We start from the raw sequence: 487587 nt of genomic DNA, 5'->3' as shown, positions 1-487587 counted from the left end.
AAATGCCAAATTTTGCTGCATTTCTGAATATTTTCCTTCTTTTCCAATTTTTGTTTTGTTAAAATGTACCAATTGACGACGAATAAATTTCATGTCAAATTATTTTAAGTAAATACACACTTCGTTTCCACAGCAATGTTTAAGATACTTTATTATATACTTTATTTACACGTGATATCATGTGATTATCATCAATCCAAAATATTACTGTTTCATGTGGTAGACCCATTTCAATGGATTGTAGACTTATATCTTGAAAAAATGAGTCACATTTATATATAAAACACGTCAAGCGATCATGAAGATCAAATGGCTAAATTATGTGTGGTTCATGACGTCTAAATATATCAGAAAGTAAACAAACCAATTCTTTTCGCCCGCAGAGTTAATAATTTATGAGTCGTCGAGACCTGTTTGCCCCTTGTTAAGTCGGCTTCGTTAAGTAGGTCACATAGCGTGGTGTAAAAATGATGGAACTATCAGATATGGGGGAAAGGGTATTTGCTGCAGAATACATCGTCAAACGACGAATTCGTAAGGTAAGCGTTGGCGTCTCTCACACGTACTCAGCTTTTCAGATTCACGACAGCAGAGAGCACTCTAACCACTCTAAAATTTCTCTCATTTTTGCAGGGCAAGGTGGAATATCTCGTCAAATGGAAAGGCTGGAGTCTGAAGTAAGTAGTCCCTGTATTTTACCGGTTACAGTCTTGCTTGTTCATCGTTGTGGGTGCAGGCTTCAAAGAGAGTCACCTCTTCATCCTGTTTTTCAGGCACTGCACTTGGGAGCCAGCGGGAAACATCCTTGATCGCAGACTGATCGAAAATTTTCAACGAAGGTGAGTGAAAGGGCTTGTCAAAACCTCGGCCTTTGTGTATCACTACGACGCATTAACACACACACACTTAGAATGGAAAGAAATTCCCCAACAATATATCGTGGTTGTGATCAAAATAATTGTTCCATGTAAGTTATGGTTTTGAGATTTAGCCAACGCATTTTGCATTAGATGCTAATTACTTGGCCTTTATTATTTACTTGCAAGCTCTAAAATCCAATAGAAACGTCCGATGGTGTATCTCTGACCTTCCTAGCCAGCCGGCCTGGCTTACAATGCAGATGTTGTTGACGTAGAAAGACAGCTTTTCTGTTTGGATGCCGGTCCTTTGTGTGGCCCTCTGCCTCCTGTTTTTCCCTAGAGCCTTACATAAGCGGTGATGCAAGCGACGTTATCTCCTGTTTGTTAACCGTGGCACGTCATATATTACATGAAAGCAATTCTTATGGTAATTGGGCAGACACTCAGTGTGCCGTAATGATATTATTCGAGATCTCCAGCGGATTCAGATTTGAAGATAAAAAAACTTAAGTAGAGCCTGTATCTGCAATATAAAATTTTAGAAAATTGATTGACATAATATAAGAATGCGGGGCCTATATCTTCCATATGAAATTGAAAAAGAAATGAGACCGGTTAAAAAAGCTGTCAGTTTGTGGGAATTTTATTTTTTTATCATAAAGTTGAACATCTACTAGTTTTAATGGCATTCATTAAACAACTAATTTTATTTAAAAATATTGGTATTGTGGGCTTCAAACTGTCTTTTCCACCAATTTGACAAGGGACGTGTGCATGTGGCCTATATATGTTGTAGCTACTGCCACAATGATAATTTATCCCCACCTTTGCCTTTTTATGAATGGCGTTTGAAACAGATTATTTATTTTCTTTGTTTGGCTAGCTGATTTTGAATTTGAATGTCAAAATAGTGGAAAAACGTAAAACTGTATATATCCTCATGTGTCAACCTGCAAACAGTGTAAACGTGACAAGTGCCAAACACGAAGGATTAGCCCAATATTTATATAGAGTTAAACAGAGTTTTGAGTTATTCCTAAATGAATTTGAAAAATATGGCCTACACAAGCATGCAATCGATTTTTTTTTAGAATAATGATAATTAAGAAAATGATAATTAGTAATTACTAACTAATGAATGCGTCCAGTTTACCGATGATTTGCGTTTTCTGTATGGTTATTGGATTCAAAGTCAATTTGCTCTATAAGTTAATTTGAATGCATATACAGTTTTTAAAACAATTTTCTTATTAAATTAATAAAGATTTGTTGAATTGTATTAGAAGGTAACCATAACAATTTTACACTATTTATGTCTACGGCAAAGTCGACGTTACTTGTAGCAGTTTTATTTTTTCAATCAGACGTGAAATAAGTGTGGATAATTAAAAGCAAAACGTGTTGTCTTTCTAAATTGATTATGGATTTTAAACCAAGCGGTTAAAAAAATTAATCGGCTGAACTTTTCTCGGTGTAACGTTGGCGTCTGTAGGGGATTCAGAAACGTTACGATTGAACTATTTTAAAACGCACAAAGTCGCTTATGAATTGAATGTCGGTCACAAAAGAATTTGAAAAACTGAGGGGTAATGAAAACTGTCAATTCTAGTTAAATCTGCGGGGTTTAAAATTACTTTGTTAGTATAAATAATTTTGCGGTATTAAAATTGATTTTACACACATGCAAGTATATTAAAAGTCGCGTACATTGGTTGCGTATCTTTTGCGCGAAATTAGAACAATCTCCCAGTGACCAGACGGGTTTCTGTAACAGTGTTTATAACTAGTGCAGAGGTTCACTTTAAACCTACATTAAGATAGTTAAGGAACTTAATACGTCAAGTGGAACAGAAAGCTGAATTTTTAATGTCAAAATCTTGTTTTTTAAAATTTAAAGAAATTAACAGCAATCACATAGTAATTGAAGGAGATCTTAAATGAAACTTTGTGTATAAATCAATTTAATTCTAGGTTTGAAGCAATAAAAGTGCCTATATTTTTAGAAGCTGAAAAATGAAAACGGTTGTATGTAAAAGTCAGCTTGATAATCTTCGCTATTTTTAATAATCCAAGACAAGCATCTCTCTTCCTAGCGAAAATTGATATTATCTTAAATGTCATTTACAATGCTTATAGCGATTTCAAATTTTAAGTTCCGAATAAAATGAAGCATTGGCCTTTCAAAAAGACATGTCAGGCTAGGATGTACTTTACAATGATATCAGTTAATCGACGGAAAGATCGGTAAACCGGCAAACTTAGAAAAGGGACCTGATTTCATTTCATTAGACTTTAACACCTACTGGGAAGCACATGGTAGAACTCATATGAAAGTAAATAATATAACTAAAAGGGGAAAGGATGAGAAAAAGGTGTCTCAATCGATAAAAAAAGATTTTCATACAAGTTTATAATATGTTTCAATATGTCTTCACACAGTACATGTACGATGTATATTGGGCAAGCTGCCTTTCGTGATAATTGCCGCTCTGCTGATAAATTGACAGCAATATCACATACTCATGATAATCTCCTATTTTGCAAATGTTTTCAATTCAATGGTAACAAATGATATATATATAATTTTTTTTTGAAAATGTTATAACAGGACTAATTTTTTAATGTGTTTTGTATGTTGTTATAAGAAAATCGATTTGTGATATGTTTTGGAAACTGATAAATATTGTTTCTGAGATATTTTAACATACTTAATAAATCTATATATAAGGAAAGAGAAGTGAAAGCTCAAACCAAAAAGAGAAACTATATAACTTATCCATGTAGGAACCTTAGTTTTATTTCCGTACGCTGCTCACTTCATATAGGCCTTGTGTTGACAGTGAAGTTAGGTAAAAAGGGAAAAGTTCAATTTTGCCCTATACACGTGTTTTGTATATAAATTCTGGACTATTTGCCAGAATGGGGAAATTCCCGACAGTGAAATACCTAATTCCGCTTTTTAATTTGGGTTGTCGTGTACTCGAAAATAATATCTGTAGAAGGCTTTCCAATGTAAGGACTTTGAATATCTGTATAATTGCGCAATGCCCTTGGAGTTTTCTATTTATACACCGTCAAGTCTGTCTTGGTTATATACAACGTGACCTCTGCCTACTGCAAAGGAGAGAAAATTTGGACAAATTCCAATATTCGTGAATTGACTTTAGTTTTGTGAGTGCGAGGGATTTGATTATGCCAGCGTATCATTAGGTCATCCTTTGGAGGGTGGTGTGGGGTGGGGGTGGTGTGTGTGTGGGTGGGGGGGGAGATACACGTGTCCATGTGTGCCATTTCATGCTTATCTACCCATGGTGTCTCACTTGCTAGCTTCTGTTGTGTATCATAGGGAAAGAAAAAATGGAGACCGGTATTTTTCTTATTGCCAGAAATCGAGGCAACTGCTCCATGACGAGATAATTTTCTCCCGGTACCTCCCTTTCTCCCCCATCTTTCTCATTCTAAAGAAAGGTACATATACATTTTGTGTATATTTAAGGGAAATTTTTGAAAACGACAATACAGCTAAATTGAAAAATTAATATCGCAAAAACCTGTGAAAATTTTAACTGAAGAAAAATATAATAATAATAATATCGATGCAAGTAGAGTGTATGGCTGAACAAAAAATGTCAATGAATGAGATTACTGACAATGACCATTATACTAGAATCAGTCTGATAATAATAAGACCATGCTGTGTACAAAATAACCATTTAAATTTTTTTAAAGATATGGGCCGCATACCGTGCGGTTGGCAGCGGTGTCGAAACTAAATATATTGTAGAGGACCGACTTCATCTCATAAGACCCATTGTAGGATATAAACGAGCTCTCTCCCCAATGCTTGAAATTAACCTCCCCCCGTAACAGACTAAGAAGTTGGCAAAGGTACATTCATTTTTGCGTTGAAAGTGCAGATTTTTTCACAATGGATTGAACATTCCTTACCAAATCAAAACAAATTTTACTGTAACAGTGTATTTTAAAAGCCGCGAAGACCAGAAATATGACTGTTAATTCATATTATAATGTAAGGTTACTTTGCCATTGCCCTTTCCTTTCAGTGGTGAAAATGTAACGTAATGTTGTATTTTAATTCACAAAGAAATCAAAAACTGCATTTTGTTAAACTTTATTTATTGCTCGACTGGAGAATTCTTGATAGCCAAGTGCCACAGACTATTGGCCATCGTCATAGACTGATATTCAAAAGTAAATAGTGTTTTACATGTAGAATGTACCCATTTAGAACTGAGACGACACCAAGGCCATGGCTTTGTTGGATAATTTCACAGCAGCTTATTTATTTGTGAGGGGGGGGGGGGGGGGGCGAGACCCTCATAAACTGCCTACAGGTTAATTAAATGAAGATGCCTACGCCTAGCTCAATATGAAGGCTTGTTTTTATTCTCTTTCAGTCAAAACACGCGAGAATATACAGGAAAGAAACGGGGGCGTAAACCGAAGCACAGACCAGAGGTAAGGAACAACGTTTTTGTTACTAGACATGGCTGAAATGATTATATCAAGATAACAACATCACACATGCACACGTCGATTAGAAAAATGAGTATGCCATTCAGTGATATTGCATGTGAGCTTTTTGGATTTTATATGGCAGTTAAATTGATCTCTTACAATTTCACTTTTGAACTGCCTTAGCTTTTGTTAAGATGGGTTTAAGAAATGTTTTAAATGTGTCTGATATATCACTGACTGGAGATTATAAAGTCATCCCAGAAAGCGCGGCTCTATGCAATTAAATTGGCATACAATTCTCTGTTGTTTTCTAAAACAATCAGGAAGATGGCAACTCCGGTGAGGACAGCAGCAGTGACGTCAGTGATGACGACAGCACCAGTAAAACCACCAGTGACAGCGGACAGAGGGACGAAGGGGGTGACATAAGCAGACACGGCCAAGTCACCGAGGATAAAACTAATAATACCGGTGAGCCAAGTAATGAGCGAACCAGCGTTCCTACGTCCGCGGATTCTGCCGTTGTCTGCAGCGGAGGGAACCGAGTTTTCGCCAGTAAAGTCTCAGCGGCCAGTATTATGAAGAGATTCAGCGGCGCTAGTTCTGACGCTGGCACTATGGAACCGCCACCTATGCTTATAGTCAAACGCAAACCAGGTCGGCCCCCTAAAATACCTCGACCGGAGGATATACTTGCCAGGCAAATGGCACAGCAAAAGAAACGACAAGCGAAAAATGCAGGAAAGCTCAAAATTAAGTTTAAAATGCTCAACAAAAGAAAAGCAGACGTGCAGCGAGCACCGAAGACGGTCGCCAAGCCAACCAAACCACCAATGCCAGGAGAGCCGCCGGTTAAGCGAAAAAGAGGACGCCCACCCAAAAATCGCGACCAACAACCAGTTTCACAGCCTACGACGCCAGTAGTGAAAAGGGGCCCGGGTCGGCCTCGGACAAAGTCACTTGACCCAGCAGCTTTAAGAAAAAAGACTTTGGCGACAATCAGAAAGGAGAAACCTGCCAAATCCTCTAGTTTGCCAAATCCGATTAAATCGCCCACTTCAACAGTGACCAACAGTGTAACTTCTCTCGTACACAAACCGAACACAAGTTTTAAACAAGACACCAGCCCTGTAAGAACAAAATCAGAGACCATATTACATTCTCCGTCAGTGCTCGAAGAAGGCGCCCCTCAACACAACAGAAACAACGAATCGAACTGCCTGTCAAGTCCAACTGCTACTTTCCCGGTCGATGAGGTGTTTGTCTCTGTAGAAAATACAGCTAATAACGACATCCCCAGCGACACACAGCTCGTGCAGGGCTACGCGGTCAGACGAGGTCGCATCGACTCCGCGCCGCCGTACATCCCCGAAGAGCGGAACTACTGGCGTCCGCCGCCCGAGATGAAGAAAATCCTGGACGACATGCTTATAACTGACGTCACGACGAATACTGTGACAGTCACAATACGAGAGTGCACGTCGGATAGTGGCTTCTTTAAACCGAGAGCAGAGAACGCGCCCGGCACCCTTAATGGTCCAGCACAGTGATGGCCTATCCCACCGTTGATATGCCTGTGGCTGTGGAACAAAAATGTTGTGTCTCACAGGGAGAGGGCGCTGCGCTCAATAAAATAAAGGGACGGTCACGCGCGTTCATGCCACAAGTACATGTAGCACTACAACGGAATCGTAAAGAGAAAATATTACTTAAACTTCTTTTCGAAATATTTTTTTTCGTCAGCATTAATAAACTGCTACAGTAACTTAATAATTCAATATGCCTCCAATTGCTCTCTTAATCTTATAATTTCATTTACTATATGGTGACTATGAAAGAAAAGAAAACTCAACTTTAAACTAGTATTACTTACTTGTCAACCCGGCAGTCTTTATTTGTAATGTGCAAATCTTATTCCTGCGAGGAAAATCTATTCCTCCCAAACTGTCACATTTCACTATTAGAGACGCACAAAAATATTGTGTTCAACACCCGTGCAAATAGTTGTATATAGTTGTAGTTCACAATGCATTTATTGTTGGTACCGACATCAGTGTTAAATGTTAAATGCGCGCGCGCATGTGTTTTGATAAAACTAAGTTCTTAGCGTAGCCACAATACATAAGTTTGCTAGAAAATCAATACTCATTTAAATCATGAAGTGCACGAATTTATAAAAATGTAGATGGTGTACATACAGTGTAAGCACGAACAAAGAATGATTACAAAGACTTCATGTCATGATGACTCGTGCATAACAGTGGAATTCAGTGTGTTATAATTTGCCTTAAATGTAAAAGTGTAACTCACTGGAAATACAAAACAAAGTACTTCGGATAGGGCAATGTGCGTATTTGTTTCTGTGAGAAGAGAGTACAAATTTATGACGTCTTGGGAAACTTTTGATACTCGAATAGAAAATGTTACTGGTGCGACCGAAAACTTATAGTATGTAACAGTGGATCATAACATTAAGAGGCATATTATGGTCTAGGTAAGTGTATTAATCATAACGTCTTCAGTATGATGAAGTTCAACTTCACATTTTATGAAATGAGCTGACTTGATGTAAATATGCGTGGGTGGTTTACTTAGAGACACTTTTAAAATTTCATACGTTGCATTTTTAGAAAACCAAAAGCTGTTAATGACAAATATTATATTTGTCTTTTGGGGCGATCTGCAGTGTATTGGAGGCCATGTTACTTGCCATAATGTTTTTTCTAGACATAATTTTATTTTATTATTTTTATTTTTTGATACTGGAGCTCCTGAGCCCTTGTGAATGGCGATTTATAAAATTCCGAAGGCCTTTGCACTACGAAAAAAGAAGCAAAAAGTAATTAGAATTTTTGTTAAATTTTGTTGCCCAACTCCCCCACCCTAAACCTCATAGAATCAATTTTTTTTCATTTTGCCAATGTGATGCAATGGTCCAATACGCCAACTTACCAATATCCCTTTAAATGAAACTGGATATTTCACATCAAATTAGTTCCATTTACAGCGAAGGGTCGACAGGGGCTATAGGGCGAATTGGGCTGAAAAGCCACCATTTCCCGCCTTGTTCTAGTCCAATCTATAACCTCATATGCCACGCATGCTTCATACGGATATTTTTGTACCACCAGCGTAGGCGCTGGCGGTACCCATGGTTTTAGTCCCGACCCGTATGTTCCGCCGGCTCCTGCGGCTCCGCCGGCTCCTGCGGCTCCGCCGGCTCCTGCAGCTCCGCCGGCTCCTGCGGCTCCGCCGCCAAGTCACCGTTACCGCTTCTCCTCCTAGACGGTAAGGGCCCCTGTACCCATCTCTTGGATTTAGGTCACCTATAATCTCAACTCATTCCACGTAAAATTTGGGCTTTGTCGGTATTGGGGTCTAGGTGTGGCACTCATTGCAATGCACCCTTGTCTAAAAATGGCAAAATTAAATGCTAATTATCTACCCTAAGGAAGGAGTTATGGGAAAAATTTCTACAGACAGCTTTCCAAAAGTCATATGTGTAGATTTCAAATATGCCCTTGGATTTGACCTTTGACCTTTATTTCAAGGTCAAACGGGCCAAAATTTTCAAAAAAATGAAATTTTTTAGGAAAAATTTTTTTTTTGCCCTGTTATTCAGACACCACGCAGACTTAACCAATAATATTATTGGAAAGTGTTACCCTTCGGGTCATCTTTCATCTCCGTGAATTTGGGGTCAATCGGTGCATTTTCACGGGAGTAGTGGCCATAAAGTACCGAAACTGAAAACTGTCTCTAATTCGGGAACCGTTAATGCTAGAGACCCATTCTTTTTTGCATTTTGTAGAGCATGTAAAGCCCAACACTGGAGGTGGTCTCCGTTTTTTTGTATTCCATACTGTTTTCAAGTTACGCTGTATCAAAAAGTACATATTGGTGGTGAAAGCAAAATGTGCAGTACGGTAATGGATAATAAATTTTGAACTCTGGAAAAATAATACATAAGGCTTGGCAAAGCAGACAACTTGTGGTCAAAAATGACATTATTTCATCAAATTTGAACTTCTGGAACTTCAGATCACCTCCTATTTTAAGAATTTTGACCAAAATGATGTTTTCTTTATTTTAATTAATCTTTTCTGTAGGAAATTTATGGCACATTATGGTAACTCCAAAATTATAACATTTAGTCCCTTATATCTCCAAAACTGGCAGAGATAGGTCCATAGTTACTATTGAACTTGAATAGGAAGTCATATAGTGGCAATCTTACTGTGACCTTGAAATTGACGTTTGACCTACTTTTCACCATGAACTGAACTTTGCAAATTTTGCTTCCCTTTTATCTCCAAAACTGGCAGAGATAGGTCCATAGTTTCTATTGAACTTGAATAGGAAGTCATATACTGGCAATCTAAATGTGACCTTAAAATTGACCTTTGACCTACTTTTCACCACGAACTGAACTTTGCAAATTTTGCTTCCCTTATATCTCCAAAACTGGCAGAGATAGGTCCATAGTTACTATTGAAGTTGAATGGGAAGTCATATACTGGCAATCTAAATGTGACCGTAAAATTGACCTTTGACCTACTTTTCACCATGAACTGAACTTTGCAAATTTTGCTTCCCTTTTATCTCCAAAACTGGCAAAGATAGGTCCATAGTTACTATTGAACTTGAAAAGGAAGTCATATACTGGCAATCTAAATGTGACCTTTAAATTGACCTTTGACCTACTTTTCACCATGAACTGAACTTTGCAAATTTTGCTTCCCTTTTATCTCCAAAACTGGCAGAGATAGGTCCATAGTTACTATTGAACTTGATTAGGAAGTCATATACTGGCAATCTAAATGTGACCTTAAAATTGACCTTTGACCTACTTTTCACTATGAACTGAACTTTGCAAATTTTGCTTCCCTTTTAACTCTAAAGTTACGCTGTATCAAAAAATACATATTTGTGGTGAAAGCAAAATGTGCAGTACGGTAATGGATAATAAATTTTGAACTCTGGAAAAATAATACATAAGGCTTGGCAAAGCAGACAACTTGTGGTCAAAAATGACATTATTTCATGAAATTTGAACACCTGGAACTTCAGAGCACCTCCCATTCCAAAAATTTTGACCAAAATGACCTTTTCTTTATTTTAATTAATTTTTTTCTGTAGGAAATTTATGGCACATTATGGTAACTCCAAAATTATAACATTTAGTGACTTTTATCTGCAAAACTGGCAGAGATAGGTCCATAGATACTATTGAACTTGAATAGGAAGTCATATACTGGCAATTTACTGTGACCTTGAAAATGACCTTTCACCTACCTTACGATGAACTTAAATTTGATTGTACCATTTTTAGTTTCATATATTTTTTGCATATATTGAAAATTCTTGTTGATTGCATGTTTACATCTTGTCAAGCACAAGACTGGTGGCTGTGTCCCTTATTTTGTGTATGTGGGGTTCTATACGAATGCGCTTGCTCCAGCTGGTGGTACAATATTCGGAGGCGGTATCGCCTCTCTGATCCTCTAGTTTATAAATGAGCTTCATACCTTATGTCACTGTGGAGCAGATGTTAAATAAAATAGTACTTTCAGTTTGTTGTTGCGCTTGTCATTGTGATTTTAACAGTTAAAGTGTTGGCATCATGATTTATAAAGGTGAATGTTTATTTTGTCTGATTTGCTTGTCAAAAGTAAATATGGTGCTCTTCTGGCGGAGTTCGTTGACCCCGAGGACGTTTGCACTTGGGTGGGTCGTTGCAGATGTACAAATTGTCGTTTTTAGTACTTATGTAGATTTTTTTTTACTTTCTATATATATATATATATATATATATATATATATATATATATATATATATATATATATATATATATATATATTTTTTTTTTTTTTTTGGGGGGGGTTCCCATTCATGGGTCTTTGACCCTTTAGGCAAACCCTTTTGGGTACAATTTTACTTATACATTATTTTAAAGTGATGTCGTACTGTTATATGTCAGTTGTTTTAATTATGCTCTTTAAAGTTCTTGTATATAATTTTGTACTCAATAAAGTCATTCAAATCGAAATCGAAAAAAAAAAAAAACAAGTGGGTCATTCTGTTCTTCAAATTTGAATATTATACCCCGCTGAATTTCAGGACCATATTTTTGAGTGGTAAATACATGTTGAATTCTCTCTCAGTAAAATCCATAATTGCATTTGTGCTATGAAAGAGGAGAGCAAGGAAAAATATTTCAAATTATTTAAAAGAATGCGGGCAGAGGCAAAATCGAGTGAAAAATACGGGCCGTATAAAATGTGTACATATTTGCGTCCAGTTTTATAAACGGCATTCATTGAACATTGAACAACAACGAAGAGTGATGAACGATTTGGCAGATTTAGCGGTGTTTAATCTGCCAGTATAGGAATTTACAAAATAACTTACAGTTGGATGTCACAAACTATTATCCCGGTTGTATTCTAGGCAACGTCTACTCTAGGAGATAAATTATGGTTTACGTCGTTGGAGTATAGGTGGCACTAAGTTATGGCGGATTTTTGTGAAGTGTCGGTGCTTTGAAAATGAGACTAGCACATTTAGTCCAACCTGGCTGCTGATGTGGGTGTAGTAATATAACAGAGCTACAACTTCGTATATCTTCTAAATTAAAAAAAAAAAGAATTCGTAACGCTGAGACCAAGGGAAAAGAGGTTTCATATCTCGCAAACGCGAGAGACAAAGAGAGACGACGACAACGTTGCCCTTCATTTAAAGAATGCCGACGTTTAGCAGCAGTAGGCCGGGTTACGAGTACGTGAGACCGTTGCTGTCTTATGTATTTCGTCGGCGTATGCTCGCGTTGATCCTTGCTGTGCTGTTTCTTCACGTAATTTACAGATTACTAGGTAAGGCTCTATATTATATATTTTTAAGTCAGATTGTTTGGTATGCGATTTCTTTTTCAATTATTAAAGGTGAATGACTCGAAATAAAAGTGTTTATCCACGGTATTAAATCACACATTGTAATTAAGATATTCAAATCATAGAATAATTTCAAGGATAGATCTATTATGGATTTTTGTTTTGGATGATGTAAGTTATAGAAGACATCCCAAAACCTGAAGCGCTTTCAGGATGCGGCTACATGAACGTTATTTAGATACAGAATTACTGCAGTACATAAGGTCATTATTGTAGGGATATGAAAGATCCGAGAGTATAACTTTTCAAGACGACAACGTTGCCACTACAGGATATTTATCTATATTATACTGCTTACTATTACGAAGCTAGTTCAACGGCAAACTGTGTAAAAAATTGATGAGAAATACCTCGTGAATTATTAATATCTGTATTGCATTTAGAGTTCTTCTGCCACGCTTTGATGGATTACTGTGAAAACTTTATATTCAGTGATGTGAAATAATACTGACTTGTTAGTAGAAGCTAGTCGTTTCAAATTCCGTAAATTATTCTCGATAAAAGGGGGAAAATCATTTTACTTTCGATCGATGATTTGGCGTATTTCTTTGTTTGAAAACAAGCGCGCTGGTGAAACAAACTGGTTATGACAATGACGGTAGGTATATCATATTTGGCCTAATCTCACTTCACTATGCGGGTCAGGCGACATTTCTAATGATCTACACTCATTTGCAGCGAAATTAACCGATTATACTCACTTTCAGATATTGACTTTGAAGCTTTAAATCCACGGTCCATACGCTACCTTGCAGTTCAGGTAATAACAGCGGCTGATTTCACCACTGTAATGTTGTGAACATAATTGCCGTATTAATTGCAGGCATAATGCATGATACATTAGATTTTTTTAGATAAAACGATTTTATTCTTGAGATGTATTCTTGAAAAATACTTATTATAACTCGCTGCCATAAACATGTACAGGTTTTGTCCCATTTCCGAAGAATCAGCGTTTTGACGGTGATTGCAATACTGTGGATATGTTGTTGGAAAAACGAAGGGTTCATTTAGCATATTTTAAAAGACTATGGGTGTATCTATAAAATGCTCAATCCGATATTGCTTTGCGGGTTACGGTTTAAAACAAAGAAAAAATCACGTGCTAGAGAAAATGCTAGTAGTATGCAGAGAAACAAATTTTCTTTTAATTTGAATTACAAACAAAAGCACATTAACACACAAGCGCACACACACACACACACACACACACGTAAACATTTAAGTGCAGAGTGAAGTGGATATTAATTTGTATCTGCCTTTTTGATGCTATGTAAAAGGCAAAATTGTGCTTGTCTAAAATTAGGAAACTTTTGTCAAGCACGAAGGTGGAAGGAACTAAACACAGCTTATGTAAATTTAAAATATTTCTGAAGAAAGTATTTAGATCGTACTGAAAAGGTTCGCCAAGATGGTTATATGTATTTTACAATAAGAAATTATCCAAACACAAACAGTAGAAATCTCAGCATCGACATTAGAAAGGATAACGATCAACGTGGCCACAAACTAGCGTGATATTTCCGCAATTTGTTATAAAGAACTTTTCAATATTGCATATAGGAGTATTTAGAATTACATGTATTGCTACTTATAATACATTTACGTCTGTATTTCTCATAACCATTGCAACTATTATTTTCTCCCAGGAGGAACGAAGTCACGAAGCGTGGCTCCAAGAAATTCAGCGTCGGAAAGACCTTATTAAAAGCGTGTGCCTCAAGTACAACATGTACACAAGGAAACTGGGATTAGACGACTACAAACATTTGTTCGCAGAGGACAATCACCAGGTCCTATTTTGCCGGGTACCGACAATCTGTAATACGAACTGGAAGCGAGTGCTGCTGATAATGTCCGGGAAACTGAACGAAAGTTTCGTGTGGTCCCAACCGGATAACCAAATCCACTACGTTCTATGGGCGAAATACGTGACACAGTTAAACACATTACCGGAAGCCGAAATCGAAAAACTTCTGAAATCGTATCTCAAGTTCTTTTTTCTCAGGAACCCCTTTGAAAGACTGCTTTCATCATATCGGACAAAAGTGGAAAATTTCGATCCAGAACACCCTGTGATAGCTGCAGAAGTCGGGAACTACGTTTTGGTAAACTACCGAAAGATGGCGCCAATATTTCCTGAGAGAAAACAAATTAAACTTGTGGACGGGGTTTACCACATAGAACCCAGCGCCGTGATGGCATTTCAGAAATCAAATATAACCTTCGAGGAGTTCCTCAGGTATGTCGCAGACCACAAAGATAATCCGGATCGCCATTGGGATCTTCCTCACAGTCTGTGCCACCCTTGTGGAATAGAGTATGACGTAGTAGGGTATTACGACACGATCGAGGAAGATGCCAGAAATATTCTTAAAATGGCCAAAGCAGATCCGGGTCTTGTGTACCCGCCGCGGACTAAACTTGAAATGCCAACTTCGGAACTGATGCCAGAATACTACGGGAAGGTCAGTGAGGACACACTGTCCAGAATACGGACTATGTACGAAGTCGACGCTGATATGGCGAATGCGAAAATCTAGAAATTTTAGACATTTTGAAATTAAAATCTTCATTTGGTACAGAAGCACGCCGTTATTTTGTATTCACTCACAAACCTTTTACTTTTTTTCAAAGCGAACTGTGAAAGACCCTGAACCGTTAAGTTTTTATTTAAGCATTTTTATTCATTCATTTTTGAGGTATGTTTTTAATGTGGTGTGGCGGCCGATGTGGTCACATTTGTGGGCGCTTAATTCGCTTGTTTGACAAACATATCTGTATGTGTCAAGGCAATTAAAAAGGAATACATATTAAACATTTACTTTTATTTCAGTTGATAATAATTCAGGCCCGTAGCCGGGGGGGGGGGGGGGGGTTCGAAAGAACCGCCCTTTTTGTCAGGAAAAGGTCTAATCTGGGTAAATGTGCACTAAAGATTTATTGTAAAAGGTCCACTTTTTCGGAAAAAGAACCCCCCCTTTTGAAATTGTTGGCTACGGGCCTGATAATGGTGTGGATTCGAGAACCTTCTGTATTGAAATAATTACGCTGATGACTCAATGTTACTCGGTAAAGTCACATGCGACAATAAAAGTTTCAACCGGAAAAAGTTTTTAAGTAATATTATATGGCTTCATCCCATCCTAATAAGTCATATTTAAACTTGCTCTCTAAAAATTTTTGTAACAAATTTCCTCTAAAGTCATTAAGCAGCTTCGAAATCCACGGTCAAATCGCTTCCTCTCATCTGTTCCTCGTAAAGTGCATCAAAGCGTTCGCTTTGAGCCACGGTGAAATGGTTCTTCCAGTCACCAACTTTTCCTAGAAAATAACATAACAAAATCGACTACTATTGCAAACAAGGTAAATGTCACTTGCGCCTTCATATTTGTTATATGTGATTTTGCGGTAAATTGAAAACTACCAGGAGTTGCAAAAGAAAATGTAGAGCCAATAGAGCTGCTACTACTGAAGGAATGAGACATACTCTCAAATCACCTATTCATAATGGGGCATTTTATGCAGTAAAAGGAATAGGAGAACTGTCAGTTTTTTTTTTTTTTTTTTTTTTTTGGGGGGGGGGGGGGGGGGGGGAGTTGCAAATTCTGTGACAAAGATGACTTTCCTACAAAACACTATCTTACCTTTTCTATACATGCCATGAGCCTTGTCGCGCCAATGTTTTTCATCCGGTTTGGCGTGTTTTTCACCTTCAGGTCCAGCCATCCCTTTTGTTTGTTTGGCCTTTTTCATGTGATCAAAACTGCATTTTTCTGCGATTGCTTCACAGAGTTTCTGGTCAATGGGTTTGCCGAGGAATTCTGCAACTTTACGCACGTGACTAACTGGATCCTGCAATGAAAAAAAAAAAACACTATTTTCTCAACATTAATTACAACCTTATACAGCTTTTTAATTTTATCTGTAGAAAGAAACAAGGGAATCAGCTTTTCAATATAGATTACAGCAATTCAGGGTTATTTTATAGATGATATTTTGTATTTTTGGGTTTTGATTTTTAAACTTGCCGGTGCAGTATGCATGTATATGTATTACGGAAACGGGTCTTTACTGCAACTTATCTAGGCGGCTTGTCTTGGTTATCTTGTGAAGTGTTCCTGTTTTCAAGATGGATTTTATTTTTCTCATGTGAACACTGTGAGGTTTTTGTGACTTAAAAAATATAACTCTAAACAAGAGGTTAACTTCACCTTCAGCATCTCCTCATATTTTAAAGCAAGAACTGTATCCGTGTGCTCTTTGGCATATTCCCAAAATCTTTTATGGTAGAACATCCAATTACCATAGCTCTCTGAGAAAAAATAAATAATTAATAACACGATTATGAATGCAGTATTATCTAGATTTACACAGATTCAACACGTGCACAAAGTCTAACAGAACACAGTACGTTCAACAGTTGTCCCTTACTCAACTATAGGTATGTGTAATATTACTGTATTCTTTTGCACTTTCATCACCTTTTCAACATCTTTACACATCTGTGGATCTCAATACTGATATTCCGAGAAGCTCATCACAATATTAATGTTTTAAGAAACAAGTAAAAAAAATAAAATGTGCCGAGCTCAATAATTCACACCTCCTACATGTAACTTTAGAAACAGATTTACCGTAACTCAATACTTGTATAATCGCGATATCCCGTTCTTTAATATGAGTAACTGGGCATTTGATTGTTTGTTGAACACACCTGTGATGATACTAATAGAAAAATCCGAAGACACACGGTAAATATACTCACTTTCGTACTTAATTGATTGTGGTATAAGTTCGAAATATCCGTTCCACGTTCCATTGTAGTTCTTCTGCTTCATCCCCGTCATATGGTAGTACATAGACACATAGGCATCCTTAGGATTCCGAATGAGGAGGATGATTTTGTTCTTCTTAGTAAACACGTCTTTGGGGATCCAGTCAAGCGGTAGATGGGTGTTTAGAACTCGTGGGGAAGGTTTAGAGTCCAATGAAGACAGGTCTGTGCATTCTATGAAATAATCTTCTTTTGGCACCGGAATTGTTTCCGCCTTACCGTTGATGACCATTGAAGCGATCTCCCATATCCAGTGGGTGCCTGAAAACAGGATCCAAACAAATGGAATACTTAAAGGGATAATAACTCTTCGTATGAAATCTTTATTTCACAATAAAAACATTGTGAACAACTCATAGAAATACAATATATTCTGTTTTACCACAAAAACGGCAGTTATAGCTATTATTCTGATATCTGAGCTTGTCTTCAGATCACGTGACCTCCATTGATGGCTGTACTCGGTTATAATCTCTTAAGAGATTTTAACAAAAAACCAAACTTTTAAGAAAAAAACCAGGGACTAACTTTGAATGTAAAAATGGATTAATTGACCATTGGTAAGTATGGAAAAATTGTTGTTTACTCCAGGAAAATTCATTTTTTGTCCAAAACGAAGAGTTATTATCCCTTTAAAATATCAATTGCCACGCCGTTTACCCTTTGTGGAAAGATCCAGCAAAACGTGCTGAAGGGGCAGTGGGCGGGTAAACAACGAAAAGGACAGGCAGTGGTCAGACAGAAAGCCAGCGGGCAGTAAGACGTACAGCGGGCAGGCAGATAGGAAGGCGGACAGACAGATGGACAGGCAGACAGGCAGACAGACAGACGGGCGGTCAGTCTGCGGGTAAAGACAGACGCCTGTGATCGAGCCACTATGAGAGGGCAATAAATAGGTCGCAGATAGACAATCACAAGGTGCATGACAAGGCATAAAAATGCAGGCCTAAACGGAAAGTACTCATTTTATTTTCTCAACAGGTTTCTTTGGAGATATATTTTGAAAGGAAACGAAATGGCGATAATCTTTATTTCACTATACAACATTGGTCAAAAAGGTTGTCCCACCCCCATTTCCATGTACTTTTATTTACAAATGATCAGCTCACAGGTGTAAATTGTTATTACTAGTGCTTTTTATTCCAGATACCATGTCTAACATGATTAATGGTTCAAAAAAATACAAAATAGTGGTGAAAATATACACATTCTATACCATTTAGTCAGACAAAAAGCCAGGAGATAATTACAGTACGCGGTAGACGCACACGCTATTAGGCACGTGACCTTTAACGAGCACATCCTAATGCTAATTATGTGTAAATTTGGTGACATTTGATGGCGTCTTTTCAATTTAATAGACACTTCATAACATCTGTGGAAATCACAGTGAAACATTGGAATTGAGGGGGTACCTGTTATAAATTTGACTAAATGGTATAAAATGTGCATATTCACACCACTATTTTGTATTTTTGAACCTTTAATCCTGTTAGACATAGTATCTAGAATAAAAAGCATCGTTTATAACAATATACACCTGTAAGGTGATCATTTGTAAATAAAAGTACATGGAAATGGGGGTGGGACAACCTTTTTGACCAATGTTATATATTAAAAGCTCAACCATCCAACCAAACTGATCAACCAAATTCATGTAGTTAATGATTTAATTACCACATTTTGGGTAGGTGCAAATCCAAGTGTCCTCCTCACGGGCAACAAACTTTGGAAGAAGTTTCAATCGTTCGACAATATTGGGCATTGCGGGGAGACCCACTAATCCCTGGTACTGTTTCCATTCAAATGGAAGGCCATCTCCGTCGGTCAGTACGAATTTCGTGTCCTCTGGGTCTTTTTCTGGGTTGTTGAAATTAAACCCGGGGGTGGTAGATCCGTCGGCCATGCCTGTATGCTAGAAATGACAGAAATGTAATCAGTAGTGTAATGCTTATCCCGTGATTTTTAACTGCACTGCATTTTAACCTTACCAGTCAATGTGCTATATATATAGCTGACTGACCCAATTAAACATGTAATCTACACAATCCTTACAATGTCCCTAGAGTACACTGGGTTTAAAGACATCAAGCAGCAGTGATCATCTAATTTGACTGCTCGATTCCTCGATTCAACCGAAAAAAAAAATTAACTAAAAAAAAAATCGCATTCAATATTGATTTGAATAAAAGATTGGGTTTACATCCATGAATAGGATGTGACCCCAAAGTCTCAAGAAACAAATTAACCATAAAACAGATCAAAATAAGTCCTCGATTTTCTTATTGTTTAATCTTCACAGAGAAAACCTGAAGTTGGTATATAAAGAGATGCGTAATAATATCTTAACAGAGAACTTATAAAGCATAAGCAGACATCATCATAAAAGCCTGCCACTTTGTGTTTTACGACATTCTTTAGATTTTAGAACGCCGCTGAAAAGAAGTGTTGGCCTTTGGTCATTGGGCCACAAGATACAAACCAACGTAAGGGAATAAACAGGGTTTAAATTAACATTTCAGGTGCTTTAATTTTTATTTTTATTTATTTATTTATTTATCATTTTTTTGTCGTGCAGTTTTGTTGGGAATTTTCATATGAAACGACCAGAAAATAAAAACAATAATGTTCAAATCCAAGTGGACATAACATATAGCATTCCCCTCTCGATTTCTTATTACACTCCTTTTGCAGAACGTCCTCGCTATTTTGCCACGATTATATCGACCGATAGAGGGAGACACATGCATTTCTTTCCTTTAAAAACTGCAGTACACTTATCTACACAGTGTTATCAGTCCAGTTATTGATTACTGCTAATGCAAAAAGTAAGATAAACTAACGCGTCGCATTCTCTTTTGAACATTTCGACTTTCATAACATAACAGTGAAAACGCCAGGGACCCAGAATTACCCAGAGCTTCAGTGCAAACTGCGCACGTAAATCTGCATTTTAAGGTCAAGACCGACACAATATTGACCGTTTCAAAAGAGACGTTTGATTAATGTCGTTACATGTATGAATATTTCAACCGGGTTCTCTAAGCCCCACGTAATACAAAGGAAATCAAGTTTCAGGGCGGACGTATATCGGCTGAAGATTTCTTTATTAAATCCACACAACTTCTAGTGGATAGATAAATATTCATTGCAGAACATTGGGGTGGGTTTCCCTCTACAAGGGCCACAGATTGATTTTTCATTAGATATTCACAGATATGTCATGGTACATTTCTCCATTGTTGGGGAAAAGTGCACATAATTAATCTGCTGCCCTGGTATAGGGTAGGGGTGGGCGGATAGGGATGCATTACAAGGTATATGATAAGCACTGGTAACATTTTGCCGATAGCTGTTTGCCAAAGGATATTGTATCATTACGCGTTTGCGTGTTAAGCGTAATTAGGCTTTGTGTTATAATCCCGAAGGACTATAGTAGAGGCCGGTGGCGCTGCTTCTATATATTTTATTGTACTGGTGGCTAGTTATTAAGATGAGTTGTAACAATGAAATGGGCTGTTGTTTCGTAATTCGTTCACTTTTTGGTGATTGCATAGCCATTGAAGTGGAGCTAACGCGTTCCAGTGTTGTGCTGTGGGAAATAAACTTCATCGTTTGTTATCATATGCAATGCAAGATATAAGTAAGGTACAAATGATAAATCATATAGCTTCATACTGCAGTCATGTCTTGAGATATGTTTTTAAAAATGGATATTTGACAAGTCACAAATGTGTTCAGATGCCGTGTTTTTAACAGCCACGCTCACCCACGCTCACCCTAATGGGGGAAAATACAGATGTAACCAACAAAATAATTGTTAATAGGAGTAAAAAAACATAAAGAATGATAAACTGGATAACATGAAAGAAATTAAATGAAAAGAAATAAAATGAAATTATATAACAGAAAAGTGAATGAAACTGAAGTAAATGAAATCAAATTAAAAAGAGCTTATTTTTTCACGTGAAACCTTTAGAATTAAAATTTACCCCGAGCCTTGACATTTTCAGGTTGAGCCATCAGCTGTATTAATCAAAACAGGTGTCCTTGCAATCGATTAAAAGCAACAAGTATCAACACATCACTATTTCTATCACGCTACCTCTGGTGATGCAAACATATCGATCAAAAAGGTACAGCCTCGTTCCCGGTCCAACATAAGTATGTATCAGACCCACGGAAAGGAGGTTTTTGAGCAGAGGGATATATCGATTCATCTTCCCCCTTTTTGCACTATATGTAGCTAGCCTACAGCAAGATCTTCATTTCAATTATTTCCTTTTTCATCCCTTGTTAAATGACAACCATAATCTGAAAACAAACACTGGCATTTTGCAACCTTTTCTAATTCCCTTCTGCTGACCTAGGCTAACGAATTCTTTAACATCGGGCGATTCTGAAGCCTGTACCGCGTTCTTCTGGGCTTTTAACATCGATTGAATACGAATGAGGTGACGTTGATCAAACTCGGCGGCCACGTCAAGTATAACCCGTGTCTACATACTGGATGTTGCGCTACGCGTTTAAGGTTTCAGGAATATATTTTCCCAGGGATTTTCTGGGGGAATTATTGCGTTATTGATGGGTTGCGCGGTCTTGTTAATTCGTCTCTTGGCCAGGAGCTCATTGATCAGTCTGCCAATGAACGACTACAGCTAGTGGATCAGCGGTGGAGAAGGCTTATGGTTCGGATGCTTGTTGGGTCCCTGAACTGCAAAGAAAAAAAAACTGATACAGAGAGAGAGTGTTCCACAGTGAAGATGGGCTAGCTGGATTAGCTCAGGAGAGAACTAATGGACTTCGCATCAGGCTGGCTAAATTCACATATGTTTTCTCACAGACAATTGGTGGATGTAATAGGCTGAACTACATCTGACTGCTCCTGACAAGGTTGATTGTAACGCTTTCTTTTATTTCTGAGCCAACATCAATTTAAACATTTGGCATCCCGTTTCGACATTTCAATCTGTTTTCGTGCATCCCAATAAAGAACACTAAGGCGGACAGGCACGTCTACTTGGCTGCCTACGACGTCAGTCTTCGGAGATCAGTTTGATAGAACGGGGTTTGAGTCGACTGTACTTCTATGCTCCTCTTGTGACAGGGGTTTGAGAAGATTCGACAGAAAAGCGCGGAAGAGGGTCTACGCATCGTTCCAGAATCGTTCTTGATTAATGAGCGACCACTATATAAAGATGGTGCAAGGGGGAGGCGGTATGATCGTAAACGGGATATCGCATAAGGAAGGAATGATGGAGGAAGAGGAAGAGAAAGAATTTGATCAGCAAATGATACATAAGGTACAGTGAAAACGTCCAAATTGTTTTGTATTATATCGTATTTTGTTGTACTGTCGTATGGCATTAACACTGCACTGCCTTACAACAGTGTAACAGTGTAATGAACTTTTGTATGCATAAAATTTTGACAAATATTGCAGGTCTTTCTGCATGTTGTCTTGCCTTACTGTTATGCTTTGCAAATTGTTCTTTTCGTGAATACATCGAGGACAGCGTTCGTTTCGATGCACTGACATCCTCCATACATATGTATCAATAGTAACAAACTGCAAACTAGTGGGATTGCATGATTTATTTATGAAGACTATATATTGTAGAGAAGGGGCGGGGCAAATTTGGCCTACGTTATTCTAATGGTTATTAGGCCTCAGGTATTTTCAATTTTTTGTTCTCTATATAGTATTTATTTATCAACGAAACATGTAAATATACAAGTATATAAATCACCTGGCCCCATGGGTCTACAAGTCACCGAACTTTGTACATCCAAAAGCATAAGGTTAAGGTTATAAGCAATAACAATAAAGAACAAACACGATCAGATAAGTGATAATACAGTTTAGCTACAGTAATTTATGGTACCTTGCGTAGGCCTATCTTTATTTGTCTTGGAATATGCTTGTATAACTGAACATATATCCTTTATAGCGTCATCTACCAAATTTCTTACTTGCAGGGAGAAGTTTCGTGAGAGTTAACCATAATATTATCGGTTGATTGAAAAGTTTTCCATGTTATGCTTACTAATATCATCTTTTTCAATGTTCACACTATGGTCATTTTAAAATTCCAATCCCAATCCGTACAATTCCAATCCCAATCCTGAGGATTTCTGTTAAATTGGTTACTCAAAATCGCGTCTGTCTGCCTGGATTTCTGAGAGCAAGTCGAAAAATCTCTGTTCAAGAACTGATTGCGGAGAAGAACGCGTTTGGAATTAAGGCAACGTCAGACTTCTAGAAACTTTAAAATGTTGCTCTGTGGTTTTTAAGCCTGTCGTATACCTTTTTGCGTTTTGATTTAATTACACTTAATGTTTGTATTTTAAGCTTTCTTTTAAATGCCGCTTCTTGGTGGGTTTATTTGGTCTGTTGAACCTAAACTTTTCATCCACCACAGACACTACTTAGAATGTAAGTCATGTACGTCATACACTGTATATAACGTCGATCTCTTATCTAACCGAACAGTAATTCCCTTTATTATTTCATAGCGTCCTGTAAAAAACGGGACCAAAACCCAGAAGCATAAGCAGTACTTCTTCATTTTTCCTTCTTCTCCCTATGGTCGTTATCTTTATTCATTTTAGCCTTTAATCTAAATCTCAGTAGTACCATCTGAAACACTCAGAAATGTGAAGTATTGCCTCACATGGTAATTGTTATCTTGCGTATTTGAAGCGCATCACTATTAGCAGTGATGATAAATTGCTTGCGTTTATTAATCTAAAAACACTCGACAGTCGAACCGTATATTTATGTTCGATGACGTTTCATTGAAAGAGAAAATGTAGAGGGCTAATTTAACCGACCAGAAAAGCAAATTAAGCATGTTCAGAATAATTTGCGTCACAAATCATCCTCTCCTTACAAGAAGACGTCCACAGAAACCGAAAATAAAAAAGATTTACGGAGAAATTCCTAACAACTGCCATATACACAAAAATGTCATTTTCTTGACTTCCGACATAGTCACTTAAGACTTCTGCCGTTTATTCAGTTAGGACCAATTAATTTCAAGCGCCTGGCTTAGATTCGGTCGCGAAATCGATTGGTAGACCACCAGTATACAAATAAGCATTGTCTCTTTGATGGGACCGAGTGATACTGGCTGAGAAATATTTCTGTATCTCCGGACGTTTGTTATTCATGATCACTCCATGAATTGACTTCCCAAAGTGACAGAATACGAGAAAATTACTCTTCTTGTTCCATCAATATCCAATTTAAGTTGCAGTATACCGCAGTATCTAGGAAAGAAATCAATCAGAGACGCGATAGAATACCCCCAGTGTTAGGGAAGATGTCCAGGGTTGAGCGGTGGCACTGATTACTCGGAATGAGGTTTATAATTGAAAGTGATAGCCCGGTGACGAGAAATGCTGTCGCTGTTGGGGGCAGTAAGCATACAATGAAAGTGTCGTAATACTGATTAATGATGGATAGATGAATATACATAAAATATCTGCCACTTGGCGTTGCCACGAGTGGTACTGTAACGGTTGCTGTCGTTGTTTTGTTGTAATTGAGAGTGTTGCTTTTTTGTTTCTTCGTGTTGTGTTTGCTTTTCGGCCTTCTGGCTAAGATCAAAGTAATTTTGATGTATAAAAGAATATTTCTTTGCTTTTTTGCACTCAGATATAGGTACTGTCTATCTGTCTGTCTGTGTGTCTGTCAGTCTGTCTGTATGTTGTACGTCATTTCAAACTCTGGTGTTGCAGAAATAAATCACATATTTTTGTTATTGGATTATTCTCCGACCTAGCTGTCTACCTCAGAAATTATAAGACTGAAAAATATCGATTTATATAGAACAATGTTAATCTGTGTTTTTGCACAATAAAGCAATCACTTTTATGTTGAAGGTGCAAACTTAATATCTGAAAAGCAGTTACTTCTTGTCTTTATTGCAACTCAACTTTTGCAAGGTTCCAGTTTTTAGTACATATAGATATTGTATGAAAACGACATTATTTCTAAACTCATGTTAGTTGTCACAGGCCTTTTCAAAATTTAGCAATATATACGACCTTTTCGTGTCTTATATACGCCACAATTCTAATAATCCAACGGTCAGAATCTTACTCAAGTCTGTTTTCACTATGGGCGAATATTTTATTGCAATTAAATGTATGGCGTAATTTTATCGGTACATGATGCAGGCGCTTTATAACCAAACGCTCAATAAACGAACAAGCTACAGATTAGCGGATTGAAATCATATATCTCTATTGATTGGAGAAGTTCATATCATAAATATGCAATGTGAATCGTGAATGCTTCACATCCAATTTTACAATATGATATACTGGACGATTTAGTTGTTGAAATGTTACTATGGAAATAACATTAATGTACACCGACGTCACGAAGCAAAAGAGTTAATGGATTGTGTTTATCTTTCCAAATTGCTATCCTAGTCTAACTCCGGCCTCCATTTTGATTTCACTTAAGCTTTTTTCTTCTTCCGTTTTTTTTTTTTAATTAAAGCAATTTCTTTTTAATAAACACCATAGCGTCTTCCTCGCATGAAAGAAGCACCGAACGTCCTTGTACCCCTGCCGGGTCCCGCAGCTCAGTGCCTACGGTCTTCATGTTAATGCATTTCATTTGATTTCTCTGGGGAGTCAATAAAATAGACGTATATAGCTAGGTTAATTCCTCGTGCAATGGTTTGTTTTATTGGCTTTTTCATCAAAGAGTGTCTACAACAAGATCTATTCGGGAGAGCACGACTGATCTCTGGTTTTATGCGGTCATTAGGGTTTGTCGGGCGTTGATCTGCACAAATCGGTCGTCCTCAAGTATGACAGAGCGACAGTTAACCAAACCTATTGTAAACATCCATATTATACAGTAATGATCTCGTCAACGTAGCAGGTAATTTATAGATCCTGTATATTCTGTGAAACCAAATAAACCATTCAAACCACAACGGTCCGTAAATATAGACTACGTATGTCGGCCTATCACCTATGAAAATGAATTATTTCGTGCATGACAATTATTCCGGGATATCTGCCAAACCATCTTGAAAAAAGATCGTGATAGGAACAGTATTTAGTCATATATTAACACACCCCAGTTCTACAGAAAGGCCAACAATATATTGTAAATTTATTGTGTGCGTTAATTATATCAAAATTGGAACCAAAGGCTGATAATATGTTGAGTTTTGCCATATATAACTACATTGATATTAATAAAATAATGCCCACGTTCCAATGGATATCACACGAATTAATATTGCGTCGCAAAAATTCAATACAAAACAGTTAAAAGGGAAGTTTGCCATTTGTATTATCCGAAAACAATGCTCATTACCCGATGATATATAATAATATAGCTTCATAACCACTCCTCTCTTTAGATCGAACGCATGCACACGCATGCCGACACAGGGCTATGAGGTTTACCCATCCCATAACTGTACAGAAACATGGATATGAAATGATAAACAGACAGATAAATCGGAATTTACCTGTAGATGCATAAAAGAATGAACGTCATATATATTAGCACTAATTTACCTCCTAAACAACAAAAGGTCTGTTTTTCATGCAAGATCAATTAATCAAAGCGCCAGCACTAAATTAAAGCCACTACACGCTGAATTTTATTTGCGCATTCAATTGAATTTATTTACATCGCAGCTTGCTCTCTCTGGTCGGTAATTCGAGCCATACTGAAGTGTAATTCTTGCCTTAAAACATCTGAAAAATCGGAAGCTTTCCCCTTGCACAAACGTATCGATCGAGTTCTGTTAATCAAGTGGTTCTTTTAGTGCATCCGCGCAAGGACTATTCAAGTTGTACTTGCAGTCGTTGGGGGCTTCTGGCGTAAGATACGGTTGAAGAGGACGGGAGATATCCCGAGTTGCGTGACTTTCATACAACTGACAAACAGCGAAACATTTTATTGACTAGGCCGACCGATTATATCTTTTTAGTTAATAGATAAATTAATAAATACTATATAAAGAATGATTAATTAGATAAAAAAACAATGAATTAATAGATAGATAGATAGATAGATAGATATGAAAGGAATAGATAAATGAATAAATAAATGAATAATTTCTGTTGTACAACCAGCTTCTTGTCCCTAAAATTATCGACACCCAGCCGTTACCATATAACATAGCGGAACAGAGACCGTAAGCTGCTTTAAGGAGGAAAATACCCTTACTCGAATGATTGATCATAATGAACAGACCATAATACATGTTTGATTGGCAATCACGAACCTATCAATCTACATTAACTTGAAGCCACTTATCATTGTGGTAGTTGAGAATGAACTTTGCGTCACGCAATCCAAAATCGCAAGGGATCTGCCAATTACCAAACATCTCTGTTCGGCATGGTGCATGCAAATCGTAACCATTAGAGCCGTAGATTAAGCCTGCATGTACATATGTCATTTTTCTTAGGAAAGGGATCTGATCGTCAGCTCTCGGGTGTGTATTGCGAGAAAGGGATCTGAATAATTTGTATGGCTTAAATATTCACTCAGAGCTGTGTTTATAAGGTCTACTGCATATCTGAAACAGTGGGAGGTCCTCCGTTAATTCCGAGGAATTTAGTTTCCAAGAGTGCATTGGTCGTGGCTGTCAGTGAAGATTATGGATGTTGATGCATGCGATTCAGGCTCGAAAGAGAGTGTAGGTATTGTTGTTTGTGTGATCTTTTAACTCACTTATTTAAAAAGCTTGTTTGCCATCGTTCAATTCACTTTGTTGAGGCTTTGTGAACTACATGGTTAAGCGCTACTAAAGCTGGTTTATTGTGCTTTGCAAGTAGAATTTGAATTAGTTTCAATCTAATCCGATCCCAAAGAGGAAATTTCGCTTGACTTGAACTTGACCTTGGATTGAACGGGATTACAAGCATACCGTTGCTACATCAGAAACCGTTATTGTCACACATGAAAATTGCATTAATGGGTATTCTTTCCGCGTTTGAAAATGTTCCACAATCATTTCCTTCGTGTACATATCCTGCAGAGTTATATGGTACTTACTTAGACCGTAGCATAAAATGATAAAACCCCTTAAATAAACGTACCCGATGTCTATATTTTTTACTGAAATTTCCAGGAAGATATGACTCTCCAAATGCCTGGTCAGTTATTGAGAACCAAATTAATTTATTAAAACTGGTATAAAACATCGAATCCAAGTGCAGGGACGGCTCGATCGAACAAAATGCGATCTAGGAAGAAAATCCCGGGTAGGATACAATTAAGGGAAGGAATAACCTTTTTATGAATGATTTTCGAAAAATATATACCACGATATCCGTCTTTGCTTGTAATTTTGCCTTTTTTTCGTTCCAGACGATTCTTGTCGGCGACTCCGGTGTGGGCAAGACGTCACTGCTTGTCCAGTTTGACCAACACAAGTTCCAGCCGGGGTCATTTTCGGCCACAGTGGGCATTGGGTTTACGGTAAGACAAACAAAATGATTGTCAAAAATACTTATGTCCACGTCACATGATAGAACTCACCGGCTTTACAAGTGCTGTGGAGTCAGTGTTATTTGTAAGATGAATAATTAAAGGGATAATAACTGTTCGTTTTGGCCAAAAAATGAATTTTCCCGGAGTAAACAACAATTTTCCCATACTTATCAGTGGTTAACGTATCATTTCTACATTCAAAGTTAGTTCCTGTTTTTTTTTTCTAAAAAGTTTGGTTTTATGTTTTAATCTCTTAAGAGATTATTATGAAGGTCACGTGGTCTTATGACAAGCTGTGATATCAGAATAATGGCTATAACTGCCGTTTTTGTGGAAAACAGAATGTATTATATTTTTTGAGTTGTATACAATGTTTCTTATTGTGAAATATAGATCTCATACGAAGAGTTATTATCCCTTTAATATATCCGTTACAGCACATGCAATGTCAGACTTCACGCAAGGCGGCATGTTGCGAAAAAGCAAACGTTAGGGCACGTAAGTTACACACACGAATGCGTTCTATCAAGTGATACTTTTTTTATCTTTTCTTGAAATTTACCTGTGTTTATTTCCATTACGAGAGTAACTCAAAAACTAAAAATGAAAAACGGGTTTATTGGCCATAATTTTGTGAATGGATTAGGATACGGTACTGACAGTAGGCCCTATCCCTGGGAGATAAAGGGAAAAGCACTACATTCGTTGATCATTATGTGTCGCAGTTAAAAAGATATCTTTTTCAGTCGTATGCTTTGGCTCGTTCTCAGTTAAATGAACAGGTATGAACAAAACTTTGAATAAAATATAATTCTGTCTATAACATGTGAAGAGTTTGTAATTAAAAATTTTACGCCAAATATGATGGATATGATTTCATCTGTTTAACAATCTACATGTATGTTTCATTGGTGGTTAATAATACATTTCGTTACAGCGAGGCGCTGAAATGATGGTCGGAAACCAGATGTTCACTGAACACTTTATAATCGTTAATGCCCTTTTTTAAATCTCCGGTGCATTGCCTACCCAATGCATAAAATTTTCAGATAGTGTTAGTATCAATGATGATTCATACAGGGATATTTCGTTGATGATAAGCCACAGAATAAGAGGGTATACTGTACATATGGAATATAACTATTGTGGAGTTTTGTCGTATTAATCTCTCTCACCCTTCTTTTCTGTTGTCTTTCATTATTCATACCGGCAGGATCACTTCGCTTTATATTCAACAAAGGTGATTTAGGGTGCATTCCCATAAACACCATGGGTCTACGTGGATCGACCCACTTTTGCGGGAATTCTCACTGAATGCAGTCAGCTTAACAGATAAACACGCCTCCTCTAGGTGCAAAGTAGAATGCAGAAAAGCTGGTGATAATACGAGTACGTTGTTTTTTCTTCTCCCACAGGAGGCTTGTCATTCAATCAAGCTGATTGCACTTATCGAGAGTTCTGACAGAATTGGGTCGATCCACGTAGACCGATGCACTGGCGGGTTTAGAGGGGGATCAGGGGTCAGGAGGGACCTGACTCCCCCTTCGGTTTCTGTATTCCCCTCTTGAAATTAGAATTTTGAGAAGATAAATCATAGTTCTAAACCGTACCAAAGGGCACTGTTTGCTCTCCAAAACACCAATTTTTTTTTCTGGGCCGTTGAGCAGGTCCCGAACCCACATCAAGGAGGCGATGGTCGGCTTCGCATCCGAGGCCTGACGTTCCGGACCCCCCCCCCCCCCCCGCCCCACCCTTCAAATTGACGTGGATCCGCCCATGCGATGGTATCCAAATGGGAATGGGGTCTTACTTTTTGTTGGCCACTGCAAAGCCACTTGAATCCTTTTAATCACAGAATTCAGCACGCAGAATAAGACCCCCACCCCCGGAAAAAAAAAAAAAAAAAAAAAAAAACTCCACACTGGATTCCCTTCCAACTGGAAACGCTTTCATCAACAGGCATCCTTTCGTCTAAATATTTTTGCATCCACTGATGCCCCTCCCATCCTGTCACAACATCCTTCAAAACTGAAATAAATGCATGTGATCACTATTTCAGAAAAAAATCCAATATGTTGCCACGTAAGTGCTATGTAAATAGCTAGCGGCCAATAACCAGTGCTAATTGAATTCTGTTAGCATGTTTAACACTCCTCCGCATATGTTCAGACAGGAAAATCAACGTACACGTATGTGGAAACCGTAAGATATTGGAAAAATCGTATAATATTGCTGGTACTTGGTTAGCATGAGTCAGCTAGTTAACTAAAAACACATATTATTCGTTTTTTATGCTACCACTAACTTTATCGATGATAGGAGAAATATGTCTACTGAGAATATGTGAATATACAACAGTGAATATACTGGAGAATCAGAAGACATTCGGAAAAAAAAAACGAAAACTGAGAACAATGCTGATCAATAATTTCCTTCGCTTTGCCTTTTTGAGAAACATGACTACACCACAAACAAAATATAAAAACAGACTATTGAACTCGTTTGCCTTTCAAGCGTAGTGTGAAATTCTACACTAATGCAAATTTTATGAATGTGGAAATAGACTCTACTTGGAGTGCTAATTTTGAAATAAAAAAGATATACATGTACTATTGCTCATCATTTTATAGGAAATATTAAACGTTTTGGCCAAACATAACCGGTTTAATTTCCCTCTGAAGGAAACGCGTTACTTGCAGTAGTTTACACTCTGTTGTATGAATAGTCCTCGGAGACTGCTATATCCATAGTGTTTTTGTTGGTTGAAGGGAGGGGTGCCACGGGATAATTTTTTATTTGCATTGCTTTGCCCGATATGTGTTCGTATGTGAGAATGGAGGTGGAAGTACCTCCCCCGGGACTCGTTGCTGCCAGGCCTATATTTTTCTTTAATTTTAAATCATTTCACGGTGCAAGACAGGAATTTTCTGCTGCAAGACAAAGAATATTGATTTTCAGGGATTACTATGTTACATAATGGTGAATATACAACGGCATATCCCTAGATAATTTAGGGTGAAATGAGATGGTCTTCTTTCGCTACCTCTTCCTGCTGCAGACTGCCTTTCAATAATGCAATTTAATAGCAACAGTTCATTAAATGTGTGTTTGTTTGTGTGTAATCCTACCTCCTAATGGGCATGTGGGTATGTGCGCTCGCACGCCCGTTTTTGAAATGTGGCAAAAACGACATACAATTCAAATCAAATATAGGCATATATATATATATATATATATATATATATATATATATATATATATATGGATGTCTAATTTTTTTTGTCTGAAAAGGAGTCTGAGACCGTGTTCTTTTTTCACCACAATAAGATCTCACTGTGCAAAATGATACCAAGTGACTGATGGATGCTGTTATTATCCGTTGCTATCAGTCTTGATAATCTTCCGGAAACAGAACATTAGCTCTCTCAGAGACTCGGGAGTTGTGTGTATATCATAAAGATAGGAAACGTTAAATCTGAACTTTAAAGTACCAGTAGTTCGGGACCTCTTTTAGTTGATCCGTTAATTACTGAGTTAATTAATTTGACGTAATTAAGGGTTAATTCTTATGTTAATTCTCCAGTACATGTAGCAAGGACTTAGTTTAAAAGGAAAGCGAGATAGGAAAAAAAATGAAGCTAAAAACATACAAAACCATTCGTGCACAAGGTGGAACAACACTAATAATTTAATGTCAACATCCCAAGGCGGCTTAGAATCGGTGACCTCTGTGGGTGTGTGACCTCTGCTTGACCCATTTACCGTCGCACGCGAGTCGCCATATTGCAAACAACAGGCAACAGGTGTTATTCCAATGGTAGCAGTCCTCGCAAGACATGTTGTTTTCCACCTAGCGATCGGAAACGATTCAGACTCATAATGGTGACACTGAAGAGATAAGCGTACAGGAGTGGAGAGAGAAACATGTCCTCCAGGAACGGGATCGTTCGCCAAAACACGACGAAAAGCGAGTTTTTCGACGTGTGTTGCAAGGTAAGGCTAAGTTTAGACTAGCCGTTGGCGATGTGGTGACAATCGGCATCCTGCGTCGTGACTAGGTGGTTAGTTAACCGAGTAAAGAGGCGCATCTTAGGTCCTTCCACAAAGACAGATTGTCTGTTTAGTTGGGTTTTTATTATGATAATCTGACTGCCCTTTTCTTTAGCCTAGACCCATTATTTGCAGGCGCAACTGTGAAATTAGTGTCCGAAAGATGTTTTATTTTGCAAATAGAAAATTGTCTCTGTTACAAGTAGATGAAGATGATTTTGATAATTGTACCAGGATCGCATTACTTCTGTTATTGTCGCGTTTTTCTTGTGTCTCTATTACATACATGTACATGTAAGTTATTATTATTATTATTATTTTTTGGTAGAACATGTAGAGCTTCCATAGTATATAATAACACCATAAACCATTTTCTGAAATTTGTAAATAGAGAGGGGGAATTAAGTGCAATATTAATTTGGAAACGACCAATATGTAATTCATGTAACAAACGTGTAACATATATGCTAGCTAGAGCAATATAATCTTGGCAGTAAATGTTACAGTCAGTGTACAGTGTAAATACTGGGGGGCACTGATAAGACGCAGTCGGTTGTTGTGAACATTAGAGATAGGTGTGTGCAAACTTGGCTACATTGGATCAGGGCAAACACGGTTTATACTTGGTTCTTGCCTGGTTTAAGCAAAATTTATACCTGATTTATACCTGGTTCATACCTGGTTATGTCTATTGTAACCTGGCATTTACCTGGTTTATATCTGGTATTCACTGGGACATGTGGTTTACACCTGGTACATAACTTCTTTATACCTGTCATACCTAATAAGAACGTGTCAAATGTACATGTGGTTTACACCTTGACCGCACAGTGAAAACATATTTCCATTGAGTTTTAAGCAAAATTAAAGCATTATTTTCATGCCTACCAGTATCCCTATTATTTCTTTTATGTTATTTCATTTGATTTTAAGGTTATGTTGATCGGAGATTCTGGAGTGGGCAAGACGTGTTTACTTGTCCGTTTCAAAGACAATACCTTCTTGTCAGGCAGCTTTATTTCCACTGTGGGTATAGATTTTAGGGTGAGTTTCTTATGTTTTTTTTTGTTTATTTTTATGTAGATGTATTTATTTATTATATTTTTTTCTGTGGTCTTTAATATAATCTTCAACTTTTAAAATAGTTTACTCTGTTGGCGGTATACATTATATATTTTTGTTTGATGTTATTTAGAGAAATTTAAAGAAATTGAGGAAATATAGAACATGGAAAAAAAAGAAAAAATAATTAACAGTAATTATTTCAGTTGTTTAGTTATGGTCATAAAATAATTTTCTAGGGATAGAACTCTTTATTTGTTCACCAAAAGAGTAAGATATTGATATGATTTGTTTTTTCTCAGCAAGATTTATTTTTCCCATAAATCAATAATTCCATTAATTAATAAATTTGTTTTGTGAAATCCTTCATTTCTGTTATTATTACAACTAGTATGCTGACTGTCCATCACCTTGATCATCTTTCAAAGGAACTCTCCAACAATTTAAACTGAAATGCACATCTTCCCACTTCCAATATTATATATAGATTCTTTGCTTGATATTTGTTTGTCTTCATCGCCTTTGATGAGTAAACTTGTGAACTACTTTGAAGAAGCCAAAGTCATTGTTGAGGCTGATGTCACAGTGTGGGCGTTGAGATGCATTTCACCATCATGAATGACAGTAATTATCTACTGGTAAATACAGAACACCATATGAGCCTGTTATTGAATATTTTTTTCATTTTTGTTTGTCATTTAAGGTCTGACTTGTAGGTGTGCTGTGAAATTGATTTGTGGGGGAAATTGAGGTTAAGATGTGATCAGAGATTTTTAATTTATCGCAGTGTAAATTATATCTTAATCTGACTTTTCCTTGAACACACTCACACATAAACATGTATACGCGCACGCACACACACACACACACACACACACACTTCTGCTTGCCAAATATATATGTTGTGCTATTACAACATATTATGACATTTTTTCTATGGAATTGAATTGATTGTAATAATTTTTAATTTCTTGTTTTAAAATCAAGAATTATATACTTCTTATGGTTATTTATTTAGCTATGCACTTCAACCTTTCTTGCAAGCCTCAACTACAGACAAGTACATATAGATGATGGTTGAAAGAGCAAATTTTTCATTATTTCTGAGACAAAAATCTTGTCCACATTAATGAAGTTTATAAGACCTTCTCAGAATGGTGATTTAATGCAATGTGAAAATGAGAGGATGACGTGGTACCTTAGTTGTTTCCAAAAGAAAAGATATGGTCCCAAAGATCTGTAACATATTACATATAGCCTGGTATTTTGTCAATTGAAAATTTGCAGTTGAGTGGGAGTTAGCGAGTACTGGTGAACCAGGATGAATTCTGTTAACATGTGAAACAACTTGACCTTTTTTAAGTTAACACATGATCAGTCAGGAAAATTAAGGGTTGTGTGGAAAAAAAGATGGATATTGTAAATTTGATGCCAGAGCTGATGCTTGGGTTACATGACACCAAGAAAACATTGTGAATAGTATTATGTCATAATTATTACTCTCGTCATTGTTTGCCTAAGCTTCGAAGGGTAAATGAGAAAGAAAAGCCCTGTTACAGCAAAGAAAATGTTGAAGGGAAAACTTTCAATGCTGGAATCCTTGCAGTGATTTTTTTTCTTATTGCTGAATTGCCAAAAAAAATGCTCAAACATGTTGGGCATATATAGTGATGATGTAGAGATTGCAAATTTAATCAGGCTTTATGCAGTGACAACATTCTTCAACTGCACCACCCAGATGCTTGTGCTCATAATAACTCGTTAATTATAACATGTAACCTACAGAGAAATGAGTTATAAGCAATATTTTATGATATACTAGTATTTAATTCCTGAAATGATATGTCTTCATGTGACATTTAAAATACAATGGAAAATCGGTCACTGCCTGTTATTGTGATGCATAAATAAACAACAAAATTATTTGACAAATGCAACTTACAGATTTTACCGCAGCAGTCTTTAGGCACCTTTTTCCTTTTTATGATAATTTAATGGGGAAAAATCATGAATTACACCCATGCTTAATGGAAAGATTGATTATGCTTCAATAGCTATTTGTTATGATTTTCCTGTCTGCAAATGATCTGCTAATGGGGGATATTTGCATTCTTATTTATCCATTAATGGATTCATCAATAAACATTCAGATTGTGAACACATTCACAGTTTATATCAGTGCTGATTTTTAGGAAAACCCTTAGAGCAAATACTAATTATGCTTGTAGTACTTCTTAATAAAGGATGCATATGAAGTCAATTTTTTTGCCACAAAATCCAACCAAATGCTAGCACATACTTTCAAATAACTAGTATAGATAAGAGAATTACCAAAAGGCATTGCTTTTACATTGCATTGTAATTAAAATATTACCCGGAAATGATATTTGAACTGATTTTTCTGCTAGCTTCCTATGCTGTATATACATGGGGCAGAAAAGTAGGTCACATAAGTAGGTTAAATTTCTGAGCAAAAATTTAAAGAAAGGGGCAGTCTAAGACCGCATTCACAACGAGTTGAGCCATGGCTCTACAAATCCACGAACTAAATATGGCGGACCTACATGAAAGAAAAACAGCCTAATTTTTTACACGCCTCCCCATGTATCGTCCCAATGGAGCCGATATTCTATGACAGTACCTCCGCAGGGACGATGCGTGGGGAGGCGTGTGAGAGGCAGAGAAACTTAAAAGATTAGGCGGTTTTTCTTTCATGTATGTCCGCCATATTTAGTTCGTGGATTTGTAGAGCCATGGCTCAACTCGTTGTGAATGCGATCTAAAGCTCTTTTACAGCTGATCCAATGATTTGTTCAGTTTATCCCTTGGCATGTTGACTTTATTTGAGTTGTATAAGAAACGACTTTATTTGAGTTGTATAAGAAACTAGTAGAAGTGGTTTATAATATGTGTTACTGGAAATCCACGCTCTGCTGTTGCTCGGTTCATATGTACCTTTGAAGGGATAACAACTGTTCATATGATATCCATATTTCACAATAAATGCATTATAAACAACTTATCAAAATATTTATTTCATAAATTCTATTTTACCTCTAAAACGGCAATTAACACAGTAATTTTGGAATTTGTGCTTGCCATCACATCATGTGACCTCCATAGATAGCTGTACTCTGTAATAATCTCTTAAGAGAATCTTACAAAAAACCAAACTTTTTAGAAAAAAAAAGAACAGGGACAAACCTTGAATGTCAGAATAGATTAATTAACCATTAGTAAGTATGGAAAAGTTGTTGTTTACCTCATGAAAATTCTTTTTTGGCCAAAGTTGTTTTGAACAGTTGTTATCCCTTTAACTAATTTAAATATTTTATTTTTTTCATTGCTAACAATAATGATAATTATAATATGTTTTGTATGATGGATTAAATAACCCTGGACAACTGTGTTTTTATTATATTCTATTAGATTTCACAATGTTAGCAGGTTTTTAAGAGTAATCTTAACAGCAAGTTTTAATATAATTATGAGCATACATTGACGTGCAATCATACACACAAATACATGCTTGAAAACAAGGGCACAAGTCATATTTGATTTTAGATATGGTTTAAGGTTAACTAAAGTGGACCACTGTTCTGCTTAGACATATATATAGGCATGGACATAAATAATGGGTCGTTACAAGTTAAGATTTCCTCTTTTTCCTCGCAGGAGGGTTTTATCTTATTTTCTGGAAAATCAATAAATAAGATTGATTGATGTCAGGGTGTCTAAATATCAGTTGCTTTATTGATATCAGTTTGAAACTAAATATTTCACAGAGTTCTGTGTAAAAAAAATTAAAGGCGAGAAACAGGTAAAAGCAATGAATAGATGAATTAATGGAGGGATGGAAGGATGAAAGAAAGAATTAAAGAATGAAAAGTTAATAGAATAAAAAAAATGGCTAAAGAGAGAAAGAAAAATAAAAAGAACAACAACAGCAACAAAAAAAGAAGTTCAGTAGTGGTTAAAGAATGTCTTAATTTTTTTCGTCACATTTTTGTTCAACTTTTTTTGTCTTACACAGTTTCAGTTTTGGACCCCCCACAGTTTTTGAAGGACCTAACCTTTTGCATACTCCAGTAACCAAAGCTGTTGCTCTCCTCATGCATATTTCAAAATCTGTGTTGAGTGTGCATGCCTTTCTATTGAGCTGATATATAAAATCCAGACGTATCACCATAATATTAATATACAGGACGTATTTGTAATTTCAATCCAGGCAAACAAAATCTAGGACAGGCAAACGTTTTTAGGTAAATGTCTGTCACTGTAGAACTGAAAATAAGAACATGCACAGTGGAGATGAATAAGTGCCAGTCTGAACACCTCAACTCAGAGTTACTTGCCACAAACCTTGAATTCTGTCAACAGGATGTCCTTGATCCTGATTACTGCTATTCACCTCCCCCCCCCCCCCCCACTCCCCCCTTTTCAGAGGCTAATGGAGGCATCAGAGACAAACTGATAACCTGGTTGTAAATTTTGAAACTCAGGGTGTGGGTGTCATTCACATTACCAGTAGAAAACACGTTGCCATGTAGATTTATCGACTTGTGACATAATGTGAGGTCACTGGAAGTGAATCGGTCAGAGCCCACATATCTGTGTTACTGGGCAGACCTAATAACCAGATACACTCAGAATAGTATATTGACAAGCATTCAAACAGAAATATAATACAGATCTATGTAAAGATGTCTGTGTAGCAAATGATGATTATTTGGAAAAGACTATGAAAGTTGAAGAAGAAGCTTGAGATTTATAGGGTTATCAATAAATAGCAGATACTAAATGGATCTATAAGAGTTGACCAGTACGTAATTCATAGCCCTTTGGTGCAAAAAAGTTAAGGAAAAGAGCAGACATAAAAACAATTTTTTTAAAACCAAAAGGTACAGTAGTTCTTATATAGTGCATTTGCAGTGTTATTGTGGTTTTGCCACTTATATCTTTAAAAATGCAGATCCAGTTAATTCTTTTCACATTCCTGCCATTATTTGTGAATGTAGGACATCAGATCTTGTCTTGTCCACTTTCAAGAGATTTCTGTTTTTATCTTCACGTAGGCGTGATCATCTGTTGCTTATTTGACAGAAAAATCAATCATTTCACGTATGAAAGACAAAACCCCTTTCTTTTCAGATCTTTTATCACTGTCTTAAGTGTTCTACAAAACCAAAATTGATTATAAGTTCAAGTGAACCCATGAATATTTTTCCAAACTCGAATATGGCACGCCTCAATAACCAGTTTCTTGTGTTTCAAGGGCACTTGTATGATAGAGCAATATATATTCATGACAGAAGGGAGTTATTTATGATGGTGACTTACACTTCACATACACAGCAAAGCATTGGGTTCGTGGTTAACCTTTTTTGTTTAGCAAATATGCAAATCCAAAAGTATGTGAAAACAATGATAAAAATTGCAGCCAGTGATGGCAAAGATTGTTGCTTTTTTAAAATATTCTTGGACAAATGTTGTGCATTGACTTTGGATGTAAGTATCAAAATGGAATTTTGGGGATCCTGATCCATTGCGACATTGATCCTAGAATAGAACAGGCATAGTGCGTGTACTTTTCAAGTCATCTTTATTACTGGGTAAGATCTGGGAGCCTCCAGCAGCTTGACCAGCTACCTGGGATGGCTATGTCCAGTCTTGCTTCTCTCAGAAAATACATACATGTTATAAAGCCTATTCGAACAGTGGACTATTGCTAGAGATAAATGGTCTTAATAACAGATAAGAAGATGACTTAAGTTGATAAAAATATAATGAAAGAGTGTGGTCAGAGACGTCTGGCTATACTAGCAGACAAACCGCTGTCAGTGTCCATTTCCTGTCCAGATGAATAGTGTACCCTACCCATTAATTTTCATAGCAATTACAGTTATGATATAAATTCTATGTCTTGTTCTCCATTTTCATGTTCAGTGTATCTGTGCATCTAGATCTGTGATCTGTGCTTTCACCGTGCACTTTCCACTGTTAACACAATAATTTTTCAGGATAGGTCACAAATGGGCCATGTAAGAACTAATTTGATTTTGGTGATTATTAATTGATGAATAATGTAAATTTTCAGGATAGGTCAAAGGAGAATTGATTAGATTTTGGCAATTATTAATAAATTAATGGTTAATTATTAGTTAATTATTTGTCTTGGAGGAGGTCGCTCTTTGAGTGCTTTTTTAGTTTTTCTTAAAGCTATTTAGATTTTTTTGTGAAATGTTCACTTTACACATATTGGCATTTCAGTGTTTGACTTTGAACGTCAATGGGCCTGAAGCTACATGCTAGTCATGTATTATGTTTCCGTGTGTGTGTGTGTCTGTGTGAGTGTGTGTGGGAGGGGGGGGGGGGCAGGAAATTGTCCTGATACTATGTTTTCCTAATATCCATGATACCAGTGGTGTATAAATAAAATTGTGTTGTGTTGCTCTTAAGCAGTATGCTATATTGCATCAAAATTGACAAAAATATCCCATTTCACACATCATTATTTTCTGCTTTTTTTGTACATAAGACAGATTTGCTGCCTTGTTTTCACTATTGAATTTAAAAGTTTTTCCACATTTTAAATTAAAAAAACTTGTTACAGCAATTGCAACAAGCAAAACATGTTGCAAGAACCAAAAGACTAACATAAAATATTTTTTCTTTAGGAGTGTCGGGGACATTGAAAAATTCATATCGGTTACTTCACGTAATGTCGGTTACTTCATGTAATGTCTTTGTTTGCAGTCCGTAATATCTTATAACACTGAGTAAAGTCTAAAGAGCCAAAGTAGGCTTGTTAATTAATCTGATTAAGAAGTTAAGTTGAAAAAGCCTTGGTCATGGTTTGATATTTTGATATTAATTAAATTTAATTAATTTTAAAAAGAGTGGGACTCCTCACAAACGGGCAGAATGTACCTGAACAAGCAACGAGTGAACATTAAATGATTGAAACTGGTTGTTGTTGTCGTGATTGGATTTCCTCATAGCGATTTACACGTATATATTTTGACCACGAATCTGGAAAGTATTATTAACATGTTATGCAACCTAAAAGTATACAACAGTAAATTTGCATGGTTCGGACAGGAGGAAAGTTCATAAACTTATATGAACACCACAAAGATGACCATCAATTGAATTGTGTTGGTTCCTCTTGAAAGCTGTCAAAGGAAGTAAGTAATGATTCTGCATTAGCTGTCAATGATTTACTTTCTTATTATTTCAGAATAAAGTGGTAGATGTAGATGGAACTAAAGTTAAATTACAGGTGAGTTGGTATTATTGTTTTGCTAACTGTCAGATCTTAGAAGTATATGATTATAACAAAATCTAAGTAAATCCTTTATTATGTTATTATTACATGTAAGGTGAATCAAAAGTCAACAACGAGTGCAGTGCCCACAAAGAAGCAGAGTTGGATGTATACATTGATCAACAGAATGTTCATTTGAAATACGGCTGTCAAGAAGTAGGTCCACTGTCCATTGCCATTTCCATATTCATGTCTGGCTACCACACTTGTGTGCAATTTGCAAGTCTGAAATTGTCTGTGGGCGTTTGCAAGCATGGGAGGCAGAGATGTTATTGATATTGATTTTTGCAAATTGAATATCAGATGACAGGCCTTTTCATTAATTAAAACATTTCCTGCTCCATCAAGTATGTATTATCCAACTTTGCTTGTTCTAGATTGTTGATTTTGATTGAAAAAAAGAATTCACTTTTTGTTAAATAACAATGTAATGGTGGTCACTTAATACCTACCTGTTACTTGCAGAAATTTCATCAATGTCATTCTGATATATGTATATTTTGTTATTGAATTGGTGTCATTTAAGGCGTGAATGTGTGTTTGTTTAGATTTTTTGTGATTGATGATAATGATGCTTTAGTTACAAAGTTACGTAGCATTTGTAGCTATACATTGGTTTGCAAAATCAGTTTGCTTGGATTCAGCTAAAACTTGTAATGGCTTGCAACAATGTCTACCACAACTTCACATCAAAAGACTGGATGTTGACAAGGTACAAGATGTTTCGTACATTGTCATGGGTAGATAGTATGCTGTACATGTATGATGAAATGACTTTGCAAATTTGAGAGAATTGTCGAGTTAAATTTTGAGAAAAATTGCAACAACTTATTGTTTCTTGACATTTTCTCAAAAGACAATACATCCAGTTGAAAAATTTTGATGAAAAAGGAAAGAGTAATTGAGCAATAAGCGGTTTTTAAGTTTTATCTGACTCCAAGCATAAGCTTTATTAACTAACACTGGAAACAATTTATCTAGAATTCTTTTGATACTAATAAACCATTGTGACTTATAAAGTTAATATGCCAGTCCACATTTCACAATTATAGATCTCGTTTAGAATGCATGCATCAGTCCTTGACTTCTTCTTTCCATTTCTGTTGTAAACATTTACAGAGATTAAATGTTTCTGCTCACTAAATCATGTAAACTGCATGCAATGTCCAACCAACCAACTGAAACCTTGTCAGAAAGTAGCTGTTTATTATCTATTAAAGTCATTGATTTGAAGATTTAAAATTATAACTTAAACATCACAGCTTTTTTAAATCAGTATTTTCATTTTCTTAAAAGAGGGCCACCAGTAGCACTAGTTATTAAGTAGTTTTACCATGTTGTACAAAATTGTTTATATATGTAGTTTTTTTTTTCACAGACATACCTTTTATTACCTGCTTTTAACTACAACCATACACTTCTGAAGCATGCGTGTTTTGTGTTTTTGTATTTCTGCCAGATTTGGGACACCGCTGGTCAAGAGCGGTTCCGCAGTATAACGCGTGCCTATTACCGCGACGCACAGGGTATGTGACCTATAACCTTGACCTTTGACCTTTAATTGTGGGGAGTTGCTTGGCCAAAGGTAGCTTGCTTGCATAGAATTGTCACTCCTGAAAGTGACTTTGAGGGATTGGCACCTCATTAGCCTGGCATCATCTTATGAGATTAAGATTAAGTAATTTTGGTCACAGCATATGCTTTATTTGGTGCTTGTATTATCAGATTCAGAGGAGCAACTTTGCCATTATTTATCTCATCCTTTCAAGAAATTTCTTCTTATCCATGAGTTTTGTGAAAAAAAAACTTGAGTGCAAGCCAGCATTTTGGCAGAATCCATCCTTGTGTGTAGCATGTGTTTGGTGTTCTTTTAATTTTCTTTATGCAATTTCCATCCCTTATGGCTTTCCTAAGTAAATTTAATGTAGAAGCTGAGTTGGGTATGCATATGTTGTTTAACACAATTTATATCATGTAGAAAATCTAGGGCATAATGAAATGAATCTGGAATAATCTGTTCAATTTCCAATAAGTCATAAAAACAAAACCATCCCACACTGTTGGGATAACAAAAAGGAACCCCCTGAATTAAAGATGGACAACCCATGATCCAGGTTGGGAGTACTGAGGAAGAAAAGCCATGTACATTCATTTTGGTACTGAATTATTTCTTCTGCTGTTGTCATCTCTTGGGAGACGTCTTCATTATTCTGACACTTGCATGGCTTGCCTTGAATCCCTTGATCAAAGAAGTGCTAATTTACAATGGCACAAGAGTTAAAGTACATCAATGGAACTGCATTGATGCATTGGGGAAACAGATCATAGACATAGCCACCTTAGTCAGTGGTTACTGCAAACGGAAAGCCATCAATTTTCTTGTGAAAGTCTAACCCAAAGCTAACTTCACATTTGATTGAGAATATCAAGTCATTTAGTCGTTTGTAGCGTCTGTGTTGTATTACAAAATTGCAGATATTTTCCTGCTGGTTCAGAAAAAAAAAGTCGGTCACCGGTGACATTGCTATGTACCAAAGAAAACAAATTAATATTTTTTTACTTTGGGAAAATAATCATAGGAAAATTTTGGATTTTCACATCATATTCAGCTTTCATTTCATTTATGCCTCATCTTTAGTTTTAACTTAATGTTGGCTTTTGTAGCGTCGGTGTTGTATTTATGTGGTGAGTGATATTACAGTGGTGGTGGTGTGTGTATTTTTCATAAGCAAGACTTAGAAACTTTAATGGTTATAGTTAGGAGACACCAGCAGTGCAGGTAAGGCAGATACATATAAACCTAATATGATGTGCATGCATGTGTATATGAACAATTTGGTTCTTGTGGTATATGCTGGTATGATGTGCAGATGTGATATATGTAGTACTATGACATCACAATTGTGATATGACATCACACTTGTGTTATGTAGTGTTATGACATCACTGGTGTGTTATATATAGTGGTATGACATCACAGCTCTCTGTTGTCGTATTACAGATATGGGACACAGCGGGGCAGGAGAGGTTCAGGAGCATTACACATGCATATTACCGAGATGCACATGGTACAAATGCAGCTAATGATTTATGAATATATAGTTATAATGTATGTTATAATGGCAGATGATGAAAGACTATGTCACATTGTACTACTTGAATGGTCTGGTCCATCACAGCTTGCTTTGGCTGGCATCTTGTTATAATGCTGCTCAGGTTTCACATTTGTTACTTCCCTAGCCAGTGTTTGCTTAGTTGTGATGAAAACTATGGAAAAAGATATAAACATGGAGGCAGTTTACAATATTTATAATGAAATATTGAAATGCTACATAAGATGTTTAACGTACTATTATGTGTGCTCAGTTAAGCATGGTTTATGCTTATACATAGAGATAGTAAAATTGCAAGTAAAAGAAAATGCCAATATAAATAAATAAATGAATAGATAAATATATAAATAACCTAAGTACAAGTCAAATCATAGGGCTGTAGGGATAAAGAATAAGATAATGCACATATATACAAATACATGTTGGGCCATGTAGGAAAATTCTGTCAAATTACATACATTTGTTGAGAATAATCATCTGAAGAAAGTACAGGCTGGTGTCAAATGTGATTTTAAAGTTCAGATTATGTTTAAAACTGTTTTCTCTGGTAACTGTCAACCATTGCTTAAAGTTCAGCTTCTACAGGCAGGAAGTGCTATAATCATGCAATCCTTATTTCAGTGGAATTTTTATGCTATTTGTTTAAAATATTTTGCTTAATATTAAACTTGTCAAAATCATAGGACATTTTATTTTTATGTGTAATAAAAAGAATGTTTAGTTTTTCTGCAGTAGAAAAGTAAATCACATGCATATACACACATTTGCATACACAATTTGAAGTTGCTACTAGTTAGGGGGAGGGGGTGCATGTTGTATTTGCTTTTTTTTATATTTCTACATTGTGTACTGCGTCAAATTGTGGCATGGTATGTGTATTTGTTTGCCACACAGTTGAAAGTGTCTTCATGCAATATCACTGCAAACTATAAATTTGATGACAAACTATAGATACTTTGTTTTACAAATTCAAATCTTTAAAAAATGTATTTGTCTTTGTTGATATTTGCTTTGAATACCAGGATGTAGAATTTTTGTTAGTTGTCCATTTCTTAAATTTTAATTTAAAGTTTGCTATTATACACATGGGATTTATGAGAAATCCCCCCTCCCCCTGTACCCTTACCCCCCCTCCCTTAATATATCAGAAACTGCTATTGGTCAGTGTTCTAGCTTACTCTAATGAGTATTTAAATTAGCGGTCTGTTTCGCAAAATACCAAAGTTGAAATCCGGTCTTAACAAAGTCTGCTACGTATAATAGTCAATTGGATTCTACAAAGAATCTGAAAGGCAGTTCATATCATTTTAAATTATGATTAAGTACCAAAAGCAAATTGTGATTTTCTTGTCTATAATTTTTACCCTTGGTAGTGACAGTAGCTATGGAAGGTATATTGGCTACATCTATAGTGAAAACCATCTTTTGTAAAACTCTGTTAGATCAATAGCCTGATTTTAACTGTTAAAGCCAAAACTAAGCACCAAAATGAAAGACTGAGAAAAAGTTCCAAGCAGGATGAAGTATTCTAATAAAGGAATATTAGTACCTGATGTAGTGGTATATGTGTGGTGCATGTGGAATATGTGTATAGAACAGAGCGCATATGAATTTTTGCAAACATAGTATTCTTAAAATTTCTCTTTCCATGCAGTTTTACATATGTTGATTTAGAACGAAAACAGAATGTGAATGCAAATAATAGAAGTGATGTTTCATTAAGGGAAGCTTGAAGCTTAAAGATTTCAAGGCAATTTCATTAAAATGTACAAGGGGTGTTATGAAAATTTGACTGTAATAATGAAGGTTATAGAATTGTAACAGTGATAGATAGATTAATATTTAATTTTACTGATGGAATTTTATGATTGATAGAATAATTAATTTTAAGATATTATTATATCTGTTTGATTTGCATTGTGCATGATTATGGTTGATAATGTAATTGTTTCACAATTGTAGCATTGCTTTTGCTGTATGACATTACAAGCAAATCAAGCTTTGACAACATCAGAGTAAGTAAAACAAGCTATTATATTGCCTATACTGATGTAGTGTCAACTTAATAAAATCAAATAACAAGAATTATATTAAGAAATTTTACATCATATTAATTGAATTAGAAAAAAAATTAAATCCCAGTTGTTTCTTATATTAAAATAAAAAGAGATGAACTGTAAAAATTATTATCACCCTAGTAATGATTATTGGTTTTACTTCTGTGTGTATGTTATATTATGTTACTTTATAGGCCTGGTTATCAGAAATTAGGGAATATGCACAAGATGACGTTGTGATAATGTTGCTAGGCAACAAAGCTGATTCGACCCAAGAGAGGCGGGTCAGAAGGGAAGATGGAGAAAAGTTGGCAAAGGTAACTGTGGTGAAAATATAACATTTGTAAAAAAATATGTTAATGTTGGCGCAAGCCAGTTTCTTCCAAAGCTGTAATTAATTCTTAGCGCTGCCAGTAATTATGCCGTGGGGTATTCAGGGCACAGACCGTGATCACAAGATTTTTAGATTTTTAGAAAATAGATTTTTCATGTGAACGGAGCCTTAGTATAGTAAACATTTACACAGAATATACTACAGATCACATACCAGGGGTGATAACAGTGCATTCTATGCTAAATTGGGGATTTGGGAAAGGAAACGTATGATTTCCCATTGTATGTTTGACAAATAATGCACTGCTGCCCCCTACCCCAATATACATGATAGCATACCTTGCTTTTGCTCAGCATGGTATCGTGTAGATTGGGCTCGTGGGCATTATTTAATACATACAGTAAGAGGGCATTGTTTTTATCATCATTTCCACGAGTCCGGGGGGGGGGGGGGGGGGGGGGGGGAGGTTTTAACCATGCCATTAACTGTCTTTGTATACTTTTGAAAAATAATAAAAATGATGATCCAAATTGTTGTCAAAAGTCATCACTTTTAGCCTTTCACTTGCTTCTCTCTGGAGGGGCTGGAAAAAGTCTTTTTTTTGTAAACTTGAGAAAATGATGATAAAAATTGATGACCCCAAACTGTGTTTCACATTATCACTTTCTTGAATTAAGTTGAGCAATAGTTTCTCATTTACAGTCATTTTCTGTGCATTTTGATCACTTCAGGTGCTAAGAAGTGGGGGGGGGGGTACCATCAGAGTATTGAATGATATCACTGGTGCTAGTGTACATCTCTGCCCATTCATATTACAGCAGAGAAGACACCACTGTTGAATAACATGCTCTGCTGTGGGGAGAGATCTATATATTACATTTGCTTAGTTTTCACTCAGTATTTAGAGATGTGTTGAATGCACTTTCCAGGACCATGGTGTGGCCTTCATGGAGACGAGTGCAAAAACGGGAATGAATGTGGAGTTGGCATTTATGGCTATTGCGAGGTAGGCAGTATAATGGATTAAAACCTGGGGTGGGTTTCCCTAAAGAACTTGAAACCCAAAGTTGGTCTTAATTCTAATATAAAGATTTTTCAGTCTACTTTGACCCAAGTTAGACCACTTAGTAACCCACTATAATAGTGTATTTTGTTTGTTTTGCTAAAGGAAAAAATGTGGCCAGTGTTCAAGACCCACAGTCACCTAATGTTTAATGGAAGACCATGTACAAAATTAATCTCAATTGACACAAAGCAAAATTCAGTTTGAAAGTGAGGTGCAACCTTGCATAATTTTTTGAGTTCTTTTGTGGAACCAGGGCCAGGCCTTGAACACCCATATTTTCAGAGATAAGAAGGAAACTGACCTCTACCAAGTTTGAACTAAAAGCCTGGACCTGTCTTAGATCTCAGGCCCTTTTCACATCAAGTGGAACCTTAAACTGGGCTGGTTTACTTTGAAAGATTGACTACTATAGACCTTGCTAAACAGTAGGAACTTGTGACATGGAATGAAGCCTCCTGGCTCCCTGTAGAGTTATTCAGTGGTGTGACCTGTCAAAGTGGACCGGTCCAGTTAAATGTATCACTCAGAATGTGAAAAAGGGGTTTAGGTTCTTTTGTGAAACTAGCCCCAGACCATTGAACAAGATTATTGTGTTAGGTGAGCAGTGCTTCTTGCAATCAGATGTTTTAAAGGGAAAGTTAAGAAAGGGTCTGGACAGACTGAAATACATGTATTTTTCTAGTCACTAGGGCAACTTAAAAATTTTTTTTTGGTAAAGAAGCAGATGTGATATTTTATTTTTCCTCGCCAATTTCTATTGGCCTGATGTTCATGTTCGTTCTAAATCAACATTCCAGAGACTTGAAAAACAAGCAGACAAGAAACCCAAATGATCCCAAGTTTTGTCTGGAAGAATATGTTGATCAAGAAAAACAGAAGTCTGGATGCTGCGGGTGATGATCTTGAGAGTTGTGAAACAGGGAGACAATCAAGGCAACTGACAATGTATAATATATTTATACACAGAATGATATATATTTATGTATATATAACAGCTATACAACAGAGAGTTTCTCCCTGACTTATTAAGATATGGCCACAAGTAGAACTGTAACAGAGAACGACTTAGTTAAAAATTGGCATTTAGGAAGAAAATATGTTGAACGCAGAAAAATTATTTCATCCAACTCTGGGTGAAAGCAGAAAATGTGCGTTAGAGGTATCAGTTAAGCATTTTAAGGCAGTTAATTGAAATCTTCCATTCTCTCTCCAGGTTGTATGGGGATAACATACCTGTTGAGCAAATAGCTTATATAACTTTTTTATTGCTACCAATATTTAATTGTTGTTAATATTTGTCATTAGAATGATAAAAGAAATGGATATAAAAACTGAAGGTGCTGGGAGCCACAAAGCTTCATTATTTGAATCAGAGACATTTATGAAAAATTTCATTTTAGGGACACCAAAGACTTTTGAAAGGGGATTTCTTTTGTCTGGTTTGATCATTATAAAACTTAAACTCAATAAATCTAGAACCCAAAACAGGCTAAAAATATTCTTTTTCAAAAGATGGAAGGCAGCCTTGTTGAGGCTAACAAATCTTGGTACAGGTCACTCTAATTTTATTTAAATCAGGAGAAATTTAAATCTATATTTTCCGTTTTGAACTGCATCACTCAATAAATAAAGGTAAGATCTAAAGTTTTAAATGAAGCTCGTGTTTGCCCCCCTCCCCCTTTCAGAAGTCTTATACATGCCTTCATTAACATTATTTCTGAAAAATGATTTAAAAAGTAGCAAAACTTTTGATGGGAATTTGTTATTGAAAATGTGTTGAGAGAATAACATTTAATTTGATATATAATGTTCTTGTATAATGCATTGCACTATTATCCAGTCATTATCATGTATACCGAAGTTTAATATTTAAGTTGAACTATGTCCAAAACCATGCCATTCCTTCTTGAGCTTATATCTCAGCCAGATTAATTAATAGGTAGAAAGTATGTAATGGCAAGCTCTCTAAGGTATCAGAACGGTTCCCAAACACTTCAATTACAAAAAATAGTGTTTTCTTGACAAAGGTATGGGATAAGAAATGTGTTATCAGCAAATTGCCTTTATAGTCCAGTTAAGTTTTTGGCGTGCCCCAAGTTTCACAGATAACTGGAAACTTACATCCACTGGTCCACCAGCTGAGGCATGCTTATAGTGGTCATTGATTTTTAGTAATTTCTGAACTTCTGGGTGTATAAACTGGCTGGCAGCTAGAAATTTCTCCAAGTGGCAAGGGTTACCCCCCCCCCTTGTTGGTTGTGAAGACTAAAGATCTGAGCTTTGAGACCAAAGGTGCATTTATTAGTATCCATTTTTTTGTGACAGTAACATGGTTAGGGTTGTTAGGGGGTTATTGTGTAGATAGAATACCAGTCAGTGATCTGTGTGTGTGTGTGCGTGCGCATGTGTGTGTGTGTGTGAAATGCATGTCAGGGAGTGTGAAGCATGAGTGGATATGATGAAAAACTTACTGACAAAACAGTTTACTACAAAGCATTCATGCATGGAACGTGTATGCATAAAATACACCACATCTGAAACCTAAGTTCTCAACATCTTTCGTAATATGAATGTCTTTTTTTTTACCAGTGTGTGACAGTTATTGCGCAGGTTATGTGTATGAATCGACCCAATGTCTCACATTATATAGGTGCATGTTGTATCCATGTATATTTCATAATGCATTTAATAAGTGCTCACTTGTTTCCAGTTTTAGCAAATAAGTTTCAAAACTTTTTAATTGAATATATATATATAATTACTATTGTTATGTTATTTATTGATTTATAAGAAATCAGAAATATAGATGAATTTTGTGTAGGTATAATTATATGTTCTTGGGGTTAATATGATATATTGTCAGTTCAAAGATTAGTACGTGAGCATTTAGAAGGTTTCCAAGAAAGAAATGTTTCAGTTTTAACTTCATAAAGTGCAGGCTTGATTGCAATCTCCACAATGAAATCCTTATTTTATTCTTATTAAGATAAGCAGTAGGTGGGACTATAGATGGATAGCAATAGAACATTTACTTCCTGAAATTAGGAAAACAGTTCCTCTTACAAGTAGTTTGGGTTCCAATCATACTAAGTGTGGCTCCAGCAAACATAGTGAAAACACACCTTAGGTTGAGTACATATTGTTAGGATTTTTATATCATAAAGCAATGATTTGGTGCTATGTGACTTGTTGTGTGAATCTATGAGGTGTTATCCATGATGAAATGTATAGCTGCTTTGAGTATTATCCCTTCCAAAATTTTGAGTTTATAGGTGATCACAACATTATGTAATGAAACTTGCCAAAATTAGACAGTATCATAATAATGTGAGATACAAAAGGTGGTACAGGTTTTAGCCACTAACTCCTGAGAACTTTTGACATGGTGTGCTTGAGCATACAATGGGTGTTAGACCTTTATAAAGCAAATATTAATTTTCCTGGAAATTTTAACACTTTTTCTAATCATTGAGGTGTACTACATCCAAAATCATCCCTAGAACCACGATCCTTAACCTGTGCTTGAGTCTGACTTTCATGGAGGAAGAGACTGGTGAATATAAATGATAATGGGAAATATTAAGAACGGAAAAACAGATTTATGGATTGTTGATTTGGAGAGCATGACAAAGGGAAAATTTCTGAATTTTTCAGAAAAATTAATTTTCCATTTAAGCATACCCTTGAATTTACTTTGGTTCTTGGAAAATGATAGAAAGCTTTGAATAAATTTGATTGTTTAAAAGGTCATTTTAAGTTTGACATTCACTTTTTCGTTTACAAATCCTCCTTCAACTTGACAACAATTCTGTTGTAAAACACAATTTAAAAAGAGCTTTTTAGTGTTGCATCAGCAAAAATTTTATGTTAAATTTGGGATAACATTTTTTTAATAGAAATGCAGCAAAAATTGCATTGAACATTAATTTAGTATAATTATTTGTTAGCAGGGGATATGAAATTCATATGATATCTGTCATTAGTTTATTTTCAAACACAGCATTTTGAATTAATTCCATAAGGTGTAATGGATCATCTAAATTGTTCATATGGTACTTTGCAGTATAGGATATCTGTTATAAACTCTTGCAATATATGGGCTGCTTGCATTCCATTCATTTATTAAAACAATTGTACAATTTATTTTTAATACACTTATTATTTTTCACCTGGTTCCATTCACATGACTGTTATAAAAGCTGTGTTCAGCAGGATTCCATTCAGAAATATTCTGAAATAAGTGTTAATTTGAAATAAAACGGTCATATTCGCTGAGTTAGGATTTTATTTATTTTTTTGTTTATTTTACATTTAATTGAAATAAAGAAAAATATATTTTGGCAAGATCGTACTCTAAGGGCCAGTGAAACATACCATCAAAACTGCTAGCCTATTAGCGTAAGTAACGTGATAGAATCCATTAGATGATTTTGCAAGACACTTTTCCTAGAATCCTTTTAAGCATGTAACCTTGCAAATCGATCGAAATCAATTATCCAAAACTTCTGTATCATTTTAAATGTCACACTTAAATGTAGTACCCACGACATTATCCAAGTACACAAGGCGAGACTCCCCGTGAGGCAAATCCTGCAACTTGATTTGTTAGCCATTTACATTACTGCTAACTGATAGAAGAAAGGATATTGTTGCTTATCTCAAGCCAAACATACCCTTTTTATAGGTAGACTTTATTGTCAAGAGCTCTTGACTAATAGATTAAAATTATTCGAGTAGGCACAGACAGAAGATAATGGATTCAACAGCATCAAGTATTACTTACTTATCTTTTTGCTTCAGCAGGAAGATCTGTATAAGTAATACCTAGCAGCAATTAAGTGTGTTGTGGAATTCTATGTTGCAAGGAAATCAGCAAGAAATGAACTGAACTGAAGTGTACCATGCTGCAACTGTGCGAAAAATGGACTGATAGCATTGATAATAGTAGCAGTCGGCAGTCCCAGGCATCCGTTTGCTTCAGTTGGAAAAACATCCCAGAAAAATGTAAAGCAACTGAATGGTTGTGGTGCATGCTGCATCAGAGAATGTAAAATTTATCACTAGCATTAGCAAAACCAGGCTGTAACTGTCATTCATTCGGTTATTTCGGTTATTACATTCAATAGCTCAATTTAATCACAATAAGTACAAATACTATTCCCTCATGATCTCAATGAAGACGAAACCCACCGCTAATGGTGTAAGTTGCGTCAGTCCTTACTAAAAACGCAAATTTGCCTGTAAAGACTTTGATTGTATTAGTTGCGCTAGTAAGTGTCACAACCCAAAACACAATCTGTACAATTCATATTATCATTGTGTAAGGTGCGCCAAAAAAAGCCACACAAAATGCAATTCTGCCTGCAGACAAATGTGATTTTTGTTAATTGCCTCTTTTCGTTAAGGGTCGACGTAAGTCCCAAGAAGCCGATGATAGTTCCAAGACTTAGGTCTAAGGAGGTCAAAGGTTCATTGCGTGTGATATCATTTTACGTCGTTAGTCAGAAAGCACAATCGTGTCAATAGGGACCAATTATTAACAGGGGCCCGTCTAACATGGGCCTATTGATGACTTGCATAGTTTACATAAACCCATACTGCAATGCGATTTATTGGTGTAATTGGTATGGTTTTGACAATTTAATGTGTCATCATGTTCTGAGATATTCCAAGAAAAGATTCTTAATTGTATTTCCATGCTTGATGTAGTATTGTAGGCCTACTTCTGATTGTGTTCATCCGGCGGATTTAACAAAAGTACCAGCATAAAAACTGTCAGTTTGCGACCAAGGGCAGATTAGAGAGACGGTTTAATACGAAACAAAGCCGAGTGATTTTAATGTCCCTGTATCCCTTTGAATACATATTAAAGACCACTGCATGGTATTATTAATTTCAATGCGCCCCCTACACACACACACGCACAAACACGCACACGCCGGAAACTTTGTAAATGCAAAAGTCATGTCACGCAGAACTAAATTTAAGACAAGTGAATTTTCTTTATTGGTTTCTTTTTCTTTTCAAATGATAATAACATGCCAGTTTTACAATATTTGTTGTTACTATTGTTTTGATACTGAATATTTTTGAATGAATTTCTATTGTGAAGCCAGAAAATGTTAAATTAGGATTTCTTTTGCGTCATCATGGAGCCTGACATACTATGAACATGAACGTTTGTGCAATTCCATAACATAAATGTCATTGTATATTTGAAAATATGTACATATCCCAAAAGACCCTGTCTATGACCATAAATTATCATGTATCAATGCTGGGTTTGAAAAAAACATCTCATGCTTAATAAATAAATAAATAAATAACAGCAGTCTTAGAACAGCTCTGGATGTTCTAGAATATATTTTAACACAATCCAAGCGGCACGGCCGATTTTATAAAATGTGTTCTTCCAGCACTTTGACTCGCACACACGAACCCGAGCGGCCGGGCCCTCCCAGGAACGAATTTGCTCTATTGCATCTGCGATGATTAACTTTCTCCGAGCTTCATCCACGTCTTCATCTGGGGTGCTGCGTGTCAGGAGATCTTTTGTCTCCTGAAAGAAATATTAATTAAAATAAAAAAGTGATTTTTTTTTGGAAATGCCAATATTTTAAGTTTTTAATGTAAACGAAGAAGGACTGATGATAAAGATGGTTATTGGAGGGACAGAAAAGGCGGAGGTTAAAGCTAAATAGAAATCTAGAACATATTGCTGTTGTAGACAACAAAAGCAAACACTTCTTTATTCGAAAGACTATAGTACACTTTTCCTAAACTCCCATAAAAAGGTGAAAAACAAACAAGCAGAAACTTACCTCTGGTTCTGTAACAAGATGATGTCTTTCTTTGTCGTCCTTGTTGTTTTTGTCCATCCCAGGCGTGCGACTACACTCCTGGGTAACCGCAGAAGATCCTGCGTTAGGCAAGTCTTCCTTGCCTCCTTGTGCAACCTCTAAATAGTCCTCTAGGTTCGGCTCATCCTCTGGTTCAGGCAAGTTTTCTCCTTGTTCAGGTGAGCCTTCGCGTTGCTCCTCTTTGGTTTCTTCGGCTACTTCACTCTGCTGTTCCTCTTTCTTAGTTCTGTCATCTGCTTTGGGTGCGTTTTGGCACTGATCTTCTTTAACAACAGTGAAGACTGAAGCAGACGTGATCTCCCAACCCAGCAGATCTGTGGCCTTATTTTTCTGGGTGACAGCTTCAACAGTTGGAAGATCATAATCTCTCTTCTCTCCCTCGTCTACTTCCTCAGTCTGTCTCCCTGTGTATTCTCCGTCTGGTTTGCCACTCTGGTCCTCTTTCTGTACAGCAGCCTCCAGTTCAGGCTCTTGAGCAACTACATCGACGGCGGAAAAAAGAGACAGTCCTCCCCTGTCATCTTTCACTTCTTCATTTCCGCCACTATGTTGTGTCGCAGTAGTCTCCGTCTCGAGCATGACCTGGTCTTCCCTGCCTTTTTCTGAAGAGGGCAGAGTTGGCTGTTCAGCTGCCGGGGCAGCAGGTGCAACATCTTTTGTGTCTTCAAAAGAACTGTCGGCACATATTCCAGAATCGTTGATCAAATCATCTGTTGTTTCGGCACTGTCGGTGTCGGAAACAACCGCAACATCGTCGAAGATATCTTTACAGTCTTCAAAGACTTCATCGTCTTCATCTTCGTGCGACTGGTCTTTTATTTTCCTTAGAATTCTCTCATAGTAATCCTCTTGTGGCAATTGCCGGGAGAAATGCATGCGCATAGCACGCGCCCTTCGCACGTTGTTGTCTACAAAATTAGGAGGAAAAGTTTTTCATTAATAGTATAAAATAATATTTGAATTAACGATATCATGTAAACTTATTCCATTTAACGATTGTAATATACCGGTAGGGCGAAACGAATCAGATGAAAAAAAAATAGCAAATGTTTTAACAAATTACATGGTTTAAACAACAAATGAAAGCGCATTCCAGAACAAAACTGAACAATTTTAGAGTAGATAGATACATGTACTAGGCATATCTAACTTAATTTAACAGACAACCTTGGTGGCAAAAATGCAGGTCACGCAGTGTAATGTCACAACAATCAAAACAACAATATCGAGGTTTTTCTTAGTACACTCTAGATAAAAATAAACAAAAAATACTGCACTTTTCTAACATTTATCCATGGTTTACTTATTTTTACCCTGTTATTTACATGACCAGATTAGCTTCACTAAAGTCAGTACAATGAAATAAAGCAGCGAACGCAATCAATACCTTCATACCAGATCCTAAGAACTTACCATAAGCTATTTTCCTCTTGGCGCAATACACAACCAACCCCTGGGCCAAGAAGCAGAATCCCCAGGCTAAAACCACCAGACCGTCATGTATTGGGTCACCATTGAAGCGGGGGAGGCGCACGTAGATGTCAGTCACTTTTTCTCCTGTCTTCTTCAACACATAATAGACAAGTGCTGGAAAAAAGGAAAATACGTTCTTCCTGTATGGCAAGACGACAACTGTAAAATAGCATGTAAGACTCACCAGACATTGAAAAGATATATTTAAGGTACTATTTTTTATGTACATTGTCAAAATTTTTTCGATTTAATTGCTTTTAAAACAGTTTTAACTAGCATTATATATAGGGTATTTTATTATATACCTACCGTTCGCCGCTTTGATGTTCAAGTTTTGATACAGGTATGTTGTAAGCCTATTTCCAAGGTGCATCCCATCGTGATAAGCCGTTGAAAGTGTATCTGCAACTTTCCAAACGTAGTCGACAGAACCTTGCAAAAAGTCCAGTGTTGGTTGCAGAAAGCATTTGCTGAATGTCTCTTGGATATTTTCTAGAATCTCATTGGCCACTGCCGCCACATCAAACCCTGTCTCGCACATTCTCCTTAAGGCAGGTATCTTGGCGTAACCTTTGCACACTTTATCTCTATACGTTTCTCGCGTGAAGAGGCGTGCGGCGGCTTCAGCAAACCTGTCATAACCCTCAGCCAGGGTGGAGACGATGTGTGACGGATATGCCGACGCCTCGAAAAGCAGCGTGCATGCACTTTTGGCATACCAATTGGAATGGCCTCTACACTTTCGTTCTGCGGGAGACTCGGGGACGAAGTAGCGTCGCACGCGAGTGATCCCATTCTCGATCTGTTCAAGAAAACTTTTCCTGAATAAGCCCAAGGCATTTTCCAGCGAGGTTTTTCCAATTTCAACAAATTCCGCAGTATTTTTGACTAGAAATAAAAATGAAAGTAACATCAATTTTCAGTTTTTTTTTTTTTTTTTGAAATTCATAGCGACATGGAGATGTTTCGCCAATTTTAAAGCTACCTGAACAATTTTGCAAGTGATTTTGTCTCTTTCTTAATCCATACTAGGCTAAAAGATGAAACACATAACCGGTCAAAACACTTTCTATAAGATTCATCATACCTATCGCCGCTGAGAAAACATGAACTTTGAAGAAACCATTATTGATGACATTCTCAATCTGTTCTTGAAAACCTTTCCTGAATAAGCCGAGGGCATTTTCCAGCGAGGCTTTTCCGATTTCAGCAAATTTCGCAGTATTTTTAACTAGAAAGAAAATGATATTAACATTAGTTTTCAATTACTTTAAAATTCATAGCGACACAAATTAGTATAGTCAATTTTAAAGGTATCTGAAAAATTTGAAAGTAATTTTGTCTCTTTCTTAATCTATACTAGGCTAAAAAATGAAACGCATAATCAGTCAAAACACTTTCTATGAGACTAATCTTACCTATCGATGTTGAGAATACATGAACGTTGTTGAAACCGTTACTGATGGCAGTCTCAAAACTTTGTGTGAAAATCCAATAACGACTTTGACTCATGTTTCTAATATCGTTGATGGTTTCGATCACGTGTTGATGAAACATATAGGCTACAGACTTCAAGTAAGTTGCATTCCACCGATGGTGGGGACCGCCTGAAATTATTTCACAGGCATCAAATAAAAAGGCTTACAATGGCATTCTTTTGTTATTTAACATTTTAGCCCTTATTTGCTGTTTTGCCTACCGTCTTTGATGAAAATATCACAGTAAATAAATTTTGTATGTTATTAAGTTTGAATTTCTAAAATTAAAAAGCGCTCACCGTCGCCAGATATCTTTGATCTATCAAATGTGTCTTTGGAAAGGCTCAAAGAAGGTGACGTTTCATTATTTCCTTGTTTCACCACATCTTTTGGAGGCAGTGACAGATTGCAGTTTTCGCTAATTTCTCTCATAGATATCTTTTGCTTTAAGACATCTGTCGGACTGCCGAGTCCAGTGGCACTCAGGGAAACATTGATATGTATGAACACGTTAGTTTGGTCACCGGTGGTTCTGTAACAGAGTGTAAACATTCATGAAGGAACGCACAGACCAACGTGCAAAAACGCAAATATTTGCAAAGAAGTGTTTGCCACCTATTTCTCTGTAAATTTTCTACTAAGAGAATACTGATATTCTGTAAGGCATAAGTAACACATAAGTTATGAATAAGCACTTCTTTTTTTACATTTGCTTATTTGAAAGAAAACAATGCACAAAGGTTGTCTACTTACCTGTCCTTATTTAGATGAAAATGTAATATGAATAAACTAAGCAAACTCAGTACAATACAAAAAAATAATCGTAAGATCGACATCATGTAAATTTATGTCTTCGCATATCCATTTTGACTTTGTAACTACGGAAATACTGTGACGTCACATGAATTATGACGACACAATCCTATCCTTTTCCAAGACGTTACGTTTCTGCGAAGTGACGTTGTATAATTTCAGTCCAAAGGACGCATCATGATATCTTTGGTCTTATTTATATATGATCTAAAAGTATACTTTCTTTTGAAGACCAGTGAACGCTGCGGTTTGGACGTGGCACTCATGTGTAATCAATTCATATGCTTTTAATAGTGGAAAACATTGAACAAGGCTGTAGAACAAAGACCTATTGGTGCTTTATTATGCATGTTCATTTCGTCAAAATTTACAGATATCGAAACCATTCATTATCACAGGAAGAGTAGTAGGCCTATAAGAATAGTATACAAAAAGTACATATAACTATAAATCAGTCAAATTTTTTTTTTACAAAATCCAGTTTGTAAAATCTGCATAACATGATAATTACTATACAATAAAAAATCCATATAAAGATAGACCAATATTAAAACATTCTCAATTTCGGCATCGGTAGGCTAGTAGGCTAGTTCCTTTCTATCTTTCAAAAGTTGTGTTGTTATTATTATTATTATTATTATTATTATTATTATTATTATTATTACTCAAAAAACAGCAAAAATATTCCAATATAATAAAAGGATAGTAGGATAGATTATTAATAACAAGCCATGTGACATTCAAATAAATGATAAAAAAAATACAACGACTAAATCAATTTTGGTCAAAGTAGGCCAAAGTTCTCTTTAATATGAAACAGGGCCCAGCCCAAAAAGCTTATTGGCCATGGCCTGTAGGTGGCGCACTTTGCGTAGATGTGGTCTGAGGCCCAGTCTGCGAATAACCAGGTGTAGTAGTGGACATGCCATTGTAAAGATCACTTGAGCGTCCATCTGCATCTCTTGTCTCTTCACCGTTGTTCTGTCTGTCTATATCGTCTTGTTCTTGCACGGCTTCATAACTTGGAGGCGCCTCGGCGCCGTACAGGAGTTGGTCGCTTGGAACAGCTGCAAGAATGAAGGCGAGAGTTGCATGAGTGACAGTTCTTTTTCCTTTGGTGCATCAAATGTTTAATCAATATTTATGACATTGGAAATATTAGATTGAAATTGTGCAACTTGCTTCGACTTCACCCTTCATCCGCGGGTTTGGGAATAAACATCTTACCTCCCAAAAATATAAAGACTGACGAAATACAAAGATAAATAAATAAATAAACGTACTGAAGAATAAGATAAATAGAAAGACAAATGAATAAATAAAAAATGAAATTTGACCAATATAACTTGAACACCATATATAGGACATATTAACGAAGCAGCAGTAGGCTACTGCTGTATGCGTTCCCTCGCCTAGAACCCACCCAAATCTCCGTGCCAAATCCTGACGCCCCCTGCTAACAGAACGAAAAAATAAAGACCTACTCTGATTGTACGGTGGAAGATCGTACTGCGCGCCTCCTGCTGTCTGAGAAACTGCAGCAACAGGAAGGTGCTCTGGCTTCAGGGTTGCAGGGTAGGTGCCGGGATAGGTCTGGCCTTGGTATCCACCAGGTGCGATTGGCATCTGTTGAGCTGTATTTACGCCAGCAGGACCGGGATAAGGGCCCAAAGATGCTGAAAATAGATTAATAGATCGATCATGAATTTTAGACATATTGATTTAAAAGAAATAAAGTTTAAGGGGGGACTGCAACAGGAATAAAAAAACTAAGACCTTTAATTTAAGATAAAATCTCCAACCTGCAGCCCTCCCTTAAAATAATTATTTGAATAGTTAAAGTAAAGAAATGCAAATAATTTCAATATCTTTTTTCAGCAAAAAACGTTTTTTACGCAATATATTTACAACTCTCCAACAAAATCCATCTTGAATAAATGACAAAACGTCTGTATTCAACATAAATCTTAATAACAAACAGAGGTATTGCTTCGGAATTTCTACACAAATTTTCAAATAATACTATAAAGCTAAATAAACAAAAGAATGATTACAAAAGACATTTAAACGGATATCGGATTCACGTCTGCTGCTTGTATAAAACCAATACTCACCTTTCCCAAGGTAGCGCATTCTCACTAGTCCCATGGGGTGGTTCACACTGACCATAGGGTAGAGAGTGTGTCCCGTCTTTTGATAGGTGAAAGCCAGGCCCCAGTACACGCCGCCATCAGTACCAAAGGCAACGGTGCACGTGTCCGTATTCACGTACATCAGCACCTTGTCTGGGATGGCCGTGTTCAGGGCGGCGGAGGGGTAAGTAGACTGTACCTTCCCCTCGCGGATGGTCCGTCTTCTGACCATGTCCCAACCCCAGGACAGATCAGTGTGACCAACCAAGCTGACCAGTCCTTGGGTGTCCAAGGGCGCATCTTTGGTCGCAACACCTATTATTAAATAAATGGTATGGGTTGCAATGCCTGAATACAGATATAATACCATGTTTGAATTAGGCCCGAAATATTCTACTAGTATAACGGTTTTTGCGCCTGTTTTAATAAGCCTGCACGCCATTTTGGCGTGACAGAGACAGAGACATGATTTTACAGAAAATTTACCTTAGCTGATTCTTCGTAAACATAAACCTTTAAAAAAGTGAATAAAGAAAGACTACATGATTAATTAGGCGTTCTGCTTCTTTTTTACTTCTTTTTTTTTTTTTTTTTTTTTTTTGAAAAAACTTAATGAGAAAAGAGCACATGTTTACCCAAACAGGCATTATAGCCTCGTTGATTGGTCGGCCAAATAAATTCGAAGACGTGTTTGCCCTCGGTCAGAGGTTTCCCTACCAAGACGCCGTGTGTACGCTTGATGGGCTGGTTGTATGTTCTTACAATGGAAGTCCCGTCTGGTTGGATGGTAATGCCGTCCGAACACAGGGAGTAGTCGAATCCAACAGCAGGTCCCATAGAGTCAGGTTGAACCGTGTATGTCCAATGGGGAGCCTGCTCTTTGGATGCTAGAAATAAGGGATGTGTTTTCAATGCCTGTTTTGTACAAAAAAAAAAATTAATAAGTCTAGGCTGTTAAACCTGGATAGCCCATAAAGTTTAGTCGATATCGGTCAACGAACGATTGGCTCACAATGACTGTACATGTACTTGGTGTTCCTAAGTAGGCTGTTGTCACGACTGAAAATGATAACCATCGCCAAGAGAGTCACAATTTGGTTTCAAGGAAATAACTTTTAAAAACTAAAGGCAATCATTTTTTGTGTGTTAAACGCAATGTACCTCTACGTAAGTAGTCGGCTACTAATCTTAACAGTCTTTGTGAAGACCAATTTTCGATTTATGGTGTTCGTTGAGGTCTCTTATTGCTTTGTTTTCATCGGAGAGATAAATGCTAAGGCACCTTTCAACAGACAATTTTGTTGGCGTTAAGTGTGGTTAAGCCACTATTACAGAAATTAAGTAAGAAATTAAGTTTTGCCTACCTATCACCCCTTCAAAGTTGATACATCAGTCTAAACTAACTTTAAATTTTACAGCCTTCTCATTTCTTACGTATTTATATTTTTATTCATTTTTATTTATTTTGAGTGCTACTTCTTCATCATATATGTATCTAAAAACAAAAACTCGTCACAAGCAAAATGGACAATAGAACATTTTGAAGTGAACAAGGTTTTAACACAATCGTGCAGATCTACGTTTTACTTACCCACTTTTCTCTTCCCTCTGTTCTTGCAGACACAATAGGCGATGATAGTAGTGATCACGCCAACAACTACAAGTACTGAACAATAGATGACCCACGAACAACAGTTGAGGAATCTACAGAACACAAATCCTTAATTACTTTTTCTATACCAGTACAGCTAGCGGTAATAATGAAGTCATAAGATAAGAGCTAGTTATCAATCTTTGCACTTTATCGGTAATAACTGTATTATTTTCTCTTTGATACCAAATCATTTGGAAATGTTTACATCAATAAAACAAATATATTAAAAGACGCAATTCATATTATTCATTTTATCTATAATTTATTTAAAGAGCATTAAGAAATGAATATGTTGGTTCGATAACTTACATGTGAGCATAAATCCACTCATTTTGTGCATTCACCACTGAAAAATAAACATATTTTATAACTGGCAAAGAAGTTCGAGTCACAATCAGATGACGGGCGTTTTCTATAGTGATGCTTGCTGCACGACCTCCTTGCTTACTACGCTGTGCAAATATTGCGCAAGCAATGGCTTATATGAGAAGTCGATATTGTAGGTTCTTCTCCTGCATCATGTTCTGGTTAGATAAGTAATTGGTGTACTTTCTACTTTGTCTCATATTTATTATTATCAATTCTAAAGAAATTCTGTTTACTAGAATTACCTGTCATTGTCATGAGTTAAAAAAATCAGTTACCTCGAAATTATCAGTTCTTAAACTGTTTTCACAAGAATCGGTTATATGATACAAGAAAAGTGCAGAATGTTGGAAGTAAAGAATTATACATAAAACTAGCTCCCATCCCCAAGCTAATGATATTTAGTAAAAAAAAATACATAATACTAAAATGTAGCAGAGAGCCTGTGGCGTGAGGATTGCTTCAACAAATCATGTTATGAAGATATGCCCAGAGCACGTACTACTTGAAAAACGAGCTTACCTGATAAAGTGGCAATGAAAACTCCAACTGACAAGAGACACATTTTATTATCTGAACGAAAATATCCGTTGAAATCAGTCAGACAGAGCGCCACCCTCTAGTCAGCCATGTTGTTGATGAAGCGATCCGAACGCAGCTAATGGCTCATATTCGTGTTGAAGTTCAATGAAGCGTATTGACAAATTTACTTAAATTAAGTACAAATCCACACAGTGACCAGGCGACCGTATAAATATTGGAACTGTATGGCATCTTGTGTATATTGTAGCACTGATGTTTAGTGAACGCTAATTATTATGATTATTATTATTATTATTATTATTATGCTGATGTCTCATTTAAGCAAGTCATGGTCTTCTCCTATAACACCTCTCTTCTTACAGTCATAGCGGTAGAACCCTAAGAAACAGTGATGTCATTTGATGGACAGACACACCACATGTATTTCTTCCCGATTTATAATTCTTTCCTACTTCTTGTCCAATCAAGACTGTCATGAAACATTCATATTTTTATTTTTACGGAATATTAATATCTATTAACTTTAATATTTTTAACTTGCTTTCAAATCAATACATCCCATATTTAATTCTAAAAAAGGAAAAAAAGGATATCAATTCTATACATGTGCCTGCATGAAGGCTGGTATCGTTTCATTGCATGAAAAAATCATCGGACTACACACTTTTCACCGTCCAAGAAGATAAACAGTACTTGTTTTATTATATGAAGTTATGTAAAAATTAAAGTCAGTTGCTCCAGGAGTTCTAAACATGTGCCAAAGGTAAATATAAAAATCAATAATCAGAAATAGTATTTGAATTATATTCCTATAATCTTTCGTTTTTTTTTTTTTTGACCAGTTTCGGATTTCACGTATCCCGAAATGTAAATGTGCAGTAAATAATGTTTGACAATTTGTCATTGTTTATGCAAAACCAGCTTTTAATTAAATTAACATTCAAAACACAAAAATTTATTTATTAATAGGGACAATAATAAAGTATATATATATATTTATACCCTTTTGTATTTTAATTAATTTATTTTAGTAGTATTATTTGTTGAAGAGCAAAAGAATATATATTTTTATGGGAAGTGAGATTTTTTGACACAGTAACTTGCTTTGAAGTAGAAACCCAGCAAGCTGAAGGATTTTTCTCAATTTTAGGACTAAACATACAATAAAAGACATAAAAACCTTGCTGAGTGTGAGCTGTAATTACACATAATTTGCTGTTACCTAATCAACACGTCAGTGGTGCATTCGATTACAAAAAATAATCGTTCATCTTTTATTAAATTACTGCAATTCAAAAGATTCCGGAAAATACAGAACCTATTAATTTGACATTAAATCCTATCACATTCAGTCAAGACATATTTGCTATGCGCGATCACTTTAATATTTTGAAAATAATTTTATTGAGCATCATGCAACTACAAAATGAACCGTACATATATTACATTTATACCAAGGAGTTCAACCTTCTTGATTATACACACAACCCTGAGCCTATGTGAAGGCCCACCAACGGATTTATTGAGCAGTCGTGACCAGTTTCAGTAATAACCTCTCACTTAAAATGAGCCCTACCTGATGTAATTTGCATAAGAATAGGTTACTTGTCGCAGTGTGAGCTGTCTTCCCGAATGCTTACTTGGCAGTTGGACACAGTCGGGTGTAGACCTAACAGCGCAGCTTGTGTGATGCAGTCACAAGGCCGAGCTTTCATAAGGCGTAGAAGCAAATTCATATGTTGGTGAGTATCACTATTTCTTCAATAACCACCGTCATTTAATGCTAAAGGCGCAGACGAGTGACAGAATATTTCCGACAAATATTTATAACATGAATCTTTGTACTACTATTTCCATTGTTACTTGTAGGCCCATGTCACTCAGAATGGTAGAATTTATTTGTTACAATGCATTGAGACTCCAAATGTAAGGAATGAAAGGCGCACTCAACTGAGTTTTTGATAACCTAAGTTTGCTTGAATTTTTTCCCTGCGCTTTAAAGTTTTGGTTTAACATTATGACAATGCTGATTTCGAATATTTTTGATCTAATTAAAAATTTTGTTTCAAATAAGACTTGGGTATTCTGTTGTTGCTTTTTAAAAAAATGACAGGTGCTCGAAGACATTTGTATAATTTGACTGACACGCGCACATGTGCATTTCGAGTCGTCTCCACTGTGCCGTATGTTGTCCATCCATTACACGGTTCACTGTGTGAAAGCTTAATTGTACAACCAAATTATGTGCAATATATTTGTCATATTATTCCAAAAAGGAAAAATGGAAAAGAGATCTTTGTGCTCTTCTGAAATGTGTCAACATGTACTACAAGAAGTGTTATAACTCTTTATTTCAAGATAAATATATAAAAGGTCGGAGTAATACCACCCTTCATCCGCAAATGAAATGAGTTGTGTTATCAATGTTTCTTTTTTGCAAGAAAAATAGTTATATCATTAACTAATTCCAGTTCATGACTTTGGCGTAAGGCAACCTTAGTTTTTTTCGGCGCTAGCTGAGCCAGAACATCATACAAGTCAATAAACACGCACTCCATTTCAATTATAACCTCTGTGATATTACATGCATTATTCGTATGCCTGTCCGTTTAGTCTGGTCATTTTCTATTTTCAGAAGCTCTACGAGATTCTGCAGAGCATGCGCCTACAAGCAACCTATGATGCCTAGCCTCTGTGTCACACCCAGGAACCCTACGCTCTTTCCTGCTTCTATAATGTGAAAACTGAATAAATATTTATGTAAAACGGCGTTTTTTGATGAAATTATCATGATGGTAGTAATGACATGGTGAAATGAGTTGTTTTATTTCGTGTTTGAGGATTTTCAAATTCAATCTGGCCTGTACATAATGTCTGAATGTTTATGTTATTGACGTTTTCTGTGATACGTAAAAATATCTAAAATTGAAACAGTTGTAAATGATATAACAAAGACACCGGGTAATTTGTAAATAATAAAAATTGCGCATTCCTGCGGTTTTAACACACTAAAAGAAAATTACTAAAACAGTTTTTTTAACAACCTACATTAATAATTTAAAAATGTATAAATTTACAATCGCGCTTCTGAAAAATTCACTTTGAATTTTTAAATAGCATAAGGGAAGTTGACATGCTGGATTCAATTTTCCTATATTTTTAAATATAAGACTGGTCCATTTTCCACCCATTTCGGTTCCATAAATCGATTTATATTTGGTGACCTATTCTTCATATGAATATTTCATTTTGAAATTTAAACAGAAAAATGAAAAAGTGGAAAGATTCTAATGCAACCTAAAACACTTTTTTAATGGCAACAGTTGAAAATTGCCTCTTCTAAATATTTTCAGGGTAGAACGTAGAACCCATTTTTTTCGGTTCTTTAGTATAGTACTTGAATAATATTTCTAAATTCCTTCATATTTTTGTGGCCAGTTTCAGATTTCACATATCCTCAAATGTACGGTAAATAATTTTCATTAATAACAAATTGACGAGAAGCTTCAAATAGAATTTACTTGCCAACATTACACGCCCAATAGAATGGACTTGCCCCACCTGACACCCCCAGATGAAATGGACTCGCCCCACCTGACACCCCTCCAATGAAATGGACTCGCCCCACCTGACACCCCCTCCAATGGAATGGACTCGCCCCACCTGGCACCCCTCCAATGGAATGGACCCGCCCAATCTGACACCCCCCAGATGAAATGGACTTGCCTCACCTGACACCCCTCCAATGGAATGGACTCGCCACACCTGACACCCCTCCAATGAAATGGACCCGCCCCACCTGACACCCCTCCAATGGAATGGACCCGCCCCACCTGACACCCCCCAATGAAATGGACTTGCCCCACCTGACACCCCTCCAATGAAATGGACTCGCCCCACCTGACACCCCCCAGATGAAATGGACTTGCCCCACCTGACACCCCCAGATGAAATGGACTCGCCCCACCTGACATCCCTCCAATGGAATGGACCCGCCCCACCTGACACCCCTTCAATGAAATGGACTCGCCCCACCTGCCACCCCTCCAGTGGAATGGACTCGCCCCACCTGCCACCCCCCCTCTGATGTAATGGACCCGCCCCACCTGACACCCCTCCAATTGAATGGACCCGCCCCACCTGAAACCCCCAAATAAAATGGACTCACCCCACCTGACAAACTATTAAGATTTCCATCACATGCCGGCCTCCATGCTACATATATACATGTAGTTTATAAAACAACACAGCAGAGCGATTCATTTTGATATTTAGACAAAATATGATTGCATTTATAATATACTGTTGCTCATCATCTGTGGTTAATCTTTTACTGTGAAACCATTTAATATTAACCAGGATGCAACGCTGCTTTGGTGTGTCTTGGCGATTACCCCGTAGTGACATCTGCAGGGAAATTGGATAAGCATGGCGCTGCCGGTGCGGAAGCAGATAAGCGAAGAAGATACTGAGAAAGAGAGAGAGCACTTCAGAAGAATTATATGTGCATTTAGACACTATAAGTAAGTACTCCCCTAGAAAAGCTACATAGGTGTGCAGTGCAAATACGCATTTCTTCTACATAGAGACAATGCGTGGCATGAGCTCTAATGAGATAATGAAAGTTCCATGTTGATTCTAATTGCATGTTATAAATATCGGGTGTCCCCATGATTTGTCTGGTTATTGAATCTAAAAATCTCTGAAAACGACTTAGAAATACCATTCTAATCTACCATTACTCAAAACAACAACAATAATCGAACTCGGTAAAGTGTCTTAAGATAATTTAATAAAATTGCTATATGTGTACTCCCCGTATGATATATATGTACCGTAAAACAAAGACCATAACATAAAGTACAATTATACTATTTAAAGACGTGGTTCAAACTATGTACATGACAAAATGTACATGACAAAATGAATAAATTGGCATATATGATTATGCTTTTCAGGGACCATTCTTTACAGAGAGTATTTACAGAACAAATTGCCTACCAGAAGATTCCTGACCACCATAAAGCCCTGATTCCAGACTTCCCCAAACACATGGATGAAGTGAGGCACTGTATTGCCCAGAACTATGAATTGATAAAAAATATCATCAAGAACACAAACCACATGTTTGAAAATGAAGAATTTCCTGCTGAGGTATGGGTGAGATTAGTTAGTTTAGTTTAGTTTAATCAGGCCTTTAGCCAACAACTAAAAAAGGACTGGGTAGGGGCCAGTCTTTTTCTGAAAATGGGGTATATATATATATACTCCTTAACTCCCTTATAGTTGACCCCGCTGGAGACTCAGTGTGGAAATTTTTCAATCGAAAGGGCAATCCATTTTAGTAAGATCACGTAAAGGGATAATAACTCTTCGTATGAGATCTATATTTCACAATAAAAACATTGTGAACAACTCATAGAAATATAATATATTCTGTGTTATAACAAAAACGGCAGTTATAGCTATTATTCTGATATCTGAGCTTGTCTTCAGACCATGTGACCTCCATTGATGGCTAAACTCTGTTACAATCTCTTAAGAGATTTTAACAAAAAACCAAACTTTTTAGAAAAAAACAGGGACTAACTTTGAATGTAAAAATGGATTCATTAACTATTGGTAAGTATGGGAAAATTGTTGTTTACTCCAGGAAAATTCATTTTTTGGCCAAAACGAAGAGTTATTATCCCTTTAACCCCCTTTCACTACAATTATAATAACAGGATTGTGAATAATATCTAAACAGCATTCCATTTCAGAGTGACATACTGCAGAATACTCAGAGTAATGGAGAGGAGACGCCTACAAAAAGGGCCCCCAGCCTTCCAATTCCTGCAACTTTTGATATGGACAAAGTTAAAACCACTTTGAAACAGTTTGTCAGAGACTGGAGCACAGATGGGAAGGCTGAGAGAGACGCCTGCTATAAACCAGTACTGGAAGAGATACAGCGGAGGTTTCCACGAAATAAATGGTGAGGTACTGATGCACAGAGGGCGCCTCAGGTTGTATCTGGTTACATTTGCTGATAGAATGTTTTTTTATGACTTTTATAGACATGTTATGTGCAGTCAGAGACATAAATAATACACCTCTTGCAAATGATCATGTATAAATTACAATTGTTAAAGGGACAAAAAATAGGATTAAAAACGCCTTTTTAGTGCATGGATTGCTTCTTTTTTAACTTATCTGAGAACAATTGCTATGGGTAAAGCATAAAATGGCAGGTAAATGGCCTTAATCAATATCGAAAAAAAGAATCATATTCACCGTCCACTTTCGAACCCCGGGCGTCAGCCATCTTGACACAGTTTGAAATAACGCGGCTTCTCGACTCGGATACGAGATGTAAACAATGCAGACAGCATGTCGTTTCGAAGGTGAGCGTGGACGTGAAGGAGAAGAGGAATTGCTCACCGAATCTTTGCAGGTAAGCGAGTTATATTTACCAAAAGTACTTTAAAATGGGAAGATGGCAGTGGAAATCAAAATGTCTGGCAGAGGAAGTTAAAAAGCGTAGATAACTGCTAATAATTAACGTTTCCTCGGGTAACGCACTCGCAGCCAAATCACTCGCACTGGGTACGTACTACTAGTTATATGAAGCGAGATAGTGCACTTTACCCCTGAGGTGTATAGTTCTGTAAAGAAGGAGGAATACCCTTTTCTGCTCAATGTGGTCATCTACCAGTACTTACAGACTAACCTCACACCATATTCTCGCAGGGGAATCCCATGAGATATACAATGTAACTCGAGTACTAGTGGGGTTAGAGGGTGTTCTTTGTACGGCACGTAACTACGTTAGCTTATTTGTAAATTTAATAATATTGTCAATGAATATGATTATAAGGAATGATTTTTTAGCCTTTCAGAGGAGGAATTGGGTGATACACCCCTTCAAGCATGAGTGAAGAGATCAGGTATGTTAATAATTTTAGCAGTATAACATGGGCGGATCCAGGATTATTTGAAAGGGGGGGGGGGGGTCCGCGGCCTGCTTAAAACTTTGGTATTTTAGAGGGTGAACAGTGCCATTTGGTACGGTTTAGCACTTTACTGTAGTAAATTAGCTAGTCAAAATTCTAATTCCAAGTGGGGAATATTAGTGTGATTTTTTTACATCAGTTCTTTGAAACCATGTGTGATTATGTTATTTCTTCTTGTGGCCTTTATGATTTAATGCAGCTGCAGATATTTAAATTTAATTATTTTTTTTTTGCCATAATCAGACTTGCTTCTTTATAATAAGCTGGTTATCATGTAGTGATCATGCCCTCTTAATTTGTTGATTTTTGTTAAAGAATAGTGCTGTTATGATAATATCAATACATTTTTTTCTTTATAACCATTTTATGTAATTTTACTATTACAGTGCCTCAAGTTATGTCTGGAAAACTCATACCAGGAAGCACTCCAATCTTACAATACTGCATCACTTCAATGTCGGTGTGACAAGTTGTGTAAAAGACTGCTACAAAAAATTTGCAGCGATGACCACATGATCCACCACCTTTTACCAAAACCGAGTGAACAGTTTTATATTATAATGCCCATGTACATGTATTTAAAGTGACAAGACTGAGATCAGCGAGAGCCTCAAGGCCTTTATTTTCTGTGCATTGTCAACTCTTCAATAATTATATAATTTTGTCAAATACATCCAAAGATTCAATTCTAATGCAATACTTGAAAACTTTTTTAGAATATATTTTAATGTCGAACATGTTTTTCTAAGAACTAGCCCTTTAGTAAATTAACATGTACTATCCAACTGTTATTATTAATTAACATATTGTTATGTACAAAGCATAAGCTGCAGTATCAATGAAGCATTAACTGGGTAGAGATTATGAATGAAATAAAAGTTTAAATATTGAAACATCTTTTATTTATATTTGGCAAAAATACAAGAATAAACAAAGTTTGCTACATAAGTTTGGAATTTGGCCAAATCATCTTTATTATTACCTGTCACATGTAATGAATAAGACATACACAGATTCTGTAAGCTAGAATGCATAATTATTTTCATACTCATTAATGCCATCTTCATAAATAAGCCTTCTATTCAAGCATTCACAAACTTTCACATTGTGCAGTACACATTATAGTATGATAACATTTTTGAGAGAGACTTATTAATAGCCAGGCTATCATGTTAAGAGTCTGATGTACATGCAGACCCATGAGGATTGCAGATCAACAAATTATCCCCCTCTCTGTCCGTGTATTGACTCATGTGAGCTGTCTCCATGCAAAGGGATGTGTCATAAGAAAGGACCAACCCAACTTACACAAACATAAATTGTTTCATCAGTAAGATATTCACACATACTTTTCCAAGATGTGCAGGGAATAAATAGAAAGGTATAAATATTTCTTTAAAAATTACAGGCATAGCTTCCCTGCATGAATTCTAAATAATGGCTGAGTGGAGAATTGAATACAGGCACAAGTGTTCACTCAAACCATTTTTGTAGGTCTTAAAAGAAATGACATGCAGTCATTTGCCAAATACAGAATTTTATGCTGTAACAAAGTCACAAAACTGCAACTGGTGATCTTACAAAATCTAACAACACACTGGTTTAAAATCAAGTTGAAATCACAATATGCCACCAGTACCATATTCCATAATACATTTGATGTCATTTAGATTTAAGAAGTAAATGCTGGACCAAAATGGTTTATTCTCAATATCAGGCATATGACTTAGGTTTGGGAGGAAAGACCACCTTGATTTCCAATCTGTCTGCATTATAGCATACATGTAAGTGCTAGATGGTTTGAAGTCAGCAGATTATGCTTTGTCACATTGGCAAGATGAGTTCACTGAATATATCCTGTAAGCAGCACTCGAAAGTCAGGAAAAGTCTCTCACTATCCAACTCGTCCCCGCTTTGGACCCTCAAGAAAAGTTAATCTTTTTTTGGTGGAGAGCCATGGAGTTCCTCTTCCATGTAAAAAACTCTTCTTCAGGACATCATACTGGCAGTTGCTCATAACCTTTAGGTCTAAAAAAGCAAATCAAAATAATAATAATAATAATTTATTAAGATTGCAACCCAGTGGGTTGAAGTTGTACATAGTGTTAAGAAAATTATAATGAAAATAAAGTGAATATTTGCTTGAATTAAACTGAGTTAAAAGACTGCTAATTGAACTTTAAAATTATTGTACTTAGGATAAAAGACAACATAATACTATTGGAAATTTAAAAGTGCATACCGAATAAAAGAGCATCAGAATCTGTCGGTCTTAAATTGTGGCACTTTGTTACTATTGTTTGATCTTAAAAGACGATTGGATTGATCAATAAAGATGTGATTCAGTTTGTCAGAGGATTCAGTTATTTTGTAAAAGAAAGTTTTGCACAATCTCTTCGTTTATCTAAAGTACACATATGCCAGGTTCAGGGTTTCATCATAGTATAGGTCAGGGAAAATAATCTTCAAAGCACAAGTTTGGTCAGTCTCTTAGAGTTTGCATTGCTCTATAGTTAGTCCTGGATGCCACACAGGGCAGGCATATTCTAGAATTGAGTGCACAATACTTTGGTAAAGCTTAGCTCGTTTCAGTTGACAGAGGAAATAGAGTCTTGCATTATGTTTACATTATGTGTCGCCAATTTGGAAAAAAAATTGATAAAAGAGAAATCATGCACCTATATGCCTAATATATGAGGAGTGAATATCAGCTTATTAAAATTCTGCTTACTCTAAAGACATGTTTTAGTCCCATGTTGGATCATCAGGATCCTTTAATTCCCTCTTCTTCAGCATCTTCCTCCTCTTCCATCTGCACTTCTTCCAGTTCAGGCATACCATAGGAAAAAGTTACCTTGATACTGCAACCAAAAAAAAAAGCAACAGTACATAAAATAAGATAATCGAGTTTGAGAAAAATTATGTAAAAACATAACTGAAATAAGTATAAAACTCAACTGAAATAAGTATAAATGCCATTTTTCTCAATATGATCACCTTAAATTATCTAGACTGTCATCTTCAACTGCACTAGTATTAACTACAACTTAATTTTGAAGTTTCTTGATCACTTCATATTGGTTTAATCTGGTTGGAAGTTAAAATTGTATGATCTAAATTATTACTCTGGACTATTTAATACATTAGAGAGATGTACCAAACATAAACATGCAATATCCCCTTTCTGATTTATTTATTTTTAATGTAAAAAGGAGACAAATTGTCTTTAAAATATAAAATCAAAATACTACTATTTATTTTCACTTATAGTTGACATGCCATTTAACATTGGGTTAAACTTAGATACAATAACAGCTTCTGCACATTCATTTTGGGATTTAGATGCCTAAAGAAATAGCATCTTTGTCATATGTCTTAATTACTGTGGTATGCCTAGATGTTAGAGGCACAAGAAATGTGCCCTCGGTAAGTCAAAAATTCGCCCTGGCCATTGTAATGTATATGTAATGAGACTAGTATCTCCCACCATGTCCGTTTTTATTTAAACTTTCTTTGCTCTATAAACTAACCCAAACCCTGTCAGAGTCGACATATGAGCAACACTTTCTGTCATCGATACCACTCATATTAGTTACAATTTCATGGCATATTTTGACAGACGAGCCTGACAATCGTTAAGATATACAACGAACACACGTAAATAAACATAAATCTCTGTGCTTAATAAATATTTTCACTGGTGTCTTATCTCAAAGATTATTGTAAATGGTACTCACAAATCCAGTAAATACTTCGCGGCCAGGCCATTCTTCGTATCCATGGCCACCCAAGCAGGTTTTCATCTGCCTTCTTCCTCGCCGGTGTTTATTGTTTGCCTGTCGTACATTTCCTGATACACTGTTTTACGCATGTTTTTTGTAAAGGCTGTTTCTTTTTTCTTTTTGTTATCTGTCTTCGCTTCTTCGAAGGACTCCCAGCATAACTGAGCCTCCTGTTTCACGTTGTCCTTTCCCGGCAGCTTGAACTGGTTTTAACTAGGTCGCAATACGAGAATCTCGCGAGATCCGGAAGTCTAGAGAGCTCAATTATGAAAATGGAGGTGGTTGTTGGTAAACCTCCGCTTAAGCGGAGGTTTTCTTTTTATGTACAGACACAGATGTGTCTGTACATATTGCCATCACCTGCGTCTGTCGTCGCCGTTCATGTCGCCGTCGATGTCGCCGTCGCCGTCGCCGTCGCCGTGCACCTTCAGCGTTAACACCATAAGTGGAAGACAGTTTTACTTTTTGGCTTTATATTTACAGAGCTGATGAATATTCATAAAACGCAGGTCAAGTTCGAAAATCAGCATGATCGGGCCATTATTGTAGAATTTATGCTGTTTTTTCACTTTTCAGCATATATGCAACACTGTTAACACATTTCAAAGAAAACCGATAGGCCTGTTGTCATGAAACTCACAGGAGTAATCAATCTTACTAAAACGCAGGTCAAGTTCGAAAATCGGCATGATCGGGCCACCATTTTAGAAGTTATGCTGTTTTTTCACTTTTCAGCATATATGCAACACTGTTAACACATTTCAAAGAAAACTGATAGGCCTGTTGTCATGAAACTCACAGGAGTAATCAATCTTACTAAAACGCAGGTCAAGTTCGAAAATCGGCATGATCGGGCCACCATTTTAGCAGTTATGCTGTTTTTTCACTTTTCAGCATATATGCAACACTGTTAACACATTTCAAAGAAAACTGATAGGCCTGTTGTCATGAAACTCACAGGAGTAATCAATCTTACTAAAACGCAGGTCAAGTTCGAAAATCAGCATAATCGGGCCATTATTTTATAAGTTATGCTGTTTTTTCACATTTCTTCAGATTCAATTCTTAGGCATGTTAACAGTCTCATTATTTAATTAATAAGATACGTAAAAGTGTTTGTTTGACATTTCCTGCATCTTTACAACATTGTTAGTTGATTATGTAAAAATGATGGTAAACTTGTTATCGTGTATTGTGTAATAAAGTGTCAAAAATGGAAATAAACTCATATTATTGCAGTTTGTAAGATTCAATCATTCATTATGTTCGCGAAACTCAGAATGGAGGAAATTGGACATTTGACACTGTTCTATTGATATTTTTCACATCTCATCAACTTTCTTAGTTGATCATATAAAAATGGCAGTAAACTGTTAATTTTGTTTTATGTTAAAAAAGTGTTAAAAATGGAAATAAGCGCATTTCATAACAGTACTGTCTTGTTTCACATTTCCTCAGATTCAATTCTTAGGCATGTTAACAGTCTCATTATTTAACTAATAAGATACGTAAAAGTCTTTGTTTAACATTTCCTGCATCTTTACAACATTGTTAGTTGATTATGTAAAAATATTGGTAAGCTTGTTATCATGTATTGTATAATAGAGTTTCAAAAATGGAAATAAACTCTTATCATTGCAGTTTGTCAGATTCATTCATTCATTCACAATGTTCAGAAACTCAGAATAGAGGAAATTGTACATTAAACACTGTTCTATTGATATTTTTCCCATCTCATCAATTTTCTTAGTTGATCATATAAAAATGGCAGTAAAGTGTTAATTTTGTTATATGTTAAAAAATTGTTAAAAATGGAAAAAAATGCATTTCAGGACAGTACTGTCTTGTCTAAATTTTGGCATTTTCAAGTTGTGACTTTGAAGTTCCATGGGCCTGAAGACCTTTGCTAGTCACATTTTCTGAATATCCATGATACTAATATTTTATTATTAAAACTTGATGGTTATTATCCTGTTAAACATTATGTAATATTGCATCAAAATTTGAAGAAACCCCTATTTTGGACACTGCTCCCTTGATGACCATTTAAGGAAAACTATGTCACTTACTGTTCTCAAACTTACAGGAAAGAAACATGGGACTAAAATACAGTTTCATTAGGCAGTGCAGTCTATTTGGTAAATTTTTCTGGTAGTTAATCAGTTTTTTGTGAAAATTTAATTTTTCACATATTGGCATTTTCAAGGTGTGACTTAGAACCACCTTGGGCTTGAAGACCCATGCTAGTCACATTTTCTGAAAATCCACGATACGTATATTTTATTATTAAAAACTGATGGTCTTTATGCTGTTAAGCATTATGAAATATTGCATCAAAATAGAAGAAAACACAATTTTGGGTATTGCTGCCATGATGACCATCATGGGAAAACCATATTACTTATGATTGTCAAACTTTTAAAAAAGAAACACAGGACTAAAATGCAGCTCGAGTTGGAAAAGCAGTCTAATTGACTTCTTTTTCTGGAAGTTTTACATTTTCAAAGTGTGAACTTGAACTCCCATGGGCCTGAAGCCTTATGCTTGTTACACATTTTACTTACATTGGTATTACCTGTTGAGCATAATTAAAATTTGATGTTGAATTTGCAGTTTAACATAATGTACTTTAACATCAGAATTGACAGTAGCCTATTTTGTTATTTCCTGCTTTTTGTCTGTACATTTGACAGCTTTGCTGCCTTGTTATTGTATTTTCCAAAAATGTTACAGAGCGATGGCGTGTGCCGGGAATGATAGATTAAAGGTTGGTAAATCGCGGAAAAGTAGTGTTAACCTCGGGATAAATCAGGATAAATCAATTTTGGCGCGAAAATCCTCTTTTGTGTCCTTTTAATCCTGAAACCAAAATTACAAGCCTGTTTCTCCATATATAGATATCTTCAAAAATGTGTTACCATTCTTGATATCTTGACATTTTGGTTCTGCAGTGGTTATCAGCAAAATTATTCCAGTAAAAATGTGCACATTTTATGAAAAGAGAAGCAGTATAGTTCCATGTGCAGACATCATTTTTCAAGCTACTTTTGAATTGATATATACTAGTAGGTATATAATACCTTGGTAAAACTGTTTTTATTGCAGTAATCCCTCCTCAGTATATGTGCTGGTCCCAGGGGCAGGTTTGGGAAGATTGGCCCATGACATAGCAAGACTAGGCTACAACTGCCAGGGCAATGAATGGAGTCTTTTTATGCTTTTTGCTTCACATTTTGTCCTGAACAGGTAAAGGAAACTCCCTAAGATGGATTGACAGATGCATGTCAAGTTTTACATATTGGAAGGCCACCCTTGCTCAGTATTACATTTTTGCTCAGTAAACATTGCTGTTAATTATGATTCACATAATGTGAAGTTTAAAGTTAAATTATGAAATTATTTTTATGATATTTTTTACATGAAAAACACTTGCTCAGGAAGTTTAAAAAAAAGTAATGTCAGTCAGTGGTATTCACATGAAAACCAAATAAGTGAATGATTGATATTTGCTGTAGATTGAGGAGATGAATTCTGAAGATAAAAAAAAAGAGAGAAAGGCTGTTCATATTGGTCTCAATCACATTTATATTTTTTACTCTCATTATCTTCATAACAGTTTATTTTTTTGGCATAATTTTGCACACAATTCAACTGTCACATTTCAAATCAATGCATGCTACAGACATCATATGATAACACTTTTTCTCACGTAATTGTTTAGATGCCACAGTATTGAGATCTACACTATCCATCCCTGGGTTCATCAGTGGTGTAACAACATGTCAAATGCGGATCAACTGAAAGCTGTGAAATTTCCAGACATCAACCCGTCAGAGATGCCGTCAAAGTCCGAGTTCTCCATGGCCGCTGGAGATTTCCTAGAAGTTTATACAGAAGCAGGTAAAATTTTTATTTATTTTTATAAGAAGTGGGTAAAAGTTCAGCTTTTCTATCAAAATAAAAGAATTCGGCACATTTTACCTTTAATAGAAAATGATTTCATCAGCTGTGTTTATCACTTAACTTTAATGATATTTTCTGTAATCAGCATCTGTGGCCTCATTCCACGCTCGGCTGTCACCTTGATTGGATAGTAAATGATTGTCGTAAAATCGCTATATGACTTTAAACTGAGTTGCCTAAAATAAAAACCACCTAGAACAACCTTAGACTGCCACATTAATCTAATACAATGCAAAAAAGCCCTATCAAACCGAATGTCGTAAAGTTCCCATGTGCCCCCATAGAAACAATAAAATAGAGTAAGCTTGTGAAACAAGATTCCAGAAATTTTAAGATAGTAATCAAAATAAAATACTGCCAGGCATCCAAGCGGCCTAAAACTTGTCACACTTACCACAAATACTGCAGGCTACATCATCCCATCGCTCGTTTGTAAATCCTGTGCATGGCATACACACAATCAAACCGTAAACCAAAATTCCCACCTTGACGTTTAAGTCGGTCCTCTCTACCTTCCAATTCAGGAAGTGACGTAACCGCAGAGGTCGCATTACAAATACCTGTCCAATGGCATGGCTTCTTCTTCGTAAGCCCCATGTAAAATCATATAGCGATTTTACAACAATCGTTTAGTATCCAATCAAGGTGACATCCAAGCGTGCCTCATTCCTTAAAGAAGCTGCTGCAAGAGACATAAAATTATTGAGGAACAAAAGCTCCAATTATGTCCGTTGATTAAAGAAACTGTCATAGTTTTGAGTGTTTTCTTTTGGTGTAAATGTATGTAAGTAGAGGTAAAAGTTAAAGAGGCACGTAGTTGCGTATAGAGGAGCAGATTCACTTTACCCAAAATCTTGCCATCTAGGAACAAATATAAGACTGAATGTGTATGTTCTCTACTGCAGAAGACAGCAACTGTGGTTACATGACAGTGTCTTTTTTTTTTTTTTTCAGATACGTGGGACTGTATAGCAACAGTGTTTTTTATAGACACAGCTCACAATGTGATTGCCTATCTGGAGACAATATGGAAAATACTGAAACCAGGGGGTTACTGGATAAATATGGGTTAGTAACACACTATGGTCCATTTGACAAAAAACAACTAAAGACTAAAACCAGTCTTAGCAAAAACTGCTTAGAATTTTAGCCTATTAAGGTGCATTTTAATAAAGATTTATATGCTTGGTAACCTCTTCTTTTTATTTCTCTTTAAACCAAACCCTTAGAGCAAATTGTGATTAACTTGTAAATGATTGTCATAGGTGATAATAGCACCTTTAAGTATGTCAGGTACATTTATTGTGTACTATCATGAAACACTGTTTATGGTTTATTTTTGAAAGCTAGTTACCTTTGAAGACATATTCAAGAAAATTCCCAAGTTTGAGTTGACATGGTTTTGCACAAAGCATAGGGACCATTCTCAGACACTATATTACTAACTGTTGTAAATTGCTATCAACTTCAGCGGATTGAATGTCTGTCAGGCCTACTGAAGCCGCTAGCGGGTAATTAACGATCGTTTAGCAGCTTCAGTAGGCGTACAAGACACCCAAGTCTAAGTTATAAATAACTGACCAAAAAAATTAATTATATACTCTTTTTAACAGTTTTTAAGGTTTTAATTCTTTAAATCAAGCAGAGATTTTTTCATCTATTTATAGGTCCTTTGCTGTATCACTTTGCCGACATGCCAAATGAACTGTCAATAGAGCTCAGCTATGAAGATGTCAAAAAGGTTATACTGCAGTTGGGCTTCCTTATCCTGGTAAGATTGAATATTATACACTATAAGGTTTTAAGGACACAGAAACATGGAAAGGTAACAGTTATATCTGTTAAAAAGAACATACCAAGAAATTCTTTTTATTTTTTATTATCCAACTTTCATACAAGGTGAAACTTGTCTTCTGTGATAAACACTACCCTAAGTGCTTGTTCAGTGCTGCCACTGCCAGGACATTTGTGTCAGTAAAATATAATACAACAGCGCCCATGTAATTAGAACACCTTGAGAGTCAGAACCTTAATTTTTCTTTGTTTCAGGAGGAGAAGACGAATATCAAGTCTGGGTATACAGAGAACCCCAAGTCTATGTTAAAGTATGTCTACGACTGTGTGTATTTTGTGGCACAGAAACCATTAACTGGTAGCTGACAAAACTGAGTTATAGAATATCTTACAGTTCTCTGACAATTCCTCGTAGACTACCCAGAAGACAACTTTGATCAGTAACCCTGCTGAAAGGTCCTTTTGACTTCTTAGCATTTTTGTGACAGTGGATGTCTTTTTTAATCTTTGGTGTAATATGTCAGCTGAAGAACTTGCATTTTATAAAAAGCCAATAAAAGATATCTAACAAGAAGTGATTTATTCCTTTGCCTTATTGTTCAAAATAATGTTCACATTTTTTTGAGTATAATAAACACTAACAACATTTTAACTTTTTACAACACCACCAGTTAAGCAAGTTCAGTTGTCATACATGTTTTTAAAAATCATGAGACTATTTAAAATACAAGATAAGATCATATCTGAGATGATAAAAATCCATACTAGCCATAAAACACTTCCATATTTTAACATATATATTGATAGAATGAACTTACATCCAATGAGGTTAAAAATGTTATTCCTAAAATATCACCATTTCATTCCAATTATGAAATACATTAATTTGTGAAATAAAATCAACATTTCAAAAGAGCACCAATCACTCCACCACTTTGACTGTGTGTACATTGGGAGACCCTAAGTGTACTGGGCCTGTCTGTCCAGCTATCTTCCTCTGAACTATCCTGGGCTGTGTGGGACCAGGTCTCTGTAATGGCTGACCTGATCTTGGGTACTGCATGGCGGTGGCATGGCCAATTGTTTGCTGCAATTGGAAATAATTATATCAATGGTCTAATAAATAAATAAGCATTAAGCCGTGCATTTACTCATATCTTGAGTACTGCAAGGCAGTAGCATGTCCAAGTCTTGGCTGGAATGGAAATAGGTAAATCATACAAATCATATAAATTTCTAAAAGTATGTTGTTGAAAACCACTTTCCTGGTGAAAATAAAAGAACATATCTATTATTGAAGATTGTAAATAAATTATGTTAAAAATAAATTTGCTTACTGTGTAATAGATGTTATGCACCCAGACGTTGCAATTTTTTTTGCAGAAAAAGAAGGTCATTAAAACCCCAAAACTATTAAAATTCACTTACTTTCACTACAGGTTGATGTCTTTCTACTAAAACTGAACTCATAGGTGGCGCTAACCCCATAGTGGGTATTTCACCACCTATGCGGTCACCTCTCCTTAACACGTCCGGCCTTGCTGAGACTGTTGCAGTCACTGTTTTACCCTTTAGACTGGACGTAGGTCTGACCTGCTTGGACATCTGAAAGTACAAGACAGATATGGTTCCATTAGTGGACTAATATCTTCAAATATAACTGAGGTACTAATGCCTATCATTAGGCAGTATCAAGTGTGCATATAAAGTAAGGGGTTGCAAAAATAAACACTTGCAGAACTTCAATCTTTCATTTCTCAAAATTGATGCTATTATTCTACACAGTATCATTTGATAAATATTATAAGGTAGACGAGAAAGGTTTTAGTTCACTAGCTTTCTTGATAACCTTTGTTAGAAAAATAGAATGAGTACTCAATATTTACTAAAATGTTTTTTTGACACAAAAGCAGCAATACCTGTGGTCTTGCTGTCTGCGCAACATAAGAGTGTGAGATTGCAGCCTGACTTGTGACCACTCTAGGCTGGGCTGGTGCTGACGTAGATGTGAGATGGGAGGGCAACCTCTGCTGGCTCTCAGTGCTGTATACAGGTTCCTGGGGTATGACCAAACCACCACCACCACTGCCCCCATCCCCTGGGGATCCACCATCACTCTGACCATCACCTGAATATATGTGATAGAAGCATCCAGTGTAGAATTTTATCGGCCAAGTTAAAGCCTCATTAACTTTAATAGCTGTTCAATTACCATTTTGAGCTATTTATGTGTATTGAAAACACTAATTTAAGCTGATTGAGGAAACTACAACAATAACTAGATATATCCATTGATTGTTACAGTAAATGAAATTACTTGTGTCGAGACTAAGGACATTTACTGGAGTTGTAAGAAAACTGTAACTGATTCTCTTAGATAACCTAAAGCTTTGACCCATAAAAGAAGAATAATTTTATTGACTGGTTACTACTTCACCTTGGCAATATCAGTATTTCACCAGTCCAAGAACCAACCCCCTACCCCAAAGCTTTTATGCAGACTATACATGAAATGATTGGAATTCCAATAAGATGACAAATCTTAATCCATTTCAATTACCCTGGCCATTTCCATCTTCTCCTTCATGGAACATTGACATGGCTTCCAAATTCAAGGCGCACACTCCCCTCATGAAGGCCTTCTTCATTGTCTCCTCGTACTTTTCCCTCTCAGCATGCAGCTGGCCGACTTCTGTTCTGGCTGCATCCAGTGCTTCATTCAGCTATGGTATACAAACACAATGACATAATCTCCAGGATGTTTAGTTGATGCTTATTTATTGTTATAACATTCTAATTGCTTGGAACCTATATATCTACTGACCATAAACTGACAAAAATCACACAAAAAAACAAACAAACAAATGGATGAATTTCCTACAAAACCTGAAACAAGGCCTCAAAGTTAATGACCTTGTACCAGACAGTCCTAAAATGCACTTCACTTGTTTGGCACTTTGGTTTAACTAACAAATTCTCTGACTTAAAGAGCAATCTCGGGAAAGAGCACTTTAGATAATTTATCAGGAACTTAGATGCTGTACTGCAAAGAAAGTATAAGCTTGAATTACTCAGTAAAAGGTGCTTCAATACACAAAAAAAAAAAAAAAAAAAAAAAAAATGTTAATAAAGATAACTAATTACCCTGATCACAGACTACTATCCTCTAGAACCTAGATAAACTAACAAATATTCCCTTAGGATAACCAAGTCATTTAAAAGATCTAAAATCACGACCAAATGTTCAATGGGAGATTTATTAAGTGCATTATTCAAGCTTCAATGTTGACCAGCAAGCTTTTAAAACTAGTTATCATTTTTTTAATTAATACAATGGAATTTTATTTTGGTTTTATGCATCCACCAATATCCTCATTTTTATCATTTAGTAATTTTACTTGATAGTGCCATTGTATTTATCCAACTATTAACAGGTTGCCAAACTATTTAATAAACTATAAGGAGACAAGCTGTAACTTCAGCACAACTCACCGAGGCTAACTTTGTCTCGTAGTCATTGGTTAGAGCTATACAGACTTCCTGTGCTTTAGCCTGACAGGCTTTCTCTACTCTTTGTCTCCACTTGGCTTCTATGATGGCGTGCCAGGAAGCCCACACTTTCTGTGACAGGGTCCTGTGGTAGTGCTTCCTGGCCAGGTTGGTAGCAAATTTCTACAGGAGATATATCAAACAAGTTGCTGTTGTTATCACAGTGTTACAACAATAATGCAAACATTCTAACATGCATTTTTTTTTCAAAATAATTGCTGTTCTGAATATTCTACATTTCAAAAATTCTTTGACCTAAAAAGGGCTTCTGTGATACTTTGAGGTACCAATGGGTATGTGATGCAATCTTGTCATTTAGAATACAAGTATCCCCTAAAGGGATGTTAATTCAGACTGAACACTTTTCAATTACTTTTATGATATATACACACATCTTTTATATTAGGAATTTAGATTTACCCTTCGAAGTGCTCTTAAAATAACCACTCACATTAACAAGTTTGATTTTAAGGTGGTATTTTAAATTAAAATATAATAAATTATTTACAGCAAAAAAAAAAAAAAAAAAAAAAAAGGTTTCAACATTGTTACCTCTCTCATCTGCTCACTATGCCGGATTTTCCAGTCACAAAATGTCTTTAGCATTTCAAACTTTTCCTTCTGTTTCTGAAGCCCTCTGGTGAGGTTTGAGATCACTTCATCCTTCCTCTGTATCGACTGTTCATATGTATTAAGAAGTTCTTTCAGTCCCTCCATTTCATTCTGGAGCTGGTTCACCTCCAATGCATGCCTAAAATTAGTTTTATTAAGATATATATACTGTCTAGATTTATTGGTCCAAATTATCATATCACCATAACTGAGTACTCATTAACCCTTGTAAAAATTGTTTATTGGACACAGTGTTATTAGTCTACATACAGATGCAGAGTGTGGATAATGTCTGGTTCTACCCTAAAACAGAAACAGTCTTTTAGATCTGACTATTAAATCAACAGGTATTAGAAATTAACACACAAAAATGCCAACAAATTCAAAATAGATTTTTCATTACTGAAATTTGAAATGAAAACAATGTTCTCTACTTGTTCTCATATCTTAAAAGGAATATCGAGACATGAATTATACTTTTCTTTTTCTCTCTGCAGTTGCTGGCGTCCATGTTCAATGGTTTTGATCTTCATTCTACTTAGTTCATTCTGAAATGAGCAAAAATATACATTTAGACAACAAACTGCATCTACTAAGGTGTCATTTTTCAAAAAAAAAAAAAAAAAAAAAAAATTAATGCTCAATTATATAATCTTTTCTTAAGACAGAGAAAGAAACAATAAAACCACTGTATTTTTCACATTATTATTATGCCTGCACTCAAATTGACTCATTATCCACAGGTTTACTCAAGCTTTTGGACATGGTCTAGTTCTTGGCTACCAATGACAACTTAATTATCTTATTCATTTGTTCATGTTACTGCATTCATATGAATTTTCCAACTCATTTCTCTCTTTTACTTATACATTAATTGTTTGTTTGTTGTTTTTTTTTGCTTTAAATAATAATTACTACTAAGCACCAAGTAACAGTAAAAAGCCAAGTGCTTTTATGCCATTTACTCAATTTTTATTAATTTATATTTTTCTAGTTTGGTCAACTCATATGGATATATTTCCTGGCACATGGCACTCACCAAGACATTTCTTTTCAAGTCCCCACACCACACATCAAGGTACTGCTCCATCCTGCCAACATCTGGGTCCACAGTGGGGGAGTAAGCAGGCTGACTTTCAGGTGAACTCTCCCCTGGACTGGCACTCAGGGTGGAAGACTCACTCTCTGGGGTCAGCGGGGCCTGTCCACCGAGTCCAGCCATTTTACTGGGGGTTTGCAGCTGTGCTGTAAGGATATAATTATTCACACTTATCTTCAAAGCTCTAGCAACCTTATTTTTTGACCACAAAATGCTTAAAAAGTTGTGGCATTCTGAAATCCATGCTTTTTTTTCCTATAAATACAAGACCTGTACAAGTACGTGCTAATGTCCACCTGAAGCTTGCATCACAAAAAAAAAAAAAAAAAAAAAAAAAAAAAAAAAAAAAAAAAAAAAAAACATTTTTCAAGGGGTTCATTTTCAACAGCTAAAATCCAAGACTTTGTAATATCTGCCCCTGACTGTGTAGTGCTGAATGATCCACAATAATTACAGCTAAAATGTACAACTTGCGTAGCTGGATTCTTTACAACCTTATACAAGTGAATCTGAATTTTCATAATCTTGTGATACAGGCCCAAGTGAAGAAACCTGTACCTGACACATGTGACCTAGATGGTGCCCTTTGACCTTGCTGACTGGGGTCAACATATGGCTGCTGCACTCTGCCTGTTGGAGAGGAGCTATTCCTATCCTCGATTCTCTCTTCCTCTTCAACTGATTCACCTGGTGAACTCTCCTCTTTAAATAAACAAATAATAAAATATAAATATTACACAATAATAATAATAATAATTTCAACAAAAAAAATGTCAAAGTATCTGTTATTATAAAATGCATTTATCCACATTAGTCACTGACTTAGAGACTAAATGAAAACATTATTCACTCTCAAAGTAAAAGTTGGCATATATGAAAATAAAGAAGCTGACCAACACCACCTCTGAAAATCAAGTAAGATTGTACTTGTAGCTTTCCAAAATCCCATCAGTCTGAAACTAAGTCAATTACAAAATTGTCTTGTATGCATAACTGATACCTAAGACTTTGAAAGATTACATAGCAAAAAGATGATTTTCAGTCAACAGGAAACAAACCTGCAGAAATAGTAACATGTCTTTCTGGGATAGTAGGCATTTCCCTTCTCTGGGGAAATGATTCTCTGATGTCTGCAAGTGTTTGTGGAAGAGTGCTGGGGTCAAATTTGGGAACCACTACAGCATATTTTAAAAGTTCATCATATTCATCCTGAATATAAAAAAAAAATATTTCAAAACAACTGAAAATCATAAACTAAATTTATGAACTTCATTTATAAACATTGTAATACTATTACACACTTAACACCCATATACAACCCAACTACACATATATCTTTCATATTCTAGCACTAGAAAGGACATGTTTACAAATAAAAGTGCCACTACCAGCAGAGAATGACTTTTACTAACCTGTAGCCTGCTAGAGATAGAACTTCCTGGAGAATCTTCAGGCAGCATTGGGGTTGAACTATCATCTGATGTAGAAGACATCTAATAAAATACAAATGGGTTCAGTGCAATGTTTCTAAGCATTTAAGGGCATACTGATTGATCAGGGCACAATAATATTTTGAAAATATACTTGATGAGTGTTTGCAAAAAAAAAAAAAAAAAAAAAAAAAAAAAAAAAAAAAAAAAAAATCCCATTCTTAATACTTCTTGAAATCTTTAGCATGGTGCATGAGGCTCGTACGAGCCGTAGTGATGGCAATAACACCATTCACTTAAACTTGCATTTATTTTAACATGACACTTTTTAATGCACATGATGATGAAGGAACGTCAAATGTCTGAGGTTTAACTTCAGTATTTTAACAGCTGCATAAAAGTTTTGCACCTGTCTAAATGGAGAGGTATGGACAGTATTTCATTCTCTTAATTCTAACAGATTTATCTAAATAGATTTCTCACCTTATCAGATATCCCTTTTCGAAGGAATCCGAGCTTTTTCAATGCTTATTTGTAGATACTGTGGACTATCACGGCTTGTGTTTTGGCCTCGTTTAAAATGGTCGCTTCTAATTCAAAACATGGACTTGATTCGTCAGTGGAATTCGAAACGCAACAAATGATTGGTCACTTTATTTAGGTCAATTTAAATAGGTCATAGGCAATTAAAGTGGCAACAAGTAGGCCATAAGGTTTTTAAATATGGAGGTGTGGGCATGTAGCCCCCTTTTGCACCCTTTCATTACCAGGATGTATTAATATTAAGCCATCCAGCGATCGTAACTTGTTGATTATTTTATTCGGCTCCAGAAACACCTTCGTAGCGCGCAAGGTAAGATATGTTGGTGAAAGTGAAGGAACTATAAAAAGTTTGTGTTGACTTAATTGGAGCGTATCTGTGAGTGATTCACTGCCACTGGTTTCGTGCGCACACATTTTGTTGACAGAAACGTACTTATCTATACCTTATAAACCCTAAATTAATTTTTTTTTAAATGTAAAAGAAAGTAGATTTTCCCTACTAGAACTGATTAACATACAGTAAGTACAAGGGGCAGTTTTAACTTGTACTGAAATGACCCTTCCTGGAAATTGATGACTGCCAATAAGGTGTAACTCTGTTGAATTCTGATAAAGTAACAAATAAGGCATACAACAATCATTCACGATTTTATGAAAAGTTAACCTTGAAATGATATGAGTGAATTCATATACAAGGCAATACTTTTAAGAATTTTTGTGTTTGGTGATTGTAAATTGGATAATTTTGAAAAACAAATTTAAGTTGGAGCTTTTTATTATTACTATCAGGATTTCCTTTTTCCTGTGAGATGAAGAGCTACATCAGTGTATTCCTTGTTATATTTCTTATGGACATGGTGCATCACAATAAAGCTGTACCTAAGCAATGTACACAAACAGTAAGGTAGGTTCAACAGAAATCTGTTCTCTGTTCACTACTGAGTACGTATAGGTCATTTCTTAATTTTTTAATTGAAAACATATGTGACAAAAATAATGTGTGACAGTGTGACGGTCATGACCAATGGACACTTTGAACAACATTATACATATGGATATAAACAATATTGATGATAATAATAAAAGCAAAATTTCAAGTGATATATCAAGATGAGGATAAACTGTGAAAAATAAACACCAGGCATTATAGTCCATTTGTGACTCTTTAATTCTTTGTGTATGCCTCTTTTTATTTAATGTTGCTGTTGTATGAGATGAAATGGTATATCTCTGTAAACCACATGGTCAAAACATGGACATTTGACATTATTTTATAGTGTAATGGAAAGCAAGTTGTTGACAAAAATGACTGCAAAAGTGATCAACTACAAGCCCTCTTGCTCTGGTTGGACAAGGTTATGGTTTCCTAGCAGGTGTAGCACAAAATACAGGTGAGGCCTCATGAGTATACTGATATCACATCATGTTTTGCTTTCTAGAGATCAGCATATAGTATCCTCTCTAACTACTAATTACTGACCCCCGCATTTATTTACATCTTTATACCCTGGTATATCTTCACACATATAATTACATAGTATTGGCTTCCTAGTCAGTTTGGTTACCAGAGTGGTCACTTAAATTCAATTATACTTTAAGTCTTATAAAAGAGAAGACTTCCATGCAGAGCACTAAATGGCTTCTAGACACCGATTGAAAACTTGAACTGATTGAAGAAGGTGAATGATATGGTTTAAGGGGGCTACATGCATTCGAGACGGATGTACTTCTCAGTCAAAGATATGGCTTCTTGTGTAACCCCGTGTGACTGTACAAAATTGACATCCTTAACTTGACCTCTAAACTGATCATATATAAGTACACATCCTGGACACATTTGACCAATGCAGCTATAATAAATTACATTCAAGACACATAAGAGAACATAAATCAGAATTGATCAGTTTTGAAGTTGTCATTCCAACAAAAGTAAAGGAAAATTGAAAATTCATTTAAGTTTTAAATTACAAGTATGAGAGTACCACAGGGACAGTTTCTCAAAATAACTTAAGGAACTTAAGTGCATAACAAGTATGAGATTCATATTTCACAATAAATACATTGTTAACAACTAACAGAAATATAATAAATTATATTTAACCAATTTTTTGGCCAAAATGAGCACCTGTTATCTCCTTAAGAAAGTTAGTTTTAACTAATATATAGACTCTACATTTTTTTTACCCTAGGTCAGCCAGTTCATGAATGAAATTTTGTGCCTGTTTTATGAAAAGAAAGAAATGACTTTTTTTAGCCCTGTATTTACTTTATTTTAAAGATTTATCCTGAACTAGACCACAATTTAAGTCATTAATTAATTAATTAATTACTAATTCTGGATTTATGCTCCTTTGTGAAACTGGCCCAATATTTTATAAATTAAAGTAACTGGTATAAACTTCTTTGTAAACAATTAATATCTAAATTTATGTATAATAAATATATATTTAATACAAAATCATTTGAGAATAAATGTATGAAGGTAATACAAATATCTTTTTTTCTCTTTTAGAATTGAATATAGCACTGAAACTTATACTACATATCAAACTGCTTACCAAACTAAGATGATATGTTGTCCAGGGACTAAGGAAAAGAATGGTGAATGTCAAGGTCAGTGATTATTTATTTAAAAGTATTATTTTTAAATAAATTTATTCCAGTATAATTAGAAACATATAAGTCACTAGAGGTAGAGGTGCCAGAAAATTAGCCTCAGTTGTAGTTCTCCCAAGTTGATGTATTCCATGTATTTACATTTCAGCACTGTACCATTCTTGGTTTGTTGATATATATATATATATATATATATATATATATATATATATATATATATATTTTTTTTTTTTTTTTTTTTTTTTTTACACAGGCTGCCCTGAAGGAAGATATGGTGATGGATGTATGGGTAAATGTAAGTGCCATGCCAACCAGTTGTGTAACCAAACTGAGGGAGACTGCACCTGTAAACCTGGATGGATAGGAAGGAACTGTACACAGAGTGAGCACACATTGATCATTTTGATGAAATAACTGTAGTATATGTATCTTTTGTTGCCAGTGAATTGACCTTAATGACAGCTTTTATATAATTTGAAAAAATTGTATATAATTTTTTTATTATTTCTTGGTTGTTATGTATAGTATAGTCTGTAAATGTATTTAAAAAATGCCTAGAATGCTAAATACTATTAATCATACCTATATTTATGAATGTTTGGAATGATCTTTTATTTCTTTACAAATTTCCTTTACATCGTTAAGTTAATTGGGTATCGTTTTGTTTCTTAAGGGCTTGATATTTTTGCACTAAAAAAACCTTGTTGAAATGTGACCCTGTATCATGTTGTTTTTAAGTTATTTATCCACTTGCTTACTTTGCGTGGATATAAACTAGAAGAATGTTAAGGAACATGTGATCTTAGAGTGCCTCTATCATTTCAGCATGCCCTGATGGTTTCTATGGTGAGCATTGTAAAGAGAGTTGCTTGTGTCAGAACAATGCCACGTGTGATCCAGCAGACGGCAGCTGCAAGTGTCAGCCTGGCTGGATAGGAACTGTGTGCGATAAAGGTGCAGTTCTTAGTAACATTTTATTTAAACTGTTTTATTTTTGACCTTATTAACTAGTTAATAATTTATGTATTTTTTTCTTTCTTTTTTTTGTGAAAAAAAAACAGTCAGTGACAATGCACATATGAGATTTAAGAAAGTTATCTTTGTTTTACTTTAGATTACATTAGCATGTGGAAGACTGTATTGATACTACATTCAAGGGAGACAAGTTCAAGAGTAAAGAAAGATATTTTAGTTAGAGGAGAGTTGTCACATACTTTGACATACTTTAAAACTGTGGGTGCATATCAGTAACCTTGATAATATGTCTGTGATTTCTTTTTAAAGTGCAAAGCTTTGTAGCATGAGGGGCATGTTAGTGAGCATGTCATCTGATGTAGGGAACATAGATTTACTTGCTTTGTTGCATCCTCTGTCCTGCTAATGAAAGACCCTTGCCCTCCTTTGTTTTAGTATGTGACTCTGGTATGTTTGGCACAAATTGTAGCCAGACTTGTCGTTGTGGTGGCAGGGAATGTGATCATGTGACTGGTGCATGTTTTTGTGACCCTGGAAAACGTGGACACATGTGTGCCTCAGGTAGGTGTAGACTTCACAACACAGACTTAATTAGAGTGCTACAAATGTAAAGAACTTATCGCATAACACCCAAAAGTTGACCAAAATATTTTACCAGATAAATCAGCATTAGTTCCCTGAAGTGTGTGTGTGTATATATATATATATAGTGTGTACTTTATAAAAAAGGAAGAAAAAGCTTATGTTTAAGGATTGAGGTAAACCAATATTTGTGGTCTTTAAGTTAACACAAACTTGTGGTTTTGTGATTTGCCATGAAACTGGCCATGGCAACAGTGTGGTTATACATCTTAGGTATAGATAACAAAGGGCCCCTTGAGTATGTGCTACCCTGTAATCCCCCACCCCCCCACCCCCCACCTACACACACACACACACACATACACACACACACACACACACACCACAGTGCACCTAAACACACCTTCAGAAAAAAATTGTATTGCATGGAGACAAATTGATAGATTGCACCCTATCTTGTGAAATCCTCTGAATCCTCTGAAGAACAGCTCATTTAATTTGTATTAAGGCTAGCATGCATTGCCTAGTCTCCTGTTATAGTTAACAAGGCAAAAATATATCCATTTCCTCTGTACCACGCATTTCAAAGTCTGACATATGTTTTCCATGTTATTTCTCAGTTTTGTTTTAGTTAATTTGCCCAGCATGGCTCAGTTGAACTCTGAGATGAACTCTCAGTGACAAGGCAAAGAGCGCATTCAGAAAAGATGATCCATGGACTTACTGATCCGCAGACTAAATATGGCCCACCCGACATAAAAGCAGAGTCAACTGGTGGACTCCCCGCCTCTGCACGCACCATTTAATGGATTAAAGCATGGCTCCGAGGTTTAATTGCTAGACTCCTACAGGGACTGTGCATGTAGAAGCGGGTAGACTATCAGTGGATTAGTTGACTCTGCTTTAATGTTGGTCGGCCATATTTGATCCGCTGATCTGTTAGGTTCTATTCCCATAGGTTTTAGATCGATCTATCCCCACGGGGAGTCTAACTAGATTACTTTCAGATAATCCGACTTGAATGTCCGACCCGCCAACTACAAAGTGTATGGAGGTAATTAACTTTCATGTCCGCCCGGCTGACAGCTATTTAGCGTGAACCCCCAGGGAGTTAGGTCGATCTAAAGTAGGTCGATCTAATCTATGGAAACGGGGTGTAAGTCTGCAGATCAACTTGCTCTGAATGTCCTCAAAGTTCTCTTGAGGATCATGCAACATCATCTTCTGTTGACAGACATAATAAATGCAGATAGAGATTTTGAAAAACTTATGTATATCATAGCTAGATGTATAGTAATTTTCATAAACTTATCATTTGTGCACTGTTGATTTATTCATTTTTCCAGACTGCCCTGCAGGCACCTATGGTCAGAATTGTGCCAGCAAATGTCAGTGCACGACATCTACAACACAGAAGTGTGATGTGGTCAATGGCACCTGTCTGTGCAAAGATGGCTGGGGCGGACCTTTCTGTGCTCAAGGTATGGGAACTGCACATGGTGTGTGTGTGTGTGTGTGTGTGTGTGTGTGTGTATACGCACGTGTGTGCACACATGTGTGTGTGCATGTGCACATGTGTGTGTGTGTCACAGTTGAGCTGCAATTCCAGGAATTTAGTCAGTTTGTCCATGTGAAATAGCAATATATTGAAATATGCAAAAAGCTTCACTGCTAATCTCTGACTTAAAGATTTTTTTCCAAACAGTCTTTCGATCATCCTTTTTAGATTGAGAAGCATATGACTACAATGCTTCAATGCATATTACATTTTGTCAAACCTAGTTTATTATGGATTATTATTATGATATGATATTAAATGGAAAACATATTCATGCTTCTGAAGTTTGTGGCATAGTGGCAGTAGTTGTCTTGGGGAACATTTTAGAATATGTGTTTATTTTTCCTTGAAGAATCTGCATTAACTATAGGTGGATGAAAGGTATTTTTGGAAGAAAAATAAATAAATATCATTAAAGTAAAATTGCTGTCTGGTGTGTCTTGGTGAATATTTTATATTGTATATCTTGATATTTTTTTTCAGAATCAGCTTCCTCAGCCATGGAAGAAGTGCAGGAAGCTGTGACAGAGAGCACTTTGATAGGAGTAATAGTGGGTGTGGTTTTCTTGGTAATTCTGATTCTTGTTGTCATTTTTGTGGTGTGCTTTATTCAAAAGAGGAAAAGAAAGAAAAAGTCACCTCATGATACAAGGTAACTTGGTTGTGATGTTTTGTGTTGTGATATTGTACATAGATTTTAAAAAAATGTTATACTTATTCTTGCAGACACATTGTTATTTGAATTAAAAAAATTATAAAAGGATAGTTTCATATATTTATGCAGACAGTCACATTTTAATCAAAAATGAAAGGAATGTTTGCATTATTTATGCATACAGTCGCATTTTATTTGAATTCAACAAATATTTTACATATTTATGTAGATAGTTGAATGTAGAAGCCATTCTGATCTTGAAAAGCTGTATAGGCCTTAATTGCTGATGAATTTGTATTTGTAGTTAACTAAGTGTCTAACATGTTGACTGTGCACACTTTGATTGTGACTGTGGTACATTTTGGTCCTTGACATGTTGTAAAATTTCTGTATATAACGCAGGTCAGCAGACAGTGGCCACGAGCTGACACCGTTTCCAGGACAAGTTCAAGAACCTGAAGGTTTGTATGTCCTGAAGTGGATGGCTAGTTTATTTCTCTAAGAAAAAAGTAAAAGAAAATCGATCAAAATATATTATCTCCGAGATGATTATGGTGTTATAACAGAAAGATTCTTCTTGTATGTAAAATAATGTAAAAAAAAATGTAAATATAATTACCAAGTGTTATAAAACTGGAATGGCATTTTATAACTCCAGACAAAGAAATTTTTCAAGAAGTAGAAATACTGATTTTTTGTATTCATGATTAAACATTCAACCTATTTCGTTCTTCAGATGAACAAAGATATGCAGAACCAGATGTAATAACAGATGCCAGGCCTAGAAAGGCAGTAGGAAATGCAGAGTATGAATATGTTAGCAATGTTAATCCAAAACTTACAAGCAGTCCCAGTTCCCAGGAATCTCCCAATATTAGAGCCAGGAGACGACCACCCTGTGCTGCCCCTGTGAGTCTGAAATCCCCACCTAAATTTAGAGTTGTAACTACAGAACCTTGTCTTCAGGGAAAAGAAACTGAGCAAAGTGAGGAGAAAATTTTTCCAAATATGTCATATTTTATGGCTCCTGAATCTGTGATATCAGGCATTCGTAATACTGAAAAAGAAGACAGTGGGCATATGCCAGATAGTCCAACACAAGCAGGTCCCCATGAATATTCTGAAATTATGGGTGAGGAAATGAAGGGTAAAAAAGATAACACTTTGCCACCTGCAGTTACAGCCTGTGATAGCCATGAGGAATATGATGTGATAAGACTTTCTGCAATAAACCCTACAGCAAAAGACAAGATGCAGCCGACAGTTGCATTAAATGCATATGGTGGTAAGGACGATCTTGAGAAGTCCACAGTCCCTGATGTGGATGTTGGAAGTGAATACAGTAAGCTGGACCACACAGGTCTTTCCTTTAAGAGACAGATGTCAGGGAATTTGTATGGACATCTGTCGGCAAATGACGGTGGAGGTGCATATTCCAGTGTAGAATCGGTTGAAGACAAGTATGACACTCTGGATCACGTGGGGAACAGACACAAGAAGAAAGTTTTGTCAGGCTCGGAATATGATGCTCTGGAACCTCTCAAAAATTCAGAAATGCAAATTTAAGAAAAAGTGGTAATGGTGGGATGTGTAGTGCTGAGATGGGTTGGGAGGGGATTTTAGATCTGCCAGTATTCACAGAAAGCCTTTTACATCAGCTGCTAAAATTTTAATATGCCATAGTTAGATATATTTAACGCAATGGGTATTTGGGATAGATAGTTATACTAACTGTTGAATTGATAAATCATAACGGGGGGGGGGGGGGGGGGGGGGGGTATCTGACTTCTAAAAAAGTTTTTGTGGGGACTGTCTTCACCAGGGACATGTTCTGCCAAACCAGTAAAGGGAAGAATCAGTATAAGCAATAATTGCCAAGAATTTTTGCTGACAAACTTGCCTCTAACAGCGAATCTAAAAGGCCACTTTTAGGGCCCTGGAGTAAATTGTGTCATGAAAATGAAATTTGTGTTATTTATAACACATTATATATGTGTTATTTTGTGTAATTTTGATATATTTTTACACCAATATCTTAAGGAGATGTAGAATCATTATGAATGTCTTTTCTAAGGTCAAGGGGTTTATAGGAAAAGTTAATAAGTCACTCTGTTTTAATTGTGCATTTGTAATATTTAAGTGGAAAGCAATTGCTCTACAATTTAATCTTTTGCCTGTTTTTTTCCTTCTTTTGGTTTGGTGTTATTTATTTTAGATATGAAGTGTACAAAAAAAAGGGGGTATAAATATGGCGCAAGATCATATATGGGATCAGACACAGGAAGAAAGTTTAGACTTGCTTCATTTATTAAGTGCTGGCTTGTAATGTTTTAATTAGACAGTGAAACATGCTCAACTTTTTAACTTTCGCCTAATGGTGTTGGGGCTTGGTGCTAATTTTAATTAAAAAAAAAAAATACAGTTTCTACACTGTTTTATGTGCAGCTACCTCTCTGTAGGTAGGTTAATATGAAATGGTAGTTCATTTCCAGTTATGTTGTACAGGTGATTTTTGTCCATTATACTAACACTGACATTTCCAGCTAACCTTAACTTGTACTAATCCGAAGGGGCCCTGGACTTCAATTGCTGGGGCTACCATTCCAAGCCATCTTTAACCATTATAAATAACAATTATATTCCAACTTCAGATTTTGCTATGGCGCTGAGCTTAAAAGATACAAATTTTTGATAATGGGTGAGGTTGGATTGAAAAATATGTAATGTTAGTGGTAATAAAGTGAATATATTTTATGCATTAAGTATACTAAGTGGGTAGAAAATGTTTTATGCTGCTAATTTTATACATAATGCTTGCGGTAATAACAGAAGTGAAATCCTGGCAGAATGATAAGTACCTCTTTTTATCTATTATTGCTTTGATACAATATTTTTGGACTTTTTATATAACTGTTTACTTAATTTTCATTGTGAGTGTTAAATTATGGCTTCCAATATTACTTGTAAAGGGCTTTTTATGTTTAAGCAAATATAGAGAAATGTGTATGATTGTCCTACATGGTACATTTGTGGTGGTGACTTTGTGATATTGAAGTCTTAGTATTTCTTGTAACAGGCCTTCCCAACTACCAGACTCGGCACCTACGGGTCCAGTATAAACCGGTTTATCAGACCACACTACCCGTTTTCAAGGTGTGTGTCAGATCGCATTACAGAATATCAGCCACCACACCGATTTTGCCTGGTGCGCGATGTGATAGCAATGATCCTAAGCGGGGTTGGAAAGTAGTGCATCTCATCTAGATTCATGCGCTGCTGCAATTTTCTCTGTTTATGCTAAAATCTGACAGTACCGCAATTTTTAACATAAAATTTAGGTTCGGACATAGCCAATGATGTTTGTAAATAAGAACTTGCAAACTTATATATTAATTTAGAAAAGTAGACCTAATTTTGATAGCGGAAGCATATTCTGTCGGGGGCTAAATATTTTCATGACAACCGGGATGGACGATATTGAGGGCAGGGGTAATCCTAGAGAGGGGTGAGAAACGTCCATTGTTCTCGTCAGCGAGGCTGTCCTTTTTCAGAGTTTGTACGCACGGACAGAAAACTCAAGTATTGTGGGAACGTTACTAATGAAGCCACTGGTAGTAGGCCTACTAGTAGATATCAGACTGTAGTCTTGAACAAGCGCCTCGATGACGAGTGAACAGCTGTCAAAAACAAAAGACCCAGGTGTGGTAGTTCAACTACTGTTCATGCGTGCCACAACGACCAAACCTAATTGCTCCTCAAGGTCACAAAACAATAACCGGTACTGACGACTAGGCTCGTCTTAATCATATAAGTAGCGCGTTTCCACCCCCTGATTGAGGGAGTCGTCTGTTGTATTTATACGACTCCTACTTGACGAAAACGAGGCGCGATACCCGAATGACAGGTAGACTTACAGAATTTGTGATAGGGTATGATACTCTTTTATGCGATCTGACACACACCTTGAAAACGGGTAGTGTGGTCAGATATACCGGTTTATTCTGGACCCGTAGGTGCCGAGTCTGGTAGTTGGGAAGGCCTGTTGTAATCTCAATGTGTTCTTAAGAGTCAAATTTGAATATGAAATGCAAGTGGTCACAAATCGTGCAAAATTTTAATGTTTACACCCATTATTAGACTTTTAAATACAAATCAATAAATGCATTTGTCTTAGTGCATGTCTGATGTTTTAAAAGTATTTTATATATTTTGGTAAACTATACTTGAAACTTTCATTTAACTAGATACCAAATTTTAGAAAACATTTGCAGCAAAGGGTTTTCGTCACTTAGCTCAAGCACTCCATATTTCACCCTTTCACAAATCGACATTATCAGCAGAGGGCTGCCATTTTGGGTTGTCATTGGGGATGGAGAGTACTTTGCGTACAGAAGAGTCGCATCACTACATTAATCATCTCTGTGCCCAGAGATAGTTTTGGCAGATTAATAGATCAAAAGTACCATCATTCAACATCTTAAAAGTTCTGATTATGGGTCTTTCTAGCGTAAAATGTACACAGATACCAGAGTGAGGTGTAGCACCCCCCCCCCCTCTTTTTGAAAAAAAAAAAAAAAAATAGAATTAAATATCACAATACACAAACACAAGTGATTGCTGATACCGTTTATTGGTGTGCATCCCTCGGGATAAATGCAAATTGAGGAAAAAAATAGAATTTTACACAATTTGTCAATAGTTCTGTGCCCATATGCTACATTGCTTTCTTGATCATATGAAAATATTTTCCTCCTCTACAGAAATTTATATGTAATGATAAAACTGCCTAATAATTGATTTCTATTCACATGAATATACATTAAAATTTATAGAACTGAAGGCTACAAATACAGTACAGCATACATATGATTATATTTGAATATTGCTTCTTTCTGGCAATGATATGTCCATCAATTTGGGGGGGGGGGGGGAAGTAATTTAGAAGAAATGTTAGGTCATTGCACAATACTGGATACTTAAAAATGGCTGCCCCCTTTTTCTTGACATCCTCTAAATAGAAGAGACGAGTTAAAACATAAACCAGGGTGCAAAAGAATTCCATCAAATTCCCCCCCATTGTCTTTAAATGCTCCAGATTAACCAACCTCTGAATTGCTTTGATCCCCAATGAACTTGAATCTTTTGAATGGTTCAAAATTATATAAGTGAATGTGAAATTATTCTATGGCATATGAATTTTTCTATAGCATTACCGCTTTGATTAATTGTAAAGATGAATGCAAAATGATTGCCACAAATAACATAAATTGTTTGCAATATTCTTAAGTTAGTCTCACAAACTGTTACAATGAAGTCTTTTATAATAGCCTATTAGTTTCCTTTTTTATCTCCTTGAAATAAAATTGATATAATTCAGCTCTATTTGGGAAGCACTTGTTAATGATATTACATAGTATTGCATGGAGCGCATTATAGTCCCCTTTTTTCCTTCAAACACTCTCCTATCCATGCGAATGATTGTAAAAGCAGTATTTACAAAACCTATGGACACAAGCGTGACCTCTGCATACAGGAGTTGTTGCCATGAATCTTGCTTGTTACCCATCATCAGATAACCATCCATTTCTTCTGAAGTGATACAGGTTCAGTTTCAAAATCATTACTTTCCTTTTCTTTTATATTTCCAATACTTCTGTACACATTACATTATTTGCAATAATATTATTAATGCTTGTCAATGGACAATGCCAATGGATACAAGGACCTAAGGTTACAAACAAGCATCACTTTTTGTACTCAAAATGAACATCAAGGCAAAACTAAAGCTATACAAATTACATGCAAAAGATTGCTAAATGTATTTTGGCAAGGAATGTTTATGTAGAAGCTGTTGAATAATTGCCCTACAAAGCACAGTGCATATTTACAGCTAAATAAAATAAAATCAATTTACTTTTAGTTCTCTCTATAACTATCATAATTCTAGATTACAAATTATCATTTTCTTTAAAGAAGCTCCTCTGCAGGAAAGGGGAGAACCAACCACTTCAAGAGTAGAACTGATTGCTTTAAACACCATTTCACATGCAGAAAAAACGCATCCAAATCTTTATCGATGTTTCAATAAAATTCCATCTGAAGTCCGAGATCTTTCAAAATACAAATGAATTGCAAATCAAGCACTGAAGAAAATAAGAAAAATATTTTTCCTTAATGTCTACAACAAACATGCATATAGGACCAACTGACCACTAATGTACTGTCTTGTTTCATGGATGCACTGTGCTGCCATCTAGTAGCCAGGAAAGGACATCCTGGGCTTGCATACCAGCCCCAACAAAAAAGGGGCCACAGTAAATTTTGCATTTAAGAATGGCTAATGCTGCCATTTTTTCTTGCATACTGGTGTAGACAGAAGGTAATGAAAATTTTAAAAATCCCATACTTACAAGACTGAAATTCCCTTAGCACTCTTTCTTTACATAATAGATCTTAAAAAGAAATTATACTTCCTTTTTTCAAAATGCACCCTGATGTGGTGCTAGTACACGAGAAATATCAATATCAAATATATCAGCAGTTAATTAAATGAATAATGTTTCACAGGTATTTTTATACAACTATTTCATACTTAAAACAAAAAGGTGATATCTTGCACTGTAGATATGAACACTTTACAGATCCCAAGCTAAAATCAAATGGGTAACATAACATACATGCCAAGCAACATTTTGCCTTGACAAGGCATACTATCATTTTTCTTGAAAATACATCATAGAATTTGAACAACCATACACAGTCTTAAAATTTAAACAATTTCAAGCACCAATACCAAAGATGGTGCTTTATAAGACCCCTGTCGCAACAGCCAATTTATTATTTGATCTCAGCAACTGGCAACAATGGAGAGGGAACAGAAATAGTGGATGGAATGCTGGAGAACTCAATTTAACATAGACCTGGCTGTAAAATGCGGATAAGACAGGGTAAAAAGACACATTGATGACACTGTAAACTGGTTTTGCCAGAAAAATAAATCCCAGTTTCTGCTGGTATGGCACAAACTTCTCCAAATCTCCAAACCCAGAAAACTATATTATATTCAGGTACAAAGATGACTTCTGTGGTGATACACAAATGGTTTACAGACATCAACAGTTCAGCAACTTCCTGACTCTGTTCTCACCATATACCAATGTTATGCAAGATGTACTGATGAAGGAACTATGTACATATAATGACTCTAATGTTGTATCTCTGGCAGTAGGTTAAATGCTGCAGTTGGTCTTGTCTTTCCTATTCCCCCAGCCCCCCACTGTCAGTCAACTATGTTGCAGCCTGCTGAGCATGTTCCTCGGCTGGTGCTGAAGATGTGTCAGTATGGACCTCTTGCTTAATCTCAAGCCTCTGATCAGACTGGCTCCCAATGTTTTCACTTAAAGGTTGCTGTTGTTGCTGTTGTGGTTGTTGTTGTTGTTGTGGTTGTTGCTGTTGTTGTTGCACTGGTATCATCGGAAGGGACACAGCAGGCAGCTCAGTCTTCAAGGTCACTGGTAATGGCTGCTCCTCTGCTACCATTGCAATGGGCACAGGGTCAGAAATGGGGACTGGTACTGCTGCTTCTGAGGCTGCTGTGATAAGTTGCTGCTGTTGCTGGTCTTGTTGTTGTTGCTGGAGTTCCAGTGCCTCAATGGAGAACAATTCCTTGTGTAAGGCTGGGAATTCCATCCCTGGCGCTGATTGCTTGAATCTGTTGAGAATGTCGATATGCTGCGCACTTAAGGCTCGGAGTGTAGGCACTTTCTCAAGTAATGAGGCCTTAAATTGTTCATCCTCGGGATGGTTCTGGGTGATTTCCTGTTTAAGGGCAGCTAGAATCCTTTCCTGTAACTTGTGCACCTGATCAGCTTCCTTCACGCCTGGACGATCTGTGATAAAAGATCGATAAAATGTTGTATTTTATAAACAGATTTTTGAATCCATAGAGCTTCATGAAATTAAAGCCATGAAAACTGAAGAATGAAGTTTTTTTCTTTGAAAACCAAAAACAAATAGAATTTTTTGAAGTTAGATTTTAGTAAAAAAAATTCTTCAATTCGGATACCATTTTCAGTTAGGGAACAAATTCTTTTCAACTACAGATTGACTTTTGAATGACCAAAAAGTGTGAACAAGCTCATCTAGCATATGAACAAGTCAAAGCAATCTAAAACCTTTCCAATTTGGAGTTTACAGCTGCATTTCAAACACAATTATTCATAAGGTACTCATGGCTAACTGATATTTGCAAAAAGTGTGAAGAGAGCCCGAGAGATGTGTGATGTTGAGATGTATTCTATGTCTACTACTTACTGTCCTCCAGATCCCTACCTGCACTGACCAGGACAGCAGCACAGATCAGAGCCAGTTCATTGTCTGTCACATTCAATGCTATCATATCATTGGCAAAGTTGAATATTTGGTCCTTCAGGGCATTCTCTTCTTCATCTGATAGAACATATAGAAAACAGTCAGTGAGAAATAGCTCAGCATAAGGCGATTTTATAACTTCAAGATTTTTGTGTCTTATTTATCAAATTGTAGTTGATTCAGATGAAGTCTGACTGAAAGCAGATGTTGGATGGTAAAGTAACAGTTGATTTCTCAAGCAAATGACAAAAGAAACATTGTATCTGATACATTATCAAGACTCCTTACGAATATATTCACAAATATGTACTTAAAATCATTGTCAACATAGCATTAGCATGACTTTGACAAACCTTGGTGTTCAGAAATATCAAATTATTTTATCTAAATCATCTTGTCTGTGATAATTCATGACATCAACATATAAACTTTTGAACTGTGCTCTTTTGACTTCTTGTTAAACCATTCCAAAAAAGCAAATCAATTTCTTCATTTTTTAAGAATGCTAAAACACATTTTACATCTACATAAAAATAAGAGGGATTTACTTAGTGTTGCAAAAGCTTCTAGAGGCACAAAACAGGATCCGAAGAGGACAGAGTTTGTACTGGGATCAAAGGCCCTACATAACCTCAACAAGGCCAGCTCAAAACTTCCTGGAAGAATCAATAAAAACAAATGTTATAAATCAATTTTTATCTAAATAAGTGAACAAATGATAATCAGAGTTTCAAGTGTTTAATGATAAATGTATATAAAAAATCTCTGTTTTAATGTTTTGAAATAAAAGAATAAGTTAGAACATTTGTAACATTGTTACTTCACCACCAATTAATGTATATATCTGTTAACAGAAATATATCCAATACAGGATTACAATATCAAATATCAATAAGACTTTTAAAAAATCTAAAAATTTCCAAAATTTTCTTTTGAAATTCAAATAATGCCACAGCTAATTTCAAATGTACAATTCAGTTTTCTGCACACAAAACCAACCATGGTTTAGTCTATAAAAGGGGCGATCCATGTTAGCTATCTTAATGTAATAGCTTCATTCTTTATAATGATGTGCTAAATATCTGCACTACGATACTTGCAAAAAATTACAGAAAACAGGTGAGTTCATCTTTTCTGTGAGTGTTTAGAGTAATAACATAACACCCAGATCCAAAGAGAAGCAATACTGCAAATCTGTGTGGAATAAATGTTTAAGCATACAATTGGAAACTAAGCTTCAATGAAACACAATACCAGCATACACTAGATTATTCAAAGAAATCTGATAACACACAACTGTTATATGTATTGAATTTTCTCAAGGTCACAGAATAATATTTTTGGGGGATTATTTTTTACGAACTCAATGATTTTTTTCACATTTTTTAATAATTCTTTTGATTCTTTGATTACTTTTTGGTGTACTTTTAATTACCTGTAATATTTGGTGCTAAAATTGACACTGATAGACTGCCTTAAGACATATCTGTTATGTTTTACAGGTATCTTAAGACTTGAATAAAACTATGTTACAAATTCAGGCATGCCAGAAATCAATTATTAACATTCTGAGTTCTGCAAAACTCTTTGTCAGTGACGATATAGAAAGGTAACTGACCTGCTTTCAGCAGCATTATCTGATCATCCTGCGACAGCCCCATAAAACAAGGTATCATCTTAGCAAATTCAATTATCTGCTGTACTGCCATAGTAACTTTTTCTGCTATCTCCATCCATAACTGCTCACGGCTCTGTCAACAAAAAAATTCAATTAACAGTTCCGTCTATTATAAGCTAGTAAGAAGTATATTAAATGTAGTTGAAAATGTATCATACAAAATTAAAGGAGGTGACTTATGTATGCTTCCTGCATCCACATGTTATTTCATTCATTTCATTAAAAACAAGATATCATATCAACAATTATTGCTGTCGACTTAAAATCCAGAATATTGCTCTCATTTCTTTTTATTGATTCTTTCAGCTACAAAGCAGATAGCATAGATGTATGAGGTAAGAGAACTCTTCTTGCTCCAATGGCTACACACAAAACACATATCTGCAATGTTTTTCAATTATAAGATTAGGCATGATGGAGATCTTTATTGATTTTATACTTGATACCTCAGCTTCACACTGTGCTCTATGAGCATCTTAATACAATGAAACACAAGATATCTAATATAATAATTCTAATGGACTGTGTGTGTGAGAGAGAGAGAGAGAGAGAGAGAGAGAGAGAAGAGAGAGAGAGAGAGAGAGAGAGAGATGACCAACAGAATCAGATAGGCAAGTAAAAAAAAAAAATTAATTCTGTGCCCAAGCATTCAGAAAAGCATACCATATTTTTGTATGCCTCCAGTTGCTCAGGGGGCAAGGCATGCTGTCTCATTTGCTCCAACTGTTCATTGGTGAACAAACAGGTCCTGCCATGGGCATCACTCACTGCCTTAGCCAAAAGACCTGAAGTACAGCAAATGTAAAATGCAGTCATGGTTTTAGGTTGTTAAAAAAATCTTAAAAATCATGTCTGAGAACGAAAATATGTCATTTCTATTCAGCTTATTGGTAACTTGGGTCTCTGCAAATCACTAGTTAGCAACAAAATTTACTCATTTGAATATGAAATTCACACATTGAGAAATTAGTCTTTTCTGTAATTCTTTTACAAGCCCAACATTATATCTGCCAACCACAAGTCTCAAAGTATCAGATTGCCTCTTCTTTCACTAACAGATTGTCTTCATTACATCATTGTAAGTCCAGTAATAGCATAAAAAAATGTGTACCACTATATAAATAGACCTTTATGGTGAAGTGCCAAGAAAAAATATTTTCCGTAAGCTATAAACTCCATAGATGATGAACTTACTGAGGTCAATGTCTTCTGGCTTGACCAGTGGGATGAGGGTGGACTGCATGAAGGACCCCTCTCCATTCATGGGGTTCTGGATGACGTACCCTGGCGGCAGCGGCAACTCTGGAGGGCTGTAGTAACCATTAGCAGACGCGTAGTTATGTGGTGCAGGTTGGTAGTTAGCATAACTACACACCGAAAAACAAACAAAATAGGGGTTCTATCACACACACACACAACAACAACAACACCAAAAAGAAAAAGGCAAGAAACAAACCAAGAGCATTCTGAAATTACAAACATTTCCTATGAAATTAGTTGTTCTCTTTTATGAGGATGTTTTCTGAAAAGTCTAACCAACTAAAACAACTATGGTGAGTTTGTTTATAAAGGATTACAAATTCCTATGGAAAAATGCTCCAGAGTTAGAATCTACTGGCAAATGTTAACAGCCAACAAAGTACATATTAGTAATAAGCAGTGAATAAACAAGTAATGGGATCATTACATACTGGCATTTTTTCAAGTCCCAATCCCATTTGGTTCAGTAAAAGTATTCAGGAAAACACGTTTAAGGGAACAATATCCACAAAAAGTATATTTATGGTTCTACTTTAAAACCATCTTTGTGGCCATAAAATGTACATTTTAACCACAAGCAATACAACTGAATCATTCTTAAGGAAATAATTCTAAAATGAGAAACCAAAATCAGTGACCCAACCAAGCCAAAATAAAACCATATTCACTCAGTCCTCGTCAGGGAAGTTGATGCCAAAAAAATGTATTCAGTTAATAATTGAATCATGTTTGGCATTAGCTGTGATATTGCCACATTATGCAAAAAGAATAACCCAAGATAGTCTTAGGATTTTGTGTTTTGTCAAGCGAGATTTCCCTGGATCTGCAGGAGAGTGGGGCCAGCAATAATGGCAGACTAGGCAGTGCAAAGCAACAATAAATAAAATATGATAGAATTTATCCTGAATTATTTATCTGGTTGTCATCTCTTAAGATAAAAAAATTGAACAACAGGTGTTCATCAAGTTTTGCCAGTCATTTTTGTATGTTTTTTAAGACAACATTTCCAGTGGATAGAGTGTCCCTATTATCAATGAAAATGTAACCCTACCTCATGTGGACTCTCCTATTTTTTTATTTTTTAATTTTATTGTCTTGTATGATTTTGTAGTGCCTAGTGTTTTTTTTTAGGCCATCTCGAGTGATTTCTATTGCTTTTGCTAGGTGCTAACACAATCAATTTCAACATGGGTGTCTTAGAATTAGTATGCCTATAGAACTGAGACTTGATTGAATGCCATTTGTTAGTAATAAGATTGACTATATGCACAGAAGGCAAAACGTAAGCTTGGGTTTAGCATCATTCTCTCTCACACACCATCTCCATCTCTCTCTCTCTCTCTCTCTCTCTCTCTCTCTAAGCAAAAATATGTTATCATATATATGAGAGAGAGAGACAGATGGTTAAACATCTTATTTACAAGTTGCAGCATGCCACACATTCAGACAGGTAAGCCACAAATAGTCATAAGAATTAAATTTTCCATCAACTAGCCAGATTACAAAAACATCCAAGTGCATGTAATATTACAAATGTAAATTGTTGATACAATATTTCATTAATGTAAAAATAACAGGATCTCCGAAAATGAATGAAAATCCCTTTATGCTATATGTGCTGGACATGTGTCAGTATAGTGAAATAATTAAGCACATTTGGCTTTCTGACAATGGTTGATTCTCTTACTACACTTAGCTCTGGCTGGTGTTTTAAACAATAGGATAAATGCACATGTATTTTGCTTACATGCTTGCATGCATTTTAAAGTGCTTTACCCTGTTCCAAGCGAAACATCCTATTGTTCGAAGCACCAGTCATGGAATAAGTCAGTTACACTTACTTGCCGTCCACTGTATGTGACATATACAACTGTAGTCATGTTTCGACTATGCATCGATATATTTACTGTACTCTCTTACATGTCACATACAGTGGACGTCACTTGTAACTAGTATTACCATGTTCTGACCAAGTTTTTTTCCCCCGCATTCCCCCGCAACATATTCGCATAAGGGTCACTTTTATTTTCTATTTTAAAATCTGATCACCCTTCCCACGAATCTCACAGAGAAATATGTTTCGACTTAGAGGGATCAGACATGAATTTTGATGTCTTAATTTTTTTTTCTAAAACGCTCTAACTTCCCAAAAACCTGCTTAAAACGTGCCTTTTATACAAAGTGTATATACATTCGAGGCATGCTGGTTTTGTAGAATTTCCTTTTAGCCAAATGAAAGAAATTAAATGTATATTCACAGTGTTTTTCTAGACAGTACAGACTGACAAATGCTCGTAAATTATTGTGGGTGCAAAAAAACATAGATTAGTGGTATTTTTTAGTTCCAAACCCCTCTAAGCAAGTAATAAACTGCATGTGGTGTGATAAAAACAGACTTGGGACCAAGTTGCACATTGCAAGCTAAAAAGCTTAAGCAAGACCATGTCACATATTATCAATAAATATGAAATATTTTCATTATCCAGTATGCAAAGAGACCCTTATTTAGCTGCTAAAATGCTTAAATTGATACAGCTAAAGAAGTCTGAACATAATCTTTGAATCCCGTAACCTTGCATGACAAGATAGATAACACAGGAGTTTATTATTCTTAAAAGTATCACCTGAAACATGAGCATAAAAGCAAGCAAGAAAGACTACAAACCTGTAATTATTATTGATTTGTTGCTCAAAGCTTCCATTATCAGGAAAGCCGTTCAGTTTGGTTCTTTTGTGGAAGTTGGCCTCATCTTCCACACGCTCTCTCTGTTTCTTTGACATGCGTCCAAATTTGACAGCTGAAAATACAGCAGAAAACATCATACAATGACGGCCCATACTGACTACATGTGAGAGATTGATTGTTTGCATTATTTACCCCATAATGTGACACATTAGTATGCTAGTCACAATTTTGTTTAAATTGTTATGTATCAGGGTATTCAGAGCCTTTTTTTAGTCCACAATCTTCAATTTCCTATTCAAGTAAATTTAGGCACACTGTTTGCATCCATCCCATTAATTCTAGTTATTGCTACGAGACTATTGTGACTAACAGCAACTCAGCCAACACATGAGGCAAGCCTTTTATGAGAAGAAAATCAGTCTGAAACTCTTCTTACAACAATGAAAATCCAGCAGCTGGGTGGAAACTTTAATGAACTACATTTCACCAACTATAAACGTAGATTTCATTACTAGGTATCTGGGACTGAAGTCATTAATCTTTAAAACTGAGATAACAGGCTCGATTGCATCGCCTCTAACTTGGCAGCCAGATTGTGAAGTATTGATCTTTTTATAAGAAACAGAAGAATGCTATCTTACATGGCTACAGGAGAATTGTGATTATTGCTCATTCAGCAAAATTAGTGCCATGATATCTACTTAAGGCACCACCTTGATTTCTATTCACAATATGCTGGATAAAACATCACATTTAAGGGTTTGGTATTAGTATTGCACAAACCACTGATCAGCATAACAAAGGCAGCAAGTGCCTGTAGCATAGTAGTTTTTCACTTGGCTGTCTTTGTTATGGTGATGCCTGGTTTTGTTGAAGATACTGCAATGCATGCTACCTGACAGAAATGTCTTGTTGATGTCATCTTACGCATACAGTTCAGGCATAACTGGTGCAGCAACCATGTTTTATACAATCTAAATTGCAATATTGAGTTGGGGTTGTGAGTGTCTTACTGTTTCTTTTTTGGTCTTTCCTTAAAGACAAAGAGGACATTTTTCCGCTTAAAATAAAAGAGCTTTTGTATTTAATTACTTTAATATTACTTAAATTTGCTATGTACAGAACATTCAATTTACCTGCAGTTTTAAAAATTTAAATTCAGCATCATGCATCCAAGCTTGTGATGGCAGTAAAGGCAATGAATTGCTGTCGGGCAATAAAGATTTAAATAATGTTCTGGAAAGAGCTTTTGCATACAGCTATTTCAGTGGAGGACTAAGGTGAGAATTTGAAATCTGAATTAGAGTGCTGGAGGCAGAAAACTGGGAGGGGTCTTTTAATTAAACCTGGGAGTTGATATTTATCTGTTTAATGGGGCATGTGGAAGCAGGGAGACCTTCAGAGGATTAATCGGCATAGCTTTTAAGTGGGGTCGGCTTTATTTAGTCAGAGGATCAGTTAGTCCTTGGATCATCTGTTCTGAACGTGTCTGAACTTAATATGCGTTGTTAATCTCAACAAGCAGCTGTAAAACAAAAAGTCAACCACTGACCAAATTCCTCTAAAAGCACAAATGGCAACATTCCTTTCAATTAGTAGTTTTTATGTCTGCTTTAAAAAAACAAACTGAAAGGTTTGCCCCTCTGCTAAAATATATGCAGCTTAATGGGAAATAAAACACCAAAAGACCCACCATTTCTGACAGAGAGATGTGTACATTCCCCCAAGACTAAATCTAATCCAGATGGCCATGTGCAGCCTTGGCCATAAAAACCCAGTCATAGGGCCCCCAAGATGAAATTGACATTGACAGCAGTTTTTCAATGTGGGCCCTGGCACTGCATTGACAATATCAGCACCAAAATTAGAGACTTTGAATGGAAAACTCAGAACTCCATAACCTTGCTCATAAAAAAGCAGCAGTTCTATCAATCTGCTGTCAACTTCTCTGCTTCGTGGACATAAGTTATGTGCAAAAATGACAAGACAACATATTTCTGAACAGCCTTGTTTACCAACCAAAAACAGTCAAATACTACAGTTGCAGGGTTTTGGTAATATATATCATCCACTGAATGCAACATCGGTAGGCCCTCTGAACTACAGTGTATTTAAAAGGCAAATAAATATCCAAAACCGTACAAACTACAACATAGTACAATTTTGATGGAGAATTTTCCAAAAAAGAAATTTTAAGTACACTAATAGTCAAAGAAAAACACTTAACTAATTTGAAATATATACAACAAGACAATCATTACAAAAATGTGCCATGGATCTTTTAACTAGATTTCTGTTTCCAGAATAAATGTTTTGGTTGAAATGTTATAACCAAGTCACTGGCATGGAGTAATGTGGTGTAAAAATTTCAAATTTAATCAAATTTGTATTTGATGAAAAGAACAGCTGTTTTTTATTCAACAGGTGGCAGTGAGAACAACTGGTTTTAAAAGTGAGCTCCCACCCAGCACCCTGATAACAGAGGTTCATTTGTAGTAATCCCTGAACCTTGGGGTGCCACATTGATTCAAGGCTGGTCTTTGCCATTGTCGGGCCCTCTTTGCATCCAGAAATACCCTTAACTCAGACATGATTCTAGGTTTAAAAAAAACCTCTGAACATTTATCATTTTACTGCAGATCTTGATGAATCTCAAGAACCATCAGAATTGAATTAAAAAACACAGAATTCTGCGTTTCCACAGAAAAAGCTCATGTCTGTTAACTGCACTAGTCCAGTTTGAGAGAGTGACAACTTACTGCGTTAGCTTGGCTAGACCTAAGGCCCCATTCCCATAGACACCACAGGTCTATGTAGTTTGATCCAACTCTGTGGGGTATACTGGGACCTGTGAAAGCCCCACCCCTCTCCTTAATAGTTGTAAATATTCATTCCCTAAAGCCACAATCTGTGTAAAGCTCAAGCCAAAGATAACCTAAGAAGATGCTGTATTCTGTGAACACTGCTAACCACAACAATCATGGTAAACAAAGATCAGCTAACAAGAATCACATGTTATCTGACATACATCTGTAGACAGAGAGAGAGGAAGAAATTCCTTTTTCCTGCTCTTACCAAACCTCAGGCCTAATAAACGATAATTGCTGCTTGCTAACACTTGGGAGCACAAGTTTCCCTCTCAACATTTTTCAGGGAAACAGCCTCCCCCCTGCAACAAAATTATATTAAGACAACCTACCATCCCTGGACATTCCAAGAGCAATGCATTTCTGCAACCTGCAAAACTGGCACCTGTTCCTATTCACTCTGTCGATAACACAGCCTTTATTTTTCGGACACTGATAGTTTACTGGCCCTGACTGACTCCTCCTGAAAAATCCCTAAAAAAAGAAGAAAGAAGTCAATTACCACCAATTAATAGCAGTAGGAAAATTATACAAAATAAATAATAAAATTAATATAAACTAATTAACAGCAGAAAAATACATATTACACAAATTAAAATGTTGAAAATATTTTCCTTAGCAAACACTATCAAACAGCAATGAGTTTAAGTGACATCATCCATACTAGCCACCTTCACTATCAAGCTCCATGCTGTAACTTAAATGTGAAACATCTGACCACATTTAATATTCCCCAAATGCTGCAGGTTGTACATAATACACCTGAACAACATCTGCATTTTCTCTATTTTGGATGCAAACAGTTCTTTTTATACCTACTCCATTACCAAGCACATGGCATACTGACAAGGTGGATTTCCACACATTTATGAACACTGGTTTTTCTCTTCATATCATAGTGAACCAGGCTCCATTAAACTACTTCAATATGAGACAAGAACATTTTTCAATGAAGGTGCTCACTTTTCCAGCTGTCATGAAAGGGAGAAAGGTAACGTTGGACAAAGAAAACCATTATACTACTATCAGAATTATCTTTAAATTCAGACACTCGTAAAAGGGTATGTACATGAAACCTAAGCACCAGTCGACACAAAACTTCCCAAAGCTCTCCTTTCCAGTCCACCGCTCTCTTTTTTTAACATGCACAGATGTCTTTGTTCATAATGCATCTTTATTCACAGCTGCAAGCTATCCAATTCCTATCAGTGTTCAAGCCAAGGGAATAACACAGAGCGAGGACTTATAACCCCATCGGTGGTGGTTACAGTAATCACACTGCATGTTGAAGCAAGGGGCAAAGCTGACCATCACCAGTTTTGCAAATTAAATGTTTTCTACTCTACAATAGATTTAAGATATTTCTCTCTCTCTCTCTCTCTCTCTCTCTCTCTCTCTCTCTCTCTCTGTGTGTGTGTGTATGTATTTTTAAGTTGAGAGGGGTGCAAGGAAGGTGCAAAGTTAGAAATTTCCCTAATTTTAGCTACATGCAAAAGAAAAACATTTTTTTTTATAAATCCAAAGTAGCACCAACTGCTCACACTTATCTGATTGGATTTCCTTAAACCTCACTGTGAACGGGTTGGAAGAGTGGTATTCAATTTAATATACAGGCTGAGTTTGATGACATGGCTTAAAATCTGATATCATCAGAAACGTGTCTTGTCACCTAAATTGTTTATTAAAGTCATAATAACTCATCATTTTGGCCAAAAATTGGATTTTCCTGGAGTAAACGGCAATTTTCCCGTACTTACCAATGGTCAGCGACCCCATTCCTGCATTCAAAGTTAATCCAGGTTTTTTTTCCTAAACGTACGGTTTTTCGTTAAAATCTCTTAAGAGATTTTAACTGACGGAGCTCTCTCTGACATCGCATAGTCACTGTTGACCTACTTAAAACGGCGGGAAAAGCAGACAACAACAACACTATATAAGATTCATGAGATATATTCGTCTTTTTGTTAAAAATACATTAATATCCACAATGTGTGCCGTTCTGGGCTTTTTGTTATCCGACGCACTGTACAAAAACTCGCAACTTACGTCTGCGTCCGCATTAATGCGTTTGGCGCCATTTGTTATTTTGGTCTTGAATGAACGCGAGAATCCGCGTGACACCATTACGTCATTAGCAACGAATGCCTTGATGAAAGCATCGAAAGCCCTATTGACAAGCACAGATTTTAGTTTTACTACAATAACGGCCGTTTTAGTGGTAAAATACAATAGAATATTTTTCCATGCGTTGTTTACAATGTATTTCATGCGGAATTTTGAATCTCAAAGGAAGAGTTATTATTGCTTTAATTGATTGGTTTTGTCAGTCATCCTATTGTGATATGTGTATTAACTAGTATCAGTTATCCTTCTGTTATTTGTGTATTAACTAGTATCAGTTATCCTATTGTTGAATGCATATTAACTATTGTCAGTCATCCTACTGCTTTATTTGTATCAATTATTGGCAAATATAATTACAGGCATAAAGCAGAAAATAACAATGACAGTTCACAAATTTTTTTTTCTCAATTTTGATACAATATTGCATGATGCTAATGCTTAACAGCAAAACTAGTAAAATGTTTAACTACCAATATTTAATCATGAATGTATTACTACATGTAATGTAGCTACCAGAGAGCTTCAGCCCAATTGGGATTTCAAAGTCACATATTGAATATGCCAATGGGCAATGGGTGAAAAATAAAAAAATTCACAAAAAACTGCACAACTTCAAGAAAAAAAGAATACTATTAAGCTTGAGCTGTAATTTAGTCCTAGGAATCATTCTTGCAAGTATGAGCACAATAAGTAACATGGTTTTTCTTTTATGTTTACAGTAAAAAGATACACTGTGTCTGTACATAAAAAAGAAGATTTTCAATGAGCAGACTATGTACTAACATTTCGATTTGTCAGCCTACATCAACACCAAACTTGAAAATAAAATATGCTTGAATATCTTTATGATTGTAATGTATGCCACCATTTTGCTTTCATACCTGCATCAGTTATCTTCAACAATATTAAAATGCCTTGCCTCCATATCTTCATCATCCTAAATCAACACAAAAGTCCTATCTGCCACACTATATCACCAGGTGTTTTTGTTTTTTTTCAGTTTTCTTTATCGGTGTTAATTATCAGCAGCAATGGATATCCCACAAGTATAATACTGACAACTGCTGGATTAAATTTTAACTGTTACATTATCTCAACAGCAAAAAAATATACTTATATTTGTGTAATTTTTCAACCAGTATGAAACAGCCATTGACTATGCGAAAAATTAGTTTTCTGAACACATTGGTGATCAGATTTTAGTATTACAGTCAGGATAACTGTATCCGACTTATCAACTATGCCCCCAGGGCAAGAAAACAGGGGCTGGTTTCACAAATGAACATAAAAATGACAGTAAGTCTTACAACTAAAAAATATGTTCTGCTACAGTCCAGAATAAATCTGTAATAGTCCATTTAAACAAAGTAACAACTGGTCCAAAATAAAACCATTTAGGTGGACTATTACTACTCAGTCTCAGATATTAATACATTAAAATTTTTGTGTTTCAACCCAAGTTCCTGTAAATGGGCCTGATTACAACTCTATGCAGATAATGACCTTGATCAGATTAATGACTAAAATGCAGGAAAAATCTTTGAAAACAATGCCTCTTGGGCAGGCATGCAGTTTTGACATTTTTTTAATGGGAAGGGAGGGATGCATTTACAACATCAATTTTAAAAGATATCATATGTATAGTATACTATACACACACCTTCCCGCTGTATTTCTGAACTTACAATACTGTAACTATGACAACTCACTTTGCATCCTTCGCAGGTAATCACTCCATAATGCACACCTGATGATTTGTCTCCACACACTTTGCATGGTATAACCTCTATCTGGGCTAGAAAAGAAAAGAAGAGACAAACTTAGGTTAATTTCTTCCTCTTTTTGTCATATCGCACCTGTGGATGGTTTCTCTAAAGAGCTTTAGATCAAAAGGTGATCTTTTAAAAAACAGACCATATTTCAGTTGAGTGAAGTACTATCACATAACCCTTGTCAAATCTGATTCAGAACTTAGGTCCATCAGTTCTTTTGTGGAGCAGACCCATACCTTCATGTTTTTTTTCCATAAATCATATATATATATATAATCATACATAATATTTGATTTTGTTAGTCACTCAGTGGTCACCTTTATAAAAAAAAGGTCATTTTTTGTATTGTTACCTTATTTTGCATGAAAAAGCAGGGCACATAAAAAATGGTATTTTATGTACATACATAAAATATATTAATCTATTATGGAGAGAAAAATAATCACTAAAGAATGATGTTAGCAAAATATTTAGTTTTCTTGATATTATAGTATTCTTTGAAAGATCCTTTTGCTGTGCAATTATAAATCCAGTTGTACTTAAAAAGGAGAAGTGGCACTGTGGAAAGATTACATGCACATTCTTTCATTCATTTATCAATACATTGCATGTCACTTCTACTTTCTCAATTCACTCTTAACATTTAGGAACACTACTGTAACAATTGCTTGGCTGAAATAAAAAATACATAGTGCATCTACCAGATCTTTTGGCTTTCTTCCATTAAAAAAAAAAAAACATTTGCCATTGGCCTCTATATATATTTATCATTATTCTCCATCTAGTGAATCAGACTTTCAAAGTGCAAAAGACAGGCAGTTTTACTGCAGCATTAACTATGCAAGATTCTGCTCTTAATCGTCTCACTAAATTTTTTTCTTACTTTTTGCCTCTTTACACACTGAATTTATAACAAAGTATCATGGGCATGCTTGAGGGAAGTCATGTGTTTTTTAATATAAACATCCACAATACAAAAATTCGCAGTGCACTATAAAAATCCATCATCTTTCATATAAGCAATCTGACAGGGCCACAAAGTACAACATTCCTACCAGCAATGTGGCAGACATACCTGATAAATCTTGATCCTGGTGCAGCAAAATTAATTTTGGCTATAAAGAACTACTACTCTCACTAGATAACATCTATCTGAACATAAAAAGAAAGTCCATATCAAAACTGACATTGTATTCTTATCAATTTGGTTTGAAATCTTTTTATCCCTGCTTATGGTTCATAGGTTTAATGCTCTTCTCTTGTTTGGAATCGTACTCATAAGGCTGTCAAGCTGATAAGCTAAATTATATTTCTACCTGAAAGTTCCATGCTCTTCACTCCTATATCAAGTTCTCTTATGTACAATGTTCTCATTTCTCTCAACTAACCACATGATCACTAACTGGATGATTATCTTATCACAGGTACAGATGACCGTTCGTTTGCCAAAACGTTTAAAATTTCTCAACAAATTATTTTGACACGTTGCACTAGGACAAAACAAACATTTTGCTTTAAGGCATGCAACTTTTTAAAGCTATTAAAACACTGAAAACTCAACCATGATCTTTCCATGAAATGTGCACATTTACACAATGTATATTTTTCTGGAGTTTAAATAACGTTTTACGGTTAAGGTAAAGCAGGGATGCTTGTGAGATTACTGATGACAAACAAACCAAGTCAAAGTAACTATGCAGCGTCTACAGCACCATACTGATGCTTCTATCACATTTAACTGATAAAACCAGGGAATGTAAACAATGGGGGGAAAACTTGGGGATGTATTATCACCGATACATAAAGAGGTATCCTACTTGTATCATTTCACAGCTCCTGCTGACAAATTAAATTTCCTCAGGTAGAGGAGCCACAGCAATATTTTCATCAGTACTAGTTGTTTCACATTAAACCAAACAAAATATCAAATCCTAAAGGCAATTACAGACTGCGGTTAGCTAACATTTTTTTAATCTGCTGCTGATAAAAGTTGGTAAAATAAAATATGTGAGGAAATAAATTCATTTTACATGCAGCATGAGAGCATTTGATAATTTGACAGCAAATAAACCTGTCAGAAATCAACAGGTGAAAACTGTAAGCTAGAAGAGATCTTCCAGAAGTCAAGCAAAGTTCATGTTTACCCAATGTCATTTGGTCAACCCACCAGATGAAATTAATTGGAGATTATAGCTTAACAGTATTGGAAATGATTGTTCTGGTTTTCACCACAGGAACTCTTTGACCAGATATCAAATTATATTAAGGGTATAGAGTGATGGGAATTGACTCTCGTCCCTTTTTACTGGACCTCTATAGTCAAAAGCTTTCAATATCATGATTAGCTTTTGATATGAGACCCTAAAATACAATTCCATGCATCTTTCAGTCAAAAATGGTCTTTAAAAATTCAGAATAAAACTGTATACAGTATCATAACCTTTTTATTATTATATTTTTTTGACAATGAAAAATAAATTTCCCACTTAATACAATGAATCCAATTTAACTGAACTGTGCAGGAATTGTCCCTTTACCAAATGGTATAGCCACAAAAATCTACAAATCATAAAGGAATAAAAGGTGTTGTTGAAATGAACAGGTGCATCACCATGAAAACTGCTGAATAGACAATTCTTTTTATTTGCAAATAAAAAAAAAAAACAACATCACTGTTTAAAATAATCATTAACATATGCTAAAATTTAAATTTTTACTGCCAACAGTAAAATCTGAGGAATACAATATGTTCAAGCGACTGGATGTTGCTTCCTATGTAATATGAAATCTACTAAATTTTAGGATTGATACATAATTCACAACATGATAGTGAATGTTTCAGAAACTCAGTAATAAATAGATAACTTTTAATATTATCTTTTTTTAAATCATCAAAAATATGCTTCAGGTTTTTAACAACATTAACTGTGAAAAGTGGCACATGACAATAGTGAGGTTATTATAAAGATTAAAATCAATTGATAAAAGTCTTCACTTACCTCTTGCTGTTTTGTCACTTTGAATGGTTGTATTGCTGAGAGTGAGATCTTCCAGGTTACCTAGAAAATAACAAACAACTTTATCAGTTCTAGCATATTTTAACAATTAACTTCTCTTAATTCTAATGACTACAAACTATCATTTAAGCTTGCCACATACCTAACCATATTTGCTGTCTACAATGTAACATATCTACACCTTAATGTCTTATTCTCTTTGTGACTGGTTTAGCAAGTAAGTTATTATGTTTAACATTGTTAGTTACATCCCCTCCAAGAATCAGGCATCAAACATGATCATCATTTACTAAATAAATGTGCTTATTTAAAGTCTACATTGTTCAAACTTTCTTTAACAATATATTGAGTGAGTGCTTCATGGAAAATGCCCTTTCACAGTTTGTCTGTAACTTACAGTACAGAAGTTTTTCTCATATCAGACTGTGCCATCAACTCTCCAGCCTACTGGTTAACACTTTTGAATATAAGTTTACCAAATAAAATATTTAGTAGCTAAAAAAATAATCTAAAAAAACTTAAACTTCTGCAAGTTCCATTAAACAAGAGACTTTGAAAAAACCTAATTATGTCCATCATCCAGGTAAACTGTCAATTGCCTTGGACCAACAGCTAACTATAGTACTCTTCTGGTGGAGCGCTTTGACCCCGAGAACGTTTGCACTTGGATGGGTCGTTGCAGATGTACACATTGTCGTTTTTAGATGTACACATTGTCGTTTTTAGTACTAAAGTAGAGTTTTTATTTTTTATCATTTGTATATCATTGGGGGTGTCCATTCATGGGTCATTGACCCTTTAGGCAAACCCTTTTGGGTACAATCTTATTTTTGTATTATTTTAAAGTGACGTCGTACTATTAGTTGCAAGTTGTTTTATTATGCTCTTTTAATAATCTTGTATATAATCTTGTACCCAATAAAGTCATTCAAATCAAAAATCAAATAACCTGGTAGACTGAAAGTGCACTGCTTTTGAAAATCAGAGAATATTTTTCTTATTCTTTTCCACTGAGCATTGAAAAACAACAAAAACAAACATGTAAGATTGGGCCTTAGAGGTGTAAACAGTTACACATGTATTGATTCTCAACTGTAATTACACCTAAGTGGCATGTCTAGTTACAAACTAATCAAACCTATATAGTCTGAGAGTCCTCTTGCACACGAAACTGCAGTTGCATTATCATCTAAATCTTAGGATTCAATGAGTGAGATGCAAAAAAATCTATCCTTAAAACATATTGGATATTTTTAAAAGTTTATTCATTTTGTTACATGCAAAGAGGTATAGGTACACACAGACCCCTCCCACCACCTGCAAAGATGCCATAGCCATACACCAAAATGTTCTAAAATATTTGGAATGCAAACAGTGCATATGTATAAGACAAAGATAAGCAAACTTTTTAGGGGGACTTAAGGGCTGACAATTATGACTGAGAAGATGACACCCAAAACAGTAACAGAGACACCTGAATATATTTCCAAAAGAGCAACTATTCGCAGTCTTTTATTCAAAATATTATTCGTTAATTCGCAAACAATAAATTTGCATAATGGACTGTATTTCAGTGATTACACAATAATGTCAGTCCATGTAAATAAACCCTATAGTGTGTGTTCTTGTGCAGATATTGTGCGAGTTATGATTGTGAAAAGGAAGAGAAATCCACATGGAGAGGTCCGCCATATTGATTTACCAGGCCTAGATCGTAAACACTCCCGCATTCCAAAGATTTCCGTTGATTTTCTCTCCATCTCAACAAAATTCGACCTACCTTTCATATTTGTAGTCATCTTGCTACTAAATCATTGATGTTTACTTGGTGTATCGATGGGATTTCACCGTTAACTTTTCCAAAATCACTGATAAGATCAACCACCGCGAAACTGGATTATTATGCTAAAGGTCGCCCGCATGACATTAACATACATTAACCCCCTGGTGACCTTTAGGCGGCCATGGCCTCATTCCCGGGCCTCAAAATTAAGCATGGTGGGAAATTATTTTTTTCATAAAATACAAAATAATATGTTCAAATCAGATACCATGGGATATAACATACCAAGATGAATAAAAAATACAATTATTTTCCTTCAAAGTCTCCACACTTCATCTTAGGCCAAGACTATGCTGCCACCTGGCGAGGTTTGATTCAATTACATGTTTACCCGGCGCGTTACAGGTGTAAAAGATACGATCTCATATAGTGACGAAAAACTCATCTTGTTAACGGCCTCTTCTTTCTAAAACTGGACTTTTTTTTTATTAAACGTGATATTCTAACATGTATACAATTTTTATATTGTTCTTATACAAACAATATTTGAGTAGTCCCAAATTACAATAGGGGCTATATTTTATATTTGAACTGTCTATACGTACCAAAAGAAATACACTGATATTTCTAGGCACCATTGAAATACTATTGGTGGAAAAGTTACTCGAAAAATGTGTATGCAAGGATATGCAGGCCTAGCCTAAATTGTTACATAAGTTTATTCATTCAAATGTACTTATCCCGTTAAATCCAGTTTTCTTTCATAAAGTCGCTGTGCACAAGCGTGCAGTATCTACTAAGAGAATTCCTTGGAATGAGGAAAAAACTCATCAAAACGTTTGCACGATTTTGTCCTTTTATCTAGTTTCATATTTAGGTCAGCTGATTTTAAGCCAGACTCTTTACCTATGAGAAAAAAAATCAAGCATTAACACTGTGCTCTGCACGTTTTCTTACCATTTATGCGGTAGGGTCTACTGCATGAGAGATCAGAATACCCACGGTATCTCAAATATTTCGATTAAAAGCAGCATTTCCGAGAGCAAATCCATTTGATGTATTCCACCCTGGTCGCCATTTGCAATAGAAGTTGGTCAGTATGTCAGATCGAATGCATTACGAATTTTATTTGTGGGAAAAATTGGTCAGTATGTCAGTATGTCACGGCAGTCAGGTATATCAACATAACGTAACAGCGCTCACAGCTAGTGCTGACATCTTTTGGCAGTAGGTCAAATCAAATGAAAACGCAGCGTTCTTCCAATGTGGGGTTTAACCTGTTTCAGGGGCGGATTCAGAGATATTTTCTGACAGTCTTCCAAATTATCTTTGTTGATCCAACCTCCATTTTTGACCGTCTTCCGACAGAAAAAATAGATACCCGTCAATGTAAACTTGAAAATCTGACCGTCTTCCGGAAGACCCAGAAGACGGCCTAAATCCGCCCCTGTGTTTCACCCCATTCTCATAGATTAGATCGACCTACATTGGATCGACCTAACTCCCTGGGGGTTCACGCTAAATAGCTGTCAGCCGGGCGGACACGAAAGTTAATTACCCCTTATAGCTTGTAGTAGGCGGGGACGGACACTTAAGGCGGATTATCTGACAGTAATCTAGTGAGACTCCCCGCGGTGATAGATCGATCTAAAAGTTGTGAGAACAGAGCCTTTAACTACCTTCTGCCATTACTGAATAATAATTTGGATAATTATGTACACTTTCTCCAACAATTACCAGTCCTGTAATTATCCTTGAGTCTTCATGAGTGTCACAGTGGAGAAATGTGCCAGAGACATAGGCCCTATCTGTGAATATCTGGTAAAAAATCAACCTGTGGCCCTGGTAGAGGGTAGGTTTTAACCCCGATATACTGTTAAAACAGGTTATACCTACATGTAGTAGACTTAAAAGTGGTTAAGGACATCCCGATTATTTTCTTTACTTTTCCTTTTTTTTTTTCATTATTATTATATTTTTTTCGGGAAAGTGTCTACCGATGGTAGCCGTAGGGCCTACTTACCGATGTGCGACCTATTGTTACGTTTTAATTTATTCGTTATTTTTCTCGGAAGAAATACTTCAATATCAAAATAGCTAAGAAATTTTCTCATCATACTCGCATAACTCTGATTTAGTGTATGTCATTTTTTTCTATTCATTTTTGACAGCCCATGGGGTTAATCTGACGTAACAAGCATGCATGTTTTACACAGTCTAGTTTCAACAGACGTTTACAAGATTGCATATGAAGAATAAAATGAAAATATGATAAATAATAAAAGAGGTGACACAGATTTTAAAAGTTAGACAAATAAATGGAAATGGTGTTTGTACAATGAATTTTAACCCTCCGTGTAGAAAAGTCACCCTGAGCTTCAGAGCTAACTTGACACTATGGCTCTGTTCTCACAACTTTTAGATCGATCTATCACCGCGGGGAGTCTCACTAGATTACTGTCAGATAATCCCCCTTAAGTGTCCGTCCCCGCCTACTACAAGCTTTAACTGGTAATTAACTTTAGTGTCCGCCCGGCTGACAGCTATTTAGCGTGAACCCCCAGGGAGTTAGGTCGATCCAATGTAGGTCGATCTAATCTATGAGAATGGGGTGTAACCTCTTCACTGTAGCCTATCTTCATCGTGTCAAGTAACCTCTGACGAAAATAGTTTGACCTAGTTTATATAAGCCAATCAAATCCATGTTTCAAAATTTTTCACCAAAGTTTGGTGAAAACGCTCATTGGTTGACCGTCAATCGGCAATCCTCGGCTGATTCCGCAAGCTCCATACTAACAACAAAGTTATTGTCGAGTGCGGAGACATCCGAGTAGTTCCGAGTGTATTACCGTACACAAAGAAAGCGAGGCGAGTGACTACGAAAAAGAATGTGTTAAGTTATCTCTTGATTCTTTGCAAAATATGAGTAAATCGGAATTGAAACCATAGGGTCTAGCAGTTTGAGGCCCTGCATCATTATCTACTGAGAGACGATGTTATTTGCGTGCTGCCCACAGGTTACGGCAAGACCCTGATATTCAGCCTTATCTTTGATTGGTCCGGATTTGAACAAAGCGCGCTTTGACTCGTTCGCGTTCATTGGCTAGATCGTTTAATGAGTCATTGAGTGCGGGCTTTTAAATTTGATTGGCGGGCGGCGGAGGCAATCGAATCTGGTCAGAGGTTACTTGACACGATGAAGATAGGCTACAGTGATCGAAGAGGTTAGTGTCAAGTTAGCTCTGAAGCTCAGGGTGAGAAAAGTATACTTTAAGAAGAATGAAGACCTAAATTAAAGAGAAAATTAATCAGCCGGTGAAGTATTGAACAGACAGATAGACTTGGGAAGTTACCTGTACTGAATGTCCATGCACCAGTACGTCAAAAAACCCACGTTTCATCGTCAGATTAAAAGCATGAGATATTACTTTGTTAAAAGTAGAGCCGTTATATTAGGTATAAAATTTAAAGGTTATTTTTAGAAACAAAAAACCTTTTGAGGTCAGTCGATCACACACACACACACAATAATAAATAAAATAATAAAAAAAAAAAAATAAAATCCGCAAGTGTCATCTGCCCTTCTGACTGTTCATGCTAAAACATATTTATGATTAAGTCAAAAAAAAAAAAAAAAATTGGCAGTTTGAAATAAAAGTACGTCGTTTTGCTTACCAGGTTAAGTGGGTTTCTTTAGTAGAAACAGTTCTTTCTGGTGTTGTTTTCGGAAAAAAGGTGCATGCCCATCTAACCAATATATTATATAGTCTTCAGGTTGACATCCGTGAAGGCAAACAATAAATTGTATACCTAAAACACATATATCGATTTACTTAATATCATGCACCATTACAAAGATCGGAAAGATCCAGAAGATTGGCAAGATTGCTTGCGCGTCTTTGTACTGTTATACTTACAGCCCTACCAGGAAAACGGAACGGATAATCGAATCAAACTGACAAACCCTTTAACATGCTCCTTTAAAAATGTTGAACCTTTCCTCGTGAAAACACATTGAGTTAAAGTCTTTCCAGCTTTTAATAGGTACGCAATATCAGCAAGCCTTCTCTACTCCGAATTTTTGTAGTAAAGTAATTAAGGTGAACGAGCGCGACCAATCCCAAATATAAGGAAATCAGTCTTTTGCAACACGTAGAAATATCATATTTTCGAATGAAAATAATGCATTTGACATTGGTTCGGTAGGGTGGATTATTTAATGTTGTTAATTGCTTTCATACTTGAGGGGCGCCTCCTTGCCCCCCCCCCCCCTCCTTAAAACGTAAAACACCGACCGACCCTAAAATTTAGCTGCTATGCCATAAATAAATAAATAAATAAATAAAATAAATTTCGTCTCCCGACCTGTTTACAGAGATTCCAATTTATCAATTTTGTCTGAAATTTCCATTTCACGCGTTTTTTTCCCTTTCTTTTTCTGTCACGGAAGAGCACCCAGACATCTAACTACTCTTTCCCGTCTTTCTCTGTCTCTCTCTCTGCTAGTGAAGCGAGCGGGTTTAAGCTGCGGGTGTCGTTCCAGAAACCAGACAAGCAAATTGTTCCCAGTTTTATTATCAACCCCACGTTGAACTCTGGACTGAGCAGACAGGTTCTGAAACCTCGTAGACCAAATAGATCTATCAAAGTAGCATATTTGCTGCGACTGCCGATTTTTCTTTGCCGCATGAATTTCTCAGCGCTTAAAGTCAGAAAGCAGCACGAGAGAGACAGCGTCAGCGGCACCTGATACCTAACCATGACGGCAAACACGATCATGATGTGTTTCAAAGTAGCTCCCAGCTACGTTAGCGGCCCAGGTAGCGTTGACACGTTTTTCAGATAAATTCTGTATGTGGTAGCATCTGAACATTGGATATCAGAAAACGTTAGTGCATGAATTTTCGTGATAAGGCGCAGGTAACATTGAGGTCACACAGCGGCAATGATGCTGAATGCATCAATTATTTTGTTAAATTATTAATATATTAACTTGATTAAAACTTCACTGCCGAACATTTTATTTATTAAATGATCAGATACTAACAGTAATGAAGTATTTTAATTAGTGAGTATTTTATGTGGACTTTAAATAGTGGACCATATATTCAAACATAGGATTTTACTGGTAGCTTTATATGAGTTATTTCACGTACACGTACATGTCAGCTGTTCTGTGTGCTTCCCACCAAGGAGGTAGATACTAATGGATACTGGTACGACTCATTGTACAGTATGCTGCATCATTCAGCTCACCATCACTAAAAATAAATCACATAAATGTGTCACACACAATTTTTTTTCTTTATGTCCTATTTTCATTTCTTTTTGCTCCTAAAATGTATTATCAGTGTTACTTTCTCATGAAAAATCAAATTTCTTTTCTTTTATATTACAATTAATTGATTATTGGTTATTATTTCTCTTTAATATAGAGTTTCAGTCTAGACTGAAGAAAGCTGGGGAACTGGCTTTGGGGGAACTGTCCTCAGAACCCAGACAGTTGGAGGTTGCTAAAGACAAGCTGTTCATCTTTACTGGGACTTCTGGAAGGTGAAAATGGTTCCTTTCAGTGAAGGAGCCCTTCATTCAAACAATTAACTTGTAATTTAATTCAAAAGGAGGTGCAAAAATTTCCAACCAAAAATTACCAGTAATTAATTCATTGAGAGTTTTGCTCCCAGTATTTATTATTTCTGTGTATGGTGAAATTATCAATTTTCAGTCATGCTGTTTTGAGAACTTATATGACTGGACTCGTTACCTTTGATGTCCAGCACTTTGGAGAGGGAGAGGAGTACGAATGGAACAATGGCAAATATGACATGGAGGTAATGACAACCCAACAGACATATGTTATGTGTGTAGACACAACATATATAGTACACATGCATGGGTGTATGTTTTTTATATCTTGGTGTGCATTGGCAAGTAGTGGCATGTCTCTTTTTCCTGTGTTATACTGTATAATTTTTTAATGACTTGAAGTTTTTAGACCTTTATAAAAATTGTCTATGTACACTAAGGTTATTGACATCAAATATTTTTATCTGTCAGGTGGTTCTGAAACCTTTTTTGAATATTAAAATGATATGTTTCTGTCCAGGCTATCAAAAAATTGAAAAAGAACATTGAAGACCTTTTTGGTTCAGCAGTGGAAAATGCAAACAGGTGTGTGAATGCAGGGGCGGATCCAGAGATATTTTCTGACAGTCTTCCAAATTATCTTTGTTGATCCATCCTCCATTTTGCCCGTCTTCCGACAGAAAACATTAGATACCCGTCAGTGTAAACTTGAAAATCTGACCGTCTTCTGGAAGACCCAGAAGATGGCCTAAATCCGCCCCTGGAATGATTAATCTTGGTTTTAAAGTATGAAGATTACAAATTCATTTAGGTGTTTCAAGGGTGTTCGAGTATTTATTCTATATTATAGGTTACAGATCTTTTTATGAGTTAATAATAATTGAAGTTAGAATTGGGTACAAGTCACAGACAACTGACCATCAAATTGAACTTTATATATATATATATATATATATATATATATATATATATATATATATATATATATATAAAGTTCAATTTGATGGTCAGTTGTCTGTGACTTGCAACTATTATATCAAAAACAATATACATAATTTCTTTCATTTCAGCAATGTATTTTATATGTAAACTTTAAAAAGCTATTGTATATAATACCTAGAGCACTTTCCTGAACTTATTGCATACTTTATTGTACTCCATGTTGGACCCGCAAAAAAAAAAAAATCTATGCAAAAAAATTCTAAAAGAGTAACCCCTTGGTAATTTGTGGTCACTATGTATTTGACACAAAAAGATATTTTTCAGTCTTTATGCTCCCATTCGACGTGGTGGTCAGGTTTGGACCTATGGCATCACTGCAGATGAGAGGCTGATGGAGCCAGACTATGATAAAGTGTCCTTTGAGACCAACTCTCCATGGCAGAACATCAAGATCATGCACTCCAGAGAGCTTGGGAATGTTTTGTTGCTTGATGATGATATCAGTAAGTTGACATAAAGCTTGTAAACATTTGCTACAGTGTGAAAAAATATGTATAAAAACTTGCTACAATGTTTTTAAAATACAAGGGTGTCTTATGAATTTTAATTGTTTTGAAAACCACTGGAGGTTTACTATACAGTAATATAATACATGTAGAAACTAAGAGGTCAAAAAATTTTACACCACTTGAGCCATTAAGATAATTAAGTCCTAAAGAGAAACAATACTGTATGTTATGTATGGATGAGGAAAAGTTGGTTAACTTTCTTAGAATGTCTAAACTGTTAATTTTTAGGAACAGAACCAAAAAAAAAAAAAAAAAAAAAAAGTTAAACTTTAAAATAATTGTTTAGACAGCATAAACTTACATAATAAGTGAAAATATGAAGAATGTATGGTAATGTGCACCTGACCAGTCAAGTGAAGTTAAAAAATGGTCATTTTTTTGGGTAAAACTGCTGGAGTAGTTATGGGTTCAGTGAGTTCTGAAAATAGGATGCTAAGATTTTTTTCCAGAATCCTTTCTGCAGTCTACTGATAAACATATATTGTGTATTTTAGTGCTTGGTGAGAGTGACTTAATCTACACACAAACGTTACTTGGTCTGGGGAACCCTAAGCGTGAGAACTACAAAGGCAAGGAGATTCTGATCCTTGGTGGAGGAGATGGAGGCATCTTGCACGAATTGTTGAAGGAGAACCCAAAATTTGTTACCATGGCAGAAGTAAATGGACCAAAGTTTCTTACTGATAAACTTAATTACTTAAACTAAGCATACAGAGCACTAGAAGTTTGTCACCCACAGTCTCTTTATTCTAAAAAATATTTCTAAATATTTAATTTTGAGTAAATCAGTAGGATGATTGTCATTACCAGTCAATCCACAAATAAATGACAAAATATTGGTATTGAAATTTTACACTGCTTTGGTTAATTTATACAGCAGTAACATAAAGGAATTAACTAATACAATATAAGATAATATAATGTACACTCTTTTTATATCAGATTGATGAAGAAGTCATCAAAGCTTGTCGTGTTCACATGAGAAGTGTTTGTGGAGACAGCATGGATAAATTTGAAGGGAATAACTATAAGGTAATTCTCATGTGCTATTCTCAACCACTTTGGTAAACTTGAAGAGCGAAGTTTGTGAGCTATCTATCTTTCTATTTATATATCAAATACTGTGATGTTTAATCTGTAGCAAGGGTCTGAAAAGATAAAGATATTGCAACAGTGAGTGCAGTGTTTTCACATCTGTATACTGTTATTTACCAAGTTAAAAGTGGGTAGTTAATTTACAGTGGTTGCAAATGACTCAAGAAAAGTGAATTTTAACATAGGCACATTGTCAAAAAAAAAAATATGTTGGTTCCTAGTTATCCACCATTGTTCATTTTCATAAAATTTTTTTCGTGTTTTTTTATTGCCGATTCACCAATTTTTTCCTTTCGGGGAAATGGAGCATTAAGCTTCAGTCACCCTGAGCTTCAGAGATAACTTGACACTAACCTCTTCACTATAGCCTATCTTCATCGTGTCAAGTTACCTCTGACGAAAATAGTTTGACCTAGTTTATATAAGCCAATCGAATCCATGTTTCAAAATTTTTCACCACAAAGTTTGGTGAAAACGCTGATTGGTTGACCGTCAATCGGCAATCCTCGGCTGATTCCGCAAGCTCCATACTAACAACAAAGTTATTGTCGAGTGCGGAGACATCCGAGTAGTTCCGAGTGCATAACCGTACACAAAGAAAGTGACTACGTAAAATAATGTGTTAAGTTATCTCTTGATTCTTTGCAAAATATGAGTAGGGACTATATCGGAATTGAAACCAGAGCAGTTGGAGGCCCTGCATCATTATCTACTGAGGGATGAGGTTACGGCAAGTCCCTGATATTCAGCCTTATCTTTGATTGGTCCGGATTTGAACAAAGCGCGCTTTGACTCGTTCGCGTTCATTGGCTAGATCGTTCAATGAGTCATTGACTGCAGGCTTTAAATTTGATTGGCGGGCGGCGGGGGCTATCGAATGTGGTCAGAGGTTACTTGACACGATGAAGATATGCTATAGTGAAGAGGTTAGTGTCAAGTTATCTCTGAAGCTCAGGGTGGCTTCAGTATAAAATGCTCTTTAATGTTTGTAGATCATCATTGAAGACTGTATCAAGGTTATGAAGGAGGACCTAGAGCAGGGCAAGAAGTACGACTTTGTTATCAATGACTTGACAGAATTTCCTGTAGATAAAGAAAACTATGGTGAGCATAGTAAGGATTAATCTTGGGGCCAATTTCACACAAAAAGTTCGAAGTATACAATGCACATTATACCAAGGCTTTCCCCAGAGAGCAATCCAGTCATCATTTGGACAGCCATTAGCCACAAAAGACGGCCTATTTTTCCAAAGACAGCTGGACAGCTTATAAGTTTTTCGGTTGGTTGGGCTTGCTTGGGTTGGACTCCCTGAAAATGGACGACCTAATTACAGAGTCACATTTTGGACTTTCTGCACCCCAAATCCTTGAAAACCACTGCATAAAACCTTTTAAAAAACTTATCCAAAGCCATTGAGAAAATTATGATATGTAAACTTGTTTTCTATTATTATTCTAAATTGATTGAATTGATGAATTGTTGTTTGACATTCATATTTCCAGGATTTGCCTATGATTTCAAGACCACCCACTTGGTGATGGAGCTGGCTCTGCAGCTGCTTAAACCTCAAGGAAAGGTTCTGGCAAGGGTGGGTATTACATTTTACTTCACATGATCTCAACATATTGACAAGCTGTGTCAATTAATTTTAAGAAATTAATTAAATTCAGACTTTTCAGGGTAATGATCTTGACTTCAGTTTATGCATTTCATGAGGGTATTTTTGAAATAATTTCATAAGGACCATTGTAGAAAAATACAGATTTTTGTTTTTTGATATATATATATATATATATATATATATATATATATATTTTTTTTTTTTTTTTTTTAGGGTAAAAATTGGATATTAGGTTTTATTCAAATAATATAATGTAGGTTTCAGTAAGATAATTGTTTTGTATAATGAGCAGTTGATTGCAATTTTTATTTAATAGAGATTTTAATGAAATGATAAAGTAATATCATGACATTGTACATAACAACTGTCATTTAGTTTATTTTTAGGAAATTAGTACCAATAAGTGGACAGCTGTAGAAAACTGATAAATTTAGTTGCTCAAAGTTCAAGGCATTTACCATTATCTTTAGGGCAACAGTAAGAGTGCTGTGGATTACTATCCGCTAGTCGATGAAGATATTATCAAGCTTGGTGGACAGTTTAAGCGTAGAGATGCTTACGTGCCATCTTTTCGTGAAACGTATCCTTAACTTTCCCTCAAGGCAAGCACTTGCATGCATGAGAGATGCATGCATACGTAATGGATTCATTCAAATTAATCAAGTAAGACATTACAAAATTAACAATCTCATTGTTCTGTGATGTAAACTTTTCTGTAAATTAATTTGTATTGAAGATTGAATATATTGTCAAACATGTGCAACTTAACATTTAATTTAAAATTTGTCTTACTTAACCGTTTCATCAGATACTGCCTTTATGAAATATGGAAGGTTTAAACTTGCTGTGGGCAAAGAACCAAAATAGGTGCAGAAGCTTCCTGTTTATAAGAACCTAGAAGACATAATTTTTCTTTAAGTTTTAATACGAGTCGGTATTCATTAGTGATTTTATCTTTATTTTTCTTTCAGTCAATATGAACTAGATAAGTTGGTTTTTAATTTTACTTCTGCTATGAATTACAGCATTACTTTTAGAAGTCTCATAAATGGACATAAATAGACATGGAACACGTTTCTCTTACATTTTCATTTTGCATAATTCTTAATTTGCTTCATTCTTTTAATCCAAGAAGCATGATGCACTTTTATGTGAAGAAAATATGCAAACTTTTAAGTTACTTGTAGATTTATCATCCTCTACAATGATTAGAATAAAATTAACTTTGGCCCAAATAATGTCAAATTTAAAGATACATATAAACCTTTTATATATTTCATCACATCCCTTACAGATTTGCAGTAAACTTTTTAATTTGGAAAGTACAGAAAGAAATATAAATCAATTAATTCAGAGAAAATATAACAGTTTGGTATATCAGTTTTGTTTTACATTTCAATTTCAACACTTTGGAAGAGTGCTGAAAAGGTTGCAAGATAATGATAAATAAATGACACCAATTACAATAATTGAATTTCCTCAAACTGATTGAACATTATCTTGTATGCTTTCTTTCAAAACAGACTGACTTCAAGTCCAATGTCCACCTCTATTTTGGTTGTAAGGTCTCTGGCCTGGCCTATCATTATAACTGTTGTATCTTTGTTGATCTCGTCTCCCTTCATGAAAATGTCTGTCTTGTCCTTGCCTGTGATCATGATGATGATGATAGTTCTGTCCATGTCTGTCACTATATGGATGATACCTGTCTCTTTGCCTGTAATCTGAGTGATGCCCTCTAGCTCCGCGGTGCTGGTTATATCCTCCCCGACTGTAATCAGGCCTGAATAAAAAATATTGGATAATTAGGACAAAGTGATGTTAAATATATATTTGTCTTCTATATTTTCATGTAACATTGATGAAAAAGTAGTGTTTCAATACCAACATACCATATGCTCTTACCCAATTTAAAGAACATTGCTTTTAACAATAGGCATTTTCCTACTCATGTAATATTTCTTCCAACTACTTCTGGTATACATGATAAATGTGCTCAAATAATTTTTGATAACTGAAAAAAAAAAATCTGTGTGGAAGAGGATTTTACACCTTAATGTGTAGCCTCTGTTCCAATCTCTGGGTTTCAAAGAAACTACTCGTATACCATATGATGTGAAAAAATCAAATGTCCAATCTGCTTTCCTGCTAATATTATTACATGATACAGAAGAATCTCTGGTGTAATACATCTGATAATACATCTGATAATACAACTTAAATACCTATTCCTGTCATAAGCTCGTTTAGGCTTGGAATACCAATTCTCTACACAAGGCGGGTCTGCAAGAGGTGTGTTTAAGGTTGTCATATAATCTTCATCTTGGTCTGTGTAACGGTGCCTAAACAGATCTTCATACAACAACAGCTTCTCCTCGATGCTTTGGTCTCCCATCCTGAAGAAACGGGCAAAAATACATGCATACATGTAAACATACTGTACATGAAACCTAGTCTACCAACCATAAACAATAATAATTGTTAGGAGACAAAAGCTGTAAGAAATACAAATAATTTGCTTTAATGACCTGTATCCCTAAAAATTAAATTTAACTGATTAAAAGGCTGAAACTATCTTAAAATTATCTAATGTGTTGCATGCATGATCGCAGCATTGATGCCGATGACGCAGTTGTGAAGTTGCAAAACGTACGGGTTTCATTAAAAATACGAATTCTTTGTCAACGAAATGTTTCTTTATCGTATCTGTATTAAAAAAAGCCAAATTCACCACTTCTGGCATATTGCAGAAGGGTATTTAACAGTGTATTTTACCTTAATGAATCAACGTGAGCTTGGTGATTCCCTTGAAACTGCAGTATGAAGATGTCGCTTCATTCAAGAGGTGCTTGAAAATGAGACCAAGAATAAGCTTATAGCGCCATCTATGAACGAGTCACAAGGCGAGAGAAAAGTTACATGAAAGAGGATGCGTGATGTTTCCTACCAGTTCTCAGAGAAAGCATTGGACTTTCTGTGGCGAAACAGAATTGAATAGACTTAGGACGGAGACGAATAGGAAATATCTAGAAAAACACGCCAAAAAGTTCAAGGTTTGTATGCTGACTTGCTGATGACCTCGCAATTTTCTTCTGCAACTTCCCGCAATCAAGAATAAATGTAAAAATTGAGAGGCAGATAGAGTAATAGCCTCTGGAAGTCTCCCGTTACATTATATTATATTCCAGAATATAGAATAGAGTGATAGGACGGCCGTGGTTCACCACTTATTTTATGACTGAGGCAATGTCTAGGACCCTAAATCAATTATCATGCTGATAATAAATAAAAAAATGGTTTTATACAGTCCATGTTACTCAGTATATTCTGACACCTTATGAAACAGATATAACATAGGTCTCTAGGTAAAAATAGAAAGGGGACCATGCATGGATTTACATGTATGTTGATGGACGTATAAGATTTTGGTATGTATTCTCTATTTGTCTATTTTTAGAATAAAGACGATGGCACAAGTTTTTTAGACTTAAAGGAAGAAAGGATTTTACTTCGTCACTATGAATATGCTCTCAAAGAATTCTGTGCACGCTTCCAAGATTCTGGACCACATGAAAATAAAGTTATTGGGTTGCCAAGAGAAGTTGTGGTATGCATTTGAGAAAATAATGTTTACATGCATTTTTGAGTTATAAACAATAATTTTTAGAAATTAAAACATTTTGAGTAACTGTTTTCTGTTTATATTAGTAAATGCAGTAGTAGTAGAAAATATTGCATGTATAAGACTAACAGAACATAACTGTTTTAAAGAAGATCTTTATTGTTTTTTTTTTCAGGGAACAGCTATTAACTATATGAAAAGGTTTTTTCTCAATAAGTCAGTAATGGATTATCACCCAAAGGATATAATGTATGTATACCCTGATGGGGAAATTCATACTGCCTTTATCACAATCCATCTCACCTTTCTTCTAGACTAATTAAAGTGTAAAAGCCACTTGCACTTGTTTAATATTATTTGAAAATCTTACACCCTTGTAGAATGAATTAAATCCATACAGTGGAAACTTTTGTATTAATTTACCCTCCTTTCACAGGTGTTGGTATTTTATGGTTGTTGGTTATATTCCAGGCTTACCTGTGTATATTTGTCAACCAAAGTAGAAGAAAACCATGTTTCTCTCAGAACCTTTGTATCTAACATAAAAGGAGACCCTGATAAAAATGCTGACATTGTCCTCTGTTTTGAACTTTTACTAATGAAGGAGCTGCATTACCACATGACAATACACAATCCATTCAGAGCATTGGAAGGCTTGATTATTGATGTGAAGGTGAGGCAAGGAGAGTAGATATGTCAGTCTGTATTGTTTTGCTATTGGTTTGAATCATCTGAGTTAGCCTAGAATGAGAACCTCAGCATATGAGGTGGGGTTAGCTTTTAAGCTATAAGGGTGAAACTGTATGTACCAAGATTTTTTCTGTCGAATGTGCTACATACTTAATTATCTAGCCTATTTATTATAGACAAGATGCAAAGCTGTTCAAGCCATGCCCACAAAGGATGTTGAAAAATTAAGGAAGGGGGCATTTGACTTTATTGACCGCTCCTTAAGTACAGATGCCTGTCTAATATTTGCTCCATCACAGGTAAGATAATGTTTACACAGTGTGTAAGTTAGCCTTCTTGTAATCAAGTTGTTCAGAATTCCATATAATACACAGTGTTGTGCTTCTACATTTAGCTGTCACTAAATGTCAGTAAACTTTTTATTAATTTAACAAGTTTTTATGAGTGGTCAAGCCAGCTTGGGCAGAAATTAGTACATGCCATTTTATCATTGAATGAAGTGGATTCATTGTTACCGTAGATAAAATCACTATATCTGTAACTCCATATTGATAAAAAATATTTGAAAATGGTATGGTAAGGTAAATGTTAGATACAGCCTTGAAAATGAATATTTAAATTTCAATGTTTGTGACAGTGTTTATATTTTATATTGTACAATATGCAAATGAAGATGAATTATGATAACTTAATTTTACAGATTGCTTTGGCTGCTTTACTTGCAAGCACAAGTGAACAAAAAATTAATTTAGACAGGTAATTACTGAATTTTATTGTTGCTTTTGTCTTTCCTTTTTCATAATTAATTGGCTATAAAGTCTTTTTTATCATACAATTACTGATAGTGGATTCCTTGGATATATATCTTTATTTTCTATGAATCTACATAATGGAATAGGTCTTCATGTGATTTTAATAAAGTGAATAATGTCAGTCTTTATATTAACCTGTATGTTGGTCACAGGTGTTTTCAGGGGGCAGTTTCGTAAAGGGATAAAGACTGAAACCTTGCTTTTAGCTAAAATGTAGAAAAATTTGGTTCAGCTAGGAAAAAGCTAAGAAAAAATTTCTGCCTTAAAGCCTTTTGTGAAATCTGCCCCAGATGTTCAGGAACAGCATTGTCTATTATGTCGTTTAAAACAAATGTTAGCCTGAGTTGTTTTATCTTCAGCTATGTAACAGAAACCCTTTTAATGTCTGAAAGCCAAGAACATGTGCACAAAGTGATAGAGCAAGTTAAAAGTAAGTTGAATATCTAGGACAAAATGCTTTGGATTGAAATCAAACGGAATTATAAGGCTTGACTGTATAAATTGTGCATTAAATGTAAAAGAGTATTGTAAGCTTTCTTATGCAGCTGCATTCTTCTTCTCACTGTTATACTTACTTTAATAAATTTTACTAGAGTTTTCAAAGTTAAATTTTATTTATAAGTCAACCTGGATAATTTTATGGATTTACTTCACTTAATAAGAATTTATTAGGTTTATTCTTTTCCACTTTCCTGTGCAAATACAGGCAGCTTTGCTTATTATTTCTTTTCATTGGCTAGGAATCCGTTATATGGTGAAACATATCGAACCCATAAGTAAAGAAGATGTGAGGAACATACATAAAAAATTGATGAAGTGTAGAAACCAGGAAAATAATCCAGAAAGTGAAGTGTGAGTGTAATATTTTCAAATGTCACCTTTGTCAATTTTTTGTAATCTCAATAAAAGGCAAAAGTTTTATATTTAGAATCAGAATTTGTTCCAGATCACAGTAAAAGCAAATATGTTACATATGAGTGCAAAACTTTTTAATGTACATTTACAATTAGTTCCAGATCAAATATATGAATGTATACATACTTTTGAAGATTTGGATCTATTAAAAATTTTTTGTCCCACAAAAAGCACAGAGACTGTACATAAAGCACATTTTTTCAATATTATTGAAGTGTTATTATTATTATTATCCACCAAATTATTATCTTCCACCAAAGAGATTGTTTTCACCTCTGTTTGTCTGTTTGTTTGTCACCAGCATTACTCAAAAAGTTATGAATGGTTAAGGTAAAAGTGATTTGATTTTGGTTAAGATCCATGAATTAATTAATTAATTAATGGATAATTATTAGACTAAGTTTTTTATTTATCTTGGCGGAGGTCTGTGCTCTGAGTGCTTTTTTAGTTGTTGTTGTTGCACTTTAGCTATAAAAGAAAGATGGATGAGCTGTTAGAGGAAGAGGAGGAATACCAGTCTCAAAAAAGGGCTAAGATTGCAGAGGTAATTGTAATGTATACATTTTATAAAATAGTCAATTATTATTTTTTTAAGATGTTAGCTTATTGCTTTTCTTATGTACAATAACATTAGTGAGTTTTGTTTCTCTAGCAAAAGAGTACGATTATGAATGATATGAATATAAAATTAGGAAAGCAAAACTACATACAAAAAAATTAAGTAATTGATCCATTTCCTCTTTTTCAGGAAGAAAAACTTGCTGAGAAAAACCTTGTTGGTTTATGACACAGACAGAAATTATGGGAATTATTGCTGAATCATACTTAAGCCATTAGAGAAATAGGTTCAAAAAACATGATTGAACAATGGAGGCTGACTTGTAGGAGACAAAGCGATAGATGATACTGAGCTGTGTCTGTTTTTTTTTTCTCTGATGCAGAGAAGTAATTCCATGTAGTATTAACTATCATATATGTTTAACATCAGGGATTATCAGAAACTGAGCAAATTAATTCTTCAGATGTTGTGGAACCCATACAGGATTTTACTGCAACATAAGTACCAAAAAAAGACAAAAAGGATTATCATAGCATCAGACCCGATTTCCGTGCTCTTATTGATCTATCTGATATAACGGTGTATCTGCTAAAATATTTTTTGTAAATATATTTAAAAGATATAGTAAAGAATGGGAGATCATCATGGCATTTGTCTTACTGATCCTGTTATTACACTAATGTTGCCAAGGCAAAAATGCTGTATATGCCGATAATGAAAGTATCAGGTTATGTGGTGCAAACCTTCATGTACAAGTATTTCGCATTTCAGTGCCCTGTGTAAGTCCACTGAAAAAGACCTTTGCATTGGATAATAATTTAGTTGAGAACTGTTGTGTATTATATTCATTTATACCAAATCTTTTAACTGAAAGTAAGAGGCGTGCTAGATCAATTTTTAGTGGACCTTATTTACAGATGGTCACTTCTAACATTAATTGCTTATACTGTGGTAGTAAAGAATTTAGAGAAGGACTGGTGGTTCTTCATGTAATAAAGCACAAGGAACATGATTTTGCGTGGCTGGACCTGTCAGTTTACCTGACATTGAAAAATTTATCAGAATCTTAATCTACTGCTAGAGCTTTAGGTCCCTGCCCCTATTTTATATTCAAAATGCTAGTAATAGTCAAAAAGGTAGATCAATAAATTATTTCACAAGTGAATAGTTGATTGAGTGAATAAGACTTAAAATGGGGAAGAAATTAGGTACCTTGGTTAAAACGACTAATAATGAAGAGCGAAGACACGAATTGTGGTAGGTGCTCCTGTCACACCCGCCCAGCACATCTTTTCCAAAACAGCTGTAGCAGGTCACGTGACAACCACTTGCAAGACTGTCCTCGTACGGCTGAGGTGACAAAAAGCATGAGGTAAAATCGCAGTTTTCTCACAATTCTCATTAGTATAAATTCAAACCAAGATTCACACAGTGTGCCTAGGTAAGTGTACTTCAATTTACCGGTTTCGTTTATGGTGTAGCTCCCTTCCACAAGGGGACAACATCAATCTATCTCGGAGTGTTGACGAGCTACCACCAAGTTTATTACTGGGGTCCTATATGCAACACATGGTGTATTTTAACATTTTGTCACGCCCGCGGCAGATGTGATCAGCTGTTAGAGAATGCTGGGGAGAATTATATGCTATTAGAACAGGGTTTTTGGAAATTAAGCAGGCGTGTATATTCATTTTCTCTACAAGTTTTAAACTGATATCTTTGTTAATGTGCCATGTACCCAGAATAATGTAGAATGTAAACATTTTGTTTACAGTTTATATATGAATAGTGGGCAATTATGTAGATACTGATCAGGTTAAGTATCAGATATAAGCGCATTGTGATATCGGATCTTATTGTATTGATGGTAATTTGTACCCACTTCAACTTTTCTATCTTTCTTAACATCAGTGGATACGAATGAAATTACCCCCCCCCCCCCTACACACACAAACCAGGTCCTGCTCTCTTACTTTAAACAACCTTCTAATGAGATATATATCTAACGATCCTTAGCAAATGGCCTGACATTAACAGTTGTTAACATTCCCTCACCGTTTGTGTATTGATATGCTATAGATCTAGTCAAGCTCTATATATTATTGAAAGAGCAGTTGTTTGACCATTTTTTATAGTCTAAAACTTTTATTCTTTATGATATATTTGGACATCTTGGCAGAGTAACACTGTTTTCAAGGAATGTTCACTATATATCTAAAAGGAAAAGTCTATACTAAAAATACTGTTTAACTGTTCACAGGCTTGAAACATAAAAGTAAAGGAATGGGTGGTTGAAAAAAAAAACAATTACTTTCTTTATTTTGACATAGTTTAATACTTGGTAAGTACATTATGGAGAACCCCATGGAAACTTGTTATTCCAAAGTATAACACGCAGTCCCTTTAAACAATTTCATGTGGAATGAAATAGATATTCAGAGAGCCTTGAGGAATAAGTTGGTTTGAAGAAGTTGAGCAAGAATATTTAAGTAAGCTAACTAAATTGTCTTTAAGATTTGGCAAAGCAAGAGCCATGCCTACAAGAGCCATGGCATTGTTATTGTTAATATGATATAAAAAAGATTTCAAGGCCTATATATTTAATATTGGCAGAGTTATTACATTTTTTCACAAGGCCATGTTAGACCCTGAGATTTCTACTTGTTAAAGACACATAGCCTACAGTATGCATCCTATGTGATATATCATTGTCATAGTAGTATACTCTGATACATAATGGGGAGACATTGTATTAAAATGTCAAATAAGTCCTGCGGCCAGCAATTTCATACAGGGGTTCTTTTTCTAAAAAAAAGAGGGCCTTTCTACCTACATAGTATGTTGACCCAACTTGAAAAATTTTGTGCCAAGGCAGTTCCTTTCTACCCAAATGGTGGCTTTTTCAACCCCCCCTGCTCCCCCCCCCCCAACACACACATAATGGAATAGAAAATACCTGTAAACTCCAGAAAGTATTAAAAGTAGTGTTTAGATTCTTTAGTTTTTCTTTGTAATATAATATCCTTATAGTTCATATGTTTCATTTGCTACTTATTTATTTATTTATTACCCTTTTTTAGGCTCTTACTTAATGTATCTGGATTCATTGTTTGTATAGTTTTTTGAAAGTCTGCAATTGTTAACTGATTTTTTCAAACTTAAAATCTTTTTTTTTTTTGCATCTTCATCTCACGAGAATAGCTGCTTCTTTTGTGTCGTTTGGTATAGCCTGGTGTATACAGAGCCATCAAGGGTATGTTTACATTCATAACAAATTTCGTTCTTGAATAACCAATGGAAACTGCCCAGTTTCAATAATAATACCTCTTAAAGCAATATTAAAACAGGATGCTTTGGTACTCAGCGAAGGCTGGTTCATCGTCAATCGATGACCTTTCTAAAAAGGATTAAATTGCATTTTATAGACAAGTAGCAATGACTATAAATACAGGTATATAGAGCTGTCATTTATGTCTGTGCACTGAATGCTTTGTCACAGTTGATGCCATACATTTTTCTTGTTACTATGACTACTAAAAATAAGGGGCTGTTTTGCACAAGAGTAAATTGTTATGAATATTTGTAAACTCAGGAATTAGGCCTGACTGAATTACTTAAAAAATGTTTTCATGATTTTTTGCATGTTTTTTTATTATTCGTATGTTGCTGATTTCTGTGAAGCCTAGCCAATTCTATTGTAGACTAGCACTCTTCAACCTATAGCCAAAGACCGCATATTTCTGCCAATAGTGGCAAGCGCTTTGACAGTTACATGTAGTCAAGTTTGGTCTAGCTGTTTCTTCTTCTCAAGCTTAAATCTAGGCCCACTTTTCCATTTATAACTTCACAAGTGTTAAAACAGGTACATTACCTCAACATCCCGCTTATAAATTATTGACCTATAGACTTTTCCTTTTAGATAGATATAGTGATTCAATGTATTTTACAGAATACTCCAAAATCGGTTGTGCAAAATAAACTTGGACACAATATATTCCGGGATTAATATTTGGGGCATGATATTAGCAAATGTGCCACATAAGATTGTAATAGAGTTACAGAAATCATAAATCATTGTGAATTATGGTATTCAGGGTGAAATATTTATTTTTCACATTGGTATGAGTAACATTACTTAGTATGATTATAATGATGCCTGTGGGACATATCAAGAATTTTTTGCCAAAGGGTATTTTTTAGCATGCACATTTTCATTCTCATGCTACAAAGTAACAAGCCATATTTCACAGAATGATTTTTCTAAATATGTAAAAATGATGCATGTACCCATTTAGAATAAAATGCTTCACTATACTTTAAGGAAAACAGTCTTAATGGGAAATTTTCACAATGCATAATTCTCATTTGCAGAAGTATCTGCTACTGTTATTGAAGCCAAAAATGGCTAAGGATGGGAATTGAGTTAATGTGTCTACGTTTGAGTAATAGTAACTGCCTTGTGTCTCCAGTAATGATTGTATGTTTTATGTAGGGAATGAGGTCGGGCAGCTAGGCCCACAGTTCCTAGGAATCAATATTATAATGGGATGTTGATGACTGCTCTGACAATAGAGGAACTGAACTAATGCAATTCTAAAAGCTTAGAGCTATATAAATTCTCGACTGTGCACACAAACGTTTCTAGGGTTGCCTAGTCTTGCATAGTCTGCTGGAGGCTGTCAGGGTTTAGGTTTCTGCGCGGAAAAATTGAGTCATCATCAGCATGTACTTGGAGGACTGGCCACCACCCAAAAAGGTGAGAATTTTCTGAATTAATTGTACCACCAGCGTTAGCGCTGGCGGTACACATGGTTTCGGTCTCGTCCGGATCGTTCCGCCGGCTCCGCCGGCTCCGCCGGCTCCGCCGGCTCCGCCGGCTCCGCCGGACGGCTACCGTTACCGCTTCTCCTCCTAGACGGTAAGGCCCCCCATACCCATCTCATGGATTTAGGTCACCTATAATCTCAACTCGTTCCACGTAAAATTTGGGCTTTGTCGGTATTGGGGTCTGGGTGTGGCACTCATTGCAATACACCCTTGTCCAAAAATGGCAAAATTAAATGCTAATTATCTACCCTACGGAAGGAGTTACGGGAAAAATTTCTACAGACGGCTTTCCAAAAGTCATATGTGTAGATTTCAAATATACCCTCGGATTTGACCTTTGACCTTTACTTCAAGGTCAAATGGGCCAAAATTTTCAAAAAAATGAAATTTTTTACGAAAAAAAAATTTTTTGCCCTGTTATTCAGACACCACACAGACTTAACCAATAATATTATTGGAAAGTGTTACCCTTCAGGTCATCTTTCATCTCCGTGAATTTGGGGTCAATCGGTGCATTTTCACAGGAGTAGCGGCCATAAGATACCGAAACTGAAAACTGTCTCTAATTCGGGAACCGTTAATGCTAGAGACCCATTCTTTTTTGCATTTTGTAGAGCATGTAAAGCCCAACACTGGAGGTGGTCTCGGTTTTTTTGTATTCCATACGGTTTTCGAGTTACGCTGTATCAAAAAGTACATATTGGTGGTGAAAGGAAAATGTACGGAAGCCCACTGGTGCCATATGTAGAAAAAAAAATTATCTCGAAATTTCGAGATACTATTTTGAAATTTGAACAAAAAAATTTACCACCAGCGTTAGCGCTGGCGGTACACATGGTTTCGGTCCCGTCCGGTCCGTTCCGCCGGCTCCGCCGCCATGTTACCGTTACCGCTTCTCCTCCTAGACGGTAAGGGCCCCCGTACCCATCTCATGGATTTAGGTCACCTATAATCTCAACTCGTTCCACGTAAAATTTGGGCTTTGTCGGTATTGGGGTCTGGGTGTGGCACTCATTGCAATGCACCCTTGTCTAAAAATGGCAAAATTAAATGCTAATTATCTACCCTACAGAAGGAGTTACGGGAAAAATTTCTATAGACGGCTTTCCAAAAGTCATATGTGTAGATTTCAAATATACCCTCGGATTTGACCTTTGACCTTTACTTCAAGGTCAAATGGGTCAAAATTTTCAAAAAAATGAAATTTTTTACGAAAAAAATTTTTTTTGCCCTGTTATTCAGACGCCACACAGACTTAACCAATAATATTATTGGAAAGTGTTACCCTTCAGGTCATCTTTCATCTCCGTGAATTTGGGGTCAATCGGTGCATTTTCACAGGAGTAGCGGCCATAAGATACCGAAACTGAAAACTGTCTCTAATTCAGGAACCGTTAATGCTAGAGACCCATTCTTTTTTGCATTTTGTAGAGCATGTAAAGCCCAACACTGGAGGTGGTCTCGGTTTTTTTGTATTCCATACGGTTTTCGAGTTACGCTGTATCAGAAAGTACATATTGGTGGTGAAAGGAAAATGTACGGAAGCCGACTGGTGCCATATGTAGAAAAAAAAATTATCTCGAAATTTCGAGATACTATTTTGAAATTTGAACAAAAAAAATTTTTATCTCGAAATTTCGAGATAATTTTTTTTTTCAACATATGGCACCAGTCGGCTTCCGTAAAAATGTGCAGTACGGTAATGGATAATAAATTTTGAACTCCGGAAAAATAAAACATAATGCTTGGCAAAGCAGACAACTTGTGGTCAAAAATGACATTATTTTATCAAATTTAAACTTCAGAGAACCTCCCATTTCAAGAACTTTGACCAAAATGACCTTTTCTTTATTTTAATTAATTTTTTCTGTAGGAAATTTATGGCACATTATGGTAACTCCAAAATTATAACATTTAGTCCCTTATATCTCCAAAACTGGCAGAGATAGGTCCATAGTTACTATTGAAGTTGAATAGGAAGTCATATACTGGCAATCTTACTGTGACCTTGACATTGACCTTTGACCTACTTTTCACCATGAACTGAACTTTGCAAATTTTGGTTCCCTTTTATCTCCAAAACTGGCAGAGATAGGTCCATAGTTACTATTGAAGTTGAATAGGAAGTCATATACTGGCAATCTTACTGTGACCTTGAAATTGACCTTTGACCTACTTATCACCATGAACTGAACTTTGCAAATTTTGCTTCCCTTTTATCTCCAAAACTGGCAGAGATAGGTCCATAGTTACTATTGAACTTGAATAGGAAGTCATATACTGGCAATTTTACTGTGACCTTGAAATTGACCTTTGACCTACTTTTCACCTTGAACTGAACTTTGCAAAATTTGCTTCCCTTTTATCTCCAAAACTGGCAGAGATAGGTCCATAGTTACTATTGAACTTGCATAGGAAGTCATATACTGGCAATTTTACTGTGACCTTGAAATTGACCTTTGACCTTCTTTTCACCATGAACTGAACTTTGCAAATTTTGCTTCCCTTTTATCTCCAAAACTGGCAGAGATAGGTCCATAGTTACTATTGAAGTTGAATAGGAAGTCATATACTGGCAATCTAAATGTGACCTTGAAATTGACCTTTGACCTACTTTTCACCATGAACTGAACTTTGCAAATTTTGCTTCCCTTTTATCTCCAAAACTGGCAGAGATAGGTCCATAGTTACTATTGAAGTTGAATAGGAAGTCATATACTGGCAATCTTACTGTGACCTTGAAATTGACCTTTGACCTACTTATCACCATGAACTGAACTTTGCAAATTTTGCTTCCCTTTTATCTCCAAAACTGGCAGAGATAGGTCCATAGTTACTATTGAACTTGAATAGGAAGTCATATACTGGCAATTTTACTGTGACCTTGAAATTGACCTTTGACCTACTTTTCACCTTGAACTGAACTTTGCAAAATTTGCTTCCCTTTTATCTCCAAAACTGGCAGAGATAGGTCCATAGTTACTATTGAACTTGCATAGGAAGTCATATACTGGCAATTTTACTGTGTCCTTGAAATTGACCTTTGACCTTCTTTTCACCATGAACTGAACTTTGCAAAATTTGCTTCCCTTTTATCTCCAAAACTGGCAGAGATAGGTCCATAGTTACTATTGAAGTTGAATAGGAAGTCATATACTGGCAATCTAAATGTGACCTTGAAATTGACCTTTGACCTACTTTTCACCATGAACTGAACTTTGCAAATTTTGCTTCCCTTTTATCTCCAAAACTGGCAGAGATAGGTCCATAGTTACTATTGAAGTTGAATAGGAAGTCATATACTGGCAATCTTACTGTGACCTTGAAATTGACCTTTGACCTACTTTTCACCATGAACTGAACTTTGCAAATTTTGCTTCCCTTTTATCTCCAAAACTGGCAGAGATAGGTCCATAGTTACTATTGAAGTTGGATAGGAAGTCATATACTGGCAATTTACTGTGACCTTGAAATTGACCTTTGACCTACCTTACAATGAACTTAACTTTGATTGCACCATTTTTAGTTATATATATTTTTTGCATATTTTGAAAATTCTTGTTGATTGCATTTTTACAGCTTGTCAAGCACAAGACTGGTGGCTGCACCCCTTATTTTGTGTATGTGGGGGTCTATACGAATGCGCTTGCTCCAGCTGGTGGTACAATATTCGGAGGCGGTATCGCCTCTCTGATCCTCTAGTTTTACCTGTCTTGAGATTAATCATGCCTCTATGTCAAACAGAGAAATTGATGGGTGGAAAGCATTGCATGTATTTGGTATATCCCTGTAGAAGTAAATGTGGACGGTAACACTGGTCAACCAGACTGATTAAGGTAAGTAGGCGGATTTATGTGTATTGTTGTTATTGTTTTTTTGGTGATTTTGATTTTAATGCTACATTACTCCATAGGCTATACTAGTATGTACATCAGTTGGGTTAATTGTTACTCTGAAAAATTGTTGTTCATAATTGTTATTTTTTGCATGCTCAATTTTTCTCCTTACTTATTGTGCTGTGAGTCATTTCACAGCTATGGCTTCTGTCAAGATGCATTTGCATTGATGTCACTGTTTAAATATTGTAATAGACTGACTCTACCTACTCAAAGATATGTTGCCTTGCATGTGAAAATTATACAGAATTCTTCTTCATTGATTTAAATCACTCTTGACTTGAAACATGTAAAACACCCCACAACATAAAAAAAAGTTAATTCCTTTGTGTTTATTACAAAAATGTTAATTTGTTGTTTATATATAAATTGCTTTCTGTTGGAGGAAATAAACTATTTTCTCTCTCTGTTTTTATGGGTAGTAATTTGTATACATCTCAGAAATGTATCAAAATTTCTACATTGTGCCTTACTTATGAAATGCAAATTGGTAAAAATATTTTATGATTTTGAACAAATAATAAAAACATTAACAAATAACCTTGACATATTTTGATGAATTTTCTTATACAATTTGTCAATAACATATAATGTTCTCTCCCATCGCATGTGTTCTTAATTCCACTAGATCAGAAAAGAAGAAAAAATCCTGTTTCTGTATCTGTAACCTTTTTTTTATGTGTGATAAGCCAGTGTTATATGTCTATTGATTTTTGCTATCTGTATTTTCAGTTTTTTCTCTCTTATTTCTTCTCAAGTACATTGGTTGGTGTTTAGTGATAGCCTGATAAGCTCTTAGTCATCCATGTAGACCACAGAGTGTTTGAGGATTCCAGGAAAACTTGCCAAATCATGGGGAAGGAGGAAGATGGAGAGGTATCAACTTCAAGCTCTTAAATTTCTGTGTTGTAAACAGGGTATATCTGTTGTCATGTAGGCTTGCTTTTTGTTGCAATTAATTGCATTGTCTATGACCACATTCCCATACCTAGATCGATCTAGCAGGATAGACTCCTCTCCGAGGGGATTCTCGCTAAATTGCTTTCAGCTTAAGCAGCTTAGATGTTTGGCATGCCTACTGAAGCTGTAAATGATAATTAATTGCCCCCTAACAGCTTCAGTAGGCGTGACAGACATCTAAGCTGCTTAAGTTGATTGCAAATTAGCTAGAATCCCCAGTTAGTATGATAGGGTCTGGGAATAGTCCCTTACTCTCACTTGTGACTGCAGTCTATTTGGGCCTGTAGTCCAATTTATTACATGGCAATCTTTTCTAAAATGTTCTTACCCAGAAGTCAACTTAAAATAAGGGGGCTTTCCATTTGTTTGTTTGCACTTTTTTGTTGAAATGAAACCCTGGATATTTTCTGAGTTGATTGTTTCCATTCTCAATGAAATAATTATTCCCGGTGGATAAACTAGATTTTGATGCTAGTGCTATATTGATATTAACTAGTGGATCAATAGTAAGTCCGCATATAAGAAATTGATCTTTATTGAGTGTAGGAAACGGAGAAAACTGATTTACAGTAGTTTGGACCATATGATAGAGAATTTTGGTAATAACTTGTATTGCTATATGTTGTAATTGTTTCTGATTTAGAACTATGTGCTATTGGATTCTGTGTTATATTGTGTTCTTTACTATTTCTGAGTATTCCATAGTAACATAGCTCATTAAAACACAAGATTTTTAAGGTATATGGTGACATATTATCTCACTTTGCCCATAAATTGGGTTGTATATTGATAAGTGTGATAAATATGAAATGTTATACAAAGTATTTAGTACTGATAAACATTTTTTTAAATTGTTTTCTAGATGGCATTCCGATTGCGGAGTTCCAAGTTCCGTCATGTGTATGGGAATCCTTCGCGCAGGGAAAACTGCTTTGAAAATATCAAAATCTCCAGGAATGCTCACGACAGCTCTTTTTGTGCTGTCAATCCCAAGTTTGTTGCTATAGTAACAGAATCTGGAGGAGGAGGAAGTTTTATAACCATTCCAGTGAACAAGGTAGTATATTTATTTTTGAATTCTGTTGCTTCAGATGCATAGGCTTTTGTTCAGAAAACATCCTCTCAGAAAGTCACTTAAACCTCCCTTTTATCAGTAATTTATAGTATTTATCCATTAATCCATGTCGGATAAAGATGTTTGTATTTCAGACTGTTTTCAGAATTGCTGATGTGAATCTTAATAAGTCTTTGTGCATCTATGCATTACTTCTATCTGTTCACCTGATACACTTCATATTGCATTCAGTTTACTGCCACCATTAATCCATCTATCTATCATAAGCTGGGCGTCTAGTATTGCTTTTGATCAATGAATTGTGCAGAAACTGAAACTGTATAGAAAAGGTACCAGGATCTAATAATCAATAATGGTGTGACCTGCAGCCTGGTGTTTGTTATTTGTGGTTTTGTTTTTAAGGGTTGGACTTGAATATATGAGAAATGCATTTGTAGAATTAAGGTGCAGGAAGATTGAAAGAAAACAAAGGAAATGGAAATTTTATGTAAATGTTTCTTTAAGAATATTGTAATATTACACATAACTTGCTTGTATCACATAAGAGCAATAACATTAGATGTTTCTCTCAGTGGTTTTAATTTTTAGATGTAAAAGGGTAGATTTCTACTTAAAAAAATGAGTTTGAATGATAAAGAATGTTATTTTACCAAGTATATATGATATTTTTCTCTCAGCCTGGAAGAGTGGAAACAAATTTTCCCAAAGTTTGTGGTCATAGAGGGCCAGTGCTTGACATCAAGTGGTATCCGTTTGATGACAATATCATTGCCTCTTGTTCTGATGATGCAACAGTAAGTGGTTTTTATCTTATTTCCTCCACCAAGGAGGTTTTGTTTTCACTTCTGTTTGTCTGTTTGCCTTTCAGTTCATCATCAGCCTCACTTAAAATGTTACATATGGATTTTGATGAAATTTTCAGTAGAGATCAGAAAGGGGATGGTTTTTGTAAAGGTTTTCACATTCAGACAAGGCCCTGTGTTTGTCTAACTTCTGGACTGAAATTTTGGTCTACTTTAGATAAATCACTAATGGTTCAATTGAATGAAATGTTGCACCTGATTTATTGAAGAAATAAATGACCAGTGTTATGTACAATATTGATTCTATCTTAATTAAAGTAGCAGACTACTGCTGATTTATCTTGAATTCAAGTAAACCTTAACTTCGTACAGTGACTGAAGACTACCTGTCCTTTAGTTTAAAGGCTGTTTTACAAAAGCTGCTCCAGGTGTGGAGAGATTATATTTCAGTATATGATATATCTCTCATATCACAGTTGCTCAAGAGGACATGTTTGATAAGCATTATCTACTCAGGTGGGATTATGCATTCAACAAAGGAATGGCTATTTAATATCAGATCTCAGCAATAGGAAACAACATCTACTAAACTGTATGCTAGTACTTTGGGTTTCACATGATGACTCAACTGAAGGCAGTGATATTTGATTATTATGTTAATCAATGACCATGGCTCAGTATAACTTCTGTATTGTTATCACATCTGCAGCACTGAGCTGCATTCAGAGCTAATCTATAGTGTCAAAATCATCAGTTATTAGTTTTTCTTTCCTTTGCTGTGCAATATTAATGAAATAGTAAAATGTTTCAGTTTTATTTCACTTATACAAATATGTTACTTGCAAGTTGTCTACCAATCATAAGCTTCCATGTTAAACTTAATGTTAATATCTAAACAAAATATTGCCCTTTAGAAGAAAACTGATATACCTCAGAAAATTGATCGCTAAGGATTTTCCCATAACTTAAAGTACGGGATATGGTTAATTGCATTATTTTGCCTAAAGATGTAAATGTTCAGGGTACAATATGTTGCTATGTAAGAAGAGTGCAGTAACAGATGTTTTTTTGAGACTATGTACTAAGATCTATGTACTAACCTAATGCTTAATGACAGCCATTTTTCAAGATTTTTTTCAATATACAAGAACATGAAATCATTGAGTTGAAATAATACACCTAGCACTTGGGATTATGCTTGCATGTTTAATAAGTGCCACAGGGGTGTTCTGATAGATAAGAAAATAAACACTTTGCTGTACTTTTCTACAGGCAGTGCGAGATATGTAAAATAGATAAAAAGTAGGCTTATTCATATATTTTCTCTAGTTATTGTGGAGCTTAATTACTGTTATTAAATTCAAAACTATGATATAGTTTTAATATGAAATCAACTTAAGTAATGACAGAATATGAGATTTGTTTATCTGTCAATCTGCAGTATGTAGTTATTTCTTTTTATAATCTTAATATTCATTTATTAATTCAAGTAATGGACATCAAATCAAATGTATGTAATGTATTAAATATAGAGAAAAATCTGTATGACAACAAGTAAAAATGTATACCCAGTTGTCAACTCAGTTAAAAATGTATCAAATGACAGGTGAAATTTATGTTATCACAGTTAAAGTATTATATAATCAGGTAAGGATGTATCTGATTACAGGTAAAAATTTGGCAAATTCCTGATGGAGGCCTGAAGAGTAATATGACGGAGTGGCAGGTGGATCTCCATGGTCACCAGAGGAGGGTGGGTTACCTGGAGTGGCACCCCACTGCCGAGAATATCTTGCTCAGTGCTGGCTTTGACAATAAGGTAAACTCAGACTGAGATAGGGCTGTAGCCTCAGGTGGTTTCCAGTGTTTTTTTTAAACTAATCCTGTGCCAAAACTTTATTAATGTTCCTCATTTTGTATTGTGATTGCTGCTGAATGTGGCATAATATGTTTCTACAGTTCTGTGTATGGATTATGAATTCGAAGAATATTTAACTTGCTGTATTTGGTATTTGAATCTGTCTATATAATTTTCTTATTTATTCAGTGTTGAGAATTACACACACACACACACACACACACACACACACACACACACACACACTCTGTGACACAGAGAGAGAGAGAGAGAGAGAGAGAATCCTCATTAGAATTCATGAAGTTCAACACGGTATGTAAAAGAAAAAAAAAAGCCTTATTCCAAAGCACACATATTCAATAAAGGGGGCATCACCTCTAGTTCTGAACTACAAGTACAGATAAAACAACTGCTTGCAGATTTATACTCATACATAATAACATTTTATGTTAATCTGCTTCATGATATTTAACAATCACCATCAAATTAAACGTGAACAAGACACAAGGCTGTAGTTGCCCTAGAAAGCTTACAGCACTTAAATGACTTTTATCTAAAGTTTCAAGGGTATTTAATATAATTTATTACTCAAACTGTTATTCAAGTCATAATGAGGCTGTCTGACATTGCCATTCAAAGTTCAGGTGCTCGTTTCAGTGCATTCTGTGGAACATTGAGACGGCTGAGCCCATCAACATCATTAACTGTCACAAAGACAACATCCACTCCATAAGCTGGAACAGAGATGGCAGTTTGTTCTCAACGACATCAAAAGATAAGATGCTCAGGGTAGTGGACCCAAGGTCAGGAGAAACAGCAGCTGTAAGTAGACAAGCATTAAAATATTAAATTCCAGGGGCAGTAAGTCTTTATAAGACCATTCTACAAAAAAGGTTCAGATAATTTTAGTGCTTAGAGCCTATTTGTGGGAACCTTGAATCCAAATGGTAGAATGAATAAGACTATATTTGTCATTGGCACAGTAAACTTGAATAAAAAAGCCAGGGCCAGAAAACAGTCTGTTTATTGGGAATCTGAAGATCTGAAGAAGAACCTTTGATATACAACCTGATGAAAAGACAGTTACTTTGAAATGTTTAATATTCCATGTATGGGAAAAAAACGACCAGTGAGAATGACTATTCAGGGATTTAGGAAGAAAGCTTAAGCATGAGATTAATAAATTAAATAGTATCATGAAGTAAGAACATTCCTTGGCTAGATCAGTGAAAAAGTATGTGACGGGGCATGTAAAGTTGTGTTTGCAAAGACCATTCTATTCTAATTTTCCAGGAAACAGTGGCCCAGTCAGGGCCAAGAATCTCAAAGTGTGTTTTCCTAGGAGACACCAGCAACATCCTGACCTGTGGCTTCACCAGAAGTTGTGACCGACAGATAGCATTATGGGATGTGGTAAGTTGCTTTTAACATGTGCATCAGTGCACAATTTGAATTATGGGTAATGATGTTGAGAATTTATACACAATTGTTGGGAATTACAGTGATGGATTGATGACATTCTAATCATTAGGAAAACAGTGATATTTATGTCTGTACTGTTGCATGATGAATGCTGTTGTTAGCTTTATTCTCAATAATCAGACTGTCACAAATATTTTTCACATTCTCTGATCGTATTGATTTGATTAGGGAACTTATTATCCTGGCCCGGGTGTATATGTATAATTAAGTGATAGTATAGCATTTAGTACCAACCGTCGTTTATTCACAATTTCAGTGGTGTGTTCACCCAAAATAAACCCTTCTTTCTATAATGATAATATTTACAAACACTCCTAAGGTGTTAATGACAATTTGAGATTTCTAAAATAATCTTTGATAAATCAAGTATTATTTCTGTATGGTTGATTGTTATTTCAGCTATTTCATTGTAATCATATGTTGTCATTGTTAAAGTAGAATTGTTTAATTATTGTGTAAGGCATTTTGAGATTCTAATGAACTTCTTTCTTCTTCTTCTTCTTCATATTATTTATACCTTTCAGAGACACTTTAGTAACCCTCTGAGCACAGAGGAGATAGACACAGCCTGTGGCACCCTTTTCCCTATCTATGACCATGACATTCGGGTGGTCTATCTCGCAGGGAAGGTACGTGAACCACTCGTCCCATGCAGCTGACCAGTCAATTAAGTGTTGGGCTAGTAAAATAATGGAATTTTTTCAAAGTTACTGTTCTGATTATGTTGGTGAGAATTTTGGTCATTGAAAGATTTCATCTTGGAATACTTGGATGTCATTTGGACTGGAAGTTTTCTGAGCTTACTTGTGGTCAGTGGGGTGGAAACTGACATCCTAAAGGACACTGCCTCATTTATACTATAGATTTTGTACTGAGGACAGGTTATTTTTATGTACAGACACAGATGTGTCTGTACATATTGCCATCACCTGCGTCTGTCGTCGCCGTCGCCGTCGCCGTCGCCGATCATGTCGCCGTGCACTTTCAGCGTTAACACCATAAGTGGAAGACAGTTTTACTTTTTGGCTTTATATTTACAGAGCTGATGAATATTCATAAAACGCAGGTCAAGTTCGAAAATCAGCATGATCGGGCCTTTATTGTAGAATTTATGCTGTTTTTTTTTACTTTTCAGCATATATGCAACACTGTTAACACATTTCAAGGAAAACTGATAGGCCTGTTGTCATGAAACTCACAGGAGTAATCAATCTTACTAAAACACAGGTCAAGTTCGAAAATCGGCATGATCGGACCATTATTTTATAAGTTATGCTGTTTTTTCACTTTTCAGCATATATGCAAAACTGTTAACACATTTCAAGGAAAACCCATAGGCCTGTTGTCATGAAACTCACAGGAGTAATCAATCTTACTAAAACGCAGGTCAAGTTCGAAAATCAGCATAATCGGACCATTATTTTATAAGTTATGCTGTTTTTTCACATTTCCTCAGATTCAATTCTTAGGCATGTTAACAGTCTCTTTATTTAATTAATAAGATACGTAAAAGTGTTTGTTTAACATTTCCTGCATCTTTACAACATTGTTAGTTGATTACGTAAAAATGATGGTAAACCTGTAATCGTGTATTGTGTAATAAGGTGTCAAAAATGGAAATAAACTCATATCATTGCAGTTTGTAAGATTCAATCATTCACTATGTTCAGAAACTCAGAATGGAGGAAATTGGACATTTGACACTGTTCTATTGATATTTTTCCCATCTCATCAATTTTCTTAGTTGATCATATAAAAATGGCAGTAAACTGTTAATTTTGTTTTATGTTAAAAAAGTGTTAGAAATGGAAATAAACCCATTTCAGAGGAGTGCTGTCTTGTTTCACATTTCCTCAGATTCAATTTTTAGGCATGTTAACAGTTTCATTATTTAATTAATAAGATAAGTAAAAGTGTTTGTTTGACATTTCCTGCATCTTTTCAACATTGTTAGTTGATTTTGTAAAACTGATGGTAAACTTGTTATCGTGTATTGTGTAATAAAGTTTCAAAAATGGAAATAAACTCATATCATTACAGTTTGTAAGATTCAATCATTCACTATGTTCAGAAACTCAGAATGGAGGAAATTGGACATTTGACACTGTTCTATTGATATTTTTCCCATCTCATCAATTTTCTTAGTTGATCATATAAAAATGGCAGTAAACTGTTAATTTTGTTTTATGTTAAAAAAGTGTTAAAAATGAAAAAAAAAAAAAAACATTTCAGAACAGTGCTGTCTTGTTTACATTTTGGCATTTTCAAGTTGTGACTTTGAAGTTCCATGGGCCTGAAGACCTTTGCTAGTCACATTTTCTGAATATCCATAATACTAATATTTTATTATTAAAAATTGATGGTCATTATGCTGTAAAACATTATGTAATATTGCATCAAAATTTGGAAAAAAAATATTTTGGGCACTGCTTCCATGATGACCATTTAAGAAAAATCATGTCACTTACTGTTCTCAAACTTACAGGAAAGAAACATGGGACTTAAATACAGCTTCAGTAGGCAATGCAGTCTGTTTGGTAATTTTTTCTGCTAGTTAAACAGTTTTTTTTGTGAAAATTTAATTTTTCACATATTGGCATTTTCAAGGTGTGACTTTGAAGTTCCATGGGCTTGAAGACCCATGCTAGTCACATTTTCTGAAAATGATACGTATATTTTATTATTAAAAATTGACGGTCATTATGCTGTTAACCATTATGTAATATTGCATCAGAATAGAAGAAAACACAATTTTGGGTGCTGCTGCCATGATGACCATTATGGGAAAACCATGTTACTGATGATTGCCAAACGTTCAAAAAAGAAATACAGGACTAAAATGCAGCCTGAGTTGGAAAAGCAGTCTAATTGGCTTCTTTTTCTGGAAGTTATACATTTTCAAAGTGTGAACATGGGCCTGAAGCCTTATGCTTGTTACACATTTTACTTACATTGGTATTACCTGTTGAGCATAATTAAAATTTGATGTTGAATTTGCAGTTTAACATAATGTACTTTTGCATCAGAATTGACAGTAGCCTATTTTGTGCATAGTTATTTCCTGCTTTTTGTCTGTACATTTGACAGCTTTGCTGCCTTGTTAGTCTATATTTCAGACTGTTATATGTAAATATATATTTTTTAATGCTTTCAGTTTCATCACCTTCTGTTATTTCAATCTTTTAAACCAGGCTTAGCATTTTTTTTTCTTATATGTAACAATGTTTTATGCGAAAACTACATCCAGATTTTCATACTATACTGATGAACTTTATGATCATGCTATACCATTTTATTTATCCATCTAGTTGATCGGTTAAATAATCTATTTAATGAACTATCTATCTGTTTTTCTGTCTGACTGTAAGTTTCTCTTTGCCAAAAAAAATTGTATTTGAGTAAATTATGTCTGTCATTTCCCAGGGAGATGGCAACATTAGATATTTTGAGATCAGTGATGAAGCTCCACACATCCACTACTTAAACCAGTACATGTCTCCACATCCACAGAGGGGTATAGGTAAGGGCCACTTATTCTGGCACTCTCAGGGCCACATTAAGCTGGTGTTGGGCCCTGTATAATATAATATAAACATTATCCTCATCCATAGGCCCATAATAATAATAATGTACCATTATGGGCCTATGGATGAGGATAATGGAGATTTGTTTCTACTAATGTCTAAACTCAGGATATTTAATGCTGAGAAAATATGTGGTTTTTGGAGTACTAAGAGTTTCCCTTTTTTTTAATTTCCTGTTAATTATTCATATTTCAGGTGTAATGCCAAAGAGAGGCCTAGACATAGCCAAACATGAGATAGCTAGATTCTATAAGCTCCACTCGTCAGCCAGAGGTGTCTGTGAACCTTTGTCTATGATTGTTCCTAGAAAGGTAAGGAGACATTTATCTTAATGTGTGCCAATTCATGAATCACATCTAGCTATCTGTCTATCCATCCCCCCCTCCCTCTCATATTATATACATTTTTAGCATAATTGTAGATGTGATATTTCGGTGTATTAAGATCAGATTTATATGTAACCAAATGCCTATTTTTTGAGGTAATGTCTGATATGCTTTTATTGATCTGCTATCAGCTGTCTATTTCAAAAGGCATAAAGCAAAGCATGGAATGCTGAAGAAGTTAAGATTGATGGTTAAGTAGATGGCAAGGTCTATTTTTGTTAAACTTTGGACGAAAAGTTATAAAAGTGCTGTATCCTTAAATGAAATTGTATAAATAGATTTACACCTGTTTATGAAAAATAATGGTATATTTTTTATCTGTAGTCTGACTCCTTCCAAGCAGACGTGTATCCACCGACTCCCAGCAGCACTCCATCTTTGACAGCAGATGAGTGGATCAGTGGGCAGAGTAGAGAACCAATCCTTGTCTCTCTAAAGGTAGTTTTCCATGCCAACTAGATATGCTAAGCTGCATTTACACTGGTCAAACTGGCCCTAATCTGGCACAAGCTACAAGTGCTCTAACTGAAGACGTCAGTTAGCTTGCATGTACAACATAACTTTTAAAGTTTTTCAGTTCAGTAAGGTTCATTTGGTGACTTTATTTGAACTTTCACCAGTTTAAGAAAAATGTTTTGAGAGTAGAGTGGGAAATAACAATACAGCCTGTTTTGTACATGCCTCTAAACAGACTACCCACTCCTCTACACGCTATCTTAAATGACTGCTACAAATAAACTGCTTGTCTATATAATGTGTGAAGAATAGAATTTTAGTGCTTTTTGCATACTAAAAAAAAAAGAGACAAATCTTAATTTATTTACTCTAAATTCCCACCAGTTTGTTTTGTTTAAATGCAGCTTGCGTATATTAGTGTGTGGATTCCATTTTATATATAGCTAGCAGCAAAAATAGCTTACCTGATTAGTAGACATATGCAGTGAAGATGGTGCATAGATTATGTAATGATCAAATGAGAAAGTGATATCTACTGGAACAAAAATAACCTGAGAAGTGACGTCTAACTGGCTACAGAATTGGGACTATTCATTTGTTTGATTCACCACCAGATGGCATCCTTGAGTGCAACAAGCCCCAGGAGAGATCTGTAATGAGGCTGGAGTAAGCCTAGTCATCATTTGTATTTTTTCCAATTGGTATCTTTTTCTTATGCTTTCATGGAACAAATTAAGCACGAGGAAATTCAGAACATCTACCTCTTAATCCATGCTTGGTTGTATGTTCAGTTCTAAGTAGTGAATTGTAATTTTCTCTCAACCAATATAGTTTCTCTTCTTCTGGTATGTAAAACTATCTTTCAAGTTATATGTGCTGATTATACAAACCTTTCTGAATTTGACTTTATTTTAACGGTGTTGTCAGAAATGTTTGATATGGGGCAAGCAGGGATCCAAAGCCATGAAAATAAAACATTTTGCAACATAAACATATTCCAACTGTTATGATACTGGTTTGAAAGAATTACTAAAACTTATGAAACAGTTTGAATTCTAATTTTAAAAGAAAATATTGAAAATGTCACTGTATCCAGCACTAGACGGTGTACAGTTCTACTTGCCTCGTACAGAACATCTTCTGTATCTCCTGTCGCTTTTACTGCATCATACTTGTGCAGCATGCTTAAATTATGATTGTTTCATCTTTTTGTGCTTTTGTGAAGGATGGCCACGTCTCCAATAATCCTGTGATTACCACTGCCAAAGCTGTTCAGAAAAAGGTAATCTTTATCTCATGCCTCTTGCTTAAGTGTACATGTATGCATGGTAGATCATGATCTTAAGTGTTATATACTATAATGCCCTTCAATCATTAGATTGGTTTGTTGAGGAATGTTGTCACATTCAGATCAAAATATGGGATTTGTATTTATAGCTAGAGCAACGTACAACACTTCCTTACTTTTAAGATTAAAGGTACTCTCCACAGGGCCACGGTACAAACCCCCCTCCCCCAATTTTCTGTGGGAAAATGAGGCAATGCATGTGATGCAGATGTCACTCTTTTAAAAATATTAGTACTGAATTAAAAACGGAACAAAACATCAAATCCGAGTACAGGGACTGTCAGGTCATGTAATTTGAGAGTAAGTGAAAATTGCTCTTTACCCACAAAAAAAATTATTTTGGCAGGTAAATCCCACAGAGAGGACTTTTAAGGAACCAGTTTGTGTGCTGTGTGACTCAAAGAAAAATTTTAACCAAAACTTTATAACTTAATGACTAAGATTAAGCCAGGTTATGTAGTGAATATGAAATCAGGTAGCTTATTTACTTAAAGTCGATATTCATTTTGAGTGAAACAAATCTTAGGATAATGATAAGAAATTATGTTATTAATATTAAAGTAATTTGAATCTACTTCAAAATGGCTAAAGTCATGTGAAATCCTTACTTTAGTGGTTAAGGTGTAATATGTGTGAATCCATAGCATAGCTAGAAGTGAAGCTGCCTTAGGTAACAACTAGAAGTCACGTTGCAAAGAGACATCAAATTTACACAATACAGTTATTTTAGGTTAACAGCACACCTTTTTGAAACCACAAAGGAAAATGATTTTTTTCTAATTTCCTTGCATTTTTCTTAGAATTTTGGGCTCCTGTATCACAAAAAGTCTGCAATTATTTGGTTCAGCCTAGACTGCTAAGTTCAAATAGCTTGCTATGTCAAGGTGACTTTGCAACATTTGTTTTAGGGCATTTCACTAACAGTTAGACTGCTTAGATTAGTTGTCTTCTAATTGCAAGCTAAATACCATGGTTAGCACAGTAAGACCTGAAATGCTTATGATCAATCAATGTGATTGACTCTGAATATATCATTTCAAGCATTTTCTATTCAAAAGTTTTGCATTTTCTCTTGTTTGCTGTGTTTCAGTGGCCAGTTAAGCTTTAGCCTACTAAGGCAAAAAAAAAAAAGTGACATCAACTGCATCTCATGTTCATTGTGAAATGCAAAGTATGAATTCTGTTGACCTAATTAATGCACACTAACTCCACATGGATTCTTGCTGAATGCAACCAGTTTAAGCCCCAAAACTGACTTCAGAATTTTTGTGATACAGGACCCTAGCTAGTTATTTTTATGTCCTTTGATGTCATGTTTTTAGATAGATAGCTCAGGTGTGTTTATTTATTAATTGAAAACCTCTTTTTCACATAACCTTGATAAAGTTATGCTGAAAAAAATTTGGCAGAAGGTTTGATAGTTGGTCTGGGCTATGTCAGATCTAAGACTGCATTCCCACAGATTTAGATCAATCCATCTGGATCGACTTAACTCCCTGGGGGTTCATGCTAAATTGCTGTCAGCCGAGCGCACACAGAAGTTAATTATCCCTTAACAGCTTTTAGTGGGCGGGACAGAAATTTAAGCCGACTAAGCTGACAGTAATCTAGTGAGACTCCCCACGGGGATAGATAGATCTAAAATCTGTGGAAATGCAGTCTAAGACATGACAAAATATGTGCACAGTGTTATTTATTTAGTTTTCTGTTTACATCTTTATCATACTCTGTTGTTTATGAGTTTCTATTGTGTTTGTCCATTCTGAAGGTATGTAACACAGAAAATGTCGTGCCATCAGAGGGTTCTGATTGTTCCCCTATGAAGAGGGATACTGGTTCTGCCTCCACAGTACAGCGTAGACTCCACCCAAATCGTTATCTTACAGTTCCCCAATCCACTAATCCAACCACGGAAACGAAACACAGTGATAGCAGACCAACTTCTACATCTTTTAAGAATTTAAAAGCAAATGAAAAAAAGCAAGAGATCAGAGCAGTTCCTGTAAAGAAATCACATATTCCAGAGCTCACACCACTGAAGCATACACACTCATGGCCTACATTTTCCCATGTCCAGTCAGAGATCCAAAAGGTCGAGACTGAAATCCAAGCCATTCATTGCCACAGTCAGGATCTATTTGCACCTAGAAAAAACAACTCTGTGTCCATGAAGTCACCATCCAGAGGCAAACCTATTAGTCCAGGCCTTCAAACCTCCCCTTCCACGTCAGCTTCCCTAACATCCCTGTCCACACACAGGTGTCCCAAAACTCCCCATGGCCACAAATCTCATCCACACAAAACACATATCCGAATTCAAAGCCGAGGATTAGTTGTCAACAATTTGGAGTCCAGATCATCTCGGCCTAGTAACATAGCAAGGAGAAAGTCACCTAAAAGAAAAGAGAAGGTAGCACATAGATGTTTAAGTGTATTTTGTGCATCATCATCATCATCATATATCACTTGGAGGTGGGGCATGCTGGCATTTGGGGCAAGCAGATCTGGGACCTGTTTTGCAAAAAAAATAAAAAATAAAAAATAATAATTAAATAAATAATAATAATAATAATAATAATAATAATAATAAATACAGACTATTTAGGTGGATAGCAGTCGTAAGTGTTAAGTTTTAGTTGCTGAGCATTTGCAAACATATCAATTGACATACCCAAATGTTCAATTATCATTTTTGAGAGCAAACTCCATTGTCAAAAGACAGGGCAAATTCATTCATGAAAACCAAGAAAATATATCTTAAAGATACTTGATACTTGAGAATATATCTTAAAGATAACTTGGATGAATATGTACTTGAGGCATGTTATGAAAGGAGCCCCAGGTGGTACAGACACAACTGTATGATTTTGTAAGTGAGCACCAATGGTTCCCATTTCACTGCTTTGGCAGAGTAAGCTAGAGTTTGGAGATACCAGAGACCCAAATTACAGCTACCTTATGAAACTTATAGTTGACAATGTGCTGTTTGATTACTCTCTACCAGAGTCCAGCTACCAAGGTGAAGATGTCACATTTGTGCAAAAAATTCTTGCAGTAAAAGGAAATGTGCACATAATATGCAGATAATTGTCTGTGAATAATTTAGGTGGGAGATCTTCTGCATCTCTGGTGAGGAATACTTTTGGGTCTCCTCACATCGACTGTTTTGTTTGGAGAGAGAGAGAGAGAATAAGATACCTTCAAGACAGGGACAGGGAATTGTGCATAAGCATGAGGGCATTGTAATCTGCTACTTAGGTATCTATTTTCCTAGAGAACTTAGAGTGCTGACAGCATTCAACGTATGGACCAAATTCTGTGCCCATTACAAAGCATTATAGCATTTTAAAACACTTGCGCGGTTCAAGTAAGACATGAAATTGACTTTTGGTCACATTTTCTGATAGAGATTGGAAATGAGTTCCTAGTGGTAAATAAAGGCTGAATTCCAACAAAAGTGCAAATAAAATGTCAACTTAATTATTTTATAGTATGTGTACGTACCTTAGAAATAAACCATGATGAGATGGAACCACACTACCTGGTAAGATGCTGGTTGTGATCATAGAAAATAAGAAAAAAATAAGTCAGAAAAGGGATTGATAGACAAGGAAAAGGAATGACATTTAAAGGGAAAAAATATGTTATTGATGAAAGCTTCTTTTGTAAGCTGAATATTAACAGACGGCAGCACCATTTCAAAATGCATTAACTATGATTTTTGAAATGATATAACAAAAAAAAAAGGACTGAAGTTATTTATCTTATAGTAGGAACAAAGGATTATTATGTAGCCTTATGTTACAACCAGACATGAGCTTTTTCTGTGGAAAAGCGGAATTCCACGTTTTTAATTCAATTCTGATGGTTCCCGAAATTTGTCAGGGTTAGGTGTTGGGTCCCATGATAAATGTTCACAGTTTTTTTTTCTGGAAACCTAGGCTCATGTCTGTCTTTTACATTTTGGCAAAGTTATAGACAAATTGTATTGCCAATATAGCTTCCATGTGCCTTTTACAACTGTTGTTCATCTCTTCAAAATTAGCAGAGATTTCAAATAATCATATGGATAGAGGTCTTACTGCAGCACTGTAGTCAAGATGTAACATCAAATTTTAATTGTGTATATGAGAATATTGATTTTTTTTTTATGATCATGGATAATAGTTGTGGTATAGAAAAAGTATTTAATAATTTTGAGCTTTTAAAAATTCTATATTGCATAAACAGTACAATATGCTTGACTTTTACATATTTTGACTTTATGGTACTTGCATGTGCTTACTTTAAAGTAAAGTAAAAAATAGTCATGATAAAGAATGTTTGATGTGCAGCCAGGAAACATGAATCTTATGTTAAGCATGATTTTTAGCACAAGTTATGATTGTTGGGGTCCTTTTTGCATGCCATATACATGAAATCACAGTTACAATTTTTTTCATTTTTTGTGAAAATTTAAGGAAAAATGGTGTTTCAATTCACTTTCATTTTATCTCTCTATCAAATCTATATCAGAAATAAGGGGACACATGTTATAATGGCATGGCAATCTTTCCAAGGCCCAGCCCCTTATCACATTCAGTGGTACAGTTAACTAAACTGATCCACTTTGAGAAATTAACATGTAATTATGCTACAGGGGGTTTACTAATTTTCACAAGTTCTCCACAAGTTGCTTTCTGCTGTTTAGTCAATAAATCAGCCACGTCAAAGAGGTGCTTTTTGGGTGACTCTGTTGTATTCTAAACTTGGATGTGAATAGAGCCCAATATGCCATTTCAGGCCTACCCGACTTGACACCGAATGATCCCGAATTCACCGGTAGATCCGACCACACTACCCACTTTCAAGGTGTGCGTCAGTTTGCATTTCACAGTATCATACCCTAGAACAAATTTTGAGATGAGATGAACTACTTTCAAACCCCACTGAGAATCATCACTATCACATAGCATATTAGGCAAGAGTGGTGTCGTGTCTGATGCTTTGAAGCGCGTACTGATACACACCTTGAAAATGGGTATTATAGCCCGATCTACCGGTGAATAGGGGATCATTTGGTGCTGAGTCTGGTAGTTGGGTAGACCTGCATTTCAAAACTGCACACATTTCAAAAAGGGGAAATAGGCATGAATCTTACATATTATTGTCTTTTTTGTTCATGGGTTTCATAGGTTCAGGAATTTAGATTGCATATCTGTCCATAATAGACAAGGCATAAATTGACTTATATAGGTTTTATATTGGATATTATTATGGATTCTCTTATTACTTTTTTTATTAAGAACTGGTTTATATTAAAGAATAGGGTGGAGGATCTTCATTGTAAATCGAATCAAATCTAGAATCTTCAGATTATATTTTATAGCTGGCAATAGTATGAACATTACCAAACTTATGAATTCGATTCTGATCAGTGTGATTTTGTAACTTCAAAATTGCAATATATTGGAAAAAAATTGAGGACATGTCATCATCTTATCAAGGCAGCTGGTTTCAGTGAATTTTTCACATTGGGCATTACACTTACACTTAATTGCACAAGAACTGGATTTCACTATAATATTGCCCATTATTGTTGTTGTTTATCTACAATTTTATATATAATTGATAAATAAGCCTTGATACCTGTTTGTCTTCCAGGATGGAAACATCAGTCACACCCCAGTGATCACTACCTACAAGGCCACAAAAGGCCAGACTCCAGATTACACCACTCTAGCATGGAAGGACAAAGGACAGAACCAAGTGCCAGCGAATAAACTGCCCAATTCTGTCAGGAATATTCAGAGGCTCAGTGAGAGTGTGAAAAATACAGGCAGTGGGGACCATATGAAGTAAGATTCCTTTTTAGCGAGGGTAGAAGGGTTTTGATTTTGAAGTGTTGCTATCCTCTTCTTGAATGAAATGCAGTTAACAAAATGTGTTGAGTGCAAACTGGTGTGCCTAGTTGACATTCTGTTCTTCCAGTATCTGTTCACATTTCTACTCATAAGTTCTCTTATTTTGCGCTGCTTAAGCAGCACAAAGATATGAACCTTTACTTTTTCAAGAAATGTCTAATATACATGATCTTCCTAAGGCAAGTTTGAAATTCAATGAGCTAAATTCACTCATGCAGATATTTAACGTTATCGTATGTGGTTGGAAATGCTAAGCTAAGTGCACATAAGTACACCGTTGTCATTGTAGTGAAGACAAGATCAGGCTGTTAGAGGATGAAGAGAAGCTGATCATGTCTCAGACACTGCTGCCCTCTACAGATGATTCTAGAACTCTGGCTAAGAAGACGTGGATGTCAACCCCATCTCCCATAGACTTGCCTGCTAATCAGATCCCTAACACAAATCCAGAGGTGAGTGCTATCTGAGCATTTTAAGATTTTTTCCTAAGTCCAAAGGTAAGATGGTAGTGGTAGTTGTAGAAGTAGTCCATATGGTAGTAATTGAAATGCTCTGAACTTCATATTTTAATTTCCCATAAAGCATCATGAAATTCAGTGGCATTTCATTTACTTCTACTACATATTAGCTCTGGTTTTAGTGTGATGATTAAATGTTTAGTGCACACTATTATTTACAACACAATGTTTGTCCCAGAGGTCTCATTTGAGCATACATTAGGTCAGAATATATAAGGAACAAATGATGAATATCTGCACACATTTGGCCCTACTTTTATATTGATTTTTGTGCACTGAGTAAGATAGGGAGCCTGGTAGTGTTTGCCTCACTAAGGAGCTGTAGGCTGAGCATGTTTAGTGCTCATTGTGCATTCACACTGCCCTGTTTAGACTGGGACCAGGCGATGCAAGTGCATTCACATCATGTCATGGATAAAGAACACTATAGAATCTAGGTGGCATTCACCACTTGAAAGCTTTTACATGCACATGGGAATGCAGTTTCTCCATATGTTAGAAAAATGAACTAAAACACACACACACACACACACACACTTATATATATTGTGAATTTCTGTGACATTTTACATGATACTAACTGTACATTTTGTCTCTGCCCAATGCACATACAATATTTGTAAAATAAATTGAACTCAGCTTTATATTTTTATTTCTTAAAAAATTTTATGTGAAATATAATTAAATTTTACTTAAAACTACTTCAGTGGTATATATGATCATTGCACATACTACACATTACAAATGACAAAAGCACACTAATAAAACTATAGCTGGGAATAATAGAAATCTGCACTTAGTCTAGTGAATAATGTCTCATATATCTGTTGTTTTCAGTTTTTTCATCTGTTGTATGGTATATGTTTATAGCATGATGTATGTGCTATGTATCATTTTGTTATGTTTGCATATTAATGTTTTACTACAATGTCACTTACTGCATGCATCATGTCCAGTCTGTTATGTTTCCCCTGCATGGTGTCGGAATTTTTTTTTTTTCAGTCACCAAGAAGTCCAAAGTCATCAGCTCAGGCTTACATGACATTAGACAGCATAGAGATAATAGACACCACTCCTCCTATATTACCACAAAGTACTGTAACCAAACTAACCAGAGATGCAGAGCAGAGCGATCCATCCCTAGAACTTGTTAAGCCTTCTTCTCTGGGTTTGTCCAGAGCAAAACCTCCCACCTTAACAAAATTACCTACTCTGTCTGTAAAACCAACTAGTTCTACTAAATCTTCAGGGAGTAGAGACTCTGAAGTAAGTATTAGACTAACATTACTTGTCATTTTTATAGAAGTTAGATGGGCTAGCTCTTTTAGACATGAAAATGGTAATGGTGCATGTTAAGCTGTTGCTTATATAATTTGATATCTATATTGTACGGTGTTGTTGGTATGGGATTTCAGCATTTTTTATACCATAGATGCTTTTGTATGTGCTTATCATTGTCATATTAAAGACAGAATCATTACTATCATTAGTATTTTTATTATAATTTTACATTTTCCATTATATTTTGCATGTGTTGCTATGGGTGTTGTCTGTTTTCTTCTTATAGAATATCCATGTTGTTAAAGTATGGTCTCCAGGTAGTGACACTCCATCTAGTGGCATACCTAATGGCCTACCAAAGACCGACCCGGAGGTAAGAATACCATATATATAGCATGCCTCGTATCTACTGTGCTTTTATGTAGCATGATGCCATCTTACTCTTATTGTTACTTGTACAAAGTAATGGCAAGTTGGAAAGGAGTATAACATTTAGATTCATTAGTACATATTTTTATCTGTTAAGAGGTGATGCACTTACAAAGATTCTGTATGGAAATTGGTCATGTTATCATTGCAGCTGAACCCTAACCCACAATGCTGGCCTAAGTCACCACTAAGCATTGCCAGTATCATACGAACTGGTGATCTGTACCATATGGCCACACCTCATGATGAAATGGTTGGATTTTTGTGGATTTTTTTTTTCTGTAGATTTCCTATCTGCTTTGTTGCCCAATATTGTCACTCTTCATCTGTAAAGTTCCTGGTCTGGCAGTGAAAGATGTTGTTTGTATGCCAGCATTCAGCACCTCATATGGTAGCAGGGCTGTTTCCTCCCCAGGGAGGTGAGAACTTCAACAGCCAGTTTGCATTGGGGCAAAAAAAAAAAAAAAAAAAAAAAAAATGCCAGGCATACTGTAAACCAGACTAAGATGTCATGTTATGAGGCATGAAGAGCCAGACTTGACTTTACTTCTTTTGTACACCAGGTGCCTGTTCCACAAAAGGACTTTGATTTTTAGGCTTGACTAAACTTCTGGAACCCCATTATCCTCAGATTGTCCCATTGTAACTGTTTTTGACAGATTTTGATAGACTATTTAGTACCACCAGCCTGTTCGCTGGCGGTACTCATGGTTTTAGTCCCGACCCGTATCGTATGGCTCCACCGGATCCTGGGCTCTGTGAGCTCTGCCAGCTCCGCAGGGTGGCGTGGGATACAAGTCACCGTTACCGCTTGCATGGGCCTGTGTGCCCATCTCTTGGATTTAGGTCACATATAATCTCAACTTGAACCCCCTGTTTTTTTGTCTCGGTGCATTTGCCTGGGCGTGACGCTCGTTGAAATGCACCCTTGTCAATTTTTTTGAAAAGTCAATGCTATATTTATCCCAACTGAAGGAATTATGGGGAAAATTAGTATAGGATAGAAGTCTGACTGAAAGTCATATCTGAGGATTCCAAATATGCTCTTGGATTTGACCTTTGACCTTTATTTCAAGGTGAAATGGGCCAAAATTTTCAAAAAAAGGGATTTTTTTACAAAAAATAAATTATTTGTGCTGATATTCAGAAACTACACAGACCTAACCTATAATATTATTGGCAGGTGTTACCCTTCAGGTTATCTTTCATCTGCGGAGTTTGGGGTCAATCGGTGCATTTTCATGGGAGCAACGGCCATTAGATGACGAAACATAAAACTCTCTCTAATTCTGGAACAGTTAATGCTAGAGACCTCTTTTTTTTTGCATTTGATAGAGTATGTCAAGCTAACACTGGGGGTGGTCTCCGTCTTTTTGTTTTCCATATGGTTTACGAGTTATGATGTGTCAAAAAGTACAATGTGGTGGTGAAAGTAAAATGTACAATACGGTAATATGTAAAAATTTTTGAACGTCTGGAATACATAACATAAGGCTTGGCGAGGCAGACAACTTCTGGTCAAAAATGACATTATTTTATGAAATTTGAATATCTGGAACTTCTGAGCACCTCCCATTTCAAGAATTTCAACCAAAATGACTTTTTCTTTATTTCAATTAATTTCTTTTGTAGGAAATTTATGGCACATTACTGTAACTCCAAAACTGTAACATTTAGCCCCTTATATCTCCAAAACTAGAAGAGATAGGTCCAATTTTGGAGATTTAAAGGCCAGAAAACATGCAAAGTGCAGTTCATCATAAAAACTAGGTCAAAGGTTACTATTGGACTAGAATAGAAGGCCATATACTGTGACATTGAAATTGACCTTTGGCCTACTTTTTCACCTTGTACTGAACTTTGCATATTTTCCTGCCCCTCATATCTTCAAAACTAGAAGAGATATGCCCAGTGTTACCCCTAGGTTTTCTCTTTTGTCAGCATATATGCAACACTGACAACACATTGGCCTAATAGGCCTATTGTCTAGAAAATCACAGGAGTGATCAGTGTTAGGAAAATATAGGTCAATTCGAAAATCTGCTTGATTGTACCATTTTTAATTATATTTTTTTCGCATTTTTTGCATATTTTGAGAACTCTTCTTGATTGCATTTTATAGAGCTTGTCAAGCACAAGACTGGTGGTGGTGTCCCTTTTTTGGGAGGGTTTCCATACGGACGTGCTTACTCCAGCTGGTGGTACAATATCCGGAGGTGGTATCGCCTCTCTGATCCTCTAGCTAAACCACTGTGATTAAGAATCAGTGTCAAGACAACTCATTTTTGCTGTTAACGTTTTTTTAACTGAAAAATATTCAAAGAAGTAGCCCATAAAAATTTTTGAGCAAGGCTCAGCCTGCAAGGATTCTACATATGCTAAGCAAAGAGTAATTTTCAACTGCAATTCTTTTCTGAAACAGGTCTGAGTAAAGTCACACGCACACAGCAATCACAGCTGATTAGTACCCTGTCAAAATGAATGCTCTCTTATTTTTTTTATTTTTGGAAGGTTACCCTTCTCATTTCTATTATAAACTCAGATAATTAGACGGTATAATTTTGTTTTGAAGTATTGTATTAGAAGTTCTCACATTTCATATTCGAAATCTGAGTTGATAAGCATAATATACAGTTGTCTAAGCTGCATGAAATAAATGCCAAGTCCTTGTTCACAAAATTCCAGGGGTTTTAGAAAATTAGAGAATTAAAGAAGCATTGTCACCTTCTGTGTTCCACCCAAAAAAAATTGAAAGAGCCTAAAGGCTAACACAATTACAGTAAGACCATTTATATGTTAACAGGGTACTGATCTAATGCATTTAACATAAATGTGAGTGCCTGTCACAATAACACACATCTCACCCTAGCATTTTTCTTTTTTTACCTCTGGTGCAGCCAGAGGTCTGAAGGCCCTAGATTTCACTGTCTTCTGACATTTTGAAAACTGGGGCCATTTCCCCCAAGGTTCAAATAGGCCCAGCCCTTAAGCTTGTTAATGTTATACATTGTTTAGCTCTGTACTGAATACAAAAATGAAGATAGAAGAGCTAGACTACAAATTCTACAATTAATAAATTTTATTATTAGTGGAAATGAATGGTGATGTTTATAAACTTTTCCTTTCATTTCCATAGGTATTTATAAAAATTTGAATTTTGACTTTACTTTAAAGAATATTAAAATGCATTTTGGCAATGATAAGAAACTATGCCACATCCTGGAGAACATTTTATTTCCATTAGAAACTATAAATGATCTTTACAGTAATATCTGAATTGATACAAAAAAATCATCTTATTTGTAAGTATAGATTTGATGGTAAAGAAAATAAACCAAGGCAAAAATGCATGTTATATTTATTTATGCTAAACAAAATTCTGAAGTTCACATAGTGAAGGTTTATTCAGTGACATTGAATGTGTAAATAAGATCCACATAGTTTTTCTTTCTTATCTAAGATCTTTTAAATTTAATAATTCTGACAACTTGTGAGTAGAAGATAGTTTCATCTTTAGGTTTAAGGCATTGTGAGATATAAATTTGTTGTGAATACTGTTCTATTTGTATAATTAAATATCAGAATAGAGGAAAAAGACTTAAAACCATTAAGTATTTGAATTGGTAAAAAACATTATTGACATATCTATATGTTGAACATTATCTTCAATGAATATGTCACTGACATAATGAAATAGTAGAGAGAATATGGTCACCATTACATTTATTTCTGAAGTTTATTTGGTCTTTTCACAATTGTATTCATGGTATATACCTCTCAGTCTCAAGGCTTTAATTTATTTATTATTATTATTATTATTATTAATTAATTTTTTTTTTGGGGGGGGGTGAGGTCATAAAAAAAGACTTGATTTTGTAATTTTTTTTTTTTTACTGGAAATTATTAGCTTTAGTTAATTTATTTTTCCCACCCTTTTCAGTTGAGGCGAGCCTACTTCCAGCAACTGGAGGAGATCAGGAGTCTGAAGCAAGAAGTGGGACTGAAGGACAAACGAATCCGTCAGCTTGAAGATGAACTTCGCAAGTGTAAAAGTGAAACTTGCAATGGGCAGTTGGAAGAACAAGTATCTGAAAGTTCATGTTAAAGATGTCTACTTGTAAACTGACCAGTAATGACCAATATGACTGATCAATATAAAGGATCTTTACTGTGCTGGGTGTTTGAAAAACTGCTATGGAAATGCTTTACTGTAACAGCGGTAGTGTGAAATCTTGAGAGAGTATTGCAGTGTGCAAAGTTGTCATTGTTTATTCCTGATGTGTTTAGCCTGTTCATATCATTGTGACAGGAAAGCATAAGGCTAACTGCATGTAAATTGTTCAGCAGGCTTAAGTATTTATGCATATGTCATTGAATAAGGCATAACTCAGCATGAACATAACCACAGTTAAAGTTGGTCGGATTTTGTCAGAACATATCAGCTTGGTTTTGCTAGAAAGGAAATTGTTTTGAGGAAGAAATGTTTTGATCTGATAAGTATGTGAAAGCAAGTTTTTGCTTTTTCTCAGTTGTTCTCATTGGCTATTATATACTTGCAAGGCAGCAAATAGCATTTTTAATTTGGATCAACACAATCTAAACAATTAATTGCCCACTGGTTATCATAACAACAGATAATTGTTGAAGTAAAATTTGTTTGATTAAAGATTCAGAGCATTAAGTCTGTGTCATATCACACCCTAAGTTTCAGAGCAATGTACTGAGCATTTGACATGAAGCCACGCCCTGTGTACTGACCATGTGACACAAGCCACACCCTGTGTACTAACCATGTGACATAAAGCCACACCCCACAGACCATGTGACACAAACCCCTACCATTTGCTCTTACAGCATGACTAAACCATCATCCATTTATTTTACTAAGGGGGTGGGGCAAGGATTAGCTTTTTTGCCTCATTTCACTCAGCATCCTTGCATATATATAAAATAATGAAGCACACTCGTGAAATACATTTCTCGTTTCAAGCCATTTTAGAAGGGAATTAGGGAAATTTTCAAAGCTGGAAGGCATATTCCAGCTGTGCCCCAGCAGTGCTGCTCCGTAAAAAAAAAGACCTTCCCTGTAGTGGACGGAAATGATGCATGTTTGATCATTTTTCACAGTTCTTACTGGCTGCCTTAAATAGAAAAGGTGATTTTGCTGTTAACTCTGAAACAAAACTGTCCCCAGAGAGCTGTCCAGCCATCATTTGGATGGCCAATTGGCCTCCAAAGACAGCTGGACAGTTTACAATATTTTTGGGGAATGAATAGTTGGTTTGTCTTGGTTGGATAGGACTCCCTGTAAATTGATGACAAAATTACAGATTCACACTTTGCACTCCCTGTACACTAAAATCCTGGGGAAACCCTTGCTCTGAAACTTGGGTTACTTTTTTCAACAATATAGATCATTATGGGTATTATTATACCATGTCTTGCCTATTTATTAATTTGAATCAGGGTAACACTTATTTAAGTTTTATTTAATTTTACAAAACTATGGTATAGGCTGTAGTGGATCGTTAAATTCTCATGATTGCTACATTAGAAAGTGCCTAGTCTTTACCAAATTTTGAAAAACTTTTCATCATATTAGATCTGTTGTAGACACCAGTTGTAAACAGATGTGTCTAGCTTTAATGTGTTCAATATTTTTAATATTTAGATTATTTTAACATATACATTTTAAAGTGAATCTTTTGTTAGAGATATGCACTCCTTAATTTTTTTTTTTTTTTTTTTTTTGCAATTGCTTTGAAAAAGGGAAAATATGACAGATCATATATATTTATATGAATACATATTTAATAATAACTAAAGATAACATATAAAAAGATCACAAGTGATAATTTTAAGCCAGGCTGTTAAAATATAGTGATGTGTAAATCTCAACTGGACAGTACAAAAAAAAAAGGTAGAGAAATCTTTATAGTCACATTAACTAGTTCAGTGTTGCCCTCTCTGAGGAAATAGAATTATTTGGATAATAGTATTTAATACTTCAGGTACAATAAAGTCAATTATCTTGCCTTTAAAATACCACTTAAATTAGTTTACATCATGATGTCATGTCAGATTCAAAATCTTACCAGCGTCCTTTAAAAGGGTGTATCATTTAAAATACATATATTGACAGAGAATAGTTTATTTACATTTTAACAATTTTTAGTTGTCATCAGTGTTTTTTTAGTCAATGTTATCTGAAATGTTGGATCTCAAATTTTAATATTTATGTCAGTAATATATAAGCTAGTATTACAATTTTGTCAGTATCATTTTGCAGCAACAGAATCTGTCAAGCCTTTTCCTAAAATATTGATACAAATATTTATATGGGGAGTTATGTAATTATGTACAGTAAATGTCTTGCCTATTTGTTCATCTGTAAGAGGCTTGGCTTATGTCAATTTATTTATATATATGAACTTTGGATAATATGTATGATATTAGGGTAAAAATCACTGTTCATCCTTGACTTATTACTAGTCAACATGCAAGTAGTTCTTTCATTCAGAAATTGTCAGGTTATTTACATCTCATAATTATGTCAAACTGAGTTTTTTCCTCTATAACTAAGAAAACCATCAAGGGGTTGTTCACAGCCATTCACTATTTAAATGTCAAACCCAACTTGCTCAAATGTATCACCAGGTGTAGTTTGTAGGTGATAGCATGGCCTACTTAGTAAAATAAAGGAACAAGGGGGTAGTCCGTTTTCACACACGGATTCAATTTAGAAACTTTGAGGAAGGTAATTTAGCAAATCTGACATAGTAGTGGTGGCATTCAGGTTTTGTCAATCTTGCTGTGTCAGGTATTTAAAGATTACATCAAAATTTGCAATTTTTTTGTCCAATGCAAAAGATGAAAAGTAACCCAATTGCAGTGTACCAAGTAAAATAAAATTTTCTTTGCTTTATTTTGCATTCTTTTCACTTGCAAGGTTTTGACTGTTGTAAAGCTCGAAATAAACATAAAACCTCAATACACAAACCTACAAAACTTAATTGCTTTTTATCGTATTTACAAGACATAATAGCAAAGTTCAATTCATGTTTATAAAAAATTTATTGCAACAAAGAACAGACAAAAGTACATTGGAATGACCAAATCTGTACAACTTAAATGTAACAGATTGTAAAATATAATGAATTGAAAGGTTACATCAGCTATAACAATAATCGTTTGACGCTGGGCTGAATTAAAAAATGAGTGAGAAAAGGTTTGTCTGTTCCTAGGGCAATATTATATATACTGTACAAAAATGCTAGTTCACTTTCTCAGGTCTGAGAAAACATCTACAAAATTATACAAATATCAAGACAAGTCAAAACATTCTGACAGGAGATGGAGACCTAAACACTTCTGTGTAAGAATATAGGCATCTTTACACAATTCAACAATATTACCTGTCTGTTTTGTTGAAGATATTGACACTAATGTCAGTAACAATGACAGATGAATGACAGTAACAATGCGAAGACTATGCTACAATGTACAAATACTTCTGTCTTTCAATCTGATTCAGGACACGATGATTGTTCTATAATTTGTCACCTCCCTTAAATGTTCTTGCTGTTGATTGAAATATCACTAAAAACACCACAGCAGATTGCAAGCTAAATTTTGCAAACGCTGGAGACTGGTCCAGGTCAGAATTGATTTTATTTCCTGCTGCCTCTACTCTTCTGCGCTACTGTGTGCCACATGCACAGAGTGCCTCGATACCTATCATACCATGCAACATTCTTTTAAAAAGTTTTCTCTTTAATCATCCTCGTCTTCCTCTTCTTCCTCCTCGTCTTCCTCATCCAATTTTCTCTTTGTCCCCCTTGGTGCTTCGTCTTAAAAAGGATTTATCAGTGTCAAATCAACATTTATCTGTATTCAAATCTTATTCATTCAAAGCATTTTCTTTGTCTCACTACCACAAAATCATGAAAAGTCTCTTTAACAACCTTTTACTTTTTTACCATTCAAATCAAATATTTTCATTCTTATTTAGTTATGTTTCAATAGGCAAATACTGACTGAAAGTAATTTTGTCTTTAAAATTAAATTATTGTACAATTTTGTTTTTCTAAATATGATTTCAACAACACCAATTCCAATCAGATGCCAATTCACAGAAATATAAACAAAACCCAAGAAAAATTAATAAATCAATAAAGAAATCACTCTTACCATCTTCTTCAACTTCCACTTCATCATCATCATCATCTGCCCCTGGTGCAAAGTCTTCACCTTCACTGTCATCCTGAAGTGAAAATTTCAAAGAATGAGAAAAGATATCAAAAACGACTCGATTACATAGCAGGTTTTTGAAGTTAAATATATGCTGGGGTAGCGCTAACACTCGCCAATTTAGCCAAATGCTAAAACTGACATCAATTGGCTAAAGAAAAAGAGCTTGATTTGACATGTTTTAGCCAAATTATAACCATTTTGGTAACAAATTGACAAAAATGTGGTGATTTGGCTAAGCGAAAAAAATTGCTAGCGCTACCCCAGATATGACATTTCTAACGAGAGGATGAGGTGATGGTGTATTTGCACCCATCAGTACTAGTTACTACACAGATTATCCACTGCATGCAACATGCAAGAGCATAACTATATCAAATCACAGCAGAGATAATTTGCTCTTGCATGTTCCATACAGTGGAAGCCAAGAAGTTGTAACTGTCTTATCCCATGACTAATGCTTCAAACAAAAGGATGAAGCATACAAAGATAGAGACAAGCATTTAAGAATAGTACAAGTGCAAATATCCTATTGTTCCAAGCACAGGCAGTGGGATAACAACATTTGAATTTGTGCATATTTTTAACTAGAGAGCAAAGCTGACAAATATACAGACACCATACAGGAAACAAGGCAGCAAAGCTGTCAAATGTTTTGGCCAATTTTGATGCTCTGTTACATAATGCTTTAAAATAGCATAATAACTCCTACCCTCTTACATTATGTACTACAGATAACATGGACTGAAAACTAGCAAGTGATTCAATTCCATGTGATATAAAAGCCAATGAAAATGCCAATGTGTGAAAAATGAAAATTTCACACATAAAAAACAGAATAATTACTGTAAATATAAACTGATTATGCTGATTTTTCAAAAGCAAGCAGCCTCTTTACCAAACAAAGCCACTTTGTAAATTAAAAGTCAAACAAAAATATGGTTTTCAAGTTATGGGGCGAACGTCACAAAAATTGTGCAAAAAAAAAAAAAATAAAAAAAAAAAAAATAAATAAAATAAAATAAAATAATTAAATAAATAAATAAATAAAATAAAATAAAAAAATAATAATTACCATAAGTGTAAACCAATAATGCCGATTTTCAAAAACAACCTGCCTCTTTACCAAACAAAGCTACTTGATAAACAAAAATATGGTTTGGAAGTTATGTGTCAGACAGTGACAGTAATGACAGACAGACCAATCAGAATATATAAAGACACTCGGTGTTTGAAAATAAAAATATTGTATTTCTGTTCTAAATATGACATTTGTCACTTTTAAATCATATGAAAGTTTTTTATAAAGGATATTATATTTCTGTTCTTAATGTGGCATTTGTCACTTTTAAATGATATTAAAGTTATTGAAAAATGCTTTGCCTCCAATCTTTGTGTATATTTCTAAAGGGTATAAAAAACATTTGGTGTCACAAGAGTTGTAATAAATGTATTGTGGTATGATTAAAATTCAAAGAAAAACAGTTGGTAATTGCAACTTTCCTTAGAATAAACCCACCTGAAAATCAACTACCTAATTACTTTTTTTAACCTAATTCTATCTATACCAGTATTACTTTCATCATCTGCAAGTTCATTTCGAACTCACTTCCAAATCTTCTTTTTCAAGGTAGTCCAGACCAACCTCGTCGTCTTCCTCATCTTCTTCGTCCTCTACTCCTTCCTCATCCTCTTCTTCCTCACCATCTTCTTCATCATCATCGTCATCTTCATCTTCTACATTTTCTTCATCTTCGTCATCATCATCATCTTCATCTGAAAAAATACATAAAACAATATTGTATTTTTGACCAACTTTAAATCAAGAAAATCTGAACTGAAGCATGTAAGATCATATAGAGTATCAAATTTTGAACCAGATTTTAAAAAGGAAACCACTAATAATGTTATCTAGCATTCAATAATTTTTGGCATGCATCAAAGATTAAATACAGGAAGGCTTTGGGTCTTCAAATTTTTAATAAACACAGGTCTTATCCTAAACATAAAGTGTGAAATAATGGAACTGAAATTAAAAAAAAAAAAAAAAAAAAAAAGCACCTGTGCAGTCAGTCCAATCACCTAAAAGTTTATGTATACATATATATGTGTGTGTGTCAGGCAAGCTACCTCACTAAACCATAGACAAAGCAACAACTACCTGGGCTCACACAACAAACGATACCGACAACAACTAAAACATTCAAACCATTCTTTTTTTTTTTTTTTTCATGCCTGTCTGAAAAGTTTGCTAAAACAAAAGATTCCGTAAGTGTGAACCCAGTATGTACAGTGGCACAATACATTGAAACAAAAGTATACTCACAGACCACCTGGCCTGGAAAAATTAACACAAAACTTTAGTGTTTAGAATCTACATATATTTTTAAAAATTCATTTATAATCAACTGGGCTTTCCCCCCCTTCGTATATAATAAATACTCATTTGATATGACCTGGAAAAAGTAATACAAAACTTACTAGGATAAAGCCTTATTATACTTTAAGTCAATCTGGTTTATTTTTGGGAGGCGGAACTCTTCAGCTCTGATAAGAGAGCCAATTATCAATGAATCACTCATTGACATTAGGTGATGGTTAATGTACATTCAGCTACACACATTTGGCTAGTTGATAAAAGCAATATTTTCAGTTCAGCCACCTAGCAAAGTCAAAGCATTCTTTTGACTGATCACTGCAGAATATAATTAAATATACCTGTTACTTCCACTTCTCCGTCATCATCATCTTCGTCATCTTCATCCTCACCTTCAACTTCACCATCTGAAAATTTTATAATTATCTCATAAAACCATGGTTGAAAGTTGTAAAAACTAAAAATTCTGAAAACGTTCCTTGCATTTCTCATTGTATTTAGACCACATGAAAAAACTATCAAAATGACAACTGAAAATACTGGTTTCAAACAATCCTGAAAACTTTCACCCACCCATTTAATACAAAAAAAAAAAAAAAAAAAAAAAAAAAAAAAAAAAAAAAATCTATTGTTTCATCTTTAATCAGTGCTAAACCTGTAACTTCTAGTCAGTGATTCTTAAAATATTTTTCTGGGTTTGTAAACTATGGTACTTCATTGAATTTAGCATGTACTACAATATTTATTAAAAGAAAAATTTCTTCTTAACTACAACCCTCTTTCATTTTCAATGAATTGATTATACAACCTTTTTTTTCTTAATAAACCATTCTGATGTAAACTACCTTCTTCATCATCATCTTCCTCAGCCTCTTTATCATCCTTGTCATAGCCATCAAGATACTGTAGCTTGGGTAGTAATCTGAATACTTCTTCTCTGTAGTTTTCTAAGTTAGTGACCTCACAGTTGAATAAATCAAGGTTTTTCAAGTTTGGCATACCCTGCTGTAAGACGTGAAACATGATAATTAATATAAAGGATGAAAGTCAATTACAGTTCTACTAATCATTTTAACTACTTAATACTAATAAATACTATTTTCTTACTTAAGTTATCACTTTCAGTTCAACTGTCCAAGATGTCTTTGAAAACAGAAAAATGGATGTGTTAGCAAATGCACTTATTAATAAATGAAAAATAAATACAATCACACGGATACTCACCAAAGCTTCTAATGTGCTAATATCTTTTATTTTGTTCCCACTAAGATTCAGATATGTCAAATTTGTGCATTCACTCAGATTTTCCAAACCACATGAAATTCTGTTATCACTAAGTTCCAACTGAAAATAAAAAAATTAGTCAAATGTAACTACCAGATCTTCAATTACTAGCGTATGTACCCAAACTTTTCCTCACATTTCAAAATTAATTACTGAATCTTACTACAAAAGGAATCTTAAAAGAAAAACACTTCTTTGTCATGTTTATATGCATATCATGAAATACAATTTCTAACTTACCTTTTTCAAGTTTGTTAACTTTGGAAATTTTTTCAATGATGTGAGACCAACATTGATTAAACTAAGGGATTCCAAATTGACAAAATCACTTGTAAGGCCTTCTATGCTTGTGGAGCGACAATTATCCAGATTTAGGTCCAGTATCTGTAAAGTAAACATATCAAAGTAAGCCATCTTATTCATAAGTTAAAGCAAGAAAGTGCGCAGGTAAAGATATTCAACAAAAGGCAATCCATGACGTCATCGGCTGTGTATAATTTATTCGAGAACAAGACGGTCACGTGACAAGCTTGCCACCTTCAAAATGCTTTCCAAATTACTCAAATTCAGAGATAACAAGCAGTCTTTCGTCAAGACAGAGTCTTCTCTGACGTCTCATCTACTTAAGATGCAATGGGTGTCTTTCTAGGTTGATAGAAGCTGTAAATATCCCCTACCGAAAAATGTCTTCATATGTCCGTCACAGAGTACATTATAATCTTGCTCAGACAAAGGCAGCTAAGCTTGCGGGTACGCCACGTTAGGAATGGCGCCCAGGTTTTAAGCAGAAATTTCCTTTCCTAAGCGTAGTTGCTTGGTAAGTTTATGTTAAACTCTAAAATGGTACACTAGAGTTCACAAGGAAAATTAATTTAGTCCAAATTTGACGTTTCAAGTTGTTAAAACATGGATTTTGGGACGCAATTTTGAAAAGCCCGAGATCCTCGGCAAACAAACATGGCGGCGACCGTGATTCTGTAATGTGTAAACAAAGTTCAACCTTTTTGAAATTTGAACCAATTTTCTCAGTCAGTCCATGTAATTAACTTTAAAAGGCAATTTATTTTTGTTCAAACGTTTCTCCCTGTTTATTGAAATAATGTTTTAGTGTTTAACTTAAGTTGGACAATATTTCGGGCATATTTGATATCTAAAAGCATGGGCCGAAATGCAAGTTAATAAAGTAGGTCAATCCTTTTTCTAGCCATCATGCTCCTGATCCACTACTTAAAAATTGCGAAGCAATCATTAAGATATGACAAGCAAACTAATGAGCAACAAAAACATTCTGATCACTGAACTGCTGAAACATAAGTCGTGCCGTACCCAAACTTTCGAAAATTCAACATGGCTTCTGCACCGCAGACAACCAAGGGTCTGGTAGTGCCGGTGAGAGGCACGAGTGCTTTGCACGGTTAATGCTTGAACAATTCGTATTAAAATAAAATACTATGCTTGGACAACAGTGTTAACTATAGTATGTATGTGTGTGTGTGTAAACGAAACAAAGCTGTATATCTATACACACTTGATTCACATAACCGCAAAATATTGGTTCGCCGCCAGATTTCATATAATAACATCCAAAACAAAAAGATAAAATAGGAAGGTGAAAACTGGACATAAATCCAATTGAAACTACGCATTGTCCACTTAAAACACATTTAAGTGCAATATAGCATCGTGTATTGATCAACCATCCTGGGGATTTTTAAGTTTTTGAAGCTTCATTCTTACTCGTTGAGGTCAGGGCGAAGGCGCCATATTTGATCACGAAATAAATGACAACCGTTGTTTACACCACACTATAAAGGTCTGTGACAACAACACAGTGACACACATGCTCGTTTAAAAGACATAAATATAATTTGCCCATTATCAGTATCCGATCTTCAACTGTATGACCTAACTTACAAACCACTTGTACCGGCGAGCATGTGCTCCCATAGTCAAAACACATGGGCCTGACTGTATAGTAGTTGACAGTGTACCACTAGATTCCAATGCACTAATAAATAAAAGAAAACAAGAAACACAATGCCATACCTCCTCGGGCTTCCTGCCCCGCATTTCCAGCTCAACTCGCCTCTTCATCTTTTTTACTGTGATCTGTATAATATTATTACGCTCCTATCTCACTTTGCTACCGAAAGGTTGAATGCAATGATCGCCACAACGCGCGGGTTGATCAATGCCGCGTAGAGGGGTGTTGGTATTGATCAATTGTAAGGACCCCTCGAGCACGCGACTTTGTACATATTCATGAAGCGAATTGATATCTCACCAATCACATTTGGGAGTTGGCCTAATCCGTGACGTCACAGAGAACTTTAATGACAAAAGGCTAACGCACCTGCTCGACACTTGCTTCTTCTGTATACTTTCGAAGGAAATGTATTTAACATTTGAATATAATAAATAAAATTACACCTTGAAAATCTGCAAGCAAGCAATGCGACCTTTGTTAAAAGAATTTATTTTGTTTGGCATAGACATAAAGATGTAAAAATAAAAAGTGAATGCCGAGTTTTGTTTTAACGCATCGGTAAATTACTCAACACAAAAAACAAAACCCTCTGCTTGGGTCATCGGGCCATCCCTCGGTGCCAGACTTGCAATTGTCTGTAAAGATTTATTTGGGAAAACTTAATTGGAGGTAGGTGTACGTAGCATCAGCTTCAACCAATCCAATACCAATGTACATTATCCCAAGGAGGGGAAGGGTCTTTTTTCGTGCAACTCCGGAGATATCGCAGAAATGAAATTTATTCTGTAAGGGTTTTGGACATTGAAAGTTGTTTTAGTATGTCCAAAGCTAAGGAGTAGTCCTTCATAGTGTGTCGACAAAGGCAAGGTCGACCCTGTCCTTATTAAATATAACGAACAGACAACTCTACTTCTTCAGTAAGGTCATTGATTATTGTGCCTACTAATAATTAAAAAGTTGTACAAAAATAACTTGTGATAGAAAATAAAGGAAAGAAACATACGCAAATGGAGGTTGAGATACTGAAAAAAATACATTCGGAGCATTTGTTCCGAAATGTTTCCCAAAATAAGAACATGACGCCAATCATAATATCATTGACTTCACATTGATTTCCAAATTCACCAGTAGGCCTACTATCAGCCCATTTATTATTAACTTTTAACGAATAGTCTGATTTCTCTTTTGGCAAGAACTCCGAAAAAAAGGACGCCTGGCCAAATTTTTTGTGACTTTCATCTCGGACTCTCGGACGTGAGCAGGGAAATTCGTTATTTAGCAGCTATTCAAAGTTTTAGATATCGTCTGACTATAACGTCGTTTTAAATTTTTTGGAGGAAAACTTGCAAAAGAGAAGATATGTTGCATTTTTGTTTTTCTTTGAATGGTACTTGTTCGTTACATTTTACAATATATATATATCGCTTCTTTCAATTTTAATTTTTCCCAAGTTTACCCAAGTACTAAAGTTACGAGGGGCGTTCCAGACAATTAAGCTGATTACGTTGACTGCGCCTAGGCGAGAATCCCCGCTGAAATAACTTTCAATCTGAGCACAAACTAAAAAAAGAAGACAATTTGCTTTTGCATTATCTGCTTCTTTTAATAAAAAATGAAAAATAGGAAATAGTATTAGACTATATATGTTCAAAGACAAAAAGAAAGAAAAAGTTTGCTTAATTAAGTTCGTCGCTCCGACTTTAAATAAAAAGGTGCCTACTGAACTTTTTGGCGTCATGTTCTTATTTTGGGAAACATTTCTATTTTCTTGGGGCAACTCCCAACAAACACACACACACACACACACACACACATATATTAATGACATTGAAAATTCTTGTCATTTCATAATGAATATGGAAACGTGCGGGAAACCTGCTCGCATATCCCCTTTCGTGCGGCGTCTGCGCGGAGGCCGTGCGAAATCGTACGGATTCACGACCTCTGTAGCTTCTACGATTTGTCAAACTAAAACTAAAATAAATAAATAAATAAAAAATAAATAATCGAAAGCCCGCAGGCCGAGGCATTATCGCAGATGACATCGCTTAGTGCATTGTACGGGGTGAACTTGCAGTGGTCGTGGTAATGGTTGGACCTGTTGTTGGTCTCTTTTCCTCCCACCTTGGGTGGTTTTAGTAGGCTTAAAATGGTAAAGATGGCTTAAACTTTTAAAAGAGTACACATGTAATTCACTTGCATTAATTGGATATTTTGCGTGCATGGCCTCATTGGTGCGTAAAACCGTAAGGGGCTGTACCGACAACGCATCAATATTCAAGGAAGCAGCAGGGAAGTCGCACAGCAACTGCACTGAGGCCTTTGAACCGACAAAGCGTTTTTACCGTAAGTGACTTTAAATTCTTGTCGGAGGAATGACGCGGTACCTGCACGTAATGTAAACGTTATCGCCGTAGATACATGTCACAAAAATCGTACGGAAAATCGCATAAGATTTCATCGTACGTCGCCCGTGACAAATGTAACCTAGGCTTTATGCAGGTCATAGCTTCTTTTAAGAATTAAAATATTTGGGTGTAAATTAAGTAAGAAGTTTATAGTTATTTGATAAACGGTGTTTGCAAATACTATTCACCCATTTGAATCATGCATTTTCAATTCTTCTGAATTCAGCGGTATTGACAGGCCAACCTTATTATATACAAATTACTTTTGCTTTACTTTAGCAAAGAAATTCCAATTGTATAATACCCCAATTTCCTACTTGTTGAAGAAACTTTGTTCACTTGTCCTAATTCCGTTTTCCCCTTCAGAAACAGAAAAATTCAATTTGTTTCACACTATTAACACATTTCGTCACGTTAATAAATCTTCAAACTCCATATTTTGTCAGAGGTAAGAGGGAATATTTGACCTAGTAAAGATTTCAAAGTATGCTTTAAATAAACAACAAATGACAACAAAGTAATGCAATATTTTATTAATTTTTTGAACCAGGTTTGTGCTAATTGTTTGCAGTAATCACTGCACCAACATTTTTATTTCAACATATTGTTTATACAAAAACTATGAACAACAACAATAATAATAAATAAATAAAAAGAATGTCACCACTTTTGGTGAACCACCTTATGTACAAAGTTGGATTTTGTACATTAAAAATGTAAATGCATCATCTTAATGGAAACTATTTGACCACAAACAACTCATCAGAGTCACAGCAATTAACAGTCTTCAGGTAAGAGTAATTTCTCCTTTTTTCTTTATGTTATTTGTTAATTGAATCCTTTTAGTTCAGATAATGTGATGAAGCAAGTTCATCAATGAATGTGATAAAGTAAATTTATCATCTGTTATCAAAAAACATTCCAAAGGCATTGTTGTCTTGCCAAGGTTTACATAACTATGTTATTACAATTATTATGTATAATACTGATCAATCCCGTTTCTTCAGTACTATCACAGTCTTCAGACTTTTTCATAAAGTGCAACTGTTGAAAAATCAATAGCAAGAACTCAAGAACTCTTTTCAAAACACCAGCACTCAATTAGTAACCACACCTTCATATGCAAATCTTCTAACTGCTTTCATCAAAAAAATTCAAAATCAACACATCAGTTTGCTATGGCACCTTCTAAATGTAGACTAGTGTATGGGATGGGAACATGGGGCACAATCAACATCAATGCATTAAAACTATTTTCTCAGATCACTCTCTTAGCACAACAAAGTTAAGGTGTAAATATGTTTTATGTACATAACTTCCCAAATTAGCAACTAAGTTACACACCATGTGCACCAAACAATTGGCAAAATGGAGTTGAAACGGACATGAACATAGTAAAAAGGCATCAATGCACCAATGGGAAAAACTCCTTTGAAAATTCCCAGAAACTGAAGACAAAAACAACCCTGGAGCTTGATCTTGAACTATGACAGGTTAATCTGCATAATTAGTGATGTGCAGAGACCCAATGATGGGGTCGTACTTGGGGGCCTCCTTTGGCACTGTGATGATACGGATTGTGTTAGTGAAGCCAGCACCAGCCTTCCACCCTGTCACCACAACCAGTGGGTCTCCCTCCTTCATGAAGCCACGCTTCTTGCCCACATCGATGCTCTTGTAGATTCTGCGGTCCATGTCCTCAGTCCACTCAGCACAACGAGGCTCTTTTGAATTAAGATATAAATATATGTAAACACACAAAATATCATTTTTCTTTAAATATAAAATAGGCAACATAATAGGGTTATTATTCTATTTAGTGTCTTATTTTAAAAAGTCACATTTCACCTGTAGAGAAGTTAACACACCAATAATTAATCAAATTAATACAAGAGGTAGAATGCAGATATAACAGGTTCTTCTTTCTTCCTTTATCTAAACCAAAATACTATAATGTGAAATGTGTTTATGTTCTTGCTTCTCAGTTCCTTCCACCAAACTAAAATTTAAAGTCGATACTTAAAACTACAGTAAAATAAAAATATTTTAAGAATTACACCATTCCAATTTTGTTTGATAATGATGAAATTTTACTGCTACATGCCCTATACCAATCCTATCTAAAGTTCACACATTTATAGAAGGAAGATATTCTAAATATTGATTTAAGAATTGTTTTAAAATCTTTTGAGCCCTCTACCAAGCAACCTGGAGTAAAAGAGGTTACAGAATGATCAAAACTGTGTTAATTTCTGACATGTTTGTTATTAAAGCCAATCAAATATCACCATTAGTCAATCAAATTACCCACCAAGATGATGAAGCGGAAATACTCCACGAAATAGATGACATTGGCGTGCACATGATGGGGACCTTGTAACAGCAAGTGTTGGAATTCCAGGTCTATAAGCTGCTATGTTTTGTGCGGTTCTATGGTATACAAATATGAAGGATAGACAAAGACGAGATACAAACAAAGACAACATACAAACATAAACAACACATGCATGGATTATCTTATGGATTATCTCAGAAATAAAAAGTGCATGGAAATCAATCACCACAAGCACAATGCCACTTCTGTATCTATACCCACCAACAAAATGAATGGGGAAAAGACCCCGACACAAATGCGATTGACGTGCAATTTGGCCTATTCTTGTAACCACAATTATAGGGCACCGTGGCCGATAGGAGGCAAGGTGAAAAGCTGATCTAAAACAGAAATAGCCATATCCCTTAGGAAGCAGAAATATATGTCATTCCCTTTAAGTTGTTGATTACTGCTATAGCATGCACATGGATGATGATCTGCACCTGCACTCAAAGACTGATACCCACCATCATAGTGAATAGGAAAAAGGCCTCTATACAAGTGCACCTGTCTGGACACATATGCCACCCTCGTTATCACAATTATGGGAACACGTGGGCGGTACGAGGCAATCGAAAATGCTGATCTACAATAAAATACAGCTGTTGATATTAGAAAAAAGCAAATACATAAAAAGGATGCGAAGCTTCATCCCAAGCCAAAGGACCTGCCATTACCAATGCAGCCCTGTTCTGTCATGACTTCAGCAATATGCTTCACCCAGAACTCTGCTAACCTTCAAGTTTCTGCATCTCTTTTCTTTTAAAGTTTTTGTAAATATCTTTCTTACTGCCCATCTTCCAAAAATGGTTAGTCAGCAGGGTATTTGCTTGAAATTAATACATCCTGTTACCGTCCATTTTGCTTAGTTTATTTTCCTTAGTTTGTAGCTCTAAAGAAATTGTTTTTTGTAAAACCTACCATTTCAAAATTTATGGTGATGGAGGATTTCGTTTTAAGGAGCAGTAAACAGGAAAATAGCGTGTTAAAATTTATTTGCTACTGGTACTTGGTGTTGGCACATCTCTTGATTTGTTAAAGCAGCTACAAGCAAAGCATATTGTTGATGAGATGACAGCTGCTTTGGAGTGGTATGGAACTAGATTCTTGCAGATTACCAGAGTTCCAACACCCATCAAAAGCAGGCATTCATTGACCTATGGTTTAGATGTTACAGTTTTTATTTCAATGGAAACTGAAAGTTAAGTATAATTAATAAGCAATTTCGGATTTGTTGTATGTGAGTCCCATGCACGTTGGGTTTACCCACCAACAAAGTGTATAGGGAAGACACCCCTATGTAAATGGATCTGCCTGGCAGGAAGAGCCATTCTGGTAACGGCAATGATTGGGCACATTGGGCGCATAGCAGCAATCCTTGCTGGCGTTCTAGGGAACAAATAAATCATGCAAAATTACAACAATAATTCCATGCAATTTTGTGGTGGCTAGCTGGTAAAGTACCCACTTGGCGTGTCAAGGCAGAACAGTCCCCTTGTCAAGTGGCACTGTCTTGATACATGCTTTGTCCTGGTGATGACAATAACCACGCAAGGTGGCCGGTAAGAGCCAATCAACCTGGCTGTCCTAAGCAAAACAAAACAATAATGGGCACACACACTCTCTCTTGGGCATCAAAAACTTCATTAGCCATACCCACCAGTGAAATAGATAGGAAATAGACCTCTTACAAGGTGCCCTTGACGGGCCACTGCAGGCCACCTGGTCACTGCTATTACTGGACACCTTGGACGGTAGTTGGCGACCAAGGACGGTGTTCTACACAAAACAATGAAATCTGTGCAGTGGTTCTAGCCTAGGAAGCATAGTGTACACATACATAGAGCAAAACACATGAAAGTCAGAGGGGACGTGGCTGGAACATGTCTTAAGGTTTTTCATTGTTATCAGCTAAACGTGTCGTGCAATAAATAAATTAGACTTTGACAGAATTGACTCAGATGAAGTAAGTGGCATTGCTGTTGTTATAGTTGTAAGACCCAACTTGTAGGATACCCTAGTATCCATGTTCAGTTAGAGTAGAGAAAGATGCTCACACACGTATAGGCAGACCTCATTCAATCTCTAACAAACACACAGCAATGTAATGCCATCTTGATAACATGCTTAGAGTCAGACCCAGTCAAAAAATAAAATAAAATAGAAATCTGCTTGTTTAGTACAAAACTTTTCAAAGCCTCAGTCAGATGCAAAAAAGTACCCAAGGCATTAGACTAAATACAAAAATTTTTTTCAAGGACTCCACTTCCTCCTACCAGTGAAATGGATGGGGAAAACTCCTCGGGACATGTGAGCTTGCCGAGCCATAAAACCCTTCCGAGTAATAAGTATGACTGGGCAGTGTGGTCGGTACTTAGCAATCAGGAAAGCACTTCTATAGGAGAAGAGAAAAAAAAAAAAAGAACCAGAAATTGCAAAAATAGAGATTCAGGATGAAGTTAACATACAATAACTCTTGGTTCATCAGGGACTGAAAATGTTATATCGAGCAACAACTGAAATGTACAAGCTGGTAAGGTAAACCCTCTCTAAGAAGATGTGCATAACCTCAATTTGGGCCATCACAGCAGTTTTACATAAACCACTTTTATATGACAAAACATTTAAGTACATTTGCGAACAAATGTTATTGTACTTATTTCATACATATACAACTGCTCCTGCAAATATTACAACATTTAGTGGGTAAAATGTGGCAAAATATAAGAGACAGGCCTCATCAGCAGAAATTCCTGCAATAAAAAAGTTTAAAGCAGAAAAAATACTTATGAGCATCCATGCTTATTTTTTAACCTAATGATCCATGCATGCAATGGGAAGCAATAAAATTTAAAAATTTACTTGCTTCATTATTATTCGTATAACAAAGCAGTTACTATATACAATTTTTTTAATATAATGAACCTAATATATTCGCTTAATCTTTAAATTACACTATTGGTCTTAATACTCATTTAAATTGGTATCAATATGGACTAAAACCAAGTATGACCCACTGAAAAACACAAGTACATCTACTATCTAAAGCATTAAAATATCATAGTGAGAAAAGAATTAAGACTGTATTAACCATCAGAGATTTAACTTGCATGATTTAACAGTTACTATAATCAATGGTATATAAATATAGTCCTAACATTACCTTCCAGTAGTTGTAACCACGATGATGGCAGCAGCTTGTACAGTAATAGCGGCTTGCACTGCGCCTATGGCAGTGGCATGGGTGGTGTCAGTGGGTATAGGAGTCTCACGTCGCAGTTCTTCAAACAGCTGTCTGTGAAATACTGCAGATTCTGCCTCTCTACATACCTAAGTAAATACAGTCACGTTGAAAATATAGATCTAACCTGATAGATCTATAGATCTAGTAAAGCATCAAACTAAGTCTTTGTAACAGTTTCAACAATTCCACAATGTCAATTTGATATAAAAGTAAATTTTTCCTTTGAAAATATGAATCACATAATTACTAAGACTCCAAAATTTTTCTATAATAGTAAGCAAAGTGAACCACTGCTCTGAGGCAAGTGACAAGTAGATTGGATTTTCCAGTCTTAAATTAGGAAGATTTTTCAAAATCTATATCAGTGGCTGTATGTGATTTCATCTTCCTACTAGTCAATTTTGAATTTGACAAGTGGTATTTAAAGGGCCAACTAGTCCCATTTAGCAGTGGACTGAAAAGTTTCAGACAAACCAATTTAGGATTCTATTTTCTTATTATTTTCCAGTAATGAACAACTTCCAAGTTGTTACATACATGATGCATCATCTTCAGGGCTTCCAGAGGATATTTTCCTTTGGCAGTTTCTCCCGAGAGCATGACACAGTCTGCTCCGTCTAACACTGCATTGGCAACATCGCTGGCCTCTGCTCTAGTTGGACGTGGATTACTTATCATGCTCTCCAGCATCTACAGAATCAAATTCAAAATGACCACTGGTTTGTAAAACTGAATTTTTAATAGAAAACTGGAATAATGACTTCTTGTAGGCATGTGATAATGTATAACTGAAACAAAAGTTTCACTTTAAAACCATGGAAGGTTTTTCCTGTTAAATTACAAGTGATTAAATAACTGAATTTCTTTCTTTTAACTTTTAAAATCAGACACAAAATTCTCATCTTTTTATACAATTAAGCTTTTTTGGAAATCTTCAATTTTTGGAACATAACTAAATTTCTTCTTCTTTCAGAGGCTTTTCTTCACACTCACCTGTGTGGCACAAATGACTGGTTTTCCTGCTCTGTTACAGCGCCCAATCATCATCTTTTGTGCCAGAAATACCTTTTCAGGGGGGATCTCAATACCTAGATCCCCTCTGGCTACCATGATGCCATCTGCCTCACTGAGAATGTCATCAAAACTGGAAAAAAACAATGGTTTATACACAATTATTGCACTGCTTTATATTTAGTTCAAACATTCTCTGCATAGACAGATCAGGCTTCATTTTTCAGTTATGTTGTTTTCGTATTTTAAAAATTTTATATCTTAATTGCTGTAAAATTTGATGTTATATCTCCAACTCAATGAAATAAAAAAAAAGACATCTTACTGTTGAATGCCTTCTTGGTTTTCAATTTTGGCAACAACTCTAATGTAAGCTCCCTTCTCTCCCAAAATCTCACGAATTTGTTTGATGTGCTCCCCACTTCTTATGAATGACGCAAAAATTATGTCAATCTGTAATGAAAAAAAAAGTTTTCATTGAAAAAAAAAAAAAAAACATCTATGGATATTTGAGGATTATGAAGAAAAAGAAGAGTTAATGTCACTACCAGTGGCCACACAACCAATACCAAATATTAGATCTTTGAATTCTTAAGGCTTAAACAAAGTTGCATGTATTTTTAAAGGGATTTGATTCTTTATAAATGCTTTTGAAAAAAAAAAGGCCAATTAAACTTGGGGTGTTGTACCTCTTGTTCCACTGCAAAAAGTAAGTCACTTTTGTCCTTTTCTGACACAGCTGGTAGGTCCGTCTCCGTGCCAGGGAGATTCACACCTTTTTTGCTGCCGAGATCCCCTCCATTTTCTACCTCGCATCGTAAAAAGTCATTGCCTAAAATCAAATGAATGTTGTATTAAAACATACAATTTTTTTGTTAAATTAGGCTCAATAGAAATCTTGTCAAACACTGGACAAGTCACAAAAATGTTAGCAAAAATAGTTCATGCTCTAAAGGAGAAAATACAGGCATATTCATGAATAAAATATAAAGGCCACCTAAAGATGCTATGCTATAATAAGTGATGGCTGTCCCAAATCACAGTATATTAATTTTGTGAACACCGACTTACCTACTTCTTTTACGATTAAAGAAATCAAACCATCATCTATGAAGATTCTTTTCCCAGGATTCATCACTTTAGTTATGTTCTTGTAGTCAACATGCAGATGGTTTACATCGCACTGTTTTTCGTATTTGTCATCAGTTGTGATTGTAACCTCCTGGCCTTTCGTAAGATGGACTATAGCAGATGCACCCTGCAAGACAAATAGGAACTGAGAAACAGCAAATAATGTTGTTTTTTTTTTCTTTTTTCATCAATTTCATTTACCTTTTACTTCATGAACATCAAATAATCATTCATTATAAGAACACTGAAAAATACACCAGTTCAACATCTACATTTTTGTCTACATACCCCTTGAAGTAAACCTGTCCTAATTTCAGGTCCTTTTGTATCCAAGGCAATAGCTGTAGGTCTAGGGTGGCTGAAATCTGCTAGAGCCTCACGGATTATTCTGATAGTTTCCTCATGATACTACAATAAATGTACAAAACAGTACATATTATTTCATATACATACAACATGTATTCAATTCTATAAAAGAGATTTGAATGAATGACAACCAGCACCAATAACTTAACCCAGGCTTTCACACCAGCTGTTATAAAAAGTTTTCCAGGCTGAAGGACTTTTCGTCAGACGAACTGTACATTCAAACTGATGGTTCTTATTGCTGTTGGTCTCTCAGATTGTCTGAAATTTTCTAATGGTCCTTTAAAATGTTATTAGTCATGACTGCTACGATCTGCAGTTTCAGTATGCCCGTGCTTGGCACAGTTCTAAGCACAATATACCTCATTTTATGCTAAACAAATCTTAACTTACTTCATGGTCTCCATGAGAGAAATTAAGTCGACAAATATTCATTCCTGCCATCACCATGTCTTCAATCATGTCCTCTGAGCGGCATGCTGGACCTGAAGTTATCAGAAATTAACAAAAACATACACAGACAAATAGATATGCAACTTGATCATCACATAACATAAAGAACTTTTTAAGCCAAAATTATGACATGGTCTTTGGTCTTGAATTATGTCTTACATTGTTCGTCTTCTTTTCGATCACAATAACATCAAGCATTGTTGAAGTACCTAACTACCAGTATTAGATCTATTCATCTTCAAGTTGTTTACAAAAGAAATTTAAGTTACTTATCTGATAAAACATATGGGAATTCTACTGTATTCATCCCTTTTACCTTTCCAAAGCTTAAGATTTCTGAAGCCCACCCAGTCTTTGTGACCAGTGGACTAAAACAATTAAGGCCCTGACTGTGTATGATCACAAATACATACCAATTGTGCAAATGATCCCTGTCATACGCACTGAGTGAGGTTCAGAGTCGACATCCAGAGCACACATGTGCTGTAAGTGAGTGAAGGCCTTATTGGCCTCCACCTGTTGTTTCTGTACATAGTATTCACCAACATGTTCTTCTTCTTCAGTACGGAAACGCTTACTTTTCCTCCGCATCGCCTGGAAAGACAAGCAATCAATGATCAATCATTGAAAATCAAATAAAACAGGTAATCACTGAAAACCCACTTCAACTGACCAAAGATCCATACCACATGCTATATTTTCCCACAAATATAGAATGGAAATTGCACCCCCCCCCCCTTCAAATGAAAATAATAATAATAATAATAATACAGTAATTCAAATATATAAACTAACAAGGACTCTATAATATATTTTTTTTAAAAACTGCCTCTGGCTTGGGCATAATCCAACAGTTTTGGCTCAGTCTTCACAGTGAACCACAAGCAGTGATACAAGATAATGTACATCTTCCTGGAAATATCCCAGCAACATAACTGGTTGTATATAGGAAACCACAGTCTGTGGGGAAGTTGTGCTAAATATAAAACAGAGTTCAGGGACATTATAGCAGTATTTTCCCTGTAACACCTCTTCATATTCAAAATAATATTATACCTTTTACTCTCTCAAACTCAAAAGAGAGGCAAAGTTGTGGCCAAATGATTTCAAAACTTTTAAAAAATAAATTGTCATTATAAAAAAAGATAATTATAATAATAATAATAATAATCTGACACATACTGTGATTTAGTGTAAAAACTGTTTTTATCTCATTCTCTGTTGTTCTCCACAGCAATATATGCTTATCCTTCTGTTAAACATCAATTCAATTTGGAATGATTTTTCTTTATCACTTCATTCAAAGACATGCAGTCAGACTACTGTGGCATAAGAATTCCCTACCATGTCATTGTCATTCATAACTAAAATACATCAAGATACATACTAAAACCTACATTTTCAATATCATAACTATTTTCAAATTTTTTTATATAATGAAAATAATTTTCCAAAAACAAATTAATGGAATAATTACATAAGTTGATTTATTAGTACATACCAAAGTTGGATCAGCTTTGCTTGCCATCTGAAATAAAATAATAGATGATGATGCTAATAATAATACCATAATAATTTAACTTATGTACCAAGAAAGATACTACCAAGTTAACATCTATGTTTGGACTGTAATTTTAATAAAACTTGGCAAAGATGTCAAAGCATGTGAACAGTGTATTACAATTATTTATTATGTTTGGCTTTAAAGATACCCAAGGTCTATCAAGGTCTATCAATATAAAAAAATTATATATGATACATTAAAATGAATTTTAAATCATCTATTTGTATTGCACTTGAGGGTTAACAGTATAGATACAGTACAAATCAGTGAAGTATATGTAATACATATGAGTGTAAAATATATCTGGGTGCCACTTGACAAGTAGAATATCTTATTTATACTATGACACATATTGTGAACAATAAACCCAGACATGCAGCAACTCACATACACATGCGTGGCATGTTTTAAATGTGAGATATCTTTTGTTCTCAACATCAGCCATGGTACAAGGGCTATGGTATATCCAGTTTTTATAGTGGAATAAATCATGAACACTAACATTACACGTGACTCCACTGACCTATTTAATGCATGGCTTCAGAGTTTATGGTATCATTCTACCTGAGATATTGCAGTAAAGAAGAGGACATGTGACTGTATAAATATAAAACACACTTGGATTCTCTCTATTTTTTTGTCACTATATCATAGAGCTACGCATACATGTAATGTCACATACAGAGTAGGTACCCATGGCATATTTATAAAACAAAAACAAATAAATAAAAGAAGTATCATTATATTTGGTACATGCTTATTGTACATGTAGCTACACTCAACTGTGGCATTTATACATTGTAAGATATGGTTGCATAACCTTTCTTTCAATATATACCGAATAACAGTGAAAGCAAATGATTGAGTGTTCCAAAGTAATTTTAAAGTTCATAATATCATATCATATGTACCTAAACTTACTGTTCTAGGTTTAAAGTCTGTGATATCCAAGTTCTTCAATTAGATGAACTACACTGTATTGCAGATGTATTAACAATAAAGAACCTAAGAACTCATAAAAGTATATATATACATATAACTGCTACCTAGTCAGCCTCAGTAGAATGCCTGAATGATATGTTCTACAATTAATGTGTCATTCAAGTCACAAGACAGGCACCTATATTTAACAGGCATTTGACAAGGGCAGGGGTCTTCGTCTTCCTACAGGTCATCACTTTCACCAAATATGGTATGCAGGTGGTATGTGATTCAATTCCTATCAAAGTTACAAATCTAAATATAACATTATCTAAAAGCCAACTTCAATTATCAGTCCCCAATTACCGGTAATATTTCCTAGTATGAGTAACCCATGTGGGCAGTGCACTTCCTCCACCCTTTGACCAATGATGACAGAGAGGTACAAGTATTTTATTCCGAAATGTTTTCATATCTAAAATTACACAAAATTAAACGAACATTTCATGATGATATTACATGTTCATGAATACTAGCAATTTATTATCTCACCTGACGGACCTGATCTGAATTGGTTGTCGGATCCATTGCAGTGAACACGAGGTTTCCTACTAATATAACCGGCACGGGTTTAAATGGGGCAACTTGTATGCAGTGCAATCTACTTCGCAAGCTGACATGTGGGTGTCAGAAATTTGCCCAGACACTGGTGCTTATTGGCTGAGTAACATTTTATAATATATGAATATTCATCACACATTGTCGCACGATAAGATTGCTTGGGCAGTGACTTTTTTTATCAAATTCTCACTGTCAAGGCACATAATACATGGGCAAATATTCAACTTTCCACTTAGCACTCGCCAGCTATATTTGGAACACAAAATTTAGCTTTTACAGAATTTGTGACACCGACATTTTTTTCACAGCTAACACAAAAAACAACATGACTGTGCACTGTAACATGCCCTAAGATATTATTAATATAATGCAATAACTTAACTGGAGCCTTATTTTTCCAACAAACCTTTAAAGCGATGCTTGTGGGGATGTTCTAGTCGCAGCTTTGGAGCAATATTTTCTCTTTTCCAGGAGTGCGGAGGGATCTCCGTGATTCCGTGGAAAATAGTACCAAGCTGTGTCAAGTCAGGTTAGGTCAGGTGCAGTGACTGTTATGAATTTGATATCGGAGGTACAGGATGCATCTCAAGATTGCAAAAAGAACAGCATAAAATATATGAAGTTGGTTTATTATTTTCTCATTTACACTGGAAAGTTTTTCCAATTTTTTGACCTTGACATCTTAGTGACCTAGCTAACGTGATTAATGGGTTAACAAGGCCTAGACAATGATCAACATGCGTTTCATCCCCCTAACAACTTCAATTGTTATACAATAAAGTGATACTGTAAAAAGTTTTAAGTTTCTCATTTTTAACAAAAAACAAAGACCTGCTAAAGTTGCATCAGCAGAATTGTTATTTCCCCCCACCACGTTTGCATGTTTAGTTCACGTGCGTGGAAAATTGCCCAATCAAATGGTACTATCTTTAAAGCTGTCCAATCAGAGTGAAGGTAAACATATCCACGTTCTCGCGGCTTATATATAAGAGGAATGAATGATCGGCACAATTTGTCTTTTCCCTCACCGCTCAGAGCGAAAACGAACATTAAGATATTCCGATCCTGTTTTGCAAATTTTGTTGCAGTAATTGCATTATCATGTCTGTTCCACGCAGAGTTATTAACTTTTCCCCAGGACCTGCCAAGTTACCTGAGAAGGTGAGTGTGCAATAAGCTGGTCGATGTCGCACAGGTGATCGGTGAATATGCTTTAAAATGTGAAAAAAATTTAACCGATAAGTTATAATTTTGCAGATATCCATCTGTCATTCTATTTTCAAATTAACAGTATAAAGAAAAAGGAACGAAAACTACTAGTATAGTTGCTTAATAGAGTACCAGTAATACTCGAGTACATTTTGCATGTTTGGGTTGACACGCCTACGTGTACACAGGCGTTTTTAATGGAAAATGAAAAGTAATTCACAAAATACATTAAGTTCAGGTAAACCAAGTACACCTTAGATATACATGATTGTTTCTGAAGATAATTGTATTAAGAACATACAAATTAAACATTTTACTTTTTTCTCTAAAACTATGCACTTATTTCAGGTTTTACAGCAAGCTTCCAAGGAGATGTTGAACTATGACAATACGGGGCTCAGTGTGATGGGTATGTTTGTTTACTGAAATGCACCATCTTACCAATTATTATACAGTGCTTTAAGCCATATGAGACTTCTATCTCATGCAGATCCGGGATATCGAGAAAAGAGGTGCAGTTTTTTATGGAAATTAATACCACATGAGGTGGTTGCATCAGCTGGATCAGCCAACAGTGAAGCTGATGAAATCTTTGGTATTTTTCCTAGCCCAAAAATGCTTTTGTCTAATTCATCAGAGGGCTCACGTGAGACATGAAATAAAAGAAGAGATAACATTTGACATACATGTACTTATACATCGCCTCATTCCAGTTGTACATCTTTAGGTGCTCTTTTGTCTGCTGGTGTTTTTTGAAAAAAATGCTAAATGTTATTTTTTGCAGAAATGAGCCACAGGTCAGCAGAGTTTTCAAAAATTATGAGCACAGCTGAAGCAGATTTGCGTGATCTTTTGTAAGTATAAATCGTATGTAAGAGGGACAAAAGAAATAAGCAGAAATGAAAAAAGACAAACATCGATCCCTATAAAAAAACATATTTTGTATATGTTTATATCTAAAGTATACAAAGATGGCATACTTGGAGATTTTACAGATTCCATAAATTTTCCTATTGAGTGAGAAAAGTATGAAATGGGAGAATGAAGTTTAAGCTCATACCTGGCTCCCATTTCACAAAAAAAACTTGTCCAAGTGCCCTGTTAAGAACTCGGTTCTCAATACTTCTAAGTTTGAGCTTGATTTAAGTTGTATTTTATGAAGAATCTAAAAGGCTGATTACTTCCTTTTTATATACAGACACTCTAAGTGTCTGTATATATATTCTGATAGGTCTGTCTGTCTGTGTCGCTGCCATCACTGTCTGACATGTGACATTCGCCACATAACTGCCAAACTGTATTTTTGTTTTACTTTAAATATACTGACTGGCTTTGTTTGGCAAAGAAGTGGGTTGCTTTCAAAAATCTGCATGATCGGTTTATATGTATGGTAATTATATATTTTTTTGCACAATTTAGTTGATGTTCGCCCCAAAACTGCGTTTGAAAATCGGCATGATTGGTTTACATTTACAGTAATTATTATTAGTTTATTATTTTATTTTATTTATTATTATTATTTATTATTATTATTATTATTATTATTTTTTTTTTTTTTTTTTTTTTTTTTTTTTTTTGTAAAGAGGTGGGTTGTTTTTGAAAATTGGCAAGATTGGTTTACATTTACAGTAATTCTTTTTTTTTTTTCCCACACATTAGCATTATCAGTGGCTTTCATATCCCATGAAACTGAATTACTTGCTAGTTTTTTAATATCCATGTTGCCTGTAATATATAATGTAAGAGGGTCAGAATGATTGTGCTGCATTATGTGATAGTGCATCAAAATTGGCCAGAACATTATTTGGTGCACTCTTTACTGCATCTTAATGTCTGAACATTTGTCAGCTTTGCTGCCTTGTTTCCTGTATTGTGTCTGTATATTTGTCAGCTTTGCTGTCTAGTCTTGCTTAACAGCTAGTTGACCAAGCTTAGCCTCAGGTGCTGCATTTAGTGAAAGTTAGTCAGCAAAGCTCAACTAAAACTCTGTAAATAAGGATAATCATCAAAAAATTTGGAAAGTACGTCTTCTTGAAGATATTGTGTAATAAGATTTTATTGTTGATATACAATTATGTGGCAAAAGACCTCATGAACCGTTATGTCTTGTGAAATTTCAGGGATTTTTCCACCACCTTTCTTGAAGAGTTTGTTAAACATGTCAGCTACCATTTAAGCAAACCAAGTTAGGATTTAATAAGATTCTTTATGAAACATTCCTAGTAGACGGCTACAGCTTGGTCAACTTAGCTCTAGCTAGCCAACTATGGATTTAAGGTTCTTTGAGAAACAGTGGCCTTAGCCTGTTTATTCAGACTTGTGATATTTTACAATCTTTTAGATACATTAAAAATGTTTTGGTAAAAAGAAATATATATATTTTTTATATTTTAGAAATATTCCTGACAACTACAAGGTCCTTTTCTTACAAGGAGGTGGCTCAGGACAGTTTGCTGCAATTCCTCTCAATCTTATGAATTTGAAGCCAGCACGTGTGGCAGATTACAAAATTACGGGGGCCTGGTCATCAAAAGCTGCAAAAGAGGCTGAGAAATATGGAAAGGTTAACTTGGTGCTACCTGAAACAAAGAAGTATACAGGTAACCCAATTACATAACAATTTTGCTAAAAATTGATTCTTATTTTTTGAAATTTTAGCATGGAAAACCAGGAATGGCAATTCATAATTTTTCTCAAACATGTATCTTCCAGTAAATTCTTAACTCCATAAATATTTTTGTCCCCTTTAGTTAAGTTGTAATTGAGTGTTGTATTTGAGTGCAAAGTAGTTTTACATTACACTTAAAGTGCACTTCTATTCATTAGGAATACCGTGTAAAAGCACATGGAATTTTCATCCAGAAGCGTCCTATGTTTACTATTGTGATAATGAAACTGTTCATGGTAAGTACGTGATCAAAAAGATTGCAAGTTAATTCCCTATTGCCACTTTGAAATCTCACACGAGTATTAAAATTTAAAGAAAACCCTCAACGTTTGAGTGCAAGATGATGCCTGAATGTGCTGTCTCATTGAAATAAACATGTATGCTAGTAATACTTGATGAAATACTGTTGTAAGAAGACTGAAATAGATTGCATTACAACTTGTAGGTGTGGAATATGACCACGTTCCTGAGACGAATGGAGTGCCACTGGTCTGTGATATGTCTTCAAATTTTCTCTCAAGACCATTTGATATAAAAAAGGTAAGTAATTGTATTTGCAGAGTGACGTTGTTCCATCGGAACCATTTTTTATTTTTGCAGAATTGTGTTGCTTGTTTGTCGTATTTGTGTCATTGCTGGCATTGTATATTTAGAGTATTGTGGCATTTTTGCTGGTACTGTGTTATTGTAGAATGGAGTTTTTATCACTGGTATTATATATTTACAGTATGGTGTTGTTATTGCTGGAGCCCAGAAAAACATTGGTTGTGCTGGGGTTACAGTTGTGATAATTCGTGAAGATTTGCTGGGATACACCCTTCCTGAATGCCCCATTATCTTTGACTACAAAGTTCAAGTTGGCATGAATTCACTTTATAACACTCCTCCCACCTACAGGTAAACTAGATGTCAATATTTTGATGTCAGCAAAATTTGACAATATTGCATAAAAGTTCATTTATTGAGGGAAAAATTTTGAATGAGTCAAACTAATCAGGAGGAAAATTTGACGTGTATCAATAGAATGTAATTTGTCACAAGATGAATGGAAAGTTTTTTGAGAATTCATTTCATATTACTTTTATTTAATGAAATTATTTATCACCATATTTTTCAGCATTTATATCATGGGTCTTGTTCTAAACTGGATAAAAGAAGAGGGAGGTTTAGAGGCCATGTATGAGAGAAGTCTTATCAAAGCCAGAGCTGTTTATGACTTGTTGGACTCTTCAGATGGATTTTATCAGTATGTATTATTTATAGTATTAAAGGTATATTGTATGGGTTTGAAAATTTCTTAAAGTCATATTTTCTGTGTCTACATATCTTGCAGCTATCATGTAATCTTTTCCAATAAAAACCTTTAAAAAAAATAAAACCCCTAAACTTAAAAAGCACATCAAATCCAAGTAAAGGGACAGATTGATCAATGATTTGTGAGTAGGAGTAAATAACTTGACTGGAACGAGTCATTTTTTAAAATGTATGTTATTGCATTGGGTTTCTTAACTTCAGCTGCCTTGTTGCTCCAAATGCTCGAAGCAGAATGAATATTCCACTTAGGATTGGAGGCCCTGAAGGTGTTCCAGAATTAGAAAAGAAATTTATTGAGGAAACCCAGAAATGTGGCATGATCTCATTAAAGGGCCACAGGTAAATATGATGTGGTGTTAGTCACCCAAGTTTTTTTGTTAGTGTAGATTATTTTTTTAAAATCATGTATAGTTTTAATGTTTTGTCTAGTTACTTAGGAAACTAAATGATCAGCTGACCGGACATTTTAAGACTACTCTTATTGTGAAAAAAAAAAGATTTATATTGAAAAAATGCGCCTCTGTTAGAGAAGATGTAAGGTGATTCAGTCATGGTTAAATTGTTCGAGTAATACCCGTAATTTTTATTTTTTTAAATGTACAGGCATTAGCTTTTTCCGCAGAAAAGTGGAATTCCTTGTTTTTTAATTTAATTCTGATGGTTCCTGAGATTTGTCAAGGTTAGGAGTTGGATCCCATGATAAATGTTTTTTTTTTTTTTTTTTTTTTAACCTAGGCTTGTGTATAAATATATATCATTTTTTTCACAGGTCAGTTGGCGGAATCCGCATCTCTCTGTATAACGCAGTGACTGTTGAGGAGACTCTACATTTGGTGGAATTCATGAAAGAGTTCATGGCAGTCAACAGAAAATGAACTGTTGTCTTCATCTGAAGGAATTAGCTTTATGTAATTCTTGTAGTCAGTGGAGCACATGCAGTTAACTTGCTACACATGATGAACTTCATGAAGGAATTCATGGTAGCCGACAAGAAGAAAAAAGTGTACATTTAATTGGGACCTAAGTTTTTGAAATTTTTTAAGCGCACAATTGAAGGGACTACTTAAAATAGATTACGATTGAAATGGTTCTGTGCTCAATCATGCATAATCCTACACTTTTTACTTAATACATAATGGGACCAAGCTGAAGTATATTCCAGGAATGAAGCAGTAATTGGGCAAATTTAAGCTCTAGCCTCACCAGTGGATTCACAGTGCAATTTCATGGTGGGTAATGCAGTTATATAATTAGTTGATTGGAGAAAGTGAAGTAAAATTATTAATTTTGTCAAGCCCAACTTTTAGCTAAGAAAAGTACCTGATGTTGAAATTTCCTGCTGAAATGTCAGGAAGACAGATGGCCATCTCTGCAAAACGTGATCTATTTACTCAAACATGAGCTTTTTCCGCAGAAACATGGAATGATAAATGTTCAGAATTTGTTTTTTAACCTAGACTCATGTCTGCTTACTAAGGTAATACAACAAAACATCAAATTTAAGTGCTGGGATGGGTATACATTTATGCTCTTAGGTTCAAGGTGTTTGAGCAGTGTTACTTCCTTCAACACTGTGACCATGTGTTCATTTTGCAAAGAGCTAGTTTAAAGCTTCCTCAAGTTCCTGTGCAGATTAAGTGCAGTTAATTGGGAGGGGTTACTGCTGGGCTGGAAACTCTTAGATCAACTAATGTATTCAATGAGAATTCAATTATATTTTTAAAGGCATTTAAACTGTATTTTTAACAACACATTTGTTAAAAACACTCGAGTGTATATTTTACTAACACATTTTTGTATATAAGATAGAGGGATTGTACACATGTTAAAGTTTATTAAAACTGTTATACATTGGCACATTTTCAAGTCTTACTTTCACCAACTTTTCATCTTTTAAAGGTACATACAAACCGAGCATCGGTGGAGTGTGGATTCACATTAACACATATAAACCACTTTCACTAGTTTCTTATACGAGTCAAATATATTCGACATGCGAAGGGATAAACTGAACAGATCACTCGATCAGCCAAAAAGAGCTTTAAACTGTTCATTTCTTTAAAATTTTGGTCCAAAATTTAACTTACTTTCGTGACCTACTTTTCTGCCTATTGACATACAGCATAGAATGTTAGCAGAAAAATCCATTCAAACATTTTCAGGTAAAATTATACAATGCCTCTTGGTAACTCTCTTAGTTATACTTTTTGAAACTATATGCTGGCATTTGGTTGGCTTTTGTGGCAAAAAATTGACTTGGTATGCATCTTTTGTTTTTCAGACATCTATAAAATACTTTATCAAAAAATAAAAATATGAATTTAATCCTCATGCAAGATGTTACAAATAAGGAAAACTTGAAACTAGTTTCTATTGACTTTATTGTGATATGGTAATAGTTAACAAACTGTCAAGTAATATCAGTTGCCAATGGTTCCAGTTGTATTTAATTACTGTTTTAGGGTTAAATCCCTTCTATTTTTTCAGGTTTGCAAATTAGTTAACATCTACTGAATCCTGATAAATTTACACCAATCTAAGCTGGAAAAGATAACTTAATAGAGAATACTAGAAAACCCCTTATAATAACTGACAAATATAATGAATTGAACACTTAACAACATAAAAATTCGAAAGCATCAAACAAAACAGCAATGTATCTTTCGTACCAGATCTTTTAGCTTAGATAATTCATCAACAATAATATCTGTTGACAATGGATTTCCATATAAAAGAACACTGGCACCAACAGCTTCAGATATTGCTGTAAACCAACCTCCTCCCTCAGCATGCCTGGTACTTCTAGCAATCTTTTTAACTTAAGAGAAGGGCGTTACAGGAAGAAAGCAAACATCTGCATGCAAAAAAGGAATTAAGGGCCTTTATCATGTCTGCCTTGAATACACCTTAATTTAACCCTGTAGGAGGTTAGGTGTGGGTGGTGGGCAGTTGTGGGAAAGCAGAATTTCAAGGATAAAATGGTGTTGCAACTCGCAACTTAAAAGGAACACATTTAGGTTAAGCACACTCCTATTTTTTATAGAGAGGAGGAGGGGGTTTAAATGATAAACCTGTAAAGCAAAAGATTTGGCATGATGAATATATAGGGGTGAATTTTCATCTGTTCTTACACTGCCCTTAATCAAAATACCAACTCTGTGTGAGAGTTCCCCGGGGTCCCAGTAAAATCAAATTTGAAAAAGAATCAAAATTTAGACATAACAGAGACCTCTCCCCCCTCCCCTTTTCAAGGACTATCACATGCTAAACCAGTAAGGGCTCAGTTAATTGCTCTTCACAACATTGACAAATGAAAGGACTTCTTTTCAAAAACTGTATACACAATGCAACTGTAAACATAAATAACAAGCAACTACCACATTTCTAATTCAATAGAATATAATACCTCAACTACAGAGTTACTTCACTAAATGCATATCAAAGCAAAAATATTATCATGCACTGTATATAATCATTTTTTAAAAATCTGCCATTTTAGGGTACGTAAATAGGCTTTTACAATGGGAATCCTTCAACCTGTGTAAAAGGACTAAATGACTAAGCACATACCATTCACATTTAGACAACAGTGACATTCCAAATGCAATCAAGTTCATCTTTGAGGAAAACCTGTCACAAACTGCATTTCTCCAATAAAAATTCTGCAATCTGATAAAAATACGATACCAGGAGCCAGCTCCTGGTCTTTTCAACCCACATTCAAAATCTTTACAGTGCATGTTAATGCTAAAATATATATTCACATTAATATACATAATAACCTTGTCTCATTCTTTAAGCAATGCATCTTAAGAAGAAAAATAAAACAGTCTTGACTTGCCATTGTTCACTTAGAGAAGTGAAAACTGAATCAAAACCTACTTGTCCAAATACAGGATACAGAAAAATCAGTTTAACTGAACTATCAACTTTGAAAAATCAATTTTTGTTAGCTTTTCTAACTTTAAATCTACTGATATTGCTTCAGACCAGTGTCTAATATTGCAGACTGCAGACTTATCACTAATTATCAATCCCATTTGCTTTGGTTTCATTCTTTATGTACTAACAGGCAAATTTTTATCTATCAGTCTAGTAAACAGGCAGAACAAATCAACCTTCAGTTTATCTGTACTGGCTTTAAAACTTAATACAGATCTAGCTTTAATATGCTTTATATTTTTGTTCAATTAAATTTTGTCAAACCATTTTTTTTCCCAAATAATTCAAATATCACAGATATTTATATAATTTTGCTTAAATGCATCCTAGTGATTCAGACACCAGCTTGTTTTAAAATTCAAAAGAATCCAAATGGAATTAAAAGAGCAAGATGCATCCTCATAATCCTCAAATGAGCTGTACAAAGGGCTTGTCAAATCCTTAAAAATTACTGATATAAATCTAAACTCTAAAATAGCACTGATATAATAAAATGTGACTTAAATCAAAATGCCCACATTCTGAACTATTATTCCATATCTATTATGGATATTTATCTCATCTCCGTTCACTTATCTCCACACTTGTTTTAAATATCATCAATTAATATTTATCTACATACATTATTTTGTATTTAATAAAACCATAAATTGTTTACAAAAAGCACTATAGTGGTTTTAATATGTAACACTACATGTTAAAACTAAAACTTCTGATACAACTAAAAAGAATATCTGCTATACATATGATTACATAATTACAAGTGACATCCACTATCTTTACCCAGCAATAAATTGAACAACAGAAGCTTTACTGCTGTGGATAAACAGTTTTAATACCATATAATACTGAATTAATCACACTCAGTGAAAAAAACTCCCAAGATTACATTGAATTTGCTAAAAAGACTGACCTTTCCCAATCTACTTGACTCAGTATTCATTACTGAACCAGTAAATGAACAAAAAGGCAGTTTCCTGTAAAGCCATGAAAAGAAAGTTTTTCATTGAAATAATAGAGCTTTCATATAAAAATGCTTATTTTCTTCATGTTGTTTTTATCTCATCTTCTCATTACCACAAACATGTATTTCTTTTTAAGACTTGAAATAATAAACCATAACACTGTGCTCAAAAAGTTTGCTCTGTTATATCAACAAAATGAACATGGCATCCAGTTTTTAAGTTTTTGAACCATAAATCAGCTTAGTTCAAATATATGTTAAGATATCTAAAATCGAAGGGTTTCGAACTTTCTCATTATAATACAAATATAACTTTTCTAGATTCATATCTAAACAATAATTATAGGTCTAAATAAAAATTTGATAATTCATATATTGCCTATAATCATGGCATGTCATGATGTTTAATGACATTGTTATGAAGGTTAACCACAGATGGACAACTGGTTGAGGGGCAGTCAAGTGAGGTCCATTATTTTAGGTTTTTGACCCAGTCAACTCAATCCACCACCACCAATACATGAGTTAGATTCATCATCAAAACAGTTCTCATTGTGTCTTAATAATTTTAAATATCTGAAAAATCCATGATCATGTAACAAAGCAGTTATAGACTTTGTGTGTCAGTCATCTGGCCAGGTTCAACCCTCAGCTAGGATGAATGACCTGGGGTCAGTCAATTATTCACGCTTTGAGTTGAACCTAGCCAAGGGGTGCCCTCAGACTAAGGCCCCATTCAGAACAGGGGACTAACTAGTTTGAAGGTCAAATATAGCCGAACCACTTGAAAACTTCTCTACAGGTGATCTATTCAGTGTCTATTAGCGGATTAGATGGCAAGCTTTGTAGTGGGTCGCCATATTTGACCCTCGGACTAGTTAGTCCCCTCTTCTGAATGGGGCATAAGTCAATAATTGTATATAGTGGTCATACTAATGGCTTTGGCATTTAAAACACCATCTTTCGGCACTTAACACAAGATTTTGTTGCACCTTTCCCCCTCTCACTGTTGTTTCATAAATGACAAATGCCATTTGTGACTTGTGACTGCTAACATCACTAATCTGTGGCTCCAAGTCATAAATGACAATTTCATTTATATGGCCTAATTTAAAGCTCATGTTACATGGTGACACACGCACATTTAAACTACTTTTTTATTCAAACATTCTAGTACAGAAAGCCTCACCAGCCTTATGTAATAACAAACAAAAGGTAGTATACCTCTAACTGGGCATTCCATTTCCCTGATACATGGGATAGTTCATTTCACTCTGGCAGTTACCATCATCAACAAATGCAAAATTGGACTGAGAGTTGAAGTTGACCTTTTGTTGATTCTGCCCAGCCAGGAGAAGCAGGTTATCACTGAAGCTTGGAGAGGCTGTCTGGGAGTTTGGGGGAGTTGGGACAGGTGGGTTGGCGGCAGCGTTTGCCATCCAATTGGTCTGTCCATCATTGGAAATTTGATCTGAAGAGAAATTCATGTCTGGTGAAACATCAGAATACTGGTCACTGGAGTTATCATTGTAAGGGAGAGTTGAACTGAAATTCCTTTGAATATTCCCAGGGGTAGTCTGGATGTTGTCATTATAAGACCCACAATTTGATTCCAGCATTCCCGTAATATTTCTTCTTGCCTGATAATTTGTTTGCTGGGCAAAATGGAGACCCCTATTGCTTTGACCATTTGCAGTGACATTCAGTTTTCCCTGAAGCAAACTTTTAATAGTTTCACCATCACCACTGCTAGCATTACTGCCCACTGCTGTGGTCATGTCAAAGGAACTTTCCTGTGGCAGGCTGTCCAGGTCTGTATTGCAATTAAGCAGAGACTCCACAGCTTGAATTAGACTGGAATCAGTCCCTGGGTCATTGGGCTGCAAGTTAGCCTCCTCGTTTATTGACTGCTGGTCCATGATGGCTTGCATCTCTGGAGAAAAAGGGGAATCATAAGCCTCTTCAGCTTGTGATGCATTAATGACCTCAATAAAGTCTGTGCCTCTAGAAATGGTTGTGTCAGCAGACATGTGGCGCTGACGAAGCATTAAACTTGAAGGAGCAGTTGGTGCAGCGAACTTGTGCTGCTGAAGTGAATTGGCATTGCTTTGGCTTATGTTGCCTTCAGGGAAGTTGATGTTATTCCGAGAGAAATCTGTTGGGCCTTGGAAAGGTGGCCTCATACTAGCACGAGATGAAGGAAAAGAATGATGGCGACTGCGCTGCTGATCCTGGGAATGTGCTGCCATCTGGTGGGCCAAAGCAACCTGATAGCTGGGTGGCCGTTTGGCCATGTTTCCCACTGGATTATTGTCATAACTGACAAAAGTGTTAGTTCCATTATTCTGATCGAAAACCATGCTCTGTGGGCTGATGTCCTCTTGGGAGCCCATCTGTTGAGACATTCCAAAAGTTGGAGTGTTATTGGCACTGGATCTGTTAGAACCAGGATGTACAACCTGTATCACCTGGTTGCCATGTGTAATGTAAGGGCTTCCAGGATTGGACAAATTGTTATCCATAGGTATGGGGCTGTCTCTTGGGGTGGAAGGGGCACTCTCCCTGGGTTCCCAAGTTATTGGTGAAGGAACAGCCGACACAGGTGCTGAGCGACACATGCCAGGGCTGTAGAGTGGCCTCTGCAGATTAGGGTCAAACTTGGCATGAGACCCTCCACTTCTCTGGCGCTGAATATTTTGCAGCATCTGGGCAAGGGAATTTGAGAATGCTTGGTCCGCTGGGGTTTTACTGACAACTGGATATTGTAGTTGAGTCTGCTGTTGAAATGAGACTCTTTTGACAGCTGGTGGAGAGGCCATGGACTGTTGGTCCTGTACTGTAGGGGGCACTCCAACCATGGTGTTTGTCACCAAGTTCCCAGACCTTCTCCTACTCCGAGACATGATTGGTTTGTTAACCAGGGGCGGTGACATTAATGTGGCATCATCTGTGGGATGCATACCTGTGGTGCCACCTTGCTGTGGTAAGCTGGCACCTGACCTGGCAGGCTGGGGACGAACTAATGAATGACTATTGATGCTATCACATCTGCCCTCTTGCTCCGTAAATGATGGTGGGGTTGGGGAAACTGCTGGAGATCTCATGTGAAAGTCCCCTGTAGGTGTTCGAACTGGTCTAAATTTTCCAAGAGGAGTCTTTGGTGGTTCCTTGAACTCTGTGCTCGGGGCTCGAGAAACTGGTTGAGATCTGCACTGAATGACATAGTTGGCCTCGGTCTCATCTTGATTTTGATACACATCTTCCAGGTTTGTTTCTGAATAGGGACCATCACTGGCTCCCTGCAACTCTGAATTGGATTGCACAATATAGGTGAAAGCTTCTTTTAACTGATTGGCATTGACAAGAGACCCTAGTTCAGGGTCATCTAACAATGAATCCATCTCTATGGATGAAAGAATGCTTGTAGTTTGACTTTGATTGGAAATTCCCTGAGCTATGTTAATGTTAAAATTCTGATGACTTGATAAATTTGTCTGTGATGGACTATCAAAACCTTTGAAATTTCCAGATTGACTGGCATTTTGATTCAATGGTGGTTTAGGCAAGTTTTCAGGGGCACATAGTCTTTTGACATTTGTATTATCATTGTCCATCTCTTCCTGGGCTTTCTTTCGCTTTAAAGTTAGCTGACTATTTTTCAAGATGGCTGACATGCGGAGTGAAGACCTCTGACCTGAAGCATGCATTGGCTGTGGTCCTACTGTGGTCTCACTGTGGGACTGTTCTAGCTTTTTGACCTTCTGATTTCCAGGGTGGAGTTTATCTCGATTTTCCCTCAGCAAAGTAGCAACTGGTCTTCGATCAGAACTTTTCACTACATCTGACTTGGGGCCATAACCCCTCTGTTCCTTTAACAAGTCTGAGACTGTTTTATTGCCAGGCACTCTTGGTTTTATAGGCAAAAATCGTGGCTTTGTAGAAGTCGTGTTATCAGAAGACTCTACACTGTTGGTTCCACACTGCACTGTTGATGACGCCGCCATATCTTTAACAGAAGAATCACAGCTGGATGTTGCATTTTTTAATGCTAATGTCTGTGAAAGGTGTGAAGAAGCAATTTCAATTCTCTTTGTATCTAAATCTTTCAACAACTTCTTACTTTTTGCCCCTGTTGGATTCGGAAGCTTCCCCTTCACAGTGGCTGATGAACTCGTGCCCTGCTGCTGCATGCTGGAGAGTCCACTGTTTACTGATATAGGGGTAAAGGCACTTATTCCTTCCTTCAAACCAGATTTCCCTTCTGAAGATACCTGACTGGCAGAGTCCACTGAATTTTTTGCTCGAGAAACAATTCCTCCATGAGTTCCCTTCTGAGATTGCTTGGAACCCTGCGCACCTAGTAACAAGTTCATTAAACGTGGTGCATTGCTATGAGAAGAGTCTTTTGTCGTACACGTTCCTTCTGGATGTGAACTCATGCTGGTGCTTTTATGACGAATTTCCTCCCTTGATTCAACCGGAGGCACAATTTTTTCAGAACACTTGACATGCTTAGTTTCTCTGTCTCCTGGTTTTCCAGCAACTTTGAGGGAATTCTGTGATAGTTTCCCAGACAAAGAGCTAACTTTACTTTTTGAAATTCCTGCTGACTTTTCATTTTCACTGACAGTTTGAGCTGCAGCATTTGAATTATCATGAGTCACTGATGGACTTTCCTTTTTATCGGACTTCTTGCTGCTTGTCTCTTGTTGTGTATCACCATTCTCCTGTGTCTGTTGTTCTTGTTGCTTTTTCTTGAGCTGTCTCAGCTGGAGAGCCTTTTGAAGTTGAAGCTGTGTTTCTCTGTGTTTGTTTATATTTGGTGACAAGGTTCCTAGAACAGGAGTAAATAAGTTTTCTTCTAAATTATACACATTCCAATTTTCATTGAAAGAAAAGATCAAGTTAATAAAGTTTGCAGATATAAATCATTATTTTATTTATCATTACCAATAAAAAAAAACCCATATCAAACTCATATGCAAATTTTGCAACACATAATTTCTTTAGTTAAAGTTATGCCCAGTGTGAATTGTCTTTATATTTCACATGGCTCAATGAGACTATCTCTAGGTTTCGGTAAATCCTGATACCAATCACTTACCTGCTATAGTCTTGTTTTCACTACTGTTCATAGACTCTATGAGGGTAAAAGCAGCAGCAGATCGACTGTTCACATACAGGTTGCTGACCAGGAAGTCTGCCAGTTCTCGAAGACTACTGAAGGGATGCCCCAGCAGCTTCTGGGCCCACTCACACACAACCAGCTTGGACGCCTCTTCAAGATCATTCTGAAATAGGGAAAGTAATCAGTCTGAAAGAACTTCTGAGGTGTGTCAGCATATAAAAGTGTCACATAATGTGATGTCATTTTATACAATCACTTGTGTTTCTGAATGTTTTTTTTTAAATTATTCAATTCAACTGAAGGAAAAAATCTTCAAAAACGAGGATGACATAGCATTAGTAAACTATTGCTCAATTGCCAGTTGTATAAGATGTTTGGTGTTTCAAGTACTGGAGAAATAAATTATTCCATGAAACCAAATGACAATCTACTTTTAAAACATAACAACACCATGTTTTACTTGGCATAATGCCATCATAACATCCAGACATCAAAATAACTTCTAAATAACAAACATACTTCATTGATGTTTTCCCTCTTGATTGCATGACAAGGATTGGTATTTGTAGGGACAGATGGCTTTTTCCGGATTCCATTATAGTAATATGTAAGAAGAATTAAGGCAATAACATAAACAAAGGTAATTTGTAACTCTTCTAACTTTTCTAACTCTAATTTGTAACCCTGGTCTAATCTTTTCAACATGAAAAATAAGCAGAATCATATTTGGGGTGTTTTGAAAGCAGGACATATAGTTTTCCACACTAGACAGATTGGAAAATAAAAGAGAAACTAATAGACAAGATGTTCAAACAAACATGTAAACAAATGCCCCTTGTGCAGCACTCAAAAGTCTCCTGTGAGAAGTAAAAGCTGAAAGGATTCAATAACATGAATTTTAAATATCATATTATTGCTTTTTATGCTTTACTTTCATTTAAAGACAGTCATATTGAATTAGACCATTGTATTGGGATAGGTATGAAACAAAATGTTAATCATGTTTGTTTTACATTAGATTGTTTCCAGTTTCAAGAAGTTTCAATTTTTTTATTATTAATATTTCTAACAAAATAACAAAGGATATATGGACTGTCCCCGTGGCCCAAGTCGCCTTGAAGTGACTGCTGGAAACACACATTTGAATACTTTGCCAAAGTCTGCCACACCCAAGACTCTTATGCCATGCTGAGTGCAATAGGATCTGAAATATAATGGGTATTTACCATCAAATCAAAATGCCCATAAATGATGTATTTCTCACACAATTCACATGCAATACTTATCAAGTTGTATGTAATATCAACTTTTGCAGTCATATCACACACACTTTAGCAATTCATACTGTATGTGGGGCATAAACCAAAGTAAATTTTAGTGGTGGTGGTGGTGGCAATTTAAGATGGTGTTGAACAAAAAAATTAAGTTTTAAAAACCTAATAACACCAGAGGAGGAAAGCTCTCAAGAAATTCCTACATCTTTGTTGAGGCAGTAGCAGCAAAATGAAAGTTTTGAAAATGAACACTACTTAAGTACTTACACTTTCAAAATGCTAATTCAGTATGTATTTCTTATGATCCAACCAGATATAATGATATTTCAATCAGCAACCACTTACTCATAGTCTTTGTAAACTTCATGTTTTGCCAGGCAGTTGTCCTTGTCCTCTTCATAATTGTTTTTGATCCATGTAAATGTTTGAGCCTGCTCTATGCGACTAGAATTTTGGAAGCCAGACACAGGACTTCTGGGGAAAAAAGCAAAGATATAAATGAAGATGTTTTGACGCTGCCATAAATGAAGACCAGCAGGTTCACGTAGAAAAACTAGATGGATCCACTGGAAAAGATTTTCCTGCTAATAATGACCATAAAAGAATTTAAGGGACAGTTCAGAACAAAGGAGTCAGTCTCAGTTCAAATGTAAATCTTTATCCTGGAGTTGTCTGATACTGTTCTTTTGCCATCACAGTCTACAATGCAGGTAGCTTCTGGAAGACAGCTTTGCGCAGTTTGCGCACAAACCCCTTTGCTGCTCAAGGAGAAGTATTAGTCTGTTAATCTGATTGCATTCGGCGAGAGTCACCTTGGAGTTGGAACCTAGTCAGTTAAGGTCATCGTAACCCTTTATTATCATCCAATGCCAAAAATGAGTTTTTTCCAGCATCTAATTATTCAATAATGCATCTATCTTTGTGCCAATTTAAAACAATGAAAAAACCTCAAAAATAAAAAATATTGGCATTTATATTTTCCTTGCAACGCATAAGCATAGACAACTTAAAGCTTTAATTATCAATTTAACACCTTTATATTTGAGGTGAGATAGCAATCAGTTTGCGGCATTACTTCATTCCTGAACAAGATTTTATCACGAAAATTGGCAGAGTTGACCAGAAGAGTATAGGCTACAATCTTGTGTCGTCATTTTGGTTTAAATGTTTTTGTTATGGAGTTATGAGCCCCTAATTACAGATTTTCATTGAACAAAGGGATTATTTTGTTTTATCAAAATCTGAACTAAGACTTTAAAGAAAAATCATTAGCATAGTTTTGGATTACTTAATGATGTCATTAAATCCCTGTTAAAACTGATATAGTGGGTGCTCGGGTAAAAGAGAAATTTGAGAAACCGATTTTCCACTTTTTATCCAAAAATCACAATTATGACGTCATCCATATGATGAAATATGTGTAAATGTTATTTTTTACCCAAAAGAATGTATGTAAGGCAGTAAATAAGGAGTTTTGGACAAAGGTTGACAATATCCTTAAGTCAACCTCACTCATTCTGAACACCCCTTACGACTGAAAGTTGGTCTCAACTTATAGACCAGGCAAAAATTTTGAGACCACTTTTAGTCAAGACAAACCAACAGTGACCTTCTTAAATAGTTAAATTACAAAACGAAAGAATTGATCAATAGTTACTTTATTTCAGGGGACTGACTGCTAAGACTGCTTAAGAGAAGTATACCATAATTTTCAGTTTTGAAGATAAGAAAAATTCCAGTCTTAAGTACTTTTGTGAAACTCATACCTCAAGAACAAACATAAAAGGAAAAGAAAAGTGACTGTAAGCACCCGGAGTTATTTCCTATAGGAAACTTATGTAAACATGGTTAATTTCTGCATGGGTATTCTGAAAGAGTTGCTGCAAGAAAACAATTGTCAAAGACATTAATCTGCACTCAACTGAAATCAAATCATCATCCATGTTTGACATCAAACCCTTCAATTTCGTTTCATGCCTGTTCTTAGAAATCAATCATTAGAAAAGTCTTCCTTCAGCAAATGAAGTCACAAAAACCAAATGCAATTTACAAGAGGAGTGCCATACAATAACTGTTACAGTCAAGTTTTAACTGGAAAGCTCATACATGCTGCCTATTCAACCTGTCAAATATCACAAAAGGTTGCAACAACCAAATGAATTACTCCGTAAAAAACAGTTTTTGAGACAGGACACAGCATGGCTATCATGATTCATTGAAGTACAGCACAACTGTGATCAGTGACCTGGCAAATCACTCCTTCATGTTCCATAATGGCAATGGTTATAAATCTTTCAGCATTTTTAAGAAAAATATTTATATTTATGAAAAATATTCCTAAGATTTATTAAAAATTATTTCATAAAACTGAAAAACAATGACATCTTACTGAAATTGTATTTGAAAGATGGGTACAAGCTTATTTGTGATATCCCATTATTTTAAAGCCTACAAACATCTAGAAAGATACATTTTTATTTGAAAAAGTGGCGATTCAGTAAGTTGAAAGGAAAAGTGTGCTATGGAATAAAACTCACTTCATGCCTTTATCGTGTTCATGTGTTTCTTCGCCAGAGCCTTGCCATCCTGAATTGGGTTCATTCATTGGTTGTTGATCACCGAGCTCTTGCTTTGTGTTTAAAACTCCACCCATTGGCAGAGCCACAGATGCCCCTGTTTTTGTTGGAAAGCTAAAATTCACCAAGAAGAGATATTAACAGACTTTTACACATAACATGTTAACACATGAAATTCCCAGAACATAAAATAAGTGTTGACCTCTTTTCCTGTTTTTAAATCAACAACATATACCATCTATTTACTGTAAAAAAAATATTTTTAGCTTAACAAGGTCATTCTATTTTAAATCAACAACAGATATCATTTTATTTACATTATTTACCTCAAGTTTAATAACAAGGTCATTCCTTATGAAATCTACATCACATACTTATATAGTTTAAACTACAAGAATATTATGTTTAGATTTATAATACCATTCATGTTTTGAGTTGCCTCAACTGAAACTGGATTTTATGGTATAGAGGTGGGATTGTCATATTAACACTGTGGATTTAATGAAAAGTAAGTTTTTCCTTTATATCAAAAGATTGATGTATAGCAGTGAAATCAGTTTTCACATATATGATATAAAACAAAAAAGGTTTCTTCAGCTACTAGTAATCACTCATCAAACATTACATTAAGTAATCTCTATAAATTTCTCAAATTTTGTCAAGTAAGACCTGTGTTTTTTAATACTATATTTCTGAACTGAAGTAAATTCATTATCAAAGAATAATATCACATATTGCTGAAGGTTAATGATGCATTTAACCTCTTTTGTAGTGTCTTGCATCTCAGTAGTGATAAAAAAACAGTATGTTTTGAAAATTTAACTTCTAAAAAGAATTTTTTTTAGTTGCTGTCAACAAGTACACATTTATGAATGAAGTGTTTATGTGTAAGTTAAGGAAAAACATCTGAACATTTGAGAAAACAACAATGGCTGTTTTAGCAGCAGCATCTGACTGCCTTGCTGTACAAACGTACAATACACTAAGTTTAACCTTTCACATAAAAATGTTTCTTTTTAATTTACTACAAATACAGGGCAATTAATGAAACAGTACTTTAAAAGCTTATCCCTGGTTTAATATGTCCTCTTTGTCCACTTTCTTTATTTCTCCTGTGTATCTGCTACCCTTTGCACTACAAATTTTCTAGGTTCGAGGTTTTCGAGGTTAAAAGAATAATAATGCTTCGTACGAGATCTATATTTCACAATAAAAATCATTAAAAACAACTCATAGAAATATAATATATTCTGTTTTACCACAAAAACGGCAGTTATAGCTATTATTCTGATATATGAGCTTGTCATTGGACCACGTGACCTCCATAGATGGCTATACTCTGTAATAATCTCTTACCTAGTAAGAGATTATCACAAAAAAAAAAAAAAAAAAAAAAACTTTTTAGAAAAAAACCAGGGACTAACTTTGAATGTAGAAATGGATTCATTAACCATTGGTAAGTATGGGAAAATTATGGTTTACTCCAGGAAATTTCATTTTTTGGCCAAAACTAACAGTTATTATCCTATACAAAATATATTACCCATTAGCAAAAAAGATTAAGTTTGGCCGTACAATTGTTTGAATTGGCTCCTGAAAAGATGCCTTTTTAAGTAAGGTAAAAAAAATCCAACTTAATCTGCAAAATTATTTTCCTATTCATAAAGTTAGCTAAAAACAGTGTGTTAGGCAGTACAACTCTTTAGCTGTTTTTTCAAGTTAACCTTAGTCCAAGTTTTCAAGACCAATTTGAAATATGATAGAAAATAAAATTTATTATGGCCATACACTTTGTACCAAAGAAAAATTGTTAACCATGCAACACTCAACACACACACAAAGAAGTAAAATACTAGTTGGCTAAAACAAATATGAAGCAAAAACAAGACTGGCTATAACCGATATATATGCATGATCAACCCAAGGTTCTTTTGCCCAGATATTGTTCACTAATTAGTGACCTGAGAAAACTAGTCTTCAGCACTGGAGTCCTGACACAAACACAAAGAACTTTTACCAGAAGACCTTTTGTGCATGCTGTACAAAGTCCAGAATAGTGTATATTCTTTTCTGCACACCTATTCAGAAAAAGGCAGTAGTTACTGTTAGCTTTATGCATCCTTAATTGGTCCAAATGTCCCCAGCTTATTTTCATTATTAGTCATCATATTCTCAAAGGCAAGCATAGTGGGCATGGCAGTGCTTTAGAAACAATGCAAAATGCACAGTATCCTTAAAAAGGTAAATTTTCACTTCAAAGTGGGAATCACCAGAGATAGCCCTAAGTTTTGCAACTTGTGCAAATCTTCTCCGGAATAAGAGGAAAGCAAGGCCAAAAATAATGGCCAGCTATGACGTATGGTATGATAGTGTGGCAATGAATAGAATCTGATAGCATTTATTCACAGATATTTTTCTGGTTGTTTTCTCTTCAATTCTTTCAAGTTTTAGTCCATTGCACAATAGCATTAATTTTGCATGTTTGAATGTCACTTATGTATTGCTTTTTGTGATGTCATTCCAGGCACATATAGTTTCATTCTTATCAATAAAAAGTTAATCCCATCTCATGTGGATTCTTGTATGTTTTCTAGTCTCATATGACATTATGCAGTGCTGACAGCCTCATTTAAGGTTCAGTTATTTTCCATTTCTCTCCATCAAAATAATATGAAAAAGGAAATTTATAACTGTTATAAGATAATTACCATTACTTCAAATGGTAAACAGAAGTTCAACAAAATTGCTAGACATGATAGCAGGTATGTTGATTCCGTATTTGCTTTTATAAATCCCATCTTATCAGTGTAAACAACTACTTATTCATGTCATAATATGCTTATCATTAACACATTTTATTATATTATGACACACAAAAAAGCCCTTCTGAACTTATCAACATAACTGGGAAGACTTGGCATCGATTTCATAAATTGATTGATCGTCTTTAATATTTTATACACATTATACATAAACATGTTGAAAAGATTGGAAAACGCCATTTACTATTGTATCATCTGCAGGTACAATCTTTGTTCAGATGATTTTGAACTCCAACATCAAAAGCACAACTGCTTTTCAGTATCAACATCTTTTGTCAAGTATCTCATATGTGCCACTGATACCAGAAGACTAATGTATCCTTTCTCTCTAGTAGCAATATGATAAAATATGAAAACAATGACAATACATGAGACAGCGTAGCACAAAAAAAAAGCAGCAAAAACTATCAAGTTTTGGGGTTCAGTTGCTCAAACTCTTTATGGTATATAATAAAGGGATCTCTTCATAAGTTGATTGCATATGACCAGCCACAGTTCAATGCAGGAGGATGCACACAGATGACACGATGAAAAAACAATATAATTTTGGTCCCAGCATATTTTAGGACGAGGTAACTACCACTTGGGGTGTGGTAAGAATAGATAATCTATTCCAGTTAGGTGACACTTATTAATCTGTCAAGTTAACGTCCAGGGTTTCCACTTGCCTAGATGACCTAATTTTAAACAAGAGTCTTCAAAACAGCTGATCGTGACGTCACCTCACAGAAAGTCAAGTCAAAAACACGTCCGTATTTCTTTTCTTAAATAAAAGAGAGAGTATTCAAATCGTATACTTACTCCTCTTCATTTTCTTTGTGTTTCGTAGTTCCTCCATTCTGTCTCAAATCATCTACTAAATGGTTGTGTGGACTCGATTTTTCATTTTCAGGAACCACCTGAACTGGAACCCCGCTATTTCTCATCCCGATTGTTTGTTCACCACTTCCCAATCTCGCATCGTATGCAGCTACACCTGGGTCCTTTACAACTTGAATATCTGAGTGTTTAGATCCACAGCCATTTTTCTCCGAGCTCATCCCTAGTATTTCTAAAATCTGCTAAAAATCTCAAGCAAACATCCTGAACAAAGCACATGTTGATAGTCAGCTGGGATGGCGCAAATTAGGTCATAATATGTCGTTAATTTACACACGAAAATAACTCAATTTCATTTCAATATGTCTTTATTTCTTGTGTAAATATACTTTTATATGAAATTCAAATTGGTTGATGAATATTATATGAAGTTTTCAGATTTATACTACCACTAATATTTACTGATATGCCCTAAAATTTAGTACCCCTTAATGATTGTAAAAGTGCGCTTGCGCGTTGCGTGCCTAAACAACAATGGCTGATCGCGGGAGTCAGAACCGGTCTAACGTGGTAATATATGTCAAAATAATTGAGATTAGAACTCATATTTCGCAAACAAGGCACTTCAGAAAGAAAATCGTCTGATTCTAAATACATCTCAAACCCTATGGTGTTTGAAAATGGTCTCTACTAGTTTTAGATCGTTTGTTAATCTAGCAAAATATATTTTTTTCATTTACCGATTGAATTAGAATTTTCCCAGTAGTCTTTTTATATTATATATATATATATCACTGCCAGCTATTGATTCATGAAAATGATATTTAATGACATATTCAGATATGTATTTTGTTGTTGATGTTATAATTCGACATTATATACAAATAGAATAAAGATTAACGTTAACAAGGTCATGAAATTGTTTTGAAAGAACTTTGTTCTTTGTGATACATAATTACTGTTTCCTCTACTTAATTGCAACTGGGCTCGTTTTTTCAATTGTATTGTGCAGTACTGCGATGCATTGCATAATTTAGGCTCATCTATACCATGTACATGTATCAAATTATTTTTCCTCTTAGTGTATTTATATAATGCGGTTGTTTTTATTTTTTTTTTTCATTCATTCCCATAGATGTCAAGACCACTTTCCTCAAGTGGTAGAAAGTCTGCAACCAATGTTAGAAATAATATATCCAGACCGAATACAACTAACGATCTTCTCAGTAGAGAGGAAGAATACAAGTACGGAGTATGACACATTATATTATACTGCAACTATTGACCTAATTTTTACTACTACATGAATTCAAAGTTGTGTTTATAATCTAGGTGAGAACAAATTATAGATAAATTAAATTCATGCTTTTATGTCATCCTTTTTTATTATTTTAACCTTTAATTTTAGGAGGTTGAATGAAGAATTGGAAGCAAAAACTGCAAATCTAGTCAAAGAAGCCGAAGAAGTACTTGTAAGTATACATGTATATTAAATCTTACTTTATTTTTGAATTATTGCCAGTGGTTCATATATCATGAATACCCTTTGATTTATGGATATGAATTGATAATATCGATTACAAGTCAAATATTGCATGAAAGAAACTTACATTGATTCATTGTACTGGCACTTTAAAAATCTCCATTATTTATTACAGAAAGAGCAAGAAAGCCTTTTGTCCAAACCAAGCTTGTTGGACACTATCAATACCGATGATTTTCTGAAGTAAGTCATTTATTTAACTGAAAAAACTTGCAACCAAATAATAAAAGAAAAATAAAGACATCAAAAGAGGTACATGTATCATCTGTTTTCTCTCTCTCTTTCTCTCTTTTTTTTTTTTTTTTTTTTTAGCAGCAGAAAGAAGACTGCCTCCAGTATTTGAAATAGACTTTCTATTTTAGCCTTAGAAAAGCACTGAATTACTGATTGTTGCTTTTTTCTAATCTTTATAGTTACTGACACTTATTTAATGAAATTACTTTTACTATGTTGCTGCCTTTAAAGTCTCTTTACTGATGCAATATATTTTGATCTATGTACTTTTTTCAGTGATTATGAGGAAGAAGAAAAGAAGTTATCTGCAAGAGCAACAAATTCAAGGGTAAATTTTCTTTGCTTTATGCAAGACTTCCACAGTAAAACAAACAAAAAAAAAAACAGCACCACATAATTTTTTTAGTACAAATACAGAATGTCTCTACATACAAAGATGATCTGCATCTGCCATTGCTTTGTTGCCTTGTTTATATTTTCTCTTTCAAATATTGCTACATTGTTTGTTGTTCATTTACCATGTATCCGATGTTTAGTATCTTTCACTTCAACCCTATTTTGAGGTGTGGTATATATACTAGTTTTCAACAAATCGTTAAGGTTGATATTACAGTGACATAATGAAAAGCATTGCAATTAACTTTACAGACAGGGTCTGCCCAAGGAGAGCAGTCAACAAGAAGTAGGCCGCCATCCAGCAAACTCAAGAAATCTGCAAAGTGAGCACAAACTATGAGTTGCATTTGAAATGAATCATTTTTCATCACGCTTCACTGAAAATGAAAAAAGTATAAAAAAAGAACCTTTGATATGGTCTATGCAGATCAAAATGAAATTTGTGCTGCATATAAGTCTCTAAGATTAGACATTGTTGTGATGTTTTGTTATAAGTTATGATGCCATAGAAACCATATTTTTCATAAAGTTTCAATTCCTAGTTTGTGATTTAGATTACATGTATGTCAAATTAACCTCCTAGAAAGTTTAAACCGTCTGTTTTGTTTCACAGATCTAAGGCTAGAAATACCAAATCAAACCTCAATGAGGATGTGGCAACAGTGGATGATGCCTTTCTGACAGAATTCAAGGAGTTTTCTCTCCATAAAACAATCAGTAACATTGAGGGGCAGATGGAGCAGGGAGAGTTAGAGGAGGATGAAGATGATGATGTCTTGCCTCAGGCTGCTGCTGATATGGGAGCAGGTACCCTCCAAGGCCCTACCTAGCACCTGGGCCCAAATTCATGATTTAGGATTGAAAGTTTCGATGATTTAGGATTGAAAGTTGGTCTTAACTTATAGCAAAGTTTTAGTCTACTTTTAAACAAGATATATCAGTAATAGTCCATTTACATGACACATAGCATCTGTTTTATGAAAGGAAGAAATGGCTAATGTTTTTGCCAATGATTACTTAATTTTAGTGTACTGCTGTGAGTTTATCTGGGATTGTTATGACCAACTTTCAGTAATATAACTTTAAATACATTTAATAAACTCAATCTGATGTTTAAAGACTGGTTAATATTTAATTAAATAACTTAATTGTTTTGTTATATTTTTGATACATGTTGGTATACCAATTGAGATATTGCTCATTTGAAAGTCATTTAAAATTTTATATTTTTGTCAGAGGCTCAGATCAGATTTCTGAAGGCTAAGTTACGAGTAATGCAAGAAGAGTTGGACAGGTTGGCCCAAGAGTGCAATAAAAAGGTAAATATTATCCATTAATCAGTAGTGTGTGTGTGTTTAAATTATAATTACATATTTCCAACACATTCTTCCAAATGTGGATCTCAAAAAAGAAAGAAAAGAAAATGCTGGTTAAACAGAGAGAAAAAAAAACCTTAACAGGCTCTTTTAGATTTTCAGCATATTGTTAACATAATCCACATAATTAAGTATTTCTGATGAGGATGAGTTTTCCGATTGGGCCATGCTTTTAATTTATTCTCAGGAAGAAGAAAACAATGCCTTACTTCAGAGAGTGAAAGAATTAGATGATGATAGAAACAGGTTACAAAGGACAAACTCAACCCAACAGACCCAAATAGACAAGTACAAGAGGTTAGCAGATGACGCTAAAGGGAAATCTGACAGCCTTGAAAACCAGTTGACTGGACTAAGAAAGGTTTGCTCTTTACTGCAGTATGAGATTGATGGGTGTGGAATTTCAAAAAGTAAATATGACAGTAACAGACCAGTAAAGAAATTAATCGGCTGTTTCAACACTCAGTTGCTTCATTCCCTAAAAAATTGATTTCATACTAGACACTGATATATGTGTGTGCTAAGAACTCTGATATCAGCTGTTGTTGTTGTTGTGATGACACTGAACCTAGATATATACACTGTAACAGATTATTTGCAGATATGGACTCGCTGAAATATCTGGAAGAAAAATATGTGGATGCTCTTTGCCAAAACCAATGTTTGATAATTATTTAATGTAATTCTTTGGTTTTTGTTGCCTGCACAAATTAAAAAAATTATGTGAGGTAAATCCACTATAAATGTACACTTATATAAAGACATGATAGTACTCTTCAATTGTTGTTGGTTGAAGATATTTAAAATTATATGATGTGAATTTATGATTTATTTTCTCATAATGTTTCCAGGAGTTAGATTCTCTGAAGCGGTCTCAAAAACAGCAATCTACAACACAGAGTGCCACAGAGGTCAGACTGAATAGGGCACTAGAAGAGGTGGAAAAATACAAATCTGAATTACATAGAGCAAAGTCTGCATCAAAGGTACTGAAAGTAGTAAAACATTTTCTGTAAAGTGTTGTTTTGTTTTAGAAGATTGTAATAAGGGGAGGTTTTGGCTTTAAATTTGATAGCCTAAGGCATCAGATATCTTATATAATCCACATGGGTCTTATAGGTTTCTCAAAAGTTACCCCTATTATTGGCAAACCTCTGCTGTCACTTGGAACAGCAGAGGCAAGTTCCCAGTAATTTCTGAAACTGTTGTTCTCCTCCTTATGATTTTCTGAACATGTTGAATTTTATGCAATTATCATAGTGATGATTTCATGGTCAAGCTATATTTTAGCACTTCGTATTTTCAGTCAAATTATGTCTGAGTTTAAATTATATTAACTGAATCTATGAATGGGCTGTAACCAAGTTATGTGCATCTTCCTCTGTATTAGAATATTGTTAGAGTCCAGGGCCATCATATCATGGGTCACCAGTAGAGTATATATACGGTCAGCAGAGCAAGTTAGTAACATCCTTAGCTGGATTGCACAAGTGCAGAGAAATGAATATGGAGATCAGTCAGATTGTAGTCGTTCTCTGAAAACGTCTTGTGTTACAATTATAACAGCACTTACAGTGCCAAGTTGCTGTGGTGTTCCAAGAATAAATGGGTTCTGTTGAATTTCCTCAGGATACAAAAGATGCTGAAAAGAAAAGGATTGATCAACTTCTAGCTGAAAACAAGAGATTAGAGAAGCAGAAAAATGAACTCATGACAGGTTTCAAGAAGCAGTTAAAGCTGATTGATATCCTAAAGAGACAAAAAGTAAGTTTGAATAAGAAGTATTTGTATTCAGTCCCATAATCATGTTTAATTGTTATGGGTTGGAGGGGGGGGGGGTCAAGACCACTTGCTCTGGCCTATTTGTTAAATTAAATTACTCCTACTGGTAGAAAACCCAGAACAGTCATGGTGTGGTAGCTTTCAAATAGCAGACTGTATTATCCACTGATGCATTTTATATGCAAAATACAGTTTACACTGTATCAGAAGTGTGTAATTAATTGTAGCTTAAAGAAAAATAAAACAAATGATGATTATTAACTGCTTTTACACATCCATTTATTTTCAATGATCAATACAAAAAAATGTAAATCTTTTTGTTTTCTTTTTAGATGCACATAGAAGCAGCAAAAATGCTACAGTTTTCAGAGGATGAATTTGTTAAAGCACTTGAATGGGGCAATTAATTTTCATCGGTAAGATATAAAATTCTTGTATGTGTTGATTTAGCCTTTAATTCTTGTTTTTGATACCTTTGTATCTATTTGTGCTTTCTATGGACATTTAAATTGAAATAATTGATGAAATAAATTAATGAAGAAGCACAACTATATGTTCTCATCTTTGCATTATTGTATATATTTATATATCATTCTGTTTCAGACTGGCTCCTGTTATCAACAACATTTAATAATTTATTATAATTTAGGAATGATTACCAAAGCTACCCATTGTATTCATCATGAACTTTGTCACCTAAGATACAAGTTGAGTCACCGTTGTCTTACAAGGCCTTAACAACTCTTCCTTAATTTTTAAACCTGATATTGGCAAAAAGCATTCATCTAATGCAAAATTGTTTAAATGTAGATAACAAAGACCACTAGTATGCTTGTGTCATTGTTCATCTTGTTCAAGGAGTTGGTGCTGGTATGTCATGTTTGTTGTCAATTTGACTGAATTCTAGAAATTAAATAAAATTGGTCACTGTTGTTTAACTTGTACATATCTGAAGTAGTGAAAAGTTTGAATAAACTTTTTGTCTCATAAAAAAAAGCTGTTGATCGTGCTTACAACATGCAGTGTACATATGACTGCTAATAGGCTAATACAGTCTACATATGACTGCTAATAGGAAATACTTGCACCTGATAAGTCAAGATGAATTTTGAACTAGTTTGCCACACTTTACGCTTTTGAATCATGCCGAATATGAACTTTACATGTACTTTCTTCTTTCAATCATAACACTGTGGCAATTAATTACCCATGCAGATCAGTTTTGACAGCATGCACAGCCATATCATGTATCCCAGGACAACTAATTATACCAAGTGTTACAGTTTAGCTGAACTCCTTTCAGTCCAACTGTTGTTAATGTGGAAATGGAATACAGTGCACTACACAGGGCATCCTGCAACTCAAAATATTTTATTTTTACATTCAAGCACACACACACACAAAGAATTAATACCCTAGCCTTCTAATTTGTAATTATATATCGTTGAAACAGCCCATGCCAATAAACATCGTTTGAGCAATTTATTTTCTTCACTTTTCAGCAAGTTAAATGTGTAAACACCATATCCACCAGTACATGCACCAGTTTACAAAAAATCATTTTCTTATGTTTGCTCTTTGGTCAAATGCATAAAAATCAGTTTTACATCTGCAACTTTCAAAACTGTCACCGTTTCGCACCAACTACTTTTATTCACATCGGTGTACTTAAGAGCATTTAATAAGTGTTCATTAAATGTAGAGGCAAGTATCGTAAACTGGCTCGAACCAGCTGCAACGAGAGAAATGCTGTAACATGTAGGTTAAATGTAAACAAAGAATATAGGTCAAGGTCTTCTTCACATTCTCTCAACCAATCAATTGACCGCATACAAGAGGTGTGTTATCATTGGCTGTTACATTTGCCATTTACACTCCAATTCATATAAATATTTTTTTTAAATTTCAATTAAAATTCATCGCTTAAAATATGATTTTTAAAACATTATTTAAGCACTCTTCTTTAATTTGACATCCTAGATGTTAGGTAAATTAGTCCTAGATCCTAATTATCCAACAACATGTTTTAATGTTCAATGAATTGGCTGGCAGCACAGCAGTTACCTAGTTCTCCTGTGACAGTATGATAACAGAACAACGTGTGGGCCGCTCTCTCAACTTCTACAAATTATTACAAGCATACATCTAACTGCAGCCGTTGATTGCAAAAACGTGTGGTTGAAGGTTTTTTGGTGGGAAGAAAGGAAATGGGTAAGCTGTTTTCTCGAGATGTCAAAAGTTAATTTCTTATAGAATCAAAATCTAAGTCTATCAAAATTCGTTTGACATAAAAGTACATCGATCCTAATCCCCTTTGGCCTTTGATTGACCCATTGGTCATCCATTACTGACCGATATTATGTGTTCGAATAATAAGAAAGGTTCATCATATTTTCAGTTTTTTTTAATTCAGTCAGACCTTTATTTAAATTATATTTGTATGATATCTATTTGACGTTTTCTCAACTCTCTCTCCCCCGTCTCCCGCGCTCAAAAAGTACATGCAAACGCAAGGAAACGTATGGAATTCCCCACATAAAAATAAGAAGTAGTCTAAATGAAAGTAGAAAGTGAACTTCTATGAAGTGAGAATTTTTTGTGCAAACATTGTTTCTGTTAAAGGTATATAGTGACTTTATTAATATGTCATATTTAAAATATTTCAAAAGCTGTAACTTCATACCAGTACAACTGTATGTTATAAAGGCAAAAATACAAATTTTGGGATGAATGTGTATAAATACTTATTTATAAATACTGAAAGACAGTAAGATTTTAATTGAAAATTTCAGCAACATTGCCATGCAATGCTCAGTTGTTCAAGGACTATTTTTACAAAGATAAATGGACTTGGGATCCAAGCAACAGATCAGAAGATGTTGTTCTGTCAACAGATAACACCGAGGCCTATTTCTTCATTGACGCCATTAAGGGTAGCACAGGCACAGCAGGTGTGAAATGTTAGAGGTCGCCAGAAAAGTGATATTTATCAGAAATCTATTTTTTCTTAAAGTGAAAACTACTATCATATTTTATTTGTAAGGATGGCAGGTAGTGAGATTGTTGAAAGATAAATTATATTTGTGGATTAGCCGTACTTTTTGTCATTTTCTCCTTCTACCCCAGTATGTATGCAAATGTTTTTAAGAAATTCAGATTGAAATTGGCTTCAGTCTAAAAATTGAATACTGGAAAATTGATCAAAAATTTGTCAAAATGTGTTATGATTGGTGACATCCTGACGGTAGTTGTTTAAAGATTTGGCAAGCTTTTCACAATAAAATCGGACCCCATTGTGTTCAATTTGCTTAAATGAATGTATTACTCTGTTGATGGCTTTATCCGTAACAAATTAGTTCACTAAACATATGCTCATGTTTCAGGTGTCCGTGGTACACAAGGTTTTTCTGAGGGTGAATATTACTGGGAGGTGAAATTCTTAGAGGCTGCTTGTGGGAACTCCATCATGATTGGGGTGGGGACAGCTTCTGCCACACTTCATATGGGCAACGGCAAATATGTGGACTTGTTAGGTACAGCTCTTTGTTAAAAATGAGAGAGTGAACAAAATTCCACAAAAAAATGAACATTTTAGTCATGTCTGTGACCTGCATATTCTTAGTAAAATTTGCATAATTGTTTTAAATTGCTATAATTATGTAGTACAAAACAGAAAATCACCAGCAAATCAGAATTATGCAACTGTTTCACAAAATGTGTGTCACAGGCATAACTGAGATGTTCAACTTTTTTGTGGAATGGCAAAGACATGGCCATTTTATTCGAAACAGATTTGCACAGTCACTTTTCCATGTTCATAAATCAGTTTTCAGATGTAAATCATTCTTATCGTTCACCATTTCTTTCAGGTCAAGACGTGAACAGTTGGGGCTTGTCCTTCAGAGGAACCGTTCATCACAATGGACAGTCAAGAAAATACTGCGATCCTTTCTTCAGTTCTGGGACTGTAATTGGGGTATACCTCAATCTATATACAGGTATACTGTCTTTTTACAAGAACAGTGAACATCTGGGCATGGCATTCACAAACTTGAACAATGTGAAGAAACCTTTGTACCCTATGATAAGTGCAAACACACCTGAGAGTGAACTTGGACTGGTGGCTTCCTATCACCATTACTTGTCCTTAGAACAAAAATGTTTCTGGACTGTTCACGACTGTTTATCTAATGCTAAAGATGTTGACAGTCTGATGCTGCCAAATGTCATGAAAAATAATCTGAGAGAAATGTGGCAGTATTGTCCTAATTTGTAAAAAATCTTCCAAGTGCCTGAAGTTGAACTCTTCCTAAGGCACACACAGTTATTTTATAAATCGATTGCAGTCACAGAGTTTGCACAAACATAGCTAGAGATGTTATGTGACTGTGGCAATATATACATTTTTGGTTTTTACTTTAAGGGTGTTTATCGGTGAGATACGAGTACTTTCTCTCTGTATGTATGTCAAATAATATGCTGTCTCATGATGTATGCCTTAAACACCTCACAAACACTAGATTTGTACTGGCATTTATTGCCAGAGTGACAGTATTATTTCTTATATAAATGTTGACGGAGGCCAATTTTTTTTCAAAATATGTTAATTATTGCTATGTATTTTTTATAAATTGCATTCACTGGCGCCATATATGCCAAGATGATTATTTCTATTATATGTCCTTTATTTTTATTTTAGAATAAATTATTTTTTCTAATCAAATTCCTTGGTTTCGATCCAACGATTACAAGGGCATATCAATATGGACTCAATCCATCCCATTGGAGCTGGGATTCTGGCTTGTCCCTACCAACAGGTGTACTTTTTCTTTGTGCATAGAGAACAAATGAGCATTTTCTAGTAATTAACAAAAACTTCCACAGTAATCATTCCATTTATTTCATTAAACATTTACAATGTCCTTCACTTTTTGACACAATAATCTTTAACCCAAAGTTTATAAAATAATTGGACACTGTGCCGTATGTTTTGCACTGTGTTGGAAACGGCAGAATCATACTGACACTCTTTAAAACTGAGGTGACAGTTGTACAGCTATATGAATGTTTATACAAAACTGTCTTCATAAATGCTATCACTTTCAAAAATTGTTTTCATCAATTTTTTCAAGTTGATTCTTTTATCACTGATAATATTTCTGTCTGCTGACAAAACTGAGTCACCAAAATAGTAATCAGTAGTCAAATACATATGTTAACCTTAAAGCAAAAACTCTTGGTTGCTCGAGGTCTCTACAGCACAGCTGAAGACATCCCAGCTGCAAAAAATGATACAGTTTTGTCCATAATTTTGAACTGCATCCGTTTTGCTCTGGAAGTGAATGGATAGTTCTGTTTTGGATCAAGCCATGTTACCAGTAGCTGAAATGAGATAAGAGCAAGGCAAAATATCAGTGCAAAACCATCTCAATTCTATTTTTTTAAATCGACACATGTTACAGTTATGGGATCATTGTTGCTTGAATGCCCGTTAAAATTAATATTGTAAATTTGACTTTACACTGATTGTTATCTTAATTTTAGCACCATTAACTCCAAAAAGTTTTAGAAATTAGGCACCAGATGTACGTGTCATCAATCAATGCGAGGTTTGCCCTAAAAATAAATAAATATGTCAATTAAAGTCTCCAGATCAAATTTAGCAATGTCTTTAATACTAGTACCTCCCCATGTACATCTTTACAGTAACCGCTACTCAGACTTTTACAATGCAGCATCATGTCACTATTGTGGGCAAGTTGGGTTAACAGCAGTTCATGCTCCTCATCTGCAGCATCTTTGTCCGCTTGTACCACACTGAGTAGACAGCCACTTCTCAAAATTTGAGCTGAAGTCATAAAGTTCCGAAGGTACATCATCAAATCTCCTACTGCCAAGACTGGAACTCCAAGATCAGTCAATATTCCCAAATCATCTATCAGTAATAGTGTTGGTACAGTCTTGTGCGATGAAAATGATGTTATAGTTTGTTTGATATGGTCATACAAATTTTTCAAATCTGGCTTTGGATCAGAAACAAAAGAGAAAGGGTTTTTCTCAACCCCACCAGAATCACCAGGCGATGCAAACAAACACTCATTTATAAGCTTGAGTCCATCAATAAAGATCAAGGTACCGTTGTCTCTTGCTGCAGTTATATTAACACCTAGCTTTTGACCCACGTTGTTATAGTGAGAGAAAGACTGCGTGAAGGAGACCATACAAACGTTATATCCATTCCGTGTATACAGGGACAAGAAATGGTGAATCAAAAATCCATTGTCAGTCTGGGAAGAAGAGATTGAAATACTTATTCTATCTGGAGGCTGCTTCTCGTCAATGTCGAGTATATTGTTGAGATCTATAAACATGTTCCTGAGTGTTTTTATCAGCGAAATGTAGTTAGTTCCCTTAGCATGTACTGGCCTCACATTACTTCCGGCCACCCTTAGTGCATGTCTTACCCGCGAGGTAGCAGCACTTTACACTGCGAATACTTCGACCGAAAGAGGAGCTCAACAGGACACAAAATTGCCTGCACAACACTACTTCCGACTTCGTACACAAAATCATGATAGAATATAATATAAATACGCATGATATAATACGATATGGAGCATGAAAGGGAGATCACTAGTGCATGTTTTTTTATCCAAGAATGAAAGATTGTTAAAACTGTCCAAAACATTGTGGTTAATACATGGTTACCGTAACAGTAACAACTGGTTATTACAAAATGGGCATATCTTTTAACCACCCCCTCCATTATGACATAAAAAGAACATGACTAATACACATTGCAGGGTTTGAACTGCACTTTGAGGTAAATATGTGAAATGTGGTTCATGTGACAGCAAGCATGTGCAAGGTTAATTTGTATTGTTGTAATTGACAAAAAGAAAATATAATTTCTGTGTCATATTTATTGTCTCAATAAATAAATTACAAATGAAACAAAAACAAATAATTAGTTATATATAAAGAGCATCAAAAGAAGTCTCACATTTGCACAGTGTGTGCTTCCAGGAAGTTATAATGACAACCCTTTGAGACCTTAGGAAAAGTTATACAAATTTATATTTACTAGAATACACCAACAAGACAATTATTTGAATGCCTCTCAAGTTTTCCTTGATTCTACAAAAAAATTAATTGGACAGTTCTGCTAGTGAGGTCTCCGTCATTTGTCACATAAATAAAATGATATGTGGACAATACAAGGGTACTGCTCACATCCCACCACGTCTTACACATAGTTCAGACTCAATTTGGTGAGCTCATTCAATATCAAGTGACATGGAATTTTTGACATGGAAGTCCTTAGGGAAATGAAGAATGGCATGATCAAAAAAACATTTATACTGAAAGCAATAAATCTGAAAGTCTAATCCAAGAACTTGTCCAGCATGACTTTCATCAAAATCTGATATTCTGAACTTCCTTGCCAAGACTCTTCATCTCCGGACCCCGAGTTCCTCTTCCTTGCATTTTTCCTTTCTTTTTCCTTACAGCAAAACATAGTCTGGAATTATTGAGAGAGAAACATATACTTTTTATCTTTCTCAATAAAATAAAATATATAATTAAGTGACTGGCTTGTCTTTTAAGGGCATGGTTGAGTAAAAGGTAAGTGACAGTAATATGAAGGATATGATAAATGCTGATATAATATGAGAAAATTATTTTTAATAATGAAAGCTTACGCCATCTTTATGCATGGTACCCTAATGCTTTTTCAGAATCATAAACATGGAACAAATATCCGTTCTGCATAATATATAAATTAACATTTAAAGAAACATTGAAGTGAAGGGGATATATCTATAACAGTTTACCTTTCTTTAGCTCACTTTAGGCAGAGCTTTGCTAGACTTTTTAAGATGGTGATAATTTGGAAGAATCTTTGTAAGGAAATCTAGCTGGAGTGTCTGAGGCTGTGAAAAAAATAAAAATTTATTAAAATCTTAAAATTCCTACAAAAACAACTGGTTTTCATTTATATAATTTATATTCATATCACACTGTTTTTTCCAAGTACTTTCTTTTGCAAAGATATTTTTTTCATCACAGAAGTGAGACCACGTTATTTTTATATGAAAAATACTAATTAATAACTCAAATGGCACAATTGCACACTGGGAGTATTGGGTATATTTACACTACCAAAACTGCAGAAAAGCTGACAGTTGAAAACCAAATCCACTTACTGCTGGCCTCTCTGCTTGGACCCTCCTCTCACACTTAGAGCCATGCATGACTGTGTTCTCAGGCAGCACCTCTCTACTTGTAACATGACACATTGCACCAACAATACAACCATTGGTAAGTGTAGTCTCACGTCCTATATGAGCTATAAAAAAATAAATTGGTCCATGAGGCTGTATTATAATATAAAGAGAGCTGTGCACTGCTGAAAAAAAAGTTCATTAAACAGAACAAAAAAGGAAATCTAGTACTTTAGCTTAACTGTCCTAATACTGTAGTAAACATTGTCAGAAGCAGAACACATTAAAATCTACCACTAGATTCTAAACCCAAAAGTCATTCAGGATGCAAGTAACAAAATAAGGAAGGGGGGGAGTCACTTTTAAGTGTCTTGTGTGTCTTTCATTAGTAGAAAACCCCCAAAAATTACACATACGATTATTGTAATTTTCACAAGCAGGTGTTAATATACTCAATCATGATAACAGTTACTTAAATTTATTCATCCTGGATTAATTATTATTCATTGTTACGTTGGATACCAGTCCCATGTATCTTCCCTAACATTTAAGACCTGATCATGTTGTAATAAGGGCAAAACAAGTCAAGTTTCTTCAAATTACATACAAAATTTAATGCATTGAGGATCCTTTATGACCTACCTTTACATTCTATGATATTGTTGTCTCCCATGTTCAGGGCTTCACTATCTGGGACAAAGTTAAGAAAAAAAATCCTTGTGCAGACAAACATGTTAATCAATTTCTTATCTTATGTATATCTGGCACAAAATGCACTTGGAATTTGAGGAATAAGATAATCAGTCCCTGGGGTAGCGCTAACACTCACCAATTTAGCCAAATGCTAAAACTGACTTAAATTGGCTAAACAAAGGGCTTGATTTGGATAATTTTAGTCAAATTATCACCATTTGTATTACAAATTGAAAAAAAAAGTGGTGATTTGGCAAAGCAAAAAAAATTGCTAGCGCTACCCCAGAGTCCATATACATCCAACAACAATGTGCATGACTTCTAAAAATTTCTAGTAAGGATTCAAGTGTAAAATTTGACAGATATGAAAACAATTTTTTTAAATTGTCACATTTTTCTGTCCAACTGAGGGAATAACCTGCTGTGAATCGTACACCATCTAAAGACGTTACAAAATAAAAGAAGAAGCTACAACAGCCAAAAGGATACAACTTCCAACTTCAAAAACATTGTTGTTCCCAATGATCATTACGGAGTGTGTCGATCCTTCACCATCTGTCTTGACTTTCCTATCAAAATAAAATGAGACATCAGTTAGCACAGTAACACTTTCACATCCAGTATTCTAAGAAGAAAAAATCTTGGAAGTAGAGCACAGTTACAGTTAATTAATAAAAACACTCATTCTGTGTTTATTTGCTTTAAGTTTCAGTTCTCTCATTTTCTCTTGTTTTCATGTGAATATTAATTTTTTAATTGATTATTCAAAGGCTGATGTTTGAAGTCTTTGCCTGATAAAGTTCTTTTTTTTTTTTACTTTTTTTTATCCATTTCTTAAGAGCTTGGTTACTTAGAGCAGCTTCTTACCTGTTTATTATCTCAACCTGTTCCTCAATTAAATTGTTATCTCCAATAATGATAGGCCCAGCATCTGCTATGATCTTTGCTTTAGGATGAATTACAGTCTTAGCACCTGTAAAGAGGATGTTTTATAATACATTCTAAAAGACAAGCAATGTCACAGTATTGAGGTGCAGATAACACTCAACTATCAGGTACATATACAATATAACCAGTATTAAGGGCTCCCAGTGCAAATCTTTAGCGAAAGGGTAATAAAGGGTTTGTTGTTTTTTTTTTCTATCTGACCAAACACCACAATTTTAAATGCATCATTAGACAGGTTATGTAATACATCAAACTGTTATCACATGACCTTATTCTTGTCATGATATCAAACTCTATTTTAAAATTTAATTCATCAGCATAACACCTCCTACAAACCTATAGTGATATCCCCTTTAAGTTCACATTCATTGCACACCACAGCACCTTGGGCAATTTTGAGGCTGAAACAGGGAAAATACTGGAATATTAATCGCACACTCAGCTGTCACCTCGAGTATAAACAACAAGGACTTCATAAGGGTTTATTGTTGATTTCTACCGATGTCCGAGTAGGATTTACAAAAAATAATCGAACAATGTAGCCTTAGGCATTTAATGTAAGTGAAGTGAGTTAAAGTGTGATTTGACCTCTGTCTCTATTTTCTTTTGAATTTATAAGGCACATGGAGGGTATTTTTGTTTCGCAACCTCTTTCTGTTTTATTGACTCTATGGAATCATATGGGGATTTAATGACTTCGTTTTGAATACTTTAACCGATTTTGATGGGCCTTTTTACATTATGGTAGACTAGTATAGCACTGTAAGATCGTATCATGTGGTTTTAAAATTTATGCATCTGATTATCAAATCATGTAGTTTTCTAACTAATCAAGGTGACAGCATGATTAATTAGTGTGATCTGATTATGTCAGGTCATCTGCCATATTGCCAAGAAGAGGCACTTGCCAACATGGTGGATGACCCAAGCATAAACAAGTTGTGCCGATATGTTAACTTGTGTCAATAATATTAATTTTAACTGTACCTAGTACTAATATATTTTGCTGTAATATCACCCGATATTGTGAGAATGACTGTTTCCTGATTTTATTTGTGACTGCATTCGTTTTTTCTTGTGTATTGCTGTGTTGCGCTGTATTGCTGTGTACTGAGCATTTGAGGGAGACTGCCCAAAACCTTATCAACTTCCATGGTCCATTTGGGACCTATTCTGAAAACTTCACCAAAATCCCCCCATAAAATTTTGCATAATAATGCAATCAGACAAACAAACGAACAGCACAAAAAACATAACCTTGTGGTAGGTAATATTATTATTATTATTATTATTATTATTATTATTATTATTATTATTATTATAGCAATGATTGTGAGAAGAATGTGACTCTGCGGGAGATAATATGATCCGCCACAGATAAGGCATCTAGAGGTGCACAACGTAACAGGAACATAAATGCGTTTATGTACAATTGAACACTCTACGAACAAGCAATAATGATACAATAACACCGAAGTTTTACTACCTTGACTTCGCCGGAACAGCAGCCATATTGATTTATAATATATCGGTAAATATCGGTAATTTTAGCCCTACCAAAACAGTTTTTTATTTTAAAATGATTATCAAAAAACATTTTGTGTCAATATAAAATATGTTTTTTTACCTTATTTTTGTTTACATCTATATAAAACTTAAAAATGTTGTTGCAGGTCAATCCTTTCTCCGTTCTATGACGTCATCGTAAATAAATCGAGTAGTCCTCGTAGGAGGAAGACGTGTCTTGGAGTTTATCCAATTTTCGTCTATTTTGTGTTATCAGAACTTATCAATTCTAAAGAGATCCGAAAAGATGCTATTAGCCGCCTCTAAGGCAATATTTTGTACTGAAAATTTTGGGCCGAAGACGGAGGTGAAATCAGAAATGCCGACCAAACAAAGCGCCCAGTCGTAAGTATTCTTCACGCTCGGCTGTCACCTTGATTGGATAGTAAACGGTTGTCGTAAAATCGCTAAAAGATATTAAAACCCGGTGCATAAACTTGAAAACCACCTAGGACAACCTCAGACTGCCACATTAATCCAATACAATGCAAAAATAAACTATAACAAGTGGTTAAAGCCTTCAAACCGAATGTCGTAAAGTCCCCATATACCTCCATAGAGACAATAAAATAGAATAAGCTTGTGAAACAAGAAAAATCCAGTTCCAACATAATAATCGAAATAAAATACTGCCGGGCATCGGAGCGGCCTAAAACTTGGCACGCTTACCGCTAATACTGCAGGCTACATCATCCCGTCGCTCGTTTGTAAATTCCGTGCATGGCATACGCTGTAAATCAAAATTCCACCTCTGATGTTTATCTCAGTCCTCTCTAACCTACCATTACGAAAAAGAAGCCATGCCATTGGACAATGCGACCTCTGCGGTTACGTCATTTCCTGAATTGGATTGTTGAAAGGACCAAGATAAACATCAGGGGTGATATTTGGTGATATTTGGATTTACGGTTTGATTGTGCGTATGCCATGCACGGAATTTACAAACGAGCGACGGGATGATGTAGCCTGCAGTATTAGCGGTAAGCGTGCCAAGTTTTAGGCCGCTCCGATGCCCGGCAGTATTTTATTTCGATTATTATGTTGGAACTGGATTTTTCTTGTTTCACAAGCTTATTCTATTTTATTGTCTCTATGGAGGTATATGGGGACTTTACGACATTCGGTTTGAAGGCTTTAACCACTTGTTATAGTTTATTTTTGCATTGTATTGGATTAATGTGGCAGTCTGAGGTTGTCCTAGGTGGTTTTCAAGTTTATGCACCGGGTTTTAATATCTTTTAGCGATTTTACGACAACCGTTTACTATCCAATCAAGGTGACAGCCGAGCGTGGTATTCTTTTACATTTGGCCTTCATTTCGGCCTAAGTTACGTTATTATTGTAGATATGCTGTTGACTTCCATTTATAAATCGTGTGACTTTAATCGCTCGTGGTGTTTTATTACAAACTCGAAATTGTTTTTGAATTTTACGAAAAAATGCCTGTTGCCCAATAAATATCATTTTAGTTAGATAATAACGAATTGAGTGACCCACATCCGTGTTATAAGATCGAAATTGCAAAAGTGTTACTGTTATACATATACCACCGCATCAAGAGTTAAATTTTGTTTATTCAATAGAGTGTTACAAAAGAGTGCCTTGTAAAAGCCAAAAGGTTCCTTGGATTATTATACCTAATAATTGCCCAAAACAATGTGTGAAGATGTATAGTAAACCAGTTTGAACCAGTTGAAATCTACGGTCAATATTTATCTATGAAGGTGTTGTGTACTTTGGACTTGTTTATGCTTGTTTATAAAAGGTGTCTGATATACATAATTGTCATCCTGAACTCCAACATATGGCAATGAGGCAATTCATTTTAAAAATGTATTATTATTAGTTTTATTATTATCATTATTATTACTTTATAGGAAATACAATTTAAGTCACTCAAGATTCATCAAATTACTTTTTCTTTTAATTATGATTCCTTCAATTGCATTTTCTTTATAAAAATTTATTCTATATTACATTATTTATGGTGGAAAATAGGATGAATAAGTATTTTTCTAGTGATTTTCAAATTGAATTTGCTGTATCATTTCAGGAGCCCCCTGGTCCAGTATTGTATTAACCTTGGTCCAGGGCCTCTGTGGTGCTCCTGATGTTCCCCACGCCGCCAATGTGTCATTTATGACAGAGGGCAGCGGCGTGGGGGTTTCAAAAGAGCCCCCTGTCACCACCAAGCATCTTGTGGAAGATGCAAAGGCGTTGGTGAAAACACAGGTTGCCTCGAATTTGTGTTTCCGGATCACTCTGAGTGACTGCATGGTGGTCACCTGGGACACTGTTTACGTGGATGGTAAACTGTTTGTTGAAATTCCACCAGGCATTCTCCCAGAAGGCTCCAAGGAAAGGTAGGAATTTTTATTTTAAATGTCAAACTCATTTGTCTTTATGCAGTTTTCAATTTTCAACCAAAGGTTTCATGTTAAAAAATACTCTGGCTATTGATTTCTGTATATGTATACTTTGTGTGTGTAAATTGCATTATCAGATTTTGTATGGGCATGTTTTTACACAAGCTTTGCATTTTTCAGCTTTGTTACTCTACTGGAGTACGCTGAAGAAGAGCTTGAATGCAGTCATGTTATTGTCTTTTATAAGAAAGACCGATGTGATCGAGGTACGTGTTTGCATGGTTTATTGGTATAAATATTGCATGGTCTATTGGTGTAAATATTAGTTACCAACAGTCATATATATTGTGATGTCATAATGAAAGCTCAATGCTATCTCTAAGAAAAAAAATTGTTTCACAGAGAAAATGGAGAAGCAGTCACTTTCAGTGGTTCCAAAAATTCATTTCATTATTTTTATGAGGAAGTGGTGAAAGAAACTGTAACTGATGATATTGTTAACATTTGTGTACGTTAAAGAAATTGATATATGTTAAAAAAATTACATTTTCATTTTATTTTCAGCCTCCCTGATACGGACATTCATGTATTTGGGATTTCAACCTGTGGCCCCAGGGCACCCCCTGGTCCCGGCCACCCCAGACATGATGTTCATGGCTTATTCCATCGAGTAGACCAGAGGACGAAGGCCTGGCATTTCCACAGTGGGGCGCTTGGTGGTTCAATGTACGAAGACTGGCTGTAATTGCACCATCTTTGACAGTCAAGTTCCATCTTTGATTCAGCATCTGCCAGTCTGATGTTTAATTTGCTGCCTCCTGTTATAAACGTGACACGTTACCATTATATATTGGTGTAGATATGAAGACGATAAAAGATTATTTGTTTACAAAGTTCATGTAAAATAAAACTCTAAGAAAATGCCAGCTTTGGGTTGGTAAAAGGAATGTAACAAGTTTAATTTTTTTGTCATTTCACATTATTAATACAATTTTCATCACTGAAGATTTAAAGTGATAATAACTCTTCGTTTCGGCCAAAAAATGAATTTTCCTGGAGTAAACAACAATTTTCCCATACTTACCAATGGTTAATGAATCCATTTTTACATTCAAAGTTAGTCCCTGGTTTTTTTCTAAAAAGTTTGGTTTTTTGTTAAAATCTCTTAAGAGATTTTAACAGAGTATAGCCATCAATGGAGGTCACGTGGTCTAAAGATAAGCTCAGATATCAGAATAATAGCTATAACAGCCGTTTTTGTGGGAAAACAGAATATATTATATTTTTATGAGCCATTCACAATGTTTTTATTGTGAAATACAGATTTCATACGAAGAGTTATTATCCCTTTAAGTTTTCCCCATGTAAAAAAAATGATTCCATTTTGCTATTATTCACAACTGTCCAATCCCTTTTAAATGTTCAAGAATTATGCCAATTGTTTTAGCATTATCATAGATTTAATTTGGGGAGTTCTCTGTCTTTGTTGTTTTCAGTTTAAAATATTTAAATGTCCTCTTAATTTGCACTTGGTAACAGTCAGCAATAAAATAAAAAAAAAACATAGGTGTTTATTGTACCACCAGCGTTAGCGCTGGCGGTACACATGGTTTTAGTCCCGTCCGGTCCGTTCCGCCGGCTCCGCCGCCATGTTACCGTTACCGCTTCTCCTCCTAGACGGTAAGGGCCCCCATACTCATCTCTTGGATTTAGGTCACCTATAATCTCAACTCGTTCCACGTAAAATTTGGGCTTTGTCGGTATTGGGGTCTAGGTGTGGCACTCATTGCAATGCACCCTTGTCCAAAAATGGCAAAATTAAATGCTAATTATCTACCCTACGGAAGGAATTATGGGAAAAATTTCTACAGACGGCTTTCCAAAAGTCATATGTGTAGATTTCAAATATGCCCTTGGATTTGACCTTTGACCTTTATTTCAAGGTCAAATGGGCAAATATTTTCAAAAAAATGAATTTTTTTTCGAAAGAAAATTTATTTGCGCTGTTATTCAGACACCACACAGACTTAACCAATAATATTATTGGAAAATGTTACCCTTTGGGTCATCTTTCATCTGTGTGAATTTGGGGTCAATCGGTGCATTTTCACGGGTGTAGCGGCCATAAGATACCGAAACTGAAAACTGTCTCTAATTCGGGAACCGTTAATGCTAGAGACCCATTCTTTTTTGCATTTTGTAGAGCATGTAAAGCCCAACACTGGAGGTGGTCTCCGTTTTTTTGTATTCCATACGGTTTTCGAGTTACGCTGTATCAAAAAGTACATATTGGTGGTGAAAGCAAAATGTGAAGTACGGTAATGGATAATAAATTTTGAACTCCGGAAAAATAAAACATAAGGCTTGGCAAAGCAGACAACTTGTGGTCAAAAATGACATTATTTCATCAAATTTGAACTTCTGGAACTTCAGAGCACCTCCCATTTCAAGAATTTTGACCAAAAAGACCTTTTCTTTATTTTAATTAATTTTTTCTGTAGGAAATTTATGGCACATTAAGGTAACTCCGAAATTATAACATTTAGTCCCTTATATCTCCAAAACTGGCAGAGATAGGTCCATAGTTACTATTGAAGTTGAATAGGAAGTCATGTACTGGCAATCTTACTGTGACCTTGAAATTGACCTTTGACCTACTTTTCACCATGAACTGAACTTTGCAAATTTTGCCTCCCTTTTATCTCCAAAACTGGCAGAGATAGGTCCATAGTTACTATTGAAGTTGAATAGGAAGTCATGTACTGGCAATCTTACTGTGACCTTGAAATTGACCTTTGACCTACTTTTCACCATGAACTGAACTTTGCAAATTTTGCCTCCCTTTTATCTCCAAAACTGGCAGAGATAGGTCCATAGTTACTATTGAAGTTGAATAGAAAGTCATATACTGGCAATCTAAATGTGACCTTTAAATTGACCTTTGACCTACTTTTCACCATGAACTGAACTTTGGAAATTTTGCTTCCCTTTTATCTCCAAAACTAGCAGAGATAGGTCCATAGTTACTATTGAAGTTGAATAGGAAGTCATACACTGGCAATCTAAATGTGACCTTAAAATTGACCTTTGACCTACTTTTCACCATGAACTGAACTCTGCTAATTTCTTTCTCTTTTAACTCCAAACCTGGCAGAGATAGGTCCATAGTTACTATTGAAGTTGAATAGGAAGTCATATACTGGCAATCCTACTGTGACCTTGAAATTGACCTTTGACCTACTTTACACCATGAATTGAACTTTGGAAATTTTGCTTCCCTTTTATCTCCAAAACTGGCAGAGATAGGTCCATAGTTACTATTGAAGTTGAATAGGAAGTCATATACTGGCAATCTAAATGTGACCTTGAAATTGACCTTTGACCTACTTTTTATCATGAATTGAACTTTGCAAATTTTGGTTCCCTTTTATCTCCAAAACTGGCAGAGATAGGTCCATAGTTACTATTGAACTTGAATAGGAAGTCATGTACTGGCAATCTTACTGTGACCTTGAAATTGACCTTTGACCTACTTTTCACCATGAACTGAACTTTGCAAATTTTGCCTCCCTTTTATCTCCAAAACTGGCAGAGATAGGTCCATAGTTTCTATTGAACTTGAATATGAAGTCATATACTGGCATTCTAAGTGTGACCTTGAAATTGACCTTTGACCTACTTTTCACCATGAACTGAACTTTGGAAATTTTGCTTCCCTTTTATCTCCAAAACTAGCAGAGATAGGTCCATAGTTACTATTGAAGTTGAATAGGAAGTCATATACTGGCAATCTAAATGTGACCTTAAAATTGACCTTTGACCTACTTTTCACCATGAACTGAACTCTGCTAATTTTTTTCTCTTTTAACTCCAAACCTGGCAGAGATAGGTCCATAGTTACTATTGAAGTTGAATAGGAAGTCATATACTGGCAATCTAAATGTGACCTTGAAATTGACCTTTGACCTACTTTTTATCACGAATTGAACTTTGCAAATTTTGCTTCCCTTTTATCTCCAAAACTGGCAGAGATAGGTCCATAGTTACTATTGAACTTGAATAGGAAGTCATATACTGGCAATCTAAATGTCACCTTGAAATTGACCTTTGACCTACTTTTTATCATGAATTGAACTTTGCAAATTTTGCCTCCCTTTTATTTCCAAAACTAGCTAGATAGGTCCATAGTTACTATTGAACTTGAATAGGAAGTCATATACTGGCATTCTAAGTGTGACCTTGAAATTGACCTTTGACCTACTTATAATCATGAACTGAACTCTGCTAATTTCTTTTTCTTTTAACTCCAAACCTGGCAGAGATAGGTCTATAGTTACTATTGAAGTTGAATAGGAAGTCATATACTGGAAATTTACTGTGACCTTGAAATTGACCTTTGACCTACCTTACAATGAACTTAACTTTGATTGTACCATTTTAAGTTATATATATTTTTTGCATATTTTAAAAATTCTTGTTGATTGCATTTTTACAGCTTGTCAAGCATAAGACTGGTGGCTGTGTCCCTTATTTTGCGTATGTGGGGGTCTATACGAATGCGCTTGCTCCAGCTGGTGGTACAATATTCGGAGGCGGTATCGCCTCTCTGATCCTCTAGTTATTATTTTTTTTTAATTACTGGATATTTCAAAGAATCATCTGGTTAAATGTTCTGAGTGAAAAATGTTAAACCCACAAAAAAAAGAAAGCCTTATCCAAAGGGTCCAGTTTGTGTACACACATGGAGCTGAAACAATTTTCTGGGGGTGGTGGAAAGGACGTTTGTCGCCGTGCACTTTCATTGATAACACTAGTCTAAGTGGAAAACTGTTTTACCTTTGGGCTTCAAACTTGAGTACTAGGACGGTGGTTTTATCAACATTAAGGATGAAATAAAGAAAAAACTGGCCAGCCCCCGTTCTCAGGTATGCTTCTTGAAAAGCTTTGAAACTGAAACTTTTGGTTTTAATAAGGAGATACAGACGTGTTCACATATTTCTTATGAATGACATGTCTGGTAGATTGATTTTGATCACATTTTCATAAATCTGAAAAATGTCAATTTTGGGTCATATTGAGTGTTTTTGACCAGGGTCAGCTATGGTGTTAATTTTCAATTTTGACCAAAAATGGAAGAAAGTTTATTTTCAATCATTATAGTGACCTGTAGCTGTGTTTGGTCATTTTAGTTATTATTGTCAACATTAAGGATGAAATAAAGAAGAAAAACTCTGGCCAGCCCCCCTCTCCAGCCCCTGTTTAGGATACCCAGTTGAAAAAGCATTATGATTGCATCCTTTTTTCTGGATGCTATGCATTTAAAATTTTTTGTATAAAGCCTCACATTATAGTAAACATTGGTTCACCAGTCACCATAATTATCGTAGACCTCTTGGAAAAAAATGAAAAAAAATAGCACCCATAAACTGTAAACTGGTAAGCCTAGCACTAGTTATCCAAGCACAAGGGTGTTGGATAGAATTTTCTCAAATAAATTCACCATGCTGGGTCACGTTGAATTTTCTTTACAATGTTAAATAAAAATGTTACAAATCTGCTGTTTGTGTGATAAAAGCCTGACTCTGCATTTATTTGTCAAGCTTTACCACGAAGGCAGATTACACCACACTTGATTGTCACTGAGATCATCCATAAAGCTGTAATTTGGCTTTAAATTATTCAAAAAAAAAATCACATGAGAGTGAATCAGTAAATTTTTGGTTTTGCACACATGACCAGTTAATAGCCTTGAAATGAATATCCAAGTTACAGGTGCCCTTAATTACATAGTGGAAGTTTGAACAATACTGGTTTCAACTGGTTGCCATGCAGCACTTAGTTATGCGAGGTTGGTGACTGCAGAGGATTTTACTGCTTAGTTTGGTTGAAAAAACGGGCCTCTAGCTGCCCTAGGAACATCATCGTTTCTTCTTTTATTTTTTTCTTCATCTTTAAATAATCTGGGTATATGAAATTACTCTTTCCCTTTCAGTACTTTATTGGGCTTGCCATTTGTCTAAAATTCCTTATAGCAGATCTGATGCTTATTTAAATGCTTGATTTGAAATATGACCAATTCTGTCAATGATGTTTTAATACATTTCAAATGCATAGAAAACTGCCCACGAGTTACAAGTTTATTTTCAACTACAAACATTTTTAACTTTTCAAAAACATTTATCAATATGATTCCAGTAGCTGTAAAACTGTACAAAGCTCTGGTTGCACACATTTTTTGTCAAACAAAAATGTGATCACCTCTGTATCAGACCGACCACATTTCTTGAACACTAAGTGGCCAGCTGCAGAAGATCACTCAAGTTTACTCAATTTGCAATGACACAGAGATGCTGTAATCTCAAGACTTTCTGATGTTAACCCTGTCTTTTGACTTCCCCAAGAAAATATCTGTTCAACAATGTAATACATTGCTCATCATACCCACACCGTGGCCCTTATTACTTGTGTGTTTGATTATGGATCACAAGTAATGGCACTCATTTACTCTCTGTTGCATTATAGTCCTCCAGTATGCCATCTAAATGGTCATTTAGTTTCTTAAATTGACCCCTCTTTCTGTTGCCTTTCTTCTTCTGTATTGGACCCTATAAAAATATGGAAATGTTTTACATTGTGCATATTTAACAATAAATCTTTCATCTGTGTAACTTTTGACTCTAAGTGTAGCTATAATGGCTTATGCGATTGAAAGCACTCAACTATGCAAACTATGAAATATGCAACTGTGACCTTTCTCATTACTGATGCACTATTTGCAATGTTATGCTGGTTTTGATTTAAATTTTAAAGCAATTTTGAAACTTTCAGCTCAGAAGATAAATGCTTGTATCATGCAATATAAAATTAGTGATGAGTCATTCATATCAAATAACACAGTCTCTAGCTTTTCATTTACTATATTCAAACTATCATTTTTGAGTTGTGTCCTGTAACCAAAAGTAATACAGAAGAAAGATAAGAATCGAAATCACTTACTGCTCGTTTAATACCCATATCTTGCATTGAGGTGATGCCGGCCTTCTCCAAGTAGTCCTCAATCTTCCTCTCATCCATCCCTTCCACAGCAACACTGCGCCACTGCTGCTGGTACTCTAAAAAAACAGGGTTTTTACAGAATTGTAGAAAAAGTCAAAGAAATAAAAACAATGTAACTATTTTTTTTATTATTATTTTCAGTATTTGGCTAGCTTTCACAAATATTTCACTTCAAAATTAAGGCACCCAGAAAACATGTATCAGGAGGGCGAGGTTGGTAGGGTGCAAATTATAATCCCTTTTGGCTGGAAAAGAAACAAAATTTGGTCTAGGTTTTATTGCATATCTCAGGGGGGTTCAACTTACAGGGTAATGGGCCCATTTTTCAGAAAAAATAGAGTTCCTTTTTTAATTTACTGGCTACAGGCCTGATCAGTTATCAAACATTTACAGATCAGGCAGTGCAGTGATATAAACCTGGTATTTATATCTTTTGAGGTCAAGATACATAAAAGTGTTGATATATGTGTTAACAAGTATTTATATAACCTTATCTAATCTTGATCATACCTTCATCAACATCAAACTGGTACATCTTATCATTGTAGAAAAGAACCTTCTTTTTATCTGGCCTAGTGATGATGATTATACGATCACCGAGATTCTGGGAACAGAAATGTGGAAATACTCAGTTATGATGCTTTTTTGATGCACAGATTTATATCTTTCAGTCTATAAGTAGTAATTAACATTGCATATGATGGGTACAATAATTCATTATAATGTAATATCCAGAAAGACAGGAACAAAAAAACATGTCTTAGCAATTTTCAATATTATGAAAGAGACCACAGAGAGGCTGGACATTCAAAACAGACCACAAATCAGTTTCAGTTCAACTGTCCAAGAAATAGCATTCATAATTTAGCACAATTTGCATCTGTATCCACCTTACCTTCACTGCCTTCTCAGCTTTTGGCAAAGATTCCTCGACGTCATCGTACAGCACCCCTCCCAAACCCTTGAGATCCTGCTTTTCTAGAAGACGGAGAAGACCTTTCTTGTCGCGGATATTGTATTTTGGTTTGTATGCAAACTTTGAACCCTCAACTGTCTCAATTTTGGGGTTGTTAAGCAGTGCCTAAAGATCAGAAGGAAATGTTAGGAAATAATTGAAAATAAACACTTCAGGTATTCCCAATTTCTATATAAGACACAACAAATATTGGTATTGTTTATTCTATTATCATCTCTTCAATTTTCAGCAGCAGGAATAGTAGTAGTAGCAGTGGTTGTAGTAATAGTAGTAGTAGTAGTTTTTTCCTTTTTATTATTTCAACAGGTTAAAATATAACAACTTAAGAGCTACAGTGCAGTTTTGTTACCTCAGATGCCAGCCATGATTTCTGCTTCAGTCCAACGTCCAGCATGTTAGCCTCATCCAGGATTTCCTCCAGGGTGAGGGGATGTGTGTCACCCTGCTGGTGACGAGTCTGGAATATAGATATATATCATTAAATACTGCACAATAAAAGTCTAATTTCATTTCTTAAGACATAAAGGTCTAATGGCTAATGTCTGCAGAACAAAACATAGTTTTGGGATACATAATACATATATTATTCTGAAGTATGCACTGATGAATACAATTACACACACTGAATGAGAACTGATCATGCATAATAAACAGGTAAAATATGTAACTTTTTTACCTTCATGAACTTGACAATTTTTGCCAGGACACTAAAGTTGTACTGAGATGATCCAGAGGCAGACTTGTAATTCAATTTAGCCACATCTGAAAATGCATATAATAAACAAAATTACTACCTCCAAAAAATTCCTTACTTTCATATCTTTTAAAGTTTCACATATAAGAACTGGGTCCCATTGGTTATTTTATAAGGTACTAAATCCGTTTTAATTTTTTTAATTAGCATTTTAACTGATAAGAAAACCATCTAAATGTTTAATATAATACAAATATATAGCACTGAATCTTGTTAGAGATATCACAAAGTTCACTCAAAATTAAATTATTGTTCAATTGATTAGGCAGAAATTAAAGAAAAGAACTACCATATTTTGGTCTCTCTACATGCTTTGTCTTCACTTTTTTCTTGGCTTTATTTACAGCCTTTTCCTTCTCTGCTTTCCTTTTCTTTTCTACCACAGGCTGTGCATAAGCCCTCTTCTTGAAGGCCTCTCTTTCCTTCAACAGTTTTGGGTCCATGGCTGCTGCTTGACACCTAAGGGTAGAGTTGAAATCATGTCAAGAGAGAGGTATTTACTATGCATATAAAGGTTTTGTGAAAAAAATAATGCAGCCACTTCATAATACAGGATTAGTTTTCAGCATTCTGCAAAGATAAGTTAAAACAATAATTAAAAAGAATTGTCAACAGCACCAAAAGCCACGAGTGATTAAAAAATATCAAAAACCATTATGGCAATTTTTGTCTTAGTGTGAGGCCTAGCCAAGTGGAAAGTAAGGATTTACAGTGACACGAAGGCAAGGGTAATCTCCAGAGAGATTTTTGTCTCGGTTTTCGTCTTTATACGTGCTAAAACTTACCAATGCGAAAATCGAGACGAGGAGACTAGGGGAATCATCAAATGCACCTCACCGTTTTATTAACCTAATTTTATTCAAAGCCAGTTATAGCGATGTACTTTTTGATGTACTTAACACCCTCTTACCTTTGTGTATTAATTGCAAGGCTCCATCTTCCTGTGTACTCTACATTTTGGGGGATAAACACCAACTTAAGACCACATTCACCTACTATAGTACCCTTTCTTCGAGATCGACAGGAAGTGGTTTCGAGTGCGTTAGTTGCGCCAATCTCAAGCGCCACTACTGCATTCAGCGTAACAGTGCGCCCTGCTTGGTGTAAAATACGAGAGGGTCCCTAGGCAGACTTCTTTTCTGATATTAGAACGTTAACTCTTCAGTATTTTTTTTATTCTCCCCTCCTGTCTTAAATATAGTTGAACAACAACTTAGGGAATATTTTTTGAAAATTGTACATGTTGGTGGTATTTATTTACCTAAATAAGAGTTGAAGTTAATATTTTATTCAGATTAAGATGAAATACAGTAAGCTCACATGCACACTGTCCAAGATCGTGCAGGTTGGTCCCACATGTTATTAAATTCCCTATATAAAACAATGCATCTGAAATGTAGTGCACATTCTTAATGGCAGTATGTATACAAATCACTGCAAGATGAATCTGCATGAACTGTTTTACAAATTCAACTGCATGTCATATTCAGACAATGAATTTAAATTGTATGAAATACAGGTTTAAGAATTATCCTTTCATTGAAGGGGTATGAATTGAAACATTTGTTATGATTATGTTAGTGCAGGTAGACTAGAGTAATGCCATGACCTCTGATTATACATTTGCCAGATGCATGATCGGTCAATTACAGCTTGAATTAAGCTACTGGATCAATATTTCTGATCTTACAAAATTTCCTGGTAAACCTTGGTCAAATTTTTATTAATTTCCACTAAGATGACTGGATATGTTGACTTGATTTTAAGAACTGTTCAAGGTTCACCTCTGATCCTGAGTAATTGTTTTAATGCCTTTTTTTTTTCAAATAAATAAAGAAATGAACAAACGCAAAATGGAAAAACACCACATAGTTTATAACATATATAAATACACATACAAAAATATTAACATGCTAATTTACTTTAGTCACACCCCATTAAAGTCAGTCAGCCTCTTGAGTATGATGCTTAAAAGATGTTTGACTTTTAAAATGTTTATCAATATGAAAAATCAAATTATTTATTTAAGCCATCCAGTTTCATCTGGCTTGGTTAAAACCCTTGAAGATCTCTGTCATAATTCATCATGAGTCAGATAGTTATTTAATAATTACATGTATCATGATTCTGCAGAAAAAAATAAGCTACAGCTATTATTGTTACTGTGTATAAAAGTCATTGGAGATTCCTGGAAATTCCTGTCATAGTCAACTTTATGGGACATGTTTATACATCAAGACAGCATTGTTATAATATTGCCCTAACAACCAAGAGCAAATATACAGGAATCTACGATTAAAACAAATAAACTTCGGAATCAACTTGAAATTCCAGTGATTCATTTTGCTCATTATCAGTTTCAATATATCATATGTTTGTTGTTAAAATGGTACACAAAACAATTGGCAATCATCATTATCATATAATATAATAATAAAGAAGTACATGAAACGCAAAACACCATGACAAGTACATTTTTTCATCAGCTATGTCATAAGAAATACAGACATCATCTGAATGTCACAGGGGCAGAGGTGATTGACTGGATGCTAGCACCTAATTCATCACAAACTTTGAGTGAAATCTACTCCACAGAAACAAACCAACAACTTAAATGTCAGCAGCCATCATGGCTACTTTTATAATCTTTGTCCAAGTTCTCTCCAACATATATTGTTCCTTCAATAATATCTTTAACTGCTTCCATTCTTAAACAAATGAGGTGGTAATTCTATACCTTGTATCCTTTTCGTACAGGTGAAATTATATATTTCATATAAAATTTCTTAATTACAAATGGAAGCTGAAGAAATAAGACCTGATGGCAAAGTCATTCAATCAAAAGCTACACATATATTTTGTGTTGATTTATAGAAAAATGCACTGTGGCATATCATATGGAGGTATAACAGACAAATGTCACAACATCTAGTACAAATAATTTTAGAGACATTTAAAAGTTGAAAATGACAACAGAAAATAAATATATAATAATAATAATAATAATGAGAAAGTGGTATTTTTAATTGTAAGCCTGTTTTTCAGTCAAACCAACTCTGCCACATGGAAAAATCTTTCCTATCTAAAATTTCTGAAGGAAACTGGTTTATTTACCTTCCCAGTTTCTTCTGTGATAATACATAACATTGTCTGCTTTGTCTTAATGCGTCAAGTAACATCACAAACTTCTCCCTTAATTTATCTCTATGTCCAGGCACCTATTTAGTTTATACAGCCTTTTTTGGGATTAAAGAGCTCTGGGGCTGTTTTAAAGAATCACGTACAGTAAGTGTAGCCCATCCTAATGGCTTATCTTGATCTCAAGACCTTGTTGAAGAGTTCTCAGCAATTTGGTCCTTTACAGTGCGGAAACCCATTTCTACCTTGGTATCAAGAAATAACTCTATGAGTATTAATGTGTCTGAATATCAGCCTCAGTATCAGGTCATAACACACACACCAAGTATTTTCCATCCAGAATTTCTGCCTCCACTTTATCGCTAGATGTGGCCCTCTCTGCTTGAATGGACAGAACTGAGCAGATGAACACTAGTATGGTCCCTCCAATGCAACAGTAAAATGACCAGCCTAAAATGGAAATAACATTATTTGATAATGATTTTGATGTTGCCCTGGATTAAAACCACAGTTTAAATGGAAAGGTTAGTCATCCATTTATATTTTACATCCCTTGACTTGTACTTTAGTCCAATTAATAACATTGCATCTCCTTCTTGTAGATTTCAGCAGAAAGTGTGATCAACTGACAAACACACATGCAGACTACATGACCAGACTGAGAAAAGTTCCATTTCTATTTTCAGTAGACCTGCTGAAGATTCTGAGAAGGAGACACAACATCATCAATTTTACTTAGTCTTAAGTTAAATCCAGTAATAAAAATTTTCAAAATATTTATTCTTTAAAACTTTCAAGATTATGCTGCTTTTCTTTGGTTGAACATGTAAAGATACACTGTATTATGAAATTCATGGTCACTATCCTCTTTGACAGACAATGTGACTTAATCCCTATGATCTAAATTCAATCTAAATATGTAAATTGTCACCAGTGCAATAAATATCTAAGAAAGAATTCTCAAATAATATAAAAATATTTACACTAAAACCCATACTTACAAAATTATTCCATACTAAAATGTTAATTGAAATTTAACAAATAATTCATGTCACCTCATTCTCCACTCTTATTTCCAAGAAATATTTCATTCATCCACATATACAATTTTCACATGTTCCAAACAAAGCTAACATGTGAAAAACTGTGAAGATTTCACAACAACACACTGTGATTTACCTAATGAACAATCTCCCAGTTCAAAGGGTGCTGCAGTGTCTCCACACTCCCTGCGTACTCTGGTGGACCCCCAACCAGCGGGATACAGGAGTATGGCTACTATCAAAAACAAGCCTAAAAGACGAAAAAATATATATTTATCAATATAGCAACATTAGCGATGGTTTTTCTTCTTGTAGCTAATGAACCTATTTTAATATCAAACCCATAATGCAATTTATCCTCAAAAATGTTAAAGAGGTCTCTTGTTCTGAGGCAAGCTTTATTTTTTTCACCAGGGAGTCCATAACAAATTTAATAAATTCATTCTGTTCTGCAATGAGAACCCAACAGTCTTTGTGTTCCTTCTTACACCCATTCTTCTATCTTCTCGCAAAGATATAACATACTAGTAATGCATAAAATGTAAAGTCATGACAGGTGCTTGTCTTATGAGGGTAGCATACAAATACAAACTGATATGAAGTGCATGACAGACATAATAAGCGTACAGCTGTCTAGTATACAGAATTTTATTCATTTGACATAAACTACTACAACTAAGGAATAAAGAACAGCAATCCCCTCAACAGTTGCATATTCACAATGAAATACAAAATCTTGCTGCAACCACAGAATAATGTCACATCTTGTAACTGTCTGCAGACAGTACTTGCACCCAGTGACCCAAGAAATGTTATCAGGACACGTAAAATGGGCCCCTATCTTCAGGTCACCTCACATCCCAGCTTTTAAGTATTCATATCTTAACAGGCGTATTAAGATCAAAATCTGCAAGTGGCGCAATTAACTAGCTCAACAAATCTACTCAAAAGGCTGAGAAGGTTGTAAAATTTGATACTTATAATGCAGACAGCAAAAAATGCGGGTGCCTGTCTAGGGTCAGATGCATACAAGGGAATATTAAGTACCTTTCATTCACTATCTTTAAAAATAAAAATCCAAAAAGAAACATACATGTTTGATATCTTTAATAACAGCCCTAATATATTTTCCCCAAAATGTCTTCTTGCCTGCCCCTCCCAAAGAAAACCTGTGTTTTACACATGACCAACAAGGCAGTACCTACAATACAACCTACAGTCCAGCCTCTCCCCTACCCCTGATAATACCCACCTGCAATACTCTGTATAAGTCCGGAGACAGTGAAAATACTCTTCTTACAGATTGCCCTCACACAGAGACTTAGTACAGCTGTAATCACTGTAAAGGTCAGCAAAGCCAGCCCCACACCATACATAAAGAGACAGGCTTTCCAGAAATGAGAAAACTGTTCTGAATCCATATCAAATCCTGCGCCTTCAATAAACGAAGCACAATTGTCCACATATCTCCCCACCAAATGAAGCTTTGTGCAGCGTGTGTATATCCCTATTGACGACTGGAATGTTTCTTTACTTGTGCTGACCGAGGAGTCATTGGTCACTGGTTTAATGTCCACTACAGTCTGTGTCCCCATGATCCAGTATGGGGAGATGAGGGAGGACACCACTGCCATGGTGGCCACTAGGGTCAGTAGTGTCCATAACAGAGAACGAACTGTAATTATTACATAACACATCTTGGTAAGACTGGACAATATAAGCAAAATAAGTTCTGATTCGCTTCTAAATGTCCTGTTTTTCAGATCCCAAGGTTTTCCACTGTTGTAGAAAACCGCTATGCGCCTTTCCTCATTGGAGTATATATGTTCATGTACAACAGGTTTGAGGGAACAATAGCATCACATTCTTCTTATCATCTGAAAAAATAAAAGTAGACCATGTTGACTGCTGAGAATTACATGTATATAAACAATCAGGGGCACAAGTAAAGGGCATGTGCTTACTAAATCTGCACTTTTCATTAAAAAAAATCAGTACTGTTTGATCCAAAGAAAACAATTACATCAAAATCCCATGATCTGCAAGTCAAGGATAAAGTGAATGCTGTCAGTTGCACCAAGGATGTTGGTTGCACCCAAGGTCTAGTGAGCATATATTTGAGTTAGGATCGTATCCCTGTGTAAATTATTTAATAAAAAATCCCTGAAAATTGAACACATCAAACAGATTAGCTTTTTCTGAAAAATGAAGGTTCAGGAATCATTAAGTATTCAGTAACGAGAGTATCCATTTATCTATACACATCATGCACTCATGAGAATATTCTTGCTGGAAAACATCCTGTTATTTTTTTATCTGCCCTATGCCATAGATCTAAATTTTAGCAATCATTATCACAATATACAAGAAAGGCAACTCTGTGATGAAGTTATGCAAAATCTAGGGCTGAAACAATTCTCCCCCGAGGAAAGAATCATCACTCAGTTTTTCAATTTCAGGTCTAATAGCTCATTTCACTCCTTCAACAGGCATCAATTTCGTAATGTCAGTAAAAATCAACTGACTCTCTTGTTTTTAACTATCATCCAGCCATCATCTTGGTCTGTGGTGAAACAGATAAGAGAGGACTTCTGCAAGGATTTTAATCTACAAGAAGTCTACAAGACCTCCACACACCACAAAAAGGAGGAATAAATAATAGAACTGCCATGATGGAAAATGCAGCTTAAAGATAAGCTTCATTAGTAAGCGCCTCAAACAGAAAGGTTTTGGGTTGCTTTGCTTGAAACTACGTTTAGAAAGGATAGAACGAAAACCAAAACCTTATTGGCCTCTGAAGGAAGAAGACATGACTCAAGGCATCCTTTATTTAGTTTACTTTAACAATGCAGCTGCATTATATTTCAATGGTGGGAAGTTTCTGAGGACAACAATCTGCCTCTCTGTTCTTAACATATCTTTTTCTTTTTTCTTCCTTTTTTTTCCAACATTCTCTTTCAACACATAAAGACAAAATTAACACATGTGCCCATCCAAACTCACCCCTACCCATCCCACTCACAAAAATACATTCAGGACGTTGGACACTTATACCACTATTAAAGTACTATGAACTTTCCTTAAATCACCTGACAACATCCAGACATGAAGAATGTCATATCCAAACACTCCACACCTCCTCTCAACTCAATCATGATGATTAATTGGAACCTACACCCAATGTTTTCATTAAAAAAAAAAAACAGACTGAGCTATCTAATTACTGGTACACTCATCTACCAAACACTGACAGGTTAGCTAAGTATTCCTATGAACTTCACACAGGCCAAGTCTGATATATCTGTTATTATACATAAACATGTCAACTGGCAAGTGCCGATTACACAGACTCGATGAGAGGTGAACACATCTTGTCACATTTACAAAAGATGATATGTACAAGCTCGTCCTCTCTTAAATACCAAACTTCTGGATTATTTACACAGTTAGAGACTAAATTGTTATATCTGAAATGGTGAACACAAAAAAATGTCATGCGTATTCAATAAAAAGTACACCACCTGTAGTATGCTCACAATTTCCCAGCCTGCCCACCGACTTTCAAGCCCACCAAGAATAATATGTGGCTAACCTCACTCCTCTCACTCAGCCTGCAGTCGACTTGCATCAAAACAAGTTCCACTTGGTATGGAATCTTTAAAAGACTTAACCTCCAAAGTCAAGATCAATCCAAACAAATTTAGAGTAGGAGTGGGAGTGCTTCAATCTCATAGCTGACAATTCAGTTTGAGTTTTGCACACTGATGTTTACTGGGTTATTTCTCCTTGTGACTGTATGTATTCTTTATATCCTTTCTCTCATTGTATGATCAATCCCATTCACATTTGATTTACCAGCTCAGATAAAGATCGCAATAAAACACTACTGACAAGGTAGAGCAGAAGATAAAATGGGGGCATTTATGCTTGGACGCTTTGAACAGGACTTGTTGCCGCTGAGCCAATTACAGTTGTCATAAATGCACCAGAGATACATTAAGCTGTGAACTTGCCCAGACATTACCACTGGCATACAGGAACGCAGACATTAAATCATCTTCCTGAACTATTAAGAGCCAATCCAAGGGTCTTTTTATGTTTAAATGATGGTGCATTTAGGGCAGTTGTCTCAGATAAATGTACTCCTATACAGCACTAAATTCAGGTCTTTATCTCACATACAAAGAACAAAGTCTTTTTTCCATGAAACTCCTGGAAAACCCAAAACCTGCCCAAATATTTCAATAAAAGACCACCTGTTATGCACCCTCCACTTACCTATATTGGATGTATACTCAGTACCACTAACTCTTAGTATCACAACACTGAATACACTCAAGTCTAAAAACCTTGACAAAAAATTATGATAATGACATTTGATATCGAGTCTGCAGCGATATCTAACCTTTCTCATTTCCTAAATTATCACATCAATGTACAACCCATTTCTATATCTACTACTGAAATGATCATGGTATACAATCAATGTTGACTGACATGGAAAAAAAGGAAGCACTTAAAAAGTAATACAAAACATTACTCAAGTATCTTAGTAATATTATATTTCCTTGTTATTTACAATAGAAAATTGGAAACAACTACCTCTTTTGATGTGCGAAATTGTACAGTAGATGGGATGGATTGTAAAATAGCCCTTTCTCTTCCATTTCTCGTTAAGAACACTAAATAGTTGTTACAGATTTGAATGAAACTGATACCCTAGAAATTTCGGAAAGAAACCTCTGGAAAAGTAATAAAAAGGTGTAGCCAAGAGATGAAAGGCCACCTTTCAGTCAAAGTTAATTGTTTCAAACTTAATCCACTTCAAGGGATCAAAGGTGGCCCCTTCTTTCAATCAATTTGTTAAATTATAATAGGGCAAACAGCCCTCCAGCTTTCATCTTTGTGCTCATTGGTTAAATAGTCCCAATGCTTTTCACAAAGTGTTTTTTTTTTTTTTTTTTTTTCAATTTTTTTCTCAGACTATGGAGAATGGTTTTTGGACCAAACATGATATTGCTGCTATCTCATGTCAAAATAAGAAAAATTAGCTTTTTTTCCATAATCCACCTCATGCCATAATGATTATCACTTAATTTTCAGCTACTTAAGATATATATATATACGTTGCTCTGACACTCAGGGTAGCATAAATAAGATATTTCAAACAATAAATATATTACTAAATTGAAATAAAAATAAAAAAAATATTCAGTTCTCAAAACAAAAATTAATTTCCCATCACGAAATATGAAAAAAAAACACCAAAATTCAAAAACCCAACTTACCACTTACCTTTCAGTCACCCATCTACAGAGACACTTCATCTGTGAAAGTAATTCCAATCTGATAACCTATTACCACCAAGATCAGTTAAAAACCATCCCTGACATCTCTTATCAAGAAATAATTTAATGACAGGATGAACCTGCCAATTGTTGCCAAGTTCTGCCATATCAAGTTGTGATGTCTGCCCACCTTCCCATTATCTAACTGTGCCAGAGTCACTCACAGGTGTAAAGATAGGAGGTTGCTCAAGCTGATAATATGGTAATTCTTAGAATATAATATTTATCATAATGAGGTGTGGGCATGGTATATGCTCACAAAATTGATAATGAAAGTGAAAGTCCCTCCATTTGACCCACCTCTCTCTCTCTCTCTCTGCCCCCCTCCACCTACCTCCATCCCTCCTTCTCTCTTGCTCTCTCTCTCTCTCTTTCACTTTAACTCTCTCCCTTACCTTGATACAGTAGTTGAAATGCACTCACTGACAGCTGACATGCTTACAGAAGATGAAAGTTGTTCCAATCCTTCCCAGTAAATAATTACATCACATCAAACACATGCATATTTGATCAGCAAATGACTATTTACCTTCGAAATAAACAAGCATTAGAAACCCAATTGCCAATCTGATATCATATAACTGCATTCGGAATTGGAATGCTGTTTCTTTTGAAAAGTGAGACCTCTGGGGCTGCAGACAAATTTGGCTGAATTATATCACCACAACCTACACTAACAGACCCTTTCACCTCATCCAGATGTACTAGTAAAAGCAACTCATTATACCTGTCATGCTTAATGTGCAGTAAAACTCCAGATGGGCTGACCCTTCATGGGTAGCAGACTTGACTTTTACTCTCGACGAAATACCTGTTCAAACAGGCACGCATGCTCGCACGCATTAGATATATATAAAAGTTGAGATTGCCTGAATTTTGTGTTGGAAGGAATGAGGCACTTAATTCCTTTGCTATCTTAACATGCTCTGGGTCAGATGGTTTTGTTCAGATTGAGACATGATTTTTGTGCCCCTTTTTTCTCTAAAAACTTGTAAAGGTCACATTTTTTCATATAGTGCCAAGGCTACTGGCTATTGTAGTAACCATGCAGAGCTTGGATTATTTATTGCCATCTCTCATAGTCTCTTTCATAGTCATAAATCATTAAATTCAAAATTCAAATCATGTTAGAGCTATTCATATGTAGAACAAAGCAGCCAGCATGACATTCAGGCTGAATTTACATTTTTTTTTTTTTTTTTTTTTTTTTGCAAGTGATATTACAAAAGGTCTTAAAATTAATCACCAAGGAATCTGTATTTTTTGGCCACTCAGCTTGAAATAATTTGGTAAAGTATTTTAAAAAGCCTGGTCCTTATACTAGTATATCACCCTCCACTACACCTTAGTGCAGTTTACAACAGATGACAATATGCTGGCATCATGTACATGTATTTTTTCCCACTTCAGAGTAATCTCGTGTTCCTAGATACGGCTGTAAGCTTTTTGCTGATGGTTATGTAAGAAAAATGAAAAGCATTAGCCTGTTTAGAATGGGTAGCACACTAGCTACAAATGTCTTCTAATCATGTCTATGAATGCCGTAGATCACCAGCAAGTATATTTCTTAACAACCATTAATGTTCACAAATGAATTTCTAATGTCCAAACTAATGTCCAGTTATTCCACACTTAATTTTCATCTATGGTATATACTTGTAATTATAAAATTAATGACTTTGTAGGAAATTTTGGGTGTGGCTGTATACTGAAATAAACAAAGATGCACAGAAGACAGACCTTTTCCTGAACAATAAATAATTTAGATCTACAATAAGAATATCCTTGCCTGAGTCAGCTTTGTTTCATCAAGCTGAACACCTGCATGTTAATGTGCTAGTATCAACCTGATGAAGGTATACAGTATTTTCCAGCATGCTTAATTACATGTATGCCTGCAGGTGCACAAATACCATATTTGCTCAGAGTATACTGTACACAGATATTGTATATACAGATGTTCACTTAAGACTTCACTATATTCCATCATAACCAAACATGGTACAGGTCTTAACAGAACAAGACTTAAATGAACACCTTTCACTACCCTCGCATTAAGGCATGATGTCTAGAAATTATTTCAAAAGTCTATAATTTAAAAAGATATCTCAGCTAAGTTGATTTTTTTAAAAATGGCAATACACCGACAACTGTATTTCTCCACAATATATAATTTCTCAAGACATTCCTTTTTCAAGACCCTGCCCTTCTCCTCCCAAGACACAATTCATTTCTTTTCAAGACACCATCTCTTCTCTGGACACCACCTCTTCCTTGACAGTTTCTATGATGTCCCTTCCAGACACCATTAATGATGATCTAACAGCACCATCTCTTACCTTTTTGTAACCACAGTTTGAGGACAGCTACAGAGAGTTATCCTATGGACTGATCCCTTCTCTATCAATTCCTCTATGGAGTGGGTTACACTGTCCCAAAAGGACCCTCCTGGGCTACTGGCTTCCTGAGCTTCAGATTCACCAATCAATACAGTAATCATATCACACTGAATATTACCCTGCACATGGACCTTATCTCCTGTGTTCATCACACCAAGTCATTGTACTCCCAGATTATACTGCAGAGTTTCATGCACTAAGAAATTGCTTTCTGTCGCTAATTGTTCATCAGTAGATACAAAGCCAAGGTAACAGGACACCAGCCACATGATAAACTGCACACATTGAAGTGCTATTTGTGCAGAAATGGCTAATTACACATGCAGATTACGGCTAGGAACCACTTTCAAGGAACTCCTAGTACTCCTTGTACAACCTTTTCAGGCATTTCCTGAAATTCAAGTTGACGTATCAAATAAATGGAAATGGGTCTATAATCGTGTAGAGGACCCCAGAGCTATGTACAAATCCCTAACCACCTCTAACCCGCTGGATGGAGATAGCAGAGCTACCCTTGAGTGGTACTTCCATTACTGCAGTCCATACATGTCTCTGTTGAAAGCCACTGGTCTAAGAGAGATTTTTTAAATGGCTTAAACTTCTCCTTATAAAAAGCAAGAAGGCTGTTTAGAATTTTTTCTAAATCCAAGCAAAGGAGTGTAGCAATTCTGGTTTTAAAAAGTAATTGATGACGTACAAAAATAAAAAATATCATCATTAATTAATCAATTAATTAATTAATTATTTCATTTGTTTGTTTGTTCATTCATTCGTTTGTTCATTCATTCATCCATATATTCCCTTATGGCTGGACCAAAATCTGTAATAAAGTTCCATGGATCCCAGACCTACAGAATACAGATGAGTTTTTAAGTGCATATACCACATTCCCATCATCTATGAACACTAGAGACCAAAGAAATCTGTGTAATTAAAACTGAAATGAGTTTGGGTTTCCTAATCAATACCTCCAGACTTGTGAGTCTTCCCTGAAATATTAGCACGGTGGAGAAAGAATGATAACAATGGAGATTGGTTGAAGGAAATCTCTCACCATGGGAGCTGCCAACTCAAAGCTTACTTTTATCGAAAATGACACATGTAGGTCTATTTGTTCCTTTAATTTTGGGAAATTATATAATATGTGCATTATGAATTTTTGCACTGAAAATGTTGAACAGTTTCATTAGCTATGTGTTTGAAAAACTGAAAACATTTCCTGAAGATAACTTCATCTCTTTTACAGCCCCATCCCCCTTCTAAAAAAATTATACGTAATAACCAAAATTATGAGATTGAATGACTATGAATTTTTCAATTTTCCATCAAATTTGAAATCAGTAAAATGCAACAAATAAAAATAAAAAAATTCACTTAACAAACAAAAAGAACTATTTAAATGTATGATGTAAAGCTCATTAGCAACAAAACCCTGCTACCAAAGAGCAGTAATTATCTCAAAAATGTAGAAAATTGTATTCTCGTGTTACTAAACTTTGCTTTACTTCGTCTTTCTGTATCAATCTCCTCTCAGTGTATCACTTACCAAAAGTCTTGGAATATTTTCTCTGCTGGAAGTTTTAAATCATTCAATGCACCCCATTCTTTTCCTCAATTTCTAACTTGTTTTTGCCTTGTTCTCTCCTAGACTATATGCCAAAAGTTAGGCATGGATATGATGGATTTTCTGCCTTGTAACCAAACTTTCCTAGGGAACAAACTTTATGTGCTTTCTCTACTTTCCCAGCAGAAATGAAGGACATAAAAAGGAGGCAAGGAGGCGTGTTATATGACTGTACTGCTGTCTGATACATCAAAGACTATAGTTAGCGGTCAATTTAGCCTGTTAACTTTGGTCAGCAACCTTCTGTGGTCACTGTGGTCAGTGAGATAACAGGAAATAAACAAGTCCTTGTTTTCGTGTGTACTTGCTCTCAAACATCAAAGTGGAGTGATTCACTTATATCTGGAAGATTATCCAATGTCTTCAATTGGGGGTAAAAATGAGACCTTTGATGTTAAAATAAAGCTATTTTTTTCTTTGGAGAGGGGGGGGGGGTGGCTGATGCTGCTGGATGGGTGGCATATTAATTATTTTCTTCAATATAGATTATGTTCTGATTGTGCGCTTATGACAAAATACTTGCCCTAGGGTAATCACATAACAATCACTTCTCAAAATTTACTTTTTAAACAATTTATTGTGTGGAGTCATTAAGCAAATCAATAACAAAGAGTTGTCCATATCACTGGATTTATAGCTTCTTTTCCTGCATGACCACAAGTACCTAAAGCAATCTATTGTGTCAAGCCTTCAAGGTTCACAATGCCCAGTCCATTTGCGTGGTCATTAGTCACATTGTCCACAAATCCCTGGCCAAGGTATCTGATCTCCAGGATAGAGAACAGTGCAGTCAAACTGGGTCTAATGCAGAGGAAAAGATGTCTATACTCAAATAGTAATTTTTCGGAGAATTTTTTCCTCTCAGTCTCAGAGTCACTTACTCTTAAGTTTTAACATGCTTAAACTTTTTAGGTCTGTTATTTTGGCTCAATTCTTTTCTTTTTTTTTTTTTTCAATTGTACCGGTATATTGGAAAAATATAAATATATATCCAATGTATATTGGATTTCTGAATATTGTTCATATCTCCCAATATGATCAGGAATTCCTTGGAAGCTTACCCCTCACAGTAGCTTTTATAATGTGATTGTAACCAGTAATTTTCACTGGTAATAAAACACAGTATTTCTCAATACTTTAAAAACACTTAAAATATCTTTAATACAATCATTCAAATATCTTGCCAAAGTGGCAATTATACATACCTTAAATTGCAAGGAATTGGGCCTTCATAGTTCTCTGGTTTCTCTGCTCTCAACCAATCTAGAAAAAAATTGATAATCAGTTTTATCAGGAAAATAATACTACACCATGATACATTTGCATTGGTTCATCATGAAAATAATGTTGAACACTTTTTTCTTACCAAATGTTCTCAGAAATAAATCATCAGCACTAATGGACAAACCATCTTCATACTTAAAGTTCTCATTCTACCCTTCCCAGCAGTGCCAGATCAAACTAACAATACAAAAGGTCACTATATATGTATGTCATATAATTGACCAAGTCAACAACGTCACTGAGACCCCCAACTCTTCAAAGGTAAGAATTACAATGTATCTAATGGTCCAGAATGCTCTTCATAAATATTACAAAGGGGTTGTTTCAGAGCTCTGCCCTGGCTCACATATCACCATTTTACTCTATAGTTTGAGCTGCAGCATTTGTAACTGTTTTATACCCTGGAGACATTTGAAATCAAATTCTGCCTGAGTCTTTAATAGTTTGTCCTGCTGCCTTGGGCTCCAATTCACAAAGAATCATAAGTCGAAAATCGGTCTTAGCTAACACTACTGTGGACTGTAAATGGGTTAGTTGAGTTTAACAAAAAATTTTTAAGGGTGCTTACTTCCTTTTTTTATACGATATTAACATTAATCCCCTACATCGAAATCTAATTGTCTTGAAGATGAATATATTCAGTCTGCAGCCTATCTTTCATACAACACTCTTAAACCAAAATAGCCAAGTCCACCTTATGTGGTCAGCTGTCTATGGTCAGCCATCAGAGCAGTCTTAGGCTGCGTGCACATGAAAAATCTATTTTCTAAAAATCTAAAAATCTATTTGCAGTACCTTGTGATCATAGTCTGTACCCTGAATACCCAGCGGTGTAATTACTGGCAGCGCCAAGAATTAATTAAGTAACTGGCTCGCGCTGCCCGTAATTACGCCGTGGGATATTCAGGGCACAGACCGTGATCACAACATATGCAAATAGATTTCTAGATTTATAGAAAATAGATTTTTCGTGTGAACACAGCCTTAGCTAAGCCTAGAGAATTATAGTTTTTTTTTTTTTTTTTTTTTGTAAAATAGACCCAAGCCCTGCAGGTATTATTAAAACAGGAGATATTTCAAGCACTTAAAGAGGATTTCCTCCAGTTTATTGAACTGACAACATGGCCATATTTTCCAGCAAACACACTTAGTATGCTAAGATCAGTCTATTTATTATGTTTGCTTGCACAAAAATTTAGAACTTACAAAGTTTGATATATTTAGCTGTTTTTGCATCTTATCCATGAATGGCAGTATCAAATACAAAAGAAAATTACATATTTCCCTATGCCTGCAGTACATCTCTCCCGTGTCCAGATGGGTTCCCAGCTGGCCTCCTCTCCCTCTCTCCCACTCATGGCAGACAATTATCCCATCCCAGAGAAACATATTACCAAACAGCTCACTCACTACACAGGGGGCAGAAAGAAATGAAATTTTACTGATGAAATTCTCAATTCTCTATTATCTGCATTCTCCCAGGGTTCCTTGATCCATTGTGACTGAGTGACTGATGACTTATTGATATAAAATGATACAGAGCGCATAAATCTTATTACCAAGAGAAAATTGTATAATAATGTGCTATGGTCCTTCCTTGACTTCATGAAATGTTGAACAGGCTCACTGGCATACCAAACACACCAACCTATATGTGTAAACTTTGTATTAAAAGTGCAACAATGTAGCAAAATTCTTCATAGAGGTTGTTACATGTATGCACTGACAGATTCCATAGCGCACTTCAGCTTGTCAATCTCTGAGCTCAAATCCAATTCTGTGCTAGCAGTTGCTATCAGTTGTTCTTGTACTCAAATATCACCTATAAATATTCCTGTTCACATCTCCCCCCCTTCGCGTCTCAACCCTGAAACCCTAACATATCCCTGGGGTATAGAACCCAATTTTATTCTTGACCCTTAAGCCACTGAAACTGCACATCATGCCAGGTAAACACAGGGTATAAATAACAGAAAAGCCGCAAATTCTTCCCTAACTCCCACTAACCATGAAAATCAACACCCCATGGTGAAAGCACAAGAACTTCTGCCCTTTTAGTGGTTTTACTGCCAGGGTTCGGCTTACGGATGACTAACCTTATTTGATTGTAACAAAAAATGGAATCTTGGTCATTTTTTTGCATATTTTTTCTACTGTGTTCCTGTGGAATTGACAAAATACAACATGTAGCTTGATTAAGTGCAAACATAATCTGAAGACAAATGTGACAGTTAATTAGGGAGGACTGACGCAATTGGATGACTCAGGAACATTAACTGTCCAGTGCAAATTTTGGTGCAAAACACTCTACTCAACATTTTGTCTAATTTCATAAAACCTATATTTTATCTGGCTGAAACAGATTTATTGAAATTTGTATTTAACCCCAGTATTCTCAGGTGTCTTGACCAAATACTTTCAGGCATAGCTTCCTGAATTTTGTGTGACAAATAACAATTAAAATCATAAGGTCAACATAGGTATTTCCCCAATGTCAAGCAAATCCTTTAACACTACAAGTCATAATTAATCAACTAGTTCCTTACTTGTCAAATTCGTGCAATCTTCACCTTGTTTTCACAACAGATTGAAGAGTCTGATCTGAGTCGAGATCTCCCTAGCCTTTTGCCACACCTGCCATGAACTGAACTGTTCAAAAGTTTTCAATCTCATAAAATGCACTAGCTCACTTTCATTACTACAATTGATTTCCTCTTGGGCGATTCTTTGCCTAGAGTAAACAGGCCGACAGCTTTTGTTGTGATCCCACCTTAGTTCTATGTCATTGCTGCTGAATGGCTGAACTGTCAGATCAAAATAACAAGGCATTTAAGCGTAACTTCCTTACGCCATTCACCCATTGATCTGTTGTGTTGGGTCCTTTCAATGACAGCCTTAACTTCTCAGCTTTCACTAAGTAAACTTTTATTACCCTGAGTACTCTCCTATCTAACTGTACTCGTTCACTTCTTGTTCCCTGTGCAACTTTTCCATCAGGGTGGGGATGGGGGGGGGGGGTAATTAATCTTTTAATCCACTTTCTTACAACCAGGGCATGAAAATGAGAAATCCACATTTAGCTTCCCATTTTTTTAATTGTCTCAATTACTGTAGGATCAATACTGCATAATTATGGTCAGTACAAACACAAAGGAATTGGAAAATACCACAAAGCAAACAATGCAGGGAAAACATAATAAAGAAAACTAATATCTGCAATGACCGCAATCCCAAAAATTAATCTATTTTATGAAAAGCCCTATTTAAAGCTGTATAGAGAGAATATCTATGTGAACAATAGATATATCTGATCCTCAGTAAGAGGAACCAATTTTCACATCAATTTAGTTCAAAGAAAGTCATGTCACAATAGGAGAAATTACTTCAATGCCTATGGCACATGATTAAATAGGCTTTTTGGATAATCCCTATGAAAGGTAGCAGTTTAGATATATATGGTGTTGACCATCTGCCATGCAATAATCAAATTACTATTTGTAGTGAGGTAAAGAGAAACTCACAGGATTCACTGACCAGGTAGAGACAATACTACAACCCAGTAAATAAATTTAGTCTACAAAATTGGCAGATGTTTTAATATTGGAAGATATATAGTATTTTCACAAGCTGCACTCAGGGGATATTATTTAAAATTCACCAAATACCAACTAGCATGGACTAGACCTGTTATTTATCTATAATCAAGTTATAGTTTATGACAATAAGGTTATATAATATATAAACCAAGATATAATAAATATGTAGTTTATGCCACTAGTACATGTAGTAAAGGCTAGTGGCATAGGCTGAAATCCTAATTTTATAAAGGAAAACGGGACTGCTCAATTCAGAATCCACAAAGGCACTATATGCTAACATCCATTCACTTCAGCCTCCAGCCTCCATTGGCACCAGAAACTAGATAGGAAAAAACAATGTGTTATTTTAATTACACAAAGATATGTGTGTGGAAATGCTGCTGAGTGAGACAGTGCCATAACAGCAAACAGCTACAAGAGAATAATTGCAATCCTGCAGTCCACTCTCTGGTGCTGCTGTAAGTTGTCATGTCGTAAGTTATGCCAAATGTAAATGCGCCTGCATATGATGCAAAGAATTGCCTTAGCCTCTTACGAGAACTGCATGCCCTTCTACCAGAAGACAGATCATCACCCTCAGGAGAATACTGGGTATGGATGGCTATCAGAATTTAATTTGCAGATCCAATAATTACAATATCCACACAAACCTTTCCCCTGCATGGTTATATCTATACATAAATTACATATCTGAATGCTGAAGCAGGTCGTCGTCAGGTCCCAATACTTCCTGGGCAAAATTACTGGTTGGAATTTCTTTCTTTAAAGTATAAAAGCTACAGAATAACATTTGATCTGTTTTATCAAATATCAATTACATCTCGTTTATCATCACATGTTCCACTGAGGTACTAAGGTTAGAGTATGCCCCTTCATCTTTTCATATACATTATACATGTATATGGCTTTGACAAACCAGAACGTGAAGGTTCAGCAGCAGTCCTTAGCAGGAAGTTAGCGGGGACAGATGCCGCGTAAACAACATGAGTTTGCAAACACACAGCTAGTGTTTAAAGGGGATCTACTTTTCTACCTAGCTATCTATTATTGTTTGTGCTTAATGACACATGTGTATCTAGTGAGAATAATCACCAATGCCCTGTTCTTTGCCACTGCTGGCTTCTGTCTGATACATGCAAGTTTCAGAAGCAATTAGCTGACAGCAATTCTACAGTATATATCTTCCAGAGTTGTTGATAGCAGAACAAACCCAGTCAAATGGTCTTATATGACTGAACACCAAACTCACCAATCTATCTCATCCCTGTGTGTCACTCGAGTTCTCTGCTTCATTGTAACGGTGAATCACTGTCTGTGACCCAATCTCGCGGTGCCATCCACTCCCGGAAGTGTGCTCCATTTGAAAACAGGCTCAACTAACGCATTCATTATCATCGTGTCTTCGAATTCCTGGAGAGACCAAGAAGATCACGAAGGGGAGAGGGTGTGGTAGAAATCCTTCAGAAATGGAGTGGCACATGAAAACATTTTGAATAAAAAAGAAGCCAAGCCTATACTGGTGTAGTATTTTATTCTGCTACTTATTTGTCGCTGATAACCATTCCGTTTCACAAAACCCAAACGACCTAAAACAGATTTCCACAAACTTCTGGGGTTTTTATTACATCAGACTTAAGTACCGGTAAAGTTTGTCAAATTAACATCTATTGGTTCATCAATTCTTTTGGAGAACACATTTTGTTATTTTTGCTTTTCGTTATTACAGTATGAAATCTATTCCTGCAATAAATATAAGGATATAAATTTTTTGCTTCGTGCATGTGTACAAAACATGACCAAAGCTTCCCAATGTTTTCCCTACTTCTCACATAAAGGCTGGTTATTGTTTCTTTTTTTTTTTAAGTATAAAGGTGACGAATTAGATGGGTCAATATATTTCCATGCGCTCTTTGGCTAATCTTCGATAAAGTAAAATGGTATGATTTTTATGCCAGGTTTAAACGTGTATCTAGTACTTGTAGGTCGAGAAAAAAAGTATTTTTTTCTTACTCATGAATCATCGCTCGACCCGTCCCTGCACATGGATTAAGTTTTTTTTTTTTTTTTTTTTTTTTTTTTTTTTTTTTTTTTTTTGCCATTTCAATAACCAAGTTCTAAACAAACTATGTCGTGAATGAAGTCACCGCATGTTCTGACGGAAGGAAAAAGGGAAAGGGATATTTTTAGTCTGAATCGGGAGATAGGGAAATATGTCCCCAGTGTATCACAGCACATCTTACCAGTTATATAAATTCCCGGTGATATTTACAGGTAATCCGATTTACAGGTTTCCGTTCTAATTGTATGAATGATAAGCGGGTTAACCAAATTAAATCCCTTTTCTGACACTGCGACGTTGATAGAAATAAGCAACATTCTCATGGAAGGTTTAAGAATTTTCAAAACAGGGTAGGCGTAATAAGGAGGAATACCAAACATCAGCCGAACTTATCGCGTGCCGAATGGGCATAAGCGAGGCCGTTTTCTTCCTGTCCCATGGCCAGTTCCTGATACATGTCACTCGATTGCTGTTATATACTAAAATGCATCCATTATATATCTGAATTATGATCTTTTATTAAAGACAAAATGGAAATACATGTAGGTATGTGCTATACATGTAACAAAAATGCAGGGAATATTTTTTTTTTTTTTGGCAATTTCCATCAAACACTCAACATTGTATTCGGCATCTACCCTCTACCAGACCGACTGATAGATTTTTACAGATATTCACATATATGTCTCTAGATAGATAAATGGTCATTTGGTTCTAAGTCACCAAAATGACCATCTATCTATCTATCTAGAGACATATTTGTGAATATCTGTAAAAAATCTATCTGTCGCCCTGGTAGAGGGTATGCAGCATCTACGATATACATAGACAAATCGTTCAAACAAGATAACATATTACACATGGCACCAGTGGATTTTTATGGCATAACTCTATCAATGTACTTGAACATGGTAGGGATAATTATTTTGTTGCGCCATATCAATGTACATAAGGAACCTGGCGACCAATGGTATAATGTGAAGTGCTATTTTAAAATATCAATAATAATAAGTGGATTTAACAAAACAAGTACAAACTCCAAAATCTATAACAAAAATCATCTAACGAAATTGCGTTTATCTCATTCTGATGGGCACAGTTTCAACCTTAATTCGGTCGATATCTGCTGTGCTGCTCTATGATACATATTGAAGACACCAGTAGGCATGTATATTTCTATATTTATCATCATTGCGTTGGTTTTCAGGTAATCAACATCTTTCGGGCTATATCGCCTACACTGTCACGACTGCCATGACGTCACAAACCACGGAAATTATGTATGATGCAGCATATCAAAAATACCTAAAATAGATATAGAGATACATTTGATGATTTGTAAAATTATACATAAAATAGAAGATCTTGGTGTGTTCCTTATATCACAGTTTTTTGCCCCCATTTACGTCTCTATTTTCAACATGTTAAACACTTAAAACTGCCAAGTCCTACAACTTTCATGTTAGAACAAGTGCACACACCTATTGGGACGCGGTGATGTCTTCGGTCTTGGAATCCAGTGGTTATCACTGCAGAGTAAAAGCAATTAAAATGTGTGAAAAAGTGAACGTGTAGAACTGAAGATAAATTTGCCTGTTCTTTGTAAAAAATTATTATAACAAGACGATTAATCTAACCAATTAAGTAATTTTTGTGTGAAAGGCGGGGGACCATTGTCATAATAAAGCGCGTTAAATATCACTCACATTTGAGACCCATCTGGATCGGGGGGGGGGGGGGGGGGGGTCATCAAGGCAAACCTTGATAAAAGTCTGACCAACGCTTAACTACCTCTTTCTGTTGTTGATTGTAGATCTGCAAAGATTACTTACGTTCTGTTGAAATGGTCAAACTGCAGCTGCCAAGGGATGTATTCATGCATACTACGGCTACAAAAAATTAGTAATGGGCTTCACTAATTTGACGTGTTGCTAATATATATTTGTCTCCTTGGTAATCGGTTGTCATTAAAATAAGTTAGGCAAAACTCTAACGTTCTTCAAAGTTTCTGTGATGTTCACAACGTATCAGATCTAAATGCGCCAGGTGACTCGAGATTTTAATAACTCAAAAATTATAAATTCATACTTCACGGCGTTTTCTGTGGAACATAATTTAGTACTCAATATCTTTTGTGAAACGCTAGTTTAAATTACCTGGGGGTGCGACGAGACGCACTTTCGGAAAAATTAGCGCCGTAAAAGTCTTCAAGCTCCTCCCATTCGTTTTCTGTAACTTTGCGATGAATGCTGGCGTCTGTCGGGCGAGGTGGGTAAGTGCTGTAGCCACCTCGGTATTCTGAACTTGGGTTGCGTCGACTGGAGTCGTAGCGCTCAAAGTTGTGCACCCCTGGGTAAGAAGGGGCGTCATCTTCTACGGAAGAAAACCCCTTGTTGTTGAAGTAGGTGGGGGGAGGCTCCCGCCAAGGGTAGGGCTTGGTTGCCATGGGAATGGAGTTTGGGTAGGGATCTGATCTAGGGGAGAGACCTGATGTCCGACTGACCCATGTGTGTGTATATGGCCTGCAGAAAGAACCCGAGGAATTTATTTTAATCTATCTTTCCACGGGAGCTTGAATTGTATTATTGGTGAAATTCAAAATTTAATTACCTTACAATTTGTTGAAAACAAGTGAACATGTCACAGTATAAAAGGTAGGTCCATCATTTTAATATTAGGTGACGCCAATAATAAAGATAATTCATTATTATTATTATCTGTTTGTTCGTTTGCTCATTCATTATTCATACGTGTATTTATATTTCTCATATTTATTGAAGCCTCTATAAAGCCTCTATTTTAAAGAGAGCACCAGACATGATACCCACCATCCTACATTCTCATCCTCATCTTCTGCAGAATCCCTGTACCTGTGAATAGAACGTGATAATGTCATTTAAAAATGTCGTCAGAAATAACTAAAAATCGACAGAAATAAGTAAAAGGAGTGTTTCGTTTCATAATGTTTGTCATCTTAATTTAGCGTCATACGAGATCATTAATGCTCATTTCGTGGTGACGCTGAGACTAATTTCTTTGCAGCTATTTCTAGTACATATATAATTCATCTACGATGTAAAAGGAAACGCCCAAGCGTCATTTATGCGTCACGTGTCAATTATTTACAAGAGCAATGTAAATGAAGTGCTTACTGCTACCGCATGACTTCATTTGGTTTATAAGTAGCATGAGCAATTTCCTTACTATACTGAATCATGACTTTTTCGTATTTATCTTTACGTAACTCAAGCCTTATACATGTATCAATAGCGTTTCATTTATTCTACTGTTATACGGATATTTTTTCGAATTCCAACAGTTGCGTTCCATCATATGTAGGCCCTGTAATCTTGTTAAAACGAAAAACACAAACTGACCTATTAAAAACCTAGAGCTTCTTTTACTCTGTACATAGTATTGTTTGCTACATGTAAGCTAATTCGGTGAGTCCTAGATGTAAGTTAGTACTCCGTTTCTTTGGTTTGAAATTATGGCCATCTTCCTTTTTCCTATTAACTGTTGGTTACACAGGGAGCGTTCAGATAAACCCATCGTACAAGCTGGATCGATCCAACTCTGCGGGAGGTTCTCTATAAGTGCCATCACTATAATCGGCTTAAATGCCCAACACCCCTCCTCGAGATGCTAGGGGGGTAATTAACTAATAAATCCAGTTACTCAGGGAGGCGTGTCAATAAAGCTGATTACACTGAATGCATTTTAGCGAGAATCTCCAGCAGAGTTGGATCGATTCAGCTTGTAGATTTTTGAATCTGAACGCGATCTTACAAACAATGCAGTGATCAGCTGCCATTGTTCCACAACTATAACATTTATAACATCAATGCCCCCTCCCTACCCCATTACCGAGTGCAGCTCAGTTATTCAATATTAATACTATATTAATATTAATACGTGTACCTTATATTATATGGTATATTTCTACAATGTCAATTATAACTGGACTGAAAAAGTACCTTGTTGTTTGCTTTTCTTTCCTTTTAAAACAAACAATCAGGACTATCATCAGTACCAACAGTATGACCCCCACGCCCACGGAGACACCTATGATGATTAACTGCTCCTGAGTCAGACCGGGGTCTACGGGAATTGGGGTAGCTGAGGACGACAAATAGAAAAGTGTAGATATGATTCAAAGTCCAGACTTAATATCAATGCATGTATGCATAATGAATGAGCAAAGTTAGATTTGATTGAGAAAAGATTAAACGTCAAATTCATACAATACAATACATTTCATTTCGGTAGGCTACTATTTAAATTTAAGTATTAAACATTCAGGTGTTCATCCACAAAAAAACTATGACATGTCAATTAAAAGCCACTTCATTCTTTCTCTCTCTCTTTTTTTTTTTTTTTTTTTTTTTTTTTTTTACATTCCTGAAATTTTTACATTCAGGCACTCCTGAAAGCGCACAAGCAAGCACGCGCAGGGGTTACCTCGACAAGAGGGGGTCCCATCCCACTGCAGGTTATTCTGACATGTCACCTGACTCGGGCCGTGCAGGTATATCCCGTCTACGCAGCTCACCCCGACCTTCGTCTGCCGTGTCCTCTCATAATTGTCCAGCCTAAGTTCATACTGATTTGATAGTGTGACAATGATAGGGTTCTGAGTGAAATTGTTCAGTTTAGGACACTTCCCTGAAAAAGAAACAGTGCTGATCAGTTTTGAAACATCGACTTATTGTCAACCTGTTTTGATTTTAAGCAACAGCTTTTTGTTGTTGTTGTTGTTGTAATAATTCACGTCAATCTTTTCTTTAACTTCTGGATTGACATTAAAATTTCGCGAAATGTTCATAAATCAGTTATCGTAAGAATAATGCAATAAAAATATAGGTCATGTTTTTTTTCTTTCTTTCTTTTTTTTAAGAACAAGAGGCGAAATGCTTCTATAAAAAAACTCGTACTAGTGTACCATGTTTTTACTTCATTTGTCGGATCATAATTTCCAAAAATTGACAAAAAAGAAAACACTTTTGGGTGCAGTTATTGAATTAATGAATGAATTGAGTGAAAGCAACACGGGGCACTAAGGCATTGAAAATATCATAATTAAACACGATCACAATTCGTGCCATAGAGATCTTCGCTGTTTTATTTCAAATATAATCATATTTTGCTCTGTTTCGAAATTAGGGGGGGGGGCACTTTTTGCGATCCGTAATGTAATTTCGTGGGATTTGAGTATCAATATATGGAAATACCTTTACGCACACTTCTTCAAAAACAGAGCTATATAAAAATAACGTGTATGAAATATGATAGTTGAAGATGTGTGTTGATTTTATATGTAGGTCAATAAGGGCTTTCGACATGTATTAAATGTTGACGTGAGGGAATTTCATTAATTTTAACTAAGTTGGTATAGCGTTATAATGTGCTTAAGGTGGTGCAAGAATTCTTCTCTCAAAAAATGGTTTACCACAAGCGATCTTGGCAAAGCCGTGACCTGTCACGACCAACCCTTAGCCATAAGGCACAATTTTAGCTAATGGCAGTCTACGAAAAGAATACAATATAACTTTAAATTATTCTGTTGTTACTGAGCAATGTGCAATTGTAATTTTTTCTATAACAGAAGTGACACCCTCCATTGTCCGCGTTCTGTTTGTCCCATGGATAAGACACATATGTAAGATACAACATAGACCTCAATTTGCCAGCAGCATCCTTCATTCAAAGAAAAGTGTTTGGGCGTGTGAAATAGCTGCAGGTGCCAGTGTTTAACTGTTTTATTTCTTCTTTATTTGTCTAGGCGAAAAACAGAGTAACTGACCCAAATCAATTTCTAGATCAAATGTATTGTTATTGGGTGGAGCTGCATCAAAGTCCATCTACACTGTGACTGCAGGATACAATGTTGACGCTTCCATAAAAAGACATGATTTATGGCTTTGAAAGATTTAAACCCATATACAAAACATTAAATTTATGAAAGGTTATCCTAGTAGTGTTTATGAAAGACTACCCTAGTTTAGAAGAAGAAGGGATATCACAGTCACACCTTCACGTTTGGCCCTTCGCCCGGTTTTATCACAGTATTTATTTATCAATTTATTTCATTTTTAGTATTTCTTCTGTCATCTGAACTACATTTGTACATATTAAACTGAAAAAATACATGTACGCGCATTTTATTGTTTGTGAAAATGCCAAAAATATACATAGTTACATTTTATTAATGATTATTAAATTGTGCTTTCAAAACAGACAATTTGTAATGATTTCAACTTTTTAACTCAAATGTGGGATTACAAATGTTTTACCTGAAGATATATTTGTTTTGTATCATCTTGACTCACTTTTGTCTTATTTTTTGATGAAATATTGACTTAACTTGGTTAAATATACAGCTAAATATACTGTGTTTGATACACTGCTGAAAATATGGTGGTCATTAATACTCAATGCTGTACAGTATTCTTAACGTAGGCCTATAGGCCAACTAAATGTGACCGAGATGCTCTTATTTAATTAGCTCCTGGGCGTCACCTCAGTCTTTAATAAATGATAAATGGGCTGTGTGTTTGATTGAAATAAATAAAAACTAAGAAGAAACCACTCAGTCAACTATTGCTTGTTCTTGCCCAATAGGCGGACTTAGGCCCCATTCAGAACAGGGGACTAACTAGTCCAAGAGCCAAACATGGCCGACCCACTTGAAAACTTCCCCTCAGGATATCTATTCAGTGTCTATTAGCAGATTAGACGGCAAGATTTGTTGTGGGTCGCCTTATTTGACCCTCAGACTAGTTAGTCCCCTATTCTGAATGGGGCCTTACACTCACTATAACAGTTAAATATGCCGAAGGTAGAGTTCGACTTGAGGAACTGCCCACCTACAAGTTAAACCTACTGTAATGTTGCCTCAGTAACACAGCTACGTACAGACCCGTATCCTGGGGGTTAGAGGATTCGAAAACACCGCTGTTTTGGTCGGAAAAGGCCCGATGTTAATCCATATTTGAACTAGATTGTTCCATTTATCGACTTGGGTCATAAAAAGGTCCACATTTTTCAGATAGAAAACTAATTCCCCTATGAAATCGTCAGGCTCTGGCAAAATTTATCTACAGCTACTCATTCAAACTGTTAGTTTTAGGGTGTATTCCCAGAGATTTAGATCGATCCAGAGATTAAGATTTAGATCGACCTAACTCCCTGGGAGTTCACGTTAAATTGCAGTCAGCCGAGCGCGCATCATAGTTAATTACCCCTTACCCCCTTACAGCTTTCAGTAGGCGGGACAGACGCTTAAGCCGGCTAAGCTGACAGAAATCTAGTGAGATTCCCCACAGGGATAGATCGATCTAAAATCTATGGAAATGGGGTCTTAGTTCCACCCTTGAACCCATCATACACATGCACATTATGGGCCTCATTTTCAATCATTATGCACTTTCTACAAAACTGGACTCATTTACACTAGTGTTGCGTTACGACCAGGTTTTGATGGCGACTCAAATGTCAACGAATGATACAAAAACTAAGGCAGGTTGACGGAGATACCTCCAATTATACGATAGGCCTAATATGTTTCGTAAGGGAATAAATGCAAATCTATTTCAGACTACCGCCACACTGAATACACGCTGTATATGTCACCTTTTGTTGTATTTATTATCTACATTCATATAAATGTACCTGTACTTATTTTGTACCACGCAAAATATGCGTGCCTGAGCCATATCTCCTGTAATATTAGAACTTGTATCAGTAAAGCTTACCATACAAAAAAATAACGTGCTATGCTTTAATAGCCAAGTATTTTCATATTTCAGCTTTGTCGATAATTTTACTGATCTGTCGTGCCGAATAAGCCGCATTTATCGTATTACCTGCATCCGCCATGTTACTGCTCTATCACTAGTCAGACAGGTGTGATATCCTCCTGGACGCGCCGGTTTCTCACTCTGTCAATTGTTACCTCTTAGAAAAACGGCAAAAAAACTTAAAACCTGCACATCATGTCAACTTCATCGGCTACTCCTCTTATCGGATTACACGAGGAACAGTAATTGCAACGAGAAAAAAAAATCCACTGAGCATCAATTTCGACATTCAAAATACCCATGCGTCAGGTCACCCCACACCCTACGGGTGAGTTTTGATTACTTCGCGATGGCACCACCTGCAATTGTTCGGTGACGGTACAATTGCTGTTTAGAAGTTGTGGTCGATCGTCATAAAACAGCCGGTCTCCACAATGAATACTTGACAAGTCAAAGACACCATGTCCGGAATGTATTCATATACAAAGGTACTAACGTTAGTATGGAAATGTGATGATATTGAATACACGACCTGCATTTGTTCTCATCATAATAAATAATTCCGCTTCTGTGTATATGCTTTGATTCACCAACTTATCATTGTACGTGAGAATAAGGACAATGTGCTTTGCTTTCATATTCGTTTTGTCAAATAAAATAATTCATATGTTTATTTATTTATTATTTTGCGAAAATATTCTGTGCACATGTATCAGCTTATGACTGAAAAGACAAGAACGATAGTTCTACATCATACTGCAGTGAACAGATTCTTGAGGTGAAGAAAATGGGATATTGGGGAATATTGGTGTGAATGGATATTTGGACGATGGAATTAATTTACGTTGTTTGATAATAATCCAGGAAAATCCCTGGTTCTGTAGAGCATCTGTTTCAACCGGACTAAGGCCTTGGGTTTGGGGGCCTGGCTGGAAGGGAAGTCTGATGAATACTGTTAGATTAGCATTTACAATTGACGATTTACAGTTTCACGAAAAAGTTGACGAAAAAATGACAAAACATTTTACAACGGCGGCAACCAGATGCAAAAAAAAAAAAAAAAAAAAAATGCAAGAAAGTGAGAAAATTTAAACCGCCGTATCGCAATGTGAGTGCTGTGATTTATACAGCGAAATCTTTGAGTCACACCAATAACATCACAATATTAATTGCAGTCGGATGCAGCACCGTGCCATATCGTGATCTCAGTCAAGGCATTATAGTCATTATAGCTCATTTTCTGTAGTTTTCGCTCTCCTGTGCTGAGATAGGAGTAGCTGGTTATGTGCAGACACAGATGTGTCTGTACATATAGCCGTGGCCTGTGTCTGTCGTCGTCGCTGTGCACTTTTAGTGTTATATAAATAAAATGAAACCCGTTTTACCTTTTGTCTTCAAAATGACAGAACTGATGAATATTCATAAAATACAGGTCAAGTTAGAAAATCAGCTTGAACAGACCATTTTTTCCAAAAGTTATGCTGTTTTTTCGTTTTTTTTTTTTTCAGCATATTGGTATTTTTCCCAACTCGACAATTTTGTTAGTTGGCCATATAAAAATCATAGTAAATTGGTTATTTTGCATTATGTAAAAAAGTGTTGAAAATGGGCATATTTTCCCTTCTTTATGTCTGTACATTTGAGGCTTTATTGCCTTGTTTAAGAATGCAACATCCCTAGGCCACGTGGGAAAAATTCCAGGCAGAATAGTGTGACAGATGGGTCGAGAAGTCAAAACACATATAGTTTTACATGTAAAATTGTGTCATGTGAGTTGAGGTGTCAAGAGAATGGTGATATTGGGCTTTCAGGTGGGATGAGAGTGTCAAATGGGGTTGTGTGTCATGTGGGATGAGTATCAGATGGGGTAGTGTGTCACATGGGACCAGTGTCAGATGGAGTACAGATGGGTTGAGATTGTTAGGGCGAATTCAGATTAACACATCGTACTAGCTGGGTCGGTCCAACTCTTCAGGTGATTTTCGCTAAGGTGCCATCAGTGGAATTAGCTTAATCAGCAAACAATACTTGCTCTATTAGCTGCTGGAGGAGGCGTTTCAGAAAATTAACCCGATTCCAATGATTGCACTCAAGCGACAATCCCCCGCAAAGTTGGACCGATCCTGCCAGTACGATGGACAGTTGGTAAATTAGAGCAACATATATTCAGCCCGAGGAGATAATTAACATGTCTTAAACAGCAAGATGAATCTTAAAGATTTATAAAGTGCCCTGAAATTGATAGACCCTCCGCATCCCATGCTCCATACGGATGATCAATGGTAAATCCCTTATAAAATGGTCCACGAGTTTCAAATTCAGGACATAACCGAAAGACGTGGCCGAAATGAAAGGTTTAGACTATGTTGTTTACTCGCACGCTATTTATTATCGTAAAAATATGAATGACATGAATATTTCGTCAGTATGGTTCAACGGCGCTCCCGTGCAGTCTGTTCATCAGCGTGTAAAGTCATATCAATAATCAATTTGTGAAGCTGAGTGGACAAAGTTTAAGACTATAACAACTGAAGATAGCACTCTCGTGTGACCAAGTTTCACAAGTCATCTCACAGGACAAATGCAATTCAATTTTCCATTCTAGCAATCTGAAGCGAACATCTGTGCATTTTGTCTGTTAATTGGTTCCTTTAGACGACTTATTGCTTGTGGAGTTTCCAGTAGGCAGAAAACTGGTTCTACAAACACATATTTTTTAATGTTACAGATGGATATAAAATGCAACGGACAGTCAATAAATTTTATACCAGCCACGTGACCTTAAATAAAAAAACGATGATCCGAATATGCAATGGCAGACTTTGGTAGTCTTTTGTATGATGAGCTTCTTCTTTCAGACTGCCCCACCCAATGTTTATCTTGTTGACGACTACATTTTCAGTCACGACTGAGTAGTAGTTTATACCATTAAGGTCACTCGAGAACATTTTTCTTACGTTACGTCTGAATTCATAAATATATTATTACAATGTTCTGTTTGTAATCCAAAGAATTTGCGTGAAACGCCGAAGCACTTACTTCGTGCTTTTCGATCTAGAACTATGGTTTCTTAATGTTACAAAATGTGCCATATTTAAAAAATAAAAGGTTATTGAATCATGATGGACATTTTTCTGTTTTCGCAATATGAATTTCGGTGTTCTTTTTCTCATTTTTTAAAGACTCTTATGCCCACCCGATGGGAAAGAGTTTGCAAGGAAAATATGACTTGTGATTTGCCCCTCATTAACATTCACGATTTTAGTGATGCTACTTTAAATCTATAAGTTCAAGATATAACAGTTCGAAATGACAGGGTTTGTTACTCTGACAATCTGCACACACGGCAAGGAGGAACACATACCAATAACAGGAGCAAAATGGTGTTTAGAGGTAGAGTATGCAAAATTTGTATTCAATCTTAATACTGACTTAAGGTGTAAGTTCCTTGTTGAAGCCGAAACCTTACTGATGTTGAAACAGTTGAGTGGGAAGACGCAATCTCTAGAGTGTAGGTTGAATTCCTTTTAACCATGCTAAATCATTGTTCCTATTGGACTTTTTATCGCTTGCAAATTGCGTCTCTGTCTCACCAAATGATGAAAGTGACAATCAAGCGAGTCAAAACGTGTTCAGTTGGAATTTATTAGCAGTGATAATGGACTTTTGATAAGTCTAGTCTGCGTTACGACAATTACTATACCCATTTCGGATGCTCTGTGACACCACTTTGCCTGTGACCATCTTGGCAAACCATGGCAGATCACAGCGTTACAACACACCGTTTTCCTCTTGATCGTTCTGATACATATGTAGTTGACAAATACGCGAACTATACTCCCTACCAGAGACCCTTCTATCTGTTACAAAATTGTTTAGGATCAGTGTAGTTACATAAGAGTAGACAGGTTGATCATCTCAAATCCCACTGAGCAAAGGTCCCCGCATCGAAACTCCTGCACACCATTAGCTCCCCCACATCGTTACTACCCCACATCGTTACTCCCCCATCAGCTGTAAGATTCCCTTGGTTAATACGTGACATCCAAAACACAATTCTTGATTTAAAAAAAAAACTTTCAAAAGCGCACACTCTTGGGACCCAAAAACGACACCTTTTATTCGAAATTTGACTGAAAAATAAGGAATCAATTACTAAAATTGATTTGCTTTGTAACTTAGAAAATATTCGATCTTTCACGTCAGACTTTGTGTGCAGCTCGAACTTAGAGTTCAATTTTGTGACTTTTGTAAATTCAGTTTCCCTATTTTCCTATATATAATAACTACTGCACGGTAGTAACGGCTAAACTAGGCAGTTGCAAGCGTTCGATATTCCCACGCTTATTACAAATGTGGTAAAAGTACCAAACGCTGGGGGCCTAAATAACACACTGACAGAAATTAATGAGGGTTATAACAGAAGTAATAGGTCTAATGAAGGTTTTGCAGTTCACGTCATTACTGGTGACAAAATAACTTATATAATAAGGGCCTATTTTTTTATTAATTTTTTTTGTCCTGGTTTCTGGGTTCTTTTCCTATCTAAGAAAAACCTTGATTGCAGGCAGCGATGTCTTTCGGTTTTTTATGACAGGTCACTGGAAAATCAGGGGTTTTTGGAGGAGGGGGGCTTCGATTGTCAAATATGAAATTGTCCATGAGGACATTTTTATATCATTTTTTATTCCGCTGTCAGTTTCAAATTTATACCACAGTTATGGTTTCTATACGTTTCAACGCAACACGATAACGGCAGAATAAATTTAATTGAAGTAAGTGATAATAAATCACTTGACGTGCGTTCATCTTTACTAATAAATCGGCATTTAGCTAAGAAAATGCGGTTCTAGTAAATGACAAAATATCGATACAACACTATGTCTACACTTCACTTTTTATAAGGGAACACATCATTCTTGGACAAAGACCTACAGCCGAATAGAAAAAATGTCAACATGGCTGAGTTAGCTATTCTGTCCCTGATTTAAGTAAAAAAAAATTAGCTTCCGTTTTGGATTATAGTTTTGGCGGAAAAAATACACACAATCCAAGGTCTTTATATTTATAATACACGGACATCATATAAAGCACAGTATGTTATTGTCCTTTTTTAGAAGTCTTTTGGGGAGTTCTTCTTATCAATAGCTGTCATTTCTTTCAAGGGAAAAGAGGGAATGTGGCGGATGTCATGTGGGAGGTTCACCGTTATCACTCAGGTTGTCGAGATGACACTTGGGAAGAGTCTGTTAATTACAATTCCGATTACATTTGATAGCCGGAAAATCGAGTTACCGATTCTTACAGCTTCGCAAATTCGATTTAATAATCCGTAACTATTGTGTAGCGACCCATTGCAGAAAAGACATACATGTAATTATATCACCATTTTTTAAGCTGTACAAACCTTATTCCATGTCGTCAATAATACTATGGTTTCTCAAAATCCTTCTGCTTCAACACAATTGTTGGTTTTATCCAATCAAGGTGAGGTTTGATCATTAGTGGAATCGCAACACGGAAGGCTTTCGTCGTGACTTGGCATTCACAGCCAATACATAAGGAATTATTTTGCTGTCTGTATTCTAATCCATGTAAAAAAAGCAAATTGAGAATTAAATATAATTTCTAGTTCTATGTACGATGTGAATTTCTTATCAGCATTAAATAATTGCCATTGCTAATACCCACATTCTTTTATTGGTAATAATGCCAATGGCAATATAGGATAGGTATCGGCATTATTCAACATTAAAAAGGATTTATTTGCTATATTGCTTTAAGTAGTCATGGCACTCGTGTGTGTGTGTGTGTGTGTGTGTGTGTGTGTGTATGTTATATAACCAATTTTATCTCAGTCAGTGTGACATGAAGTGAAGGAATCACCGCGTATTTAAAGAACAGAAGTGAAAAGTTAATGAACTGAGATGTAAAAGGTCCATATTTCATCTATGCACAAGGAAAAATCATACCTTATGTTGCAAGTCAATTTGAAAAATAAAAAAAAGATTGTAATGCTTCCGCCCTACATGCATGTACTAATTATCTGCAACATCTTCTTATTAAAAGCTAATCAAAAATTAATAACCTGGTAAAATTATACTGTCGCTTGAATAACTATGGTTATTAAGTATATGTAGTGAATTGAGCGATATTCGAATGCTAAATCTAGGCCTTTTTTCAATACTGAGGCAGAAGAGAACCCTTTCGATCTCCATTGATTGTATGGTGCATGATCTCTCAGGTGTTTTCTTTATTATTATTATTTTCATAATAATTTTAACGGCTTCTTTACTTCTCATAATTTCAGAATTCACGGATGAGGAGCTTTTCTGCCTGTGTGTATACCAGTACATGTCCTGGCATACTTTACCTGGTCATGGCTAAATAGATGAGAGGGAACCCTTTTCATATTTTATCTTCACTGCAAGCTTCTCAACAATAAACCACAAATTAGTGCTATCTTTTTATTTTCTATTTATTCATTTATTTATTTATTTTGTTACACACGCAAAAAGAAGCCTGGAGGCGATATATAAAAAAGGACTATACAAAAGCATTCCAATAAATTTGTATACAAAGTTTCCCATGGAGAGTGTAGGCACTCTGTTGACTTAGGTGCAAATCTGAAAAAAGTATTAAAAAGTGTCAAAGATACCAATGCCACATTCCAAATTTATGCGGCTCAGTCCATTTTATAAAACAAAGAATTAAGGGACAGCACTATAACAGGAACCAAGATTTTAGTATAAATAAGTATCTTCCTACGCGCAGCCAGTTGCCATATGCAGTGCTGAGAAAGTTTTGGACATCACTGGGAGAACGCAGAGTTATAGATTGACATAGACAGTGGTTCCAGCAAGTCAGGCCGGCCGGGCACACACATACACATGATATGACTCTCAAGCCTGGCTATACTTATAGTAATAAAAGCTTATGTTATGGCTAAGTAGCGTCAAGATCCGTAACAACAATTTCACCTTTCATGAAGCGAAACTTAAAACCCATGTGAGACTTTGTACTAAACATTCATTTTAACAAGACGGTCGATCTGTTACCAGAATCCTTCCGGAATGAACGGCAATGAACTTTCCCTCAAACGACACCAGATATCCAGTATTTACCACAAATGGCCTAAGTGTTCTTCAGAACAGAAAATCTCTCTCAGTCATGAACGACCTTGTGCAATTGTGCAATCGTCTTAGTGCATCGGGGCTAGCACAGGGAATGGTTCAGTGGAACGGATTGCCGACAGAAACAAAATTAAATAAAAGCACATTCTTCTATAAAAACCTACTAAATCTGACTAGACGCCTCTGGTATTTCCTCAGTGGATCCTTGCACAGATATGAGGCAGGCAGCCTAGGACTTATTAATATACCTCTTCACTCTCCAAAGGACCCCTTTGCACCCTGACTGTCTCTCTCTTTTACATGCGCACACAGTAGTTCTATGCATTATAGCACTCTGTGCCCATATGTTTATTGACAATTTCTGGCATGTGCAGCCATTATAACACGTCAGTTGAGAGGCTATGGCTTGACAGATAGAGAGATAGATAAGGGATGACTGGTTGTGTACCAGTGTGACTGAATTTAATGATGTTTAGAAATGTGAAAATAAAACTTCAAGCTTGACGGCACCAGCAAATGGCGAGTTTCAGGTATCGATGTTTCCACTTGTAAGCCTCCTCGCTGATTATCAACTTTGTGCTTTCAGGTTGCATCAAAATGTCAACTTCTTCCCCAGACAAACAACAGTATTCCTATACGTCTGATAAATACTGATTATTGAACTTTATTCCATTATTTAAAATTCCGAATAAATAAATAAATGATAGAATTACTGTTACAATAAACTTTCTACATCGATCCACCTACTCGACCCGCTACCTGTTTCAAAATTGGATAAAAGACCAATGTCGGGTTTAAAACACGCTTTGTTTACACACGCATTTTTTAATTTCCTTGTGATGAAGATGGAAACCTGTGGGCTGTGAATATGTGCCGTAACACAGACACAGTGTACTATAATGTGCCATATGTCTTTTCTTATGTTTTAGGGGTTGTAGAATCCATTTGTGATGTTAATACTGAGATTGGTACATTTTACAGTGAGTTCAGTTTCCATGTGAGCTGACAGTTAACTGTCAAGCTAGACTGAAGAGTCAGAATCTTCGACGTATATATATATATATATATATATATATATATATATATATATATATATATATATATAAGATCTGATCCTCCTTTAGAGTAGCATATGTCCCCCTGTCCCCCCCCCAGCCCCTGCTCCCCCCCCCCCCCCACCATTATACCATCACTCTAGGGTAGGGTAAATAATAACATTTTTTGGAAATCTCTCAGGTGATTTTAGATGCAAAATGGGTCGAAAAGTTCATTTCTGATGAGTTTGAGCTAGGGGCATTCTTTAGGTCGGTCATTTCACTATTTTTGGAAATGCATACAAAGCATGTGTACTACATATACAGTAACAATAGTAACTACATGTATAAGCATGTATATCCGTACTGAATAAGCATGCGTGAAGCACACATTTTTGATAAATAAGTGTTTTCTATGACAGAAAATGATGCCTAACACATATGTGCAACTTTTTTTTTTCACAACAGCCATTTAGATTGGTAAAACGACGATTTTGAAAATGGCAGACGCTTTAACAAGAGTTTCAACGTCGACATTTAAATGATACATAGTTTGTAAGATACCTTTTTTTGTGTTTTCAGGGTTGTAATATATATATTATGTAAACACTGCCATTGTTACATTTCAAATGGACTTTGGTTATCTTGTTGGTTGATAGTTTACTGTCAAGCTTGAAGGAAGAGCCAGATCTCGATCAATCGAAATGAGGTGTTCAAGTTCTGCTGGATGTGAATTATGAAGAAGAATCAGAACTATCCTGACCTCAAGCAACCAAAGGGTGAATGTCTTTAAAATATTAAAAAGATGTGGAAGGAATATTTTTGTTCTGCACGAAAGAAGCCGGGGAAGCAATCACTATCACGAACTGAGACCAGCAAAGAAGTTGCCAAGGAAATGTCCAATTTCTGGATGTCCAAGAATATTTTTCTTCTCTTTGAAAACATTTCCAACACAATAACTGCATATTGGGGCTACATATAAAAAAGCATTGTGCTTATATACGATGAATCTTATATCAGAAACACTCTTTGTCAAGTTTTGATCGAACTCTCACTTTCGTATATCATCACTTTTTATCCTTGCCCTTCACAGACAGTTAGGCTTCGTTCACATGGAATGTCTATTTTCTAAAAATCTATTTTCTATTCGCGGTATCTTATGATCAAGGTCTGTGCCCTGAATATCCCGCCGCGTAATTACTGGCAGCGCGAGCCAGTTACTTATAGTAACTTATGGTAACTGGCTCGCGCTGCCAGTAATTACGCCGCGGGATATTCAGGGCACAGACCGTGATCATAAGACATACCGCGAATAGAAAATAGAATTTAGAAAATAGACATTGCATGTGAATGAAGCCTTAATGCTTCATTAACTCCCCAAATATATCATAATCCAACATACATCAGTTGGGAATGTTCTAAACATAAGAAAAAGGCCGTTTAGGCCGTTTTGGCTGCCATTTTGAAAATTGTCATTTTACCAACCTAAATAATTGTTGTAGAAAAAAAATGATCGTCATATTTGTGTTCAACATCAAATTTCGCCTTATAAAACACCTGTTATGAAACTTTTTAGATATATCCTATCCTAATTACACCTGTTGTCAAATCGTAATTACATTAAATTGATACAATTTGTACGCGGTTAACATTGTTTCCTGTCCGCTCTACGTAACCACCTCTGCTTAGCTTGGGTAATAAACCCAATTTGATACTTATCATTAAAAAGGACAACTGCCCTCATTAACGTGGTGACCAGCAAGTAAAGGTCAGGATATCAAGACCACAATTACAAGTTATAACCTAAAACATACTGGCAAATTGACGTAAGCTGCTATGTGATAAAATATCTATTTACCTGCTATCTTTTTACCTACCTTTACTCGGAAGGCAGGTGGATATACCTTTATCAGTTTTTTAAGAAAAATATACTGTACTTTTACTCCTTGTAGATGAAATTTGGATAAAACTATTTGTTTCATGATTAATACTCTCTATCCACACTAAAAATTCATAAAATGGATTACTTTATATGTGTATACATACAGCATTGGTCAAAAAGGTTGTCCCACCCCCATTTCCATGTACTTTTATTTACAAATGATCACCTCACAGCTGTGAACTGTTAGAAATAGTGCTTTTTATCACGGATACCGTGTCTAACATGATTAATGGTTAAAAAAATACAAAATAGTGGTGAAAATATACATATTTTATACCATTTAGTAAAATTTATAAGAGGTACCCCCTCAAATCGACTGTTTCACTGTTACATCTACAGATGTAAAGAAATGTCTATAAAATTGAAAAGGTGCCATGAAATGTCACCAAATTCACACACAATTAGCATTAGGGTGTGCTCGTTAAAGATCACGTGCCTAACAGCGTGTGCGTCTACCGCGTACTGTAATTATCTCCTGTAGACGGCGCGACAAGCCTTCAACATGGGTAACAATTCTGTTATGTGGGATATTGTCCCATTCATCCTAAAGAGCGTGGCGGAACTGGTCAAGCTTATTTAGGAATTGGTTCTCCTCTGCAAAGCACATTCCAATTTATGCCACAGGTGCTCAGTAGGATGAATATCAGGACTCAAAGACGGTTGTCCCATCCTCAGAGCCCTGTGTTTCTGCAACAAATCGTTTGCCAGACGAGAGCTGTGAGCAAGTGCGCCGTCACAATGAAGCCAGTAGTATCCCTGAAGTCACCTCTTGCAAATGGAGTGAGATTTCTGTTGAGAATGTTACATCAAAATGCCCCTGTTACGTTTTGTTCCAAAAGGAACAATGTACTAATACCATGGGCTTGGAATGTTCTCCAAATGCGGATTGATCTAACACCTCAGGCGATATTATCCTGCACACACCCTTCCAAGAGGCATTTTTTAACATGTCTATGGACCCTCTTTGACCATCGATGGGATACAAGAAATAATTTGATTCTGCATCAAAATCAACTTCCTTCCAGTGATGGATGACCAGGTTCAGGTGCCTGTGAGATCACTGGACGTAGCATTCTCAGCTGATATCTCATTCCAACTTCAAGAACTGACTTTGGGGTTAACTTCAGGCTTTATCATGACTGCACACTTGCTCACACCTCTCGCCTGGCAACTGTTTGTTGAAGAAACAAAATGGTCTAAGGATGGAACCACCATCTTTGAGCCCTGATATCAAACTTACTTATCAACTGTGACATGTATTGGAGTGTGCAATGCAAAGGAGAACCAACCCCATAAAAACGTGGACCAACTCCCCCAACTTGTTCAAGAATAATGGGACAATATCCCACAAAACAGAATTGTAACCCGTGTTGAAGGCTTGTCGCGCCGTCTACAGGAAATAATTGCAGTACGCGGTAGACGCACACGCTGTTAGGCACATGATCTTTAATGAGCACACTCTTATGCTAATTGTGTGTGAATTTGGTGACATTTGATGACGTCTTTTTAATTTTATAGTCATTTCTTTACATCTTCATAAGTCACAGTGAAACAGTCGATTTGAGGGGGTACCTCTTATAAATTTTACTAAATGGTATAAAATATGTATATTTTCACCACTATTTTGTATTTTTTAAACCATTTATCATGTTAGGCACGGTATACGTAATAAAAAACACTATTTCTAACAATTAACAGCTGTTAGGTGATCATTTGTAAATAAAAGTACATGGAAATGGGGGTGGGACAACCTTTTTGACCAATGCTGTATGTATATTATTTGGGGGAGGGGGGTTCGTCCTATGGTAGAATTGTCCTACAATCGGTGGGCCTACTCTTGGGTCGAGTTTTGAAGCATTCCTTCAGAATTTCACAATTCACATGATTTCCTAAAGAGAATATTTTATTCTGTTATATACTGTATATCTGTGCCTATGCGAGTTAAACAGTTCAGCTTCAGAATAATGGCAAATGCAGTCTTTATAAGAAACGCCTAGATGATCTTCCTTGGGCCTTTTGGGTACCTCTGGTATCTGCAATATTGTTCAGTAATTGGATAGACAGACAGATGCTAATCTCGCTCTAAGCGGCTTACTGTTGAAATATACCGCTCATGTCTAAAAAACTGATTTTCTTCTTGTTGGCTTTAAAGAAAACTAACAGAGCGACACCATGGTTTCAGGTTTACATTGACCCAGTACGAAATACTACTACTAATAATAATGGTTTCCAATTCGCTCTGAAACTCAGAAAGACAATTTTTCGCTGTGTATGGTTGGTCTAAAATCCTTGATCAAACTGAATCGTCTCCATTCAACATGGCGTCACACGCACAGCAATGTGCGGTAATAATTGAGCCTCTCAGCAAATATTAAATAACAAAGTCAGGTGACAGTTTTTATTTATTTTTTTTAGGGGGGGGGGGGGTTAAAGCCAGGCCTTCCCAACTACCAGACTCGGCACCTAAGGATCCTGAATTAACAGGTATATCGGACCACACTACCCGTTTTCAAGGTGTGTGTCAGATCGCATTTCCGAGTATCAGCCAGAACACCGACAGGATGAGCACTGGCATGCTCGGCTGTCACCTTGATTGGATAGTAAACGATTGTCGTAAAATTGCTATATGATTTTAAAACCGGGCGCATAAATTTGAAAGCCACTAGATAAACCTTAAACTGCCACATTAATCTAATACAATGCAAAAAAGCCCTATCTAAAGTGGTTAAACATTCAAACCGAATGTCGTAAAGTCCCCATATATCCCCATAGAGACAATAAAATAGAGTACTCTAAAGTAAGAGTACAGTTTAAGGTTGTTCAGCCGAGCGTGGATGAGCCCGCAGTCGTGCTACAAAATTTGTTCTGGGATGTGATCCTCGGAAATGCGATCTGACACACACCTTGAAAACGGGTAGCGTGGTCCGATATACGGGTTCATTCAGGATCCTTAGGTGCCGAGTCTGGTAGTTGGGTATGCCTGAAAGCTGTGTTCTAAAATACTTTAACTCTTGTAACAACCATAACAACGATTAAAATATGACGATTTTCTGAAAGAATACAGCGAGTTTTGTAATTCCACCAAGTCAACACTAATCTTTAGAACGTTTTAACAAGATTGTGAAAATATACCTTAGTTGGTAATTGTAACATACACACATGTATGTGATTTAAATAAGAAATTTTCAGTAAACTTTCCTTCTTAACTCGACTGAAATAATGATTAAGCATAGTGGTTTCTAGATATTGCATACCACATGTGAATACATTGTCTTCCCAATGACATCAACGCGTAAGCGTAAAAGGAAAACCGCAAAAAAATACTAGAAAAAAAATCAATATAATATAATATAATATAATATAATATAATATAATATAATATAATATAATATAATATAATATAATATAATATAACCTTTATCGATTTAGACTGAAGGAAAGTTATTGACGTGCGTATTTTACCACAAAGTTTACTTGATTTTGGAAACGTAGAGCCAGCATTTGCGAGCTGATTATAAAATCGAAAATTAAAACCTAAAATGTAAAAAAAGCGCTTTTACCATGTTCTGCCCTTCAAGTATGCACCATATGCATACAGATATACAGACTTGACATTTAATATGGATTTTTTTCCAAATCATGTATTTCCGATTTCATCCTATTTTTCCGACCGATAAATGAAAACAGAGATTAAAATCGTTTTATAACTAGAGGATCAGAGAGGCGATACCACCGGATATTGTACCACCAGCTGGACTATGCGCATACTTATGGACCCCCCCCCCCCCCAAAAAAAAAAAAAGGTTCAATAAACCAGAGTTCTCAAAATATGCCAAAAGAAGTGAAAAACTTTATAACCTTTGTAAAAATGGTCTGATCAAGCCAATTTTCGAACTCAGCCTATATTTTCATAACATTAATTACTCCTGTAATGTTCAAGACAATGGGTCAATTGGTTTTCCTTGAAATGTGTTATCAGTGTTGCACATATGCTAAAAAAGGGGAAGCTCATGGTGAAAAGAAGGTGAAAGGTCAATTTCAAGGTCACATTTAGATTGCCAGTATATGACTTCCTATTCAAATTCAGTAGTGACTATTAGCACATCTCTGCCAGTTTTGGAGATATAAGGGATAGAAATATTGCAAAGTTCAGTTCATGATGAAAAAAAAAGGGGCAAAAGTCAATTTCTAGGTCACAGTAAGATTGCCATTTTATGACTTCCTATTCAAGTTCAATAGTAACTATGGTCGTTTCTCTGCTAATTTTAGAGTATTTCACATTTTAATTCCACAACTGAATATTGCGACATTGTACTTTTTGATATAGCACAACTCCTAAACCATATCGTAAACAAAAAAGTAGATACCACCTTCAGTATTGTGCTTAACAAGCTTTACAAAATGCAAAGATCAAGAGGTCTCTAGTATATACTGTTCCAGAATTAGAGCGAGTTTTCAGTTTTGGCATCTAACGGCTGTTTCTCCCATGACAATGCACCGATTGACCCCAAACTCCTGAAGATGAAAGCAGTCCCTAATTGTATCCCCCCACTGTATTATGAAAGCTTAGGTCTATGTAGTTTCTGAAAATTGGCACAAACAAACATTTTTTTTGCAAAAATTCCCATTTTTAGAATATTTTGGCCCGTTTGACCTTGAAATAAAGGTCAAAGGTCAAATCCAAGGGCATGTTTGGAATCTTCACATATGACTTTCGGTCAGACTTCTACAGTAATTTTTCCCATAATTCCTTTGGTTTGGGAGATATTTGGCATTGAATTTTCAAAAATTTTGACAAGGGTGCATTTCAACGACCGTCACGCCCAGGCCAATGCACCGACTGAGACAAAAAAAAACCAGGGGGTTCAAGTTGAGATTATATATGACCTAAATCCAAGAGATGGGGAGAGGGGCCCTTACGGTCTGGGTGGAGAAGCGGTAACGGTGACTTGTATCCGGCGCCAGAACGCGGAGCCACAGGAATCAACGGAGTCGTACGAGACGGGTCGGGACTAAAACCGCCAGCGTACACGCTGGTGCTACTAATAACTTTTAGTAATCTCTTCAGTCTCAGTTCTTTAACTGAATTCACCTATGAAGCAAACAAAAGTATATGGCTGATTCTAAGTCATTAAATACATTAAAAGTGTTATTTGGACCTTCATATTTTCCAAATCAACTGTTTAAGACTTAAACACGAAAGACATTCATATCAGCGTCTAGTCATTTCAAAGGTCAGTGGTGCGTTTGCATGGTCTCATCTGGCTGCTATCAGGGCTGTCAAGCGGCAAGGCATTCCTTCTGACAGGTTTCTTAGAGTTTGATCTGGAATAACACTTCAGGCATCGGTCATAGCTTGTCCGAGTTATTTCAGATTTATTTTAGGACAAGTGGATCGTTTTACGGTGAGTAATTACTATCCACAGGTTGTCAATAGGGTTCACATCTGGTGATCTTGATGGCTGTAGTAAGTCCCTTGCGAACACAAGTGTTCTTTATAGAGGGGCATTTTTTATCTTGTAAATTAAAATTGTTCTAGAGGCAGGTGGTTTCCAAGATATTCCTGCATTTGAAGTGGTTCAGATTTCCATCGTTGTTACCAATGGGTTTTTGGCACCAAAGGAAATTCCGCCCAAAATGCAGATGCTCCTACCGTCCCCTGGTCACTCTATGAGCGACAAGCGCTTCGTCGTTGGTCTCTTCGGGATGTTTGTAAACTCTAAGTTGAACCTTGGCGGTAACGTTGATATTTGATTTCAAAAGCGAAAACCAAATGTTCCCAGAATTTTGCCCAGAAACGAATTTTGCAGAAATAAAATACGATATTACGCTGTTCACAGAGGCCTTCTCAGAGATCAACCCTCATTTTGAAGAGATTGTGTTGTTTTGTTTAGTTCTAACAGCATAACTGTAAGAACAGTGTGTCCTGTTTCCTGGTGGTAAGTTATGGATACCTTGACCGTGGTGTCTGTGTAAGAACACCGGTCTGGGCGTACCTCTGTAAGGACCGTCCCTTATGGCACAATAATAGGCTTGGCATATCAATATGTTTCGCACCATTCTCACGCAGAGCAACAATGCTGTGATACACTGCTTCGCACAATTTATGCACCGTAAAACGGCCATTTTTATGCAAAATTTCAAAATCTGTGCAATCTGAAGTTGCAGAAACACACGCATGTTTTCTCACCTTATTTGTTATATAATTAATTATTTTATAAAAATGAAGGGATGGCAGGCACTGGTACTTAAAACAGTCGTGTGCTTTGACACCAGGTTTTGCTTAAATTTTGTTTAAATTGCTATTGTATTCAGGTGTTCTAAAGGCATGTAAATATCGGTGTACGAAGAACACGGCTGTTAACCGGTTAACAACACAAAAATAACATAAAAATTGTGTTGAGTCATCACTTTAGCAAATTAATGAAACAAACAAGCTTCAAGAACTTTCAGGATCTCAGGATACATAAAAGAGAAACGGTGTCTTGGACACTCGATATTTCCATTACTATCTCTCATTTCTCCAACACATTTCCGAATTTATCATTCGTTCTTCCGTTGCCTCTATCTAGAAAGCTAACAAACGATCATTACTTGGTACCACTAGCGTTAAGTCTTTTTCTGTCCATTAAGTTACCATTATCTCCAATAACCGTAAGATTCTTTCCCTAGGATTGTGTCACTATAACAAAGCTTCCTCCTGGTTCGTATAAAGTGACGCGTGTTTTGGTCTAATTGATTGTTGCTTTCTACAATAATATCGTTGCGCGTTCACATTTGCGTTTCGCCCACGTAGAAGGAGCCTTATAAGTATAAATGCAGCTTAAACGTCGCCACAGAAGCACCGCCAACAATCAACTAGCAGGGATCCGCAGAACATTTAGTCAAGCTCAAGACGGACAAAAGCCAACCAAAACAAGAAAAAGACAGGAAAAAATAGAAACAAGAAACAGAAAATTTATACCAACCAATTGATATACTGGATAGACAATAGCAAAGGATCAGAAAATATTGAAGAAAAGAAGACCAAAGAAGGAACAACGATTATTGTTAAAAGCTGTATATAAAGTTCGCAGCAGAACACTCCTCAGGAATCGCGGCAACAGTTCAACTTTCAACATGAACGCTCTGGCCTTCCCTACTGTAGTCTATGCCCTTGTTAGTCTGGTACAGTGTATTCCGTTCAAGGTAAGTTTGATACTCAACGGCAAGAAAAAGCCAGTGTGCATTGCTTTTCACATTTCACCTCATGACTAAAAAAACGCGTTTTGATAAGTTTCTCCTGGGGCACAATATATACTCGCCATAACTTCGTTGGTGGCTTCGAATTTAGAATATTATTTTAACGAGCAATGAAGGTTTTATGTTTTCTAAATGTCGTGAAATTTTACCTTATCATAAAATTCGCTTTATAAGTAACAACTATTTGCTGCTAAAACGTTAGAGCAAAATTTACATGAATGAATAATAAAATGAAAAGTGGCACAAATATGCAGTATTAGATGCATTTGAGCAATAACAATCAGTTTCTTACCTCAAAAGCAGCAGAGCGGAAAAGGCATCTTAATGTTCAACGAAAGATTTAATTAGATGTGAGGTTTGTTCAAAGTCGAAGTGTCTTTTCTGTTGGTACCAGAACCAATATCAACTTTGAACGAAAAAAAGAAAGAAAAGTATGTTGTGACCAAGCACATCATGTTGTGCCATTTGGTCTGTTTTTATCTATTGGCTGTGCTGGTGCAGAGGCGGACCCAAGATTATTTGAAGGGGGGGGGGGGGTCCGCGGATGCAAAGCCGACCCTCTATTACCCCCCCCCCCCTTTGGCGTGGGGTTCGGGGGCCCGCTGAAGGGGCCGCTAACAATTTTGGTACTTAAGAGGGTGAGCGTTACGGTTTATATTCAGCTAGTCAAAATTCAGCTAGTCAGAAATCGAAGGGGGGGTTAGGACCCCCCTGACACCCCCTAAATCTGCCACTGTGGTACTCGGAGGACTTACAACATTTTTATCATTTTCATCATTTATTATTGGCCTCTTTTCTCCCACAGAATAAGCATTGCCTGCCTTGGTTGGTGGTTTCAGTTTCCTTTTAAGTATGGGGTTGTATGGACACTAGCTACATCCCTATTTGAATCAAACACTTCAACTTTTTAAGTATGGCATGGCAACGCAAGCAATGATCGTAACTCGATTTTTTTTCAGATTTTTTAATCATACTAAAACTTTGCTGGCCATTAAAACGCTTTAATTGGCTTGGCAGTCATACCAATAACGACTTTTTCGTCTTCTCAATTTTATGGGTGACCATATTAATAGACCATAGTAGGAAGCTGTAAATTAAAATTCTAACACAAACACACGCACACTAAGAAGCCCGTAGATGGGAACATATGCATTATTATTTGTAAACAATTGCATGGCGTTGCGATACATGCGTCCCCTTAGCAAAATTAAAAGTTTGCAATTTGCATCAAATTTGCAATAACAACTTAAGTTTGCAGCACGTTTGCAAGACGTCTTTATGATCAGTAAATTTGCAGTGAATTTGCGAGAGAGTTTGCAACCGGCCTGATATTTTGCTAAGGATCATTTTAATTCTGCTGTATTCACAGTTCCTTGCATTCTCCGACACTTGTCCGAGAGGTGAATACTTGGTTTGAGTCAAAGATATTGTTAGAAAGCCTACAATTGTCAATTATCTGAGACAGAGAAAAATAAGGATCTGCACAACAATGTTTAGGCAATGAAAGCCAATTATTTTACTGTGGTATAGGCCTACAACATAAATGTACAAAACAATATTTGAAGGACGAATAATGTATCCAAGAAAACAGTGTTATGTGGTAAGCTAAGGAATAAAAATCGCCCGTAACCGGACATTCCCGCTGAGTTTTACAACCTTACCTAGCAACTAATGAAATATGGTAGATGCATATATTCAAGCGTGGGAGACAATGGCAACACAATGCATTGATTGACACCCAAGAATAGATCATCCAGAACATGTACGAGCTACTGTTGGAAACTAATGAAAAGAATTTCGATTTTCCATCCTCTGTTACTGTCGCCGTGGATTATTATGCCCTATTATGTCCTATTATGCCAGGACAAAAATGTTTCAAGTGTCAATCAGTCTCTCAACGGGGACTACTAAATTAGATTAACGAACTCAGCGGACATCCTTTCATCGCGACTGGCAAGATATCTATAATATAAAACCGTATCAACATAGTGATTGAAGTGACAGTGACTGAAGAGGAATTTAATGATCTAGCTATGCCGATGGTCTTCGAATATTAAGCGCAGTTTACATTCTCAATTAGTTAGAATCATAAGACGATGTATCTGCAGTATGTTCATTAAATGGAATGATTTTTTAGTTGATGGTGACAAATGATATCTGACACGCAAAAAAGGCGGACTGATGCCTTTCCTCTTGACTCAAGTCCTGTTTTTGAGATCACCAACATGTCCTGAACCTTGGAATTGGTGCCAATACATTAGTGTTCCCGTTTTTTACCACCTGGTGATGGAACCGAAAGCAAGCGAAGAGGGGTATTCAAAGACCGGTTGTTTAAAGTTTACCTATTTTCCATGCGACTACTCGTGACCACTCCTTCTTGCATTACGTGTGCATCGGGTACAAAGCCTATATAAAACCAAATCGAATTTGCTGATTTGATTTTTGTGTCAACGATCTTCAAGGCCAATGAATAAAAAATATCCTAAACAGTGAACGACAACAAAAGTCACTGATATTATTATTAGCCACCCCCCCCCCTTTTATGTTATACAAATCAACATGATAGAACGCATGTTTCGGAAGAGTTTTGTTTGTTATTTGTGCATTTATAACTACGGTCTTCTATTATTAAGATTCTATTACTGTAAGATTCTATTCTATTATCATGGAGTCTCGGTATTATTGATGGCCACTCCCATGATCCTTCATTATTTGTCCAAAGGAACACGTTTATAACACACTTAATCAGAGTACAAATGCATTAAACCCTTGATCCGGACTTGTCGTTTCAAACTAATTAAAAGTGGGAAGTCCCAATTGCATGTAAACTTTGCCCGTACTTTGATCTACAAGAAAACTGAATGTTTCAAATATCAAGAGATCCGTGAGAAAATTTATCTAAAAAATCCATTGATGTCCACATCAGGAATGCAGTGAAACATGATGTCTGTTCTCAAATTGATGAAGTTTTTATTTCTTCAAGATGAAGAAGTTGCCTGTTAAAGGAACTTTTCGGAAACAGTTGGCAGGGGAAAGAAAATCAAAGTAAAAATATAGATGAGGACATAGGTCTTCCAGTTGACTGGAAAAAGACGTCATTCAATATATTAGCGCGTGACTGCAGAACAATTAACCGGTGTTTCCAACGTCGATCGAAATGATGAAAATCCGCGACTAAGACGCACGCGATGCTCACCTAAAATTCCCATGGAAGAAACACACTTAATTAGTTGAACGTCAGCGGATATTATTAATTGGATCTAAAAGGACATTAGAAACCGATAATTAATTATATCCATTGGTAAGCAACTGACGTGCAATATACGTTTTTCACGACTTTCGTTTGTTTTGGCCACAGTCATGCTGCTTGTGGCATGGGAGATTCGTATCTCCATAAAGGACAAGAAGGATGTTGTCGTTATGAATATATAACCTTTATATTGATTCTTCCACATTTCTTGCACATTCTCTACAAAAAGGTTATGACTAAACAAAATTATATTACAATATTGACATATGCAAATTTACAAGGAATACCTTTACATACACAATACATCTGCCACTGCACTTTGAACATATTATGCAGCTGAGAAATTGGCCAAACTCTAAGACACTGTCACAAACGCGCTTTGGCCATGACTGAAAGCAAATTGCACTTTCCGTCACTGAATGCATGCAGTTAAAATTGTGTACGAAAAACATTGCCTTATATAAAAAATCTTAAAGATTATATATTTATCTATTTAGATATATTTGATCTCAGTAAAACCGACGGCCTTCTCTTGAAACATATGCCATATGGCCTTTGTTGATATGCCTGAAGTCTCAACTTCTTATACCCATAGATTTGAACTCTTTTTTCCAGGTACTAATGTCAAATTGTGAAGAAAACCTGTTTCATTTATTGAAACAGCATTTATTTTGATAGCTGTTCTGAGTCTTATTTGCTACCCATGTATAATTTCCTGTTCTTAAAAACCTGTATTTTTTTACAGGGATCCCATGAACTGACGTTACGGCCAGGTAGAAATCTCATAGGGAAAGAGTTAGGTAATCTGAAAACATTATTATATCATTTCAGTACTGTGATCGAATTTATCTAAAACTGATTGTTGAGTGTTACTAAAAACTCATTTTTTTCTCTTCTGCCGGTAACTATATAACTATATAAACTATATTTCAAACTTCATGTATATAAACAAAGTTAAAGAAAAAGCTGATGCTTGCAGACGTGACCAGATTTGATTTCCTTTAAAGGTATTCTATACGCTTTTGAAAAATGCTATTCCTTATGTCTAAAAGCCCTTCGAATAAACGTTCCTGGTATGTAAATTTCCTTCTGAAATGTCAGGAAGACGAATGACGGTCTAAATACATTATTATTCGATTGAAAATTCAATCATTTAATTAGGAATTGTATAAAACTTCAAATCCAATTGCAGGGACGGGTCAAGCAATGATTCGCGAGTAGGCGAAAAGTGCTTCTTCTCGAGGAAATTACATTCTGTGCAACATTCCCGTATAGAATACCTTTAACCTTCTTAAATTTATTCAGGTTACAAATGGATGTTTCTATGAAAGGCACTCAATCACAAAAAAAGTTAACGTCTGTCAGATTTATGAAATTCTGTAAATATTTCAGACTGCATCCAGATGTCCAATGACGAGGGTGACTTTTGGTATAGATCTACGGGAGACGAAGAAGGCACCTGTGGTTTCTATATCGTAGGACATCACGACGAGCTGGTGGAAGTAGAGTTCACGGCCATCGACGTAGACTGCAAACAAAATGGCGCTGTCAGTGTAAGTGTATGAACATTGTCAACCTGTTCTGATGTAATTTGTCCGCCTTTTATATTATATAAGACCGTTGCATGCAGGTTACGTTGCAGATTTTTTAAAAAGTAAAAATCGAAAAGTAATGAGAAACACCAGCATTATGGTCAAAATATGAGAATCTTAATGGACAAGCATTTTAAACGTCTAATGTATTAGCGCACTATTTTTTATTCATGAAACTAATGAAAATCAGCACGACACAATCCATTGTGTCGCTTCATGCTTCAATGGTCAAGAGACAAGGGGAAATTAGACTTTTGATGTAGGTTCTCATCTAAAGAAAGTGAGGAAATTGTTTTTGTCGTATCTGTATTGTGTATATTTTCTATTTTTAAAACCTTATCCACATATACCTATTACACGTACGGATTTGCTATTATCCCCTTTGCTATTCAAACGGCCGGTCTCGTCCTTTCTGATACATGACATTTGATGAAGAAAATTTACTAATTGCTGTTAAGTGCTCAGTCGGGATATCTCTTTCAATACAGAGTATACAAAATAAAGGTTATGGGGATTTTACAATCCTGTGTAAAACTGGTGGTTATTGTTAATTATTATGAAATAGAAAACCTTCACAATATCCGTGCGACTCCCGCTAAAGGGCTCCTGGTGTTTGATTATATAGACATAACCCTGCTCCGGCTTCAGGTCATTGACGGCTGGGAGCTGAATGGGGAATATTTCCCAGGGGTGCAAGACCACGCCTTGCCGCTAGTTCAAAGAGTCCATCAGTTCTGTGGAAAAGAAGCCAAGCTCGCCTCCTACAAGACTTTCCGTTCTTCGCAGAATGTGGCTCTTATTTTATATCAAATCCCTAGGAAAGGACAGGGATTCCAAGTGACCGTTCGCTTTGTCAGAAACCACCAACGTGAGTATTTTGATCAACCCGCCTTAATGATAAACTAGTATGTTATGACTTTAGTCTTGTAGAGTCCATCTCGGTACACGAGTTTGTTCACACAGAAGCGAAACAATTGGTTCAATTTGTTACAGATCAGCGCATGGACAAACTCATGGACAGTGACTGTCCGTATGCTGGAACATTATCGAAATTCACAAGAAATCATTACTTGTATTTGTTATAAGAAGGTTTCTTGCGCACTGTAGCCTAAAACACTGCGTGAGTGCTTATTTGCCAACTTGTTTTTTCCGTTGGCCACCGCAAGCCTGACAAAAGGAAAGTCTAATAGATTTGTCGGCAAGCTTCTATTATGCACCTTATAGCATGATTTCGTGACTTAATTACGAATCAAGCTTTGTACAGCGTGTTGCTTACCTACATACGTACAGAAAATGAATAAACAATGATAGCAGTGCACATGCTACAACTTAGTTACATAAGCACGGTATATAATCTGTAATTCGGACACTCGAGTTTTCAGGTTACAGTATATAGTTGTATACTGTGAGTAAGACAGTTGTATACTTATGTATCAAACCAGCCTTGGCCTTAAATTGGCAAGAATAGAAATAAATAAAATTGCCACTGAGGCACAAAATGCATTAAAAGTAAAGGGGAGTAAAAGAAATTGGTGTGAAACTGACAAGATCGTTGCATACCATAATGCTATTTTTAAATATAAATAAAACAGCTCACTGAATCATAATGACTCTTTTACCTTCTTGCAATATAGTTACAGTATTGGCAAGAAGGCATTGTTTTGAATTTTTACTCCTCCCCCTTTGATGACAATAAAATTGTTTGACAATTATAGAACCCGCCGAACGGATAGATTTAAAAAATGCACCATACTTAATTTTTGAAAACTTTAAATAGTTCAAAAAGAATTTAAACCATTTTTAAAATATTTTAAATTGAGCAGCACGGAGAAATCATAATTCTATGTGCCATAGGTAATACATTAAATAATTAAGAAATAAATTTTATTGAATTATCAGAAATATTAACGCAGTTATAATCTACAGCGTGTTTCTATCCATCCGATATAAACATATGCATTAAAAATATGTAAAATATAAGGTGTACACTTGACCTTACAGTCACTGACGCAAACGCAGGTATTAAATTATAACTCCTACTCGATTTATATTCGATATTCGGCTAAATGCCACATTATTAAGCAGATCATCAATGAATGACAGATATCTTCCATTTAGTAGTTATTTATCTCATAAATAGCTTCCAGCGTAAAATGAAGATGAAGATCTTTTCCGATATCGTAACATCCTTGCGTAGCTTTATGTGTCAAATTGAGTTACACGGAGAAAACAGCACGAGATTATGGGATTATTTCAAAGCTTTAGAGTGAACAAAAGCTGCTGATTAGAAATTTTAGAGCATAGTCAAAGATAGTTTCTTCTTCACTGTTCGTTAGAGTAGGCCTAAGGTAGCGTCCACTGCCATGACTTAATGTCTGACTTAGTTTTATTCTTAAATGTTGAAGAAAATTATTATTATTATTATTATTATTATTATTATTATTATTTCAGCATGCAACGTGCTGTCTATGTTTGACACCGGAGTATACACGCTGTACAACTATGGCAGGCGAATCAACTGCACCTTCTCCATCATCTACCCAGAGGCTGTCCAGATCCTCTCTCTGAACGTGGGGAACGCCGGGAGAACTTTTGGAGAAACCGGTCTCATCACCAAGGTAACTTTTGCATGTTAAACACAAACCCAGCTTTTCGTAATAAATGCAAGACTTATTTAAATATATGACATCCATTGCATAACGCCACACTTAACACAGTGTCACTTCTAACACAATATTTATCTTTCAACAATATATAACTTACCGAATGGTTGTTTCAGTGTGCCGAACGCGGGAGTGAAGACTACGTGGAATTCCGTGACGGTGTTGGACTGTCTCCCATGAAAATGAACGCCGTAATGAATGTATGTGGGCTTCATCCAATGCCAGGTAAGACTGCGTGACAAAGATTTACTTAAAGAGCACGTTACGGTGAATGTTTTGAATAATATGACCTAAAAAATTACTCCTTTTTATAGACGTGCAGTATCTGGCAAAGTACAAACTGTTGCGTAATTGTATGTGTGGTTTTGAAAAATAAAATGTCACTCCTGCTTTCACCATACATGAATCTTAAGTGGAATTGTTATATCTCTTTTTTTTCAGAGGCCGACAAAATTCCGCTACCATGTCAGAATTCTGTAGTTCGTCTCGTCTCCAGCGGCGAATACCAGAATTCGGTGACCTTCTCGTACCGTAAGCTGAAGCCATTTGAAGGCCAGTGTCTCTAATCCTGCTCTCAGGGAATACGTCACCACATCGCCACAGCTACACGTAATCACGCAGCCGAAGATTCTGTCCTTTGAAACTTGAAGCATTCCACTTTACTTTGAAATCGACCCAAAGGGTTCGGCTTAAAACTGGACTACCACGTAGCCGTCAGATGAAGGGTTCAGCTGATTTATAAGTTAAGACATTTTACGAGACAGCCAAGGTCTAAAGCCATCGAATGATTTCATTCACAAAAATCACACTTCACACATTTTTGTTTTTGTCCGTGTTGGACTATTTACCAAGAGAATAAGACGGTATCACATCTGCTGTTTATTAACAGGCGTGGACCATCTGACAGACGATGAAAATAAACTAATGGATTTCAACCGCTACAGTTTAATTCATAACCTAATGTAAATAACAATTTTGTCTATGTCCGAAACTAAAATGTTACAAAAGAAACCTTTACTTTGGTGAAAATTCGGTCTGCCTCGGATGAGTAAAATAAATCCACGGCAAATCCCAAGACCTTTTAAGTAGAGGTGGGATGCCGTGGCTATCGATATTACTTGAACCCCGATTTCTCTAGCTATTCAAAATCTTTTCCCTGTATCAGGACAATATCAATTTATCAATTTCCACTCAAAATGATTGGAAGTTACCCCATTTACTGGATCAATTTTACTTCCTTTCGATGCCAAAACCATCGGTGGAGATCTGATATGAAGAATTCACAATAAGCAAAATTAAATTGACAAGTTGGTTTACTAGCGCGACAGAAATTAATTTTTATTTTCAAATGGAAAAATCGCATTGCTTATTGGTTTGCTGAAAGAGAACAATTTTACAAAAGGCCCCAGGAAAACCAGGGAGCAAAGTGTACGGTTTTAAAAACGTTAAGTACATAGACCACTTCTTTTCGAACTTGAGTAACATATTTTAACAGATAAATGACATGAATTAACGTCGCCAAAATCAATCTAATTTACCACCTCATGACGAACCCCGTCCACTGTCAACCATTTGGAGAGTTTCGGATCGCGCGCAACCGGCAGTCAGTGATTTTTCTTTAAAAAAGTCTTAGTTTAGATATTATCGTTGATAAAGTGTAATAATGCCTATGCTGAATGGCAATCTGTAATTAGGGGCTCACAACTCCATAACAAAAGCACATAAACCAACATGACGGCACGGAATTGTAGCCTATACACTCCTGGTCAACTATGCCAGTTTTCGTGATAAAATCTTGTTCATGGATGAAGTTACACCCTATATTGCTATCTAACCTCAATATAGAAAGGTGTTAAATTGATGATTAAAGCTCCGATATTTTATATTTTTGAGGGTTTTTTCATTGTTTTAAAATAGCACAAAGATAGACGCATCATTGACTAATTAGATGCAGGAAAAAACTAATTTTCGGAATCTGGATGATAATAAATGGTTACAATATCCTTAACGCATGGGTTGAGGGCTTTTTAGCACTTCCAGATGTGTCGACAATTAGGAAAGGTTGGTTAGTCGGAAAAAATAACGTTTACCACAGGAAAATTCGTTGAGTACCCTGCACGAGTTTTTTTGCGGGAAAATCTTATACAGGGCACATTTGAAATATGCAACAAATTGTTTGCTCAAAAATCGCCCCTCCTCTGGATTTGACAATTCTTCTCCGCTAAAATAATGATAATAATAATAATAGTAATAATACAAGCAAACCATAAAAATCCGTTTCCAAATGTACCTGTATAGACATTTCAAAATCTTGAATTCCTTTTCATGCAAGACCAAGGATGAACGATATAACGCACATTAAGATGTAGATACATTATAAATGCCTACATTTGGCATAATACCCCCCTCCGTTTCTTTTATGTGAAATACTTATCTCAATATTATTGTAATAACAAGGCATCAAAGCTGTCAAATGTACAGACATGAAAGCCAAAAAGTTATGATGTTCCTCTAAACAAAGGCATTATTTTTCCTCTTTATTGATAAAATCATAAGTAAAACTTTCAAGAAAATTTTGTGGCACCAGATTGTAGTACTTTTGTTGTGATTTAATAGGAGTTGAAATGGTGCTGTTAGCTGTTAAAATGAGGGAGATCCATTTGAAATCTATATTCGTTTTCAACCCCAAAAAACTCTGTCCTTACGCCATCAGCTCGAGTTTGCAAATCCACCCCATTTACACTGTATTTTTGATGCAATAGCATTATCTTATAACATGTCAATAGATAAGGAAAAAAAGATAAAACTGCCTTCTAAAAATCAGACTCACAAAAAGACTCGCCGAGACGTCTTTCTGACACTTCAGAAGGAAATATTGAGATCACATTTTTCTTCAAGGGTTTTCCATGGTTTTAAGGTATGGATTGGGCAAATTAGTAGCTTTGCTGGGTATTTAGACATAAAAATAGGACTTTGGGACATTTTCAAATGTCTACAGTGCATGTACATGTATGAGACGAGGCAAGCATATCATTAGGTTAAGACTTCTCGGTATTTGTCACGTGTATTCTGATAAAGTTGTGAAAGCAGTTTATCAGTGTGTGTGTGTGGATGATTTAATTGAAAATAATAATAATAATAATAATAATAATAATAATAATAATAACAACAACAACCCCACCCCTGAAACAACCTGCTAGGTAGGTTTGCTGATTTGCTTAAATAAGATCAGAATAAATCAATCTGCCAGGGCAAGATGTCAAATAAAACCAAATTGGCCTAATCTAGCTAGTAAAATTTTCACCTTACTTGCTGTTTATGAGAAAGAAAATGTTGAATACAGAGCTTTTGTTTATTCTGGAAATAATGTACAACATCAAAAACCTGTAGCATTCTCAAGGATTGTTTGCATTCAGAACAGTGGACTAACTAGTCTGCGGGTAAAATATGGTCGACCCACAGTGTCCATTAGTGGATTAGATTTAGTGGGTCACCATATTTGACCTGCGGATTAGTCAGTCCACTGTTCTGAATATGACCATTGTTACACCTTGTTGCATATCTGCTTGCATAAAAAGTAAACAAGTGAATAAAAAATAATAAATAAATAAAAAAATAATAATAAGATGGACAGCAGCACAGTGAGCACCCTGTAAGTTTGAAACCTCGTTTATACTAACAGGTGGATAACAGAGTTTACTGTATTGGCTTGATGATCCTCACACATCACTTTGAAAGATGTTAAAACTCTGATCACAAGAACTTGGGGTTATCATAACAAATCAAATATTGGTTTTGAATATATTTCATAATTCCAAGTGTAAAAGCTCAAATAAGTTACTTGAGCTTAGCGCAAATGTTACTTTCAATGAAGACAAAAACTGAGAAATACATATAATAGATTTGAACAGAAAGGATACATTATATGCACATGACACTATAATGAAATGATAAAAAATGAATACTTTGAGGTGCAGTTTACTTGGACATTAATTCAGTCTTGCAGATAAATAGCAATAACTATTAAATAAAAGTGGATGTATAAAATTTGTGTAACTATAACAGGTGACATCATGTGTCCATAGGACTTGGATGATTTGTCACTATAGCAAATCTATAAAAAAAAAAAAAAAAAAAAAAAAAAAAAAAAAAAAAAAAAAAAAGAGAGAGAGAGAGAGAGAGAGAATGTTTTCAATAAGAGTTGAGCTAAAACCTAACACTAAGGAGGCACTCACTCCCTTGCAAGTTTATCATGGTCACAAATAAAAGCGCATGTGGCTATTACAAGTACTAGTGCAACAACAGCAAAAAAAAGGGTATACTACAACAAATCAGTTCAAAAAACATGCTTTGTTTTGTCAAAATCGCCCTTTGAAGTTTGTCAGTATAGGTGCAGCATATATTTCATTACACAGTGCCATGTAAGAGTGGGACATGCAGGGCCCAACAAAACCTTGGATAAATCAAGTATAGTGTTACATTAAAGACTGTTTTACTATGGACTATAACACCACAGATTTATAATCACTGACCATGACTCCCTGGAATACTGGTCACAGTGGAGAAATTTAAAAAAGGAGATAAAAATACAAAGAAGAGGTCATACAAGGTGATGAAGGAGGAAAGATGGACATAGCGAAAGAAGTAATGGAAGGTTGTGAAAAAAAAAGGTAGCTAGGTGGCGACTGGATTTTGATATTTTATCAGAGCAGGAGCCAGTCAGACCTGTCCAGCTGTTCCACCCAATATTTCAGGTGGAGGAGGTGGCTATACATAGAAATATCATACTGCATGTGCCATCCAGGAAGTTCATATGTACACATTAAGATCTGGTCAACCTTCACCAGTTAACAGAGGCCAGAGGAAAGCTTGTGAGGAGGTCCAATCACCAGAGTTGGACAGAGCAATGTAAAACTGGGTTCCCATCCCAAATGGATTGTTCTATCTGCCTGGGGAGTCTCACTAAATTGTTATCAAGTAACTGGCTTAAATGTCTGTCATGCCTACCGAATCAGCTAGGGGGTAAATTACCCCCCTAACAGTTTTACTAGGCGTGACAGACATATTAGCCAGTTAAATTGATAGCAATTTAGTTAGACTCCCCAGGCAGATAGATCAATTCAAATATCTGTGGGAATGGTCCCTAACAGCCATGTGCAGTCATGCCACTGCCACAGGAAGTAGGGAGAGGTGTAGCATCCTTGGTGGAAGTTGCTGCCAGACCCAGTGTCTATGCTAATGGCAGTTGACAGGGAGGAGTTCCGTTCTCTATTTAATCCCCCCCCTTCAGTAGAAAGAAAGAACTTTTGCCCTAGCCACAAGCTGATTGACTTAAGACTGATTCTTAATTAATCTAAATTACTAAACCTTAATTGTTAAGGTAAGACTAATAAAGCCCATCTGTCATTTCAGGCAATGACATCCAATTCCTCCAACTTATACAGAATGTGCAGTTACATTCTTCTTGTATATGCCCCATGACATAATACTGTACTTGTAACAGCAAAGTAGTCATTTCTTTTGAACTGCTGGTAGTTATTCACACTGGCTTTTTACTGATATCTCTGGCACATTCTAACAATGCATCGTGGATTTCCTTGGCACATGTAATTTGATGTTTGACCATAATAAGGAACATGCTGTATGTCTGTCTCTGCTGCTCCCCGGGGTCCACAGCTATACCTGTCTGGATGGGCACTGGGCAGTTCTTCAGACTGTCAGCTGAAACCCCTATACAGTCCTGGGCTAGCTTCTACAATATACATTGGGAAGAAAGAATAATTAACATATTCAATTTCATATTCCATATCCAAGCCCAACCAACCTTATTATTATAAGTATTGATGTAACTTATAATTGTTGTTTTTATTGTTACTTTCTTTTAAGATATATTTCATTTGGTTGGTCATAGTCATTCTGAGATGTGCTTGTACTGAAATGAATACTTTAATTACTTTAAATTATAATTATACAAAACTTAAAGTCAAACGTATATCATTTGGAGTAATTTCAGTGCTGTACTTCACTAACATGGACACCAACCCATTCAAAAACAAGAAATTTAATTAAGGAAACCACTGCCCTTTTATAAATGAGTTCAGAATTAAAGCATGATCTTTACATGTAGTAGCACTCTTACAGCATATAAACACACCTACACATAGTGCTTCAAAATTTTATTTCCAATTATAAAAAAAGTTATTTTTACCAGATTCAGCTCCATTTGGTCACAAATGGCATGGAACTCCTCCAAACACTTATCAAACCTCTGAACTGGACCATCAGCAGATTTCCTTCAATAAATAATGCTGGTTTAATTTTTAAAGAAAATGAAGAAGTCAAATACTGCAAAATTATATAATAAACAAAACACCAGCATATCAAACAAACCAGTATCCAGACCTAATTCACCACATTTTTCAACATTGTTACAAGGTTGATGGTGGAGAGACAAAAGGTGTTGGTATGAAGAGGGTAAGGGGGTGTTGGCAAGGAGGGGGAGAAGACGAGGAGGAGTTGAGGAACTCTGCCAACCCCTGTTTCTTACAACAACAAAATTATTTTCCAAATATTAAACAATAATAATGATATTGATGTGTTGCCAAAACCCAATTGATCACATTTTATGTATGTCATATGCTCTCTCCAAGAAAAGCCTGTATATATTTCAATAATTATTAAGACAGGTAATGTATAAGCATTTCCTAGAAGGGATTAAAATATACAGTAACTTAACACTCTTGAAATATAAACATTTAATTGTATCAATGAACCTGACCATTGTTGAATGGTGATGTATTGGAGAATTAACTGTGATCTGAAGAAGCAAATAAATAACTCACAAGCAATTGTCCACTTGAGCATCATGCTGCAGGATTTGAGCCCCAACCCTCATCACAGTCTGGAACCAGAGTCTCAGGTTTTAATAGTTATTACAACATTTATCCAGAGAAAACATACAATTAACAATGTCAGAATTGAATAGCCTTGCCAGAATACATTAAAAAATTTAAAATTACATTAAAAAAAGATAGTGACAATGTAAAAAACAATAAAAATAAAATAAATTTTGTGTTGACTGGTTGTACATTACCAATAAATGTGTTTTAAATAATCTTACAAAGTGGAAAGCGTTGAATATATAACCTGGATAACTTATTAATGGGCCTTAGCCATATTATATATGATATAGTAACTGATTCTGGATAACCTCAAAGAATTAAATGCTCTTGAACACAGTTAAAAAACAAAAGGCATGCGATTCCAAAAATTTACATCAGTTATTAAAATTCAAACGGATTCTCACCGCCAGGGAATCTTTCAAAAGCGGGACAAGCATACGAAACTTTGTAATGGGGTCGACATCAGCTCCTCCACCTCCAACCCCAGGTGTGGGGCCCTGTGAAACATTAGCACCAGCACCTTGTTGTTGTTGCACACTGGGTGCTGCCATTTTTGAGCTCTGACGGGATTCCCCCCTCATACCACGTGACTGAAGAGTGACTGAGTTTAGCTTTCATTTCAGCGATTATTCAACAAAATTCACAAGCTATAAGTAATTTACAGCTCCAGTTAACCTTGTCGGTCAATGATGCATAAAAAGACTCTAACAATTTGAGTTTTCGCGGAATCCCCAAAAAGTCACGTGACTTAGTGGCCATATTTGTTTGTACCAGCGTGTGTAAAGCCGCACAGTTTTAATTTTGTGAACACCCAGAGAGATCCTTGGCTGTTAGCATGCCGCCAACAATACAGTCTGGGAAAAGAGACGATAAAGGTCGAAAGACACGAACTGGGGAAAGAAGGTTAGCATCTGAAAATGCACTAATATTAAATAATATTAATTAATATTAAATAATGCCTTGACCACGGAGTCTGAGTTTGGAGGGCTAGTAGGGCCTATACAAATGTGAAAATCGTTTTACGTTGTTTTCAAAACGTCCACAGCCCCGCACCCGTGACCTCTTTCAGGGCCGTATACGTTTAAGCACCATCTTATGTTAAATTTCTAACTATTAGTTGATTTTACAACTATTTCATATGGGAGGACGCTTGTGGGTGGTATTTATTGTTGTGTGGACGGTAATTAGTGTTTGTGTTCGGTAGTGTTCGGTTGCCCGCGGTTGTCGACGGTAATTAGGTACACCGCATATTTCATTTACTAATAACTTAGTTGTTTGTAACATATGACCACTTCTCGAAGTAGATTTATCTCGGTATTAATAAAATGGCAGATTCTTATTTATTAGATGTGAAGATTTGATGACTGTTAACTGGACCGCTGCGGACCGACGATGTTTTTACTAGTGTACGTGAGTATTATGAGATAGAAACCTGACAAATCTGACTTATTTTTTTTCTTTTAGATCTGATCTGATATGCCGTGTGAAATACAACAATGTACTTCCAGACCTGCCATTTGATCCGAAGTTTATCACATATCCATTTGAACAAAACAGGTAATCTCCACCTTTACCCACCCCACTTAACATGAAGAGAAAAAGAATGAAAGGTAACTAAAAAGGGCAGCTTTTTAATATATGGATACTGCCACACAGACTCTGATGAAGCTCAGAAGACATTTATTGTGATGTCATGTCCTGACATATAATGCTCTACCACACTTAATATTTTCTTCTGTACTTAGTTGAACCGGGAAGAAGAATCCTTTGTTTATCATTAGCTAGTGTGAAAGTGACAGACCTAACTGGTTCTTAGAGTCACGTAAACATGTTTATTTACTGATCGAGACAGTGAATATTTTATGTTAATGATATTGTTTTTAACCTTAACAGTATATTTTCTAAATAAATATCAGTGAAATAAAAAAGTCCTATCTGCCAAATTAAGTTGCATTACGAGGAATGCAAATCATCATAATATATATTGTGTTTTATCCAGGTTTGTTTCCTACAACCCAACCTCCCTTGAAAGGAATACCAAATCTGAATTACTCACAGAGACTGATCTTGGTGTGTCCACAGATCTCATAAATACAGATATATACAAGGTTGACCCTTTAGGTAAGAAATATCTCTCAGAGTCACAGCATTGGGGAATATGGACATGTCAGCACATGTTTATTACGTACTTGCATCAATACAGACACATACAAGGTTTTTATTTATGTTGGTAATGGCTTTTGAATGTTGGGTTTTGATTAATTGGTGTCATTCACTGGTTATGGAGACTTGTTTCTCTCTTTTTGCAGAGCGTCTTGACAGTGAAGATGAAAGGCTGCTGGAAGAGGAACTATCATCACAGTCTGATTCTAAAAGGTAAAACTCTACCCAAGCACAGTGCCACAACTTGCACATGTATTGATTTGCTCATCCATTATTGCCATTTTATAACATTGTAGCTATTGGCCAGTCTTGCAATGTTAAAGGTATATGAGCATAGTAAAATATAATAAGAAGCCATGTGATGTCTTACAAATATGCTCACTGAATGCCTAGAGTTGAAAGCCAGACTTGAAATTTGCTTGAAATGTAACTTAAACGTGTGAATAGTATCCATTTCTCTTCACAGCATTTTGTGAATATTTGTAGATAATAAATGTCTGTCATTTTTATTTTGAGTCTTAGAAAATTGTGTCATAGAGTCCAAGAAAACTGTAATATGTATGCATTTCACATTTCAGGTCAAGACACCATAATAAAACAGTGTCATGGCTCAGGAAAACAGAATATATTTCTACAGAGTATAACAGATTCACACCTAATGCAGATAGACCAGAAATGAGGTAACACACTTTTTATTACATGGACAAATGAGGGATTTAAGTCCTTTATCTTTTTTAAATGAGGAAAATCAATTGTCCATTAATTGTGGTTGCTCAGTATCACAGAAGCAGGATGTTTAATTATCTGGGCCTTAGTCATTAATTTTACAATGAATTAATCAGCTTGATTGTTATTTTGCAGTCTTATTGGCTACCTTTATTTATCTTCTATTACAGAGTTGGGTATAATATAAAGAAATTGCTTAAGGAAGAAGACCTGTACAGAGATAGAGAAAGTCAAATTAATGCTATTGAAAAGACTTTTGAGGATAACAAAACAGAGGTAAGAACAAATTATTGATAAGTTGAATGATAAAACAACCAGTACCCTTCACTGTATCATTTTTATGTATTCTGAGCAATCTGTCTGTTTGTGTGGTCACTGTTGCGGTCCGACACATGATGTTTGCCCCATAACTGCCAAACCATTTTTTCTATTACTTTAAATTTACTGATTTGCCTTGTTTGATTTCGAAAATCATAATCCATTCACATTTACGGTAATTATTCTGTTTTTTTGCACAAGTTTGTTGAGGTTTGCCCATGAAACTGAATTACTTGCTAGTTTTTTGTTGTCCATGTTACCTGTAGTGCATAATGTAAGAGGGTAAGAGTGATTATGCTGTTTTAAAGCATTATGTAATAGTGCATCAAAATTGTGCAGAATATTATTTGGTGCACACTTTTCTGTGTCTGAATGTCTGTATATTTGTCAGCTTTTCTGTCTAGTTGTTATTTATTAGTGATACTCCAATTTGGAAAAAAGTGAATATAAGCTGACTGACACTTGGTTGCTCTTTTTTATCAGGAAAATCATGAAGTATTAGTCATAAGTGTGTACTTTCTTTTTATTTTTTAGATAACAAAGCATTACAGTAAACCAGGTGTTTTATCAATAGAAGAAGTGCCTTTATTCCCTGACTTTGAAGTAAGTGTATATTTAATATTAGGCTGTTGAATAATTCTGCTGTAGTTTGATTTGGCAGTGTTAGAAAAGATTCCTGTTAACTGTATTCAGACGTAAAAAGCATTACCGATGATGTATGATCTAAGTGTTTTTTTATAGTCAATTACAAAGGTGGAACTCTTTCATCAGTAATATTACCTGAATTTAGCACCCAAGAAAACTTAATTTGAAAAGTTTAATCCTGCATTTAATCAAAGGATTTTAACTACAATAATTCATTTTTTATTGATTTTGGTCTTTTTTCTTATAACAGATGTGGAAATTCCCATGTGCCCAAGTAATATTTGACACAGATCCTGCACCAAAGGTGAAAGCTCTACCAGCTGTGACAGAGGAGATGGCACAGGCAATGATCAGGTAAGTGGCATATCTATCACTCTGGTACACTGAAACACCATTTTTTGGCACAGTAGTGTACTTTCCACCCTAAAAATGTATTTGAAAATAGTTAAAACAGAATTTTGGTGTTCAACATTATTATTGCAAGTTTGCAGTCAGTTCAACTGCTTTGGCTTCTCAATTTGTTCATGCTGCTTTTCTCATGCGATGTGACGTGACTGTGACAAGTGATCGCTTGTTTTGTTTATATTCACACCTGAATCTTTATCCAGGGGTATGGTACTTGACAATAGTTTAACTCAAAACAGAATTTTGGTGTTCAATATTATTATGGCAAGTTTGCAGTCAGTCCCACTGCTTTGGCTTCTCAGTTTGTTCATGCTGCTTTTCTCATGCGATTTGACGTGATTGTGACAAGTGATTGCTTGTTTTGTTTATGTTTCGTTTATATTCATACCTGTATTTTTAACCAGGGGTATGGTGGATGAGTCTGGGGACCAGTTTGTGGCTTACTTTCTACCTACAGAGGAAACCCTGAGTAAGAGAAAGCGTGATGCTGAGGAAAATGTGGAGTACACACCAGACGAAGAGTCAGTATATATATATGCAAATGTTTTTTTTTTATAAGTTTCAAGTTCAAAGAAGTTTTCATTGCTTTAAAAAATAACAAATTTGTTTCTTCAGTTTCATTTATCTGCTCTAGATTTTCTTTTCTATTTTTATTTTGCTCTCTAGTTTTTGTACTTCTTTGATTTCAAGATCATTCAAGTTTTGACACATAAATGTAAATACTCTTTCAGGTATGACTATGTTCTAGCTAGGGAGTACAACTGGAATGTGAAAAATAAAGCATCCAAGGGATATGAAGAAACATACTTTTTTGTTTTCAAAGAAGATGGAGTTTACTACAATGAACTTGAAACTAGGTCAGCTAATGAATGATTGTTTGATTAAAAAAGTTGCTTTTTTAATGAAATTAATAATCAGTTTGTATTTCTGACAAAGATTTAATGTTCATGTGTTGTCATATATATCAGTTAAAAGATTCTTTACATTTATATTTTACATACTGAAAATGCAACTGACATTTGCACATAGAATTTTCTTTATATATATATATATATATATATATATATATATATATATATATATATATATATATGGTGAAGATTTTTGCTCGATAATGGGTATTCATTATTAATCTTTTCAGAGTGCGTCTCAGCAAAAGACGTAAATTGACAGAAGGCCCAGCACCAACCAATAAGTCCAGGCTGATTGTTAAACACAGGCCAATCAATGAGCAAGAGTTGGCAGCACAGGTAAGGCATGATCCATGTGTGCCACATTTTATTGGCCTATTCCTTAATGACTGAAGAAGATCTCACTCAAAGAAAAAGTTTATATATTCAGCTGATTGTGTTAGGTATGACAGCAGGAAAACTTGAGCACAATCACAGGAATAACTAGTTTATGTAGAGTACATGCTGTTGCATCTCTGTTCCCAGGAGGCCAGGCTGACCATGCTGGAGCCACCAGGTGAGGAGGAAGAGTTGGAGCAGTTTGAGTTCAGGCCAGGTAATATGATTTTCAACTTCAAGTTCAGTAGAAAGGGAATCATTTTTAAATGTAACTATTTGTGCTGTGAAAGAATTATTTACAATGCATAATATGTTCACACTCCATAATATGTACATGCTTGTACTAGGCAAATGGTTTTGGGGAGGCTGGAAAAAACCACCCTTTTGCCAGAAAACACCTACTTTGAAATTGCTGGTTGCAAGCCTGCTTGTATGTTAGTATTGTGCCAGTCATTGTGGACACGCTTCAACTTGTACATGATTCCAAGTTTCTCCTTGGTTGTTTCAGATCAAGTTGGGGAAAGGAAAGAAGGCAGTGACGTGGAAAACACCAAGGAGGAGAGTGGAGGAGAGAAGAGTGAGGATGAGGAGGAGAAGCGTAGTGAGAAATCTGGGGGCACTCGCAGTCGTAGTGGCAGCAGTAGTAGCAGCAGCAGTAGTGGGAGTGATCATGAAGGAAGTGGAAAGGGAAGTGGAAGTGATGCTGGCAGTGGGAGTGAAAGTGAGGCAGAGAGCGAGGCAGGGAAGAAAGATGAGGAGGAGATATTTGGCAGTGGGAGTGACAGTGATTGAGGTCTGCTTTTCACTGAACAATTGAAATCTTATTTATAGATAAAGAAAATAAGACTTCACAATTGAGTATGACAGGTGACTTTTACAATTTGGGAAAAAATGACAATTAAGTTCTCTCCTTTGCAGAACTTTTTGCATAAGGGCTGTTGTTCCCTCTCCCCCAACTTAAAATTCACATTCAATAAATATTTTATATTTGTACTTAAGCATGTGTTCCTCATTTTGTTTTCAACTCTTGAAATAGAAAGTCACACATCACTCATTCACTGTCCAAAATAAAATGAAGTGGGGTCTTGTTTGGGTTATATAAAATACCTTTATTGTATTAATAAACATTAATGGCCATAAGGAGGCATTGTGCCTTTATTGTAATTTTGAAGATGGTTGATTAAAAGATTGAAGTCTCTTCAAGAGAAAAAAACATAAAATAGTGCCAATCTAATAATTAACCTAAAAAAATTCAAGCATTTTATCTTTCTGATTTATCAAGACCTCCAAGTAGCATTTTAGATTGAAATATATTTTTTCCAATGCTAGAGTGGCATCGTTTTGTGCTATTTGAGAAACCAACAGAAAATATGAATTTATTAAAACCTTTATAAATTCATTTCTAAATAGAATTAAGTTGGATTTCAAAAATAAAATGTTGGTTATGAAAGACATATTAAGATAGATAGCTGCAACTTCAGGTAGTACTTAAAAACTACAATGAACTGACTAAAGAGACCCACTACACCACTTTGTAGTCAACAAAATGATTACTCAATAAAATTATTGCACATAAAATTGGGAACACAGCTAAAAGGACCCACGGATTTCTGTACTAACTTGACAAAACAACTGCAAGACATGTTACATCTCTTTTTAGAAATAAAATTACCACCTATCCTAAAATCATTTCAATTGTAGAAATGCAAGGAATTTTGCAACCATTCACCAGGCTAATAATAAGTGTAAAATGTTGGTCTTAAAAAAGACACCAAGTGAGAACATTTGACAGCATCTGAAGTGATAGTCTGTATATACAAGTAAAATGTTTCATTACTCCACTATCCTACAATCAGTCTTTTTAAAACAAAAATGTGTTAAAGAAACTATCAGTGACACTTCCTTGGTGAGTCACGGTATTTTGTTTTCATATCTTCTTTGAACTGACGGAACAACAGTTTATTCTTTTTCATATCTTCTTGTTTAGTTTTGTGGAATACATCTCTAGTTTTGAATCCTTTGTGAACAACAAAGGCATTGTTCAGGACATTGAATGAGTAACCAGCTATATGCAGCTCGCATGCCTGGAAAATAAAAAAGTTTTATTCATTACACTTGATGAGTATAAGGTATATTAGCAAATCAAATGTGGTTGTTGTGCCAGAAAATGAAAGTTGTGAAGATATCTCAATTCCATAAAGAGGTTTGAAAGAAAAAATGTTAAAGCACTGAATTAAATTTTTTTACATCATTAAATTTTTATTGTTAACTTAGCAAGCTTTCAGATCTAAAAGACTACAAGGTTTGGAATCATAACTGGAAAAAAGATACAATGCACTGAATAGATAGTGATTGTTACTAAATTAAACATGCCATTTAGAAGAGTAACCAAAAATTAGACCACTTAAAACATATTCCCTCAAATACTTGGTATTTTACTAGAGAAAATGAATGGTTGCATAGCATTAAATAATTCAACTCCTTCAACTTAGTGAACATACATCAGTCTAATCAAATTTCATGAAACTTCAGAATCAATATAACAACTGTGTTGAATGGATTTAAAATGCATTTTTGTCTCTGTCATCCTTCCACACAGCACATGCATACAAATGGCGAAGCAAATGCCAGAAATAAAAAACTTCTTACGTGCCCAATCTAGGCCACTTTCTTATTTTAGAGTTCTTTACCTTACATTAATAAAAATCCCATATTACCTGACTTATTCTGTTAAAACCATACTGCTTGAACCTCTCATCATAATATGGAATGGTTTTAGGTGCAATTACAAAAGGCTCCCAGGGGTCACGCCACTCAACTTGGAAGCTCATCTCCAACTTGGAAGATTTCTGTAATATTTTCCAGGCATTGTACTGGGTGTACTTATGGCACCGAGGACACACCTCCTCATAAAAGGGCCTCACGATCCCTTTGTCCCATAGGTTGACCAGCTGTGATTTGATGCTTGGAATGGTTTGATTGCTTTCCACTTCAAATGCAGGCACCACATAGAGCATGGTTTCCAAGGTTTTTGGATCTTCAACAATTATCCTATTAGTAGCTATGAAGTCTCGGAAGTCCTCGAATAAATTATCACTGGTTCGTAAATCTATGTCTATTACCAGTACATAGCCTGTGACAGAATTCCTCAGCGCCACATTTCTGAGCAAATTATTTGGGTAAGGGATGTTTTTAGTGTCATAATTAGTTCTATCGAATCTAAGGATTTTTTTTAGAGATAATTCTATATTATCACATACATGTTTGTTCGGCATATTTATAGTCAGGTTAACACTCAATGGCAAGTTTGTTTCCTGTGCTGATATTGGCCTGACTAAATGAAAAGTTACATACTGTGCCACAAGTGTCACACAATATCTCAGCAAAAGGATAACCTCGATGGCATAAATTGCATCTTTCCCTGGTGCAAAGACAGAGAGAGAAATTGGACCTTGCCATTTTTCAACCATTTCCACCACATTATATAAGTGGTCCACAGAGCACTGAGTTACCAAAGTCACCAGGTTCTTCCCCTGCTTTGCAGGAATTGTTATTGTACCCTTTATCCAATTATTCACTAAGTAATAGGATCCCCAGGAGTCAATGACTTTTTTCTCCATCAGTTTGTCTAACATGGTATTCAGGGTCTCTCCACTCTCCTGATAAAAATGTTCTTGTTGCCTTGTGAGGAGTACTGCCTTCTCCCTGTCTGCCCTTTCCTGCAATTGGCTGAGCAATAGAAGATGGAAGACCTGTAACCCAGCCAGCAGTAGCACCAGGGCTGTTGCTACACGTCCCCATGTCACATTGGCTAGCATTGTCACCAGCAACTGGGGACATCTGTTGAAACACTGGGCAGGCTCAATAAGGGTCTTGGCCAAGTACTGCCACTACCTTGTCCATGTCACAGTCCCTCCACTGAGACTATCTCAGTCAGTTAAAAGTTGAACTGACATCCATGGCATATCCTGCAAAGAAACAACATAATATCTTTGAGATTTTTATGATGTTTTTTGTTCATGGTATCAAAAGTTAAAAGTGGGAGTCTATAGCAAGACTGGTTCTTTTCATACCAGCTTCCTATTCACAAATCACAAGAAGTGTCACGTGAGCTGCAAATCAGCATCATTTTCTTGAATCCAATTACTTCATAAATAAAGAGCCAAACTGAATTATTGTACAGATTTTCACTGCAGCAGTCCCACAGGAAATATCTCTCAGATTCTGTTTAGCCCAAAGGAAATTAATGAAAAATTTCCATACATGTTTCTTACCCCTATGGAAATATGTCCCAGATGAAATGATAGGGGTGACTTATTGGCACAAATAAATCTAAGAAAACAGATTTTCATCACATTTTTGCGACTGTTCCCTCATGTCTGATGCTTACTCCACCTTATTCCTTCATCGAAAACACTGTATCCAAGATCAATTTGTGGATTTCATGCAGGCCAAACAAAACATCTGCTGTATTACAAATGCACATAAAACAGAAGACAGAAATAATTAAGAAATAGAAACCCTGCATGATGACTGCATGCATGATATCTTTGTACATCTCGTTAGGCCCTCATATATGGCACCAGCATCATTTGTATGCAGTTCTCATAAATTTGTTTTAAGTTCTTGTGTGACAGCAATATTTTACCTATATAAAAAAAGATTATAAAAAAACTGAAGGATTATTATCAATAAAAAAAATGTTCTTCATATGATGTGATTCATTACTTAAGAGCCATGTGTGGACGTGATTCCATCTCAGTAGTATGATGCCTTTATTTCCTTATATAATTAGGGACATGCTAAGCTTCTCCTGATTGATTTCTATGGTTCAGTACAATGTATATCTGAGGCAGGACTGGGGAGTGTATAAAGTGAAATGTGTAATACAGTAGAGCACATCAGTGCTGTCTGGCATTGCTAGTGGCATCATTGAAAACCAGAAGGGGATCCAGAAATATTTTTTGAGTCTTCCAAATTATCTTTGTTGATCCATTCTCCATTTTTGACCGTCTTCAGACAGAAAAAATGAGATGCTGATCAATGTAAACTTGAAAAATTCTGACCATTTTCTGGAAGACCCAGAAGATGGCCTCTATCCACTCCTGACAAGCATAAAACACCCAAATATCATGGTAGATGTGGAGAGAAGGTCCTTTCTAAGCAGTTAATTGATATCTAAAAACGTGCATAAAATATCTTCGCTTTAAAATTTCAAGGGAAAAATTTTTTTCTTTTTCTTTTTAACATGACAAAATATAGCATAAAAAAAATGTGATGTGCTATCTCTGGCTGCATCCTATTCAATATGGTAACGTCCCATTATTTCTGAGCTCAACTGTATATATTCTAATATTGCATGTACAGATCGAGTTTGGCCCAGGTTCGATTTCAAATTTTTCTAAAAAAATAATTATAAACAAAGAGTTGAGCTTGCCAGAGTTATTTTTTTAATGCATTCACTTGCAAACATGCAGGTTCAAAAAGAGTTTAACAAAATAGATCAAATGTCATATACACTCATCATATAGGTCATCTGGTACACCCAAAAGGTTGGACACATGTTGAATCTCACAGTCACTAGAACAAACAATTTTCACATGAGATAATGCCAGTCACATGGCTGTTATTTAAGATTCTAAAAGCAACAATAAGCCTCCCTCAAACAAATATGCCGATCACTCACCAAAACTGCAAAACATAACCCTAATAATTTTCAGTTCACAGAGGACTTTCAGTGAACACATTTTTCATCTGCCTTCAACAGCTTCATATCTCTGATGACACTGCTTTCTTGAGTGTAATCTTAATTTCATGTGTCAAGCATACTTTAACACCACTGAGCCAGTGATTTGTACCCAATTTGAGCCAAAGCAGTATCCTCAGTTCTGATCCTTGAGTTATTCAAGCATTTCCCACAGGATACATGTACACAACACCACTGAATTCACAACGGTCCAGGGAAAATAAAAACTGATAATATTCTTCTTGTTGGTCGTCAAGAGTCTGAAGAGTTCCTGGACCTAGCTTGACCAGACACTGCCTGCTAATGATCAGGGCTACCTGTTCAAGGAACTGGCCAAGCAATAGACGGTCAGCTTGTCAATTGTCTGGCAATGTTTTACATGGCCACATCTCTAATATAAGTTGAGATTTCTCACTGCTAGCAACCTGTCTGAACCTTACCCAGTCCTGCTGTGATCTCATCAATACTGAACATGTGTGGACAAATATTGACATCCTGGGCAGGAGAGCAATGATTATATCACAAATGTCTTGCTGTTGCTGGAAGGCTGGGTCCCACAAACAGTTATGCTATATGTGTTGGGTGCTTTGAGTGAGAGTGGTGAGGGCTTTTTTCATAGATATGTCTGGATACATCTATAAAAAAAACTTCCGTGAATGATTTCATTGTCACCAAAACTTAAAAGGTACATACGAATCGAGCATCGTTGGAGCGTGGATTCCCAGTAACACATGTAGTCATTTGGTCAGTTTTTGTGGCAAAAAAATTGACTTTGTATGCATCTTTAAGCAATACCAACAAAGTGATTTTATACTGGTGTCAAACATAGCAGGTAAATATGCATGCATGTCATGTAAATATGCATGCATGTCATGTAAATATGCATGCATGTCATGTAAATCCATTCTACCAACTGTTTCAATAGGTTCAGGCAGGAATAGAAATTAATTTACCTGAGTCTTCTGACTTGAAAAATTCAAGACATGTGTCATTGAAATATATACAGCTTGTAAAGCACCTTTTCCTTAATCTTGAATTGTTGAAATAAATTTCCAATGCATTGGATATGTCATAGTGATAGATTTTTATCTTTTTTAGATTCAATTAAATATTATATAACAGGACATTTTAAAGTAAAATAGATCAAACATAGATAGACGACAGGATGTTGACTAGATGGGGACAGGAAAAGGGATGTACAGTAGTGTGGCCAGGATAACATATGTAAGATGCTTCCTGTCGGGAGGTATGGGGACTTCTAGGGGACCCCTAAATCAGGATAGGCGTGTCCTTAGCTTGATACAAACCAATAGATTTAAAAATAAAAGTAGGTCACAGTGATTTGTACTTGGGATAAGATAGTATTTAAGAAGAAAATAGACAAGTTGGGAGAAAATACACAAAGGATTCTTCAGCTGCAAAAGATTACCACAAGGAAAAAACATTGTGTATGCTAAGATAATGTATAAGCTGCAGCACAGCATGCTGTAAAAAATAAAATCCTGAATAAATCACTATTGACATTTTACATGGTTAAAAGCTTGCCAATGGCTCAAAAGCTTCAAAAGCTTCTAGACTTAGATGCCCTGCAACAACACTGGGCTTGAACTAGTCAATAAGAATTAGAGAAATCCCCCTTATTCAAAACACAAGATTTATCAAATGAGGCACAAACACAACATTATTTCCTGGACTTATCAATCCTGAATATATATCTTCAATTTTATAATTGCCAGAGTTGTGAACTATAATTGGATGTGGTAGTGGTAGTTGTCCAGTGGCAGTGACAGAGGATAATGTCAGCATGTTCAGATTTCAAAATAATCCTCAGACAATTAGATTGATTTTACTAGAATCACATAGATGTGCATGTGGCTCACTGTAGTGTCAGAAGGAATTCCTGTAATTGCTCTCGTCTTATTTTAATTGCTTCAGTTGCTCTTATCTAACTTTAACATAATTTATAGTCCCAAGGTCTCAGGGGCGTAACCAGACCTTTAAAAATTGTACGCACAGATTTTTAAAATTCCCAGCAAAATGTAGACTAATGCAAGAGATGAAGGGCAGCATAATAACAGCATATGTACCACATATCGCAGCTTAATTTCCATTAATAATAAAATCAACATTTAGTCAGAAATATCGCAGCTTAATTTCCATTAATAATAAAATCAACATTTAGTCAGAAATATTCTCGCAATTAAAAAAGTTTCAATATTCTTATTACCCAGAACGGTATATTTATTTAAAAGGAGGCTAGCTTCGCATATGTGGAACCCACTTCGAATAATCCTGGATCCACCTCTGAGTTGAACTAACATACGGTTTCATTCACCTTACATGTGGATGCATGGCTCCCAAAAACAACCAATTGTACGACACGACACGACATCTAAGTTTAATTATTTGTTTGTAAAAATTGCCCATGTAACCCTGTTAGTTTGGAGGGGTAAGCTGGGTCAAGTCCGTGTCAAAATTCTTTGGAGCTTTGCAGGAAAAATTCTACCTTTGTTTCTCTAGCTCCTTCTTGAACCTGGTGTCCAGATTTTATCTAGTGCCCCCAGGGTTGTGGGAGCTGCTCCTTGAAAATAACACTCAGGCAGATTTTTACCTGAGATAAATATCGCCAGCGAGAATGTGTTCGATATTCTCAAGAAAGAGGGTACAGAAGAGTTGAGGGCCAATGAACCCTCCAATTAAGAGGTAAAGGAAGTTTCAGTTAGATGGACGATTAAGATAGGACTTGTTAAGGTTACAGGCATTGTTTACCTCAGTTTTCAAAGTTTACAAGGCGGGGGGGTGGGGGGGGGGTTAGAACAATTGTGCCTATACAATTGATACAGAGGATTTGTACATACAGGTGACTTTAATAAGCAGAGGATTTTCTTTTATATTTCGTGAAAAATACACTAAATTTATATAAAATAATATCATGGTTGGCCAAAAAATTGTATGCACAGTGCATCCGTGCCTATGCCTATAGTTACACCCATGGGTCTGTCATGTTGATGTATTAATGGTAAAAGCAGGCAATGTCCTGGGAATAAAGGGAGTTTTGATTTTGTACCTAAGCTGTGTCAGTGTGTTGCTTTTCTCTCTGGTAATAACCCAAGACATGAATCGGGAGCCAAATCTAAAATCTTCTATTCTTTAGTCGGATCAGAACTCCTTAGAGTAAAATATGCCCCTCGGTATTTTTAAAAAGTACAAGCAATGGAACATACATAAACATATTTTTGTTCATATAAGCTCCTAAAAAGAAACTCCCAAGATGGATGTGGTGTAAGATTGTGAAGGTATAAAAAGGGTACGGAGAATTGGAAGGGATCAACATAGACGTAAATCTTACCTGATCAAATTGATTACACGACAGGAAATACTCACATTTATATACGGCTTGTTTCTTTCTTTTACAACTTGAATGCTTCAATGCAGATTCATAACCTGATGAATTCCGAATGCAGTTAGTGCCTGCAGATTAATGAAGAAGTTATGTTCTTGTATTTTGTCTGCTTCTCATATTTTGTTGTCCGTGTTATTCTCTGTATCAGTCGCTTGATACTTCGGGATGTCGTTAGGCCTGTATATCAGATATACATGTATATATTTATTTATGTATACGAAGAATCCATTACAAATTATGATGATTTGCTTAAAACAAAATGTGTTGCAGTATTGGAGAAAATTACCCCTATGTGTATATATTGCCCGTGTATATATGCTTTATGTAAAATAACTGGATTTTGTGCAATGTTTTAGCATCTGTCCGTATCATTAGTGATGCCCCAAGAACCAAGGCTATACAAATTTAGTGAAATTTGTAAATGTAAACCTGAGACTGCACAGTTAACTATCCTTCAATATTACCCTAGGTTAATTATAAGCAAGGTTTATAGAAGACAACTGTCTCTATATCATGAACCTTCAGCATTGTGAAGCCTAGCACTCACCAAGCACACCTGTTGCTGAACAACTGCCAAGACAGAATAACTATAAATATATCAGATCTAAATGTGGAAGTAATCCTTCTTGTTCAACACTATGAATATGACTCAAATACTCCAATTATTGTAGATTTTGTACTGAGAATAAGCATATCAGATTTCATATTGTATGTGCTTTTGTGGTCCTCTACCATTCAACATCTTTTAACTCCCATGTCTAATGCAACAAGGAACACTTAGCTCTTCCGAAATCAAAATTGTCAAATAAAGTACACAAAACCCTTAGATGACACTGATCAGCAACTCAGATAAAAACAAGTTTCGACAAAATCCCTAACTGTTGCAAAACTGGTCTTATACTTGTACAGCCACACCCACAATTGTCACCTAAGCAAAGGCAAGGAAATACATAACAAAGCCATATATATACATCTGCATGTCCACGATACTGGGTGACAACAATTGGTTATCATCTTTGAAAGTCTGACAAAATATTCCAATGTGTTGGATTACGATGGGGAAAGGGATGGATTTGTCTCAATATAACAAACAATTTTGTGTGTCCAAACATTGTGGTGTATTTTAAAACTTTTTTTTTTGCTGAAAATAACACTAAAACAGCGCTTAAATCTGGGACACAGACATACCCGTCTGTTTTGCAGATGTGCATTATGGAAAAAAAGCTCAGAAAAATATTGTTATGTTTTTGGTCGTCTCAGGAATCCTTTACGGCAATGTAACACACTAGAGAAAAAAAATTGCACTTAGTGGCCAATTTTGATGGGCAAAGAAAACAGCTTGTTGTGCATTACTATTGTTTCTGTTTTCAACTAAGTACAAAGTATTATCTTCAATAAATGTTATCTATACAAATCGTTCAATTTTGGGATTTAAATACCTGAAATACACACTGTTTTTCATAAAACAACAGACACACACACACACACACACACAAATTTATATTTATATATATATGTTTACCAATATATATATATATATATATATATATATATATATATATATATATATATATATATATATATATATATATATTTCTGATTAAATAGCCAAAGTTAAGTTATAATAAATAATTTTTTGGCACCCCTTTTTTTCTCATGGAAAAAATGCATTGGGTACTGGTTTGTTTTGTTTTAGGTACTGGTTATTTTTATGCTCTAAAACTGCCTGAATTGTGGATTTGAAATTCCCCTCTAAGAAAAAATAATAATATAATAAATAATTAATTAATAATAAATTAAAAACAATAAAACAAAATTACTCATTAAACAACCTATCACTTTTGTCAAACCAAATGAAAGTAACTTACCAGGTACATCTCTTTACCTCACTGGACATGTTCTCTAAACAAGTTAAGGGACCGTTCACATGAAAAATCTATTTTCTAAACATCTATAAATCTATTTGCGGTATCTTGTGATCACGGTCTGTGCCCTGAAAATACCCCATGGTGTAATTACGGGCAGTGTGAGCCAGTTACTTCCAAAGCTGTAATTAATTCTCGGCGCTGCCAGTAATTACGCCGCGGGGTATTCAGGGCACAGACCGTGATCACAAGATACCGCAAATAGATTTATAGATTTTTAGAAAATAGATTTTTCATGTGAACGAAGCCTAAAAAGCACTCGTGAATGGCAATTACTCACTGCTACCAAAATCCAGTTAGCAATCTTCAAAATCCTTTTGAATGATACATGGTGAGAAAATGTCCAGTGTGGTAGACATGGACAGAACAGTGCCACTGTGCTAGTGAAGTGAGAATATAAACCATTAAAATCAGGGCATCCAACAGCTTAGTACCTGGGCCATATTTATGAGCACATTTGGGAAGAAGAAAGTCAAAATGTTTAGTCACTCTAAGCAGGGAATTATATCGGTATAATTCCCTGCTCTGGGCACATATTGTTCTGAATGTACAGGGTGACACAAAAAAAAAAAAAAAAAAAAACGGTCATCACCTAAACTTGAATAACTTTTGAAATAAATAATCAATTCCTTTTATTTTTCAGATATATCAAGAAAAATTAATGTTCTAAGAGTCAACCAAATTCGACCTTCGAGATGCCATAGACTACTGAGGAAAAGACATTTATAGTTGCTTGGGCTGCAGACAACAGAGTCTCTAACTGCACCAATGTTGTGTGGTGTCCTTGATGATTTCGGTCGTCCAGAGTGTGATTGTCTGTTAGTGTCTTTACAATTGAGGTTATGCACAGTCCCATGGGTTCTGAACTTGTTGACCCATCTGTAGATCATTGAGTGGACAAGAAATTCTCGACATCTGAACCGTTCTTTGAATTGCAATTGAGCTGCATGGATAGACTTCAACCGAAAATATGCCTCAACTATAAATGTATTTTCCTCAGTAGTCCATGGCATCTCGAAGGTCGAATTTGGTAGAATCTTAAAACTCTTAAAACATTAATTTTTCTTGATAAATCTGAAAAATAAAAGGAATTGATTACTTTTTTCAAAGTTATTCAAGGTGATATTAGGTGATGACCGTTTTTTTTTTTTTTTTTTTTTAATTATTATTATTTATTGCGGTTCAAGTACATTTTTTACAATGACTATGACCTAACAGTATACATTATATAATCATATAACTAAAATTACAATAGTAAATTACAATATTGTTTATACAATAACTGTGATCAGATTTTACAATTGCAGTATACGCTCAGTTACTTTGGTTGACTAGGTGGTGGTTGGTTGAGAATATTCTTTCTTTCCTTATTATATATTGTGATATATATAGTGGGCCACATTCTTTATAACTTGTAAATCATTTGACTGCATTATGCATTTGAACTGACCCTCTGGGGTTTGTGTAGGATCTGGTTTTAGGATCTCCCTGTGTTTGGTGAGTAAGGGGCATTTTAAAAGAAAGTGTATTTCGTTTTCCACTTCCTCTGAGCATAACTTGCAGATCCTTTCTTCAGGGGGTATTGATTTTGGTTTTCGGTATCTGCCTCTTTGGATTTCTAAGTCATGTGCCCCTGTTCTAAATTTTGCCAAATTTTGCATTTCATGTTTTGGTATAGGTGCTGTTGTGTACGCTTCCCTTTCATAATTTGTTTTAAATAATCGATATGTACGTAGTATGCTGTTTTCTCGCTCTATTTCTTTGAGAAACAAAAGGGTATAATGACTTTCCAGTGCGTTCTTTACTTCTGCTTTCGAGGGGGTATTAGTCTGTGTTTTCATTAGATTTTGAGTAATGTATTTGATTTCCCTTGACCAATTTTTTACCTGTGTATCATGTTTTGTTTCATATTTTTGTGTCACCCTGTACTTCTTGTCTTTACATGCAAAAAGGACAAAATGTGTACACTCACCTACCACTCAGGGTTCTTCTGTTCAACCCACTGCAGTGGGCAGCCTAGAAAAAAGTGTAAAAGTAAATTTTGCTCATCCTCAGTTTCCAAGGTTACTGCCCACCTCACCTACAATCAGCTCTGTACAGTATGTCTACTCTCAACATAGTCATTGGTCGTGTACAGTGATGCTAACAGAACGTGATTCCCTGTAAGGGTACACTTCTTAGCATTGGTATTAGACAACTGGTATGGTGTAGTGCAGGCAGCAACACTAGCAGTGACACTAGCAATACCAGAACTAGTAGTAAGTAGGTAGGCATGAATATATACTATTTCGTCGGTTATCAATGAAATTGATTGTTGAATTCTCACCCTCTGTTAATTAACCAAAAATCTGATTTAAGAAAGCTCAGTTGGTATCTCTTAGATCTAGTGTTTCACGAATTATCATCATAAAAACTACTGGATTATTATATTTTAACATCAGTATTTTTTAAATCAAAATCCCACATATTTCACCTTTTGTGGAAGTTCGTCGGCTAATAAAGTCATGCTTTTAAACAGGACAATGCGCATGCGTATGTTTCTTCCGGGCCAAAAATTGTGCGAAAATGGCGTCGTGAAGGTTAATGTGAAATTGGTAGGTATGTCTTGGTTGTTTACTTGTTCCAGAAGCAATACACTTTGAAAACAAACTAACTAACTCTATGTTTAATCCTTATGGAATCTTTTGAAGAATTTGAAAATCGTGAAATGCTCTAAATCACGAACCAGTTTTCTCGAATGTTAGATGGGTCTCGCAAACAAAGTAAAACTAGAAGAATGTTGTTTCTTTTCTGTAACAAACAAAGATGGCAAAACGACTGTATTTTACAAACTTTTTACCCTTCTTCGATGGCGAGGCATGTCTTATTTATTTTTCATAGTCAGTTTTTATTTGTTTTCGTAGAATTATTCCAGCTTCGCCTTGAAATGCTGTTATGAATTATTCCGTGCTGCTGGCAGTATTCCCCACCCAGCAGTTAGACTAGTTTAGTCCACAATCATAGTAACCAATGTAAAGTACAACAGCAAGATAATTGCTCATACCTAAATGGCAATTGCAGTGTTTAGTTTGCAATTTTTTATGACATTTAGGCTGCCTAGTCTTCCAGTACATTTCAGAAGGAAATGCAACAAAGGGTACTTTATTCAAGTTTTTTTTAATGTTCTGAATTGTGAAAGATAAGTAGATTTGCAGGATATGTAGACATGGAAAATATGACTTTGGGACATTCTCAAAAGTGCACTGTATACCTTCAAATACTTGTTATTCAACTGAATTTAGTTTCCACAGATTGTAGAGGAAGAAAGAACATTTTACACACATTGGATTTGTGTCGAGGTATAATTGGAATCATTCCAATTTCAAAACTTGCATGCCAGTTGTAGCAAGTTTATACTTGTCATGACTGAGCTCATCTGCATTATGTAATAACACCAGAGTGTTGGTATTCTCACGCTGCTGGTGAAATGTGATTGGTTGTTCACGTCCTTGGTGTAAAAAGGCATTGATCTGTTTTGTCTGAGTTGACCTCAAGGTTTCAGTGTGTATGTGATAAAGTTAAATATATCATGTGTGTTTCTAACTGTGCTAGTGTTATTGTAGTAGGTCAGGGACAGGTTATAATAATTCATTAGGTAGGCCATCATCTATGTTTTAAAGCATTATTTATCTAACCATTGTATGCTGAAATGTTTGTCCATATTTTTACAGTTAAAATCTTATTATATACTGATTAATTACTTTAGAGAGATTTAAGGTAAATCTGAAATTATTAATTAGTTGATTTATTTAAAAAATTATTTTTAAAAAAAATTACTACTAGTATAGTGATTAAACTCTTTCATCACATCTGTAAATATTTTACAGGTCATGATTGTTCTTTTTTCAGTGCCAAAAAGGACAGCATAATATATTAATCAAACCAATTGTGAGTCACATAATTTTTGTGATAAAACAGTGCCCTCTGCTGAATTGCCTGTAGATGAGACAAATTAAGTGCCACTCTAAACAGACACCACAAAACCATTGTAGGAAGATCGCTTCAGAATAAGCAACAGCAAAACCAGGAAAGACCATACCTAGGCAATCCCAAGAGCAGTACAACAGTGGCAGAGCTTGCCTCCCTAGTAATAACCAGAGGATAGGCGAGTGCAATACCATGGACTATACTGTAATTGTGGTAACGGTTCTGGCAACCGTGTTTCCATATGTTCATATAGTGCTGTCATCTCCTACCACTGTTGGCACCACTTTGGCCTCTGTAACCAGTAAGTAATGTTACTAGAAAGTGAACATCTTGTTATTAAGTTATTAACAGAAGGCAATTAACTTATCATTGAGAATATGCAGTGGATATTCATTGCCATCTTGTAGAAAGAACTATGCCCTTATTAATCTTCAAATTTATAAAAAATGGTTATTACATTTTTATTCAAGTTTAAAATTAATACTCTTGGCACTACTCAAAATGTAAGATTGGAGAGCACGTATCAAGATAAAGACTTTGGAATTATCAATTTTGTCAGGTACACCATGCCGTGACCCAGGGGAATTGGTGAATGGACAGAGACTGCCAGTGTACCAGTCTGGGCAGGAGTACCACCCTTTCCTCTCTTCTATTTCATTTCAATGTAAACAGGGCTACACATTAGTGGGCTACTCCAGTATGTTGTGTACCAGCAATGGACGGTGGAATCCACCTGAAATGCCAATTTGTACTAATAGTAAGGAATTTGTATTTACTTCAGTAAATGATGTTATGTACAATTGTATTTGTTTTTGATTTGAATAGTTGTTTTTATTGTGATTTTGCTTATTTTAAAAAAATTTTTGACAGGAGTTGTTGAGTTGAAATTTGTAAGAACATTCTAAAAATTGGAGACAAACTTTCTATGTGAAGAATAAATTTAATATAATAAGACACAGCTCCATGTAGACAAGCTTATGGTGGAATAAATTCTAGAATCTCCTGTTCGAATTGCAGCCAAGTGCCCAGTTCCTTTGGTAAAAAATGGGCGGGTGCTCAAGATCCCTGGGGGGTTCACTCCAGGCTCTCAGACACAGGTGATATGTGACACAGGACACACTTTGTCTGCCTCAGATGGCAGCATTCTCTGCTCAGCATCTGGTACCTGGTCCAACATCCCTTCCTGTACAGGTATGTGTATTCAGACTTGTACAGGTTGATGTTCACTTTGGTTTGTATAACTTCAACCTTTTGGTTGCTTTGATTTCAAGTAAACTTATTATATTATATTATCTTAATAGACAGGCATGTGTAAAGCTGGTCTAGCAATACTATATTTATAGGTATTTCCTTGATATAACATTCTCACTTGGACAGGTATATATTCACCTGGCCATTACATCCCAATGCACAGTTGTGTTTGCCTTGTCTAGCAATCTTTGTTGACATGTATGAATACAAAGTACTGCTTTCATTGTGTTTCCAGCATCTGTGTGTCCACATCCTATTACCATTAGTGGGGCCTACTACAAGGTGTATGGGGAGCAGGTGGGCAGTGGCTGGTCCGAGGGTTCAGAGGTGGTCTACTCCTGCAGGTCTGTTACCAACCAGGACACCAGTGACCGGCCTCTCAGGTGTAAAGATGGCATGTGGCTTGGAATACTGCCATCTTGTGGTAAGAAGCATTACCAGGCTTCTTATTATCAAACCTTGTCAATTACTTATTAAAACTGAGGGTACTGGGAGCAGTCAGGGGATATGATAGATTTACTTTTGTTTTCAGAAATGTGAATGTAATTTTCACTGACATATATATATATATATATATATATATATATATATATATATATATATATATATATATATAATGGGTTATTAGTAAGATTTTTAATATGCAAATCCTGAGGATGGATTTCAAATTTATATCTGTCTTCACCAAATTAGGAAATCATCAAAGAATGTCTTACATTTTACTTTTTTACAAGAGAATATTGTTATAAATCTGCTGCAGGTTTATAGGTTGTAGATGTAACCTTCTAACATTTTGCATATTGAGACCATTTCTAATGCAAGTTCTATTAGGTCTGGAGTTTTTATAATTTGTGATCTTTACTCTTCATTTTTAGAAAATAAACAGTGCAAGCAGCCCCAGGACATAGAAAATGGCCGATGGTACATTGTTGGAGTGTCATCACCTTTCTCTGAGGGAAGTCAGGTGGTTTATGAATGTGAAGACAATGTGAACTACTCCCTGATTGGAGCAAAGACCATTGTCTGCACCAACAAGGAATGGAAGCCATACAATTACAAAACCTCTTTTTTTAACCACTACCCTCCAAGGTGCATCAAAGACAGTGGAAAAGGTGAGAAGTTAAACAAAAGCTTAAACTTGTTTTCTTAAACTTGTTTTCATAAAGACTGATTACCAATTTTTATAGATTTTTCTGGATTTTTATCTGGAAATCTGGATAATTGGGTGTTGTATTTATGCCCCTCAGACGTTTCCATATAGAGCTTCTTGCCTTTGATGCTTGCACTGAGAATTTTTTTTGAAAGGTCCACCCTCATTTCTGAATTTATTTTAAAGTTTTAATTTGTTTTGAGAAAAATGATCAATATATATTCAGGCCTACCCAACTACCAGACTCGGCACCTAAGGATCCTGAATTAACCGGTATATCGGACCACGCTACCCGTTTTCAAGGTGTGTGTCAGATCGCATTTCGGAGTATCATACTTCAGAACAAATTTTGTAGCACGACTGCGGGCTCATCCACGCTCGGCTGAACAACCTTAAACTGTACTCTTACTTTAGAGTACTCTATTCTATTGTGTCTATGGGGATATACGGGGACTTTACGACATTCGGTTTGCATGTTTTAACCACTTTTGATAGGGATTTTTGCATTGTATTAGATTAATGTGGCAGTCTAAGGTTCATCTAGGTGGCTTTCAAATTTATGCACCCGGTTTTAAAATCATATAGCGATTTTACGACACTCGTTTACTATCCAATCAAGGTGACAGCCGAGCATGCCAGGGCTCATCCTGTCGGTGTTCTGGCTGATACTCCAAAATGCGATCTGACACACACCTTGAAAACGGGTAGTGTGGTCCGATATACCGGTTAATTCAGGATCCTTAGGTGCCGAGTCTGGTAGTTGGGTAGGCCTGATATTGATAAACCATGTACTTGTTCCCCAGGCTGACCCTTACAGGTCATAAGATTTTGATGAGAAGTGGAAATTGTTTATTTCAGTAACAACCTGTGAAGATCCTGGTAATGTGCAACATGGCAGCAGACTGTGTGACCCGCACAAAGACTGTGACCAGTTCTACTCGGGTGTATCTGTACACTACTATTGTCTTGACGGCTACGAGATTGTAGGAGGCAGCACAGTCATTACATGTACTGAGGAAGGAGTTTGGACTACTAATAAACCTAGCTGTAGGGAAGGTGGGTTGGTTGGTTAAGTCTTTTAAAAGTAGGTATGATAAATATTAATTGAAAATCTATAAATTTGTTCTAGTGTTCCAGCAATAAGGCTATTTAGGGTGTTTATTTGATGCAAGGTAGCTAGCATGTGTTTTTCTCCTGTTACAAGATCACTATAATATGAGCTAAAAAAGCAAGTAACTTAGCACAACATAGAAACAATTGGTAAGGAAGTAATTTGCTAAAGACCCTTTTCACATCAAGGAGTATACTCAGTTGTCAGTCTCTCGAAGTAAATTGATGCAGATTTTATTTCTTTAGTATACTGCTCAATGTTAAAAGGGATAAAATGTGTTTTTACCTATGAGGTATTAGATTAAAAAAATATATAAATATAAAAAAAAATATATATATATATATATATATATATATATATATATATATATATATATATATATATATATATATATATATAAAGAACAATGAAATCCTGTTTCACCATAAGCATAGTAATCTTACAACCTTTCTGCATTTGATTTTCCAACTTTCAGCTGCTTCCACTTCGGACCTGGGGAAAGATGACCACTCTGAGACACTAGCTGTGGTCATTGCCACGTCAGGCAGCGTGCTGGGGATCCTGGTGCTGATACTGATAGCTGTGGCAGTGAAGAGGAGGAAGTCCGACATACGATTAGGGCGTCCCATCACACCACCTCCACCTTCATACTCTCGCCACTGTGATTCAACATCATTGGATGAACATGACCGTCTTGCTCTGATAGCATTTGCTGATGGTGGCCACCTGGTTCTACCCACGTATGCAGAGGCCACTAGAACTCGTGGTAGCACCGGTAACAACAGCAGTAGTAGTAATAGTGTGAGAGGTACGCCCTCTAGGGGGGAGTACAGACCCTTACCTCAAATCCCCCCTAGTCTGCGTGGAAACGGTGACACTGCCAGCCAGTCTTCTCATCAGGTAGAGGGCAGCACCAGGCACTCCGCAGTTACTAGCAGCACGCACAGAGACAACATGTCAGGCAGTGTGAATTTTGGTTCTATTGAAACTGTGAACACTATTAATGCTAGTGTTAATGCCAGTGATGGCACGTCAGCTTCAGTGACTATAGATACGTATGACTCCAGTGCATCAAACCCTTCACTAGCATTGTCTAGGCAAGCTGTCACGGGGAGTCTGGCATCATCCAATGGGAGTTTAGCAAATGAAGGTTATTACACATTTTATCCAGATTCATTTTCTTTCCCTTTTCATAAGTCAGTTAATTGCTTTTTGCAACTTCCTGAATTTTTTTTCTTGTAAGGTCCCAGAAGTAAGTACACGCAAATTATAACTACCAGAAATTCTTTCACATGTGAGAAATTATTCGGGTCAATTTGTTGGTTTAAGTAGTTGCTAGTTTCAGAAACGAAGCATTAGTTTTAATTTGCATTACAAAGTTTTCAAGTGAGCAACATCATTATACAATGAAGACAGGACAAGTCATTGGCTTTCTCTCCTATTTTCAGATGCCCCACTTCTGGAGCACAATAACCAAGAATCTGAGCAGTTACTTGAAAATGAGGAGAGAAAAGAGAGTTCCCAGGAGTCCCAACCCAAGGAGGAATGACACAACTATGGCATCATGCACACTCATTCTTAACTGCAACATAACACACTGTTGCTGCTGTCTGGTTGTGTTCTGTGGTATAGTGTCAAAATTGAGGTAGACTGAGGATCTTATTTATGTCTACGTACCAGTCTGGATACATTCATGCTATCAAAATAACTGGACTTCCTTTGCTGTGATGAATATTGAAATCTATCTAAAAATTAGCCACAAGGTGTACTCCATTAACTTATAAAGAATGTTGATACATCAACTGCTGTTCCAGAAACTTACTTTTTATTATGCCATTATGTAGGAGATGGGTTAACATGTGACTTAATGTACAAGTATAGACAGATGTCACTGTGATGTTTATTTTAGCAATGAGCCACTCAAGGATTGTAGATCTGAGATACAAAGTAGATATATTTCTGGTACAAGGATATCATAAACCCAAAGTAAAAATTCTGCAGATAGTGGCAGTACATGGATGTGCACATACGAACATATCAGTTTGGTTGACTTGTGTTTGCTTATATTTACGGATATCTCATTGAAAATTGGTGACGAGGCATAGTAAAACTTGCCTATATATACAATTTGAATTGAAAAATGCATTTCATTTTCTTATGGTTATCCTTTCAGCATTAATTTAAAGTTATGACGGTATACTGAAGTCAAGTTTTGTTTCTTGCTTCAAGATGTCTCATAACGTCAAACCATGCAATACTTAGTAATATCTCTATATGACTGGACAGACCTCAGTATTAGCCATGACAGCAGTGTTATACACTTCAAGGTTTATTATTGTTATTATTTTTGGTTTGCTTTATGTAACAAATCGGTAACACTTCACCTGCCACACCTTTATATGCATAAACAGGAGAAACAACGGAGAAGATGGTACTGCTATCATGTTGATTCAGAAATGTGTATGAGTAAATGCATAAATGCTGAATCCAGGCTGGTACATTTGGAAGATAAAACAAGTGCAAATATTACACAGCATAGGCCTTACAATATCCAAGCCATCTGTTATCAGAATCTATGTCCTGTGTACTCTTAGTGTATGTTACAGAACAAATGTCAGATTTGTTTGTTCTTCAATGGACACTTTCACATATTGTGAACCCATTCAATGCCATTTTCAATTGCTTCGGTATTTTTTACAGTGTGTATTTTTTTGTATTTTATATTAGTGTAATAAACTTCTCCCATTTAGAGTGTAGGCTTGGTAAAGAATTGTTTGGATCAGATGAAATGATCTGTATGTGAATAATTAATGCTGTAAGATGGTACCTCTAGAAGGCAGTTTGAGCAAACTATCCATTACGTGTTGAGTAAACTATCCATTACGTGAAGTATGTAGACATTAGATGCACAGCTGATGAAGTGGTGAATCTGATAAGGTATAGATAAAGTACGAGGTGCTGAGCTTTACGAGAAATAGAGCAGATAATTGGCGAGGTGAGGCCGAGACAATTATCTGCTCTATTTCTCGTAAAGCTCAGCGCCGAGTGCTTTAACTGGCTTAAAGCACGAGTAATTAACCCTGTGCATTGGTGCGTGGAACGCATTCATGGATGTCGTGACTTTACACGAAATAAACCACGGTGCGACCTGTTGTCTTTTGACAGGAGAGTGCTTTAAGTTTATATAGACTACAATAATGGTTTTGATTCTAAAATCGGTGGATACTTGGAATTATTTACGTACTTTATGTGTCATTAGCATAACAAATAAATGTTGATGAAATATATGTGAACCCATGTTAGCAGTTTCTGGAGTGAATCTTTGTAGCATTTTGATATCGATATTTTACTAAAATTTATTGTAGGATTGTAGTAACTAGTTGTAGCATTTAATGCATAATAGATAGTTTTTTTCAGCATGCTCCCACCCAGGAAATTTTCAGTCAATCAAATATTTTGGAAAAAACCTTCCATTTTCTAAATAGTCATTAAAAAGACCATCAAGTTGAGAGTATATGTTGAATGGAAAGTTTTGTACCTACCCTTCCATGGGTACCTGTTCAGTTACCTGGATGCTAAAGATTGACCAAGATGGTAGATAAAGATGTTTAAGGCTGGTCTTTTACATGTACAGCTGGTTACCATAGCATTTACTGTAGAAATTAACACTGAACAGTAATTGGCTACAACACTGCACTTCCTTGGTTATAGCGATTCTGTGTGAATTTTTAACCTTAGAAATTAGAATACCGATGGAAAGTTAGCTTCCTGTAAAGGAATGTCCCCAATTTATGTATATATATGTGCAATGATTAATAAACAATTTTCTCACTGTTTGAATTCTTTTATGTAAGTTATTACCACACTTTTTATGGACATACTTTATAAACATCTGATGAAACAGTAGACAGAATAATACGTGTAGCATTCTAGGGGTGAATAGTTGTCCACAAAATTGTTGCTGAAAAAAAGGTTATATACTGTATGTCAGCTTGTGCATGGACGGCAGATATAGAAATATTTGGCAACCACTCCATTTGTCAATATTTGAGGCAAATCCACTTCTTGAGGGATAAATATTCCACATCTGATGAAATAAAATGCTTGACAAAGAGCAACCAGCTTGACGCTTGGAAAATGCTAATCTCTTAGGATCAAAGTGCCCCCCCCCCTGCAAGTTAACGTAAACTTCAATGTAACATGGAAATAAACCTTCACCAAAGAGTGCACAAATTATCACTCTGAGTTGAAACAAAATCAACATCAGAGTGTGTGCAAATCTAAGAAAGATTTTTTAAAACCAGTTTCAGTGATACCCTCCACCTCACTTTACACAGTTGTACTAATTTAGTTCTAATTGTTCAGTACATTGTTTAATTTTGGAAAAAATTAGATTAATGATTCTAACATTTATTTTTAGAAATTAATGTTTATCATAATAAAGGAAGCAGACTTTAATTATCATCAATGCATTTTTATGCGCACACTACCGCCACCTTCTGCCGTGTTGTGAATTATCCGCGAAGTAGTCTTTGACGTGGCTAGCTAAGTCGCCATATTGGAATTGCTTGCAGAGGTAGCTGACGACCTAGAAATCGAGAAAAATCTTATTCAGTCAACGCACATATGCTGACATCTGGCACCTTGATATGAAGTATTGTCATTTGAGAATAGTTTTTTGCGTGCTCATCTTCTTACGATGCTCTCATGGAGATGAACATAGCCACACAGTAAGTACGCCCCTCCATGAAAATATGCAGTCGAAGATTAGAAAGTAACTTTTTACCCTTTTCCGATATTGAAAACTGTGACTCTTTTTCTATAGAAAATGCGTAATTTTGTTTTCTTAATGTAAAGACATAAGTCATGCAACTGCGTTGATTTGAATTTATGGCAAGGAGTAAATCATCACCTTATTATGTAGTAACGCCGGTAAATTAGCCATAGTTACCAGTCCCAGAAATGTGAAAGTGATGCAGGGTATCGTACCTTTGGTGGTACTGAAATGGATTGTACTTCTTTTGTTGAGAATTCATATTACCATGCACAGACAATACCGTACTTCGTAAATGTATTAAAAAATCTGCACTCCCAAATCTGAGACTGAAGAGATGGCACTATTTAATATTTAATATTTGCCAGCGTGGATATGAAGTGGGCAATTGTGTAAATTGTGGTAAGTCCAAATTCTTTGAATCCCAACCTTGAGCAAAACTGAGCTTCATATCAGACACCATTGCACAAATTTGAAATGCAGAAAGACTGCATAAAGTGTTAACTAAAACTTTAAGCAAGGAAAGGAAGGTTCCCAATGATCAGGAGCACTTAATATCATGTTGTGATTTTCTTCACGAACAAAATTTTAGTCTTGGTTGTTTGAAGTCTAAAAGCTGAAGTCATTTTTCTTGCACGTAGGTGTTATTTGGCCTATTCTTTTCCAAACACTTACCAGCAAATGCCATAGTAGAAATGGTTGTATGGTTTTCATTGTATGCAAAGGTAAATTCATTGCCTTCACTTTTCAAGTGTAGGTAAATTTAATTGATAGTAGAAGTTGACCCCTGCAAATATTTTGCTATCACAATTGAGAAATTGATATTTGGACTAGATTCATTTGTATCCAGCTGGGGTTTAATCCTCTAATGTTTGAAAGTATAGTTCAGTTGATAGAAAGAATACGTTATGATATTTTGCTAAACAAGGCGTGAGTATTAGTAAGATGATTCCCAGAAAGGGTGAACTTTATCTCCTTGAATACAGAAAACAAAAGATGTTTGTCCAGTCGCTGATAAGACTAAAGACACATGTCACCTTCAGATGAATACTGATATGTGTAGATGGAATGATATTTGGATAAGTTCTCACATCCATCTCGGGTAACCTGTGCTATTTTCTTATAGTTGTAACCCCATCAGGTGTTGTTTCTGCTTGCATCATACATCAATCCATCTTGCCCTGATAACTATGTAATATAAGGATTGAGGGTTGACATATGGCTCACAGCTGATGTTATCTTTATGTTCTAAAATATGGAGAAAGATAATTATAGTAGATAAAGACATAATTTATATTGTAATTTGGCCTCGGTATTTAAAAGAGTAGAAAAAAGTAGTATTATCAACTTATGTTGTACAGTATGGTTCATTCAACTTTCAGTACGAGGAAGGAGAAGAAGTGGTCCTATGGATGAACACAGTGGGGCCCTACCACAACAGACAGGAGACCTATGAGTATTTCTCCCTGCCATTCTGTGGTGGGCCCAAGGAGACCATAGGCCACTACCACGAGACTCTGGGGGAGGCTTTGCAGGGAGTGGAGCTGGAGTACAGTGGATTAGACATTGACTTCAGGGGTATGTATATAAACTAGTATATCACGTACAAATTGCAGTTCTTGAATAGAATAATTTTATCAGTTTTCAACCCTTCAGTTGTCTGTTGGCATGAAATGAAGCACTAGTCTAATTAGTGGAATATTTGCATTGCAGTCATTGAATAGCCCTAGGCATTAAATTGATCATCCAGTCATGCTATGAATATGCATCCCATGTGTGACTTTTAGAATTGTGACAATGTTATGCCTTAAAGGACTTATACATTTTAACTAGGACTATAAAAGTCTTTTCCTTTTAACTTGAATTATGTGGAATGCAAATTTCATCAATACATTTAACATACTTATATACATATTTTAGTCAACAAACCTAAGACCACTTACTGCAGTGTTACTCTATCAGAAGAGAAATACCAGGCATTTGTGTATGCAGTAAAGAACCACTACTGGTATCAGATGTACATTGATGATTTGCCTATATGGGGTAAGAAACCAGAAACGTCTTAATTTAAAACCGAATTTAGAATGTCACCGTGAAATTGCAGGGTTATCAGCTTTTTTTAATGTGTTTTCCATAGGTCGAACTAACTTTTGCCTCCTTGCAACTAGTTAACTGAAATTGGATTTAAAAACTAACCTTAGTTTGTAGACAGTTTTAATGTGTTCAAGGCTGTGTAGGGTAGAGTACCGCTTCATATTACCCAATTTGCTGGTGGCTTGACTTGATCAAACTAAAATAACCTGTCTTTGTTAATATATCTATACAAGGTCAGTATTATTTGAAATTGTTATTTGATAATATTAAATATACATTGGTCGCACAATTTTACAGTAGTGTTCATGGAATTGAAATCTTAGTTACTTAAATGTTTTATCCCTATAATTTTTTGCAGTCCGACTGTGGCAGTTCTACAACATTTTACTTTGTAAAAACATCGTAACTCTTTGTCACCCTTTTCTAGTGATTTATTACAAGAGAGGTACCATTTTGTGAGATATGTAGTGATGAATTTGGTGTTATGAAGTTGAAATATTGTTGATAATAAGATTGCTTCCACTGCAGATTTTATGAGCCTTCCATAGTATTGGTTCATGTTTGATGAATTTGGTGTTTGTTTTCTGTATATGTTCTTAGGTTTCTTCTCTCTCTCTTTCAGGCATAGTTGGAGATGTTGATGAAGGTGGAGATGGCTACTACATCTGGACACATAAAAAGTTTGATATTGGCTACAATACAAACCAGATTGTTGATGTCAACCTCACCAGTGAGGCCAAGGTGAAATTAGAACCTGGAGCCAAAATACCATTTTCATATGAGGTAACTATTCTGATTGTGAAAATGCAACTTTTACGTTATGATATGAAAATGTTTAGTGTATTTTTTTTTGCCTTTTGATTTTTATGGGTATATGCCTTTTATGAGAATGTATTGTATGGAAATTGTTGAATAGAACCTTTTGGTTAACATAACAGTTTTGATATTTATCAAAAGGAAGTCAATTACCCAATATTGTGCTCATGCTATGACAGACTCACATTCCACATGGACATGTTTGATCAAGTCAGCTGTCTTTGTGAATACATACATTACATATTTGATAAGAGATTAACTTGGTTTATGTCAATATTTCCAGGTGAAATGGGTTGCTTCTACTGTGAAATTTGATGATAGATTTGACAAATATCTGGATCCAAACTTCTTCCAACACAGGGTAAGAAAATTGGCAAAACTCTACTTGTTATTTTGATTGATTATTTTAATTGTTTGATTATTTAAGCATATTACCAAGTTGTCACTGTAAACAATACTGCAGACAAGTAATGTGATAAAAAGCCTTACTTTTTATCAAGATTGCAGTTGTAGCAGGAAGCTGACAGTACTATCATAACTTTTCTCCAGAATTTACTTCGTTTTACCTCATTATCTATGAATACACCTAAATGGGTGAACTGCCTCGTATAAATAGAATTAGATCATTAGCCTTAAATGGTTTTAAAAATCTTTAAATAGCATCTCAGTGTAAGTTTGAATGACATTTAATTCTTTCATATCTAAGTTTTAAGTTTCCATATTCTTGAGAGTTTGCAAATAAGATCAAGGTTTGTATTTCAGATCCACTGGTTCTCCATATTCAACTCCTTCATGATGGTCATCTTCCTGGTCGGTCTGGTCAGTATGATTCTGATGAGGACATTGAGGAAGGACTATGCCAGATATAGCAAGGATGAAGAGATGGATGACATGGTATGTTGTTGTTGTTATTATTAGAACTAAAACTGCTAAAAAATGCCTTTCTGTTTCATGATTGACACAGTTTTCTTCTCGGGATTCAAGAATGCAGCAGAAATTTATGGAGGAATGGCCATAAACAAATGGATAAAATAGTGTGACTGGAAAGGATAGTTATATAAATGTAAATTTTTCTTTGAAGAAAGTTGTTTCTTTTGATCTCAATAAAGAAGCTATTAGGTTTGCAGGAGAGACAGAAGGAAGGGGTTGAGGACAAGACGAGAGAGATAGAGATTTATGTTAATTGATTGATTTTGTACACATTGGGTCACGCTCCAACTTCATTTTCCAGGAACGTGATCTTGGAGATGAGTATGGTTGGAAGCAAGTCCACGGTGATGTTTTCAGACCAGCCTCGCACCCACTATTATTCTCTGCCCTGATTGGTTCAGGATATCAAGTCTGCATTGTCACACTTTCTGTAATCATTTTTGCTCTTTTGGGAGAGCTTTACACTGAGTAAGTAATGCAAGCTTTGTTTTACCAAAATGTGCCAACAGTATGTGTTGAAGTTTGGAGTGGATTTAAAACAACAGATGAAATGTCAAGACAAAATTTATCAGAGATAAAAAGGCTTTTGGATATATCTGGAAATCCAAATATTTGCTCCATGAGCACCCCACATATAGTTTCATGCCTTCAGAACTTGTGCTTTCAGTATTTTTCAAGGGTCCACTTTCATCTCTGATTTATTATCAGTAACATAATTCTTCAAAATATATTTTTCAAATATGCTAGAGTTTGAAGTGAAAATGAGGTTAGTAATGATCTTCGAATGCAGCCATTTAAATTCCAATTTTGTATCATTACAGGCGAGGTTCACTACTTAGCACTGCAATATTTGTGTATGCTGCCACGTCTCCTATCAACGGCTACTTTGGTGGTGGTCTGTATGCCAGAATGGGAGGTAAGGAAGCCTAATTAAACAATGTTTTGATAGTATCAGGAAGGTCCGGTGTTTGGCGAAGACTTGTGAACAGAGTGTGTAAAAGTGGAGAAGTGAAGTGGTTCTTATACACTGCAGCACAGTGCAGTACATAATTTGCCTAGCATATTTTTGGCCCAATTTAAACTGGCTGTAGATGTTCTCATGACTCTGTTAAGATAAGCTGATTATTTTTTGCTGCTTTTAAATTCAGTGGTATGTACTAATGAAGTAATGCTCCTGTATCCCTTGTTGCAGGCAAAGTTTGGATCAAGCAGATGTTGCTGAGTGCATTTTTGTTACCCTTCATGGTGTGCGGTACTGCCTTCTTCATCAACTTCATTGCCATCTACTACCATGCATCCAGAGCCATCCCATTTGGAACCATGGTGAGTTGCACTAGTCACTTACTGACAATATTGCCTTAGTGGTTGTTATTATAACATATGGAGGGGCAGGGGCTAGCTTGTGATCACAATGATGATACTCACCCAGCTCGCTTTGAGCAAATGGCTGTGAAGAAACTTTGTTCCAACGCAATTGTAATCCTGAGTGATCATGCAAACATACCATTAGTAATTAATTTGAGCTGCATTTTAGCAATATTTTGAGATGATGTGCAAAGATGAATCATCCTGACTGTTACTTTCTATAGATTTGATTACTGTTTTTTGTATGTTCCAGGTTGCCGTCACATGTATATGTATATTTGTCATCCTCCCCCTTACTCTGGTGGGAACAGTGTTGGGACGCAATATGTCTGGACAGCCTAACTACCCATGTAGAATTAATGCCGTTCCCAGACCAATACCAGAGAAGAAATGGTAAGTATAACTTCTATGTGCATCATGTTGTATAAATTATGGCATTTTTGTTTTGTGGTACAATTGAAAATATATGACATGTAAATTCATAGAAGATGTGCAATTGATGTACAAATTGAAAGTAAAATTTATGTAGTAATATGCCATAACTCTGAAAGCTGAGATTGACGATGCATGGTAATTTCATGTAAGCATGGTGATGGAAAATTACAGTTGCTGGATGTATAAAATGGATGATTAAAAAAATCTTATAAAACCTAGTGCTAGGATTTTGAGAATAGAAGCTTAAACTGTGAAGTCATTTGCCCGATGTAATCTCAGATGACAGCATTTTAATGTTACTGTACCCAACTTTTCTTTACAGGTTTATGGAGCCTGCTGTGATAGTCATCTTAGGAGGTGTCCTGCCCTTTGGGTCTATCTTCATTGAAATGTAAGTATAAAAGAGGAACTGTCACTGTCATTTATGAATGTAAATAATGTTTTTTTTAAAGATATTGGAAAGATGCAAGAGAGATATTTAATAATGGGTCATGGAAATATGTGAAGCATGTTTTTTCCTTCTCTCTTATGACACCCAGTCATTGTAAATTAAACTAAAATTTGATTTTCCAGGAAAAATAACCTGTAAACTTAATGTTAGTATATTTCTTCATTTCATGGCTAACTTTTTGTATCCTTTCAGGTATTTCATTTTCACTTCATTCTGGGCATACAAGATCTACTATGTGTATGGTTTCATGTTGCTGGTGTTTTTAATCCTAATGGTGGTGACAGTCTGTGTGACCATTGTCTGTACATACTTTTTACTGAATGCAGAGGATTATAGATGGTAAGATCCATAGATCCCTTTGGTCTGGCCTGAAATAGAAATGGTCTGAAAGTGGTGGTCAGCTATGATGCTGTGACACTTCTTGTCCAGTCATTTTGTTAAGGATTTTTCTTTTGTGTTTTACTTATAAATCTGTTACTTATCAAAAATTAAAATAAATGTCAATTTTGTTTTTAAGTTTTTAACCAAGTATTTAATTTTTCGCTTGTACTTTTATATTTCATTTCTTCTATTTTAGGCAGTGGACAAGTTTCCTAGCAGCTGCATCAACATCTGTATATGTTTATATGTATTCTTTTTATTATTACTTCTTCAAAACAAAGTAAGTTCAATTTATAGAGTCTATGTTCCAATTCATCCAGTAGTGTATCACTATCTTTTGTGATAAGTTAATTAACTTTCACTGACATCAATTTTTGTCATCTTTATGACTTCAGCAAAGTTTTTGAGTTAATAGTCGATAGATGTTAAAAGCCTTACTGCTTATTGCAGTGAACGCACATCGGTACTGTTGTGGGTTAAGATATTTTATGAGATTGATTATGGGAGTTTCTAAAGCATATTTGATAAAGCACTTTTGCAATACATTTTTACTAATCTTTTATGTATTTAAATGTGATTGTGTTGAAGTTCAGAAAATGTTGATATGTACCAGAAATCCAAAAAAGATTGATTTGTGTTTTGTGTTAAACAATTATTCACTTGTATTCCAGAATGTATGGGCTGTTCCAAACCACCTTTTACTTTGGTTACATGGCTCTGTTTAGCATGACCCTGGGGCTTATGTGTGGTGAGTGAAAAAAAAGGGTCTTTTCTGATATGGTATAATGTTGACTTTATCTTTTAAGTTAAATATAGAAGGCTTAAAGAGTAGGAAGACTGATTTGTCTCGAATTTATGGTACCTGATGGAAAGCGTTTGACAGATTTGTAAAGGAACATAGCTCTAGAAAATGATGACATATTCAATTAGTCTTTTCCATGTTGTCTTTCAGGGGTAGTTGGGTATGCTGGAACGAGTATGTTTGTCAGGAAGATTTACTCCACAGTGAAAATTGACTGAGGGCAGTTATGCAGAGGAACTATATATATTTATACAACCAAAGGCAGGGACACCCTGTGGTTATTGTATATTAATAGAGGAGGAGGAGGAAGAAAATCCTGGTGCTTGGGTGAAAGATGTTACTAGCAATGGCAGACACAGCTGCTCAAGGTTAGGACATTACTTCACAGCAAGATGCTGAGATACTGATACTGACTATAATGGCCCCTGGGAGGCTGTCAGCATTCTGACTCTGAATTTGCTGGGAGTGATTTACAAAGTAGCTGTCAGCATCCCAGGGTTTCATAAAACAATGGTTCCTGTGGCTGTCGGTATCTTGCTGCATCCAACACTCTAGGTGGAGGGTAAGGGGATGAAATTCTGCTCATAAACAGACAACTGGGAATCTGTGAGGAAATGTTGGAGAGAATGGATGGCTTAGTATGTAGCTTGTGTGCCAGCTCTGGTGCAATAATTAGGTCCTACCTTGTCTGGAGAAAAACAAGCCATGCTTTATATTTCTATCTCTGGAACAAAGAGAGTTCTGTCCACAATAAAAAAACAAGTATTTGTAAATAGGTGTTCAAAGGGGAATGTGTACATCTAGTATGTTATTATCATTATTTTCTGTAGTTCTTGTGAATGTATGTTTTAAAACTGATAATAGAAATGCTTTGCCTAATGATAAAGCAAAAGGCAGATCTAGTAAATGTCAGTGACTTGAAATGATTGTGATATCCATCGCCTGTTGCATTAGACATTGGACTTGTTAACATTCCCCCGACTTCTTTCACTAGAGAGTGATTATCTGCAGTCTGGAGAAAATGCATAGACATACTTATATATTATCAGGTGATAGCTGTATTGTCTGAATATAACTTTTGTATTCAGTGGTATTAAATACATTTAATATTATGAAAGAGATGTTTTGCGTATTTGATGACCGAGTATTCATATAATTTTGACCTTTGTGTGAATGCCATCTGTCCTACATTACATGTGAAACCTCCAAAAGACTGAAGTGTTTTCTTGTAACAAAACCCATTGATGGAATGTTGTGATTGGTGTAACAAGGGATCTCGTGTTAAGTGCTGAAATGCTCTACTGTTGTGATCATGCAAACGTGTGTACAAAGATCCTTTAACAAATATGCGTGTTAGATATTTTACAAGAGCAGACATCTGGTAAAATGTTATTTACCTCCTAAAGCAGAAAAGATCCCCCAGAATAATGGTAGATCCCCACTCTCAGGACAAACAAAGGTGATGACAAGGGCAGCTTTGAATGTGGGAAGCAGGAAATTGTCATTAAGGTTCTGACAAACCTGCTCTTGTACCAGTGAAGAAGTTGCCCTGGAAAATGTGGCCTGCTCGGGAAATGCACCAGGTCACTCTGAAGCACATGATCATAATTGCTCGGCTAAAAGTGCCCTACTTAATGAAAGGAAATATCATATAATAACAAGTGAAAGTGTCTTTGATCTGACTGATGTGTCTGCGTCATTATTTTGTAGCATGACAGCTAAGTGCCAACTTTGATGTAGGAAAATGCTGTTCAATACTTTCTCTGAATAATCTGAACATGCTCATAAAACAAAATATCCTACAACTCTTGAATTTTTAACATGGTAAAATCGTCTTGACAAGAAAATGAAATTGATAATTTATTGTGTTGTATTTTGTAGAAATTTTACATAGTGAGGTGAGCCTAGATTGCCATTTGAATTTGTCAGGCAGACTTCAGCTGCTCTGCTCTGAGATCCTAAGGTGTTATTCAGATATTTGTCTTAAATGACTCCCTTAAGTATACAATGTAACACTCACACAGTGAGTTCAAACATATTATCTGAAACAATCAAGACTCTCTTTTCCTCTCCTACCAGCTCTTTAGTAAATTTGGGAATGAAACCGTCTCTTTCAAATATCAGTATTGCCTGCATCAGCATTTGTAATTTAGTATTGTTGAACAAGTATGGTTTTAGAGGCATGGTAGCAACTCCAACAAGACTTTAATTTTGGAAAGATGGTTAGATTTCTGACAAGATGTCACTTTCAGAGAAATGGCATCATTTCAAACAAGTCCAGTTTTGGAGAATCTGATATGAAGTCCTCTTCAGATCCTCCAATGGAGAAATGGTAGGAAAGGCAAAGAAGAGGGTCTGAATTAACTAAAAGTTGTAAAGATCACTAGATGTTCACTTATGTCACTATCCATATAATAATGTAACTATTTACAACATTTGCAGAAAGGCTACCTAATGTAAATCTGCGTAAATTACATACATGTTTGTGGTGTATAAGTATTTATATAAACAATTGCAGTTAACATTTCACTGGACCATTTACAAACTAAAATGTACAATTCACACACTCACACATGATGATGGTTGATCCAAGCTGTGCCACAGAAGCAAATGTAAAAGGCTCAAAGGCCTGAGTTAAAAAGAGATTAAATCCTACTGTCAAATATCAATTTAAAAACACCTTACTAGTACAGAGAACTAAATGTAATAATACTGACAATATTGCTGTGGCTTGGTAACGGATAAAATAGAATATTCTTATGCAGTCAAGTCATATCACTGGTACAAATATCAGTCCACACAATAATAACAATGGCACAATAGGATCTGATTTGTTCTGGAATAGGGACATATTTTGCTAGTGAAAATTATGAAAAGCTAACTTGAATTTGAAGAGCAGCAAGATTTGTAGACACCCTACCAAATTCTGATAATAATAATAATAATAATAAGATTCTTATATGGCGCCTTACATTCTATCTCAAGGCGCCTTACAATAATGGCTAATATACTAAAATCATTAAAATGACTACAATATTTTAATCATAAACTCTCATTGGAAACCATTTAAAATTTACACTACTAAAAATCAATCCTATTAAAAAAAAAAAAAAAAAAAAAAAAAAAAAAAAAAAAAAAAAAAAAAAACCTTACCCTCTTAGACTTTTTCAGAAATGTATTTGACTTTTCCACGAAAAGAGCAAAATTTTGTTAACCAGGAAAATCTAATCCATCAAAAACTATTACATATATTCTTACCAAATAACATGGTTTAAATCACTTCAATGTCCTGAGCATACTTTTGAATATTTACATATTCTAGCTCATCTCTATCTCTGATGCTCAAACTGACACATAGCATGGCACTGTAGAGTGAGGAGGGTTGACTTCTTCGCAGATTTTAACATATTAATTCAACTATCCGATTCCAAAGCTATTATAAATGTTTTCCTCCTTAGACAATGCTTTGAGATTTCTTAGATTGTGACCCTTCTCTGTGATTGATCATTGCAGTGGGGAGTTTATTCTTCTCTTTCTCTGTTGGTATGACTTTAGGGACGGAGGGCTCTACCCTTTCCTCAGGACTAGCCATTAAGTAAGTTGCAGAGAAACCCTTCCAATTAATTGTGTCGTCTGACCGGAAGCGTAGAGTTAAATATTCCCCTGTTGATATGTACTCTGGAGGAAGCTGAGAAAAAAAAACAGAAAGGAAATAAAGTAACATGCAACATTATGCTCAAACCATTCTACTTTAAAGCTGGAGAGAGAGAGTGATCTTTCCAGAAGCAATGAATGGAGTCCAACCCCTCATCATAATTCTCTGAAAACTACCCAAAAACATTTCACTTAAAACATGTAGCTTTATTAGGTTGCTTGATTATTTAAATTGCTTTACAATAATGAACACACTTAAATTTTCTCCTTTTTTCTTCTTTTTTCATAATATGGTAGAATATACTTGTCTGTTTTTCCTTTAAAAAAGCCTTTAGATGGCTGGTAAACCTACCTCATTGCCACAGTACTTTCCAACTCTATTCACCTCAGAAGTCTCCTCACCATCAAATAGTTCCACATGGTCATAACTGTATGAGAAGGGAAAACTAATTTAATGCTTCAAAGAGCTACTTGGACTGATGTATTGAAAATCATGAAAATAGCACTGATATAATAACATGTAATTGCAAACAAAGAACCGTGTGAATTGTAAATCACCACTCTTAATTTTCATTTTAATCTTTTTTTGACATAACTTGCAGTTTTACTTTATGTAGAAATGTAAAATGTCTTGATTCTTCAGTTGTAACATGTTGTAACATGGTTATCGTTTCTAAACTTCACTGAGAAAATCTAAAAGTGCAAAAACTTTTAAACCATTACCGCAAAAAATGAGGCATGCTTGGTTGATACATTGACTCACCCGCAGTCAGATTCTTCCTCGACTTCAAATGTTAGAAATCTGAGGCGTACCCTGTACCCTTCCTTGGCCTGTATTACCCAATCACAGTCTGCTTTGTTGTTGTAGTTCACATCGCCATGTTTGGCGTGAGAGTACAGGTTGTGCTCCTTAGATGTGGCAAGAAGACGGCCACCACACACTGTGGAGGAAAAAGAATAATGGATTAATACAGTAAAACACATCGGATTGTACTTCAGCTGTTCAATATTCAATCATAGTGAGAACTTCAAACATTATCATCCACGAAAAAAACACTGTGTCTAGGTAAAGGAGAGCACAATATTAGAACACTAAGCCAAATGTTCAACATAATTTACTCTGCCAAAACATAAACTGATACAAATGGACTGAAATCAAAAATGGCTCATTATTTCATACCCTTTTACAATTTATTGAGGGTAACGATTTGGCTAAAGCAAAAAAATTGGGTTGTCATTTATTTCCACGTAATGTTTTTCTAGCTTTCAGGCTACAATTTAATGGAATCCCTGTTTAAAAACAGCTGTTACAAATATCCATCCATACAGAGTTTCAGAGAAAATTTTCTTTCCAACCTCAAATTCTGCTTATTTTTTAGACATTTCCTGTAGTAAAAATCTTTTACAGTATATATTTCTATCAAACTGTTAGTTGAAAACACGCATTCATAGCAGATCTTTTGAAAAAAAACTCTCTTTAATTACCACAAATCTTTTAGAACTTTAAATCTCCAAGAGCAGAGGTAATTTACAACACCCAAAAGCACATGCACTTGTGGTGAGAAATTGTGTTTTTGTTTCCATAAATTCATCATGGTAATGTTTGAGTTCACCTGTTGTGTGAGCCACTTTGAACCCTTGCCTCTGTACCGAGGCGTCAGAGAAGAACACCATGAAGATACGATTACTGCTGGACACGACAGGCTCAGGGTTGTTGTGTCCACAATATCTCCCCAAACTGCGAGCTTTGTCATCATCTCCATCAAACAGCTCTATGTGATCGTATGTGCATTCCTGATGAGGCTCCAACTGAAATTCCACAAATGTCTGAAAAATAGAAATAAAGAAATTAAACACAATGTTTGGAATTAAGATACGTCAGGTAAAATACCTATCTGATTTCAATATTTAGGGGTGTTGTAAAGTATCATTGTCCTTTTGTGAAATAAAAAGAAAGACAACAATGAACACAAGATCAAAGAGCATTTAATTTAAAATGGTAACTTAACACTTAAACTAGAATATCTTAAGACTATACAAAAATTTTGCACTGCACACAGATCATAAAAATCAATAAAACAACCAAGATTATGCCACAAAAGGCAAGTTACCACAACCTGTTCCTGTTTAATAAAAAAAATATCATAATCTTGCTTAATTTGCTCATAAGAGCTAAGATTAAGATAAAAGATATTGCCCTTACATCTTTACGTAATTATGCATTTGCCATATTTTTATGTAAACAAACGTAGTATTGGAATTTTTGCACAGACAGTCAACAATTAACATATAACATTAAAGCTGAATAAATTATTATTATTATTATTATTATTATTATTATTGTTGTTGTTGTTGTTGTTGTTGTTATTATTATTATCATCAAATGATGTGCGGAATCAACTGACCAGCTTTACTCTATGTCCAGGCTTGGTGGTGAAGTGCCACACACAGTTCTTGCGGGCAGGGTAGTGACTGGGCCAGTCAGGGCTTGTGATCTCCCCTTCTGGAGTCACTATTTCATGACTACAACCACCTGCAAATAGATCAAAATAATACCCACCATTAATTTCAGATTGCCTGTTTAAGTTAACATTTCATTGTCACTTGTGGAAAAAGCAAACTTAATAAAGTATAAGACAAATGTTTATGATGAAATATTTCCCTGTTTGTTTCTTTTCCTGATGATGTGAATGAAACCAAAACAAAAGAAAAAGCCAAATATCAAGTCATAAATAATATAAACAATATAAAGGTATTTTATGGACAGAATATTTTGTAAGTGACGGCATTTCTGGGTAAACAAACAAGCATTTTTTGGAGTGGCATGTCTCAATTAAGTCAATCAGTTCATATACTAGGAAAAGAGGCTTTTTCAGCATATCAAATTTCATTTAAAGAGCTATATTCTATAAATCTTCCACTTGAACAATGGAGTCTTAACTTTCCAGCAAATGGGCATTTTCATTTGCCTGACTCGACCGACTTCTTTGCCACCTAGCCCTAAATGTACTGAATAAACTGGAACAAACCCTCTCTACATATAATACACACATGGTAACAAATAAAATACAGCTGAGAGCAAACCTAACACTCTACAAAGTTAGTCCAAATCTTTTCACGCTTTCAATACTGAAAGATGAAAGCAGTACAAAATGTGGTAAATATATTTCAGTTCAGTCAGACCACCCATAATACTGCAGTGTGATCTATCTGCAGGTATTTACTTATCCTTTACAAAACAGTCAGATGTGAGAACCATGCTTTTTCAGGACATTGTCGATTAATTTTACAAAAAATATTTATTTTTACTAAAGAACAAAATAAAACCTACAAATGTCTTTTTAGACACTTGATCATGCATTATTATTTTTTTTTTTCTTACAAAAATCACACTGTTCAAATTCAGTTTAATGAAATTCTTTTCAGACCCTCTCAGTGCTTTTTGTCCCATCATGTCAACCCTCCTTAAGTTGATGGTTACCAAAGGGCACACGAAATGTTCGACTTCCTTAATGACCAACACATTTTTTAAACATTCAGCTTCTTTTACATGAACTGGTTTGCAATTTTTAACTGATGTTTTGGTTAAAATCCTGATGAGGAGTACACACATGCATTTTATCAAAGTGGTTTGAAATAAAGTGGCAGCTGCTTTCAAAGCTCAAACTGCAAAATACGAACAGCAAAATAACAGTTATAAACATTGAATTAAGAGTTATGTTCTTTCACCAGTGCAGCTATGTTGCCACGGCAGCACTAAAGTCAAGTGTGGGGTTAAGACTGCTGATTAACTGCAGACCTCTCTTAAGTATGACTAAGATATGCCTAGGTTACTCAATTTCTTTATTCATTTAAGCTAAATGAATAAAGCTAAATAGATGTTAATTTATTTGTTCTTTAACATGAAATCACTGAATTTGTAATATGTAATAATATATGTAATAAGAAAATATGCAGTAATGCCCTCATAGTAGTACTGTAAGTGATACAATTAAGCCTTGAATCACTAAACCTGCCCAACTTTATATGGCAATGTTTAAGGTTCTGAAAAACATCACTTTTTACAATACATGTCCCTTTTCACCTACTCTTGCTGTGCATGTTACTAATAGGTACTTTTTTTACAAATTAAAGTTACATAAAAAAAAAGAAATAACTTCAGGATCAGCAGTAAAAAAAAAAAACAAGCGTGGGCTGACAAGCAATTTGACGTTAAGCATATCCACTAAAACTGTCAAACAAAATGATCACAACAGACATGTCTGGAGTTCTGCAAGTTATAAAGATGTGAGATTATGCTATGCATGTCTCTCTCTCTCTCTCTTTCTCTCTCTCTCTCTCACTCTCTCTCTCTCTCTTTCTCTCTCTCTCTCTCACTCTCTCTCTCTCTCTCTCTCTCTCTCTCTCTCTCTGTTTGTGTGCTTGCATGAATGCGCATGTGCAAGCATGCACACTGGTGAGAGATAAGGTGGGTAAAAGGTAGTTGTGATACATTTTGTGATAAAACCTTGGCTTTCTTAACAGCAATAATATGAAAGATTAAACAAGACACCTCTGTCACCACTGAAGTGTCTATTTGACTGACACATTTACTGTATCACTTTCACTGTGTGGAATAAATGGTGCTAAAGGTGATCAAGTGGGAGTTAGACTGTGTTATAGCAAGATCTAATCACCCTATTCACTACAAAAATAGCTACAATGACTTCCTTAATCATTACTTTAAAAGCATATACACTTAACAGCGTGACCTGACAGTTTCTTTCTCAATATTTGAAAAAAGATCACCATCAATCAAAACTTCCTCTGTCCCATTAACACCAAATTCCCGAAAGCAGCTGAGAATAATCCAACAGAAATATTAAAGTAAGAAAAATGTCCACCATTTCATAAGAGTCACTCACCTTCCTTGCAGTCGTGTTTGTTCTCGTGCAGCTGGTAGCCATTGTTGCAGGCACACTGGTAACTGCCGACTGTGTTCTTACAGATGTGCTGACACCCGCCATTGTCTACAGCACACTCGTCCTTGTCTGCCATGAGAGTGAAGGGAAACATACAAGCATATATAGATCAAGCAATGATATATATATATATATATATATATATATATATATATATATATATATATATATATATATATATGCTTTAAAATGCATTCCAGCATTTGAAATATTAAAAAATCTATACATGAAATTTTAGAAATGAAATTTTAGAACATCTTTTTTTAAAATTTATGTTTCATATCTGAATTGATTGATCAGAAACACAAAATCAAGTCCTGTAGGAAGTACAGTTTAATTTGGCATGCATAGACCTTCCTAATAAGTGCGGACACCTCTCATCTTAATTTCAAGAAATATTTTGGGAGAAGGAGTACTGCCACAATTTGAACAGCACAGCAGGCTTTAATTGGAGCACTGAGCCAGACATAGTAATATGTTCCACATGTTTCAGCAGAATGCACACTTAGAACTCCTGTCACTGTCACAAAGCCAGCGTGCCCTGACCCTCTTAAAGGTCATCTCTCCTGCCCCAGCCCAGCCTTAGAGGTGGCATCATTAGAGGTAATGGTGCCTGTATTTGGTGGGAGTAGAGCAGGAAGCAGTCAGCAAAGAGGGTCACACTAGGTGAGTTAATGAGGTGAAGCAGCCGACTTCTGGTCCTCATTGGAGTGACAGGGGTAAAACTGGAGGAGGAAGTCAACTCAACCAACAGAAGCTTAAGGTATACTATCCACACTTGAAAATGCCTCAAAGTGACTTTTTATATTCACATAATTGCTACATAACCTGTTAAGCTACTTATCTTTCCCAATTCAGACCTTTAAAAAAAAACTCAAATAAAAGTACCTGATAATCATATTTCCTTCTGAAATTTACAGGAAAACATGAAGGTCTAAATCACTGGCTAGCAATTAAGAACTAAATGATTCTTTGAACTTATAAGAAGTGGTATATAACATGGTATCCAAGTGCAGGGACCCATCAAGCAATGATTCATGAGAAGGAGAAAATTGCTTATTTTTTTAGAAAAATTCAATTTGGTGGGAAAATTCTTTAACCTAAGCTGTTGTAAAATGTTGACCTGAGGCATATTTGCTTCTATTTCTCAAATATAAGTAAGGTGACAGACATGAGAGATAACCCCCCTCCCCCCATCAGAAACTCACAAAATGCAAACATATCAATGTATGGAGTAGAAGAGAGATGACAGATAATAGGCACCTGAGCCCACCGAAACCCTCAATCCTAGGCATGTCCTTTTTATGGGGCCTCACACAGGAGCAAAGCAGGTGACAAATACCAGAAACACCCCCTCCCTCTGATATCCTCAAGATATAGGCATGTCCCACTCTTGAGCCTCACACAGGAGCCAGGCAGTTGACAAATACCAGACCCCCCCTGAAATCCTCAAGACACAGGCATGTCCCTTTCTGGGGCCTCACACAGGTGACAGGCAGGTGACAAATTCCAGAGACTCCACTGCCTCACAGGGGGGTCATGGTTGTTCATAGTAACCCAGTCCACAGGATGTTTGTTAACATTTTTTCTGGTGTACAACATACGTAAATGCGCACATCCACATACTTTATATATTATACACATTATAGCCACATCTGCTGCTGTATGCCAGTTGTCTATTCACACCTACCGGTGAAAAATGTAGCCAAAAATCCTGTCTTCTGCACTGAATTGTCCGAATTAAACTCTATGCGTAGACTGTTTCCCTCAGATGTCAGTGGCATAGGGAGTGTGGAGCCGCAGAACACCCCCAGCAGGTTGGAGTCTGTCTCAAAACCACTGCGTACCTCCACAGAGTCATATTCGCAGTCTTGCTGGAAGCATGGAAACACAAATCAATTTTGGTGTATCATTCAAAAAGCTATCATGCCATTGAAAATGGGCATATAGAATCACTTTAAATCAAAATGCTGAGCAACACAATGGGCACAGTGTAAATGAACGTTTTACTCCTGTTTTTACTTTTCATGTAAAGCGTTAGAGGGTTTTGCTCCTACATTTGTAGCAATTCATTTTGTTAAGGAACAAGACACAATGTTATGGTAATAAAGTACTACTAGATAAATAAAACATTGAAAAACTCTACAAAAAGGTTTGTTTCCTGGGCATGAAACAATGCTTTACCACTCCATAAAACAAAAGATAAATTTCATAAAGTTTAAAAGTATGTTTTATGGAAACTTATTACCTCTGCAAAGGAGGCTATGTTTTTTCCTTTATTGTTGTTTTAGGTAAAAAGCCCAACTCAAAAAGTTAAGGATGGAATCTGATAAATATTTCAGGCTAGGTTAACATTGGACTAACAAAAGCTGATTACACTTTGATGGAAATCCATTAATGTATTTATAATAATTAGAATTGAGGTGTCCTGGCAGAGGTTGGGGCTCTCTGAAAGCCTTCTTAGTTCCAATTGTTTCAGAACAACTTGGCTCACTTCATAGTTGTGATATGTGTATCACTCTGCAGGTCACAAAGACCAAGCTCACATTTGTCTGGGTAAGCTAAACTTTAAAAAGAAAAGTATGAATGAATTATACTGGCAAGTTCTGAGAAATAAAACAAACTGCCAACATATGTCACTGGAAAACCATTAAAAAATCTAATTTTCTTCTCACAAACTTTGTAACACTACTCTTTTCAAGCCCCCTGTAATGATAACACGTGCCAACTTTCCATGCTTGTAAACATCTCGCAAACACTTTAAAACACTAAATTTTAATTACAGATGCACTTCACTTTTTACCACATTGCTGGCCTCTTATTTTGGACAAATTTTTACTTTTATTGACACTGGCTTTAGTTCAGTGTACAGAACAGAAAACTATGAACTTTAACATATACATCTATGAGAAAATATGACCCGGGGGATGAGAGCCATTAATACTGGAAGACTACTTTCAATTGTGAAAACAAAATATGATGTCAGAAAATTCTTCCAGAGGACTGTAACATTTTTCAATGAAATAAAAGCCATGTGGAACATGAACATTGTGACTTTTCCTCCTAATTGTCAAGATGTGGTCTACATTTCCCCTAATAAAAGATCCAGGGTTTACCATGTGTGGAAGAGTACAGAGGCACGCCAGTTGCCAGAATCTAAAGATGGAAAGCCAAAACATCCTTGACTTTAATCTTTATGGTCTGATGAGGGCAGACAATTTCTAGTTTGTTTTTTCCTTTTTCTTTTTTTTTCTTACTGGCATTTCTTTATGAACAAAGTCAACTTTCAAAAGTAGTGGCTGGGTTGCTCTGTTGTTACAGTGTTAAGATAAAGTGATTTCACAGTAGTTGATAGGTTGCCATGTCATACCAACCGCAGAGGACACGGTACGTCTAAATGCAGTGACAAAGACGGCAAGGCTTTCAAAGTGTGAGTGCATAATTCACGCTGACAGGTCAATTCCTCAATACCTGCCACTCTGAGGTTACACATACCTGTCAGGCTTGATTTAATGATTAAATTACCAAAACAACAATAATGCTGAGCTGTTATGGTAAACACGATAAGGCAGAGCCCACCTGCCAAGAGACTGCCTATACCTGATACCAGTCAAATGAAATTATTCATCTGAAGGATTCAAATACATAATGTTAAGATTGTTCTGAAGGAATGTGCAGCAAGGGAAAATGCCATTATTCTTATTTTTAGAATTTCTAGATTGCCAGGGATGGGTTCCATCTCTAGTCGTCTTTCATTGACATATTCAATAAAAATATGAGTGCCATTCCCTTAAGGGCATGCCACTATAAAAAGTTGATTTAATGTACAGAAGAGGATTCAACATGCTGATTGAAAAATGGAACAAAAATAGAAAACATCTATCAAAGTCATTTTAAGATTCCTCATAGAAAAAAGGAAATTATTTCAGATACCCTGCAGTTTTTCCTGTCAACTTTATATGCCATTCATGCTTTTTAGCTTAAGTTTTACCCTCTAGACATCTCCAGTTAACAACATACTGATGTATGGAGATGTCAAAATTTAACGGAAGGAATACTATTGTAACTTACATTATTTCCTTCTAAGTCAAAATGTGTGAAGTTGAGAGAAATCCTGTATTGGGCTGGTGCTACAATCTGCCATACACAGTTCTTGTTTATAGGGTACAAATCTGGAAATGATGGACTCTGTATTGTTCCGTTGAGTTCTTCAATGTACCCACCACACGCATCTGAAACCAACGAAGAAACAATTTTTACGTAAGTACTCACAAGAATCTTGACCATATTCCAAGGAAAATGATTATTTCAAAGCATTTTCTTCCATTTGAAATCCTAGTTCTGATTGAGCCAGGTGTTTCCCTTGACAGCAGTTAGAATTATTAGAATCAAGTGTAATATATTCATATTATGGAGACAGACCCGAGTTCATTTCTAATAAAACCTTATGGTTTCCTTTATTACTTAACTGGGTTAAAATCATATATCACTTCTGGCATGCTATTGGAAACAGTTCATTTCACAAAAAGTGACTTTACGCAAATTGCTCACTTGACTCTCCAACCATCTGTCCTCATTTTTGTCCACATCACAAGTGATATACTTCCAAACATAAACCATAACTTGTGCTTGTTAGTGACTGCAATAGGCTACGACTTCCTTAATGCTTTGCCATACACTTAAGATTACAAACATTACAGTTTTATTGCTTAGATAACAGTTATCTGCTGAAATCGAGGTACTACATTGTACAAAGTGTGGAGTAATCTGCATTCTTTTAATGCCAGACCCCCAAGGGAGGAATCCAGGAGGCTTAGGGGCATTTTTATAGCCTTTATGCTGGTGCTTTAGGACTTGATTCACAGTGTAAATAAAGTGGCACCAGTTGTTAAGAGGGCAAGGCATTACTGCCTTATGCAATGAGTTAAAAAAATTCACCCCCAACCACACTAAATAACACTGCCCTAAGCACTGATTTCTTCAATCTCAATTCTCAACATCATTTTTAGCTCCTGTAAAATGTTGGCTCAAAGACACAAGAGGTTGTAATTTCTGTCAGGATCCATTTACTTCTCCATTTAAACAGTATACTTTACAAGGTTATTTAGCTACATGTGATATAAAACCCAACTCAAACAAAAAAAATTAAAAACTTGGAAGACACAAAAGCATTGGTAATTGCAAAAAAGAAATAATAATTGGCATCATGACTTACATAATTACATGAAGATTTAACACAAAGAAAAGCAAAGAAGTTTCACGTTGCCCTGGGCCACCTTTGACACCTGGCACTTTCTGTACGAGACCTGTCACACTGTAATTAGTCATATATAACACCCCAGGTTGAAAGGGTTGCGATCCCCTTGCACTGGAGATAAATGAAGTTTACAATTTATCCTACCTTCTGAGAATGTGCGTGCCTGTATGCACGTATGTGTACATTTGTTTATAAGGAAGAGAGAAAGACAACAGTAATTCATTGATAGTATCTTACTATTATACAATAATCAATACATAAAAATGTAACAATATTTCATTTAATGTTCAATAATAATTAACAATATTTCAATCTGTTAACATGCATAGTTTACTGTTATTTAAGATAGCTTCAACCTTCATCAGATTACCTATTTAAAGACATGCATGTTTGACCTTTATCTATTATCTAAAAAGTTCTTCGACAATTTTCCCTTTGTTACCAAAATATACCCTATCCGAAATGATTGAGAAAGTTCTGATAAATGAACTTGTTTTTGAGCTCCTAATTTCTAAAATTTTCACAATTTCAATACAGACTATTTCAGATGGCAACAGTTCATGCATCTTCTAAAAGTGCAGTGTAAGCACTGAGCAAGAAAAGAATCCACGCTAAGCCCAATGAGGAATAAAGACCACAGGTGCTTGCAATTGCTTACCTTCACATTGTTTTCCATCAGAATGCAGCTCATAGCCTATGTGACACTGGCACTTGAAGCTCCCCAGAGTATTCTCACACTCATGTGCACAGCCATGGTCTTCCGTGGCACACTCGTCATACTCTGAAAACCAACAAATATTTGAAAGTCAAATAAATTAAAAATTATCTTAAATTTGATTATGATATTGTTTTAAAAAGGTAAGATTTTAAAGATTTGTTTGAAAAATGTCAGGATCCATTAAAACAGTTGATCTCTTACGCAGCTAGTGGCAGGTCATTCCACAGAATATGATAATAGGGCTGCTATGCCGCACAGTGACCAGGAGTATGTTTCATATAAAGCTGAATGCTATTTGAAGATCTTGTTTTCATGGTGTTGAGCACATGGCAGTTGACAACCAAATGTACTTGACAAGCAAACAAAACTATTTTGACCACAACTACTTGCCAGGGTTAACCACTGACATTGCAATAATAAGATGTTTGATGGAACGTAGCCAATAATTGGGGTGCTTATCTATGAAACATGCTCCTTCCTGTTGTGGTCCAAACGTCCTTTCCTGTTGCAAACAAATACAGTATTTTATAATATAATATACAAAATATACATATACAGTATCTGAAGATGCATTGGCGAAGAGCTACAATATTAGGGATATTGAAGTTCAGCTCCAAAGAAAAACTGCCACACTTTGCCCTCCTTCCCCCTCCCCAACAAGAGAAAAACTAGAGGATCAGAGAGGCGATACCGCCTCCAAATATTGTACCACCAGCTGGAGCAAACGCATTCGTATAGACCCCCACATACACAAAATAAGGGACACAGCCACCAGTTTTGTGCTTGACAAGCTGTAAAAATGCAATCAACAAGAATTTTTTAACTATTGCAAAAAATATATATGGTACAATCAAATTTAAGTTCTTCGTAAGGTAGGTCAAGGGTCAATTTCAAGGTCACAGTAAATTGCCAGTATATGACTTCCTATTCAAGTTCAAGAGTAACTATGGACCTATCTCTGTCAAGTTTGAAGTTAAAAGAAAAAGAAATGAGCAGAGTTCAGTTCATGATAAAAAGTAGGTCAAAGGTCAATTTCAAGGTCACACTTAGATTGCCAGTATAGGACTTCCTATTCAAGTTCAATAGTAACTATGGACCTATCTCAGCCAGGTTTGGAGATAAAAGGGAAGCAAAATTTGCAAAATTCAGTTCATGGTGAAAAGTAGGTCAAAGGTCAATTTCAAGGTCACATTTAGATTGCCAGTATATGACTTCCTATTCAAGATCAATAGTAAATATGGACCTATCTCTGCCAGTTTTGGAGATAAAAGGGAAACAAAATTTGCAAAGTTCAATTTATGGTGAAAAGTAGGACAAAGGTCAATTTTAATGTCACATTTATAATGCCAGTATATGACTTCCTATTCAAGTTCAATAGTAACTACGGACCTATCTCAGCCAGTTTTGGAGATAAAAGGAAAGCAAAATTTGCAAAATTCAGTTCATGGTGTAAAGTAGGTCAAAGGTCAATTTCAAGGTCACATTTAGATTGCCAGTATATGACTTCCTATTCAAGTTCAATAGTAACTATGGACCTATCTCTGCCAGTTTTGGAGATAAAAGGGAAGCAAAATTTGCAAAGTTCAGTTTATGGTGAAAAGTAGGTCAAAGGTCAATTTTAAGGTCACATTTAGATTGCCAGTATATGACTTCCTATTCAAGTTCAATAGTAACTACGGACCTATCTCAGCCAGTTTTGGAGATAAAAGGAAAGCAAAATTTGCAAAATTCAGTTCATGGTGTAAAGTAGGTCAAAGGTCAATTTTAAGGTCACATTTAGATTGCCAGTATATGACTTCCTATTCAACTTCAATAGTAACAATGGACCTATCTCTGCCAGTTTTGGAGATAAAAGGGAAGAAAAATTTGCAAAGTTCAGTTCATGGTGAAAAGTAGGTCAAAGGTCAATTTTAAGGTCACATTTAGATTGCCAGTATATGACTTCCTATTCAAGTTCAATAGTAACTATGGACCTATCTCTGCCAGTTTTGGAGATAAAAGGGAAGCAAATTTTGCAAAGTTCAGTTTATGGTGAAAAGTAGGTCAAAGGTCAATTTTAAGGTCACATTTAGATTGCCAGTATATGACTTCCTATTCAAGTTCAATAGTAACTACGGACCTATCTCAGCCAGTTTTGGAGATAAAAGGAAAGCAAAATTTGCAAAATTCAGTTCATGGTGAAAAGTAGGTCAAAGGTCAATTTTAATGTCACATATAGATTGCCAGTATATGACTTCCTATTCAAGTTCAATAGTAACTACGGACCTATCTCTGCCAGTTTTGGAGATAAAAGGAAAGCAAAATTTGCAAAATTCAGTTCATGGTGTAAAGTAGGTCAAAGGTCAATTTTAAGGTCACATTTAGATTGCCAGTATATGACTTCCTATTCAAGTTCAATAGTAACTATGGACCTATCTCTGCCAGTTTTGGAGATAAAAGGGAAGAAAAATTTGCAAATTTCAGTTCATGGTGAAAAGTAGGTCAAAGGTCAATTTCAAGGTCATAGTAAGATTGCCAGTATATGACTTCCTATTCAACTTCAATAGTAACTATGGACCTATCTCTGCCAGTTTTGGAGATATAAGGGACTAGATGTTATAATTTTGGAGTTACCATAATGTGCCTTAAATTTCGTACAGAAAAAATTAATTAAAATAAAGAAAGTGTCATTTTGGTCAAAATTCTTGAAATAGGAGGTGCTCTGAAGTTTCAGAAGTTCAAATTTGATGAAATAATGTCATTTTTGAACACAAGTTGTCTGCTTTGCCAAGCCTTATGTTTTATTTTTCCACAGTTCAAAATTTATTATCCATTACCGTACTTCACATTTTGCTTTTACCACCAATATGTACTTTTTGATACAGCGTAACTCGAAAACCGTATGGAATACAAAAAAACCGAGACCACTTCCAGTGTTGGGCTTTACATGCTCTACAAAATGCAAAAAAGAATGGGTCTCTAGCATTAACGGTTCCCGAATTAGAGACAGTTTTCAGTTTCGGTATCTTATGGCCGCTACTCCCGTGAAAATGCACCGATTGACCCCAAATTCATGGAGATGAAAGATGACCTGAAGGGTAACACTTTCCAATAATATTATTGGTTAAGTCTGTGTGGTGTCTGAATAACAGGGCAAAAAAATTTTTTTTCGTAAAAAATTTCATTTTTTTGAAAATTTTGGCCCATTTGACCTTGAAGTAGAGGTCAAAGGTCAAATCCAAGGGTATATTTGAAATCTACACATATGACTTTTGGAAAGCCGTCTATAGAAATTTTTCCCATAACTCCTTCCGTAGGGTAGATAATTAGCATTTAATTTTGCCATTTTTAGACAAGGGTGCATTGCAATGAGTGCCACACCCAGACCCCAATACCGACAAAGCCCAAATTTTACGTGGAACGAGTTGAGATTATAGGTGACCTAAATCCATGAGATGGGTACGGGGGCCCTTACCGTCTAGGAGGAGAAGCGGTAACGGTAGCCGTCCGGCGGAGCCGGCGGAGCCGGCGGAGCCAACGGAGCCGGCGGAGCCGGCGGAGCCGGCGGAACGATCCGGACGGGACCGAAACCATGTGTACCGCCAGCGCTAACGCTGGTGGTACAATAAAACTTTTTTTTTTTTTGGATGCGGTTTGATCAATTAATTCCATAAACCACATCTCATCTGACACCAACAAGATTATGAAAAACAAGCTGCACTCACCTTTCACAAACTGTGCTGAAAATCCTGGTTTCTGCACAGAGCCATCAGATACAAATTTGATATAGATCTTGTTGGAGGTGGACTTAATAGAGTCTGGGATCTTGTATCCACAGAATTTGCCTATAAGTTTTGAGGTGTCCTCATGGCCGTCTCGAATCTCAAGATAGTCATACTGACAGTTGTCATGATTCTCAATCTAAAAATGAGACATCTTTTTATAAATACCTGAAACCATCTCAATGTACTTGGCTAAGATATTATTATTATTATTATTATTTGTCTTATTATTATTTGTCTAATTATTATTTGTAAAGCAGCAGTGCCACCAATGTTTGCCATTATGTTGATCTAGTAATTTGGTTTACCTATGAATCTATTTATAAAGCTATTTTAGCATTTTCCTGCATTTTGTATTTAACATCTCATATACTTAGGTTTGATAAGATAAAAAAGGACGTCAGTATGGGAAAGACTATTTGAGGGCCAAACTGAGGCCCCACAAATAATGGAAACTGTTTTTTTACTTCACTGTACTGCAAAGACTTATCAGCCATGATCAATCTAATGAAAATGTCATGCAGATGCTGAGAAACAATGAAGTTAGAAAGAAATCCAATTTCCTGTCTCAATTTCTCACATTCCAACTCAATTACTTGTTTCACTGAGAAGATTTTTATCTTTCCTGTGTTTGGTTATGCTAACAAATTTTCTTGTCAGTAATTTTTGTCATTTGAAAGATGTTCTGAGATGAAAATAATGATAACTTTGTCTTACAAAAATGAAACAGCTGATTTATGGTTTTATAAAATAATTCTACAAGATGGTACTGAGAAGAAAACAAAGAAATGACATTTAACATTCAAAGACCATTATGTAGAGCAAAGTTCTGTAACAACTCTGTTTTTATTTCCCCAAAAAGGACTTTTCAGTGCATTCATTTTTTAATTTCATTCAATTTTTAATGTAAGATGATGGTTAAATATCCAGGCCTGTAGCCAGCAGGAGGGTCTTGCCTTTTAAAAAGTGGTCCTCTTTTTATCCCCTTGGTAGATCCAGTGTGAGAAATGGCACAGAACCAAATCTTTTCCTGCCAAAAATGTTATCCTTCTTAACTTCCTAGTACCCCCCTTCCTTTTGCTTATGAGTCTGATATTTTTACCTCAAAAGACTGGAACTTAACAGCCACAGAATACGGCTCCGGAACAGTGATTTTCCATACACACTTCTTGTTAGGTTTGTAGTCATCAGGATAGTTAGAGCTGGAAAGATGGCCCTGTTCCTTGAAGATTTCACCCCCACACACAGCTGGAATCACAAGGAAAAAATGACAGTAATTGCTAGAAGGGCAAATAAAAAACGATAGAATTATTGTTTATTTATTCCCTGTTTTCTGGTGATCAAAATTTTGGTCCATAATTTTCACTGAGAATTGAGAAACACAGTTTGATCCGGCAGAATATATTATCTACATGCTGATGTGCTACTATATCAACCTGTATAGCAAAACAAACTGCCCGAAAATGAAAAACATCTTTTACAATTATGACACCATAGTATGTATAGAATGGCATAATACACAAAAGGGTAATTGAGCAAGCTGAACCAAGTGGGTAACATTTGGAAAAGTATCAATTCTCATGAGATGGTACATAAATAATAAATGTTCATACTAAATGTGGATTTGTTCCAAAAGAAGTCCTGGGAATATGCTTTCTGCACTACCCTAAAATATAAACCAGTGAAACTCCATGTATATTTTGGTGTTATCCCAAAAATCAAATTGGCGGGAGGTTAATTCTGTAACTGTTAAAAGTTAATGGAAATCCATTTGTCAATTACTGCTTTCATGAGGGATACCATTTCTATCCCAGTTTCTGCACTTTTAGGCAGTACATATGGTGTTTTGTTCATGAGTAACATCAGAGATTTAGCAATTCCTAAAACCACAGGCTTTAACTGCTTGTGCTATCTGAAGATGAAAATCTAGAAATCAAAACCTTCTTAATATGACCTATCATAAAGTCTCAATTTTAAACTGTCAAAAATTCTCGGCCCAAGTTAGGGCACTGGCATTTTGTTGATTGTAAAATGTTGAGATTCTGTTATAAGTAGTTTTTCAAGCCAAGTGAGTGCTACATGTACATCTTAATCCTAGGATATGCCACAGACAATAGATGCGAGGTCTGTAGCAGGTTTCTTTTCCTGGACATATGAACCTTTTTATACCCTTTATTTACTTACTAGCAAGAGGTCATAAAACAATGATCAAATTTTAATTTAGCCAAAAGGTTGGTTCTTTTGATCCCCCCACCCCTCATTCAAGTGTTCAACTACAACCATACATACCTTCATATTGAGCAGTAAAACCTTGATGGTTTGACGTCCCAGGAAGGGCCCTGTATCGTATCCACATTCTACTGTCACTGGAAACTATTGTGGCTGGTAAGTTGTTACCACAGTATCGGCCTGTAAGACAAAAAATAAATAAATAAATAAATAAATAAATAAATAAATAAATAAATAAATAATGAAAGGTTCAAGGAATATCTCCAGTTTCAGGTAATCACAATTTTCAATGCAAATTACTGAAACTCTTTTTTTGGGGGGGGGGGGGGGGGGGGGGGAGGGGGGGGGGACTTTTATGATGTTTGCATGGAAAAGTTTTTCAAAATGAACCCCAAAAGAACAAAATTATGACACAATCACTGTAGAATAATGTTTGAAAATGAATAAAATGATCAATTATCACATGTAAAAACTGACACATTACAAGAGGGAAAAAACTGATTTAAGGTAAAAATGTTAAAAAAAGACACATGAAGACACCAGGCAATCCTTGATAGCTTCATTTCTAAAGAACAGAGAGATTTGGGGCTCCATGATAACTGAAGTATTAGAGATACCCGAAATCTAATTCATATCTTGAGTGAGAGCAAGTTGTGTGGAAAAGCAGTGCAGTACCTATGAGTGGAGATTCAGCATAATGTCCATCTCTTATCTCCACATGATCTGTCCTGTCAACGTAATCCCCTTCCTGACAGTTGGCAGAGAAAGGAATGTCCATGGCAGTAATATTGAGGACAATCTTCTCTCCATGTGTGGCTGAAATTCGCCACTCACAGATCTGCTGTTCATTCGGAACATGCTGTGGAGAATCAAATTTACCACTGGACTCTTGGAGAGTACGACCACAGACTGAAAAATCAGCAATAAAACAGTTAAATCAGGACCCCAAAAATTAACTTGAATGCTTATTAAATGCTCAATAAAATAACAAGGAAATGTAAAATGCACCGATTAATTGTGAACTAGCTTAAACTTTAGATAATGTTGATAAAACTAAATTTATGTGACCTTTTTTTAAAGAAAACATTCCATGCTATAAGTTATAAATATGTACAGGGCACTTTAAGACATGTTAAATTGCCCACTTTTGCCCATATGATTTCCTTTGGCCAAGATGTAGACATTGGAACGGGTAATTTCACCTGTGGCCAGCTGTCAATCATGCAGCTGTCAGTCAGTTTACTCACACCCCCCTGAGTGGATTAAGTGCCACTGGGTAGCTATTATCGCCCACTTCAAACATGATAAATACAAGCAGTAAATTCCTCTCTCCTGATACTGTTATCTGACACAGATAATTAACCCAAGTTGACATCAAAATGCCAGATACTTGGAAATTGAGAAGAATCATCTTAATTACGGTAAACCCCACTATGTCCCACTCAACATAGTTACTTTACAACACCCGTTTTTAATTTAGAAAAACAAACAAAACAAAATGAAGGTCAAGTTTCAAGTTTTTTTTTTACAAAAAACAAATAAAAAAATTAGCTGATGAAACATTAAAAGATGAGAAATCTTGGAAGTAAAATGCTAAAAAAAAACTGCTATGAACTCGTTCAGCCAATATACCACTGTTGGTTCCTGTCTATGTTTAAAACACACACAGAGGAGACAGAGGTTGAACCAAGACTGCAGGATGCCATTCTAAATTTTGTTTAAAAGACATGTGTCAAAAATCTGTAAACAGCAAGGTTGCAGGGCAAGGGTAGCTCTTAGTTTACACAAATAAACAGAGTAATGATATTAAATGTAACCGGGGACAGACTTCACTCAGGAATTGGTGTTGATAATCTAGGTTTCAGCTGTACACAATTCTGCAATAACCAAATGCACCCTAGCTGCTGTTGTGCATTAACAAAATGAACATAAACTGTGGTTTAATTCATTGCTGGGAGAAAGGGCAAAGTCATATGCGTCCAACTGAAGACTAATGGCCGACATCACCTGTTGAACAAATAGATTTTTTTTCACCGAATAATTTAAATTTTCTAGTAGACCAGACGCTTTGTGAGTCATTTAAGCTGAAATCTGAAAAGTGAAATTCTAGGTCCCACAAGCATTGATAAAAATTTGTTTTGTGTGGCCCAGCCCCCCTGCACTTGTATGGGGAAACTGTGAAGAATTGGACAGCTGTTATGATCTTGTTACAATGTTATTGGAATATACTTTCTTCTCCATTGGAGCTGAAAAACCTACTTGGGCATCTGTAAAGTTTTTTGGCTTGTGCAATATCCCCTGAACTGAGCTTGATTCTCTGTCCAATTTCAGGTCTGGTTAGAGTGTCTGAATCTCTTCTTGGTAAAATGGTATCTAAATACGTCCCCCTTGAGAAAGTGTTCCTTGCATAATGCATGATGCTGGCAAAGTCATAAGGTTCACCCAATGAATTCACTTCTGCTGCTGAGAGCTTGTTGAAATTATACTCTTGGCCTTTGAAGGAAAAAAATATATACATTATCATCAACTCAATGCAAAAATAATAAAAACAAGTTATTTTAAACTGATTTAAACAGTTCAAGATAGATTTACATCATTTTTTTATTGAAACTGTTTTGATACATAGGTAGGAAGGTGAAAAACAACTTATTCAGCAGCTATGAATTAACTCATAAAACTAACAAGACAAGGCAATAAAAAATAGTGGAACACAAAATCAACATTAGCAACATTTACTCCCCAGCCAACAAGCAAGGAGCTATTAGCACAGACCACACACTTTGGTTTAACATCCCTGTACTAGCCTCGGTGAATAAACTTCTGTTACCAGCGAGCAAAAACAAACTTTGGATAGGTAACGAAATAATGAGTGCCACTTTATAAATACCCCCATTCTATTCAAATCTAATTTTGTGGTGCGTTTTCCTCATTATCCCCCATCTGGTGTATGTTGGAGTAGCAGGGCAACTCCTGGGAGTGCCTAGATCACCATAATAACAATACAGAGTATTCACCTCTGGACACTGTGATCATACACTCTAGGTGTGCAGATAAATATTTCTGTGGCCAGAACAAGCTGTCACTTCTCTGACTGGCAGGCAGAACTTGCCATGGATGAAATGATACACAACATTCTTGAACTAGCTACATGCCAACATCATGTCAAAGTATGACAGGACATCACACTAAGGGCTGGTGACGGTGTTAATGCAGGCTGGTGAAACCCACTGCCCCTCCCCGGGTAATAAATCACCAGCCCTGGCCGTGCTGCTTCATCAAGATTAATTAACCAGACTGAGTGAAAGCTAATTAACTGATTCAATTACCAAATCCCATTTAGGCTATCATGCTGTATACACATGGGACCTCTCTCATTCCACCCAGCCCTTGTGTTATGCACATACGCTTTTTGAAGTCACACACAATATTGCATCAAATTACTGATATATTTCCTTGTACAGGGTTATCCCGGCTTAACAGCTGCTGCGCTTTTAAAGCCAAAGTCACTCTTATAAATTGGATAGAATAAATTTAGATCCTTAAAAGACAGTTTTATCCAAAGAGACTGTATAGCAAAATTTAGAGCACTGCCTGTGTAGAAACTTGCATGATAAATCTGTACCATTCTATGGTTGGAAAACAGGCCTGTGCATACCGAACATCCCAATCATGAGACAGGACACTATTAATCTGACAACTTAATTTAAGGTCCCTTTAGTTCTTCCTGGCATTTTAGACAAGTGTCAAACTTGGCATGGTTAAAAATAAAATTACAGAAGTCTCTGCCCCTGGATGTTATGTGAATATGCCACTGCCTGAACAGCTTTGAGGCTTATGAAAGCAAAAACACAGGAAAAGTATAATAAATACTTCTTAATACAAGCACACTTCTTTTAAGGTATGGCCAAAGTATAGGTGCACATCTAAAGCTAATATAACAATCTAAATACAAAAAGTAAACAGACATTTGTTTGAGGACATGTATTAAATCCTTAAATCATGGGAGCCAGGAAAGTTTCCAGTTAACCCTGCAGGAGGCAACAGTTGAACTGATTGAGAAGTGGTCAGCCGACAGGTTGTTAATCAGTCCCTACCTGGCATAATGTTTTCGTAAATTATCTGCACATTTTTATCCCTGTCGGGCCTGGTGTGTTCGTGCCAGAATCCTATAACGTGACCCAGCTCGTGCACCACGATGCCAAACTTATCACAATTCTTGCCGATGGAGATGGCTTGAGGTCCATTGCCACGCTTGCCCACAAATGAACAGCAACTGAAAGAGAACAGCCACTGTGAGGGCAGTGAAATAAAATACCCACCCAAAGAAAGAAATGTAACAAGAAAAATTGAACTAAGAGCTTCAGAAATATCTGACAATAACCTTCAAATAAGTAATATTCCATGTGAGTACTGCCAGCAATATTTCTGAGTTTTCTATTGTTTCTCATCAATATTGTTCAAATCCAGATTCCACATACATTTTTTTAAATATCATTTTATCAACCCAGTACCAAAAATATTAACGAATAACTTCAACAATATTACCTCAGAACCATTTATTACAAACAGGCACAAAAAGAGTTCACTGTTTCAAAGCAAAGAAAGTCAAATAAATTATCACTAATTCAGAGACATAAAGACAATGTTCCAGTCTGTTTAAATACATGAATGGACATTTCAAGGAGAAAAGAGATAACAGAGAAGGAACCCTGTTCTAAAATACCATCACTACCTCTACACTTAATGGGCCAAACACTGAGATAATTGAATTAAAAACTATTTCCTGTGCCACTATATCAGGTTTGATTAGTAAATCTGATCCTATGTCCCTAATCTGGGCTGAAGTGCTGGGCACCTCCAACATGTGGGAGACAAAACTTAAGAAACCATTTCACCAGTAATATGTGCCAAAGATTTTAGCAATCCTCAAATATATAATATTCCAACTTTGCTAGCAATAAGGATTCCTCAGCTTTCTAGATTTGTCATGGCTACTAGGTACAAACACGCTCAAACTTCCAGGCAGTCTGCTGGAAAAATTCAACAGATTTTTGGTACAATGAGAACACCTGTAAATAACTGACATTTTCACTTTTAAAATCCACCAGCAAATGTCTTTTTACACTTGAGATAAAATTTCCTGGCATAACTCACTATGAACATGAAAGAAAACTAGCTGTTTGTGCACACCACAGCTCTCCATCAGACCACCCCAGAAGTGCCCCTGACTCCTCCCATACAGACTTTAAAGCAGGTGTTATCAAAGGAACAATTTACAAGAATATTGCAGTCTTGCTGTCAACAAGAGCAAATCTATCCAACCTACCCATCATAACTCCTTAAGCTCATTTTTCACCCTGCTCAGGATATTGCTCCCTGTGTTATGAGAAAAACTTTCATTTGTAACATTTCATTTTGGGATCTATGAAAAAAACCTTGGTTCTACATTTCCTCTTTGTGTTTATGAGAAGTTCCTTTTCATCATTTTATCCTGTCATTACATACCCACATGGTCTCTCAGTGAAAAGAATGTAATTGTAGTCCTCATCTGTTTTTTCCACAAAGGTGACGCAAGTGTGGTTCTCCCAATGACGCATTGCCTGCTTGAATAGAGCTTTGTGTTGACCTGAAAACACAGAGATTCTCCAGAGATCAAATTTTCTAAGAAAAAAAGTAAAAAAACAGTAAACCTGTATGCCATACATCTCAATCCCACACTCTTATTTTGAAAAAACTTTTACCATTATCTGTTACATTTTGCAGTCACAAAACAATTAATTACATTTAACAAGAAGGTAATGACTAACAAATTTTCTAAGTAATGAAAAAATTGGGTCGATTCCAAATGGAACATTTTTATTGTTATTTATTATTAACTTATTTATTTAATTTTGGTGAGTGGGGAGCATCCTTGCCAATATTTCCCACAAAAAAGGGGTCCCAATGCATTTGTACAACACAATAGTGGAGCTAAAAAGAATGACTTCTGTTCATCGTGCTGTATGTATCTTTACCAAATTAAAATGGCACACAAGGCATCATGGTAACAGTTTCAGTAAAAATTGAATGGTTTAATAATACAAACCTGCTGTGCCATTAAAGAACCCTCTAGCCTTATAGCCTGCAAATATCATTATGTGAACAAATGCCAAGAAAATGCATGAAACCAATAGCTTAACTTATTAGTGGGAGTAGGCAGTAATGCACACTTTTTAATTTTAACAGCCTAACAACAAGTATCTTGTTTACAAAGAAACTAGTTATGGGTGGTTAAGATTTCAAAAAAAAAAAAAAAATTATGTATAATAACGCTCTTCTTTTTACTTTCACAGTCCTATGATTGTTGAAATATCTCATGTGTTGAATATCAAAACTGATTACATACCACTGAAGTTTGCATTGATCTCATAAGGAATCACTCCATAATCCCACAGTCTTTCTGGCCTGGCAGTGGCCGCTCTTTTGTGGACAGAGTGATGCATTTGTTTCTTTGTTCTGGAGTGTCCATGTTTCCTGTGCCTAACATTAAGAAACAACCTTTAACTAAACATAGGAAAGAAAGTTGAAACTATTTCTAGATTTAATTGCCAATTAAATAAGACACTGGGCTTTTGATAGAAAAATATTTTTTTTTTTTTTGCGTGATACCATTTCTCTTGCCATTGAGCGTAAGGTGAACTAGGTACCCCAAGGGTACATGAATTCTTCACAAATGTCAGAGGTGAGTGTCTAGACTACTTTGCAAACAGGCCGTCAGATCCAATTACAAAAAATTGTTTAGATTTCCCCATTTTGGCATAATAGAACAGTAATTACTTCACATTGGGCTGCAATATAATATTCTTTAAGCATCCATTCATTTACAAAATGATATCAGGGAAAGTATTTCTAAAATGAATAGCCTAATTTATTCATGCAATATACATTCAGTTTTTATATAAATTCTAAAATGCAAATATTTGCCATTTTTAGACAATTGGAATGGGATTAGACCAAACTTTGAAAGTTACAAGTGCAAAACAACCCAGTTTTCTTTATAAAATATCTAAAATATGTGGTCTAATACCTAAAAAAGAGAACTTCTAAATCTCAACCCCATCAAAAGGTGATATTTATTTAGTGCCACAGTCATATTTATAAATATAATAATCTAAACAGATTTGAACATGCACATATCAGAAGTATGTGGTGGAGATCAAACAATCCCCTTGTAATATTACATGATACTATGTGGCAAATCGGATGTCTCATAGAGCACACTCTCTAAATCAACAATGTCTATCTTACAGAACTCTTTTCATGTTCTTAATGTAAGTAAGGTTATGCCCCCTACCTTTTCCTATGGTTTCTTTGTCTTCTGTGTTTATTGCGAGGTTTTTTTGATCCACGTTTGCTTTTGTGAAGACGAGATCTTGTGAGTTTACTAATGTTTTTATGTAGTTTCTTGCCTTCTTCTCCTCTATGGCTGGAAATAACGGGAACAGACTTTGGCGGTTCTCTTTTATTGTCTATTATTTGTTTTAAAAATTGTATATCCTCTTTTGCTAATGCTATATCTCCTATGAAAGCACCTGGAAATTTGTAAAAAAAAAAATTAAAAATTACAAAGGTAGTCTAGATACCAACTTTACCTCAAAATACCACAAAATTATGTAATCCAGTCTTGAGCGTAAAGATAAGGAAAATCCATGAAACCAATCTATTCTACTTTTTTTTTAATATTATACAATGACCTTTCTTAAGACTTCTAGCAGGATTTCTGATGTTTTTTTTATTTTCTGATGCACCACTGAAATAAAATACTGGGTCACGGTAAATAATGCCGTGGACACAAAAGATATATTTGAAAACTTCAGTAAAAATGTTCTCCTCCCCACAGAGTAAGGCTCCGTTCACATGGAAAATCTATTTTCTAAAGATCTAAAAATCTATTTTCGGTATCTTGTGATCACGGTCTGTGCCCTGGATACCCCGCGGCGTAATTACTGGCAGCGTAGAGCGAGATACTTCCAAAGCTGTAATTAATTCTCGGCTGCGCTCGGAGGAGATTCTGATACCTCAAGTGACGCATGTGCAGTAGGAAGTTAGAAAATAAATGGCAGTTGCGGTTGCTTTGAAAAATGTGTTTGTCGATTTTGTGCAACAACAAGACGAAGAAGATGAAGAAGCTATACACACGACAGATATGAGTGCAACCGGCATGATCTGATGGCAAGCGATGCGTCAAGGTATCAGAATCTCCTCCGAGCGCAGCCGAGAATTAATTACAGCTTTGGAAGTAACTCGCTCACGCTGCCAGTAATTATGCCACGGGGTATCCTGGGCACAGACCGTGATCACAAGATACCGAAAACAGATTTTTAGAATTTTAGAAAATAGATTTTCCATGTGAACGGAGCCTTAGCTGCCTGTTGCCCTAGCCTGACAGTGACAGGGGCAAGACCATGAAGCCTTGCCACAGGATGTATACATGAAGTCAGTATTACATGTACACTGTGTGCTTTCTGCCAAGCTGTGTGTGAAATGAACAAGTGGATAGGAAATGTCTGTATTTCTATGTAGAGACACAGAAGTGACTCCACACAATGGCCAGGTAATGGAGCATGTTATGACACCTAAAGGGTGAGCCAGTACTCCTCCTTCCTCCATTGTGATTTACACACCTAATAAGTATTATTTACAATTATTTTAACCTCCTGCTGGTGTTTAAATGGATCCATGATACGTTTAATTCCGACCATGGACAGAGTTTCAACAACCTCTTTCAGACAACAATGGGTGATCTTGATACGTATGTAGTTACAGTTTATTGGTAAACTTGACACCATTCAATTAAATTCGCTAATGGGAATATTATGAGAGCCACAGTTGACGTTTAATTTTCTCGATCCTGTGTGTGTATACATAGTTTGAAACCTAATATCCTATTCAGGCTCATGACCAGTGTCAATCATCGGATTTTGACACGTCGGCCTATTCTACGTACATTTTCTCTACTAATAATAACGGCATATGACAGAGTTTTCAAACGCATTACCCGCGATTATGTGCTATACTACTCTAAACGCATTTCCACGCGCATTGTTAAATTGCCTGCATTTCAAGAAGAAGAAGAAAGTGAAAACTTACCAACTTTACAAGGGTCCATGTAGAGATCATTTGAAGTCCTATGTGGATACAGTTGACCATTGTGTAAACTGGAGTTCTTAGACCTCCCGTCCACGTGTTTTACCAAAAATGTCAGAAACGCATTCAATGTAAATACTGTAATGAGCATTTTAAATAGTTTGAATAATCAGTTGGGCTACAAGTTAAAACAAGATCGCTAAGTATTCCACTTCTGATTCCTTACACTCCGTGCTCCATGTGCGACGTTATACTTTGCAGTTTACTCTCCCACGCAACTGGCTGGTTCACGATTCCACATAAATTCCAATTTTGTGTGATGTGGAAGAAAGAGCAGTGCCGCGGTGAGAAGTTGGCAAGCTAAGCTCTGACAGCACTGGAAGTACTGCAGCTCTACATCCAGCGCCTGACAGATTTATAATTGTACCCTAACGACACCCTTGTCAATATTCATTAGCCGGCAGCCAATGGGAGGCACGGCTTCGGCCTGAATCCTCTCAGCGGGTTCGACTGCTTGGTCCGATGACTTGTTAGTGTCAGCATTCAGTACGTTCTACACTTCACACATGAATGCTCAGCCCTTGATGGGGGCGCGGGTTAGAAAAATAACTTACCCTAAGGAGTGGAAGGGCTTGGTTACACCAAACTTATTTCCACGCGGCACTCGTTCTCTGTACACGGACTAGTGCGTTCTTTGACACCGGGCTTCTTTCACAAAGAATTAAAGCAGGATTTAATACGCTTAAATGTTTACAGGATCAAGTACTTCCCCGCCCTGTGCAAACATGAATAGCGTAAATGTCTCGATGAGCTGATTAGTCCTTTATACTTGGGGGTACCTGACTCCGGAACAAGGTAATTCGTGAGGACGATGATTGCCCGCGGGGATGTTTTAACCCGCGAAAACCCAGTTATTGTTCGCACACTGCCTGTTTTCTGGGTTTACGAGGCCCCGACATGTATAAGAATCAGAGAGCATATTATTTAACTGTTCTTTTTTTTCGTTGGGTGTTTATTAAAACATTCGGCGCTCTACGGTAAATAAATAATAAATTCCCCCACGCAATGCCACATAACAATCCCTGCACAGAAACGCCAGTCCTGCGATGCGGTAGTAGTGATAGCGGGCACAATCGATCTCAAACGCTGGGAAACGAGATATTATGAACACTGTATGCATGCGTTGCTTTAGGCTGTATTCCCAGAGTTTTTAGATCGATCTATCCCCGCGGAGAGTCTCACTAGATTACTGTCAGATAATCTGGCTTAAATGTCCGTCCCGCCTACTACAAGCTGTTAGGGGGGTAATTAACTTTCGTGTCCGCCCGGCTGACAGCTATTTAGCGTGAACCCCCAGGGAGTTAGGTCAATCTAAAGTAGATCCATCTAATCTCTGGAAATGGGGTCTTAGACTATAAACTTTGCTTATAGCTACTTCATGCATCATTTGTGTTAAAGAACACATTGGATAATTCAATTCAAATTGAATAATTCCCTTTTCTTTCTAATACTATGTAAACCCAATTTTGGCCAGGAAGGGATGAAAAATTTTTTTCTTCAATATTGTGTCAGGTAGGTGTGTTTGGTCATTTGTAGTGAGGGTAAAGTACTGAAAGAGTGGTTGTATCATTATTAAGGAAGAAATAGAGCAAAAACTCTCTCCACCCCCCCCCCCTCTCCAAATCCTGTTCTCAGGTGTGCTTTCTGGCAATCTTTAAAGCTGAAATTGGGGGCTTTAATGAAGTGATCCGGGTGCGTTTCCACATTTTTTATGAATGATAGGTGTGGTAAATTGATTTTCATCACTTTTTGGAAAAATTGGTGACAGGTCATTTTTGGGTGATTTTGAGTGATTTTCGTAAGGTCCGGATATGGCAGTTTTCTTCAATTTTGGCAAGGTAGGGATGAAAAATTTTTTTCTTCAATATTGTGTCAGGTAGGTGTGTTTGGTCATTTGTAGTGAGGGTAAAGTACTGAAAGAGTGGTTGTATCATTATTAAGGAAGAAATAGAGCAAAAACTCTCTCCACCCCCCCCTCTCCAAATCCTGTTCTCAGGTGTGCTTTCTGGCAATCTTTAAAGCTGAAATTGGGGGCTTTAATGAAGTTATCTGGGCACGTTTCCACATTTTTTATGAATGATAGGTGTGGTAAATTGATTTTCATCACTTTTTGGAAAAATTGGTGACGGGTCATTTTTGGGTGAATTTGAGTGATTTTCGTAAGGTCCGGATATGGCAGTTTTCTTCAATTTTGGCCAGGTAGGGATGAAAAATTTTTTTCTTCAATATTGTGTCAGGTAGGTGTGTTTGGTCATTTGTAGTGAGGGTAAAGTACTGAAAGAGTGGTTGTATCATTATTAAGGAAGAAATAGAGCAAAAACTCTCTCCACCCCCCCTCTCCAAATCCTGTTCTCAGGTGTGCTTTCTGGCAATCTTTAAAGCTGAAATTGGGGGCTTTAATGTAGTGATCCGGTCGCGTTTCCACATTTTTTATGAATGATAGGTGTGGTTAATTGATTTTCATAACTTTTTGGAAAAATTTGTGACGGGTCATTTTTGGGTGATTTCGAGTGATTTTCGTAAGGTCCGGGTTTGGCAGTTTTCTTCAATTTTGGCCAGGTAGGGATGAAAAATTTTTTTCTTCAATATTGTGTCAGGTAGGTGTGTTTGGTCATTTGTAGTGAGGGTAAGGTACTGAAAGAGTGGTTGTATCATTATTAAGGAAGAAATAGAGCAAAATCTTTCTCCACCCCCCCCCTCTCCAAATCCTGTTCTCAGGTGTGCTTTCTGGCAATCTTTAAAGCTGAAATTGGGGGCTTTAATGAAGTGATCTGGGCACGTTTCCACATTTTTTATGAATGATAGGTGTGGTAAATTGATTTTCATAACTTTTTGGAAAAATTTGTGACGGGTCATTTTTGGGTGATTTTGAGTGATTTTCGTAAGGTCCGGGTTTGGCAGTTTTCTTCAATTTTGGCTAGGTAGGGATGAAAAATTTTTTTCTTCAATATTGTGTCAGGTAGGTGTGTTTGGTCATTTGTAGTGAGGGTAAAGTACTGAAAGAGTGGTTGTATCATTATTAAGGAAGAAATAGAGCAAAAACTCTCTCCACCCCCCCCTCTCCAAATCCTGTTCTCAGGTGTGCTTTCTGGCAATCTTTAAAGCTGAAATTGGGGGCTTTAATGAAGTTATCTGGGCACGTTTCCACATTTTTTATGAATGATAGGTGTGGTAAATTGATTTTCATCACTTTTTGGAAAAATTGGTGACGGGTCATTTTTGGTTGATTTTGAGTGATTTTCGTAAGGTCCGGATATGGCAGTTTTCTTCAATTTTGGCCAGGTAGGGATAAAAAATTTTTTTCTTCAACATTGTGTCAGGTAGGTGTGTTTGGTCATTTGTAGTGAGGGTAAAGTACTGAAAGAGTGGTTGTATCATTATTAAGGAAGAAATAGAGCAAAAACTCTCTCCACCCCCCCCTCTCCAAATCCTGTTCTCAGGTGTGCTTTCTGGCAATCTTTAAAGCTGAAATTGGGGGCTTTAATGAAGGGATCCGGGCACGTTTCCACATTTTTTATGAATGATAGGTGTGGTAAATTGATTTTCATAACTTTTTGGAAAAATTTGTGACGAGTCATTTTTGGGTGATTTTGAGTGATTTTCGTAAGGTCCGGATATGGCAGTTTTCTTCAATTTTGGCCAGGTAGGGATGAAAAATTTTTTTCTTCAATATTGTGTCAGGTAGGTGTGTTTGGTCATTTGTAGTGAGGGTAAAGTACTGAAAGAGTGGTTGTATCATTATTAAGGAAGAAATAGAGCAAAAACTCTCTCCACCCCCCCCTCTCCAAATCCTGTTCTCAGGTGTGCTTTCTGGCAATCTTTAAAGCTGAAATTGGGGGCTTTAATGAAGTTATCTGGGCACGTTTCCACATTTTTTATGAATGATAGGTGTGGTTAATTGATTTTCATCACTTTTTGGAAAAATTGGTGACGGGTCATTTTTGGTTGATTTTGAGTGATTTTCGTAAGGTCCGGATATGGCAGTTTTCTTCAATTTTGGCCAGGTAGGGATAAAAAATTTTTTTCTTCAACATTGTGTCAGGTAGGTGTGTTTGGTCATTTGTAGTGAGGGTAAAGTACTGAAAGAGTGGTTGTATCATTATTAAGGAAGAAATAGAGCAAAAACTCTCTCCACCCCCCCCTCTCCAAATCCTGTTCTCAGGTGTGCTTTCTGGCAATCTTTAAAGCTGAAATTGGGGGCTTTAATGAAGGGATCCGGGCGCGTTTCCACATTTTTTATGAATGATAGGTGTGGTAAATTGATTTTCATAACTTTTTGGAAAAATTTGTGACGGGTCATTTTTGGATGATTTTGAGTGATTTTCGTAAAGTCCGGATATGGCAGTTTTCTTCAATTTTGGCCAGGTAGGGATGAAAAATTTTTTTCTTCAATATTGTGTCAGGTAGGTGTGTTTGGTCATTTGTAGTGAGGGTAAGGTACTGAAAGAGTGGTTGTATCATTATTAAGGAAGAAATAGAGCAAAATCTTTCTCCACCCCCCCCCTCTCCAAATCCTGTTCTCAGGTGTGCTTTCTTGCAATCTTTAAAGCTAAAATTGGAGGCTTTAATGTAGTGATCCGGGCGCGTTTCCACATTTTTTATGAATGATAGGTGTGGTAAATTGATTTTCATCACTTTTTGGAAAAATTTGTGACGGGTCATTTTTGGGTGATTTTGAGTGATTTTCATAAGGTCCGGATATGGCAGTTTTCTTCAATTTTGGCCAGGTAGGGATGAAAAATTTTTTTCTTCAATATTGTGTCAGGTAGGTGTGTTTGGTCATTTGTAGTGAGGGTAAAGTACTGAAAGAGTGGTTGTATCATTAGTAAGGAAGAAATAGAGCAAAAACTCTCTCCACCCCCCCACTCTCCAAATCCTGTTCTCAGGTGTGCTTTCTGGCAATCTTTAAAGCTGAAATTGGGGGCTTTAATGAAGTGATCCGGGTGCGTTTCCACATTTTTTATGAATGATAGGTGTGGTAAATTGATTTTCATCACTTTTTGGAAAAATTGGTGACGGGTCATTTTTGGGTGATTTTGAGTGATTTTTGTAAGGTCCGCATATGGCAGTTTTCTTCAATTTTGGCCAGGTAGGGATGAAAAATTTTTTTCTTCAATATTGTGTCAGGTAGGTGTGTTTGGTCATTTGTAGTGAGGGTAAAGTACTGAAAGAGTGGTTGTATCTTTATTAAGGAAGAAATAGAGCAAAAACTCTCTCCACCCCCCCCCTCTCCAAATCCTGTTCTCAGGTGTGCTTTCTGGCAATCTTTAAAGCTGAAATTGGGGGCTTTAATGAAGTGATCCGGGCGCGTTTCCACATTTTTTATGAATGATAGGTGTGGTAAATTGATTTTCATAACTTTTTGGAAAAATTTGTGACGGGTCATTTTTGGGTGATTTTGAGTGATTTTCGTAAGGTCCGGATATAGCAGTTTTCTTCAATTTTGGCCAGGTAGGGATGAAAAATGTTTTTCTTCAACATTGTGTCAGGTAGGTGTGTTTGGTCATTTGTAGTGAGGGTAAAGTACTGAAAGAGTGGTTGTATCATTATTAAGGAAGAAATAGAGCAAAAACTCTCTCCACCCCCCCCCTCCAAATCCTGTTCTCAGGTGTGCTTTCTGGCAATCTTTAAAGCTGAAATTGGGGGCTTTAATGTAGTGATCCGGGCGCATTTCCACATTTTTTATGAATGATAGGTGTGGTAAATTGATTTTCATTTTGGAAAAATTTGTGACGGGTCATTTTTGGGTGATTTTGAGTGATTTTCGTAAGGTCCGGGTTTGGCAGTTTTCTTCAATTTTGGCCAGGTAGGGATGAAAAATTTTTTTCTTCAATATTGTGTCAGGTAGGTGTGTTTGGTCATTTGTAGTGAGGGTAAAGTACTGAAAGAGTGGTTGTATCATAAGGAAGAAATAGAGCAAAAACTCTCTCCACCCCCCCCTCTCCAAATCCTGTTCTCAGGTGTGCTTTCTGGCAATCTTTAAAGCTGAAATTGGGGGCTTTAATGAAGTTATCTGTGCAAGTTTCCACATTTTTTATGAATGATAGGTGTGGTAAATAGATTTTCATCACTTTTTGGAAAAATTGGTGACGGGTCATTTTTGGGTGATTTTGAGTGATTTTCGTAAGGTCCGGATATGGCAGTTTTCTTCAATTTTGGCCAGGTAGGGATGAAAAATGTTTTTCTTCAACATTGTGTCAGGTAGGTGTGTTTGGTCATTTGTAGTGAGGGTAAGGTACTGAAAGAGTGGTTGTATCATTATTAAGGAAGAAATAGAGCAAAATCTTTCTCCACCCCCCCCCTCTCCAAATCCTGTTCTCAGGTGTGCTTTCTTGCAATCTTTAAAGCTGAAATTGGAGGCTTTAATGTAGAGATCCGGGCGCGTTTCCACATTTTTTATGAATGATAGGTGTGGTAAATTGATTTTCATAACTTTTTGGAAAAATTTGTGACAGGTCATTTTTGGGTGATTTTGAGTGATTTTCGTAAGGTCCGGATATGGCAGTTTTCTTCAATTTTGGCCAGGTAGGGATGAAAATTTTTTTTCTTCAATATTGTGTCAGGTAGGTGTGTTTGGTCATTTGTAGTGAGGGTAAAGTACTGAAAGAGTGGTTGTATCATTATTAAGGAAGAAATAGAGCAAAAACTCTCTCCACCCCCCCCCTCTCCAAATCCTGTTCTCAGGTGTGCTTTCTTGCAATCTTTAAAGCTGAAATTGGGGGCTTTAATGTAGTGATCCGGGCGCGTTTCCACATTTTTTATGAATGATAGGTGTGGTAAATTGATTTTCATCACTTTTTGGAAAAATTGGTGACGGGTCATTTTTGGGTGAATTTGAGTGATTTTCGTAAGGTCCGGATATGGCAGTTTTCTTCAATTTTGGCAAGGTAGGGATGAAAAATTTTTTTCTTCAATATTGTGTCAGGTAGGTGTGTTTGGTCATTTGTAGTGAGGGTAAAGTACTGAAAGAGTGGTTGTATCATTAGTAAGGAAGAAATAGAGCAAAAACTCTCTCCACCCCCCCACTCTCCAAATCCTGTTCTCAGGTGTGCTTTCTGGCAATCTTTAAAGCTGAAATTGGGGGCTTTAATGAAGTGATCCGGGTGCGTTTCCACATTTTTTATGAATGATAGGTGTGGTAAATTGATTTTCATCACTTTTTGGAAAAATTGGTGACGGGTCATTTTTGGGTGATTTTGAGTGATTTTAGTAAGGTTCGGATATGGCAGTTTTCTTCAATTTTGGCCAGGTAGGGATGAAAATTTTTTTTCTTCAATATTGTGTCAGGTAGGTGTGTTTGGTCATTTGTAGTGAGGGTAAAGTACTGAAAGAGTGGTTGTATCTTTATTAAGGAAGAAATAGAGCAAAAACTCTCTCCACCCCCCCCCCCCCTCTCCAAATCCTGTTCTCATGTGTGCTTTCTGGCAATCTTTAAAGCAGAAATTGGGGGCTTTAGTGAAGTGATCCGGGCGCGTTTCCACATTTTTTATGAATGATAGGTGTGGTAAATTGATTTTCATAACTTTTTGGAAAAATTTGTGACGGGTCATTTTTGGGTGATTTTGAGTGATTTTCGTAAGGTCCGGATATGGCAGTTTTCTTCAATTTTGGCCAGGTAGGGATGAAAAATGTTTTTCTTCAACATTGTGTCAGGTAGGTGTGTTTGGTCATTTGTAGTGAGGGTAAAGTACTGAAAGAGTGGTTGTATCATTATTAAGGAAGAAATAGAGCAAAAACTCTCTCCACCCCCCCCTCTCCAAATCCTGTTCTCAGGTGTGCTTTCTTGCAATCTTTAAAGCTGAAATTGGGGGCTTTAATGTAGTGATCCGGGCGCGTTTCCACATTTTTTATGAATGATAGGTGTGGTAAATTGATTTTCATCACTTTTTGGAAAAATTGGTGACGGGTCATTTTTGGGTGAATTTGAGTGATTTTCGTAAGGTCCGGATATGGCAGTTTTCTTCAATTTTGGCCAGGTAGGGATGAAAAATTTTTTTCTTCAATATTGTGTCAGGTAGGTGTGTTTGGTCATTTGTAGTGAGGGTAAAGTACTGAAAGAGTGGTTGTATCATTAGTAAGGAAGAAATAGGGCAAAAACTCTCTCCACCCCCCCCCCCCCCTCCAAATCCTGTTCTCAGGTGTGCTTTCTGGCAATCTTTAAAGCTGAAATTGGGGGCTTTAATGAAGTGATCCGGGTGCGTTTCCACATTTTTTATGAATGATAGGTGTGGTAAATTGATTTTCATCACTTTTTGGAAAAATTTGTGACGGGTCATTTTTGGGTGATTTTGAGTGATTTTCGTAAGGTCCGGATATGGCAGTTTTCTTCAATTTTGGCCAGGTAGGGATGAAAATTTTTTTTCTTCAATATTGTGTCAGGTAGGTGTGTTTGGTCATTTGTAGTGAGGGTAAAGTACTGAAAGAGTGGTTGTATCATTATTAAGGAAGAAATAGAGCAAAAACTCTCTCCACCCCCCCCCCTCTCCAAATCCTGTTCTCAGGTGTGCTTTCTTGCAATCTTTAAAGCTGAAATTGGGGGCTTTAATGAAGTGATCCGGGTGCGTTTCCACATTTTTTATGAATGATAGGTGTGGTAAATTGATTTTCATAACTTTTTGGAAAAATTGGTGACGGGTCATTTTTGGGTGATTTTGAGTGATTTTCGTAAGGTCCGGATATGGCAGTTTTCTTCAATTTTGGCCAGGTAGGGATGAAAAATTTTTTTCTTCAACATTGTGTCAGGTAGGTGTGTTTGGTCATTTGTAGTGAGGGTAAAGTACTGAAAGAGTGGTTGTATCATTATTAAGGAAGAAATAGAGCAAAAACTCTCTCCACCCCCCCCTCTCCAAATCCTGTTCTCAGGTGTGCTTTCTGGCAATCTTTAAAGCTGAAATTGGGGGCTTTAATGAAGTTATCTGGGCAAGTTTCCACATTTTTTATGAATGATAGGTGTGGTAAATTGATTTTCATCACTTTTTGGAAAAATTGGTCACGGGTCATTTTTGGGTGATTTTGAGTGATTTTCGTAAGGTCCGATTATGGCAGTTTTCTTCAATTTTGGCCAGGTAGGGATGAAAAATTTTTTTCTTCAATATTGTGTCAGGTAGGTGTGTTTGGTCATTTGTAGTGAGGGTAAAGTACTGAAAGAGTGGTTGTATCATTATTAAGGAAGAAATAGAGCAAAAACTCTCTCCACCCCCCCCTCTCCAAATCCTGTTCTCAGGTGTGCTTTCTTGCAATCTTTAAAGCTGAAATTGGGGGCTTTAATGTAGTGATCCGGGCGCGTTTCCACATTTTTTATGAATGATAGGTGTGGTAAATTGATTTTCATCACTTTTTGGAAAAATTGGTGACGGGTCATTTTTGGGTGAATTTGAGTGATTTTCGTAAGGTCCGGATATGGCAGTTTTCTTCAATTTTGGCCAGGTAGGGATGAAAATTTTTTTCTTCAATATTGTGTCAGGTAGGTGTGTTTGGTCATTTGTAGTGAGGGTAAAGTACTGAAAGAGTGGTTGTATCATTATTAAGGAAGAAATAGAGCAAAAACTCTCTCCACCCCCCCCTCTCCAAATCCTGTTCTCAGGTGTGCTTTCTTGCAATCTTTAAAGCTGAAATTGGGGGCTTTAATGTAGTGATCCGGGCGCGTTTCCACATTTTTTATGAATGATAGGTGTGGTAAATTGATTTTCATCACTTTTTGGAAAAATTGGTGACGGGTCATTTTTGGGTGAATTTGAGTGATTTTCGTAAGGTCCGGATATGGCAGTTTTCTTCAATTTTGGCAAGGTAGGGATGAAAAATTTTTTTCTTCAATATTGTGTCAGGTAGGTGTGTTTGGTCATTTGTAGTGAGGGTAAAGTACTGAAAGAGTGGTTGTATCATTATTAAGGAAGAAATAGAGCAAAAACTCTCTCCACCCCCCCCCTCTCCAAATCCTGTTCTCAGGTGTGCTTTCTTGCAATCTTTAAAGCTGAAATTGGGGGCTTTAATGTAGTGATCCGGGCGCGTTTCCACATTTTTTATGAATGATAGGTGTGGTAAATTGATTTTCATCACTTTTTGGAAAAATTGGTGACGGGTCATTTTTGGGTGAATTTGAGTGATTTTCGTAAGGTCCGGATATGGCAGTTTTCTTCAAATTTGGCAAGGTAGGGATGAAAAATTTTTTTCTTCAATATTGTGTCAGGTAGGTGTGTTTGGTCATTTGTAGTGAGGGTAAAGTACTGAAAGAGTGGTTGTATCATTAGTAAGGAAGAAATAGAGCAAAAACTCTCTCCACCCCCCCACTCTCCAAATCCTGTTCTCAGGTGTGCTTTCTGGCAATCTTTAAAGCTGAAATTGGGGGCTTTAATGAAGTGATCCGGGTGCGTTTCCACATTTTTTATGAATGATAGGTGTGGTAAATTGATTTTCATCACTTTTTGGAAAAATTGGTGACGGGTCATTTTTGGGTGATTTTGAGTGATTTTAGTAAGGTTCGGATATGGCAGTTTTCTTCAATTTTGGCCAGGTAGGGATGAAAATTTTTTTTCTTCAATATTGTGTCAGGTAGGTGTGTTTGGTCATTTGTAGTGAGGGTAAAGTACTGAAAGAGTGGTTGTATCTTTATTAAGGAAGAAATAAAGCAAAAACTCTCTCCACCCCCCCCCCCTCTCCAAATCCTGTTCTCATGTGTGCTTTCTGGCAATCTTTAAAGCAGAAATTGGGGGCTTTAGTGAAGTGATCCGGGCGCGTTTCCACATTTTTTATGAATGATAGGTGTGGTAAATTGATTTTCATAACTTTTTGGAAAAATTTGTGACGGGTCATTTTTGGGTGATTTTGAGTGATTTTCGTAAGGTCCGGATATGGCAGTTTTCTTCAATTTTGGCCAGGTAGGGATGAAAAATGTTTTTCTTCAACATTGTGTCAGGTAGGTGTGTTTGGTCATTTGTAGTGAGGGTAAAGTACTGAAAGAGTGGTTGTATCATTATTAAGGAAGAAATAGAGCAAAAACTCTCTCCACCCCCCCCTCTCCAAATCCTGTTCTCAGGTGTGCTTTCTTGCAATCTTTAAAGCTGAAATTGGGGGCTTTAATGTAGTGATCCGGGCGCGTTTCCACATTTTTTATGAATGATAGGTGTGGTAAATTGATTTTCATCACTTTTTGGAAAAATTGGTGACGGGTCATTTTTGGGTGAATTTGAGTGATTTTCGTAAGGTCCGGATATGGCAGTTTTCTTCAATTTTGGCCAGGTAGGGATGAAAAATTTTTTTCTTCAATATTGTGTCAGGTAGGTGTGTTTGGTCATTTGTAGTGAGGGTAAAGTACTGAAAGAGTGGTTGTATCATTAGTAAGGAAGAAATAGGGCAAAAACTCTCTCCACCCCCCCCCCCCCTCCAAATCCTGTTCTCAGGTGTGCTTTCTGGCAATCTTTAAAGCTGAAATTGGGGGCTTTAATGAAGTGATCCGGGTGCGTTTCCACATTTTTTATGAATGATAGGTGTGGTAAATTGATTTTCATCACTTTTTGGAAAAATTTGTGACGGGTCATTTTTGGGTGATTTTGAGTGATTTTCGTAAGGTCCGGATATGGCAGTTTTCTTCAATTTTGGCCAGGTAGGGATGAAAATTTTTTTTCTTCAATATTGTGTCAGGTAGGTGTGTTTGGTCATTTGTAGTGAGGGTAAAGTACTGAAAGAGTGGTTGTATCATTATTAAGGAAGAAATAGAGCAAAAACTCTCTCCACCCCCCCCCCTCTCCAAATCCTGTTCTCAGGTGTGCTTTCTTGCAATCTTTAAAGCTGAAATTGGGGGCTTTAATGTAGTGATCCGGGCGCATTTCCACATTTTTTATGAATGATAGGTGTGGTAAATTGATTTTCATTTTGGAAAAATTTGTGACGGGTCATTTTTGGGTGATTTTGAGTGATTTTCGTAAGGTCCGGGTTTGGCAGTTTTCTTCAATTTTGGCCAGGTAGGGATGAAAATTTTTTTTCTTCAATATTGTGTCAGGTAGGTGTGTTTGGTCATTTGTAGTGAGGGTAAAGTACTGAAAGAGTGGTTGTATCATTAGTAAGGAAGAAATAGAGCAAAAACTCTCTCCACCCCCCCACTCTCCAAATCCTGTTCTCAGGTGTGCTTTCTGGCAATCTTTAAAGCTGAAATTGGGGGCTTTAATGAAGTGATCCGGGTGCGTTTCCACATTTTTTATGAATGATAGGTGTGGTAAATTGATTTTCATCACTTTTTGGAAAAATTGGTGACGGGTCATTTTTGGGTGATTTTGAGTGATTTTTGTAAGGTCCAGATATGGCAGTTTTCTTCAATTTTGGCCAGGTAGGGATGAAAATTTTTTTTCTTCAATATTGTGTCAGGTAGGTGTGTTTGGTCATTTGTAGTGAGGGTAAAGTACTGAAAGAGTGGTTGTATCATTATTAAGGAAGAAATAGAGCAAAAACTCTCTCCACCCCCCCCCCTCTCCAAATCCTGTTCTCAGGTGTGCTTTCTTGCAATCTTTAAAGCTGAAATTGGGGGCTTTAATGAAGTGATCCGGGCGCGTTTCCACATTTTTTATGAATGATAGGTGTGGTAAATTGATTTTCATAACTTTTTGGAAAAATTTGTCACGGGTCATTTTTGGGCGATTTTGAGTGATTTTCGTAAGGTCCGGATATGGCAGTTTTCTTCAATTTTGGCCAGGTAGGGATGAAAAATTTTTTTCTTCAACATTGTGTCAGGTAGGTGTGTTTGGTCATTTGTAGTGAGGGTAAAGTACTGAAAGAGTGGTTGTATCATTATTAAGGAAGAAATAGAGCAAAAACTCTCTCCACCCCCCCCTCTCCAAATCCTGTTCTCAGGTGTGCTTTCTGGCAATCTTTAAAGCTGAAATTGGGGGCTTTAATGAAGTGATCCGGGCACGTTTCCACATTTTTTATGAATGATAGGTGTGGTAAATTGATTTTCATAACTTTTTGGAAAAATTTGTGACAGGTCATTTTTGGGTGATTTTGAGTGATTTTCGTAAGGTCCGGATATGGCAGTTTTCTTCAATTTTGGCCAGGTAGGGATGAAAAATTTTTTTCTTCAATATTGTGTCAGGTAGGTGTGTTTGGTCATTTGTAGTGAGGGTAAAGTACTGAAAGAGTGGTTGTATCATTATTAAGGAAGAAATAGAGCAAAAACTCTCTCCACCCCCCCCCCCCTCTCCAAATCCTGTTCTCAGGTGTGCTTTCTGGCAATCTTTAAAGCTGAAATTGGGGGCTTTAATGTAGTGATCCGGGCGCGTTTCCACATTTTTTATGAATGATAGGTGTGGTAAATTGATTTTCATCACTTTTTGGAAAAATTGGTGACGGGTCATTTTTGGGTGAATTTGAGTGATTTTCGTAAGGTCCGGATATGGCAGTTTTCTTCAATTTTGGCCAGGTAGGGATGAAAAATTTTTTTCTTCAATATTGTGTCAGGTAGGTGTGTTTGGTCATTTGTAGTGAGGGTAAAGTACTGAAAGAGTGGTTGTATCATTAGTAAGGAAGAAATAGAGCAAAAACTCTCTCCACCCCCCCCTCCAAATCCTGTTCTCAGGTGTGCTTTCTGGCAATCTTTAAAGCTGAAATTGGGGGCTTTAATGTAGTGATCCGGGCGCATTTCCACATTTTTTATGAATGATAGGTGTGGTAAATTGATTTTCATTTTGGAAAAATTTGTGACGGGTCATTTTTGGGTGATTTTGAGTGATTTTCGTAAGGTCCGGGTTTGGCAGTTTTCTTCAATTTTGGCCAGGTAGGGATGAAAAATTTTTTTCTTCAATATTGTGTCAGGTAGGTGTGTTTGGTCATTTGTAGTGAGGGTAAGGTACTGAAAGAGTGGTTGTATCATTATTAAGGAAGAAATAGAGCAAAATCTTTCTCCACCCCCCCCCCTCTCCAAATCCTGTTCTCAGGTGTGCTTTCTTGCAATCTTTAAAGCTGAAATTGGAGGCTTTAATGTAGTGATCCGGGCGCGTTTCCACATTTTTTATGAATGATAGGTGTGGTAAATTGATTTTCATCACTTTTTGGAAAAATTTGTGACGGGTCATTTTTGGGTGATTTTGAGTGATTTTCGTAAGGTCCGGATATGGCAGTTTTCTTCAATTTTGGCCAGGTAGGGATGAAAAATTTTTTTCTTCAATATTGTGTCAGGTAGGTGTGTTTGGTCATTTGTAGTGAGGGTAAAGTACTGAAAGAGTGGTTGTATCATTATTAAGGAAGAAATAGAGCAAAAACTCTCTCCACCCCCCCCTCTCCAAATCCTGTTCTCAGGTGTGCTTTCTGGCAATCTTTAAAGCTGAAATTGGGGGCTTTAATGAAGTTATCTGGGCACGTTTCCACATTTTTTATGAATGATAGGTGTGGTAAATTGATTTTCATCACTTTTTGGAAAAATTGGTGACGGGTCATTTTTGGGTGATTTTGAGTGATTTTCGTAAGGTCCGGATATGGCAGTTTTCTTCAATTTTGGCCAGGTAGGGATGAAAAATTTTTTTCTTCAACATTGTGTCAGGTAGGTGTGTTTGGTCATTTGTAGTTAGGGTAAAGTACTGAAAGAGTGGTTGTATCATTATTAAGGAAGAAATAGAGCAAAAACTCTCTCCACCCCCCCCCCTCTCCAAATCCTGTTCTCAGGTGTGCTTTCTGGCAATCTTTAAAGCTGAAATTGGGGGCTTTAATGAAGTTATCTGGGCACGTTTCCACATTTTTTATGAATGATAGGTGTGGTAAATTGATTTTCATCACTTTTTGGAAAAATTTGTGACGGGTCATTTTTGGGTGATTTTGAGTGATTTTCGTAAGGTCCGGATATGGCAGTTTTCTTCAATTTTGGCCAGGTAGGGATGAAAAATTTTTTTCTTCAATATTGTGTCAGGTAGGTGTGTTTGGTCATTTGTAGTGAGGGTAAAGTATAGAAAGAGTGGTTGTATCATTATTAAGGAAGAAATAGAGCAAAAACTCTCTCCACCCCCCCCCCCCCCTCTCCAAATCCTGTTCTCAGGTGTGCTTTCTTGCAATCTTTAAAGCTGAAATTGGGGGCTTTAATGTAGTGATCCGGGCGCGTTTCCACATTTTTTATGAATGATAGGTGTGGTAAATTGATTTTCATCACTTTTTGGAAAAATTGGTGACGGGTCATTTTTGGGTGAATTTGAGTGATTTTCGTAAGGTCCGGATATGGCAGTTTTCTTCAATTTTGGCCAGGTAGGGATGAAAAATTTTTTTCTTCAATATTGTGTCAGGTAGGTGTGTTTGGTCATTTGTAGTGAGGGTAAAGTACTGAAAGAGTGGTTGTATCATTATTAAGGAAGAAATAGAGCAAAAACTCTCTCCACCCCCCCCCCCCTCCAAATCCTGTTCTCAGGTGTGCTTTCTGGCAATCTTTAAAGCTGAAATTGGGGGCTTTAATGTAGTGATCCGGGCGCGTTTCCACATTTTTTATGAATGATAGGTGTGGTAAATTGATTTTCATCACTTTTTGGAAAAATTGGTGACGGGTCATTTTTGGGTGATTTTGAGTGATTTTCGTAAGGTCCGGATATGGCAGTTTTCTTCAATTTTGGCCAGGTAGGGATGAAAAATTTTTTTCTTCAATATTGTGTCAGGTAGGTGTGTTTGGTCATTTGTAGTGAGGGTAAAGTACTGAAAGAGTGGTTGTATCATTATTAAGGAAGAAATAGAGCAAAAACTCTCTCCACCCCCCCTCTCCAAATCCTGTTCTCAGGTGTGCTTTCTTGCAATCTTTAAAGCTGAAATTGGGGGCTTTAATGTAGTGATCCGGGCGCGTTTCCACATTTTTTATGAATGATAGGTGTGGTAAATTGATTTTCATCACTTTTTGGAAAAATTGGTGACGGGTCATTTTTGGGTGAATTTGAGTGATTTTCGTAAGGTCCGGATATGGCAGTTTTCTTCAATTTTGGCCAGGTAGGGATGAAAAATTTTTTTCTTCAATATTGTGTCAGGTAGGTGTGTTTGGTCATTTGTAGTGAGGGTAAAGTACTGAAAGAGTGGTTGTATCATTAGTAAGGAAGAAATAGAGCAAAAACTCTCTCCACCCCCCCCTCCAAATCCTGTTCTCAGGTGTGCTTTCTGGCAATCTTTCAAAGCTGAAATTGGGGGCTTTAATGTAGTGATCCGGGCGCATTTCCACATTTTTTATGAATGATAGGTGTGGTAAATTGATTTTCATTTTGGAAAAATTTGTGACGGGTCTTTTTTGGGTGATTTTGAGTGATTTTCGTAAGGTCCGGGTTTGGCAGTTTTCTTCAATTTTGGCCAGGTAGGGATGAAAAATTTTTTTCTTCAATATTGTGTCAGGTACGTGTGTTTGGTCATTTGTAGTGAGGGTAAGGTACTGAAAGAGTGGTTGTATCATTATTAAGGAAGAAATAGAGCAAAATCTTTCTCCACCCCCCCCCCTCTCCAAATCCTGTTCTCAGGTGTGCTTTCTTGCAATCTTTAAAGCTGAAATTGGAGGCTTTAATGTAGTGATCCGGGCGCGTTTCCACATTTTTTATGAATGATAGGTGTGGTTAATTGATTTTCATCACTTTTTGGAAAAATTTGTGACGGGTCATTTTTGGGTGATTTTGAGTGATTTTCGTAAGGTCCGGATATGGCAGTTTTCTTCAATTTTGGCCAGGTAGGGATGAAAATTTTTTTTTCTTCAATATTGTGTCAGGTAGGTGTGTTTGGTCATTTGTAGTGAGGGTAAAGTACTGAAAGAGTGGTTGTATCATTATTAAGGAAGAAATAGAGCAAAAACTCTCTCCACCCCCCCCCCCCTCTCCAAATCCTGTTCTCAGGTGTGCTTTCTTGCAATCTTTAAAGCTGAAATTGGGGGCTTTAATGAAGTGATCCGGGTGCGTTTCCACATTTTTTATGAATGATAGGTGTGGTAAATTGATTTTCATAACTTTTTGGAAAAATTTGTCACGGGTCATTTTTGGGTGATTTTGAGTGATTTTCGTAAGGTCCGGATATGGCAGTTTTCTTCAATTTTGGCCAGGTAGGGATGAAAAATTTTTTTCTTCAACATTGTGTCAGGTAGGTGTGTTTGGTCATTTGTAGTGAGGGTAAAGTACTGAAAGAGTGGTTGTATCATTATTAAGGAAGAAATAGAGCAAAAACTCTCTCCACCCCCCCCTCTCCAAATCCTGTTCTCAGGTGTGCTTTCTGGCAATCTTTAAAGCTGAAATTGGGGGCTTTAATGAAGTTATCTGGGCAAGTTTCCACATTTTTTATGAATGATAGGTGTGGTAAATTGATTTTCATCACTTTTTGGAAAAATTGGTCACGGGTCATTTTTGGGTGATTTTGAGTGATTTTCGTAAGGTCCGGATATGGCAGTTTTCTTCAATTTTGGCCAGGTAGGGATGAAAAATTTTTTTCTTCAATATTGTGTCAGGTAGGTGTGTTTGGTCATTTGTAGTGAGGGTAAAGTACTGAAAGAGTGGTTGTATCATTATTAAGGAAGAAATAGAGCAAAAACTCTCTCCACCCCCCCCTCCAAATCCTGTTCTCAGGTGTGCTTTCTTGCAATCTTTAAAGCTGAAATTGGGGGCTTTAATGTAGTGATCCGGGCGCGTTTCCACATTTTTTATGAATGATAGGTGTGGTAAATTGATTTTCATCACTTTTTGGAAAAATTGGTGACGGGTCATTTTTGGGTGAATTTGAGTGATTTTCGTAAGGTCCGGATATGGCAGTTTTCTTCAATTTTGGCCAGGTAGGGATGAAAATTTTTTTTCTTCAATATTGTGTCAGGTAGGTGTGTTTGGTCATTTGTAGTGAGGGTAAAGTACTGAAAGAGTGGTTGTATCATTATTAAGGAAGAAATAGAGCAAAAACTCTCTCCACCCCCCCCCTCTCCAAATCCTGTTCTCAGGTGTGCTTTCTTGCAATCTTTAAAGCTGAAATTGGGGGCTTTAATGTAGTGATCCGGGCGCGTTTCCACATTTTTTATGAATGATAGGTGTGGTAAATTGATTTTCATCACTTTTTGGAAAAATTGGTGACGGGTCATTTTTGGGTGAATTTGAGTGATTTTCGTAAGGTCCGGATATGGCAGTTTTCTTCAATTTTGGCCAGGTAGGGATGAAAATTTTTTTTCTTCAATATTGTGTCAGGTAGGTGTGTTTGGTCATTTGTAGTGAGGGTAAAGTACTGAAAGAGTGGTTGTATCATTATTAAGGAAGAAATAGAGCAAAAACTCTCTCCACCCCCCCCTCTCCAAATCCTGTTCTCAGGTGTGCTTTCTTGCAATCTTTAAAGCTGAAATTGGGGGCTTTAATGTAGTGATCCGGGCGCGTTTCCACATTTTTTATGAATGATAGGTGTGGTTAATTGATTTTCATAACTTTTTGGAAAAATTTGTGACGGATCATTTTTGGGTGATTTTGAGTGATTTTCGTAAGGTCCGGGTTTGGCAGTTTTCTTCAATTTTGGCCAGGTAGGGATGAAAAATTTTTTTCTTCAATATTGTGTCAGGTAGGTGTGTTTGGTCATTTGTAGTGAGGGTAAGGTACTGAAAGAGTGGTTGTATCATTATTAAGGAAGAAATAGAGCAAAATCTTTCTCCACCCCCCCCCCTCTCCAAATCCTGTTCTCAGGTGTGCTTTCTGACAATCTTTAAAGCTGAAATTGGGGGCTTTAATGAAGTTATCTGGGCACGTTTCCACATTTTTTATGAATGATAGGTGTGGTAAATTGATTTTCATCACTTTTTGGAAAAATTGGTGACGGGTCATTTTTGGTTGATTTTGAGTGATTTTCGTAAGGTCCGGATATGGCAGTTTTCTTCAATTTTGGCCAGGTAGGGATGAAAATTTTTTTTCTTCAATATTGTGTCAGGTAGGTGTGTTTGGTCATTTGTAGTGAGGGTAAAGTACTGAAAGAGTGGTTGTATCATTATTAAGGAAGAAATAGATCAAAAACTCTCTCCACCCCCCCCCCCTCTCCAAATCCTGTTCTCAGGTGTGCTTTCTTGCAATCTTTAAAGCTGAAATTGGGGGCTTTAATGTAGTGATCCGGGCGGGTTTCCACATTTTTTATGAATGATAGGTGTGGTAAATTGATTTTCATCACTTTTTGGAAAAATTGGTGACGGGTCATTTTTGGGTGAATTTGAGTGATTTTCGTAAGGTCCGGATATGGCAGTTTTCTTCAATTTTGGCCAGGTAGGGATGAAAATTTTTTTCTTCAATATTGTGTCAGGTAGGTGTGTTTGGTCATTTGTAGTGAGGGTAAAGTACTGAAAGAGTGGTTGTATCATTAGTAAGGAAGAAATAGAGCAAAAACTCTCTCCACCCCCCCACTCTCCAAATCCTGTTCTCAGGTGTGCTTTCTGGCAATCTTTAAAGCTGAAATTGGGGGCTTTAATGAAGTGATCCGGGTGCGTTTCCACATTTTTTATGAATGATAGGTGTGGTAAATTGATTTTCATCACTTTTTGGAAAAATTGGTGACGGGTCATTTTTGGGTGATTTTGAGTGATTTTCGTAAGGTCCGGGTTTGGCAGTTTTCTTCAATTTTGGCCAGGTAGGGATGAAAATTTTTTTTCTTCAATATTGTGTCAGGTAGGTGTGTTTGGTCATTTGTAGTGAGGGTAAGGTACTGAAAGAGTGGTTGTATCATTATTAAGGAAGAAATAGAGCAAAATCTTTCTCCACCCCCCCCCCTCTCCAAATCCTGTTCTCAGGTGTGCTTTCTTGCAATCTTTAAAGCTGAAATTGAAGGCTTTAATGTAGTGATCCGGGCCCGTTTCCACATTTTTTATGAATGATAGGTGTGGTAAATTGATTTTCATCCTTTTTTGGAAAAATTTGTGATGGGTCATTTTTGGGTGATTTTGAGTGATTTTCGTAAGGTCCGGATTTGGCAGTTTTCTTCAATTTTGGCCAGGTAGGGATGAAAATTTTTTTCTTCAATATTGTGTCAGGTAGGTGTGTTTGGTCATTTGTAGTGAGGGTAAAGTACTGAAAGAGTGGTTGTATCATTATTAAGGAAGAAATAGAGCAAAAACTCTCTCCACCCCCCCCTCTCCAAATCCTGTTCTCAGGTGTGCTTTCTTGCAATCTTTAAAGCTGAAATTGGGGGCTTTAATGAAGTGATCCGGGCGCGTTTCCACATTTTTTATGAATGATAGGTGTGGTAAATTGATTTTCATAACTTTTTGGAAAAATTTTTGACGGGTCATTTTTGGGTGATTTTGAGTGATTTTCGTAAGGTCCGGATATGGCAGTTTTCTTCAATTTTGGCCAGGTAGGGATGAAAAATTTTTTTCTTCAACATTGTGTCAGGTAGGTGTGTTTGGTCATTTGTAGTGAGGGTAAAGTACTGAAAGAGTGGTTGTATCATTATTAAGGAAGAAATAGAGCAAAAACTCTCTCAACCCCCCCTCTCCAAATCCTGTTCTCAGGTGTGCTTTCTGGCAATCTTTAAAGCTGAAATTGGGGGCTTTAATGAAGTTATCTGGGCACGTTTCCACATTTTTTATGAATGATAGGTGTGGTAAATTGATTTTCATCACTTTTTGGAAAAATTGGTGACGGGTCATTTTTGGGTGATTTTGAGTGATTTTCGTAAGGTCCGGATATGGCAGTTTTCTTCAATTTTGGCCAGGTAGGGATGAAAAATTTTTTTCTTCAATATTGTGTCAGGTAGGTGTGTTTGGTCATTTGTAGTGAGGGTAAAGTATAGAAAGAGTGGTTGTATCATTATTAAGGAAGAAATAGAGCAAAAACTCTCTCCACCCCCCCCCCTCTCCAAATCCTGTTCTCAGGTGTGCTTTCTTGCAATCTTTAAAGCTGAAATTGGGGGCTTTAATGTAGTGATCCGGGCGCGTTTCCACATTTTTTATGAATGATAGGTGTGGTAAATTGATTTTCATCACTTTTTGGAAAAATTGGTGACGGGTCATTTTTGGGTGAATTTGAGTGATTTTCGTAAGGTCCGGATATGGCAGTTTTCTTCAATTTTGGCCAGGTACGGATGAAAAATTTTTTTCTTCAATATTGTGTCAGGTAGGTGTGTTTGGTCATTTGTAGTGAGGGTAAAGTACTGAAAGAGTGGTTGTATCATTATTAAGGAAGAAATAGAGCAAAAACTCTCTCCACCCCCCCCCCCCCTCCAAATCCTGTTCTCAGGTGTGCTTTCTGGCAATCTTTAAAGCTGAAATTGGGGGCTTTAATGTAGTGATCCGGGCGCGTTTCCACATTTTTTATGAATGATAGGTGTGGTAAATTGATTTTCATCACTTTTTGGAAAAATTGGTGACGGGTCATTTTTGGGTGATTTTGAGTGATTTTCGTAAGGTCCGGATATGGCAGTTTTCTTCAATTTTGGCCAGGTAGGGATGAAAATTTTTTTTCTTCAATATTGTGTCAGGTAGGTGTGTTTGGTCATTTGTAGTGAGGGTAAAGTACTGAAAGAGTGGTTGTATCATTATTAAGGAAGAAATAGAGCAAAAACTCTCTCCACCCCCCCCCTCTCCAAATCCTGTTCTCAGGTGTGCTTTCTTGCAATCTTTAAAGCTGAAATTGGGGGCTTTAATGTAGTGATCCGGGCGCGTTTCCACATTTTTTATGAATGATAGGTGTGGTAAATTGATTTTTATCACTTTTTGGAAAAATTGGTGACGGGTCATTTTTGGGTGAATTTGAGTGATTTTCGTAAGGTCCGGATATGGCAGTTTTCTTCAATTTTGGCCAGGTAGGGATGAAAAATTTTTTTCTTCAATATTGTGTCAGGTAGGTGTGTTTGGTCATTTGTAGTGAGGGTAAAGTACTGAAAGAGTGGTTGTATCATTAGTAAGGAAGAAATAGAGCAAAAACTCTCTCCACCCCCCCCCCCCCTCCAAATCCTGTTCTCAGGTGTGCTTTCTGGCAATCTTTAAAGCTGAAATTGGGGGCTTTAATGTAGTGATCCGGGCGCATTTCCACATTTTTTATGAATGATAGGTGTGGTAAATTGATTTTCATTTTGGAAAAATTTGTGACGGGTCTTTTTTGGGTGATTTTGAGTGATTTTCGTAAGGTCCGGGTTTGGCAGTTTTCTTCAATTTTGGCCAGGTAGGGATGAAAAATTTTTTTCTTCAATATTGTGTCAGGTACGTGTGTTTGGTCATTTGTAGTGAGGGTAAGGTACTGAAAGAGTGGTTGTATCATTATTAAGGAAGAAATAGAGCAAAATCTTTCTCCACCCCCCCCCCTCTCCAAATCCTGTTCTCAGGTGTGCTTTCTTGCAATCTTTAAAGCTGAAATTGGAGGCTTTAATGTAGTGATCCGGGCGCGTTTCCACATTTTTTATGAATGATAGGTGTGGTAAATTGATTTTCATCACTTTTTGGAAAAATTGGTGACGGGTCATTTTTGGGTGAATTTGAGTGATTTTCGTAAGGTCCGGATATGGCAGTTTTCTTCAATTTTGGCCAGGTAGGGATGAAAATTTTTTTTCTTCAATATTGTGTCAGGTAGGTGTGTTTGGTCATTTGTAGTGAGGGTAAAGTACTGAAAGAGTGGTTGTATCATTATTAAGGAAGAAATAGAGCAAAAACTCTCTCCACCCCCCCCCTCTCCAAATCCTGTTCTCAGGTGTGCTTTCTTGCAATCTTTAAAGCTGAAATTGGGGGCTTTAATGTAGTGATCCGGGCGCGTTTCCACATTTTTTATGAATGATAGGTGTGGTAAATTGATTTTTATCACTTTTTGGAAAAATTGGTGACGGGTCATTTTTGGGTGAATTTGAGTGATTTTCGTAAGGTCCGGATATGGCAGTTTTCTTCAATTTTGGCCAGGTAGGGATGAAAAATTTTTTTCTTCAACATTGTGTCAGGTAGGTGTGTTTGGTCATTTGTAGTGAGGGTAAAGTACTGAAAGAGTGGTTGTATCATTAGTAAGGAAGAAATAGAGCAAAAACTCTCTCCACCCCCCCCCCCTCCAAATCCTGTTCTCAGGTGTGCTTTCTGGCAATCTTTAAAGCTGAAATTGGGGGCTTTAATGTAGTGATCCGGGCGCGTTTCCACATTTTTTATGAATGATAGGTGTGGTAAATTGATTTTCATCACTTTTTGGAAAAATTGGTGACGGGTCATTTTTGGGTGATTTTGAGTGATTTTCGTAAGGTCCGGATATGGCAGTTTTCTTCAATTTTGGCCAGGTAGGGATGAAAAATTTTTTTCTTCAATATTGTGTCAGGTAGGTGTGTTTGGTCATTTGTAGTGAGGGTAAGGTACTGAAAGAGTGGTTGTATCATTATTAAGGAAGAAATAGAGCAAAATCTTTCTCCACCCCCCCCCTCTCCAAATCCTGTTCTCAGGTGTGCTTTCTTGCAATCTTTAAAGCTGAAATTGGAGGCTTTAATGTAGTGATCCGGGCGCGTTTCCACATTTTTTATGAATGATAGGTGTGGTAAATTGATTTTCATCACTTTTTGGAAAAATTGGTGACGGGTCATTTTTGGGTGAATTTGAGTGATTTTCGTAAGGTCCGGATATGGCAGTTTTCTTCAATTTTGGCCAGGTAGGGATGAAAATTTTTTTTCTTCAATATTGTGTCAGGTAGGTGTGTTTGGTCATTTGTAGTGAGGGTAAAGTACTGAAAGAGTGGTTGTATCATTATTAAGGAAGAAATAGAGCAAAAACTCTCTCCACCCCCCCCTCTCCAAATCCTGTTCTCAGGTGTGCTTTCTTGCAATCTTTAAAGCTGAAATTGGGGGCTTTAATGTAGTGATCCGGGCGCGTTTCCACATTTTTTATGAATGATAGGTGTGGTAAATTGATTTTCATCACTTTTTGGAAAAATTGGTGACGGGTCATTTTTGGGTGAATTTGAGTGATTTTCGTAAGGTCCGGATATGGCAGTTTTCTTCAATTTTGGCCAGGTAGGGATGAAAATTTTTTTTCTTCAATATTGTGTCAGGTAGGTGTGTTTGGTCATTTGTAGTGAGGGTAAAGTACTGAAAGAGTGGTTGTATCATTATTAAGGAAGAAATAGAGCAAAAACTCTCTCCACCCCCCCCTCTCCAAATCCTGTTCTCAGGTGTGCTTTCTTGCAATCTTTAAAGCTGAAATTGGGGGCTTTAATGTAGTGATCCGGGCGCGTTTCCACATTTTTTATGAATGATAGGTGTGGTTAATTGATTTTCATAACTTTTTGGAAAAATTTGTGACGGATCATTTTTGGGTGATTTTGAGTGATTTTCGTAAGGTCCGGGTTTGGCAGTTTTCTTCAATTTTGGCCAGGTAGGGATGAAAAATTTTTTTCTTCAATATTGTGTCAGGTAGGTGTGTTTGGTCATTTGTAGTGAGGGTAAGGTACTGAAAGAGTGGTTGTATCATTATTAAGGAAGAAATAGAGCAAAATCTTTCTCCACCCCCCCCCCTCTCCAAATCCTGTTCTCAGGTGTGCTTTCTGACAATCTTTAAAGCTGAAATTGGGGGCTTTAATGAAGTTATCTGGGCACGTTTCCACATTTTTTATGAATGATAGGTGTGGTAAATTGATTTTCATCACTTTTTGGAAAAATTGGTGACGGGTCATTTTTGGTTGATTTTGAGTGATTTTCGTAAGGTCCGGATATGGCAGTTTTCTTCAATTTTGGCCAGGTAGGGATGAAAATTTTTTTTCTTCAATATTGTGTCAGGTAGGTGTGTTTGGTCATTTGTAGTGAGGGTAAAGTACTGAAAGAGTGGTTGTATCATTATTAAGGAAGAAATAGATCAAAAACTCTCTCCACCCCCCCCCTCTCCAAATCCTGTTCTCAGGTGTGCTTTCTTGCAATCTTTAAAGCTGAAATTGGGGGCTTTAATGTAGTGATCCGGGCGGGTTTCCACATTTTTTATGAATGATAGGTGTGGTAAATTGATTTTCATCACTTTTTGGAAAAATTGGTGACGGGTCATTTTTGGGTGAATTTGAGTGATTTTCGTAAGGTCCGGATATGGCAGTTTTCTTCAATTTTGGCCAGGTAGGGATGAAAATTTTTTTCTTCAATATTGTGTCAGGTAGGTGTGTTTGGTCATTTGTAGTGAGGGTAAAGTACTGAAAGAGTGGTTGTATCATTAGTAAGGAAGAAATAGAGCAAAAACTCTCTCCACCCCCCCACTCTCCAAATCCTGTTCTCAGGTGTGCTTTCTGGCAATCTTTAAAGCTGAAATTGGGGGCTTTAATGAAGTGATCCGGGTGCGTTTCCACATTTTTTATGAATGATAGGTGTGGTAAATTGATTTTCATCACTTTTTGGAAAAATTGGTGACGGGTCATTTTTGGGTGATTTTGAGTGATTTTCGTAAGGTCCGGGTTTGGCAGTTTTCTTCAATTTTGGCCAGGTAGGGATGAAAATTTTTTTTCTTCAATATTGTGTCAGGTAGGTGTGTTTGGTCATTTGTAGTGAGGGTAAGGTACTGAAAGAGTGGTTGTATCATTATTAAGGAAGAAATAGAGCAAAATCTTTCTCCACCCCCCCCCCTCTCCAAATCCTGTTCTCAGGTGTGCTTTCTTGCAATCTTTAAAGCTGAAATTGAAGGCTTTAATGTAGTGATCCGGGCCCGTTTCCACATTTTTTATGAATGATAGGTGTGGTAAATTGATTTTCATCCTTTTTTGGAAAAATTTGTGATGGGTCATTTTTGGGTGATTTTGAGTGATTTTCGTAAGGTCCGGATATGGCAGTTTTCTTCAATTTTGGCCAGGTAGGGATGAAAATTTTTTTCTTCAATATTGTGTCAGGTAGGTGTGTTTGGTCATTTGTAGTGAGGGTAAAGTACTGAAAGAGTGGTTGTATCATTATTAAGGAAGAAATAGAGCAAAAACTCTCTCCACCCCCCCCTCTCCAAATCCTGTTCTCAGGTGTGCTTTCTTGCAATCTTTAAAGCTGAAATTGGGGGCTTTAATGAAGTGATCCGGGCGCGTTTCCACATTTTTTATGAATGATAGGTGTGGTAAATTGATTTTCATAACTTTTTGGAAAAATTTTTGACGGGTCATTTTTGGGTGATTTTGAGTGATTTTCGTAAGGTCCGGATATGGCAGTTTTCTTCAATTTTGGCCAGGTAGGGATGAAAAATTTTTTTCTTCAACATTGTGTCAGGTAGGTGTGTTTGGTCATTTGTAGTGAGGGTAAAGTACTGAAAGAGTGGTTGTATCATTATTAAGGAAGAAATAGAGCAAAAACTCTCTCCACCCCCCCTCTCCAAATCCTGTTCTCAGGTGTGCTTTCTGGCAATCTTTAAAGCTGAAATTGGGGGCTTTAATGAAGTTATCTGGGCACGTTTCCACATTTTTTATGAATGATAGGTGTGGTAAATTGATTTTCATCACTTTTTGGAAAAATTGGTGACGGGTCATTTTTGGGTGATTTTGAGTGATTTTCGTAAGGTCCGGATATGGCAGTTTTCTTCAATTTTGGCCAGGTAGGGATGAAAAATTTTTTTCTTCAATATTGTGTCAGGTAGGTGTGTTTGGTCATTTGTAGTGAGGGTAAAGTATAGAAAGAGTGGTTGTATCATTATTAAGGAAGAAATAGAGCAAAAACTCTCTCCACCCCCCCCCCCTCTCCAAATCCTGTTCTCAGGTGTGCTTTCTTGCAATCTTTAAAGCTGAAATTGGGGGCTTTAATGTAGTGATCCGGGCGCGTTTCCACATTTTTTATGAATGATAGGTGTGGTAAATTGATTTTCATCACTTTTTGGAAAAATTGGTGACGGGTCATTTTTGGGTGAATTTGAGTGATTTTCGTAAGGTCCGGATATGGCAGTTTTCTTCAATTTTGGCCAGGTACGGATGAAAAATTTTTTTCTTCAATATTGTGTCAGGTAGGTGTGTTTGGTCATTTGTAGTGAGGGTAAAGTACTGAAAGAGTGGTTGTATCATTATTAAGGAAGAAATAGAGCAAAAACTCTCTCCACCCCCCCCCCCCTCCAAATCCTGTTCTCAGGTGTGCTTTCTGGCAATCTTTAAAGCTGAAATTGGGGGCTTTAATGTAGTGATCCGGGCGCGTTTCCACATTTTTTATGAATGATAGGTCTGGTAAATTGATTTTCATCACTTTTTGGAAAAATTGGTGACGGGTCATTTTTGGGTGATTTTGAGTGATTTTCGTAAGGTCCGGATATGGCAGTTTTCTTCAATTTTGGCCAGGTAGGGATGAAAAATTTTTTTCTTCAATATTGTGTCAGGTAGGTGTGTTTGGTCATTTGTAGTGAGGGTAAAGTACTGAAAGAGTGGTTGTATCATTATTAAGGAAGAAATAGAGCAAAAACTCTCTCCACCCCCCCCCCTCTCCAAATCCTGTTCTCAGGTGTGCTTTCTTGCAATCTTTAAAGCTGAAATTGGGGGCTTTAATGTAGTGATCCGGGCGCGTTTCCACATTTTTTATGAATGATAGGTGTGGTAAATTGATTTTTATCACTTTTTGGAAAAATTGGTGACGGGTCATTTTTGGGTGAATTTGAGTGATTTTCGTAAGGTCCGGATATGGCAGTTTTCTTCAATTTTGGCCAGGTAGGGATGAAAAATTTTTTTCTTCAATATTGTGTCAGGTAGGTGTGTTTGGTCATTTGTAGTGAGGGTAAAGTACTGAAAGAGTGGTTGTATCATTAGTAAGGAAGAAATAGAGCAAAAACTCTCTCCACCCCCCCCCCCCCCGCCAAATCCTGTTCTCAGGTGTGCTTTCTGGCAATCTTTAAAGCTGAAATTGGGGGCTTTAATGTAGTGATCCGGGCGCATTTCCACATTTTTTATGAATGATAGGTGTGGTAAATTGATTTTCATTTTGGAAAAATTTGTGACGGGTCTTTTTTGGGTGATTTTGAGTGATTTTCGTAAGGTCCGGGTTTGGCAGTTTTCTTCAATTTTGGCCAGGTAGGGATGAAAATTTTTTTTCTTCAATATTGTGTCAGGTAGGTGTGTTTGGTCATTTGTAGTGAGGGTAAAGTATAGAAAGAGTGGTTGTATCATTATTAAGGAAGAAATAGAGCAAAAACTCTCTCCACCCCCCCCCCCCGCCAAATCCTGTTCTCAGGTGTGCTTTCTGGCAATCTTTAAAGCTGAAATTGGGGGCTTTAATGAAGTTATCTGGGCACGTTTCCACATTTTTTATGAATGATAGGTGTGGTAAATTGATTTTCATCACTTTTTGGAAAAATTGGTGACGGGTCATTTTTGGGTGATTTTGAGTGATTTTCGTAAGGTCCGGATATGGCAGTTTTCTTCAATTTTGGCCAGGTAGGGATGAAAAATTTTTTTCTTCAATATTGTGTCAGGTAGGTGTGTTTGGTCATTTGTAGTGAGGGTAAAGTATAGAAAGAGTGGTTGTATCATTATTAAGGAAGAAATAGAGCAAAAACTCTCTCCACCCCCCCCCCCTCTCCAAATCCTGTTCTCAGGTGTGCTTTCTTGCAATCTTTAAAGCTGAAATTGGGGGCTTTAATGTAGTGATCCGGGCGCGTTTCCACATTTTTTATGAATGATAGGTGTGGTAAATTGATTTTCATCACTTTTTGGAAAAATTGGTGACGGGTCATTTTTGGGTGAATTTGAGTGATTTTCGTAAGGTCCGGATATGGCAGTTTTCTTCAATTTTGGCCAGGTACGGATGAAAAATTTTTTTCTTCAATATTGTGTCAGGTAGGTGTGTTTGGTCATTTGTAGTGAGGGTAAAGTACTGAAAGAGTGGTTGTATCATTATTAAGGAAGAAATAGAGCAAAAACTCTCTCCACCCCCCCCCCCCTCCAAATCCTGTTCTCAGGTGTGCTTTCTGGCAATCTTTAAAGCTGAAATTGGGGGCTTTAATGTAGTGATCCGGGCGCGTTTCCACATTTTTTATGAATGATAGGTGTGGTAAATTGATTTTCATCACTTTTTGGAAAAATTGGTGACGGGTCATTTTTGGGTGATTTTGAGTGATTTTCGTAAGGTCCGGATATGGCAGTTTTCTTCAATTTTGGCCAGGTAGGGATGAAAAATTTTTTTCTTCAATATTGTGTCAGGTAGGTGTGTTTGGTCATTTGTAGTGAGGGTAAAGTACTGAAAGAGTGGTTGTATCATTATTAAGGAAGAAATAGAGCAAAAACTCTCTCCACCCCCCCCCCTCTCCAAATCCTGTTCTCAGGTGTGCTTTCTTGCAATCTTTAAAGCTGAAATTGGGGGCTTTAATGTAGTGATCCGGGCGCGTTTCCACATTTTTTATGAATGATAGGTGTGGTAAATTGATTTTTATCACTTTTTGGAAAAATTGGTGACGGGTCATTTTTGGGTGAATTTGAGTGATTTTCGTAAGGTCCGGATATGGCAGTTTTCTTCAATTTTGGCCAGGTAGGGATGAAAAATTTTTTTCTTCAATATTGTGTCAGGTAGGTGTGTTTGGTCATTTGTAGTGAGGGTAAAGTACTGAAAGAGTGGTTGTATCATTAGTAAGGAAGAAATAGAGCAAAAACTCTCTCCACCCCCCCCCGCCAAATCCTGTTCTCAGGTGTGCTTTCTGGCAATCTTTAAAGCTGAAATTGGGGGCTTTAATGTAGTGATCCGGGCGCATTTCCACATTTTTTATGAATGATAGGTGTGGTAAATTGATTTTCATTTTGGAAAAATTTGTGACGGGTCTTTTTTGGGTGATTTTGAGTGATTTTCGTAAGGTCCGGGTTTGGCAGTTTTCTTCAATTTTGGCCAGGTAGGGATGAAAAATTTTTTTCTTCAATATTGTGTCAGGTACGTGTGTTTGGTCATTTGTAGTGAGGGTAAGGTACTGAAAGAGTGGTTGTATCATTATTAAGGAAGAAATAGAGCAAAATCTTTCTCCACCCCCCCCCCTCTCCAAATCCTGTTCTCAGGTGTGCTTTCTTGCAATCTTTAAAGCTGAAATTGGAGGCTTTAATGTAGTGATCCGGGCGCGTTTCCACATTTTTTATGAATGATAGGTGTGGTAAATTGATTTTCATCACTTTTTGGAAAAATTTGTGACGGGTCATTTTTGGGTGATTTTGAGTGATTTTCGTAAGGTCCTGATATGGCAGTTTTCTTCAATTTTGGCCAGGTAGGGATGAAAATTTTTTTTTCTTCAATATTGTGTCAGGTAGGTGTGTTTGGTCATTTGTAGTGAGGGTAAAGTACTGAAAGAGTGGTTGTATCATTATTAAGGAAGAAATAGAGCAAAAACTCTCTCCACCCCCCCCCCCTCTCCAAATCCTGTTCTCAGGTGTGCTTTCTTGCAATCTTTAAAGCTGAAATTGGGGGCTTTAATGAAGTGATCCGGGTGCGTTTCCACATTTTTTATGAATGATAGGTGTGGTAAATTGATTTTCATAACTTTTTGGAAAAATTTGTCACGGGTCATTTTTGGGTGATTTTGAGTGATTTTCGTAAGGTCCGGATATGGCAGTTTTCTTCAATTTTGGCCAGGTAGGGATGAAAAATTTTTTTCTTCAACATTGTGTCAGGTAGGTGTGTTTGGTCATTTGTAGTGAGGGTAAAGTACTGAAAGAGTGGTTGTATCATTATTAAGGAAGAAATAGAGCAAAAACTCTCTCCACCCCCCCCTCTCCAAATCCTGTTCTCAGGTGTTTTCTGGCAATCTTTAAAGCTGAAATTGGGGGCTTTAATGAAGGGATCCGGGCGCGTTTCCACATTTTTTATGAATGATAGGTGTGGTAAATTGATTTTCATAACTTTTTGGAAAAATTTGTGACGGGTCATTTTTGGGTGATTTTGAGTGATTTTCGTAAGGTCCGGATATGGCAGTTTTCTTCAATTTTGGCCAGGTAGGGATGAAAAATTTTTTTCTTCAATATTGTGTCAGGTAGGTGTGTTTGGTCATTTGTAGTGAGGGTAAAGTACTGAAAGAGTGGTTGTATCATTATTAAGGAAGAAATAGAGCAAAAACTCTCTCCACCCCCCCCCCCCCTCTCCAAATCCTGTTCTCAGGTGTGCTTTCTGGCAATCTTTAAAGCTGAAATTGGGGGCTTTAATGAAGTTATCTGGGCAAGTTTCCACATTTTTTATGAATGATAGGTGTGGTAAATTGATTTTCATCACTTTTTGGAAAAATTGGTGACGGGTCATTTTTGGTTGATTTTGAGTGATTTTCGTAAGGTCCGGATATGGCAGTTTTCTTCAATTTTGGCCAGGTAGGGATGAAAAATTTTTTTCTTCAATATTGTGTCAGGTAGGTGTGTTTGGTCATTTGTAGTGAGGGTAAAGTACTGAAAGAGTGGTTGTATCATTATTAAGGAAGAAATAGAGCAAAAACTCTCTCCACCCCCCCCTCTCCAAATCCTGTTCTCAGGTGTGCTTTCTTGCAATCTTTAAAGCTGAAATTGGGGGCTTTAATGTAGTGATCCGGGCGCGTTTCCACATTTTTTATGAATGATAGGTGTGGTAAATTGATTTTCATCACTTTTTGGAAAAATTGGTGACGGGTCATTTTTGGGTGAATTTGAGTGATTTTCGTAAGGTCCGGATATGGCAGTTTTCTTCAATTTTGGCCAGGTAGGGATGAAAAATTTTTTTCTTCAATATTGTGTCAGGTAGGTGTGTTTGGTCATTTGTAGTGAGGGTAAGGTACTGAAAGAGTGGTTGTATCATTATTAAGGAAGAAATAGAGCAAAATGTTTCTCCACCCCCCCCTCTCCAAATCCTGTTCTCAGGTGTGCTTTCTTGCAATCTTTAAAGCTGAAATTGGAGGCTTTAATGTAGTGATCCGGGCGCGTTTCCACATTTTTTATGAATGATAGGTGTGGTAAATTGATTTTCATCACTGTTTGGAAAAATTTGTGACGGGTCATTTTTGGGTGATTTTGAGTGATTTTCGTAAGGTCCGGATATGGCAGTTTTCTTCAATTTTGGCCAGGTAGGGATGAAAAATTTTTTTCTTCAATATTGTGTCAGGTAGGTGTGTTTGGTCATTTGTAGTGAGGGTAAAGTACTGAAAGAGTGGTTGTATCATTATTAAGGAAGAAATAGAGCAAAAACTCTCTCCACCCCCCCCTCTCCAAATCCTGTTCTCAGGTGTGCTTTCTGGCAATCTTTAAAGCTGAAATTGGGGGCTTTAATGAAGTTATCTGGGCACGTTTCCACATTTTTTATGAATGATAGGTGTGGTAAATTGATTTTCATCACTTTTTGGAAAAATTGGTGACGGGTCATTTTTGGGTGAATTTGAGTGATTTTCGTAAGGTCCGGATATGGCAGTTTTCTTCAATTTTGGCCAGGTAGGGATGAAAAATTTTTTTCTTCAATATTGTGTCAGGTAGGTGTGTTTGGTCATTTGTAGTGAGGGTAAAGTACTGAAAGAGTGGTTGTATCATTATTAAGGAAGAAATAGAGCAAAAACTCTCTCCACCCCCCCCCTCTCCAAATCCTGTTCTCAGGTGTGCTTTCTTGCAATCTTTAAAGCTGAAATTGGGGGCTTTAATGTAGTGATCCGGGCGGGTTTCCACATTTTTTATGAATGATAGGTGTGGTAAATTGATTTTCATCACTTTTTGGAAAAATTGGTGACGGGTCATTTTTGGGTGAATTTGAGTGATTTTCGTAAGGTCCGGATATGGCAGTTTTCTTCAATTTTGGCCAGGTAGGGATGAAAATTTTTTTTCTTCAATATTGTGTCAGGTAGGTGTGTTTGGTCATTTGTAGTGAGGGTAAAGTACTGAAAGAGTGGTTGTATCATTAGTAAGGAAGAAATAGAGCAAAAACTCTCTCCACCCCCCCACTCTCCAAATCCTGTTCTCAGGTGTGCTTTCTGGCAATCTTTAAAGCTGAAATTGGGGGCTTTAATGAAGTGATCCGGGCGCGTTTCCACATTTTTTATGAATGATAGGTGTGGTAAATTGATTTTCATAACTTTTTGGAAAAATTTGTGACGGGTCATTTTTGGGTGATTTTGAGTGATTTTCGTAAGGTCTGGATATGGCAGTTTTCTTCAATTTTGGCCAGGTAGGGATGAAAAATGTTTTTCTTCAATATTGTGTCAGGTAGGTGTGTTTGGTCATTTGTAGTGAGGGTAAAGTACTGAAAGAGTGGTTGTATCATTATTAAGGAAGAAATAGAGCAAAAACTCTCTCCACCCCCCCCTCTCCAAATCCTGTTCTCAGGTGTTTTCTGGCAATCTTTAAAGCTGAAATTGGGGGCTTTAATGAAGGGATCCGGGCGCGTTTCCACATTTTTTATGAATGATAGGTGTGGTAAATTGATTTTCATAACTTTTTGGAAAAATTTGTGACGGGTCATTTTTGGGTGATTTTGAGTGATTTTCGTAAGGTCCGGATATGGCAGTTTTCTTCAATTTTGGCCAGGTAGGGATGAAAAATTTTTTTCTTCAATATTGTGTCAGGTAGGTGTGTTTGGTCATTTGTAGTGAGGGTAAAGTACTGAAAGAGTGGTTGTATCATTATTAAGGAAGAAATAGAGCAAAAACTCTCTCCACCCCCCCCCCCCCCTCTCCAAATCCTGTTCTCAGGTGTGCTTTCTGGCAATCTTTAAAGCTGAAATTGGGGGCTTTAATGAAGTTATCTGGGCAAGTTTCCACATTTTTTATGAATGATAGGTGTGGTAAATTGATTTTCATCACTTTTTGGAAAAATTGGTGACGGGTCATTTTTGGTTGATTTTGAGTGATTTTCGTAAGGTCCGGATATGGCAGTTTTCTTCAATTTTGGCCAGGTAGGGATGAAAAATTTTTTTCTTCAATATTGTGTCAGGTAGGTGTGTTTGGTCATTTGTAGTGAGGGTAAAGTACTGAAAGAGTGGTTGTATCATTATTAAGGAAGAAATAGAGCAAAAACTCTCTCCACCCCCCCCCTCTCCAAATCCTGTTCTCAGGTGTGCTTTCTTGCAATCTTTAAAGCTGAAATTGGGGGCTTTAATGTAGTGATCCGGGCGCGTTTCCACATTTTTTATGAATGATAGGTGTGGTAAATTGATTTTCATCACTTTTTGGAAAAATTGGTGACGGGTCATTTTTGGGTGAATTTGAGTGATTTTCGTAAGGTCCGGATATGGCAGTTTTCTTCAATTTTGGCCAGGTAGGGATGAAAAATTTTTTTCTTCAATATTGTGTCAGGTAGGTGTGTTTGGTCATTTGTAGTGAGGGTAAAGTACTGAAAGAGTGGTTGTATCATTATTAAGGAAGAAATAGAGCAAAAACTCTCTCCACCCCCCCCTCTCCAAATCCTGTTCTCAGGTGTGCTTTCTTGCAATCTTTAAAGCTGAAATTGGGGGCTTTAATGTAGTGATCCGGGCGCGTTTCCACATTTTTTATGAATGATAGGTGTGGTAAATTGATTTTCATCACTTTTTGGAAAAATTGGTGACGGGTCATTTTTGGGTGAATTTGAGTGATTTTCGTAAGGTCCGGATATGGCAGTTTTCTTCAATTTTGGCCAGGTAGGGATGAAAAATTTTTTTCTTCAATATTGTGTCAGGTAGGTGTGTTTGGTCATTTGTAGTGAGGGTAAGGTACTGAAAGAGTGGTTGTATCATTATTAAGGAAGAAATAGAGCAAAAACTCTCTCCACCCCCCCCCTCTCCAAATCCTGTTCTCAGGTGTGCTTTCTGGCAATCTTTAAAGCTGAAATTGGGGGCTTTAATGAAGTGATCCGGGCGCGTTTCCACATTTTTTATGAATGATAGGTGTGGTAAATTGATTTTCATAACTTTTTGGAAAAATTTGTGACGGGTCATTTTTGGGTGATTTTGAGTGATTTTCGTAAGGTCTGGATATGGCAGTTTTCTTCAATTTTGGCCAGGTAGGGATGAAAAATGTTTTTCTTCAATATTGTGTCAGGTAGGTGTGTTTGGTCATTTGTAGTGAGGGTAAAGTACTGAAAGAGTGGTTGTATCATTATTAAGGAAGAAATAGAGCAAAAACTCTCTCCACCCCCCCCTCTCCAAATCCTGTTCTCAGGTGTGCTTTCTTGCAATCTTTAAAGCTGAAATTGGGGGCTTTAATGTAGTGATCCGGGCGCGTTTCCATATTTTTTTTGAATGATAGGTGGGGTAAATTGATTTTCATCACTTTTTGGAAAAATTTGTGACGGGTCATTTTTGGGTGATTTTGAGTGATTTTCGTAAGGTCCGGATATGGCAGTTTTCTTCAATTTTGGCCAGGTAGGGATGAAAAATGTTTTTCTTCAACATTGTGTCAGGTAGGTGTGTTTGGTCATTTGTAGTGAGGGTAAAGTACTGAAAGAGTGGTTGTATCATTATTAAGGAAGAAATAGAGCAAAAACTCTCTCCACCCCCCCCCCCCTCTCCAAATCCTGTTCTCAGGTGTGCTTTCTTGCAATCTTTAAAGCTGAAATTGGGGGCTTTAATGTAGTGATCTGGGCGCATTTCCACATTTTTTATGAATGATAGGTGTGGTAAATTGATTTTCATCACTTTTTGGAAAAATTTGTGACGGGTCATTTTTGGGTGATTTTGAGTGATTTTCGTAAGGTCCGGGTTTGGCAGTTTTCTTCAATTTTGGCCAGGTAGGGATGAAAAATTTTTTTCTTCAATATTGTGTCAGGTAGGTGTGTTTGGTCATTTGTAGTGAGGGTAAGGTACTGAAAGAGTGGTTGTATCATTATTAAGGAAGAAATAGAGCAAAATGTTTCTCCACCCCCCCCCTCTCCAAATCCTGTTCTCAGGTGTGCTTTCTTGCAATCTTTAAAGCTGAAATTGGAGGCTTTAATGTAGTGATCCGGGCACGTTTCCACATTTTTTATGAATGATAGGTGTGGTAAATTGATTTTCATAACTTTTTGGAAAAATTTGTGATGGGTCATTTTTGGGTGATTTTGAGTGATTTTCGTAAGGTCCGGATATGGCAGTTTTCTTCAATTTTGGCCAGGTAGGGATGAAAAATTTTTTTCTTCAATATTGTGTCAGGTAGGTGTGTTTGGTCATTTGTAGTGAGGGTAAGGTACTGAAAGAGTGGTTGTATCATTATTAAGGAAGAAATAGAGCAAAATGTTTCTCCACCCCCCCCCCCTCTCCAAATCCTGTTCTCAGGTGTGCTTTCTTGCAATCTTTAAAGCTGAAATTGGAGGCTTTAATGTAGTGATCCGGGCGCATTTCCACATTTTTTATGAATGATAGGTGTGGTAAATTGATTTTCATCACTTTTTGGAAAAATTTGTGACGGGTCATTTTTGGGTGAATTTGAGTGATTTTCGTAAGGTCCGGATATGGCAGTTTTCTTCAATTTTGGCCAGGTACGGATGAAAAATTTTTTTCTTCAATATTGTGTCAGGTAGGTGTGTTTGGTCATTTGTAGTGAGGGTAAAGTACTGAAAGAGTGGTTGTATCATTATTAAGGAAGAAATAGAGCAAAAACTCTCTCCACCCCCCCCCCTCCAAATCCTGTTCTCAGGTGTGCTTTCTGGCAATCTTTAAAGCTGAAATTGGGGGCTTTAATGTAGTGATCCGGGCGCGTTTCCACATTTTTTATGAATGATAGGTGTGGTAAATTGATTTTCATCACTTTTTGGAAAAATTGGTGACGGGTCATTTTTGGGTGATTTTGAGTGATTTTCGTAAGGTCCGGATATGGCAGTTTTCTTCAATTTTGGCCAGGTAGGGATGAAAAATTTTTTTCTTCAATATTGTGTCAGGTAGGTGTGTTTGGTCATTTGTAGTGAGGGTAAAGTACTGAAAGAGTGGTTGTATCATTATTAAGGAAGAAATAGAGCAAAAACTCTCTCCACCCCCCCCCTCTCCAAATCCTGTTCTCAGGTGTGCTTTCTTGCAATCTTTAAAGCTGAAATTGGGGGCTTTAATGAAGTGATCCGGGTGCGTTTCCACATTTTTTATGAATGATAGGTGTGGTAAATTGATTTTCATAACTTTTTGGAAAAATTTGTCACGGGTCATTTTTGGGTGATTTTGAGTGATTTTCGTAAGGTCCGGATATGGCAGTTTTCTTCAATTTTGGCCAGGTAGGGATGAAAAATTTTTTTCTTCAACATTGTGTCAGGTAGGTGTGTTTGGTCATTTGTAGTGAGGGTAAAGTACTGAAAGAGTGGTTGTATCATTATTAAGGAAGAAATAGAGCAAAAACTCTCTCCACCCCCCCCTCTCCAAATCCTGTTCTCAGGTGTGCTTTCTGGCAATCTTTAAAGCTGAAATTGGGGGCTTTAATGAAGGGATCCGGGCGCGTTTCCACATTTTTTATGAATGATAGGTGTGGTAAATTGATTTTCATCACTTTTTGGAAAAATTGGTGACGGGTCATTTTTGGGTGAATTTGAGTGATTTTCGTAAGGTCCGGATATGGCAGTTTTCTTCAATTTTGGCCAGGTAGGGATGAAAATTTTTTTTCTTCAATATTGTGTCAGGTTGGTGTGTTTGGTCATTTGTAGTGAGGGTAAAGTACTGAAAGAGTGGTTGTATCATTATTAAGGAAGAAATAGAGCAAAAACTCTCTCCACCCCCCCCTCTCCAAATCCTGTTCTCAGGTGTGCTTTCTTGCAATCTTTAAAGCTGAAATTGGGGGCTTTAATGTAGTGATCCGGGCGCGTTTCCACATTTTTTATGAATGATAGGTGTGGTTAATTGATTTTCATAATTTTTTGGAAAAATTTGTGACGGGTCATTTTTGGGTGATTTTGAGTGATTTTCGTAAGGTCCGGGTTTGGCAGTTTTCTTCAATTTTGGCCAGGTAGGGATGAAAAATTTTTTTCTTCAATATTGTGTCAGGTAGGTGTGTTTGGTCATTTGTAGTGAGGGTAAGGTACTGAAAGAGTGGTTGTATCATTATTAAGGAAGAAATAGAGCAAAATCTTTCTCCACCCCCCCCCCTCTCCAAATCCTGTTCTCAGGTGTGCTTTCTGGCAATCTTTAAAGCTGAAATTGGGGGCTTTAATGAAGTTATCTGGGCACGTTTCCACATTTTTTATGAATGATAGGTGTGGTAAATTGATTTTCATAACTTTTTGGAAAAATTGGTGACGGGTCATTTTTGGTTGATTTTGAGTGATTTTCGTAAGGTCCGGATATGGCAGTTTTCTTCAATTTTGGCCAGGTAGGGATGAAAATTTTTTTTCTTCAATATTGTGTCAGGTAGGTGTGTTTGGTCATTTGTAGTGAGGGTAAAGTACTGAAAGAGTGGTTGTATCATTATTAAGGAAGAAATAGAGCAAAAACTCTCTCCACCCCCCCCCCCTCTCCAAATCCTGTTCTCAGGTGTGCTTTCTTGCAATCTTTAAAGCTGAAATTGGGGGCTTTAATGTAGTGATCCGGGCGGGTTTCCACATTTTTTATGAATGATAGGTGTGGTAAATTGATTTTCATCACTTTTTGGAAAAATTGGTGACGGGTCATTTTTGGGTGAATTTGAGTGATTTTCGTAAGGTCCGGATATGGCAGTTTTCTTCAATTTTGGCCAGGTAGGGATGAAAATTTTTTTTCTTCAATATTGTGTCAGGTAGGTGTGTTTGGTCATTTGTAGTGAGGGTAAAGTACTGAAAGAGTGGTTGTATCATTAGTAAGGAAGAAATAGAGCAAAAACTCTCTCCACCCCCCCACTCTCCAAATCCTGTTCTCAGGTGTGCTTTCTGGCAATCTTTAAAGCTGAAATTGGGGGCTTTAATGAAGTGATCCGGGTGCGTTTCCACATTTTTTATGAATGATATGTGTGGTAAATTGATTTTCATCACTTTTTGGAAAAATTGGTGACGGGTCATTTTTGGGTGATTTTGAGTGATTTTTGTAAGGTCCGGATATGGCAGTTTTCTTCAATTTTGGCCAGGTAGGGATGAAAAATTTTTTTTCTTCAATATTGTGTCAGGTAGGTGTGTTTGGTCATTTGTAGTGAGGGTAAAGTACTGAAAGAGTGGTTGTATCTTTATTAAGGAAGAAATAGAGCAAAAACTCTCTCCACCCCCCCCCCCTCTCCAAATCCTGTTCTCAGGTGTGCTTTCTGGCAATCTTTAAAGCTGAAATTGGGGGCTTTAATGAAGTGATCCGGGCGCGTTTCCACATTTTTTATGAATGATAGGTGTGGTAAATTGATTTTCATAACTTTTTGGAAAAATTTGTGACGGGTCATTTTTGGGTGATTTTGAGTGATTTTCGTAAGGTCCGGATATGGCAGTTTTCTTCAATTTTGGCCAGGTAGGGATGAAAAATGTTTTTCTTCAATATTTTGTCAGGTAGGTGTGTTTGGTCATTTGTAGTGAGGGTAAAGTACTGAAAGAGTGGTTGTATCATTAGTAAGGAAGAAATAGAGCAAAAACTCTCTCCACCCCCCCACTCTCCAAATCCTGTTCTCAGGTGTGCTTTCTGGCAATCTTTAAAGCTGAAATTGGGGGCTTTAATGAAGTGATCCGGGCGCGTTTCCACATTTTTTATGAATGATATGTGTGGTAAATTGATTTTCATCACTTTTTGGAAAAATTTGTGACGGGTCATTTTTGGGTGATTTTGAGTGATTTTCGTAAGGTCCGGATATGGGAGTTTTCTTCAGTTTTGGCCAGGTAGGGATGAAAATTTTTTTTCTTCAATATTGTGTCAGGTAGGTGTGTTTGGTCATTTGTAGTGAGGGTAAAGTACTGAAAGAGTGGTTGTATCATTATTAAGGAAGAAATAGAGCAAAAACTCTCTCCACCCCCCCCTCTCCAAATCCTGTTCTCAGGTGTGCTTTCTTGCAATCTTTAAAGCTGAAATTGGGGGCTTTAATGTAGTGATCCGGGCGCGTTTCCACATTTTTTATGAATGATAGGTGTGGTAAATTGATTTTCATCACTTTTTGGAAAAATTGGTGACGGGTCATTTTTGGGTGAATTTGAGTGATTTTCGTAAGGTCCGGATATGGCAGTTTTCTTCAATTTTGGCCAGGTAGGGATGAAAAATTTTTTTCTTCAATATTGTGTCAGGTAGGTGTGTTTGGTCATTTGTAGTGAGGGTAAGGTACTGAAAGAGTGGTTGTATCATTATTAAGGAAGAAATAGAGCAAAAACTCTCTCCACCCCCCACTCTCCAAATCCTGTTCTCAGGTGTGCTTTCTGGCAATCTTTAAAGCTGAAATTGGGGGCTTTAATGAAGTGATCCGGGCGCGTTTCCATATTTTTTTTGAATGATAGGTGGGGTAAATTGATTTTCATAACTTTTTGGAAAAATTTGTGACGGGTCATTTTTGGGTGATTTTAAGTGATTTTCGTAAGGTCCGGATATGGCAGTTTTCTTCAATTTTGGCCAGGTAGGGATGAAAAATGTTTTTCTTCAACATTGTGTCAGGTAGGTGTGTTTGGTCATTTGTAGTGAGGGTAAAGTACTGAAAGAGTGGTTGTATCATTATTAAGGAAGAAATAGAGCAAAAACTCTCTCCACCCCCCCCCCTCCAAATCCTGTTCTCAGGTGTGCTTTCTGGCAATCTTTAAAGCTGAAATTGGGGGCTTTAATGTAGTGATCCGGGCGCATTTCCACATTTTTTATGAATGATAGGTGTGGTAAATTGATTTTCATTTTGGAAAAATTTGTGACGGGTCATTTTTGGGTGATTTTGAGTGATTTTCGTAAGGTCCGGATATGGCAGTTTTCTTCAATTTTGGCCAGGTAGGGATGAAAAATTTTTTTCTTCAATATTGTGTCAGGTAGGTGTGTTTGGTCATTTGTAGTGAGGGTAAAGTACTGAAAGAGTGGTTGTATCATTATTAAGGAAGAAATAGAGCAAAAACTCTCTCCACCCCCCCCTCTCCAAATCCTGTTCTCAGGTGTGCTTTCTTGCAATCTTTAAAGCTGAAATTGGGGGCTTTAATGAAGTGATCCGGGTGCGTTTCCACATTTTTTATGAATGATAGGTGTGGTAAATTGATTTTCATAACTTTTTGGAAAAATTTGTCACGGGTCATTTTTGGGTGATTTTGAGTGATTTTCGTAAGGTCCGGATATGGCAGTTTTCTTCAATTTTGGCCAGGTAGGGATGAAAAATTTTTTTCTTCAACATTGTGTCAGGTAGGTGTGTTTGGTCATTTGTAGTGAGGGTAAAGTACTGAAAGAGTGGTTGTATCATTATTAAGGAAGAAATAGAGCAAAAACTCTCTCCACCCCCCCCTCTCCAAATCCTGTTCTCAGGTGTGCTTTCTGGCAATCTTTAAAGCTGAAATTGGGGGCTTTAATGAAGGGATCCGGGCGCGTTTCCACATTTTTTATGAATGATAGGTGTGGTAAATTGATTTTCATCACTTTTTGGAAAAATTGGTGACGGGTCATTTTTGGGTGAATTTGAGTGATTTTCGTAAGGTCCGGATATGGCAGTTTTCTTCAATTTTGGCCAGGTAGGGATGAAAATTTTTTTTCTTCAATATTGTGTCAGGTTGGTGTGTTTGGTCATTTGTAGTGAGGGTAAAGTACTGAAAGAGTGGTTGTATCATTATTAAGGAAGAAATAGAGCAAAAACTCTCTCCACCCCCCCCTCTCCAAATCCTGTTCTCAGGTGTGCTTTCTTGCAATCTTTAAAGCTGAAATTGGGGGCTTTAATGTAGTGATCCGGGCGCGTTTCCACATTTTTTATGAATGATAGGTGTGGTTAATTGATTTTCATAACTTTTTGGAAAAATTTGTGACGGGTCATTTTTGGGTGATTTTGAGTGATTTTCGTAAGGTCCGGGTTTGGCAGTTTTCTTCAATTTTGGCCAGGTAGGGATGAAAAATTTTTTTCTTCAATATTGTGTCAGGTAGGTGTGTTTGGTCATTTGTAGTGAGGGTAAGGTACTGAAAGAGTGGTTGTATCATTATTAAGGAAGAAATAGAGCAAAATCTTTCTCCACCCCCCCCCCCTCTCCAAATCCTGTTCTCAGGTGTGCTTTCTGGCAATCTTTAAAGCTGAAATTGGGGGCTTTAATGAAGTTATCTGGGCACGTTTCCACATTTTTTATGAATGATAGGTGTGGTAAATTGATTTTCATCACTTTTTGGAAAAATTGGTGACGGGTCATTTTTGGTTGATTTTGAGTGATTTTCGTAAGGTCCGGATATGGCAGTTTTCTTCAATTTTGGCCAGGTAGGGATGAAAATTTTTTTTCTTCAATATTGTGTCAGGTAGGTGTGTTTGGTCATTTGTAGTGAGGGTAAAGTACTGAAAGAGTGGTTGTATCATTATTAAGGAAGAAATAGAGCAAAAACTCTCTCCACCCCCCCCCCCCTCTCCAAATCCTGTTCTCAGGTGTGCTTTCTTGCAATCTTTAAAGCTGAAATTGGGGGCTTTAATGTAGTGATCCGGGCGGGTTTCCACATTTTTTATGAATGATAGGTGTGGTAAATTGATTTTCATCACTTTTTGGAAAAATTGGTGACGGGTCATTTTTGGGTGAATTTGAGTGATTTTCGTAAGGTCCGGATATGGCAGTTTTCTTCAATTTTGGCCAGGTAGGGATGAAAATTTTTTTTCTTCAATATTGTGTCAGGTAGGTGTGTTTGGTCATTTGTAGTGAGGGTAAAGTACTGAAAGAGTGGTTGTATCATTAGTAAGGAAGAAATAGAGCAAAAACTCTCTCCACCCCCCCACTCTCCAAATCCTGTTCTCAGGTGTGCTTTCTGGCAATCTTTAAAGCTGAAATTGGGGGCTTTAATGAAGTGATCCGGGTGCGTTTCCACATTTTTTATGAATGATATGTGTGGTAAATTGATTTTCATCACTTTTTGGAAAAATTGGTGACGGGTCATTTTTGGGTGATTTTGAGTGATTTTTGTAAGGTCCGGATATGGCAGTTTTCTTCAATTTTGGCCAGGTAGGGATGAAAAATTTTTTTTCTTCAATATTGTGTCAGGTAGGTGTGTTTGGTCATTTGTAGTGAGGGTAAAGTACTGAAAGAGTGGTTGTATCTTTATTAAGGCCACACTTTTTTATTTTTATGGATGACATCCTCTGGGTACCCCAAAATCGGTGCGAGAGGGCGAAAAAAAAAAAAACAGTCCAAAAAAAAAAACTGCTTAGGTAAAGGAATGCTGTCAGTACACAGCTGGAAACACAAATTTAACCACAGAAACACGTATCAAACTAACAATATGTCTTTATCCATGCTCTCAAAATATTAAAGCATTGTGAATACTTCGTAGAAATGTAAAAAAAAGTCATGAATTGATATACTTCATATTACCAAATCTATTTAAGGTTATTTCATGCATTCATTTGGTATAGCAATCAATAAAACAAATATCAATCAAACAGTGCGTCTTTATTTGTATTCTCAGAATATTAAAACATTTTGAACACTTCACAGAAATGTTTAAAAAATGATGCAAAGATATGCTTAATACTACCAAATCTATTAAAGGTCATTTCAGACGATGCCATTTTGTCAACTTCAACTCACACGAAGCAGCTAAACTGTCAGGTGGCCTGTCCGACCTTCAGCCCACCAAATACCTCGACGCCCTTGTCGACCCTTTTTTCGCTACAGAAAACCTGGTATTAATGTGCTGCTTTATACAGAATGTCACAGAAATGTTTCGGCCGCCTCCAGCCTTTCGCACAATTGTAAAAAGGTGATATCTCCATGCCCAATATCAATGGCATACCAATCCAAAACGATGGCGCCCGTTCTCTTGATGACTTTTATTGTTGTGTAATTTGAAAGTAATCCTAGAGATGAATTTGACAGCAAAGTGGCCGCATTTCCACGTGGCGAAAATACGCATGCGCAGAAAGCTCATTTCCTTGCAAATTCAATAACAACGTTTGCGACAACCGACTTCGTTGGGGGCTGGGGGGGGGGGCTTTTTTTTTTTTTTTTTTGGAGAACGGGCGAAAATCCGTGCGCGCGCAGGATGTCATCCATAAAATTAAAAAAGTGTGGCCTAAGGAAGAAATAGAGCAAAAACTCTCTCCACCCCCCCCCCCCCTCTCCAAATCCTGTTCTCAGGTGTGCTTTCTGGCAATCTTTAAAGCTGAAATTGGGGGCTTTAATGAAGTGATCCGGGCGCGTTTCCACATTTTTTATGAATGATAGGTGTGGTAAATTGATTTTCATAACTTTTTGGAAAAATTTGTGACGGGTCATTTTTGGGTGATTTTGAGTGATTTTCGTAAGGTCCGGATATGGCAGTTTTCTTCAATTTTGGCCAGGTAGGGATGAAAAATGTTTTTCTTCAATATTTTGTCAGGTAGGTGTGTTTGGTCATTTGTAGTGAGGGTAAAGTACTGAAAGAGTGGTTGTATCATTAGTAAGGAAGAAATAGAGCAAAAACTCTCTCCACCCCCCCACTCTCCAAATCCTGTTCTCAGGTGTGCTTTCTGGCAATCTTTAAAGCTGAAATTGGGGGCTTTAATGAAGTGATCCGGGCGCGTTTCCACATTTTTTATGAATGATATGTGTGGTAAATTGATTTTCATCACTTTTTGGAAAAATTTGTGACGGGTCATTTTTGGGTGATTTTGAGTGATTTTCGTAAGGTCCGGATATGGCAGTTTTCTTCAGTTTTGGCCAGGTAGGGATGAAAATTTTTTTTCTTCAATATTGTGTCAGGTAGGTGTGTTTGGTCATTTGTAGTGAGGGTAAAGTACTGAAAGAGTGGTTGTATCATTATTAAGGAAGAAATAGAGCAAAAACTCTCTCCACCCCCCCCTCTCCAAATCCTGTTCTCAGGTGTGCTTTCTTGCAATCTTTAAAGCTGAAATTGGGGGCTTTAATGTAGTGATCCGGGCGCGTTTCCACATTTTTTATGAATGATAGGTGTGGTAAATTGATTTTCATCACTTTTTGGAAAAATTGGTGACGGGTCATTTTTGGGTGAATTTGAGTGATTTTCGTAAGGTCCGGATATGGCAGTTTTCTTCAATTTTGGCCAGGTAGGGATGAAAATTTTTTTTCTTCAATATTGTGTCAGGTTGGTGTGTTTGGTCATTTGTAGTGAGGGTAAAGTACTGAAAGAGTGGTTGTATCATTATTAAGGAAGAAATAGAGCAAAAACTCTCTCCACCCCCCCCTCTCCAAATCCTGTTCTCAGGTGTGCTTTCTTGCAATCTTTAAAGCTGAAATTGGGGGCTTTAATGTAGTGATCCGGGCGCGTTTCCACATTTTTTATGAATGATAGGTGTGGTTAATTGATTTTCATAACTTTTTGGAAAAATTTGTGACGGGTCATTTTTGGGTGATTTTGAGTGATTTTCGTAAGGTCCGGGTTTGGCAGTTTTCTTCAATTTTGGCCAGGTAGGGATGAAAAATTTTTTTCTTCAATATTGTGTCAGGTAGGTGTGTTTGGTCATTTGTAGTGAGGGTAAGGTACTGAAAGAGTGGTTGTATCATTATTAAGGAAGAAATAGAGCAAAATCTTTCTCCACCCCCCCCCCCCTCTCCAAATCCTGTTCTCAGGTGTGCTTTCTGGCAATCTTTAAAGCTGAAATTGGGGGCTTTAATGAAGTTATCTGGGCACGTTTCCACATTTTTTATGAATGATAGGTGTGGTAAATTGATTTTCATCACTTTTTGGAAAAATTGGTGACGGGTCATTTTTGGTTGATTTTGAGTGATTTTCGTAAGGTCCGGATATGGCAGTTTTCTTCAATTTTGGCCAGGTAGGGATGAAAATTTTTTTTCTTCAATATTGTGTCAGGTAGGTGTGTTTGGTCATTTGTAGTGAGGGTAAAGTACTGAAAGAGTGGTTGTATCATTATTAAGGAAGAAATAGAGCAAAAACTCTCTCCACCCCCCCCCCCCTCTCCAAATCCTGTTCTCAGGTGTGCTTTCTTGCAATCTTTAAAGCTGAAATTGGGGGCTTTAATGTAGTGATCCGGGCGGGTTTCCACATTTTTTATGAATGATAGGTGTGGTAAATTGATTTTCATCACTTTTTGGAAAAATTGGTGACGGGTCATTTTTGGGTGAATTTGAGTGATTTTCGTAAGGTCCGGATATGGCAGTTTTCTTCAATTTTGGCCAGGTAGGGATGAAAATTTTTTTTCTTCAATATTGTGTCAGGTAGGTGTGTTTGGTCATTTGTAGTGAGGGTAAAGTACTGAAAGAGTGGTTGTATCATTAGTAAGGAAGAAATAGAGCAAAAACTCTCTCCACCCCCCCACTCTCCAAATCCTGTTCTCAGGTGTGCTTTCTGGCAATCTTTAAAGCTGAAATTGGGGGCTTTAATGAAGTGATCCGGGTGCGTTTCCACATTTTTTATGAATGATATGTGTGGTAAATTGATTTTCATCACTTTTTGGAAAAATTGGTGACGGGTCATTTTTGGGTGATTTTGAGTGATTTTTGTAAGGTCCGGATATGGCAGTTTTCTTCAATTTTGGCCAGGTAGGGATGAAAAATTTTTTTTCTTCAATATTGTGTCAGGTAGGTGTGTTTGGTCATTTGTAGTGAGGGTAAAGTACTGAAAGAGTGGTTGTATCTTTATTAAGGAAGAAATAGAGCAAAAACTCTCTCCACCCCCCCCCCCCCTCTCCAAATCCTGTTCTCAGGTGTGCTTTCTGGCAATCTTTAAAGCTGAAATTGGGGGCTTTAATGAAGTGATCCGGGCGCGTTTCCACATTTTTTATGAATGATAGGTGTGGTAAATTGATTTTCATAACTTTTTGGAAAAATTTGTGACGGGTCATTTTTGGGTGATTTTGAGTGATTTTCGTAAGGTCCGGATATGGCAGTTTTCTTCAATTTTGGCCAGGTAGGGATGAAAAATGTTTTTCTTCAATATTTTGTCAGGTAGGTGTGTTTGGTCATTTGTAGTGAGGGTAAAGTACTGAAAGAGTGGTTGTATCATTAGTAAGGAAGAAATAGAGCAAAAACTCTCTCCACCCCCCCACTCTCCAAATCCTGTTCTCAGGTGTGCTTTCTGGCAATCTTTAAAGCTGAAATTGGGGGCTTTAATGAAGTGATCCGGGCGCGTTTCCACATTTTTTATGAATGATATGTGTGGTAAATTGATTTTCATCACTTTTTGGAAAAATTTGTGACGGGTCATTTTTGGGTGATTTTGAGTGATTTTCGTAAGGTCCGGATATGGCAGTTTTCTTCAGTTTTGGCCAGGTAGGGATGAAAATTTTTTTTCTTCAATATTGTGTCAGGTAGGTGTGTTTGGTCATTTGTAGTGAGGGTAAAGTACTGAAAGAGTGGTTGTATCATTATTAAGGAAGAAATAGAGCAAAAACTCTCTCCACCCCCCCCTCTCCAAATCCTGTTCTCAGGTGTGCTTTCTTGCAATCTTTAAAGCTGAAATTGGGGGCTTTAATGTAGTGATCCGGGCGCGTTTCCACATTTTTTATGAATGATAGGTGTGGTAAATTGATTTTCATCACTTTTTGGAAAAATTGGTGACGGGTCATTTTTGGGTGAATTTGAGTGATTTTCGTAAGGTCCGGATATGGCAGTTTTCTTCAATTTTGGCCAGGTAGGGATGATAAATTTTTTCCTTCAATATTGTGTCAGGTAGGTGTGTTTGGTCATTTGTAGTGAGGGTAAAGTACTGAAAGAGTGGTTGTATCATTATTAAGGAAGAAATAGAGCAAAAACTCTCTCCACCCCCCACTCTCCAAATCCTGTTCTCAGGTGTGCTTTCTGGCAATCTTTAAAGCTGAAATTGGGGGCTTTAATGAAGTGATCCGGGCGCGTTTCCATATTTTTTTTGAATGATAGGTGGGGTAAATTGATTTTCATAACTTTTTGGAAAAATTTGTGACGGGTCATTTTTGGGTGATTTTAAGTGATTTTCGTAAGGTCCGGATATGGCAGTTTTCTTCAATTTTGGCCAGGTAGGGATGAAAAATGTTTTTCTTCAACATTGTGTCAGGTAGGTGTGTTTGGTCATTTGTAGTGAGGGTAAAGTACTGAAAGAGTGGTTGTATCATTATTAAGGAAGAAATAGAGCAAAAACTCTCTCCACCCCCCCCCCCCTCCAAATCCTGTTCTCAGGTGTGCTTTCTGGCAATCTTTAAAGCTGAAATTGGGGGCTTTAATGTAGTGATCCGGGCGCATTTCCACATTTTTTATGAATGATAGGTGTGGTAAATTGATTTTCATTTTGGAAAAATTTGTGACGGGTCATTTTTGGGTGATTTTGAGTGATTTTCGTAAGGTCCGGGTTTGGCAGTTTTCTTCAATTTTGGCCAGGTAGGGATGAAAAATTTTTTTCTTCAATATTGTGTCAGGTAGGTGTGTTTGGTCATTTGTAGTGAGGGTAAAGTACTGAAAGAGTGGTTGTATCATTATTAAGGAAGAAATAGAGCAAAAACTCTCTCCACCCCCCCCTCTCTAAATCCTGTTCTCAGGTGTGCTTTCTTGCAATCTTTAAAGCTGAAATTGGGGGCTTTAATGTAGTGATCCGGGCGCGTTTCCACATTTTTTATGAATGATAAGTGTGGTAAAATGATTTTCATCACTTTTTGGAAAAATTGGTGACGGGTCATTTTTGGGTGAATTTGAGTGATTTTCGTAAGGTCCGGATATGGCAGTTTTCTTCAATTTTGGCCAGGTAGGGATGAAAATTTTTTTTCTTCAATATTGTGTCAGGTAGGTGTGTTTGGTCATTTGTAGTGAGGGTAAAGTACTGAAAGAGTGGTTGTATCATTATTAAGGAAGAAATAGAGCAAAAACTCTCTCCACCCCCCCCCCCCCCCTCCAAATCCTGTTCTCAGGTGTGCTTTCTGGCAATCTTTAAAGCTGAAATTGGGGGCTTTAATGTAGTGATCCGGGCGCATTTCCACATTTTTTATGAATGATAGCTGTGGTTAAATGATTTTCATAACTTTTTGGAAAAATTTGTGACGGGTCATTTTTGGGTGATTTTGAGTGATTTTCGTAAGGTCCGGGTTTGGCAGTTTTCTTCAATTTTGGCCAGGTAGGGATGAAAATTTTTTTTCTTCAATATTGTGTCAGGTAGGTGTGTTTGGTCATTTGTAGTGAGGGTAAAGTACTGAAAGAGTGGTTGTATCATTATTAAGGAAGAAATAGAGCAAAAACTCTCTCCACCCCCCCCTCTCCAAATCCTGTTCTCAGGTGTGCTTTCTGGCAATCTTTAAAGCTGAAATTGGGGGCTTTAATGAAGTTATCTGGGCACGTTTCCACATTTTTTATGAATGATAGGTGTGGTAAATTGATTTTCATCACTTTTTGGAAAAATTGGTGACGGGTCATTTTTGGGTGATTTTGAGTGATTTTCGTAAGGTCCGGATATGGCAGTTTTCTTCAATTTTGGCCAGGTAGGGATGAAAAATTTTTTTCTTCAATATTGTGTCAGGTAGGTGTGTTTGGTCATTTGTAGTGAGGGTAAAGTACTGAAAGAGTGGTTGTATCATTATTAAGGAAGAAATAGAGCAAAAACTCTCTCCACCCCCCCCCCCCCCTCTCCAAATCCTGTTCTCAGGTGTGCTTTCTTGCAATCTTTAAAGCTGAAATTGGGGGCTTTAATGTAGTGATCCGGGCGGGTTTCCACATTTTTTATGAATGATAGGTGTGGTAAATTGATTTTCATCACTTTTTGGAAAAATTGGTGACGGGTCATTTTTGGGTGAATTTGAGTGATTTTCGTAAGGTCCGGATATGGCAGTTTTCTTCAATTTTGGCCAGGTAGGGATGAAAATTTTTTTTCTTCAATATTGTGTCAGGTAGGTGTGTTTGGTCATTTGTAGTGAGGGTAAAGTACTGAAAGAGTGGTTGTATCATTAGTAAGGAAGAAATAGAGCAAAAACTCTCTCCACCCCCCCACTCTCCAAATCCTGTTCTCAGGTGTGCTTTCTGGCAATCTTTAAAGCTGAAATTGGGGGCTTTAATGAAGTGATCCGGGTGCGTTTCCACATGTTTTATGAATGATAGGTGTGGTAAATTGATTTTCATCACTTTTTGGAAAAATTGGTGACGGGTCATTTTTGGGTGATTTTGAGTGATTTTTGTAAGGTCCGGATATGGCAGTTTTCTTGAATTTTGGCCAGGTAGGGATGAAAAATTTTTTTCTTCAATATTGTGTCAGGTAGGTGTGTTTGGTCATTTGTAGTGAGGGTAAAGTACTGAAAGAGTGGTTGTATCATTATTAAGGAAGAAATAGAGCAAAAACTCTCTCCACCCCCCCCTCTCCAAATCCTGTTCTCAGGTGTGCTTTCTGGCAATCTTTAAAGCTGAAATTGGGGGCTTTAATGAAGGGATCCGGGCGCGTTTCCACATTTTTTATTAATGATAGGTGTGGTTAATTGATTTTCATAACTTTTTGGAAAAATTTGTGACGGGTCATTTTTGGGTGATTTTGAGTGATTTTCGTAAGGTCCGGATATAGCAGTTTTCTTCAATTTTGGCCAGGTAGGGATGAAAAATTTTTTTCTTCAATATTGTGTCAGGTAGGTGTGTTTGGTCATTTGTAGTGAGGGTAAGGTACTGAAAGAGTGGTTGTATCATTATTAAGGAAGAAATAGAGCAAAATCTTTCTCCACCCCCCCCCTCTCCAAATCCTGTTCTCAGGTGTGCTTTCTGGCAATCTTTAAAGCTGAAATTGGGGGCATTAATGAAGTGATCTGAGCACGTTTCCACATTTTTTATGAATGATAGGTGTGGTAAATTGATTTTCATAACTTTTTGGAAAAATTTGTGACGGGTCATTTTTGGGTGATTTTGAGTGATTTTCGTAAGGTCCGGATATGGCAGTTTTCTTCAATTTTGACCAGGTAGGGATGAAAATTTTTTTTCTTCAATATTGTGTCAGGTAGGTGTGTTTGGTCATTTGTAGTGAGGGTAAAGTACTGAAAGAGTGGTTGTATCATTATTAAGGAAGAAATAGAGCAAAAACTCTCTCCACCCCCCCCTCTCCAAATCCTGTTCTCAGGTGTGCTTTCTGGCAATCTTTAAAGCTGAAATTGGGGGCTTTAATGAAGTTATCTGGGCACGTTTCCACATTTTTTATGAATGATAGGTGTGGTAAATTGATTTTCATCACTTTTTGGAAAAATTGGTGACGGGTCATTTTTGGGTGATTTTGAGTGATTTTCGTAAGGTCCGGATATGGCAGTTTTCTTCAATTTTGGCCAGGTAGGGATGAAAAATTTTTTTCTTCAATATTGTGTCAGGTAGGTGTGTTTGGTCATTTGTAGTGAGGGTAAAGTACTGAAAGAGTGGTTGTATCATTATTAAGGAAGAAATAGAGCAAAAACTCTCTCCACCCCCCCCTCCAAATCCTGTTCTCAGGTGTGCTTTCTGGCAATCTTTAAAGCTGAAATTGGGGGCTTTAATGAAGTTATCTGGGCACGTTTCCACATTTTTTATGAATGATAGGTGTGGTAAATTGATTTTCATCACTTTTTGGAAAAATTGGTGACGGGTCATTTTTGGGTGATTTTGAGTGATTTTCGTAAGGTCCGGATATGGCAGTTTTCTTCAATTTTGGCCAGGTAGGGATGAAAAATTTTTTTCTTCAATATTGTGTCAGGTAGGTGTGTTTGGTCATTTGTAGTGAGGGTAAAGTACTGAAAGAGTGGTTGTATCATTATTAAGGAAGAAATAGAGCAAAAACTCTCTCCACCCCCCCCCCCTCCAAATCCTGTTCTCAGGTGTGCTTTCTTGCAATCTTTAAAGCTGAAATTGGGGGCTTTAATGTAGTGATCCGGGCGGGTTTCCACATTTTTTATGAATGATAGGTGTGGTAAATTGATTTTCATCACTTTTTGGAAAAATTGGTGACGGGTCATTTTTGGGTGAATTTGAGTGATTTTCGTAAGGTCCGGATATGGCAGTTTTCTTCAATTTTGGCCAGGTAGGGATGAAAATTTTTTTTCTTCAATATTGTGTCAGGTAGGTGTGTTTGGTCATTTGTAGTGAGGGTAAAGTACTGAAAGAGTGGTTGTATCATTAGTAAGGAAGAAATAGAGCAAAAACTCTCTCCACCCCCCCCCTCCAAATCCTGTTCTCAGGTGTGCTTTCTGGCAATCTTTAAAGCTGAAATTGGGGGCTTTAATGTAGTGATCCGGGCGCGTTTCCACATTTTTTATGAATGATAGGTGTGGTAAATTGATTTTCATCACTTTTTGGAAAAATTGGTGACGGGTTATTTTTGGGTGAATTTGAGTGATTTTCGTAAGGTCCGGATATGGCAGTTTTCTTCAATTTTGGCCAGGTAGGGATGAAAATTTTTTTTCTTCAATATTGTGTCAGGTAGGTGTGTTTGGTCATTTGTAGTGAGGGTAAAGTACTGAAAGAGTGGTTGTATCATTAGTAAGGAAGAAATAGAGCAAAAACTCTCTCCACCCCCCCCCCCCCTCCAAATCCTGTTCTCAGGTGTGCTTTCTTGCAATCTTTAAAGCTGAAATTGGGGGCTTTAATGTAGTGATCCGGGCGGGTTTCCACATTTTTTATGAATGATAGGTGTGGTAAATTGATTTTCATCACTTTTTGGAAAAATTGGTGACGGGTCATTTTTGGGTGAATTTGAGTGATTTTCGTAAGGTCCGGATATGGCAGTTTTCTTCAATTTTGGCCAGGTAGGGATGAAAATTTTTTTTCTTCAATATTGTGTCAGGTAGGTGTGTTTGGTCATTTGTAGTGAGGGTAAAGTACTGAAAGAGTGGTTGTATCATTAGTAAGGAAGAAATAGAGCAAAAACTCTCTCCACCCCCCCCCTCCAAATCCTGTTCTCAGGTGTGCTTTCTGGCAATCTTTAAAGCTGAAATTGGGGGCTTTAATGTAGTGATCCGGGCGCGTTTCCACATTTTTTATGAATGATAGGTGTGGTAAATTGATTTTCATCACTTTTTGGAAAAATTGGTGACGGGTTATTTTTGGGTGAATTTGAGTGATTTTCGTAAGGTCCGGATATGGCAGTTTTCTTCAATTTTGGCCAGGTAGGGATGAAAATTTTTTTTCTTCAATATTGTGTCAGGTAGGTGTGTTTGGTCATTTGTAGTGAGGGTAAAGTACTGAAAGAGTGGTTGTATCATTAGTAAGGAAGAAATAGAGCAAAAACTCTCTCCACCCCCCCACTCTCCAAATCCTGTTCTCAGGTGTGCTTTCTTGCAATCTTTAAAGCTGAAATTGGGGGCTTTAATGAAGTGATCCGGGCGCGTTTCCACATTTTTTATGAATGATAGGTGTGGTAAATTGATTTTCATAACTTTTTGGAAAAATTTGTCACGGGTCATTTTTGGGCGATTTTGAGTGATTTTCGTAAGGTCCGGATATGGCAGTTTTCTTCAATTTTGGCCAGGTAGGGATGAAAAATTTTTTTCTTCAACATTGTGTCAGGTAGGTGTGTTTGGTCATTTGTAGTGAGGGTAAAGTACTGAAAGAGTGGTTGTATCATTATTAAGGAAGAAATAGAGCAAAAACTCTCTCCACCCCCCCCTCTCCAAATCCTGTTCTCAGGTGTGCTTTCTGGCAATCTTTAAAGCTGAAATTGGGGGCTTTAATGAAGGGATCCGGGCGCGTTTCCACATTTTTTATTAATGATAGGTGTGGTTAATTGATTTTCATAACTTTTTGGAAAAATTTGTGACGGGTCATTTTTGGGTGATTTTGAGTGATTTTCGTAAGGTCCGGATATGGCAGTTTTCTTCAATTTTGGCCAGGTAGGGATGAAAAATTTTTTTCTTCAATATTGTGTCAGGTAGGTGTGTTTGGTTATTTGTAGTGAGGGTAAAGTACTGAAAGAGTGGTTGTATCATTATTAAGGAAGAAATAGAGCAAAATCTTTCTCCACCCCCCCCCCTCTCCAAATCCTGTTCTCAGGTGTGCTTTCTGGCAATCTTTAAAGCTGAAATTGGGGGCTTTAATGAAGTTATCCGGGCAAGTTTCCACATTTTTTATGAATGATAGGTGTGGTAAATTGATTTTCATCACTTTTTGGAAAAATTGGTGACGGGTCATTTTTGGTTGATTTTGAGTGATTTTCGTAAGGTCCGGATATGGCAGTTTTCTTCAATTTTGGCCAGGTAGGGATGAAAATTTTTTTTCTTCAATATTGTGTCAGGTAGGTGTGTTTGGTCATTTGTAGTGAGGGTAAAGTACTGAAAGAGTGGTTGTATCATTATTAAGGAAGAAATAGAGCAAAAACTCTCTCCACCCTCCCCTCTCCAAATCCTGTTCTCAGGTGTGCTTTCTTGCAATCTTTAAAGCTGAAATTGGGGGCTTTAATGTAGTGATCCGTGCACGTTTCCACATTTTTTATGAATGATAGGTGTGTTTAATTGATTTTCATAACTTTTTGGAAAAATTTGTGACGGGTCATTTTTGGGTGATTTTGAGTGATTTTCGTAAGGTCCGGGTTTGGCAGTTTTCTTCAATTTTGGCCAGGTAGGGATGAAAAATTTTTTTCTTCAATATTGTGTCAGGTAGGTGTGTTTGGTCATTTGTAGTGAGGGTAAGGTACTGAAAGAGTGGTTGTATCATTATTAAGGAAGAAATAGAGCAAAATCTTTCTCCACCCCCCCCCCCTCTCCAAATCCTGTTCTCAGGTGTGCTTTCTGGCAATCTTTAAAGCTGAAATTGGGGGCTTTAATGAAGTTGTCTGGGCACGTTTCCACATTTTTTATGAATGATAGGTGTGGTAAATTGATTTTCATCACTTTTTGGAAAAATTGGTGACGGGTCATTTTTGGTTGATTTTGAGTGATTTTCGTAAGGTCCGGATATGGCAGTTTTCTTCAATTTTGGCCAGGTAGGGATGAAAATTTTTTTTCTTCAATATTGTGTCAGGTAGGTGTGTTTGGTCATTTGTAGTGAGGGTAAAGTACTGAAAGAGTGGTTGTATCATTATTAAGGAAGAAATAGAGCAAAAACTCTCTCCACCCCCCCCTCTCCAAATCCTGTTCTCAGGTGTGCTTTCTTGCAATCTTTAAAGCTGAAATTGGGGGCTTTAATGTAGTGATCCGGGCGCGTTTCCACATTTTTTATGAATGATAGGTGTGGTAAATTGATTTTCATCACTTTTTGGAAAAATTGGTGACGGGTCATTTTTGGTTGATTTTGAGTGATTTTCGTAAGGTCCGGATATGGCAGTTTTCTTCAATTTTGGCCAGGTAGGGATGAAAATTTTTTTTCTTCAATATTGTGTCAGGTAGGTGTGTTTGGTCATTTGTAGTGAGGGTAAAGTACTGAAAGAGTGGTTGTATCATTATTAAGGAAGAAATAGAGCAAAAACTCTCTCCACCCCCCCCTCTCCAAATCCTGTTCTCAGGTGTGCTTTCTTGCAATCTTTAAAGCTGAAATTGGGGGCTTTAATGTAGTGATCCGGGCGCGTTTCCACATTTTTTATGAATGATAGGTGTGGTAAATTGATTTTCATCACTTTTTGGAAAAATTGGTGACGGGTCATTTTTGGGTGAATTTGAGTGATTTTCGTAAGGTCCGGATATGGCAGTTTTCTTCAATTTTGGCCAGGTAGGGATGAAAATTTTTTTTCTTCAATATTGTGTCAGGTAGGTGTGTTTGGTCATTTGTAGTGAGGGTAAAGTACTGAAAGAGTGGTTGTATCATTAGTAAGGAAGAAATAGAGCAAAAACTCTCTCCACCCCCCCACTCTCCAAATCCTGTTCTCAGGTGTGCTTTCTGGCAATCTTTAAAGCTGAAATTGGGGGCTTTAATGAAGTGATCCGGGTGCGTTTCCACATTTTTTATGAATGATAGGTGTGGTAAATTGATTTTCATCACTTTTTGGAAAAATTGGTGACGGGTCATTTTTGGGTGATTTTGAGTGATTTTTGTAAGGTCCGGATATGGCAGTTTTCTTCAATTTTGGCCAGGTAGGGATGAAAATTTTTTTTCTTCAATATTGTGTCAGGTAGGTGTGTTTGGTCATTTGTAGTGAGGGTAAAGTACTGAAAGAGTGGTTGTATCTTTATTAAGGAAGAAATAGAGCAAAATCTTTCTCCACCCCCCCCTCTCCAAATCCTGTTCTCAGGTGTGCTTTCTGGCAATCTTTAAAGCTGAAATTGGGGGCTTTAATGAAGTGATCTGGGCACGTTTCCACATTTTTTATGAATGATAGGTGTGGTAAATTGATTTTCATAACTTTTTGGAAAAATTTGTGACGGGTCATTTTTGGGTGATTTTGAGTGATTTTCGTAAGGTCCGGATATGGCAGTTTTCTTAAATTTTGGCCAGGTAGGGATGAAAAATTTTTTTCTTCAATATTGTGTCAGGTAGGTGTGTTTGGTCATTTGTAGTGAGGGTAAAGTACTGAAAGAGTGGTTGTATCATTATTAAGGAAGAAATAGAGCAAAAACTCTCTCCACCCCCCCCTCTCTAAATCCTGTTCTCAGGTGTGCTTTCTTGCAATCTTTAAAGCTGAAATTGGGGGCTTTAATGTAGTGATCCGGGCGCGTTTCCACATTTTTTATGAATGATAGGTGTGGTAAAATAATTTTCATCACTTTTTGGAAAAATTGGTGACGGGTCATTTTTGGGTGATTTTGAGTGATTTTCGTAAGGTCCGGGTTTGGCAGTTTTCTTCAATTTTGGCCAGGTAGGGATGAAAAATTTTTTTCTTCAATATTGTGTCAGGTAGGTGTGTTTGGTCATTTGTAGTGAGGGTAAGGTACTGAAAGAGTGGTTGTATCATTATTAAGGAAGAAATAAAGCAAAATCTTTCTCCACCCCCCCCCCCTCTCCAAATCCTGTTCTCAGGTGTGCTTTCTGGCAATCTTTAAAGCTGAAATTGGGGGCTTTAATGAAGTGATCCGGGCGCGTTTCCACATTTTTTATGAATGATAGGTGTGGTAAATTGATTTTCATCACTTTTTGGAAAAATTTGTGACGGGTCATTTTTGGGTGATTTTGAGTGATTTTCGTAAGGTCCGGATATGGCAGTTTTCTTCAATTTTGGCCAGGTAGGGATGAAAATTTTTTTTCTTCAATATTGTGTCAAGTAGGTGTGTTTGGTCATTTGTAGTGAGGGTAAAGTACTGAAAGAGTGGTTGTATCATTATTAAGGAAGAAATAGAGCAAAAACTCTCTCCACCCCCCCCTCTCCAAATCCTGTTCTCAGGTGTGCTTTCTTGCAATCTTTAAAGCTGAAATTGGGGGCTTTAATGTAGTGATCCGGGCGCGTTTCCACATTTTTTATGAATGATAGGTGTGGTAAATTGATTTTCATCACTTTTTGGAAAAATTGGTGACGGGTCATTTTTGGGTGAATTTGAGTGATTTTCGTAAGGTCCGGATATGGCAGTTTTCTTCAATTTTGGCCAGGTAGGGATGAAAAATTTTTTTCTTCAATATTGTGTCAGGTAGGTGTGTTTGGTCATTTGTAGTGAGGGTAAAGTACTGAAAGAGTGGTTGTATCATTAGTAAGGAAGAAATAGAGCAAAAACTCTCTCCACCCCCCCACTCTCCAAATCCTGTTCTCAGGTGTGCTTTCTGGCAATCTTTAAAGCTGAAATTGGGGGCTTTAATGAAGTGATCCGGGTGCGTTTCCACATTTTTTATGAATGATAGGTGTGGTAAATTGATTTTCATCACTTTTTGGAAAAATTGGTGACGGGTCATTTTTGGGTGATTTTGAGTGATTTTTGTAAGGTCCGGATATGGCAGTTTTCTTCAATTTTGGCCAGGTAGGGATGAAAATTTTTTTTCTTCAATATTGTGTCAGGTAGGTGTGTTTGGTCATTTGTAGTGAGGGTAAAGTACTGAAAGAGTGGTTGTATCATTATTAAGGAAGAAATAGAGCAAAAACTCTCTCCAACCCCCCCCCTCCAAATCCTGTTCTCAGGTGTGCTTTCTGGCAATCTTTAAAGCTGAAATTGGGGGCTTTATTGTAGTGATCCGGGCGCATTTCCACATTTTTTATTAATGATAGGTGTGGTTAATTGATTTTCATTTTGGAAAAATTGGTGACGGGTCATTTTTGGGTGATTTTGAGTGATTTTCGTAAGGTCCGGGTTTGACAGTTTTCTTCAATTTTGGCCAGGTAGGGATGAAAAATTTTTTTCTTCAATATTGTGTCAGGTAGGTGTGTTTGGTCATTTGTAGTGAGGGTAAGGTACTGAAAGAGTGGTTGTATCATTATTAAGGAAGAAATAGAGCAAAATCTTTCTCCACCCCCCCCCCCTCTCCAAATCCTGTTCTCAGGTGTGCTTTCTTGCAATCTTTAAAGCTGAAATTGGAGGCTTTAATGTAGTGATCCGGGCGCGTTTCCACATTTTTTATGAATGATAGGTGTGGTAAATTGATTTTCATCACTTTTTGGAAAAATTTGTGACGGGTCATTTTTGGGTGATTTTGAGTGATTTTCGTAAGGTCCGGATATGGCAGTTTTCTTCAATTTTGGCCAGGTAGGGATGAAAAATTTTTTTCTTCAATATTGTGTCAGGTAGGTGTGTTTGGTCATTTGTAGTGAGGGTAAAGTACTGAAAGAGTGGTTGTATCATTATTAAGGAAGAAATAGAGCAAAAACTCTCTCCACCCCCCCCTCTCTATATCCTGTTCTCAGGTGTGCTTTCTTGCAATCTTTAAAGCTGAAATTGGGGGCTTTAATGTAGTGATCCGGGCGCGTTTCCACATTTTTTATGAATGATAGGTGTGGTAAAATGATTTTCATCACTTTTTGGAAAAATTGGTGACGGGTCATTTTTTTGTGAATTTGAGTGATTTTCGTAAGGTCCGGATATGGCAGTTTTCTTCAATTTTGGCCAGGTAGGGATGAAAAATTTTTTTCTTCAATATTGTGTCAAGTAGGTGTGTTTGGTCATTTGTAGTGAGGGTAAGGTACTGAAAGAGTGGTTGTATCATTATTAAGGAAGAAATAGAGCAAAATCTTTCTCCACCCCCCCCTCTCCAAATCCTGTTCTCAGGTGTGCTTTCTGGCAATCTTTAAAGCTGAAATTGGGGGCTTTAATGAAGTGATCTGGGCACGTTTCCACATTTTTTATGAATGATAGGTGTGGTAAATTGATTTTCATCATTTTTTGGAAAAATTGGTGACGGGTCATTTTTGGTTGATTTTGAGTGATTTTCGTAAGGTCCGGATATGGCAGTTTTCTTCAATTTTGGCCAGGTAGGGATGAAAAATTTTTTTCTTCAACATTGTGTCAGGTAGGTGTGTTTGGTCATTTGTAGTGAGGGTAAAGTACTGAAAGAGAGGTTGTATCATTATTAAGGAAGAAATAGAGCAAAAACTCTCTCCACCCCCCCCTCTCCAAATCCTGTTCTCAGGTGTGCTTTCTTGCAATCTTTAAAGCTGAAATTGGGGGCTTTAATGTAGTGATCCGGGCGCGTTTCCACATTTTTTATGAATGATAGGTGTGGTAAATTGATTTTCATCACTTTTTGGAAAAATTGGTGACGGATCATTTTTGGGTGAATTTGAGTGATTTTCGTAAGGTCCGGATATGGCAGTTTTCTTCAATTTTGGCCAGGTAGGGATGAAAAATTTTTTTCTTCAATATTGTGTCAGGTAGGTGTGTTTGGTCATTTGTAGTGAGGGTAAAGTACTGAAAGAGTGGTTGTATCATTAGTAAGGAAGAAATAGAGCAAAAACTCTCTCCACCCCCCCCTCCAAATCCTGTTCTCAGGTGTGCTTTCTGGCAATCTTTAAAGCTGAAATTGGGGGCTTTAATGTAGTGATCCGGGCGCATTTCCACATTTTTTATGAATGATAGGTGTGGTAAAATTGATTTTCATTTTTGAAAAATTTGTGACGGGTCATTTTTGGGTGATTTTGAGTGATTTTCGTAAGGTCCGGGTTTGGCAGTTTTCTTCAATTTTGGCCAGGTAGGGATGAAAAATTTTTTTCTTCAATATTGTGTCAAGTAGGTGTGTTTGGTCATTTGTAGTGAGGGTAAGGTACTGAAAGAGTGGTTGTATCATTATTAAGGAAGAAATAGAGCAAAATCTTTCTCCACCCCCCCCCCTCTCCAAATCCTGTTCTCAGGTGTGCTTTCTTGCAATCTTTAAAGCTGAAATTGGAGGCTTTAATGTAGTGATCCGGGCGCGTTTCCACATTTTTTATGAATGATAGGTGTGGTAAATTGATTTTCATCACTTTTTGGAAAAATTTGTGACGGGTCATTTTTGGGTGATTTTGAGTGATTTTCGTAAGGTCCGGATATGGCAGTTTTCTTCAATTTTGGCCAGGTAGGGATGAAAATTTTTTTTCTTCAATATTGTGTCAGGTAGGTGTGTTTGGTCATTTGTAGTGAGGGTAAAGTACTGAAAGAGTGGTTGTATCATTATTAAGGAAGAAATAGAGCAAAAACTCTCTCCGACCCCCCCTCTCCAAATCCTGTTCTCAGGTGTGCTTTCTTGCAATCTTTAAAGCTGAAATTGGGGGCTTTAATGAAGTGATCCGGGCGCGTTTCCACATTTTTTATGAATGATAGGTGTGGTAAATTGATTTTCATAACTTTTTGGAAAAATTTGTGACGGGTCATTTTTGGGTGATTTTGAGTGATTTTCGTAAGGTCCGGATATGGCAGTTTTCTTCAATTTTGGCCAGGTAGGGATGAAAAATTTTTTTCTTCAACATTGTGTCAGGTAGGTGTGTTTGGTCATTTGTAGTGAGGGTAAAGTACTGAAAGAGTGGTTGTATCATTATTAAGGAAGAAATAGAGCAAAAACTCTCTCCACCCCCCCCTCTCCAAATCCTGTTCTCAGGTGTGCTTTCTGGCAATCTTTAAAGCTGAAATTGGGGGCTTTAATGAAGGGATCCGGGCGTGTTTCCACATTTTTTATGAAATATAGGTGTGGTAAATTGATTTTCATAACTTTTTGGAAAAATTGGTGACGGGTCATTTTTGGGTGATTTTGAGTGATTTTCGTAAGGTCCGGATATGGCAGTTTTCTTCAATTTTGGCCAGGTAGGGATGAAATTTTTTTTTCTTCAATATTGTGTCAGGTAGGTGTGTTTGGTCATTTGTAGTGAGGGTAAAGTACTGAAAGAGTGGTTGTATCATTATTAAGGAAGAAATAGAGCAAAAACTCTCTCCACCCCCCCCTCTCCAAATCCTGTTCTCAGGTGTGCTTTCTTGCAATCTTTAAAGCTGAAATTGGGGGCTTTAATGTAGTGATCCGGGCGCGTTTCCACATTTTTTATGAATGATAGGTGTGGTAAATTGATTTTCATCACTTTTTGGAAAAATTGGTGACGGGTCATTTTTGGGTGAATTTGAGTGATTTTCGTAAGGTCCGGATATGGCAGTTTTCTTCAATTTTGGCCAGGTAGGGATGAAAAATTTTTTTCTTCAATATTGTGTCAGGTAGGTGTGTTTGGTCATTTGTAGTGAGGGTAAAGTACTGAAAGAGTGGTTGTATCATTAGTAAGGAAGAAATAGAGCAAAAACTCTCTCCACCCCCCCACTCTCCAAATCCTGTTCTCAGGTGTGCTTTCTGGCAATCTTTAAAGCTGAAATTGGGGGCTTTAATGAAGTGATCCGGGTGCGTTTCCACATTTTTTATGAATGATAGGTGTGGTAAATTGATTTTCATCACTTTTTGGAAAAATTGGTGACGGGTCATTTTTGGGTGATTTTGAGTGATTTTTGTAAGGTCCGGATATGGCAGTTTTCTTCAATTTTGGCCAGGTAGGGATGAAAAATTTTTTTCTTCAATATTGTGTCAGGTAGGTGTGTTTGGTCATTTGTAGTGAGGGTAAGGTACTGAAAGAGTGGTTGTATCATTATTAAGGAAGAAATAGAGCAAAATCTTTCTCCACCCCCCCCCCCTCTCCAAATCCTGTTCTCAGGTGTGCTTTCTTGCAATCTTTAAAGCTGAAATTGGAGGCTTTAATGTAGTGATCCGGGCGCGTTTCCACATTTTTTATGAATGATAGGTGTGGTAAATTGATTTTCATCACTTTTTGGAAAAATTTGTGACGGGTCATTTTTGGGTGATTTTGAGTGATTTTCGTAAGGTCCGGATATGGCAGTTTTCTTCAATTTTGGCCAGGTAGGGATGAAAAATTTTTTTCTTCAATATTGTGTCAGGTAGGTGTGTTTGGTCATTTGTAGTGAGGGTAAAGTACTGAAAGAGTGGTTGTATCATTATTAAGGAAGAAATAGAGCAAAAACTCTCTCCACCCCCCCCTCTCTATATCCTGTTCTCAGGTGTGCTTTCTTGCAATCTTTAAAGCTGAAATTGGGGGCTTTAATGTAGTGATCCGGGCGCGTTTCCACATTTTTTATGAATGATAGGTGTGGTAAAATGATTTTCATCACTTTTTGGAAAAATTGGTGACGGGTCATTTTTTTGTGAATTTGAGTGATTTTCGTAAGGTCCGGATATGGCAGTTTTCTTCAATTTTGGCCAGGTAGGGATGAAAAATTTTTTTCTTCAATATTGTGTCAAGTAGGTGTGTTTGGTCATTTGTAGTGAGGGTAAGGTACTGAAAGAGTGGTTGTATCATTATTAAGGAAGAAATAGAGCAAAATCTTTCTCCACCCCCCCCTCTCCAAATCCTGTTCTCAGGTGTGCTTTCTGGCAATCTTTAAAGCTGAAATTGGGGGCTTTAATGAAGTGATCTGGGCACGTTTCCACATTTTTTATGAATGATAGGTGTGGTAAATTGATTTTCATCATTTTTTGGAAAAATTGGTGACGGGTCATTTTTGGTTGATTTTGAGTGATTTTCGTAAGGTCCGGATATGGCAGTTTTCTTCAATTTTGGCCAGGTAGGGATGAAAAATTTTTTTCTTCAACATTGTGTCAGGTAGGTGTGTTTGGTCATTTGTAGTGAGGGTAAAGTACTGAAAGAGAGGTTGTATCATTATTAAGGAAGAAATAGAGCAAAAACTCTCTCCACCCCCCCCTCTCCAAATCCTGTTCTCAGGTGTGCTTTCTTGCAATCTTTAAAGCTGAAATTGGGGTCTTTAATGTAGTGATCCGGGCGCGTTTCCACATTTTTTATGAATGATAGGTGTGGTAAAATGATTTTCATCACTTTTTGGAAAAATTGGTGACGGGTCATTTTTGGGTGAATTTGAGTGATTTTCGTAAGGTCCGGATATGGCAGTTTTCTTCAATTTTGGCCAGGTAGGGATGAAAAATTTTTTTCTTCAATATTGTGTCAGGTAGGTGTGTTTGGTCATTTGTAGTGAGGGTAAAGTACTGAAAGAGTGGTTGTATCATTAGTAAGGAAGAAATAGAGCAAAAACTCTCTCCACCCCCCCACTCTCCAAATCCTGTTCTCAGGTGTGCTTTCTGGCAATCTTTAAAGCTGAAATTGGGGGCTTTAATGAAGTGATCCGGGTGCGTTTCCACATTTTTTATGAATGATAGGTGTGGTAAATTGATTTTCATCACTTTTTGGAAAAATTGGTGACGGGTCATTTTTGGGTGATTTTGAGTGATTTTTGTAAGGTCCGGATATGGCAGTTTTCTTCAATTTTGGCCAGGTAGGGATGAAAATTTTTTTTCTTCAATATTGTGTCAGGTAGGTGTGTTTGGTCATTTGTAGTGAGGGTAAGGTACTGAAAGAGTGGTTGTATCATTATTAAGGAAGAAATAGAGCAAAATCTTTCTCCACCCCCCCCCCCTCTCCAAATCCTGTTCTCAGGTGTGCTTTCTTGCAATCTTTAAAGCTGAAATTGGAGGCTTTAATGTAGTGATCCGGGCGCGTTTCCACATTTTTTATGAATGATAGGTGTGGTAAATTGATTTTCATCACTTTTTGGAAAAATTTGTGACGGGTCATTTTTGGGTGATTTTGAGTGATTTTCGTAAGGTCCGGATATGGCAGTTTTCTTCAATTTTGGCCAGGTAGGGATGAAAAATTTTTTTCTTCAATATTGTGTCAGGTAGGTGTGTTTGGTCATTTGTAGTGAGGGTAAAGTACTGAAAGAGTGGTTGTATCATTATTAAGGAAGAAATAGAGCAAAAACTCTCTCCACCCCCCCCTCTCTATATCCTGTTCTCAGGTGTGCTTTCTTGCAATCTTTAAAGCTGAAATTGGGGGCTTTAATGTAGTGATCCGGGCGCGTTTCCACATTTTTTATGAATGATAGGTGTGGTAAAATGATTTTCATCACTTTTTGGAAAAATTGGTGACGGGTCATTTTTTTGTGAATTTGAGTGATTTTCGTAAGGTCCGGATATGGCAGTTTTCTTCAATTTTGGCCAGGTAGGGATGAAAAATTTTTTTCTTCAATATTGTGTCAAGTAGGTGTGTTTGGTCATTTGTAGTGAGGGTAAGGTACTGAAAGAGTGGTTGTATCATTATTAAGGAAGAAATAGAGCAAAATCTTTCTCCACCCCCCCCTCTCCAAATCCTGTTCTCAGGTGTGCTTTCTGGCAATCTTTAAAGCTGAAATTGGGGGCTTTAATGAAGTGATCTGGGCACGTTTCCACATTTTTTATGAATGATAGGTGTGGTAAATTGATTTTCATCATTTTTTGGAAAAATTGGTGACGGGTCATTTTTGGTTGATTTTGAGTGATTTTCGTAAGGTCCGGATATGGCAGTTTTCTTCAATTTTGGCCAGGTAGGGATGAAAAATTTTTTTCTTCAACATTGTGTCAGGTAGGTGTGTTTGGTCATTTGTAGTGAGGGTAAAGTACTGAAAGAGAGGTTGTATCATTATTAAGGAAGAAATAGAGCAAAAACTCTCTCCACCCCCCCCTCTCCAAATCCTGTTCTCAGGTGTGCTTTCTTGCAATCTTTAAAGCTGAAATTGGGGGCTTTAATGTAGTGATCCGGGCGCGTTTCCACATTTTTTATGAATGATAGGTGTGGTAAATTGATTTTCATCACTTTTTGGAAAAATTGGTGACGGGTCATTTTTGGGTGAATTTGAGTGATTTTCGTAAGGTCCGGATATGGCAGTTTTCTTCAATTTTGGCCAGGTAGGGATGAAAAATTTTTTTCTTCAATATTGTGTCAGGTAGGTGTGTTTGGTCATTTGTAGTGAGGGTAAAGTACTGAAAGAGTGGTTGTATCATTAGTAAGGAAGAAATAGAGCAAAAACTCTCTCCACCCCCCCCTCCAAATCCTGTTCTCAGGTGTGCTTTCTGGCAATCTTTAAAGCTGAAATTGGGGGCTTTAATGTAGTGATCCGGGCGCATTTCCACATTTTTTATGAATGATAGGTGTGGTAAAATTGATTTTCATTTTTGAAAAATTTGTGACGGGTCATTTTTGGGTGATTTTGAGTGATTTTCGTAAGGTCCGGGTTTGGCAGTTTTCTTCAATTTTGGCCAGGTAGGGATGAAAAATTTTTTTCTTCAATATTGTGTCAGGTAGGTGTGTTTGGTCATTTGTAGTGAGGGTAAGGTACTGAAAGAGTGGTTGTATCATTATTAAGGAAGAAATAGAGCAAAATCTTTCTCCACCCCCCCCCTCTCCAAATCCTGTTCTCAGGTGTGCTTTCTTGCAATCTTTAAAGCTGAAATTGGAGGCTTTAATGTAGTGATCCGGGCGCGTTTCCACATTTTTTATGAATGATAGGTGTGGTAAATTGATTTTCATCACTTTTTGGAAAAATTTGTGACGGGTCATTTTTGGGTGATTTTGAGTGATTTTCGTAAGGTCCGGATATGGCAGTTTTCTTCAATTTTGGCCAGGTAGGGATGAAAATTTTTTTTCTTCAATATTGTGTCAGGTAGGTGTGTTTGGTCATTTGTAGTGAGGGTAAAGTACTGAAAGAGTGGTTGTATCATTATTAAGGAAGAAATAGAGCAAAAACTCTCTCCGACCCCCCCTCTCCAAATCCTGTTCTCAGGTGTGCTTTCTTGCAATCTTTAAAGCTGAAATTGGGGGCTTTAATGAAGTGATCCGGGCGCGTTTCCACATTTTTTATGAATGATAGGTGTGGTAAATTGATTTTCATAACTTTTTGGAAAAATTTGTCACGGGTCATTTTTGGGTGATTTTGAGTGATTTTCGTAAGGTCGGGATATGGCAGTTTTCTTCAATTTTGGCCAGGTAGGGATGAAAAATTTTTTTCTTCAACATTGTGTCAGGTAGGTGTGTTTGGTCATTTGTAGTGAGGGTAAAGTACTGAAAGAGTGGTTGTATCATTATTAAGGAAGAAATAGAGCAAAAACTCTCTCCACCCCCCCCTCTCCAAATCCTGTTCTCAGGTGTGCTTTCTGGCAATCTTTAAAGCTGAAATTGGGGGCTTTAATGAAGGGATCCGGGCGTGTTTCCACATTTTTTATGAAATATAGGTGTGGTAAATTGATTTTCATAACTTTTTGGAAAAATTGGTGACGGGTCATTTTTGGGTGATTTTGAGTGATTTTCGTAAGGTCCGGGTTTGGCAGTTTTCTTCAATTTTGGCCAGGTAGGGATGAAAAATTTTTTTCTTCAATATTGTGTCAGGTAGGTGTGTTTGGTCATTTGTAGTGAGGGTAAGGTACTGAAAGAGTGGTTGTATCATTATTAAGGAAGAAATAGAGCAAAATCTTTCTCCACCCCCCCCCCTCTCCAAATCCTGTTCTCAGGTGTGCTTTCTGGCAATCTTTAAAGCTGAAATTGGGGGCTTTAATGAAGTTGTCTGGGCACGTTTCCACATTTTTTATGAATGATAGGTGTGGTAAATTGATTTTCATCACTTTTTGGAAAAATTGGTGACGGGTCATTTTTGGTTGATTTTGAGTGATTTTCGTAAGGTCCGGATATGGCAGTTTTCTTCAATTTTGGCCAGGTAGGGATGAAATTTTTTTTTCTTCAATATTGTGTCAGGTAGGTGTGTTTGGTCATTTGTAGTGAGGGTAAAGTACTGAAAGAGTGGTTGTATCATTATTAAGGAAGAAATAGAGCAAAAACTCTCTCCACCCCCCCCTCTCCAAATCCTGTTCTCAGGTGTGCTTTCTTGCAATCTTTAAAGCTGAAATTGGGGGCTTTAATGTAGTGATCCGGGCGCGTTTCCACATTTTTTATGAATGATAGGTGTGGTAAATTGATTTTCATCACTTTTTGGAAAAATTGGTGACGGGTCATTTTTGGGTGAATTTGAGTGATTTTCGTAAGGTCCGGATATGGCAGTTTTCTTCAATTTTGGCCAGGTAGGGATGAAAAATTTTTTTCTTCAATATTGTGTCAGGTAGGTGTGTTTGGTCATTTGTAGTGAGGGTAAAGTACTGAAAGAGTGGTTGTATCATTAGTAAGGAAGAAATAGAGCAAAAACTCTCTCCACCCCCCCCACTCTCCAAATCCTGTTCTCAGGTGTGCTTTCTGGCAATCTTTAAAGCTGAAATTGGGGGCTTTAATGAAGTGATCCGGGTGCGTTTCCACATTTTTTATGAATGATATGTGTGGTAAATTGATTTTCATCACTTTTTGGAAAAATTGGTGACGGGTCATTTTTGGGTGATTTTGAGTGATTTTTGTAAGGTCCGGATATGGCAGTTTTCTTCAATTTTGGCCAGGTAGGGATGAAAATTTTTTTTCTTCAATATTGTGTCAGGTAGGTGTGTTTGGTCATTTGTAGTGAGGGTAAAGTACTGAAAGAGTGGTTGTATCATTATTAAGGAAGAAATAGAGCAAAAACTCTCTCCAACCCCCCCCTCCAAATCCTGTTCTCAGGTGTGCTTTCTGGCAATCTTTAAAGCTGAAATTGGGGGCTTTATTGTAGTGATCCGGGCGCATTTCCACATTTTTTATTAATGATAGGTGTGGTTAATTGATTTTCATTTTGGAAAAATTGGTGACGGGTCATTTTTGGGTGATTTTGAGTGATTTTCGTAAGGTCCGGGTTTGACAGTTTTCTTCAATTTTGGCCAGGTAGGGATGAAAAATTTTTTTCTTCAATATTGTGTCAGGTAGGTGTGTTTGGTCATTTGTAGTGAGGGTAAGGTACTGAAAGAGTGGTTGTATCATTATTAAGGAAGAAATAGAGCAAAATCTTTCTCCACCCCCCCCCCCTCTCCAAATCCTGTTCTCAGGTGTGCTTTCTTGCAATCTTTAAAGCTGAAATTGGAGGCTTTAATGTAGTGATCCGGGCGCGTTTCCACATTTTTTATGAATGATAGGTGTGGTAAATTGATTTTCATCACTTTTTGGAAAAATTTGTGACGGGTCATTTTTGGGTGATTTTGAGTGATTTTCGTAAGGTCCGGATATGTCAGGTAGGTGTGTTTGGTCATTTGTAGTGAGGGTAAAGTACTGAAAGAGTGGTTGTATCATTAGTAAGGAAGAAATAGAGCAAAAACTCTCTCCACCCCCCCACTCTCCAAATCCTGTTCTCAGGTGTGCTTTCTGGCAATCTTTAAAGCTGAAATTGGGGGCTTTAATGAAGGGATCCGGGTGCGTTTCCACATTTTTTATGAATGATAGGTGTGGTAAATTGATTTTCATAACTTTTTGGAAAAATTGGTGACGGGTCATTTTTGGGTGATTTTGAGTGATTTTTGTAAGGTCCGGATATGGCAGTTTTCTTCAATTTTGGCCAGGTAGGGATGAAAATTTTTTTTCTTCAATATTGTGTCAGGTAGGTGTGTTTGGTCATTTGTAGTGAGGGTAAAGTACTGAAAGAGTGGTTGTATCTTTATTAAGGAAGAAATAGAGCAAAAACTCTCTCCACCCCCCCCCTCTCCAAATCCTGTTCTCAGGTGTGCTTTCTGGCAATCTTTAAAGCTGAAATTGGGGGCTTTAATGAAGTGATCCGGGCGCGTTTCCACATTTTTTATGAATGATAGGTGTGGTAAATTGATTTTCATAACTTTTTGGAAAAGTTTGTGACGGGTCATTTTTGGGTGATTTTGAGTGATTTTCGTAAGGTCCGGATATGGCAGTTTTCTTCAATTTTGGCCAGGTAGGGATGAAAAATGTTTTTCTTCAATATTGTGTCAGGTAGGTGTGTTTGGTCATTTGTAGTGAGGGTAAAGTACTGAAAGAGTGGTTGTATCATTAGTAAGGAAGAAATAGAGCAAAAACTCTCTCCACCCCCCCACTCTCCAAATCCTGTTCTCAGGTGTGCTTTCTGGCAATCTTTAAAGCTGAAATTGGGGGCGTTAATGAAGTGATCTGGGCGCGTTTCCACATTTTTTATGAATGATAGGTGTGGTAAATTGATTTTCATCACTTTTTGGAAAAATTTGTGACGGGTCATTTTTGGGTGATTTTGAGTGATTTTCGTAAGGTCCGGATATGGCAGTTTTCTTCAATTTTGGCCAGGTAGGGATGAAAAATTTTTTTCTTCAATATTGTGTCAGTTAGGTGTGTTTGGTCATTTGTAGTGAGGGTAAAGTACTGAAAGAGTGGTTGTATCATTAGTAAGGAAGAAATAGAGCAAAAACTCTCTCCACCCCCCCACTCTTCCAAATCCTGTTCTCAGGTGTGCTTTCTGGCAATCTTTAAAGCTGAAATTGGGGGCTTTAATGAAGTGATCCGGGTGCGTTTCCACATTTTTTATGAATGATAGGTGTGGTAAATTGATTTTCATCACTTTTTGGAAAAATTGGTGACGGGTCATTTTTGGGTGATTTTGAGTGATTTTTGTAAGGTCCGGATATGGCAGTTTTCTTCAATTTTGGCCAGGTAGGGATGAAAAATTTTTTTCTTCAATATTGTGTCAGGTAGGTGTGTTTGGTCATTTGTAGTGAGGGTAAAGTACTGAAAGAGTGGTTGTATCATTATTAAGGAAGAAATAGAGCAAAAACTCTCTCCACCCCCCCCTCTCCAAATCCTGTTCTCAGGTGTGCTTTCTGGCAATCTTTAAAGCTGAAATTGGGGGCTTTAATGAAGTTATCTGGGCACGTTTCCACATTTTTTATGAATGATAGGTGTGGTAAATTGATTTTCATCACTTTTTGGAAAAATTGGTGACGGGTCATTTTTGGGTGATTTTGAGTGATTTTCGTAAGGTCCGGATATGGCAGTTTTCTTCAATTTTGGCCAGGTAGGGATGAAAAATTTTTTTCTTCAATATTGTGTCAGGTAGGTGTGTTTGGTCATTTGTAGTGAAGTTAAAGTACTGAAAGAGTGGTTGTATCATTATTAAGGAAGAAATAGAGCAAAAACTCTCTTCCCCCCCCCCCTCTCCAAATCCTGTTCTCAGGTGTGCTTTCTGGCAATCTTTAAAGCTGAAATTGGGGGCTTTAATGAAGTGATCCGGGCGCGTTTCCACATTTTTTATGAATGATAGGTGTGGTAAATTGATTTTCCTCACTTTTTGAAAAAATTGGTGACGGGTCATTTTTGGGTGATTTTGAGTGATTTTCGTAAGGTCCGGATATGGCAGTTTTCTTCAATTTTGGCCAGGTAGGGATGAAAAATTTTTTTCTTCAATATTGTGTCAGGTAGGTGTGTTTAGTCATTTGTAGTGAGGTTAAAGTACTGAAAGAGTGGTTGTATCATTATTAAGGAAGAAATAGAGCAAAAACTCTCTCCATCCCCCCCCTCTCCAAATCCTGTTCTCAGGTGTGCTTTCTGGCAATCTTTAAAGCTAAAATTGGGGGCTTTAATGAATTGATCTGGGCGCGTTTCCACATTTTTTATGAATGATAGGTGTGGTAAATTGATTTTCATCTCTTTTTGGAAAAATTGGTGACGGGTCATTTTTGGGTGAATTTGAGTGATTTTCGTAAGGTCCGGATATGGCAGTTTTTTTCAATTTTGGCCAGGTAGGGATGAAAAATTTTTTTCTTCAATATTGTGTCAGGTAGGTGTGTTTGGTCATTTGTAGTGAGGGTAAAGTACTGAAAGAGTGGTTGTATCATTATTAAGGAAGAAATAGAGCAAAAACTCTCTCCACCCCCCCCCCCCCTCCAAATCCTGTTCTCAGGTGTGCTTTCTGGCAATCTTTAAAGCTGAAATTGGGGGCTTTAATGTAGTGATCCGGGCGCGTTTCCACATTTTTTATGAATGATAGGTGTGGTAAATTGATTTTCATAACTTTTTGGAAAAATTTGTGACGGGTCATTTTTGGGTGATTTTGAGTGATTTTCGTAAGGTCCGGTGTAACATGAAAAACTGACTCCCATGAAAATGTGACTCCCCAGTCAGATTTTCATTATGAAAATGTGACTCCCCAGTCAGATTTTCATAATGAAAATCTGACTCCCCCCATGAAAATTTGACTCCCCCTCCACAAAACTTCATACATCTTATTTTATTTGAGTATATATCTGTGATCTTGTAGTATGTAAAATGGATGATACGTTGGCACATTTTTAGTAGTTTGCAGTGAAAATTTTAATGAAAAAATAAGAAAATTAAAATTGAGCAAATAATGAAAATCTGACTCCCCCATGAAAATTTGACTCCCCCATCATAAAACTTTATAAATCTTAATTTATTTTGGGTATATGTCTGTGATCTTGTAGTATGTAAAACGGAGGATACATTGGCACATTTTTTGTAGTTTGAAGGTGAAAATTTTAATGAAAAATTAAGAAAATTAAAAATGTGAACAAAATGAAAATCTGACTCCCCCGTGAAAATTTGACTCCCCCTCCACAAAACTTCATAAATCTTATTTTATTTTGAGTATATGACTGTGATCTTGTAGTATGTAAAAAGGAGGATAGATTGGCACATTTTTTTGTAGTTTGCAGGTGAAAAATTATGTGAAAAAGTAAGAAAATTAAAAATGTCCACTTAATCACCTATTGTCTCCCCTATGAAAAAGTTATTTAATATTTGATGATCATTTCATCACCTTTTCTTTTAGGATACTTTATGAAAAATATATTGGAAATATTTAAAGGTTTGATGATAAAATAGTGAAAGCATGAAAAAGAAATCATGAAAATCTTTATTTTTACACCCATGAGAATTGGACTCCCATGGAGAAAAAGACCTATTTTATATTCAGTCCCCATACCACTGTTTTCCACATTTTTTGCATAGAGATGGATATTTTGTCATTATTTGAAAGTTTGATGATGAAAATTTTGGTCAATATTTTTAAAACAAGTATCCGTCTTTATTCTTGTAGGTTTTGCACTCCCATGTCAAAACACTACATTTTTAACACAAGAAATTGGCCCCATCGCCTTTTTATTTAATTCTTCTTATATAGCATACCCAACAAAACACTTGCTTTTGTTTTCCCATTATTTTCCCCAAAGCTGGATGAAAGATGGGGGTTAATTAAGCAAAAAGATAATAAGTATGCATTCTTGTGCCCATAGGACTTTGACGACCAATCTTACAAATCAAATGTTTCATATTTAATATTTTTCCTTTAAGCTACGACATATGAATAAGCTACCACCAAGCATGTCACAGTCCTATCACATTTGAAAGTTTGGTGGTGATAACTTTTGTCAAAATTGAGAATTTTTTAGCAGCATTATTCACATGTTGGTGATATTTCCTTACTATTGTGTTCTTAAATTCCAATATGATTTTTTTAATTAAGGAGCAAAAGTATTTTGATTTAGCCTAGTGTGCAGAGTAATCATTAAGTTTTCACTGCCACAAGGGAAATATTGAAGAGAAGCAGAATTTTCTTGTCTCAGTGGATCCTTTTTACATTCATCTACATTTTGTTGATATTGTATGCACTTCATTGAAAAAATATTCTTTTCTGATATGACACAAAACAATTTTTTATTTTCATATAGCTTAGTGTGCAGAGTTATCAATATATATACAATGAAAAGTATGTGGAAAATAGTGATATAATGACTGAATAAAAAATAATTGTCCTTTTCATGGGTGTAAAATAAATATGATACTGAATTTCTCACTATTTTTAAATTTCAAACACTTATTGCAAAAATTTTTACCCACAAAATTTAAATATTCCACATATGTTCTCCATAAGAAAACTAAAAAAGTAGAAACATTTAAATGTGTGCTAAATATGAAATAATTAAGTGCTTTTAACTAGGGGAGTCAAAATCCTACGGGTACAAGAATGCAAATTTATTATCCATTTTTCATTTATTTTCACGCAGTATTTTACCATAAAACTTTTTAATATTTCCAATTGATTTTTTCATAAAGCATCAAAAAGGAAAGTTGTCAGAATGATCATCAAACATCAAATAAATAGCTTTTTATAGGGGAGCTATTGGGTGTTAGAAAACAAATCCTTCATTTTTCTTACTTTCATGTGTTTCATTACTTTTTTCTCTCAATTTTTTAACCATGTGCACATTTTCAATTTTCTTATTTTTTCATTAAAATTTTCACTGCAAACTACAAAAAATGTGCCAATGTATCATCCATTTTACATGCTACAGGATCACAGTCATATACTCAAAATAAAATAAGATTTATGAAGTTTTGTGGAGGGGGTGTCATATTTTCATGGGGGAGTCAGATTTTCATTATGTGCACATTTTTAATTTTCTCATTTTTTCATTAAAATTTTCACTACAAACTACGAAAAAAATGTGCCAATGTATCAACCATTTTACATGCTACAGGATCACAGTCATATACTCAAAATAAAATAAGATTTATGAAGTTTTGTGGAGGGGGAGTCAAATTTTAATGGGGGAGTAAGATTTTCATTATATGCATATTTTTAATTTTCTCATTTTTTTATTAAAATTTTCACTGCAAACTACAAAAAATGTGCCAATGTATCAACCATTTTACATGCTACAGGATCACAGTCATATACTCAAAATAAAATAAGATTTATGAAGTTTTGTGGAGGGGGAGTCAAATTTTCATGGGGGAGTCAGATTTTCATTATGTGCTCATTTTTAATTTTCTTATTTGTTCATTAAAATTCTCACTGCAAACTACAAAAATGTGCCAATGTATCAACCATTTTACATACTACAAGATCACAGTCATATACTAAATTAATTAGATTTTAATGCATGTTTTTTTGTAGGGGAGTCAAATTTTCATAGGGGAACCACATTTTCATTATGTGCACATTTTTAATTTTTCTTTTTTTATGAAAATTTTCACCTGCAAACTACAAAAAAATGCCAATGTATCATCCATTATGCATACTACAAAATCATAGCCATTTACTCAAATAAAATGAGATTAATGAATGTTTTTTTGGGGGGAGTCAAAATTTCATAGGGGGAGTCACATTTTCATTATGAAAATCTGACTGGGGAGTCAGATTTTCATAATGAAAATCTGACTGGGGAGTCACATTTTAGGGGAGTCAGATTTTCATGGTACACCGGGTTTGGCAGTTTTCTTCAATTTTGGCCAGGTAGGGATGAAAAATTTTTTTCTTCAATATTGTGTCAGGTAGGTGTGTTTGGTCATTTGTAGTGAGGGTAAGGTACTGAAAGAGTGGTTGTATCATTATTAAGGAAGAAATAGAGCAAAATCTTTCTCCACCCCCCCCCCTCTCCAAATCCTGTTCTCAGGTGTGCTTTCTGGCAATCTTTAAAGCTGAAATTGGGGGCTTTAATGTAGTGATCTGGGCACGTTTCCACATTTTTTATGAATGATAGGTGTGGTAAATTGATTTTCATCACTTTTTGGAAAAATTGGTGACGGGTCATTTTTGGTTGATTTTGAGTGATTTTCGTAAGGTCCGGATATGGCAGTTTTCTTCAATTTTGGCCAGGTAGGGATGAAAATTTTTTTTCTTCAACATTGTATCAGGTAGGTGTGTTTGGTCATTTGTAGTGAGGGTAAAGTACTGAAAGAGTGGTTGTATCATTATTAAGGAAGAAATAGAGCAAAAACTCTCTCCACCCCCCCTCTCCAAATCCTGTTCTCAGGTGTGCTTTCTGGCAATCTTTAAAGCTGAAATTGGGGGCTTTAATGAAGGGATCCGGGCGCGTTTCCACATTTTTTATGAATGATAGGTGTGGTAAATTGATTTTCATAACTTTTTGGAAAAATTTGTCACGGGTCATTTTTGGGTGATTTTGAGTGATTTTCGTAAGGTCCGGATATGGCAGTTTTCTTCAATTTTGGCCAGGTAGGGATGAAAAATATTTTTCTTCAATATTGTGTCAGGTAGGTGTGTTTGGTCATTTGTAGTGAGGGTAAAGTACTGAAAGAGTGGTTGTATCATTATTAAGGAAGAAATAGAGCAAAAACTCTCTCCACCCCCCCTCTCCAAATCCTGTTCTCAGGTGTGCTTTCTTGCAATCTTTAAAGCTGAAATTGGGGGCTTTAATGTAGTGATCCGGGCGCGTTTCCACATTTTTTATGAATGATAGGTGTGGTAAATTGATTTTCATCACTTTTTGGAAAAATTGGTGACGGGTCATTTTTGGGTGAATTTGAGTGATTTTCGTAAGGTCCGGATATGGCAGTTTTCTTCAATTTTGGCCAGGTAGGGATGAAAAATTTTTTTCTTCAATATTGTGTCAGGTAGGTGTGTTTGGTCATTTGTAGTGAGGGTAAAGTACTGAAAGAGTGGTTGTATCATTATTAAGGAAGAAATAGAGCAAAATCTTTCTCCACCCCCCCCCCTCTCCAAATCCTGTTCTCAGGTGTGCTTTCTGGCAATCTTTAAAGCTGAAATTAGGGGCTTTAATGAAGTTATCTGGGCAAGTTTCCACATTTTTTATGAATGATAGGTGTGGTAAATTGATTTTCATCACTTTTTGGAAAAATTGGTGACGGGTCATTTTTGGTTGATTTTGAGTGATTTTCGTAAGGTCCGGATATGGCAGTTTTCTTCAATTTTGGCCAGGTAGGGATGAAAAATGTTTTTCTTCAATATTGTGTCAGGTAGGTGTGTTTGGTCATTTGTAGTGAGGGTAAAGTACTGAAAGAGTGGTTGTATCATTAGTAAGGAAGAAATAGAGCAAAAACTCTCTCCACCCCCCCACTCTCCAAATCCTGTTCTCAGGTGTGCTTTCTGGCAATCTTTAAAGCTGAAATTGGGGGCTTTAATAAAGTGATCCGGGCGCGTTTCCACATTTTTTATGAATGATAGGTGTGGTAAATTGATTTTCATCACTTTTTGGAAAAATTTGTGACGGGTCATTTTTGGGTGATTTTGAGTGATTTTCGTAAGGTCCGGATATGGCAGTTTTCTTCAATTTTGGCCAGGTAGGGATGAAAATTTTTTTTCTTCAATATTGTGTCAGGTAGGTGTGTTTGGTCATTTGTAGTGAGGGTAAAGTACTGAAAGAGTGGTTGTATCATTATTAAGGAAGAAATAGAGCAAAAACACTCTCCACCCCCCCCTCTCCAAATCCTGTTCTCAGTTGTGCTTTCTTGCAATCTTTAAAGCTGAAATTGGGGGCTTTAATGTAGTGATCCGGGCGCGTTTCCACATTTTTTATGAATGATAGGTGTGGTTAATTGATTTTCATAACTTTTTGGAAAAATTTGTGACGGGTCATTTTTGGGTGATTTTGAGTGATTTTCGTAAGGTCCGGGTTTGGCAGTTTTCTTCAATTTTGGCCAGGTAGGGATGAAAAATTTTTTTCTTCAATATTGTGTCAGGTAGGTGTGTTTGGTCATTTGTAGTGAGGGTAAAGTACTGAAAGAGTGGTTGTATCATTAGTAAGGAAGAAATAGAGCAAAAACTCTCTCCACCCCCCCACTCTCCAAATCCTGTTCTCAGGTGTGCTTTCTGGCAATCTTTAAAGCTGAAATTGGGGGCTTTAATGTAGTGATCCGGGCGCGTTTCCACATTTTTTATGAATGATAGGTGTGGTTAATTGATTTTCATAACTTTTTGGAAAAATTTGTGACGGGTCATTTTTGGGTGATTTTGAGTGATTTTCGTAAGGTCCGGGTTTGGCAGTTTTCTTCAATTTTGGCCAGGTAGGGATGAAAAATTTTTTTCTTAAATATTGTGTCAGGTAGGTGTGTTTGGTCATTTGTAATGAGGGTAAGGTACTGAAAGAGTGGTTGTATCATTATTAAGGAAGAAATAGAGCAAAATCTTTCTCCACCCCCCCCTCTCCAAATCCTGTTCTCAGGTGTGCTTTCTGGCAATCTTTAAAGCTGAAATTGGGGGCTTTAATGAAGTTATCTGGGCAAGTTTCCACATTTTTTATGAATGATAGGTGTGGTAAATTGATTTTCATCACTTTTTGGAAAAATTGGTGACGGGTCATTTTTGGTTGATTTTGAGTGATTTTCGTAAGGTCCGGATATGGCAGTTTTCTTCAATTTTGGCCAGGTAGGGATGAAAAATGTTTTTCTTCAATATTGTGTCAGGTAGGTGTGTTTGGTCATTTGTAGTGAGGGTAAAGTACTGAAAGAGTGGTTGTATCATTAGTAAGGAAGAAATAGAGCAAAAACTCTCTCCACCCCCCCACTCTCCAAATCCTGTTCTCAGGTGTGCTTTCTGGCAATCTTTAAAGCTGAAATTGGGGGCTTTAATGAAGTGATCCGGGCGCGTTTCCACATTTTTTATGAATGATAGGTGTGGTAAATTGATTTTCATCACTTTTTGGAAAAATTTGTGACGGGTCATTTTTGGGTGATTTTGAGTGATTTTCGTAAGGTCCGGATATGGCAGTTTTCTTCAATTTTGGCCAGGTAGGGATGAAAATTTTTTTTCTTCAATATTGTGTCAGGTAGGTGTGTTTGGTCATTTGTAGTGAGGGTAAGGTACTGAAAGAGTGGTTGTATCATTATTAAGGAAGAAATAGAGCAAAATCTTTCTCCACCCCCCCCCCTCTCCAAATCCTGTTCTCAGGTGTGCTTTCTGGCAATCTTTAAAGCTGAAATTGGGGGCTTTAATGTAGTGATCTGGGCACGTTTCCACATTTTTTATGAATGATAGGTGTGGTAAATTGATTTTCATCACTTTTTGGAAAAATTGGTGACGGGTCATTTTTGGTTGATTTTGAGTGATTTTCGTAAGGTCCGGATATGGCAGTTTTCTTCAATTTTGGCCAGGTAGGGATGAAAATTTTTTTTCTTCAACATTGTATCAGGTAGGTGTGTTTGGTCATTTGTAGTGAGGGTAAAGTACTGAAAGAGTGGTTGTATCATTATTAAGGAAGAAATAGAGCAAAAACTCTCTCCACCCCCCCTCTCCAAATCCTGTTCTCAGGTGTGCTTTCTGGCAATCTTTAAAGCTGAAATTGGGGGCTTTAATGAAGGGATCCGGGCGCGTTTCCACATTTTTTATGAATGATAGGTGTGGTAAATTGATTTTCATAACTTTTTGGAAAAATTTGTCACGGGTCATTTTTGGGTGATTTTGAGTGATTTTCGTAAGGTCCGGATATGGCAGTTTTCTTCAATTTTGGCCAGGTAGGGATGAAAAATATTTTTCTTCAATATTGTGTCAGGTAGGTGTGTTTGGTCATTTGTAGTGAGGGTAAAGTACTGAAAGAGTGGTTGTATCATTATTAAGGAAGAAATAGAGCAAAAACTCTCTCCACCCCCCCTCTCCAAATCCTGTTCTCAGGTGTGCTTTCTTGCAATCTTTAAAGCTGAAATTGGGGGCTTTAATGTAGTGATCCGGGCGCGTTTCCACATTTTTTATGAATGATAGGTGTGGTAAATTGATTTTCATCACTTTTTGGAAAAATTGGTGACGGGTCATTTTTGGGTGAATTTGAGTGATTTTCGTAAGGTCCGGATATGGCAGTTTTCTTCAATTTTGGCCAGGTAGGGATGAAAAATTTTTTTCTTCAATATTGTGTCAGGTAGGTGTGTTTGGTCATTTGTAGTGAGGGTAAAGTACTGAAAGAGTGGTTGTATCATTATTAAGGAAGAAATAGAGCAAAATCTTTCTCCACCCCCCCCCCTCTCCAAATCCTGTTCTCAGGTGTGCTTTCTGGCAATCTTTAAAGCTGAAATTAGGGGCTTTAATGAAGTTATCTGGGCAAGTTTCCACATTTTTTATGAATGATAGGTGTGGTAAATTGATTTTCATCACTTTTTGGAAAAATTGGTGACGGGTCATTTTTGGTTGATTTTGAGTGATTTTCGTAAGGTCCGGATATGGCAGTTTTCTTCAATTTTGGCCAGGTAGGGATGAAAAATGTTTTTCTTCAATATTGTGTCAGGTAGGTGTGTTTGGTCATTTGTAGTGAGGGTAAAGTACTGAAAGAGTGGTTGTATCATTAGTAAGGAAGAAATAGAGCAAAAACTCTCTCCACCCCCCCACTCTCCAAATCCTGTTCTCAGGTGTGCTTTCTGGCAATCTTTAAAGCTGAAATTGGGGGCTTTAATAAAGTGATCCGGGCGCGTTTCCACATTTTTTATGAATGATAGGTGTGGTAAATTGATTTTCATCACTTTTTGGAAAAATTTGTGACGGGTCATTTTTGGGTGATTTTGAGTGATTTTCGTAAGGTCCGGATATGGCAGTTTTCTTCAATTTTGGCCAGGTAGGGATGAAAATTTTTTTTCTTCAATATTGTGTCAGGTAGGTGTGTTTGGTCATTTGTAGTGAGGGTAAAGTACTGAAAGAGTGGTTGTATCATTATTAAGGAAGAAATAGAGCAAAAACACTCTCCACCCCCCCCTCTCCAAATCCTGTTCTCAGTTGTGCTTTCTTGCAATCTTTAAAGCTGAAATTGGGGGCTTTAATGTAGTGATCCGGGCGCGTTTCCACATTTTTTATGAATGATAGGTGTGGTTAATTGATTTTCATAACTTTTTGGAAAAATTTGTGACGGGTCATTTTTGGGTGATTTTGAGTGATTTTCGTAAGGTCCGGGTTTGGCAGTTTTCTTCAATTTTGGCCAGGTAGGGATGAAAAATTTTTTTCTTCAATATTGTGTCAGGTAGGTGTGTTTGGTCATTTGTAGTGAGGGTAAAGTACTGAAAGAGTGGTTGTATCATTAGTAAGGAAGAAATAGAGCAAAAACTCTCTCCACCCCCCCACTCTCCAAATCCTGTTCTCAGGTGTGCTTTCTGGCAATCTTTAAAGCTGAAATTGGGGGCTTTAATGTAGTGATCCGGGCGCGTTTCCACATTTTTTATGAATGATAGGTGTGGTTAATTGATTTTCATAACTTTTTGGAAAAATTTGTGACGGGTCATTTTTGGGTGATTTTGAGTGATTTTCGTAAGGTCCGGGTTTGGCAGTTTTCTTCAATTTTGGCCAGGTAGGGATGAAAAATTTTTTTCTTAAATATTGTGTCAGGTAGGTGTGTTTGGTCATTTGTAATGAGGGTAAGGTACTGAAAGAGTGGTTGTATCATTATTAAGGAAGAAATAGAGCAAAATCTTTCTCCACCCCCCCCTCTCCAAATCCTGTTCTCAGGTGTGCTTTCTGGCAATCTTTAAAGCTGAAATTGGGGGCTTTAATGAAGTTATCTGGGCAAGTTTCCACATTTTTTATGAATGATAGGTGTGGTAAATTGATTTTCATCACTTTTTGGAAAAATTGGTGACGGGTCATTTTTGGTTGATTTTGAGTGATTTTCGTAAGGTCCGGATATGGCAGTTTTCTTCAATTTTGGCCAGGTAGGGATGAAAAATGTTTTTCTTCAATATTGTGTCAGGTAGGTGTGTTTGGTCATTTGTAGTGAGGGTAAAGTACTGAAAGAGTGGTTGTATCATTAGTAAGGAAGAAATAGAGCAAAAACTCTCTCCACCCCCCCACTCTCCAAATCCTGTTCTCAGGTGTGCTTTCTGGCAATCTTTAAAGCTGAAATTGGGGGCTTTAATGAAGTGATCCGGGCGCGTTTCCACATTTTTTATGAATGATAGGTGTGGTAAATTGATTTTCATCACTTTTTGGAAAAATTTGTGACGGGTCATTTTTGGGTGATTTTGAGTGATTTTCGTAAGGTCCGGATATGGCAGTTTTCTTCAATTTTGGCCAGGTAGGGATGAAAATTTTTTTTCTTCAATATTGTGTCAGGTAGGTGTGTTTGGTCATTTGTAGTGAGGGTAAAGTACTGAAAGAGTGGTTGTATCATTATTAAGGAAGAAATAGAGCAAAAACTCTCTCCACCCCCCCCTCTCCAAATCCTGTTCTCAGGTGTGCTTTCTTGCAATCTTTAAAGCTTAAATTGGGGGCTTTAATGTAGTAATCCGGGCGCGTTTCCACATTTTTTATGAATGATAGGTGTGGTTAATTGATTTTCATCACTTTTTGGAAAAATTTGTGACGGGTCATTTTTGGGTGATTTTGAGTGATTTTCGTAAGGTCCGGGTTTGGCAGTTTTCTTCAATTTTGGCCAGGTAGGGATGAAAAATGTTTTTCTTCAATATTGTGTCAGGTAGGTGTGTTTGGTCATTTGTAGTGAGGGTAAGGTACTGAAAGAGTGGTTGTATCATTATTAAGGAAGAAATAGAGAAAAATCTTTCTCCACCCCCCCCCCTCTCCAAATCCTGTTCTCAGGTGTGCTTTCTGGCAATCTTTAAAGCTGAAATTGGGGGCTTTAATGAAGTTATCTGGGCACGTTTCCACATTTTTTATGAATGATAGGTGTGGTAAATTGATTTTCATCACTTTTTGGAAAAATTGGTGACGGGTCAATTTTGGGTGATTTTGAGTGATTTTCGTAAGGTCCGGATATGGCAGTTTTCTTCAATTTTGGCCAGGTAGGGATGAAAATTTTTTTTCTTCAATATTGTGTCAGGTAGGTGTGTTTGGTCATTTGTAGTGAGGGTAAAGTACTGAAAGAGTGGTTGTATCATTATTAAGGAAGAAATAGAGCAAAAACTCTCTCCACCCCCCCTCTCCAAATCCTGTTCTCAGGTGTGCTTTCTTGCAATCTTTAAAGCTGAAATTGGGGGCTTTAATGTAGTGATCCGGGCGCGTTTCCACATTTTTTATGAATGATAGGTGTGGTAAATTGATTTTCATCACTTTTTGGAAAAATTGGTGACGGGTCATTTTTGGGTGAATTTGAGTGATTTTCGTAAGGTCCGGATATGGCAGTTTTCTTCAATTTTGGCCAGGTAGGGATGAAAATTTTTTTTCTTCAATATTGTGTCAGGTAGGTGTGTTTGGTCATTTGTAGTGAGGGTAAGGTACTGAAAGAGTGGTTGTATCATTATTAAGGAAGAAATAGAGCAAAATCTTTCTCCACCCCCCCCCCTCTCCAAATCCTGTTCTCAGGTGTGCTTTCTGGCAATCTTTAAAGCTGAAATTGGGGGCTTTAATGAAGTTATCTGGGCACGTTTCCACATTTTTTATGAATGATAGGTGTGGTAAATTGATTTTCATCACTTTTTGGAAAAATTGGTGACGGGTCATTTTTGGTTGATTTTGAGTGATTTTCGTAAGGTCCGGATATGGCAGTTTTCTTCAATTTTGGCCAGGTAGGGATGAAAATTTTTTTTCTTCAATATTGTGTCAGGTAGGTGTGTTTGGTCATTTGTAGTGAGGGTAAAGTACTGAAAGAGTGGTTGTATCATTATTAAGGAAGAAATAGAGCAAAAACTCTCTCCACCCCCCCCTCTCCAAATCCTGTTCTCAGGTGTGCTTTCTTGCAATCTTTAAAGCTGAAATTGGGGGCTTTAATGTAGTGATCCGGGCGCGTTTCCACATTTTTTATGAATGATAGGTGTGGTAAATTGATTTTCATCACTTTTTGGAAAAATTGGTGACGGGTCATTTTTGGGTGAATTTGAGTGATTTTCGTAAGGTCCGGATATGGCAGTTTTCTTCAATTTTGGCCAGGTAGGGATGAAAAATTTTTTTCTTCAATATTGTGTCAGGTAGGTGTGTTTCGTCATTTGTAGTGAGGGTAAAGTACTGAAAGAGTGGTTGTATCATTAGTAAGGAAGAAATAGAGCAAAAACTCTCTCCACCCCCCCACTCTCCAAATCCTGTTCTCAGGTGTGCTTTCTGGCAATCTTTAAAGCTGAAATTGGGGGCTTTAATGAAGTGATCCGGGTGCGTTTCCACATTTTTTATGAATGATAGGTGTGGTAAATTGATTTTCATCACTTTTTGGAAAAATTGGTGACGGGTCATTTTTGGGTGATTTTGAGTGATTTTCGTAAGGTCCGGGTTTGGCAGTTTTCTTCAATTTTGGCCAGGTAGGGATGAAAAATTTTTTTCTTCAATATTGTGTCAGGTAGGTGTGTTTGGTCATTTGTAGTGAGGGTAAAGTACTGAAAGAGTGGTTGTATCTTTATTAAGGAAGAAATAGAGCAAAAACTCTCTCCACCCCCCCCCCTCTCCAAATCCTGTTCTCAGGTGTGCTTTCTGGCAATCTTTAAAGCTGAAATTGGGGGCTTTAATGAAGTGATCCGGGCGCGTTTCCACATTTTTTATGAATGATAGGTGTGGTAAATTGATTTTCATAACTTTTTGGAAAAATTTGTGACGGGTCATTTTTGGGTGATTTTGAGTGATTTTCGTAAGGTCCGGATATGGCAGTTTTCTTCAATTTTGGCCAGGTAGGGATGAAAAATGTTTTTCTTCAATATTGTGTCAGGTAGGTGTGTTTGGTCATTTGTAGTGAGGGTAAAGTACTGAAAGAGTGGTTGTATCATTAGTAAGGAAGAAATAGAGCAAAAACTCTCTCCACCCCCCCACTCTCCAAATCCTGTTCTCAGGTGTGCTTTCTGGCAATCTTTAAAGCTGAAATTGGGGGCTTTAATGAAGTGATCTGGGCGCGTTTCCACATTTTTTATGAATGATAGGTGTGGTAAATTGATTTTCATCACTTTTTGGAAAAATTTGTGACGGGTCATTTTTGGGTGATTTTGAGTGATTTTCGTAAGGTCCGGATATGGCAGTTTTCTTCAATTTTGGCCAGGTAGGGATGAAAATTTTTTTTCTTCAATATTGTGTCAGGTAGGTGTGTTTGGTCATTTGTAGTGAGGGTAAAGTACTGAAAGAGTGGTTGTATCATTATTAAGGAAGAAATAGAGCAAAAACTCTCTCCACCCCCCCCTCTCCAAATCCTGTTCTCAGGTGTGCTTTCTTGCAATCTTTAAAGCTGAAATTGGGGGCTTTAATGTAGTGATCCGGGCGCGTTTCCACATTTTTTATGAATGATAGGTGTGGTAAATTGATTTTCATCACTTTTTGGAAAAATTGGTGACGGGTCATTTTTGGGTGAATTTGAGTGATTTTCGTAAGGTCCGGATATGGCAGTTTTCTTCAATTTTGGCCAGGTAGGGATGAAAAATTTTTTTCTTCAATATTGTGTCAGGTAGGTGTGTTTGGTCATTTGTAGTGAGGGTAAAGTACTGAAAGAGTGGTTGTATCATTAGTAAGGAAGAAATAGAGCAAAAACTCTCTCCACCCCCCCACTCTCCAAATCCTGTTCTCAGGTGTGCTTTCTGGCAATCTTTAAAGCTGAAATTGGGGGCTTTAATGAAGTGATCCGGGTGCGTTTCCACATTTTTTATGAATGATAGGTGTGGTAAATTGATTTTCATCACTTTTTGGAAAAATTTGTGACGGGTCATTTTTGGGTGATTTTGAGTGATTTTCGTAAGGTCCGGGTTTGGCAGTTTTCTTCAATTTTGGCCAGGTAGGGATGAAAAATTTTTTTCTTCAATATTGTGTCAGGTAGGGATGAAAAATTTTTTTCTTCAATATTGTGTCAGGTAGGTGTGTTTGGTCATTTGTAGTGAGGGTAAGGTACTGAAAGAGTGGTTGTATCATTATTAAGGAAGAAATAGAGCAAAATCTTTCTCCACCCCCCCCTCTCCAAATCCTGTTCTCAGGTGTGCTTTCTGGCAATCTTTAAAGCTGAAATTGGGGGCTTTAATGAAGTTATCTGGACACGTTTCCACATTTTTTATGAATGATAGGTGTGGTAAATTGATTTTCATCACTTTTTGGAAAAATTGGTGACGGGTCATTTTTGGTTGATTTTGAGTGATTTTCGTAAGGTCCGGATATGGCAGTTTTCTTCAATTTTGGCCAGGTAGGGATGAAAATTTTTTTCTTCAATATTGTGTCAGGTAGGTGTGTTTGGTCATTTGTAGTGAGGGTAAAGTACTGAAAGAGTGGTTGTATCATTATTAAGGAAGAAATAGAGCAAAAACTCTCTCCACCCCCCCTCTCCAAATCCTGTTCTCAGGTGTGCTTTCTTGCAATCTTTAAAGCTGAAATTGGGGGCTTTAATGTAGTGATCCGGGCGCGTTTCCACATTTTTTATGAATGATAGGTGTGGTAAATTGATTTTCATCACTTTTTGGAAAAATTGGTGAAGGGTCATTTTTGGGTGAATTTGAGTGATTTTCGTAAGGTCCGGATATGGCAGTTTTCTTCAATTTTGGCCAGGTAGGGATGAAAATTTTTTTTCTTCAATATTGTGTCAGGTAGGTGTGTTTGGTCATTTGTAGTGAGGGTAAGGTACTGAAAGAGTGGTTGTATCATTATTAAGGAAGAAATAGAGCAAAATCTTTCTCCACCCCCCCCCCTCTCCAAATATTGTTCTCAGGTGTGCTTTCTGGCAATCTTTAAAGCTGAAATTGGGGGCTTTAATGTAGTGATCTGGGCACGTTTCCACATTTTTTATGAATGATAGGTGTGGTAAATTGATTTTCATCACTTTTTGGAAAAATTGGTGACGGGTCATTTTTGGTTGATTTTGAGTGATTTTCGTAAGGTCCGGATATGGCAGTTTTCTTCAATTTTGGCCAGGTAGGGATGAAAATTTTTTTCTTCAATATTGTGTCAGGTAGGTGTGTTTGGTCATTTGTAGTGAGGGTAAAGTACTGAAAGAGTGGTTGTATCATTATTAAGGAAGAAATAGAGCAAAAACTCTCTCCACCCCCCCTCTCCAAATCCTGTTCTCAGGTGTGCTTTCTTGCAATCTTTAAAGCTGAAATTGGGGGCTTTAATGTAGTGATCCGGGCGCATTTCCACATTTTTTATGAATGATAGGTATGGTAAATTGATTTTCATTTTGGAAAAATTTGTGACGGGTCATTTTTGGGTGATTTTGAGTGATTTTCGTAAGGTCCGGGTTTGGCAGTTTTCTTCAATTTTGGCCAGGTAGGGATGAAAAATTTTTTTCTTCAATATTGTGTCAGGTAGGTGTGTTTGGTCATTTGTAGTGAGGGTAAGGTACTGAAAGAGTGGTTGTATCATTATTAAGGAAGAAATAGAGCAAAATCTTTCTCCACCCCCCCCTCTCCAAATCCTGTTCTCAGGTGTGCTTTCTTGCAATCTTTAAAGCTGAAATTGGAGGCTTTAATGTAGTGATCCGGGCGCGTTTCCACATTTTTTATGAATGATAGGTGTGGTAAATTGATTTTCATCACTTTTTGGAAAAATTTGTGACGGGTCATTTTTGGGTGATTTTGAGTGATTTTCGTAAGGTCCGGATATGGCAGTTTTCTTCAATTTTGGCCAGGTAGGGATGAAAATTTTTTTTCTTCAATATTGTGTCAGGTAGGTGTGTTTGGTCATTTGTAGTGAGGGTAAAGTACTGAAAGAGTGGTTGTATCATTATTAAGGAAGAAATAGAGCAAAATCTTTCTCCACCCCCCCCTCTCCAAATCCTGTTCTCAGGTGTGCTTTCTGGCAATCTTTAAAGCTGAAATTGGGGGCTTTAATGAAGTTATCTGGACACGTTTCCACATTTTTTATGAATGATAGGTGTGGTAAATTGATTTTCATCACTTTTTGGAAAAATTGGTGACGGGTCATTTTTGGTTGATTTTGAGTGATTTTCGTAAGGTCCGGATATGGCAGTTTTCTTCAATTTTGGCCAGGTAGGGATGAAAATTTTTTTCTTCAATATTGTGTCAGGTAGGTGTGTTTGGTCATTTGTAGTGAGGGTAAAGTACTGAAAGAGTGGTTGTATCATTATTAAGGAAGAAATAGAGCAAAAACTCTCTCCACCCCCCCTCTCCAAATCCTGTTCTCAGGTGTGCTTTCTTGCAATCTTTAAAGCTGAAATTGGGGGCTTTAATGTAGTGATCCGGGCGCGTTTCCACATTTTTTATGAATGATAGGTGTGGTAAATTGATTTTCATCACTTTTTGGAAAAATTGGTGAAGGGTCATTTTTGGGTGAATTTGAGTGATTTTCGTAAGGTCCGGATATGGCAGTTTTCTTCAATTTTGGCCAGGTAGGGATGAAAATTTTTTTTCTTCAATATTGTGTCAGGTAGGTGTGTTTGGTCATTTGTAGTGAGGGTAAGGTACTGAAAGAGTGGTTGTATCATTATTAAGGAAGAAATAGAGCAAAATCTTTCTCCACCCCCCCCCTCTCCAAATATTGTTCTCAGGTGTGCTTTCTGGCAATCTTTAAAGCTGAAATTGGGGGCTTTAATGTAGTGATCTGGGCACGTTTCCACATTTTTTATGAATGATAGGTGTGGTAAATTGATTTTCATCACTTTTTGGAAAAATTGGTGACGGGTCATTTTTGGTTGATTTTGAGTGATTTTCGTAAGGTCCGGATATGGCAGTTTTCTTCAATTTTGGCCAGGTAGGGATGAAAATTTTTTTCTTCAATATTGTGTCAGGTAGGTGTGTTTGGTCATTTGTAGTGAGGGTAAAGTACTGAAAGAGTGGTTGTATCATTATTAAGGAAGAAATAGAGCAAAAACTCTCTCCACCCCCCCTCTCCAAATCCTGTTCTCAGGTGTGCTTTCTTGCAATCTTTAAAGCTGAAATTGGGGGCTTTAATGTAGTGATCCGGGCGCATTTCCACATTTTTTATGAATGATAGGTATGGTAAATTGATTTTCATTTTGGAAAAATTTGTGACGGGTCATTTTTGGGTGATTTTGAGTGATTTTCGTAAGGTCCGGGTTTGGCAGTTTTCTTCAATTTTGGCCAGGTAGGGATGAAAAATTTTTTTCTTCAATATTGTGTCAGGTAGGTGTGTTTGGTCATTTGTAGTGAGGGTAAGGTACTGAAAGAGTGGTTGTATCATTATTAAGGAAGAAATAGAGCAAAATCTTTCTCCACCCCCCCCTCTCCAAATCCTGTTCTCAGGTGTGCTTTCTTGCAATCTTTAAAGCTGAAATTGGAGGCTTTAATGTAGTGATCCGGGCGCGTTTCCACATTTTTTATGAATGATAGGTGTGGTAAATTGATTTTCATCACTTTTTGGAAAAATTTGTGACGGGTCATTTTTGGGTGATTTTGAGTGATTTTCGTAAGGTCCGGATATGGCAGTTTTCTTCAATTTTGGCCAGGTAGGGATGAAAATTTTTTTTCTTCAATATTGTGTCAGGTAGGTGTGTTTGGTCATTTGTAGTGAGGGTAAAGTACTGAAAGAGTGGTTGTATCATTATTAAGGAAGAAATAGAGCAAAAACTCTCTCCACCCCCCCCCCCCTCTCCAAATCCTGTTCTCAGGTGTGCTTTCTTGCAATCTTTAAAGCTGAAATTGGGGGCTTTAATGAAGTGATCCGGGCGCGTTTCCACATTTTTTATGAATGATAGGTGTGGTAAATTGATTTTCATAACTTTTTGGAAAAATTTGTCACGGGTCATTTTTGGGTGATTTTGAGTGATTTTCGTAAGGTCCGGATATGGCAGTTTTCTTCAATTTTGGCCAGGTAGGGATGAAAAATTTTTTTCTTCAACATTGTGTCAGGTAGGTGTGTTTGGTCATTTGTAGTGAGGGTAAAGTACTGAAAGAGTGGTTGTATCATTATTAAGGAAGAAATAGAGCAAAAACTCTCTCCACCCCCCCCTCTCCAAATCCTGTTCTCAGGTGTGCTTTCTGGCAATCTTTAAAGCTGAAATTGGGGGCTTTAATGTAGTGATCCGGGCGCGTTTCCACATTTTTTATGAATGATAGGTGTGGTTAATTGATTTTCATAACTTTTTGGAAAAATTTGTGACGGGTCATTTTTGGGTGATTTTGAGTGATTTTCGTAAGGTCCGGGTTTGGCAGTTTTCTTCAATTTTGGCCAGGTAGGGATGAAAAATGTTTTTCTTCAATATTGTGTCAGGTAGGTGTGTTTGGTCATTTGTAGTGAGGGTAAGGTACTGAAAGAGTGGTTGTATCATTATTAAGGAAGAAATAGAGAAAAATCTTTCTCCACCCCCCCCCCTCTCCAAATCCTGTTCTCAGGTGTGCTTTCTGGCAATCTTTAAAGCTGAAATTGGGGGCTTTAATGAAGTTATCTGGGCACGTTTCCACATTTTTTATGAATGATAGGTGTGGTAAATTGATTTTCATCACTTTTTGGAAAAATTGGTGACGGGTCAATTTTGGGTGATTTTGAGTGATTTTCGTAAGGTCCGGATATGGCAGTTTTCTTCAATTTTGGCCAGGTAGGGATGAAAATTTTTTTTCTTCAATATTGTGTCAGGTAGGTGTGTTTGGTCATTTGTAGTGAGGGTAAAGTACTGAAAGAGTGGTTGTATCATTATTAAGGAAGAAATAGAGCAAAAACTCTCTCCACCCCCCCTCTCCAAATCCTGTTCTCAGGTGTGCTTTCTTGCAATCTTTAAAGCTGAAATTGGGGGCTTTAATGTAGTGATCCGGGCGCGTTTCCACATTTTTTATGAATGATAGGTGTGGTAAATTGATTTTCATCACTTTTTGGAAAAATTGGTGACGGGTCATTTTTGGGTGAATTTGAGTGATTTTCGTAAGGTCCGGATATGGCAGTTTTCTTCAATTTTGGCCAGGTAGGGATGAAAATTTTTTTTCTTCAATATTGTGTCAGGTAGGTGTGTTTGGTCATTTGTAGTGAGGGTAAAGTACTGAAAGAGTGGTTGTATCATTATTAAGGAAGAAATAGAGCAAAAACTCTCTCCACCCCCCCACTCTCCAAATCCTGTTCTCAGGTGTGCTTTCTGGCAATCTTTAAAGCTGAAATTGGGGGCTTTAATGAAGTGATCCGGGTGCGTTTCCACATTTTTTATGAATGATAGGTGTGGTAAATTGATTTTCATCACTTTTTGGAAAAATTGGTGACGGGTCATTTTTGGGTGATTTTGAGTGATTTTTGTAAGGTCCGGATATGGCAGTTTTCTTCAATTTTGGCCAGGTAGGGATGAAAATTTTTTTTCTTCAATATTGTGTCAGGTAGGTGTGTTTGGTCATTTGTAGTGAGGGTAAAGTACTGAAAGAGTGGTTGTATCTTTATTAAGGAAGAAATAGAGCAAAAACTCTCTCCACCCCCCCCTCTCCAAATCCTGTTCTCAGGTGTGCTTTCTGGCAATCTTTAAAGCTGAAATTGGGGGCTTTAATGAAGTGATCCGGGCGCGTTTCCACATTTTTGATGAATGATAGGTGTGGTAAATTGATTTTCATAACTTTTTGGAAAAATTTGTGACGGGTCATTTTTGGGTGATTTTGAGTGATTTTCGTAAGGTCCGGATATGGCAGTTTTCTTCAATTTTGGCCAGGTAGGGATGAAAATTTTTTCTTCAATATTGTGTCAGGTAGGTGTGTTTGGTCATTTGTAGTGAGGGTAAAGTACTGAAAGAGTGGTTGTATCATTATTAAGGAAGAAATAGAGCAAAAACTCTCTCCACCCCCCCCTCTCCAAATCCTGTTCTCAGGTGTGCTTTCTTGCAATCTTTAAAGCTGAAATTGGGGGCTTTAATGTAGTGATCCGGGCGCGTTTCCACATTTTTTATGAATGATAGGTGTGGTTAATTGATTTTCATAACTTTTTGGAAAAATTTGTGACGGGTCATTTTTGGGTGATTTTGAGTGATTTTCGTAAGGTCCGGGTTTGGCAGTTTTCTTCAATTTTGGCCAGGTAGGGATGAAAAATTTTTTTCTTCAATATTGTGTCAGGTAGGTGTGTTTGGTCATTTGTAGTGAGGGTAAGGTACTGAAAGAGTGGTTGTATCATTATTAAGGAAGAAATAGAGCAAAATCTTTCTCCACCCCCCCCCCCCTCTCCAAATCCTGTTCTCAGGTGTGCTTTCTGGCAATCTTTAAAGCTGAAATTGGGGGCTTTAATGAAGTTATCTGGGCACATTTCCACATTTTTTATGAATGATAGGTGTGGTAAATTGATTTTCATCACTTTTTGGAAAAATTGGTGACGGGTCATTTTTGGTTGATTTTGAGTGATTTTCGTAAGGTCCGGATATGGCAGTTTTCTTCAATTTTGGCCAGGTAGGGATGAAAATTTTTTTTCTTCAATATTGTGTCAGGTAGGTGTGTTTGGTCATTTGTAGTGAGGGTAAAGTACTGAAAGAGTGGTTGTATCATTATTAAGGAAGAAATAGAGCAAAAACTCTCTCCACCCCCCCTCTCCAAATCCTGTTCTCAGGTGTGCTTTTTTGCAATCTTGTAAGCTGAAATTGGGGGCTCTAATGTAGTGATCCGGGCGCGTTTCCACATTTTTTATGAATGATAGGTGTGGTAAATTGATTTTCATCACTTTTTGGAAAAATTGGTGACGGGTCATTTTTGGTTGAATTTGAGTGATTTTCGTAAGGTCCGGATATGGCAGTTTTCTTCAATTTTGGCCAGGTAGGGATGAAAATTTTTTTTCTTCAATATTGTGTCAGGTAGGTGTGTTTGGTCATTTGTAGTGAGGGTAAAGTACTGAAAGAGTGGTTGTATCATTAGTAAGGAAGAAATAGAGCAAAAACTCTCTCCACCCCCCCACTCTCCAAATCCTGTTCTCAGGTGTGCTTTCTGGCAATCTTTAAAGCTGAAATTGGGGGCTTTAATGAAGTGATCCGGGTGCGTTTCCACATTTTTTATGAATGATAGGTGTGGTAAATTGATTTTCATCACTTTTTGGAAAAATTGGTGACGGGTCATTTTTGGGTGATTTTGAGTGATTTTTGTAAGGTCCGGATATGGCAGTTTTCTTCAATTTTGGCCAGGTAGGGATGAAAATTTTTTTTCTTCAATATTGTGTCAGGTAGGTGTGTTTGGTCATTTGTAGTGAGGGTAAAGTACTGAAAGAGTGGTTGTATCTTTATTAAGGAAGAAATAGAGCAAAAACTCTCTCCACCCCCCCCCCTCTCCAAATCCTGTTCTCAGGTGTGCTTTCTGCCAATCTTTAAAGCTGAAATTGGGGGCTTTAATGAAGTGATCCAGGCGCGTTTCCACATTTTTTATGAATGATAGGTGTGGTAAATTGATTTTCATAACTTTTTGGAAAAATTTGTGACGGGTCATTTTTGGGTGATTTTGAGTGATTTTCGTAAGGTCCGGATATGGCAGTTTTCTTCAATTTTGGCCAGGTAGGGATGAAAATTTTTTTTCTTCAATATTGTGTCAGGTAGGTGTGTTTGGTCATTTGTAGTCAGGGTAAAGTACTGAAAGAGTGGTTGTATCATTATTAAGGAAGAAATAGAGCAAAAACTCTCTCCACCCCCCCCTCTCCAAATCCTGTTCTCAGGTGTGCTTTCTTGCAATCTTTAAAGCTGAAATTGGGGGCTTTAATGTAGTGATCCGGACGCGTTTCCACATTTTTTATGAATGATAGGTGTGGTTAATTGATTTTCATAACTTTTTGGAAAAATTTGTGACGGGTCATTTTTGGGTGATTTTGAGTGATTTTCGTAAGGTCCGGGTTTGGCAGTTTTCTTCAATTTTGGCCAGGTAGGGATGAAAAATTTTTTTCTTCAATATTGTGTCAGGTAGGTGTGTTTGGTCATTTGTAGTGAGGGTAAAGTACTGAAAGAGTGGTTGTATCTTTATTAAGGAAGAAATAGAGCAAAAACTCTCTCCACCCCCCCCCTCTCCAAATCCTGTTCTCAGGTGTGCTTTCTGGCAATCTTTAAAGCTGAAATTGGGGGCTTTAATGAAGTGATCCGGGCGCGTTTCCACATTTTTTATGAATGATAGGTGTGGTAAATTGATTTTCATAACTTTTTGGAAAAATTTGTGACGGATCATTTTTGGGTGATTTTGAGTGATTTTCGTAAGGTCCGGATATGGCAGTTTTCTTCAATTTTGGCCAGGTAGGGATGAAAAATGTTTTTCTTCAATATTGTGTCAGGTAGGTGTGTTTGGTCATTTGTAGTGAGGGTAAAGTACTGAAAGAGTGGTTGTATCATTATTAAGGAAGAAATAGAGCAAAAACTCTCTCCACCCCCCCCTCTCCAAATCCTGTTCTCAGGTGTGCTTTCTTGCAATCTTTAAAGCTGAAATTGGGGGCTTTAATGTAGTGATCCGGGCGCGTTTCCACATTTTTTATGAATGATAGGTGTGGTAAATTGATTTTCATCACTTTTTGGAAAAATTGGTGACGGGTCATTTTTGGGTGAATTTGAGTGATTTTCGTAAGGTCCGGATATGGCAGTTTTCTTCAATTTTGGCCAGGTAGGGATGAAAAATTTTTTTCTTCAATATTGTGTCAGGTAGGTGTGTTTGGTCATTTGTAGTGAGGGTAAAGTACTGAAAGAGTGGTTGTATCATTAGTAAGGAAGAAATAGAGCAAAAACTTTCTCCACCCCCCCACTCTCCAAATCCTGTTCTCAGGTGTGCTTTCTGGCAATCTTTAAAGCTGAAATTGGGGGCTTTAATGAAGTGATCCGGGTGCGTTTCCACATTTTTTATGAATGATAGGTGTGGTAAATTGATTTTCATCACTTTTTGGAAAAATTTGTGACGGGTCATTTTTGGGTGATTTTGAGTGATTTTCGTAAGGTCCGGGTTTGGCAGTTTTCTTCAATTTTGGCCAGGTAGGGATGAAAAATTTTTTTCTTCAATATTGTGTCAGGTAGGGATGAAAAATTTTTTTCTTCAATATTGTGTCAGGTAGGTGTGTTTGGTCATTTGTAGTGAGGGTAAGGTACTGAAAGAGTGGTTGTATCATTATTAAGGAAGAAATAGAGCAAAATCTTTCTCCACCCCCCCCTCTCCAAATCCTGTTCTCAGGTGTGCTTTCTGGCAATCTTTAAAGCTGAAATTGGGGGCTTTAATGAAGTTATCTGGACACGTTTCCACATTTTTTATGAATGATAGGTGTGGTAAATTGATTTTCATCACTTTTTGGAAAAATTGGTGACGGGTCATTTTTGGTTGATTTTGAGTGATTTTCGTAAGGTCCGGATATGGCAGTTTTCTTCAATTTTGGCCAGGTAGGGATGAAAATTTTTTTCTTCAATATTGTGTCAGGTAGGTGTGTTTGGTCATTTGTAGTGAGGGTAAAGTACTGAAAGAGTGGTTGTATCATTATTAAGGAAGAAATAGAGCAAAAACTCTCTCCACCCCCCCTCTCCAAATCCTGTTCTCAGGTGTGCTTTCTTGCAATCTTTAAAGCTGAAATTGGGGGCTTTAATGTAGTGATCCGGGCGCGTTTCCACATTTTTTATGAATGATAGGTGTGGTAAATTGATTTTCATCACTTTTTGGAAAAATTGGTGACGGGTCATTTTTGGGTGAATTTGAGTGATTTTCGTAAGGTCCGGATATGGCAGTTTTCTTCAATTTTGGCCAGGTAGGGATGAAAATTTTTTTTCTTCAACATTGTATCAGGTAGGTGTGTTTGGTCATTTGTAGTGAGGGTAAAGTACTGAAAGAGTGGTTGTATCATTATTAAGGAAGAAATAGAGCAAAAACTCTCTCCACCCCCCCCTCTCCAAATCCTGTTCTCAGGTGTGCTTTCTGGCAATCTTTAAAGCTGAAATTGGGGGCTTTAATGAAGTTATCTGGGCACGTTTCCACATTTTTTATGAATGATAGGTGTGGTAAATTGATTTTCATCACTTTTTGGAAAAATTGGTGACGGGTCATTTTTGGGTGATTTTGAGTGATTTTCGTAAGGTCCGGATATGGCAGTTTTCTTCAATTTTGGCCAGGTAGGGATGAAAATTTTTTTTCTTCAATATTGTGTCAGGTAGGTGTGTTTGGTCATTTGTAGTGAGGGTAAAGTACTGAAAGAGTGGTTGTATCATTATTAAGGAAGAAATAGAGCAAAAACTCTCTCCACCCCCCCCCCTCCAAATCCTGTTCTCAGGTGTGCTTTCTGGCAATCTTTAAAGCTGAAATTGGGGGCTTTAATGTAGTGATCCGGGCGCATTTCCACATTTTTTATGAATGATAGGTATGGTAAATTGATTTTCATTTTGGAAAAATTTGTGACGGGTCATTTTTGGGTGATTTTGAGTGATTTTCGTAAGGTCCGGGTTTGGCAGTTTTCTTCAATTTTGGCCAGGTAGGGATGAAAAATTTTTTTCTTCAATATTGTGTCAGGTAGGTGTGTTTGGTCATTTGTAGTGAGGGTAAGGTACTGAAAGAGTGGTTGTATCATTATTAAGGAAGAAATAGAGCAAAATCTTTCTCCACCCCCCCCTCTCCAAATCCTGTTCTCAGGTGTGCTTTCTTGCAATCTTTAAAGCTGAAATTGGAGGCTTTAATGTAGTGATCCGGGCGCGTTTCCACATTTTTTATGAATGATAGGTGTGGTAAATTGATTTTCATCACTTTTTGGAAAAATTTGTGACGGGTCATTTTTGGGTGATTTTGAGTGATTTTCGTAAGGTCCGGATATGGCAGTTTTCTTTAATTTTGGCCAGGTAGGGATGAAAATTTTTTTTCTTCAATATTGTGTCAGGTAGGTGTGTTTGGTCATTTGTAGTGAGGGTAAAGTACTGAAAGAGTGGTTGTATCATTATTAAGGAAGAAATAGAGCAAAAACTCTCTCCACCCCCCCCCTCTCCAAATCCTGTTCTCAGGTGTGCTTTCTTGCAATCTTTAAAGCTGAAATTGGGGGCTTTAATGAAGTGATCCGGGCGCGTTTCCACATTTTTTATGAATGATAGGTGTGGTAAATTGATTTTCATAACTTTTTGGAAAAATTTGTCACGGGTCATTTTTGGGTGATTTTGAGTGATTTTCGTAAGGTCCGGATATGGCAGTTTTCTTCAATTTTGGCCAGGTAGGGATGAAAAATTTTTTTCTTCAACATTGTGTCAGGTAGGTGTGTTTGGTCATTTGTAGTGAGGGTAAAGTACTGAAAGAGTGGTTGTATCATTATTAAGGAAGAAATAGAGCAAAAACTCTCTCCACCCCCCCCTCTCCAAATCCTGTTCTCAGGTGTGCTTTCTGGCAATCTTTAAAGCTGAAAGTGGGGGCTTTAATGAAGGGATCCGGGCGCGTTTCCACATTTTTTATGAATGATAGGTGTGGTAAATTGATTTTCATAACTTTTTGGAAAAATTTGTCACGGGTCATTTTTGGGTGATTTTGAGTGATTTTCGTAAGGTCCGGATATGGCAGTTTTCTTCAATTTTGGCCAGGTAGGGATGAAAAATATTTTTCTTCAATATTGTGTCAGGTAGGTGTGTTTGGTCATTTGTAGTGAGGGTAAAGTACTGAAAGAGTGGTTGTATCATTATTATGGAAGAAATAGAGCAAAAACTCTCTCCACCCCCCCCTCTCCAAATCCTGTTCTCAGGTGTGCTTTCTTGCAATCTTTAAAGCTGAAATTGTGGGCTTTAATGTAGTGATCCGGGCGCGTTTCCACATTTTTTATGAATGATAGGTGTGGTAAATTGATTTTCATCACTTTTTGGAAAAATTGGTGACGGGTCATTTTTGGGTGAATTTGAGTGATTTTCGTAAGGTCCGGATATGGCAGTTTTCTTCAATTTTGGCCAGGTAGGGATGAAAAATTTTTTTCTTCAATATTGTGTCAGGTAGGTGTGTTTGGTCATTTGTAGTGAGGGTAAAGTACTGAAAGAGTGGTTGTATCATTATTAAGGAAGAAATAGAGCAAAATCTTTCTCCACCCCCCCCCTCTCCAAATCCTGTTCTCAGGTGTGCTTTCTGGCAATCTTTAAAGCTGAAATTGGGGGCTTTAATGAAGTTATCTGGGCAAGTTTCCACATTTTTTATGAATGATAGGTGTGGTAAATTGATTTTCATCACTTTTTGGAAAAATTGGTGACGGGTCATTTTTGGTTGATTTTGAGTGATTTTCGTAAGGTCCGGATATGGCAGTTTTCTTCAATTTTGGCCAGGTAGGGATGAAAAATGTTTTTCTTCAATATTGTGTCAGGTAGGTGTGTTTGGTCATTTGTAGTGAGGGTAAAGTACTGAAAGAGTGGTTGTATCATTAGTAAGGAAGAAATAGAGCAAAAACTCTCTCCACCCCCCCCACTCTCCAAATCCTGTTCTCAGGTGTGCTTTCTGGCAATCTTTAAAGCTGAAATTGGGGGCTTTAATGAAGTGATCTGGGCGCGTTTCCACATTTTTTATGAATGATAGGTGTGGTAAATTGATTTTCATCACTTTTTGGAAAAATTTGTGACGGGTCATTTTTGGGTGATTTTGAGTGATTTTCGTAAGGTCCGGATATGGCAGTTTTCTTCAATTTTGGCCAGGTAGGGATGAAAATTTTTTTTCTTCAATATTGTGTCAGGTAGGTGTGTTTGGTCATTTGTAGTGAGGGTAAAGTACTGAAAGAGTGGTTGTATCATTATTAAGGAAGAAATAGAGCAAAAACTCTCTCCACCCCCCCCTCTCCAAATCCTGTTCTCAGGTGTGCTTTCTTGCAATCTTTAAAGCTGAAATTGGGGGCTTTAATGTAGTGATCCGGGCGCGTTTCCACATTTTTTATGAATGATAGGTGTGGTTAATTGATTTTCATAACTTTTTGGAAAAATTTGTGACGGGTCATTTTTGGGTGATTTTGAGTGATTTTCGTAAGGTCCGGGTTTGGCAGTTTTCTTCAATTTTGGCCAGGTAGGGATGAAAATTTTTTTTCTTCAATATTGTGTCAGGTAGGTGTGTTTGGTCATTTGTAGTGAGGGTAAGGTACTGAAAGAGTGGTTGTATCATTATTAAGGAAGAAATAGAGCAAAATCTTTCTCCACCCCCCCCCCTCTCCAAATCCTGTTCTCAGGTGTGCTTTCTGGCAATCTTTAAAGCTGAAATTGGGGGCTTTAATGAAGTTATCTGGGCACGTTTCCACATTTTTTATAAATGATAGGTGTGGTAAATTGATTTTCATCACTTTTTGGAAAAATTGGTGACGGATCATTTTTGGGTGATTTTGAGTGATTTTCGTAAGGTCCGGATATGGCAGTTTTCTTCAATTTTGGCCAGGTAGGGATGAAAATTTTTTTTCTTCAATATTGTGTCAGGTAGGTGTGTTTGGTCATTTGTAGTGAGGGTAAAGTACTGAAAGAGTGGTTGTATCTTTATTAAGGAAGAAATAGAGCAAAAACTCTCTCCACCCCCCCCCCTCTCCAAATCCTGTTCTCAGGTGTGCTTTCTGGCAATCTTTAAAGCTGAAATTGGGGGCTTTAATGAAGTGATCCGGGCGCGTTTCCACATTTTTTATGAATGATAGGTGTGGTAAATTGATTTTCATAACTTTTTGGAAAAATTTGTGACGGGTCATTTTTGGGTGATTTTGAGTGATTTTCGTAAGGTCCGGATATGGCAGTTTTCTTCAATTTCGGCCAGGTAGGGATGAAAAATGTTTTTCTTCAATATTGTGTCAGGTAGGTGTGTTTGGTCATTTGTAGTGAGGGTAAAGTACTGAAAGAGTGGTTGTATCATTAGTAAGGAAGAAATAGAGCAAAAACTCTCTCCACCCCCCCACTCTCCAAATCCTGTTCTCAGGTGTGCTTTCTGGCAATCTTTAAAGCTGAAATTGGGGGCTTTAATGAAGTGATCTGGGAGCGTTTCCACATTTTTTATGAATGATAGGTGTGGTAAATTGATTTTCATCACTTTTTGGAAAAATTGGTGACGGGTCATTTTTGGTTGAATTTGAGTGATTTTCGTAAGGTCCGGATATGGCAGTTTTCTTCAATTTTGGCCAGGTAGGGATGAAAATTTTTTTTCTTCAATATTGTGTCAGGTAGGTGTGTTTGGTCATTTGTAGTGAGGGTAAGGTACTGAAAGAGTGGTTGTATCATTAGTAAGGAAGAAATAGAGCAAAAACTCTCTCCACCCCCCCACTCTCCAAATCCTGTTCTCAGGTGTGCTTTCTGGCAATCTTTAAAGCTGAAATTGGGGGCTTTAATGAAGTGATCCGGGTGCGTTTCCACATTTTTTATGAATGATAGATGTGGTAAATTGATTTTCATCACTTTTTGGAAAAATTGGTGACGGGTCATTTTTGGGTGATTTTGAGTGATTTTTGTAAGGTCCGGATATGGCAGTTTTCTTCAATTTTGGCCAGGTAGGGATGAAAATTTTTTTTCTTCAATATTGTGTCAGGTAGGTGTGTTTGGTCATTTGTAGTGAGGGTAAAGTACTGAAAGAGTGGTTGTATCTTTATTAAGGAAGAAATAGAGCAAAAACTCTCTCCACCCCCCCCTCTCCAAATCCTGTTCTCAGGTGTGCTTTCTGGCAATCTTTAAAGCTGAAATTGGGGGCTTTAATGAAGTGATCCGGGCGCGTTTCCACATTTTTTATGAATGATAGGTGTGGTAAATTGATTTTCATAACTTTTTGGAAAAATTTGTGACGGGTCATTTTTGGGTGATTTTGAGTGATTTTCGTAAGGTCCGGATATGGCAGTTTTCTTCAATTTTGGCCAGGTAGGGATGAAAAATGTTTTTCTTCAATATTGTGTCAGGTAGGTGTGTTTGGTCATTTGTAGTGAGGGTAAAGTACTGAAAGAGTGGTTGTATCATTAGTAAGGAAGAAATAGAGCAAAAACTCTCTCCACCCCCCCACTCTCCAAATCCTGTTCTCAGGTGTGCTTTCTGGCAATCTTTAAAGCTGAAATTGGGGGCTTTAATGAAGTGATCTGGGCGCGATTCCACATTTTTTATGAATGATAGGTGTGGTAAATTGATTTTCATCACTTTTTGGAAAAATTGGTGACGGGTCATTTTTGGTTGAATTTGAGTGATTTTCGTAAGGTCCGGATATGGCAGTTTTCTTCAATTTTGGCCAGGTAGGGATGAAAATTTTTTTTCTTCAATATTGTGTCAGGTAGGTGTGTTTGGTCATTTGTAGTGAGGGTAAGGTACTGAAAGAGTGGTTGTATCATTAGTAAGGAAGAAATAGAGCAAAAACTCTCTCCACCCCCCCACTCTCCAAATCCTGTTCTCAGGTGTGCTTTCTGGCAATCTTTAAAGCTGAAATTGGGGGCTTTAATGAAGTGATCCGGGTGCGTTTCCACATTTTTTATGAATGATAGATGTGGTAAATTGATTTTCATCACTTTTTGGAAAAATTGGTGACGGGTCATTTTTGGGTGATTTTGAGTGATTTTTGTAAGGTCCGGATATGGCAGTTTTCTTCAATTTTGGCCAGGTAGGGATGAAAATTTTTTTTCTTCAATATTGTGTCAGGTAGGTGTGTTTGGTCATTTGTAGTGAGGGTAAAGTACTGAAAGAGTGGTTGTATCTTTTTTAAGGAAGAAATAGAGCAAAAACTCTCTCCACCCCCCCCCTCTCCAAATCATGTTCTCAGGTGTGCTTTCTGGCAATCTTTAAAGCTGAAATTGGGGGCTTTAATGAAGTGATCCGGGCGTGTTCCACATTTTTTATGAATGATAGGTGTGGTAAATTGATTTTCATAACTTTTTGGAAAAATTTGTGACGGGTCATTTTTGGGTGATTTTGAGTGATTTTCGTAAGGTCCGGATATGGCAGTTTTCTTCAATTTTGGCCAGGTAGGGATGAAAAATGTTTTTCTTCAATATTGTGTCAGGTAGGTGTGTTTGGTCATTTGTAGTGAGGGTAAAGTACTGAAAGAGTGGTTGTATCATTAGTAAGGAAGAAATAGAGCAAAAACTCTCTCCACCCCCCCACTCTCCAAATCCTGTTCTCAGGTGTGCTTTCTGGCAATCTTTAAAGCTGAAATTGGGGGCTTTAATGAAGTGATCTGGGCGCGTTTCCACATTTTTTATGAATGATAGGTGTGGTAAATTGATTTTCATCACTTTTTGGAAAAATTTGTGACGGGTCATTTTTGGGTGATTTTGAGTGATTTTCGTAAGGTCCGGATATGGCAGTTTTCTTCAATTTTGGCCAGGTAGGGATGAAAATTTTTTTTCTTCAATATTGTGTCAGGTAGGTGTGTTTGGTCATTTGTAGTGAGGGTAAAGTACTGAAAGAGTGATTGTATCTTTATTAAGGAAGAAATAGAGCAAAAACTCTCTCCACCCCCCCCCCTCTCCAAATCCTGTTCTCAGGTGTGCTTTCTGGCAATCTTTAAAGCTGAAATTGGGGGCTTTAATGAAGTGATCCGGGCGCGTTTCCACATTTTTTATGAATGATAGGTGTGGTAAATTGATTTTCATAACTTTTTGGAAAAATTTGTGACGGGTCATTTTTGGGTGATTTTGAGTGATTTTCGTAAGGTCCAGATATGGCAGTTTTCTTCAATTTTGGCCAGGTAGGGATGAAAATTTTTTTTCTTCAATATTGTGTCAGGTAGGTGTGTTTGGTCATTTGTAGTGAGGGTAAAGTACTGAAAGAGTGGTTGTATCATTATTAAGGAAGAAATAGAGCAAAAACTCTCTCCACCCCCCCCTCTCCAAATCCTGTTCTCAGGTGTGCTTTCTTGCAATCTTTAAAGCTGAAATTGGGGGCTTTAATGTAGTGATCCGGGCGCGTTTCCACATTTTTTATGAATGATAGGTGTGGTTAATTGATTTTCATCACTTTTTGGAAAAATTGGTGACGGGTCATTTTTGGGTGATTTTGAGTGATTTTCGTAAGGTCCGGGTTTGGCAGTTTTCTTCAATTTTGGCCAGGTAGGGATGAAAAATTTTTTTCTTCAATATTGTGTCAGGTAGGTGTGTTTGGTCATTTGTAGTGAGGGTAAGGTACTGAAAGAGTGGTTGTATCATTATTAAGGAAGAAATAGAGCAAAATCTTTCTCCACCCCCCCCCCTCTCCAAATCCTGTTCTCAGGTGTGCTTTCTGGCAATCTTTAAAGCTGAAATTGGGGGCTTTAATGAAGTTATCTGAGCAAGTTTCCACATTTTTTATGAATGATAGGTGTGGTAAATTGATTTTCATCACTTTTTGGAAAAATTGGTGACGGGTCATTTTTGGTTGATTTTAAGTGATTTTCGTAAGGTCCGGATATGGCAGTTTTCTTCAATTTTGGCCAGGTAGGGATGAAAAATGTTTTTCTTCAATATTGTGTCAGGTAGGTGTGTTTGGTCATTTGTAGTGAGGGTAAAGTACTGAAAGAGTGGTTGTATCATTAGTAAGGAAGAAATAGAGCAAAAACTCTCTCCACCCCCCCACTCTCCAAATCCTGTTCTCAGGTGTGCTTTCTGGCAATCTTTAAAGCTGAAATTGGGGGCTTTAATGAAGTGATCTGGGCGCGTTTCCACATTTTTTATGAATGATAGGTGTGGTAAATTGATTTTCATCACTTTTTGGAAAAATTGGTGACGGGTCATTTTTGGTTGAATTTGAGTGATTTTCGTAAGGTCCGGATATGGCAGTTTTCTTCAATTTTGGCCAGGTAGGGATGAAAATTTTTTTTCTTCAATATTGTGTCAGGTAGGTGTGTTTGGTCATTTGTAGTGAGGGTAAGGTACTGAAAGAGTGGTTGTATCATTAGTAAGGAAGAAATAGAGCAAAAACTCTCTCCACCCCCCCACTCTCCAAATCCTGTTCTCAGGTGTGCTTTCTGGCAATCTTTAAAGCTGAAATTGGGGGCTTTAATGAAGTGATCCGGGTGCGTTTCCACATTTTTTATGAATGATAGGTGTGGTAAATTGATTTTCATCACTTTTTGGAAAAATTGGTGACGGGTCATTTTTGGGTGATTTTGAGTGATTTTTGTAAGGTCCGGATATGGCAGTTTTCTTCAATTTTGGCCAGGTAGGGATGAAAAATTTTTTCCTTCAATATTGTGTCAGGTAGGGATGAAAAATTTTTTTCTTCAATATTGTGTCAGGTAGGTGTGTTTGGTCATTTGTAGTGAGGGTAAGGTACTGAAAGAGTGGTTGTATCATTATTAAGGAAGAAATAGAGCAAAATCTTTCTCCACCCCCCCCCCTCTCCAAATCCTGTTCTCAGGTGTGCTTTCTGGCAATCTTTAAAGCTGAAATTGGGGGCTTTAATGAAGTTATCTGGACACGTTTCCACATTTTTTATGAATGATAGGTGTGGTAAATTGATTTTCATCACTTTTTGGAAAAATTGGTGACGGGTCATTTTTGGTTGATTTTGAGTGATTTTCGTAAGGTCCGGATATGGCAGTTTTCTTCAATTTTGGCCAGGTAGGGATGAAAATTTTTTTTCTTCAATATTGTGTCAGGTAGGTGTGTTTGGTCATTTGTAGTGAGGGTAAAGTACTGAAAGAGTGGTTGTATCATTATTAAGGAAGAAATAGAGCAAAAACTCTCTCCACCCCCCCTCTCCAAATCCTGTTCTCAGGTGTGCTTTCTTGCAATCTTTAAAGCTGAAATTGGGGGCTTTAATGTAGTGATCCGGGCGCGTTTCCACATTTTTTATGAATGATAGGTGTGGTAAATTGATTTTCATCACTTTTTGGAAAAATTGGTGACGGGTCATTTTTGGGTGAATTTGAGTGATTTTCGTAAGGTCCGGATATGGCAGTTTTCTTCAATTTTGGCCAGGTAGGGATGAAAATTTTTTTTCTTCAATATTGTGTCAGGTAGGTGTGTTTGGTCATTTGTAGTGAGGGTAAGGTACTGAAAGAGTGGTTGTATCATTATTAAGGAAGAAATAGAGCAAAATCTTTCTCCACCCCCCCCCCTCTCCAAATCCTGTTCTCAGGTGTGCTTTCTGGCAATCTTTAAAGCTGAAATTGGGGGCTTTAATGTAGTGATCTGGGCACTTTTCCACATTTTTTATGAATGATAGGTGTGGTAAATTGATTTTCATCACTTTTTGGAAAAATTGGTGACGGGTCATTTTTGGTTGATTTTGAGTGATTTTCGTAAGGTCCGGATATGGCAGTTTTCTTCAATTTTGGCCAGGTAGGGATGAAAATTTTTTTTCTTCAACATTGTATCAGGTAGGTGTGTTTGGTCATTTGTAGTGAGGGTAAAGTACTGAAAGAGTGGTTGTATCATTATTAAGGAAGAAATAGAGCAAAAACTCTCTCCACCCCCCCCTCTCCAAATCCTGTTCTCAGGTGTGCTTTCTGGCAATCTTTAAAGCTGAAATTGGGGGCTTTAATGAAGTTATCTGGGCACGTTTCCACATTTTTTATGAATGATAGGTGTGGTAAATTGATTTTCATCACTTTTTGGAAAAATTGGTGACGGGTCATTTTTGGGTGATTTTGAGTGATTTTCGTAAGGTCCGGGTTTGGCAGTTTTCTTCAATTTTGGCCAGGTAGGGATGAAAATTTTTTTTCTTCAATATTGTGTCAGGTAGGTGTGTTTGGTCATTTGTAGTGAGGGTAAGGTACTGAAAGAGTGGTTGTATCATTATTAAGGAAGAAATAGAGCAAAATCTTTCTCCACCCCCCCCCCTCTCCAAATCCTGTTTTGAGTGATTTTCGTAAGGTCCGGATATGGCAGTTTTCTTCAATTTTGGCCAGGTAGGGATGAAAATTTTTTTTCTTCAACATTGTATCAGGTAGGTGTGTTTGGTCATTTGTAGTGAGGGTAAAGTACTGAAAGAGTGGTTGTATCATTATTAAGGAAGAAATAGAGCAAAAACTCTCTCCACCCCCCCCCTCCAAATCCTGTTCTCAGGTGTGCTTTCTGGCAATCTTTAAAGCTGAAATTGGGGGCTTTAATGTAGTGATCCGGGCGCATTTCCACATTTTTTATGAATGATAGGTATGGTAAATTGATTTTCATTTTGGAAAAATTTGTGACGGGTCATTTTTGGGTGATTTTGAGTGATTTTCGTAAGGTCCGGGTTTGGCAGTTTTCTTCAATTTTGGCCAGGTAGGGATGAAAAATTTTTTTCTTCAATATTGTGTCAGGTAGGTGTGTTTGGTCATTTGTAGTGAGGGTAAGGTACTGAAAGAGTGGTTGTATCATTATTAAGGAAGAAATAGAGCAAAATCTTTCTCCACCCCCCCCTCTCCATATCCTGTTCTCAGGTGTGCTTTCTTGCAATCTTTAAAGCTGAAATTGGAGGCTTTAATGTAGTGATCCGGGCGCGTTTCCACATTTTTTATGAATGATAGGTGTGGTAAATTGATTTTCATCACTTTTTGGAAAAATTTGTGACGGGTCATTTTTGGGTGATTTTGAGTGATTTTCGTAAGGTCTGGATATGGCAGTTTTCTTCAATTTTGGCCAGGTAGGGATGAAAATTTTTTTTCTTCAATATTGTGTCAGGTAGGTGTGTTTGGTCATTTGTAGTGAGGGTAAAGTACTGAAAGAGTGGTTGTATCATTATTAAGGAAGAAATAGAGCAAAAACTCTCTCCACCCCCCCCCCTCTCCAAATCCTGTTCTCAGGTGTGCTTTCTTGCAATCTTTAAAGCTGAAATTGGGGGCTTTAATGAAGTGATCCGGGCGCGTTTCCACATTTTTTATGAATGATAGGTGTGGTAAATTGATTTTCATAACTTTTTGGAAAAATTTGTCACGGGTCATTTTTGGGTGATTTTGAGTGATTTTCGTAAGGTCCGGATATGGCAGTTTTCTTCAATTTTGGCCAGGTAGGGATGAAAAATTTTTTTCTTCAACATTGTGTCAGGTAGGTGTGTTTGGTCATTTGTAGTGAGGGTAAAGTACTGAAAGAGTGGTTGTATCATTATTAAGGAAGAAATAGAGCAAAAACTCTCTCCACCCCCCCCTCTCCAAATCCTGTTCTCAGGTGTGCTTTCTGGCAATCTTTAAAGCTGAAATTGGGGGCTTTAATGAAGGGATCCGGGCGCGTTTCCACATTTTTTATGAATGATAGGTGTGGTAAATTGATTTTCATAACTTTTTGGAAAAATTTGTCACGGGTCATTTTTGGGTGATTTTGAGTGATTTTCGTAAGGTCCGGATATGGCAGTTTTCTTCAATTTTGGCCAGGTAGGGATGAAAAATATTTTTCTTCAATATTGTGTCAGGTAGGTGTGTTTGGTCATTTGTAGTGAGGGTAAAGTACTGAAAGAGTGGTTGTATCATTATTAAGGAAGAAATAGAGCAAAAACTCTCTCCACCCCCCCCTCTCCAAATCCTGTTCTCAGGTGTGCTTTCTTGCAATCTTTAAAGCTGAAATTGGGGGCTTTAATGTAGTGATCCGGGCGCGTTTCCACATTTTTTATGAATGATAGGTGTGGTAAATTGATTTTCATCACTTTTTGGAAAAATTGGTGACGGGTCATTTTTGGTTGATTTTGAGTGATTTTCGTAAGGTCCGGATATGGCAGTTTTCTTCAATTTTGGCCAGGTAGGGATGAAAAATGTTTTTCTTCAATATTGTGTCAGGTAGGTGTGTTTGGTCATTTGTAGTGAGGGTAAAGTACTGAAAGAGTGGTTGTATCATTAGTAAGGAAGAAATAGAGCAAAAACTCTCTCCACCCCCCCCCCCACTCTCCAAATCCTGTTCTCAGGTGTGCTTTCTGGCAATCTTTAAAGCTGAAATTGGGGGCTTTAATGAAGTGATCCGGGCGCGTTTCCACATTTTTTATGAATGATAGGTGTGGTAAATTGATTTTCATCACTTTTTGGAAAAATTTGTGACGGGTCATTTTTGGGTGATTTTGAGTGATTTTCGTAAGGTCCGGATATGGCAGTTTTCTTCAATTTTGGCCAGGTAGGGATGAAAATTTTTTTTCTTCAATATTGTGTCAGGTAGGTGTGTTTGGTCATTTGTAGTGAGGGTAAAGTACTGAAAGAGTGGTTGTATCATTATTAAGGAAGAAATAGAGCAAAAACTCTCTCCACCCCCCCCTCTCCAAATCCTGTTCTCAGGTGTGCTTTCTTGCAATCTTTAAAGCTGAAATTGGGGGCTTTAATGTAGTGATCCGGGCGCGTTTCCACATTTTTTATGAATGATAGGTGTGGTTAATTGATTTTCATAACTTTTTGGAAAAATTTGTGACGGGTCATTTTTGGGTGATTTTGAGTGATTTTCGTAAGGTCCGGGTTTGGCAGTTTTCTTCAATTTTGGCCAGGTAGGGATGAAAATTTTTTTTCTTCAATATTGTGTCAGGTAGGTGTGTTTGGTCATTTGTAGTGAGGGTAAGGTACTGAAAGAGTGGTTGTATCATTATTAAGGAAGAAATAGAGCAAAATCTTTCTCCACCCCCCCCCTCTCCAAATCCTGTTCTCAGGTGTGCTTTCTGGCAATCTTTAAAGCTGAAATTGGGGGCTTTAATGAAGTTATCTGGGCACGTTTCCACATTTTTTATAAATGATAGGTGTGGTAAATTGATTTTCATCACTTTTTGGAAAAATTGGTGACGGGTCATTTTTGGGTGATTTTGAGTGATTTTCGTAAGGTCCGGATATGGCAGTTTTCTTCAATTTTGGCCAGGTAGGGATGAAAATTTTTTTTCTTCAATATTGTGTCAGGTAGGTGTGTTTGGTCATTTGTAGTGAGGGTAAAGTACTGAAAGAGTGGTTGTATCATTATTAAGGAAGAAATAGAGCAAAAACTCTCTCCACCCCCCCTCTCCAAATCCTGTTCTCAGGTGTGCTTTCTTGCAATCTTTAAAGCTGAAATTGGGGGCTTTAATGTAGTGATCCGGGCGCGTTTCCACATTTTTTATGAATGATAGGTGTGGTAAATTGATTTTCATCACTTTTTGGAAAAATTGGTGACGGGTCATTTTTGGGTGAATTTGAGTGATTTTCGTAAGGTCCGGATATGGCAGTTTTCTTCAATTTTGGCCAGGTAGGGATGAAAATTTTTTTTCTTCAGTATTGTGTCAGGTAGGTGTGTTTGGTCATTTGTAGTGAGGGTAAAGTACTGAAAGAGTGGTTGTATCATTAGTAAGGAAGAAATAGAGCAAAAACTCTCTCCACCCCCCCACTCTCCAAATCCTGTTCTCAGGTGTGCTTTCTGGCAATCTTTAAAGCTGAAATTGGGGGCTTTAATGAAGTGATCCGGGTGCGTTTCCACATTTTTTATGAATGATAGGTGTGGTAAATTGATTTTCATCACTTTTTGGAAAAATTGGTGACGGGTCATTTTTGGGTGATTTTGAGTGATTTTTGTAAGGTCCGGATATGGCAGTTTTCTTCAATTTTGGCCAGGTAGGGATGAAAATTTTTTTTCTTCAATATTGTGTCAGGTAGGTGTGTTTGGTCATTTGTAGTGAGGGTAAAGTACTGAAAGAGTGGTTGTATCTTTATTAAGGAAGAAATAGAGCAAAAACTCTCTCCACCCCCCCCCTCTCCAAATCCTGTTCTCAGGTGTGCTTTCTGGCAATCTTTAAAGCTGAAATTGGGGGCTTTAATAAAGTGATCCGGGCGCGTTTCCACATTTTTTATGAATGATAGGTGTGGTAAATTGATTTTCATAACTTTTTGGAAAAATTTGTGACGGGTCATTTTTGGGTGATTTTGAGTGATTTTCGTAACGTCCGGATATGGCAGTTTTCTTCAATTTTGGCCAGGTAGGGATGAAAAATGTTTTTCTTCAATATTGTGTCAGGTAGGTGTGTTTGGTCATTTGTAGTGAGGGTAAAGTACTGAAAGAGTGGTTGTATCATTAGTAAGGAAGAAATAGAGCAAAAACTCTCTCCACCCCCCCACTCTCCAAATCCTGTTCTCAGGTGTGCTTTCTGGCAATCTTTAAAGCTGAAATTGGGGGCTTTAATGAAGTGATCCGGGCGCGTTTCCACATTTTTTATGAATGATAGGTGTGGTAAATTGATTTTCATCACTTTTTGGAAATATTTGTGACGGGTCATTTTTGGGTGATTTTGAGTGATTTTCGTAAGGTCCGGATATGGCAGTTTTCTTCAATTTTGGCCAGGTAGGGATGAAAAATTTTTTTCTTCAATATTGTGTCAGGTAGGTGTGTTTGGTCATTTGTAGTGAGGGTAAAGTACTGAAAGAGTGGTTGTATCATTATTAAGGAAGAAATAGAGCAAAAACTCTCTCCACCCCCCCCCCTCCAAATCCTGTTCTCAGGTGTGCTTTCTTGCAATCTTTAAAGCTGAAATTGGGGGCTTTAATGTAGTGATCCGGGCGCGTTTCCACATTTTTTATGAATGATAGGTGTGGTAAATTGATTTTCATCACTTTTTGGAAAAATTGGTGACGGGTCATTTTTGGGTGAATTTGAGTGATTTTCGTAAGGTCCGGATATGGCAGTTTTCTTCAATTTTGGCCAGGTAGGGATGAAAAATTTTTTTCTTCAATATTGTGTCAGGTAGGTGTGTTTGGTCATTTGTAGTGAGGGTAAAGTACTGTAAGAGTGGTTGTATCATTAGTAAGGAAGAAATAGAGCAAAAACTCTCTCCATCCCCCCACTCTCCAAATCCTGTTCTCAGGTGTGCTTTCTGGCAATCTTTAAAGCTGAAATTGGGGGCTTTAATGAAGTGATCCGGGTGCGTTTCCACATTTTTAATGAATGATAGGTGTGGTAAATTGATTTTCATCACTTTTTGGAAAAATTGGTGACGGGTCATTTTTGGGTGATTTTGAGTGATTTTTGTAAGGTCCGGATATGGCAGTTTTCTTCAATTTTGGCCAGGTAGGGATGAAAATTTTTTTTCTTCAATATTGTGTCAGGTAGGTGTGTTTGGTCATTTGTAGTGAGGGTAAAGTACTGAAAGAGTGGTTGTATCATTATTAAGGAAGAAATAGAGCAAAAACTCTCTCCACCCCCCCCCCCTCTCCAAATCCTGTTCTCAGGTGTGCTTTCTTGCAATCTTTAAAGCTGAAATTGGGGGCTTTAATGTAGTGATCCGGGCGCGTTTCCACATTTTTTATGAATGATAGGTGTGGTAAATTGATTTTCATAACTTTTTGGAAAAATTTGTGACGGGTCATTTTTGGGTGATTTTGAGTGATTTTCGTAAGGTCCAGATATGGCAGTTTTCTTCAATTTTGGCCAGGTAGGGATGAAAATTTTTTTTCTTCAATATTGTGTCAGGTAGGTGTGTTTGGTCATTTGTAGTGAGGGTAAAGTACTGAAAGAGTGGTTGTATCATTATTAAGGAAGAAATAGAGCAAAAACTCTCTCCACCCCCCCCTCTCCAAATCCTGTTCTCAGGTGTGCTTTCTTGCAATCTTTAAAGCTGAAATTGGGGGCTTTAATGTAGTGATCCGGGCGCGTTTCCACATTTTTTATGAATGATAGGTGTGGTAAATTGATTTTCATCACTTTTTGGAAAAATTGGTGACGGGTCATTTTTGGGTGATTTTGAGTGATTTTCGTAAGGTCCGGATATGGCAGTTTTCTTCAATTTTGGCCAGGTAGGGATGAAAAATTTTTTTCTTCAATATTGTGTCAGGTAGGTGTGTTTGGTCATTTGTAGTGAGGGTAAAGTACTGAAAGAGTGGTTGTATCATTAGTAAGGAAGAAATAGAGCAAAAACTCTCTCCACCCCCCCACTCTCCAAATCCTGTTCTCAGGTGTGCTTTCTGGCAATCTTTAAAGCTGAAATTGGGGGCTTTAATGAAGTGATCCGGGTGCGTTTCCACATTTTTTATGAATGATAGGTGTGGTAAATTGATTTTCATCACTTTTTGGAAAAATTGGTGACGGGTCATTTTTGGGTGATTTTGAGTGATTTTTGTAAGGTCCGGATATGGCAGTTTTCTTCAATTTTGGCCAGGTAGGGATGAAAATTTTTTTTCTTCAATATTGTGTCAGGTAGGTGTGTTTGGTCATTTGTAGTGAGGGTAAAGTACTGAAAGAGTGGTTGTATCATTATTAAGGAAGAAATAGAGCAAAAACTCTCTCCACCCCCCCCCTCTCCAAATCCTGTTCTCAGGTGTGCTTTCTTGCAATCTTTAAAGCTGAAATTGGGGGCTTTAATGTAGTGATCCGGGCGCGTTTCCACATTTTTTATGAATGATAGGTGTGGTAAATTGATTTTCATCACTTTTTGGAAAAATTGGTGACGGGTCATTTTTGGGTGAATTTGAGTGATTTTCGTAAGGTCCGGATATGGCAGTTTTCTTCAATTTTGGCCAGGTAGGGATGAAAAATTTTTTTCTTCAATATTGTGTCAGGTAGGTGTGTTTGGTCATTTGTAGTGAGGGTAAGGTACTGAAAGAGTGGTTGTATCATTATTAAGGAAGAAATAGAGCAAAATCTTTCTCCACCCCCCCCCCTCTCCAAATCCTGTTCTCAGGTGTGCTTTCTGGCAATCTTTAAAGCTGAAATTGGGGGCTTTAATGAAGTTATCTGGGCAAGTTTCCACATTTTTTATGAATGATAGGTGTGGTAAATTGATTTTCATCACTTTTTGGAAAAATTGGTGACGGGTCATTTTTGGTTGATTTTGAGTGATTTTCGTAAGGTCCGGATATGGCAGTTTTCTTCAATTTTGGCCAGGTAGGGATGAAAAATGTTTTTCTTCAATATTGTGTCAGGTAGGTGTGTTTGGTCATTTGTAGTGAGGGTAAAGTACTGAAAGAGTGGTTGTATCATTAGTAAGGAAGAAATAGAGCAAAAACTCTCTCCACCCCCCCACTCTCCAAATCCTGTTCTCAGGTGTGCTTTCTGGCAATCTTTAAAGCTGAAATTGGGGGCTTTAATGAAGTGATCCGGGCGCGTTTCCACATTTTTTATGAATGATAGGTGTGGTAAATTGATTTTCATCACTTTTTGGAAAAATTTGTGACGGGTCATTTTTGGGTGATTTTGAGTGATTTTCGTAAGGTCCGGATATGGCAGTTTTCTTCAATTTTGGCCAGGTAGGGATGAAAATTTTTTTTCTTCAATATTGTGTCAGGTAGGTGTGTTTGGTCATTTGTAGTGAGGGTAAAGTACTGAAAGAGTGGTTGTATCATTATTAAGGAAGAAATAGAGCAAAAACTCTCTCCACCCCCCCTCTCCAAATCCTGTTCTCAGGTGTGCTTTCTTGCAATCTTTAAAGCTGAAATTGGGGGCTTTAATGTAGTGATCCGGGCGCGTTTCCACATTTTTTATGAATGATAGGTGTGGTAAATTGATTTTCATCACTTTTTGGAAAAATTGGTGACGGGTCATTTTTGGGTGAATTTGAGTGATTTTCGTAAGGTCCGGATATGGCAGTTTTCTTCAATTTTGGCCAGGTAGGGATGAAAATTTTTTTTCTTCAATATTGTGTCAGGTAGGTGTGTTTGGTCATTTGTAGTGAGGGTAAAGTACTGAAAGAGTGGTTGTATCATTAGTAAGGAAGAAATAGAGCAAAAACTCTCTCCACCCCCCCACTCTCCAAATCCTGTTCTCAGGTGTGCTTTCTGGCAATCTTTAAAGCTGAAATTGGGGGCTTTAATGAAGTGATCCGGGTGCGTTTCCACATTTTTTATGAATGATAGGTGTGGTAAATTGATTTTCATCACTTTTTGGAAAAATTGGTGACGGGTCATTTTTGGGTGATTTTGAGTGATTTTTGTAAGGTCCGGATATGGCAGTTTTCTTCAATTTTGGCCAGGTAGGGATGAAAATTTTTTTTCTTCAATATTGTGTCAGGTAGGTGTGTTTGGTCATTTGTAGTGAGGGTAAAGTACTGAAAGAGTGGTTGTATCTTTATTAAGGAAGAAATAGAGCAAAAACTCTCTCCACCCCCCCCCTCTCCAAATCCTGTTCTCAGGTGTGCTTTCTGGCAATCTTTAAAGCTGAAATTGGGGGCTTTAATGAAGTGATCCAGGCGCGTTTCCACATTTTTTATGAATGATAGGTGTGGTAAATTGATTTTCATAACTTTTTGGAAAAATTTGTGACGGGTCATTTTTGGGTGATTTTGAGTGATTTTCGTAAGGTCCGGATATGGCAGTTTTCTTCAATTTTGGCCAGGTAGGGATGAAAATTTTTTTTCTTCAATATTGTGTCAGGTAGGTGTGTTTGGTCATTTGTAGTGAGGGTAAAGTACTGAAAGAGTGGTTGTATCATTATTAAGGAAGAAATAGAGCAAAAACTCTCTCCACCACCCCCTCTCCAAATCCTGTTCTCAGGTGTGCTTTCTTGCAATCTTTAAAGCTGAAATTGGGGGCTTTAATGTAGTGATCCGGGCGCGTTTCCACATTTTTTATGAATGATAGGTGTGGTTAATTGATTTTCATAACTTTTTGGAAAAATTTGTGACGGGTCATTTTTGGCTGATTTTGAGTGATTTTCGTAAGGTCCGGGTTTGGCAGTTTTCTTCAATTTTGGCCAGGTAGGGATGAAAAATTTTTTTCTTCAATATTGTGTCAGGTAGGTGTGTTTGGTCATTTGTAGTGAGGGTAAGGTACTGAAAGAGTGGTTGTATCATTATTAAGGAAGAAATAGAGCAAAATCTTTCTCCACCCCCCCCCCTCTCCAAATCCTGTTCTCAGGTGTGCTTTCTGGCAATCTTTAAAGCTGAAATTGGGGCTTTAATGAAGTTATCTGGGCACGTTTCCACATTTTTTATGAATGATAGGTGTGGTAAATTGATTTTCATCACTTTTTGGAAAAATTGGTGACGGGTCATTTTTGGGTGATTTTGAGTGATTTTTGTAAGGTCCGGATATGGCAGTTTTCTTCAATTTTGGCCAGGTAGGGATGAAAATTTTTTTTCTTCAATATTGTGTCAGGTAGGTGTGTTTGGTCATTTGTAGTGAGGGTAAAGTACTGAAAGAGTGGTTGTATCATTATTAAGGAAGAAATAGAGCAAAAACTCTCTCCACCCCCCCCCTCTCCAAATCCTGTTCTCAGGTGTGCTTTCTTGCAATCTTTAAAGCTGAAATTGGGGGCTTTAATGTAGTGATCCGGGCGCGTTTCCACATTTTTTATGAATGATAGGTGTGGTTAATTGATTTTCATAACTTTTTGGAAAAATTTGTGACGGGTCATTTTTGGGTGATTTTGAGTGATTTTCGTAAGGTCCGGGTTTGGCAGTTTTCTTCAATTTTGGCCAGGTAGGGATGAAAAATTTTTTTCTTCAATATTGTGTCAGGTAGGTGTGTTTGGTCATTTGTAGTGAGGGTAAGGTACTGAAAGAGTGGTTGTATCATTATTAAGGAAGAAATAGAGCAAAATCTTTCTCCACCCCCCCCCTCTCCAAATCCTGTTCTCAGGTGTGCTTTCTGGCAATCTTTAAAGCTGAAATTGGGGGCTTTAATGAAGTTATCTGGGCACGTTTCCACATTTTTTATGAATTATAGGTGTGGTAAATTGATTTTCATCACTTTTTGGAAAAATTGGTGACGGGTCATTTTTGGTTGATTTTGAGTGATTTTCGTAAGGTCCGGATATGGCAGTTTTCTTCAATTTTGGCCAGGTAGGGATGAAAATTTTTTTTCTTCAATATTGTGTCAGGTAGGTGTGTTTGGTCATTTGTAGTGAGGGTAAAGTACTGAAAGAGTGGTTGTATCATTATTAAGGAAGAAATAGAGCAAAAACTCTCTCCACCCCCCCCTCTCCAAATCCTGTTCTCAGGTGTGCTTTTTTGCAATCTTTAAAGCTGAAATTGGGGGCTTTAATGTAGTGATCCGGGCGCGTTTCCACATTTTTTATGAATGATAGGTGTGGTAAATTGATTTTCATCACTTTTTGGAAAAATTGGTGACGGGTCATTTTTGGTTGAATTTGAGTGATTTTCGTAAGGTACGGATATGGCAGTTTTCTTCAATTTTGGCCAGGTAGGGATGAAAATTTTTTTTCTTCAATATTGTGTCAGGTAGGTGTGTTTGGTCATTTGTAGTGAGGGTAAAGTACTGAAAGAGTGGTTGTATCATTAGTAAGGAAGAAATAGAGCAAAAACTCTCTCCACCCCCCCACTCTCCAAATCCTGTTCTCAGGTGTGCTTTCTGGCAATCTTTAAAGCTGAAATTGGGGGCTTTAATGAAGTGATCCGGGTGCGTTTCCACATTTTTTATGAATGATAGGTGTGGTAAATTGATTTTCATCACTTTTTGGAAAAATTGGTGACGGGTCATTTTTGGGTGATTTTGAGTGATTTTTGTAAGGTCCGGATATGGCAGTTTTCTTCAATTTTGGCCAGGTAGGGATGAAAAATTTTTTTCTTCAATATTGTGTCAGGTAGGTGTGTTTGGTCATTTGTAGTGAGGGTAAAGTACTGAAAGAGTGGTTGTATCATTATTAAGGAAGAAATAGAGCAAAAACTCTTTCCACCCCCCCCCCCCCTCTCCAAATCCTGTTCTCAGGTGTGCTTTCTGGCAATCTTTAAAGCTGAAATTGGGGGCTTTAATGAAGTGATCCGGGCGCGTTTCCAAATTTTTTATGAATGATTGGTGTGGTAAATTGATTTTCATAACTTTTTGGAAAAATTTGTGACGGGTCATTTTTGGGTGATTTTGAGTGATTTTCGTAAGGTCCGGATATGGCAGTTTTCTTCAATTTTGGCCAGGTAGGGATGAAAAATGTTTTTCTTCAATATTGTGTCAGGTAGGTGTGTTTGGTCATTTGTAGTGAGGGTAAAGTACTGAAAGAGTGGTTGTATCATTAGTAAGGAAGAAATAGAGCAAAAACTCTCTCCACCCCCCCACTCTCCAAATCCTGTTCTCAGGTGTGCTTTCTGGCAATCTTTAAAGCTGAAATTGGGGGCTTTAATGAAGTGATCTGGGCGCGTTTCCACATTTTTTATGAATGATAGGTGTGGTAAATTGATTTTCATCACTTTTTGGAAAAATTTGTGACGGGTCATTTTTGGGTGATTTTGAGTGATTTTCGTAAGGTCCGGATATGGCAGTTTTCTTCAATTTTGGCCAGGTAGGGATGAAAATTTTTTTTCTTCAATATTGTGTCAGGTAGGTGTGTTTGGTCATTTGTAGTGAGGGTAAAGTACTGAAAGAGTGGTTGTATCATTATTAAGGAAGAAATAGAGCAAAAACTCTCTCCACCCCCCCCTCTCCAAATCCTGTTCTCAGGTGTGCTTTCTTGCAATCTTTAAAGCTGAAATTGGGGGCTTTAATGTAGTGATCCGGGCGCGTTTCCACATTTTTTATGAATGATAGGTGTGGTAAATTGATTTTCATCACTTTTTGGAAAAATTGGTGACGGGTCATTTTTGGGTGAATTTGAGTGATTTTCGTAAGGTCCGGATATGGCAGTTTTCTTCAATTTTGGCCAGGTAGGGATGAAAAATTTTTTTCTTCAATATTGTGTCAGGTAGGTGTGTTTGGTCATTTGTAGTGAGGGTAAAGTACTGAAAGAGTGGTTGTATCATTAGTAAGGAAGAAATAGAGCAAAAACTCTCTCCACCCCCCCACTCTCCAAATCCTGTTCTCAGGTGTGCTTTCTGGCAATCTTTAAAGCTGAAATTGGGGGCTTTAATGAAGTGATCCGGGTGCGTTTCCACATTTTTTATGAATGATAGGTGTGGTAAATTGATTTTCATAACTTTTTGGAAAAATTTGTGACGGGTCATTTTTGGGTGATTTTGAGTGATTTTCGTAAGGTCCGGGTTTGGCAGTTTTCTTCAATTTTCGCCAGGTAGGGATGAAAAATTTTTTTCTTCAATATTGTGTCAGGTAGGTGTGTTTGGTCATTTGTAGTGAGGGTAAAGTACTGAAAGAGTGGTTGTATCATTAGTAAGGAAGAAATAGAGCAAAAACTCTCTCCACCCCCCCCACTCTCCAAATCCTGTTCTCAGGTGTGCTTTCTGGCAATCTTTAAAGCTGAAATTGGGGGCTTTAATGAAGTGATCCGGGTGCGTTTCCACATTCTTTATGAATGATAGGTGTGGTAAATTGATTTTCATCACTTTTTGGAAAAATTTGTGACGGGTCATTTTTGGGTGATTTTGAGTGATTTTCGTAAGGTCCGGGTTTGGCAGTTTTCTTCAATTTTGGCCAGGTAGGGATGAAAAATTTTTTTCTTCAATATTGTGTCAGGTAGGGATGAAAAATTTTTTTCTTCAATATTGTGTCAGGTAGGTGTGTTTGGTCATTTGTAGTGAGGGTAAGGTACTGAAAGAGTGGTTGTATCATTATTAAGGAAGAAATAGAGCAAAATCTTTCTCCACCCCCCCCTCTCCAAATCCTGTTCTCAGGTGTGCTTTCTGGCAATCTTTAAAGCTGAAATTGGGGGCTTTAATGAAGTTATCTGGGCACGTTTCCACATTTTTTATGAATGATAGGTGTGGTAAATTGATTTTCATCACTTTTTGGAAAAATTGGTGACGGGTCATTTTTGGTTGATTTTGAGTGATTTTCGTAAGGTCCGGATATGGCAGTTTTCTTCAATTTTGGCCAGGTAGGGATGAAAATTTTTTTTCTTCAATATTGTGTCAGGTAGGTGTGTTTGGTCATTTGTAGTGAGGGTAAAGTACTGAAAGAGTGGTTGTATCATTATTAAGGAAGAAATAGAGCAAAAACTCTCTCCACCCCCCCTCTCCAAATCCTGTTCTCAGGTGTGCTTTCTTGCAATCTTTAAAGCTGAAATTGGGGGCTTTAATGTAGTGATCCGGGCGCGTTTCCACATTTTTTATGAATGATAGGTGTGGTAAATTGATTTTCATCACTTTTTGGAAAAATTGGTGACGGGTCATTTTTGGGTGAATTTGAGTGATTTTCGTAAGGTCCGGATATGGCAGTTTTCTTCAATTTTGGCCAGGTAGGGATGAAAATTTTTTTTCTTCAATATTGTGTCAGGTAGGTGTGTTTGGTCATTTGTAGTGAGGGTAAGGTACTGAAAGAGTGGTTGTATCATTATTAAGGAAGAAATAGAGCAAAAACTCTCTCCACCCCCCCTCTCCAAATCCTGTTCTCAGGTGTGCTTTCTGGCAATCTTTAAAGCTGAAATTGGGGGCTTTAATGAAGTTATCTGGGCACGTTTCCACATTTTTTATGAATGATAGGTGTGGTAAATTGATTTTCATCACTTTTTGGAAAAATTGGTGACGGGTCATTTTTGGGTGATTTTGAGTAATTTTCGTAAGGTCCGGATATGGCAGTTTTCTTCAATTTTGGCCAGGTAGGGATGAAAATTTTTTTTCTTCAATATTGTGTCAGGTAGGTGTGTTTGGTCATTTGTAGTGAGGGTAAAGTACTGAAAGAGTGGTTGTATCATTATTAAGGAAGAAATAGAGCAAAAACTCTCTCCACCCCCCCCCTCCAAATCCTGTTCTCAGGTGTGCTTTCTGGCAATCTTTAAAGCTGAAATTGGGGGCTTTTAATGTAGTGATCCGGGCGCATTTCCACATTTTTTATGAATGATAGGTGTGGTAAATTGATTTTCATTTTGGAAAAATTTGTGACGGGTCATTTTTGGGTGATTTTGAGTGATTTTCGTAAGGTCCGGGTTTGGCAGTTTTCTTCAATTTTGGCCAGGTAGGGATGAAAAATTTTTTTCTTCAATATTGTGTCAGGTAGGTGTGTTTGGTCATTTGTAGTGAGGGTAAGGTACTGAAAGAGTGGTTGTATCATTATTAAGGAAGAAATAGAGCAAAATCTTTCTCCACCCCCCCCTCTCCAAATCCTGTTCTCAGGTGTGCTTTCTTGCAATCTTTAAAGCTGAAATTGGAGGCTTTAATGTAGTGATCCGGGCGCGTTTCCACATTTTTTATGAATGATAGGTGTGGTAAATTGATTTTCATCACTTTTTGGAAAAATTTGTGACGGGTCATTTTTGGGTGATTTTGAGTGATTTTCGTAAGGTCCGGATATGGCAGTTTTCTTCAATTTTGGCCAGGTAGGGATGAAAATTTTTTTTCTTCAATATTGTGTCAGGTAGGTGTGTTTGGTCATTTGTAGTGAGGGTAAAGTACTGAAAGAGTGGTTGTATCATTATTAAGGAAGAAATAGAGCAAAAACTCTCTCCACCCCCCCCCCCTCTCCAAATCCTGTTCTCAGGTGTGCTTTCTTGCAATCTTTAAAGCTGAAATTGGGGGCTTTAATGAAGTGATCCGGGTGCGTTTCCACATTTTTTATGAATGATAGGTGTGGTAAATTGATTTTCATAACTTTTTGGAAAAATTTGTCAAGGGTCATTTTTGGGTGATTTTGAGTGATTTTCGTAAGGTCCGGATATGGCAGTTTTCTTCAATTTTGGCCAGGTAGGGATGAAAAATGTTTTTCTTCAACATTGTGTCAGGTAGGTGTGTTTGGTCATTTGTAGTGAGGGTAAAGTACTGAAAGAGTGGTTGTATCATTATTAAGGAAGAAATAGAGCAAAAACTCTCTCCACCCCCCCCTCTCCAAATCCTGTTCTCAGGTGTGCTTTCTTGCAATCTTTAAAGCTGAAATTGGGGGCTTTAATGAAGTTATCTGGGCGCGTTTCCACATTTTTTATGAATGATAGGTGTGGTAAATTGATTTTCATCACTTTTTGGAAAAATTGGTGACGGGTCATTTTTGGGTGATTTTGAGTGATTTTCGTAAGGTCCGGATATGGCAGTTTTCTTCAATTTTGGCCAGGTAGGGATGAAAATTTTTTTTCTTCAATATTGTGTCAGGTAGGTGTGTTTGGTCATTTGTAGTGAGGGTAAAGTACTGAAAGAGTGGTTGTATCATTATTAAGGAAGAAATAGAGCAAAAACTCTCTCCACCCCCCCCCCTCCAAATCCTGTTCTCAGGTGTGCTTTCTGGCAATCTTTAAATCTGAAATTGGGGGCTTTAATGTAGTGATCCGGGCGCATTTCCACATTTTTTATGAATGATAGGTGTGGTAAATTGATTTTCATTTTGGAAAAATTTGTGACGGGTCATTTTTGGGTGATTTTTAGTGATTTTCGTAAGGTCCGGGTTTGGCAGTTTTATTCAATTTTGGCCAGGTAGGGATGAAAAATTTTTTTCTTCAATATTGTGTCAGGTAGGTGTGTTTGGTCAT

At 36.4% G+C, this 487587-nt stretch overlaps 33 protein-coding genes and 3 long non-coding RNA genes across 86 annotated transcripts; 18 read left to right on the top strand and 18 right to left on the bottom strand.

The window, feature by feature from the left end:
* The first annotated feature begins 414 nt into the window (after nucleotides 1-414).
* Nucleotides 415-7723, top strand: LOC106171430 (uncharacterized). Its single transcript, XM_013551781.3, has 5 exons — nucleotides 415-539; nucleotides 634-677; nucleotides 774-839; nucleotides 5279-5339; nucleotides 5663-7723. Exons 1-5 carry the CDS (start codon nucleotides 468-470, stop codon nucleotides 6887-6889), a joined length of 1470 nt encoding a protein of 489 aa, XP_013407235.1. The 5' UTR covers nucleotides 415-467; the 3' UTR covers nucleotides 6890-7723.
* A 3924-nt stretch (nucleotides 7724-11647) lies between these two features.
* Nucleotides 11648-14866, top strand: LOC106171404 (carbohydrate sulfotransferase 11). Its single transcript, XM_013551742.2, has 3 exons — nucleotides 11648-12212; nucleotides 12998-13050; nucleotides 13940-14866. The coding sequence occupies exons 1-3, from the start codon at nucleotides 12083-12085 to the stop codon at nucleotides 14831-14833; spliced, it is 1077 nt and encodes a 358-aa protein (XP_013407196.2). The 5' UTR covers nucleotides 11648-12082; the 3' UTR covers nucleotides 14834-14866.
* Nucleotides 14867-14951: 85 nt separating this feature from the next.
* Nucleotides 14952-19108, bottom strand: LOC106171405 (sulfotransferase 1C2). The gene is made up of 5 exons (XM_013551743.3): nucleotides 18805-19108; nucleotides 17059-17388; nucleotides 16505-16605; nucleotides 15938-16145; nucleotides 14952-15614 (listed from the first exon to the last, which is right to left on the bottom strand). Exons 1-5 carry the CDS (start codon nucleotides 19031-19033, stop codon nucleotides 15499-15501), a joined length of 984 nt encoding a protein of 327 aa, XP_013407197.2. The 5' UTR covers nucleotides 19034-19108; the 3' UTR covers nucleotides 14952-15498.
* A 2630-nt stretch (nucleotides 19109-21738) lies between these two features.
* On the top strand, nucleotides 21739-51893 carry LOC106171425 (ras-related protein Rab-26). Of its 5 annotated transcripts, none has more exons than XM_013551771.3 (8): nucleotides 21739-22430; nucleotides 28487-28597; nucleotides 40962-41003; nucleotides 42508-42574; nucleotides 46124-46176; nucleotides 46413-46535; nucleotides 47482-47558; nucleotides 48416-51893. In XM_013551771.3, the coding sequence occupies exons 1-8, from the start codon at nucleotides 22305-22307 to the stop codon at nucleotides 48513-48515; spliced, it is 699 nt and encodes a 232-aa protein (XP_013407225.1). In that variant the 5' UTR covers nucleotides 21739-22304; the 3' UTR covers nucleotides 48516-51893. The 5 variants fall into 5 exon arrangements, with proteins under 5 accessions (XP_013407225.1, XP_013407224.1, XP_013407229.1 ...); XM_013551770.3 differs by lacking the exon at nucleotides 42508-42574 and adding an exon at nucleotides 44050-44116 and having other exon boundaries at nucleotides 21754-22430; XM_013551775.2 differs by lacking the exons at nucleotides 21739-22430; nucleotides 42508-42574 and adding exons at nucleotides 27759-27812; nucleotides 44050-44116.
* A 2059-nt stretch (nucleotides 51894-53952) lies between these two features.
* On the bottom strand, nucleotides 53953-57876 carry LOC147763488 (uncharacterized). Its single transcript, XM_087003162.1, has 7 exons — nucleotides 57729-57876; nucleotides 57370-57558; nucleotides 57039-57182; nucleotides 56261-56839; nucleotides 55892-56065; nucleotides 54440-55386; nucleotides 53953-54177 (listed from the first exon to the last, which is right to left on the bottom strand). Exons 1-7 carry the CDS (start codon nucleotides 57859-57861, stop codon nucleotides 53953-53955), a joined length of 2391 nt encoding a protein of 796 aa, XP_086859288.1. The 5' UTR covers nucleotides 57862-57876.
* Nucleotides 57877-58563: 687 nt separating this feature from the next.
* Nucleotides 58564-63058, bottom strand: LOC106171413 (uncharacterized). The gene is made up of 7 exons (XM_013551752.2): nucleotides 62917-63058; nucleotides 62338-62374; nucleotides 61966-62078; nucleotides 61010-61261; nucleotides 60357-60689; nucleotides 59727-59918; nucleotides 58564-59309 (listed from the first exon to the last, which is right to left on the bottom strand). The coding sequence occupies exons 1-7, from the start codon at nucleotides 62957-62959 to the stop codon at nucleotides 59080-59082; spliced, it is 1200 nt and encodes a 399-aa protein (XP_013407206.2). The 5' UTR covers nucleotides 62960-63058; the 3' UTR covers nucleotides 58564-59079.
* Nucleotides 63059-64660: 1602 nt separating this feature from the next.
* On the top strand, nucleotides 64661-80045 carry LOC106171428 (protein-L-histidine N-pros-methyltransferase CARNMT1). Of its 3 annotated transcripts, XM_087006869.1 has the most exons (9): nucleotides 64661-64679; nucleotides 67297-67460; nucleotides 67896-68097; nucleotides 68700-68914; nucleotides 76820-76960; nucleotides 77436-77614; nucleotides 78632-78745; nucleotides 79345-79448; nucleotides 79727-80045. In XM_087006869.1, exons 2-9 carry the CDS (start codon nucleotides 67366-67368, stop codon nucleotides 79835-79837), a joined length of 1161 nt encoding a protein of 386 aa, XP_086862995.1. In that variant the 5' UTR covers nucleotides 64661-64679; nucleotides 67297-67365; the 3' UTR covers nucleotides 79838-80045. The 3 variants fall into 3 exon arrangements, with proteins under 3 accessions (XP_086862995.1, XP_086862994.1, XP_013407233.1); XM_087006868.1 differs by lacking the exon at nucleotides 64661-64679 and having other exon boundaries at nucleotides 67201-67460; XM_013551779.2 differs by lacking the exon at nucleotides 64661-64679 and having other exon boundaries at nucleotides 67211-67460; nucleotides 67896-68091.
* LOC147763487 (uncharacterized) lies at nucleotides 68947-70825 on the top strand. 2 transcript variants are annotated; one of them, XR_015333249.1, is made up of 3 exons: nucleotides 69065-69373; nucleotides 69811-69866; nucleotides 70319-70825. It is a non-coding gene; the product is annotated as an uncharacterized LOC147763487 (long non-coding RNA). The 2 variants fall into 2 exon arrangements; XR_015333248.1 differs by having other exon boundaries at nucleotides 68947-69866.
* LOC147763486 (uncharacterized) lies at nucleotides 70878-73944 on the bottom strand. The gene is made up of 3 exons (XR_015333247.1): nucleotides 73670-73944; nucleotides 72664-72793; nucleotides 70878-71960 (listed from the first exon to the last, which is right to left on the bottom strand). It is a non-coding gene; the product is annotated as an uncharacterized LOC147763486 (long non-coding RNA).
* LOC106171427 (centrosomal protein POC5) lies at nucleotides 80033-86779 on the bottom strand. The gene is made up of 12 exons (XM_013551778.2): nucleotides 86645-86779; nucleotides 86144-86224; nucleotides 85790-85940; nucleotides 85290-85433; nucleotides 84672-84877; nucleotides 84110-84180; nucleotides 83573-83771; nucleotides 82964-83143; nucleotides 82032-82194; nucleotides 81391-81599; nucleotides 80900-81076; nucleotides 80033-80558 (listed from the first exon to the last, which is right to left on the bottom strand). The coding sequence occupies exons 2-12, from the start codon at nucleotides 86222-86224 to the stop codon at nucleotides 80394-80396; spliced, it is 1746 nt and encodes a 581-aa protein (XP_013407232.1). The 5' UTR covers nucleotides 86645-86779; the 3' UTR covers nucleotides 80033-80393.
* Nucleotides 86780-86846: 67 nt separating this feature from the next.
* On the top strand, nucleotides 86847-98013 carry LOC106171414 (uncharacterized). 3 transcript variants are annotated; one of them, XM_087006860.1, is made up of 11 exons: nucleotides 86848-87014; nucleotides 87494-87608; nucleotides 87982-88095; nucleotides 89217-89317; nucleotides 89574-89702; nucleotides 90146-90274; nucleotides 90731-90856; nucleotides 92224-92358; nucleotides 92919-93087; nucleotides 93493-93551; nucleotides 93827-98013. In XM_087006860.1, exons 2-11 carry the CDS (start codon nucleotides 87514-87516, stop codon nucleotides 94654-94656), a joined length of 1887 nt encoding a protein of 628 aa, XP_086862986.1. In that variant the 5' UTR covers nucleotides 86848-87014; nucleotides 87494-87513; the 3' UTR covers nucleotides 94657-98013. The 3 variants fall into 3 exon arrangements, with proteins under 3 accessions (XP_086862987.1, XP_086862986.1, XP_086862988.1); XM_087006861.1 differs by lacking the exon at nucleotides 90731-90856 and having other exon boundaries at nucleotides 86847-87014; XM_087006862.1 differs by lacking the exons at nucleotides 87494-87608; nucleotides 87982-88095 and having other exon boundaries at nucleotides 86868-87014.
* Nucleotides 97702-119770, bottom strand: LOC106156699 (putative nuclear hormone receptor HR3). Of its 4 annotated transcripts, none has more exons than XM_087006867.1 (11): nucleotides 119605-119770; nucleotides 116847-116906; nucleotides 113785-113870; nucleotides 110284-110425; nucleotides 107064-107196; nucleotides 104333-104505; nucleotides 103802-103923; nucleotides 103079-103211; nucleotides 102009-102116; nucleotides 101404-101538; nucleotides 97702-100979 (listed from the first exon to the last, which is right to left on the bottom strand). In XM_087006867.1, the coding sequence occupies exons 4-11, from the start codon at nucleotides 110294-110296 to the stop codon at nucleotides 100378-100380; spliced, it is 1419 nt and encodes a 472-aa protein (XP_086862993.1). In that variant the 5' UTR covers nucleotides 110297-110425; nucleotides 113785-113870; nucleotides 116847-116906; nucleotides 119605-119770; the 3' UTR covers nucleotides 97702-100377. The 4 variants fall into 4 exon arrangements, with proteins under 4 accessions (XP_086862993.1, XP_086862990.1, XP_086862991.1 ...); XM_087006864.1 differs by lacking the exon at nucleotides 119605-119770 and adding an exon at nucleotides 118645-118829; XM_087006865.1 differs by lacking the exon at nucleotides 119605-119770 and adding an exon at nucleotides 118645-118829 and having other exon boundaries at nucleotides 101422-101538.
* On the top strand, nucleotides 119602-129838 carry LOC106170740 (spermine synthase). 2 transcript variants are annotated; one of them, XM_087006870.1, is made up of 11 exons: nucleotides 119602-119740; nucleotides 124083-124200; nucleotides 124373-124478; nucleotides 124754-124818; nucleotides 125500-125678; nucleotides 126239-126402; nucleotides 126687-126776; nucleotides 127832-127943; nucleotides 128343-128428; nucleotides 128932-129041; nucleotides 129270-129838. In XM_087006870.1, the coding sequence occupies exons 3-11, from the start codon at nucleotides 124395-124397 to the stop codon at nucleotides 129298-129300; spliced, it is 921 nt and encodes a 306-aa protein (XP_086862996.1). In that variant the 5' UTR covers nucleotides 119602-119740; nucleotides 124083-124200; nucleotides 124373-124394; the 3' UTR covers nucleotides 129301-129838. The 2 variants fall into 2 exon arrangements, with proteins under 2 accessions (XP_086862996.1, XP_013406180.2); XM_013550726.3 differs by lacking the exon at nucleotides 119602-119740 and adding an exon at nucleotides 123168-123467.
* On the bottom strand, nucleotides 129452-131384 carry LOC106156785 (uncharacterized). The gene is made up of 3 exons (XM_013532215.2): nucleotides 131237-131384; nucleotides 130687-130857; nucleotides 129452-130244 (listed from the first exon to the last, which is right to left on the bottom strand). Exons 2-3 carry the CDS (start codon nucleotides 130697-130699, stop codon nucleotides 129976-129978), a joined length of 282 nt encoding a protein of 93 aa, XP_013387669.2. The 5' UTR covers nucleotides 130700-130857; nucleotides 131237-131384; the 3' UTR covers nucleotides 129452-129975.
* LOC106156777 (cyclin-H-like) lies at nucleotides 131324-136071 on the top strand. Its single transcript, XM_013532203.2, has 10 exons — nucleotides 131324-131514; nucleotides 131919-132068; nucleotides 132259-132332; nucleotides 132555-132756; nucleotides 132950-133072; nucleotides 133474-133529; nucleotides 133945-134015; nucleotides 134326-134437; nucleotides 134969-135044; nucleotides 135249-136071. Exons 1-10 carry the CDS (start codon nucleotides 131398-131400, stop codon nucleotides 135285-135287), a joined length of 1020 nt encoding a protein of 339 aa, XP_013387657.2. The 5' UTR covers nucleotides 131324-131397; the 3' UTR covers nucleotides 135288-136071.
* A 205-nt stretch (nucleotides 136072-136276) lies between these two features.
* On the top strand, nucleotides 136277-170790 carry LOC106156716 (coronin-2B). Of its 6 annotated transcripts, none has more exons than XM_013532123.3 (17): nucleotides 136277-136431; nucleotides 144515-144658; nucleotides 145605-145799; nucleotides 146495-146611; nucleotides 148290-148439; nucleotides 149136-149300; nucleotides 149772-149891; nucleotides 150485-150589; nucleotides 153384-153480; nucleotides 153740-153855; nucleotides 154255-154368; nucleotides 155612-155668; nucleotides 161378-161571; nucleotides 161927-162089; nucleotides 163158-163421; nucleotides 163723-163809; nucleotides 167806-170790. In XM_013532123.3, exons 2-17 carry the CDS (start codon nucleotides 144635-144637, stop codon nucleotides 167968-167970), a joined length of 2133 nt encoding a protein of 710 aa, XP_013387577.2. In that variant the 5' UTR covers nucleotides 136277-136431; nucleotides 144515-144634; the 3' UTR covers nucleotides 167971-170790. The 6 variants fall into 6 exon arrangements, with proteins under 6 accessions (XP_013387577.2, XP_086862983.1, XP_086862984.1 ...); XM_013532130.3 differs by having other exon boundaries at nucleotides 136311-136431; nucleotides 144541-144658; XM_013532138.3 differs by lacking the exon at nucleotides 136277-136431 and adding an exon at nucleotides 139412-139815.
* A 130-nt stretch (nucleotides 170791-170920) lies between these two features.
* On the bottom strand, nucleotides 170921-178013 carry LOC106155398 (acidic leucine-rich nuclear phosphoprotein 32 family member A). Of its 5 annotated transcripts, none has more exons than XR_015333246.1 (9): nucleotides 177823-178013; nucleotides 176017-176160; nucleotides 175717-175836; nucleotides 175338-175497; nucleotides 174834-174899; nucleotides 174442-174453; nucleotides 173693-173891; nucleotides 172056-172128; nucleotides 170921-171715 (listed from the first exon to the last, which is right to left on the bottom strand). XR_015333246.1 is itself a non-coding variant. In XM_087006872.1 (9 exons), exons 1-9 carry the CDS (start codon nucleotides 177868-177870, stop codon nucleotides 171639-171641), a joined length of 867 nt encoding a protein of 288 aa, XP_086862998.1. In that variant the 5' UTR covers nucleotides 177871-178012; the 3' UTR covers nucleotides 170921-171638. The 5 variants fall into 5 exon arrangements, 4 of the variants coding, with proteins under 4 accessions (XP_086862998.1, XP_086863000.1, XP_086862999.1 ...); XM_087006872.1 differs by having other exon boundaries at nucleotides 173725-173891; nucleotides 177823-178012; XM_087006874.1 differs by having other exon boundaries at nucleotides 173761-173891; nucleotides 177823-178012.
* LOC147763485 (uncharacterized) lies at nucleotides 176157-181896 on the top strand. Its single transcript, XR_015333250.1, has 2 exons — nucleotides 176157-176593; nucleotides 176981-181896. It is a non-coding gene; the product is annotated as an uncharacterized LOC147763485 (long non-coding RNA).
* On the bottom strand, nucleotides 180690-192457 carry LOC106155395 (pyruvate kinase PKM). 13 transcript variants are annotated; one of them, XR_015333245.1, is made up of 15 exons: nucleotides 192263-192452; nucleotides 191788-191846; nucleotides 190252-190278; nucleotides 189164-189344; nucleotides 188691-188782; nucleotides 188220-188339; nucleotides 187872-188058; nucleotides 187490-187632; nucleotides 187126-187253; nucleotides 186783-186933; nucleotides 186327-186479; nucleotides 185709-185875; nucleotides 183013-183131; nucleotides 182483-182601; nucleotides 181725-181895 (listed from the first exon to the last, which is right to left on the bottom strand). XR_015333245.1 is itself a non-coding variant. In XM_013530204.2 (14 exons), the coding sequence occupies exons 2-14, from the start codon at nucleotides 191821-191823 to the stop codon at nucleotides 181666-181668; spliced, it is 1734 nt and encodes a 577-aa protein (XP_013385658.1). In that variant the 5' UTR covers nucleotides 191824-191846; nucleotides 192263-192457; the 3' UTR covers nucleotides 180690-181665. The 13 variants fall into 13 exon arrangements, 11 of the variants coding, with proteins under 11 accessions (XP_013385658.1, XP_013385657.1, XP_013385656.1 ...); XR_015333244.1 differs by lacking the exons at nucleotides 182483-182601; nucleotides 183013-183131 and adding exons at nucleotides 184206-184324; nucleotides 184822-184940 and having other exon boundaries at nucleotides 181756-181895; nucleotides 192263-192454; XM_013530204.2 differs by lacking the exons at nucleotides 182483-182601; nucleotides 183013-183131 and adding an exon at nucleotides 184014-184132 and having other exon boundaries at nucleotides 180690-181895; nucleotides 192263-192457.
* A 367-nt stretch (nucleotides 192458-192824) lies between these two features.
* Nucleotides 192825-198904, top strand: LOC106155397 (phosphoserine aminotransferase). The gene is made up of 10 exons (XM_013530215.3): nucleotides 192825-193017; nucleotides 193414-193474; nucleotides 193850-193919; nucleotides 195460-195665; nucleotides 195892-195969; nucleotides 196179-196273; nucleotides 196461-196630; nucleotides 196851-196979; nucleotides 197249-197386; nucleotides 197817-198904. The coding sequence occupies exons 1-10, from the start codon at nucleotides 192958-192960 to the stop codon at nucleotides 197920-197922; spliced, it is 1113 nt and encodes a 370-aa protein (XP_013385669.1). The 5' UTR covers nucleotides 192825-192957; the 3' UTR covers nucleotides 197923-198904.
* Nucleotides 198905-199411: 507 nt separating this feature from the next.
* LOC106155411 (uncharacterized) lies at nucleotides 199412-214903 on the bottom strand. 2 transcript variants are annotated; one of them, XM_013530242.2, is made up of 7 exons: nucleotides 214555-214903; nucleotides 210893-211045; nucleotides 208701-208829; nucleotides 208169-208285; nucleotides 207601-207688; nucleotides 207058-207244; nucleotides 199412-206787 (listed from the first exon to the last, which is right to left on the bottom strand). In XM_013530242.2, the coding sequence occupies exons 1-7, from the start codon at nucleotides 214791-214793 to the stop codon at nucleotides 203180-203182; spliced, it is 4521 nt and encodes a 1506-aa protein (XP_013385696.2). In that variant the 5' UTR covers nucleotides 214794-214903; the 3' UTR covers nucleotides 199412-203179. The 2 variants fall into 2 exon arrangements, with proteins under 2 accessions (XP_013385696.2, XP_086862982.1); XM_087006856.1 differs by having other exon boundaries at nucleotides 208701-208826.
* Nucleotides 211299-220847, top strand: LOC106155412 (testis-expressed protein 9). 3 transcript variants are annotated; one of them, XM_013530246.2, is made up of 13 exons: nucleotides 211299-211439; nucleotides 215708-215817; nucleotides 215981-216044; nucleotides 216231-216298; nucleotides 216626-216677; nucleotides 216998-217068; nucleotides 217359-217552; nucleotides 217982-218064; nucleotides 218309-218482; nucleotides 218973-219107; nucleotides 219751-219885; nucleotides 220236-220319; nucleotides 220507-220847. In XM_013530246.2, the coding sequence occupies exons 2-12, from the start codon at nucleotides 215708-215710 to the stop codon at nucleotides 220308-220310; spliced, it is 1161 nt and encodes a 386-aa protein (XP_013385700.1). In that variant the 5' UTR covers nucleotides 211299-211439; the 3' UTR covers nucleotides 220311-220319; nucleotides 220507-220847. The 3 variants fall into 3 exon arrangements, with proteins under 3 accessions (XP_013385700.1, XP_013385698.1, XP_013385699.1); XM_013530244.2 differs by lacking the exon at nucleotides 211299-211439 and adding an exon at nucleotides 215059-215142; XM_013530245.3 differs by lacking the exon at nucleotides 211299-211439 and adding an exon at nucleotides 215073-215139.
* Nucleotides 220848-221818: 971 nt separating this feature from the next.
* LOC106155410 (SPRY domain-containing SOCS box protein 3) lies at nucleotides 221819-224626 on the top strand. The gene is made up of 4 exons (XM_013530241.3): nucleotides 221819-222114; nucleotides 222696-222854; nucleotides 223287-223436; nucleotides 223773-224626. The coding sequence occupies exons 1-4, from the start codon at nucleotides 222111-222113 to the stop codon at nucleotides 224177-224179; spliced, it is 720 nt and encodes a 239-aa protein (XP_013385695.1). The 5' UTR covers nucleotides 221819-222110; the 3' UTR covers nucleotides 224180-224626.
* A 158-nt stretch (nucleotides 224627-224784) lies between these two features.
* Nucleotides 224785-226382, bottom strand: LOC106155387 (elongator complex protein 6). The gene is made up of 2 exons (XM_013530186.3): nucleotides 225588-226382; nucleotides 224785-225285 (listed from the first exon to the last, which is right to left on the bottom strand). The coding sequence occupies exons 1-2, from the start codon at nucleotides 226272-226274 to the stop codon at nucleotides 225157-225159; spliced, it is 816 nt and encodes a 271-aa protein (XP_013385640.2). The 5' UTR covers nucleotides 226275-226382; the 3' UTR covers nucleotides 224785-225156.
* Nucleotides 226383-226808: 426 nt separating this feature from the next.
* LOC106155383 (dynactin subunit 6) lies at nucleotides 226809-231339 on the bottom strand. The gene is made up of 8 exons (XM_087006878.1): nucleotides 231256-231339; nucleotides 230106-230170; nucleotides 229689-229794; nucleotides 229311-229390; nucleotides 228771-228818; nucleotides 228111-228253; nucleotides 227739-227837; nucleotides 226809-227425 (listed from the first exon to the last, which is right to left on the bottom strand). The coding sequence occupies exons 1-7, from the start codon at nucleotides 231279-231281 to the stop codon at nucleotides 227745-227747; spliced, it is 561 nt and encodes a 186-aa protein (XP_086863004.1). The 5' UTR covers nucleotides 231282-231339; the 3' UTR covers nucleotides 226809-227425; nucleotides 227739-227744.
* A 120-nt stretch (nucleotides 231340-231459) lies between these two features.
* On the top strand, nucleotides 231460-234648 carry LOC106155382 (ornithine decarboxylase antizyme 1-like). Its single transcript, XM_087003161.1, is given in 5 exon segments — nucleotides 231460-231680; nucleotides 233389-233443; nucleotides 233445-233698; nucleotides 233882-233967; nucleotides 234266-234648. Coding segments are annotated over 5 exon segments (603 nt in total). The 5' UTR covers nucleotides 231460-231582; the 3' UTR covers nucleotides 234376-234648.
* Nucleotides 234649-239824: 5176 nt separating this feature from the next.
* Nucleotides 239825-243555, bottom strand: LOC106155373 (transcription initiation factor IIE subunit beta). 2 transcript variants are annotated; one of them, XM_013530172.2, is made up of 8 exons: nucleotides 243398-243555; nucleotides 242777-242946; nucleotides 242410-242495; nucleotides 242083-242190; nucleotides 241653-241838; nucleotides 241268-241361; nucleotides 240698-240813; nucleotides 239825-240306 (listed from the first exon to the last, which is right to left on the bottom strand). In XM_013530172.2, exons 2-8 carry the CDS (start codon nucleotides 242928-242930, stop codon nucleotides 240199-240201), a joined length of 852 nt encoding a protein of 283 aa, XP_013385626.1. In that variant the 5' UTR covers nucleotides 242931-242946; nucleotides 243398-243555; the 3' UTR covers nucleotides 239825-240198. The 2 variants fall into 2 exon arrangements, with proteins under 2 accessions (XP_013385626.1, XP_086863003.1); XM_087006877.1 differs by lacking the exon at nucleotides 241268-241361.
* A 786-nt stretch (nucleotides 243556-244341) lies between these two features.
* LOC106155422 (LHFPL tetraspan subfamily member 2 protein) lies at nucleotides 244342-262322 on the bottom strand. 6 transcript variants are annotated; one of them, XM_013530267.2, is made up of 5 exons: nucleotides 262172-262322; nucleotides 257245-257302; nucleotides 247921-248545; nucleotides 246805-246918; nucleotides 244342-246075 (listed from the first exon to the last, which is right to left on the bottom strand). In XM_013530267.2, exons 3-5 carry the CDS (start codon nucleotides 248363-248365, stop codon nucleotides 245933-245935), a joined length of 702 nt encoding a protein of 233 aa, XP_013385721.1. In that variant the 5' UTR covers nucleotides 248366-248545; nucleotides 257245-257302; nucleotides 262172-262322; the 3' UTR covers nucleotides 244342-245932. The 6 variants fall into 6 exon arrangements, with proteins under 6 accessions (XP_013385721.1, XP_013385722.1, XP_013385725.1 ...); XM_013530268.3 differs by lacking the exon at nucleotides 262172-262322 and adding an exon at nucleotides 259870-260047; XM_013530271.3 differs by lacking the exons at nucleotides 257245-257302; nucleotides 262172-262322 and adding an exon at nucleotides 255962-256216.
* A 1152-nt stretch (nucleotides 262323-263474) lies between these two features.
* LOC106155375 (uncharacterized) lies at nucleotides 263475-271272 on the bottom strand. Its single transcript, XM_087004686.1, has 8 exons — nucleotides 270847-271272; nucleotides 267443-267646; nucleotides 266959-267100; nucleotides 265810-265851; nucleotides 265138-265503; nucleotides 264814-264870; nucleotides 264463-264510; nucleotides 263475-264286 (listed from the first exon to the last, which is right to left on the bottom strand). Exons 1-8 carry the CDS (start codon nucleotides 270857-270859, stop codon nucleotides 264277-264279), a joined length of 882 nt encoding a protein of 293 aa, XP_086860812.1. The 5' UTR covers nucleotides 270860-271272; the 3' UTR covers nucleotides 263475-264276.
* A 16438-nt stretch (nucleotides 271273-287710) lies between these two features.
* LOC106155393 (corticotropin-releasing hormone-binding protein) lies at nucleotides 287711-296571 on the top strand. The gene is made up of 7 exons (XM_013530194.2): nucleotides 287711-288077; nucleotides 292127-292181; nucleotides 292774-292934; nucleotides 293622-293841; nucleotides 295425-295591; nucleotides 295753-295861; nucleotides 296078-296571. The coding sequence occupies exons 1-7, from the start codon at nucleotides 288009-288011 to the stop codon at nucleotides 296200-296202; spliced, it is 906 nt and encodes a 301-aa protein (XP_013385648.1). The 5' UTR covers nucleotides 287711-288008; the 3' UTR covers nucleotides 296203-296571.
* A 2398-nt stretch (nucleotides 296572-298969) lies between these two features.
* LOC106155406 (mediator of RNA polymerase II transcription subunit 29) lies at nucleotides 298970-303131 on the bottom strand. The gene is made up of 4 exons (XM_013530232.2): nucleotides 302943-303131; nucleotides 302479-302537; nucleotides 301845-301929; nucleotides 298970-301388 (listed from the first exon to the last, which is right to left on the bottom strand). Exons 1-4 carry the CDS (start codon nucleotides 303117-303119, stop codon nucleotides 301176-301178), a joined length of 534 nt encoding a protein of 177 aa, XP_013385686.2. The 5' UTR covers nucleotides 303120-303131; the 3' UTR covers nucleotides 298970-301175.
* Nucleotides 303132-303203: 72 nt separating this feature from the next.
* Nucleotides 303204-309082, top strand: LOC106155405 (RNA polymerase II-associated factor 1 homolog). Its single transcript, XM_013530231.2, has 13 exons — nucleotides 303204-303441; nucleotides 304003-304095; nucleotides 304538-304659; nucleotides 304848-304914; nucleotides 305280-305381; nucleotides 305598-305703; nucleotides 306280-306348; nucleotides 306641-306744; nucleotides 307200-307316; nucleotides 307527-307652; nucleotides 307937-308045; nucleotides 308232-308301; nucleotides 308593-309082. Exons 1-13 carry the CDS (start codon nucleotides 303374-303376, stop codon nucleotides 308874-308876), a joined length of 1437 nt encoding a protein of 478 aa, XP_013385685.2. The 5' UTR covers nucleotides 303204-303373; the 3' UTR covers nucleotides 308877-309082.
* Nucleotides 309083-309169: 87 nt separating this feature from the next.
* On the bottom strand, nucleotides 309170-321699 carry LOC106155404 (beta-1,4-glucuronyltransferase 1). 5 transcript variants are annotated; one of them, XM_087006737.1, is made up of 5 exons: nucleotides 321632-321699; nucleotides 321131-321174; nucleotides 317215-317410; nucleotides 310802-312052; nucleotides 309170-310168 (listed from the first exon to the last, which is right to left on the bottom strand). In XM_087006737.1, the coding sequence occupies exons 4-5, from the start codon at nucleotides 311900-311902 to the stop codon at nucleotides 309974-309976; spliced, it is 1296 nt and encodes a 431-aa protein (XP_086862863.1). In that variant the 5' UTR covers nucleotides 311903-312052; nucleotides 317215-317410; nucleotides 321131-321174; nucleotides 321632-321699; the 3' UTR covers nucleotides 309170-309973. The 5 variants fall into 5 exon arrangements, with proteins under 5 accessions (XP_086862863.1, XP_086862865.1, XP_013385682.2 ...); XM_087006739.1 differs by lacking the exon at nucleotides 317215-317410 and having other exon boundaries at nucleotides 321135-321174; nucleotides 321632-321687; XM_013530228.2 differs by lacking the exon at nucleotides 317215-317410 and having other exon boundaries at nucleotides 321632-321686.
* LOC106168400 (uncharacterized) lies at nucleotides 321663-330472 on the top strand. 3 transcript variants are annotated; one of them, XM_087006734.1, is made up of 9 exons: nucleotides 321663-321752; nucleotides 323047-323425; nucleotides 323684-323881; nucleotides 324142-324315; nucleotides 324611-324799; nucleotides 325251-325487; nucleotides 326384-326581; nucleotides 327112-327786; nucleotides 328085-330472. In XM_087006734.1, exons 2-9 carry the CDS (start codon nucleotides 323317-323319, stop codon nucleotides 328183-328185), a joined length of 1881 nt encoding a protein of 626 aa, XP_086862860.1. In that variant the 5' UTR covers nucleotides 321663-321752; nucleotides 323047-323316; the 3' UTR covers nucleotides 328186-330472. The 3 variants fall into 3 exon arrangements, with proteins under 3 accessions (XP_086862860.1, XP_086862861.1, XP_013402890.2); XM_087006735.1 differs by having other exon boundaries at nucleotides 321705-321756; XM_013547436.3 differs by lacking the exon at nucleotides 321663-321752 and adding an exon at nucleotides 322616-322792.
* A 682-nt stretch (nucleotides 330473-331154) lies between these two features.
* LOC106155401 (transmembrane 9 superfamily member 3) lies at nucleotides 331155-340366 on the top strand. The gene is made up of 15 exons (XM_013530221.2): nucleotides 331155-331366; nucleotides 332793-332988; nucleotides 333331-333453; nucleotides 334127-334287; nucleotides 334604-334681; nucleotides 335083-335214; nucleotides 335552-335718; nucleotides 336072-336166; nucleotides 336443-336573; nucleotides 336869-337008; nucleotides 337373-337441; nucleotides 337694-337840; nucleotides 338079-338162; nucleotides 338554-338630; nucleotides 338835-340366. The coding sequence occupies exons 1-15, from the start codon at nucleotides 331286-331288 to the stop codon at nucleotides 338900-338902; spliced, it is 1749 nt and encodes a 582-aa protein (XP_013385675.1). The 5' UTR covers nucleotides 331155-331285; the 3' UTR covers nucleotides 338903-340366.
* A 1452-nt stretch (nucleotides 340367-341818) lies between these two features.
* LOC106155400 (tolloid-like protein 1) lies at nucleotides 341819-369157 on the bottom strand. Of its 2 annotated transcripts, XM_013530219.2 has the most exons (19): nucleotides 368394-369157; nucleotides 366598-366835; nucleotides 365650-365783; nucleotides 364770-364890; nucleotides 363359-363537; nucleotides 361524-361757; nucleotides 359940-360173; nucleotides 359325-359444; nucleotides 358138-358283; nucleotides 356979-357174; nucleotides 353215-353337; nucleotides 351371-351531; nucleotides 348990-349173; nucleotides 347243-347368; nucleotides 344744-344871; nucleotides 343952-344165; nucleotides 343102-343279; nucleotides 342691-342766; nucleotides 341819-342372 (listed from the first exon to the last, which is right to left on the bottom strand). In XM_013530219.2, the coding sequence occupies exons 1-19, from the start codon at nucleotides 368539-368541 to the stop codon at nucleotides 342139-342141; spliced, it is 3174 nt and encodes a 1057-aa protein (XP_013385673.1). In that variant the 5' UTR covers nucleotides 368542-369157; the 3' UTR covers nucleotides 341819-342138. The 2 variants fall into 2 exon arrangements, with proteins under 2 accessions (XP_013385673.1, XP_086862859.1); XM_087006733.1 differs by lacking the exons at nucleotides 363359-363537; nucleotides 365650-365783; nucleotides 366598-366835; nucleotides 368394-369157 and having other exon boundaries at nucleotides 364770-364885.
* Nucleotides 369158-487587: the final 118430 nt, after the last annotated feature.

Source organism: Lingula anatina, chromosome 2, assembly GCF_051362555.1.
Source record: "Lingula anatina isolate TDL-2025a chromosome 2, LinAna3.0, whole genome shotgun sequence".
Taxonomy (NCBI): Eukaryota; Metazoa; Brachiopoda; class Lingulata; order Lingulida; family Lingulidae; genus Lingula; species Lingula anatina.
Note: the sequence above shows the minus strand (reverse complement) of the source record. Positions and strands in the feature narration are given on the sequence as shown.

What these genes read in the sequence shown, in the direction of transcription:
- LOC106171405 (XM_013551743.3), bottom strand. Translation starts at nt 19,033, where the DNA reads ATGGCCGACGGATCTACCACCCCCGGGTTTAATTTCAACAACCCAGAA. An exon ending in TTGCACCTACCCAAAATGTG is followed by an intron (nt 17,389 to 18,804) that starts GTAATTAAATCA and finishes TCCTGTTTTCAG; the next exon opens with GCACCCACTGGATATGGGAG. An exon ending in ACAATCAATTAAGTACGAAA is followed by an intron (nt 16,606 to 17,058) that starts GTGAGTATATTT and finishes ATTTTTTCTCAG; the next exon opens with AGAGCTATGGTAATTGGATG.
- LOC106156699 (XM_087006864.1), bottom strand. An exon ending in CAAATCAATAATAATTACAG is followed by an intron (nt 104,506 to 107,063) that starts GTTTGTAGTCTT and finishes TTCGGTGTGTAG; the next exon opens with TTATGCTAACTACCAACCTG. An exon ending in GCCAGAAGACATTGACCTCA is followed by an intron (nt 103,924 to 104,332) that starts GTAAGTTCATCA and finishes GCTGTACTTCAG; the next exon opens with GTCTTTTGGCTAAGGCAGTG.
- LOC106155395 (XM_013530204.2), bottom strand. Translation starts at nt 191,823, where the DNA reads ATGGATCCGACAACCAATTCAGATCAGGTCCGTCAG. An exon ending in TCTCTCATGGAGACCATGAA is followed by an intron (nt 188,340 to 188,690) that starts GTAAGTTAAGAT and finishes CATTTATTGTAG; the next exon opens with TATCATGAGGAAACTATCAG. An exon ending in GTGGTTACAACTACTGGAAG is followed by an intron (nt 184,133 to 185,708) that starts GTAATGTTAGGA and finishes TGTTTTGCTTAG; the next exon opens with GACAGCCAGGTTGATTGGCT.
- LOC106155406 (XM_013530232.2), bottom strand. Translation starts at nt 303,119, where the DNA reads ATGAGGGGGGAATCCCGTCAGAGCTCAAAAATGGCAGCACCCAGTGTG. An exon ending in TTTTGAAAGATTCCCTGGCG is followed by an intron (nt 302,538 to 302,942) that starts GTGAGAATCCGT and finishes CTCTGGTTCCAG; the next exon opens with ACTGTGATGAGGGTTGGGGC. An exon ending in GCTCAAGTGGACAATTGCTT is followed by an intron (nt 301,930 to 302,478) that starts GTGAGTTATTTA and finishes TATTTATTGAAG; the next exon opens with GAAATCTGCTGATGGTCCAG.
- LOC106155373 (XM_013530172.2), bottom strand. Translation starts at nt 242,930, where the DNA reads ATGGACCCAAAACTGTTGAAGGAAAGAGAGGCCTTCAAGAAGAGGGCT. An exon ending in AATCATGGCTGGCATCTGAG is followed by an intron (nt 241,839 to 242,082) that starts GTAACAAAACTG and finishes TCTGATCTTTAG; the next exon opens with GCACTGCTTAACAACCCCAA. An exon ending in CCAGTTTGATGTTGATGAAG is followed by an intron (nt 240,814 to 241,267) that starts GTATGATCAAGA and finishes CTGTTTTTTTAG; the next exon opens with AGTACCAGCAGCAGTGGCGC.
- LOC106155410 (XM_013530241.3), top strand. An exon ending in GGGTAGCACAGGCACAGCAG is followed by an intron (nt 222,855 to 223,286) that starts GTGTGAAATGTT and finishes CTCATGTTTCAG; the next exon opens with GTGTCCGTGGTACACAAGGT. An exon ending in CAAATATGTGGACTTGTTAG is followed by an intron (nt 223,437 to 223,772) that starts GTACAGCTCTTT and finishes CATTTCTTTCAG; the next exon opens with GTCAAGACGTGAACAGTTGG.
- LOC106171430 (XM_013551781.3), top strand. Translation starts at nt 468, where the DNA reads ATGATGGAACTATCAGATATGGGGGAAAGGGTATTTGCTGCAGAATAC. An exon ending in TCAAACGACGAATTCGTAAG is followed by an intron (nt 540 to 633) that starts GTAAGCGTTGGC and finishes TCATTTTTGCAG; the next exon opens with GGCAAGGTGGAATATCTCGT. An exon ending in AACCGAAGCACAGACCAGAG is followed by an intron (nt 5,340 to 5,662) that starts GTAAGGAACAAC and finishes TAAAACAATCAG; the next exon opens with GAAGATGGCAACTCCGGTGA.
- LOC106168400 (XM_087006734.1), top strand. Translation starts at nt 323,317, where the DNA reads ATGGACTATACTGTAATTGTGGTAACGGTTCTGGCAACCGTGTTTCCA. An exon ending in AATGCCAATTTGTACTAATA is followed by an intron (nt 323,882 to 324,141) that starts GTAAGGAATTTG and finishes TTCGAATTGCAG; the next exon opens with CCAAGTGCCCAGTTCCTTTG. An exon ending in CATCAAAGACAGTGGAAAAG is followed by an intron (nt 325,488 to 326,383) that starts GTGAGAAGTTAA and finishes TGTTTATTTCAG; the next exon opens with TAACAACCTGTGAAGATCCT.
- LOC106155400 (XM_013530219.2), bottom strand. Translation starts at nt 368,541, where the DNA reads ATGCTCATTACAGTATTTACATTGAATGCGTTTCTGACATTTTTGGTA. An exon ending in TGCTGAATCTCCACTCATAG is followed by an intron (nt 359,445 to 359,939) that starts GTACTGCACTGC and finishes TTTGTCTTACAG; the next exon opens with GCCGATACTGTGGTAACAAC. An exon ending in GAAAGTACTGTGGCAATGAG is followed by an intron (nt 342,373 to 342,690) that starts GTAGGTTTACCA and finishes TTTTTTTCTCAG; the next exon opens with CTTCCTCCAGAGTACATATC.
- LOC106155375 (XM_087004686.1), bottom strand. An exon ending in GCGTCTCGTCGCACCCCCAG is followed by an intron (nt 264,871 to 265,137) that starts GTAATTTAAACT and finishes AATTTTTTGTAG; the next exon opens with CCGTAGTATGCATGAATACA. An exon ending in TTTGACCATTTCAACAGAAC is followed by an intron (nt 264,511 to 264,813) that starts GTAAGTAATCTT and finishes TTTACTCTGCAG; the next exon opens with TGATAACCACTGGATTCCAA.
- LOC106171414 (XM_087006860.1), top strand. Translation starts at nt 87,514, where the DNA reads ATGAAGAGCTACATCAGTGTATTCCTTGTTATATTTCTTATGGACATG. An exon ending in AGGTGTAGCACAAAATACAG is followed by an intron (nt 88,096 to 89,216) that starts GTGAGGCCTCAT and finishes TTTCTCTTTTAG; the next exon opens with AATTGAATATAGCACTGAAA. An exon ending in TGGACACATGTGTGCCTCAG is followed by an intron (nt 90,857 to 92,223) that starts GTAGGTGTAGAC and finishes TCATTTTTCCAG; the next exon opens with ACTGCCCTGCAGGCACCTAT.
- LOC147763488 (XM_087003162.1), bottom strand. Translation starts at nt 57,861, where the DNA reads ATGAGAGAAATTAGCGAAAACTGCAATCTGTCACTGCCTCCAAAAGAT. An exon ending in ATCAAAGATATCTGGCGACG is followed by an intron (nt 57,559 to 57,728) that starts GTGAGCGCTTTT and finishes AAATAATTTCAG; the next exon opens with GCGGTCCCCACCATCGGTGG. An exon ending in CAAGAGGAAAATAGCTTATG is followed by an intron (nt 55,387 to 55,891) that starts GTAAGTTCTTAG and finishes CTAATTTTGTAG; the next exon opens with ACAACAACGTGCGAAGGGCG.
- LOC106155397 (XM_013530215.3), top strand. Translation starts at nt 192,958, where the DNA reads ATGTCTGTTCCACGCAGAGTTATTAACTTTTCCCCAGGACCTGCCAAG. An exon ending in TGATAATGAAACTGTTCATG is followed by an intron (nt 195,970 to 196,178) that starts GTAAGTACGTGA and finishes TACAACTTGTAG; the next exon opens with GTGTGGAATATGACCACGTT. An exon ending in GACCATTTGATATAAAAAAG is followed by an intron (nt 196,274 to 196,460) that starts GTAAGTAATTGT and finishes ATATATTTACAG; the next exon opens with TATGGTGTTGTTATTGCTGG.
- LOC106155387 (XM_013530186.3), bottom strand. Translation starts at nt 226,274, where the DNA reads ATGTTTATAGATCTCAACAATATACTCGACATTGACGAGAAGCAGCCT. An exon ending in GTAAAGATGTACATGGGGAG is followed by an intron (nt 225,286 to 225,587) that starts GTACTAGTATTA and finishes ATCTCATTTCAG; the next exon opens with CTACTGGTAACATGGCTTGA.
- LOC106155404 (XM_087006737.1), bottom strand. Translation starts at nt 311,902, where the DNA reads ATGCTAGCCAATGTGACATGGGGACGTGTAGCAACAGCCCTGGTGCTA. An exon ending in GTTTTAACAGAATAAGTCAG is followed by an intron (nt 310,169 to 310,801) that starts GTAATATGGGAT and finishes TTTATTTTCCAG; the next exon opens with GCATGCGAGCTGCATATAGC.
- LOC106171427 (XM_013551778.2), bottom strand. Translation starts at nt 86,224, where the DNA reads ATGTCTTCTACATCAGATGATAGTTCAACCCCAATGCTGCCTGAAGAT. An exon ending in ACATGTTACTATTTCTGCAG is followed by an intron (nt 85,434 to 85,789) that starts GTTTGTTTCCTG and finishes GTTTATTTAAAG; the next exon opens with AGGAGAGTTCACCAGGTGAA. An exon ending in CGCAGACAGCAAGACCACAG is followed by an intron (nt 81,077 to 81,390) that starts GTATTGCTGCTT and finishes TTGTACTTTCAG; the next exon opens with ATGTCCAAGCAGGTCAGACC.
- LOC106155412 (XM_013530244.2), top strand. Translation starts at nt 215,107, where the DNA reads ATGGCTGATCGCGGGAGTCAGAACCGGTCTAACGTG. An exon ending in AATACCGATGATTTTCTGAA is followed by an intron (nt 216,299 to 216,625) that starts GTAAGTCATTTA and finishes TACTTTTTTCAG; the next exon opens with TGATTATGAGGAAGAAGAAA. An exon ending in CCCAAGAGTGCAATAAAAAG is followed by an intron (nt 218,065 to 218,308) that starts GTAAATATTATC and finishes ATTTATTCTCAG; the next exon opens with GAAGAAGAAAACAATGCCTT.
- LOC106170740 (XM_013550726.3), top strand. Translation starts at nt 123,407, where the DNA reads ATGACGGCAAACACGATCATGATGTGTTTCAAAGTAGCTCCCAGCTAC. An exon ending in GTTGCTTGATGATGATATCA is followed by an intron (nt 125,679 to 126,238) that starts GTAAGTTGACAT and finishes TGTGTATTTTAG; the next exon opens with TGCTTGGTGAGAGTGACTTA. An exon ending in AAGGAAAGGTTCTGGCAAGG is followed by an intron (nt 128,429 to 128,931) that starts GTGGGTATTACA and finishes CATTATCTTTAG; the next exon opens with GGCAACAGTAAGAGTGCTGT.
- LOC106156716 (XM_013532123.3), top strand. Translation starts at nt 144,635, where the DNA reads ATGGGGAAGGAGGAAGATGGAGAG. An exon ending in CAGGGAGTAGAGACTCTGAA is followed by an intron (nt 163,422 to 163,722) that starts GTAAGTATTAGA and finishes TTCTTCTTATAG; the next exon opens with AATATCCATGTTGTTAAAGT. An exon ending in TACCAAAGACCGACCCGGAG is followed by an intron (nt 163,810 to 167,805) that starts GTAAGAATACCA and finishes CACCCTTTTCAG; the next exon opens with TTGAGGCGAGCCTACTTCCA.
- LOC106155398 (XM_087006872.1), bottom strand. Translation starts at nt 177,870, where the DNA reads ATGAAGAGGCGAGTTGAGCTGGAAATGCGGGGCAGGAAGCCCGAGGAG. An exon ending in AGTTAACAAACTTGAAAAAG is followed by an intron (nt 175,837 to 176,016) that starts GTAAGTTAGAAA and finishes TTTTATTTTCAG; the next exon opens with TTGGAACTTAGTGATAACAG. An exon ending in GGAAGATGATGATGAAGAAG is followed by an intron (nt 174,900 to 175,337) that starts GTAGTTTACATC and finishes TAAAATTTTCAG; the next exon opens with ATGGTGAAGTTGAAGGTGAG.
- LOC106171404 (XM_013551742.2), top strand. Translation starts at nt 12,083, where the DNA reads ATGCCGACGTTTAGCAGCAGTAGGCCGGGTTACGAGTACGTGAGACCG. An exon ending in CGTAATTTACAGATTACTAG is followed by an intron (nt 12,213 to 12,997) that starts GTAAGGCTCTAT and finishes ACTCACTTTCAG; the next exon opens with ATATTGACTTTGAAGCTTTA. An exon ending in TACGCTACCTTGCAGTTCAG is followed by an intron (nt 13,051 to 13,939) that starts GTAATAACAGCG and finishes ATTTTCTCCCAG; the next exon opens with GAGGAACGAAGTCACGAAGC.
- LOC106155383 (XM_087006878.1), bottom strand. Translation starts at nt 231,281, where the DNA reads ATGGCTGCTGTTCCGGCGAAGTCAAG. An exon ending in CAGGTTGAGATAATAAACAG is followed by an intron (nt 229,391 to 229,688) that starts GTAAGAAGCTGC and finishes TTATTTTGATAG; the next exon opens with GAAAGTCAAGACAGATGGTG. An exon ending in CAATATCATAGAATGTAAAG is followed by an intron (nt 228,254 to 228,770) that starts GTAGGTCATAAA and finishes ATTTTTTTATAG; the next exon opens with CTCATATAGGACGTGAGACT.
- LOC106156777 (XM_013532203.2), top strand. Translation starts at nt 131,398, where the DNA reads ATGTTTCCTACCAGTTCTCAGAGAAAGCATTGGACTTTCTGTGGCGAA. An exon ending in GGTTGCCAAGAGAAGTTGTG is followed by an intron (nt 132,069 to 132,258) that starts GTATGCATTTGA and finishes TTTTTTTTTCAG; the next exon opens with GGAACAGCTATTAACTATAT. An exon ending in AGTGATAGAGCAAGTTAAAA is followed by an intron (nt 134,016 to 134,325) that starts GTAAGTTGAATA and finishes TTCATTGGCTAG; the next exon opens with GAATCCGTTATATGGTGAAA.
- LOC106155422 (XM_013530267.2), bottom strand. Translation starts at nt 248,365, where the DNA reads ATGTGTTATGTAATAATTACAGTTCGTTCTCTGTTATGGACACTACTG. An exon ending in ACTTATACAGAGTATTGCAG is followed by an intron (nt 246,919 to 247,920) that starts GTGGGTATTATC and finishes TTCGTCTTTTAG; the next exon opens with GCTTGTTTTTGATAGTAGCC. An exon ending in ACTGGGAGATTGTTCATTAG is followed by an intron (nt 246,076 to 246,804) that starts GTAAATCACAGT and finishes TTTCCATTTTAG; the next exon opens with GCTGGTCATTTTACTGTTGC.
- LOC106155393 (XM_013530194.2), top strand. Translation starts at nt 288,009, where the DNA reads ATGAACGCTCTGGCCTTCCCTACTGTAGTCTATGCCCTTGTTAGTCTG. An exon ending in CTTTGTCAGAAACCACCAAC is followed by an intron (nt 293,842 to 295,424) that starts GTGAGTATTTTG and finishes TTATTATTTCAG; the next exon opens with CATGCAACGTGCTGTCTATG. An exon ending in AAACCGGTCTCATCACCAAG is followed by an intron (nt 295,592 to 295,752) that starts GTAACTTTTGCA and finishes TGGTTGTTTCAG; the next exon opens with TGTGCCGAACGCGGGAGTGA.
- LOC106171413 (XM_013551752.2), bottom strand. Translation starts at nt 62,959, where the DNA reads ATGTGTCTCTTGTCAGTTGGAGTTTTCATTGCCACTTTATCAG. An exon ending in GAGTGGATTTATGCTCACAT is followed by an intron (nt 62,079 to 62,337) that starts GTAAGTTATCGA and finishes TGTGTTCTGTAG; the next exon opens with ATTCCTCAACTGTTGTTCGT. An exon ending in AATGCGCTACCTTGGGAAAG is followed by an intron (nt 59,919 to 60,356) that starts GTGAGTATTGGT and finishes ATCTATTTTCAG; the next exon opens with CATCTTTGGGCCCTTATCCC.
- LOC106171428 (XM_087006869.1), top strand. Translation starts at nt 67,366, where the DNA reads ATGGCGCTGCCGGTGCGGAAGCAGATAAGCGAAGAAGATACTGAGAAA. An exon ending in TGTGCATTTAGACACTATAA is followed by an intron (nt 67,461 to 67,895) that starts GTAAGTACTCCC and finishes TATGCTTTTCAG; the next exon opens with GGACCATTCTTTACAGAGAG. An exon ending in TCACATTTTGTCCTGAACAG is followed by an intron (nt 76,961 to 77,435) that starts GTAAAGGAAACT and finishes GTAATTGTTTAG; the next exon opens with ATGCCACAGTATTGAGATCT.
- LOC106155401 (XM_013530221.2), top strand. Translation starts at nt 331,286, where the DNA reads ATGAAGTATTGTCATTTGAGAATAGTTTTTTGCGTGCTCATCTTCTTA. An exon ending in ATTAGACATTGACTTCAGGG is followed by an intron (nt 332,989 to 333,330) that starts GTATGTATATAA and finishes TACATATTTTAG; the next exon opens with TCAACAAACCTAAGACCACT. An exon ending in CCATCCCATTTGGAACCATG is followed by an intron (nt 336,574 to 336,868) that starts GTGAGTTGCACT and finishes TGTATGTTCCAG; the next exon opens with GTTGCCGTCACATGTATATG.
- LOC106155405 (XM_013530231.2), top strand. Translation starts at nt 303,374, where the DNA reads ATGCCGCCAACAATACAGTCTGGGAAAAGAGACGATAAAGGTCGAAAG. An exon ending in TCACAGTCTGATTCTAAAAG is followed by an intron (nt 304,915 to 305,279) that starts GTAAAACTCTAC and finishes TTCACATTTCAG; the next exon opens with GTCAAGACACCATAATAAAA. An exon ending in GCAGTTTGAGTTCAGGCCAG is followed by an intron (nt 308,302 to 308,592) that starts GTAATATGATTT and finishes TGGTTGTTTCAG; the next exon opens with ATCAAGTTGGGGAAAGGAAA.
- LOC106155411 (XM_013530242.2), bottom strand. Translation starts at nt 214,793, where the DNA reads ATGAGCTCGGAGAAAAATGGCTGTGGATCTAAACACTCAGATATTCAA. An exon ending in GGGCCACGGGGACAGTCCAT is followed by an intron (nt 207,689 to 208,168) that starts ATATCCTTTGTT and finishes AATTCTTCTTAC; the next exon opens with ATATTACTATAATGGAATCC. An exon ending in AGAGGGAAAACATCAATGAA is followed by an intron (nt 207,245 to 207,600) that starts GTATGTTTGTTA and finishes TCCCTATTTCAG; the next exon opens with AATGATCTTGAAGAGGCGTC.
- LOC106171425 (XM_013551771.3), top strand. Translation starts at nt 22,305, where the DNA reads ATGAGCGACCACTATATAAAGATGGTGCAAGGGGGAGGCGGTATGATC. An exon ending in CTATTACCGCGACGCACAGG is followed by an intron (nt 42,575 to 46,123) that starts GTATGTGACCTA and finishes TCACAATTGTAG; the next exon opens with CATTGCTTTTGCTGTATGAC. An exon ending in ATGGAGAAAAGTTGGCAAAG is followed by an intron (nt 46,536 to 47,481) that starts GTAACTGTGGTG and finishes TGCACTTTCCAG; the next exon opens with GACCATGGTGTGGCCTTCAT.